The sequence below is a fragment of the Ahaetulla prasina genome, chromosome 7 (assembly GCF_028640845.1).
Source record: "Ahaetulla prasina isolate Xishuangbanna chromosome 7, ASM2864084v1, whole genome shotgun sequence".
Taxonomy (NCBI): Eukaryota; Metazoa; Chordata; class Lepidosauria; order Squamata; family Colubridae; genus Ahaetulla; species Ahaetulla prasina.
The window spans coordinates 78,742,433-79,319,148 of NC_080545.1; the positions used below are offsets into that span (position 1 = coordinate 78,742,433).

Consider the following 576,716-nt stretch of genomic DNA (forward strand, 5'->3'; position numbering starts at 1 on the left):
TCACCTTGCTGTCCAAGGGACTCGCAGGAGTCTTCTTCAGCACCATAGTTCAAAGGCCTCAATTCTTTGGTGCTCAGCCTTTCTTATGGTCCAACCTTCACAGCCATACATTGCAACTGGGAAAACCATAGCTTTGACTATATTTGTGGGCAGGGTGATGTCTCTGCTTTTTAGTACGCTGTCTAGGTTTGCCATAGTTTTCCTCCTCAGGAGCAAGCTGGAAGCTCATAAATGTAATAGCTTAATTTAATTTAGAAGCTGATTGCCAAGAACCTGAAATATGATTACATGACTCTGTTCCTGTGCATGGCAGTGGTAAACTTTGAAGTAAGTATCTTTTTTGAAGACTGTTGTAACATTGAATGGATGTTAAGCAAGCCTGCTTTTACCTCAAATTACCGTCCATAAATACAGCTAACATTATGGCTATCTGATCTGAGTTGCTGGAATCCAGATGACCACCAGATGGCAGAAAAGAGTAAGGGATTGACTGTATCTGCTGCCATCTGGTAGTCATCTGGATTTTTGCAATCCAGTATGGGTAATGTATTCAGAAATATGGAAATGACCTTGAACAAAGTGTATGACAGCCATTAGAAAAGCAGGTACCTAGCTCCGAAAAACAGGAAGGAGTTAGAACAGGGATCGACAACCTTAAACACTCAAAGACCTGTTTCCCAAAGAAAAGAAAACATCGGGAGCCACAAAACCCTTCCCATGCCTGACTATTTCCTGAGCAGCCACAAAACTAGCATATGTGGTTAAACATTCTGTTTTCTTCTGAAACTTTTCTTTTCTTGGATTTATCCATGGTTGGCCTACCGGGAGTTGAAAAGCTCAATAAATCGCGTGCCGGCAGGTGTCACACATTGGCGGTTTTGATGCATATTTTGAGCGACAGGGAGCCACAGCAGAGGGATGAAAGAGCCACATGTGGCTCCAGAGCCGTGGGTTGCTGACCCCTGAGTTAGAAAAGAACTTAGATAGGTCTACCTTGACTCTCTGTGGTATAAGAGGAAGGGAAGGAAACAGGCTTTTAAATCTGTTATTATAGACTCTGTCAATAAAGAGTTCTAGCCTTTCACATGGTGTTTGTTTCCTGATGTGATCTTTCTTGAAGGGCTGATATAAACCTAGGAAATATTGAATGTTGGAGCTTTGCTTTTCTGCATACTATACTCTCATGACTATAATCTAAAATACTTCTTAAATATAAAGAACAACAGATGGGACAGGGAGCTTGGTGTGTGCCAGAAGAACTGTTTATAGGCACATTGCTGAACCCAGTAATATGACTACATGCTGTCTTCCACGCTATCTGTATTTTTTTTTTTAAAAATAGTTTTTGCATGTGAAATACTAGGATGTGAGTTATATCAAGCAGCAGTAAAGAAACAATGATAATTTCCTGAGCACTGAGCAGGCAGCAATTATCTGTATGTCCAGAATAACAACAATTAGAAACTGGAGCTGTGTTTCTAATTGCATTTCTGCTTTCCATCTCTACAAGCAAGCCTTTGGATATGAACATTAGCAAAGACGAGAAGGTGTTTTATGCACGTTTTTGTGCATGTCTGCCTTATTTTGCCTTGACAGTAAACCTGGCCCTTGTGAATTTCTATTCTACTTCGTATACAACTATTAAAAATCCTCATTTATGAATTCAGGGCCGCACCGTAGAGTTGTGAGCCAAGTATGATTTCTCCCACCCCTTCTTTCTTATTTGTGTTGCACTTACTTGTTCCTTGCAAATGAACTATCTGAAATATCTACACAGGAACTCTCTTCATAAGGCTTATTGATCCTAGGGGACCTGTCTTCCAGTTCTATTAAACTGAACTGCCTGGAGATACAAACAATCCTGTTGTTTGAGCCATGGCAGGATGGCACACAATCAGGATAATGTGTTCCTCCCTGGGAATCTCTGCAGTAGAAGTATAACAAGAGACGGGAGGTAGCCTTGATGTGTAGTGTGAAAGACAGTCAAAGCAATTTGATTCAGAAAGTGCTCTGTTGCCACTTTCCATTGAAGCAAAAGGTGTGTTGTGCCTGGTAGTATCAAATCAATTAAAGGTATTGTGTTGCTGACGCTTCTTGTATTGTACCGAGCCTTTGCTAAGAGTTGTTGTTTGAAAAATTATGAGTCTTAGTATTTAATGATACATTTGTATTATCTTGTTCTTTTTCTAACATTAGCTTAGACAAGACCCCGGGTGTTATTCTTGCTCAGGTGAATGGACTGGACTCTATCCATGCCTGTTTTCCCATCTCACTTTTTCTACGAAAAGGAAGGTAGAAAGAAACTCAGTTTCAAGGCTCATGAATAAGCAGTGGTTTACTTTTTTTCATTATGGTTAATATAGTGTCAGGCAGTTTCTCTGGGGCCTATTACTGTTTTCTGTATCACTTGATTTTTTTTTAAAAGAAAATATTATTAAGTTACTAACCATATGTGGTACTCAGCAGGTTTTGACCAGTTCTGAAGAACCGGTAGCGGAAATTTTGAGTAGTTCGGAGAACTGGTAAATACCACCTCTGACTGGTCCCAGCCCCATCTATTCTCTGCCTCCCGAGTCCCAGCTGATAGGGAAGAAATGGAGATTTTGCAGTATCCTTCCCCTGGAGTGGGATGGGGACGGAGATTTTACAGTATCCTTCCCCTGCCATGCCCACCAAGCCATGCCATGTCCACCAAGCCACGTCCACAGAAGTGGTAGTAAATTTTTTTGAATCCCACCACTGTTACTAACACTTGTGTGACACCTCCTTGCACTATTACAGATTTTTTTTAAAAATAACATGCTAGTCTCGATCATGAACACATGCTGAGCATATTTTGGTTCTGCTTTTTATTACACATAAGTTGTTATTGCAATTATTCTTAAATTATTCGTAATTTCTTCTTTGTGGGAATCATCTTTTCAGTTCTATACTGGGATGTTACAAAAAACAGGGATTAAGAATGTTTTTCCCCCAAAGATTGATGTCACTATTAGAGTCTCAAAGGGAAATGCAGCAGCAGGGTGGTTTCATATCTGATCCTTGCCTACTTGAGAATTGTTGCTATAGAAATGATCTAATTTGATTTTCTGTAAATCTGGTTTTGGGCTAAAAGAACCCTTGCAGATGGAATTGAAAATGATCAGAAGTTTTAAAACCTTAAATACAATATGGCTCTTAAAAACAATCAACTAAGGTCAAACGAACCACACCGCCACCGTCATAGAACTATATTTAGAATCTTCCCCAAACCATCTGGGAACATTTTTCTCTACCAAATGGCTGATTATTATATAGCTAATTTAAAAAAAATAAATCTATAATTGCTGAGATTTTGGGTAATTTTGTACTCAAGAATCTTACTATTCGTGAATTAGGCATTTATGAATCTGCTAATGAGGCTGGACAGAACATAATTAGGCAACTGAAAAAGGAAAGAAGTTGACTAACTTATATAGATATCTGGAGGATGAAACATTTGTGTGTCAAGCATCAGGGATATTAGGAGATCCAGGCAGTTCAAAAGGTTTATTACAAGCTTAAACTCCCACAGGAATCTGAACTACTACTGGTAACTGCCAAAGGAAATTGGTGGTAGATAAGGGTAGAAGGAATTCAAGGTGGGCTGGGCTTAGATCTCCCTGTGGGTGGGAAGGGACTCATGACTGATGATGCATTTGACCCTTCCCTCAGTCTCAGCCTGGTCATCTCTTACAGTGTGGTTCTGCGAACCACTTGATTTATGCAAGAAAGCAAGTATAAAAAGCTACCATTTGCACTGTTGCATCACAGTGGGTTGTTGTTGTTTTGCATTATTATGGGTTGTGGGTTGTTTTTGCTTTATTATGGCTTATATTGGATACGAACATGGAATCAGTTATTCCGAAAAATAGTGTGGAGCCTATTATTAGATATGTGCAATTGAAAGTTTTCATCGGTCTAGAATATTTGCACTTGGATAAGCTTAAATTATTTTGTCTCTTCTATGAGTCGTTGGTGCATACTTTCCTTAGCATTTAGACTACATCCGCAGATGAATTCTGTTGTTATTTATCTGAGTCACTATGACTAATGGAGACGGGCAGTAAAATCTTCAGGATAAGACTAGGTCTAAGCTACTCTGGCCAAAAAATGTTGGACAAGCTGGTCCCAGTTGTGACTATGCTTCAGACTGTTGTGTGAAAGAATAGAATAAAAACTTTATTGTCACTTTAAAGGTATATCAGCATACATTAAAATGAAATTTCATTCCATTCAACTCTCAAAGGATAACTATTATACATATACCCACATACCTCCCCCCCTGAGATGACACAGAGAAACATCACAGTCTAGTTCAAATGTATACATACATATGGTGGGGAAAAAAGAATACTGCAAATTTACCAGATGGATGGCAAAAGGAACAAAGATATTCCGAAATCTACTAGCCCTGCTATAGATACTATAGATACCCAGAGGGGAGGAACAGAAACAGACCATGAAATGGGTGTGTGGCGTCTCTGACAATGCTTCAAGCTTTAAGCACATAGCGCTTATAAGCGGTATACTGAATAACGGGAAGTAAGCTTCCTATAATCTTCTTGGCTGTCCTTACCACTCTCTGTATGGACTTTCTATCTGAGGCATTGCTGCCACCAAACCAAACAGGGATACAGTTTGTTAAAATACTCTCAATTGTGCCTCTATAAAAAGTGGCCAGGAAAAGAAGGAGAAAGTACCTCAGTTAACTGCAGTTTAAGACATGTCTTAGCATTATGTATGAATTCAGCCACAGAATTCGTAAGCTGAATTTTTGAATTGCTTTTGTCCTAGGCACATCTTAATTTCTTTCATCTTTCTGAAAAAACTAGCGAGTTTAACTGTAAAGAATTTTATCCAGATTTGTATTCCACAGTTGTGAGATAACTATTTTTCTATGAGTTGTTTATGCACTAACTTTATGTAGTCATTAGATAGCACCCTTAACTAGCAAAAGGAGATGGTCTGGACATATTACCATGTCTAACACTGATTATATTTTAACCACACTTGCATTCAGTGGCGTTTGTCAAAAGAAAACATGCTACAAACATTTAGAGGAGCAGCCTCCAACCTCTTGGGTTCCATGGAGAGGAACCAGACGGGGTGTGGTTTCACATGTTGTCTGCATCCTGTAGATGGAGATTTGCTTGCCAATTTGCCAATTTCTGGCGTGACACGGATTAGTGTCGGTCCATGGACCGGGGGTTGGGGATTCCTGATTTAAAGTATGATTTCTAAGTCTGTGCTTATGGATATTACAAATCAGTTAGATCAGGGGTCTTCAACCTTGGCAACTTTAAGACTTGTGGACTTCAACTCCCAGAGTTCTTCAGCCAGCTGAGTTGGGAGTTGAAGTCCACAAGTCTTAAAGTTGCCAAGGTTGGAGACCTCCGAGTTAGATTGGGAGGTCTAACTCCCAATGGAGATTTCTCCCAAGGGAGAAATCAGAAACCAAATATCTATCTAAACTACAGTACTTTTTAGCAGTCCTTCTCCCCCATCACTTATTTCTTTTTTGTTAATTTCTTCTTTCTTTTATCATTCACGAATAACTATAGAGATTTTACCATCAAGCTCAAAGGTATACTGAGCAGCAATTGTATAACTTTAGTAATTTTCTTTGTCTGCTTATCAATATTTTATCCTTTGAAAAACATGTCTTCGTTTTAAATAACTAAATAAAATGAAAAAGAAGACAGATGCACTTTGTACTTTGTAAACTGTATTGTAATCACATTATTTGCTTGCTTATAGATACCTATAAGTCCTAGTGAAGTTATAATATAGAGTATATCAAAATGTACCTTACAGAGAATTGAATGCAGCATTCTACTCAATTGGTCAAAGAGGGTCTTGGCATTCTTACTTAATCAGAGGCTTGGCAAGATGCGTTTTCAAGAGTTTAAATCTCTATTATGTGATTAAGTAAATTTAAGCAAAATTCATCTCATTTAAACGAAAAATAGACTCGAGATTTTTCAGGAACTGGCTTTGGTTTAACAGATCAGGCTTGGAAAGATTTATTTCAATCAGCTTCCAGACATTGTTGTGGCTGGGTTCATATAAAACACAATGTTATTTTTTTAAAAAAACTGATTACTTATTGAATAAAGCATAAATGGCAGTCTTTACATATAAAGTCATAAAACATAGTTTACAACCAGAACACTAAAATTAACAAAACGATATAATGGCTCACCATGAGACATGACCCAGTCATTGTGTAGGCATTTGCTTAACAAATTAATGTCTTTCATTTATTGTTCATTTTACTATAGTTCATTTTACTATGAAATGTAAAATTTACTATATTCCATCTTTTCTCCAGAAACTAAAAATGCATAACCTTTCCTTCCTTCCTTCCTTCCTTCCTTCCTTCCTTCCTTCCTTCCTTCCTTCCTTCCTTCCTTCCTTCCTTCCTTCCTTCCTTCCTTCCTTCCTTCCTGATGTAGCCATGACCATACAATAAAAGCCCTGTACCCTTTCTGTGTACATCATACGTTCAACATACATAAAAATTGTTCAGTTGTGGCTGCCATCTTGACCATCCTCATTTGATATTCCAAGAGACTGAGTCATCCTGCTCCCTTGTCCCATTGACTGGCCTCTATGTGCCAGCAATATACAAGTTGTATGAATTGATCTGCCATCTGTTTTTAGGTTTCCAGGTGCAAAAAATATTGAAATACGATCAGACCCTTTCCTGTTTTAGCTTTCTCATGGAGCAGAAAAAAAAAATTCTTGACACGTGTCATCATAATCAGGTTGATCAAAGGACTGAGGTGTCAAAATGGAGCGTGCAGCTGGACAATTAAAGCTCCTCTAGTTTTAATGGGCATCACACCAGTGGTGAGTTTCAAAATTTTTTACTACCGGTTTTGTGGATGTGGCTTGGTGGGCGTGGCAGGCGAAGGATACTGTAAAATCTCCATTTCCTCCCAATCAGCTGGGACTCGGGAGGCAGAGAATAGATGGGGGCGGGGATAGACAGAATTTTTACTACAGGTGCTCCGAACTAATCAAAATTTCCACTACCGGTTCTCCAGAACTGGTCCAAACCTGCTGAAACCCACCTCTGCATCACATGCATTGTATGCTCATCAAAAGGGATGAGGGTTTGATTATTGTCAATAGCAATAGCACTTAGACTTATATACCGCTTCACAGTGCTTTACAGCCCTTTCTAAGTGGTTTACAGAATGAGCCTATTGCCCCCAACAATCTGGGTCCCAAATGCTGTTTCCTGCACATGCTGTCCTCTGCATGCTTCTGGGGCCAAAGGGGCCATGTTTACCCCTTGCCTATTTCTGATTCATTTTTATTCTTCCTGTTGGGTTTAGGGAACTAAAATGTATACAGAGATATAATACTGCTCTTCTCCATCCCAGAGGCAACAGAATCAATTACCCGTAACTCTCCAATCAGTAGCAAATCAGAGAAGTTGATTGATTAAGAGGGGTTATTTTAGCCACAAAGAAACTTGGGGCTAATAATTAAGACTCACTTTTCCTGTTCATATAATACATTATTCTGCCCAACCATCAGTTTTGTTGTATTATACTGAATAATGCCTTTTTATGATCCTGTTATCTCTTAATCCGGGATAGAGTTGGGGAGAGTGGATGGAGCTGAATATTTACGGGCCAGATGCCCTTCCTGGTGCCATGTGGAGTCCACAGCAGAAGTTTTTTCTTTGCAGCCTAAGAGAGAAACATCGGTTGCTACCTAGGATGGAACTCCTAATCTTCTGAATGGGAGGTTACATCTTTATCACTAGGCTACTATGCTACTCAATTGTATTATATCAAATAATATGAATATGAATGCTATAATACAATTGTTCCTGCTTTTTTACTATATCAAATGATATATAAAAAAGTACACATAAGTTCACAATTTTACGATAATTTCCATTCATATATACCTACACACGCTTTCCTTTTAAAATAATCAATATCACGCACAGCACAGAAATAGTAAGAAGTAGTAAACAACTGAAATCGGAAGCAAGAAAAGAAGTTTAATTAAATCTCATTTATATCATGTCACCTCACTAGACCTCTTCATACCTTTGACCCCGCAAACTATCTTTGCTTCCCCTGCAAATATAAGCTATACCATATACTGATTTTTGTTCTTTAAATATCTCACCTTTCTTTGACGATATTAGCAATTCCATCACAATGCAGCTTTTCCAGTCTTACCTTCATTTCAGCCCACATACTTTCTTCATACATCCATTTTGCAATTCAATCCATATTCGCTCTGCCAGTGTCTATGTCAGCATGCTGCCTGGGGAATTCTCGCATTTGAAGTCCACACAACTTAACGTTGACAAAGTAGAGAAACACTGGTCTGTGTGGACAAAACACATTCACATTCTGCTTTTGTATTCAATCCACATTCATGCAGCCATCATTCATTCTTGACCTTATCTTGTCTTGTTTTACCAAAAGCATTTAAGTATTCCACTTGCATTGCCTTTGACTTACTCCCGATACATTCTGATAAACTCTGACTTCCATTAAAACAAAGTGTGCGGAAGTGTTCTTATGTTCTTTATGCATAGCCAATTTTGTTCCTTCCAACAAACATTAATTAGTCACATCAGACACATACTACTTCCTTTGCATTCTGCCAGTATCTGCAAATTTAAGATTTAACTATTTTGTCATCTTTACTAAATAATCTACCAGGATACAAAAATATATTTATTTGTTGTTGTTTTTGCCATTTATTTATAACTGGAAGTCATTCATTCTGCTTTTTCTATTTAATTACAGTCTTCTTTAATACAATATTTATGCAGGTTCATATTCCTTTTTTGCATTGCACAACCTATCTAGTATTTGTTGCAAAACATACAAGTTCTTAGTTTCATTTGCTTACAAAAATAGATACCTAGCAATAGCACTTAGATTTATATATCACCTTCAGGGGTGGGTTCTATTTACCTTTACTACCGTTTCGCATCGTGCCCACGCGCACGCAGATCACTTTTGATGACATTCAGGTCAGTGGGCGGACCCTCCCGCTGGTTTTTCTACTGGTTCAGTGGCAACCCGCCACTGATCACCCTATTGTACTCTACAGCACACTCTGGACAGTTTACAATGTTAGCATATTGCCCCCAACAATCTAGGTCAGGGCTGTCAAACTCCTGGCCCACAGGCTGGATGCCTCATGCCCTAGCTATGCTCATGTCCGGTTTAGCGAAGGGGAAAAAAAAGTCCCGATACGTCACGTGATGCCAACGTGACGACATGAGTTTGACATCCCTGATCTAGGTCCTCATTTTACTGACCCTGGAAGGATGGAAGGCTGAGTCAACCTTAGCTGGCCAGGATCGAATCCCTGGCAGTGAGCAGTTAGTCTGCAATACTGCATTCTAACCACCACCATTGGTATAAATATATACACATCTCCAGCCAATCCTCATAATACATTGAAATATGTATTATTCATGCTATTCTGAAAATGAGTTGATGAAGTTATTATTAGAGCCCTCTTACTAGATAATTTATTGAGAGTTACAATATTGACAGCCCTAACTATAAAATAAAAGGAAAAATATATCCTGTGAACAAATTGATTGGCTGGCTCAAGGACACCCACTGAGTTTCCATGAACGAAAGTGGTTTTGAATATGGAGCTTTACTGTCCAAATCTCAAACACCATTGCTGCGATCAAATTTGATAAACTCTCTCAGGTGGCTTGATAAGAATGTTCAATTTTGACATAGAGGGCTTCTTTAACCCTTCTTTCAAACCAGCGATCCTCTCTGTCCAAAATATGGACTTTGGACTCCCCATGAAACACCCACTTCATAAACGCATGGCACAACATAGGAGAACCAACCCATCAGGACGAGATTCAGCAGTCCATCTGGATTTAACAGACACAGGCCACTCTTTTGATGACAACAAAGTTCATATTATGGACAGAGAGGATTGCTGGTTTGAAAGAGGGGTCAAAGAGGCCATCTATGTCAAAACTGAACAGCCCTCTCTCAACAGAGGGAGAGGGATATGACATCATCTATCTCCAGTTTACAACACAGTCCTTTCAACAGTTCTGAGAAGGCTCCACATCTATTTGCACCACTCAGGTGACCTTGATGACACAGATAAACCTCCAGGTGACCTTAACAACCTGATAAAAGAATGCAAGTGACCAGCTGTCTGCAAGGAGTATACATCCTTCCATTCCCCACCATCTAGTCAGAGCTGAGGAAGCTTCATGGATGAGAAATGAAACGTCTTCAAAGAAAAACCAGAAAGTTCAGTTGCCTCTTGAAAAAAAGCACCTTTGGGACAACCATGACCTGGATGACTGAGAATCTCCATAGACACTTGATAAGAATGGTTATTGCAAACTAGTATGGAGACCTACAAAACATTTGATTGTCCTCTATTAGTGTGAGGATACTAATTCAACCAACTCTGTGCTTGAAGTTTCATGACCTTGAAATTGAGCAGCTGTTGGTTGTTGACAAAATTGATAGCAGTTACCAGCGAACTCTTGGAGTCCTGGTTTAACTCTCATACTGGCTCCCCAATGAATAAGACATTGATGAAGAGCAAACTGCAGAGATCAGACTCTGAAAGGGGAGAGACCATCTTTAAAGTCTGGTGTCAAAGATTGATAGGTTTTACGTACTGTAGGTCTATTTGTATTTAGGATTATGGCTTTAGAGTAGATTGACAGATAGAGAAATAAATACAATACCTGACTTTGAAAGTGTCTATAATCAAGTAAGAAAATCTAGAGTCTTTGATAGGAAAGACTTCAGCCAAAATCTGGATTGTAATGAGCTTGGATTGATGTGAATTCTTTGAAAGATCCAGGAGTGAGGAACCATTGCGTATAGATCACTTGCTATGTTTTTTTCAATTCACTAACCAGGGGTGAATTGCTCTGAAGTCTGCTACTGGTTCACTTCACTACTGGTTTGCTTCTCAGGTGCGCATGCATAGTGCGCACCAAATGTGCACTTTGCGTGCATGTGCACCACATACGCTACTGCACAGCGCTGAAAAAGGAGGATTAAGAAGCCTTTTCTGAGTCTGTAAAACAGCGAGGTAGAGGGAGAGCAGCTGTGCTGCATGATTTATATTCGCTAGAAAGCAGCGAATATAAATTGTGCGGCACAGCTGTTCATCGGAAATATCAGTTCACCCGAACTGGTAGCATTTTTTTTTACTACAGGTTCGCCCGAATCAGTAGCATTTTTTACTACCGGTTCACTCGAATCGGTCCAAACTGGTATCATTTCACACTTGTCACTAATTGACCATTGTCTTTTACTTACTATAAATTCAGTGCATCCTTGAGTTGTAAGGCTGATCAAAGAAAAGCCGCCAGATATTAAAAGCGCAAACCAAGCTAAGAAAGAGCAAGCCTATAATTACCTTAGATGTTTTTGTGTTTTGCTGTGTCATCATTAAAGGAGGTTCCTCTGACAAATTATAATAAAATGTCCAAGAAAAAAAGCATACCGCGGGTGTTCATATTATATTGAGGTGCTGTTCATTTGGTTTTGTCTCCGCAGGAAGAATGCATTAGGCCAATTACACTAATCAGCTCAAGTGCTCCACAAAGTGTATCTTTGTGCCTAGATATCCTGAGGTACTCGAGGGCATTTGAAGACTTTCAAAATATAACACTTGTTAGGAAGATAGAAAGGAAAGATTGGATTTAGAGCCAGGAATTTGTGGGTCTCATGACAATAGGCAAGCTAATCCTGAACTTTAATAGCAAGAATATCAAGAATCTAGTGGAAGCACAAAATGCAAATGCTATGAAGCTAATTGATGCAGTGATGTCATCATTAATGAATCTGATTCAATTGAAGTAACTGGAAAATCGCAAGAGGGATACTAGACTTAATTGGTTTTGCAAAGCTCCTCAGAAACAAAGGAAAGCGGAAGCAATTTTTTTTTAAAAAAATGCATTTCCTTCCCCAAGAATAAAAAAGGGGAAAAATTGTTATTTTAATTCAGTGGTTCTTAAACTGTTTGATCCAATGACCCCTTTTTCCAGTCTCAAATAATGCCATTTTATCTCCCCCAACCTCCCAATTCTGATGTTTTACCCAGCTGTCTTGGCAGCAGCAGTCCCAGATTGGATCCTTGACTCACAAACAAGCAATTGCAAATTGCTCCATTACCCTCAGTTTAAGCACCGCTATTCTTGTTGAACTAGAATGTGTACTACAGGTCAGAAAACATATCTCCAAGAAATCCTCTGCATTTTTTGATTTTCTGGATTTTGATATCACAAGATGGATTGATAGCTGCCAAATTCGTACAACTTTAAGAGAGTATTAGATGAAACCATGGAGGATTAAATTGCCAATGATTTTTACTCATGATGATTGCCCTATCTCAAATATCAGAGACAGGGGCAGAGGTGGGTGCAGGGGTGAAATGCTACCGGTTTGCTCCGGTTATGGCGAACTGGTAGTATTGTTGTCATGTGGTTCGGCGAACTAGTAGTGGCGGCAGCATGAGGCTATGCCCACCCACCCTGATGTCATTACTTCCTGGTTTTAACCAGGAAGTGACCTGTTTTTGACCCTCTCCACATGTGCAGAAGGCTTTGCACATGCACAGAGGGTCTAAAATCAGACGTGATGATCGCATGTGCATGCACTTCCAAACCGGTAGAGAAGGTAAGTAGATTTCACCCCTGGAAAATACATAGTGCAACAACTGGTTCGCCCAGAACTGAAAATGTGAGCACGTGCGCCTTCTGCGCATGTGCGCAGCATCAAAAAAAATGGCAATTATATAGGACGGGATAATGCCAGGGTAGGTAGGCAAGCCCAGCTGCTGGTCGGAACTACCGGTCTGCCTAAACCGGTCTGAACCAGCGGCAGCCCATCTCTGGATAGGGTCCCTTGAAATGCTGTCTGATGGGAATTCAATTGGGTATATTGTATTTAGGCCCTTTTGGTTTGTTTCTTTAATTGGTACCTTCCTCTTCCATGCCATTATGAGAAAGTGGGTGCATGTTTTTCGATCTACTCCTTGAAGCTGTGGAGCAACTGCAGGCATCTGAAACCTTTCTTCCACTATAGTTCTTTGGGTCTCCAAGGTTAGCTGGTAAAGCTTCTGGCAGTTGTATAAGTTTTTGTGTGGTTGCATATCCTTCACGTTGCATCACTTAGCAATGAACGTTCCATTCCCAATTACAATCATAAGTCAAGGACTTCCTCTTATTCAAAAGAAGGAACTATTGATAAACTGCAAGAATTTTCTCCCCGGTGATAGGATGAATTTCATAGTATACTATGAAACAACTTTAAGGATTTCTCCACATGAGAAGTTTTGAATGCATCATCTTTACTGGACAGGCATGTAAAGGCAATGAAACAATAAAGCCCAGAACTTCATGTACGCACCTTGGAATATATAATAGAAGCAGAAAATATAAACTCCCTGATGTATCTTTCCCTTTGTTCTCAAAAGTGGTTTCATAGCCCACCTTTATTTTCCTTTATTTTCATAATCACTTGCTGTAAGTATCTTCTTCAGCTCTTTGTAAATTATAATAGCTATTTCTAACATATTTCTATTCTTTTTTCTGTTCCTGGTTTCTCTGCCAATTGCTTTCCTCCTTGGTTGGGTTCAACAGTTCAATGTTAAATGTAGTACTTAGGCTAATGGAATGGGGAATAATGAGTGAATAATGATTGTTTGCTAAATATTTTGCATTTAAATATGAGTTACAGTTCTTGCTATTTGGGCATGCTTCTCTATATGTCTGGGTTTTGAAAATGGGCACTTTTTAGGGATGAATAAGCTAAGACATCATAATCAGCTTTCTCTAGCCCTTTAAAAATGAATGCCAATTACTTCCATTATTCATAATTCATTTCAACAGAGGTCATACATATTGCAGTGCATATAACTCTTCTCATTTACTGTTGATAATGATGGATAGATCTAAGGTCTCCTTTCTGTAGTTTCATTTTGATAGAAGCTTATGGTAAGAAAACATTGTGGTTTTTATTAATAATTCTGGTTTCCAGCTGTTTTGCTTTCAAAGAAAGTGCTTGTTGTTAACTTTCTGCTTTTTGAAACTTTCAGTTATTTATCTCACTGTGGAAAACTGTGATTTATATTAAAGCAGAGTTTTTCAACCTTAGAAACTTTAAGTGGTGTGGACTTTGGTTGGCTGAAGAATTCCAACTCATAAAGCTCTGTCTACCCAAAGAGCTGCTGAAACAGTTCTACAGAGGAATTATTGAGTCTGTCATTTGCACCTCTATAACTGTCTGGTTTGGTTCTGCAACCCAACAAGACAGATGCAGATTTCAACTGATAATTATAACTGCAGAAAAACAATTGCTACCAGCCTGCCTTCTACTGAGGACCTGTATACTGCATGAGTCAGAAAGGGCTGTGAAAATATCTACAGACCCCACACATCCTGGACATAAACTATTTCAACTTCTTCCCTCAAGATGATGCTATAGAGCACTGCACGCCAGAACAACTAGAACACAAGAACAGTTTTTGCCATCCATGCCGTCAGTCTGCTAAAAAAACTAATTCCCACAACATCGTCAAACTACCTAGTAGGGCTGTATTACTATTATCCTTCTCACCTTTCCTATTACCTATTTCCTTATCTTCTTCCAACTATAACTTTGTTGCTTGCATCTTACGATTATATTAATTGTTTTATTTAGTATTGTAGTATGAGTTATGTTCATTGCTTATTTAGCATCCTATGACTATCGCTAAGTGTTGCATCTTATGATTCATGATGAATGTATCTTATGATGATTATAATCACGATGGATGGATCACTTTTTGTTTGTATGTACACTGAGAGCTTATGCACCGAGACAAATTCCTTGTGTGTCCAAACACACTTATTCCAATAAGGAATTCTAATTCTAAAAGAAAAAAAAAAGTTGTCAACATTGAGAAATTGTACTAGAGCAGGGGTGTCAAACTCGCGATGACACATTGTCACATGACGTATTGCAACTTTTCCCCCCTTCGCTAAACCGGGGGTGGGGTGGCCAGCGCATGATGCATCCAGCCCACAGGCTGTAAGTTTGACACCCCTGTACTAGAGGGTCAAAATGAAGCTCTGACAAAAATTAATATTGAGGGAGTGCTATTTAATCCAGGTAGATTTGTAAAGATGGGAATACACATGGAACACTCTTTTATTGGATTAGAATATTTGTTTGTTTATTTACTGGTTTATTATATCAAGTTACATAGATATCTATTTTACTATGGCAATTCTAGTGACTGACTCATGAAATACAATATTGAGCTCAATTAAGTAATAGCAGCTCATTGAATTCAGCTTGAGAAACTCAGCAAGATTAGACCTGATTAAAATTTGAATGGGAAACCACCAAAAATAACTAAGGTGATAGACTAGGCTGAGAGGAAAATATCCCAGAAGTAAAGCAATGGCAACCACTTCTGTGAGATAGTGTAGAAAACCTGGCAGACTCAGCTATGGTTTCAAGAGTCCAATTCAACTTGAAAGATTTGACTTCTTGTTCAATCCACTATTGCAGCTTAGCAGTGTCCCCCCCCCTTCTTAGTGCAAATATGCGATTGCTTTAATGAGTATATTCATTAGGATAAGCGTTTCATTCTTTTGTTGCAGAAGCCTGAAAAAAGATATTATTGCTTTAATGAATTGTATAGAAGTGCTATATTCCCACATCTTCCAGAACATTCCTCTATTTTTTTTTAGAAATGTGCACAGTCGTGTTATCAAATACAGTACTTCTTTGGATTGGCTTCATAGATTCATGGCAATATAATATTTCTGTTTATAACCTCAAGATAGATTCCAGAATTGAACTACTTGAATCGAACAATTAATAAGTGGAACGACTTGCCTTCAGAAGTTGTGAATGCTCCAACACTGGAAATTTTTAAGAAAATGTTGGATAACCATCTGACTGAGATGGTGTAGGGTTTCCTGCCTGGGCAGGGGGTTGGACTAGAAGGCCTCCAAGGTCCCTTCCAACTCTGATGTTATGTTATGTTATGAATCCAATTGAACTACTTGTGTCATTTCCATGTGTGAATGAAAAATCAATATTCGTGTGCCTTTGAAATCACAGTCCTCTGGTTTACATACTGTATTCTGCTTGAACCAATATTGCCATTAGGGGCTCAGGTACATAGAATATCTTTCATTAGCTTTCCCTTATTATAACTATATTTTAAAGTGTATATTTATTTTTAAATATATGTATACTTATAAGAATAAAGTTACAGCCATCCCTGATTATGGCAATCATGTCTATGAGGCAGTGGTGGGTTGCTACCGGTTCTATCTGGATCGGCAAACCAATAGCGACAGCAGTGGGAGGCTCCGCCCACTCACCCGGATGCTTCTGCGCATGGGAGAGTGTGTGCACGAACGAACCAATAGCGACGGGTTTTGCAACCCACTACTGATATGAGGCACTTTCAGAATATGGCTTGAAGTGGCAGAGGTTAGAATTTAACCAGACTAATTCAGATTAAAATGGCAAGTTGATCTTATATTTTAGGATGGGTCAAATCTTTCTATTTCAAACATTACGGGTGCTCAAAAGTCGTGACATGCCTTGGGGCATGTAAAGATATTTTGGTCACTTTAATACAATTTAGATGTGCTTGGTAGGTAACTACATAAATATCATATTTTTTAAAACATTTTGTTTGTTTCATTTATGCCAAATTAAATAATTCTATCAACTTCCTTTCCATTCCTAAGTCCAATTCACGGTGATGATGTCTATTTTTAAAAATCTTAAAGCTATGGGATCCCATCCCATCTTAATCCCATCCCATCTTAATGACATGGGATTCAATGTCAAAAAGGAACTCCTTCTCCTAAAGTTTGTACATTTAGTTATTGCAGGTATGTGTGCGTATCAGGGGTGGGTTCTACTTACCTTTACTACCGGTTCGCAATGGGGCTGCGTGCATGTGCAGAAGCTTCCTGATGATGTTGGGGTCGGTGGGCAGAGCCTCCTGCCAGTTTTACTACTGGTTCTATAGAATCGGTCCGAACTGGGGGCAACCCACCACTGGTGTATGTATAATATATCTATACTGTGTGTATATGTGTACACACACACACACACACACACACACACACACACACACACACACACAGAGGGTATGTGTATATATACAAATACACACACACACACATACACATATCTAATTTCAGAGATCTTTGAGGAAGATATGTTGGATATTTTCACTACCATGAATTATTTGTAAAAATAATAAAGGTGGGAACAAATAAATAAAATATTACAAGAAACATAGTAATTAAAATACAAAAAAAAACCAGTCCATCCACTGAATTACTAAGCAATCAACTTAAAAACATAGACATTTTAATAATCTAGATAAAAACATTCGGAATTTCCCTGCTAAAGGGAACATAGGCCACACTATATAAAATCTGAATTAATTGTTGAAGTTCCTTGTGGTTGATCCTTCAAAACAGTTTCAGATGATTTTTTTTGCAATCTTCAGAAGATGTTTTCTTCTTCCCATCCTTGGTGACATATTAAAAAAAATTTTTTTCATATAGAACCCCAATTTTTTAATACCTAAATGAAATTACAATATTTTCAGCATCAGTTCAATATTTTTTTTGTTTTGGGTAGGCATTTTGAGGTGATACTTCTGCCTGCAGTTTTTGGTTTTGGTATCCTCAGTTTTCTGTTTAATGATAACATGGTTTTATTGTGTTGGATTTGATATTGCCATCCCTGGAACCCCCTGGGAAAAAGAGGGAAAGAGAAATAAAATTTAACAGAACTATGTAAATTACATACAAGTTAGGTATGTAGGTTAAGAAAACATCCAAATTTAGAACAAAGAAAAGGAAAATTTCACTTTGTATATGGGTACTTACAGGTATATAGTTTACGATTATTATCAGGTGAGAAATTTTCACGTGTCTGTAGTTCTTTATCTTGTTGACATCAAACTCACAGAAATGGTTTTGAGAAAGATGCATTCAGTCTATGGCCTCCTTTGCTTAGAAAATGGGCTTTGTGCCAGACATGGTGCTGAGTCCATTAAGAGCTGGAAAAATCTCAGAAAAACAATATGATGGACTCCATCCAGCGGATAATTTTATTAAAGGGAAATGATGTTCTTTTCTTCTGTTGCTTCGGTGCTGTTAGGCTATAATTGTTTTTCACATCTTTATTATTTATTTATTTATTTTTTCATATAAATAATGTTGCACTGGAATTCACCAGGCAATTTCTCAAATGTTTTCTTCCTCTTCCAAAAAAAAAAAAAAAAAAAGAGAGGCTTTTGTTTTGCTACTTCATTGTCAGGGCTTCTGAATGTTTCTCTCTGGAATTTCTGTTGGGGATGGCTGTGATCGAAATGAATGCTTTTGCAGGTGATGTTGAATTGTTTTATGGCATGGTGCTGCTTCCCTGGTTGCCGAGCCATGGGTGGCCTTCAAAAATTGTAGCAAAGGGTTCTCTGCCTGGTTGCTCAGTGGGCCTGACCTAGTTGGCCTCCTGCACCACTGCAGCAGGGCGGGGGGGGCATTTTTGCCTTCCCAGGGCTCTGGAGGCTTTCCTCGAGCCTATGGGAGGGTAAAAATGGCCTCCCCAGATTCCGGAGGCCCTCTGGAGTCTCCTGAACTTCCGGTAGGCCCGTTTTTCACTTCCCCTGAGCCTCCGTGCATGTCCTACACTTACCTACATCCAAAACGGGCCGCCTGGGGACCCCTAGGAGGGGCCGGGCTGGATGGGTGGAGCGAGCCAGGAGTGGAATTTGGGGGTTCTCCGAACTGCACAAAATCTTAGCTAGAGGTTCTCTCGAACCCCTGCAAACCCCTCAGCAGCCCACCCCTGGTTGAATTGTTTCATGCCTTTCTGGCATGGGGCTACTTCCCTGGTTGCCCAGCCCTTTCAATCAGAAGAACCTGCCTAGGAGACGTCTGTGGAGATTCTCAGCCAGAACTTCAGAACTGATGAAGCTTCTTGGATGACAAGTGAAATGTTTTCTTCTTCTTCTTCTTCAAGGCAAAAAACAGCTCATTTGCCTTTTGAAAAACCACCTTTGAAACTCCATAGGACAGGGGTCTCCAACCTTGGCAACTTTAAGACTTGTGGACTTCAATTCCCAGAATTCCTCAGCCAGCTTGCTTGCTGGCTGAGGAATTCTGGGAGTTGAAGTCCACAAGTCTTAAAGTTGCCAAAGTTGGAGATCACTGCCATAGGAGACATTTCTTCATTATGGGGCCTTCCATGGGATTTGAAGTAGGATCATTGAGGGTGGCTGCAAACTACAAAGAAAGCATTACAGGTAGTCCTTGACTTACAACAGTTTGCTTAGTGACTGTTCAAAGTTTATGGCATTGAAAAAAAGGACTTATGGCCGTTTTTCATATTTATGATTTATGACTGTTGCAGCATATGGTCAAGCAATTTGCATTTGGATGTTTGACTAGTGACTCACATTAATGAGGGTTGCCGTGTTCTGGGGTTCTGTGATTCCCCTTTTGCGACCTTCTGACATGCAAAGTCAATGGGGAAGCCAGATTCACTTAACAACTCATGTTACTAATTTAACAACTGCAGTGAGTCACTTAACAAATGTGGGAAGAAAAACTGTAAAATGGGGCAAAACTCACTTAACAAATTTCTCACTTCGCAAACATAAATTTTGGGGGACAATTGTGGTTATAAGTTGAAGACTACCTGTATACAATTTTTTTTAAAAAAAATTGGCCATTTTATATAACTCAGCAAATCCACAAGCACCACAGTTCACCCATGAAGAATTGCTTTGACATTTTCTACCTTAGAAAATGAAAGCAAATTATCTTTCACCAGTTTAAGTAAGAACTGGTAGAGAAAAAAATCAGCATGATACTACCTATTTGAAATGTACATACTGTATTCCTCTGAAATGTCCATCATTTTGAAAGTGCAGACACACCAGTCCTTAGCTGACTCATTAAATGCTGAGCTCCTCCATCTGTATAACAGACTAGCTGGACTCCCGTGTTTCGCTATGAAACTGTGTGCTTGGACTTGATAAATTGACACTTCCAGCCTGAAACCTAATGTAGAATGTGTAACTCCATAGCATCAGAGTGTGTTAATATAATGCAACTGGCAGTTGGAACAGAGAGGGAGGGGGAGTAGAATGTCCCATCCCACAGCATCCATAAGTATTTATCCTGTCAGTGTGTGGGAGAGTTGAGGGGTGTTTGGAAACTCAAACAGTATTTGCTATGTGAGCAAGAAGGACACAGGAAGGAGGCTGGCGTGGCTTAGCTCAACTGTTCTGTAATAAAGCTGCTTGCTGCTTTGAAAGTAAAACTGAAAGTGAAAATACTTTGCTTGTGTTTTGCATTTGGAACAGATTTTTTTTGAGGTGGGGAAGGGGAGTAGAACTCCTTAGCATCAGAGCGTGTTAATAATAGTATAGGAAATACTAATGCTCTGGTGGTCATTTCGAATAGTCCTTTCTTAGTGAGCACCTAGAAGAAAGAGGAACATGTGGGAAATTTCAAGTTCGTAGGCTTTACGGTTCTGGAGATTTCGTGATTAATGCATGAATGGTTTTTGCTTTTATATATATAGCTCAGGGATGGCTAACCTTTTCTGGACTGAGTGCCCAAAGCGTGCGGGCACCTGAACCGTGTGCATGTGCATGCCCCCAACCACACGCGCCCCCTGCACATGCACACACTCGCCGCATGTGCACTGCCCCATGCATGCGTGCATGGCCCACCTGTGCACGGCCCACCCGCACACAGCCCACCCCCTGCATGTGTATGTGCCCCCCCTGCACGCGCCCTGCCCCCTGCGTATGTGCGGCAGAGACCCAGAGACCAGCTGGCCGGCAGGAGGCATGTGTGCATGTACGGCATGCCATAGGTTCGCCATCACGGATATAGATTGTGCCCTGTTGGCTTGAGGTGGTGAGGCCTAATGTTAGCTATCAAGAACCAATGTCTTTTTCATCCTTCAATATCATCCCTTTCTCTCCAAATTCCACCCTTTTACCCCATTAATCAAACAGAGGAAAGTTTTGACAGAAGTCCATCTGTAAAAGAGCCTCTCTATTTTGTGAGAACGTATAGACAGCTAATATTGATGTAATAATAGAAATGGGGGAAAAATCTGTTATTGAGCAGTGATAGCGGCAGTGGTAATTTTCTCCCAGGACTTTGGAGAGTTTCAGTGTTTAGTGCTTATTCTTAGTCTTAAATCTTCTACTGAATTAAAAAAAAAGGTACAATGTTTAAATTCATGAAATTTAAAGATCCCCAAATCCACCGGAGTATCTTGGTTGTATATTCTATTAATGCATGGAAAACAGAGTTAAATGGGAGATAATGATTGCTAGCACCTGTCCCCCTAACTGATTGGAATTAGCTGGAAGTTTACCAGTCACCATACATGATTCTATTTCTTGTCATTTCCTGGTCACTCTCTGTTTGACTTCCTGGCTATGCTGTGTGTCTTAAAGCAAGTTAAATTTGATCATTTTTGTGATGTTGTTCTGAGCAGCTTTACACATTATGGTTTGTGTAGTCCTGGTTTGTAGAATGTATACATTTGGCTGAATTAACGCAGCACACAAAACCAGTTATGGACAGCTTTTGGGTCACACATTGCCTTTATTCTTATTATTTGCAAATCCCTAGTGGGCACCCTCAGATTCTGCAGCTGAAATTCAGGATCAAAACACCCAGGAGCAATTCCCCCAGTTTATTGCTAAAATAAGTGATGACTTGAATGGCCATGGCAAACATTTTAGGTTCATTTGGGGCAGAAGTGGGTTTCAGCAGGTTCTGACCAGTTCTGGAGAACCGGTAGCGGAAATTTTGAGTAGTTCGGAGAACCGGTAGTAAAAATTCTGACTGGTCCCACCCCCATCTATTTTCTGGCTCCCAAGTCCCACCTGATTGGGAGGAAATGGGGATTTTGCAGTATCCTTCCCCTGGATTGGGGAGGAAATGGAGATTTTACAGTGTCCTTCCCCTGCCACGCCCACCAAGCCACGCCCACCAAGCCAGACCCACAGAACCGGTAGTAAAAGATTTTGAAACCCACCACTGATTTGGGGAAAGGAGTTTGGAGTTTTTCCCCAAATGAGCCCAAAATGTTTGCCACAGTCATTCCTCTAATCCCATGATTACAGCATCAATTCTTTGGAGCTGGGATGTGAATATTGCATTTTCTTTGACGGAAGCGTTGAACCAATTCTGAAAGAGCTTTAACAGCTTCTCTATCACAAAACCGTAAACAATGAGCAGAATTTACTACATGTAAGCACACAAACTGCCTTCACCGTGTACAGCAACATAAATAATAGGTGAACTCAATGACAGCTATTGAGATCATTTCACTGTATCTTTCCAGCACAGCATTTAAACATACCCAAGACACAATAGAGAATGTCAATGTTTAATTTCTCAGTGACAGTGATATCCTGATAAGTAAGAAACAAGCAGGTAATAGGCTTGTTTGAGTGGAGTCACAGTGAATAGAGTAAAATGTCTCTTCAATGCACTGAAGTGCTGGAATATTTAACCAGTTTTTTGGGAGAGAGAAATAGTAAAAATAAATTATTTTATGATGGGATAAGACTTTAGATCGAACACTAGGATTTATACCCCTTCTAGAGGGAGATCTGAACATTCTGGCAACCACGCCGAAATCTAAACGGTAGTCATGTATCAGAGGAATTAATGTAAATGTCTCACAAATGCAATATTTGAGGCTGTTTCTCAGCCCTTGCCTTCTCATGATAGACTAACTTTTCAGTTCAGTGCTTGGTGAGCTTCCAAGTTCTAGCGAGCGAGGATGAGTCTCCAAGAAGGACTGCAAAATCCACACTGCAATGTGACTGTGAATAAAATGTGTCAAGGCCAAAATATCTGGGCTCTTTCAAGCAGCTGAAAAGCCTTGAAGGAAGGCTCCTATGGAGAACTGGTGAAAAACAGTTCTGATGGATTATTTCTCACCGATTGTGAAGATATGTCTTGGGAATGGGAGAAGGAATGAGAAGACCATTAAAAGAAGGGGTGGGTGCAGGGGTGAAATCCAGCAGGTTCTGACAGGTTCTGGAAAACCGGTAGTGGAAATTTTGAGTAGTTTAGAGAACTGGCAAATACCACCTCTGGTTGGTCCCAGAGTGGGGTGGGAATGGGGATTTTGCAGTATCCTTCCCCTGTCACACCCACCAAGCCATGCCCACCAAGCCACACCACGCTTACCAAGCTATGCCCACAGAACCAGTAGTAAAAAAATTTGGATTTCACCACTGAAGTGGGTCGGAGAGGACTTTCAGGAAAGGTTACTCAGTCCTGAGGAAAAAAAGGAAGTATGAGAAGGAAACTCAAAATAACCCCACCTTAATTTTGCTTGATATAAACTGGAGGAAAGACGAACTGGAGGAAATGACACAACAGTGATCGAGACAATGACGAATCCGCATATAGACAAGAGCTCGAACGACTAGCCTTGTGGTGCAACCAAAACAATCTGGAACTGAACACACTCAAAACCATAGAAATGGTGGTAGACTTTAGGAGAAACCCTTCCATACTTCTACCTCTCACAATACTAGACAACACAGTATCAACAGTAGAAACCTTTAAATTTCTAGGTTCTATCATATCGCAAGATCTAAAATGGACAGCTAACATCAAAAACATCATCAAAAAAGGAAACAAAGAATCTTCTTTCTGTGCCAACTCAGTAAGCTCAAACTGCCCAAGGAGCTGCTGATTTAGTTCTACAGAGGAATTATTGAGTCTGTCATTTGCACCTCTATAACTGTCTGGTTCGGTTCTGCAACCCAACAAGAAAGACACAGACTTCAGAGGATAATTAGAACTGCAGAAAAAATAATTGCTACCAACCTGCCTTCCATTGAGGACCTGTATACTGCACGAATCAAGAAGAGGGCTGTGAAAATATTTACAGACCCCTCACATCCAGGACATAAACTGTTTCAACTCCTACCCTCAAAACGACGCTATAGAGCACTGCACACCAGAACAACTAGACACAAGAACAGTTTTTCCCCGAAGGCCATCACTCTGCTAAACAAATAATTCCCTCAACACTGTCAAACTATTTACTAAATCTGCACTACTATTAATCTTCTCATAGTTCCCATCACCAATCTCTTTCCACTTATGATTGTATGACTGTAACTTTGTTGCTGGCAATCCTTATGATTTATATTGATATATTGACCATCAATTGTGTTGTAAATGTTGTACCTTGATGAACGTATCTTTTCTTTTATATGCACTGAGAGTATATGCACCAAGACAAATTCCTTGTGTGTCCAATCACACTTGGCCAATAAAAATTCTATTCTATTCTAATTTTTGACTATGTGCAAATGAAGGGCAGACTTTAGGTTAAAAGAGAGAAAAAGAGTACTCAGACGCAGACACAGATAGACACACTTACACTGTGTTAGTTGCTTGGGAATCTATCAATTCCTTATTCTATTGTTTTGTGAAAGAAAAATGTCCAGGGGAGTATGAAAATGTAATTTTTACGTATAGTATGTCAGTATAATTTTAGAAAGCCAGCAATATCATCTTCAAATAATGTTATAAAACTGCACGTATCGAGATTCCATTAATAATCTAGAGAATTGGCTCTCATAGGATAGAACGGCTCTGGTGGGAAAAGACTTAAGTGAGCTGAAGGTGATTGCTACTTAGACTAATGGATTTATTTAAATAAATTGTAAGAGGGTGGTGAGGAGAACCCTAGGGATTTTTTAACCCCATGGGAGATAATACTTCAGTTCTCTTAGGAAAAAATTGCAAAATAGTGATGGCAGTTGTGGTGATGATGATGATAACGTGTACACATTATACTTTGTAATTCTGTACCAGCTGCATAAAGAGAAAGAGAAAGAGAAAAGTCTGTAGGGATTGTCAGTCCTCCAGGTTATCTTTGTCCCAAAGGTGCTTTTTCAAGAGGCAACTGCACTTCCTTTGTTTCTTGGACTGTCAGTCACAGCTGAAGAAGCTTCTTGGTTGAGAAGCAAAACATCCCGTTTTTAAATTACTAACATGGCTGTTAAGTGAATCTGGCTTCCCATTCATTCTGCTTGTCAGAAGATACAAAAGGTGCTCACATGACCCTGGGTCACTGCAACTGTCATCAATATGAGCTAATTGCTAAGTGTCCAAATTCTGATCACATGATCGTGGGGATGCCACAATGGTTGTAATGTGAAAAACGGTCATAAGTCACTTTTTTTTGGTGCATTCTAACTTTGAACAATCATTAAATGAATCAAGTCAAGATGCATTCAGATGAGGTTATAGCTATTTGGAGAAAAATATCACATGATTATTAAGTTTAAAAGATACCAAGGATGCAAGAAACATGAGTAAATCATAGCCAATCCCTACAGAATTATCCCTGATTAAACTTTACATTTTCACTTCCTGTATGTTTTGCAATTTATAATTGCAATATAATTATAATTGCAATTCATAAACAATACCAGCATTCTGTGAGTCATCAGTGCTAAGTGTTCCTTCTCCTAAAAATTTGCATGGATAATGTATGTAATCTATGTTTCTCTCCTCATCCTAGTATGTCATAGAGTTAATCAGGACACCAATGTCACTTTTTTATTTATTTATTTATTTTGTCACGCAGTATATATAAGCCTAAGCTTGAAATAACTATACGATATATAAACATATATATAAGCATAAGTATGTAATAACTATACGAATTGGATACAATTAAAGGGAACATTAGAACAGGAACGTTAGGCATGCTTGTGCTCTTATGCACACCCCTTACAGACCTCTTAGGAATGGGGTGAGGTCAATACTAGATAGTATTTGGTTAAAGCTTTGGGGATTTTGGGAAGAGACCACAGAGTCAGGTAGTGTATTCCAAGTATTAACAACTCTGTTACTGAAGTCATATTTTCTGCAATCAAGACATTAAGCTTAAATCTATTGTGTGCTCGTGTATTGTTGCAATTGAAGCTGAAGTAGTCTTTGACAGGAAGGACATTGTAATAGATGATTCTATGAGTTAAACTCAGGTCATATCGAAGGCGGCGTAGCTCTAAATTTTCTAAACTTTGCCCTCCCTGAGCCTCCATGCGCGCCCTCCACTTACCTGCATCCAAAACGGGCCACGTAGGGACTCCTAGGTGGAGCATGGCAGGGTGGGCGGGGCCAGCGAGGAGTGGGATTTGGGGGTTCTCTGAATTGTACAAAATATTAGCTCCCGAACCCCTGCGAACCCCCAGCAGCCCCCCCCTGGAAGTGAGGGCACAACGAAAAGAAGAGGGTCACTTCAAAATCAAATTAATGTTTGTTCAAGCTTCTCTAACCTGGAACCTCTCAGATTATTGGCTGGCCATTGCAAGCAACATATCCGGAGGGCATCATAATTAGGAAGATTATGTAAATTTTGTGCATGAATATGAGAAGGCGGATTTGTAAAAACTTATTTCGCTTTAGCTTTGAAGGGAAAAAAATAGGAAGAAACAAGTCACATGTCATTGTAAACAACAGTCACAGTATGGAATTTATTTTATGGCTTTCAACTTCTATTTCGCATGCTAAAGATAAATTATTTGGTACTCTTCTTAGTCTCCTCTAGGGCTTCCCCATGTTTTTATTGATCTTGAAATATTTAACTGAAGAGTTGCATGCTGTTCCTGAAATACGACATCCTCATATTTGTGTTTTGACTGACAAGTATCTCATGGAGACAAAGTCAGATTGACTGCTGTTATGTCACTGATGGTTTACTTTTAGTCTGGATTACTAGAGCAGTGAACTATGGGCAGTTTCTGTATGGGCATGTGTGTAACTGTGAACACAAGGATGTCCATCCTTCCTTAAAAAGGAAGTAAAAGGATGTTTAAAGTTAACATATACCTGCAAAAAGAAAAAAAGAAGACAGGCTACCTAAATTGCAGTCTTCAGTGTAGTGTATCTACACACAATCATTGATTCACTGATTAGCCAAGATAAAAATTTCCTAAAAGCAAAGAAATAAAACAGGTTCCTTCTGTTTAATTTATAGGTGAATATTGGGAGTTATGAAATAGCAATAACTCTGTTGTGAGATACACAAAATTCTGTTTCATGGTGGTAAGATTTTGTTTCCTGAAATGCAGTATTAATGAAATGCTACCAGATATTTTATTTATTTATTTGTTTGTTTGTCAAACATGTACAAGATAACAAGTATAGGTATGAACATAAACATGAGCAAAGGAAGTAAATGCAGATAATTGGGGACAGTAAGACAGCGATGGTAGGCATGCTGGTGCGCTTATGCACACCCCCTTTACGGACCTCTTAGGAATGGGATGAGGTCCATGGTAGACAGTTTGAGATTGAAGCTGTGAGGGTTTGAGGCTGTAACAACGGAGTTGGGTAGAGTATTCCAGGCTTTGACCACTCTGTTGCTGAAGTCGTATTTTCTGCAAAAATAAATATTTTACCCATATTTATTTCACAATTCAGATACCGAGTCTTGTCTCCAACTCCCATGACCCTTCAGAGGTAGCTTGCCAAAGGGTCAATTTTGTCAATCAGTAGGTTCAAAGCCGCTGTTGCTGTGCTGAAAGGAACAATGTTATGTTTCACAAATTCTTAGTTTATGAAAGAGGAGCTGTGATCTCTTGTTCTTTTCCTTTGTATTGAGTAACTCATCCTAAATTTGCGTTATGGTGACAAAATCTAAGAGTTTAAAAGAGAGCCCTGGTTATAAAATGTTATAATAGCTGTAACTACAGTATTGTATGTCATTTTAAATGCAACCAAGGAAATATCTGTTGGAAAAAGATTAAAAATTAATTGCACAACACTGTTGAATTAAAAATGCAGGCATTTAACATCCGTTTCCAAAATTTATGTCTGTCCTGGTCAAACATAAATGTATCAGAGTAAGAGTAAAAGGCCATTTTTAATCACAGAAGAGAATTTCTTGATTTTGCTATTTTTTCTTATATATTTGACAGATATATTTATATTTTTAATCCTGGTTTCCTCTGCATGGTATATTTTTTGCTTATATATTTCAGAATACATTTTAGAAAAGTTATGCCTGAAGATGATAATATATATATAATATGTATGCGCGTGTGTGTATGTTAGAGAAGAATAATTTAAAGGGGTTGAGTTGGAATTAGTTTATTCTCTGTAGAAAGTGGCTATTTAATTTATTTTTTTAATGGGACAGTCTTTTCCATATAGTTTCTTCCATATAGTTTTTTCCTCAGTAGTATGGCCAATGTTTAGATTGTGGAAACTGAACTCCCAACACTTCTGGAAAGTACTATGACGGATCAGGCTTTGCATGCATGATTAGCTTGATGCATGTGTTAAATAAATCACTGAATCTATTATGCCATGAATCCCACTTGAGAAATACTATGCCCAATGTGGACATTTTCAACATTAAGAAGATGGTAGGCATTAAGTGTCATTAAGATAAGAAATCATATCTGCAATTTGAATCCTCTTACAATATAGTCTTTTTGACCACTTATCTCCCATGTGATCTGCTGTCCAAATTGAACTGGCAGAGTTGGTGTGCTCCATGTTCCTTCAATTAAGCTCCCCCTGAGATCCAGATGGCCCCCATCCTGCTAATATTTCTAAGGGGCAAATCCGAATCAGGCGTGCCAAAGTCCTAGCAAAGTCCTCAGGGCAGGCAGGAGACCAGAAAGTGACTTCAGCAAGATATGTTTAGACTTTGCCTGACTCAGAGAATGCCAGAAAGCAGGTCCTTTATATAGGCCATGGGGTGTGGCTCTATGACTCAGCACTTATCCAGGCCTGCCCCTCCCTTCCTTCTGTTGCCTCCGTCTATCAAGTCTTCTGACGCGAGGGTCACTCCAGTCTGCAGCTGTTGGCAATTGACCTCCCTCAGGCTCACATGCTGTGGAGGAGGGGGAGGGGTCTAGTTACTCCGTTTGCCTGGGCATGGAGCCAGAGCTGGGGGCTGGAGATACTTCCTCCTCTTCAGCCTGTCTGGGCATGGAGCCAGGGCTGGGGCCGGAAGGCATACTAGGACATTCCTCCGTGTTCGGAAGCAGATAAGAAGGCCCCGGCTGTGGTGAGATTGGATGAGACACAACATATATGTAGCTTCTTTTCCAAAAACTCTACACTACTAACCAGAGCATACAAACATTTGCAAGACCCATTCTTGAATACAGCTCACCTGTCTAGAACCCATACCACATCTCTGACATTAATACAATTAAACGTGTCCAGAAATATTTTATAAGAAGAGTTCTCCACTCCTCTGTAAACAACAAAATACCTTATACCTCCAGACTTGAAATCCTGGGATTAGAAAACTTAGAACTCCCCCAACTCCGACATGACCTGTGTTTAACACACAGAATCATCTATTGCAATGTCCTTCCTGTTAAAGACTACTTCAGCTTCAATCGCAATAATACAAGAGCAAACAATAGATTCAAACTTAATGTTAACCACTTCAATCTTGATTGCAGAAAATATGACTTTTGTAACAGAGTTGTTAACGCTTGGAACACACTACCTGACTCTGTGGTCTCTTCTCAAACTCCCAAAAGCTTTAACCAAAAACTGTCTACCATTGATCTCACCCCATTCCTAAAAGGACTATAAGGGGCATGCATAAGTGCACAAAAGTGCCTACCGTTCCTGTCCTATTGTTTTCTTTCATTATATGTGCTTGTATATAATGTTGTGACAAAAAAACAACAACATTGTAATTATTCATTCTTAAAAATCAGAACGCACATCCTTAGCTAGTAAAGCTGAATCCCTCACCATTCTGTAATTTAGGAATTCACATCAGGCATCAACTGATCTGCGTTGGGGTATAAATCTTTGCTTGCAGAAATTAAGTCGTGATGATATAGCTTTACATTATCAACTTGGGTCACATGCTGGTTTTCTATATTTTTCATTACAAATTATTCATAGGCACATTGACCACTGGCTGAGACAGAGATTATTTTGATGGCCTAGTTGTTGATGATTTGTGACAGCTGCACTGTATTTAAAGAAAAAAAGAGAATAACCAGAAGCTAATTTTCTTTTGACTTCCACCTCTGATTTATAATCCTATTTATGTCATCACAGTTGGTTACTGTGGAAACAATATTAGTATCGTGAAGATACACTTATCAGAGAGTTCAAGCAAGGAAATAAGTGCTTGGAAAAAGATGCCCTTTCTTCCATTTGCACAAACAAATAAATAAATGAATCGAGCTAAAGTTGCTTCCAATACTAAAAAGTGGTTTAAAGGTGATGTAGAAGATATACACTGCTTCTAAAATAAAGTACTTAAGAGTTTTCTGCAAATCATTAGCAGAGCTGTTTCAACAAAATAAATCTATTTATAGGAGGGAAATTGCATGTGTAGTTGATGGAACCTTCCTTCCTTTTCATGAATGAATCTATGCTTTTCTAAAAAATCTTACTGTTCTTTCTTTGGCAGACCTACCCACCAAATGAAATGTGGGTCTCTTATGAAGGAGTGAAGCAATTCAGTTGAAATCCATCCCCAATTGTCACATTTAGAAGAAAATAATTTATGTTGAGAGCCAGTTTGGTGTAGTGCAGGGGTGTCAAACTCAAGGCCCATGGGCTGGATCCTGCCCGCAGGGTGCTGTGGGGCTGCCCTAGAAACAGCGAAGGGTACTGTGGGGCTACCCTAGAAACAACCCCCCATGGGGTTGCCCTGGAAACCGCAAAGGATCGGCTTGCGGTGCCTCTGCCAGTGAAAATGGAACTCCTGAGGGCCACATGCGGCCCTCAGGAGCTCCATTTTCAGCTGCGACAGCTTCCTGCAGCCTTCTGCCAGCAAAAAGAGAGCCCATGAGGGCTCTGTGCAGCCCTCCCAAGCTTTGTTTTCACTGGCAGAGGGCTGCAGGAGGCTGTCAAAGCCAAAAACAGAGGCTGGGAGGGCCGCGCACGGCCCTCACAAGCTCCGTTTTTGCTGGCAAAGTGCTAGAAAAACGAATTGCTAACAAAAATGGCATTTGATCACACATGTGACATTGAGCTGGCCACACCCACTCTGGTCAAACCCATCCTAACCCCCTGAAGCCAAACACAACTCTGATGCAGTCTTCAACAAAAATGAGTTTGACACCCCTGATGTAGTGGCATCAGGCTAGGAACCAGGACATCCTGCCTTAGCTATAAAGCCAGCCGGGTGATTTGGTTCATTCACTTTCTCTCAACCCTAGGAAGGAGGCAATGGCAAACCACTTCTAAAAACCTCCTCAAGAAAACTGTAGAGAGTTGCCCAGTCTGTTCCCAAGAATTGGACACAATTGAACAGAGGAAAAGAAAGCCCTTAGGTTAAACTTGTGAGTGAGCAAATGCATTTTTCTGATAGTTGCTGCTGTTCCTTCCTTTCTTCATCCCCCAGTTATAGAGTGCAGGAAATTTTCATTTGCAAAATTATTTAGAGGATTGGGGTTGTTGTTTGTTTGTTTGTTTGTTTTTAAAAAAAAACACATTTAAACCCTGACAAATGGGTGTCCATGCTCTGCTTGAAAACATCCCATTAAAGAAGCAATACCTTCTCCTGAGATGGTTGTTTCCATTCTTAAACTGCTCTTAAATTAGGAGTTGGACTTAATATTCAGCCAGAATTTGATTTTCAGAAAGTATGATCTGCGGTTTGGGCTGACCAAAAAACAAAAAACAAAACAACAACAACAACAACCACCCAGGTCGTAGCCAGAGTCCACATTGCTTTGATTTCCAGCCACGTCCTATTGCTGATCAACTATCCTTACAAACTTCCTTTCATTTTCATTGTTATCAACCCAGATAACTTTCTACCTATGGGAAGAAACAGGAGAAAACTGTTTTTCATCTACAGCCGAGTGGAATTGGTATGTTACACTGAACTGGTCAGGTTGGGCTGAAAAGAAATGTGATTATTGTAAAGTTCTTGTTTGCCATGATACCAGAAGAAAATTTTATTGAAATTGGTGCAGCTGTATATAATTTTGGCGATGGAGATTCTCAGTCATCCAGGTCATAGTTGTCCCAAAGGTGCTTTTTCAAGAGGCAACTGGACTTTCTGGTTTTTCTTTGAACATGATTCGCTTCTCATCCAAGAAGCGAAACGTCTTCAAAGAAAAACCCAACAGTCCAGTTATATGGTTTTGGCAAATCACAGGGAGGCAGTCCGAACAAAAAAGCCACAGGTCTTTGCATTCGGTACATGGCAAGAAAGATGTCCTTTTTTTTAACAAGCTCTTATACAAGTCTTGAAAATACATTACATAATACAATAAAAAATTATTCCATAAAGATCCTTCACGTAATCTTCAGAAGCCTGACCAGAATTATAAAAATGTACTTAGTATGATTTTGAGACAGTTTTGAATAGAAAGGAATTATATTACAATATTTCTCTCTCATATTAAAAGAAATATATCTGCATTCACTCTGCCTACAACTTGGCTCCAAGTTTAAAAAGAGCTTGTCACAAAATAGAAATATCCACTCTCGCTACTGGGATCTCTTAGCATTTAATTTTGGTATCAATTTTTTTTCTTGTTTTGTCAATGAAAATGCATCCTCACATAATTGCTAGACTATCTGTTCCCAGTGGCTGTCCTATAAGATAGATCAGATTAAGAAACAGATATTGTGTAGTATATATACTACTTGTATTATAACAATAGAATAGCAATAGCACTTAGACTTATGTACTGCTTCACAGCCCTCCCTAAGCCGTTTGCCACCAACAATCTAGATCCTCATTTTACCCAACTTGGAAGGATGGAAGGTTGAGTCAACCTTGAGCCTGGTGAGAATTGAACTGCCTGACAGCCGGCAGTCAGCAGAAGTAGCCTGCAGTACTGCATTGTAACCACTGTGCCACCATGGCTCAATAGCAATTGTATCTTCCAAGTCTGAACGTACTTCTCTTTCTCTGTCTATTATTTTCATAGGCGTAATGGAAGCCCTGTCTGAGGCCTTCTCATAAATGACTGGCTTGGCTTTGACTCAGGCTTGCTTTATTTGATCATTGCCATGGTAATGGGTCTTTCCTCTGTTCTTTGGGACCATCCCTTTGTGCAATGTTTTTCAAACTTGGCAATCTTAAAATGTGTGGACTTCAGCGCTTAGAATTTCCCAAGCCAGCTTAAATCCACACTTCCCCCCCCCAAGTTCTTTATTTTATATTATTTATATATATCAGTGCGTGAATAGTGTGATACTTGGGTATCATACATTTTAATACAAATAGACACAACATTATTACTCATAGTTATTACATTTCATTTTCATTGTTTCATATTGTTTAAACATACCTAATACTACTGCCCTTCAATTTCTAAACCTCCCTCTTATTATTATATATATCTTGTTATATTTATATTTATATATATACATAGTGAGATCCAAATTCTTTTACTACGGTTCTGTCGGTGTGGCTTAGTGGGCATGGTGTGGCTTGGTGGGCGTGGCAGGGGAAGGATATTAAAAAATCTCCATTCCCACCCCACTCCTGGGGCCAGCCAGAGGTGGTATTTGCTGGTTCTCCAAACTACTCAAAATTTCCGCTACCAGTTCTCTGAACTGCTCAAAATTTTCGCTACCGGTTCTCCAGAACCTGTCATAACCTGCTAGATTTCACCCCTGATATATACTATTATTCCTCTCTTATTTCTATCCCTATTTTAATATTTTTTATGTTACGTTTCTTTTTATCTTCCATCTTTCACTTGCTTTGTTATTCATATTTCCTTTATTTAGCTCTTTACATCTAACCCTAACCCTAACCCTAACATCTATTTCAGGGGTGAAATGTAAAATTTGTTACTACCGGTTCTGTGGGTATGGCTTGGTGCAGGGGGTGTAATGTGATTGGGTGGGTGTGGCCAACTTTTTTTTTAACTTTTAAAAGCATTTTTTAACAATCTCTTCGGTCGAAGAGGTTGTAAAAAAATGCTTTTAAAAACCTCTGATGATCAGGCAACTCAGCTGGGATCGCCAGAGGAGCCTTTTAAAAGTTTTTAAAGGGTTCTGGTGATCAGGCAACTCAGCTGGGATCATCAGAACCCTTTAAAAGCATTTTTTTCTAAACTCTTCAGCCGAGAGTTGCCTGATCATCAGAGGCTTTTAAAAGCATTTTTTGGGCTGAAGAAGTTGTAGAAAAATGCTTTTAAAAGTAAAAAAAAAAGTTGGCCATGCCCACCCAGTCACATTACTGCCCCCCAAGCCACGCCCACAGAACCGGTAGTAATAAATTTTACATTTCATCCCCAGGTTTAAGCCTTGTAAATAACCTCTTAACCCCCTGCCCCCCTCCAGGAGGACTCTTTGGTTTCTCATGGAATTTATCATGAAACTTTTGTTTGTCTGCATCCAAGAAACAGAAAGATAAACTCCAAATAAAACAGACTTGGCAATTTATCAATGGAGCTGGAAAGTGCTATATCGGAAGGAACTCCTGGAGAACATGAGTTAAATATGGTCTGGGTCTGCTGCATATTATGGCACATAAGCCAGGAAAAACCATTTGATATCTTCTAAACACAGATAGCTGGCAGTGTTCTTTGTTGGTGATTAGCAAAGGGCATTTGCTTCTACTGAAAAGAAAAACAATCTTGGAACCAGTTAGAGTTACTGGGTGAAGTGGTCACTGTAATCAGTTTCCTTCTATTAGACAAGCTGGCATAGTGGAGGATCATTCTTCAGTGAACCATGACTTCAGCTGCTGTGGCATGTATTGCCAGTTGAATTGATAACTATGATGGATGCATTCCATAACATTAATTTTACTTGAGAGCAAGTTTTTCCATTTTCTAAGTAAAAATGGGACATATCTGGTTTGATAATAGATAGATAACAAAAAGATTTTGGAACAATAGTTGATTAGTAAATTAGTCCCCAGAGGTTGCAAAAAGAGGTCAGTACAAATTTATACTTTTATATCTATAAAAATATAATATCTGGATCAGAGTAAGTAATAACTTGCCATATTCTTTGTTGGCTACACCAGATCTTAAGTATAGTGTCTATTTCTGACCAGCATACTTTAAGTAGAATTCAGACAAAAAACTAGAAACTGTTCTCTGAAGAAAAAAATGGAGGAACTGTCTATGTTTAGAATTGAAAAGAGAAATGGAGAGAGGGTATTTATTGACTAAATTTATATCAACCTTTAATAGGTGGCAACAGGTAATGTATATAGCCCTTCCTCTTACTTTTTTTTCTCCATACCAGCAATTTTATAAAGTAGGTTGGGCTGGCCCAAAGCCATCTAAGTAAACTTCTGGGGCTCCTCTCACTTTGGCTCTCCCTTGAGACACGTCACACTTGAATGGACATGATAGCTCTCTTAAAATAACCGAAAAGATGTTGCATGGAAGAAGGTCAAGACATGTCTTCTTTCATCCCAGAGTATGCAAAATCTGAAATAATGAATTTAAGTTATAGGAAGAGCAGTTTGTCAGTGGAACTAATTACCCAGAGAAATGAGGGCTCCTCTTTGCTAGAAGTATTCAAGAGAGAAGCAACTGAATTTGGATTCCTATGCCCACAGGACTGTTGGGCTTTATGTCCTCATGGTTCTTTCTAACTATGAGTCTCTGAAACTTTATTATAAACTTGTATTGTATATTAACTCCCCACGGCTCTTGGATTATTGTTCTTGTAATGACAATGAGGGTGAAATTATCTAGTTTCCTGCTCATATTTCAGTCTGTTTTAGGTTCATAAAACAGTTCAAGTTTCATAAAACCAGTTTTTCTTGCTTCAGCTGATACAAAGCTAAAGTAATAGACTTCATTTCCTTTTCCATGTCACTGTCAGTTTTTCAGTGAGGGTACCTGTAGTTTAGATGTTGAGGCTCTAGAACAAGGGTGTCAAATGTATGTCATCACGGCGGTGTCACGTGATGTAGCGGGACTTTCCCCCCCTTCACTAAACCAGGTATGGGCATCGCCAGCACATGACACAAGTGACCGATGGGCCGGGAATTGACAGCCCTACAGCAACAAAGACATTTGGGGACTGGAGGCTAAAACATAAAAAAAGGTTGCTGGAATTGAGTATGTTTAGTTTAATGAAAAGAAGGACTAGGGGAGACATGATAGCAGTGTTCCAATATCTCAGGTGCTGCCACAAAGAAGAGGGAGTCAAACCCTCTTCAAAGCACCTGAGGGTAGAACAAGAAGCAATGGGTGGAATCTAATCAAGGAGAGAAGCAGCTTATAACTAAGGAGAAATTTCCTGACAGTTAGAACAATTAATCAGTGGAACAACTTGAAGTTGTGAATGCTCCAACATTGGAAGTTCCCTTCCAACTATGTTGTTCTGTTCTGTTCTGTTCTGTTCTGTTCTGCTCTGCTCTGCTCTGCTCTATTTACATGGAGATGGGTGTTAGAATATGCCAATATCAGCTAATCCATCTCCTCAAAATTCATCATCACCAGTGTTAGCCAGCCACAAAGACAAGGAGAATCAAAACAGCATATTGCTGTCTCTGTAAACTGAGGAAAGACTTTATGTGTTGGATTTCTAAAATAGAAATGTAACTGTCAAGTAAGTAAAATCATGATTTCAGAAATATACTGATGGTATCTTTAATGAAACAAAATGTGCAATGTAATGAATATGCACTTTCTGTTTCAAACTTCTTCAGCATGTTTTTCTTTTCAAAATAAAATTTTACCTTCGAGTTATACTACTCGGCAATGCTAAGCCACATTTGAAAAACTTGCTTTTAAAATTACTTTATTTGTCCTGTGACTCCTTCTGTTTATATTGGAAATCAGAGTGAGTTATGGATAAAATGAACTCTTGAAGTCAAAGCGTTAAAAATGACTCACAAACTACTCAGTATTAGAGGCTGAGTCAGCTTTCAGTTCCTGATATGTGTCTGGGCACAAAAAAATGCTGAATGGAAAGATTTCTGATAAGTCTCTCTTTTCTGACAAGGTTTGGAATGATTTTTAAATGTATGGCAGAGACATAATTTATTTATTTGGTAATAAGGAGGATTAAGTCATGGTACAATAATGCAAGAAGCACCATTTGACCAGTGCTACGCAGCAGATGAAACACTCACTCAAGGTGAAAGAAATAGCTTAAGGTCAGCTTAGCCACTGAGGGTGATAATAACTCCATCCTAAAATGTGCTTGATGGTCTCACTCATGGTGTGAAATGAAATGTATCAGCCAGGTGCAACCAATTCAATCAAGCTTTGCTCCTTAGTTTGCAAAGGATCATGGAAGTTCAGGGAGGGACTGAACAACATTTAGTCTTGAATGTCTACTGTTTTTGTGGGAAGGTGACTTCTTCTTCTGGCTGCTGTGCTCTTTTAGGAATCTTTTAGAATGATTTTCAAATACAAGGTATTATAGCAATAGCAATAGCATAGCAATCATATTTATTTATTTTGTCAATCATATATAAGATAACAGGTAAAAGTATAAACATAATTTGGATACATGAAAAGAGTAAGTAAAAAGGAATATTAGGACAGGGATGGTAGGCTGAAGACTCTACTATTTCATCGTGCGGGACTAGCCCAAGAAATATTTTATTGTAATTTTAAACGGGTTTTAAATTGGTCTTTGACCGTTTTAGTTGATTTGGCCATTAAATATTTGGTTTTAATCTGTTTTTAATATTGCTATTTATATTTGTATTTTAATATGGCTGTAAACCGCCCTGAGTCCTTCGAGAGAAGGGCGGTATAGAAATTAAATTATAAATAAACAAACAACCAAATAAATAAATACATAAATAGGCACGCAGGTGCACTTATGCACGCCCCTTACAGACCTCTTAGAAATGGGATGAGGTCAACAGTAGACAGTTTAAGCTTAAAATTTTGGGGGTTTGGGGAAGAAACTAAAGTCAGGTAGTGCATTCCAGGTATTGACCACTCTGTTACTGAAGTCATATTTTCTGCGATCAAATTTGGAGCGGTTTACCTTGAGTTTGTATCTATTATTTGCTCGTGTATTGTTGTGGTTGAAGCTGAAGTAGTCATTGACAAGTAGGACATTGTGGTAGATAATTTTATGTACTATGCTTAGGTCAGACTGAAGTCAGCGTAGTTCTAAGTTGTCTAAGACCAAAATTTGGAGTCTGGTGGCATAAGGTATTTTATTGTGAGTGTATGGATATTTACACTACAGGTGGAATTATGTGCCTATGGACTGATAGCCATTGTCACCAACAGATGACTCCTTGTACAGGAGGACTTTAATTTCTGTCCTCTGCCTACAGCTACAACTCTTTCCTCCTCTTTCCCACCCCAATATTTCCTCTAGGCAGCCTTTCTGGCCTGAGAAATAAGCAAACAAGCAAAGTATATGGTGGGTGCACTTACAAAATGGTTTCTAAGCAAGACTTACCTTTACATAAAATGATGGCTATGCTGATATGGCCAGTCATAAAATAACTGCTAAGAATGTCAGCCAGCTTCTCTACCAGCCCTTGGGGATTAGAGAAACTGATGGAACTAAGGTTCTTTGCTTTGCAATATGAAGGGCTACCTGCAAACATTTGAATGACCAGTTTGAATGGCAGAAGCAATTAATGTTCTGTTATCGCTCTGCTGCCCTCTAAGAATTAGCTAGATATAGTAATATAAATGTAATAACCCTATAGTATATCAGTTGATGGGAATGAGAGTCTGGGAGGGGTACCTAGGAAGATATTTGGGATCACATGGTTGACCTGTTCTAGTGAGGACTTCCCATCTCTCTGTAGCAAACTATGGAATTGCAAGGAAAGACAAAAAAATGACTTCTTAAGTTCTAGTTATGAATGAATTTTCCTCACCAGAAATGTAGTATTGAATTTCACCCATATAGTATAATAAGGAATAATTATAAACAAGAAAAGTAAACCAGAAAGTGAATATTATCCCTTGAAGAAGTCCAAGACAAAAACCATCTAGTAATCATAACGTCTATATAAATAACCAAAATACTTCAATGGTTAAATCTTTATAGCTGTCTTTGCTTGCCTATTAAACAATAAAGACACTTGGGTTACCAGGGTTTCTAGGCTCAGGACAATTTTTAAAAACACGAGTAAAATAATATGAAAATAGAAGTTCAAATTCAACTCAACCGAAACATTTTGATAATTTACCAAAACTGTGCATAAAGTACCAGGTCAAAATTAGAATATAAAATATGAGAGTTGGTAGAATAAAAATCTTTCAGGGCTGGTGAGCATATTTTTGAAGTTGTGTCATGAATATTCACAAAAAAAGGCTTTCCTGGTTAATGCAGCCAGTCTGAAAAGAAATAAAGACTACTCCCTATTATCCATGTACTCCTCTCCTAATTGCAACTGATGCGTGCCTGTTTCTGAGCCAATGAGCATATGTCCTGAATTAGTGGCAGGAAAATATGAATTCTGATAAAACTATAGTGACATAGTTTAGGCCAGGGGTCTGCAAACTTGGCTCTTTTAAGACTTGTGGACTTCAACTCCCAGAGTTCCTCAGCCAGCTTTGCTTGAAGTCCACAAGTCTTAAAAGAGCCAAGTTTGCAGACCCCTGGTTTAGGCTAAACGTTTTATGTCTCGTGTCACATCTTTGGAACCCCCAACATATTTTATCTGTGAATTTCGGGAAACTGAGTTTTCTGTTCCTTCAGCTGTTTGGATTTTCATTAAGCTAGAGGACTTGAAAAGAGCTGCATTGGATTGGGATCATTTTGCCTTTAGCTGCGTTGCATGGCTACGTTAACTAATGTGATTATAGTAAGAGATATATATATTTTCCAAAGCACCAGAAGGCAAGACAAGAACCAATGATGGAAAATAATCAAGGAGAGAACCAACCAAGAACTAAGAGAAATTTCCTGACAGTGAGAACAATCAACCCATGGAATGACTCGCCTTCAGAAGTTGTGGGTGCCCCATCACTGGAGGCTTTCAAGAAGAGATTGGACAACCATTTGTTGAAATGGTACAGACTCTTTTGTTTGAGCAGTGGGTTGGACTAGATGACCCCCAAGATCCCTTCTGATGTGTTATTCTATTCTAAGTTTACCTGATTCTTGAAGAAAATAGATAAGGCCAGACAAGAATTTGCAAGATTAGGTCATGCTTCATGATCTTCATCTTGAGACGATCAGTATAACGTTGAGCAGACCTGAGGCAACTTCTGACTTATCTTCAAGATGTCTTGGTTTCTCAAAAATCTCAGAACTACTGGACCTTTAACTTTTGCTTGTTACTATTGCCTTTGTGAATCTAAGAATGAAGATATTAATAGAATAAGTTTTAGAAATACATGTGCATTTTCTTCTGCTTTGGCAGACTTTAAGAATGGTGGCAATGAAAAAAACAACCCAAGAACTCCTGACTATGTTTAGGAAGTTACTGTCCTCTTAAAGGGAGATTCCTACTCATATTTGATCTAAATTTAAATTCTAGGAAACTGAATTTTTTTTTGTTCTTCTTAAAATCCTTTCCACGTGAGTCTTCTTTCCGGGAACTCCCCACCCCCCACCTTCTTCTTCTAAATCTGAGCACCACTAGACTACACTGAAGTGCTCCTTTCTTAGCACATTGACAATTCATAAGTGCGGTGAGGGACAAAATGCCCCAGAAAGAAAGGGAAGGAAATGGACGGCCCATTTTGGGGGCTGCCAAAATTGCAGGCATGCTGGATCAATGGAAAGACAAACAAACCTGGAACAAAAGGAGGTAGGAAGTTTTTTTAAAAAATTTTTTAGATGGTTTTGGTGAACTCACAAGCAAGAGAACAGATGTGATAAGTATGGTGCAAAAATGACCTAAAATTTGGAGTTTGTTTCATTTTGAAATGTATTCTAATTAATAACTTCTTGCATCTGTAGATCTGCATCCTTCCCACCCACCCGCCCTTTTGCTAGATTTGTTCCATTTGGCATATAGCTATTGTTTTACTGGGATGCGGTGACTCAGTGGCTAAGATGCTGAGCTGGTCAATCAGAAGGTCGGCAGTTCAGTGGTTCGAATTCCTAGTGCCGCGTAATGGAGTGAGCTCCCGTTACTTGTCCCAGCTTCTGCCAACATAGCAGTTCGAAAGCACATAAAAAATGCAAGTAGAAAAATAGGGACCAGTTTTGATGGGAAGGTAACAGCATTCCATGCACCTCTGGCATTTAGTCATGCTGGCCACATGACCATGGAGACATCTTTGGACAGCACTGGCTCTTCGGCTTTGAAACGGAGATGTGGACCGCCCCCTAGAGTTGGGAAAGACTAGCACACATGTGCGGGGGAATCTTTACCTTTACTGTATTGTTTTCCTGTAACTGGAGTAGAATAATATTTTTTAGCATTTTAAATAATACTATTAGCACTCTCTATTTTTTTTTTTGCAAGACTGATGATGGTTAACATATAAGAACATTTGAATGGAAGGAATTACCAAGGACAAAACAGCAGGCTTGGCAAGACATAATTTATAAACTGAAAATTCACATCATCATGGTGCCAGTTAAAGTAATGAAACATCTGTGTTTATGGGTATCTCTGCTGCTTGATTGCCTCACGGTAAATTTCTACCCATGAGGAAAGAAGTAAAAGGGCAATACATATTACTGGAGTAAGTTAAACTTCATCCCCAAATGTGACAGTAGATTGATAATTGAATGTACCTTTCAAATCTGCAGCAAGATAAAGTCCAGCTTCAAATAAAAAAAGTTGCACATATTAATCAGGGAATTGCTGTAGACCAGAGGTCTTCAAACTTGGCAGCTTTAAGACTTGTGGATTTCAACTTCCAGAATTCTCCAGCCAGCATCGCTGGCTGGAGAATTCTGGGAGTTGATGTCCACAAGCCTTAAAGCTGTCAATTTAAAGACCTCTGCTATAGACCGTACATGAATGACCCCAAATTCAAATCTCTCTTACCTTTCCTAATAATAATTCCAAGGGGCATCAAATAAACCATATTGGATTAAGCCAGCAGATTCAGTGCTGTCTCTCCTGAGAAACTCTTGATGTGAGTGCTTCGTTATTTTCTTTATTTTATGCTTATTATCTTGCTCTCTTTGTCTGACTGCTTGTCTGTCTCCTTAAGTAGTTTTGCGGTCTGTTTTTAAATGATATATTTTAAATGATATATTACATCAATTGTATTGGTTTGTTGGTGACCGTTGGGTTGATTTTAGAATAGAATAGAATTTTTATTGGCCAAGTGTGATTGGACACACAAGGAATTTGTCTTGGTGCATATGCTCTCAGTGTACATAAAAGAAAAGATATGTTCATCAAGGTATAACATTTACAACACAATTTATGGTCAGTATATCAATATAAATCATAAGGATTGCCAGCAACAAGTTATAGTCATACAGTCATAAGTGGAAGGAGATGGGTGATGGGAACGATGAGAAGATTAATAGTAGTGCAGATTCAGTAAATAGTTTGACAGTGTTGAGGGAATTATTTGTTTAGCAGAGTGATGGCCTTCGGGAAAAAACTATTCTTGTATCTAGTTGTTCTAGTGTGCAGTGCTCTATAGCGTCGTTTTGAGGGTAGGAGTTGAAACAGTTTATGTCCAGGATGCGAGGGGTCTGTAAATATTTTCACGGCCCTCTTCTTGATTCGTGCAGTATACAGGTCCTCAATGGAAGGCAAGTTGGTAGCAATTATTTTTTCTGCAGTTCTAATTATCCTCTGAAGTCTGTGTTTTTCTTGTTGGGTTGCAGAACCGAACCAGACAGTTATGGAGGTGCAAATGACAGACTCAATAATTCCTCTGTAGAACTGAATCATGGGTTCTGTCATATGGAAGATAGATTATAAATGTTTAGATTAAAATATGCTTGAAACCTTTTACCACCTGATGGCAACTGGAAAGTGTGGGTTTAGGTGTCAATATTGATTATGAGCTGTGATGTTAGTAGGCACCTAAAATCAAAATACAGATGAGCTGTGTTTCCCCACTGGGCATCATTTGAGTGATTTTAGCTGTTTCTCTATGTGTGTGAGAGAGCCTTTTTTCAGATTTCTTAAAATGCCACAATCTTTCACTTTCAAATTTTTTACAGCAGCAGGCTTAAAACTTCACCCATTAATTTCACAAATTGCTGTTGGCATTTTAAAGATTCAAAGTACTTATTCACAGGTCCTTTGAGATGGGGAAAATATATGAAATTCTAAACAGGAATGGAGCATAAAGGAGCCCAAGTAAAATTGACAGTGGTGCATCTTTAAAAAGATTAGACATATTTTCAGGACGGTGGACTTAGCTACTAATGTGAAGCCCCGGTTAAGTAAGTTCAGATGTAATTTAAAGGTTTGCTGAACAATTGAACACATAGAATCTCAACGGCTGCAGTGCTTATAAAAATCAGTGAAGAGGAAAATACTGGCATTAAGCAGGATGGTAAATATCTTGCCTGGGGCTGGATGCCTCTACATCTAGCCTGGGAAGAGAGAGATTGCGTGAGAAGGGGACCTCTTAACATTCTATTCATTCACTCCTTAGAAACAAGACAGGAGTGCACATTCCTAACTCGGGTTTCAGGGAGAATCTCTTGTGCACAGAGAAGGATTCTTGCTCTGTATCTGTATAATTTTATACAGAAAAAGGCCTCTTTCCTTCCTGCTTGACCTCAGCTTTCTGCTGCATGGAGAAAGGACTGTTGAAAAGAAGAATAGAAATAGAAATAGAAATAGGAATAGGAATAGGAATAGAATAGAATAGAATAGAACAGCAATAGCACTTAGACTTATATACCCCTTCATAGTGCTTTTACAGCTCTCTCTAAGTGATTTACTGAGTCAGCCTATTGCCCCCAGCAATCTGGGTCCTCATTTTACCCACCTCGGAAGGATGGAAGGCTGAGTCAACCTTGAGCCTGGTGAGATTCAATCTGCTGAACTGCAGCTAGCAGTCAGCTGAAGTAGCCTGCAGTACTACACTCTAACCACTGCGCCATCTCAGCTCTTATAGAATAGGAATAGGAATAGGAATAGGAATAGGATTAGGAATAGATAGGCTAGGCTAGGCTAGGCTAGGATAGGATAGAACAGAACAACTTTATTGTCACATTGAATGTACACTAATTGGCGTACATTAAATTGAAATTTCATTGCATACAGCTGTCAAAGGGTCACCACCTCCAATATACTCTACATAACCATGACAGAATAAATAAATAAATAAATAAATAAATAAATAAATAAATACAAAATTATGCACATACATTATATGACATAGAGAAACAACTCAGAAGGTTTGGCCCAGAAGGCTAAACTTCAGTGTTGAGAATAATTGTAGCCAAAGCTCTATCTATTAATGTATTTTGAACTGCTGGGGTAAAAGGATCTTAAAACTCATTACCTATTAAACCTACACACAGATCAACAGGGCAGATAGAAGGATGAGTCAAAGACGGTGGTGAGAAAATATTTCAAAATACTGCCTCTGCCTGAGATTTACAGTTGTATTTCAGTAGAGGTACCTAACCATTATATTGCAGAGAGCCATAAAGTGCTTATAAAAATTTCTGGATAGAATGCAAAGCAGCAACAAAACAGAACACCACCCTCAAGAGACAGACACCCCCTTCAAATTCTAGCTGGTTGATGGTCCAAATCATTCCAGATGGAAGTAAATAATAATAATAATAAAAAAGAAATATAGAAAACATTTCCATCAAGAAAAGGTTGATTTGGAACCTCTTTGGGCTCCTCATTTTCATTGTCCACCAGCCTTTTATTATTTTCAATTTGGATGGAAACTTTATGAAGCATGCCAGTTTATGCATTTGCAAAATCAAGCATCTGTGGCTTTCTCCACAACCTGGCTCTCTACATGGGTCTACTTTTGGAATGGGAAGGGCATCTTTAGAGAGCTTTCTTTACCAGCAGCCTTGCACAGATGGCTCTGTATTAGAGACTAGGCTCATTTTGTCCTCCAGATCAGAAATGTTAAACTATCCTTTCTCATTTGGAAAACAAACAAACAAAAACAAAACTAAAGGAAGCAGTTAATGAGGGACAACAAGTTTTCTTCCAAGGGATTCACATGGCTTGGTAGAGAAATTGTTGGCTTGGGAAACTGCTGTTGTAAATGAGGGTCATACTACACGTAAGTACAAGCAGACTCCATTTTAGGAAGAGCACTGAAGAAAATGTTGCTTTGAGGCCAGTCCACTAAATCCCAGCCATTAAAATCTGGGAGCTGCATTGCAAAGAGTGATATGGGATTGACTGTAGATCGACAGCTTCCAGAACTAAATCAGTTTTGGGTTGCAAGTCAATTTCATGTTGTGCTCTAGAGTAGCGTTCCTCAAATTTTCTGGCTCAGCGGACAGTTGGAAGTGGCAGCAGGGAGGGGAGGTTGATTTTGCATGCATCCACACGTGCCCACCACTTCCATGGCCCAGTTCTGAAGGGGCTGCGGCCTGGCATTGAACTGTGGCCTGGGGGTTGGGGACCCCTGTTCTACAGTATGGGTTTGACAATCCACAAACCAGGGCCTGGTGGATTTTTTTACGAACATAATTTTGCATAGAGAATTCAGGACGATTAGATAAAAGTACATCCAATTATTATTTTTTCTAGTCTACACTGCATATTCTATTCTTTTAGATAAGGGTAAACAGATTCACAGATAAAATTCTGTGAAGGTGCCACAGCTAAAGGCAACCCAGGAGTGCCTTTGGTTCCTTTTTTCTGCTTACTATCTCCAGTGCAATTAGTAATCAGTTGCTGGGCTCACACATCATCTTAAACAATAATACATTTTGCTCAATTTTGGCTTGGTCTGCTTGCTACATAAATACAGATTGATGATTGTTTAATAAACCATTATTAAACCACGATTGTATGCCTGTGGAATCAGATCCATTGCTACTGCTATTGATCATAAAACTGTATTCCATCTATTTATTTTTTCCAACCTAATCCCTTAATTATCTTATGTGTGTCTCTATATCGTTTTCTCTACAAAAAAATTAACCTTTTTAGAAATAGATAGCAATGGGTTAGTCTAGTGTTTCTTAAACTTGGTGACTTTAAGATGTGTGGACTTCAACTCCCAGAATTCCCCAACCAGCCAGAATTCTCTATGCTGCCAGGGGAATCCAGGGGAAGTCAGGGGTGGGCTGTTGTGGGTTCACAGGTGTTCGGGAGAACCTTTAGCTAAGATCCCATTCCTGGCTGGAGTGCAGTTTTGGATGCAGGTAACTGCAGGGTGTGTGTGGAGGCTTGGGGAGGGCAAAAACCGGGCCTGCTGAAGTTTGGGAAGGCTGGAAACGGGCCTGTTTCTGGCCTCTAGAAAGCCTCCGGAGCTGTTTTGCCTTCCCAGAGGCTCGAGGAAAGTCTCTGGAGCCTGGGTAGGGCAAAAGTGCCCCCCTGCCATAGTACAGGAGGCTGACTAGGCCACGCGCACCATTGCCACACACCCCCAGCAACCAGGCAGAGAACCCCTTGCTAAAATTTTTGAAGCTCACCCCTGGTTGAAGACCATACATCTTAAAGTTGCCACCAATGAGAAAGCTTGAATGGTGGTTTACACCCACAGACACCACCAAGAGTGGACAGAGACAAGTGGATGTAGGTAAGTGATCCAGTAGAATGATTGAACAGAGGCAGCACACAGTGTTAAGAAAAAGCTGTTACCTATAACTTTTTTTTTTACACAAGACTGAAATCGATGAGAATAGCATACGAAAAAATAAATGAGATTTTACAAGGTTGGAATTTGGAAGTATCTTGTGACCATCTTAGCTACCAAATAAAATGGTGTCATTAATTAAAACCCCCAGCCATAATGCAACTGGCAAGTTGTGGTCGAAGCAAGTCATTCTTAATTTTACCGTGCTGATTGCATAAAAAATAAAACCTACAATCAAAAAATCACCTCCAAAACCCCCATCACCCATAACAATCAACCAGCCATCCCAATATTCAATCAAGTACCCATCACCCTACCACCCATTCAACCAACCATCTTACCAGCCATCCAACCAGCCATTCAACCAGCCATCCAACCAGCCATCCAACCAGCCATCCAACCAGCCATCCAACCAGCCACCCAACAATCCACCCAACCAGCCATCCAAACAACCAGCCATCCAAACAACCAAACTACTATCCAACCATCTATACAACCACCCGTTGTATACAACCCCCAACCTACTAACATCCAAAACTAGGTATGCACGCCCCTTACCTCTTCAACACCAATCACTTCAGATCTCAAATGCAAATTGATAAATGCAAGAAGCATTGTCAACAAATTACCTGAATTTATCTTCTTGTTAAACAGTGGCACATTGGATATCATTTTTGTTTGTGAAACATGGCTGAACTCATCCCTTCCTGACTCCATTATCTCAAACAAAGAATATCAAGTCTATCGATCAGATTGTGAAAACCGAAGAGGTGGTGGAGTGGCTATCTTTTACAAAAAGTCACTGAATCTAAAAAATATCCAAGTAGCACATAAATTTTCTCTTCCTGAAACTATTGTATGCGACCTATCCCTTGACACTACTCTTCAATTCTTACTATGCTACAGAGCCCCTGACTATGACATTACCCATGCAAATATGCTAACCTCAATGCTAACATGAGCTACCTCTTGCCCATATCCTCTCATCTTCCTGGGTGACCTAAATCTACCTCTCATTAACTGGATAACTAATGAATGTTCAACTGACCCAATCCATACTACACTATACAACGCTGTTACAAACCTAGGTCTTGAACAACTTGTAACTAACAATACAAGATTCAGCAACTGCCTTGATCTCATCTTCTGCAACAATTCAAACTCAATTTACGGACTACAAATTAAAGAACCTTTTTCCAACAGTGACCACTGCATGATTGATTTTCGTCTCAATATACGTCCATACTTAAATCATCATAACAGTATTCCCAACTACAACTTCAAAAAAGCCAATTACGACCTTATGAACAACGATCTTTCATTTCTGGACTGGCAAAATCTGTTTGCAACCTGCATAACCGCTGAAGACCACTATAGAGTCTTCCTACTTGAAATCAATAGAGTCATTAAACTATATGTACCACAAATGACTACCATGATCAGGAAAAACAAACTACCCATATCAATAAAAAAGCTTCAATCAAAAAAATCCTCTGGAAAAGAAACAAAAAAGGCTATGTTGCAAATTTCAAAAACCGCTACAGAAATATATGCAACCAAATAAAAACTGAATGCACAAATTACCACACCAAGCAAGAAGAGAACCTTCTGCGCACAAATTCCAATCGTGCCTTTTATAATTTTGTTAACAATAAACTTAAAGACTCAAGATCCATCCCACCACTAAAAGATTCTAACAACAAAGAATGCAATGATGAAACAGTTAAAGCAAACCTCTTCAACATTTTCTTTGGCTCAGTTTTTGTTAACTCCGATAACACATATTCGACATTCCACAAACATACCAGCAATGATTATGATGACTTAACTCATATAGATTTCACAGAAGATAACGTTGGAAAAGCTCTTCATAACTTAAAACCATCGCTATCTATTGGACCCGATGGACTATGTGCATACTTCTTAAAAAAACTTTCCATTAATATAGCTGAACCCCTAAGTATTATCTTTGATAAAGCTTTCACTACCAGTTCCCTTCCCAAACTTTAGTCACTAGCCACAGTCATCCCTATCTTCAAAAAAGGAGACCCCAGCTTAGTCGAAAATTACAGACCGATCTCTCTTTGCTGCGTCACCTGCAAAGTCATGGAATCAATCATCAACCAATCCATTACCTCACACTTAGAAACTAACAACCTACTCTCCAATAAACAATTTGGTTTCAGGACAAAAATTATCATGTAACTTACAACTTCTCCACTGCAAAAACATATGGACTACAAATCTTGATCAAGGCAAATCAATAGATGCAATCTACATAGACTTCTGCAAAGCTTTTGACTCAGTAGTACACGATAAACTTCTCCTAAAACTAATATCCTATGGCATCTCACAAATGGATATCTGCTTTTCTGTCTAACAGACAACAAGTGGTCAAATTTGGCAATGCTTTATCAAATCCTGTTCCTGTCAAGAGTGGTGTTCCTCAAGGCAGCGTCCTTGGACCAACACTCTTTATACTATACATTAATGATCTTTGTGACCACATCTCAAGTAATTGTGTTCTCTTTGCTGACGATGTCAAACTATTTAATACCATAGACAATACTTCTATCATTCAAAACGACCTTGATCATCTAACTGCTTGGTCTAAAAATTGGCAGCTCCAAATTTCATCCAGCAAATGCTCAGTCTTACATATAGGAAAAAAGAACCCAAACACTAAGTACATACTAGATGGACATTACCTTACTGACGACCCCCATCCCGTTAAAGACCTTGGAGTTTTCATGTCAAATGATCTAAGTGCCAAAGCCCACTGCAACTACATAGCAAAAAAAGCTCTAAGAGTTGTAAACCTAATCTTGCGTAGCTTCTTTTCCAAAAACACCACACTACTAACCAGAGCATATAAAACATTTGCTAGACCAATTCTAGAATACAGCTCGCCTGTTTGGAACCCTCACCACATCTCTGACATCAATACAATTGAACGTGTCCAGAAATATTTTACAAGAAGAGTTCTCCATTCCTCTGAAAACAATAAAATACCTTATCCCACCAGACTTGAAATCCTAGGCTTAGAAAGCTTGGAACTCCGTCGCCTTCAACAAGACCTAAGTTTAACTCACAGAATCATCTATTGTAATGTCCTTCCTGTTAAAGACTACTTCAGCTTTAATTGCAATAATACTAGAGCAACTAATAGATTTAAACTTAATGTCAACCGCTTTAATCTAGATTGCAGAAAATATGACTTCTGTAACAGAATCATCAGTGCTTGGAATACTTTACCTGACTCTGTGGTCTCTTCTCATAATCCTAAAAGCTTTAACCAAAAACTTTCTACTGTTGACCTCACCCCATTCCTAAGAGGACCATAAGGGGCGTGCATAAGCGCACAAACGTGCCTACCGTTCCTGTCCTATTGTTTTTCTTTTCTTCTTCCTATATGCTTATACCTCCTAATATTTACTCATATATGTGTTTATATGTTATATAAACTTTTTGTATGATACCTACATATATTGCTGTGACAAAATAAATAAATAAATAAATAAATAAATAAATAAATAAATAAATAAATTAATTAATTAATTAATTAATTAATTAATGTAGGGTAAACCAGTTTTGGCTGCTGCAATTTGCAATTTCTGAACTTTTGAAGGTGGGGTTGATTTTTCTGAAGCAGGGTTGTAGATATAAGGGAAATATTTAACAACGTATGCATGTCATAGTTTGGATGGTAAAACGGGGGAACATATAAATTTAATAAATAAAATAAATAATTGTCTTGGTGTATAGACCTCAGTAACTGAGCATCAGTTCCTAGAATAGAATAGAATAGAATAGAATAGAATAGAATAGAATAGAATAGAATAGAATAGAACTGAATTCTTTATTGGCCAAGTGTGATTGGACACACAAGGAATTTGTCTTGGTGCATATGCTCTCTGTGTACATAAAAGAAAAGATACTTCATCAAGAATCATAAGGTACAACACTTAATGATAGTCATAGGGTACAAATAAGCAATCAGGAAACATGGTTTCATTCATGGTTTGAACCCTAATTGTTTATACAGTACAAATGTGCTCAGTTAAGCAAATAGAATAGAATAGAATAGAATATTTTTATTTATAGACCGCCCTTCTCCCAAAGGACTCAGGGCGGTATACAGCCACGAATAAAATACAGAAAGAAAACAACAATACAAAACTAAAAACAACCCTTAAAAAACCTATTTGATATGGCTACTTATAGATAAAATATTACCCTCTAAAATTTACAAAAAATTTAAAACCCATAAATCAATTTGATAATATAAAATTTAAGCGAGTCCAGCAAGACGAAATAAGTAGGTTTTAAGTTCAATATGCTCAACTCCTTTCCATTCTCTTTTCTAAATAAGCCTAATTCTCCCCTTCCCTGTGCAACCTTGCTTGCTTCGTACAATTATTTATGTGCATGTACTGCCATAGCAAAGGTCAGCAACCATTCAGCTCCATCCAAAGCAGAATGATAGAGTGAATCAGTCAGGCAAAGACAAGATTTTAAAAGGGCTGCCTGGCTGCAGAAAGGTTAATGACCTGATCTTTCACCTTGAGAGATCAGACGCTGTATTGGATTCCAGACATTGATGTGAACTTCCTGGTTTCATCCTTTTGTTCCATACTCTATAACTCAAATAGATCCAGCAAATGCTAACGACAGGTCTGCAGATGGGTTAGCACAGGATGGGGGGGGATATGACCCAGGAATGTCTGATGCAAGTGTCAGAGACAGTAGATACTAACAACTCATCCTAGGAATATTGTAGAACAAAGGCATGTATTGATCCGTTTCTCAGCTACTGCCCACCACTGAGTTAAAGGTGAATTTATCCATGTAGGAGGGAGTGTGTCCTCTGATTCTGGACAACTTTTGTCCAATTTCCCAGCTCTACTTTTTATGGAAGGTGGCTGAGAAGGTGGTGACATTAGAATTCCAGAAGATCCTTGCTACAACGTCTTACCTGTCAATGACAACTTCAGCTTCAACTGCAACAATACACGAGCCCACAATCGATACAAACTCAAAGTAAACCGCTCCAAACTCGATTGCAGAAAATACGACTTCAGCAACAGAGTGGTCAATGCCTGGAATGCACTACCTGACTCTGTCGTCTCTTCCCCAAACCTCCATAACTTTAACCTTTAGACTGTCTACTGTTGACCTCACCCCATTCCTGAGAGGTCTGTAAGGGGGCGTGCATAAGCGCACCTGCGTGCCTACCGTCCCTGTCCTAATGTCCCCATTTATTCGTATCCATTTCCTGTATTCATAATCATGTTTATATTTATATCTGTTAACTTATACATGCTTGACAAATAATAAATAAATAAATAAATAAATAAATAAATAAATAAATAAATAAATAAATAAATAAATAAATAAATAAGGATCCTTCTCAGTCAGGTTTCAGGCCTGCTTATGGGGCCAAAATGGCATTGAGAGAAATGAGAGAAGAGCCATTCTTTTGGGCTGATTTAGGGATTGGGGATGGCAATCCTTAAGCAGTTTTGTGCTGGTTCACCACCTTCTTCTGAGGCTGCTCCCAATCTGGGTTGCTAAGAAGTAAGAGGTCCAGCTTGTGCTGACTGCTTTGGGGGATGGCACAGAACTCGGTGTTCTCTCTGTTTCTTGTTAACACCTACATATGAAACTGCTAGGCAAGATCATCCAATGGGACAAGGTATCGCCAGCATGCTGATGATACCCAGTTATCTATCTCCATCCTGTGAGTGATGCTGTGAGATAGGACCCCACTCCCCTGGCATTCCGAAAAGGAGTTAAAACATGGCTCAGTGGTTTTACATGGGGAGCCCAGAGCCGAGGGGCTGTTTGGCACCCTGAGAGCCCTTCCTTGGCCTTTTTAATTAATTTTTGGAATCTTTGTCATATCTAGAGTGTGTTTGAAAATATGAGAACCAATTCATTTTTATACCTTGAAGTTCTAATTCTTGCTTAGATTTGAGTTCACCTTTTTCATTCAACGATTCACTATATATAATAATGTGTTCCTTTCTAAATGTTATTGAATATGAAAATGCTTCAATAGTTGATAACCAGTCTGGAATTTTTAAATAGTATTGTCTCTTAATCTTCTCCCAATTTAATAACAAGGCCTCCCTTATAAAATGTCTTCTGAAGTACCCCTGTGTTTTGGCTTCCTTATACCATAAAAAGGCATGCCACTCCAATAACAAGTCATGTCCTTCTAAAGTCAATATTCTAGTATTCCTTAATGTTATCCATTCCTTGACCCACATCAAGTTTGTTGCCTGGTAGTATAATTCCTAATTAGGCAATCCAAACCCTCCTCTTATTCTGGCTTCTTGCAACAATTTTAATTTTATCCTTGCTTTTTTACCGTGCCAGATATATATCAACACAATTTTATTCAATCCTTTGAATTATCCTTTCCCCAACCTAATAGGGACAGTCTGGAACAGATATAAAATTCTTGGTAGTATATTCATCTTAATCGTTGATATTCTCCCTATCAATGATAACTGTAAATTCTCCCATTTTGCCAAGTCTGTCGCTATCTGTTGTTTGAGTTTACTATAATTATTCTCTTTAGGTGTACTGCACCTAGCTGTCAAATATATCCCCAAATATTTAACCTTGTTTGTGACCTGCATCTCCAATCATGCTTGCCTCCTTCTAAATCAGGGGTAGTCAACCTTTTTATACCTACCGCCCACTTTTGTATCTCTGTTAGTAGTAAAATTTTCTAACCATCCACCGGTTCCACAGTAATGCGCCATGTATCGTCTACACAAGCCTCTCGCGCATCGTGGATTGGGTTTGGGGGGTGCGCCGGCTACCAGCTCTGCTTGTCTGTTACAGCTGGGTGGTGTGGGGGGAGATGTGCGAGCTATTCTGGGACAAGGCTCTTTTGTTTGCGGTCGCACTATAGCGCCATTTAGTTTCACTTATGTAACGTGAATTAAACTTATGCATGGGCAATATAAATAGTATATTTTCAGAAATTTAAATTGTCACGGGGAAGTTTATAAAAACCTAATGAAAATGTTTTTAAATAATGCTATGAATTTTTTTTAAAAAAATCAATTAAATTAGAAAAAAAGGAAAGTGCTTCAGTATCGGACAAAACCCCTACCACCCACCTTGAAAGCTGGAATGCCCACTAGTGGGCGGTAGGGACCAGGTTGACTACCACTGGTCTAAATTCTAGTTTTTTACCTTTTTAATTCTTATATGCCAGTGAGGGCAAATCTTTTAGACATCAAGTGCCCAAACTGCATGCGCGTGCATGCCAAAAGTAAAAGGTACGCACATGCGTGGGCATGCACGTGCATGAATGTCTGCCTGCACGGACATGCGCAGCAGAGACCTGAAGACCAGCTGGCCGGCATGAGGGAGGGCATCCCAAAACCAGCAGCGCAGCAAGAGGTAAGATATTTTTCTTTCGTTCATGAGCTTCTGTTTCGTCGTTTGCAGGGAAACAGAAGCTCATGAAAGAAACTCCACGGAGATCGAACCAGGGGTGACAGCACATGTGCTAGCAGAGAGGGCTCTGCATGCCATCTCTGGCACACGTGCCATAGGTTCGCAACCACGATTATATGCTATATATGTTGTGTCTCGCCCACTTTCACCGCAGCCGGGGCCTTCTTATCTGCTTCCGAACGCTGAGGAATGTCCTAGTATGCCTCCCGGCCCCAGCCCTGGCTCCATGCCCAGACAGGCTGAGGAGGAAGAAGTACCTCCAGCCCCCAGCTCTGGCTCCATGCCCAGGCAAATGTAGCAACTAGACCCCTCCCCTCCCCCACAGCATGTGAGCCTGAGGAAGGTCAATTACCAACAGCTGCAGACTGGAGTGACCCTCGCTTCAGGAGAATTGATAGGCGGCGGCAGCAGAAGGAAGGGAGGGGCAGGCCTGGATAAGTGCTGAGTCATGGAGCCAAACCCCATGGCCTATATAAAGGATCTGCTTTCTGGCATTCTCTGAGTCAGGCAAAGTCTAATATATCTTGCTGAAGTCACTTTCTGGTCTCCTGCCTGCCTTGAGAACTTTGCTAGGACTTTGGCAGAGCTGCAGAGGCACGCCTGATTCGGATTTCCCTGACCCGGCCGTCAGCGGAGGAGTGGGACACAACAATATATATGCATGTCTCTCTGTGTGTAGTGTATATGTATATATGTATTTACGTACATACGTATGTATGTGTATATATTTGTATAAACACACACACACACACACACACACACAGAATAGCAGAATTGAAAAGGACCTAGAGGTCTTCTACTCCAACCCCCTGCTCAGGCAGGGAATCCTGTATCATTTCAGACAAATGATTGTCCAACTTCTTCTTAAAAAGAAATAAATAAATATTGAATGAGTGAGTGAATGAATGAATATGATCCTTCAGCAAGGAAGAACACCTGGAGGCAAACAGATCTCTTCAACCACTGACAGAATGTTGCTGTTTTTAAGGAAAATGTATACGCAATTTGTCACATTATATAGTGTATTCTCAGGAAGCAGTATGGCCAAGTGTTAGCCCTTCAAATTGGATCAGACTAGGATATCAATTCCATGCAGACTGGCACTATTGTACTATTTTATTGTAGAGCTATAGTAATAGAATCTTGCAAGTCTGAATGCACTTTGCCTTTCCCTCCCTTTATCCTTGTGTGAGCAAGAGAAGAAGCCTGCAGAGATGTTTACTTCAGCCAGTAGTTAAAAATGCTTTAAAAAGTAAAAAAAAAAAAAGTTCCAACGATCCTGAGTCACTCAGCTGATTTTCGGAACTTTTAAAAACTTTTTTTTACTACCGATTCGGCAAACCAGTAGCATTTTTTTACTACCGGTTCAGGCGAACTGGCCCAAACTGGTAGCATTTCACCCCTGGTTTACTTCTTTTGGCCCAGACTCAAGACGTCTTTTACCTGACCATTGATTTTTTTTTTTTATATTTTTTTTTCTTTTTTTATTTTTTTTTACTTGTAAAAATAAAATGTCTGGTAAATCCCTTTTAATCTTAAGCTCCAATCTTCTTCTTTTAATCTGATTCCCTGTACCCTTCACATTCCATGACATTATTTTTATAACTCCCATTTAAAATATAAATTTTTTAATCCTATCCCCGCATCTTCCTTTCTGTGCCCCCCACCACCCGACATTAAACTACCATATAAACAACAATAAGAAAACAGAAAAAAAACAAAAAACAAAACAAACAATAAAATACAAACAATCTTCTTCCCCCACATCCTCATCGGTTTCGCCTCTATAAAGAGAGTGGGGGAGAGGGGACGTGCCAATGCCCGGGGCACTTCTTTCGGGCTGTCTATTTAAATTCATCACTCAAAAAAAAAGATAGCGATGACCCGCATTCAGCTTCATATTTTCCAAGACTCTTATCTGCTTCTTCTCCTACTGTATCCTCACGACTCTTCTTCTGTTCAACCAACACAGGTGATATTTCTTTCCTCTTTAACCCTTTAGAGTCTTGCCCTCCAATAGCCCCTTTTTCTTCTTCTGAGATTGATGTTTCCACGTATGTTCCACCCATCTGAAGCATTTGATCTTTTATCTCCATTAAATCCTCCATCTCAATCAGTCCAAGCTCCCGTAAATATAATAATGCATCTATATCTGGGGTGATTGTACGCATCCTTCCTTTATAAAAAAATTTCAATTGTTGTGGTGGCCTCCAATTGTATTTAATTCCATTATCTCTCAAAACTTTTGTAATTGGTTTTAAAAAAAATCTCCATGCCCTTTCTTCTCTTGATATATCCGGGAAGACTTGAATAGTCTTCCCTTCAAACTTCAAAGCATCTCCCAACTCTCTTAACTTGGCCATAACTTCCAACTTATCACCAAGATTTGCGAACCTGACAAGCACATTCCTGTTAGAACCATTTTGCCTTCTATATCCAATTCTAAACACGCTTGCCAGGTCTGCTATTGTGAACGTAAGTTGCGTATCCAAATCATTAATCCATTTCAAAACCCGCTGTTTCAATTTATCTTCCCTTTCTTCCGAGATTCCTCTAATAACAAAATTATATTTCCTCATCTCTTCTTCCAAAAGACAAATTCTCTTATCTTGCTGCTCACTTTTATAAAATATCTTGCCAATTTGCCGATCTACTTTTGCCTCATGCACATGCAGCTGCTCCATTTCATCTTTAATCATTGTCATTTCCTCTTTTGTTTAGCAAAGTTATCATTCATATCTTGCTTTAAATTTTGCACTGGATGTCAGTTTAAATGTCAAATTATCTATACGCTCTGATAGTGCTGCTATTTTTTCCCCAATTTTATTTAAAGCTGCAGCAATTTGCTGCGTTTCTGAAAGTTGTTGAGTCATTTTGAAAAAAAAAAAACCAAAAAATTTCTCAAACTGGGATTCCAATTTTTCAAAGAGTCTTAGTGAAGATCAAAGGACAGCAGTCAAACCAATTTTACAGAGGGTCTTGATGAAGATCAAGGGACGACAATCTTTTAATTGAAGCGAAACGGCTTATTTGCACTCGTTAGTAGCTTATCAGTAACTTATGAGTCATATTCACTCCACAAAGAAACACAATTACCTCACAGCTTAATCAGCGCCATTTTTTCTCCACGTCGGCAGAGAAAAAAAAAACAAACAAACCAGCTTGAACTTCAAACAAAGTCCTTTTTTTGTTTTCTGTAATATAAACAAGCTATTAATTTCCTCTCAAAAGAAAAATAATTAAAAAAAAATTATCCACCTAATAAAAGCTTCTTCAGCCAGTCAGCCAGTCAGTCCAGCACAAAAGATCGATCTCTTCAATTAAAATTCTTCTCATTAGCAAATTCAGTCTTTGATATTCCTTAGCCTCAGCATTTAACACAGAACACGATAATTATAATAAGGAAAGCAAAAGACAGCAGTTTATTCCAAACTCATTGTATCTGCCAGTTCGGTCATCCCACGCAGTAAAAACTCCTTAATTCAAGCAGTTTCAGATGACCTACCAGTTTTAAATTCAGTCTGCTGGGCTATTAACACTTCCACTTCATGATTTATTAACTTTCATCCATAACGGTGCATTCCAAACAGCATTAATCCTCATAAATTTTCATTATTAAGCCCTGTGAAGTGAAGGAAAGGTCCTTACCCCACCACGGTCATGGCCACGCCCCTCTACCTGACCATTGATTTGGTACTGGCTCTTCCTCCTGTCTTTCAAGGCCATTCTCTCTCTCTCACCAGTGTGTGTGAGACAATGCAGTGGAAGGAAGAGGGAAAAGACATAATGGTACTTATACACAGGGATAAGCAAACACTGGAATGTGCTGAGATGTAATATAAATTGGTTTGGAAGTAATGAACCTGAAAAGCAAAGATGTAGAGAAATCTGAGTCACTGAAAAGGCTGATGGCATAATGAGGGGGTAGGACAAAAGAGCTACTCTCTTGGGTTGTGTCTGCAACATCAGTGGCAAATACCCTTTTAGTGGCTAATGACTACACCAGATGCTAAAAACAGCAAGGGACATTAATGGGAGCTGTAATCAAACGTACAGATGTGTTCAAAAGTACGTACTCACAACAGTTATGATCAAGCTTTTATTTTGACATTAAGAGCATTCCCAGTATTAGCAACATGCAAAGAGTGAACTTTGAAAGTAAAAGAAAAGCATTTTGATGAAACTCTTTGAAAGAAACCTTTGTTTGAAGTTTAAAGGGCAGTCTTTCTTGGAGAGGATTTGTTATAAATATAGACAGAAAAGAGATATTGAATTCTACCAGACATGGAGGAAACCTCATGTCTAGTGGTATCAAAAGACGACAGAAGGACACTATAGCTTTGCTCTTGGTTCAAACATCCAAAAATGTTAATGCTACAAGTGGTTTATATCCGAATAGATTACAGTACAGGGGATAAAGGTAGTTAATGGATAGTTGACATGGAATTAGTGACATTGGAGAACCTAGAAATGAAACTTATTTAATCTCTACTTCATCTCCTAAAGATACTAAAGGCTTTGACCCAGTGGTGAAATCCAATTTTTTTTTACTACCAGTTCTATGGGTGTGGCGTGGCTTGATGGATGTGGTGTGGCTTGGTGGGCATGGCAGGGGAAGGATACTGCAAAATCTCCATTCCCACCCCACTCTGGGGCCAGCCAGAGGTGGTATTTGCCAGTTCTCTGAACTGCTCAAAATTTCGGCTACCGGTTCTCCAGAACCTGTCAGAACCTGCTGGATTTCAACCCGGCTTTGACCCAACAATCGGGATGAAAAGTAGTTGCACTAGTGAAAATGTTTTGATTTAGTGAAGATGCCATCATTGTTCTCCTACGATTCTCTGCATGTCAGGTCTTTCTGTGATGCTGAAGTAAAGTCTGCAAAAATTCTTTTATATGTTCTTTTAAATTCTACAAAATTTCTGCAGGTAACAGTTCAAGACAAAGGTTTATTTACCGAAATTCATTTGCAATGTTCTACAATATGGAAGATATCTGATACCAAAAAACATCTTGTCTGCCTTGTGGAGAAATTATGTTTATAAATTCTAATAGACTCCATACAGATGACATGCCAAGACATATAAACCATGTAATGCAAATTACATAGTCTGATTTAGGGATTGCTTGACGTCAACCAATATGAAGGCTCAGTTTAATCTGATCAGTTTCTGGGGCTAGTCTAGGAAGTTTGAATACTTTTAGTCTGAAATATTTTGAAGCCAGATTCTTAATAAATGCAGTGACCTGGTTCACAAAATATGCTGAAATATAATGCAGCTTATTCTCGTTTGGCATGCTGTGTAAATTCTACCACTCCGGTTTTTAAGCCATGCTTTACGTCTTAATGAATTGTATAAACCAAGCAGGTGGCAAATATTTTGATAGACTCAATTCTGTATGCCAGATTTATGATGTGTTCTGGAAACCTGACTATAAAGTATAAATTATGCCATCTTTAATTGCATGTTTACACAGAGTAAGCTATTACAAAAATTCTACTTTAAGATGTGCTTGTTTTTATAATCATTAATGACTAATATCCCTGGAGATGTTTCTAGAGCAAAATTTTGAATTGATGTTTAAAATATAAAGTAACCGATAATGGAATAAAAAAGCAACTTTGTTTCCATACCATGAAGAAATAAAAGTGACATATAAATTTGTTAAATGAGTGACTAAAGTGATGAGTGTTAAATTGGATGATTTATCCTACGTATTCAATTGTTTATATTGCAAAAATCAACAAGGATTAATAGCTGAGTAATTATGCACTTAAAAGCACTGTTGATGCTATATAAATACATAAATATTTAACTGTGCTTATAGACATGACCCATATCTTGGAAGCAAGAGAGGTTGCTTGCTATTAATAGCTACAAACTGTACAATAACTGTACAAATAACAATTGTACAAAATTATTGTGTTCATTGCGCCAAACCATCATTTGTTGTAATCGTGGTTTGTTGAACAGACTGCAGCATCTAAGTTTACAAAACCCTTTACCAAACTAAAGTAACTATATTATTTTAGCACGGTTTGTGAACTCTGCTTATTTTTAATCAGAAGCAAATTATGCTTGGTTTTGAATAGTGCCTAAAGCTTTTATTTGTCTTAAATGCCTGATCTATCTCAAAGACAGAATAATCTAAACTCCGCTTGAAGAGGCACAGAGAATTCGTGTTGCTTGCACCTAATATTGGTCAAAAGAAGCAAACAACGATTGCCCAGATTGGGAGGTGTGTTTTGCACCTACTTATCTGGATGTTTTGTTTTGATAGCAGAGTCAAACTCATGTGTACAACTGACGGGACTCTGCTAAAAGAATCTCTATTTGTCAGTCTTCCTATAGTCTCTCTCTCTCATTAATGTCTTTCAAAGCAGCATAAAAGTTAAAAACATAATAAAATCTGTTAGTAACTTCAGCCTTACAAAGCAGTGTGTTTTAAAATAACACATGATAAGGTGTGCGCATCAGTGGTGGGTTTCAAATTTTTTTTTTTCTCATAAAAAGTTTTATTTTTACAATCATATCAAATAATTCATCCAATGTACAGTTGTATACAATTAGTCGGGCTTGCCCAGTCACCACCCCCCTTTTTAACACTCTTCCCTCTTCTACCTTCTTTTACTTTCCAAACCTTCCTCTCCTTCTCTTATCTACATCCGCTCCTCCCTCCACCCTATACCTTCCTTCTCCCTCTACTATCCCTCTTCCTTCCTCTTCTCCTCTTTCCTACCTCCTACTCTCTCTTTTCTCCCTCCTCACCGTTCTAAAATGGTAACTATGCAGACCCGATCCTACATTAATTATATTTCTTCAATAATCCCTGTACATTAACCATCACTCCATCTCTACCAAACCCCCCCCAGTTCCCCTCCCCCTTACCCCCCACCCCCCATCCCGACTTCCCAGAACAAAATGCAGGGTATCAAAACTAACAATCATAATCCAAAATAATTCCTAAATTATAATCTCTAGTCACACCACACTTAGTCACACTCTCAATTCCCCTCTCCTTCAAAAATATATCTAATACAAAATATTTCCTAAATTTACTCATATGCTATTCAATATTTTTTTTATCTGATACTTATTTTAAATATAATCAATCCACATTTTCCATTCTAGAATATATTTTTCTAGTGTATAGTCTTTCAAGTAAGCGGAGATTTTTGTCATCTCTGCCAGATTTGATACTTTGAGTGTCCATTCTTCGATTGTAGGTAATTCTTCTTTCTTCCAATACTGAGCAATCAAAAGTCTTGCGACTGTTATTAAGTTCAAAATCAATTTAGTCTCTATAGCTGTGTAGTCCATAATTATTCCTAGTAGAAAGAACTGCGGAGTAAACTTAATCTTCTTTTTCAAAATATTCTGCATGATCCACCATACTTTAATCCAAAATGCTTTAACTTTTTTACAAGTCCACCATATATGGTAATAAGTAGCATCTTCACAATCGCATCTCCAACATTTAGTAAGATCTAATATGTGTTTCTTGTAAACAGGTAATGTCATTTTTAAATTGTTTCAAATAATGAAATACTTTCCTTCTCTTCTACGGTGAGTTCAGGCCATTAACATTCCAAGATAGGAAACTTTTGGAACACCAGCCGCAGATCACATTTTACTTTAGGCCTTGCTCCTCCCACTGTTTCCGTTGTAGTAGTTGCCAGTTGTTGTTGTGCCTTCATCTCTTGTTCCTTGCGTTTAGCAGCAGCTCTTGTCAACCTTTGTTCTTTTGAATCTAAACCCGTCGTAGGTATTTCCAACACTTGTAATAAATCTTCTTCCATCACAATCTGTTCTTGTACCTGCTTCACTTCTCTTTCCTTCACTTCAGCCTCCCTTCCTCTAGCTTCCAATGGGGGAAGACTTCCAACTTTTAATACCTCAACATAAAATTCTCTTGCTTTTCCAACCGTATTGAAACGATATACTTTCCCTGCATAATATACTATTATACCAGTTGGAATATCCCATCTATATTCAATCTGAGGTTAAGAAGATTTAAAGTGAATATTAAGTTGGAAATAAATAAATATATAATTTTATAGAAGATGGCAGCCAAACAATTAAAGTCTACTGTAACAAAGAGCTCTGGAACTTTATCAGCTGGTGCCTCTCCAGCTCATACAGCAGAGACTAGAACATTGAATTTAGAGGCGTTACAAGAGAACTTAAAAGGCTTTATAGAAGAAAAATTTAAAGTAATAACTGATGAGATGTCTGAAATGAAAGAGCAGATATCAGAAATTCAAGTGGGAAATAAAGAAGTTAAAGAAGGATTTGTAATGGCAGTACGAAGTTTGGCAACGAATGTGATTCTATTGGAGGAGGAGGTTGAAGAAATTAAGCAACATAATTTAAAATTAGAAAATAAAATGGATGAATTTCAAAGTAAAATGGAAAAAACAGAGGATGAAATAGTTTTGATACAATATAGAAATATGGAATTTGCTCTTAGAATTCGAGGTTTGAAAGAAAATAAGGAAGAGAATTTAAGGGAAATTTTTTCTGAAGTATTTGCTGAGATATTAGCAGCTGGTCCAGCAGATGTGGCTTATCAAATTGATAAAATATATCGTGTGAATTCTTGGATAGCAAGGCAAAAAAAGTTGCCAAGGGATGTTGTTATTTATTTTACAAACAGAACAGTGAGAAATCAGATTTTGCAAGCTTCATATAAGGGGGAGAAGATTCAGATTGCTGGTCAAGATATTTTGATATTAAAGGAAATTCCACCAAAAATGCTAAGGGCTAGGAAGGAATTTGCCTTCCTGGTGAATGAACTTAAAAAACATCAGGTTTCAAATTTTTTTACTACTGGTTCTGTGGGTGTGGCTTGGTGGGTGTGACTTGGCTTGGTGGGCATGGCTTGGTGAGCATGGCAGGGGAAGGATACTGTAAAATCTCCATTCCCACCCTGTTATGTCCCTGGTAGGGATGAACAGATTGAGGCAAGACAGGTTTTTTAAGGGCTAACACGTTTATTGGATTAATATTACATGTTAACTTATTCGCTAGCTTTGCGGCTAGCAAAGGTTGCTCGGCTAACAGGAGCAATGGCTGTCAGCACTTTGACAGCTCCTTTTATACTGGCACCAGAAGGTAACAGCCAATCAGCGTGCAGTGGCTTCTGCAGACCAGAGTGAAGCCTGGACGTAGCACATCTCACTCCAGGGGTAGGATATTGTAAAATCTCCATTCTCACCCCACTCCAGGGGAAGGTTACTGCAAAAATCCCCATTTCCTCCCAATCAGCTGGGACTTGGGAGGCAGAGAATGGATGGGGGCAGGGCCAGTCAGAATTTTTACAACTGGTTCTCCGGACTACTCAAAATTTCTGCTACCGGTTCCCCAGAACTGGTTAGAATCTGCTGAAACCCACCTCTAGTGCGCATGGGGTTATTTCTTAATTTAGTTTAACTAAATTTAGTACTGTTGGAAGGAAAATCCATCTGGTTCAGTTCCAAGTTGGGAGAAAGACACTGGGAATAAAATGGAGGCTGGAGACTGTTTGGAAAGAATGGTTCCCTTTACTGATAAAGCAGAACCACCAGCCTCATGTGATTCTCGGACAGCTGACCAACTGGCTGAATAGGTGGATGGATCTTTATAGTTTCTGTAACTTTGAAGTTTGGGATCTGTGCAACATGGGGTTTGTGTTTCTAAAAGGGTGTTGGGCAATTCCTATTTTGGCTAATCCTGTGTTGGATCTTGGATGAGAGACTGCTTGTTCTAATCCTGCTATTCTGCTTTTGTTAGCTGTCAAATTTTGCTACAAGGAGTTTCGAAATAACCTGTCTTGAATGGATTTTTGCCTGCAGTATTTGCTTTGCTTATGAATTGAGCCATCTAGATCAGGGGTGAAATGCTCCCAGTTTGGACCAGATTGCCCAATCGGGTGGTTCGGAGAACCCGTAGCAAAAATCCCTGCCCCCTCCCCCCATGCCCAGCTGAGCCGCGCAATCATCGGTTTTTGTTTTTTGTTTTACTTTTAAAAGCATTTTTTCTACAACCTCTTTGGCTGAAAAGATTGTAGAAAAATGCTTTTAAAAGCATTTTTTCTACACCCTCTTTGGCTGAAAAGATTGTAGAAAAAATGCTTATAAAGGGCTCCTCTGGAGATCCCAGCTGAGTTGCCTGATCATCAGAGGCTTTTAAAAGCATTTTTTCTACAACCTCTTTGGCTGAAAAGATTGTAGAAAAAATGCTTATAAAGGGCTCCTCTGGAGATCCCAGCTGAGTTGCCTGATCATCAGAGGCTTTTAAAAGCATTTTTAAATAATCTCTTCGGCCGAAGAGGTTGTAGAAAAAATGCTTTTAAAAGTTAAAAAAAGATTGCCGCGCAATCATCGGTTTTTGTTTTTTGTTTTACTTTTAAAAGCATTTTTTCTTCGGCCGAAAAAATGCTTTTAAAAGTTAAAAAAAAAGCCTCTGATGATCGTGTGGCTCAGCTGGGATCGTCAGAACCCTTTAAAAGCATTTTTTCTACAACCTCTTTGGCTGAAAAGATTGTAGAAAAAATGCTTATAAAGGGCTCCTCTGGAGATCCCAGCTGAGTTGCCTGATCATCAGAGGCTTTTAAAAGCATTTTTAAATAATCTCTTCGGCCGAAGAGGTTGTAGAAAAAATGCTTTTAAAAGTTAAAAAAAGATTGCCGCACAATCATCAGTTTTTGTTTTTGTTTTTACTTTTAAAAGCATTTTTTCTTCACCGAAAAAATGTTTTTAAAAGTAAAAAAAAAAGCCTCTGATGATCAGGCAACTCAGCTGGGATCGTCAGAGGAGCCTTCTAAAAACATTTTTTTACAACCTCGTCGGCTACAACCTCTTTTACTTTTAAAAGAAAAAAAAAAGTTGGCTACGCCCATCCAGTCACATTACACCCCCCCCCACCAAGCCACGCCCACAGAATCAGTAGTAGCAAATTTTACATTTCACCACTGATCTAGATATTTGGCTTCCTCTTTCAATGAGCTCTTTATCTCCTTAAGTGCTGGCATCTGCTGTGGACTATTAAGAAAGATTGGGAATTGCTTTTTGCCTTTAAAAACATGTTTCTCCATTTCTCCTTTACGGACATATAGCGTTCTGCTTTTTAAAAAATATTTTCCAAAATATTTCATTCTTTGTGGCAGCGGGGTGGGGTAGGCTTCCCACAGTATCTCCTGAGTTATTGCCAGAATTAATGCTTGGTGGAGAAACCCAAATTAGAATCAAGCAGCATTATTGAGCAATTTCTTTCTTTCTTTTTCTTCTTCTTCTTTTGGTCAGTTTTCCTCAAATTAAACAAAGACATTTTTGAAGATTTTAAAAACTTATCTAATCTCTGCAGCACCTACATTGAGAGTCCCATCCCATGTGGGAAGAGTTCAGATGTTGTGTGAAAGAGGATAGCCAAAAAAAAAAAAGTTTTATTATTCTATTTAAAAAGATTAAGAAAGGATGGTCTTGACAGAAGATCCTTTAACAAGCAACATGGCTCAAGAATAAGGTTGCTATAGTAACAGAGCCTCAGTTAGAATTTGGGCACAGGCAAATGAGGAATGAATTAGTTTACTACAAAGTTTGATATTAGGGAAAAACGGAATGGTGCTCCTGGTTTTATTCTTCCTCCCTGTTCAAGGAGAGATGGCACTGCTTGTTTTCAAAGCCTTCTGCTTTCCAAATACTTATCTAAAGTAGCTTGGACTATAGCAGGGGTGTCAAACTCAAGGCCCAGGGGCTGGATCCGGTCCACGGGATACCCTGGAAACAGCGAAGGACCAGCCTGTAGTGCTTCTGCCAGCGAAAATAGGCTTCTGAGCTCCATTTTCGGCTGCCACAACCTCCTGCAAACCTCTACCACAGCCCTCCTGAGCTCTGTTTTCACTGGCAGAGGGTTGCAGGAGGCCGCGGCAGTTGAAAATGGAGCTCAGGAGCCCATTTTCGCTGGCAGAGCGCTCAGGCCACCTGTTGTGGACCACCAGCAACCTGCGGAGCTGGCAACGGAGTCGGACAGTAATGAGGATGGGGAAGGCCTGGATGAGGGCTCTGCGTCAGAGACTGAGGTGGGGCCAGGGCCATTGGGGAATGAGGTGCGGATTCCAGAGACTGATAGTAGTGAGGCAGAGGAACAGGAGGATTACTGTTACTAATGCACACATGAGAAGAGCTGCCAGAAGGCAAGAGCAGCTCAAGCAAAGAGGACGACTTGGGAATAGGGCCAAGAGATGATTGGCCCCTCCCCTAAGGCTTTAAACAGACCAGTAATGGTGTTTGGGCTTTGCTGGAAAACAACGTTGGTAGCTTTGTCTTGTTGCATTTATTTTTGTATCGGTGTCTTCTGAACGTTTGCCAAGGAAGGCCTTTGGCAGTTTGCCTAATTGGACCAAGCTTTGTGATAGGACTGAGGAATTTGTGTTGGGAGGAATTTGCTTTAATTTAGTTGAACTACACTGGGAATGAAGTAATTCTCAGCTGTTCGAATAAAGTTTGTTTGTTTTTTCACTGACTGAGTTTCCTACTACCTACTTGGGCCTGGGTCACAACACCACCATAGGCGTCCCTGACAGGAGTGACTTTGAGCTGGCCATGCTCATTCTGCCCATCTCCCCCTGCCCCCCCGCCCCAAGGTCAAACACAACCCTGATGTGGCCCTCAATGAAATCAACACTCCTGGACTATATCAATATAAATTAATAGCCACGTTTTATTTTATGGTTTTAGCTTACCTTGTAAAGTATTATAATAAATATATGAATAGTCATGTGCTGAGTTCAACTCCATAAAACAAAGATTAGTTCTTTTAAATAAGAATCAGCAAAATATAAAGGATTTTACTGGCACTTAAATAAAGCACAATATACCCCAACTACACAAATTTCTCACCTTATCCCTGTGTAATTGCTTTCATCACCTTCTCAGTATAGGAAGGGGAGACATTATTAATTTTATAGTCTTAGTGTTGATCTATAAAAAAAGTAGTAAAATGTGTGCCATCCATTATCCTATTTATTTTACAAATTTATGTCACATCAATTGCATTAATATGCAGTAAATTATGTTAATCTAGCCACTCTGGTTTGTAAACTATGAATACAATAAACTGTTTTTCCCCTATAAATCATGTTTATCAAAGTTGAACAATATTATGCTTTCTAATTTATATGTATCCTTGCAAAATTGCATGCATAATTTCACAATTTATCATAGAAGGGAAGACCAATTTAAGCCCACCCCGTGTTTGTTCATTTCACTGATTTGATCTTAACTGTTGGTTGGGTGAATTCTCTCTTTTGATAGAGCCTGATCTTTATATTAGATATGGACTAGAACAGGGGTGTCAAACTCATGTTGTCATGGTGGTGTCATGTGACATATCGGGACTTTTTCCTTCTTCACTAAACCGGGCGTGGGCGTGGCCAATGCATGACGCATCTGGCCCACGGGCCAGGAGTTTGACAGCTCTGGACTAGAAGAATACTATTTCAAAGAAGTATAAGAAATTGTATATGGTATGCAGACAATAGAAAGGTTATTTTCTAACTGTGTTACTTCATACCTAGCCCTGAATGGATCATTCATAAGAAAATTATTGATATCAGTGCTAGAGAAATCATAAAACATATGTGTGTCACTTTCAGAATATTCCACCAGCATTTCACTTCACTTCTATTTATTTATTTGTCTAGTATGCATTAGATAATATATATAAGTATGAATTGAATACATAAAATAAATACAATAAAGGGAACATTAGGACAGGGATGGTAAGTAGGGTAAGTAAGTAGGGACAGTAAGTAGGGACCAACTTCACCTCCTTCTAGCCACAGTCAATTCACTTCTGGCCATCGTTTGAGAATTTCAACCAGGACCCAAATTTTCCCCAAATAAGCTGTTTCATTTCTGAAATGGCATTTTAGAAACAAAATTATAAAAGCCTAATGACTTAACCACTTTTCTGTTTTTGTTCTGAGAGTGTGGGAAGGACAAAAGAGTATAATTTTTGTTCAGTTAAGGTGATATGGCAGATATTTGATATTTTAGGGTAGCCTCTCAACCTGTTATGAGATCCTAGCCAAATGTTCCTTTCTCCAACATCCACTTTGGACTCTTGACAAAGCAGTTTTCTTTATTTCTTCTTGATTTATTTGGCCAAATACACCAATGTAATTTCATGTTTTTGGGTGAACAAAAGAGAACCCCTTTAATGGCAACAGAATAGTTTTCTTTATGGAGTTAAGAAGAAAATCAAATCGGGACCCTTCTCCTTTCCTCCTGCTTTTTAAGTTTAATAGCAGAAGATCAGCATAGATTCTATTATCTCCACCTACTGAGACATATATCCTAGCATGCCTTTTAATTAACTGCTGAAGTTAATGATCAGGGACAATGGGAGTTGTAATCCAACACACCTGGAGAATATTAGGTTCGGGAAGGCTGCTTCAGCATGTAAAATATACTTAAGCGTGGAGATGTAATGATGTGGAAAAGTTTCACCAGCAAAATTTCCTCCCATCCTACTAGTGTGAAATGTAGAATCTATGACAGAACAAAACTGGTAACTTGTGCTTTCATTGTTGTCATTCCATTGCTGGTTCACATCTTAAAATTATTTTTAAAGGAAAAAAAAAACACGTTCCTTTTCTATGTGTCAGAAGATAACAGTGCAGGACTCTGTAGAGATAAACTACAACTCCACTCAGTTCAGTGAACCTGAGGCAATAGGGTGAAATGTTGGGAGTTATAGTTCATCGTGTCTCCTGGATCCTATAAGCAGCCATGCTTAATTGATTATATGCCCCTACCCCCATCTTACTTGTTATGTATTCATGTTTGTACCTTTAAATATTTGAGCGGGAAATCAGCACGTTGCTGATTGGTCAGAGCCTCCAGCAGAACTGTATAAAAGGAGAGGTTTTTCCCCCCAGCCGGTTGCTGGGTTCACCCTATATTAAAGAGCTGTTGTCACTACCCTGGTCTCCAGCCTCGTTACTTCCAGAACCTAACATTGGCGACGAAGGTGGGATCTCGAGGCTGAGGAGAACCAGAACCGAGCTGAAGCACGATAGACCCGAACCCAGCAAACCCAGGGCAGAAAAGCGGAGATGGCCAGTTACACTCCGCCCGCACCGTTTGACCCGGCTAAAGAGAAATGGGGAACGTATATGACCCGTTTCGAAAGCTTTCTAGAAGCCAACGAACTGCACGGAGTTCCAGATAACCGAAAGAGGGCTTATTTCCTAAGCCACTGTGGTCCGGAGGTCATCGATATCGCGGAAGCCCTGGCAGAGCCAACGCCGTTGCAGTCGGTGTCATGGCCAACTCTGCAGACTTTGCTAAAAACCACCGCTGCGCCGTCCAAATACGTGCGGCGGTTTGAATTCGGAGGCGAAGGCAGATGGAGGCGAATCCGCCGGTGACTACATGGCCGCCCTAAGAAGCGTCCAAGGACTGCGGATACCGCGACCTGGGCGAGGTGCTCCTCGAGCAACTCATCCGAGGTCAAAGACATCCGTTTGCGGCGGCTGCTAGCAAAGAGCAACCTCACACTGGCCAACGCTCTGGGCGAAGCCAGAGCACATGAAATGTCCACCCAAGCGGCAGAGACACTGCAGAAGCCGGTCCCACAAAAGGCGGCGCAAAGGCAACTCCGGTGCACCAGGAGGAGGTTCAGACCGAATCCGGCGGTGAAGATGAGGAAGGGTCTGCCGCACGAGAAACGCGACAAAGGGGACCGAGACGAATGCGGAAGCTGCGGGGTCAACACCAGCGCCAACGCTGCAAGTTTAAAGACGCGACATGTCGGTGTGGGAAGAAAGGGCACCTAGCTCAAGTTTGTCGGCGGCCCAACCTTCCGCCGAAAATTCAAATCGGCCAATCAGAGCGCGGAATCGGCAAGGCGACCGCGATTGGCTCAAACAAAAAGGCGGATTCAACCAAACAACTGTGGTCATAGGCCGCGCCTCGACCCAAGTGGAGAAGAAGATCTTCACCAAGCCAAAAATAGAGGGAGTACGGTGCCGGCTTGAAGTAGACACGGGATCAGCGATCACCATCATGTCCTGGGACACTTTGGCGAAGTCGCTGCCGTCCGTCGCGAAGCGCCACCTGCAAGCACAACGGCTACGAGTGCACGACTACCAGGGGAATCGCATCCCCGTTCGAGGACCACCTCCGTCCGAGTCGAGTCGGTCCACACAAAAGACCCTGCCCATCACGATCGTCGAAGGAACTCTGCCCAGTCTGTTGGGACTAGACTGGTTTCGTGCCCTGGGCATGGGAGTGACTGGCATCTACAGAAGTGACTGTAACCTGAAAGACATTCTCTTTAACGAGTTCGAAGATGTCTTCAAGGACTGCCTGGGCAAGTACAAGGGAACCCCTATTTCCTTCAACTTAGACCCCAGGTAGCCCCATTAGGCTTAAGGCGAGGAGAGTCCTTTGCCCTAAAACCAAAAATCGATAGGGAGCTGGATAAGCTCATTAATCAGGGGATTTTGGTGCCAGTCGACCACGCAAAGTGGGAGATGCCAATCGTCACCCCCATAAAACCGGACGGGTCAATTAGAATTTGCGCTGACTACAAGGCGGCTTAACAAAGCCTTACAGAAAAGCGCTTACCGGTTCCGTGGTGCAACACTTATTGCACTCTTTGGGGCAAGGGCAAGTCTTTGCAAAGTTAGACTTGGCCCAAGCCTACCAACAACTGCCAGTAGACGCCCGCACAGCGAAGCCCAAGCGATTGTGGCGCACAGGGGGCCTTCAAGTGCACCCGATTGCAATTTGGGGTCAGTGTGGCACCAGGGCTGTTCCAAAACCTGATGGAACGACTACTGCAGGGGCTCCCAGGGTAGTTCCTACTTGATGATGTCCTAATTTCAGGGAAAACATGGAGGAATTGGGGAGCGGTTAAGAAAGGTCTTGAGCATTTTCCGGACAGCGGATTAAAAGTCAAGACAAACAAATGCCAGATAGGGGTCGAATCCGTCGATTTCTTGGGCTACGGATAGACAAGAAAGGAATTCACCCTACTGAGAGCAAGGTTAAGGCAATTAGGAAGGCTCCAGCGCCCAAAAACAAAGCAGAGCTGCAGGCATTCCTGGGATTGGTTAATTTTTACGCGGTCTTTTAAAGAACAAAGCAACCGTTGGAACCGCTGCATAGGCTCTTAGGAAAAATACTGTTTGGTCTTGGGAAAGTCAGAAAATAGGGCTTTTGAAGCAGTAAAGAACCTGCTCTCAAGTGATAGCCTGCTCATCCAATATCACGACTCATTACCCTAGTGCTGGTTTGCGATGCCTCCCTTATGGGGTGGGGCTGTACTCAGCCATAGACTTCCAAACGGCACAGAAGCCCCTATAGCGTTCTACTCTAGAACGATGTCCTCCCCAGAGAGGAACTACAGCCAATTAGACAAAGAAGCACTAGCCATTGTGTCAGGGTCAAAAATTCCACGAGTATGTCTTTGGGCGGAATTTTGAAATCGTGACTGACCACAGACCGCTACTAGGGATACTGGCTGGCGACCGCCCAATGCCTGTGGCACTTTCGCCACGCTTGACCCGATGGACTATATTCTTGGCGCTTACCGTACAAGCTGCAGCATCGACCAGGAAAGAAGTGGGGCATGCAGGCGCGTTAAGCCGATGCCCACTACCAGGGGCGACCGAAGACCCCACTCCGGGACGCCCATCCTACTTATTGACTCTTTGGACTCTGGCCCAGTCACATCTAAGGAAGTGGCTCGGGCATCATACGGGACATTGTGTTAAGGATAAATAAATAAATAAATAAATAAATAAATAAATAAATAAATAAATAAATAAATAAATAAATAAATAAATAAATAAATAAATAAATAAATAAATAAATAAATAAATAAATAAATAAATAAATAAATAAATAAATAAATAAATAAATAAATAAATAAATAAATAAATAAATAAATAAATAAATAAATAAATAAATAAATAAATAAATAAATAAATAAATAAATAAATAAATAAATAAATAAATAAATAAATAAATAAATAAATAAATAAATAAATAAATAAATAAATAAATAAATAAATAAATAAATAAATAAATAAATAAATAAATAAATAAATAAATAAATAAATAAATAAATAAATAAATAAATAAATAAATAAATAAATAAATAAATAAATAAATAAATAAATAAATAAATAAATAAATAAATAAATAAATAAATAAATAAATAAATAAATAAATAAATAAATAAATAAATAAATAAATAAATAAATAAATAAATAAATAAATAAATAAATAAATAAATAAATAAATAAATAAATAAATAAATAAATAAATAAATAAATAAATAAATAAATAAATAAATAAATAAATAAATAAATAAATAAATAAATAAATAAATAAATAAATAAATAAATAAATAAATAAATAAATAAATAAATAAATAAATAAATAAATAAATAAATAAATAAATAAATAAATAAATAAATAAATAAATAAATAAATAAATAAATAAATAAATAAATAAATAAATAAATAAATAAATAAATAAATAAATAAATAAATAAATAAATAAATAAATAAATAAATAAATAAATAAATAAATAAATAAATAAATAAATAAATAAATAAATAAATAAATAAATAAATAAATAAATAAATAAATAAATAAATAAATAAATAAATAAATAAATAAATAAATAAATAAATAAATAAATAAATAAATAAATAAATAAATAAATAAATAAATAAATAAATAAATAAATAAATAAATAAATAAATAAATAAATAAATAAATAAATAAATAAATAAATAAATAAATAAATAAATAAATAAATAAATAAATAAATAAATAAATAAATAAATAAATAAATAAATAAATAAATAAATAAATAAATAAATAAATAAATAAATAAATAAATAAATAAATAAATAAATAAATAAATAAATAAATAAATAAATAAATAAATAAATAAATAAATAAATAAATAAATAAATAAATAAATAAATAAATAAATAAATAAATAAATAAATAAATAAATAAATAAATAAATAAATAAATAAATAAATAAATAAATAAATAAATAAATAAATAAATAAATAAATAAATAAATAAATAAATAAATAAATAAATAAATAAATAAATAAATAAATAAATAAATAAATAAATAAATAAATAAATAAATAAATAAATAAATAAATAAATAAATAAATAAATAAATAAATAAATAAATAAATAAATAAATAAATAAATAAATAAATAAATAAATAAATAAATAAATAAATAAATAAATAAATAAATAAATAAATAAATAAATAAATAAATAAATAAATAAATAAATAAATAAATAAATAAATAAATAAATAAATAAATAAATAAATAAATAAATAAATAAATAAATAAATAAATAAATAAATAAATAAATAAATAAATAAATAAATAAATAAATAAATAAATAAATAAATAAATAAATAAATAAATAAATAAATAAATAAATAAATAAATAAATAAATAAATAAATAAATAAATAAATAAATAAATAAATAAATAAATAAATAAATAAATAAATAAATAAATAAATAAATAAATAAATAAATAAATAAATAAATAAATAAATAAATAAATAAATAAATAAATAAATAAATAAATAAATAAATAAATAAATAAATAAATAAATAAATAAATAAATAAATAAATAAATAAATAAATAAATAAATAAATAAATAAATAAATAAATAAATAAATAAATAAATAAATAAATAAATAAATAAATAAATAAATAAATAAATAAATAAATAAATAAATAAATAAATAAATAAATAAATAAATAAATAAATAAATAAATAAATAAATAAATAAATAAATAAATAAATAAATAAATAAATAAATAAATAAATAAATAACCGCCCAAAATCGTGCGTGGTAGAGCTACCAGACAACCGAGGGTGGCCCGCTGCGCCCGGCGAGCAGTTCAAAGAATTTGTTAAAAAACGAGATGAGCTCTCGGCTCAAGGGGGGTGCCTGTTATGGGGTGATCGTGTAATAATTCCTGATAAGCTAAGGGGAAAGGTATTGGACCTCCTCCACGAGGGTCACCCAGGGATCGTAAGGATGAAGGGGTTAGCTAGAAGCTATGTATGGTGGCCACTCATGGACGCAGAGATTGCTGAGAGGGTAGGGAAATGCCAAGCTTGCCAAGAGTCCAGACCTCTACCCCCAACGGCCCCAGTCAGAGAATGGGAAAAGCCCCAAGGGCCCTGGTCAAGAATCCACATTGACTTTGCTGGCCCTTTCCACGGCCAAACATTCCTAGTGGTTGTGGATGCATTTTCTAAATGGTTGGAGATCATAATCATGAAATCCACTACGGCCGAAGCAGTAATCGCAACTCTCGCCACCTATTCGCAACTCACGGGTTGCGGACACTCTGGTGTCCGACAATGGGCCCCAATTCACGGCAGCCCAGTTTGAAGAATACCTGGCAGAGGAAGGCATCCGACATGCCCTCTCTGCGCCTTTCCACCCTGCGTCGAATGGCCTTGCAGGCGTTCCGTCCGGGCGCTAAGGAGGCATTGTCCAGGCTCAAGCCAGGTGACTGGCAAACAAAATAGACTTTCCTAGCCGTCCAGCACAGAACCCCAAGCACGGCCACGGGAAAAGCCCAGCCGAATTGCTAATGGGACGGAAACTCCGGTGCCCACTTGACCGCTTGAACCCCATTACACACCGAGGGTTACAAGGGGAACTAGAAAAGACAAGGAAATGAGCATAGGCGACGGGTGTGGGCCGAAACTATGGGGACGGCCCTAGTTGGTTCAGGACAAATAATAAAGATAACCGCCCAAAATCGTCGTGGTAGAGCTACCAGACAACCGAGTGTGGGCGCCACATAGATCAGTTAAGAAAACGAATAACTGACCAAACCAAACCAAATGAAACAGATCATGACCAATACCAATTTGAATCCACAGCTGACAATGACCGGGAGGCGCAAGACTTAGCTGAGGTCCCAGAGTTCCAGCGCCATCAGGTCCCGAGGAAGCAGCAGGAAAGTTCCAAAATTAATCCAAGGCCGGATGGCCAAGAAAAAGAATCGGCCAATAATCCAGAGCCCGTTGGCCCAGAGAAAGAGCTGGGAGGAGAAAACAGCCCCTCCGACCAGCTCAAAACACCACCCAGAACTGAACCGCGCAGGTCAGAAAGAACTAGGAGACGCCCAGGTTATTTGCGTGACTACGTCGAAAAATAACATGTAAATAAATATGTAAATAGAGGCAAAGTGTTTTCTGGGAGGGGAGGAGTGTTATGTATTCATGTTTGTACCTTTAAATATTTGAGCGGGAAATCAGCACGTTGCTGATTGGTCAGAGCCTCCAGCAGAACTGTATAAAAGGAGAGGTTTTTCCCCCCAGCCGGTTGCTGGGTTCACCCTATATTAAAGAGCTGTTGTCACTACCCTGGTCTCCAGCCTCGTTACTTCCAGAACCTAACATTACTGATGGGCAGAAACAATTGGAGAGAAATATTCATGTCTTGAACAATGAAGAGCTTTATGAATGACCAACAGCATCTTGAATTGCATCTGGAATTCCACTGGCAACCAGTGAAGCTCACAAAGTTAGCAACATTATACGGATACGTGCACTGCTACTTTCTGAGCCAGTCATAGTTTCCAAATGGTTTTTAAAGACAGCCATGTAAAGCAGCGGTCACCAACCATTCGGACCTCACGGACCACTAAATTCTTAATTTTAAATTCTGTGGACCACTAATTTGATCTGCCTAATGACCAGCTGGGTGAGCATAGCTAGGTGATCATGTGGCATGGCCAACTCCATGTCACTCACATCAAGGGGTGCTCACCAGCTTCTACTCGCCCATCCCCTCCCCCCCACTTCTCGCCTGCCCGCCTGGGCTCCTTAGGACCCCAACAGGAAGCAGTTGTTGGAGTTAAGCAGCCACCATGAGAAAGAGTTAGCAAAACAGCTGGCTCAGTTCAAATTGGATCTGACTGAGAAGGAAGCTCAGCAGAAGCACCTCACTGAGGACTAGGAGCATAGGCTTTCCAAGCAGAGGGAAGACCTGTGGGATTGCAAGGTCAGGTACTGGCGCCTGGAGGCTCAGTGGGCTGAGATAGTCAGCCAATTCCAGACCATGATACAGTCCCACTGGAACAAGGCCCTCCAGCTCTTTGCCACCAGCAGCACTTTCCTCTAGCCTTCCCTCAAAGCCCTGTACCAGCCCGGCTGAAGCAGACTCCAAGTTGGAATTTCTGCCCCCCTCTGACCCCCACAAAAAGACCCCAAAGGGGGAGATTCTCTGCAGTAACACAAATGTTCATTACAAGTATCAATCCTATGGGCCATAGTTTGAGGAACCCTGATTTAGTGCAATATAAAAAAAAATGCAAATAATTTTTCTGTGAACTACCAAAATTTTCTCGTGGACCACCAGTGGTCCACAGACCACCAGTTGGTGACCACTGATGTAAAGCGTTTTGCAACTATAAGATAACTAAGGTCAGCACTGTAGTTTAATGGGAGAATCCCTAAGTAAAAGTTTTCTGGAAAGAGCCAGTCTGAGATGAAAGCCGAATCTGGCCCTAGGTTCTGCCTCAGTTTACCTTCCCAATAAGCAACTGAGTCGAAAGATCACTTAAAAGCAGCTTATTAGTGTACCCTGATAAAGTGGGATCTCTCTATAAAAAAGGCAAGAGAGAATCACGAGTCCCATGTTTCAGTCCTTTTTTATACTTAACACAACAAAGAAAATGCAAGAGGATTGGACAGAATAAAAGTAACCTCCCCTTTGCCTAGGAAATCAGTTACATGTAGCCAAACATGTTATGTGTTTGCATCCCATAATATCACACATGTTCATTAACATGAGGCCTGACATCAGAAGGAGTGTAAATGGTAAGGAAAAAGGTTGTTTGGAGTTCACAAAAGAGATAAACCAATTTGTAATAACAAACTTTCTTTCTTATCTCCAGCTTGTTTATCAGTTTAGGAATGTTAAAAGCCAATTAACCTCAACATCTTTTTAAAAGAGAGAAAATAAATGAAATTAAAATACAAACTATGTTAGTTAGCAAGTTACACAACCCATGTGTTGTGGCCTGTTGGCCGTCGCCTCCTCCAGCAGCTGAATCAGATGAAGAGAAGTGTGGGAGTCAGGGTCAGCATCAATGCAACCTGAGAGCTTCGAGGGGGAAGAGGGAATGGAGCTGTCAGAGAGAGAGAGGCAGAGGTGGAGTCTGGGCCATCTGTCAGCCATCAGATAGAGAGTCAACAGCCCCCAGGTCTTCAGGTAGCTGATGAGGAAGAGGAGGAACAGCTGGGTCCAGTGCCTGCGCAGATGCACAGAAGGCAGAGGAGAGGAGAGCAGTGGAAATCTGGGGGCTGATCCTAGGGACGGAAGAATAAAATGACCAGATTTCAGCGATGGCAAAGAGGGACACCATTGACCGGGGGCGGGGGGCTGCGCATGCGCGCTGAGTCTTGCCACCTTGCTGAAGGAGGAGGAGTGGCTGCTGCTTCTCGGCTCTTCCAGGCAGGCTCGGCTCTCCTCTCGGCTCTTCCAGGCAGCCTCCAGTGGGCGAAGTCAAGCAGCGCCTCTCCTCTGCCTGCTCTCGTGAGAGCGGGCGATCTCGCGCCCCCTTCTCCACCACTCCCCCTTCTCTGCCTCCTCCTCCTCCTCTTGCGTTGCTGCCTCCCATTTTCAGGATGGGAGTGAATGGAGTCTGCGTCTGAAGGTGGGACTTTTTTTTAAAAATTTTTTTTAAAAAAATCGGGACTTTTTTGAAATGCTGCGAGACGCGGGACAAATTATTAAAAAGCGGGACTGTCCTGCCAAAAGCGGGACGTCTGGTCACTATACGGAAGAACCACTGCTGCTAGCGAAGCCTCACCCTAGCTCTGGGGATAAAAGGCAGGGAGTGGAGATGAATAGATGTGGCAGACAAATATTCATCTCCCTGCTGGACAAACTTCTTAGCCTGCAGCAGGGGTGGGTTTTACTTACTTTTATTACTGGTTTGCAACAGGAGCACACGCACTTCTGCGCATGTGCAGATCGTCAATTATAACATTTGGGCGGGTGGGCGGAGCCTCTCGCTGATTTTACTACCGGTTCCATAGAATCGGACAGAACTGGGAGCAATCCACCACTGGCCTGCGGTGAGAGAAACTTTTTGCAGGGCTGCTGGTGCTCCTAATAAAGGAATCATTGATTTAACTTCAGAGGGTTTGTCATGTTCAGGTCAGAATACCATGTCATTTGTCCCTCAGAGATCAGCCCTCGCCGATCTGCATTAATCGGTAAACAGCTTAGCGAAAAGCCATTGAAAAGTCAGGAAACTTGGTTATAAAGACAGGAGACCTGTCCATCCTTACTCCATTGCTTGTGGTCTACCCAGCAAGACTATTTTGTCTCTGAATAAGTTAGCGCTGGTTGCCAGCAAAATGCCAGAAATCTATTCTCTGGAATATGGTCACTAAACCCTAAAGCTCAGCACTATGCAACAGATACCAGCTGTGAAAGTCTTTGCCAGTATGTTGGTTTCTAGACAGTTGACCCTGTAGCCAACTACAGGTGCAAGTGGGGATCTCATTTGCTGTCCTCATGAAAATCCAAAGGACAAACAGAGTAATCTGATATTAGCTGTTGCTCATCTACTCCCGCACTTTTTAATCTTGCCTTAACTCACTTTCCATAAAAGGATTAGCAAAGACTGAAAAAGGTCACACATTTTCTATCTTCTCTCTCAACCCAGCGATCCTGTAAGAACAATTTGCATTGGTTTGAGCTCTGATATGAGCTTTACTTAATTGTTTATTAGTATGGCTGCTGGTAAATAAATAAGCCATTTGTTTGGCTTGGGAATTGCCCAACACTTGCTAGCATACAAAATAATTGATACTTACGTTTGAGGAAAATTATTGTGTTGTTTTTTTAATGTGTTAAATATTTAAAGTTTCCAGCATAGAATGCATTTGTTTCATTTGCAGAACACAAAAATGCACATTAAATTCTCTCTCTCTCTTTGTTCTTCTCTCTTTTCCTCTGGTGGTGCTTAGAGATGTGAATTCGTTTCTTGAACTCTGCATTTGGTCTCTTTGGCTATCCTGTATTTTTTCATGAGACCATTAGCAATTGAAAAACATCCATGGATTTTAACTTGGTTCCTTCTTCAAGGTTAAAGGTCTATGGAGATTCTCAGTCAACCAGGTCATGGTTGTCTCAAAGGTGCTTTTTCAAGAGGCAGTTGGACTTTCTGGTTTTTTTTCTTCTTGAAGACTTTCGCTTCTCATCCAAGAAGCTTCTTCAGCTCTGACTGGATGTTGGGGATCATGTCAAAATTGAACAGCCCTCTCTCAACAGAGGAGATTAAAGCCATGGCAGCCACTCAGTGGATCATTTCACCTAACGGAAAGCCCCCCCCATGGTCAAAAAATCTTCATGATATGGAAAAACGATACCCTGTTTTCCCCAAAATAAGACATCCCCAGCTAATAAGCCCAATCAGGCTTTTGACTGCATAGCAATAAGGCCAAGTGCTTATTTCAGGGTTCAAAAAAGGTCTTATTTTTGGGGAAACACAGTACTGTCTGAAATTCTTTATGGAAGAACAAATATAAGGGGAGACATATTACAGATGCGTAAAATCGTGTATGGTAGGAATCTATGATTAGAGAAAAATATTTTTTTCCTCTCTCAAAGTGATGGAACTGGTGATCACCCATTAAAAGTAAATGTGGGGAAATTCAGATCAGCAGAAGTAAAATGTCTTTATCCAATCCCTAGTTAAATCATGGTATTTGCTGCCATCAGATAAAGCGATGGCTACCAATTTAGGTTATTTTAAAGGGCAACCAGAAGAGGCTGTTGTAGCTACTATTTTTAATTTTTGGCTCTTTGGGGCCTCCTAAATTACAGGCAGCATACATTAACAACCAGCTGCTAGGAAGAGAATGGAAGAGAATTATCACCCTGCTACTCTTGCTTGCAAACTTCCTGCTTCGCCATGCTGTGACAAGAAGGCAGAACTAGATGGGTTTCCAGCCAGGAATAATTTATGTGCCTGCCAGATGAGCTAGACATGGAGCTGTAGTTAACTATTTTAGAAGGTGGGACCTGAATTATCCTAGAGCAGGGGTGTCAAACTCAAGGCCCATGGGCGGGATCCGGCCCACGGAGTGCTTAAATCTGGCCCACAGGGCTGGGCTGGCAATAGCAAAGGACCGGCCAGCTGTGTCTCTGGCAGCCAAAATGGGGCATGGGGGGGCCCACATGCAGCCCCCCTGTGCCCCATTTTTGGTCTGGACAGTCTCCTGCAGCACTCTGCCATCCAAAACGGAAAGCAGGGGGGCCACATGCAGCCACCCCGCACCCCATTTTCAGCTTGGACGGCTTGCAGTACCCTGCTGGCTAAAACAGGACATGGGGCACCACACACATGCCCCATTTTTGGCCTGGACGTCCTCCTACAGAACCCTGCCAGCCAAAACGGGGCACCCTATTTTAGCTGGCAGGGTGCAGCAGGAGGCCGCCTGTCTTGTTTTCCCCTGTCCCGGCTGGCCTGCGGAGGAGAACTACAATGATCCAGCCCTCGAAGAAATCCAGTTTGGCACCCCTGTCCTAGAGGAATCTGATGGTATAAATTTGTTACATGTGGATAGTATTCGAAAAGAGGTGGTACCAAGGTGTGATGGGAAGCCCTTGGTAGAGGCAAAGACAGTGCTGCGCAAATACTGTTGTAATTGAAAATGTACACAGATCTTCCTGGTGTAATTGTTGTATTAATAAATGAGAATATTTATAGCTCAGTGTTGATATGAAAGGATCCTGGGTATTCTCTGAGCTTGCTCATTTTCTTGCAGATGTTTCATTAGCACAACTAAGTAACATCATCCTCACTAGCATTGATGAGGTTATCTAGTTTGGGTAATGCAATATCTGCAAGAAAACGAGCAAGCTCAGAGGGCACCAAGGACCCTTCGCAATGCTATATTAATTAATTTCAATTATCCATGAAACTAATGACTTGTATTGAGAAGAAAAGGTAAGGTGGCCACCTCTTCTATTAAAATACTAGATTTGGAAAATGAATTTAGCAGCCCTCTTTTCTCTTTCTTCTTCTTAGCTTTATTAGGGTGATGGATTAAACTTGATATTATTTCCTTGCCACATTTGTCAATATGTAGTTATGACCAGGAGATTAACCCAGTTACTAATTATGATTTTCATGCATGACCGTCAAATCCCATCCACCTTCTCCCTGTCCTGTGGTTGTGACTTCTTCTCATCTGCACTATTTCCAGGCAGGATAAATCAAGGATCCTCCTAATATCTCTTCTAAAATAAAATGTACAAAGCTGAAAGGCATATTTTTCACCTAATCTATCAAGAACACCAATTCTTCACTGCTGACAGAATTATTTCTTTGTGCTGCATGCAGGGGAGCTTGGCAGAAAGCAGCTAGCATTAAGACCTGGGAAAGGCTTGGCCAAGCTGATCTTGTCTTGTGCCTATTTATAGTAGCTGCCTTTCTCCTTTCCTTGCCATTCTTTTCTTAGCGTTGGCGACAGGGGTACAGCTATCAATTATCCATGAAACTAATGACAATATGAGCAAACTTTAGTGAAGCAGGTACTCACTAAAGAGACCGGAGGGAGGGGAAAATAAAGACACAAAAAAGGTGTTCCTGGCCAGTGAGTGCTATAGTTATTGATTGTCTATCATCATTACCAAGTGAGGCAATGTCATTGTGACTTTGTCCAGTTTTAATTCTTTCCCTGGGCCTCAAAATTTCTCCCATTATTCTTGGTTAGGAAAATGAGATGGTTGGGAAGATCTCCTTCCAACTCTTGTTTCTCTTCCCTGTCTGGCATTACTTTTAAATTTAGAAAACTTTGCCAACAATTGGTAAAATATCTTATTCAATTTTAACATGCTGCTTTTCAATTTTGTTCTAGCAATCATTCTCTCCCTCCCTCTCTCTCTCTCTCTCTCTCTTTCTCTCTTCCTTTAATTTCTTGTCAGAAGCATAGCATCTAGTCTTTCATATCTGTGACTTCACAGTTTTCTGCATTGCTTCCCTGGTCTGCCGTGAAAATATTTACAGATCCCTCACATCCTGGACATAAATTGCTTCAACTCCTACCCTCAAAACAACGCTATAGAGCACTGCACACCAGAACAACTAGACACAAGAACAGTTTTCCCCCGAAGTCGATCACTCTGCTAAACAAATAATTCCCTCAACACTGTCAAACTATTTACTAAATCTGCATTACTATTAATCTTCTCATCGTTCCCATCACCAATCTCTTTTCACTTATGACTATGACTGTAACTTTGTTGCTGGTAATCCTTATGATTTATATTGATATATTGACCATCATTTGTGTTGTAAATGTTGTACCTTGATGAAGGTATCTTTTCTTTTATGTACACTGAGAGCATATGCACCAAGACAAATTCCTTGTGTGTCCAATCACACTTGGCCAATAAAAAATTCTATTCTATTCTATTCTATTCTATTCTATTCTATTCTATTCTATTCTATTCTATTCTATTCTATTCTATTCTATTCTATAATTCTTTGGGTTGTCTGTTGATACAATTTGTACTTCATACTCAACTAAGCATTTGTTTCTTTCAAATGTGGTTTGTTGAATAAGGCACAGTGGCTGATTTCATTCATAACCCTAAGGCATAAATTGTTATATATAAATAGCATGTGGAAGGTTTTAAAGAATACTAACACTAAATAATTTGCTTCCTAATATGGTGAACCTTTCCAACACAAAGAAGAATGTGAAATATGTTTCCAGAAGAAGGAACTGCAGTACAAATTAACAAAAGGCATCGTCTGGGGACACATATACACGTCTGTGTGTGTATGTGTCAAAGAAGTTAAGATGGTGCAGGATTAAAGCCCCACTCTCTTTTAGAATAGAATAGAATAGAATAGAATAGAATAGAATAGAATAGAATTTTTTATTGGCCAAGTGTGATTGGACACACAAGGAATTTGTCTTTGGTGCATATGTTCTCAGTGTACATAAAAGAAAAGATATGTTCATCAAGAATCATAAGGTACAACACTTAATGATAGTCATCGGATACAAATAAGCCATCAGGAAACAATCAATATCAATATAAATCATAAGGATACAAGTAACAAAGTTACAGTCATACAATCATAAGTGGAAGGAGATGAGTGATGGGACCGATCACTCGGCGAAGGTTGTAGAGAGTGTGGTGGCATTTCAATTACCCCAGTACCTGGATGAAACTGTCTATCTAGACCCGTTCCAGTCCGGCTTCCGGCCCGGATACAGCACTGAGACAGCTTTGGTCGCGTTGGTGGATGATCTCTGGAGGGCCAGGGATAGGGGTTATTCCTCTGCCTTGGTCCTATTAGACCTCTCAGCGGCTTTTGATACCATCGACCATGGTATCCTGCTGCACTGGTTGGAGGGATTGGGGGTGGGAGGCACCGTTTTTCGGTGGTTCTCCTCCTATCTCTCCGATCGGTCACAGACGGTGTTGACAGGGGGGCAGAGGTCGACCCCGAGGCGCCTCACTTGTGGGGTGCCGCAGGGGTCGATTCTCTCGCCCCTTCTGTTCAACATCTATATGAAGCTGCTGGGTGAGATCATCAGTGGTTTCGGTGTGAGGTACCAGTTGTATGCTGATGACACCCAGCTGTACTTTTCCACACCGGACCACCCCAACAAAGCTATCGAAGTGTTGTCCCGGTGTCTGGAGGCCGTACGGGTCTGGATGGGGAGAAACAGGCTCAAGCTCAATCCCTCCAAGACAGAGTGGCTGTGGATGCCGGCATCCTGGTACAGTCAGCTGCAGCCACAGCTGACTGTTGGGGGCGAGTCATTGGCCCCGATGGAGAGGGTGCGCAACTTGGGCATCCTCCTGGATGAACGGCTGTCCTTGGAAGATCATTTGGCGGCCGTCTCCTGGAGGGCTTTTTACCAGGTTCGCCTGGTTCGCCAGTTGCGCCCCTTTCTAGACCAGGATGCCCTATGCACAGTCACTCACGCTCTCGTGACGTCTCGTCTGGACTACTGCAATGCTCTCTACATGGGGCTCCCCTTGAGGAGCACCCGGAGGCTCCAGTTAGTTCAGAATGCGGCTGCGCGGGTGATAGAGGGAGCCCCTCGTGGCTCCCATGTGACACCTCTCCTGCGCAGACTGCACTGGCTACCTGTGGTCTTCCGGGTGCGCTTCAAGGTTTTGGTGACTATCTTCAAAGCGCTCCATGGCATAGGGCCGGGATATTTACGGGACCGCCTGCTGCTACCGGATACCTCTCACCGACCCGTGCGCTCTCACAGAGAGGGACTCCTCAGGGTGCCGTCGGCCAAACAGTGCCAGCTGGCGACACCCAGGTGAAGGGCCTTCTCTGTGGGGGCTCCCACCCTCTGGAACGAGCTTCCCCCAGGACTTCGCCAACTTCCTGACCTCCGAACCTTTTGCCGCGAGCTTAAGACACATCTATTTATTTGCGCAGGACTGGACTAGATTTTAAATTCGAATTGGTTTTAATGGGGATTTTATTATTTTTATTATCATTTTAATTATTCGGCCAATTATAATAAGTTTTTTAATGGATGTTTTTATTTGTATTTATATGTATATTTTTATCTGGTTGTTAACCGCCCTGAGTCCCTAGGGAGATAGGGTGGTATAAAAATACGAGTAAAAGAAAAAAAGAAAGAAAGAAAGAAAGACCGATGAGAAGATTAATAGTAATGCAGACTTAGTAAATAGTTTGACAGTGTTGAGGGAATTATTTGTTTAGCAGAGTGATGGCGTACGGGAAAAAACTGTTCTTGTGTCTAATTGTTCTGATGTGCAGTGCTCTGTAGTGTTGTTTTGAGGGTAGGAGTTGAAGCAATTTATGTCCAGGATGTGAGGGGTCTGTAACTATTTTCACAGCCCTTTTTTTGACTCATGCAGTATACAGGTTCTCAGTGGAAGGCAGGTTGGTAGCAATTTTAAAGCAACTGGGGCTTCAAACCTGCTGTCATGGCTGCCATTTTGATTCCCCTGACACCTCCCCCCCCCGATAGTTCCTTCCCTCACATCAAAAGGGAAAAAGTGGGAGAGAATCTCTGAATCATTTTTGACTCCTGGTAATTCATGGATATTTATGCAATCTTGGCAACAGTAGAGAAGTGATGTACTATTTAGCACAGAGCTGAAGAAGCTTCTTGGATAAGAAGCGAAGTATCTTCAAAGAAAACCAGAAAAGTCTCGTTGCCTCTTGAAAAAACACCTTTGGGACACCATGACCTGGCTGACCAAGAATCTCCATAGACATGTACAGTAGGTTGTACATATCCTGGGCAAGAAGTAAAAAATAATGTTAAAACACCAATAGTTGAAACATTGAAGTTTTATGTTATATTAAGGTTTACAGAAGAGAATTAATTACCATATCATTAGCCTTGACCACGAGATCATCTCTAACATTACAACAAAAAAAGATAAAAACAAGGAATTATATGTGAAGAAGATGGTTATAAAATGGTGAAGCAAATCTTAAAAAACTACAGCACTAAGCAGTTTTTCAAATAAGAGTCATACGAAAAAAGAATAGACTAAATGAGGAGAGAGAGACAGAGAAAGCCCATAAGAAGTTAGCAATGGCAGACCATTTTCTATTGTATTCTATAGGTAAAGGTAAAGGTTCCCCTCAGACATATGTGCTAGTCGTTCCCAACTCTAGGGGGCGCTCATCTCTGTTTCAAAGCTGTAGAGTCAGCGCTGTCCGAAGACGTCTCTTGTCTTCCATCAGCATAACTCCGTCAGCATGACTAAATGGCAAAGGCGCACGGAACGCTGTAATCTCCCCACCAAAGGTGGTCCCTATTTTTCTACTTGCATTTTTTACGTGCTTTCGAACTGCTAGGTTGGCAGAAGGCGGGACAAGTAACGTTACGTGGCACTAGGGATTCAAACCGCTGAACTGCCGACCTTTTGATCGACAAGCTCAGTTTCTTAGCCACTGAGCCACCATGTCCCTTTTATTGTTACCAAGAGAATTATCTGGTTTTGTCCATGTTTTCAATAGGATTTAATATTAATAGTCAATAGGATTTAATATTTAAAGAAGACAACATTCTCTCTTTCTTTCTCTCTCTCTCTATCTGAATTGATCTTTGAAACAAATGCATAGTTCAGTGGTCTCCCGGTTATGAATTAATCAACTCCATCTAAATAATCATTATTTTACCAAAAAAATACCCAATGACAGGGATGCTGGGAATTGTAGTTCAGCAATATCTAAAGGATAGGAGTTCATTCCTATGGACTAGGTGGTTTTCAACAGCAATAAATGTAACAAAATTACAACAGAGTTGTGTCTTCCATTTTCAGAAATTAGGTCTGCTGGCAAAAATTATATAAGCATTCACAAAAGGCAGATTAAACTACTGAACACTGGTTTAATATTGTCATCAAATATTGCCGGAAGGTAAATATGCAGATAATTTTGAAATTCTTTCTTAGAAGGAATTTCCAGGAAGTAGTGATGAAAATAGCTTAGCAGCCCAAAACAGTAACGGAATATCTCTATATATTTGTATGTTTAGCTTTTGAGTCTTTTGGTAGTACTGTCGCTTTTGTTAACAATATGTAATTATTTGCTAAGGCTTAAATCTATCAGCTTTTCTTGGCACGATGCAAATTTTAAAATAATCAGTCTCTTTGAAGGAATTTATGAGAGATAAGCCAATGGAAAGATCTTGGTCAGGCAGAAATACTGTGACAAGTTTTGATCACTTGGAAATAATATTTGGGGTGTGTGTGTGGGGGGGAGACTCACAAGAAATCAGAGCTGGAGGAGGTAAAGAAAGATATTTATTGGCTAGTTTTTCTTTCAGCGGCAGCTCAAGTTCCATTACCAACATCTGTTACTATAATCTACTTTTCAAATGAAGGATTGTGACATTTGTCTGTATTCAGGCAACCCGCTTTGGCCTGCATCATTGAGAAAGAAGATTCTTCTTATCCACTGATTCCCTTGCATGCGCTTTTATTTTCTTCCAAAGCAGGCTGCAGGTATTTTCTTGGAGAAATTCTGAGAGTTGCTGCTTATCCAAAGTAGGGAGATTAGAAAGGAATTCCCCAGGCCTTCCGCTTTTTCTACCACTGTCTACACTGAAGGGATAGGTTGTGTAGACGGCAGGGGCTTTTTTTCCTTCCTCTTCCTGAATCCTGTCTTCAAAATATGAATGTGTTACGCCTGAATTTTCTTCCCAAAAATGAAAAGAAGCAGAACAATAGTCAATTTGCCATACTGAGTTCTGTGCCCGGCTGGTAAGTATATCCATATCTCTATAGCTGCAGGGGTTGGATGTTCACATCCAAAGTAGGAAAAGATGGCATGATCCGGAGTGTTCATTCTTGCTGTCCCCTATAATGAAGATGTCCACAAAGGATTCAAAGCATTTTGACTACTTTGGATCCCAATAATGTTTTTCTTCTATTTCTGCTAAATGGGTTTGCATGATTGCTAACATCATTCAGAACTAAAGGATCGATTGCATGTCTCCTCAAAAAGGAAATAAATAATCTCAGTACCTAGATCTTTGTAATCTGGGTATAGGTATGTTTTGGGATAAAGACCAGCATCTTAAGGGAAAGAAAATTCTTTTTAGGGAAAAAAGGTTCAGTGAAAAAGTTTAGAGTTTAGACAAATGCTACCCCAAAATGATATCGAGATAAATAGCCAATATTTTAGAGATGTGATGTATTGCTTTAGGGATCATTATCCAAACTTTTAAAGTTTTAAAATAAACAAAAATAGTTTCAAAGCTATGTGCGTTTTGACATTTGATCCAGAACTTCTTGTTCCATCTGATGTACACTGGTAATACCAATATCTATCCCCTGTAGATAGATCATCATAATTGTAACTTTCTTCCCCTTCCCCTTCTGTACTTCTTTGCCCAGATATAACTTTGCATCCAAATGGTAGTTTTTTCCCCCAGTGACTGTAAACCATCCTTTCCCAGTGTGATTATCAATTATTATAATTTTGTATCTTGGTATTTGATAATCCCAATAATATTTAGTGTACATAAGGAGATTAATCTTGGTGAAAAAAGCTGGAAAATTTCATTGGAAAGGCTATTTTAAATCACAGAGGTTGTTTCTGGCTTGCATATTTGCACATGAAAATTGATTCTGGGAGAATCAAATGGATGAAATGTTTAATTTTGTAGTACATGTGTTCTACAGAATATTTAAAGCACTTTTTTAAACCTTTTTAAAAAATGGTATTTCATGGAGCTCTTGAAAGTGTTTGCTTCAATATAGATAAGTCAGGTAGACCAATTCTGATTTAAAACATCACAACTTTACATCTATGTGTAAAGTTGCTACTACATTCTGGTTTTCTGGATTCAGAAAGTGTGCTTCAGTTGTAATCCACAGCTGACAATTCACATGATAAACAAAAACTAGACAACATTTTATTTTACTGCGGTTGATAAAACGTGGTTGACCCAAAACTTAGTGGAGGCATCCAAATGAAATGTTTCTATAGATGAAACAAAGTCCAGAACTCAATGAGAAAGTGAAGTTAATACTGATTTCATGTTTGGACAAAAAAAAAAGAAGAAGAAAAAAGACGATTGCAGTATGAAAGATTCATTCAGTAGCACAGAGTGCCTATTTTTATTTATAAGACAAGGTGCCTGCACTTGGTTGCTCTTGGCTGATCCGGTAAGCTGAGTTGGGCCTAGTTAAAAACTTGGACCATTAAGAGGAACCTCTAGGAAAATTCTAGGCCTGAGGAAAATTGAAGTAACATTTCTTTTTTAAAAAGCAGCAACCAACATTTTCTATTTGCTAATAAAATAACATGTCCGCGTCTTTGAAGACACTAGGCCTGTGATGGTGATCCTATGGCACGCATGCCGGAAATGGCAGGCGGAGCCATGTCACCTGGTACGTGTGGTGTTGACCGTTCCTCTTTCAGGTTTCTGGCGCGCATGCGCACACGACAATCAGCTGGCCTTTTTGCATGCGGCAGTGCTGGAAACTGTAAAAGCTGGTATTCCATTTTTCTGAGTGAGTATGCACACCGGCCAGCTGATTGTCGCAAGCGCATGCGCGCCAGAAATCCAGAAGACTACCTGGCCAGGGCACATGTGCACGACGGAAACTGAAAGTTCATTTTCAGGCGTGTGCATGCGCCAATGGCAGCTCTTCTTCCGGGTTGCGGGCCAGACAAGCGTACACGCTCCAATTTCAGCACACATGCGGAAAAGATTTACCATCATTGCACTAGGTGTTGAGAGCGTGATTCAAAGGAGACTTTTAATCACTACACAATGTTCTGGCCCAATGTTGAATTTTTAACTAAAAACCTCCATTTTTAGTTTGGGATAAACAATTAAAAAAAACCAGTTTTGTTCTCCCTTTATATATCAATGGATGCTTGTTTTGAGTTTGGGAACTGTAGAGTTATCAGTGTTGTCTCTGCTACGGAACAATTTTGCCAGGGTTTGCAAAGAGGTTGAAGAACCTGTTGTTTGTTATCACACAGTTTGTTTTCTTTGCTTTTCCCCTAAGTAAAGTATGTTGTAAGATTTGGAAATCTCAGAATAGCCTGAGCTCTGCCAGGACAATAAATCAATGAGACTGGATGATCTTTATGCATCTCTTCCATAGAGAGACTAGTGTGAAATAGCTGAACTATGGATGAGGCAATGTGATACATCCTGACTATCAGCAGCTGCTCTTGATGACTGGAAATTATTAACATGGTGCCAAGTGTCAAACAATAACCAAGAAAAAAAACCTGGAATCCCAGCACAAGAGATTCTCTTTCTTCTTCTGTGACTGCTGGGCCAGGGTTTTCTGAAAATACAAATGAAAGTTTCTAGAAGTAATGTAATGTTATGTCCTGCGCCGGGGCGGCCCATAGCTAAGATTCTGTGCAGTTTGGAGAACCCCCAAATCCCACCCTGCTCCCCCTGCCCTCCCTCCCAGGAGCCGCCATGGGGCCCATTTTGGATGCAGGTAAGTGCAGGGCGCATGTGGAGGCTCGGGGAGGGTGAAAAACGGGCCTAACAGAAGTTCAGGAAGACTGGAAATGGGCTTGTTTCTAGCCTCCAGAGGGTCTCCAGAGTCTGGGGAGGCTGTTTTCACCCTCCTGGAGGCTCGAGGAAAGCCTCCAGAGCTCGGGGAGGGCAAAAACGCACCCCCCCGTGGTGTAGGAGGCTGACTAGGCCACACCCACCATGGCCATGCCCACCCAGCAACTGGGCAGAGAACCCCTTGCTAAAGTCTTTGAAGCCCACCTCTGACTTTCCTATATATATAATAGTGTGGTTCAACCAAGGGGTGAAAAACAAATTGTTTGCAGCGAACAATTTCCTTTTTCAGTCAAAACCAGAAGCCTAATAGGTATTTCTATTTGAGAAAGGAATGCTGTATGGAAAAAAAAATGGTGCTCCTTTAATAGCACCTTCAATGATGTTGAACACCATCTGTGCAAAAATACTAGCAGTTACAAGGATTAAAATATAAGGAGGCAAGGATGGCTTTTCAAACCAGGTTTGCCCAGACATCCTCCTCCCCATTTGCATCTCTGGTTGTCGTGTCTTGGTTAAACAAGGACAGATATAGCAAAAACACATATCCATAAGTTAATGTTGTCAGGGCAACAGACGTATGCTTGTCAGTGACTCATTGTCATGATTACCTCATCTCCCCCCCCCCATAGGATCAACTAGCATGCAGTTACTTCAGTGTAGAAAACTCTTATAATATGAAAAGGAAATCCCCACTTCTCTGGCATACTTGGCTTTGCTCATCTTTCCTCACAGCTGAAATTACTCTGAAGAAATGCAGAGAGGGTCATCCGACTCTGAATTTTCCGCCTCAATTGACTGCTCCTTTTTTTTTTTTTTGCTTGTCTTAGAGAGGAAATCTATTTGAAGCTAGACCCCTGTTGCCCTATTCGCAGAACAGACTCAGCCCAGCCACCCTTGTTCAGATAATGGTCTGTTGATTTCCACTGAGCTGAACTTGCTGTACCCCCTCAAGGAGACTGCTGGGCCTTACAGAAGCTGAGTAAAATTCTCAATAGACTGTTGTGACCCAGGCCCAAGTAGGTAGTAGGAAACTCAGTCAGTGTAAAAACAAACAAACTTTATTAGAACAGCTGAGTGTAGTCCAACTAAATTAAAGCAAATTCCTCTCAACACAATTCCTCAGTCCTATCACCAACCTTGGTCTTAATTAGGCAAACTGCCAAAGGCCTTTCATGGCAAAAGTTCAGAAGACACCGATATGAAATAAATGCAACAAGACAAAGCTATCAACATTGTTTTCCGGCAAAGAGTCCAAACGCCGTTGCTGGTCTTTTAAGCTTTATGGGAGGGGCCAATCATCTCTTGGCCCTACTCCTGAGTCGTCCTCTTTGCTTTAACTGCTCTTGCCTTCTGGCAGCTCTTCTCATGTGTGCATTAGGAACAGGCTCCTCCTGTTCCTCTGCCTCACTACTGTCAGCCTCGGCAGGCTCTGGACTCTTCGATGGCTCTGGCCCCATCTCAGCCTCTGACGCAGAGCCCTCATCCAGATCTTCTCCAGCCTCCAGGACTGGCCCATGCTCTTTCTCAGCCTCATAGCTGTCTGACTCCGTTGCCAGCTCCGCAGGCTGCTGGCAGACCACAACATAGATTGCCTGCTAGGCAATCTGGGACAGCCCAGTATTCTTCGTTATCTGAAGCATCCTGGAAGAGCCCAATATATTCATCTGAACATCTGGATCCAGAATCAGACTGAGGGGACAGTACCAATAGCATCTCTTTTGAGGAATGATTCATCAGCACCAGAACTATGGTTTCATGAGACCGAGGCACAGTCTGAACAAATCCAGCCATTGAATGCTGTCAAACATTCAATTATTGGTAGGGAGCTTCTTTCTTGCCTTCCAAATGTTAGTGGATCAAGAACCAGAATTTGTGCACAAATGGGACAGGATCAGGGGTGGGATTCTATCGGTTCAGACCGGTTTGGGCAAACTGTTGGGAGCAAACCAGTTCGCTCCGACAATCAGTTGGGCCCACCCACCTGCCCTTGCACTTTACTTACCTTTATTTCCTTTGTTTGAAGCCCAGCTGGGCGCGGCAGAGCAGATTGCCGTGCCTCAGTTTTTTTACTCACTGGAGCTGCAGTAGAAGGTAAATTTTAGAGCTGAATTCAAATGCACCCCATGCAGGAGTAGCGTGTGTGTGGTGTGCGCGTGAAGTGCCAACCGGCTGTTACACCGGTTGAATCCCACCACTGGACAGGATTCCTCATCCATCTAGAAAAATGTAAATTTTCTCTCTTTGCTATGCCGAGACCATAAAAACAAGTAACTTCTCTGAAGTTCCTCTTTAAAGAATAGAATTCCATATCGCTATATGAAAGTATATTTCTTCACTATTGCCTTTATAGCCGAAGAAACTTCTAAAATATTTATCATAGCCACTGTACTTCTGCTGGCTGCTTTTTGGCCAAATCTGACCCAAATCTTTCTCAGGCTGTGTTTTTCCTCCTTGTCTCCCAAGGTCAATCTAACATACCACTGCAGTGTGCCTGAAAAGATATTGTTTATGCATATGCCAATAAGAGGAACATATAAAGCAGTATTGGATTCTACAACTGATATGGTACACTCAAATAATATTCTATTCCCATTCAGGTAATCCTTGATTTAGGACCACAATTGAAACCAGAATTTCAGTTGCTAAGTGATGCGATCATTATGTGAGTTATGTGATTCAATCTGATTTTATCACCATTTTTACTATGATTGTTAGGTAAATAACATTGTTTCCAAAGACCTGAAGGCCAGACAAGGAATGGTGGATGGAAACTGATCAAGGAGAGATTCAACCTAGAAATAAGGAGAACATTTTTGACAGTGAGAATAATCAAGCAATGGAACAGCTTGCCTTCAGAAGTTGTGGGAGCTCCAACACTGGAGGCTTAGAGTGGACTGCCATCTGTCAGAAATGGTTTAGGCCCTCCTGCTTGGGCAGGGAGTTGGATTAGATGATCTACAATGTCCCTTCCAACTCTGTTAACCTCTCTCTGTTAAATTCATGTCCCCTCCGGTCCGCCAAAAAACCTCTCACCACAGAAAATCGGTCCCTGATGCTGAAAAGGTTGGGGGCTGCAGAACTAGAAGACGTCCAAGGTCCCTTCCATCTCTATACTGATTGATTCATTGAACTAATCAAGGAGAGAAACAACCTGGAATTAAGGAGGAACTTCTTAACAGTGAGGACAATTATCCAGTGGAACAGCTTGCCTTCAGAAGTTGTGGGCTCTTCATCACTGGAGGTTTTCAAGAAGAGGCTGGACAGTCACTTGTCTGAAATGGTATAGGGTCTCCTTCTTGAGCAGGGGGCTGGACTAGAAGACCTCCAAGGTACCTTCCAGTTTCATTCTGATTCTGATTGTTATCAAGTAATCATGCAGTGAATTTGGCTTCCCCAATTGTCTTTGCTTGTCAAAAGCCAGCTGAGAAGGTTGCAGTGTGACCTCAGCGCACTGCAATCATCGTAAGTGTGAGCCAGTTCCCAAGCACCCAAATTATGATCACATGACGGCAGGGATGGTTGTGACTTTGAGAATGGGTTGTCATTTTGTGCCAGGCTGTTGTAACTTCAAATGATTGTTAAAGAAATGGCCAAAAGTCAGGGACTATCTGTATTCTCAAGCCGAAGGACTCTGTGTAATGTGTAATCGATATCTAAATATTATCAGAAAGCACCTTATCAGTTTGGTTAAATGTAATTAAGGCAGCGGTTAAGAAACCAGGAGACTGTCTATTCTAGTCCTGCCCTAGGCATGAAAGCTGGCTGTGTGACTTTAGGCTGGTCACTGTCTATCAGCTCACAATGTCAAGCTTGGGTAACAAATTGAGAAAAATTCCTGTCTCAACTAATGGATCAGCATTCATTTGACCCCCCCCCCCCAAAGCAGACCCTTCATCTGCAGAAAAATGCTAGGAAGAAAAAAAAATCATATCAGGAAGCATCTTTTTTCCCCCCTTCCTAGCTGCACAGCTTGATTCTTGTTTATTTTGTTCACGAGCAAAAATGACAGTTCCCAACTTGCTTTGCTAAAGAGACACTGATGGGCGGCTACCCTTTCCCCATTTCTTTAAAATCAGATTGGCATTTACAGACACTGAAATCGTATCAGCTGTTTGAAAAAGGTGATTCTTAGTATGGGAAAGCTAGGGTGGGAAACCAAGTCAGCCCATAAATCTTTCTAATCCAGCCTCAATCTCTAATCTTGGCTGCAGCTGATTGGAATTGTGGTCTGACATATGCCTAATTGGGAAAGGAGATTTTCTGCCATTAGTTGTCTATGCCGAAGTGAAATGCAACAAGTAATAAACTGTATGTAAGGGAAGCTTTCCAGTAAGAACATCATGTTGATGAAAAGTGGATAATTTTCTAGCTGGCCCTGACTCATTTGTACGTTTGTTCTAAGCATGCTCTAAATGCCTTCCTGGCATATACCAATAGTCACCAAATCCAATTCTCAGTTGCAAACCCCTCAGCTTCATAAACATGTGAAATAAGGCTCAACAACTTGTTACAAAAGCATAAATAAACCCATGGCAATAAACTCGCATCCACTCATCGGTAGGTTCATGAAAGCTTTATTAAAACCATCTATTAATTGCTGATCAATATGAATGCGCTCTTAGAAATGAGATCTTTCAAACAAATGTGCTGCCTTAAATAATTCAACAAGCAATAAAGAGAATTAAGAGAACCAGAAAGCAAAAGGATTGGCAGAGAAGATGGAATATAGCTGAGCAACTCATAAGAGCCATAGCAAGGTCCCTTTCTCAGGGAATGTGCCCTTTTCCAATGTCCAGGGTATAATTCAGCTTTGCATGTTAAAGCTTCAAGATTAATTTAGGGAGTCTTCAAGTAAGGTTGGAAAAACTGCTCCATGCCAACTTTAAAAAGTTACTAGTAGTCAACTTCAGGGGCTGGATAGGCTAGTATCAATACTTTCCCCTAATATTAATTTTATTCTACAACAACAACACTGGAAGGTGGGTTGGGCTGAGAGAGAGTGACTGGATAATATTACTCAGTTTCTATGTTAAGTTTGTTCTTCCCAATATTAACCCAACACCTTAACCACGAATACCACACTGGCACCTTCCTTTGTCTCAGTCTTGTATTGTTCTGCTCCACTCATTTATTTTGGGAGACAAATCCACACAACACATAATTCCAAGAACAAATATGGCCCACAGCCCAGAAAAGATTGCCCAACCTATAGTGATTCTAATTTCCTTACAGTTGAACTCAGCTTTAGGGTGAGGACATATCTATGATTTTTGTCCCATTCCATAAATCAAGACTGGGGATCCCCTTTGTTCTGTAAAGTTGTCCTTAAACAAGCCTGTGGGTTGTTTTTTTTTAAATGGATAGTTTTGAATGGGAAGTATTTGTCAAATTTAGTCTGAGGCAGTGGTGGGTTGCCCCCGGTTCGGACCGGTTTGCAAGAACTGGTAGCAAAACTGGCGGGAGGCTCTGTCCACTGACCTTGATGTCATCAGGAATCTTTTGCGCATGTGCACGGCCTCGTTGCGAACCGGTAGTAAATGTAAGTAGAAACTACCCCTGGTATGAAGGGTATAATTCCTTAGACATGTAGTGTGAATTGTTATTGACTATAGAGTCCATGATAAAGACCCCAGTGGCATTACTCAGTGTGACATTACAGTGTAACATATGGGTTTTGTTTTGGATGATGAATGCTAACAGCGCTTCAGCATCTCCCAAGTTAAAATCAAACAAATGTTTCTTTTGAAAGCAAGATAAATTGGGACAACAGGGATTCGTACTCTTAAATCAGAAAAGGGATTTTTTACCTTGCAACTATGAAAGAGGTATGGGTGCAAAGATACCTGCAAGGGACAGGTACAATGGACAGTAGGAATAACCTTAGCAACAGGAGGAAGAGTCACAAATAAGGCAGCAGTTAGTGAAAGAAATCTGAGCCCAGGATGTAAATGTAACTTGAGAAAATCTCTCTGGCTTGACCCTTCCTAGTTCTAAGAAAGGAAACAAAAAAGGGAAAGGACAGGGGAAGAATATTTAGAGTTGCAAGATTCTGTCACTGTAACTATAAAGAACTGCAGAGAAAACAATTGCTACCAACCTGCCTTCCATTGAGGACCTGTATACTGCACAAGTCAAAAAGAGGGCTGTGAAAATATTTACAGACCCCTCACATCCTGGACATAAACTGTTTGAACTCCTATCTTTAAAATGATGCTATAGAGCACTGCACATCAGAACAACTAGACACAAGGACAGTTTTTCCCTGAATGCCATCACTCTGCTGAACAACTAATTCCCTATCACTTGTCAAACTAGTTATTAAGTATTCACTACCATTAATCTTCTCATCGTTCCCATCACCCATCTCCTTCCACTTATGACTGTATGGTTGTAACTTTGTTGCTGGTATCCTTACGATTTATACTGATATCGTTTCCTGATTGCTTATTTGTACCCTATGACTATCATTAAGTGTTGTACCTTATAATTCTTGATGAATGTATCTTTTCTTTTATGTACACTAAGGACCAAGACAAATTCCTTGTTTGTCCAATCAAACTTGGCCAATAAAAAACTCTTCTATTCTATTCTATTCTATTCTATTCTATTCTATTCTATTCTATTCTATTCTATTCTATTCTATTCTATTAAAAACAGAGTAGTATTAACATTCATAACTCTGATATTCTGGTCTGGTCTACCTTGAAGAGCTGATAACAAGGGGTTGGGTGCCAAAATAGTCAAGGTAATGTAATGATGCATCTTCTTCTCTACAATAAATGCTCCTGAATTTTTTAGAATAGAATAGAACAGATTTTTTTTTATTGGACAAGTGTGACTGGACACACAAGGAATTTGTCTTGGTGCATATGCTCTCAATGTACATAAAAAAACCCAGATACGTTCATCAAGAATTCTAAGGTACAGCACTTAATGATAGTCATAGGGTACAAATAAGCAATCAGGAAACAATCAATATCAATATAAATCGTAAGGATACAAGCAACAAAGTTACTGTCATACAGTCATAAGTGGAAGGAGATGGATGATGGAAACGATGAGAAGATTAATAGTAATGCAGACTTAGTAAATAGTTTGACAGTATTGAGGGAATTATTTGTTTAGCAGAGTGATGGTGTTCGGGAAAAAAACGTTCTTGTGTCTAGTTCTTCTGGTGTGCAGTGCTCTATAGCGTCGTTTTGAGGGCAGGAGTTGAAAAAGTTTATGGGATGCGAGGGGTCTATAAATATTTTCACAGCCCTCTTTTTGACTCGTGCAGTATACAGGTCCTCAATGAAAGGCAGGTTGGTAGCAATTGTTTTTTCTGCAGTTTTAATTATCCTCTGAAGTCTGTGTCTGTCTTGTTGGGTTGCAGAACCAATCCAAATAGTTATAGAGGTGCAGATAGGAAATATGCACTTTAAATGAAAAAGTCATTTTCATGTTAAGTTGTTCCGAACCAGTACTTTTTGGAGCCTTGGTGGCACAGTGGTTAGAATGCAGTACTGCAAGCTACTTCTGCTGGCTGCCAGCTTGCCTGCAATTTGACAGTTCAAACCTCACCATGCTCAAGGTTAACTCAGCCTTCTATCCTTCTGAGGTGGGTAAAATGAGGAGCCAGATTGTTGAGGGCAATAGGCTGCCTCTATAAACCGCTTAGAGAGGGCTCTAAAGCACCATGAAGTGGTATATAAATCTAAGTGCTATTGCCATGATAGATTTTTATTATCTCATAATCACATCATCTATCTACCCACCTTACCGATTTTTCAGAATCTATCATAAACTCTTATTGAGGGCTTCTTATTGCCTAATTAGGGAAAAAATTGATATGTATCTAAAGTAAGTGGCAGGATTGGAGGCAAAATTCAACCAGCTGTCATTTCAGAAAAAAGACCCCATGCTTAGCGCAATTGCTTTTGATAGCCCAGTGGGTACCCTGAATGCATATGTCTTTCTTAGGAAGCCATGGGTCTTTGAGCTACCGTTTTCTCCCATAGTTTCTCATCAACTGTAACTGTGTGCCATTAGGCAGCTGTTGTTAAACGAGCTGCTTCTTTAGAATTCAGTAGCTTCTGTTCTTGAAAGAGAGCGGTGGTGGGAAATGACTTGTGAACGTTTTCTAACTTTTTGATTTATCATGTCTGCGCACTGCGAGATGCTCTTTGAATTGCAGGGTAAATAATTCTCCCACAAGAGCTAGAGCTATAATTTAGAGCTAAATGGAGAGAGTGAAACTGAGGTAGGCAATCTCTCAAGTCAAAAAGTTGTAAAATGCCAGTTGGAAGGTAATTGCTAGGTGCTTAGTGGTTGGTTTTACACATTTAGGGGCACAAAAATACCTCCTGCTAAATCTAATTGGCCATGAGATGGCAGCAAGGAATCAAAGATTTCTGTATTAGTTTGTTGCCATCTAGTGATCACCTGTATTTTTGCAGCTCAGTTATATAGCCCAGGGAGTGGTTGTCAGAAATTACTGGTTGTTGAAATGAAATGGTGGTGTTTAATAGTGTGCTTTTCCATATTTATATGAAAATAAGAGCTTTTTTTCCATTTTATATATGGTATAATATAACACAAAACCAAAACTGTTTTTCCCCCAGTTAAACTTTGCAACTTATAATCAACTAATGACTTGACTTTCCAGTATTAATTATGTCTCCCCTCCTTCTCTACTGATGTTCCTCAGTGTTGTTGTGGCTGGTATTGCAAACTTTCCGTCACCCCAAACTCTAACTTTCAACCTTGGAACAACTCTAAGCGTACTTAAGATTACAATTTACTAATTTCAAGTACCTATAAGGTCCCCAACTGAAACAATATGATTCTGGGCAGTGGGCAGGGGTGAAATCCAACAGGTTCAGACAGGTTCTGGAGAACTGGTAGCAGAAATTTTGAGTAGTTTGGAGAACTGGCAAATACCACCTCTAGCTGGTGTTTGGTATATATAGCTTGTATACCAGAGTGGGGTGGGAATGGAGATTTTGCAATATCCTTCCCCCAGGAGTGGGGAGAGAATGGAGATTTTGCAGTATCCTTCCCCTGCCATGCCCACCAAGCCACATCATGCTCACCAAGCCACGCCCACAGACCCAGTAGTAAAAAAAATTGGATTTCACCACTGGCAGCAAGCAACAAAAATAAACAATCCAGGGGGAGAAAAACCCCAAACCATAGAGAGCATTAAAAATAACCCAATGTTAAAGATGGTGACTTATCCCACTGCTGATCTGGCAGAGACAGTGTCTGGGCAGGGTGCCCATACTGATCCTTCTCCTGGTTGCTGCCTCCTTGGAATCTGGGGCCGAATGGGGCCTCCCTTGCCCATGCCTGGAGAGTCTGCACTACCTTCAAAGTAGCACTGGCACCCACAAGTCAGTGGATGTTACCAGAATGCAATGCTGCTTTGTCTCCAGGCAGTAACTATATCACCCATTCAACCCAGCTCTGCTTTGTTGACAAGCTGCCATATCAGAAAGAGGAGAAATTTTAGGTTGTTGTAAGCAGGCCATTTATTTTTTTGGAGGGCTTCTTCAGATAGATAACCTCTCTAGGGTACTCAGCATTCTATCCTTGCTGGGCAACATCAGCAACCCACACAGTATTTGTGTGTGCCCATGTGCGCAGCTTTGAGTCAGTTTTTGACTCTTGGGACTACTAGCAGGGGTGGGCTGCTGGGGGTTTGCAGGGGTTTGCAGGGGTTCTAGCTAAGATTCTGTGCAGTTTGGAGAACCCTCCAAATCCTGGCTGGCCCCGTCCACCCCACCCTTCCCAGGAGTCCCCACGCGGTCCATTTTGGATGCAGGTAAGTGCACTGAGGCTCGGGGAGGGCAAAAAACAGGCCTACCAGAAGTTCAGGAACCTTGGAAACGGGCCTGTTTCCAGCCTCCAGAGGGCCTCCAGAGCCTGTGGAGGGAATTTTCGCCCTCCTAGAGGCTTGAAAAAAGCCTCCAGAGCCCGGTGAGGGCAAAAATGTTCCACCCGTACTGCAGGAGGCCGACTAGGCCACACCCACCATGGCCACGTTCAGCCAGCAACTGGGCAGAGAATCCCTTGCTAAAATTTTTGAAGCCCACCCTGACTATTGGTAGTTCCTGCAGTTTTTTGTGTTCAGTTTGTAGGTTTTTTGGAAGTAGTTTGCCCTTGCTTACTTCCTAAAACAGAGAGAAAGTGATTGGCCCAAGATCACCTAGCTGCCTTTGTACTTAGGAGGGCTATAATTCACAGTCTCCTGATTGCTAGCCTGATGCCTTCACTATTATGCCAAATTGGCTTTTTCTGCAAAGTATTGTGGGCATGGAAGCATACTAAGGGGCTGTCATGGGACCCATGCATCATGTTTTTGAGACCCCAGCTCTAAAACAGGATGAGCTCCACCCAGAGTTCAGAGTGAGTGGAGTCAGGGTAGAAAAGTTGTATTTGATTTGGTTTAAATTAAATAGAAAATCCACTGCATTCTGGTAGTAGGATTATTCCCCATGTATTTTGTATTTTACTTTCATATCAGAGTTTGACTGAAATATTTGAAGATGCTGTGGGGACCAAAACTGACAAAATTGGAAGTTCAATTTATGCATTTCAGATTTAGAAATCATGTATCAGTTGTTCCCTGGACATTTGCTAGGAGATAATGACTTTGCTAGCTGCTTGTATATAAAAACAGCAAAAATAACTCTCGGTGTTTTCTTATTTGAATGCAAATTAAGCCCTATTATCTTACATCTAGCAGGGTTTTTTTTTGTCTACTGTTGCTCAGGAAAATTGAGAGAATTTAGTACAGTAATAGAGAATTGCTAGAAAAGCTTGCAAGTATATTTGCTCCATACCACACTTTCCAACTCCTACCACCCTTGACTTTTTCTACTTTTTCAGGAATATTGTCAAAGTTAAGTTCATGATATTCAAGTTAAAAATAAATCTGCAATTTTCCTCTGTTTTGATACAACAGGATCTTTCTATTGGAATTCAAAGCTGCATTATGTGTATTTTATCCCTCTCTAAGAGTAAGGGGCATGTCTTAAATGATACATCATCAAAAAAGCTTGTAATTTATGTCCCTTCGTATCTCTTTTGTACAGCATCAAGTAACTAATCATTAAAGTCATTGCTGCTAAGGAGTTAAGTCCTTATTTCCATGGAAACACAATTAACACAGCCTTAGAAGTTAAGATGTGTTGTATTTATCTGGCAAGAATTTGGTGCCTTATTAGACAAATCTATAGAAGAGCAAACAAACAATAAGGGGAAATGAATACTTTCAACATTTTTGTTTTGATACGGAAAATGATGGTTAGGGATGTGACAATTTAGTCACTAATGCTAAATTCATCTATAAAATATTTTTCTAAAAATATATCCCTGTCCCTCCCATTAACCAACAATAAATTTTCTAAATCAACGATGAATTGATTTGTAAATAGACATGAATGTGTCAAATGGGAAAACAGATTCTGTTCTACCAAATCTTTCAGCAAGGGAGGTTATCTTATCAGATCATAGCTTCATCAACAGCTTACTCATTACAGTAACTTTTGCACTGTTTTATTCATATGCCAAACTGTGTAGGACGTACACATACACACAGTTTTAACCATGAGATTAACTAATAGCTGGTGCAGAGAATGAGAATGGGTTACATACATCCTCAACATCGAAGGATAAGAAAAATAGAAAATCTTTGGACTTTTTTTGTTTGTTTGTTCTCAGTTTAAGCTATTCTGATGAGTGGGATGGTTTAACCATTTTTAGAACCAGTATTCCAAAGCATGAAACAATATTTACAGTGTTTAATTATATAGCCACCATCTCACAAACTGTGAATCAGTGAGAACTAAAACCATTAATAAATACATTATGTAAAACATATTCATTATTAAAAAAATTTCTCTCTTGTTCTATAACTTACAAAATCAAAGAAAGTTTCAAACTTCAGTCTCAAAAGGCTTCCCAGGAATGAAATATACAGTATCTTAAAAATATTTGTTTACAAAAGTGTGTTCATGGAAGGCTATTCATTATGACAGAGAGAATTCCATATCAGCACTGATGCTAAAGATAACATGTTGCAATTGGATGAAGCTTGGAGACATTTCTCCATCATACCGCTAGATCAGGGGTGTCAAACTCGCGTTGTCACAGCACCATCATGTGGTATATTGGGACTGTTTTCCCTTTCGCTAAACCAGGAGGGGGTGGGGCCAGCACGTGACGCATTAGGCCCATGGCCCGCGAGTTTGACACCCCTGCTCTAGATAATAAAAGATAATACCTTAGAATAAAATCCTCAATACAAATATTTCTTCTAAGGGAATTCGATGGCATATGCTGCTGATACTTCATGACTGGCTAAAATCTGCTTTCTTCAACACCCTTATTTTTGGTTAAATTCCATTGAAATACATTATGGCAGAATTATAGTACAGGGGCACTTCTTTTAAGGATAATGTACTGAGATCGCCCTTGACATTTAAACATTCCCCACCCTCCCTGTTTTATTACTCATTTTTCTATCACTCCAAAGCTTCCGGGCTGCCCACACTTCTAAATCTGAAAAGGCCCAGTGGGTGCTCTTCAGTAACTTCAAGGAGGCATCACAGTTCATTGTGAGATGATTATAAAATGAGAGGCAGGACATTCACACCTACCATTTACCCATATTGTAACTGAAGAATTGCCAAGTAGACCACGCTGTATAACTATAACTTCAATGCAATCTCTTCTCTTTTGAAATGATTTCTAAACAGAACTTTCTTTCATCGGGTTGAATGAGGACTGGTAGAAAATAATGTCAGATAAGGTTTTCCCACCCTCTAAAAGGCTAGTTTTAATGATAGAAAATTTTGGGTTTAGTGTCAGATCTCTCTAGTTAAAAGAATTTCAGGTGGAGGCAATTGGATAGATCTTTAGATCTGGAGTACCACTATAATTCAGAAGAGAACATATTGGGTCAGATACATTTGAGCTGGTAGAAAATGCTTTCCTTATGTATTTATGACTTAAATAACTTTTAATAAAGTTTCTTTTTGCAGCACCTTACAGTTACTTCGCAGTAACATTGAATGAGCCATATGCACTCTGAAAATGAAGATAGCAAAAGCACTTAGACTTATATACCGCTTGACAGTGCTTTCCAGCTGGCTCTAAGCAGTTCACAGAATCAGCATATTGCCCTCAACAGTCTGGGTCCTCATTTTACTGACTTCAGAAGGATGGAAGGCTGAGTCAATCTTGAACTGGTGAGACTTGAACTGCCGAACTACAGGCAGCCAGCAGTCAGCAGAAGTAACCTGCAGTATTGCATTCTAACCACTGCGCCACCACATTTTGGAACTAAATGTAATCAGCATAGGAAAATCTTTGGAATGAATCCAAAAGTAAAAACTTTTGTGCAGCAGGTGTATTCCTATATGTGCAATGACGATTCCATTCAGGAGACCACTTATCTTTCCTTTTTTTCTTTCACAAAGGCACTTTCTTTTGGAACAATGGTTTAACTTACGTAAGTTGTATCAACAATTTGATCTGCAACGAAGTGTTTTGGGGTACAGAAAGCAGTTGAAACACAATGGTTGTCAGCCCTTCCTATGCTGGGCTGGCTTACAAGTGGTGATTGTATTTAGAGTTTCGTGATATAATGGAATTGCAATGCTATCAGCTTTTCAGAGTGCTGGTTCAAGAGCAACATTGGGGAGTCAGAAAGAGTGAAAATGCAATTCTCTGGTTGATGGTGACCCTCTTCCACGTTGGGTCATCAAATTCTGTCATAGGAAAGCTTATGTGGGAGATACATAAGTCTTACATTAACATATCTATTACAGTTGAACTATTCTTACCTCCAAAGCCTTTAGTATAGTAAATATATAAGTATCCTTTTACCAACATTTAATTTTCAAAGAAAGCCAACCTACGTTGTAAAATTGTAGCTAGAACCAGCATGCCACATTAACGTAATGAGTGAGTGATCTAGAGCAGTGGTCACCAGCTGGTGGTCCAAGGACCACTGGTGGTCCACGAGAAAATTTTGGTGGTTCCAAGAAAAACTATTTGCCTTTTTTATATTGCACTAAATCAGGGGTCCTCAAACTACAGCCCCTGGGCCGGATATGTGCAATGAATGTTTGTGTTGCTACAGAGTTTCCCCCTTCAGGTCGGAGGGGAGCAGAAATTGTGACTTGGGGTTTGCTTCAGCCTCCTGGTACGGGGCTTTGGGCAAAAGCTGGGGGGAAGCATTGCTGGTGGCAAGGAGCCAGAGGGCCTCGTTTCATTGGGACTGCATCATGGCCTAGAACTGGCTGATCATCTCAGCCCGCTGAGCTTCCAGATGCCGGTACAAGAGTGTACAGCCTTACACTCCCGCAGGTCTTCCCTCTGCTTGGAAAACCTATGCTAGTAGTCCTCAGTGAGGTGCTTTTGCTGAGCCTCCTTCTCAGTCAGATCCAATTTGAACTGAGCTGTTTTGCCAACTCTTTCTCATGGTGGCTGTTTAGCTCCAGCAACTGCTTACTGTTGGGGCCCTAAGGAACCCAGCCAGGCAGGCGAGGAGTAGCCAGTAGAGGCTGGCAAGATGCCCCTCAATATGAGTGACATGGAGTTGACCATGCCCACCCAGTCACATGATCGTATTAGTGGTCTGCAGGATCGTATTAGTGGTCCGCAGGATTTAAAATTATGAATTTAGTGGTCCCTAGGATCTGAAAGTTTGGTGACCCCTGATCTAAAGTACAGATAAGAAATCTGTAACAAGTCTTCCATATCTATCACCATTTGCTATACAGATTCAGGCTGCTGGCTTAGGCTATTACTGGTCTAAGGCTGTTTAATAAGATTTAATTGGAACAATTCCTTATCAGGGATAGTTCAGAGATGAAACAGTGTAGAAGAGATAAAATGTCTTGTCAGTGTGAGCCTCTGAATCACATGTACTACGTTGGCTTTCAACACTTGACCAGCTGACCACCTTTCCATGATTCCTGGAAATTTGGTCTGCTATGGTTACCCATGTCCCAAAGGTACCTTTTTTTCAAGGGGCAACAGGACTTTCTGGTTTTTTTCTTTGAAAACATTCCATTTCTCATCCAAGAAGCTTCTTCGGCTCTGACTGGATGGTGGGGAATAGAAGGATTTATACTCCTTGCAGGCAGCTGGAAATTTGCATTCTTTTAGCTGGTCGTTAAGGTCACCTGGAGGTTATCTGTGTCATCAGGGTCACCTGAGTGGTGCAAATGGTTGTAGAGCCTTCTTGGAACTGTTGAAAGGACTGTGTTGTAGATTGGAGATAGATGATGTGGTATCCCTCCCCCTCTGTTGAGAGAGGGCTGTTCAGTTTTGACATAGATGACCTCTTTGACCCCTCTTTCAAACCAGTGATACTCTCTGTCCAAAATATGGACTTTGCTGTCTTCAAAAGAGTAGCCTGTGTTTTTTAAATACAGGTGGACTGCTGAAAGAAAAAAACAGAAAGTTGCCTCTTGAAAAAAAAAGCACCTTTGGGACAACCATGACTTGGATGACTGAGAATCTCCATAGACCAGGGGTGCTATTCAGCAGGTTCTGACGAACTGAGTAGTTCGGAGAACCAGTAGCAGAAATTTTGAGTAGTTCGGAGAACTAGCATAAACCACCTGTGGCTGGCCCCAGAGTGGGGTGGGAATGGACATTTTGCAGTATCCTTCCCCTGCCATGCCCACCAAGCCACACCATGCCCACCAAGCCATGCCCACAGAACCGGTAGTAAAAATAAATAAATTCTAACACTGCCATAGACCCATGCTCTGTTTTAGCTTTGGACTCTCACAGGGGAAGTCTTCCATTTCTTCTTTAGTGTTGCTAGTGTGTATGCATGTTTCATGTGCAACATAGTAGTGCAACCTTATGAAATGTTCTTCAGATGATGGCCCCACTGCATTCACTAAGGGTAAGAACCCTCAGCGTTCCAGCTTAAACCCAGATAAAGAGGGTGCAGTAAAGAGGATGTCCCAAACTATCTGGGTTTGAGCCTGATCCTGCCTCTGATTCAGTGTGAGAGTGAGGATAAATAATTCTGCTTTGAGCTTCATAGATAGAAAACAGTATGCTGGCTTGATCAAAAGCCAGAGTCAGGAAGCAGATGCTAATATCCTAGGCTGTTTTGGAAGAAGCGGTAGCTGAGCACATTATGTCAATACCATTTTGCCTACACAAGGAACCTCATGCCAAGACTGACTCATTATGTTATTACCCACCCTTTAAAAATACACAGACGGCTTAGATATGCAGAAGGTGCTGTAGGAAGTGAGTTATTCTAAAAAATTGAAAAGTAAACTACCCTCCCCCAACAAAATCAGAATGGTCATATTGGAAATATTTTACAGTTTGAATGTCTATAAGATGACGATATTCAGCAAAATAAAAAGAGAGATGCAGGAAAAAAAATACTTAAGTTAGTCCAGATGCTTCATTATAATTAGTACCGGTAGTTTGCTTTATAATTTTGGCAATTAATTTGGTAACATGAGAAAAATAGATTTATCTCCTTCAAGCATACTTTGTACTTGTGGGTGACAATTTGGGTTTCCCTGGTGTATATCCAGATTTGGATTTAAGTACTATTACATAAAATGATGAATGTGCTCCCTGTGTATACATTCTAATTTATTTGAAGCAAAGTAACACCTCAAGGAATTCCACTGAATATTGTTCTGTAGTTGCATGCTGTCTTGTTTGTGTCTCATTCATTTAAAATCAAATCTTTGGTTTGCACAATCTTTAAGATTTTTCATAAGTATAACCTAAATTAGATAAGATAACCTTATTGTCATTTTTTTTTATTGTGAGCACACTGGCCCATATTAAAAATGAAATTCTGTTGCCTGCTTTCAAGAGAAAGTGTATACCCAAACACATACATAATACACATATACACATGCTGTATACATGCATATATACCTGCAAAGCAAGGATAGTGGAGCTGCCCCATGCATCTCGCACTGGTTTATTTCACTGCCTTGCCTTGTGGTGGCAGCTCCAGCAGCCCCATCCAGCAGGACCCCATGTGGCCCACTGGCCCACTTCTGCTTGCTCACGGTTGCAACAAAGCAGGAGGCTGAGCAATGTGCCACAGCAGCGGCCACAAGGTGAGGCGCACCACACACTGGCTTAGCTCAGGGTCCCTGCAGCCAGGCCATCCACTTCCTGACATCTGCCTCTCCTTGCCAAGACTTACTTTTGGGATAGGTCTTATTTTCAAGGAAACAGTTGTGTGTTTGTGTGTGTGTATAATATTAATCACTATCCATTTTGAATATGTAGCAGGAAGAGGAAACCTGAGAGTTCACAAAGGTTGATGCTATATGGAACAGAATTGGGACTGAATCTAGATGTTTTGCTTTGGATACCATGAAGTATCCTCCCTGAAGGTAACAAGGAAAACAGGTCATGAAGAGGATGTGTAGTGTCTCAGACAATCCTGCAGACTCTGTTCCAAGCATCGCTTACCGTATTTTTCGGAGTATAAGACGCACCTTAGTTTTTGGGGAAGAAAATAAGGAAAAAGCTGATTGGTGGGTGGATCAGCCTCCCGGAATATCTCAATCAGGTGTTGCCAGAGGTGAATTTTAGCAACAGGTTCCTTGGTTGTGAGTTCTGTGCCTTGCTTTTTTTGCTTTTTTTTCTGCCTCTGAAACAGCTTCAGAAAAAAAGCCTCTGAAACTCTTGTTTGGGGACTTCTTTTCTGAAGCGCTATTTGGGAGACTTTTTTTCTGAAGCTCTCTTTGGGGGCTTCTTTTCTCAAGCTTTGTTTCTGATGCTTTTTTCAGCCTCTGAAACCTCCGTTTGAGAAGCTGGGTGGAGCTACATTCAGAGTATAAGACACACCCAGCTTTTCACCCTCTTTTTTTGGGAAAAAAGGTACATCTTATACTCCGAAAAATACGGTATGTGCTATGTCCTGGATAGAAGGAAGTGAACTACCAATGATCTTTTCTGCCATCCTCACTTCAGCTTCCTGTCCAAAGCAGTAATGTTTCAAAACCACACAGTAATGCAATATGACAGGATGCTCTTGATAGTCCCTCTATAGAAAGTGATAAGGATGGAGGAAGGAAGATGTACTTTCTTATGCGATACAGAAAATGCAGGTGCTGCTTCACCAGTGTTTCGCTGTGAGATTTATAGCCCCTTTCTTGATGGAAAGTGCCTTTATCTTGACATTAAGGGCTAAGGTTTAGAATTCATCTGGAGCATCTTTTTGGTTTGTGTTCACCATTCCATGTGGGTGTAGATTAGTTATACCGTATTTTTTGAGCTATAAAACACTCCGGACTATAAAACGCACCTAGCTTTTGGGGAGGAAAACAAGAAAAAAAATCTGCCTCTGCCTCCCAGCAAGTTGCTTCCTTGCAGCAAACAGCAAAGAGCCTGGTCAACTTCAGCGCAGCCTGATTTAGCACCAGAAGCTGATTGGCGGTTGGATCTGCCTCCTGCAATACAGCCTATCAGCTGTTCCAGGCTGCGGGGATCGTCACCACTCATCACCACCGTCGCTGCTGCTGCCTATTGCTGCCTCCACGCGCCCCATTTTCGGTCTCCGCGTGTCCCATTTTTGGCCTCTGTGTGCCCCATTTTCAGCCTCCACACATCCCAGACAGTGGGGATAGGTGGCAGCAGCAATCGCTGCCTCCTGGAATGGGCCAAAAATGGGGCATGTGGAGGCCCAAAAAAGGACACTCAGAGGCCCAAAATGGGGTGCGCAGATGCAGTGATAGGCAGCAGTGGCGATGGGTGGCAATCGTGGCGGAGATCCCCACAGTCTGGAACAGCTGATAGGTGGTATTCCGGGAGGCAGATCCAACCACCAATCAGCTGCTTGTGCTAAATTAGGCTGTGCTGAAGCTGACCAGGCTGCGTGCTGTTTGCTGCAAGGAAGCAAATTGCTGGGAGGCAGAGGCTAAAGGGTGGGGGCTGGCGGGTGGGCGGGGTTTCAGCAACATTCGCTGTATAATACACACAGACATTTCCACCCACTTTTTTTTGGAGGGGGAAGTGCATCTTATACACCAAAAAATAATGTCTCTCCCTTGTGTCAACTGGCTAAACCATAGATTAGGTAGATTTACTTATCTAAGAAGATGTTGCATTGTGTTTTGGAGATTAGTCTCAGTTTTACGTATTCTGTCAAAATCTATTGCAGATTAGCAATTCTGAAAAAATGCACATGGCTTCTCTGATTTTTACTTCCGTATCGTTTGAGAGCTGAGCTTGGTTGCTGGAGAAGCAAAAGTGGCAATGGTATTGAATGGGCATTGCTAGTACCTGTGACATTAGTGGAACTATCAGCGGTTGGTTTCCCTTTTGATATGTAGTAGTATGTGGGATTTGACCTTCGGAGACAGGTGGAAGAGTCACAACCAGGATAACAGTGAGACAAGAGACAGCTTAGTTCTAAAAAAAAAAAAAGGGGGGGGGCAAATGTCCCAGAAAGGACCATCACTTATTCTTGGACTGTAAAGGTAACAGGGGAGAAACATACTTTCAGACTTATAAGATTTTGTTAATGAAACTTTGCAAGATTTTGTTACTGTAACCTTACAATAAATCCATCTATTAGTCATGCTGGACTACCTTGCTAGGTTGACAATTGGGAACAAGTGTTCCATGCTTCCATGTCTCTGAATCACATGTCCTACCTGAACCTTGGCTTTCTAACACCAAATCAGCTGACTATTTTCCATGACTCTTGAAAGCTTGGGCTATTCCTGGACTATGTCACCCATGCTCTGATTTGGCTTTTGGACGCTCGCAGGCAAGACTTCACTTTTCTGTTTAATGTTACTGGTGGGCATGTTTGTTCTGACACATTATTGCTCTACTTGCTGAAGGCTGTAAATGCTTGCATACTTTTTTTTTATTTATTTCTTTTTGTCACAACAGTATACACAAACAATTATCATAGATAAAACAACATATCTTGAAGATATATATATATATATATATATATATATATGTCTTTGGTTATTCGGGTTTTCTCCCATGTAAAATTGGAAGTGTCTTGGCGACGTTTTGGCTGAAGCCTGAAGATGACGAATGAGACTTCGTCGAAACGTCGCCAAGATACTTCCAATTTAAAAAATATGCATCAACTATATTAATTTGATATAATGAAGGGAACAATAGGACAGGAACGGTAGGCACATTTGTGCTCTTATGCATGCCCCTTATAGTCCTTTTAGGAATGGGATGAGGTCAATAGTAGACAGTTTTTTACCTGAAACAGGACACAATACTTTCACACCATTACAAAGAATTCCCGTACTTCAGATAGGAAGAATGGCTTAATCCTGTTGTCCTATAGTAGGGGTCAGCAACCTTAAACACTCAAAGAGCCGCAAAGGTCCTAACCAGAAGCCCCCATTCAATTCTGGAACCGACTGGAAGTCCAGTTCCCCCATCATAGTCTCCTCCTAGCGCGACATCCTTCTTCCTCTGTCGACTGGAAGTTGGTTGCCTCACCATAAAGTCTCCTCCTAGTGTGACATCCTTTTCCCTCTACCTGTCCTAACCAAAAGCCCTATCAATTGTGGAGCCGACCAGCAATAGGGAGCCGCAGCAGAGGGATGAAAGAGCCACATGCGGCTCCAGAGCCACGGGTTGCTGACCCCTGTCCTTTAGAGATTACTAAGGTTATGAAAGAAGATGCAGGGAAAATATTTCTGACTATCCTATTGCAGTTTTGGTGTTGGAAATGTAATCTTAACTACTATTGTATAAAAAAATTAACCTGCACATATAAAGAAGGGAATATAGGAAGGTTAGGGTTGAACTGGGAACTTGGTGTTCTCTGAGCTTGGCTGTTTGCTTGCAGACATTTTCTTATTTGACTAGGTAACATCATCAGTGCTATGATGGGTAATGAAATAACATTTTTTCAGTGCTGCCTTGTTATTTGGGTTAAGTGAAGAGGCAATGAAGATAAAGTAAAAGATCTGGCTGTTAGTTAAAAAAAAAAAATCAGGAGACCAGTTAGTTATAAAGTATCAGGAGACCAGAATTTGAATGATGTTGTTAGTTGCAAAGTCGTGTTCGACCTTTCGCGACCCCATGGACAACGTTCCTCCAGGCCTTCCTGTCCTCTACCATCCCCTGAAGTCCATTTAAGCTCAGTCACTCCATCCGGCCATCTTGTTCTTTGTTGTCCCCTTCTTCTTTTGCCCTCAGTCTTTCCCAGCATTAGGCTCTTCTCCAGTGAGTCTGTCCTTCTCACTAGGTGGCCAAAGTATTTGAGTTTCAGAATTTGGATAACTTATATTAACATATATTGTCCAATACCTGATGTCTCATGTGGGTGGCCTGAATCCATATTATCAACTCTACTTTCTCTGGAATTGTTGTCTGAAGTGCTAAAGAGTCTAACCAAGCAAAATATGGGACACAGCCATTAGTGATGTCAAGGTTCCAGAAAAACCTCTTCTGCATAAAAAAAAACTCAGAAGCCATTGTTTTTCAGAGTTCTTTACTAGCATGAGGAAACTGGCACACGATGAGTGAAATTCCAAAACTGAACTTCCGGATTCTTTTCCCAGTTATACAAACCCCAAGAGTCCCACCCCCCTGATCCCTTTGCTGGTCACATGGTCCCACGTTCTCCCAGTTCATTCGAATATCTTCTCGCCACTCCTCCTGCAGATGTGAACACCATCCGACCTTGACCGCTTGAAGAATGTTACCATACCCCTCAACCCCCCTTCTTCCCCTCAGGGGAAAAATGTGGCAGCGTCTGGAACCCTAAGGCCTAGTATGGTTTCCAGGCCTGACAAGTGGCTTTAAACCAAGGGTGTCCAACCTTGGCAACATGGTTGGCTTAGGAAATCTGTGAGTTGAAGTCCACAGGTCTTACAGTTGCAGAGGTTGAACACCGATGTTTTAAACTATGATTGACTGCCGTTTCCCCAATCTGGTGTCCTCCAATTGAGTTGGATTTCTATGCTCATGATCTTCCATGCAGTCTGGTCAAAACACAATATATTTTGTGGGAAGTAGGTTAGGAAAGGCTGGTTTGTGACTTAGTGTTGTGTGGGCTTTATTTGGTGAATCACATTTAAAGAAACTATGAAAAACTATAACTGTGAAGCTGTCAAAGATTTCCGTAAAGCTGACAAGGGAGAGGATGACAGCAAGATGGCCCGATTTTTCTCTATGGATTTGTCCTGCATACCATTAAGTTCAAAAAGAGTGAAAGTCATGCCTGCGAAAAGAAAATGTTTGTCAGGGGAGCCTTTGGAAATATCAGTTGAAGGTTTACACTTTGAAAATTGAGTCTGCTGAATAAGTGTCTCTCCACTCACTTAATGTTGACCTTAGACCTCTGTTATTTTAGATAGGCTATGGAACTACTTCTGTATAATACCTTCTGTATATATTTTCCTTATTTCTATTTGTAGGAAGTTTTATAAAATACATTTACAATACCTCTAGGGCTAATGAGATCTATTGCTGTAAAAAGTGGCTCCGGTTGTCATGGCAACTGGATTTGGCAGAGATCTTTCACATACGCATGGATCTAATGGCAAGGAAACTTCTAGCTTTCAAAAACTGGAGGCATGTATTGTGTCCTAATATAGACTTACACCAAAGTGGATACTGTATACTATTTTGAGTCATGCTTTTATAATGCTTCTTTAGGGCAACTTGCAGTTTAATTTGGAGTGTGAAGAAATAAGCAAAAGTAATGAATAATTAGAGAATGTGTCAGTGAATGAGAATTTGAACTTCTGTTCGTACCCACTGAATGACTATGGTACCATTATTAGTGTCAGAAGAAATGTAACTGTAAATGTTCAGACTTGCAAGATTCTGTTAATGTAACCTTACAATAAAATAGAATAGTCCATTTGGTCATGCTTCCTGTTTGGACTACCTCACTGGGTTCACATCAATCTTGCATATTGGTTTGGCCAAGGTGGTCACTGTCTTTTGAAGATATGAACGAACAGCCTGCTCCTACAACTTCAGAAATTGGAAATGATTGGGAAAATTATTGCCTGAACATGTTTGCATGGTTACCAAACTTTATACGTGGGATGATTATACTGTATATATTCTTAATATCAGAGATGAGAAATTGCTACTCTTAAGTATAGCCATAGAATTTATGAAATGAATTTGGGTATCAATAGCTTATGTATTTGGGGAACACCTACCTGTTCTGTGAGATAAGCCAGTATTTGGGTAGCGTCTTGGCAGGTGCAAAATTATATGAATCATTCAGAACACTCATTTCTTTTGTCTCATTGGGAGTTACTTGTATGTAACTTGTATTTAGAAAATGCCGAGTGATTCTGTGTCCAAAAAATTATCACAGAAGGGGATAGAGAGAAGGGCTGTGAATGTTATGAATACAGTGCTTTTATTATTATTATTTTTTGTCACAAGAGTATATATAAGCATAAGCACAAAATAACTATACGATATATAACCATATATATCGGGATATCTACGGGACCGCCTACTGCCACCATTAGCCTCTCACCGACCAGTGCGCTCTCACAGAGAGGGACTCCTCCGGATACCGTCAGCTAAACAATGTCGGCTGGCGACCTCTAGGGGGAGGGCCTTCTCTGTGGGGGCCCCTACCCTCTGGAACGAGCTCCCTCTGGGGCTTCGTCAACTCCCCGATCTCAAGTCCTTCCGCCGCGAGCTGAAGACGTTGCTGTTTCGAAGAGCAGGACTAGCCTGAATGTAGTTTTTTAAATTGGGATTTTTAAAAAAGGGGTTTAAATGAGGTTTTAAATTTGTATTCAAAAGTTAGAGCATCAATTGAATTCAACTATCTATTCTTTAGCTGTTTTTAATCTATTATATGTTTTCTGTTGTTTTTTGTCTGTGAACCGCCCTGAGTCCTTCGGGAGAAGGGCGGTATACAAATATAATAAATAAATAAATAAATAAATAAATATATAAGCATAAGTATGTAATAACTATACGAAATTGGATACAATCAAGGAAACATTAGGACAGGAATGGTACGCACATTGGTGCACTTATGCACACCCTTTACAGACCTCTTAGGAATGGGGTGAGGTCAATAGTAGATAGGTTTTGGTTAAAGCTTTGGGGATTTTGGGAAGAGACCACAGAGTCTGGTAGTGCATTCCAGGCATTAACAACTCTGTTCCTGAAGTCGTATTTTCTGCAATCAAGATTGGAGCGGTTCACATTAAGCTTAAATCTACTGTGTGCTTGTGTATTGTTGTGACTGAAGCTGAAGTAGTCTTCAACAGGATGATTCTATGAGTTAAACTCAAGTTATGTCGAAGGCGGAGGAGTTCTAAATTTTCTAAACATAGGATTTCAAGTCTGGTGGCGTATTTTGAGGTATTAAGGTATTTCGTTGTAATCAGAGGATTGGAGAACTCTTCTTGTAAAATATTTCTGGACACGCTGAATTGTATTAATGTCAGAAATGCTTCTTTTTCAAGTTTCTGCGTGACCCTCCAACAATGCAGTTGTTTAAAATGTTATAATAAATTTAAATTTAAATTTATTAATTAAATTAAATTTAAATTTAATTTAATTTAATGCACGCACCAGCAAAGAGTACAATACTGCACTCATATTCACATGAAGCACAAAGCATTTCTTCAGAATCTATTTTTAAAAGCATACCCAACTCTAGTAGGGAACATATTTTCCCACTTTCTCAAGCCTAAGGAACCGAGTCAGTCAAAATGATGCTATAGAGCACTGCACACCAGAACAACTAGACACAAGAACAGTTTTTTCCCATACGCCATCACTTTGCTAAACAAATAATTCCCTCAACACTGTCAAACTATTTACTAAATCTGCACTATTATTAATCTTCTCATCGTTCCCATCACCCATTTCCTCCCACTTATGACTGTATGACTGTAACTTTGTTGCTTGTATCCTTACGAGTTATATTGATATTGCTTCCTGATTGCTTATTTGTACCTTATGACTATCGTTAAGTGTTGTACCTTATGATTCTTGATGAAGGTATCTTTTCTTTTATGTACACTGAGAGCATATGCACCAAGACAAATTCCTTGTGTGTTCAACCACACTTGACTAATAAAGAATTCTATTCTATTCTATTCTATTCTATTCTATTCTATTCTATTCTATTCTATTCTATTCTATTCTATTGATTAAGGCACCAGGCTAGAAATCAGGAGATTGTGAGTTCTAATTCTACCTTAGGCCCAAAACGAGATGGATGACCTTAGGCTTGCCACTCTTTCTTGGTCCTAGGAAGAAGATGGGGGCAGACCACTTCCAAATACTGGCCAAAAAATCTGCAGGGACTCGTCCAGACCCACAAAAAGCTTAAAAATATAGTAAATACAGAATGCATCATGACAATAGGACAGGAACAGTAGGTACCTTTGTGCTCTTATGCACGCCCCTTATGGTCCTCTTAGGAATGGGGTGAGGTCAATATGAGAAAGTTTTTGGTTAAAGCTTTTGGGATTATGGGAAGAGACCACAGAGTCAGGTAAAGTATTCCAAGCACTGATGATTCTGTTACAGAAGTCATATTTTCTGCAATCTAGATTAAAATGGTTAACATTAAGTTTAAATCTATTGGTTGCTCTTGTATTATTGCAATTAAAGCTGAAGTAGTCTTTAACAGGAAGGACATTACAATAGATGATTCTATGAGTTAAACTTAGGTCTTGTTGAAGGCGACGGAGTTCCAAGTTTTCTAAGCCTAGGATTTCAAGTCTGGTGGGATAAGGTATTTTGTTGTTTTCAGAGGAATGAAGAACTCTTCTTGTAAAATATTTCTGGACACGCTCAATTGTATTGATTTCAGAAATGTGGTGAGGGTTTCAGACAGGCGAGCTGTATTCTAGAATTGGTCTAGCAAATGTTTTATATGCTCTGGTTAGTAGTGTAGTGTTTTTGGAGAAGAAGCTATGCAAGATTAGGTTTACAACTCTTGCAGCCTTTTTTGCTATGTAGTTGCAGTGGGCTTTGGCACTTAGATCATTTGATATGAAAACTCCAAGGTCTTTAACAGGGTGGGGGTCATCTGCAAGGTAATGTCCATCAAGTATGTACTTAGTGTTTGGGTTCTTTTTTCCAATATGTAAGACTGAGCATTTGCTGGTTGAGATTTGGAGTTGCCAAGTTTTAGACCAAGCGATTAGATGATCAAGGTCTTTTTGAATGGTAGATGTATTGTCTGTGGTGTTAAATAGTTTGACATCGTCAGCAAAGAGAACACAATTATTTAATTTAATTATTTAATTAAATACCGAAGCTACTATTTTGAAGTGAAGAAGTGTATGACAGGGTTTTGGAAACTTTGCAGACTAACAGCTTCCCAGCATGCAGGAATGCCTCTCAGAAATTTTTTTTTTTTTTAATTCAAAAAGTTTTACAAAATTTTTTCCCCCTTTCCCCCCCTCCTCTCCCCTCCCTTCACAAGCCCCCCCCCCTGACTTCCCGGAACGGGCACAAGGTATAGTTAAAAATAAAACAAACATATGCTAAAAAATTTTCATCCCAACTTAATTATACCCCTACAATCATCAATTCCTAACTTCCCCCAAAAACAATCAAGAATAATACATCATAATCATTCAAAAACAGTCTGATAACTCTTAATCTGATATCTACGTTGAATATAGTCAATCCATTTTTTCCATTCCTTTAAGTATCTTTCTTGCGTATTGTCTTTCAAAAAGGCTGATATCTTCGCCATCTCAGCCAAATTGGCAACCTTCAATATCCATTCTTCTATTGTAGGTACTTCTTTTTTCTTCCAGTATTGTCCTATTAGTAATCTTGCTGCTGTTATTAGGTTTAAAATCAATTTAGTCTCAATTACTGTACAATCCGTAATAATTCCCAACAAGAAAAATTGCGGCAGGAACTTTATCTTCTTTTTCAAAACATTTTGTAAAATCCACCAAAGATCTCCACCATTTGTTCCCAACACTTGTTCCCAATTGTCAACCTAGCAAGGTAGTCCAGCATGACTAATAGATGGACTAATTTATTGTAAGGTTACAGTAATGGTGGAGATGTAATTGTGATGATGCTACATATTTTCACATTTGGTGGACTTGTAAGGACATAAAGGCCTTTTGGATAAAAATCTCAGAAATTTTGATTGATGTCAGATGTAGTTGTTCTTTCAGGTGTTAAATTGCATTCTTCCATCTATGAGTCTGGTTAGTTTCAGAGAGTAGAAAAATTTCATACATACATATATACATTTAATTTCATTGTACAAGGTGCAATGACAATATTAAATAAAATCTAAAATCTAAAACAATTCTAAATACATGGATATATTTGTGAATCCATTTTGCATATTTTCATAGCTTACGTTGTAAGGAAATCAAACTTGGATAAGCACTAAGCTGCTAGAATTTGATGGTCCTCAGAGAAGCTAAGATATATATATATATATATACAGTATAAAAAGTCAATAGACTACAATAGACTACAATAGAATAACAGAGTTGGAAGGGACCTTGGAGGTCTTCTAGTTCAACCCCCTGTTTAGGCAGGAAACCCTATACCATTTCAGACAAATGGTTATCCAATCTCTTTTTAAAACATCTAGTGTTGGAGCATTTACAACTTCTGGAGGCAAGTTGTTCCACCGATTAATTGTTCTAACTGTCAGGAAATTTCTCCTTAGTTCTAAGTTGCTTCTCTCCTTGATTAGTTTCCACCCATTGCTTCTTGTCCTGCCTTCAGGTGCTTTGGAGAATAGTTTGACTCCCTCTTCTTTGTGGCAACCCCTGAGATATTGGAACATTGCTATCATGTCTCCCCTAGTCCTTCTTTTCATTAAACTAGACATACCCAATTCCTGCCATATGATTTGGCCTCCAGTCGCCTAATCATCTTTGCTGCTCTCCTCTGCACTCTTTCTAGAGTCTCCACATCTTTTTTTACATCGTGGTGACCAAAACTGGATGCAGTATTCCAAGTGTGGCCTTACCAAGGCATTATAAATTGAATAGGATATGGAAGAATGCTCATTCTAATGATATATTAATTTGTCCCTAGGTCAACTTTCCACCTCGTGGTATCCTCCATATGTGTTATTTTTATTCTGGAATAAAGCTAAAATTTGTTAATAACCGCAGGAGTTGACGTTCAAATGCTCCCCATTCAAGCAAGGCTGTTCTAGATAATTTCAGCACTACATTTGGAAAATGTCTGAAGTCGCAGATATAGCTCAAGGAATATTGGCAGATTAGTAGCGACTGATGCATGACAGATAGACCAATTTAACCTCCCATTCAGAATGTCTGGTTTCAGCTCATGCTATTAGTAGTTATCATCACTGAAGCCGTTGGACAGGAAGAATGAGCAAAACAAAAAGCAGATGAAAACCCTTCCGCATGCCTCCATTCAGTTCTTTTGGAACAGCATTTGGCAATTCTGACCGATTTGTCTGATGTTAACTATTTTGACAGTAATTTCTTGACTGGGAGATAGAAAAAAAATGTTGAACACATAAGTACATGAACTAAACCCCTTATAAACATATTGTCGTGTCCCACTCCTCTGCTGACGGCCGGGTCAGGGAAATCCGAATCAGGCTTGCCTCTGCAGCTCTGCCCAAAGTCCTAGCAAAGTCCTCAGAGCAGGCAGGAGACCAGTAAGTGACTTCAGCAAGATAAGTTCGACTTTTGCCTGACTCAGAGACTGCCAGAAAGCAGATCCTTTATATAGGCCATGGGGTGTGGCTCCATGACTCAGCACTCATTAAGGCCTGCCCCTCCCTTCCTTCTGTTGCCTCCGCCTATCCAGCCTTCTGATGCGAGGGTCACACCAATCAGCAGCTGTTGGGAATAAACCCTCCTCAGGCTCACATGCTGTGGAGGAGGGGGAGGGGTCTAGCTGCTCCGTTTGCCTGGGCATGGAGTCAGGGCTGGGGCCGGGAGATGCTCCTTCTTCTGCAGTTTGTGTGGGCATGGAGCCAGGACTGAGGCCGGGAGGCATACATTCCTCCGTGTTCGGGAGCAGATAAGAAGGCCCCGGCTGCTCTGAGGGCGGGCAAGACACAACACATATAGAATAGTCAGCAGTCACACAAAAATACCAACATTCACTAATTTTAGACATTCACGGTAACCTCTTTCTTTCTTTTTAATCCATTCAATAATAAGAATTCTTGGGGGATGAAGAATAATTTGTATAGCTAACAAAGATTATTAATGAAGCTATCAAACACAGCTTCATGCAAATGATTTCCAACTTATTTATAATCTAAAATTCTGGGTATGGGAGAAAGATTCTCTTTGCCTGATTCTGAAAATATAATAAAAGTTGATATCAGTTGAAGTCCTTCGATGAAGTCCTTTGATGGAGTATCCTTCAAAAAAGTTCTCTGTTTCATATTCTTTATATCCTTCTATCTATCACATAAAGGTAAAGGTAAAAGTTGCCCTCGCACATATGTGCTCTTTGTTCCCGACTCTAGGGGGCGGTGCTCATCTCAGTTTCTAAGCCAAAGAGCCAGCACTGTCCAAAGATGTCTCCATGGTCATGTGGCCGGCAGGACTAAATGCTAAAGGCGCATGGATCACTCTTACCTTCGCAGCAAAGATGGTCCCAATTTTTCTACTTGCATTTTTTGCATGCTTTTTGAACTGCTAGGTTAGCAGAAGCTGGGACAAGTAATGGGCTGGGACAAGTAATGAAGCTGGGACAAGAAGCTGGGACAAGTAATGTTATGCGGCTTTAAGGATTCGAACCGCTGAACTGCCGACTTTTCAATTGACAACCTCAGCATCTTAGTCACTGAGCCACCACATCCCTAGCTTAAATAGGAGGAATGCTGAGTAATCAAAGGCTACTAAGGCATTTTTAAAAAGATAAAATGCAAGTTATGTTTGGCCATTAAGACATTCTTCTGAATTACAGCTCCCAATACCACTTACTTTTCCTTGACTGAATACTGTTTATAAGAGTTGTTGAAAAACATCCGGAGGACTTTATGTCTACCCCTTTAGGAAGATCCAAGCTTTTAAGGCTTTAATTTAAAAGATCACCATTAAAACATTGGACTAGACTCAAAGATCAACTCTGCATTTGTCAAACTCAGTAGTAATTAAACTAGCATTTTTGTTAAGTAAAATTTGTGAGCTATTTCCAGAGGGATGGCCCATATGCAATGCAATAATTCAACCAGGATGTTTCCCAGAATATGGAAATATAGTCCAAATGATTGATGTCCAGATAGGGTTGCAGTATTGTGCTGGAGATTCCCCAAGGTATAGACACTACCTGCATATTTATTGACAATGTTGGATCCAGGAATATATGCAGTATATATGTCTACATATAAGTATATGTCAGTGGTGGGTTTCAAATTTTTTTACTACCGGTTCTGTGGGTGTGGCTTGGTTAGAGTGGCATTGCTTGGTGGGCATGGCAGCGGAAGGATACTGTAAAATCTCAATTCCCACCCCACTCCAGGGGAAGGTTACTGCAAAATCCCCATTTCCTCCAGATCAGCTGGGATTCGGGAGGCAGAGAATAGATGGGGGTGGGGCCAGTCAGAATTTTTACTACCGGTTCTCCAAACTACTCAAAATTTCTGCTACCAGTTTGCCAGAACTCATCAGAACCTGCTGAACCTCTGGTGTATGAGTACATGTACAGATAAAGATAGGATTATTTTCAGGATATCTGTAATCTAGTCTAAGCTGACTGGTACTCAACAATAATATGTCTGTCCTATCCCAACTATATTTCAGTTTATTATACCCCTCAAAAAATTCAGGATATCCATTACCTCATTGGATTTATATAAGCAACAAAGGCAGAACAAACAGTTATTTATATATATATATCCCAGCCCACACCAACCCCACTATTTTTTTTTACATAGTTAAGGTATTTTTTGGTATGTACGTTATACTAGTTCTTAATGCTGAGGCAATGGCATTATTAAACATATTTTACCTCAATTTCATTGACATTTAATTAACATGTAAGGTTACTGTGATTATGCACAGCTTTCAGGTTATGTATCTAATTATTTTCCACTTATATTATATGAAAAATGGAGATTTCATAACAATTTTTGAAGGGCTCTTGGCCCTTAATGAATTTGATGTGCAGCTTTGATACGGTTGGCCAATGATTATGTTCATTACAATGCTATAGAAATAATGATATAAAAAGTGACTACAAGAAGCTTCTTGTTCACATGCTAAAAATAGAAAAAACATATCAAGGAAGCTGGCTGGAGACAATGTGGGACGGTCTTTATAAAACCAAGAAAAGGTGGAGGAAATATTCAATCATAAAGACATTGAGAATGAAAGCTGAAGGAGTCTATTTTAACATGAAAGAAGTCAAATAGTGGAGATATCAGAAAAAAAAATATTGGGGCAGCTTTTAGTTAATTTTTGCAAAAGATGATCAGCTCCAATCCTAATTGGTTTGAGAAATGTGAAAAAAGAAATAATGCTGAGTTGGAATATAAATATCCAAAATATAGGTGGGGGGGAGCATCTATAAGAAAACAGTTTACCTTTTCATAACTCTTAATTTTTCATTGGTTCTGCTGTCTCTTTTCTAGCTTTGTGTTATCTTACCCAAGATAGCACTGAATTAAAAATTTCTAACCTTTGACTTCACTCTGAGAAATGTCTGGTTTTTCTCATAGGCCAACCAATTCACTGTGAGTAGGAAGATGTCTTGAAAAGTGCCCTGAACTTTAATTATATAGAGGTTGAGGATAGAGAAAAGTGGTTAACCTACTGTACATTTCACATGTACTGTTTTGAGTAGGCAGTCCACATTCCTAAGATAGTTAAACTCAGGAGCAACCCATTCTTCCTACATCAAACAGAAATCAACTGTGCAGAATGCCGATTAGCTTGCTCTTGTGACAATTACTGTAATCTACTTCCCACCTGCTCCAGCACTACCGCAGTATAGAAATGAAGAGGTGCTGAACTTGTATTGGTGAGATTCATATGCAAGTCCTCCCTTGACTTTGAAGTTCACTGAGTGACTTTGCACCAGGATTATTGCAGAGATAAAATTAAGAGTCTCGCACGTGACATGCTTTCAACAGCCAAAGGAAAAAAATATATATAAATAAAATGAGGAACTAAATAAAAATAAATTAGTAATACTCCCCCTGAAGTTTTTTTTTTCTTTAAAGAAACACAAAATGTTCCCCTTCCGTTTTCCTTTCTGTTTGCTATAAAATTAGTGAGCACCAGTGGTGGGATTCAGCCGGTTTAGACTGGTTCGGGTGAACTGATAGTAGCAACTCGAGGGTGGCGCACCTGCCCCAGCACTATGCTGTCTTATTTACTTACATTTTCTAAGCAAGCACTTGCAAACAAAGCGCATGTGCAGAAGGCATGCATGTGAGCGAAGCCCAGTTGAATTGAGTATGGACTTTACACTGAATTTCACATAAATATTAGTGCTAAACTTTGATAAACCTATTCGCTGTACTGTTTGAAGATTCTGTAATGAACAGCTGTTGTTTCTTTCTCTCTCCCTCCTGCCCCCTGTACAAAAGGTTAGGGGAATGAGATAAATTTACACTGTTCAAATAATCCCAAACTAGAAATTGTGAGCAAAAGCGACTCTAAATCACTGAACATGTGCCAAAACTCAGCAATAGACATTTTTTATTCAGATAATATCAATTCTCTAGGTGGTATTTTAATGAGATCAATGGTTTGTCTTGATCAATTGCTTTCTTAGTCTCTTGGAGTTATAGAATACTCAGAAATGTTCCTTAGCCTTTGTGTTGGCCAGAGGCAAAGAAAAAGATTGACAGAACAAGGCTTAAGGCCCTTTCCCCATCTCAATCACACGCTCTTTGATGCAGTGATAGGTATCTTGCATAACATGAAGGAAATGAAGGAAACAGGTGAAAATAATCTGAAGGTGAGCCCTGATTGCATAATATGGGAGACCAGCTAATTGCTTTTATTTCATTTGTTGCTCGATTGTATTCATCTTAGTGGTAATGTCAGATTTCCCAGATCTTATAAACACATGTAATTCTCACAGCTGATCATTTAGTCCGCGCACTGTTTTATGTGCCAAGACACTTATATAGAGACAGTCTTGCTATATTTTGGAACATTTTGGAACATAGCTAGTGGCAGGTGAGTAATACTTCAGCTTGAAAATTGCTAATAAATGAAACCAATATAAATATGGTTAATAGCAGTGGTGAAATTCATTTTTTTTATTACCGGTTCTGTGGGCCTGGCTTGGTGGGTGTGGTGTGGCTTAGTGGGTGTGGCAGGGGAAGGATACTGCAAAATCTCCATTCCCACCCCACTCTGGGGCCAGCCAGAGGTGGTATTTGCCGGTTCTCCAAACTACTCAAAATTTCCACTACCGGTTCTCCAGAACCTGCTGGATTTCACCCCTGGTTAATAGTATAAGTTGTTGACTGAATCTTTTTGTTTGGTTTCCCATCTCCAAAGAAAGTTCACATAATATTCTTAGGCTGCTCAGATGCAAACTTGCAAATCTACCATCATCTTTTATATGTTATATTTCTCCAGGAATAATGCCTTGCATCAATCCCACAAGGTAGACAAATCAGCACTACAGGAAGACTAGAACTAGTTTTATTAAGATTGATTATAATAATAGACTCTCATTTGACTGATTATACCATACCTTCCCCCTTCTTATATTCAGTGAATTAACTGACCTGCCTGAGGCCCTTCTGAATGTTACCTTGTAAATTCTGGACTTTAAAAAAAATGCTTCAAAATGCTTTTTGCCTAGATAATGGTTCCTACATATCTCCATCAAGGTTATTTTTCTAATGCTCTATACCAGGCGTGTCCAACCTTAGCAACTTGAAGACTTGTGGACTTCAACTCCCAGAATTCCTCAGCTAGCAAGGAATTCTGGGTATTGAAGTCCATAAGTCTTCAAGTTGTCAAGGTTGGATACTCCTATTCTACATATTGATACAGATTGTATATTTACATATACATATGTATATCTACATATTGATACATATTGATACATACAGATCAGGAGCTGCTGATCCAATTCTACAGAGGAATTATTGAGTCTGTCATTTGCACCTCTATAACTGTCTGGTTCGGTTCTGCAACCCAACAAGAAAAACACAGACTTCCGAGGATAATTAGAACTGCAGAAAAAATAATTGCTACCAACCTGCCTTCCATTGAGGACCTGTATACTGCACGAATCAAGAAGAGGGCCGTAAAAATATTTGCAGATCCCTTGCATCCTGGACATAAACTGTTTCAACTCCTACCCTCAAAACGACGCTATAGAGCACTGCACACCAGAACAACTAGACACAAGAACAGTTTTTTCCTGAAGGCCATCACTCTGCTAAACAAATAATTCTGCCTCAACACTGTCAGACTATTTACTGAATCTGCACTACTATTAATCGTTTCATAGTTCCCATCACCAATCTCTTTCCACTTATGACTGTATGACTATAACTTGTTGCTGGCAATCCTTATGATTTATATTGATATATTGACCATCAATTGTGTTGTAAATGTTGTACCTTGATGAACGTATCTTTTCTTTTATGTACACTGAGAGCATATGCACCAAGACAAATTCCTTGTGTGTCCAATCACACTTGGCCAATAAAATTCTATTCTATTCTATTCTATTCTATTCTATTCTATTCTATTCTATTCTATTCTATTCTATTCTATTCTATTCTATTCTATTCTATTCTATTCTATTCTATTCTATTCTATTCTATTCTATTCTATATTGGCAGCACTGCTAGAAGGACTAAATAGTTTAACTTCCGAAAAGAAGTAATATTAACAACTAACCCAACTATAATTTCATCTTCTGGCTGTTTCAATTCATTTTCCTAGATTGCTTTGGCAATGAGGGTGAGTTGAAGACTTTCAGAGTGTCAGGGGGTAGGGAGATCGAGGAGGCAGTAATTCTAAAGTGACTGCAGTCAGTCGTTTTGGAAAAAAGTCAAGTTTATGAGATTCTTCATGTAAAGAATTGCATAGGAAAAGGCCCAGATAATTTTAAGGTTGTGGGCATCACTATGCTATTTTACAATATATTACAGAAGCAGAGAGATATCTCAGTGTTTGGCTGTCATGTGATTCTGGCTGTCCTTAATTAAAAATACTTTTAGGGATCTTCTTAACTATAAAGTCTACTCTCAGTATTGGGTAATATCACTGCACCATTCTCTACACAAGGGACAACTATCCCGGACTTCCGGGTGGCTCCACCTCTTCGCTGAGCCCTAATTAAAGGGGCTCCGCACTGAATATCGTAAAAGCCAGGAAAAGCCGGCTTTAATCTTTTTCCCTGGATGAAAGGGGGAAGATAAGAGCGCAGGAATGTTGGTAGACCTCCCCAGAGGCTTTGTTTTAATTAAGCAGAGCCTCGAAGGGTCGATGGGTCCCATAAATATTCCTGCCATCTCCGACTTCAGTGCGTGTCTGCAAAAGCAGGAAAAGAAGAAGGTGTCCATCTCTGCTAATTGTCTTATCTTTATGGATCTCTTTAAGCAGACGGAATGAGTGCAAGCGGACGATTATTGGATTGCAAGTATTTTTGATTTCCGGACTTCTACCTTTTAAAAAAGAGAAATTTTTTTTTCTCCTTTGTTTTAATTGACTCTTAAAGATGGCGCCTGAACGGGAGTGAAAATGACGAATAAGAAGATAAGAAAAGTTATGTGTGGATTTTAATGAAGTGAACTGAGCTCTCCTATACTTAAAGGGGAAAAGAAGTTTCTAGACTTATATTTTGTGAATTTTAAAACTGAAATGGCTACTAAACCACCTAAGACTGGGGGCAGAAGGGTTCTGAACCAGCTTTAGAAGATCTGATTAAAGAGCAAGGGAAAGTGTCTGAAGAAAGGTTTAAGGAGATTATGGATAATAATGAGAAAATAAGAGAAGAAATAAAAGAGAATAATAAAAAAATAAGAGAAGATATTTTGATGGCTTTTCAAGGTTTGGCAAAAAGATTGGAGCTGGTGGAGGAGGAGGTGCAAGAAATTGTTCAGTCAAATCAACAAATAGAAAATAGAATGGGGGGAATGCAAATCAAATTGGATAAAAATGAAGATCAAGTGGTGGTGATGCAGTATAGAATGATGGAAGGAGCTCTGAGAATTAGGGGTTTGAATGAGGAAAAAGGGGAAGATTTAAAAAAATTTTTATCAGAAGCTCTGGCTGAATTTATTGAACTTGATCCACAAGAGGTTGCTTATCAAATTGACAAAATTTTATAGAGTTAATTCTTGGATTGCTAGGCAAAAGAAACTTCCTAGAGACATTGTGGTTTATTTTTTGAAAAGAACAGTGAGGAATCAAATTTTGCAAGTTGCTTTTCAGAAAAACTTGAAAATAGGAGAACAGGAGTTGAAGGTTTTGAAAGAGATTCCTCCCAAGATGTTAAGGGATAGAAAGGACTTTACATTTTTCACACAAGAACTTAAGAAATACCAGATTCAATTTAGATGGGAGGTTCCAGTTGGCTTGACAGTGTATTATCAAGGAAGGAGATATCGTATTGACACAGTGCTTAAGGCCAAAGATTTTCTTTCTACAGTGCTGAAATTTGAAATAGAAATAATAGAAAAAAGAATTCAAGAGACTCAAATGGGTGTGGAAGCTGAGGTGATTCCAGTGATGTTACCATCAGAGGAACAACCACAAGAACAAAGACTGACGAGGGAGCCCTTAAGCGTAAAGAAAAGGAGCAACAAACTCAAAGTAAAGTTCAGGACTCTGCTACAGAAGCGGTGGGAGGAGCACGGCCAAGATACGGGAGGGCGATCTTCAGTTGATTGCCCAAAGCTTCAGCAGCCCAGTAATGGCAAATAAAATCTTGACTTGGAATGTCAATGGTTTGAACTCAGCTCAGAAGAGAAGAAAATATTTCATTATTTGAAACAATTTAAAATGATGTTATTTGCTTACAAGAAAGCATATTAAATTATCAGATCAAAAGTACCTAATAAACTCAAAGTTAGGTAAACATTTTGTTGCTTCAGCTTTGGAGAAAAACATGGCATAGTGGTTTATTTGAGAAAAGATATACCAGCCAAGTTAATAGAGGCAGATATTCATGGAAGATATATTGCTATTGAACTTACAATAGAAACAAAAGGACTCTCTTGCTTGGTATATACGCACCCAATCAGCAACAAGAAAAATTTTATAGAATGTTATATGATAAGTTGACTCTATGGGATTATAAATCGTGTATTATATTGGGAGATTGGAATGGAGTAATAGATACACGAAAGGACAAGAGAACTTCTTCCAAGAAGATACCTGCACATGCAAAGCTGCCTAAATCCTTTTTTGATATGATAGAAGATTTTGAGTTAAGAGATGTATGGAGACTGCGGAATTTGGAGGAAAGAGACTATACTTTTTTCTCTGATAGGCATCAATCCTTCTCACGTATTGATTTTATTTTAATTTCTTTTTTTTTTATTATTATTACTTTTTTTGCAACAAACAAACAAAAAGAAAATACATTATTACACCCTTGTGCTATACATAAAAGGAAGATTTGGGTCTTCGGATATATCCTCATGATTGCCAAAATCCACGTTCTCGAGGTACAGGTACTGAAAATGTTAAGCAAAGTCCACAAATGGTTTCAAGTCTTCCAAAAATATCTTCTTTATACACACCACTTCTAATTTTAATATCACATGTCATTTTATCATTTAAAGCTAATTTCCACATTTCAGAATTCCACTCTTCTATTCTAAAAATCACATCTAGTTTCCAATATCTAGCTATTATAATTCTACCTATTATAATCATAATTCTAATCAATTCTTTTCATATTTTGTTAATTCTATTTCCTTAATTACCAACAATAATATAGTTTCCACTCTCAATGTTATTACTTTCCCCATCATTTCAAATATCATTTTCTCCAATTGTTGCCAAAACTTTTAACCTTATCACAATTATACCACATATGTTCATAAGTCCCCAATTCCATCTCACATCTCCAACATTTTTACTGATTTTTTATCCATTTGTGACAATCTTACTGGAGTCAAATACCATTTCAAACAACTTTATAATTGTGCTCTTTAATCCTTATAGATAAAGTTCTCATAATTCTACTCTTCCAATTCACATTCCAATCTGACTCTGTATTTCAATATTAAGATCTTTTCCCAATTTGTCCTCATCACTCTTTGTAATTTTTCATCAGAATTTATAATCTTATAAACCCTACTAACGAGTCCCTTTAGCCCAATTTCATCTTTCATAATCCGAGATACTAAATATTCAAATTCAGTTTCACATCTATTTATCGAATAATTTTCCTTAGTTTTTTGTCCATTTTTCTATCTGTATTTTTCAAACCAACTTAACCCTAATTTTTCAATAATTTCTTTATTCCTCCTTTCATTTCCATAACTTTTATCCAATCTCTAATAATTTCTATATTTTCCTCTTTAATCACTTCATTCGTTTATATTATTTTTAATTGGCCAAATTCAATTGTCTCCCCAAAAGATTATATCCGAATTAAAATTTTAACAAATTTATTCCACATTTTACTTAATCCCTTTAACCAATAACTTCTACTTACACATTTTAAATTTGCTTTATCTAAAACCACCTTGATCCAAATTTCTATATCCTTAACTCTAAGTCTCTCCAATAGTTATCTTCACCTTTAATATTTTTACCACTATCCGGATACCATACGCACAATAATAATTAAATAATTTGGGGATTCCTAATCCACCTTCCTTTTGATTTTGATACCACATTTTCTTCACTAATCTAGGTCTTTTGCCACCATTGCAAAATTTATCCAGTTTTTCTGATATCCTTCAATATCTTTCTCTGTCAAATTTAGTGGTAGCATCTCGAATAAAAGTTGAACTTGAGCAACATCATCTTACACATTGCAATTCTACCAAACCAAGACAATTTTAAATTTTATATTTATCTATCTTCTTCTCAATTTCGTTAATCACCACATCATAATTAAGTTTTTCAATTCTTTAACCTTAAGTGAAAGCACTATACCCAAATATTTCAATGTGTTTTAATCCTTATCCCAAATTGCTCTTGCATATTCTCAGACTCATTACCATTACTATCCATCAATAATTCTGACTTTGACCAATTTACTTTCAATCCTGTCATTTCTCAAATTCTATCAAATGCTTATATATCTTTTCAGATCTTTCTCTACATTTTCAAAATAATTAAAGTATCATCCATACAAATTTATCTTATACCCTTATATCCTTCTAATTCTTCATCTTTTCTATCATTTTGTCAATATTTCCATAGCCAATAAAAATAATGTTGGGGACAGGGACATCCTTGTCTCGTACCAGCTTCTAATTTTATCTCTTCAGTTAATATTCCATTCACCTTCACTCTTGCACTGCTCTTTTGGTACAATTTTGAAATAACATGTATAAACTTATTACCAAAGCCTAAAGCCTCCACAATTACTTTAATAGTTTCCCATTGTACAGAATCAAAAGCTTTAAAAATATCCAATGATACTATTCCAATTTTATCACCATTATATTCAGCTACATCTATAATATTTAATACTCTTCTAACAATATCACTCATGTATCTACCCTTCACAAAACCTACTTGATTATAACTTATATATCTATCTATAAATCTATTTAATCTATTGCTTATAATAGCAGTAAATATCTTTGCATCCTGATTAATTAAAGAAATGGGCCGATAGGACTCAATCCTTTCTAAATCTTTATCTGGTTTAGGAATTAGGGATATCACCGTTCTATTCCATGACGAAGGTACTTCCCCACCATGTAATATTCCATTGAATAATTTTTGCAGTCTTGGTATTATTAATTCTTTAAATTCTTTATAAAACTCAACAGGTAATCCATCCTCACCTGGAGCTTTCCCTAATTTTAATATCTTCTTCCATCAATTCCTTATATGTTTGATCAATTTTCACCACATACTTTTCTAAATAGCTTTGCAATTTTCCCCGATTAATTGATTTCTTTGAATATAGATTCTGAAAAGTTTCTAACCACTTCACATTTCTCTAATTTTTATAACATCTTATACCTCTATCATTTATCAAAACTCCAATTTCTCTTCTCTCTTTTATCTTTCGCCATCTTTGCCAATAATTTAGAATTTCTATTACTAAATTCAAAAATTCCTATTTAAAAATCTCAAATTTCTTTTACTAACTCTGTATCTTCTTCTATCATTTTATTCTTAACATATTAAGCTCCTGAAGAATTTTTTTCTTTAGTAAGCAAAATTGATTTTCCAATTCTTTAATCTGATTTTATCTCTTTCCATTTTAATTTTATAATTTTTATATTTCCTACTTGATAATTTGATACTCTCCCCTCTAAACACCGCTTTCATCGCATCCCAAACAATTTCAAATTTAACCTCCCCGTTATCATTTAATCTCCAACTTTCCTCCAATTTTTTAAGTATCCATTTTTTATCCTTTTCATTTTTATACAATTTCTCGTCATATCTCCAATAGCTTCTTTTTTTCTCAAAATTAAAATCTAAGTCCACCATAACTTCTGCATGATCAGAATCTTTAAAAATTCCCACATCTACCTTATCCACATTGTTCAACAAATCTTTAGAAAGAAAAATATAATCAATTCTAGAATATGTATTGTATATCTTAGAGAAAAAAGTGTATACTCTCTCAATTCCTTTAACCTCTCCACACATCAACCACGCCATTTCGAAGCATCCACATATTTAAAATCCCCATTTTATTTGCTCCTCCACATGGTGGGATTAGTACTGTCTATTTTATCTCTGATTAAATTAAAATAGCCACAATTACTTTCCTACACTTTCATTCTCCAAAATTTTGTTATTTTTCAAGAAATTCTCTTTGTTTTCATTCGGTAAATATAAATTAACAAGTGTCACTTTTTCCTCATTAAGATTTCCAACAATTATTACATATCTTCCATCTTCATCCAAAATTACCTTATGTTTTCAAAGTACACCCTATCTGATATCAGTGTTGCAACTCCTCTAGCTTTTGAAGTTCCAAATGCTTTTCATATATTTGCATACCTTTATATACATTCTATTTGAATCTTCAGATTTCTGATGGGTTTCTTGTAAAAATAAAATGTCTGTAAATCCTTTAATCTTAAACTCCAATCTTCTTCTTTAATCTGATTCCTGTATTCACATTCCATGACATTATTTTTATAACTCCCATTTAAAATATAAATTTTTAATCCTATCCCGCATCTTCCTTTCTGTGACCAGACATTAAACTACCATATAAACAACAATAAGAAAACAGAAAAAACAAAACAAACAAACAATAAAATACAAACAATCTTCTTATCCTCATCGGTTTCGCCTCTATAAAGAGAATGGGGAGAGGGCGAATAATCACTTCTTTCGGGCTGTCTATTTGAATTCATCACTCAAAAAAGATAGCGATGACCGCATTCAGCTTCATATTTTCCAAGACTCTTATCTGCTTCTTCTCCTACTGTATCCTCACGACTCTTCTTCTGTTCAACCAACACAGGTGATATTTCTTTCCTCTTTAACCCTTTAGAGTCTTGAATAGTTTTTCTTCTTCTGAAATTGATGTTTCCACGTATGTTCCACCCATCTGAAGCATTTGATCTTTTATCTCCATTAAATCCTCCATCTCAATCAGTCCAAGCTCCGTAAATATAATAATGCATCTATATCTGGGGTGATTATGATCCTTCCTTTATAAAAAATTTCAATTGTTGTGGTGGCCTCAATTGTATTTAATTCCATTATCTCTCAAAACTTTTGTAATTGGTTTTAAAAAAAATCTCCATGCCCTTTCTTCTCTTGATATATCCGGGAAGACTTGAATAGTCTTCCCTTCAAACTTCAAAGCATCTCCCAACTCTCTTAACTTGGCCATAACTTCCAACTTATCACCAAGATTTGCGAACCTGACAAGCACATTCCTGTTAGAACCATTTTGCCTTCTATATCCAATTCTAAAAACACTTGCCAGGTCTGCTAATGTGAACGTAAGTTGCGTATCCAAATCATTAATCCATTTCAAAAGCTGTTTCAATTTATCCTCCCTTTCTTCCGAGATTCCTCTAATAACAAAATTATATTTCCTCATCTCTTCTTCCAAAAGACAAATTCTCTTATCTTGCTGCTCATTTTTATAAAATATTTTGCCAATTTGCCGATCTACTTTTGCCTCATGCACATGCAGCTGCTCCATTTCATCTTTAATCATTATCATTTCCTCTTTTTGTTTAGCAAAGTTATCATTCATCTCTTGCTTTAAATTTTGCACTTCAGATGTCAGTTTAAATGTCAAATTATCTATACGCTCTGATAGTCCTGCTATTTTTTCCCCAATTTTATTTAAAGCTGCAGCAATTTGCTGCGTTTCTGAAAGTTGTTGAGTCATTTTGAAAAAAACAAAAAAACCAAAAAATTTCTCAAACTGGGATTCCAATTTTTCAAAGAGTCTTAGTGAAGATCAAAGGACAGCAGTCAAACCAATTTTACAGAGGGTCTTGATGAAGATCAAGGGATGACAATCTTTTAATTGAAGCGAAACGGCTTATTTGCACTCGTTAGTAGCTTATCAGTAACTTATGAGTCATATTCACTCCACAAAGAAACACAATTACCTCACAGCTTAATCAGCGCCATTTTTTCTCCACGTCGGCAGAGAAGAAAAAAAAAAAACCAGCTTGAACTTCAAAACAAAGTCCTTTTTTTGTTTTCTATAATATAAACAAGCTATTAATTTCCTCTCAAAAGAAAAATAATAATAAAATAAATTAGCCACCTAATAAAATCTTCTTCAGCCAGTCAGTAGCACAAAGATCATTCATAAAATTCTTCTCATTAGCAAATTCAGTCTTTGATATTCCTTAGCCTCAGCATTTAACACAGAACAGATAATTATAATAAGGAAAGCAAAAGACAGCAGTTTATTCCAAACTCATCTGTATGTTGTCATAGGGTAAAACTCCTTAATTCAAGCAGTTTCAAATGACCTACCAGTTTTAAATTCAGTCTGCTGGGCTATTAACACTTCCACTTCATGATTTATTAACTTTCATCCATACTGCATTCCAAACAGCATTAATCCTCATAAATCTTCATTTTTTCTCTGATAGGCACCTTCACGTATTGATTTTATTTTAATTTCTAATGATTTGCTTTTTAGGGTGAAGAAAACTAAGATATTTCCAAGATGTTTGTCTGATCATAGTCCTGTTTGGATGGAATTGCAATATGGAAAAGAGGGTAGAAGAACTTGGAGATTAAATGAAAATTTGTTTAGATATCAGGATAATGTAAATCAATGTAAAAAGCAGATGAAAGAATTTTTTGATTATAATTTGAATAATGAAACATCGATAGAAATGGTTTGGGACTGCAGTAAAGCTTTTATGAGAGGTGTATTAATATATCTTAATAATAGACAGAGAAATAAGCAACAAAGACAGCGTAGGTATTTAGAAGAGGAAATTTATAAGAAACAACAATTATTAATACATAACCCACATGATCAAAACTTAAAGATGCAATAAAGTTACTACAGAATCAATTTAATATGATAATGGCTGATCAGGTGGCAACAAATATACAATATGCCAAACATAATACTTTTGTAATGCAAATAGACCTGGTAGGTGGTTAGCATACACTTTAAGGAAAAGACAAAACAACGTACTATAGAAAAATAGAATACAAAGGTAAAGAGAGATATCAACAGGATAAAATTAAAAAGCTTTTTAGAATATTATACAAATTTATATCTTAAAGATAATATATTGAATAGGATATTGATAAATATTTGAAGGAATATAAGGTTAAAATTTAACTTTAGAACAAACGGATGAATTGAATCGCCTATAACCTCGGAAGAAATTATTTTGGTAATTAAACAATTAAAATGGGAAAACTCCTGGTACGGATGGGCTTACAGTTAGTTATTATAGGAATTTACAGGATGAGATGTTAGGTCCACTTAAGGAATTATTTAATCAGATACAACTAGGAGAATTCCCCTCATGGAGAACCTCTTTATTTCATTGATACCAAAAGAGGAACAGGATTGTTCTAAACCTGGGAATTATAGGCCAATCTCACTTTTAAATAATGATTATAAGATTTTTGTTAAAATAATAGCTAATAGATTAATGTTGATTCTGCAGCGAAGAATTCATAATGATCAATCTGGATTTATAAAAGGGAGACAGATGAGGAATAATGTTAGGCAGATTGTTAATTTACTGGAGTACTTAGAAAAGAAAAATTTTATTCCAGCAGCATTTATTTTCTCGATGCAGAGAAAGCTTTTGATCGATTGCATTGGGATTTTTTATTTAAATTAATAGAAAAGATGCAATTTGGAGATGGTTTTTTAAGAATAATTAGGGCAATTTATGGAGAGCAAACAGCACAGATTATAATCAATGGTAGCTTAACAGAACCTTTTAAGATTGCGAAAGGAACAAGACAGGGATGTCCTTTATCACCATTATTGTTTATTTTAACTCTAGAACCATTATTGGATAAAATACGAGAAGTAAAGGAGATAGAGGAATTAGAGTTAGACAGTATGAATATAAGTTAAGAGCTTTTGCAGATGATTTGGTGATTACTTTAACAAACCCTATAAATTCTAGTAAATCTTTGTTGGAAATAATTGATCAATATGGGAATGTCTCAGGGTTTAAGGTAAATCAGAAAAGACAAAAGTGATAATAAAAATATGGCCAGACAACAGAAAGAAAAACTAGAGGAAGTAACAGGATTTGAAATTGTAAAGAAGGTTAAGTACTTAGGGTTTATATTACGTCATCAAATGTGAAATTGTATAAGAATAACTATGAGGTTTTATGGCAAAAGTTCAGAAGGAGTTGATTGTTTGGAAAAATTGCAATTATCTTTGCTGGGAGAATTGCTGCTATTAAAATGAATGTTTTACCTAGATTTTTATTCCTCTTTCAGATGATACCAATAATTAAGAAAGATAAGAATCTTGAGGAATGGCAGAAGGAATTAACAAATTTATATGGGAAGGTAAAAAGCTAGGGTTAAAATGAAAATAATTCAAGATTCTCGGAAAGGGAGGTTTAAAATGCCTAATTTTAAATTATATTATGAAGCAGCTGCTCTCTCTGCAATAAGTGATTGGTTTAATTTAACAGAGGACAGAATTTTGAATATAGAAGGTTATGATTTGTTATATGGATGGCATGCATATTTAATTTATGACAAAAAGTGGATAAGGCCTTTAAAAATCATGTGCTAAGAAATGCCCTTCATGTGTTTGGAAAAATACTCTTATAAACTAAATTATAAGGTTCCTATATGGGCAAGTCCTAGACATACAGTAGAAAATATAAACATAGAACAGAATCAGGAAATGATTACATATAAAGATCTTTTGTATACTGAAAGAGGTAATTTGCAGTTAAAATCTCTGCAAGTATTAAGAGAGGAAGGGAAAAATTATACTTGGTTTCAATATGAGCAATTACGTGCTAGATGGAAGGGAGATCAGAAAATTGGTATAGAGCAGAACGAGGGAAATTTGGTAAAGCAAATTAGAAATCAGTCTCAGGAGCATATAAAGAGATTGTATAATGTGTTACTTGAAATAGATTCTGAAAGGGACTTGGTAAAGGACTGTATGATAAAGTGGGCACAAAATTTTCAGGAGCCAATATTATTGGAAACGTGGGAAAGAATTTGGGTTAGAAATGTTAAATTCACGCAGGCACAGAATCTGAGGGAAAACTTTTATAAAATGTTTTATAGATGGCATCTAGATCCTAAAAAATTATCGTGTATGTATCCAGAAATGCAAGCAAAATGTTGGAGATGTAATTGTGATGACGCTACATATTTTCACATTTGGTGGACTTGTAAGGACATAAAGGCCTTTTGGATAAAAATTTGGTGGATTTTACAAAATGTTCTGAAAAAGAAGATAAAGTTCCTGCCGCAATTTTTCTTGTTGGGAATTATTACGGATTGTACAGTAATTGAGACTAAATTGATTTTAAATCTAATAACTGCAGCAAGATTACTAATAGGACAATATTGGAAGAAAAAAGAAGTACCAACAATACAAGAATGGATATTGAAAGTTGCCAATTTGGCTGAGATGGCGAAGATATCAGCCTTTTTGAAAGACAATACGCAAGAAAGATACTTAAAGGAATGGAAAAAATGGATTGACTATATTCAACGTAGATATCAGACTAAGAGTTATCAGACTGTCTTTGAATGATTATGATGTATTATGTTTGATTGCTTTGGGGGGAAGTTAGGAATTGATGATTGTAGGGGTATAATTAAGTTGGGACGAAATTTTTTTAGCATATGTTTGTTTTACTTTTAACTATACCTTGTGCTTGTTCCGGGAAGTCGGGGAGGGGTTGCGAAGGAGGGGGAGGAGGGGGGGAAAGGGGGGGAAAAAATTTTGTAAAACTTTTTGAATAAAAATAAAAAAAAAAGGGACAACTATCCCTTCTTTGTGACATCATTGTGAATAGGAGAAATTTGAAGAGACCTCTTAATTAAAATAGTTTGTGAGATAGCTACTGATTGATAAAGGCTTCAGGTACACAGAGTGTAATTCTATAAAATTGTATAAACTGGTGAAAATTGCCAGAGTTTCCCCCCATTTTGGTGGCGGACTTTCCCTACTGTATGAACATAGGAAAGAGATCAAATGATCCAAATCAAGAACTCCATAGATGAGCTCCAGATTTGAAGAAAGCCTGTTCAGGATGTTATTTTTCCATCCTTGTCTTACTTCAGAAATATCAGGTTTACGGAGCACTAGATACTCATTTATTAGGCCTTAAACTAGATTAAGAAGCAATGAAGTAGCTGTTGTTTCTGCTCCAGGAACTTCAGAACAAACCAATAGAAAGCAAAGCTATTTCAAACCAGGTTTAAAGAAATTGAGAGCTACTGAAACCACAATGAAGCCTCCTTCGCAAGCCAGTTAGAAAGAACAGAAGTGCAGCCAAGTGTTTATAGGGAAGATGGGCACTTTCTCAATTTAGCATTAATTGTTAAGGCCTTTGATATTTGTATCCCTGTGGCTAGGAGTTTTTAGTTCTGTGAAGAGAAGTTCTGCTATATGAGTTGTGTTGGAAGATGTTCCCAATGAAGTCAGACATCCCTTGAAAGACTATACAGGTAATCCTCGATTTACGACCACAATTGAGCCTAAAATTTATGTTGCTAAGTGAGAAATTTGTTAAGTGAGTTTTGCTTTATTTTACAACTTTTCTTGTCACATTTGTTAATTGAATCACTGCAGTTGTTAAATTAGTAACATGGTTGATAAGTGAATCTGGCTTCCCCATTGACTTTGCTTGTCAGAAGATTGCAAATGGGGATCATATGACCCCAGAATGCTGCAATCATCATAAATGTGTGTTGTGTCTGCGCCCCCCTAGCGCAGCATCAGAGGTGGGTTTCAGCAGGTTCTGACCAATTCTGGAGAACTGGTAGTGGAAATTTTGAATAGTTCAGAGAACTGGTAGTAAAAATTCTGACTGGCCCCTCTCCCATCTATTCTCTGCCTCCCAAGTCCCAGCTGATCGGGAGGAAATGGGGATTTTGCAGTATCCTTTCCCCTTCCACGCCCACCAAGCCACACCCACAGAACTGATAGTAAAAAAATTTGAAACCCACCACTGGTCAGCATCCTAATATAAATCATGTGATCATGGGGATGTTGCAATGGTTATATGTGTGAAAAATGTTCATAAGTCATTTTTTCAGTACTGTTGTAATTTCAGTCACTGAATGAACTGTTGTAAGTCGAGGACTACCTGTAAGACAGAAAGATGAGGACAAGACAATCAAGATAATCATTGTGCTTTTCCTCAGACAGATACTCACATGTATAGGCATGGCTGTATTTCAATCCTGCTAGATCAGTGGTAGTCACCCTGGTCCCTACCGCCCACTAGTGGGCATTCCCGATTTCATGGTGGGCAGTAAGGGTTTTGTCCGATACTGAAGCACTTTCCCTTTTTTTAATTTAATTGACTTTTTAAAAAAAATTCATAGCATTATTTAAAAACATTTTTTTTCTTTTTTTTTTTGGAATCAACGGAATACATTTATTGAAAAGCAATTTTAAATATTAAAAAAGTAGAAATTAACACATACAGTACTCAAACGGTCACATTAAACACATAAAGAAAACAAGTGTACTGATGAAGGAAGAGCGTAACATTCAAGGGAGATTTCAATATCATCTAGAGTAGGAGTCTCCAACCCCGGCCACCCCAAGCCCGGCGGACCTCAACTCCCAGAACTCCCCAGCCAGCTGGCTGGAGAATTCTGGGAGTTGAAGTCCGCCAGGCTCATAAAATTCATAAAATTCCCCATGACAATTTAAATTTCTAAAAATATACTATTTGTATCACCCGTGCATAAGTTTAGTTTATGTTACGTAAGTGAAACTTAATAGCACTATAGTGCGACTGCAAACAAAAGAGCCTCGTCCCAGAATAACTCGTGCATCTCCCCCCACACCACCCAGCTGTAACAGACAAGCAGAGCTGATAGCTGGCGCCCCTCCCAAAACCCAATCCACGACGCGCGAGAGGCATTCGCAGACAACGATACATGGCACATTACTGTGGAACCGGTGGGTGGTTAGAAACTTTTACTACTAACAGAGATACAAAAGTGGGCGATAGGTATAAAAAGGTTGACTACCCCTGTGCTAGACATTTTAATGTAGGATGATGCTAAGGAAATTATCTCTGTTTTATGAATACAAATTTTGTTGGAGTGCTGCTTAAACTGGCTTTGAACGTCTGAGAATTTGTTGTTGATTTTGAGGCAGTCAATGTCGTGGGGTCCGACTTTTGTTCTGTGGATCTGTTCATTGCAACAGACATGCCAGCCCTCCATCTTAACTTTCAAATTGACTTGTTATAAAATGTCATGGGAGATTATCATTTTTACTTCCAGATTCAAAATAACAAGTCTTTGCTTGGCAGGTTTGGGAAGTGGCTGGTGGAAAAAGGTAGTCAAAATAACCTCCTGGAAAGAGCACCATTGTTAGATCGCTTTTCAGGAAGCCTGAGCCAATGACAGGTTTTGTTACGAGAAATTTACCCACTTCTCATTCTGTCCTGAAACTATATCTGGGATATGGCTTTGTACCATCTGTTGCCATTCACTTTATATGTTATTTACTTCATGAACAGATACGGTTCATTGATTATTGTCCAAGGTTAGCTTAATGCCAATTAGATCTATTTCAGGATTTGATTTTGTTTAAACTAATGGCAAATTGTGTAGCGGTGTAACAATTCTGTACGTGAAACTGGCTACAAAGTTTATCATGTTTGTAAATAATGTGTTAATGATTCATCGTTTTCCTCCCATTATTTAAACCCCTGCTAGAATCCCAGCTTTTGTAATTATGAATGAATGTCATTACTTCTAAAAATAATCCAAAGCATTGCCTGGCATATTCTCTGTAGCCAGCCAACATGTTTTATCAGCTTTGTGAACCCTGACTATTAGAGTATTTGCCCATGATCAGGAAAGGACAAGGGAATATATTAGTTTCTGCTGTGTTATTTCTGTCTTATGCGTCGCATAGAATTTGTTGAGGCAAGTTTGCTTGGGGTGAATTAAAAACAGGTTTATTGTTAAACAGCATATTGTCCCCAACAATTTGGTTCCCCATTTTACCCACCCCGGAAGGATGGAAGACTGAGTCAACCTTGAGCCTGGCGAGATTTGAAGTGTCAAATTGCAGGCAGCCGGCAGTCAGCAGAAGTAGCCTGCAGTACTGCACTCTAACCACTGCACCGCTGTGGCTCATGATAGATAATGCACTTGTTGTTTTTCTTTGTATCAGAATAGAATTACTAGAATTAATAGTATTATTCTCACTTGTCCTATTTATTTACTTTTAAAAAATGGTTGCACAAGCAGGGGGTGAAATCCAGCAGGTTCTGACAGGTTCTGGAGAACTGGTAGCAGAAATTTTGAGTAGTTTGGAGAACCAGTCGCGGAAATTTTGAGTAGTTCGGAGGAACTGGCAAATACCACCTCTGGCTGGCCCCAGAGTGGGGTGGGAATGGAGATTTTGCAATATCCTTCCCCCAGGAGTGGGGAGGGAATGGGGATTTTGCAGTATCCTTCCCCTGCCATGCCCACCAAGCCATTCCCACAGAATCTGTAGTAAAAAAATTGGATTTCACCACTGTGCACAAGCGATGGTTAACTTTTAGAAGTTTTGATGAACAATTTGGACATTGCTTTGTTCATCTGTGCTGACCTCTTTCTTAAAAGAAGTGCAGGTTAATATCTGAGTGAAAACTTTGAAGATATCTAGATTTAATTCAGCAGAGTTCATGTTCTCTAAAGGATGTACCATTCTTGCTGTGTTTATTTATTTGATTTCAGTTCTGCCTGGCTCCAGACTGACTCTTGAGCAGCTCACAAAGTTAAAAATTCAGTAAAAAACAAACGAACAAGACAGAGAATATGCAAAACATACGCAAATATATCCAGCCAGGAGCTCCGTCCATACTAACCCAATAGATTAAAGTGTTAAATTTATTCAGAAATTCTCCCATTGTAGCCTATGGTTGAACCTTTTATTGAATTGAATCTGCATTATTCTAATTGAGTCTTGTTGCTTTTGAAACTCAGATCAAATCTAATCTTGCTACCTGGCAAATCTTTAAATTGATTAACATTTAGACTGATTCACAGATTCCTTAGAAATGCTTAAAGCTCCTTTCAATAAAATTGAGTGGACCTGTCATAGTTAACTTAAAAAGTGTCTTAACTTGCAATGTAAAAAAGATGCTGACACTCTAGAAAGAGTGCAGAGAAGAGCAACAAAGATGATTAGGGGACTGGAGGCTAAAACATATGAAGAACGGTTGCAGGAACTCGGTATGTCTAGTTTAATAAAAAGAAGGACTAGGGGAGACATGATAGCAGTGTTCCAATATCTCAGGAGTTGCCACCAAGAAGAGGGAGTCAAGCTATTCTCCAAAGCACCTGAGGGTAGAACAAGAACCAATGGGTGGAAACTAATCAAGGAGAGAAGCAACCTAGAACTAAGGAGAAATTTCCTGACAGTTAGAACAATTAATAAGTGGAACGACTTGCCTGCAGAAGTTGTGAATGCTCCAACACTGGAAATTTTTAAGAAAATGTTGGATAGCCATTTGTCTGAGATGGTGTAGGGTTTTCTGCCTGGGCCGGGGGTTGGGTTAGAAGGCCTCCAAGGTCCCTTCCCACTCTGTTGTTATTATATTATATTATATTATATTATATTATATTATATTATATTATATTATTATATTATATTATATTATATTATATTATATTATATTATATTATATTATATTATATTATATTATATTATATTATATTATATTATATTATATTATATTATATTATATTATATTATATTATATTATATCTATTAAAAGAACCATTTTAGCCCTGACATAATTTAAAAATATTACCCCAAATTTTGATCCCACTTCTCAGATCACAAAGATAGCTTATCTTTGTATCTGAATTCAACCAATATATTGTACTGTAGTCAAATGTTATTGACACTTAGCAAAATATTGGTAGGGAGCCAGTTAGTGGATAATAATGTGGGTCAGAAAAAGTGGTGGGATTCAAATAATTTAGCAACCGATTCTCTGCCCTAATGACTGGGTGGGCGTGGTCATGGTAGTCATGGTCAGGGGGTGTGACAGATAGCATGCAGCCTCCTGCACCCTCCTGGGAGCAAAAATAGGTCATGGGGGGCATGTGCTGCCCCAACAGCGCCCCATTTTGGGCCTAGGAGACTTCCTGCAGCCTCCTTGGAGTGAAATTGGGCGACGGGGGGGGTGGGAGAGCGCTGCTCCCCTATGCCCCATTTTGGGCCTATGAGGCCTCCCTGCACTTACCTGGGAGCTAAAATGGGGCACATGGGGACTCCTGGAAGGGGTGGGGTAGGAAGGGGTGGGGCCAGCCAGCAATTTAACTACCGGTTTGCTTGAACCAGCCCCAAACTGTCTGACTCCCACCACTGGTCAGAAATATGTTTCAAAATTTATGGAAATAATTGGAAAAGGGAGTATTGGAAAACAGCCTGAGGTGCATCTTTTTCTGGCTACCCCTCTCATTCCTCAGCAACTCATTGGGATTGAATCTGAAGCATTGCACAATCTTATTGGTTATACTGATAAAGTATTACTCTCATCTTTGGATCTGCTGACTTTTAGGTGTTTATGTGATTTGTAAACAGCTATTGTATACAGGAGCATTGGTATGAAAAGTGCACTGAAAATAGATTTCCAGTTCCATAGTTTGAGACATGGTTGGACTATTTACAGTATATGTTGAACTTGAGAGTTGCAACAGAATCTTATATTAGTTCTCTTTCCGTTGAGTCCTGTTAAAGTAATAGCCATATCTCGACTTGGTGCAGCACTGGATCTTATAAGCCAATTTTTTCCCCATCTGATATTAGATTTTAACTCCCATAATTCTCAGCCAATATAGCCTTTGGCTGGTGGTGAATGATAAACAATTGGCATCCAATATATTTAGAGTTCACCAAACTGGAAAATGAGGTTCTAAATAATTATCAGGCAGAAACAGACATATGAAGTCATAAAGGTTGATTACATAGGTTCAGCAAAAAATGATGAGGGTAAAATGAACATTCCTTGGATGGCATCATTTCTGGCTGACTTCACAAACTGCACTAGTAGTATTTGTTTTAATCAAGATGTGTTTTAATTTGTTTTAATCAAGATGTGTTGATTAAATAAATCAATACGCTACATAACTAGGTTCATACAGATAGTCCTTGACTTATGACGTCAACTGAACTCAAAGTTTATGTTGCTAAGCAACAACATGAAGTGAGTGTTGGCCATTTTATGACCTTTCTTGCCACAGTTGTTAAGTGAATCATTGCAGTTGTTAAGTTAATAACATGGTTCTTAAGTGGATCTGGCTTCCCAATTGACTTTGCTTGTCAAAAGGTGATCACATGACCTCTGAACACTACAGCAATTATGAAAATGAGCCAAGTAGCCAAGCATCTGAATTTTGATCACATGACCATGGGGATGCTACTATGCTCCCAAGTGTGAACAACAGTCATAAGTCACTTTTTTCAATGCTCTTGTAAGGTTGAACTGTCTCAAAATGAACTATTGTAAGTCAAGGGCTAATGGTATTCATCTATGAAACAAAGACATAATTTATGCTTACAAATCAAAGTGGCTGGATTCAATGTGCCAGACCCAAATAAATCATATTATGGGTTCGGGCAGTGTGTAAATCCAGACAAAATCTTTCATCTAATATATGATAGAAGAAATAGAATAGAATAACAGAGTTGGAAGGGACCTTGGAGGTCTTCTAGTTGAACCCCCTGCCTAGGCAGGAAACCCTACACCATTTCAGACAAATGGTTATCCAACATCTTCTTAAAAACTTCCAGTGTTGGAGCATTCACAACTTCTGGAGGCAAGTTGATTAATTGTTCTAAGTTGCTTCTCTCCTTGATTAGTTTCCACCCATCGGTTCTTGTTCTACCCTCAGGTGCTTTAGAGAATAGCTTGACTCCCTCTTCTTTGTGGCAACCCCTGAGATATTGGAACACTGCTATCATGTCTCCCCTAGTCCTTCTTTTCATTAAACTAGACATACCCAGTTCCTGCAACCGTTCTTCATATGTTTTAGCCTCCAGTCCCCTAATCATCTTTGTTGCTCTTCTCTGAATCTTCCTAGAGTCTCAACATCATTTTTACATCGTGGTGACCAAAACTGGATGCAGTATTCCAAGGGTGGACTTACCAAGGCATTATAAAGTGGTATTAACACTTTACTTGATCTTGATTCTATCCCTCTGTTTATGCAGCCTAGAACTGTGTTGGCTTTTTTGGCAGCTGCTGTACACTGTTGGCTCATGATGGATTCATGGATATGTCATGCTGTTTTCTGGACAACATTTTATTTTATTTTATTTATTTTGTCGAGTACATATTAGATAATATATATAAGTATAAGCATGAATTGAATACATAAAGTGAATACAATTAAAGGGAACATTAGGACAGGGATGGTAGGCATGCTGGTGCTCTTAAGCAGGGGTCTCCAACCTTGGCAACTTTAAGACTTGTGGACTTCAAGTCCCAGAATTCTGGGAGCTGAAGTCCACAAGTCTTAAAGTTGCCAAGGTTGGAGACCCCTGCTCTTAAGCATGCCCCATAGAAGTGGTTCCCCTACTTCTTTCTTCTAAGATATCATTTCATCTTTCCAAGCTAACCTACAACCATGGTGTACTCTCCAAGTCTCTCATTCAATAACTAACCAAGACCAAGACCTGACTATGTTTTGTTTTAGTGCCTAGACATGACATCCCAGGCTGGAACTTGCTGAGATGTATGTCATATCAGCTTTCTCAAATTGCTATTTTTTAGTTGAATATAATCCCTAGCAATGTAGGCTCATAGTTACAGGATGCCATGTTGGGGGCACTTGAATCACAGGAAAGTAGACATTGGATATAAACTGGGCAGGAGGGATTCTGAAAGTAAGGGTGAGTGGGAGCACTCCTGGGGATGCACTACTCCTGGTGACAAATTATTTTTGGTCAGCATCAGGGAAGAACTTGTAAGCTCTTACGTTTGTCATTTGAACATAGTACAAAGCAGTTCTAATCAGTGGTGGGTTCCAATTTTTTTTAACTACCGGTTCTGTGGGTGTGGCTTGGTGGGCATGGCTTGGGGGCGTGGCAGAGGAAGGATACTGTAAAATCTCCATTCCCACCCCACTCCAGGGGAAGGTTACTGCACAATCCCCATTTCCTCCTAATCAGCTGGGACTTGGGAGGCAGAGAATAGATGGAGGCAGGGCCAGTCAGAATTTTTACTACCAGTTCTCCAAACTACTCAAAATTTCTACTACCAGTTCTCCAGAACTGGTCAGAATCTGCTGAAACCCACCTCTGTTTCTAATGAAGGAATGCCTTTTCATGTTTGCTGTCTTTGCAAATGTTGTTATATGAAGAATGGATGTATGATGGATGTGCATCTGAAGAAAGAGTGGGGGCAATCTTTGTAACAGCACCAAAGTTTCCCAGGGCAGAGGCTGTACATTCCAGAGGGAGTCCAAAAATAAGAGATTGCTCAGTCCTGAACTGGATGACAGTGGGAGGACACCCTGACTACTCTTTAGAAGGCCAGATCCTGAATATGAAACTGAAATACCTTGGACTTCACAACTAACAAGTCACACCCTAGAATCTCCCAGGTAATCTCTATTAGGTTGGAAGGTTATAGCTTTAGTCTGGCAAGATTCTGTCTATTAGGTGTAAGCAAATTAAGAATTGGAATTCACTGTGTTGTTTTTGGGTTTGGACTCAACAGCATGTGAGCTCCAGGAACACTTTTGATGTTTCTCTTGTGATGACAGCCACATATTGGCATGAAAGCAATCTCAGAGGCATTTTAAAATAGATCATCTGAAGCTATTTGTTTAGTTGTGTTCAGTCAAAATGATTTCTCAACAATATGTTACCGCAAGAAAAGCACATTGCTATTACGCAGCAAAATATTCTGCCAAGCGGAGTTAGACTTATTTCAGTAATGGGTATTTATGTCATGTATTTAGTACTTGATAATTAGGCTGGGGAAGCTGATTACAAGTCTCATAACTACATAAACTGGCAGATCTGGAGAAAAAAGGGAAGAAAGAGGTGGAAGTGCTGTACATCCATGCAATATATAAATAGAATGGGAAGAGTACAGGAATAGGTACTGTCTTGGCACTATAAAAAGCATACGTGGAGTTTCTGCAGGGGAGATTAGAGAGTGAGAGACTAAAATAACTGCCAAAAGAATTGTTTAACAGTCCATTCTAGCTAGGTTGGTACATGATGCTTTTTCTAATAATATGTGAGACCTTGGCAAGACTACATTCTTTTGAATCATAAGAATCTACAATCCTTTGAATCAAAAAAATTATGTATTTTGCAAGCTTATATGTGTGTTCAATGAAGGGGACACAGTGGCTCAGTGGATAAGATGCTGAGCTTGTCGATCAGCAAGGTTGGCAGTTCGGGGGTTTGAATCCCTAGCGCTGCATAATGGAGTGAGCTCCCATTACTTGTCCCAGCTTTTGCCAACCTAGCAGTTCAAAATCATGTAAAAATGCAAGTAGAAAAATAGGGGCCACCTCAGTGGGAAGGTAACAGCATTTTGTGCACCTTCGGTGTTTAGGCATGCCGGCCACATGATTAGGAGACGTCTTTGGACAGCGCTGGCTCTTTGGCTTTGAAACGGAGATGAGCACCGCCCCCTAGAGTCAGGAACGACTAGTACGTATGTGTGAGGGGAACCTTTACCTTTACCTTATGTCAAAATGAATTACTAGAACAAATAGGCAAAAACAAGAAGGATATGTATATTTGGAAATAGATATCAATGTGATGTATATTTATTTATTTTATTTTTTGTCCCAGACCAATACAACACAAATGCAGAATTTAAAATACAGAGACACCAATAAAATACAAATATATAAAAATTAAAATGCAGGACAACTCTCCTCCATGAAACAGTAGTGAAAAGAGAACGTTCGTCATCTGCTGAAACCCACCTCTGTTTCTAATGAAGGAATGCCTTTTCATGTTTGCTGTCTTTGCAAATGTTGTTATATGAAGAATGGATGTATGATGGATGTGCATCTGAAGAAAGAGTGGGGGCAATCTTTGTAACAGCACCAAAGTTTCCCAGGGCAGAGGCTGTACATTCCAGAGGGAGTCCAAAAATAAGAGATTGCTCAGTCCTGAACTGGATGACAGTGGGAGGACACCCTGACTACTCTTTAGAAGGCCAGATCCTGAATATGAAACTGAAATACCTTGGACTTCACAACTAACAAGTCACACCCTAGAATCTCCCAGGTAATCTCTATTAGGTTGGAAGGTTATAGCTTTAGTCTGGCAAGATTCTGTCTATTAGGTGTAAGCAAATTAAGAATTGGAATTCACTGTGTTGTTTGGGTTTGGAGTCAACAGCATGTGAGCTCCAGGAACACTTTTGATGTTTCTCTTGTGATGACAGCCACATATTGGCATGAAAGCAATCTCAGAGGCATTTTAAAATAGATCATCTGAAGCTATTTGTTTAGTTGTGTTCAGTCAAAATGATTTCTCAACAATATGTTACCGCAAGAAAAGCACATTGCTATTACGCAGCAAAATATTCTGCCAAGCGGAGTTAGACTTATTTCAGTAATGGGTATTTATGTCATGTATTTAGTACTTGATAATTAGGCTGGGGAAGCTGATTACAAGTCTCATAACTACATAAACTGGCAGATCTGGAGAAAAAAGGGAAGAAAGAGGTGGAAGTGCTGTACATCCATGCAATATATAAATAGAATGGGAAGAGTACAGGAATAGGTACTGTCTTGGCACTATAAAAAGCATACGTGGAGTTTCTGCAGGGGAGATTAGAGAGTGAGAGACTAAAATAACTGCCAAAAGGATTGTTTAACAGTCCATTCTAGCTAGGTTGGTACATGATGCTTTTTCTAATAATATGTGAGACCTTGGCAAGACTACATTCTTTTGAATCATAAGAATCTACAATCCTTTGAATCAAAAAAATTATGTATTTTGCAAGCTTATATGTGTGTTCAATGAAGGGGACGCAGTGGCTCAGTGGATAAGATGCTGAGCTTGTCGATCAGCAAGGTTGGCAGTTCGGGGGTTTGAATCCCTAGCGCTGCATAATGGAGTGAGCTCCCATTACTTGTCCCAGCTTTTGCCAACCTAGCAGTTCAAAATCATGTAAAAATGCAAGTAGAAAAATAGGGGCCACCTCGGTGGGAAGGTAACAGCATTTTGTGCACCTTCGGTGTTTAGTCATGCCGGCCACATGATTAGGACACGTCTTTGGACAGCGCTGGCTCTTTGGCTTTGAAACGGAGATGAGCACCGCCCCCTAGAGTCAGGAACGACTAGTACGTATGTGTGAGGGGAACCTTTACCTTTACCTTATGTCAAAATGAATTACTAGAACAAATAGGCAAAAACAAGAAGGATATGTATATTTGGAAATAGATATCAATGTGATGTATATTTATTTATTTTATTTTTTGTCCCAGACCAATACAACACAAATGCAGAATTTAAAATACAGAGACACCAATAAAATACAAATATATAAAAATTAAAATGCAGGACAACTCTCCTCCATGAAACAGTAGTGAAAAGAGAACGTTCGTCAGCTGCTGCAAGCCAGGGCTATTTCAAAAAATTTGGCAATCTTTGTAGGGATTGTCAAAGTTAGGTTTTATGACAGGATAATTGTAGTTTCTTGATCATAAAGACAATTAAACATTCTGCTAATCAGTTTTATGAATGTCAGATAATTGTGACAGTGAGCAGTACAATAATATTAGATTATTGACTGTAGCTCTATACCCGAATAGAAACAGGTATGATTGTTGTTTGGGAGACTAGTATATTTGTCTATATAATATACCAATATAAACCAAGGAGAAAAGCCTCCTGTATGAAATACTCAGGATATTATAGAAGTAGCTAGGAATTGTCCATGGAGAACTTGCAATTGCACCACAATAAAAATTGGTTTTTGGCACTGTCATTTTATAAATCTAAAACCTCTGTTTGAATTTGATTAAGGTGGCTCAGGGGCTAAGACAGCTGAGCTTGTTGATCGAAAGGTCAGCAGTTCGGCGGTTCGAATCCCTAGTGCTGCCGTGTAACGGGGTGAGTTCCCATTACTAGTCCCAGCTTCTGCCAACCTAGCAGTTTCGAAAGCACGTAAAAATGCAAGTAGAAAAAATAGGGACCACTGTTGGTGGGAAGGTAAGAGCGTTCCGTGCACCTTTGGCATTGAGTCATGCCGGCCACATGATCACGGAGACGTCTTCGGACAGCGCTGGCTCTTTGGCTTTGAAACGGAGATGAGCATCGCCCCCTAGAGTCAGGAACGACTAGCACGTTAGTGCGAGGGGAACCTTTACCTTACCTTTAAGGCTTTATCTGGGCTAGAAGACAATATTGCCTGGAGTGAGAGGCACCATAATATTCTAGATAGAATCAATTTGCTTCCTCAGTGGTGAGGAGAACCCATTCAGTAGGGTGAAGTGAACCAGAGATGCGCCCTAAACAATTTGCTTCAGCCAAAATCCAAGATGGCAAATTCTCAGGTAGGCCCCAAGAAAAACGCAGCCAAGTTGAAGTTGAACAAGGACATTGGGAGTTGAATAAAAGGACATGGAGCTGGGCTTTCAGACATTTAGACTGAACAGCTTCTGAAGTAAGGAGAACAACAACAAACCTAGAATCTTCCCTTTAAACAATTTTATTGCTGCAGAAATGTAATTACTACCATGGTGATTTAAAGTATAGTGAGGTGACCAACACAAATTACAAAATTCATATTGTTTTTTGCACTGATGTCATGATGCACATGATGACATTACGGATTGCACCGCATGCTGACCGATTGTACAAAATGATACTGTTTTTGTGTGAATTTAGATTGCTTAGATTCCAGTTAATACAGCGCAGTGAAAGTCCAATAAAAACACAAAATATGAAATTGTCATACATCAAATTTAAACAGCAACATTGAACAGTTAGAAAAAAAATCAACTGATAATGGAAAACCAGCCGAGACTAATAGGGATAAAAGATCTAGAGAACCCTAATGAAATGCATTTAGTTTAAATTGAAATTGGATGAAACTAATGCTTCGTTGTATTCACAGCTACTCTCAATTCCTGGCTAAAGGAGGATGTTACGTTATTGCTGGCTCAGAACAAATTTCTGATCAGCCCAGTAGATATTTCTTCCAACTGAATTTATATAGAGAGCGACTTTAATTAAGAATATTGCACATCCAAGTAATTTCATGAAAGGGGCTCATTCCCTGTTGCTGATGAAGTGATACATGATTAATAAATGGTTCCTTTTTTAAAATGCTTTTTACATGCAGATTAGGGGGGGAATCAATAGTGGGTTTCAAAACCTGTCGCTACTGGTTCAATTGTGGGTGCGCTCATGCGTGCGATGCTTCTGCACATGTGCAGAAGCATCTGGGTGGGTGGGTGGAACCTCCCGCCACCTCTGCTACCGGTTTGTCTGATCTGGGGCGAACCGGTATCAACCCACCACTGGGGGAGGGGGGGATGAAATAGGATGGCAAATACAATCATTTTAAATTTCTATTTGTTATTCCTCTCTTACAGGAAAGCAATCTCCAGGTCTGGCCTTCAGCATCTGACTCCTGTTCAAAACCTCAACCTGGGCATCAGTAATGGACCCGTGAAGGAGCCGAGAATGGCACTAGAATGGAGTGTAAGATTTTCCTTTTTATAAAACCCTGGATATAATGTTATATCACTGATGGAAATTCCACACAACTATTATGAACTATGTTTGGGTATTTATTGTGTACTGTAGAGACTGTACATTCTCTTGTGTTTATGGCAACTGATTCATATTGCATTTTGACTGAGATGGAGAACTTATGGCACTTCCGTTGATGTACCTGTAATCCTCTGAAGTTCCTAGTCATCATGGGAAACTGAGGGAAGATGGAAGATGTAGTTCTGCAAAATTTGAAGAGCCATAGGCAAAAGCACATAGATGTTGTTGTGGCCTGTCGGCTGCTGGCCCCTCCAGCACCCAAATCTGATGAGGAGGAGGTTTGGGAGTCAGGATTAGCATCAAGGCAACCTGATAGCTCTGAGGGGGAAGAGGGAATGGAGCTGTCGGAGAAAGAGACAACAGCCCCCAGCTCTGGAGGTGGCTCATGACGAAGAGGACGAACAGCTGGGTCCAGTGCCTGATGTGCGGTTGTGCACAAGGCAGAGGAGGGGAGAACAGTGGAAATATGTGGTCCGATCCTCAGGACGGAAGAGCCACTGCTGCTAGCGAAGCCCCACCCTAGCACTGGGGATAAAAGGCAGGAGGTGGAGATGAATAGATGTAGCAGACAACTATTCATCTCCCTACCGGATGGACTTGTTAGCCTGCTGCGAGAGAGAAACTTTTCGCCGGGGCTACTGGTGCTCCTAATAAAGGAATCGTTGATTAATTACAGAGGGTTTGTCGCGTTTGGGGAGCTGGGTCAGAACAGATATTTAAAAAATTTAAAATACTTGTAGAGTCAAGATTTTTCATTTTGCTAACAGTCTAGGACAGGATTGTCAAACTGGATTTCTTCGAGGGCCGAACCAGCATTGTAGTTCTCCTCTGCGGACCAGTGGGGAGAAGAGGGAGATGGGACAGACACCTCCTGTAGCACCCTGCTGGCCAAAACGGGGCACAGGGGGGCTGCTTATTTTTGGCTTGAACGGCCTTCCACAGCACTTTACTAGCCAAAACAGAGTGCAGGGGGGGCACATGGGGCCCCCTGCATCTCATTTTTGCCCTCCATGGCTTCCTGCAGCACTCTGCTTCCTGAAAACGGGCAGTTTTCAGCCAGCAGAGTGCTGCAGGAGGCCATGGAGGCTGAAAAGGGGCTGTGGGACAACTTCATGTGGCCTGTTTTAGCCAGCAGAGGCACTGCGGGTCACTCCTTTGATATTTCCAGGCCGGCCCCATGGGCCTTGAGTTTGAAATGAAAATTAAACTAGGGTTTGGGTTAACCCTAAACTCTGTGGCATGCTTCGTACAATCTAACATTCTTCTCTCCTTCCTCCTTCCTGCTTTCCCTGCAACCTCTCCATATTTCTATCTCTAGTGCAATGATTTTAATGATATTGATTTTCCTGTCATGCTTATATAATACATTTTGTTTTAGAGTTATAAGCCATCTTGGGTCCTTACTTCAGGAAAATGGCAAAGTGTAAATTTGATAATAAATTGAAAATCAAATGATGGAGCTAAATTTGACTAATAAATTTTATTAGTGGTTTTTAACTGCCAGGTTATTAGGAATCATGAAGTCAAATGACCAATGTGTAAAAAAACTCAACAGAATTGAGTTTGCAAATAAATATAAATAGAAGCAAATTTTCTATTTACTTTTATGTGAAATGTTGTAATATTCATGCAGGAAAGAAGTCTACTTCTTTTAGCATATGCAGCTAAGTAAATCTATATAAATCTATTTAAACTTACAGGTTTTATGAGTAGATTTATAAAATATGAATATGAATCCACAGGAAGGAGATCAGCACAGGTTGACTTTAGTATTTTCTGATTTAAACAGTCGAGTGGCAATGAGCCAACTATTTTGCTGATGTTACTTAAAAAAAAAACCTATATTATTTTTTCAATCAAGGTTACATAGTAGTTTCAGACTTTCTTATTTTTCAGAAATCTTCTGTTGCATATTTTTTTAATTGGATTAAAAATGACCAAATGACTTTGGTTATTACTGCTAAAGTATTTTTGCAGTCTTAATAAATTTGCCATTTGGCTGAGTTACCCTTTAGCAAGTACCATTAATAGAAGGAAAGCATTTAATAACTCAGCAGTTTAAACAATCAGGGATATTGAAAATAAGTTTTAAAAGGTTACGATACAAGTGATCTGCAAGCAATTTATTATCAAATACCATCTGGCTGGGAGGCACAAACATCTTTTGTGACTTTTTTTTCAAGTAGAAGCCAAAATGTCAGTTCTGTGCAATGTATCACAGTTTGACGTGCATTCATGTTTAGTTGTGTGTATTGTATGTATATACGTGTGTCTGCATATGTATGCATGTATAGATATGTTTCTGTGTTTTATGTGTATGCACACATACAACAAAGCAGGGTTTTCTCATTTCACTTATCTGTATCTAGATTTTTTGTATGCTTGTGAAAGCTTGTATCAGAACTGCTTTATTTTTCTTCTTAATTTGTTCCGAATTGTAAGCTTCAGGTTCCTAAAGCATGGGATTGATCTACCAGTAAAAATCTATTAGGCAAATGTCATTTCACATTTTTTGTACCAATTATAATTGCAGTCAATTATGAAGTGTCTTCTGAGCATCGTGGAAAAAAAAATGTGGTCGTTCAGAATCCTTAAGAGACTTGATGGCACATCATCAACCAATCAATCAAATTTGAGAATCTGAAGCAAACAAATGATTTGTCTAAGGTTTTTGAGATGTTAATTAGGACAAGCAGAAAGTATGTATTTAGATGAATTTGGGAACAATTGAGGTACCTGCATTTTGATAACGTCCTCATGAATGTTCTCCAAATGATAGATGCAATGAAATTCTTGCGACTATTGTATGTCTACTAGATAAAGCAAGATTTTATGTACACTTTTATTTTTCCTTCTGAGTCAAAAGCTTGGTTTACATATCTGCTATGTTATCATGGCAGATGGCAGATATGCAACTATGGTGTATTAAATCATCACCCTAGATGCTTAACCCTAAACCATAGTTTACAAATAACACTGGTTGGAGTTATACAGCTCACTGTGGCTGAGTTAAATGTGTGAACCAAGGCATTCTTATTTAGTTCACATTAGAGACCAGAGTAAGCAGCTTTGGAATAAATTTAATTGTGTGATGGCTGGATGAAGTTGCTACATAAACTTCAGAATGAGAAGTAAATATCTTTTAGTCCAGCAAGTTTATTTATTTATCTATTCATTCAATTTCTATAGCTGCCATCCAGGGGTGAGATTCTGCCGGTTCGCACCGGTTCAGGTGTGCTGATAACTCCGATATATCAGCTGAGAGAACTGGTTTTCTCCGATGATCAGATGGGCCCGCCTGCCCACCCCTGCACTATACTGACCTATATTTCTTGTGTTTGAAGCCCATCTGATCATCCTGGCAGAGCAGATTGCTGCACCTCAGCTGTTTTACTCACTGGGCCAAAATAGAAGGCATGTTTTAGAGCTTTTTTCAAACGCACTGTGCTTGTGCGAAGCCAGTGGTGGGATTCAGCCAGTTCGCACCACTTCGGGAGAACCGGTTGTTAACTTTCTGAACCGTTTGGCAAACTGGTTGTTAGAAGAAATCATTAGGGCAGAGAACTGGTTGTTAAATTACTTGAATCCTACCACTGTGTGAAGCGTGTGCCCAGCGAACCAGTTGTTACACCGGTTGAATCCCATCACTGCTGCCATCTCAATCACTGACTGTAGGTGGCTTACAATTCAAAAAATATGCAATCAAACAATAAAAAAGGTTCAGATTCACATATAAACCTCATGTATTGAACAGATTTTTTGATGCAACTTTTGGATGGTTGGAATAATTATCAGCTGTCTTGGGTCTTAATCCTTCCATTTTGAAACATAGAATTAAAAGAAAGTTAAAACAGCAGCAAAACATAGAGTAGAGGTTTCTAAAGTTGACTTCAGACGTTTAGCTAATTTCTGTAAAACATCAGAGTTTCCTAGTTATTTTTCATTTGTGCAAGCCTTTTAAACAGTATGGGTTTACGTACGTTTACTTAGAAATAAGAGCTATTGTGTTATATGGGACTTATTCCTGGGCAGCATGGAAATATTAACATATTTTATTTTATTTTTTAAAAAAAGTAATGACATATATTATTAGAATTAGCCTGATTATATTTTAATGTAAGTGCCATTTTTTTAAAAAAAATCTTGAATCACCTGGTTAATGCTGTAGTCACATAGTCAATTAAATAATTTATGTCAATGTAAACGTGTTAAGTAGTTAATTTATGAAAGCATAGCATTAACAAAATCCCCCCAAAAACCCCAATGCTACCAATTTGTTTGAGAAGCAATCTATGTATGTATCTCTCCTTCCAGGAAAATGCAATAAATGGCGAACATCTCTGGCTGGAGACCAATGTATCTGGGGATCTGTGTTACCTGGGAGAGGAAGGCTGCCAAGTTAAATTCTCAGTGAGTGTCTTATTTTCAGAATTTCTTCAGTAAATCCCTCCAGTGTACAAACACACTGTGAACTCTCTCCATTGGAACATGGTGGAATCATGCCTGTACATCTGGGTGCCTTAGAGGGAGATGGCAATGAGAGAACTTGGCTGATCCATCAGAAGTCATGGGATATGGTAACCAAAAGACATTCCATATAATTTTTGGCTGTATTGTTTTATTTCTAACTTAGAAACTACTGCTATAATGTTGGTGACATTTCTGCTATTGAATGGAACACTATAATCCAGGAGTGTCGATGAAACTTGATTTCACTGAGGGCTGTATCAGGATTGTGTTTGATCTTGGGGGTTTGAGTGGACTCAACATCACTTGTGTCGGGGGTGCCTATGGTGGCCCGAGTGCTCTGCCAGTGAAAACGGAGCTCGGGAGGAGCTATGCACGACCCTCCCGAGCTACATTTCCGCTGGCAGAGGGCTGCAGGAGGCATATAATATATGACCTCCATTTTTGCTGGCACTGCAGCTGGTCCTTCGCTGTTTCCAAGGTGGCCAAGTAGGCCAGATCTAAGCACCCCCTGGGCTGGATCTGGCCCATGGGCCTTCAGTTTGACACCTATGAACCACACCAGGACCATACCAGAGCCTTGGTGGGGCAGTGGTGCAGTACCACACAAGATCCTTGGTGGCGCAGTGGTTAGAATGCAGTACTGCAGGCTACTTCTGCTGACTGCCGGCTGCCTGCAATTTAGCAGTTCGAATCTCACCAGGCTCAAGGTTATAGTACATGCTCTTCCCTCTCAATATTCCCTCTCAATATTCTTTGAGGATTTTTATTCTAGCAATTCATAGTACCATTCTCTCCCTCTTCCGTGTTATTATGTTATATTTTTAAAAGAATATAGGAGATGATACAGGTAGAAGAATCAAGTACAATGAAAGATGGGTGAAGAAACAAATCTAAAATAGCAAAAACTATGTCAATTGGAAGTTTGTGTTATTGTAAGAAATTGTATAATGTTGAATTTTGAGCTAAAATGTTTGGCCAACATGGGTCAATTTATTAAGGGAAGATTGTACAGCATACATTAAATCAGTGCTATAAGTTGTATGTCAGACGTCTAATACCCAAATTTTGAATGTGGCATATATAAGATTGTAGTCCAAGGATGGTTTTATAGTATCATTCTGTCAACTTGATGTATCATTAATGCAGAGAGGCCTTATATTGCCAAGGTGATGGATAGATGAATTATAGATCAGAAGTATAGAACTCATCCAGATCTTTCCCACAGATTTGGAGTGGACAGCTCCAAATCAAATATCATCTTATTTGCAAAGGTACATGCTGCAACATCTACTGAGTATAGAGCTGCTAATAGCACCTTCATCACTACGGTAGTGGCCAAAATTGTGGAAACCATTTGGGAAAAATGTATTTTCTAAAACTAGCTAATAACATCACTTTTTTGGGGAGTAGTACCATAAAATTATATATCAATGGAAAGATAATTTAATCAAGAATGTAATGCAATAACTTTTATGAAGAATTTGCTATTAGAATAGCAGTTACAGTTTAAAGAAGAAAAGTGAAACACATAGAAAAAACGAGGTATACAAAAATTATCACCATAGAAAAAGCAAAATATACAAAATTATCACATCAGTTAATACTTAGTTGGGTAACCTTTAGCATGAATTACGGCCTTACAATGTCTTCCCATGGAGTGAACCAAGTCTTTTTGTTCTGCAGCTATTATAATGTGAAACCAAGATTGAATGATTGCTTCTATTAACTGGGTTTTATTGCTGGGTCACATCTGACTAACAAGTTTCTTTAGTCAGCTCCAAAGATTTTCGATTGGGTTAAAGTCTAGGCTATTCCCAGGCCATTCCAGCAGTGGAATATGATTATTTTGAAACGCCCCCCAAAAAGTGGTGTTATTAGCCATCAAATCTCAAAAATCCAATTTTCCCAAAAGGTTTCCACAATTTTGGCCACTACTGTATGTATCTTATGTACACTGGACCTTGAAAGAAGTCAAGTGAAAAATGAAGTGAAGGCAGATAGGACGAAGAGGCACCTGCCTCTTATTGGCACCTGCCCTGCAGTGTCCTTATACAATTACTGTGTGTATATGAAAAAGCATAGATTGCATTCATATCTACAGGCTTCCCCTGTGTGGTATTCACAAATTCACTATTATGCAATTTACCATTTTTGTCCAAAAATTTGGTTTTTTTTAAAAAAAATCCCTCTATTATTCCATTTATGCCAGCATAGCCAATTTGCACTAAAGGTCTGAAAACATGCCAATTTCTTTCCACCAACACCACTGATTTCCGCCTCTCCCATCAAAACCCCTTTCTGCCACTATTTATTGGGATATTTTTCTTATCTTTCATATTTTTCATTTCATTCAATAAATATAACCCCCTACCAGAAACAAATATAAAAAGAACCTAACACTAGTTGGGTATATTATGTCAAGCTGAAGTAGGTGGGAGAGCCTCAATTGTAGTACAAGTTTTTATCCTGGAGAAATCTACTGTATGTAATGTAGTGCAGATAGAATCTGTGATACTCTGATTTAAAGCTCTGATGCAGGCGTCTGCAAACTTGGCTCTTTTAAGACTTGTGGACTTCAACACCCATAGTTCCTCAGCCAGCAAAGCTGGCTGAGGAACTATGGGTGTTGAAGTCCACAAGTCTTAAAAGAGCCAAGTTTGCAGACCCCTGCTCTGATGCATTTCTTTGTTTGCCGCAATAAACATTTACATGAGAAATCCAGCTGTAGAAAGACAGAGAATTTGACAATGAAGAAAACATGTTGAATAGTCCAGTGTTTAAGAGTAAGACTGAACATTTATAAGAATATTGGTCAATGCAATTGGGTCACAAAATGTGACAAGCCTGTTCTTGGAAAGCATTGTGAGTACAAAATTCATAAAGGCACAGAGCTTTTTCTCCTTTGCTCAGTTCCTAATGACAGATGCAATGGCCAGAGACACACATGAATTTCTTCAACTTATTCTTAAGAAGGTGGAGAAACATTTTGAAAATTGCTAATGAGTCAATAGTGGTTCTGCCAGGGACAGAATATTTTAGTTTTTGTTTTCATTTGTCATGAAATGAATTTGGGCTAAAAATTTCCTTGAGAATAGAATAGAATAGAATAGAATAACAGAATTGGAAGGGACCTTAGAGGTCTTCTAGTCCAACCCCCTGCTTAGGCAAGATATCCTACACCACTTCAGACAAATGGTTATCTAATCTCTTCTTAAAAAATTCCAATGTCGGAGCATTCATAACCTCTGGAGGTAACTTGTTGCACTAATTGTTCTAAGTTGCTTCTCTTCTTGATTAGTTTCCACCCATTGCTTCTTGTCCTGCCCTCAGGTGCTTTGGATAATAGTTTGATTGCCTCTTCTTTGTGGCAGCCCCTGAGATATTGGAACACTGCTATCTTGTCACTCCTAGTCCTTCTTTTCATTAAACTAGACATACCCAGTACCTGCAACCGTTCTTCATATGTTTTAGCTTCCAGTCCCTTAATCATCTTGGTTGCTCTTCTCTGCACTCTTTCTAGAGTCTCAACATCCTTTTTACATCGTGGCGACCAAAAGTGAATGCAATATTCCAAGTGTGGCCTTACCAAGGCATTATAAAGTGGTATTAATACTTCACGTGATCTTGATTCTATCCCTCTGTTTATGCAGCCTAGAACTGTGTTGGCTTTTTTGGCAGCTGCTGCACACTGCTGGCTCATATTTAAGTGATTGTCCACTAGGACTCCAAGATCCCTCTCACAATCACCACAGAAGTTGCTCAGCTAATTCTAAGTTGTGAATAAATACATTTACATATTTGTAATTCACCTTCTGTCCTCAAGTTTCCAGTGGATGTTTCTTGATTTAAGTATTTTAGGAAAAATGCCCAAGCCAGTATGCAAAAGCTGGGCATTTAGAAAAGAGACTCTGACATATTTTTTCCTTAAAATACATCAACCTAAATAGTAGTGATTATACTTGCTTTGAGATGGGAGATAGGAAGTTTTCCTTCACCTAAAATGCCTTTATTGTTATGTGCTTTGATTTGGAGATTGGATGAAATCTTTTTTATAGTGTGTCTTCACTTCCAAGTTCAGATGAAGTATTACTACCAGATTTACTCTGTATTCACCAGACCTGAATAGGAATGATTTTCACAGTTTTATTAAATTTGGTTTAAGGCAGTGTGATGTAGTAGTCAGATTAGAACTCAGAAGTGTAGATTAAATTCATATCAGCCATACAAATTTAATGAGCTATTTTGGGTCAGGCACTATCATGTCATACAAGTAAGTTCACAGGGAGGTTTCTCTGGAGAAAAATTAGGGAAGGGAGGGAGGGAGAGAGAGGGAGGGAGAGAAAGAGGGAGGGAGAGAGGGAGAGAGAGAGAGAGAGAGAGAGGGAGAGGGAGGGAGAGGGAGAGAGATGGAGGGAGGGAGAGAGAGAGGGAGAGGGAGAGAAATCATAGCAAAATTTTGCTCTTTTTGTCTGGCAAGAAGATTAAAAACTGAGTAAGTCACCAACTTACTCCGTAACTAAGTTGGTAACTAATTGGTAACTAAGGGACGCAATGGCTCAATGGCTAAGACAATGAGCTTGTCGATCAAAAGATCAACAGTTCAGTGGTTTGAATCCCTAGTGCCGCATAACGGGGTGAGCTCCCGTTACTTGTTCCAGCTTCTGCCAACCTAGCTGTTCGAAGGCACATAAAAAATGCAAGTAGAAAAATAGTGACCACCTTTGGTGGGAAGGTATCAGTGTTCCGTGCGCCTTTGGTGTTTAGTCACACCAGCCACATGACCATGGAGACATCTTCGGACAGCGCTGGCTCTTTGACTTTGAAACAGAGATGAGCACTGCCCCCACATATGTGCGAGGGGAACCTTTATCTTTTAATTCACCAACATTTTGTTATTGACATATATTGTCATTTTTGCATGTGTATTTTGAGTATAAAGTAATTAAGAACAGAGAATATTTAGTATATATGCACCTTCTGGGACAAATGGACACTTCCCTTTGCTTTGTTGTTTTTTTTCTGTTAATGTTTCAGAAGTCAGCTGTTCGAAGAAAATGTGCTGCCTGCAAGATTGTGGTCCACAACGCGTGCATGGAGCAACTGGAAAAGGTATAAGGTGATGCCACCTGCTGGCCTAGATGTGGCAAAGAAAAAACTTCCAGAAAATCATTTGTTTTAGAAATTGAAACAACATCTAAAGTGAGATTTAGGTTAAACCATTCTATATGCCCAGTTTCCACCCCCCTCGTTTACAACAGTCACCATGGCTATAACCTTCATTCGGTTTTACACAAAGAATCTGGTAGCACCTTTTCTGACTCACACATTTTATTAAAAGCCATAAACTGCAGCTCACGTCTGTCAGTTGCAAAAATGGGGGGCAGGGAGGGGGAGAGAGAGAAATAGCGGAGAAGATGGTTGCTTATGTGGATGCAGGCGATATGTGAGACCAATTACCATTGTATCCATTAGTAATTATATTGTGTTAAAAATCTATCCATGCATCTGAGGAAGTGGGCAATAGCTCATAAAATCTTATGCTTTTTAAAAATAAAATATATCTGTTGAAAAATGTGCTACCAGACCCCTCATAATTTTTTGACAACAATAAACTAGAGTTTTCCAACCTTTCTGGCTTTGAGGACCAGTGGGGTGGAGGGATGGTAAGAGGGGATAATTCCACCTGAATGGCCAGCAAATGCACATATGTGCATGCAGCTCCATTTGCACAAGCAGTGGGTATGTGTGCACATGCTTGCCCACTGCTTGTGCAAGTAGGGATGCACGCACATGCTTGCACGCTCACCTGCTGCTTCTGCTGCCCGGTTCCGAATGGCTAATGGCCCAGTAGTGGGCTGCGGCCCAGCAGTTGGGGACTCCTTTAATAGGTTAATACAACTAATAGACTAATAGTTCCAAGTGTGGTGTTACCCAGGCATTATAAAGTGGTATTGACACACCAAGATCACGTGAAGTGGTAATACCACTTTATAATGCTTTGGTAAGGCCACATTTGGAATACTGCATTTAGTTTTGGTTGCCACGATGTAAAAAAGATGTGGAGACTCTAGAAAGAGCACAGAGAAGAGCAACAAAGAGGATTAGGGGACTGGAGGCTAAAACATATGAAGAACAGTTACAGGAACTGGGTATGTCTAGTCTAATGAAAAGAAGGACTAGGGGAGACATGATAGCAGTATTCCAATATCTCAGGGGTTGCCACAAAGAAGGAGGAGTCAAGCTATTCTCCAAAGCACCTGAGGGTAGAACAAGAAGCAATGGGTGGAAACTAATCAAGGAGAGAAGCAACTTAGAACTAAGGAGAAATTTCCTGACAGTTAGAACAATTAATAAGTGGAACAACTTGCCTCCAGAAGTTGTGAATGCTCCAACACTGGAAATTTTTAAGATGTTGGATAACCATTTGTCTGGAGTGGTGTAGGGTTTCCTGCCTAAGCAGGGAATTGGACTAGAAGGCCTCCAAGGTCCCTTCCAACTCTGTTATTCTATTCTATTCTGTTCTGCTCTGCTCTGTTCTGTTCTGTTCTGTTCTGTTCTACCCTATTTTACTCTACTCTACTCTACTCTACTCTACTCTACTCTATTCTAAGCTCTTACCCTATTCATTTTTTATTGAATTCTTCTGTTTTTTTGGTCATCCTTTCAAGGTAGTCTATCCATTAGTACCAACTCTAACTTTATTGTAAGATTAATTAACAGAATTTTGTAAGTCTGAGAGCACACCTCTCCTCCCTCGTCTTTGCAATCCAAGAAACTAAAGAGGGTACCTTCTGAGATCTTTGCCATTCTCCCATTCCTTCTGGGGGCTCAGCTGCCTCTTATCTGACTGTTGCCTAGTCTGTGGCTCTTCTTGTTTACCAAGGTCACTCTCACATACCATTACCATTTTTCTTTTGGCTGCTGTAAATGATGGTGTTCCCCTGCACCTCTTATTTGGTCAGGGTATAGAAAGTAATGGGCAAGGTGTCAATACCCCTCACATACAAAAGCTAACTGGACGTGAAGTTAATTAATCTTTAACTTAATATTGGTGAATTTAATTAACTTAAAATATAATATCTTCCACTGACCCAAGAACAGACAACTTTGTGTTGCAGAGCAGACCATATAGACCAGGGGTGTCTAACTTGCAACCTGCGGGCTGGATGCATCACATGCTGGCCCCGCCTGGTTTAGCGAAGGGGGGGGGGAAGTCTCAATATGTCATGTGACGCTGCTGTGACACCGCGAGTTTGACACCCCTGACATAGACCAAACAGTTTGATCATTCCTACTTTTTTAGTTTTGGTCCATTCTGCCTAATGGTAGACACAAGCCCAGTTTGAGATAAATAAGCAATATATAGAGGGGCTGATGAGTTAACACACATGATGTTTTGCTCTATAATGCAAATGCTAGATTTCTTTACTATGATTATTCTGTATTCATCAGCAAATATGAAAAGGATATTCTGATATATCTTCTCGTAGCAATCACCAATAAGAGACCCAAAGGTGCTTTTTAAGGAGGCAACTGGATTTTCTTGTTTTTAATTTTGAAAACATTTTGCTTCTCATCCAAGAAGCTTCTTCAGCTCTGACAGGATAGTGGGGAATGGAAGGATTTGTATTCCTTGCAGACAGCTGGTAATCTGCATCAGTGGTGGGTTTCAATTTTTTTTACTACTGGTTCTGTGGGTGTGGTTTGGTGGGCGTGGCTTGGTGGGCAGGGGAAGGATACTGTAACATCTCCATTCCCACCCCACTCCAGGAGAAAGATACTGCAAAATCCACATTTCCTCCCAGTCAGCTAAGACTTGAGAGGCAGAGAATAGATGGGGGCGGGGCCAGTCAGAGGTGATATTTACTGGTTCTCCGAACTATTCAAAATTTCTGCTACCGGTTCCCCAGAACTGGTCAGAACCTGCTGAAACCCATTTCTGATCTGCATCCTTTTAGAGGGTCATTAAAAGGATGCAAATTACAAGCTGTCTGCAAGAAGAATATAAATCCTTCCATTCCCCATTATCTTGTCAGAGCTGAAGAAGCTTCTTGGATGAGAAGCGAAACATCTTCAAAAGAAAAAACAAGAAAGTCCAGTTGTCTCCTGAAAAAGTACCTTTGGGATATCCATGACCTGGATGACTGAGAATCTCTACAGACATTCAACTGTAGGAGAGTAACCAGATTCTATTTAGGAGAGACAAGGAGAACAATGTCCTGTGATATTTTAAAGAATAATTTTGTTTTGGGTTCATTATCATTATTTTTTGCATAGCGATGAACAGGTTGAGTATAATATCACAAAATAGCCTTTTCCTGATGAAATCTCATGCCAGAAATCAGGGCCTTTTATCGTGCTGCAAACAGAATCTGATTTGTAATTGACTTGAAAGAAAATACAAGTTTCTATTACATATAAATGTTGTATAAACTTTGTGGAGTCGGCAAGAATAAAGGCAATGTTTTTTTATTTACAAAAAAGAAGCAATCATCCTGATAATTGTACACATCACTAAGGAGCCATGTTTGATTCTATTTTGTTTTGATTGCCAAGAACAAATAGATTTGTGGCATATGAAAGAGTAATGAATACATTGTGTCATAGGTTTTTATTTTCAACAGCTGATTTTGTCAGTTGCATGAAGAGATGCCTTAATTGGGAACGCTCGTCTATGTTGCAAATGTGTGTTTGTGTCATCAAAACACATATTTTTTAAAAAAAATTGCTAGGCAGAGAAGAAACTTCAAGTTCTAAAAATCCACATTGGTCCAATTTTCTTGATGACCTTTAGCAGAAATAACAAATATCTTTCCCTAAAAATTTGTTACTGATGGTGTCTCAAAGAATTCATCATGAATAAAGGACTCTAGATCAGCTATTGCCACTCAGTTAAGTGGGGTTTTAATAGTAAGCTAGCTGTGGGTTTTCTTTTCTTCATAAACTATGTAAATCTAGATTAGTTCATGATGAAAACTCATGGCCAGCTCATTATTTAAATCTCAGTTAAACCTATTTTGTAGTAATGAGTAATCTACTCTATCGGATGCCTGGAGTTTAAAATGCAATTTTAAACAATATCATTATATTTTAGACAGCATTTTTATTGTGATATGATCTAGCAAGCTATCAGAAATGAAAAGGCAACACTTAAGGCAGATTATTAAAATTAGTAGTTTGATCACTATACATTCCTGAAGTTCTTAGTATTTACAATATAATTTTAGATGAATTTGTCATTTTGGCCGGCAGAGCACTGCAGGAAGCCATTGAAGTTTTGTCCTCCTTGTACTCTTTTATCTTAACTATTACAGCAAAGAATATTTTCTGGAGGAAATTGCCATGTTGCATTTGAAAAGGGTTTGAAATTTGGGGGGGAGTTGGCTATGATCCTATTCAAATAAGCTGGTGTTTCTATCAGGGGTGAAATCCAGCAGGTTCTGACAGGTTCTAGAGAACCAGTAGCAGAAATTTCGCCCAGCAAGCCACGCCCACAGAACCGGTAATTAAAAAAATTGGATTTTGCCGCTGCCTCAATCTTTCCCAGCATTAGGCTCTTCTCCAGTGAGTCCTTCCTTCTCAGGTGGCCAAAGAGCTTAAGACCAAAGTTTAAAGAGTAGTTCAGAGAACCAGCAAATACCACCTCTGGCTGGCCCCAGAGTGGGGTGGGAATGGAGATTTTGCAGTATCCTTCCCCTGCCACACCCACCAAGCGAGGACTCATCAAGCCACACCATGCCCACCAAGCCACACCCATAGAACCGATAGGGAAAATTTTTTTTGATTTCTCTACTGGTTTCTATGTACACATACTATCCATGGGTACCATCAGCATATTTGGGTAATGAAATGTGTTCTCCTGTCAGTTTCTCGGAGTATCATGCTTTGAACATATTACAAAAGAAGACACTACCTTTATGCATGGAGGCATTCTTCATCCACCTGGGAAATTTGGCTTCACACAAATGAGTGACCCTTCACATGTACATGCTTACATCCAGTGGTGGGATTCAGCCAGTTCGCACCACTTGGGAGAACCGGTTGTTAACTTTCTGAGCAATTTGAGAAACTGGTTGTTGGAAGAAATCATTAGGGCAGAGAACCGATTGTTAAATTATTTGAATCCCACAACTGCTTACATCCCACCCCAGAAACTGGACTTGGCCACGGGTGGCAAAAGCAGTGGAACCAAGTGGCACTGAGTACTGGAAAAATGCCTTGTTAACCAAAGACGAAGAACATCTTCATAGCTCCCATTACATACAGGTCTAGTTTGAAGTGCACCTCTGTAAGCATTTGTGTGGAATATATATTGTACATGGATAGAATAGAATAGAATAGAATAGAATAGAATAGAATAGAATAGAATAGAATAGAATAGAATAGAATAGAATAGAATAGAATAGAATAGAATAGAATAGAATAGAATTTTTACTGGCCATGTGTGATTGTACACACAAGGAATTTGTCATGGTGCATATGCTCTCAGTGTACATAAAAGAAAAGATACCTTCATCAAGAATCATAAGGTACAACACTTAATGAGAGTCATAGGGTATAAATAAGCAATCAGGAAACAATCAATATCAGTATAAATCGTAAGGATACAAGCAACAAAGTTACAGTCATACAGTCATAGGTGGAAGGAGATGGGTGATGGGACCGATGAAAAGATTAATAGTAGTGTAGACTTAGTAACTAGTTTGACAGTGTTGATGGAATTATTTGTTTAGCAGAGTGATGGTGTTCAGGGAAGAAGTTGTTCTTGTGTCTAGTTGCTCTGGTGTGCAGTGCTCCTTAGCAGGGCTCCCCAACCTTTCGGATCTCAGGGACCACTAAATTCATAATTTTAAATCCCAAGGACCACTAATATGATCTGCCTAATGACTGGCTGGGTGGGTGTGGCATATGACTAGGTGGGCATGGCCAACTCAATGGCCAACTCGATGTCACTCACATCGAGGGGTGCCTTGCCAACCTCTACTCATTGTTCTGTTTCCCTCCCCCAATACTCCCAACAAAGAGTCAGTCAAAGGCCTTCTTTTCTAATTTATTTACATAGATAAATGTCTACCCACGGGCCTGCCAAGTCTCTGGAGATAACGAGGAAATTATAGATAAGGCCAGAATTACTCACGAATATATTCTTTCCTCCATTGATACAGTTTGCCCGCGCAAATTCATTGCTTTGTCCAAGACAAAAAACCAGGAAGTCCCGCTTCCTATTTATAGTCTCTGCAGATGTCACTGCATGACCATCATTCTTTGGCTTTGTCCCAACACTTCCTCTGCTGCGCGCGCCGGTCACGTCTGCGCAGTCTTGCATCACTCCAAAACTGTTCTTGGGGCGTTGCCAAATCAGAAGAAGGCTTGGGAGAATCAGGCCTTGCCGGCCCCTCCTCCTCCCTTTGGGTGGGTGCCAGGGAGGGAGAGGGCCCAAAAGAAGCAGGCCTTGCCAGGTCTTCTCCCTCACTTTCTGAATCATCCGAGTCCAGGAGTCCGGGTCCAGGAACCTGGGTCACAACACTCACCCCTCCCCTCCCAGCCACCCCTCTCCTCCCCGCCGAGGCTCCTTAGGGCCCCAATGGGAAGCAGTTGTTAGAGCTAAGCAGCCACCATGAGAAAGAGTTGGCAAAACAGCTGGCTCAGTTCAAATTGGATCTGACTGAGAAGGAGGTTCAGTACAAGCACCTTGCTGAGGACTATGAGCATAGGCTTTCCAAGCATAGGGAAGACCTGCAGGAGTGCAAGGCCACATACCGGCACCTGGAGACTCAGTGGGCTGAGATGGTCAGCCAGTTCCAGGCCTTGATACAATCCCACTGGAACGAGGCTCTCCAGCTCTTTGCCACCAGTGGCGCTTTCCTCTAGCCTTCGCACAAAGCCTAACACCAGGAGGCTTGAACAGACCCCAAGTCGGAATTTCTGCCCTGCTCTGACCCACACAAAAAGACCCCAAAGGGGGAAACTCTCTGCATTAACACAAGCATTCATTGCACGTATCCATCCCAGGGGCCATAGTTTGAGGACCCCTAATTTAGTGCAATATAAAAAATGCAAATAATTTTTCTGCGGACCACCAAAATTTTCTCGCGGAAAATTTTCCATGGACCACCAATTGGTGACCACTGCTCTATAGCGTCCTTTTGAGGGTAGGAGTTGAAACAATTTATGTCCAGGATGTGAGGGGTCTGTAAATATTTTCACAACCCTCTTTTTGACTCGTGCAGTATACAGGTCTTCAATGGAAGGCAGGTTGGTAGCCATTGTTTTTTTCTGCAGTTCTAAGAGAGTCTCTAAAAGAGAGACACCAGAAAGAAGTGTGCTTCTTCCCTTAGTGTTATTCCCCACAAAATGCAATTTGAAATTACATTGAGAATTTCTATAGAGGAAGGATATTCTCTCTCATGGTCTCTGCACATGGAGGTGATAGAGGGAAATAGAGTTAGTGCATTTATTCCTTTCTTCTTTTTGTGTTCATAATATCCTTGCTTTAAAAATGCTTGGAGAGCTGAAAAGTTCAATACATTCATACAAAACTGCATTCCATTTATCACATCAAATATGGTATAACTACTGCATGTCAATAATATTTCTTTATGCTTTTCATAAAGAAGTCATTTCACACCTCTGTATATCTGTCTTCTGGCACTATGAGCACTTGAGTTCTGGCAATATAAATGACATAATTTTGAATTGCCTAGAAATGACTTGCAAATTACTTTGAAAATCTGCCACTTAAAAGTAGCTATCAAACCAAATATGGTCCTTTGCTTTCTCATTTCCCTTCAATACTTTATTTTGGCTTTCTGGTTCATTGCTTCTATTATCCCTAATACCAAACTTGAGGAAATAATAATTTGTAACATGGAGCAAAGTTACTTTGGGGAATTATGGTAGTCTGGAGCAATTTGTGAGGTTTGTTGTGGATTTTCTGCTTGATTGTTCTAGAGACAGTTTAGTAATCATTACTGTTTGGTCTCTTGGTTTGCTTCCCTCCTGACAGATTAACTTCCGGTGCAAGCCAACTTTTCGAGAAGGCAGTTCCAGATCTCCAAGAGAGGTGAGTGACAGGAGACAGAGTGCCTCTGAATGATACATGTACCCTTACCTGAATGATACTCATCACTAAGGAGTCTGAGTGTGATGGAATGAAATAAGAAGATGGATCCCCAGGAGGGAGAGGTGCCTTCCAGAGGAGTAAGAGGCATCTCAATCTGAATATTATGTGTAACAGTGTCAGGCACAAAGGATCAGGACCCTTTGTTGAGTTTCAACCCGGAAGACTTATTCAAGCCTATACACAAGAACCCAGTTCAATATTAAATTGTTGAGTTGGATTTGGATTGTTTGTGGCAATGTAAGGACTCTAAACTGATGACATGTTTAACTCCACCCTCCAGCTCGGCCTGCTCTTCTCCTACAGATAGAAAAAGGGTAAAGACAGCATCACCCTAATAGTTTACACAGTATATTGTAGATGCAGATAGCAGAGTACTCAGTCTGCAAGATTTTGCCTATAGGTGTGAGAACAATACAGAATCATACATGTCATTTGTCATTTGGGGCCTGACACTGAGTATTTAATAGACTTATGCAAAATGGTTTTTACCTTGATAAAGTGCTCTTTACTATGGAAGTGAAATCCATAGTAAGGATTTCACTAAGGCAAAAAGGAGACAAGTTGAACTCAGCCCATATAGTTTCGTGCATTATGAAATGCAGAAGAGAGCTCAATAATCATATTAATGGTGTTGTGTGATTATAGACATGGAATCTATTTGGCCCTAATAAGGCCAAATTGGGAAAGGCTGGAAAGTAAACATTTCTCAGAAATAATTAGAATGGATCAATATGGGAGTTCTAATCTCACACATCTAAAAGGCATCAAATTCCAAATTCCTATGGCCTAGATCAGGGGTTGGCAACCTTAAACACTCAAAGAGCCACGAAAGTCCTAACCGGAAGCTTCCCGTTCAATTCTGGAACTGACCGGAAGTCCGGTTCCCCCACCATAGAGTCTCCTCCTAGTGTGGCATCCTTTTTCCTCTACCTGTCCTAACTGAAAGCCCTATCGATTGTGGAGGTGACCGGAAAACCCGCCCCTTGCCATAGAGTCTCTTCCTGGTGCGTCGTGCTTTTCCTCCCCATAACCGGAAGCTCCTCTCAAAATTGTGGCGGCAACAGGGAGCCGCAGCAGAGGGATGAAAGAGCCACATGCGACTCCAGAGCCATGGGATGCTGACCCCTGGCCTAGATCTAAGTCTAAAAATTACAATGGCTTTTAGAGATATTACAATTGGAAGATTCCAGGTTTTAACCACTTCTTTTCAGCATCCACTATAAAGATCTCCCTATGTGCTTCAGAACATCTTATTATGTATGATTACCTTTTGCCAATGTGAGGTAATGTCTTTGCCCTCTTATAGGTGAGTTGTATCAAGGTTGTATAGAATTGGGGTTGGGTTGGAGTGTATTTTAAATTAATTCTATTTCTTGCTTGTGTTTCCCTATTCTACAGAATTTTGTTCGACATCACTGGGTTCACAGAAGGCGACAGGAAGGGAAATGTAAACAATGTGGAAAGGTAGAAATAATGCCATCTGTTAAAAAAAAGTAATTATAAGTTCTAGTCTTCAGGTGTCTCTTCTTCTAGCAGCATAATTGGCCTCTTTAAAGATTTTTCTGTTCTGCTTTTTCTGTTTATTTTCCTGCTTAGATATTAAAATTGAAGACTGTACTGTAGATTTTAATAACTTCAGATCGTGTTTGCCATTCTTTTTCTGCCTAACAAATTTTGAAGGGTATCCCTCAGGCTGCCAAATACTTACCTACCTTTTCTATAACCATGACCTGGGCTGCAAAAAAATCAGATGACCAGCAGGTGACAGCAAAGTTAGTATCAATATTTTTTCAGTGCCTCTTTACTGCTATCTAGTGGCTGTTCAAATGTTTGCAACTGAGACATATTAGCCACACAGTGCATAGATACTATTTGGCACATTCAAGAATGTTATTGGTTCACAATGTGGAAATCTACGTAACGTCTTAATCTCCAACAGTATCTGAGCAGTCTGATATTCAAAAACATCAAGTTCTGGAACTTTTAAAAACTGCTTCTATGTAAACTCATATTTAATGCTCTTTGTTCCTCCAGTTTTCAATTTAACAAATTTGAAAAAAGAAGAAGCAATTTGTCAGAAAATTTCTGCAGAAAACTGCAGAAAAGAATAATGGCTCTATTATTTCTGAGCAGTATCTTTTATTTTTCACATCATTCATTCCTTTCAAGTCATTTTTTAAATTATTACTTTTGTAATAAACTACATAATTTCACCATCTTTTTCTTACTCTTAAAAAAGCCAAATTTCTGATCCTCAACATGTACCAACTATATAGTTTCTGAAATGTGTTCACTAAATTCCCAAAAACCAAACCGTATTAATGTGAATTAGCAGAAGATAATAAATTGTGTTATACAGAAGTGATAACTGCTAGGAGTATAACTGAAGGTTCAAAAGCATTAACTGTGTGCATGAATTCCAAGATTAAAAACAACAACACACCATTACTAATTCTGTAGCATGGCCAGTATCACAAGTATCTAATATGATCATTTATCAGAAATCCTAAATCAATGGAGGAGATGCTTCTAAAAAAAGAAAAAAAAGAAGAAAAAATAATTGCTACCAACCTGCCTTCCATTGAGGACCTGTATACTGCACAAATCAAGCAGAGGGCCGTGAAAATATTTGCAGATCACTCGCATCCTGGACATAAACTGTTTCAACTCCTACCCTCAAAACGACGCTATAGAGCACTGCACACCGAAACAACTAGACACAAGAACAGTTTTTTCCCGAAGGCCATCACTCTGCTAAACAAATAATTCCATCAACACTGTCAGACTATTTACTGAATCTGCACTACTATTAATCGTTTCATAGTTCCCATCACCAATCTCTTTCTACTTATGACTGTATGACTATAACTTGTTGCTGGCAATCCTTATGATTTATATTGATATATTGACCATCAATTGTGTTGTAAATGTTGTACCTTGATGAACGTATCTTTTCTTTTATGTACACTGAGAGCATATGCACCAAGATAAATTCCTTGTGTGTCCAATCACACTTGGCCAATAAAAAAATTCTATTCTATTCTATTCTATTCTAAAGGTGCAAACATATTATAAATAGCCCAACCATGATTGTTGTATGCTACCCAGAGTTGCTTTTGGTGTGATGGGCAACCATATAAATCTGATAAATACACTCAGTGTAATACACATTACACTGAGGTTTCAGGTTCTATCTCTGTATTCTAGTTTCCATACCCCACTTCTTCTGGTTTAATATTGCTAATTGGGATACTTTCCTTGATTTATAGAACCATGGCGGTGGCACTAAGTAAAACAAAAGTAGGCATTGCAGTTTGAGAGCTTCTTGTTTTTGATTTATTTATTTATTTATTATTTATTTATTTATTCGTATTTGTATACCGCCCTATCTCCCGAAGGACTCAGGGCGGTTCACAGGCAAGTAAAAACATATATGTACAAATTAAGATAACCATTAAAAAACTTATTCTAAAAGCCAAATTATTAAAAAATAGTATAAATATTAAAACCAATTAAAACCACTATAAATTTAAAATCTAGTCCAGTCCTGCGCAGATGAATAAATGTGTTTTAAGCTCACGACGGAAGGTTCGGAGGTCCGGAAGTTGACGGAGTCCTGGGGGGAGTTCGTTCCAGAGGGTGGGAGCCCCCACAGAGAAGGCCCTTCCCCTGGGCGTCGCCAGACGACACTGCCTAGCTGACGGCACCCTGAGGAGTCCCTCTCTGTGAGAGCGCACGGGTCGGTGAGAGGTATTCGGTAGCAGTAGGCGGTCCCGTAAGTAACCCGGCCCTATGCCATGGAGCGCTTTAAAGGTGGTTACCAAAACCTTGAAGCGCACCCGGAAGGCCACAGGTAGCCAGTGCAGTCTGCGCAGGATAGGTGTCACCCGGGAGCCACGAGGGGCTCCCTCTATAACCCGCGCAGCCGCATTCTGAACTAACTGCAGTCTCCGGATGCCCTTCAAGGGGAGCCCCATGTAGAGAGCATTGCAGTAATCCAGGCGAGACGTCACGAGGGCGTGAGTGACCGTGCATAGGGCATCCCGGTCTAGAAAGGGGCGCAACTGGCACACCAGGCGAACCTGGTAAAAGCTCTCCTGGTGACGGCCATCAAATGATCTTCAAAAGACAGCCGTTCATCCAGGAGGACGCCCAAGTTGCGCACCCTCTCCATCGGGGCCAATGACTCGCCCCCAACAGTCAGCCGTGGACTCAGCTGACTGTACCGGGATGCCGGCATCCACAGCCACTCTGTCTTGGAGGGATTGAGCTTGAGCCTGTTTCTCCCCATCCAGACCCGTACGGCTTCCAAACACCGGGACAGCACTTCGATAGCTTCGTTGGGGTGGCCCGTGTGAAAAGTAGAGCTGGGTGTCATCAGCGTACAGCTGGTACCTCACACCGAAGCCACTGATGATCCCACCCAGCGGCTTCATATAGATGTTGAACAGAAGGGGCGAGAGGATCGACCCCTGCGGCACCCCACAAGTGAGGCGCCTCGGAGCCGACCTCTGCCCCCCTGTCAACACTGCTCATGCATCGATCGGAGAGATAGGAGGAGAACCACCGATAAACGGTGCCTCCCACTCCCAACCGGCGCAGCAGGATACCATGGTCGATGGTATCGAAAGCCGCTGAGAGGTCTAATAGGACCAGGGCAGAGGAACAACCCCTATCCCTGGCCCTCCAGAGATCATCCACCAACGCGACCAAAGCCGTCTCAGTGCTGTAACCGGGCCGGAAACCGGACTGGAACGGGTCTAGATAGACAGTTTCATCCAGGTGTGGATGAAAGCGAAGCGAAGGTTGGAGACCGGACGATAATTACCTAAAACAGCCGGGTCCAGGGAAGGCTTCTTGAGGAGGGGTCTCACCACCGCCTCTTTCAAGGCGGCCGGGAAGACTCCCTCCACCAAAGAAGCGCTCGTAATTGCCTGGAGCCAGCCTCGTGTCACCTCCTGAGTGGCCAGCACCAACCAGGAGGGGCACGGGTCCAGTAAACACGTGGTGGCATTCAACCTACCCAACAACCTGTCCATGTCCTCGGGTATATTTCTTGGGTATATAAATTTTTGCATTGCATTCTGGGTAGAAACATGAATAAAATGGCCCATTGATTTATATATATATATATATATATATATGAATTTAATTACATGTCCATTGTGTAATCTCACAGCATTCTGTTTATATTCATTCCGAGCTGCCTTGAACTGCAAGATGGGCACCAAGTAAATTTGATTGATAAATGAACAAAAAAACAAACGAATGAATGAATGAATAAATAAATAAAAAATAAGAGATTTGTTAAAACTACTTCTTTCCCAATTTGTGACTCTGGGTGGCATACAACAATCAAGCTTAATAAATAAAAATTTAGAAAGGAAGACATTTTATATAAAACCAAATAAGCAAACCAACCGACCAACCAACCAACCAACCAACCCACAAACCTTTACACATGATTGTGACTGGTAATAATAACATACACTCCAGGGGTGACATGCTCCCGGATCGGAACACGCGATCCGGTAGCGATCATGGCTGGTAGTTCGCCGATCCAATAGTGATGGTGGAGCGAAGCTCTGCCCACCCGCCTGGGTGTAATTACTTCCTGGTTTTAACCAGGAATTAATGTGTTTTTTACCTTCTGCGCATGCACAGAAGGTTTTGTGCATGTGCAGAAGGTCTGCACGCGCATGTAACACGGCGCATGCACTTCCGAACCGGTAAGGAAGGTAAGTTGATTTCACCCCTGATACACCTCATCACATCATCTCCAGCAGCTTACAACCTAGATAAAAAGGGATTAACACAAGACAAACTATCAAATAGTAAACAGGAACCTAAGCAAGGAATTACTAAAAGCGACCACCCCACCAACACTGGCATGTATATATAAACAGGGAGCAAACATCATATTCACTAGCCCTGATTTTGTTACCTTGTCAGGTACTGAAATGTCTGCAAACAAACAACCAAGCTCAGAAAGTATTAAGGTCTCCACAGTTCAACTCTCAGCTATATACTGTATATTATTGATTGATATTTGTATCTGAATGGTCTAAAACTTGGCAACTCCAAATCTCAACCAGCAAATGCTCAGTCTTACATATTGGAAAAAAGAACCTAAACACTAAGTACAACTTGATGGACATTACTTTACAGATGACCCCCACCCTGTTAAAGACCTTGGAGTTTTCATATCAAACAATCTAAGTGCCAAAGCCCACTGCAACTACATCGCAAAAAAGGCCTTAAGAGTTGTAAACCTAATCTTGCGTAGCTTCTTCTCCAAAAACTCTACACTACTAACCACAGCATATAAAGCATTTGCTAGACCAATTCTTGAATACAGCTCGACTGTTTGGAACCCATACCACATCTCTAACATCAATACAATTGAACGTGTCCATAAATATTTTACAAGAAAAGTTCTCCACTCCTCTGAATACAACAAAATACCTTATGCCACCAGACTTGAAATCCTGGTCTTAGAAAATTTAGAACTAAGCCGCCTTCGAAATGATCTGAGTTTAACTCATAAAATCATCTATTGCAATGTCCTTCCTGTCGAAGACTACTTCAGCTTCAATTGCAACAATACACGAGCACACAATAGATTTAAACTTAATGTTAACCGCTCCAATCTTGATTGCAGAAAATATGACTTCAGTAACAGAGTTGTTAATGCTTGGAATACACTACCTGACTCTGTGGTCTCTTCCCAAAATCCCCAAAGCTTCAACCAAAAACTATCTACCATTGACCTCACCCCATTTCTAAGAGGTCTGTAAGGGGTGTGCATAAGAGCACAAACGTGCCTACCGTTCCTGTCCTATTGTTTCCTTTCATTATATCCAATTAATATAGTTATTGCATACTCATATATATGCTTATATATTGTATAGTAATTTCATGCTTATGCTTATATATACTGTGTGACAAAATAAATAAATAAAAATAAAATAAAATTATCTTCTATTGGAGTTACATTTCTATCTAGAAAGTTGATGGATTTGTCTATATCAGCTTGAGGCTCAGTTTGATAAAATATAGTCCATCCCCCCCCCCACTATATTGAATGTAGGATATTTATGTATTCTGTATTCAGTAACAGTAAGCTTTTTGAAAGACCTTTGTAAACGTTTTGACAGACCTTAAGCAGAGCTTTTTGAGATGAGTTTGGAAAGTAAAGATATCATTAAAGCGTCAACTTTAGCCACTGTCATATATCATGTGACTATTAGAGATGTGTGTTAGCCATTAACAGCCTCAATTATATTTGGAAAAAAATATATATGTGAAATGTTAATTGGTGATGCAACAAACTCTTGTTATTTCAGGGATTTCAACAAAAATTCTCCTTTCATAGTAAAGAGATTGTGGCTATCAGCTGTTCATGGTGCAAGCAAGCGGTGAGTCATTTTCTCAAAGTGATGCTGCAAATTTTAGCCGATGGCTAGAGTGCAAAAAGTATAGAATATACTTTTTATTCTGCATTTCCTTCCTCTTATAGAAATATAGAAAACTGATGGAAGAAAAAGACCTAGTCTGCCCATTGAGTCTACCCTTTGAGTCTTCTAACTTTGTATTAAAAAAATGCCAGATAATGGACATTTGTTTATCTCAAGCATGTATAAACTCAATTACTGATGATTGACCCATTACCCCTGCTGGAAGTTTGTTCCAAGCTTTCATTATTCTTTCTTTGAAGTAATACTTTTGAACAAGTACCTTTGTACTTTCCTCCTGTCCGTTTGAGGCTATGCCCCATGTTCTTGATTTTTGCTTAATATTGAAAATAGCTGCCTACTAGAAGATCCTTATTCACACCCTTAATATATTTAAAGGTTTCAGTCACATTCCACCCTTTCCCTTCGCTCCTTTAGCCCAGTGACGGCGAACCTTTTTGCCACCGAGTGCTGAAACTGGAACGTGCGTGCTGTAGCCCAGAAACCTGAAAACCAGCTGGCTGGCACGCATGAGTGTGCCAGCCAGCTGGTCTTCTGGTTTTTGGTGCATACATGTGCACCGGTCAGCTGGTCTTTGGATTTCTGGTGCTCCAGCATGCACGAAGACCAGCTGGCCAGTGCGCATGCATGTACCAGAAACCAGAAGAGCAGCTGGCGATGGCCCACGTGCCCACAGAGAGGGCTCTGTCTGCCACTTCTGGCATGCGTGCCATAGGTTCGCCATCATGGCTCTAGCCTATACAATGAATATTCAGTTCCTCAATCTCTCCTGATATTGTTTTGTCCTTGCATCATTTGTGTTGCCCATCTCTGGACTTGTTCAATCTTAACAAAACCTTGGTTTTTTTTTTTAAAAAAGTGAGATTTCAGAACTGGACACAGTATTCTAAACAGGGCCTGACTAAAATGACTAGGGGGGCAGAGGTCGACCCCGAGGCGCCTCACTTGTGGGGTGCCGCAGGGGTCGATCCTCTCGCCCCTTCTGTTTAACATCTACATGAAGCCGCTGGGTGAGATCATCAGTGGTTTCGGCGTGAGGTATCAGCTGTATGCGGATGACACCCAGCTGTACCTTTCCACCGGACCACCCCAACGGTTATCAAGTGCTGTCCCGTGTCTGGAGGCTGTACGGGTCTGGATGGGGAGAAACAGGCTCAAGCTCAATCCTCCAAGACAGAGTGGCTGTGATGCCGCATCCCGCACAGTCAGCTAAATCGCGGCTGACCATCGGTGGCGAGTCATTGGCCCCGATGGAGGGGTGCGCAACTTAGGTCCTCCTGGATGAACGGCTGTCTTTGGAAGATCATTTGACGGCCGCTCCAGGAGAGCGTTACCAGGTTCGCCTGGTGCGCCAGTTGCGCCTTTCTGGACCGGGATGCCCTGTGCACAGTCACCCACGCACTCGTGACGCCTCGCCTGGATTACTGCAATGCTCTCTACATGGGGCTCCTTGAAGGGCATCCGAGGCTGCAGTTAGTCCAGAATGCGGCTGCGCTGGTGATAGAGGGAGCCCTCGTGGCTCCCGTGATAACACCCATCCTGCGCAGACTGCACTGGCTGCCTGTGGCCTTCCGGTGCGCTCAAGGTTTTGGTGACCACCTTTAAAGCGCCCATGGCATAGGGCCGGGTTATCTACGGGACCGCCTGCTGCTACCGAATACCTCTCACCGACCTGTGCGCCTCACAGAGAGGGACTCCTCAGGGTGCCGCCAGCGAGGCAATGTTGCCTGGCGACGCCCAGGAAGGGTTTTCTGTGGGGGCTCCCACCTCTGGAATGAACTGCCCCAGGACTTCGCCAGCTTCCGGACCTCCGGACCTTCCGACACGAGCTTAGAACATATCTATTTAATTGCGCAGGACTGAGTTAGATTTTAGTTTATGGGTTTTACCTTGGGTTTTAATTTTATATTTTTAATTAAGGCTTTTGAATAAGTTTTTAATTGTTTTAGAATTGTATTTATTGTATTTCTTGCTTTTAATGCCTGTAAACCGCCCTGAGTCGTTTGGGAGATAGGGCGGTATATAAATATAAACAATAAATAAATAAATAAATAAATAAATAAATAAAATGCTTCAGAGTAGGATTAGGATCTCCTTTTTCCTGCGGGTGATCCCTCTAATAATGCACCCCAGAATTTTGTTTTCCTTCACAATTGTCTGTCCACACTGTTTACTCATTTTGCAGTCATCTGTTATGAGCACACCTAAAAAAATTTCTTCTCTTCTTATAACACTGGAGCTCCCAATACTGTAACCCGACAGAGGAATCTTTTCCCCCCCAAGCGCATGATCTTACATTTAGAAACATTGAATTGCAGTTCCCACATTTTCGATCAATTATCCAGCAATGTCAAATCATTTTCTGTGTTACGAATGACCCCAGGAGCATCAACTCTGTAACAAAACCTTGGTTTTTTTTTTTAAAAAAGTGAGATTTCAGAACTGGACACAGTATTCTAAACAGGGCCTGACTAAAATGACTAGGGGGGCAGAGGTCGACCCCGAGGCGCCTCACCTGTGGGGGGCCGGCGGGGGCGAGCCTCTCGCCCCCTCTCTTTTACATCTACATGAAACCGCTGGGTGAGATCATCAGTGGTTTCGCGTGAGGTATCAGCTGTATGCGGATGACACCCAGCTGTACCTTTCCACCGGACCACCCCAACGGTTATCAAGTGCTGTCCCGGTGTCTGGAGGCTGTACGGGTCTGGATGGGGAGAAACAGGCTCAAGCTCAATCCTCCAAGACAGAGTGGCTGTGATGCCGCATCCCGCACAGTCAGCTAACCGCTGCTGACCATCGGTGGCGAGTCATTGGCCCCGATGGAGGGGTGCGCAACTTAGGCGCCTCCTGGATGAACGGCTGTCTTTGGAAGATCATTTGACGGCCGCTCCAGGAGAGCGCTTACCAGGTTCGCCTGGTGCGCCAGTTGCGCCTTTCTGGACCGGGATGCCCTGTGCACAGTCACCCACGCACTCGTGACGCCTCGCCTGGATTACTGCAATGCTCTCTACATGGGGCTCCCTTGAAGGGCATCCGAGGCTGCAGTTAGTCCAGAATGCGGCTGCGCTGGTGATAGAGGGAGCCCTCGTGGCTCCCGTGATAACACCCATCCTGCGCAGACTGCACTGGCTGCCTGTGGCCTTCCGGGTGCGCTTCAAGGTTTTGGTGACCACCTTTAAAGCGCTCCATGGCATAGGGCCGGGTTATCTACGGGACCGCCTGCTGCTACCGAATACCTCTCACCGACCTGTGCGCTCTCACAGAGAGGGACTCCTCAGGGTGCCGTCAGCGAGGCAATGTCGTCTGGCGGCGCCCAGGGGAAGGGCCTTCTCTGGGGGGGCTCCCACCCTCTGGGATGAACTGCCCCCCGCGCTTCGTCAGCTTCCGGACCTTCGGACCTTCCGCCGCGAGCTTAAAACATATCTATTTAATTGCGCAGGACTGAGTTAGATTTTAGTTTATGGGTTTTATCTTGGGTTTTAATTTTTATATTTTTAATTAAGGCTTTTGAATAAGTTTTTAAATTGTTTTTAGAATTGTATTTATTGTATTTCTTGCTTTTAAATGCCTGTAAACCGCCCTGAGTCCTTTGGGAGATAGGGCGGTATATAAATATAAACAATAAATAAATAAATAAATAAATAAATAAATAAAATGCTTCAGAGTAGGATTAGGATCTCCTTTTTCCTGCGGGTGATCCCTCTAATAATGCACCCCAGAATTTTGTTTTCCTTCACAATTGTCTGTCCACACTGTTTACTCATTTTGCAGTCATCTGTTATGAGCACACCTAAAAAATTTTCTTCTCTTCTTATAACACTGGAGCTCCCAATACTGTAACCCGACAGAGGAATCTTTTCCCCCCCAAGCGCATGATCTTACATTTAGAAACATTGAATTGCAGTTCCCACATTTTCGATCAATTATCCAGCAATGTCAAATCATTTTCTGTGTTACGAATGACCCCAGGAGCATCAACTCTGTCACAACACCTTTGTGTCATCTGCATTATGTGCTTATTAGGTATATAAATAGGAATTGAGTTATTGAATTAGGAGCCCATCATTCACCCCAAAACATGGTTGGCTATGCACTTGTTTGGGGAATATAAAAAGAGAAAGTGGCTTGGAAGATATCTTATGGTTAGGATAATTGTGCCAATTGCAATCTGGGCTGAAAGGATGCAAAGGAACATAATTTATATATAGCATATTCATGTATATGAATTTCACATGCCCTTCTTTTCATATGGAACCTTCTGTGCTCTCAATACAAAACATGTCCTGTGTGAACAGAACAGTTTGGTAACAGATTAACAGAGATGGAAGGGACCTTATAAGTCATCTAGTCCAGGGGTCTCCAACCTTGGTCCCTTTAAGACTTGTGGACTTCAACTCCCAGTTGAAGTTGAAGTCCAAAAGTCTTAAAGGGACCAAGGTTGGAGACCCCAGATCTAGTCCAACCCCCAGCCCAAGCAGGAGATCCAACACCATTTCCAACAAATGGCAGTCTAATCTCCCCTTGAAAACCTCCAGTGATGAAGCTCCCACAACTTCCAAAGGCAACTTCTGTTCCATTGGTTGATTGTTCTCACTGTCAGAAAATTTCTCCTTATTTCTAGGTTGAATCTCTCCTTCATCAGTTTCTATCCATGATTCCTTGGCTGGCCTTCGGGTGCCTTGAAAAATAGCTTGACCCCCTTCCTCTCTGTGGCAGATACTGGAACACTGCTATCCTGTCTCCCCTGGTCCTTCTCTTCACTAGACTAGCCATGTCCAGTTCCTGTAACTGTTCTTCATATATTTTAGTCTCCAGTCCCCTAATGATCCTGTTGGCTCTTCTTTTTAAAGATATGCATTCTTTGGGCCTAGAATGTATAGAGGCAAGGGAAAAGGAAGATCAGAGTATGTCTTTTTCCTAATGCTGATGTCTTTGTTTTCTCCCCCACCTTCTCACCTTTGCCCTTCTCCATGCTCTTCATCTCACAGAGGCCTCTGCTTTTCTTCCCCTCTAGTTTCACAATAAAGTCACCTGCTTCCTGCTGCAGCACATTGAGGAGCCTTGTTCCCTAGGAGCTCATGCTGCTGTTATTGTTCCCCCCACCTGGATCATTAAGGTGAAGAAGCCTCAGGTAACAGCATGGTTCTGCCTGTTCTGACATTGTGGATTGGTTCACTTGGCTGAAGACTGCTGGTATTCCTGTGAGGAAAAACATGCTATCCTGCCTTTGGCTACCGTCAGCTACAATACCCCTAATTGCTTTAAGACAGTGGTGGAATCCAATTTTTTTTACTCCGGTTTTGTGGGCGTGGCTTGGTGGGCGTGGCGTGGCATGGCTTGGTGGGCGTGGCAGGGGAAGGATATTGCAAAATCTCCATTCCCACCCCACTCTGGGCCCAGCCAGAGGTGATATTTGCTGGTTCTCCAAACTACTCAAAATTTCTGCTACCGGTTCTCCAGAACCTGTCAGAGCCTGCTGGATTTCACCCCTGCTCTAAGACATGATCTTCTCTTTCCAGATAATTTTTTCTAAAACTTTATTATATGTAACTATCTTAAACCTGGGAGAGTAAAATGTTAGACCTTGGGGATGGTGCAACCAAAGCAACCATTTCTACCTTCTAGACAGTAGCTGAAATATACACGTGGTATTAACAGGATTGTTAAACGATCATCTTAAGAATCTGGAGAAATTCTTTCCAGTTGAGGATCCCAAATGAAAACTGATTTCCAGGTTCAGCTTTCAAGCAGTGGGTGTAGCCAGAAGCAGAAACAGGCATGATCAGGTCCCACAGGAAATGTGGTTGAAGTCAAACGAACAGGCTTTTCAAACTGTACAGTTTGGAAAGTGGCCATGGTTCATGTAAATCTAGTTCAGGGTTTCCAAGTTATCCTTGGTCTGCTTTAATGAGATAGTTGCTCAACTCCAGTTTGTTCCTCTATAACAGGGGTCTCCAACCTTGACAACTTTAAGACTTGTGGACTTCAACTCCCAAAATTCCTCAGCCAGCTTTGCTGGCTGAGGAACTCTGGGAGTTGAAGTCCACAAATCTTAAAGTTGCCAAGATTGGAGACCCCTGCTCTATAAGTCTCTTGATCAGGGATGGTATTCACTTACTTCACTACTGGTTTGCAAATTTGAGCGCGCACACTCTCTCGCTTTGCTTGCAGGTGCCCCTTCTGCGCATGCGCAGGGCCTTCCACGCATGTGCAGAGCGTAAAAAACATGGCTAAATGGGACGTGATGACGTCCGGGCGGGTGGGCGGAGCCTCCCTCAGCTGCTGCTACCAGTTCACTCGAACCTTATAGAACTGGCTGAATACCACCACTGCTCTTGATTCAGTCTGTGGCCTTCTGGATTGAATATTATTTTTCTCCAAGCTGGAGAATATGGTGAAGGGACTTCTCATAAAATGTCGTGTCAGAAGTCACATTCTCATCTGCTGCCTTGGAACTTGGGATATTTTTTACCAGGGTTTCCAATTAATGCTTGCAACCTGTAGAGCAGTTATTTTTTTTACTAGTAGCATTGCCATTTTTGAGTTGGAGCAGGTATTTTAAACTAAATTATTTTAGAAAAAAATATACAGTGCAGCAAAACAACAGCCGTTCATAATTTTTGACAGATTATATCATTCAATGGACCTTTGAGCTAACATATCTACTTCCGTTTTAAACGTCTATTGGTAGATAATGAAAACAACATTCCAAGTTGATTTTCGGGAAAGTTTTTGTTTTCTTTTTAAAAAGGGCATTGCTCCATAGAGGTATTTGGAAATTTCAACGTCTTCCATTGGAATTGCTGTATTGTGATAAATTCTTTCCCTTTTCACAGCAAATGATACTTTGGTGATTTGAAATACTTTGAGTTCTCTCTATTATGAAGAAATGGAATATATGGAGTGGAGAAAAGTGTTCATGTGTTCAGAGAAATTATGAAAGAGAGTGTTGTGTGGATTCCAGACTTTCTATTAAATGCATGGATGAATGTGGGAAATTGAGCCCTGAGGTATAGTTCGGTAACTCTTTCAGACAGCAGACGCAAATAAAGTCTTCACTGGAATATATAATTTTTGGATCTTGGATCTGCAAGAGAATTAAAAGTAAAAACAACAACAATAACAACAAACAAACATAGAGTAATCCAAGAAAGAATAATAGAGTAATTTCTTTGTGCTTGAACTGGAGTCATTGTGATGGATTATTTGAAATGTTCCTTAAGGTAAAGGTAAAGGTTCCCCTCGCACATACGTGCTAGTTGTTCCTGACTCTAGGGGGCGGTGCTCATCTCCGTTTCAAAGCCGAAGAGCCAGCGCTGTCCGAAGACGTCTCCATGGTCATGTGGCTGGCATAACTCAATACCAAAGGCACATGGAATGCTGTTACCTTCCCACCAAAGGTGGTCTCTATTTTTTTTACTTGCATTTTTTACGTGCTTTTGAACGGCTAGCTTGGCAGAAGCTGGGACAAGTAAAGGGAGCTCACCCCGTTACACGGCAGCACTAGGGATTCGAACCGCTGAACTGCCGATCTTTTAATCGACAAGCTCAGCGTCTTAGCCCCTGAGCCACCGCATCCCTTGAAATGTTCCTTAATGAGGAGTAATATGAACATTGAAAGTTTTATTAGAAGAGAAATTTGGCTTCACAGCCCTGTTACAAAGAGTCTTGTGCTGAAATGTGCTTCTGGTTGCTCAGAAATTCTCTTCCCTTGCAAAAGAAGTATTGATTTTTTAAAAAAACCTTAATTTTTTAAGGACACATGAACATACCTCATGTGGTTGAGCTTATTTTATACCTGGAGATGGCAGAAGGTGCTAAAGCTGTGGTTATTTTTGTAACACATCTCTCCATGATTTTGAAACCTGCCTGGCTGCCCACACAACTGAAAGCCTCACGGGAAGTATTCTTGCATGCTGCCTTCCTTTATGTTTTAATTGAAATATGGGAAGCCAAAGAGGCTGCGTCATCTGGGGGAGCAGATGCTAAAAAGGAAGATCAGCACTTGGTCACCTTCTAACTGATGAAGGCAATGTAGTCTACCCATGAGAGCATCATTGAAACAATCTTCTCATTCGAAAGATGGTTCCAATACCTTTTTATCAACTTAGATAAGGTGGGAAAAAAATTCAGGAATAGTTTTTTTCCCCCTGTATGGAACTGTTATAAACAATCTGAGTGATCTGCAGAGAAATGTGGGCCAATAGACCAAAGTGGTTGTGTATGGCAGAGGCATTCATTTTATGATTAAAAGGGGAAACACGACTCTTTATAGATAACACGGCTGTATTTATCATTAGATGGAAAAGAATAACTTTCACAATATTCCTCTGCCACATAGCTTTCATAGAATTATAATGTTGAAGGTGGACATTTAGGTATTGTCCAATCCCTATACAGAAATGCAGTGCAGAAATATAATTAAAGCATTCCCAAGAGATGGTTATTAAGCAACTGCTTGAAAAAAACAAACCAGTGAAGCGAATCCTGCACTTCTTCTCTGGATAATTGAATCCACTGTCAAATTACTTGTACGTTCTGGAAGTTTCTTTTAACATTCACTTGGAATCTGCCTTCCTATAAATTAAATCCATTATTCTATGTCATGCACTCTGAAGACAGCCCTTGACCTTCCTTTTAAAAATTTGATGTGGGATATCATATCCCCGCTCAGTCATTGTTTTTTTAAGGCTAAAGATCCTTCAATCCTTCCTCATAAATCTGAAATTTTCAATTTCTTTGAATCCTTAAAGTATTTCGAATATTTGAAAAAGCAAACTCTTGAGTTATCCATCTATTGGGATAGCTTGCATTGTTCCTTTGTGGTATACACAGAAGTGCTTTTCTTTAATTTTCATTATACTTTCAAGGAATTTCAACATAAAGAAAATAGTTTTGTGATTTTTCAACATTATCCAAGAGAAACACACAGCTTGCATTCTGGAATGTTCAGGGACTCAGCATTGAGTGATACAGAATGAAGTGACAATATTTTATGGGGACGGAGAGGATAAAGGATCTGCTCACATATACACCAAACAGATCCCAGATAATTAAAACAAAGACTAAAGTCTTCATTACCCTTATTTTTTTAGTTATTGCTGTAAAACTAGGGAGGAATAAAGTTAAATGCTAAATGTAATCCAGTCAGCTCAACATTGGGAGGATGTCTCTAGTAAGATTTAAGTGACCAACAATGAGGTTTTCTTTGGAGTTGTTATACTTATATAGAATATCTTATAAGTCATGACTTTGTTAGATAATTCTTGCATAGAAACACACCTCTGACAGCCATTGCTGACATTATGAATCAGCAAACTGGGATTATTTGACTGAGTTTTTGAACAGGAACTTGGTGTTTCTTAAGCCAACCCATTTGATGCATTTTTTTTTTTGTAAAATACAAGTAATTCATTGCTTATACTCTTTTACTGTATAGGTGATGCTTGTTTAACAACCACTTGGTCAGTGACCATTCGGATTTACAACAGCCGAATGAGTGATAGTTATGAACTGTTCTTAAAGTTCTGATCCATGCAGTCCTCCCATGGACACATCATTGCAAACAGGGTGCTCAGCAACTGGCTCAGATTTCTGAATGTTGCAGAGTCCTGTGATCACATGATCATGATTTGTGACCTTCCCTATTGGCTTCACACAAGTAGAGTCAATGGGGAAGCCAGCAGGAACTCACGATCATTTGAAGTTCTTGCCTAATGACTTATATGGTTCTTGACTAATAATGGTCATTGGCAGTGGTGGGATTCAAATAATTTAACAACCAGTTTGTCCAGGGTCAAGTTGGCTGTTGTTGGAGGCATGGCCCATCCCCATCCTCCAGCTCCACAGCACATGCGGGACAAGCCTGCTGCGATGACCAACCTGACCCTGGGCAAACCGGTTGTTAAATTCCCTCCCCCCCTATCAAAGTGGATCCTGGGTGCTGCGCTGCAATGGAGAAATGGCATGAGGGAAGGAGGAAGTGCAGGGAGAAGAAAAAGGGAAAGCAGCTTTCTCCTTCCCTCGTGCTGGTCTCTCCATTGCCTATTTCTCCATTGCAGCGCAGCGCCCAGGATCCACTTTAATAGGTGGGGCAGGGTAATTTAACAACTGGTTCTCATGAACTGGTGTGAACCGGCTGAATCCCACCACTGGTCCTTGTGGCTGTCATAATTGCTACTGCTAAATGACCCAGCAACATGATGTCATACTTTATGACTGCATTTCCTGGAAATAGAAAGTCTGATTCCAATAATTGTTGTAAATTGAGGACTACCTGTACATTTAAAACCAATAGCTCGTGAAACAATTCTAAAAATGTTTAGCATTATCTCTAGAAAGTCATCTGTGATATCACACATCAACTAATATGAGACAGTAAGGACGTACCTAACCTACTAATAGTTTAATTATCCTACTGGTTAATGCCATTGGTTTAAATAGAAGAAGTAGGAGAAAAGCCCCTCCCCTCCAGAGCATAGCTGGCTTTATCTTGTTCTCCTTAACCTTTTTATGTAGGTGGTCTCCACACCAGGAGACGAACCTGATTGGGCGGGAGACTGGAGCCCCGGAAGGAAAACGGGCGTCTCCTACCTGAAATGGGAGGGTTGGCAGGTACAGCATGTGCTCTTATGTGAGTCTATGGGAGCATCTAGTTTTCTTCTCCCTCACAGCGTTGGAAGTCTCCAGTTCTGAAAGTACCAGTCTGGTCTTAGTGTGTGGCTTTCTCCATAACAGTGATGTGAAAATGTAAAGCATGAGACGCATGTCCTTTCAACTCATGCATGCGTGCCCAGGTGGTGTATCATTCTCCACAGGTACTGTCACAAAGGTGTTTCTTATGGGGAGATCTTCTGTTTGGCCTTATTGTTTTTAAATTCTCCTCCTTCTCCTTCTCTTCTTAAACAAAACAAAACAAAACAAAACAAAACAGAATTCACTGAAAAATTCAACCAGGCGGAAGAAAAGAACCTCTTTTAAAAGGAAAGTCAGTAAAAGAGGAAATGAGGTAAGTCTTTCAAACAATTTATTATGATTATTAATTAGGGGACAAATAATCATAACAAAAACAGCTGATCCAACCTGATCCCTTTCAGTTCTATTAGACATATCCCATTGTATTCTAGAAGCATGTTATGCTAAATATAATGTGTTTGGTGATTAATGATGGATTAATGATTATTAATTAGGGGAAATATACTCATAACACAACAGCTGATCCAATCTGACCCCTTTCAGTTATATTAGCTGACATATCCCATTATATTCTAGAAGCATGTTATACATATGGTAAATATAGCATGTTATACATATGGTAAATATAGCATGTATTTAGAGAATAGTAATTCTTTCTCCTCTCTTCCCCAAGTCCCATCCCAAACTCAATTCATATTTCCTGCTTGGTTGAAAATTCATATCCACAGAAAGTCTGTGGAGACTTCTGTCTCTACAGTTCAGGACATTTGAATTGAATTTTACAAGGATGTAGGATGGAGTTAACTATCCCTCATCAAACTGTAGTGTGGAATCACATTCTGAATCTTTATATGACTTACTCTTTTCTTAATAAGAAGCAGTTTGGGTATTTTATGGCTGGTAGTTCTAATGTGCTCACTGCAACTTTCTGCCGATGCTTTGCTTTTCTTTGTCTAGGAGAACAAAGGGCGACCTTTTGTGATTAAGCCGATCTCTTCCCCTCTCATGAAACCCTTGCTTGTATTTGTGAATCCAAAAAGTGGAGGGAATCAGGTAAATATGGGGCATCAATAGTGGTGGGATTCACTTACCTTCGCTACCCGTTTGCAAATGCCTGCGCATGTGCATGGCCTTCTGCGGATGTGCAGTACTTGCGGATTACGTCTGGGTGGGTGGGCGGAGCCTCCTGCAGTCGCTGCTACTGGTTCATACAATCCAGAGAGAACCGGCTGAATCCCACCACTGGGCATCAAACACAGAATGCACTTGTACCAAGAAAGGAATGTAGAATGTATGTCAGAAAAAAGATGTCTCAAACTTGATGAAAGAGTTAAGGGCTGGAAGTAGGTTCTAAAATAAGATAGAAGAGAATATTACAGCTCAGGGTTGAACTGGGGGGTCCTTGATCTTCTCTGAACTTGGTGGTTTTCTTGCGGACGTTTCACTACCAAACTAGGTAACATCACCAGTGCATCTAAAGTAACAGTTCTCTTAATGTGAAGCTAGTGAAATACTCTTATCGTGGCTGAGATACAAGTTAATTGATTTCTTTTTTGCCCTTTACAGGGTACTAAAGTGCTCCAGATGTTTATGTGGTACTTGAATCCTCGTCAGGTTTTTGACTTGTCTCAGGAAGGACCAAGAGATGCGTAAGTTCTGGAATGTTTCATTTCACCTCCCCCTTCATTCTTTATTTTCATGTGAGGCAACTCAAGACACATTGGCGGCAAACATTACTATCTCTAATAATTAAAAACGTAAACTGGCGTCTGGCCATGATGGCTGGAAGTAATGGGAATTCCGGCTCCAACAAAGGCAGACAGAATTAACTTGAGAAAGATAATTTGAAAGCAACTAACCCCTTGAACTGCTCTGTTATGACAATTAATACCTCCTTGTGCTTATTATTATCCTCTTCAGTGGGCACCAGGCAATTTTGAACAGCTAAGAGACACACTTAAAAAGAAATGGGGAGGGGGTGTTCTTAGTGAAAGACTGCATTGGACATAAAAATTACATGAGTATGTCATGGAAATGATTGATACGGGCAATTCCAGTAGTGATATGAAAGTAGTTTGAATTTTTAAGGGGAAAATTTAAGGTGTCTCAGTGAATGCGTTAATTTTACAAATGGTACTGAGAATGACTATTGTGTATCCATAGAGGACAGCAAGCAATGAAACACGCATTGATGCATTATGAAAAACTGCAAACTTACCTACTTTCCTTCCCTTTTAAAAATAATTTAAGGCAGCCAACATACCCAACACACCTTCCTATATGAAGTGAATTGGACTGAGAAAGAGTGACTGGCCGAAAATCACCCAACTGCCCTTCATGGCTAAGACAGGACTTAAACTCACAATTTCTAGTCGGGTACCTTAACCACTAAACCAAACTGGCTCACATATTAATGTGCGACTGGATATGAAGCCACAATACCCTTAAGCAAATGGAGGGAGTAGAAGGGGATTTTAATTTCTTCGTCTTTATTTATTTTTTATTTTTATTTATTTTTCACATTTATATACCGCCCTATCTCCCTAGGGACTCAGGGCGGTTCACAGGCAAATAAAATACATATAAATACAAACTAAAATAACAAGTAAAAAACTTATTCCATAGCCAAATTGTTAAAACCATATAAATAATAAAACCCATTTAAAACCAATAAATTTAAAATCTAATCCAGTCCCGCGCAGATGAATAAGTGTGTTTTAAGCTCGCGACGGAAGGTTCGGAGGTCCGGAAGTTGACGAAGTCCTGGAGGGAGTTCGTTCCAGAGGGTGGGAGCCCCCACAGGGAAGGCCCTCCCCTGGGTGTCGCCAGACGGCACTACCTAGCTGACGGCACCCTGAGGAGTCCCTCTGTGAGAGCGCACGGTCGGTGAGAGGTATTCGGTAGCAGTAGGCGGTCCCGTAAATAACCCGGCCCTATGCCATGGAGCGCTTTAAAGATTGTCACCAAAACCACCAAAGTCTTGACTTACAAATTCAAAATAATGACTTATGCCCTTTTTTTCAAGCTTTAGTTTTCAGTTCAAAGAAAATCTCCAATAGCATTTGCAATAGAATTGGGAACGACTAGCACTTACCTATATACATGAATGTTCTATATAAGAGTGTGTATGTCTAATATATAGAATTATCTTTTGAGAGCGGGCACCACAATTTCATTTTTAATGTGTGCCAGTGTGTACACAGAAAAAGTGACAACAAAGCTTCTCTTCTCTTCTCTTCTCTTCTCTTCTCTTCTCTTCTCTTCTCTTCTCTTCTCTTCTCTTCTCTCCTCTCCTCTCCTCTCCTCTCCTCTCCTCTCCTCTCCTCTCCTCTCCTCTCCTCTCCTCACATTACATTTATCTTATCTTATCTTATCTTATCTTATCTTATCTTATCTTATCTTATCATTTGAATTGAATTTTACAAGGATGTAGGATGGAGTTAACTATCCCTCATCAAACTGTGTGGTGTGGAATCACATTCTGAATCTTTATATGACTTACTCTTTTCTTAATAAGAAGCAGTTTGGGTATTTTATGGCTGGTAGTTCTAATGTGCTCACTGCAACGTTCTGCCGATGTTTTACTTTTCTTTCTCTAGGAGAACAAAGGGCGACCTTTTGTGATTAAGCCGATCTCTTCCCCTCTCATGAAACCCTTGCTTGTATTTGTGAATCCAAAAAGTGGAGGGAATCAGGTAAATATGGGGCATCAATAGTGGTGGGATTCACTTACCTTCGCTACCCGTTTGCAAATGCCTGCGCATGTGCATGGCCTTCTGCGGATGTGCAGTACTTGCGGATTACGTCTGGGTGGGTGGGCGGAGCCTCCTGCAGTCGCTGCTACTGGTTCATACAATCCAGAGAGAACCGGCTGAATCCCACCACTGGGCATCAAACACAGAATGCACTTGTACCAAGAAAGGAATGTAGAATGTATGTCAGAAAAAAGATGTCTCAAACTTGATGAAAGAGTTAAGGGCTGGAAGTAATGGGAATTCCGGCCCAACAAAGGCAGACAGAATTAACTTGAGAAAGATAATTTGAAAGCAACTAACCCCTTGAACTGCTCTGTTATGACAATTAATACCTCCTTGTGCTTATTATTATCCTCTTCAGTGGGCACCAGGCAATTTTGAACAGCTAAGAGACACACTTAAAAAGAAATGGGGAGGGGGTGTTCTTAGTGAAAGACTGCATTGGACATAAAAATTACATGAGTATGTCATGGAAATGATTGATACGGGCAATTCCAGTAGTGATATGAAAGTAGTTTGAATTTTTAAGGGGAAAATTTAAGGTGTCTCAGTGAATGCGTTAATTTTACAAATGGTACTGAGAATGACTATTGTGTATCCATAGAGGACAGCAAGCAATGAAACACGCATTGATGCATTATGAAAAACTGCAAACTTACCTACTTTCCTTCCCTTTTAAAAATAATTTAAGGCAGCCAACATACCCAACACACCTTCCTATATGAAGTGAATTGGACTGAGAAAGAGTGACTGGCCGAAAATCACCCAACTGCCCTTCATGGCTAAGACAGGACTTAAACTCACAATTTCTAGTCGGGTACCTTAACCACTAAACCAAACTGGCTCACATATTAATGTGCGACTGGATATGAAGCCACAATACCCTTAAGCAAATGGAGGGAGTAGAAGGGGATTTTAATTTCTTCGTCTTTATTTATTTTATTTTATTTATTTTATTTTATTTATTTTATTTTATTTTATTTTATTTTATTTTTATTTTTATTTTTATTATTTTATTTTATTTTATTTATTTATTTTATTTTATTTATTTTATTTTATATTTATATTATTTTATTTATTTTATTTTATTTATTTTATTTTATTTATTTTATTTTATTTATTTTATTTTATTTATTTTATTTTATTTATTTTATTTTATTTATTTTATTTTATTTATTTATTTTATTTTATTTATTTTCATGTGAGGCAACTCAAGACACATTGGCGGCAAACATTACTATCTCTAATAATTAAAAACGTAAACTGGCGTCTGGCCATGATGGCTGGAAGTAATGGGAATTCCGGCTCCAACAAAGGCAGACAGAATTAACTTGAGAAAGATAATTTGAAAGCAACTAACCCCTTGAACTGCTCTGTTATGACAATTAATACCTCCTTGTGCTTATTATTATCCTCTTCAGTGGGCACCAGGCAATTTTGAACAGCTAAGAGACACACTTAAAAAGAAATGGGGAGGGGGTGTTCTTAGTGAAAGACTGCATTGGACATAAAAATTACATGAGTATGTCATGGAAATGATTGATACGGGCAATTCCAGTAGTGATATGAAAGTAGTTTGAATTTTTAAGGGGAAAATTTAAGGTGTCTCAGTGAATGCGTTAATTTTACAAATGGTACTGAGAATGACTATTGTGTATCCATAGAGGACAGCAAGCAATGAAACACGCATTGATGCATTATGAAAAACTGCAAACTTACCTACTTTCCTTCCCTTTTAAAAATAATTTAAGGCAGCCAACATACCCAACACACCTTCCTATATGAAGTGAATTGGACTGAGAAAGAGTGACTGGCCGAAAATCACCCAACTGCCCTTCATGGCTAAGACAGGACTTAAACTCACAATTTCTAGTCGGGTACCTTAACCACTAAACCAAACTGGCTCACATATTAATGTGCGACTGGATATGAAGCCACAATACCCTTAAGCAAATGGAGGGAGTAGAAGGGGATTTTAATTTCTTCGTCTTTATTTATTTTTTATTTTTATTTATTTTTCACATTTATATACCGCCCTATCTCCCTAGGGACTCAGGGCGGTTCACAGGCACTTAAAAATACATATAAATACAAACTAAAATAACAAGTAAAAAACTTATTCCATAGCCAAATTGTTAAAACCATATAAATAATAAAACCCATTTAAAACCAATAAATTTAAAATCTAATCCAGTCCCGCGCAGATGAATAAGTGTGTTTTAAGCTCGCGACGGAAGGTTCGGAGGTCCGGAAGTTGACGAAGTCCTGGAGGGAGTTCGTTCCAGAGGGTGGGAGCCCCCACAGAGAAGGCCCTCCCCCTGGGTGTCGCCAGACGGCACTACCTAGCTGACGGCACCCTGAGGAGTCCCTCTCTGTGAGAGCGCACGGGTCGGTGAGAGGTATTCGGTAGCAGTAGGCGGTCCCGTAAATAACCCGGCCCTATGCCATGGAGCGCTTTAAAGATTGTCATCAAAACCACCAAAGTCTTGACTTACAAATTCAAAATAATGACTTATGCTCTTTTTTTCAAGCTTTAGTTTTCAGTTCAAAGAAAATCTCCAATAGCATTTGCAATAGAATTGGGAACGACTAGCACTTACCTATATACATGAATGTTCTATATAAGAGTGTGTATGTCTAATATATAGAATTATCTTTTGAGAGCGGGCACCACAATTTCATTTTTAATGTGTGCCAGTGTGTACACAGAAAAAGTGACAACAAAGCTTCTCTTCTCTTCTCTTCTCTTCTCTTCTCTTCTCTTCTCTTCTCTTCTCTTCTCTTCTCTTCTCTTCTCTTCTCTTCTCTTCTCTTCTCTTCTCTTCTCTCCTCTCCTCTCCTCTCCTCTCCTCTCCTCTCCTCACATTACATTTATCTTATCTTATCTTATCTTATCTTATCTTATCTTATCTTATCATATATCATATCATATATTATATTTATCTTTATATCATATATCATATATCTTATCTTATCTTCTCATCTCGTTATGGTCATTTTAATTAGAGTTTTACTCCATTTTCCAAGAGTTGCAATCCCAGATCTGGTCAAGCTTCAATCCTGAGAGATGCTGAGAGTTGAAATCCACACATCTTAAAGTTGCTGAAATTGGGAAATGCTTAGGTGCTTAGATCCCAAAATGCTAAGGAAAGTCAGATCTTGTTAATATTTGGACAGGAGATAATTAGAAAATCTTAGACTGGAAAGTTACAAATAATCTAAAAGAGAGCCCTATTTTGCAATGTTTCTATTGTTACCAAGAAAATTACAGAGATATTTCAGTGCCACACAATACTATTTGAAGGTTTTTAAAATCTTGTTTTAAATATCTACTCTATAAATTCCCGTATAGCATGTTTTTAATGCCACAAGATGGCACTCTTGGATATAGTCTAACACTCATCTGATCTGTCTGTATTCCTGATATTTTCAAAGCAGAACAGTCTTATTTTGTTTCTGTTTTTATTTTTTAAAAATGTTTTTCACTAGTTCTATATGTAAAAAAAGACTTGACATAAGCAAGGGAATTGCTAGCAGATCCCGAGCCAAGTTTCAGAAAACAAGAGAACCAAGGAGAAGCTTGTTGGTCGTTTTTTGTTTTTGTTTTTTTGTTTGTTTAAGCATCCGAGTACAATTTGTTATTTCTGGGGTAACATTCTGCCAGTCAATTTGCATAATTGCTTTAAACCCAGCAACTGTTTTGTGACATAGTGCAAAATGTGTGATTTAGGTTGCTAACTGGTAAAAAGCCTCAAAGCTCATTAAATTCAATACAGGAAGAAAAAAAAAAACACCTGAATTGATTAGCAACTGCTTTCCAGGCTCATTTGCAATTGGTGGCTTTAACTTTTCAAATCTTGAAGATTTTAAAGTTTGGCTAATTACTGGTATATCTGTTTCTGAAAGGCCTTTTTAAAAATGATTTGAATCCAGAGTACTATTCTGAGAAATATTAATCCAAAGCAGGGGTGAAATGCTACCAGTTTGCTCTGGTTCGGATGAACCGGTAGCGGGAGTGGCGTGTGGTTCGGTGAACCGGCAGCAGTGGCAGTGCCCACCTAGCTCGACTCCCTCTTTTTTGTGGCAGCCCCTGAGATATTGGAACACTGCTATCATGTCACCCATAGTCCTTCTTAGACATACCCAATTCCAGCAACCGTTCTTTATATGTTTTAGCCTCCTGTCCGCTAATCATCTTTGTTGCTCTTCTCTGCACTCTTTCTAGAGTCTCCACATCTTTTTTACATCGTGGCGACCAAAACTGGATGCAATTCCAAGTGTGGCCTTACCAAGGCATTATAAAGTGGTATTAACACTTCACACGATCTTGATTCTCTCCCTCTGGTTATTCAGCTTAAACCTGGGTTGGCTTTTTTGGCAGCTGCTGCACTCTGCTGGCTCATATTTAAATGGTTGTCCACTAGGATTCCAAGATCCATCTCAAAGTTATTACTATTGAGCGAGGTACCACATATACTGTACATGACCCTCTAACTTCTGTACAATATGTATTTTTCTTCCTCACCATATCTGATTTTAGTAAAGGGATTGGCTTTAGAAAGGAGTCTGACTTTGCCAGAGTGAAGCAATTGGAATGGCAACTGCTGTAATTCTGTTTCTTGAGTGAGTCCACTTTTATTTATGCTCCTGATAATAAATGCTTGACTAGGGAGCCTTGATCACACAGAGGGACGTTTAAAATCTGTCTTCATGATTAAAAAAAAACAAACACGTTTACTCTCTGTTTTCTTCCACTAGGCTTGAATTGTACAGAAAAATGCCAAATCTGCGAATCCTGGCTTGTGGTGGCGATGGAACGGTAAGGCCAATTCCTTTTCATTAGCTTTCCTTTTTAACAGTAGGAGGTACTACCAATGATTGCTGGTGAAATGTTTAAATAGAATAGGCTTTAACTGTTTTAATTGACTTTAATAGTTGAATTTTCTGATTGTTAGCTTGGGTTTTAATTGTGTACATCACTTGGAATCACATGTAAGACAGTGTTAGGGTTCCAAGTAACACCCCCAATGAAATTAAACTCCAAGGCTTGAAGTTTCTCAAAGCTAACTTTTATTAGAGTTGTCATATTGGCACATCTGGGAAAACCCGAATCTGAGAGCTTCTGGGTTTTCCACCCCCAAAAGAAAGTTCAAGACCTTGCCCATCTCCCACATGTCCACCACACATCCAATCAGATACCATCCGGAACAGAAGATACCTCCTCATTCTTCTCAATACAGCTGCAGGGCACAATGGCCTTGACTTTCTAAAAGAATTTTATTGTGACTACATATCTTCTTCCCGCTATACAATCCCCTCTCCCAATTTCCCACAATAGGATTTGTGGCAGGCCTGAAGCCTGAAGGCACAAAGGTAGAAAGATGGCTTCCAGGTCTGACAGGCTGCCCCAACCTGCTCAGAAAAGACGTGTGTCCTGGAAAATAATAATACCGGGGGGGGGGGGGAATGGGGTGGAGGGTTTAATCATATCTCTAAACACCTCTCCCTCCAGGGGGACCCTTTAGCTGAGCTGAGATGAGCATCTATATAAATTCAATCAATCAATCAATCAAATCTTGCAGATTATAATTATCTCTTTCTCTTTATCCTTCTCTCTGTGTCTCCCTCCTTTGCTTCTTCCCTCCACCCCTCCCCCTGTATCTCTCCTTGAGAAATAACATAATGTTGAAGAATGTAATACTTCTAACTAGTCAAAATCACCTATTAAAAGCTTTAAACATATTTTAATGAGGGTTAGTCACTCACTCCATTCATACATGCTTGTCCAATATTTGTCTTGCAGAACAGGCTATTGATTGGGGTTGGGTTTTTTTTTGTGTGTGTGTGAATGGAACAATTTAAATTTTTGTTTTTTGGTTTTTATCTCTGCCTTGTTCTATTCACACAAGCAAATTAAGTTTCAATAGTCAACTGTTCCTCACAATAGCATGAGAACACTGAAGTCAAAATCAAAGAATGCTATCACTATTATGTGCTCGTACAATCCTATTGTCTGGTTTTATTCTTCCTTTTTTTCAAAGATGGCTTTCTAAAATGTATTTATGGAGGACTGGGCTCATCTGTTTAATGGGTTTGGAGCTCATCTATGCCATGGGACTGGCCTGGATGTATTACTTTCAATATCTTTTCCCCTGCATTTCACATTTTGAGCAAATGGGGGCAGTGCCGTCTCATCAGTATGACCAATGCCTGATTTATCTTTCTTGAGATTATATTTGAAGGAAATTAATGTTGTGTTGTTGCAAAAGCCATTACATTTAGAAATGAAAATCTTGTTCAAATGGATCTAGTGAATATTCAGTAAGACTACTTATTATTTTGCATTATTGAAAGGAAATAGAAAGGAGATTTTTCTCGTGTCCCTGTTCAGATATTAACCTTTTTTTTCTGATGATAAATGAGACATTGTCAGTTCAAATTTTTCCTAGCCTCAGATTTTTCCATCAAGCTTCAAAACTAATCAGATTATATCCTATCCCAAATCTAAAATTTCATCCTGAGGAATTAAGTCTCTGTGAATTATTTTATTATGACTTCGAGCATAAGTAACAATGTCATTTCCTAAAATGTTAAAAGCAACACTCAGCCATATTTAGAACTCCCAAAGTTTATTTATATATATATAAATAACAGGCTTTTGTTTTTGTTTTTATATATCCAAAAACCTGACTCTAAGGCTTGGAGCTGTTCCACATAATTTGCAATGGAGGGCATCTCACTGATTGTTCTTATAGCAATTCTCTTAAATATTCTTCCTTAACCAATATGAATTGGTGGTTGGGAGGGGAATGGGGCAGTGGTAAAATCGAAATATTTTTTACTACTGGGTCTGTGGGCATGGCTTGGTGGGCGTGGTATTCCTTGATGGGCATAGCTTGGTGGGTGTGGCAGGAGAAGGATACTGCAAAATCTCCATTTGCACCCCACTCCAGGGGAAGGATACTGCAAAATCTCCATCCCCATCCTACTCCTGAGGGAAGGATATTGCAAAATCTCCATTCCCACCCCTCTCTGGGGCCAGCCAGAGGTGGTACTTGCTGGTTCTCCGAACCTACTCAAAATTTCTGCTACCAGTTCTCCGAACTACTCAAAATTTCCACTACCGGTTCTCCATAACCTATCAGAATCTGCTGGATTTCACCCCTGGAATGGGGGAAAGATAAATATGCTGTTAGTGACATCTAGATCGACATTTAGAGCCCTGGTGGTATAGTAGTTAAACAGCATATTCTCCCCACAGCTTGGAGTTTGATTCTGATGGGGCTCAAGGTTGACTTAGCCTTCCATCCTTCCAAGGTCGGTAAAATGAGGACTCAGATTGTTGGGGACAATGTGCAAATAATGCTTACATTGTAAACTGCCCAGAGAGTGCTGCAAAGCACTACAGGGTGCTATATACTGTAAGCGCTAATGCTATTGCTATCTATATGCTTTTCTCTTGGATAGGATGAAAGCGGAATGCCTTACATTGTTCAGTTATACAGTATATCGTATCATTCACAGAGAAAACAGGCTATAGCTGGTGTAATATAGTTCATTCTTTGTCCGCTGATCATTCATATTTTTGCAGTGCAGATATGGTAGCCCCACACTGTATCTGTAATTTCCTCATTCATTTTCATGAGTGTTCATGTTCAGAGTCTTCCTCATCGATCTCTTCCATTGGCAGGAATGAACAGCACCGCCTAGAATTGTAACCATAAATTCTGGTTAGACCCGTCTCTTGGTATGGTCTAGAAATTTACTTCCAATTCTGTAACTGTTGATGCTTAGGTTGGCTGGATCCTCTCCATTCTGGATGAATTACAGTTGAATCCCCAACCTCCTGTGGCTGTACTTCCACTCGGCACTGGGAATGATCTTGCTCGCACTCTCAACTGGGGAGGGGTAAGTCTGAATGCAGGTCTGACTGGTTGTCATTTTACTTTTTGTTGAAAGTGAAGAAGGAGGCCCAACTCTGGAAGGAAATGTATAAAAAAATATTCTTCTAATTGGTGCATTATTTTTCATGCATAGAGTAGAAAGTTTCCACTTCCACTTTTCTTCCTTTCTTTTTTCCTGTAAATGAAATAAACACAACCATGGCCCTAGACTTATTATTATTATTCATCCCCAGTGTAATCTAATATTTATAAAGATGCATAATATTTTATGGATTTCTTGTGCCCTGTCTTGTCCATGTACCAATGATGGGAATTATGAAGATTTAATTAGCTGCTGTTGAGTAAATACTGATGAATATCCCATAGGCTAGCCAATGAGTCATTTATTAAGACAAAATATTGATTATTTCCATCTGCCTACTTGTTTGTCCTACTTCAGGGATATACTGATGAACCTGTTGCGAAAATTCTCTGTCATGTAGAAGATGGAGCCATCGTTCAATTAGATCGTTGGAATCTTCAAGTGGAGAGAAACCCTGATTTGCCCCCAAATGAACTTGAAGATGGAACACATAAGGTTAGTGTGAAATCTTCCTCTATAAAGTAGACTAGAATTGGAAGATCAGAGATCATGCGGAGTGGCTACAGAATATTTCTAGACATGGAATCCTACTATTTGTTCATTTTTGAAAAGCCTCTGTTTATTTGTTCCACTATGTTGGCTATTTATTGTTTTCAGACTTGTCAACAATTAGCCAGTAAGCATGAAATAAAACCCACCCCCTAGTTAAAGTGTTAGGAGTCCTATATATCATCGGTGGGTTTCAGCAGGTTCTAACCAGTTCTGGAGAGCCGGTGGCAGAAATTTTGAGTAGTTCGGAGAACCGGTAGTAAAAATTCTGACTGGTCCAGCCCCCATCTATTCTTTGCCTCCCAAGTCCCAGCTGATTGGGAGGAAATGGGGATTTTGCAGTAACCTTCCCCTGGAGTGGGGTGGGAATGGAGATTGTACAGTATCCTTCCCCTGCCATACACACCAAGCCATGTCCACCAAGCCATGCCACACCGACCAAGCCACACCCACAGAACTGGTAGTAAAAACTTTTAAAACCCACCACTGCTATATAGGCAAATCCCTTATACATCGACTAGCAATTCCAATTTATAGTCTACTTATATGAGTATGACTAGACAACATTATTCCAAAATTACACACATTTGTATCTGAAATAACAAAATCAGCTTTGCTTAGTGAATACTAATGTTTGCAATTCTATTTTATTTTTCTATATTGCCTTTTCTACAAAGTTTCTTTTTCTTTTACTTCTGATCTCATCACTGCAGCTCCCCCTCAATGTTTTCAATAATTACTTCAGCCTCGGATTTGATGCCCATGTCACGCTGGAATTCCATGAATCTCGAGGTGAGAGAACTAAAGCTATCTCTCTCAATATGTGCATCTAGAAAAAGGATTAGTTACATTTAACATGTGCCCTAAAGGTGACCGATATGTCTTTAATGCCTATGGAATAGATAGAATTTTGCCAGCTGTGAAGTTACGGTATAGAGTGTAGGAGGAGAAAAGGGGGATGAAAATTGTTTCTATTCTTAAGAAAATAATGGAAGAGTTAAGGAAAAGGTGAGAAATGTTAGTTTCTCTTCAGTAAGAATATGCATTGTATTTATGGTTAGTTTCTGTAAAAGTATCAGCAACAGCTAAAGGATTATCATGTGCCAATGCTTTGAATGAATTAAAGATACTGCAATTATTTAGCCAAATGATGAGGAAAATGTTGCCTGATATATTTTTACCTATTGTGAAGGTTTCAACAAACAACACATCCCAAATCATGGTCAGGTTAACAGCCACCACTGTAGAGGTGATTTATTTCCAGTTCAGAAAACGTATCAACATTTAGAATAATATTGTCTAGCTAATTTTGGTTGATTTAAAAAGCAAAACTGGACTAACAGAGACCAGCAGGGAATCTTAGATTAGTGTGAGATATTTCACACCAAATATGTTTTTAGGTAGGTCATCTGAATCAGACTTGGCATGGCATTTGCTGAAAAATTCACTGAAAAATTCTGTATCTTGCCATTAAAGGATGTACTGTATGCATTGATCGTATATGGTTGTTTCAGGAGCAATGTTGATTTCTCAAGTAAAAATGTATCATACAAAAGTAATAATGATAGCAAATTAGACATACTGTACATACCACTCCACAGCGCTTTAGAAAACTCTCTGAGCAATTTACAGAGTCAGCATGTTGCCCCCAACAGTCTGGGTCCTCATTTTACTGACTTGGGAAGGATGGAACGTCGAGTCAACCTCGATCCCGTCAGGACTGAACTCCAAACTGTGGGCAGAGTTTGCTTGCAATACTGCATTCTAACAATCTGCCTTTCTTCATGTAAACAAAATATTCTGTCTTAGAGTACAGTGGTAACCTTCTAGCAATAAAACTCTGAATATGATTACTGTAGATGATAGATGGAATAGCTTTGAGGGCTTGGAGATAGGGTTGCAGGAGGCCGTTGCAACTGAAATGGAGCTTGGGAGCCCATTTTCTCTGCCAGAGCACATGGGCCACAACTGGCGTCCCTGACACAAGTGATGTTAAGCTGGCCATGCCTACCCTGGCCACGCCCACCCCGGCCCCCCAAGGTCAAACACAACCCTGATACGGCCCTCAAAGAAATCAGGTTTGACACCCCTGCATTAGAGTGTGTGCCTGGATGACAGGAGAATACACTGACAATACCTAAAACTGTTTAGAATCTGGATGATTTATTCTTATCAATTTGGAACATCAAATCTTATTTGTCCTTGTTTTCATACTATCATCAAGCCCAATTCAAAAAGTTTCTTCCCCTCCCCACCTCATTTCTCTTGACATGCCAGATTAAATAAAGGTTTGACTGCTTGATGGAAAGAGCGAATTCATGGGTTGTTTTTTTCCCACGTTACAAAGGCAGCAAGCAGTCCGATTCATAATGAAGGCTCATGCAAAGGCAAAGAAATGTTAGGGTTGACAGTAGCACTTTTATTCGGTATGAACATGTGCTGGAATACTTGCCAAATATGCTTGCAGCTAAATATTTTGACTGATGATTTCTGCGTTAGAAGGTTTATTTAATAATGAAGCCATAACACTTAATAAAGAATAAATGAATGTTATTCCAGAGATGTCAGTGTAATACATCCATATGCATTTCAATAAACAGAAGAGAGAGAAAAACTATGGCAAGACAAGCTGTATATTTTAAACAAGAATTTGGTCAGATCACACTTATATTTTCTCTTAATGCTGTTCTCTTCTACACACATCTCTGCTTTAACATAATATGGAAAAATTAGATTATTTTTTAAAAATATTTTGCTATGTTCTTACTGCATATTACGTTTAGTTGATGGGGTGTCAGTCAGTGTCCCCCCCACAACTTCTGATCTCCTTCCTTCTGCCATTTCTTAGCTCTTACATGAACTTAACTGTTAGTTCTTCTTTGTTAAAATCCTACCTGTACCAAGCTGTTTTTCTACTGCTGCCATTAGCAGAAAACTGGGTATTCCAAAGGATTGGGAGAGCTCTCCTTGTGTCCCTTAGCTGTCAGTTAAGGCAAACTCATAGCTAATTTGGCCATAAGATAAAATATCTTCTATATAAATCAGGGGAAGGGGTGCTTTGGTTTACATGAACATCAGGGTTTCTCTCTCCAAATACTTTGCTCCAAAGGGTAGGTGAAAAATATGAAGCAAACCAGCAATTCTCAACTAGACAGAACTGTTATATAATATCAGCATATATTAGGTGCTTTCCATGGCGGTCAGAGGAACAGCCAAGTATCCAATGGCTCAGAAAGGCAGGCATAGAACATAGTTTAATACATACAGTAGTGGCCAAAATTGTGGAAACCTTATGGGAACAGTGTATTTTTGAGGTTTGATGGCTAATAAACACCACTTTTTTTTTTTTTGAGTTTCAAGGTAATCATATTCCACTGCTGGAATGGCCTGGGAATAGCCCAATTTAATCCAATTGAAAATCTATGAAGCCGACTAAAGAAACTTGTTAGTCAGAAGTGACCCAGCAATAAAACCCAGTTAATAGAAGCAATCATTCAATCTTGGTTTCACATTATAACAGCTGCAGAACTAGAAGACTTGGTTCACTCCATGGGAAGACTTTGTAAGGCCGTAATTCATGCTAAAGGTTACCCAACTAAGTATTAACTGACACGGTGAAAATTTTTGTATATTTTGTTTTTTCTATGTGTTTCATTTTTCTTCTTTATACTGTAACTGATAATCTAATAGCAAATCTTTCATAAAAGTTATTGCATTACATCCTTGATTAAATTATCTTTCCATTGATATATAATTTTATGGTACTACTGCAAAAAAAAAAAGTGATGTCATTAGCTAATTTTAGAAAATACACTTTTCCCAAAAGGTTTCCACAATTTTGGCCACAACTGTATACTTAACTTCTGTTAAGGTAGCCCTTGACTGATGGCCACAATTGAACCCGAAATATCTGTTGCTAAGTGAGTTGTTAAGTGAATTTTGCTCCATTTTATGACCTTTCTTGCCAGTTGACTCAGCCTTCTATCCTTCTGAGGTGTTGGACAGATATGTAAAGCATATATAAAGCAGCATATAAGTCTATGTGCTATTGCTATTGTTAACAAGGTTGTTAAATGAACCTGGCTTTCTCACTGACTTTGCTTGTTAGAACGTTGCAAAAAGTTAGGATTAGAGTTAGGGTTAGGGTCATGACCTTATGACACTGTAACCATCATAAATATGAACCAGTAGCCAAGCATCTGAATTTTGATAAAGTGACTATAGGGATGCTTGTCACAAATATGATAAACATTGATATGTCATTTTTTTCAGTGCCATTCGAATGGTCACTAAATGTACTGTTGTAAGTCAAGGATTGCCTGTAGGCGACATTTCTGTGTGTATGTAGCTTCACCCTTGTCTGCAATAAAGAGACTAATCTTGCCAAGCTGTGTCTGAAAGCTTTGTGTGGAGTTTGAATTTAAGTCCCAAAGGTGTTTTTTTTTTTAAAGAGACAACTGAATTTTCTTGTTTTTGTTTGAAGATGTTTCGCTTCTCATCCAAGAAGCTTCTTCATCTCTGACTGGATGGTGGAGAGCTGAAGAAGCTTTTTGGATGAAAAGCAAACGACTTCCAGAAAAGAAAAAAAAAACCAAGAAAGTTCAGTTGCCTCTTGACAAAGCACCTTTGGGACAACCATGACCTGGATGACTTGAGAATCTCCATAGACACTTGAATTTAAGTGTCTGAAGAAGTGAGATTTATGGCCATGCCTGATGTGTGAAGCCTGAAAGCAAGTAAAAACAGGATAGTTAATAAATAAAATCCATTTGATTTCTATTTAGCTAAAATTAAACAAAATTAATATGATTGCTTTTTAATAATTTATGTAATAATAAAAATTGTACCTTGGTATCAACTATTAGAAGTTTTTGGGTGCTGGAGCTATTTCTCCTATAAACTATGCAAGTCAAGAATTTTGCAGCCTTAGAAAATTGGTAATTCAGTAATATGCTAGTCTTTGAGATACTGTTTCTCTTTCTCTCATTTCTTAAGTAAATATTCAATCTTCCTTGCATTATGGAAGGCACTTCATTATTTAATTTAGATAAACATTTCTTTACTGCCAGTTCATATCACCATTTGATTCATTGTTATTTCTTGAAAAAGCTAAGCGTGCAAAGCCAATGCAGCGTTTAATGGACTTTGTAAAAGAGTTTTTAAATTCTGCTTTCTTTTTCTTCCTTCTTACAGAGGCAAATCCTGAAAAATTCAACAGCCGGTTTAGAAATAAAATGTTTTATGCCGGGGTGAGTTGAGATAGTCTCTTTTTTTATCTGATTTCTTTTTGATTCTTATTTTGAGCAATTAACAATAAATAGACCTTTAGCCAGTCCTAAGAGCATGGTCCTAGGCATATCTAATGAGAAAAATGTCTATTGAGTTCAGTAGGTCTTAAAGCTACTTATATATGTATATAGAATTATTGCATCAAAGGTTTTTTAAAAGGAACAAATGTTTTATATAGATTCTAAGAGAAAAGCAACATTGGCTTCTGTTCCTGTGGACTTCTACTTTAGATGAGGAATCAGAAAGACACTTTAGATAAAATTTCACCTATCAGTATGCTTTTGCCTAAATACTAAATACTATTTATTAGATTTTTTAAAAATTCCTTTTACTTGTTTATTTTATAAGTAATCCAAGGCAAACCAGTGGTGGGATTCAGCTGGTTCTGTCCGGTTTTGGCAAACCGGTAGCGGCGACTGTGGTAGGCCCGCCCACCCACCTGGATGTAATGCCACCCTATTTAGCCTCCTTTTAGAGGCCATGCACATGCGCAGAAGGTGCGTGCATAAGCAAAGAGCATGCGTACAATACTGAGCATGCATGGGAGGTGGGGAGGAAGGGAGGAGGCGCGCGCGTGCTCACATTTGTGAATCAGTATTATTTATTTTATTTATTTATTTAAATTTTTATACCGCCCTTCTCCCGAAGGACTCAGGGCAGTGTACAGCCAAAGATAAAAACAATAAAGTATACAAAGTTAAAATATCAATTTAAAATACATATTCAATAATGGCCGAATTAAAACCGTCAATTGACCTAACCTAAAATACCCCATATAAAATTACAAAAAATTAAAATTTAAAATTTAAAAAATTTAAAAATCAGGCCAGTCCCGCTTGCATAAATAAGTAAGTTTTTAATTCCCGGCGAAAGGTCCGAAGGTCAGATATTTGGCGCAAACCGGGGGGAAGTTCGTTCCAGAGGGTAGGTGCTCCAACAGAGAAGGCCCTTCCCAGAGTAGGGAAGGTACGTGAATCCCACCTCTGTGGCAAACATATACAGCACACCTTCCTCCTCCTGTTTTTCCCAAAGCAAGAGCTCTGTGAAGTTAGAGAGTGGCCCATGTCAACCAACCAATTTTCATGCCTAAAACAGGACTAAAACTCATAGACCCCTAGTTATAGCTTGATGCCTTAACCCAGGGGTGTCAAACTCAAGGCCTGTGGGCCAGATCCACCCGCAGGGTGCTTAGATCTGGCCCGTGGGGCAGCCCGAGAAATATTGAAGACCACCTCGCGGTGCCTCTGCCAATGAAAATGGAGCTTGGTAGTGGCCTCATTGAGCTCTGTTTTTGCTGAGTGAAAGGAACCCTGTTTTTGCTGGCAGAGGGTTGCAGGAAAATGGAGCCTAGGCAGGCCGCGTGCAACCTCTCCAAGCTCTGTTCTTGCTGGCAGAGGGCTGCAGGAGGTCATTGCGGCTGAAAATGGAGCCTCGATGAGTGATGTTGAGCTGGTCATGCCTACCCTTGCTCCTGAGGTCAAACACAACCCTCATGCAGCCCTCAATGAAAAAGAGTTTGACACCCCTGTTGTCAAACCATGCTAAGTGTATCCAGTTATGGGTACTACTTTGACTATTGCTGCATATAAATGGGACTCAGTCTCTATGCAGCCAGTAGCCTCCAGAAAAACTAAAGCAAATGCCCAGGCTAAAAATAAGCTAATGCATCCAGAAGCCTTTCATTCTTCTGTCCCTGTATTGAACTGATACAGGATCAAGAGGAGGAGGAGGAGAGTATGAATTATGAGAGAAGAACACTGATCAGCCTTCTGGTGCATTTTGGTCTTATTTTCTATTCTATTATCTTTTTCTTGTTGTTGTTAGTTGCGAAGTCATGTCCGACCCATCGCGACTCCAATGAAAACATTCCTCCAGGCCTTCCCTATCCTCTACCATCCTCTGGAGTCCATTTAATCTTAATCTATTATCTTAATGTTTTCCAATTTAAGGATTTTTTTTTTTTAAAAAAGAGACTACTAAGAAGCAGACACTGCTTCCAAATATTTCTATAATTGTTGACATGGAAAATAAGTCATAATCAAGAGAAGAAATCACATACTTTGTTTTGTACAGAGTGTTTTCCATGGGGCAAGTTTACATAAAGTTTGCACTTGATGTTCTGGAAATCCTGTCAAAAATTTCAGGAAAAATTGTATTTCACCTTTCTGTATTGCTTCTGTTCCTGTGTAATCTAGGCAGCTTTTTCAGATTTCCTTCAGAGGAGCTCTAGAGATTTATCCAAACACGTGAAAGTTGTGGTAAGTATAACAGAGTATTTTGTGTCTTTTAATGACTACAATCTGGGAAATGACGTGTCAGTTTGAACACTTTGTCTGAAGCCTAGAAAAAACATTGAAGACATTTTTATTCATATTAACATGAGTGAAGGTCATTTTCATTTATATTAACATGAGTAAAGGACAGTTTCATTTATATTAACATGAGTGAAGGTCCTGGGTTTGGTGCCTGAATTTACCATTTTTAATAGAAACAAGACTTTGATGCCTTTTAAATCAGAACAAATGATAAAGACAGAGAAATAATTTCAGGGGATACACTATCTTATTCTCTGGACATAATTGAAATTTCTTTGTTTGTCATTTGTTTATGCGCATGGAATTTATTAAGGTTGTGCAAATATTTGAATGGGGTTTTGCTAAGCAAGTGTTGAGGAAACTGCAATCTCAAATCTGCTTTGTAGGACGAAGCATGTCCTCCCTTGTGAGAACAAAGTTCATTACTTGATTTCACCTGCTTCATTTTTGTCCTTGGGCACTAGGAATAGCTGGAAGAGACTTTTCCACATGAGCTGCATCTGCAGAGAATTGTCTTCTGGCTTTGAGAAGTGCTTAAGAAAGCTATGACCGACTGATTATGTGCCATCAAGTCATTTTCAACCCTTAGTAACCACATAGATTTTCCTCATGATGATCTGTCCCTCACCTGATCCTTCAAATTTTGTAATGGTGCCCCCATTGCCATGGCAATGGAGTCCATTTACCTTGCTGCTGGTCATTGTCTTCTTCTCTGTCCTTCAACCTTTGCCAGCATTAGAAGCCTTCTCCAGAGAGCTGAGTCTTCGCATAATGTGTACAAAGTACAATAATTCGAGCCTGGACATTTGTTCCTTGAGTGCTTCTATGGAAGGCTGAAAGGTGACAAAAAAATATCTCAGTGGAAAAAAATGAAAGATTCCTCACACAGGTCTAATATTTCTTGTTTGCAGCCCCAGCTAGCAATAAATAAAATTAAATAAAATAAGGGAGGAGAAACAAGACGTTGGGGTGGTGGTGGTATTTTTATTAATTTATAGAATTTTGAAAAATGTATGTGCATTATTAAGGTACCTCAATGTGAATGGTCCCAATCCAATTATGATTTTGTCCACAATTGATTGATTGCCTTTTTTCCTAGCTGGCTGAGCTTTTTTACATGATAAAGGATATCCTTCTGAGTGACAGAACCTAAAATTACATTATTTAAAATCTGGGTTCATACTATACACTAGACCAGGGGTCCCCAACCCCCTGTCCAAGGACTGGCACTAAGCCGCAGCATGTCAATAACTGGGCTGCACAAACAAATGAAGTCCCATCCATGGGATGCAGGGAGCATGCAAGAGCATGTCCCCTCCAGTCCACAAAAAAAACCTTTCTCCATGAAACTGGTCCCTGGTGCCCAAAAGGTTCGGGGCCACTGCACTAAAGGTAAAGGTTCCCCTGCACATGCGTTCTAGTCCTTTCCGGCTCTAGGGGGCGGTGCTCATCTCCATTTCTAAGTCAAAGAGCCAGTCTGTCCAAAGATGTCTCCGTTGTCATGTGGCCGGCATGACTAAATGCCAGAGGTGCACGAACGCTGTTACCTTCCCACCAAAGGTGGTCCCTATTTTTCTACTTGCATTTTTTACGTGCTTTGGAACTGCTAGGTTGGCAGAAGCTGGGACAAATAACAGGAGCTCACCCCGTTACGCAGCGCTAGAATTTCGAATTGCTGAACTGCTGACCTTCTGATCGACAAACTCAGCATCTTAGCCACTGAGCCAACATGTCTCTTTCAAGCTAAAATGAGATTGGATTGTTTATGATTCAGAACTTTGTAGGAATCTGCAATTGTTTTGCTGCTATGGCCAATCACTGTGTTAAGCTATTATAGAGAAATGATTTGCTTTGGTATTTGTGCCCTGTGAACAGAAACCTCCTCACTCATATCAGCTGCCTCTGGCTGGGAAATGTTGGACAGCCCTGGCTCTGTCTCTATGTCTGACAAAGAGCATCCATCAGAGCCTTCCCCAGACTTCAGAACTGGCCCAAATTCCTCCCCAACCTCCTCATTGTCCAAGTCTGCCACCAGCTCCACTGGCAGCTGGCGGGCCTCAACAAGTATTGCAGTCTTCAACTTGGTATCTTCCAAAGTACCTTTTCACTTGCCAGATCCTCTTAGGTAGACATTCTGTTATGTATCTTTAAATATTTAGGCGGGAAACAAGCACGTTGCTGATTGGTTGAAGCCGCCGGTTAAACAGTATATAAAGGGTTGATTTTCCCCAGCCAGGTTGCTGGGTTCACCATATATTAAAGAGCTGTTGTCACTACCCTGGTCTCCAGCCTCGTTACTTCCCGAACTTAACACTGGCGACGAAGGTGGGATCTCGAGGCTAAGGAGCACCAGAACCGAGCTGAAGCACGGAAGAACCGAACCCAGCAAACACAGGGCAGAAAAACGGAGATGGCCAGTTACACTCCGCCCGCACCGTTTGACCCGGCTAAAGAGAAATGGGGAACGTATATGACCCGTTTCGAAAGCTTTCTAGAAGCCAACGAACTGCAAGGAGTTCCAGACAACCGCAAAAGGGCATACTTTTTGAGCCACTGCGGTCCCGAGGTCATCGACATCGCGGAAGCCCTGGCAGAGCCAACGCCGTTACAATCGGTATCGTGGCAAACTCTGCAAACCCTGCTAAAAAACCATTTCGCGCCAACGCCGTCCAAATACGTGCGGCATTTTGAATTTGGAGAGCGCCGGCAGCTAGAGGGCGAATCCATCGGCGACTACATGGCCGCCCTGCGGAAAGCCTCCAAAGACTGCGGGTACCGAGACCTGGACGAGGTGCTGCTGGAGCAACTCATCAGGGGTGTCCGAGACATGCGTTTGCGGAGGCGGCTGCTATCGAAAAGCAATCTGACGCTGGCAAACGCCCTGGACGAAGCCCGAGCGCATGAAATGTCCACCCAAGCGGCGGAGACACTGCAAAAGCCTCTTACACCAAAGGCGAGCACAAAGTCAACCCCGGTGCACCAAGAAGAGATCCAGACCGAATCCGACGGTGAGGATGAGGAAGGGGTCTGCCGAACCGAGAAACGCGGCAAAGAGGACCGGGACGAATGCGGAAGTTGCGGAGGTCAACACCAGCGCCAACGCTGCAAGTTTAAAGACGCAACATGTCGGCGGTGCGAGAAGAAAGGGCACCTAGCTCAAGTCTGTCGAGCTCCCCAACCTTCCCGCCGAAAATTCAAATCGGCCAATCAGAGCGCGGGATCGGCAAGGCGACCCGCGATTGGCTCAAACAAAAAAGGCGCGGATTCAAACCAAACGACGGTGGTCATAGGCCGCGCCTCAACCCAGGTGGAGAAGAAGATCTTCACCAAACCCAAAATAGAAGGAGTACGGTGCCGACTCGAAGTAGACACCGGGTCAGCGATCACCATCATGTCCTGGGACACTTTGGCGAAGTCACTGCCATCAGTTGCGAAACGCCACCTGCAAACACAACGGCTACGAGTCCACGACTACCAAGGGAATCGAATCCCTGTTCGAGGGACCACCTCTGTCCGAGTCGAGTACGGACCACACAAGAAGACCCTGCCCATCACGATCGTCGAAGGGACTCTGCCTAGTTTGTTGGGACTAGACTGGTTTCGTGCCCTGGGCATGGGAGTGACTGGCATCTACAGAAGTGACTGTAATCTGAAAGACATGCTCATGAACGAGTTCGAAGATGTCTTCAAGGACTGCCTGGGCAAGTACAAGGGGACCCCTATTTCCTTCAACTTAGACCCCCAGGTAGCTCCCATTAGGTTAAAGGCAAGGAGAGTCCCTTTTGCCCTTAAACCTAAAATTGACAAGGAGCTAGATAAGCTCATAAATCAGGGGATTTTGGTGCCAGCCGACCACGCAAAGTGGGAGACGCCAATCGTCACCCCAGTAAAACCAGATGGGTCCATTAGAATCTGCGCTGACTACAAGGCGACGCTAAACAAAGCCTTACAGAAAAGCGCTTACCCAGTTCCCGTGGTGCAACACTTGTTGCACTCTTTGGGGCAAGGGCAAGTCTTTGCAAAGTTAGACTTGGCTCAAGCCTACCAACAACTGCCCGTAGACGCCAACACAGCCGAAGCCCAAACGATTATAACTCACAGGGGGGCCTTCAAGTGTACCCGATTACAATTTGGGGTGAGTGTGGCACCAGGGCTGTTCCAAAATCTGATGGAACGACTTCTGCAAGGGCTCCCAGGGGTAGTTCCCTACTTCGATGATGTATTGATATCAGCAGAAAACGTAGAGGAACTGGGGGAGCGGTTGAGAAAAGTTCTGGGCATTTTCCGGTCAGCCGGACTAAAAGTTAAAGTGAATAAATGCCAGATAGGGGTGGAATCCGTCGAATTCTTGGGCTACCGAATAGACAAGAAAGGAATTCACCCCACTGAGAGCAAGGTCAAGGCAATCAGGAAGGCTCCAGCGCCCAAAAACAAAACAGAGCTACAGGCATTCCTGGGGCTAGTGAATTTTTACGCGGTCTTTTTAAAAAACAAAGCGACCGTTGCTGAACCGCTGCATAAGCTTCTAGGAAAAAATACTGCTTGGTCTTGGGGGAAGTCAGAAAGTAGGGCTTTCGAAGCAGTAAAAAACCTGCTCTCGAGCGACAGCCTGCTCATCCAGTACCATAGCTCATTGCCACTAGTGTTGGTTTGCGATGCCTCCCCTTACGGGTGGGGCTGTACTCAGCCACAGACTGCCAAACGGCACAGAAGCCCCTATAGCCTTCTACTCCAGAACGATGTCCTCCCAGAGAGGAACTATAGCCAGTTAGATAAGGAAGCGCTAGCAATTGTGTCAGGGTGAAAAATTTCACGAATATGTTTTGGGCGGATTTTGAAATTGTGACTGACCACAGACCGCTGTTAGGAATACTGGCTGGCGATCGCCCAACGCCTGTGGCACTTTCGCCACGATTGACTCGATGGACTATTTTCTTAGCCGCTTATTCTTACAAGCTGCAGCATCGACCAGGAAAAGAAGTGGGGCATGCGGACGCGTTAAGCAGATGCCCACTACCAGGGCGATCAAGATCCCACTCCGGGACGCCCATCCTACTGATTGACTCTTTGGACTCTGGCCCAGTCACATCTAAGGAAGTGGCTCGGGCATCATACCGGGACATTGTGTTAAGGACTGTACTCGGTTGGGTACAAAGAGGGTGGCCCGCTGCGCCGGGCGAACGGTTTAAGGAATTTGTCAAAAAACGTGATGAGCTCTCGGCTCAAGGGGGGTGCCTGTTATGGGGTGATCGTGTGGTAATCCCGGATAAATTAAGGGGAAAGGTATTGGACCTCCTCCATGAGGGTCACCCAGGGATCGTAAGGATGAAGGGGTTAGCAAGAAGCTATGTGTGGTGGCCACTCATGGACTCAGAGATTGCTGAGAGGGTAGGGAAATGCCAGGCTTGCCAAGAGTCCAGACCTCTACCCCCAACGGCCCCAGTCAGGGAATGGGAAAAACCCCAAGGGCCCTGGTCAAGAATCCACATTGATTTTGCTGGCCCTTTCCACGGCCAAACTTTCCTCGTGGTTGTCGATGCATTCTCTAAATGGTTGGAGATCATACTCATGAAATCCACCACGGCCGAGGCAGTAATCGCAGCCCTGCGCCACCTATTCGCAACACACGGGTTGCCTGACACTCTGGTGTCCGACAACGGCCCGCAATTCACGGCAGCCCAGTTCGAGGAATACTTGGCAGAGGAGGGCATCCGACATGCCCTCTCTGCGCCTTTCCACCCTGCGTCGAATGGCCTTGCAGAGCGTTCCGTCCGGAGCGCTAAGGAGGCATTGTCCAGGCTCAAGCCAGGGGACTGGCAAACAAAGATAGATTTCTTTCTGGCCGTTCAGCACAGAACCCCAAGCACTGCTACCGGCAGAAGTCCAGCCGAATTATTAATGGGACGGAAACTCCGGTGCCCACTTGACCGTTTGAATCCCCATTACACACCAGAGGGTTACAAGGGGGAACTAGAAAAAACGAGAGGAATGGGCATAGGCGACCGAGTGTGGGCCCGCAACTATGGGGACGGCCCAAGTTGGCTCGCAGGGCAAATCATAAAGGCAACCGGCCCAAAGTCATATTTAGTCGAGTTACAAGACAACCGAGTATGGAGGCGCCACATAGACCAGATAAGGAAACGAATAACTGAACAACCCGAGCTAGCTGAGACAGACAATGACCCCTCCTTATTTGACTCCACAGCTGACCATAACCCGGGGGAGGCGCAAGACTTAGCTGAGGTCCCGGAGGTCCAGCGACGCCATCAGGTTCCCGATGGAAACAGCAGGGAAAACTCAAAAAGTAATCCAAGGCCGGAGGGCCAAGAAAAAGAGACTGCCAGTAATCCAGGGCCCGATGGCCTAGAGAAAGAGCTGGGAGGAGAAAAAAGCCCCTCCGACCAGCTCAAAACACCACCCAGGACTGAACCGCGCAGGTCCGAAAGAATTAGGAGACGCCCAGGTTATTTGCGTGACTACGTCGAAAAATAACATGTAAATAATATGTAAATAGAGGTAAAGTGTTTTCTGGGAGGGGAGGAGTGTTATGTATCTTTAAATATTTAGGCGGGAAACAAGCACGTTGCTGATTGGTTGAAGCCGCCGGTTAAACAGTATATAAAGGGTTGATTTTCCCCAGCCAGGTTGCTGGGTTCACCATATATTAAAGAGCTGTTGTCACTACCCTGGTCTCCAGCCTCGTTACTTCCCGAACTTAACACATTCCAATCAAATAACCTGAATGTTGCACTGCAACCCACTGAGATTCTACACCTGTTTGTATCTTCAGGACACTCTGATTTGAATTGGATATCCACTGCTTCAAGACTGTACTCTTTTCTCAACTTTCAAGATCCTGTTTCTCATCAATGGATTACGCTGTTATGAAGTTCGTCTGTTCATATTTGCTTTCATTTTCTTTCTCTTACTCTCTGGCAGTGTGATGGGACTGACTTGACTTCCAAGATTCAAGAGCTGAAATTTCAATGTATAGTATTTTTAAACATACCCAGGTAAATATTACTTTTATTCTAGGACTCATATAATGGAATCTTTGTTAGATGTTTCAAAAGAGTAGAAAACCAACATGCAAAAACCTTGTGTATACATTTATTTGAATGTATTTATTTATTTGCTTTATCCTGTCTGTATTTTTTGTCAACTCAAGGCAGCATACTCCCTAGTGCTCCCATCTTCTATTTTCCCCACAACAACAACAACCCTGTGAGGTAGGTTGGGCTGAGAGAATATAGTTCACCCTTCTAGCTTTCATGCCTAAGAGACAACTAGAACTTACAGTCCCCTGGTTTCTAGGCCAGCACCTTAACCACTACTACACCATAATGGCTCTCAACTTTGTTTGTCAGCCTACCAAATATCTCAGATTAACTATGATTGGTCTTGTTTGTCTGAGGACCACTAATATCATTTTGACTTTTTCGTACATCGTCTAATTCTTCCTCTCTTCCTGTTCTTTAATTCAATAGCTTTCCTAGCCATTAATGAGTGCTATGGTCAAAGTTTATTTGTTGAAGGCCAGAAGATAAAATCAGTTATGAGTCCAAAGAAACTCTCAAGAAAATCAGCAGATTTTCTAACCCAAATCTTGTTTTGTTTAAGCTTCAGCTTTCCCCAAATAAATAAAGCAAAATGTGTTTATTAGGAATTTATTAATTAGTAGAAAACTAGGTAGCCTGCATAATGACAGGGTTGCATCCCAAATCTCCTGATGTGATTTTATGAAGTGCTTGAAAATGCCGCTTGTGAATTTTTACTGAAGGTTTTATGTCTGAATGAACTTGATCTTATTGAGCGCAGGAAGGGGAGAGACACAGAGAGCAGATTTATTCTGATGCTTTTTTTTTTAAAAAAAAATCTGATTTGCTTTTCTTGTATGATTTGCTCTTCTTTCTCCAAATCCATACACTTTTTTCCCTTATCCTTCCTTAACAGTCTTTTTTTTTACTTGTAATTTGGCCACTGTCAATCTCTGTCACCAATAAGTCTGAAGTTTTTCAACATGCAGAATTAAAATAAAACAAAATCCTGTTTTATTTCTGGTATGTGTTTGACTCCATAAAAAGAGTCAACGTCTTCATTTCATGAGTAGATGTGAAATACCGTACTTGTTGTTAAAATATTGTGGATATACCGTGTTTCTCCAAAAAGACAACCCACTTTGAAAATAAGCCTTATCATGTTTTTGAGCACATGCAGTCAAATTAAGCCCCACCCACAAAATTAGCCCTAATTAAAACCCCGCCCACCCTGGGATGCAGGGGGTGGGGCGAGGCACACAGGTAAAAAATAAGCTAGGGTGGGGATGGGTGTGTGTGGAGCTGCCCTACTTACCAGGCCTTGCACACTCTGACACCTGCCTCACCTTCTTCTACGGCCACTTCTTCAGCAGCCGCTTGCTGCCACTTGCACGCATCGCTCTGGCCTCTGTTTTACCTTCAGATGGTAAGGCAATCTGGAAGGCATCTGCAGCCGATAACAGTGCTCCGGATCAATGTGGAGCTCTGTTATCAGCTGCAGATGCCTTCCGGCAGACATCAGAAGGCAAAATGGAGGCTGGGACAATGCTTGTGAGTGACGGTAAGCGGTTGCAGAAGAAGGCCAGCAACGGGCTCCTGCTGGGTGGGGCTGTCAATATCACTTCCATGAGGTGAGTCAATAATTAGAACCCTTTAAAAAGAAGGCCTAGCTAATTTTTCGTGGGTCAAAAGAAAATAAGAGCCGGCCTTCTTTTTGGAGAAAAATGTTATCATAGTGTATTATAATAACAAAGCACTTCCCTGACCTATTTTTTAAAAAGTATTGTCGCACAAGCAGCCCATAAAACCCTAACTCTCTTCAATGAGTCAATACGTTCACCAGAAAAGTAAGATAATAAAAGATTTGGGCTTTTGGGAGAATATTTCTTTTTTTTTAAATGGTGTTTGAGAATTTGTATTTTTAAATTGAAAAAGGGTCGGCAGAAGTACTCAACATAACTTTTTTTCCTGGACCATCTGGAGATGGTTATGCTGACCTTTCTTCATCTGTGCTGCATCAGACCTTCTATGCAGGAAGAGCATTTCATAAATATATTGCAATTGAAAAAAAAGGTTATTTGATGTAAGCAGTGGTGGGATTCAAGTAATTTAACAATCAGTTCTCTGTCCTAATGATTTCTTCCAACAATCAGTTTACCAAACTGCTCAGAAAGTTAACAGCCGGTTCTCCTGAAGTGGTGCGAACTGCCTGAATCCCACCACTGAAAATAAGAGTTAAAGGCATCAGCTACAAATAGAAAGTCCATTTGGTTTTTGTTTTGCCTCAGGCAGTAGGTCAGCCGGGTGAGTTTCTCTCCCTCTCAACTCTAAGAAGAAGATAGTGGGAAACCATTTTTGAAAATGTTGTCAAGAAAATGGCATAGACTTGTCCAGACAGTTGCCAGGACTAAAGAGTGATTTAAAGATGTGTGTGAGTGTACATACCCAGATACACAAACATACAGATTTCTTGAAGCCTTCTGGCTATTTTTTGTGTGTGTGGAGTTAATGTTTTTCAAAAACAATGGGGAATTCATGGGGTGCAAGTGACACGTGTTTTCTAGTATACATTGGCAAAATTAGAAGGTAACAGGCAGGGGTGATATACCCTTACTTTCCCTACTGGTTCACAAATGTGAGCATGCGCACATGTGCCCAGCCTCAAAAATATGCCTAAATAAGATGAATACTACCTCTGGTAACAGGGCTAGATTTCAGTGGTATGATTTGGCCATTTGTTCAGGTTTTGGATGATTTTTTTAAAATTTGAATTTATATCCCGCCCTTCTCAGAAGACTCAGGGAGGCTTACATTGTGTTAAGCAAAAATCTTCATCCATTTGTATATTATATACAAAGTCAACTTTTATTTCCCCCAACAATCTGGCTCCTCATTTTACCTACCTTATAAAGGATGGAAGGCTGAGTCAACCTTGGGCCTGGTGGGACTTGAACCTGCAGTAATTGCAGGCAGCTGTGTTAATAACAGACTGCATTAGCCTGTTGAGCGACCAGAAGATTTTAAGGAATGTCTCAGGGAACTTTTCTGCTTGCTCAGAAATTCCAGGCCAAAAATGTTTGGGCTGTTTTTAGGGATGTCTCACCATCACCAGAAGACCTTCAGTGGACCTCCAGAAGGTCAGACGTTTGAACTGAAGCCCTTTGAGTCCTTCAAATACCCAGCCTTGATCCAAAGTAATCATTCTCGCTGCTTTCCTCTTATTCTAACAAAATAAACATATGCATTGATATGCTTACCTATTGTTCGATAGTAAATTCCTAACGGTACCTGAAAGACTTACAGACTTCTATTTTGCAATAAACTGAAGGTGACCTTATGCATAGTACAACCCAAAACTGTTGCCATGATCATGACCATTGCTGCCTCTCTGACCTTCTCTTCCACTGCCTCAATATCTCACTTGGAAGGTTCTTTCCCCAGTGTGAGACTCCATGAGTAAGCATCTATAGAGATCACTATGTCAACCAATATTTGAGCCTAACAAAACATATATGATGTGGTCCCAGAATACCAGCCTACACTGATAAAATTATTCCGAAGACTTCTTATTTTGAGCCATCAAAATGGATAGGCAATTTGAAAGTGCTGGTGGTAGCCTACAGAGGTCTCCAGAACATCAACTCTAATTTTAATCTGCTTTTGAAGTCACATATTTCTAGTCCCTATTTTGCATTATATTCAGAGAACTGCATCCAAATGCAAGATTATACCACCTGGAATGAGTGGTCTGCAGATGGTGGGTCAAGTTCAACCTGTTCCTTCCAACAAAACTTGAATATCTTGGTCTCATGAGGGAGCCTGCTCTGGAATTTATACGCTTGTCTACATCAAATAATCTAACCGTGGTGCCATGTATCCCTATCTCAGTTGAAAGAATGGATCTCCGCTCTGAGAATTCTTCCTATATCAATAGAATAGCATAGCATAGCATAGCATAGCATAGCATAGCATAGCATAGCATAGCATAGCATAGCATAGCATAGCATAGCATAGCATAGCATAGCATAGAACAGAACAGAACAGAACAGAACAGATGAAAATAATTAGTCCCTGACTCAAAGGCAAGTCTACTTTTTACGTGGAAAATTGACTCTTATTTTTTTCTGAACAATCACCGTAACAAAGGAAAGAAGGACCTCTCAGCTCTCAGAAGTCATTTGTGCAGAACAAAGCTACATCGGTGCTTGATTATATGAGTTTCTGATGAAGATAAAATTGGCTGAATGTTCATTGAAGTCTTTACAGTTTCAACTTCTTTCTATAGGTATTGTGCTGGCACAATGCCCTGGGGTAATCCAGGAGACCATAGAGAATTCGAACCTCAGAGACATGATGATGGTTACATTGAGGTCATTGGATTCACCATGGCATCCTTGGTGGGTACTTTTTAAAATACATTTCTTCTCCTCATACTAGTTACTGGGCTATTAGGCAATCAGAGCAAAAGAGCAAAACGGTAGAAAATGAATTAAATGGCAATTGGCAATGAACATTACACATTTGGATTTATCTCATGGTATCAGGATTGAACTGACGACAGACTGTTGTAGGCTATTAGCAAGATAACTCTGAAACAAAAAGTGGAATATTGGCCACCATATCTATCTATCTATCTATCTATCTATCTATCTATCTATCTATCTATCTATCTATCTATCTATCTATCTATCTATCTATCTATCATCTATCTATCTATAATCTATCTATCTATTTTGTCAAGTAAATATTAAATAATATATATATGTATAAGCATGAATTTAATACATAAAATGAATACAAATAAAGGGAACATTAGGTCAGGGATGGTAGGCATGCTGATGCTCTTATGCACACCCCTTACAGACCTCTTAGGAATGGGGTGAGGTCAACAGTAGAGAGTCTTAGGTTAAAGTTTTGGGGTTTTTGGGATGAGACCACAGAGTCTGGTAGTGCATTCTAGGCATTAACAACTCTGTTACTGAAATCATATTTTCTGCAATCAAGTTTGGAGTGGTTCACTTTAAGTTTGTATCTATTGTGTGCTCGTGTATTGTTGTGGTTGAAGCTGAAGTAGTCATTGACAGGAAGGACATTGTTTGGCCATCTTCTATTTAAGATAAGGCAAGAATTGTGCACACCATCTAAGAATCTTTTAAAACTTTCTTTTATTTTGAAAAGGGAAGAAAGGAAGAAAAAAAGATCTGCATATAATACTTCCTCTCTTTTCTCCTTCTTTATGTCATGGAAAGGCTGCTCTTCAAGTAGGAGGTCATGGAGAGAGGTTACATCAGTGTCGGGAAGTGACTCTACTAACGTATAAGCCCATCCCCATGCAAGTGGATGGTGAACCATGTCGGCTGGCTCCATCGCTTATCCGAATATCCCTTAGGAATCAGGCCAATATGGTGCAGAAAAGCAAGAGAAGAACATCCATGCCTTTGCTCAATGAGTAAGTTGGTTACATGTGCTTTTTGGTAGAGGCAAAACTTAAATGTGAGATGTCACAAACGTGAGGCGATGCTGCAATGGCAGTCAGGAATGAATTAAGGATGTAGCAACTATACTGAATCTGTATAACCTTGTATGGAGCAGGGCTTTGCTTTGCTGGCTGAGGAATTCTGGGAGTTGAAGTCCACAAGTCTTAAAGTTGCTAAGGTTGGAGACCCCTGGTATGGAGAATTTGAATGAGGCCCTTTCTTTTTCTCAAAGCTTGTCCCTCATTTGTCTCCATCTCCTGTAATGACTGCCATGCTCCATATTAAGTATCTTGCACCTTCTCTAAAGATAGAAGAGATCATGCAACAAAATTTTCAGAACTGACCTTGTAAAAATGAGTCTCTAATAACAATCATACTAGTCTCTTTCTTTTAATTTCCATTTCCATGATGTTCCTTCTTGGTCTGAATGAAAGCTTCCAGTTCTGCTTTAAGTCTCTTGAAATGGAATAGCATTTGTTCGTTGTGCACCCTGCTTTTGGGCTCAGCGTGCTAACTCATGTGTAAACCACAGATGTGAGGTCCTTGGCTATAAACTGTTGACATGGAGACATGATCACAACGTTCCAGTCTCTTGACTTAAAAGACAAAGGACTAATATGCACAACTGGATTGCTCCAATATGAGCATGAGCCACTAACTCTCTGAAAAACTGGAACATAAAATTTGACCCTTCATGCAGTACATCCCCAGCCTACTGGTAGGCAACTTATTACTATCTATGTATCCAAAATAGAATATTCTGACTTGGGCTATCACAAATGGTGCTCTCTGCTATGCCTGCTGCGCTTCATTGCACTCTACTGTAGTTGGCTATTGCAGCGGCTCCCAACCACTGGTGGGTTTTTCATTATGTTACTACCAGTTTGCCATGTACACTCACACTCTCTTCATGTGTGTGCGTGCCTAGTTCGTGCGTGTGCCTGCCTTCTGCACATGTGCCTAGCATTCTGTGCATGCGCTTTGTTCATGTGTGCACCTTCTGTGCCTTTACCCGGCCTCAAAAACATGCCTAAATAAGATGGCATAGAGCTGGGGTAGGCAGGCCTACCTACAATTTCCGCTACCAGTTTGGGTGAACCAGTCCGAAATGGCTGAATATCACTTTTGTCCCAACCTTTTGGGCACCAGGGACTGGTTCCTTGGAGAGAGGTTTTTCTGCGGACCAGAGGGGGCATGGTTTTGCATGCTACCCGCATCCCACAGATGGGACTTCGCTTGTTTGCGCAGCCTGGTTTCTGGCATGCTGTGGCCTGGTGCCAATTATGGACTGGGTGTTGGGGACACCTGGGCTACAGTGCACTGTTTTGGGACACCTTGTCCTTTCCTGGTCACTGCTTGTTGTCCTCATTGGCCTTTTTGTCCTTAGCTGGCACTGGTAGGCACTTAATCTTCTAAAGAGTTAGAAGATTTAAGAGAAGTTAGAAGTTAGAAGAGTTTCCTCTGATTAGAGGACCAATGAAATTGCATTTTCCCCCCAAATTTTTGTTATTATTTTTTTTTAACACAAAGAAAGCTTTAACGATTTTGAAATTTCGTATTATTTTGTCCCAGTAATGTATCCTCCAATTTACTCCAGTCCTGCTTGAAGTGACTTGAAAGTTTTTCAGATCTGTTTCTGTGTCTATTTATTTTGCCTCCAAACTACTGAAATATCAAAGCAAGGATAAAAAGCTTCAGATGGACAAGATTTAGCATCATTACACGACATTACTATTTTCATTTGCAGGTGCTTTTATGCGGCTTCAATCCAAAATGAATCTAACATCATGCCACAGTTTTCAGCTTTTAACCTTTTTTCTCCAGTATACAACCTTTTAAGGTGGTTCAGTAATAATAAGCTAGGAAGCTAGAAAATAAAACTGAATGATGAACACTCACTGTTACAAGAAAGTTTAGAAAAATAGTATTCTCTAATATGGCAAACATATAATATAGCAACTATGGCAAGGGTCATCACTAGTAAAGTAAATATATACTGTACTATAAGTCATGAGGTTCTTCAAACTGGAACGTTATAGATCAGGGGTGTCAAAATCAAGGACCGTCGGCCGGATCCGGCCCAAGGGTGCTTAGATCTGGAAACAGCAAAGGACTGACCCGTGTGCCTCGTGGGCTCCATTTTGTGGCAGAGGACTGCAGGATGTCGAGCTGGCCACTCCCACCCTGGCCATGCCCATTCAACCCCCTGAGTTCAAACACAACCCTGATGCGGCCCTCAATGAAATCGAGTTTGACACCCCTCTTCTAGAGATTGAGATTATAACTCTTTGGAATCTTAGAATTTGCATTCCAAGCACATTTGTCATGAGGAACGCTGCTTTATGGATTTTTAAAATTTTTATTAGGTCACATGGATGGAAGATCATATTTTCAAGAAACAACCTCTTCTGAAAATGCCTACACTCGGCCATGGGTTCCTCTGGTTAGGGTTAGGGAGAGACAGCTGGAAATCAAGTAAGAGGGCAAGAGGAGCCCCGTCTTGCTCCACATGCCCCAAAATAATAAGACCTCCCTGAAAATTAGGCCAAGCGCTTATTTCAGGGTTCAAAAAATATACGACAGGGTTTTATTTTTGGGGAAACACGGTAGGTCCGTGATGGCGAACCTATAACACGGGTGCCCAAAATGGCATGCGAACCATGTCGCCTGGCATGCGCAGCCTTGCCCATTTGTCTTTTGGGTTTCCGGCGCACATGCATGTGCGACAATCAGCTGTCCTTCGTGCTTGTCACAGCGCTGAAAACCAGCCTGTGCATCAGTGGTGGGTTTCAAAAATTTTTACTATCGGTTCTGTGGGCATGGCTTGGTGGGTGTAGCATGGCGTGGTGGGCATGACAGGGAAAGGATACTGTAAAATCTCCATTCCCACCCCACTCCAGGGGAAGGTTGCTGCAAAATCCCCATTTCCTCCCGATCAGCTGGGACTTGGGAGGCAGAGAAGAGATGGGGGCAGGGCCAGTCAGAATTTTTACTACCGGTTCTCCAAACTACTCAAAATTTCCACTACCGGTTCTCCAAACTACTCAAAATTTCCACTACCGGTTCTCCAGAACTGGTCAGAACCTGCTGAAACCCACCTCTGCTGTGCATGCGCGGCGGCCAGCTGATTGTCGGGTGCACATGCATGCTAGAACCCGGAAGTTTGGCTTTTCCAGAGCGCGACCATGATGAGCGTGCCTGTGTGCGACGTTTCCGCACAACGTGCTGAAAAGGTTTGCCGTCACTGATCTAGGTCATGGTTGTCCCAAAGGTGCTTTTTCAAAAGGCAACTGGGCTTTTTTTCCCTTGAAGACATTTAACTTCTCATCCAGTACTGAAGAAGCTTCTTGAATGAGAAGCAAAACATCTTCAAGGAAAAACAAAGCCCAGTTGCCTTTTGAAAAAGCACCTTTGGGATGATTATGTAGATGATAGAATTCATGTCATCTGAATAATTATATTACGACATATGTAATGACACTTTTCGTCCTAGTCCTTCCACAGATAGCCAAGCCAACAAGGAGAAAGGGTGAGAGAAAGTTAAGGTCTGGGGTAGAGGATCTAAGTAAAAACTATTTTCCTGGTTCAGGGAAAGAACTTGAACAACTTTTATTCTAAATCATTTCTACTACATTTTTCTGCTAGTTTTATGCATATATATCCTAATTCCAACTTCTTTGGCTGAGACGAAATGCTAATAAAGAAAACAAAAGAGAAGCATATTTGATTAAAAGAGACACAAGATTTTAAAATATTTATTTTATATGCATAAAAGAAAAAGAAAAGAGGAAAGAAAAGACTCCCAAATGCGTAAAACTTTCATATGCTAATGAAAGATAGTCTCACACATACATTTATGCCGTCTTATATAATTAGATTCACATTTAAGTCACTTTACTGAATGATAAAAATGGAAAATGATCCATATAAACTACTATTTGTAGTTCAAATGTCTAAAAGCTTCACAAAATATCTAGTCAAAAGAAGCATCTGTGCATAATTAAAAAGAATATGAGCATTTACAAGAACCAGTGGATCTGTCAGAACAAAAATAATATGTCAAATTCCTTTGTTCCAAAGGGAGCAATAATAGCATATTAACTAATAATGCATGTTGTATCTTCAACCATTAGCTTTCTCCAAAAAGGTGCAGAGACATTCATTGTCAATGAAATATGAGCTTGTGTAGTTACAATACCCTGTATTCTGTTCTGGGAAGTCTTGGGGGGGGGAGGAGGGGGGAAATGGGGGGGTGGGAAGGGGAAGACTATAAATTGATTGGTTGCCATTGTACAGGAATAAGGGTAGAATTAAACAAGTTGGAATGGGGTAAAGTCGGGACTGCTCAGTAACCACTCGGTAACCACAAAGGGAAAGGGTAAGGAAAGAGGAGTAAAGAAGGAAGAAAGTAGGTAGGTAGGTGGGTAGGTAGGAAAGAAGGGAGGGAGAAGAAAGGATAGGAGGAGAAGAAGGAGAAGATAGAGGGTTAGAAAGGATGGTAGTGAGAAGTGGGAAAGAGGTGGGGAAGTAGGAAAGTGAGGAGAAGGAAGGTGGGGAAAGTTGAAGAAGGATGAGAAGGGAAGAAAGGATTAAGGGAGGGAGTGGCGGTCGAGCAGCCCTGATTGAGTATAATTTGAGTATAGGATTGATTGTTGGATAAGTGATTGTATTGTACACTGGTCAAATTGTGGGAATTATTATGGAAAATAAAAAATTTTGCTCATAAAAAAAAAAGAAATATGAGCTTGTGTTGAAATAACTGTAACTTGAAAAGGGCTGTGAATTCTGGTAGTAAACAGTTATTATAATTATTGTGTGATATATTTGGTGAATGCCAAATATATATTTGGCATTCACTATGCAAAGTGAATGGCGAATGTAATTATTAATGGCAGATTATGTTTATGTTTATTTTATTACTAATTAACAGCATTGATATGCTGTTGGTTTTTGAAGACCCTTGGCTATTTACAGCATAATACAAAAATAAAACATAAGCTGAAATCAACCTCACGCCAATTAAATCTCAATCATTGAAAGCTCTGTGAAAGATTTTAATTTCAATTAATTGAATTGAATTAATTGAATTAATCAATCAATTAATTGATTGATTCATTTTATGCCATCAGGGATGCGTATAGATGTGTATATAAATACAGGGATGCGGTGGTTCAGGGGCTAGGATGTTGAGCTTGTCGATCAAAAGGTCGGCAGCTCAGCGGTTCGAATTCCTAGTGCTGCCGTGTAATGGGGTGAGCTCCTGTTACTTGTCCCAGCTTCTGCCTACCTAGCAGTTTCGAAAGCACGTAAAAATGCAAGTAGAAAAAATAGGGGCCACCTTTGGTGGGAAGGTAACAGCGTTCCGTGCGCCTTTGGCGTTTAGTCATGCCTGCCACATGACCATGGAGACGTCTTCGGACAGCACTGGCTCTTCGGCTTTAAAACGGAGATGAGCACCGCCCCCTAGAGTCGGCAAAGACTAGCATGTATGTGTGAGGGGAACCTTTACCTTTATGCCATCAAATGCCTGTCAAGTCCTAACAACCCAGCATGTTGGCTGGGGAACTGTTGGGAGTTGAAATCCACATATCTTAAATTAGGTTGAGAAATACTGGTCCAAAAGAATACTAAGATCAATGGTACTGAATACTGAAAATCATCTGAGGCAAAACAGTGCTTAAGGAGAGAACTTGAAACTTTTATAAGTAAATGAGACTTGATTCAATGAGTCTCCTAATAGGGGAGGCAGTGGTGGGTTTCAAAATTTTTTACTAGTGGTTCTGTGGGTGTGGCTTGGTGGGCGTGGCATGGCTTGGTGGGCATGGCTTGATGGGCGTGGCGTGGGCGTGGCAGATACTGTAAAATCTCCTCCCTCCCCCAGGGGAAGGTTACTGCAAAATCCCCATTTCCTCCTGATCAGCTGGGACTCAGGAAGCAGAGAAGAGATGGGGGCGGGGTCAGTCAGAGGTGATATTTACCGGTTCTCCGAACTACTCAAAATTTCCACTACCAGTTCTCCAGAACTGGTCAGAATCTGATGAAACCCACCTCTGAGGGGAGGCCATGTATTAATTGGCATATCAAAATAAGTCAGAGTATTGAACAAGGAATGGAGAATTATCAGCCAGTTTAACTTAAAGCCTAATATTTATGTGTAAATGATTAATGACTTGGGCTGAACATTTAGCTTCTTTCCCTAGGTCAGAATGCAAGTTTTAAAAAAGGGACTCCAAGAAGAGTATGAATTTTCAAATACGTAACCTAGAATATTTGGTTTAAATATTTTCTTTGTGCAAACTGTCTTCCAAATTCATCTGCAAAATCTTTGTTGGAAGATATGAAAAAAAGGCATGTGAAACTTGCTAAAACTAAAGCAAATTAGTTTGCCCTTTAAACGTAAATTTAAAGACATTTGCAAATCCTTGAAGTCCTTCAGCCTATGGTGTTTCACACCTAAGTATTTTCAGACAGGATTCCTGCTTGCACTGCTAATTAAGTTGCATTGTGCAGCCATCCTATCTACAGTGGTCTTCTACAAGGGATTCTTTTTTTTTTCTGGAAAGAAAAAGGTAGAGGAAGTATGGATGCTTATTAGATATAAATTAGATTTATTAGATCCTTCTGAATACAGAAGGATATTTAGAAGAAATATCCTTCTGGCTTCAGTTCCAAGTAAGGAACAAAGACACTGGAAGCATGGAGACTGCTTGGAAAGATGGTTTTAATGGTGGACAGGATCACATGCTGTGAAGATCTTGGGTGAAGGGGAAAAAAAGGGCAGAGATGCTGAGGGTGCCTGAGTTTTATACCCTTTCTGAGCTTTTGAATTTGAGCTTTATTTCTGATTGGTTGTCAGACTCTCATGGGGCCATGCAGGGGCAACTCTGTAGGCTGTCCTGAGTCCTAGGCTTGGTTGAGCCTTGCTGGGTGAAGATGTAATGAAAGGGCTTTGGGGAATTCCTATTATGGCTGTGTCTGAAGGAGATAGATCTTTGTTATGTAGAATAGACTGACCCAGGCCTTTATTGGCCCATTGACAAAGGTGGGGGGCCTCTGAGTTTCTGCCTCCCTTTTAGGGAAAATATATAATTTATGGCAAATCTAGACAGCGTACTAAAAAGCAGAGACATTACCCTGCCAACAAAAGTGCGCATAGTCAAGGCTATGGTTTTCCCAGTTGCAATGTATGGCTGTGAAGGTTGGACCATAAGAAAGGCTGAACACCAAAGAATTGAGGCCTTTGAATTATGGTGCTGGAGAAGGCTCCTTTGAGTCCCTTGGACTGCAAGGCAAACAAACAAGTCAGTTCTAGAGGAGATCAACCCTGACTGCTCTTTAGAAGGCCAGATCCTGAAGATGAAACTGAAATACTTTGGCCACCTAATGAGAAGGAAGGACTCACTGGAGAAGAGTCTAATGCTGGGAAAGATTGAGGGCAAAAGAAGAAGGGGACAACAGAGAACGAGGTGGCTGGATGGAGTCACTGAAGCAGTAGGCATGAGTCTAAATGGACTCCAGAGGATGGTAGAGGACAGGAAGGCCTGGAGGAACGTTGTCCATGGGATCGCTATGGGTTGGACGACTTTGCAACTAACAACAACAACAACAATTCTGCCCTTTTAATACTTCCTAAAACATCTCATTTTCCTAGGAGAGGAGTGGGTGCTAACTTCCTGCACTTATAAATAGAGGGCAACATTGTTTGGACCTCCATAAAATTCCATAAATTGGGAAAATTAATTGCATTTAAAAGCCTTGATTTTCTGAAGAAAAGAACTAAACGAATTATACAATTAGGGAAGCCAGGGTTTCTCTCTTTTAATAAACCACATGCAATTTGAGAACTGCAGTTAACAAAGATATCCGTACAAACTCTGAATTCATTCACAAGAATGTGTGCATATTAATAAGCAATTTTTGCAAAGATAATTTTGCCATTCCAGAAAAAAAGATTTAAGTGCCACCAATCTCTATGTTTGCACCCACACAGGGAAGAAAAAAAAATATTTGTTTATGGTTTTTATCTTTTGTGTCCCTTTATGTTCTGCATCGGATTGAATTAATCCAGCAAATGAATGAGGTGCCGTTCCCTTCCAGCTATTTCTATGAGGGGGGAAAAAATGTGGTGATAAATGAAATAAATGAAAATTGGCTTTGTAGTGACAATACTGCAATTTTGCCGGACTGGAGATACAAATCTGATACATAATCGGAATGTCACTTTGAAGAGAAAAGTGCTATATTATCAGCATCCAGCTTCACAAAAAGACATTTTGCTGATCAAAAGACAACCTCCTGTTTCATGCACCAGCTCTGAGGCGATCTGAGATTGGCAATAGCCTCCTGTGACCCCGTGAAGAGAACATACTGGAAGGACCGTTGCTCAGGCCAAGGCCCAATTATTTCCTCAAACGGTCTTTTGGAGGTTTGCAAGTGGGAGGCAGAAAGGTACAGGTAGTCCTCAACTTACAACAGTCCGTTTAGTGACCAAAGTTACAACACCACTGAAAAAAGTGACTTATGACCATTTTTCACAGTTAGGACCATTGCAGTTTCCCTGCTGGAATGTATTTGAATGAAATACTTAAAGGGGGAACAACACTCATTAACAGCACAAAATTGTTGTTGTTAGTTGCGAAGTTGTGTCCGACCCATCGTGACCCCATGGACAATGTTCCTCCAGGCCTTCCTGTCCTCTACCATCCTCTGGAGTCCATTTAAGATCACGCCGACTGCTTCAGTGACTCCATCCAGCCACCTCGTTCTCTGTCATCCCCTTCTTCTTTTACCCTCAATCCAGGGGTGAAATCCAGCAGGTTCTGGGGAACCTGAAATTTCGAGCAGTTTGGAGAACTGCTAGCGAAAACTTTGAGTAGTTTGGAGAACCGGCAAGTACCAGCTCTGGCTGGCCCCAGAGTGAGAATGGAGATTTTGCAGTATCCTTCCCCTGGAGTGGGGTGGGAATGGAGATTTTGCAATATCCTTCCCCCCAGGAGTGGAGACGGAATGGGAATTTTGCAGTATCCTTCCCCTGGAGTGGGGTGGGAATGGAGATTTTGCAATATCCTTCCCCCAGGAGTGGGGGGGATGGAGATTTTGCAGTATCTTTCCCCTATGATGCCCACCAAGCCATGCCCACCAAGCCATGCCCACCAAGCCATGCCCACCAAGCCACACCACGCTCACAAGCCATGCCCACAGAACCGATAGTAAAAAAATTTGAATTTCACCGCTGCCTCAATCTTTCTAGGCTCTTCTCCAGTGAATTTTGAAGGTCTAGTAACAGTTGCTCATTCCTGCTGTGGCCAAGTGATCACATTTTGGGCCCTTGGCAACAATTCACCTTTATGGCTTTTGTAGCATCCTATGGTCATCTGACTGTGATTTTTTTATTTTTTTGCTGGTTTCCAGCAATTACTTCTGGTAAAAACAATGCTTTACAACCCGTGCAAAAAAGGCCATGAAATCATGTGCAGCTACTTGGCGTTCTACTTAATGACTGCAAAGACTTAGAACTGTAATTCTGGACTCAACGAAAGGCATTAATTGAAGAATGTGTATTCCATACTAGACTTTATCTTTTCAATAAATCCTGTCATAAAAATACATACATTTTCAGAACCTTCAAATTGGTCTAAGAAAGTTCAATAGATATTTTAAGGACAATGCAGTTCTATAGACTTGCTTTAAAAAAAATGAAATGGACTTAAAAATAATATAAAAGAGATGAGTTCTTTTCTTTTGTGCAGTCTTGGCAGGGTTCCCCAAGACTCTTGCAGTTTGTTTTAAAGGCTGCTTTGTCACCCTATTTATGTGACATACCAGAGGAAGAGGAGCCTCAATATATTATATGAAGAGTGCCGATGTTGCATACCCCTGCAAGCCGGTGATGAGATAGCTGCATATTTGTAGCTTCGTTTGAAATTGTATCACCTGCTTTCTTTAAACGAATGACATCTTCCACCTGATTCCACTGGGACCTTGTTTGACCTTTGTGCAGGAAAACACATTTTGGATTTACCTCCCCTCAAAAAAACTGCTGCAAAATCCAAAACTGTGAGTCATAATGACAAGGCCACTGGACTGATAACAATAAAATGAAGTGAAAGGAATGCTTGAGAGCAGTGGTGAAATCCATTTTTTTTAAATTACCGGTTCTGTGGGCCCGGCTTGGTGGGCGTGGCAGGGGAAGGATAGTGCAAAACCCCCATTCCCTCCCCACTCCTGGGGGAAGGATACTGCAAAACCCCCATTCCCACCCCACTCTGGGACTAGCCAGAGGTGGTATTTGCTGGTTCTCCAAACTATTCAAAATTTCTGCTGCTGCTTCTCTGAGCTCCTCAAAATTTCCGCTACCAGTTCTCCAGAACCTGTCAAAATCTGCTGGATTTCACCCCTGCTTGAGACACAAATGAGGAAGTGGAGAATCCATTTATACCGAGATGGTAGAAGCTATTTGCTGTTACTAAAATAAACTATAAATGCAATGCCTTTTCAAAACTCTGCCTGGGTTCAAAATGTGTACAGCAGTCCCCCCATCATCTTGTACCTATATTTCCCCTCTCTCATCCTCTAAAGTCAATAAGCGGGGACTTTGCATTACACGTTGAAGGATTATTGTTGTAGTGGTGATTGAAAAAGACCAACATGTCCGAATACCAGTACATTTGAAATACTGAGTCATACCTTGGGTGATACCTGGAGCAATTGCTCTGATAGCATCTACCTTTCTCTGTCAGAGCCCTTCATCTCTTGCCATTTCCAAGATTATATCATGCTACAAGAATTGCTTATCTTTAGCCCTTGTGCTGCCACTGCCTCATGCTATGGTACCAGCACCATTTCCTTTCATTGTGCTTGCTGGTATCTATCACTCGCTTTGAGTTCGCTGCCCTAGAACTTAATACACATCTCCATTGAGCTTGTATGTAATGGCTTTGCTTTTGTTTTGTTAAATGTTGTCTGTCTTTCTCTCTTTCTCTCTGTCTGTCTGGGCTTTTTCTTGTTTGTCCATCCTGTTGTGCTGTTCCTGCTGTGGCTACTCATTTCCTGCTGCCTATAGCATCCAAAAAGTGCCACCTGTTGACCTGAGGAGAGTTTCGGCTCCCCCTGATTCTTTCACCATGTGAGTATTTGTCTTTCCCTTCCCTATTTTTAAGTATCACCACCCCTTTCTTTCAGGCTCCACCTTCTCCTTCTCTGCATGATTTCTGTAGCATGAATCCTGTAGGTCATCTGGAAATGCTTTTGCCAAAGCTGGCATTTCCAGCAATGCAATGTGCCCACCAGTTCCTGAAACTGATACTGAACAAAAGTTACTTTTACTAGTGTTGTTTGTTGAGAACTCTGAGCTCCTGAGTAATCGCAAGAAGGTTCATAGTCTAATTGTGTAAGGGTCACACCTGAAGTGAAATTCCTTGAATGTTAGTGGAGGGTGAAAATGTTCCAGTTTCTTTGGCCTTTTGTAGTTGTTTTTAGGGATGCGGTGTCTCAGTGGCTAAGATGCTGAGTTTGTTGATTGAAAGGTCGGCAGTTCAGTGGTTTGAATCCCTAGTGCTGCCTAATGGGGTGAGCTCCCATTACTTGTCCCAGCTTCTGCCAACCTAGCAGTTCGAAAGCACGTAAAAAATGCAAATAGAAAAATAGGGACCACCTTTAATGGGAAGTTAACAGCGTTCCGTGTGCCTTTGCCATTTAGTCATGCCGGCCACAGGACCACGGAGACACCTTCAGACAGCGCTGGTCTTCGGCTTTGAAATGGAGATGAGCACCGCCCCTAGAGTCGGCAAAGACTAGCATGTATGTGTGAGGGGAACCTTTACCTTTATGCCATCAAATGCCTGTCAAGTCCTAACAACCCAGCATGTTGGCTGGGGAACTGTTGGGAGTTGAAATCCACATATCTTAAATTAGGTTGAGAAATACTGGTCCAAAAGAATACTAAGATCAATGGTACTGAATACTGAAAATCATCTGAGGCAAAACAGTGCTTAAGGAGAGAACTTGAAACTTTTATAAGTAAATGAGACTTGATTCAATGAGTCTCCTAATAGGGGAGGCAGTGGTGGGTTTCAAAATTTTTTACTACTGGTTCTGTGGGTGTGGCTTGGTGGGCGTGGCATGGCTTGGTGGGCGTGGCTTGATGGGCATGGCTTGGTGGGCGTGGCAGGGGAAGGATACTGTAAAATCTCCTCCCTCCCCCAGGGGAAGGTTACTGCAAAATCCCCATTTCCTCCTGATCAGCTGGGACTCAGGAAGCAGAGAAGAGATGGGGGCGGGGTCAGTCAGAGGTGATATTTACCGGTTCTCCGAACTACTCAAAATTTCCACTACCAGTTCTCCAGAACTGGTCAGAATCTGATGAAACCCACCTCTGAGGGGAGGCCATGTATTAATTGGCATATCAAAATAAGTCAGAGTATTGAACAAGGAATGGAGAATTATCAGCCAGTTTAACTTAAAGCCTAATATTTATGTGTAAATGATTAATGACTTGGGCTGAACATTTAGCTTCTTTCCCTAGGTCAGAATGCAAGTTTTAAAAAAGGGACTCCAAGAAGAGTATGAATTTTCAAATACGTAACCTAGAATATTTGGTTTAAATATTTTCTTTGTGCAAACTGTCTTCCAAATTCATCTGTAAAATCTTTGTTGTAAGATATGAAAAAAAGGCATGTGAAACTTGCTAAAACTAAAGCAAATTAGTTTGCCCTTTAAACGTAAATTTAAAGACATTTGCAAATCCTTGAAGTCCTTCAGCCTATGGTGTTTCACACCTAAGTATTTTCAGACAGGATTCCTGCTTGCACTGCTAATTAAGTTGCATTGTGCAGCCATCCTATCTACAGTGGTCTTCTACAAGGGATTCTTTTTTTTTTTCTGGAAAGAAAAAGGTAGAGGAAGTATGGATGCTTATTAGATATAAATTAGATTTATTAGATCCTTCTGAATCCAGAAGGATATTTAGAAGAAATATCCTTCTGGATTCAGTTCCAAGTAAGGAAGAAAGACACTGGAAGCATGGAGACTGCTTGGAAAGATGGTTTTAATGGTGGACAGGATCACATGCTGTGAAGATCTTGGGTGAAGGGGAAAAAAAGGGCAGAGATGCTGAGGGTGCCTGAGTTTTATACCCTTTCTGAGCTTTTGAATTTGAGCTTTATTTCTGATTGGTTGTCAGACTCTCATGGGGCCATGCAGGGGCAACTCTGTAGGCTGTCCTGAGTCCTAGGCTTGGTTGAGCCTTGCTGGGTGAAGATGTAATGAAAGGGCTTTGGGGAATTCCTATTATGGCTGTGTCTGAAGGAGATAGATCTTTGTTATGTAGAATAGACTGACCCAGGCCTTTATTGGCCCATTGACAAAGGTGGGGGGCCTCTGAGTTTCTGCCTCCCTTTTAGGGAAAATATATAATTTATGGCAAATCTAGACAGCGTACTAAAAAGCAGAGACATTACCCTGCCAACAAAAGTGCGCATAGTCAAGGCTATGGTTTTCCCAGTTGCAATGTATGGCTGTGAAGGTTGGACCATAAGAAAGGCTGAACACCAAAGAATTGAGGCCTTTGAATTATGGTGCTGGAGAAGGCTCCTTCGAGTCCCTTGGACTGCAAGGCAAACAAACAAGTCAGTTCTAGAGGAGATCAACCCTGACTGCTCTTTAGAAGGCCAGATCCTGAAGATGAAACTGAAATACTTTGGCCACCTAATGAGAAGGAAGGACTCACTGGAGAAGAGTCTAATGCTGGGAAAGATTGAGGGCAAAAGAAGAAGGGGACAACAGAGAACGAGGTGGCTGGATGGAGTCACTGAAGCAGTAGGCATGAGTCTAAATGGACTCCAGAGGATGGTAGAGGACAGGAAGGCCTGGAGGAACGTTGTCCATGGGATCGCTATGGGTTGGACGACTTTGCAACTAACAACAACAATTCTGCCCTTTTAATACTTCCTAAAACATCTCATTTTCCTAGGAGAGGAGTGGGTGCTAACTTCCTGCACTTATAAATAGAGGGCAACATTGTTTGGACCTCCATAAAATTCCATAAATTGGGAAAATTAATTGCATTTAAAAGCCTTGATTTTCTGAAGAAAAGAACTAAACGAATTATACAATTAGGGAAGCCAGGGTTTCTCTCTTTTAATAAACCACATGCAATTTGAGAACTGCAGTTAACAAAGATATCCGTACAAACTCTGAATTCATTCACAAGAATGTGTGCATATTAATAAGCAATTTTTGCAAAGATAATTTTGCCATTCCAGAAAAAAAGATTTAAGTGCCACCAATCTCTATGTTTGCACCCACACAGGGAAGAAAAAAATATATTTGTTTATGGCTTTTATCTTTTGTGTCCCTTTATGTTCTGCATCGGATTGAATTAATCCAGCAAATGAATGAGGTGCCGTTCCCTTCCAGCTATTTCTATGAGGGGGAAAAAAATGTGGTGATAAATGAAATAAATGAAAATTGGCTTTGTAGTGACAATACTGCAATTTTGCCGGACTGGAGATACAAATCTGATACATAATCGGAATGTCACTTTGAAGAGAAAAGTGCTATATTATCAGCATCCAGCTTCACAAAAAGACATTTTGCTGATCAAAAGACAACCTCCTGTTTCATGCACCAGCTCTGAGGCGATCTGAGATTGGCAATAGCCTCCTGTGACCCCGTGAAGAGAACATACTGGAAGGACCGTTGCTCAGGCCAAGGCCCAATTATTTCCTCAAACGGTCTTTTGGAGGTTTGCAAGTGGGAGGCAGAAAGGTACAGGTAGTCCTCAACTTACAACAGTCCGTTTAGTGACCAAAGTTACAACACCACTGAAAAAAGTGACTTATGACCATTTTTCACAGTTAGGACCATTGCAGTTTCCCTGCTGGAATGTATTTGAATGAAATACTTAAAGGGGGAACAACACTCATTAACAGCACAAAATTGTTGTTGTTAGTTGCGAAGTTGTGTCCGACCCATCGTGACCCCATGGACAATGTTCCTCCAGGCCTTCCTGTCCTCTACCATCCTCTGGAGTCCATTTAAGATCACGCCGACTGCTTCAGTGACTCCATCCAGCCACCTCGTTCTCTGTCATCCCCTTCTTCTTTTACCCTCAATCCAGGGTGAAATCCAGCAGGTTCTGGGAACCTGAAATTTTGGCAGTTTGGAGAACTGCTAGCGAAAACTTTGAGTAGTTTGGAGAACCGGCAAGTACCAGCTCTGGCTGGCCCCAGAGTGAGAATGGAGATTTTGCAGTATCCTTCCCCTGGAGTGGGGGGAATGGAGATTTTGCAATATCCTTCCCCCCAGGAGTGGAGACGGAATGGGAATTTTGCAGTATCCTTCCCCTGGAGTGGGGTGGGAATGGAGATTTTGCAATATCCTTCCCCCAGGAGTGGGGGGGATGGAGATTTTGCAGTATCTTTCCCCTATGATGCCCACCAAGCCATGCCCACCAAGCCATGCCCACCAAGCCATGCCCACCAAGCCACACCACGCTCACAAGCCATGCCCACAGAACCGATAGTAAAAAAATTTGAATTTCACCGCTGCCTCAATCTTTCTAGGCTCTTCTCCAGTGAATTTTGAAGGTCTAGTAACAGTTGCTCATTCCTGCTGTGGCCAAGTGATCACATTTTGGGCCCTTGGCAACAATTCACCTTTATGGCTTTTGTAGCATCCTATGGTCATCTGACTGTGATTTTTTTATTTTTTTGCTGGTTTCCAGCAATTACTTCTGGTAAAAACAATGCTTTACAACCCGTGCAAAAAAGGCCATGAAATCATGTGCAGCTACTTGGCGTTCTACTTAATGACTGCAAAGACTTAGAACTGTAATTCTGGACTCAACGAAAGGCATTAATTGAAGACTGTGTATTCCATATTAGACTTTATCTTTTCAATAAATCCTGTCATAAAAATACATACATTTTCAGAACCTTCAAATTGGTCTAAGAAAGTTCAATAGATATTTTAAGTACAATGCAGTTCTATAGACTTGCTTTAAAAAAAATGAAATGGACTTAAAAATAATATAAAAGAGATGAGTTCTTTTCTTTTGTGCAGTCTTGGCAGGGTTCCCCAAGACTCTTGCAGTTTGTTTTAAAGGCTGCTTTGTCACCCTATTTATGTGACATACCAGAGGAAGAGGAGCCTCACTATATTATATGAAGAGTGCCGATGTTGCATACCCCTGCAAGCCGGTGATGAGATAGCTGCATATTTGTAGCTTCGTTTGAAATTGTATCACCTGCTTTCTTTAAACGAATGACATCTTCCACCTGATTCCACTGGGACCTTGTTTGACCTTTGTGCAGGAAAACACATTTTGGATTTACCTCCCCTCAAAAAAACTTGGTTCTCCCCTGCTGCAAAATCCAAAACTGTGAGTCATAATGACAAGGCCACTGGACTGATAACAATAAAATGAAGTGAAAGGAATGCTTGAGAGCAGTGGTGAAATCCATTTTTTTAAAATTACCGGTTCTGTGGGCCCGGCTTGGTGGGCATGGCAGGGGAAGGATAGTGCAAAACCCCCATTCCCTCCCCACTCCTGGGGGAAGGATACTGCAAAACCCCCATTCCCACCCCACTCTGGGACTAGCCAGAGGTGGTATTTGCTGGTTCTCCAAACTATTCAAAATTTCTGCTGCTGCTTCTCTGAGCTCCTCAAAATTTCCGCTACCAGTTCTCCAGAACCTGTCAAAATCTGCTGGATTTCACCCCTGCTTGAGACACAAATGAGGAAGTGGAGAATCCATTTATACCGAGATGGTAGAAGCTATTTGCTGTTAGTAAAATAAACTATAAATGCAATACCTTTTCAAAACTCTGCCTGGGTTCAAAATGTGTACAGCAGTCCCCCCATCATCTTGTACCTATATTTCCCCTCTCTCGTCCTCTAAAGTCAATAAGTGGGGACTTTGCATTACACGTTGAAGGATTATTGTTGTAGTGGTGATTGAAAAAGACCAACATGTCCGAATACCAATATATTTGAAATACTGAGTCATACCTTGGGTGATACCTGGAGCAATTGCTCTGATAGCATCTACCTTTCTCTGTCAGAGCCCTTCATCTCTTGCCATTTCCAAGATTATATCATGCTACAAGAATTGCTTATCTTTAGCCCTTGTGCTGCCACTGCTTCATGCTATGGTACCAGCACCATTTCCTTTCATTGTGCTTGCTGGTATCTATCACTCGCTTTGAGTTCGCTGCCCTAGAACTTAATACACATCTCCATTGAGCTTGTATGTAATGGCTTTGCTTTTGTTTTGTTAAATGTTGTCTGTCTTTCTCTCTTTCTCTCTGTCTGTCTGTCTGGGCTTTTTCTTGTTTGTCCATCCTGTTGTGCTGTTCCTGCTGTGGCTACTCATTTCCTGCTGCCTATAGCATCCAAAAAGTGCCACCCGTTGACCTGAGGAGAGTTTCGGCTCCCCCTGATTCTTTCACCATGTGAGTATTTGTCTTTCCCTTCCCTATTTTTAAGTATCACCACCCCTTTCTTTCAGGCTCCACCTTCTCCTTCTCTGCATGATTTCTGTAGCATGAATCCTGTAGGTCATCTGGAAATGCTTTTGCCAAAGCTGGCATTTCCAGCAATGCAATGTGCCCACCAGTTCCTGAAACTGATACTGAACAAAAGTTACTTTTACTAGTATTGTTTGTTGAAAACTCTGAGCTCCTGAGTAATCGCAAGAAGGTTCATAGTCTAATTGTGTAAGGGTCACACCTGAAGTGAAATTCCTTGAATGTTAGTGGAGGGTGAAAATGTTCCAGTTTCTTTGGCCTTTTGTAGTTGTTTTTAGGGATGCGGTGTCTCAGTGGCTAAGATGCTGAGTTTGTCGATTGAAAGGTCGGCAGTTCAGTGGTTTGAATCCCTAGTGCTGCCTAATGGGGTGAGCTCCCATTACTTGTCCCAGCTTCTGCCAACCTAGCAGTTCGAAAGCACGTAAAAAATGCAAATAGAAAAATAGGGACCACCTTTGATGGGAAGTTAACAGCGTTCCGTGTGCCTTTGCCATTTAGTCATGCCGGCCACAGGACCACGGAGACATCTTCAGACAGCGCTGATCTTCGGCTTTGAAATGGAGATGAGCACTTCCCCCTAGAGTAAGGAACGACTAGCACCTTTACCTCCTTTTTAGTAACCTGATATAATACAAGCTTGCAGACAGGGTAATTCAATTGAAAGTAGTTACAGCCTGCCTTTTTTCTTCTTCTTCTTCTTCTGTTACCTGAGAAGGAAGGCCCTTGATGAATAACCAGCCGCTGCTTCCAAAGACAATTCATACAGACTGAAGCATAACTAAACATTACTCTTTCTCAAGTTCCTGAGAGAGAACTGTTGTCAAAAAAGCAACAGTCGAGCACTTTTCTTTTCAAGGAGAAGATTTGTTGGTGTATTTACACATTCCACTTTTCCTTCACAGGGTTCAGAACCCTGTGCATGACACCTATTTTCCTTGAAATGCCTGTTTCCCACATAGCCTTTAATAAACAAAATTCCCATTCCCATTGGAATTGGCGCTATTTCCTCTTTGCTAAATGGAAATGCACTTCATCTATTCTTGGGATGGCAGAAAAGTAGCCTGGTGTGAAGTTTGCTGTACTCATTTCCAGTCCCTCCTCATCCTTCTGTTTCAAGGGACTGCAGTCATCTGACTTTCTTGCAACATAAAGTGTGACAAAGCATAGCAGATTTTAAACTCCTTGGGGCTGCCCTTGGATAGTGTTAGAATAAGAGGGAAAACACCAGGCTATGGTTGAAGTAAAATGCCCTCAACCGATGAATGAGAATGAAAAAAAAAAAGTTGCAGGGATAGTGCAGAAAAAAAGATGTTTTCAGGGCATGTTCTTTCCATCTCATAAGCTATTCAGAGCAGAAATTGCTCAGAGGAAAGAATTATGACATATTTTACAAGGCACGGTGTCTGCTGATTCTGTTACATCGGTATGTCAATCAATCAATGCAACCTAAAAATTATAGCTTTTTTTGAAAAAGTTTTTTTATTTTTTCTCATAGACATATCTTAACTGCACAGTTTCTTATCTAACATATATATTTTCCTTTAGCTTTCATACTAATACAACCTTCATCCTAAACAATTTAAGTATATTTGGGGTTGCTCTTCTACCATTTCATCTCCCTTGTTTTACAACAATCCTTCTTCTCCTTCCCCTCTCTTTCCTTTCCCTCCCTTCTTCCCTCCCTTCTTCTACTTTCTTTTTTCCTCCTCTTCTTCTCTTTCTCTACTTCCCCTTAGAAGGGAGGAAGAAGGGAGGCGTGGGGGAAAGGAAGGGGAAAAATTACAGCTCTTGAAGCACAGAGTTGGTGGTGGAGTCCATGAATACTGTGCTTATTCTTTCCTGAAAAGCCCTAAAAAGATGCTATGAACTGAGACCACAATTGTACCAACTGAGTTTCATCCCACATTGTGTAAATCATCCCAGAGTGTCCTTCTGGCTTCTTTATGGACAACACAAACAGCTACAACCCAACTACTGTAGTAGGTAGGTAGGTAGGTAGGTAGGTAGGTAGGTAGGTAGGTAGGTAGATAGATAGATAGATAGATAGATAGATAGATAGATAGCGAGAGATAGAGAGAGAGAAAGGGAGAGAGAGGGAGAGAGAGGGGGAGAGAGAAAGAGAGATGGAGGGATGGAGGGATGGATGGATGGATGGAGAGAGGGAGAGGGAGGGAAGGAAGGGGAGGGAGGGAAGGGGCAGAGAGAGAGGGGGAGGGAGGAAGAGAGACAGAGAGGGAGAAGGCAGAGAGAGAGAGGGATGGATGGAGGGAGTGAGGGGGCAGAGAGAGAGAGAGAGAGAGACAGAGAGAGAGAGGTGGCGCAGTGGTTAGAGTGCAGTACTGCAGGCTACTTCAGCTGACTGCTAGCTGTAGTTCAGCAGATCAAATCTCACTTGCTCAAGGTTGACTCAGCCTTCCATCCTTCTGAGGTAGGTAAAATGAGGGCCCAGATTGTTGGGGGCAATATGGTGACTCTGTAAACTGCTTAGAGGGTGCTGTAAAATCACTATGAAGCAGTATATAAGTCTAAGTGCTATTGCTGTTGCTATCTTGGTTTAAGCCAGAACCTTATTAGTGCATAACTTCAACTAGTGCAAAGTTCATGCTCTGAATACATGTGGATATTGGGAAGAAGCATCATGTGACATGTCTGATGTGGGCCAAGCTGTTTAGCTGAACCCTGTTTACATGCTTAGTTAAATACTTTTAAGAATGCCTACATAGAGCATGTATGGCAGATGCATGTTGCTTAATAAGAAATCAAATTCTAGAATGAATTTAAAGTAAACATTTCTAAAATCCCAATTCATTTTAGATATTGGATCAATGTATAAAGACAGTAGTAGGTTTTAGAAAATGGTTTAAATTATTCTATATCCCAAATCTGAGATCAATTAACCAAATTGCTTCACAACAACCAGCCGTTAGCATGCCTAATAGATTAAAGTACAAACTCCAAAAACATTATGATTTAGGGTGCTACTCACTGTGATATTCTGATGCTCAGAGTCACTTGATGGGCAGCGACAGTGAAAGTTGTTTAAGGATTCTTGACATCATTAATTGTTGTTTTCTCCCCGCCCCCTCCACCCAAAGACTATGCTAAAGATACTGCAATGCTTCAAAAACATGCTTTGTATAAAAACATTTGCTAACTGCATGCTTAGAAAAATGTAAATACTGCATTCATCAACATTTCTCTGCTATAAATCAGCTCACAATTACAGGCTTTTTCTTTGCTTAGGAAAAAATAATAATTTATACAACTATAAAATGTTGGACGAGTTGGAAATTTTTATCCATTTCTTTCACAAATGCCAATAACAAAATTGCCACTAGATTGCTGATGGTAACTATTTATTTCTCTTCTGTCTATTGATTTACTATTTATCCATCCATCATCCATTCATCCATTCTGATGGCTTTTTAGCATTGTTGAAACAATAACAGTCATAACTCCAAAATTACCCATCAGAAACCCAATTATTAATATCTGTGAAAATACAAAATTCTTGTATTTCCCTCAAAAAATGGAATGTTCATCCAATCCAACTAATACATTGTAAAATATTTCAGCAATGTTTGTTACAATAAAGGGAGGCGGCTTAGGGAATAAAAAATAACAGAAGACAAACCATTAGATACATTTGTATTTACCGTGTTCCCCCGAAAATAAGACCCTGTCTTATATTTTCTGAACCCCAAAATAAGAGCTTGGCCTTATTTTTGGGGAGGTCTTATTATTTTGGGGTGCATGGAGCAAGACGGGGCTCAATATAGAAGTGATTTGACATTGCCTTCTTCCTAGACAATTTGGGTTTTCCAACCTAGCTTACAACCCTGAGTTTTCTTAGTGATCTCCCATCCAAATATTAACCAGGTCTGGTCTTGCTTAGCTTTTCAAGGTCAACCCAATACTAAGTCAGAAACATAGTAGAACTATGGAACTATGTTATAGAATAGAATAGAATAGAATTTTATTGGCCAAGTGTGATTGGACACACAAGGAATTTGTCTTGGTGCATATGCTCTCAGTGTACATAAAAGAAAAGATACGTTCATCAAGGTTCATCAAGGTTATGAACATTTCCTGCTGCTCTGAATGCTATACAATAGAGATTGCACAAGATGGACAAGTTTTCATTTGTTATCCTATTGTGTCCATTTTGTCCTTAAACATATCTGCATGGATATCTGTGGATGGACGCACAATGCAACTGATGAAGTGGGCACTAGCTCCCAACCAGGACTCTTGTTTTCTTCTGGGTTGACATCTTATTTTGAATGAGTAAAGTGTTTTCTATTGAAGTATCATATTTAATGCATATCACTTCTAAGTTCTGACAATGAAATCACACTAGCGAAGTTAATTATTTTTCTTTTGTAAGCTGGTGTTTTCCTTCTCCCTATTATTCTAAAAAGCAAGGACATTTAATTAGTTTTGCATGTTTATTGAGGAGATAAATAGTTCATTAATCTGTCATAGTGAACATGCCCCAGGAGAGTTCTGAATTTCCTGAAATTTAATGTTGGGTTCTATTTTTTAAAGAGGCAGATTTCCAATTGAATCATATTAAATGTAGGCTCTTGCCTGACAGCTATTTGCGAATAGTTTCTTCCCCTGTTTTTCTATATACAGACATGTTATGGTTCACAGAATTTAAAAATAATTGTCAGAAAATGTGGATGCTTAAAATTAAATACTTCCTTTCAGTTGCATCAGCCTGAACCTGTGGCAGAGGCATTGTTTGGGTATCAGATCCCTGCCCTGAATTCCACTAGATTAGATTCCTTCCTTTTCTTTTTACTGGTGACTTGGGCAGAAATGCATAGTCAAAACACAACAGGCCCAGCATCTGAATAATTAAGCTGCCAGCACTAGAATTGCTTCCTTTGTTTCTTTAAATATGATTAGACGACTCTCCTCCTTAAAAAGCATTCAGAGTGGTTTACAAGATAGAGTAAATAAAAACAGTCATAACTCCAAAATTACCCATCAGAAACCCAATTATTAATATCTGTGAAAATACAAAATTCTTGTATTTCCTCAAAGCGGTCTTTTGGAGGTTTGCAAGTGGGAGGCAGAAAGCAACTCATCATTGACCACTTGGCAGGTGGGTAAACATACTGTTCCAAGTATCCATGTGTACATGTTCAATTTCACCCTTGCCCCACATTAAAGAGAGTTATGATCAAACCAGTCAGTCCTAGAGGAGATCAACTCTGACTGTTCTTTAGAAGGCCAGATCCTGAAGAGGAAACTCAAATCCTTTGGCCACCTAATGAGAAGGAAGGACTCACTGGAGAAGAGCCTAATGCTGGGAAAGATTTGGGCAAAAGAAGAAAGGGACGACAGAGAATGAGGTGGATGGATGGAGTCACTGAAGCAGTCGGAGTGAGCTTAAATGGACTCCAGAGGATGGTAGAGGTTGGGAAAGCCTGGAGGAACATTGTCCATGGGGTCATCATGGGTCAGACACAACTTCGCAATTAACAACAACAACTGATATCAGTGGTTGAAATGGTATATGGAAAGACTTTGGGAGATAGCTGGAATTGCTGCAGACTAAACAGTGGCCAGTCAACCCACAGAAGGAATGGGAACATGGCAAACATCTTAGAAGGGACCTCCCTAGTTTCTTGGATTGTAAAGATGAAGGAGGAGAGATGTATCATCAGACTTTATTGTAACCTTACAATAAAGTTAGAATTACAACTTCTGGTTGCGCTTCTTGTTTGCATGGACAGTACCTTACAAAGCTGAGAGCAGATGATGCTTGGTGAGATGATAAATGAAGGTGAAGGTACCCATTAATCATTTTCTTTAGGGCAGCAGCAGCCTGTGGCAAAGTAGGGCTTAGCGATTGGGGCAGCAATTTTATGTTGGCATATTTTTCTGTTGGCTCAATGACTTGAAGAGCGTTTGAAGTAGTCATCTGCATTAAACTTCCTTCTATGAGGAACAAGCCTTCTAAGAGTAAATGAAATCTTTGGATGAAATGGAGCTGACCAATTTTTTTTAATTACCAAATCCCAATAACATAATGACTCAAGAGACTAGTTTTCACAGTCTGAAATCTTCCAACAGCCATTCTTGCTGAGGATGGTGAGTTTGAATTCTAATACATCTGGAAGAGATAAAGATGGAGAACACAATATACAAGATTGAATATGGCAAGAATTATTCATATTTCACAATGATTTCATTCATTTTCCCCTTAAAAGCCCAATAACAAAGCTAAATTTAGATGATCTGTAGAATTATTCTAGTTTTTCTTAGGAAGAGCATTACTGTTTAGATTGGCTTGATAAGTGCTCAAACTTAAAGATAATTTGTTTCTGTTGATCTTACAACAGAAAACATTTTATAAAAATTTTCGTCCCAACTTAATTATACCCTACAATCATCAATTCCTAACTTCCCCAAAGCAATCAAAATAATACATCATAATCATTCAAAACAGTCTGATAACTCTTAGTCTGATATCTACGTTGAATATAGTCAATCCATTTTTCCATTCCTTTAAGTATCTTTCTTGCGTATTGTCTTTCAAAAAGGCTGATATCTTCGCCATCTCAGCCAAATTGGCAAATTTCAATATCCATTCTTGTATTGTTGGTACTTCTTTTTTCTTCCAATATTGTCCTATTAGTAATCTTGCTGCAGTTATTAGATTTAAAATCAATTTAGTCTCAATTACTGTACAATCCGTAATAATTCCCAACAAGAAAAATTGCAGGAACTTTATCTTCTTTTCAGAACATTTTGTAAAATCCACCAAATTTTTATCCAAAAGGCCTTTATGTCCTTACAAGTCCACCAAATGTGAAAATATGTAGCGTCATCACAATTACATCTCCAACATTTTGCTTGCATTTCTGGGTACATACACGATAATTTTTTAGGATCTAGATGCCATCTATAAAACATTTTATAAAAATTTTCGTCCCAACTTAATTATACCCTACAATCATCAATTCCTAACTTCCCCAAAGCAATCAAAATAATACATCATAATCATTCAAAACAGTCTGATAACTCTTAGTCTGATATCTACGTTGAATATAGTCAATCCATTTTTCCATTCCTTTAAGTATCTTTCTTGCGTATTGTCTTTCAAAAGGCTGATATCTTCGCCATCTCAGCCAAATTGGCAACTTTCAATATCCATTCTTGTATTGTTGTGATTGAAGCTGAAGTAGTTTTCGACAGGAAGGACATTGCAGTAGATGATTCTATGAGTTAAACACAGGTCCTGTCGGAGGCGGTGGAGTTCTAAATTTTCTAAACCCAGGATTTCAAGTCTGGTGGCATAAGATACTTTGTTGTATTCAGAGGAGTGGAGAACTCTTCTTGTAAAATATTTCTGGACACGTTCAATTGTATTGATGTCTGAAATGTGGTATGGGTTCCAGACAGGTGAGCTGTATTCAAGAATTGGTCTAGCAAATGTTTTATTTTATTTATTTATTTTGTCACAACAGTATATATAATCATAAGTATGTAATAACTATATTAATTGGATATAATGAAAGGAAACAATAGATATAATGAAAGGAACGGTAGGCACATTTGTGCTCTTATGCACGGCCCTTACAGACCTCTTAGGAATGGGGTGAGGTCAATAGTAGATAGTTTTTGGTTAAAGCTTTGGGGATTTTGAGAAGAGACCACAGAGTCAGGTAGTGTGTTCCAAGCATTAACAACTCTATTACTGAAGTCATATTTTCTGCAATCAAGATTGAAACGGTTAACATTAAGTTTAAATCTATTGTTTGCTCTTGTATTGTTGTGATTGAAGCTGAAGTAGTCTTTAACAGGAAGGACATTGCAATAGATGATTATATGAGTTAAACACAGGTCCTGTCAAAGGCGGCGGAGTTCTAAATTTTCTAAACCCAAGATTTCAAGTCTGGTGGCATGAGGTATTTTGTTGTATTCAGAGGAGTGGAGAACTCTTCTTGTAAAATATTTCTGGACACGTTCAATTGTATTGATGTCTGAAATGTGGTATGGGTTCCAGACAGGTGAGCTGTATTCAAGAATAGGTCTAGCAAATGTTTTATAAGCTCTGGTTAGCAGTGTAGTGTTTCTGGAGAAGAAGCTACGTAAGATTAGGTTTACAACTCTTGAAGCCTTTTTTGCGATGTAGTTGCAGTGGGCTTTGGCACTTAGATCATTGGATATGAAAACTCCAAGGTCTTTGACAGGGTGGGGGTCATCTATAAGGTAATGTCCATCGAGTTTGTATTTAGTGTTTAGATTTTTTTTTTCCCAATGGGTAAGATAGAGCATTTGCTGGTTGAGATTTGGAGTTGCCAAGTTTTTGACCATTCTGACACAAAGTCAAGGTCTTTTTTAAGGGTAGCTGTATTGTTGGTAGTGTTAAATAGTTTGACATCATGAGCGAAAAGAACACAATTACTTTTAATATGGTCACAGAGATCATTAATGTATAATATGAAGAGTGTTGGTCCAAGAACACTGCCTTGGGGAACGCTGCTATTGACAGGAACAGGATTTGATATGGCACTGCCTATTTTGACCATTTGTTGTCTGTTTGACAGGAACACTGATATCCAATTGTGGAGGGGTCCGGAGATGCCGTAGGATTTTAGTTTTAGGAGAAGTTTGTCATGTACCACTGAGTCAAAAGCTTTACAGAAGTCTATGTAAATTGCATTTATTGTTTTGCCTTGATCAAGATTTGTAGTCCATATGCTTTTGCAGTGAAGAAGTTGTAAGTTACATGATAATTTTTTTCTGAAACCAAATTGTTTATTAGAGAGTAGATTGTTTCTAGTTGGAGGATAATGGATTGATTGATGATAGATTCCATAACTTTACAGGTGACACAGCATAGAGAGATTGGTCTGTAATTTTCAACTAAGCTGGGGTCTCCTTTTTTGAAGACTGGGATGACCGTGGCTAGTGACCAAAATTTGGGAAGGGAACTGGTCGTGAAGGCTTTTCCAAAGATTATGCTTAGGGGTTCTGCTATATTAGTGGAAAGCTTTTTTAAGAAGTATGCACATAGTCCATCAGGTTCTATAGATAGGGATGGTTTCAGTTTGCGAAGAGCTTTTTCAACATTTTCTTCAGTGAAAACTATATGTGTTAGGTCGTTGTTGGTGCAGTTGGGGAATGTCAGGTATGAGCCATTACTGTTAACAAAGACTAGCCAAAGAATGTGTTGAAAAGGTTTGCTTTAACTGTTTCATCATTATTTTCTTTGCCGTTAGATTCTTTTAGTGGTGGGATAGATCTCAAGTCATTAAGTTTGTTGTTCACAAAATTATAAAAAGCATGATTGGAATTTGTGTGCAGAAGGTCTTCTTCTTGCTTGGTGTGGTAATTGGTGCATTCAATTTTTATTTGGTTGCATATATCTCTGTATCGGTTTTTGAAATTTGCTACATGTCTCTTTTTGTTTTTTCTCCAAGGGGATTTTTGTGCACAGTATTAGGTTGGGGAAATCTAAACTGTTATGGTTTTAATTACTTTCCTTCTACTTCTTGTCTAAATCATGTATTCCAATAGGTAATGCTATGTTTAGGATGTAATCTTACAGTATGTAGTTGATCACTTCTTGTAGTCCTTGAATCAATGATTCTGTTGATGAAAAAGAACTACATCTTGACTATATATTAGATGAAACTTTCTGATGGAATAACAGCAGAAGTGCTTTCCCTTTGAAGTCATGAAGTCTATTTGGTTAGAGCAGGGGTCCTCAAACTTTTAAAACGGGGCCAATTCACGGTTCCTTAGACTGTTGTGGGGAGGCAGACCGGCTGGGTGGGTGTGACTAGGTGGTCATGTGACTGGGTGGGTGTGGCCAATTTAGCAATTCATTAAACAATACACACAAATTAAACTTTAATTTTTTATGCTCCTGGGGGTGGAAAGCAGGTTAGTGAAGGGATGTGATTACCTTGGGGACGGGTGAAAGACTTCTCTCTCTGTGTGTATGTGTGTGTGTGTATGTGTCTGTCTCCCTCCCTCCCCCTTCTCCCCTCCTGTGTGTCTCTCTCCCTCCCTCCCTCCCTCTCTCTCTGGAGGCTGGGGAGGGTAACGCTACCACTCCAGTATCACTCTGTCACCCAAAAATGAGCCTGTTTTTGGCCTCCTGAGGCCTCCACATGTCCTGTCTTTGGCTTTGGCCTCCAGAAGGCAGGTGGGGGCCAGAGGGTAGGTGGGGCGATGTGGGCGGGGCAACCTCATGGTCCTGCGTGGGCCAGATTAATGGCTTTGGCAGGCCATATCCGGCCTGCTGGCCATAGTTTGAGGACCCCTGGATTAAGGATTTAGAGGTTGAATGGCCACCTATCATATTTCCTGAATGAGCAGGGGAGGTGAAATTGTACGAGTGAATGTATCTTTCCCTTCTAATTTTCCAGCTCAGTAACTTGACTTGAGCTGCAACAGAGATCCAGCTCCATTTTCACCCATGGATTACTTCTGTATGCCATTAGTCACAGAGACAGAAGTAACTTCACTACACGGTCACTTCGGCTCTAGTTGAAAATGGGGTAACTTGCTACTGATTGCTCCCCCCTGCTTTACTCCATGCCCCTCCATGTCAGCAGTGGCTATCTTTGGATAAGAGCTTGATGTGCTAGTAGTAGTAGTCCAACTGGAAGTCAGAGGCAGAAAGCAACTCATCATTGACCACTTGGCAGGTGGGTAAACATACTGTTCCAAGTATCCATGTGTACATGTTCAATTTCACCCTTGCCCCACATTAAAGAGAGTTACGATCAAACCAGTCAGTCCTAGAGGAGATCAACTCTGACTGTTCTTTAGAAGGCCAGATCCTGAAGAGGAAACTCAAATCCTTTGGCCACCTAATGAGAAGGAAGGACTCACTGGAGAAGAGCCTAATGCTGGGAAAGATTGTGGGCAAAAGAAGAACGGGATGACAGAGAATGAGGTGGATGGATGGAGTCACTGAAGCAGTCGGCGTGACCTTAAATGGACTCCAGAAGATGGTAGAGGTTGGGAAAGCCTGGAGGAACGTTGTCCATGGGGTCGTCATGGGTCAGACACAACTTCGCAATTAACAACAACAACTGATATCAGTAGTTGAAATGTATATGGAAAGACTTTGGGAGATAGCTGGAATTGCTGCAGACTAAACAGTGGCCAGTCAACCCACAGAAGGAATGGGGACATGGCAAACATCTTAGAAGGGACCTCCCTAGTTTCTTGGATTGTAAAGATGAAGGAGGAGAGATGTATCATCAGACTTTATTGTAACCTTACAATAAAGTTAGAATTACAACTTCTGATTGCGCTTCTTGTTTGCATGGACAGTACCTTACAAAGCTGAGAGCAGATGATGCTTGGTGAGATGATAAATGAAGGTGAAGGTACCCATTAATCATTTTCTTTAGGGCAGCAGCAGCCTGTGGCAAAGTAGGGCTTAGCGATTGGGGCAGCAATTTTATGTTGGCATATTTTTCTGTTGGCTCAATGACTTGAAGAGCGTTTGAAGTAGTCATCTGCATTAAACTTCCTTCTATGAGGAACAAGCCTTCCAACAGTAAAGGTTAGACTAATTTTTTTTTCATGGAGGGTTTTTGTCTTGAATGCTCTGGGCAACTTGCTTCCTTTCTAGGTAGTAGCACATAATTGCCTATTAAAAGTTAGCTTTGTGAAAGCCAGGAAACATGCCTGGCAGCTCTAGCTTTTCCAGTGGATGCCTTCTGCTGCATGGAGAAAATTTATTTCACTGTTTGACCAACTTGGATGTTCACATAGGTTAACTCTCTTTTATATATATATTCTAATGAAAGGGGTTGCAGGTAATCAAAATGGGTGCTATTGTCTTGATAGAATATATATTTTTTGCTTTTATTTAAATCAGGATTCTCAAAAGTGTTCAATATTGACACTTAAGGACCAATGTTCTATTCAAGAGGGGGTCATCATTATAATTTGTAGTGCTATTACCTAAAGTAGCATTTATTAGAATATTTTCATATTATAAATGTTTGGGGGTCTACAATTTCTGGAAGGGGTCAATGAGATGAAGAGTTTGGGGACCCATGCTTAATATTATTACTTCTGCAGTGAAAGGATTTGCTGGGTGACATCACCGTTGCTCAGGGAACAACCAGTTGGGGGCCCCTTTTGCATCCATATGAAATCACCCACCATAGTGGTTATCATTTGTCTACTTGTGGTCACCCAATTTCGAACTGCTGGGTTGGTGGTAACTGGAGCGTGTGATGGGAGCTCATCCCATCCTGCGACAGCAATAGGTCTCAAATGATTGACAAACCAGCATTCTAACTTCATGAGCCACCACATTCCTTTAAAGTAATCAATGGCTTTCTAAGAGTAAATGAAATCTTTGGATGAAATGGAGCTGACCAATTTTTTTTTAATTACCAAATCCCAATAACATAATGACTCAAGAGACTAGTTTTCACAGTCTGGAAATCTTCCAACAGCCATTCTTGCTGAGGATGGTGAGTTTTGAATTCTAATACATCTGGAAGAGATAAAGATGGAGAACACAATATACAAGATTGAATATGGCAAGAATTATTCATATTTCACAATGATTTCATTCATTTTCCCCCTTAAAAGCCCAATAACAAAGCTAAATTTAGATGATCTGTAGAATTATTCTAGTTTTTCTTAGGAAGAGCATTACTGTTTAGATTGGCTTGATAAGTGCTCAAACTTAAAAAGATAATTTGTTTCTGTTGATCTTACAACAGAAAACATTTTTAATGCTGAAACATTTTTCTCTTTTACTTAACTCTTCACATATAATTCTTTTATTTCAATCTGTTCCATGTTAATTATGGTATTGTATGTCACATTTCCCTGATATGTGATGTTTCCCTTGGATGTTTTTCTTCTGTTTAAAAAAATAGGGCATTATTTGTACAAAGTTTATCTTCTATGAAGTTATAAGAAGAAACAAATTCCAAAAGCAGCCAGTTTAAACTATTTCAAATAAAATACATTTAAAGGTATTTTTTCTCTTCATGCACTGTTACTGTTGATTGATTAAATTAAATTACATAATATCAAATTGTTGTCAGCTCTTAGTGGCTACATAGATAGTTTTTCTCCATTCCTAACCTGGTTCTCCAGCTCTTCAATGATTCTCCCAGTGCCACAGTAAATTAGTCTATATATCTTCCTACTGCTTGTCCTTCTCTTTTCTTCAATCTTTGCCAGCATTAAAGCATTTTCCAGAGAGCTGGGTCTTTGTATAATGTGTCCAAGGTAGGATAATTTGAACCTGATTATTTGTGCCTCATGTGAGAACTCTGGGTTGATTTGTTCAATGATCCTTTGGTTTGTTTTCTTGGCTGTCCATGGTGTTACTGTTTCAGGACAATTATTTTATTCCAAACGTTAGGGACAACAGTCCTATCCATCATATTCATCTTAATTTTTCAATCCACTGGTTTCTGAATTTGAAGTAAATCTTGTCTGTGTTGAGTAAGTGGCAAAATTAACTTGCAGAAAGGCTACCATTGTTCAGGATCTGCTTTCTCCCAGACAGCATGTCTTGAATTCCTTTCCCAAAACAGCAGGTAAAGATGTTTGGCTAGCTGAGGTGTCTGGGGTGCCAGTTAAAACGGACAGCTGTCCCTTGAAGAGGCATGGAAGTTTTGGGTGCTATCATTTCTCAGACAATTTATGACAGCTTGCATTGTTTGGAAAGAATTTTGACATTTGAGGGCACCTGGGGTGCACAGCTGCTGCTCTTTAGTGGTGGTGAATTTATTATCTGTTTGGAGGCTTGAAGAACTGTAAATATTTTGGATATACTGAAGAGTGTTCTTCCAAAGAAAGTGCTTGTGATGAGCTATTTTTTAAACACACACACACACTTTCTAGTTGATTTCATTCCTACCTGTCATTTTCAAACTGCCTAAAGGTGCTTGCTTTAATAAGAACTTGATGCTCAAGTTCTTCTTTGTGTGTGTTTGTGTTTAAATCTGTCCAGAAGTGACAGAAACCTGTTATTAGCAGGCATGTCCCAATTATCTGCTAATTGGCTTCTCAGCAGACTTCCATAGAAAAAGTTTGTGGATATATGTCATCTTGGTTCCAAAAGGATGACTTTTAAGCAAAGATGCAACGTTAATTCACATCGAACTTCATCATGGTTCCCTTGTCCCCTGAGGTAGCTATTCCACCATGACAGAGGGAGAGAAAGAAACCATGGAAAGGAAGCATATCAGCCTTCTGAGGATCCAGCTTCATTAGGAAATGTCCATTATTCTGTGGCACAGGGAAAGATTAAGACAGTTTTAATATCAGCAATACTACTTGATCTTTCATAGAACTCCGCCGCCTTCGACATGACCTGAGTTTATCTTAGAATAGAAGAATCATCTGTTACAATGTCCTTCCTGTCGAAGACTACTTCAGCTTCAATCTCAACAATACACGAGCACACAATAGATTTAAACTTAATGTGAACCGCTCCAATCTTGATTGCAGAAAATATGACTTCAATAACAGAGTTGTTAATGCCTGGAATGCGCTACCTAACTCTGTGGTCTCTTCCCAAAATCCCCAAAGTTTTAACCAAAGACTATCTACTATTGACCTCACCCCATTCCTAAGAGGTCTATAAGGGGCGTACATAAGAGCACCAGCGTGCCTACCGTTCCTGTCCTAATGTTCCCTTTGATTGTATACAATTCATATAGTTATTTCATGCTTATGCTTATATATATATATATATACTTATATATCGTATAGTTATTTCTTGTTTATGCTTATATATACTGTTGTGACAAATAAATAAATAAATAATAAATTTTCCTCCCTACCCTTTGCTCATATTTGCATTATACTTTTCTTAGATTCTAAATCCAAGGGTAGAAAATTGTCTCTTTATTGAGCTATAAGTACCATTTGGTAAATTTAGTTGAAAGTAGATATAACATTTGCTACAGATATATTATTTGCTGCCAAAAAATGATCTTTGCACTAAACAAATAATGAAATACAAAGACTAGGCAAATATACACAAATGGAGTCAAATGACAAATTGTCATGTAATCTGAAAGCAATGGTATGAAACTGATGCAAAGAGAGAACAAAATGAATTTAAAAACTGACAAAGACAGAAAATTCATTTATGGATACTTGGAAGTAATCTTCATTGTGTTTAGTCAGATTTAAGGCTTGGTAAATTTATGTGAAATTGATTTAGCACATTCTTCCTTACATGGTAATAAGAAGCCATTGAATGTAAAATACATTTCTGAGTAGGCAGATATTAGATTGCTTTAGAAAACGCATTCTACATTCTTGAAAGCAGGAGCTTTGGCTTCCTAATTATTGATATATAGAAGGTAAGATACATGGTGTTTATCATTCCTTGTTTGGATTCAGTTTGGTTCTTAAAAAAGAAAGAAATTCTGGATAGTAGGACATAGCTACTTCTCACACCCATCTGAAATCAATTTATTGATATTAAAGCATTTATAGGCCTACATATTCTCTGTCCCTCACCCCATTTGAAAATCAGGGAATCATAATGTTGACTATAATGAGTACATGAATATCTGAGGGAATATCTTGATCAATGATGTCAACATTTTGACATGCCCAAATGTTTGACTTCCTGCTGCTTTTTGTAAGCATCAAAAATGAGCAGAACTTTGATCACCTGGACATATCTACCATTTTTATGACATTAACCCTTCCCCCTTGTACTTCCTGGGATCGGAGTTCTTGTTCTCTCCTCGATTCTGATTATTCTCATCATTATTCTCATCCCTAAATACTGTGGTACTTTGACCTTTGTATGGCAATGGTAGATCTCTAAAGAATGTGTCCGTCAGGGCGAAACTAAATCTTTTTTTCAAAATCTAGTAGTCTTAACAGACTGCAGAAGCACCCTTACTTTGTTTTAAAGATTGACCTGGGCTACCTACTTTTCTAGATTTTGCTTTTTTCTGGTCTGCTGGTTTTATGGAAGGTCTTAAATGGGGCAGAACACCTGAAACAAATGCTCTTGCAGTAGTACCGTATAGGGACCTTGCGTGAATAGAAATGCTGCACAAATTCAGCAGATAATTCCACAAGAATTGGATAGTCCGTTCATAATTCATGATGAGAATGAATTGATTTTCTGAAAATATCCTCAAGCAGAATCTTTTTATCCCTCATGATACTAGGTGGCAGCCTGGACTGGATCCTCCTGGTTCTCCAGGCACAGGTAAAAGGATGCCCTTCCTCCCTTAACATGCTTGGGCCTGGGGCTACCCACAAAAGGCCCTCTGTGAATATCTTAACATATAGGCAGCATAGATCAATTTACAATGGAAGCAACAGAGCTTAACTTTTGAGTTCATTCTGAAAACTTATACCACTTCTCAAATCAAAAGGCAGTCATTGTTTCACAACCAGCCTGTATCTTGAGATTGGCAGAGAGGTGCCAGCGGGGTTTGATTTGGCTAAGGCTTGTTTTTTTCCCCCCTCCTGTTCCCATTCTTCTTCATTCATTCTGGGAAAATCAGATTCTTTCCTTTTCAGAACCTGTACTGGACTGGAGCTGGAATTAATTACTGATGGAACTGCTGTATTTCCTTGTAGCCCCCACGCCATCCCGAATCGCCTGCGAATCAGAGTGAATAGGATTAGCTTGCAAGATTACGAGGGACTGCATTATGACAAGGAAAAACTCCGGGAAGTTTGTAAGTTTTTTTTTAAAGTGTTTTTTTTTGTCTGTGAATTACCCCTGTGAATGGTACATTTCATTCTGCAATTTTTTGGTGTGACTAATTGCCAGAAGGGTTAGTTTTTCCTTCATGCTTCACAGAAGCCAAGTCATTGTAAAAATTGCCTTCAAACAAAGTTTTTCAGGAGATAAATGCTGGGGAGTATTTTTGTCTATTTGTATCTATTTGTCTATCACCTTTTAAAACAGGTCATTATTTTGAGAGATATAAAAAAGGATTTCACCATAAATTTCATTGGAAACTTTTTGGAACCTTTTACACTCACTATGTTTTAGCAGAGCCTGGGAGATTTTCATCACATTGAATGTGGCTCGCATTTATTCCTTTTTTTTTTAAATCAGAAACTCATCAGCCTCTGCATATGAAGAGGGGTCATACAAATGAATGTTGTATATAAATAGCAATCATTTATTTTGCAACAATAAAACCACACTGGGGAAATAATGTTTTTAGAAAGCCCATCCTGTAGAAATGTATTTGCAGAACAATTGAAAACAGTCATTTTTATTTTAAAACATTATTTTTCTAGCTGTCGAGAGTACGATTTTCATTTAAAGTTTCCAAATTTGTGATTTTATGAGACAATAGCTGTCTCCAGGTATTATGCCTGAACAGGAGATTCTAAACAGCATGACGGACAATCTGCAATATTTCTTTCTTTTCTAACAGCAAGGTTTGCCTTCTCTCTCTCTCCTCCCCCTCCCCCTTCCCCCCCCCCTCTCTACACACACACACACACACACACACACACACACACACACACACACACACACACATATATACCTGACCCTGTCTTATATTTTTCAGCATTGTTATTCTTTGGTCATGTAAGTGAACTGATTTATTTTAAATGAAGAATTAAATGAATTCTTTACATACAGAGTTTCAAGTTCTGGGAATAGCTACCTATGGCAGAATGAAAGGAGTGTTATTAAATTTTCTTCTATCCTTTGTATTTTCTGTTAATATAAGCCATTATGAATACTGGAATAGACCAAAAGCAGGGCATAAAATCAGTAATCAGTAGATACTTATATATACATAAAGGCAACATACAAGTACCACTTAAACGAATGTTGATAATCAGTTATTACAGTGTATGGTGTTTACTATCATGTAATTGTGTCTATCCCTTTACACAAATGATTGAGAAAATGAGGAAGAAACAGATATATGTCCGTTTCCTTCAAAGGGCAGAATGTCATCAGAAAGATTTCAAAATAGATTGCCTACCTGTAGTGGAGTTTATATCAATCTTTTCTGAAAGTGTGCACGATGAGTTGACAGATACATAAGGGAGAAAATCCATTTAGATGAGACCACAAATAGAATGAGAGTGTAAATTTATTTACACCGATTTGGGATAATCCAAGTTAATATTGGAGTACTTACTGTTCATCATGGAGATTTAGCTTCAGAAATAAATCTTAAATGGGTTCATTGCAATATTTTTTTTTAAAAAAAATTATTATAAACCCACAAGTTAAAATTTATTTCTTCACCTAAAAAACAAGCAGCCCAGAAGATATACAGAAAAATCCCCAGATTATTAAAAACTTTTTTTTAGATTTATACAGTCTTTACAGAAACATAGTCTATCAAAGTCTGCATAAATCAAACTCATAAAATGAGTAAAAATGCATAGTGATCAACTTAAGAGCAAGCATATGGGATCTACTTCTTAAAAAGCAGGTTACAGTATGAAAAGTCATTAGGAGTAACGGCTTATGTTATAAGATTTACATTTAAAAATACAGTTCCATTCTCACGTACAGTATCGTTTTAAATGGATTGCACACAATACATTTGTGGGTTCATTGCACTATTTTGAAGAGATTAATAAAAACGTTTATCTTTAACTATTCTCCATTTTCTGATCTCAGTAGTTTATTGTTTGGAAGGTTTGAAATATGGATATTAAAAACAAATTTCCTATATATGCCACAGACAATGCAACTACCCTTCAAAAAGACCTTGACTATGTATCAGATTGGTCTTACAAGTGGCAACTTCAAATCTCCACCAAGAAATGCTCTGTTTTGCACATTGGCAAAAAAAATCAAAACATATAATACAAATTAGATGGACATGACCTTATAGATGACCCCCACTCTGTCAAGGATCTTGGAGTACTCATGTCTAATGATCTAAGTGCCAGAGTCCACTGTAACAACATTGCCAAAAAAGGCACTAAGAGTTGTTAACCTAATTGCGTAGCTTCTTCTCTGGTAATATTGTACTACTAACTAGAGCATACAAAACATTTGCTAGACCAATCCTAGAATACAGCTCATCTGTCTGGAACCCATAAATACAATTTAAAGAGTCCAGAGATATTTCACAAGAAGAGTCCTCCACTCCTCTGCTCGCAATAAAATACCTTATGCCCGCAAACTCCAAATTTTGGGCTTAAACAATTTAGAACTACGCAGATTTCAATCTGACCTAAGCATAGTACATAAAATTATCTGCTACAATGTTCTACCTGTCAATGACTACTTCAGCTTCAGCCACAACAATACATGAGCAAATAATAGATACAAATTCAAAGTAAACTGCTCCAAACTTGATTGCAGAAAATATGACTTCAGTAGCAGAGTGGTCAATGCCTAGAATGCACTACCTGACTCTATAGTTGCTTCCCCAAACCCCCAAAACTTTAAGCTTAAACTGTCTACTGTTGACCTCACCCCCTTCCTATGAGGTCTGTACCTGTGTGCCTACTGTCCCTGTCCTAATATTCTTTTTTTTACTTACTCTTTTCATGTATCCAAATTATGTTTATACTTTTACCTGTTATCTTATATATGACTGACAAATAAATAAATACATAAAATAAAAATATGTGGAGCAAAAGTCAGGCATCCTCAGTAAACTTAGCTGAGTAGTTTTGATCTGAGGAGAACAAACCCTACTGAGTTTCAAATTTACATGTTTTCCGTTCCTGGGATTATTGATAAGAACTTTACACCCACACTCTAACCTGTGGTTATATTTATCTGTGATTGGATGAAAATAATCAGCTTATTTATAACTCCCATGTTAGACTTGGTTCGAACAAAACAAAGCTCAATAACCATAGCTGAGGATGAGAGATGACAAGTATCATTAAATAAAAACAGAAACAGAAAAACAGAAACTTGGTTGCACTGGAAGTGTGGGAGAGAGGGATGACAGATCATGGGAAAAGAAGGTTCAAAGTAGCTCACGCCTGTCACAATATACTGTGACAGGAATGATCTTCCAGCTGGCTCACAGTAATGGCGGCAGTATTCTTCAGGAAGGACACCAAGTTGAAGACATGTATAAACTCTTCTGTTGCTCTGCCAGAGCTTTTAGCATTTTGCCCACAGGCAAACGACTTTCCTACAGTGAAACATTCTGCCTGACATACTTAAAGTTATCATTTATTCCCCAACAGGCTGTAGAAGTGTGTTATTATAATTTAAACAAAATGTATACTTCCCAGAAATCCTAGCAATTACCTTTGTAAAGAATGTTCTGCACAGCTGTGATGAAACCTTTCACTTGCTGAGTGACAATCAGCATCAGGAGATGGAACAAGTGCTCTTAGTGGAATCTATATCCCCCCTGAAAAATATCATAAATCAGTTCTGGGGAAATAAGGAATAGATAAAGATATGGTTATGTTGGGGGACAGAATGCTGCCTACTCAGAATAACCATCTTTTTTGCTCAAATTGGAATAAGCAAAGATAAGCAAATCCTATTGGAAGGTTAATTCCTAGGGAACCCCATATTCTGCAGCATGGTTACATAAGAAATGGCCGCCTTTGTAATTGAATACGAATAATGAGCCAGATGGATGAATAAGACTCCATTAAACCCTTATCTCCAGGAGCCATATCCTGCATTGATTAATGACTTGGTGCATGACACTGGGAAAAAAGACTTCGTTTTGAAAAGTGTGTTGCAGGCTCAGGGTAACCTCTTCTTTCGATTTTACACTATTAATTCAATGTGACAATTAATTATTGTGGTGGTATCTCTAGAATTATGTTTTGTTTTTGATTCTTTGTTTCCTCAGTTGGGGGCGAGGGTTTCAGGCAGATCCATTATCCTGTGAAATTAATGGGAAAACTTCGCAGAAAGATTAGCATTAGGCTATTAATATTGTAAGAAATTACTGGCATGCCAGATGAGAGGAAAACATGTAGTTCAGTAGTCTGCCCAGTCATACAACCTAAGTAGGCATTACAAGTGAGGCATGATCCAAAAGGACAATTTCTAACCCTACCGGCTTCCTGATTTATTAAGATGATAACTTCCAGAATTCCAAATCAGTACATGTGCAATAGATATAGTTTGACTTAATAATTAATGCATCCTCTAAAAATATTGTCTGGCTTTTCACTTAGAATAGAATAGAATAGAATAGAATAGAATAGAATAGAATAGAATAGAATAGAATAGAATAGAATAGAATTTTTTATTGGCTAAGGGTGATTGGACACACAAGAAATTTGTCATGGTGCATATGCTCTCAGTGTACATAAAAGAAAAGATACGTTCATCAAGAATCATAAGGTACAACACTTAATGATAGTCATAGGGTACAAATAAGCAATCAGGAAATAGTATCAATATAAATCTTAAGGATATCAGCAACAAAGTTACAGTCATACAGTCATAAGTGGAAGGAGATGGGTGGTGGGAACAATGAGAAGATTAATAGTAATGCAGATTTAGTAAATAGTTTGACAGTGTTGAGGGAATTATTTGTTTAGCAGAGTGATGGCGTTTTGGAAAAAACTGTATCTAGTTGTTTTGGTATGTAGTGCTCTATAGCATCGTTTTGAGGGTAGGAGTTGAAACAGTTTATGTCCTATTTCGATGCTACACTTGCAGTAATATGGTGATGCAAAATAATTCTTCTCTCATGCACTGGGTCCCAAAGCTACAGTATTTGGATCATGGTGTCATGACATGTCACTAGATCCTGAGTTCCTTTCTACAGATGCTCATGACTATGTTGTTTAATCATTTTATTCTCTTCCAAAAGCCTCCATCCATTGTTCAAAGTGGAGGTTTTGTCTCACTATCTTATCTTTCCATTATTTAATAATTCCCAAGCACTTTAGAACCAACTCATATTTCTTTTTCTTGCCATCTACAGTTTTCCTCTGGCAGAAGGTTGAGAAGATTACTCAGAGTGTAGCTACTGAGGGCAATATGAACATTAAATTAATTGTTTCCAGAACCAGCCTCTCACTGGGAACATCAATGTACACTATATCTAAAGCATTAACCAGCTAAAATCTCTTGATGATAGGAAGGCCAAAAGGATGGAAACATAAAGCATTTGGTAAAGGCTTCTTTCAAGCATGGGTCTAACCTTAATTCCTAAAAACACACACAATGATGGCCTTTTGTTTGGTATTTCCCCACTCCTGCCAATGGTACTTTATTGAAACAGAGTGGCTGCTTTGCTTCAGTGGAATATTCCCCAAGATTTCCCAATGACAACATTCTCTAAAATGGACACATTTTGATAGAGAAAATATAAGTGAGCATCATTAGCATTTATGGATCAGAACACATTCTCTTTCTTTTTTGGAAATGTATATTTACATTCAGGCTTTCTGGCAGGGGAATAAATCAGGGGTGAAATGCTACCGGTTTGGACCGGTTTTTCTGAACTGGTAGTAAAAAATGTTACTGGTTCGGGCAAACTGATATTTCTGACGATCAGCTGGGTGATGATCAGCTGTGATACACAATTAATAATAATAATAATAATAATAATAATAATAATATTAACTCGCTTAAATTTTAAATTATCAAATTGATTTTATGGGTTTTAAATTTTTTGTAAATTTTAGAGGTTAATATTTTATTTATAAGTAGTCATATCAAATAGGTTTTTTTAAGGGTTGTTCTTAGTTTTGTATTGTTGTTTTTTCCTGTATTTTATTCTTGGCTGTACACCGCCCTGAGTCCTTCGGGAGAAGGGCGATCTATAAATAAAAATATTCTATTCTATTCTATTCTATTCTATTCTATTCTATTCTATTCTATTCTAATAATAATAATAATAATAATAATAATAATAATAATAATAATAATAATAATATCAGAGTTGGAAGGGACCTTGGAGGTCTTCTAGTCCAACCCCCTGCCCAGGCAGGAAACCCTACACCATTTCAGACAAATGGCTATCCAACATTTTCTTAAAAATTTCCAGTGTTGGAGCATTTACAACTTCTGCAGGCAAGTTGTTCCACTGATTAATTGTTCTAACTGTCAGGAAATTTCTCCTTAGTTCTAAGTTGCATCTCTCCTTGATTAGTTTCCACCCATTACTTCTTGTTTTACCCTCAGGTGCTTTGGAGAATAGTTTGACTCCCTCTTCTTTGTGGCAGCCCCTGAGATATTGGAACACTGCTATCATGTCTCTCCTAGTTATTTATTTTACCTAGAATCGTTGGATTTCCTGCTTTCTTGCTAATCTAAATCGTGTGGCACAGCAGATTTCCCCCCCTTGCTGTTCTACTTACCTTTGCAGATTCAGAAGACTTCAAAATGTTCCTTTTTTAGTGCTGTGTGGGCACGCACTCAGTAGCAGACTCACAGAACCTATAACAGACTTCAGAGGATTTCACTGCTGGAATAAATGTCTTCATCACTATGCCAGCAGAACTGGATCTCTCTTTTATTCTATTTATCCTCGTGATTAGTTTCTGTGTCATGTCAAGGGATACGCCCCCCACATCAGCACATTGCTTAAAACTTGGTCAGCAAACCATGCCAGAGGGCCACTTGGAGGAGAAAATTTGGAATAGTGAGCTAGTCACAAATTCCTTTTGTAAGTGATAGATGGCAAGATTTTTTTTTTGTGGGGGAGAAGAAGAGGGTCTCCTTCCATAGCTACCCTATTCATTTCTGAGAAAGCACTTAGGGGGTCTAGGAGATTTTTTTTCTGTCATGGGGAAGTTTGAGGATTTACTCTTCATTTTACTTCGGCATCTAACAGGAGAGGTGCATCTTTATTGATGCCTCTGCAATCCCACTCTGCTGAAATTAAATACCATTAAGTATAATTGACTAACTTTGACAGGCTACATATATTCTAATAACATTTTTAAGATGAGCAGTAATTACATAGTTTTTTTCATCTCAGCAGGTGATAGCACCTGGCTGATTTTGTCTGGGTTCAGAAATTAAATTGGGTTGGGACTCACTTGAGTATTCAGGGAATGCTGGGGCACTAGACTAAACTGGGAAGTTAAAAGATGACAACCTCCTTCTGTATTGCTACCTAGAAAACAAGATAGAATTGTCCATGAGTCACCAGGAATAAAATGCAGCTTGAAGGATACTTTTCTATATTGCCTTCAGATCTTATATACTGCCCAACATTTTGGTTGCACATTATTCATTCTTATTGTTATTATCATTATGCATCTATAGCTATTCCACTGGGAATTATAGTTGTCCGAGGAGATTGTGACTTGGAGACTTGTCGTATCTATGTGGATCGCTTGGAAGAGGTGAGTAGATGAAAAAGGACATGGTTTTCATCTGGAATATATTAGATTTGTACAAGGATATCTGTGAATTCCATTTGGACCAAAATGTGCCAAAGGACAGATCAAAAGCAAAGAAAGTTCATCAGACTAATATATCTGAAGGTCAAGCAACTCAAGAGAGTTCCCCTAAGAATCACTTGCTTATGATCTTCTGGAGACTGACGATCTGATTGTTAACTCCTAACCTACCTCTATTTCATGAGTTAAGATTATCTGCTGCAATTGCTAGCATACTAACCATTGCAGGCATGCTGATTACCAGGGGCCGGATAGCTCAGGCTGGTAAAGCCTGTTATTAAGAACACAAAGCCTGCAATTACTGCAGGTTCAAGCCCGGCCCAAGGTTGACTCAGCCTTCCATCCTTTATAAGGTAGGTAAAATGAGGACCCAGATTGTTGGGGGGGCAATAAGTTGACTTTGTAAAAATATACAAATAGAATGAGACTATTACCTTATACACTGTAAGCCGCCCTGAGTCTTCGGAGAAGGGCGGGGTATAAATGTAAACAACAACAAAAAAAACTTCTTCTTCTGCATTTGCCATAGTCCACTTTCAGCACAGTGCCAAAAGGTTGAAGGACATGTAGCAATATCAATAACACTTAGACTTATATACTGCTTCATAGTGCTTTATAGCACTCTCTGAGCGGTTTACTAATGTCACCATATTGCCCTCAACAATCTGAGTCCTCATTTTACTAACTTCAAAAAGATGGACGGCTGAGTCAACCCTGAGCCGGTCATAATCGAACTCCTGGCAGTAGGCAGAGTTTGCCTGCAATGTTGCATTCTAATCACTGGACCACCGTGGCTCTAACCACCATATATCAGATGGGGAACTGCAGCACATTTTACTATATTGCAATTTTCAAGCTCTACCTTGGCTTTCCAAGGCTGGTTTATCTTCCCTTTATCCCTTCCTAACCTCATCTGGACATTTCAAAAGTTCAGAATAGAAGTTGGAATGATAAAAAGTGGAAGTACTATGTTGTGCATATCCTGATGCTATTTTTGAGGTGTGAAAATGTGTACCCACTTTAAATCAAATATGAGAACTCTTTCTGGTTAAAAGCCTGGAGAGATGAGGATTTCCTGGTCATAAAAGGCACTGAGAAAACATTGTGCTAATGAACAGGACAAGCAACTGTTAGTGGGATGGTTGTGGCTGGAAAGAATCAAACATAGAACATAAAATAATTGAGTTGGAAGAGACCTTGGAGGTTTTCTAATCCAACACCTTGCTTGACTAGAAGACTCTATATCATTTCAGACAAATGGTTGTCCAGTCTCTTTTTGAAAGCCTCCAGTGATGGAGCACCCACAACTTCTGAAGGGAAGCTATTCTATTGGTTAATTGCCCTCACTGTTAGGAAATTTTTTCTTAGTTCTGGGTTGCTTCTTTGCTTGGTCAGTTTCCAACCATTGTTTCTTGTCTTGCTTTTTGGTGCTTTGGAAAATTGTTTGACCTCCTCATCTTCGTAGGAGCCCCTCAAATATTGAAAGAGTGCTGTTATGTCCCCCCAGGGTGGTCAGCCTTTTCTATTGTTAAACAGATCTTAAAAATCTGGACACAGTAGCACAGCATTAAAAATCCTTGAGCATATGGTTGCCAAAAAGGGCCTCTGGTGGCTCAGGCTGTAAGATAGCCTGTTATTAAAACAAAGCTGCTTGCAATTACTGCAGGTTCAAGTCCCACCAGGCCCAAGGTTGACTCAGCCTTCCATCCTTTATAAGGTAGGTAAAATGAGGACCCAGATTGTTGGGGGCAATAAGTTGACTTTGTATATAATATACAAATGGATGAAGACTATTGCTTAACATAGTGTAAGCTGCCCTGAGTCTTCGGAGAAGGGCGGGATATAAATGCAAAAAAACAACACCACCAGTCCTTAGTAACATCCAAATGGTCACCAAGATTATAGCAATCTTTGGTGGTTCAATTTTTAAGACTGAACTAACAAGAGTTTGGCCTCTAGGAAAAACAAAAAAAGTTTGCCATGCCTCTTCAAAATGAAATAAATAATGTCTGGTCTTCTTTCCTTTCAGTTATAAGTATTTGGAAGTAAATTTGAAGCCCCAGCATGACATTTTATGGTTTAGGACTCAAAAAAGGAAGTTTGAAATGATTTCTTTTTAGATAGACGTGTCTTGTCAAGACCTCACTTTCAGTGCCCCATTAATTTCATTTCTCACTTTGTGATTCTAGAAAGCTTGGCACTAAGTGTATAGATGGATGATTTCATTTTTTCCCCCACTGGCCAAGGCTTTTGCAAGAGAAGTTTTTTTTCTTTCACCCTCTTTCCCTGTTTCCTCAGTTCCCACATTTCACACAACACAGCTTGGATACACTGGCAACCTTCTTCTGAAACCCTTTCTAGTCAGGGTTTTTGAACTGTAACTTCATCCCCTGCAGTGACAGGATAAGGCAGGGGCATAGGGACATGAGATGCCAGGCTGTCAGATTCTCCCCATTCCTTCTGTAGCGCTGTCATTGGAAAAATAACTTTCTCATGGGTAAAGATGTGCTGATAGAGTGGACACCAAAACTGAAGGAATCAACACATTATGTTCTTAAATGCATAACGAGAACACCATCAGTGACCTGGAGCATATATAATAGAGACAGGATAAGGATCAACAATGAAGGCAGTAAATATCATGACGGCCCTATTCAAGGTTGGCTAGCTACTTAACTCAGCCCTGGGAAAAGACAATAACTGCCATGTACAAAGTGAGTATTTCCTTCATCCCTGAGTGACAATTATCTGCTTCTGTCTAGGGCCCTAGGGAAATATGAAAAGGCAGAAGATCTAATCATCAGATAGTTAAACACATTCTAATTCTCTTTATATAGAAAAAAGATACTGTTCTTGGTTCCTAGGTAATGTTCTTGGGGACAATTGGAAAATATCAGGCCATTTTTGACTAAATTATCAGTAAGTCATTATTTGGCAGCAAAATCCTTGAATAATATTAATTTCAGTTTTATTTTGGCTTTCTTAAAGCTTATTTGAGGGATTGCTTCCTATTCTTCTTCCTCCTCCTCTCTCATGTGTGATTATTTTGTATTGTTGCTGTTGTAATAGCCAGGAAAAAAAAGATGGACAATTTAGTTTTGCTAAACTAAAGGAGGATGAAATGAGTCCTAATTAATCATTGTTTCCATTGGAATTTTCTTGCCATAGGATTTGCAGTCTGTATCTTCAACAACACAGAAAGTCCACTACCAGGTAAAATTTATTTTGTTCCTTTTCGGGAAAAATGGAAAGGGAGGGGAGGGAAGACTTGTTCAGCCTGAATTTCTTACGGACTTATTCAGGTTCAGATATTTTGAATAATATTCTTTTCCCTTGAAGACATTTTGCAGGGTTTCATCATAAACAATCCAGAATAGAATAGAATAGAATAGAATAGAATGGAATAGAATAGAATGGAATAGAATAGAATGGAATAGAATAGAATGGAATAGAATAGAATAGAATATTTTATTGACCAAGTGTGATGGACAAGGAATTTGTCTTCAGTGTGCATACAAACAACAAGGTAATATAATTACTGTACATACAAACAAGAAGTGTACATACAAATAACAAGGTAATAAATAATAAAATACCAAAAGGAGAAGGTAGTAGAAAAGATGAGAAGGATAATAATAATATAGCCAAACCCATGGGTAAATATCCTTAGACATAAGACCATGGTAATTAGGTATTTGGGCATGCAGTGCCCTGTAGAGATGTGCTGAGGGGAGAAGTTGAAACAGTTTAGGTCCAGAATGTGAGGTATCTGTAGATACTTTCTCAGCACTCTTTCTGTCTCGTGGAAAATGCAAGTCCTTAATGGAAGGCAGGATAGTTGGAATTGGTATAGGGTTTCCTGCCTGAGCAGGGGGCTGGACAAGAAGACCTTCCACCTCTGTTATTTTGTTATTCTGGAACTGTTCTTTCTGCAGTCCTAACTACCAATTGAGGCCTGTACCTGTCCTGTTTGTTTGCTGTACCAAACCAGACAGCTATAGAAGTACAAATGACAGTCTCAATAATTCCTCTGTAGAACTGCATCAAGAGCTCCTGGGGCAGTCTGAACTTTCTGTTCAGCAATCCTGGTTATCCTTGCTGAATTGTATATAATTTTTCCCACATTGCAATAATCCAATTGGGAAGTTATCAATGTGTGAGTGAGTGACCATGAGCAGAGTCTCCTGGTCCAGGGATGGGCATATTTGGTGGAAAAGACACCATTGTGTAAAAGTTTGAGTTGGCATTTGAATCAGATTTTGTCCGATTTTCACAGGCTTCATTCTTGTTATATGCAACTTATTGCCTTCCAGTGGCTCCTTATCTCCATCTTTAATCAGACTCAATCTCTATGGTCAATGTATAGGCTTGATGGCAGCTATATAATCCAATGGAGACCTTCAGCTTTGCTTCTTTGCCCATTCTATCACTGCATAGGTATGCAAAAGGGAAAAATAAAGTCAAGCATCTTAGAAAGATATGTTGTAATGAGAACAAGATCGGTGCATTCTTTTCAGTTTTCAGAACAGGGAGCCTCATGTTACCTCAATATACACAGGCATTCTTGATGCCTCTCCTTCAAAATATATGACCCAGCCTTTGCCCTACCCTATTTAGCAATAACAATAGCATTTAGACTTATATACCACTTCATAGTGCTTTTACAGCCCTCTCTAAGCGGTTTACAGAGTCAGCATATTGCCCCCAACAATCTGGGTCCTCATTTTACCCACCTCAGAAGGATAGAAGGCTGAATCAACCTCAAGCCTAGTGAGATTCGATCTGCTGAACTGCAGCTAGCAGTCAGCTGAAGTAGCCTGCAGTACTGCACTCTAACCACTGCACCACCTCATCTCTATGACCCAGCCTTTGCCCTACCCTATTTACCAAAATTATTTCTTTTGATTTCTTAAAAACTGTAACATCACATTCTCAAGTGACCAAGATTCTTGGTCTTGGAGAATGATGCTATTGTGGATGGGGAATTATTTTGTCAGGTTTGTGACTAAGCACAGTGCAAAGAAATATCAAACGTTTGTTGTATAACATTTCCAGATCAGTGCATAAGATGCCCTACAGTAGTTTTAGTTTGCATTCACAATTTAAATGTTTATTTTTTTTTAACGTTGTCTGCACAGCAGGCATGTTAAATATTATTTCAGCTAATGCTTTGAGTTGCATTTTTATCTGATTTGGCCTAAAGGGCTATTTTCTTATTATCTCTTCATGAACTTTCTGTCTATATCATGCTCTGCTATGCATTTTCAAGTACATATATATTCACTTCTGCAAGAGAATCTGAGACAGTCTAACAAAGAACAGAGCCGCTGTGTTCTTTTTAAAAGTCTCTTTTTCCTTACTTTAGTAGAACATGTTCAATGAAATAAGAACTCCTGTTGTGAATGTCAGCTTTCTCCAGTCTTTTTATAGCAGCACACCCTCCAAAAATCAATAATATCTGAAATTGTTCGGCATCTCATGAGAGTATTTTTAGTCTACAAAATAAATGTGTCAAAATTTTATAACCACTTGCAGCAATATGATCCTTTCCAGATGTGCTTGGGCAGCAACTCTTAGGATACACGCTCCAGTTGTTCACACATCTGAATACAACAGATACTAAACTTGGGGAATATTGGTTTATAATGCGATTTTGATGAGGCAATCTTGGTTCATCCAACTTGCCTCATGGACAAAGAAACATGGCAACTCTCCATTGAGCATCCCTTTGTGAATTGCTAAGCTACCTCACATGTAACCTGCATCTGTATAATCAGTCTCTTCCCTGTTTCCTCATCCCACATGAAATCCTACATCAGTCATGTCACACTATACATCTGCAGCTTACGGAAGGTTATGCCTTTTAACCAAGTTCATTAGCTGGAAAAGATACTACCAGACGTCAACTGATTTTTTGTTGTTGTCATAGAATAGAATGGAATGGAATGGAGTGGAGTGGAGTGGAATTGAGTGGAGGGGAGAGGACGGGAGGGAAGGAATGGAGAATGGAGAGTGAAGTGGAATGGAATGGAGTGGAATGGAGTGTTAGGGATTGGAATCAAGGGGAGGGGAGGGGACAGAAGGAGTGGAGAATGGAGAGTGGAGTGGAGTGGAGTAGAGTAGAGTAGAGTAGAGTAGAGTAGAGTAGAACAGAGACTTCATTGTAACTTTAAAATGTACACTAATCAGCAAAGATTGAAGGCAAATGAGGTCCAGGCAGAAGAAGAACATCATAGCTTCAAAATCTAAGGGACTGGTTTGGACAAAACTGAGCAGCACTTTTTCATGTGGCTGTTGATAAAAATAGGATTGCCAGCATGATTGCCAACGTCCAATGACAGCAAGAAGAAGAATCAGCTTACATTAAAATGAAATTTCTGTACTTAGCTCTTAAAGGATAACCATTATGTATATACCTAGACACACACATACACATGACGTAGAGAAGCATCACAGTTCTGATGATGTTTGACTAACATGCCTTTCCTCCTATAATGAATGTCTTGGCTAGATCTGCAAGAAGGCCCTTCAGCCTTTTTCATACAGTTCATATTTTTTGACTTTTCATTTGGGATGAAAGTTATTTTTATGCTTCATTGTTTTGTTTGGAATTCAAAGATGAGGATGTTGTTGTGTCTCGTCCAATCTCACCTCAGCCGGGGTCTTCTTATCTGCTTCCGAACATGGAGGAATGTTCTAGTATGCCTCCTGGCCCCAGCCCTGGCTCCATGCCCAGACAGGCTGAAGAGGAAGAAATACCTCCAGCCCCCAGCTCTGGCTCCATGCCCAGGCAAACGGAGCAACTAGACTCCTCCCCCTCCTCCACAGCATGTGAGCCTGAGGGAGGTCAATTACCAACAGCTGCCGACTGGAGTGACCCTCGCGTCAGAAGACTTGATAGGCGGAGGCAACAGAAGGAAGGGAGGGGCAGGCCTGGATAAGTGCTGAGTCATGGAGCCACACCCCATGGCCTATATAAAGGATCTGCTTTCTGGCATTCTCTGAGTCAGGCAAAGTCTAAACATATCTTGCTGAAGTCACTTTCTGGTCTCTTTCTGCCTGCCCTGAGGACTTTGCTAGGATTTTGGCAGAGCTGCAGAGGCACACCTGATTCGGATTTCCCTGACCGGAAATCACCTGACCCGGCCGTCAGCGGAGGAGTGGGACACGACAGATGTTTCTCTGGAATTCCTTTCCCCTAGGTGTCTTGCTAAGGTTAATCTCAGGGAAGGAAAGGGTTAAGATGTCTGAAAACTCAGTATGAAAAGAGGAGGCTCTGAAAGAATTAGAGATACTCAGTTTTCAGAAAAGACAATTGAGAAGGGATGTGATGGCACTTTCACATTTCTAAGGAGGATTGTCTGTTTTTTCTCATTCTAGAATGGAAGACACACAGGATAATTCTACTAGAATATTTATTGTCATTGTTGCTAGTCGCGAAGTTGTGTCCGACCCCTCGTGACCTCATGGACAATGTTTCTCCAGGCCTTCCTGTCCTCTACCATCCTCTGGAGTCCATTTAAACTCATGCCTACTGCTTCAGTGACTCCATCCAGCCACCTCGTTGTCTGTTGTCCCCTTCTTATTTTGCCCTCAATCTTTCGCAGCATTAGGCTCTTCTCCAGTGAGTCCTTCCTTCTCATTAGGTGGCCAAAGTAAGAATATTATGAAAACTAGAATATTAAGAGAATAGAATAGAATAGAATAGAATAGAATAGAATAGAATAGAATAGAATAGAATTTTTTATTGGCCAAGTGTGATTGAACACACAAGGAATTTGTCTACGGCATCTCTGGACCCCTCCACAATTGGATAACAGCGTTCCTGTCTAACAGACAACAAGTAGTCAAAATAGGCAGTGCCATATCAAATCCTGTTCCTGTCAATAGCGGTGTTCCCCAAGGCAGTGTTCTTGGACCAACACTCTTTATATTATACATTAATGATCTCTGTGACCATATTAAAAGTAATTGTGTTCTCTTTGCTGACGATGACAAAATATTTAACACTACCAACAATACAGTTACCCTTCAAAAAGACTTTGACTTTGTGTCAGAATGGTCAAAAACTTGGCACCTCCAAATCTCAAGCAGCAAATGCTCTGTCTTACACATTGGAAAAAAGAATCTAAACACTAAATACAAACTCGATGGACATTACCTTACAGATGACCCCCACCCTGTTAAAGACCTTGGAGTTTTCATATCCAATGATCTAAGTGCCAAAGCCCACTGCAACTACATCGCAAAAAAGGCTTTAAGGGTTGTAAACTTAATCTTCTGAAGCTTCTTCTCGAGAAACACTACACCGCTAACCAGAGCTTATAAAACATTTGCTAGACCAATTCTTGAATACAGCTTGACTGTTTGGAACCCATACCACATTTCAGACATCAATACAATTGAAGGTGTCCAGAAATATTTTACAAGAAGAGTTCTCCGCTCCTCTGAATACAACAAAATACCTTATGCCACCACTAAGTTTTCTTGAATTTAGAAAACTTAGAACTCTGCCGCCTTGGACAGGACCTGTGTTTAACTCATAGAATCATCTATTGCAATGTCCTTCCTGTTGAAGACTACTTCAGCTTCAATCATAACAATACAAGAGCAAACAATAGATTTAAACTCAATGTTAACCGTTTCAATCTTGATTGCAGAAAATATGACTTCTGTAACAGAGTTATTAGTGCTTGGAACACACTACCTGACTCTGTGGTCTCTTCTCAAAATCCCCAAAGCTTTAACCAAAAACTCTCTACTATTGACCTCACCCCATTCCTAAGACGTCTATAAGGGGCATGCATAAGAGCACAAACGTGCCTACTGTTCCTGTCCTATTATTTCCTTTCATTATATCCAATTAATATAGTTATCACATACTTATGCTCATATATATGCTTATATATTATATAGTTACTTTCATGCTTATGCTTATATATACTGTGGTGACAAAATAAATAAATAAATAAATAAATAAATAAATAAATAAATAAATAAATAAATAAATAAATAAATAAATAAATAAAATATGCTCTCAGTGTACATAAAAGAAAAGATACCTTCATCAAGGTACAACACTTACAATACTTAATGATAATCATAGGGTACAAATTTGACACTTAATGATACAACACTTAATGATAGTCATAGGCTACAAATAAGCAATCAGGAAACAACCAGGAAACAATTAATATTAAGGCAGAGAGATTTGTTGGTTACACTAATTACCAAAATGGATATGACCTCTATTTCACTGTTACAGGTAGTCGTCAACTTACAATAGTTTGTTTAGTGACTGTTGAAAGTTACGATGGCACTGAAAAAAGTTACTTATGACCATTTTTCACGCTTACAACTTTTCCATCATCCACACGATCATGTGATCAAAATTCAGATGCTTGGCAACTGATTCATAATTATGACCGTTGCTGTGTCCCTAGTTCATGTGATCACCTTTTGCGACCTTCTGACAAGCAAAGTCAATGGGGAACTCAGATTCACTTAACAACCGGGGTACTAACTTATCAACTTTAATGATTCACTTAACAACCAAGGCCAGAAAGGTCATAAAATGGGGCAAAATTCACTTAACAAACATTTCTCTTTAAAAAATTTGGGTTTAATTGTGTTTGTAAGTTGAGGACTACCTATATATTTTCAAGCAATTGCTGGGCAGCTGTCTTTTAACGTTTTAATTTGGATTCTTGCATCCAGCAGGGGTTAAATCTGATCGTCGACCTGTACCCCTGCAATTCTATGATTTCACATCTTTGGTATATTCTGTATGAGAAGGGAATATAGAATTTTGCAATAGGAATAGTTCCTACCCAAGCAACATAAACACTTTTTGTTTTTGTTTATGAAACTATAGTATTTTTAATCTCTGTAATTGGTATCTGAAGCATAATTTACATTCTATCAGGTGTAATAAAGGGAATGTTATTGGATAATGTGAATCAAGCTCAGGGGTAGAAACTAAGAAAAGAAATCTTAGCGTTCCTCCAGGGACAAAAGAGAAGCTATTAAAGACCCAAATGCCAAGCTAAAGAGTATCAGTGTACTTATCTGAAATTTGAGATGAAGAATTTAAGGTGAGGAACATCGAACTCACGTCATAAATTGGCTCTGAAATTGACTGAAGGAAAAAAATATTGGTTTGCTGTATATCAAGAATGCCAGGCTGTGCCAGGGACATAGTCATTTATGGAGTCTTATCACAGTCCATATGGTATTTGCTATTCAGCTGCATATTTCTGGCCATGGTTCTTTCTGCCCATCCACCTTGCTGTTATTAACTGAGTTGGAATTTATGGTGAATTGCAAACTGTATGTCATATAGACTAATGCTCTTATCTTTTGTATAAGTTGCTCAGGGCAGTTTCTGGAAGACAGATATTAAAACGAAACATTTATACAGTGTTATCCTGAGAATGTGTGATAGAACGATTGAAAACAAGGACTTTTAAAAGGACTAATTGTCCATAAAGTGACATTTCATAGGTCTTCTGCTATTTTTCTCTTGTGAATTTATAATGAAATCAGTCAGTGTATTTTTTTCCCCTTTAAACAAACCTTTTTCAAAAAGGGAGGTAGGAGTTGCTAATACTTGCTTCGCAATATGGCAAACACAGTAGGCTGTCCAAGTAACCAAGCAGCCATCCATCATGGCATGTCATGTTTGATAGATTTCCACCCTTTGATAAAATTGAGTATAGTTGCATTACAGCCTCAAATCAAATGGGAAACCAAATCAATACTTGGATAAGTCAGTGATTGCACAGGGCAGCTGGTTATCAGAAGCCACCCTGAGTGAATTCAGGGATGCCTGTCTATCATTTTTGGTCACCCTTGACTGAATATATATCAACTGATGGAAAAGTTCTTTCCTGAGTAATGTTGAAAACTGCCTTATTATGGGCCATGCTATTATTCTCCCTTGGCTCGGTATTGTATGGATTTCCGAAATTTCAGACAGGACTCCTTATCAATCATTTTTGGAAAGGTTAATAACTAGATCTAGGAAGAATGTTGCCTTACCAAAGCTGCAATATGTGCTGCGGTATTGTTCTATTCAATGCTGCTTTTATCAAACTGCTGTTGAAAATGGCGTTTTCTTTCTCTCTCATCCAGGACCAGGAAAGCTCATTCCCAAGAGTATTGTCTGTTCAGAGACTATCCCCTAGATGGTGCTTCCTAGATGGTAAGAATGAATCACAGTTGGCTCCCATGGTCTTACAAGAAAATGGGCACACTGTACATTTCTTTATATGCTTATCCAGAAATAAATTCTATCTTATTCAGGAGTATTTGCTCTCACACCTTTGCTGAATATTATTTCAAAAAAAATTTATGTGAGTTTCAACCAGGTATAGGATCTTAAAGATTTTATATATGGTTATTTGCTTAAAATCGGGGGGCTATGCATGATTGATAATAAACATGGTGAAGGTATCTCCATTGGGTTCATCCTCATGTCATCGTTGCTGCAGCACAAAGATGTTTCATAAACATTTCTGAGGGGCCTGTTCTCATGACATAATCTCAATCTCATCTGCAATCAATTGATGAGGCAACTTAGAGCTGTCTTTAGTTGTTCCAATTTGGAAGTGGTCTTGTTCTTTTCCTCCCAGCACAAAATAGTCAATGTAGACATTTAGAGCACCTCAAAGGCCATGGACAGTGATCTTCTCAACTCCAATTGGCTCAGTAGGTTGATAGAAATGCTTCCTCCCTGCCCAGTTAGTGGACAATAATCCTCTATGGTCATTTGGGTCATTTGTGAGACAGAGTGGGCATCTCCTCTTTTTCTCTTTAACCTTGAATATTGAACTCCCAGGAGATCTGTCGGACACCTGTCTGTACATCTGTCAGGCAAGAACCCTACAGTTTGGTTTTTGTGTATAAGTATGTTCATCTGTTCGGTGGGAAGGTCATGAAGTAGAGAAAACACTTCTTATATGGACCAAAACAAAAGTGGAATGAAGGGTGATGGATAAAGGCTCTTTGTCTAGTCCAGAGGTCTTCAAACTTGGCAGCTTGTGGACTTCAACTCCCAGAATTCTCCAGCCAGCTATGTTTTGCTATGCTCCAGCCAGTTGAAGTCCGCAAGCTGCCAAGTTTGAAGACCTCTGGACTAGAAAAAGAGCCTTTATCCATCACCCTTCATATCACTTTTGTTTTGGTCCATATAAGAATATGCTACAATAGTGTTGCTACAGTAGAGCACAAGCATATATCATAAGTGTGATTTAGGATTTTCTGCTTTTTATTCCAAATTACTTAAGCAGACTTTTGGGAGATGCAGTCTTGATACTGGTACTTATTTTGCTGATAGGACTATAGCTCCATGGAACACTTTCATAAATGCTGCCATGTACAGGTGGCTTGAATAACTTCCAGTTAGAAGCAATCCCAAGAGATTAACTGCCCTGCAGAAGAAGCATTCACTGAATAATAAGAATAAAATAAAATGATTTTAAAAAAATAAAAATTAATGTTGTACTGCCAGCCCTATCAAATATGGGTTCAGGAGAACGATGGGTGCTAGTTTCATAATGGAATGCAAATTTCTAATTGTTTATAGCTTATAGTTCTTAATTCCATAAACATAAAATATGACTTTCTGGACTGTATTAAACTGTATGTGTTTTTCATGATATGTCACGTGAATAAAATGTTAGTCTATAGAACATTTTTATGGTGAACATTTTTATGGTGGTTCCCAAGAATAAATGAACATTTTTATGGTGGCTCCCAAGAATAAATTTAGAGTCATGGTTGTTTATTGTTAAGATCGTTGTTCAGCTTTGGAAATGTAACAAGTTTGAAATGTTTTATTCAGAAATACTCTTTCAAATAAATTCAGAACTCTCAGTTGATCATAGCTTCATCAAGATCCAATAACACAATATATCCTCCAAGCGCTCAGATAAACTTTTGATCTCCATCTCTTTCTCTCTGCCTCTCTCCCCCCTCTCTTTTGGTGCCAATCTACAGTATTTTGTAAGCTTTGATAATAGTAAGCAACAAACTGTGGGTTCATAGCTTATTTTAGAGATGTTGGGAGGAGCTCTCTTTTTTCTTTTCCTGAAATAAAACATGCTACCTTAAATTTCATGCATCTGACAGATCTGTGTTGCATTGTTGTCCTTATAGATGTAACATGCAACATTCCAAGGATATTGATTAGTGTTTCCACTGGCTAAAATTCCAGCCCTGCCCGATGACATCCAGCGAATGAAATGGGCATGCACAATGTTCTGATAACTGTATCCATAATTCTTTTTTTTCGCAATTACTATCAACCAATTGAACTTTTTTTTAAAAAATTCCTAAAACTAAGGGTCAGTGGGCTGACAATTTGATCTATCAAGCCCTAGATGGCAGCCAAGAGGTATGTTTTTTAAATGTCTTGGCTACCACCTAGTGATCATCAAAATGTGTTTAGCTGAGATGAAGGCAAGGCAAAGGTATTGCTGAGGAGCTGGAAAAAGGAACTGAGCTCTGGGAGGTACAAACTACCTAAGAACAGAAAGTTAAGAGAGACAGGGCTTCCCTGGAAGCAGCCTCCAACTGGGAAGGGAATTTCCTGCCAGGCAGGCTTACAAAAAGTCAAATCTTATTCAATTTGTCAGTCTTTCATGGGAGGCAGTATTGAAACTCTGCTATGTTGCTGCAGAGCATACTAAAAGAATATTGAAATTCAGAGATTCTTTCTATCGCTCTGTTTCTTATACCAAAGAGAATCAAGGTAGGGCAATCTTGAGTTTCTTTCTCACTGTCTCATTTTTAGAGCTAAGCTGGGGTTTACTTAATGGCTGTTGAATACCTTCTCCAAGGCCATCTCTGTATTCTTCGATACAGTTATTACTTCCAAAGACTTGCATGAAGCCAGCCATTTCATACTGACAGTACCAACCACTACCGAATTCACTTATGTTTAGACTTTGTATGAGCAGAAAACCTCATGGCTGTAACATCTGACTTAATTTTGGAATGCATTTCTAATTTCTTCCCATTCCCTTCCTTTTTGTGCCATCGTGCTTAATGAAGAGGTCTGAAGAAGTGAAAAGTTTCATGCTCTTTTGTCTCAGTTTCATTGATCCCCATTGAGGTATTGCCTAGCTGTGTAGTTTGGATATTTTTTCCCTTTCGGATGGATCAAACACAGTTTTTCACACAAGTCTTTCCTCATTTTTTATTTTTTTTTGCAGCAACTTCTGCTGATCGCTTTTACCGCATCGACAGATCTCAGGTACAGAGATGATGTTGCTTTCCTTTTGACTTCTTCTCCTTTTTTTTTAATGGCACAGAATTGGGTTCACCGTTATAATATGAAAATATGGGTCTTTTCAAATGTGACTCTCCTCCTATTATATACTTGTCTCTAGTTCTTCTCTCCAGAGATTCTCAAGGGCCCCTAAAACTGTCAAAAATAAATAAAATAAAATAGGCTTCTTCTTTTTTTTTCCAGTTAGGAAAAAAAAAAATAAGCACGTTGAGGTCTGCATTCCCCACAAAATTTCAGCTCTTCCCAGCTAGGTAGGATCGATTGGACAACCATTGGACTAGGTTGGTAAAAGGTCCCCTGCCTTGAGCAGGAGGTTGGACTAGAAGACCTTTGTGGTCCCTTCCAGCCTTATGATTCTATGTTGTTTCTGAGTTTCTTTCTCTCTCCATTATATGGCCATGATGCTCCACATTAATTAGTAGCATGTGTTCCTTCATCTCTCAAAGTCATTCCTATATAGTAATAGCACTTAGACTTATATACTGCTGTTGTGTCTGCGCCCCCCAAGCTGGGCCCCCTGCCAGAAAGTGACTCGGAAAGTGAGGGGGAAGGGCCATCAGGACTTACCTCTGGAACACCGGCTCCTCTGGCTCAGCTCCAGGAGCCAGAGGCAGGCCAGGTGGAGGAGATAACGAGGCCTCCGTCCCTTGACTCTCCCCCACCCCCAGGCCATGCCTGCAGACCCGGCTGAAGGCAACCAGGCCTGGCTAGATCCCAGGTTTCGGAGATACGAGAGGCAGCTACAACAAAGGAAGGGGTGGGGCAGGCCTACAGAGTGCTGAGTCACGGAGCCACACCCCACAGAGTATAAAAGCAGCCCTGGCTGCTCTTCTGCTCCATGACGAGCAAAAATTGAGCTGAACTATTTGACTCATGGAGAAGTGAGTTGAACTCTTTGACTCGTGGAGAATTGAGCTGAACATTCGGCCTGGATTGCTGACTTCCTGGTTGCCAGGCAATCCCAAGATAAGGGAGACTTTGACAGTCAGCTGCAGATTCCCTGCCAGGACTGATAGCAGCCATGAACTCAAGTACTGGCTCGTTTAGCCAGCTCGCGTGGCTGAGGCTGGGAGGGGATAGAACAACTGCTTTGCAGTGCTTTAGAGCCCTCTCTAAGCAGTTTACAGAGGCAGCCTATTGCCCCCAACAATCTGGGTCCTCATTTTACTGACCTTGGAAGGATGGAAGGCTGAGTCAACCTTTGAGCCTGGTGAGAATCGAACTGCCAAATTGCAGTCAGCCGCCAGTCAGCAGAAGTAGCCTGCAGTACTGCACTCTAACCACTGTGCCACTTTGGCTCATATATTTATTTATTTATTTATTTAATCAAATTTTTATACCGCCCTATCTCCCGAAGGACTCAGGGCAGTTTACAGCCAGATAAAAATACAGAAATCATACACAATAAAAACTAATTAAAAAACTTATTTAAATAGGCCAAAATTTAAAATTACAATTAAAATGATAAAACCCCATTACCTAAAAATTAACAACTAACCCCAGTTAAAATTAAGTAAAACTTTTAATCCAGTCCCGCTTGGATAAATAAATGCGTTTTCAGCTCACGGCGAAAAGTCCGAAGATCAGGCACTTGGCGTAAACCAGGGGGAAGTTCGTTCCAAAGCGTAGGAGCTCCCACAGAGAAGGCCCTACCCCTGGGGGCCGCCAGCCAACATTGTTTGGCGGACGGCACCCCGAGAAGACCCTCTCTGTGTGAGTGTACGGGTCGGTGGGAGGCATGAGGTAACAGCAGGCGGTCCCGTAAGTATATATACCATGACGCATACTTGTAGTATGTCAGACTGTTTCATATAACCTTGTAGAAATGCAACAGATTCTTCAAGAATACTTCCCATCATTATGGGTTATTTTGTGTTAATGATAAATTAAAACGATAGCATTGATTTACAATAAATGAATTCACAAGTACATAAGTCTAATATCTGAAAATTAAACCTAATATATTATCAGCACAATATGATTAATATTAGTCAATATTTAAACATTAAATATTTAAAATTATTGATCTATTAATTATTAATGTTGAGAGCACGAATATAAAATTTGAGAAACTCAGTAGCATTGTCCTTACTGTGATTTTAATTTATAGCCACGTAAACTAAACACATTATGAAAAATTGGCCCAGGGCATCCAAGGTCAAAGAAGATTTAAACCAAGAAGGATGAGTTTTGCTCTTTTTGCTTAAATCGGTTTGATGTTTAATAGCATAGATTCTTCTTTTTCTCTCCCCCCCCCTTTATCTTCATGAGCTTGGGATAGCTACATTAAAAAGAAAATCTTAGAGTTTATCTTGATGTCTACAGTTCCACAAAAATCCTAATCCTCTATTTGTGAGATAAGGTGACTCTGGAAATTATGATAATGTTGGGGCCCAAAGAAAATATTCACAAAGCTTAAAAACACATCAAATTAAAGTGACAGCATTTGTCAAAAACATAGTATTTTATGTGTTGCTTGGAACTGTCTGGAAGTTTTACAAATATGGAAGCCAGTCGGATTGGATTTGCTTTTATTGATTTTTCGTTTAATTCATTTAGTTTCTGTTCAGCTGTAAAGCAGAAGCCAAAATTGTGTTAGTACTTTGGGGCAGGGGTGAAATCTACTTCCTTAAAACCAGGAAGTAGTGACACCCCGAAAGGGTGGACGGAGCTTTGTTACCGGATCGCCGAACCACCATCCACGATCGCTACTGGATCACCAGATCCTGTCAGAACCAGGAGCATTTCACCCCTGCTTTGGGGGAATTTAAGACTGGTCTGCTACATCAGAACAGTGGCATGTACAGATCAGCTGTTTCTACCTGCTGCGATTGAAAAGAAATTATACTGTACAATTCTAGGCATGCTTATTGGGAACTAATTCCCATTGAATTCAGTGGAATTTGCTATATCTTTAGCAAATTAGTACTGCACTTTCTAGAACAGGAAATGAACCTGAGAAATCAAGTTTTATCCTAGCCACTGAGCAGATGGATTTCCTATGATGATCTCCGAATCGCTGGAACTAATCCATTGACCAAGGATCTTCCTGTATAACTACCCTGCTTGTGGTTGTCAGCTGAAAATGATTGGCAAACTCACAACCCTGCAGTGCTGGAAAAAAATACAGCCATTCTCCGAAATACATGACATTTTGGGGATGAATGGTTGGCTGGCTGTAAGCAAGGAGCTGCCATGAATAGGATTTTGAGCATTCTCCATGCATTGACCCATGGTTCCTTCCTCCAGAAGAGATTTCTGCAAATGCCCCCAAATGTGCTGGGATTTCAGAATAAGTAGCTAATATATCTGGTGCATTCTGGTTGCAGTTCTTATATTTGGAGTTTTAATTTTAATTGAGAGCCACCTATTGCCATGTAAACTAGACACCTTATGAAAAATCGGCCTAAGGCACCCAAGATTTAAACCAAGAAGGATGAGTGCTGCTCTTGTTGCTTAAATCCATCTTGAGGAAGGTGGATTTAGAAATGATATTATGATGTTATATGCAGTATTCCTGAATAGAATTGTGCTGTTGATTGCAATAAACAATAGATCTTTTATTTTAATATAACTGTTGCAGGAACATTTGCACTTTGTGACAGAAATATCACAGGATGAGATTTTTATCCTGGATCCAGAATTGGGGGCAGCTCAACCAGCAGGGACACCTCCAGGAATGCCTGATCTGGTGGTAGAGCAGGCATCTGGGTAAGACTTCCTCTTGGGTTTCTGGATTTTTTAGGTTCTTCTTTTATTTTCATACCCAATTTTCCATATCCTTAAAGATGGATCTCACATGGAGATTTCTGTTCAAACATATTCTTTTTCTAAGCAACTTGATCCTTCTGTTTTTCAGGTGCTTTGAGCTGTAACTTCAAATCATCATTGGCTACGCACAAAGCAACTGAAAGTCGCTACATCACCAACATCATATCTATATTTATATCTTCAATGTCTGTCATCACTGCAGTGTACAGTGGGAGGGTGACACCTTAATCTAGTCCAGTGGTAGTCAACCTGGTCTCTACCGCCCACTAGTGGGTGTTCCAGCTTTCATGGTGGGCGGTAGGGGTTTTGTCTGATACTGAAGCACTTTCCTTTTTTTTAATTTAATTGACTTCTTAAAAAATTTTCATAGCATTATTTAAAAATTATTATTTTCATAAGGTTTTCATAAAATTCCCCGTGACAATTTAAATTTCTGAAAATATACTATTTGTATCGCCCGTGCATAAGTTTAGTTCACGTTATGTAAGTGAAACTAAATGGCGCTATAGTGCGACCGCAAACAAAAGAATCTTGTCCCAGAATAGCTCACGCATCTCCCCCCACACCACCCAGCTGTAACAGACAAGCAGAGCTGGTAGTCGGCACCCCCCCCAAACCCAATCTATGATGTGCAAGAGGCATGCGCAGACGACGATACACGGTGCATTACTGTGAAACTGGTGGGCGGTTAGAAACTTTTACTACTAACAGAGATACAAAAGTGGGCGGTGGGTATAAAAAGGTTGACTACCCCTGATCTAGTCCCTTTCCTTTTTTATACAGTTTTTAGTGGTGCTTCTGATATTGCTGGATTTCAACTCCCAGCAGCCCAAATATGGCCAATGATGAAGGATATTAAGAGTTGGGATTTGTTGGCTTTTGAAGGGCTGCCATTCTATTTGATTGATTGATTGATTTGTCAATCATATATAAGACAACAGGTAAAAGTATAAACATAATTTGGATACATGAAAATAGTAAGTAAAAAGGAATATTAGGACAGGGACGGTAGGCACGTAGGTACACTTATGCATGCCCCTTACAGACCCACAAGAAGTCATAACAGCATGATAACAATTGGAACCAGAATTTCTATCGCTAAGTGATGCAGTCATTTCTTAATGATGGCAACCTTGATAGTCCCAGCTATACTTGTGGTCCTCCAGCAGCCTGTGGAGCTGGCAGCGGAGCTGGATAATGAGGAGGCTGGGGAGGACCCTGAGACAGTCCTGGAGTCTGGGAAGGCTTGGATGAGGGCTCTGTCTCGGAAGCAGAGATGGGACCAGGGCCATCTGAGAGTTATGTGCGGACTCCGAAGCCTCCAGAGTTGGACATCAGAGAGGCAGAGGAACAGGAGGAACCTGTGCCCAGTGCGCGCAAGGCAAGGACAATTAAGACAAAAGGGATGACCCAGGAGTAAGGCCTGGAGATGATTGGCCCCTCCCATAAGTCTTAAAAGAGGAGCAAAGACATGTAGGCCCTTTGCAGGAAAGCAGTGTTGTTAATTCTGTTCCCAGTCAGCATCTTTGTTTGATTCTGGACTCCGTGTGGCTTTGCCAAGTAGGTCTTTGGCAGCATGTCAAGGGAGATAAAGGTTGGTGATTATCTCGAAGGACTTCTCCTGAAGTCTAATTGGAACTCAGCTGTGAATGAATGTAATTCACAGCTGTTGCAATACGAGAGTACTGCTCGTGTGCTTTAATAACTCAGGAAGCGTAGGTCACAAGAACTTATTTAATTTATTTATTCAATCTATATGCTGCCTATCTTGCTATCTAAATAGACCCTGGGAGAGCAGTTGCTGTCATAATCCCAGGATCACATGGGTTGTTAAGTGGGAAGAGGTGGGAGTCCCAGGCAAGCAGATTCACTGATGAGAGCTTTGGGTGAGAGCTATTGGCAGGCAGGTGGGTGTCATGAGGGATGCATGCATAAGTGCCACAGGCAAGCACTGGAGTTGCTCATGCACCCATGCATGGTAATGCATGGGTGCTATGGACAGATGCTAGGGAGCAGATGAGTTGGTGCCACAGGAAGGTCTGCAGGTGTTGCAGGGAGGTGTTCCTGAGGACAGATGAATGTGCAGGTGCCACAAAAGGGTACAAGGATGCCACAAGCAGGCATTCCTGAGCATGGGAAGGTGCACAGTTGTTGTAAGAGTATGTGCAGTGATGCAGGCAGGGGTTACTGAGTAGGGGTTACTGTGCAGGTGTCGTGGGTAGAAAGTAGGAAGTGCAGGTGGATGCTGTAGGTGAAGGATTGGCAGGAACCCGAGTGACTTACGACTTCCTCCCTGCTTCTGCATTGACTTTTGGGAACCAGTAGGAAACGTCAGAAGTCATGTTCATAAGACTCCAAGGGCACTGCCATAGCTAGTACTCCAAGGAATCATCAGAAGTCCCCCTTGTTCAGCACCATTGTAACCTTGAACGGTTGTAGAATGAGCGGTTGTAGCTTGAGCACTACCGGTATGGAACTCTGTAACTACCGCATGAAAAACAAAGAAAATGGAGAGAAAATTGTAGCATAGAACGTTGATAGAAAATAGATTATCCCAGGCGCACGAATTTCAGAATAGCGTTCCTTTTGAAGACTGCCGTTCGAAAGTGAAAATAAAACTGCAAGGAAAACCATCTTTTTTCCTTTGTCGCCCTTTGTAAGAAGTGATGCCCAAGAGAGTATTAGCCATTTCTAGGTGCAATCGTTGTGAAATATTTATGCCACATAGAAAACAACGTATCAGGTCCAAGATGAAAACACAAAATAATAATAAAAAAATTATAAAGGAAAATAATCATAAAACACATAGATTCAGCAAAATGTGCATTAAGTAAACCATGGAAGAAACCTGTAGTAGAATAGAATAGAATAGAATAGAATTTTTATTGGCCAAGTGTGATTGGACCCACAAGGAATTTGTCTTGGTGCATATACTCTCAGTGCACATAAAAGAAAAGATACGTTCATCAAGGTACAACATTTACAACACAATTGATGGTCAATATATCAATATAAATCATAAGGATTGCCATAAGGATGGAAGAAACCTGTAGTAGAGCACACAATTATGTGATTCCTATCTTTAGAACTGACACTATAGATACATTTGTGTTTATATTTAAGTAATTACCTTGTGTTTCCTAAAAAGTAGTACTACTAGTCCTTGATTTACAACCACAATTAAGCCCACAATTTCTGTTGCTAAGGGAGATATTTCTTAAGTGAATTTTATGACCTTTCTTGCCACACTTGTTAAGTCAATCCCTGCAGTTCTGTTTAGCAACATAGTTAAGTCAATCTAGCTTCCTCATTGACTTTGCTGGATAAAGGTAAAGGTAAAGGTTCCCCTCGCACATATGTGCTAGTCGTTGCTGACTCTAGGGGGTGGTGCTCATCTCCGTTTCAAAGCCGAAGAGCCAGAGCTCTCCGAAGACATCTCCGTGGTCATGTGGCCGGCATGACTCAGCGCCAAAGGCTCACGGAATGCTGTTACCTTCCCACCAAAGGTGGTCCCTATTTTTTCTACTTGCATTTTTACGTGCTTTCGAAACTGCTAGGTTGGCAGAAGCTGGGACAAGTAACGGGAGCTCACCCCGTTACATGGCAGCACTAGGGATTCGAACCGCCGAACTGCCAACCTTTCGATCAACAAGCTCAACGTCCTAGCCCCTGAGCCACCATGCCCCTTGCTGGATAGAAGGTCACAAAAGATGGTCACATGACCCTGATACACTGCAACCTTCATAAATATGAGTCAGTTGCCAAGTGTCTGAATTTTGATCATGTGACCATGGGGATGCTGTCGTAGTCATAAGTGCAAAAAATGGTCCTTAAGTCACTTTTTGCAGGGCTGTTGTAACTTGGAACAGTCACTGAATGAACTCTTGTAAGTTAAGGATTGCCTGTAGTCCATTAGTCCCTTATAACAGGGGTCTGCAACCTTGGTCCCTTTAAGACTTGTGGACTTCAACTCCCAGAGTTCCTCAGCCAGCTTTGCTGGCTGAGGGACTCTGGGAATTGAAGTCCACAAGTCTTAAAGGGACCAGGGTTGGGGACCCCTGCCTTATAAGATATCTGTATGTGCCTTTCATCTTTCTGAACTCTCATTAAGTTAGTTGTTGAGTCTACCATTAGTGTTGCATTGCAATTTGTATACAATTTTATGAAATTACTGCAAGAGGCAGAAGAATAAACAAGAGGATAGTGTAGAAAAGGGCAAGAAATGTTGACAGTCATTGACTGAAGCAACCAACCAACCCAACAAACTAACAAAAAACAACAACCCCAAACTGAAAATGAAGCTGTTTTTGGAAGCAATCATGTTTCCTATTTGAAAATGTTTCTTTTCCCAGAATGTCCGATCGGTGGAATCCTGCTATTCGAAAGCGCATGTTGAGTGACAGTGGTTTGGGGAAGATGTCCCCTCATTATGAAGTACCTGAGAAACAAAAGGAGGCCAGCCAGGCTCACCTGCTACAGTAAGAGTTCTCTTGATTTTTCAAGGCTTAGTTCTAAATTGCTTCCTTAATCAGAGGCAATACAAACTGCTCTTTAAAATGCACTTGGTTAAATTTGCTGCCTTTTTAAAATCAGTGTCTTTTTCAACTGTCTTGCAATTTAAGGTGAGGCTATGTAGAAGAATGTAAGAAAGCTTCACCGATATGATTCTAGCACAACAATACCTGCACTTGCTGGATTCACTATTTTTTGTCTGTCTTGACTGTCTTAATTTATATTCTAAAGAGTAGTTTATATTAATTGTTATTTGATGAGCAGAACTCAATGGCTGGATTCATAGATAATGCTGAGCCACAAACCATGATGTGCGAATTACAGTATTTGAGCTCATAACTGTGCTAAGCTATAGTTTAGCAGTATTTGACTTCATGATTGGCTGGCAGCTGTTCTCCATGGATTCAATTTCCCAACCTCACCTGAAGTTGCTAATGATGGCACTCTAAACCTTTTATCAATACAGCACATCAATCCAACAACAGTAGTGAACAGTTAAATTTGGGGATGAATTCTAAGGCTAATACTGTTGTTTAGTTGTTGTCAAAATTATTTCACGATGGTAGTAACAGCTGAAATGACAGATTGCAGGTCTGAGGAACTTGTAACTCTACATATCTTATTGGATTATCATGACTATCATCTATCTTTCTTTCTTTCTTTCTTTCTTTCTCTTTCTTTCTTTCTTTCTTTCTTTCTTTCTTTCTTTCTTTCTTTCTTTCTTTCTTTCTTTCTTTCATCCAACAACATCTGATCTCTTAAACTGTTGTGGTCCGCTAGCAGCCTGCAGAGCTGGCAGCAGAGTCAGAGAGTGAGGAGGTTGGGGAGGAACATGGGCCAGTCCTGGAGTTTGGGGAAGGCTCAGACGAGGGCTCTGCATTGGAAGCAGAGAGGTAGCCAGGGCTATCTAGGAGTTATGTGCTGCCTCCAAAGCCTCCAGAGTTGGACATCAGTGAGGCAGAGGAACAGTGAGCCTGTTCCCAGTGCACACATGTGCAGAGCTGCCAGAAGGCAAGAACGGTTTGCTTCCTGCCACTAATTACAAACTATTTGAGACTCATTACGGGCTGTGAATGAACATAATTCACTGCCATTGAAATAAAAAGAGGGTTTTTGAGACTAATCGTGAGCTTTTTAATGTCTCAGGAAGCCTAGGTCAGAACATAAGCATACAGCTGACTTTCCCTGTAACCAACTCTGGTGGCTTGGTCCTTGCAGAATGATTCATCCAGTTCCTGTAGATTCATAAGTCCAGATACTGTTGTAGCATGCAGTAGTCTCAACTATTCATGAACTAGTTGTTTTAAGAGATAAAAATATATTCATAAAGCAAATGTAATTGCATAAACAGTTTACCTGTTTATAACATAACACTGAAGTATAGAACAAGCTGGGAGGTGCCAATTTGACCTTCCTTCTAAATTTGAAATAATAATAATAATAAAAAACCCCTCATAGTTTCTGTTTTCTAGAATACTTCTAGTCTCAGGAAAGATCCAAAAGATTTCTTAGAAAATGAAAGAAAGAAAAAGGAAAGAGGAAGGAAGGCTAGAGTCCAGAGTTTATGCTTTCTTGCAAGAGTAAATAGGTAAAGTTGAAAATATCTTGCAGGATTGGAATCAAGGGTGAGGTTATATGGCATTCCGATAAATTGATAACTGGCTGTGTTTTCTGTGAATAATTGTTCTTGCCTGCAAGTCATCTTGTGCCTGGAACTTTTTCCCAAAATTACAAATGCATCAAACAAAGAAAGAAAAAAAGAGAGAGAGAGAGAACCCTTGAAATAATAAAAAACTTCCATTTTCTCACTGCCTCCCTGATCTTTCTTTTGATCAGGAAATAATAGGTATTTCCCCTTTTCTCCTCTCTGTTCGCATTTGTATTACTTTCATTTCCTTTCATTCAGTGTATGCTTTTCAATTTCATTTGAAATGAAGAAAATGATGGGTAATAGAAGTCCTGTTGCAGGAAGTAGAAATGTGATCGTATGTGAGGTTTCTCATCATTTGGACAGTGAAGAGAGATACCTGGTGACGAGATCTCCATAGAATTTGGCTTCTTTATAAAACTTTGGATTAAAACTATATATTCAAAATGGGAGGGTGGAGGAAATGCTTTTGCTAACTACATTCATCTACTACTTTTTAAAAAAAATGTATTTGAATTGAAAATTGTCTCAAGCTGTGTATATATATATATATATATATATATATATATATATATATATATATATATATATATATATATATATATATATATATATATATATATATATATATATATATATGTTTTCTGAGGTTTTGGTGTTTGTATGTAGATCTTTGGTTATTCGGGTTTTCTCGCGTAAAATTGGAAGTGTCTTGGCGACGTTTCAACGAAGTCTCATTCGTCATCTTCAGGCTTCAGCTTCGTGCTTCTGGGGCAATGTGTGACTGCAGCTGTCACAAAAGGAAGAAACAACACTTCCAATTTTACGCGGAGAAAACCCGAATAACTAAAGATCTATATATATATATATATATATATATATATATATACATATATATATATATATATATATATATATATATATATATATATATATATATATATCTAAAGATTGGACAGTTTTGTATGTCAATAGAGGAAAATCAAAGAATGTAAGAAATAAATTCATGTAAAATTTGCACATGCCAATTTAAAGGTATACATAAATATTAAAAAATAGTGATAAATATGGTTTAAATATGGAGTTAAAGAAGAAGGAAACCATCACTTTATTCTGACTGAAGGCCTAGTTTATCTCCATGCTGGTAATCATAAAATGTTCCTTTTGGGTTTTTTAATTAAGTTGGATTGAACAGGGAGGACAGATTGAAGCTGCCTGAACTTTACTCAAATTGTATTAGATTGTAAATGTCATAATTGGTGAAAAATGGTTGTTTGGTTTTCCATTAATATGTAATGGAAAGTTAATCAAAACAGAAATCATATTATCCCAGATAGGGATAATATGATTGATAAAAGCAAAAGAAAAAAAATGAGAAGAAAACTACAATGAGGTAGTTTTCGTATCTACAAACTACCTCTACCCTCATTGTTAAAAATAGAATTAAGGGAAATTTCTATGATTTGATTCCAAAAGGTTGCTCATGGCAACTTCAATTAGGGTAAATATATTCTTTGCAACTCTCCTAATCTAGAAATAGCTTGTGTTTTAGTTATTTACTTATCTCAGTGAAAGCTATCTCGTTCCTCCTTGGTGACAGTGTCATATGCATTCCTCTAGATGGCACTCAAGTGTCAAGGATAACCATCAGTATATAACTTCAGTAACTGGCTTTCAACTTGCTTATGTAGAACAATTAATAGATTTAAAAGATCAGAAATACTAAAATAAGTGTAAATGTATCTTAAGATGTTGAATAGATTCCCCAAATCTGGGGCCAAGCAGGGTATGTTTTCCAGGATTCTTCTTTTAGTTGAAAGCTATGTAACTCGTTGAAAGATGTGGCAGAGGAAGAAATAACCAGAAGGGATTAGAATTTTACAGATCTCATTTGCATTTTCAGTTCCTCAAATTATCGTAGAAATTATAGGTCAGTATTATAATTTCCAACTTTCCTGGAACACACTAGGAAGAGAGAGAAAAAAATCAAGCTCCCTATTAAAGAGCCACCTAAGTTGTTCAATCCGACAATGTCAGAATAACATCTAGAAATGGAGCAATGAATAAAATTGCTTGGAATCTTTTGTCATAGCTAAATATTTTAATTTAGGCATGATCTAGGCATTTTGATAAGGTAAATAAACGACCCAGTTTCACACTAAGAAATTTGGAGACAACTACTTGATCTCAACAAGTCTAAAGTCTGTCCTCAGCCGCCTCCTTTTAAATATTTTCCACAGTTATATCTCTGAGAGCTATTGTTGTTGTTGTTGTGAGCTGTTACTTTTATTTGATCCCTCACAATGCCTTGAAGGCATTATATTCAGTGGTGGGTTTCCAATATTCTTATCATTGGTTTGCCGTGCATGCCCACTTCCACACATGCCCCTGGCCTCAAAAACTTGTCTAAATAGGATGTCATAAAGCAGGGGCTCTTCGCTACCACCTCTGATTATATTCCCATAATGCACTAGAAGACACTTTCAGATACCTAATATTCTTTGGCCAATTGTCCCTTTCAGTGTTAAGCCCACCAGGGTTCAGCCACCAAGCTCATTCACAGAACAAGAGAATTCACCCATTAACCCTTTACTCTGCAACGATATCTGGGCACAATCGTAGTTGGGAGCTACCCTGTTTTCCCCCAAAATAAGACATCCCCTGATAATAAACCCAATCAGACTTTTGAGCTCATGTAAATAAGGCCAAGCACTTGTTTCAGGGTGCAAAAATATATAGACAGGGTCTTATTTTTGGGGAAACACAGTAATAGTAAGGGGCGTGCATAAGAGCACAAGAGTGCCTACCATTCCAGTCCTATTGTTTTCTTTCTTTGTATTCAATTAATTCAGTTATCACATGCTCATACATACATACATATATATATATATATATATATACACTTATATATTGTATAGTTATTTCATGCTTACACTCATATATACTGTGTGACAAAATAAATAAATAAATAAATAGTATTGGATTTGAAGGCTATGTGAAATATCAATGAGGACTTTATAGAATAAATATTAAGAGAATTAAGGATAATGATCTACTATTCCCTGTCCCTTCGGCATGTCAGAAACCCAAAGCATGGCAGCAGATTGAAGGCTGCTTAACACTCTATTGCGACTTTGGAAGTATACCAAGGTATACTTGACTGGGGATTTTTGTCTCCATTTTATCCTTTGCTAAAGAGACAGGGAATCCAAACAACTGGAGATGACCTGGTAGGTAGTACATCTTATTAGGGACTGTATCATAACTTCAGACAATGGAATGTTTTTAGGGAAGATAAAGTCTCTAGCAGAACAGCACCTGATGACATATCTGACCAATGCCCTGGAAAGTGACCCTTTGTTTATGAGAACATTACTCTTATGCATCCATTGTTCTTCCTCCCCTTGGCAGATATTAGATTAGTGAGCTGGTGTTGGCTTCTTTATCTTAATGGTTACAAGGAGAATAGAGATAAGAAGCAAACGAGCAACTAACAAGAAAAATCATGCAATTGTGCAAAGCCCTGGTAAGAAACTCTTTAATCCTTTCTGCACAGGTATTACTTTTATGTGCAAAGGGAATAAGGGGTCACAACACTAACTTCTTGCCAATCTTCCACAGTGCAATTTATCCCCTTAAGCCTGAAGCCAAACCTAAACCGAACTTCTGTGGAAAAGATGGAATGGATGAAAAGGGAGACAATTTGCATTGTTACCATGCGTCAGCCCATTACACCATAAGTGTCATTCTTTGAAAGAAAAACAAGTCATAAACCCAATTATCTAACTATGCGCCAAAGCCATGCATGGATACAACAACATGTGGCATCCCAGATGTTTGTTTTTATTCAATTTATTGGATGACTCAATCGACTAGTGATTTAAGGCAATTTTATAAGGGGGTTGAAAGCACTGATGGTCAAGGCAATAAAACAGGAAAACATTAACCACGTTAGGAGAAATAAAAACTTAAAAAACAGATATTTCAATGGCTTCACAAATTGCTTCCAACAGTGCCTGTCAGAAAAACAAAACTTTTAAGAGTAGAAAGGCTGGAGACATCTAGACCTGTAGACTTCGATATTGTGCCTTGAAAGAATGGAAATTTATTATTTTTTTATTTTTATTTATTTATTTTTTCACAACAGTATATATAAGCATAATCATGAAAGTAACTATATAATATATAAACATATATATATAAGCATAAGTATGCAATAACTATATTGATTGGATATAATAAAATAAAACAATAGGACAGGAATGGTAGGCACGTTTGTGCTCTTATGCACTCCCCTTACGGACCTCTTAGGAATGGGGTGAGGTCAATAGTAGACAGTTTTTGGTTAAAGCTTTGGGGATTTTGAGAAGAGACCAGAGTCAGGTAGTGAGTTCCAAGCATTAACAACTCTGTTACAGAAGTCATATTTTCTGCAATCAAGATTGAAACGGTTAACATAAAGTTTAAATCTATTGTTTGCTCTTGTATTGTTGTGATTGAAGCTGAAGTAGTCTTTAACAGGAAGGACATTGCAATAGATGATTCTATGAGTTAAACATTCTATGAGTTAAAATTGTGAGCAGAAGAATGAAGATCTGTAGAAGATTTGCTGAATCAGAGAAAGAATGTAAACTAGGGTTGAGAAGAGTGAAATCATTGGTGGTGTTATAAGAGATATTGTGAAGCTTACTGATGTTACCAGTGGTGGAGTGGAAAAGGTGTCAGTATGGCTGGTGGGGAAAGTTACCATTTTTGTTAAAATTTGCCCTTCTAGATTTCAGGTCTTTCAGCGGCCAAAAGTCTTAAGAGGATGATTCTCTACCTTGGCAGTTTCCAAACACCTTGTCCATGAAGTGATTGGTTTCAAACAGTGTATTGGAAACTGGAATGTAAAGGCAACCTAGGGATAACATTAGAAATGGGCAGCATATAAATACGTACTGTATATGTATACTGTTGGTCAAAAGAATCCCTTTCTACAGCATCTTAATCACGTCGCAAGCCTGATAGTAGATTTTCTATAGCCATTGGTGCTGGGGGAATTTTGGGTCTGTAGTCTGGGTTCATGCTGGCCATGGTATCCATTGGTTTGCCCTAAGTGATCATAGTCCTGATTCATATATGGGATTATATGTTACACTGTTTTTAATCCTTAAGGCCAGAGGTGGGTTTCAGCAGGTTCTGACCAGTTCTGAAAAACTAGGAGTGGAAATTTTGAGTAGTTCGGAGAACCGGTAGGGAAAATTCTGACTGGCCCCATCCCCATCTATTCTCTGCCTCCCAAATCCCAGCTGATCGGGAGAGAATGGAGATTTTACACTATTCTTCCCCTGGAGTGGGGTGGGAATGGAGATTTTACAGTATCTTTCTCCTGCCATGCCCACCAAGCCACATCCACCAAGCCTGCCATGCCCACCAAGCCTCACCCACAGAACCGGTAGTAAAAATTTTTGAAACCCACCACTGCTTAGAGCACATGATATAATTTGAAGATGGAGGACACTATGATCAAACTCATGATCACGTTATATGTTTCCATATGTCTCATCAATTCCCAGGTTTTGGAAGTAATACAATGTGCTAGTCTTATTAAACCTCTTTAATACTACTGACTGATTGAGAAGTTTGGGAATTGGGGGCATAGTTTCATGGTGGTTACCATGCCCAACAGATTCCAGAGACTCGGCACAGCCTGTACTACAGACAACAGCACCCTCACTGAGGTCATTTATGGAAGTCAGAGGCAGTAATGACTACTTTAATACCTTCAAGTGATTGTAATTAAGTTGTAAAACAAATGGAAAGAACATAAATCTGGAACATGAAAGTCTAAAACTGGAGTATAGAAATAAATATACAATACATTGGTCAGGCACAAGAAACCAAAAACCCAGAATAAAGTTCAAAGTACTGAACGTTTATTCCACGCAACCTTCTACACACAAGAATCTGATCTACTAACAGTCAAGATAAATTGGCACCAGATAAGAGTCAACGGAGGGACGCGGTGGCTCAGGGGCTAGGACGTTGAGCTTGTCGATCGAAAGGTCGGCAGCTCAGCAATTCGAATCCCTGGTACTGCCGTGTAACGGGGTGAGCTCCCGTTACTTGTCTCAGCTTCTGCCAACCTAGCAGTTTTGAAAGCACGTAAAAAGGCAAGTAGAAAAAATAGGGACCACCTTTGGTGGGAAGGTAACAGCGTTCCGTGCACCTTTGGCATTGAGTCATGCTGGCCACATGACCACGGAGACGTCTTCGGACAGCGCTGGCTCTTTGGCTTTGAAACGGAGATGAGCACTGCCCCCTAGAGCTGGCAACGACTAGCACATATGTGCAAGGGGAACCTTTACCTTTACCTTTAAGAGTCAATGGACTTCAAGGAGGATGGACCTAGGTCTCTTTTGGTGGCGTAGGGATTCCAGACTGATGATGCCTTTGACCCTGCCCTCGGGCTCAGCCTGGTCATCTCCTACATCACCTTAAAAATAGATTTACAAAATAAGTGTAGAAATAGAAACAATATAGCAAATTAGAATAGAATAGAATAGAATAGAATAGAATAGAATAGAATAGAATAGAATAGAATAGAATAGAATAGAATAGAATTTTTATTGGCCAAGTGTGATTGGACACACAAGGAATTTTTCTTGGTGCATATGCTCTCAGTGTACATATATTTACCAACAAAATAAATAGAAGCATAATAGAACAAAAGGAAGATTTAAGAAAATAAGGAGAGAAATCATACTAAATAGGTTTAAATCTGTTGTACATAGGAACTATGGAAAATAAAAGCAGGTAAGGTTAATCACAAACTTGCTAGTGTTCATTTTCTAAGAAAATGCTAATTTACTATTTAAGTAATAGACTTCACCCGATCTGGAGGTTAATCATCCGTCCTATGTGTGGGTGTTTTGACATCTGCAAAAGAACCCACACCGAATGCCTGTCTGAAGCAGATATAAATGGGATACAATAATCGTGTGCATACATACAATTGCACATTAACACCCTTTCAAGCGTCTCTTTAAACATCATCTGCATTCTGCCTAAAAAAAGAAATCACTTAGATGAACAATTTTAGAATTTATGCGGAAAAAAATAAATTTCTAAAATTAAAGAGAAAGAATTAAAGAAGAAAGAAAGAATTTAAATATTTAGATGCAGGATTCCCTTATTTAGTTAAAACACATTTTCTCCAAACAAGGTAGCAGGTTTGCAGAAAACACACAATTTACTCAGTAAAGAAGAGGGCAGTCAAATACCAGACAGGGTCAATAAAGTTATCTTGTTGTTTAGCACTTCATATTCTTAAAAGCTATGCGTGAAAATGCTTTGGGTGGCAGAGGCTCTAGTTTCTGGTAAAAAGAGCAGCTTTTTTTGTTGTTGGAAAAAATAGCTCCTTTAGGAAGGCTTGATGGTTCTCTACAGGCATTTGTCTTTATGAATAATGCACTGGATTGCTGGAATTTTTTTAAAAAATGTGCCTGGAGGAATTGTCATGAATCTTGAAATTTCATTGACCCAGCTCTGCATTGCAAATCCCTTCTCTTGATTTCTTTCATTCAAATAGATTCCTTCTCCCTCAGCTAATTGGAGGGAGAAGAGCAGATTTCAAATTTTGAAACTGAAAACTACCAGTTCTTTAGAATTAGCTGCTTTGTGACATTCAGGTTGGGATTTCCGATGCTAAATTCAGGATCTGGCTCTGTGAGTTACTGTTGTGGTCCGCCAGCAGCCTGCAGAGCTGGCAGTGGAGTTGGACAGTGAGGAGGTTGGGGAGGCCAGTCCTGGAGTCAGGGGAAGGCCCAGAAAAAGGCTCTGTGTCAGAGGCAGAGATGGGGCCAGAGCCATCTGGGAGCAATGTGTGGACTCCAGAGCCTCCAGAGGCAGACAGCAGAGAGGCAGAGGAATGGGAGGAGCCTGTTCCTAGTGCACACACACATGAGAAGAGCTGCCAGAAGGGAAAAGCAGCTGAAGCAAAAAGCGCGACTGAGGAGTAAGGCCAGAAGATGATTGGCCCTTTCCATTAGGCTTAAAAGAACAGCAACAAGCCATTGGGTTCTTTGTGGGAAAGCAACATTGATTCCATTGCTTCTTGTCAGTGTCTCTTGAACTTTGTGGGGGTTTTGCCAAGAAAAGCCTTTGACAAGTTGCCAAAGACAACAAAGGTTGGTGATAAGGCTGAAGGACTGTTTATGAAGAATTTGTTTTGGACTAAGCTGAGAATGAATTAATTCTCAGCTGTTCTAATAAAATAAGTTTGTTCAGGACTGAATTGTGTTTGGTAATCACCACTTGGGCCTCTGTCACAACAGTTACCATAAATGTTAGGTAACAGAGTAGATGCATCTGGCTTTAAAAGGGTTGCTGTCTTTTCTGGTTAGTGTAAGTTTTGCATGACCAATTGAAGATGGTCTCATTTCATAGGCAGGAAGAGTGTGGGCCTGCAGTGGAAGATACATCATGCCACAGTTCTATCAGAAGAGACAGCCTTCAGTTGGTCCAGCAAGTAATCCTGCAATCTTGTATTGTAGGGTTGAAAGCAATGGTGAAATCCAAATTTTTTTACTACTGGTTCTTTGGGTGTGGCTTGGTGGGCGTGGCAGGAGAAAGATACTGCAAAATCTCCATTCCCACCCCACTCTGGGGCCAGCAAGAGGTGGTATTTGCTGGTTCTCCGAACTGCTCAAAATTTCCGCTACCGGTTCTCCAGAACCTGCTGAATTTCAGCCCTGGTTGAAAGTCCACAAGTGGGAAATAGTGCCTTGCTATGTTCATAAACAGATAGATGGGGACCAGCAGAAGTATACGCACAAATGCTAATTTTGATGAATATTAAACTGGATTAGAATGAATGACAGGTAGTCCTTGATTTACAAGGGTTCATTTAATGCCTGTTCAAAGTTATAACGGCACTGTAAAATGTGAGTTATGACCGTTTTTCACATTTACAACCTTTGTGGCATCCCCATGATCATGTGATCAAAATTCAGATGATTGGCAACTGGTTCATATTTATGATTGTTGCTGTGGTCCCAGGGTCATGTGATCCCCTTTTGTGACCTTCTGGCAAACAAAGTCAATGGGGAAGCCAGATTCTCTTAACAACTGGGTTATTAACTTATCAACTGCAATGTTTCATTTAACAACTGTAGCAAGAAAGGTCGTAAAATGGGGCAAAACCCACTTAACAAATGTCTCAACAACATAAACTTTGGGCTCAATTGTGGTTGTAAGTCGAGGACTATCTATATTGGTTAGTGGCTTATTGTCTAGGTTGTTAAGTTTGTGGTTCAGTGTGTTGTACAAACTGCGAGACTGGGTTCATTCCACTACATTGCCAAGCCTATTGTAGGAACAGTATAATATCAGCACTATGACCTTGACCATTTATTGTTTTCTACTGTGGTGGAATGTAGTCTGGATTCCCAGGAGGGGGGCCCTCCATTTTTCAGAGGGTAAAGAGGTGGTGGAGCTTTGAAATTTGGATAGCAGAAAGATAATTAAAATGGCTCCTCCTTAGCCTTTTCCAAACTGTATCTGTAGCTATACAGAAAGTTGCTTTAGTCTGGCAAGACTAAACCTTGTTATTAGCCTCCTGCTTATTTATTTGTATCCCCACCTATATTATTTTTACAAATAAGTCAAAGTGGCAAACGTATTTAACACATCTCCCTCCTCCTATTTTCTCCACAACAATCCTGTGAGGTGGGTTGAACTGAGAGAAAATGACTGGTCCAAAGCCACCCAGCTGGCTTTCATGGCTAATGCAGGACTTGAATTCACAGTCTCCCACTTTCTTGCCTGGTGACTTAACCACTAGACCATACTAGCCTCTGGTTTGCTTTCCTTCACAATTGGGTTTCTTCATATTCCAGTGGAAATGTTCAGTTATAGGGTGTATTTATTTTAATATATGGTTCCCATTGACGTGAGTGAGTCTAAGGTTCCCATTCTGGCAATCCTGCATGTTTAAAGTTGGCTTAGACCAGTGATTCCCAACATGGGGCCCACGCCCCACGGGGGTGGGGGGATTTGATTTTTAATGGGGACAATTGGAACCTTGTTTAAACCAAGTTAATGGCCTTTTAGGCTTCCTCCGCATGAGTGGGAGTTCACTTTTTGAATAAAGTAAGAATTACATGTTATGGAGAGAGGGGGTGGAATCTAGATTTTAGAGATGCTTAGGTGGGCCATGGCCAAAAAGAAAGGTTGGGAACCATTGGCTTAGACTGTCATCGCCTTTCTTCCTCACAAACAAACAGATCTGTGTCTACTCCATGGTCTGGACAGATAGAGTAGAACAGTTACAATTTTCTCAGCCAAAACGATCATAGCCATTTTTTCTTCTCCCAGTTTCTGCTTCAGGTAGTTTCAGATGCAAGGCTAATTGCCTCTAACCATCTTGCAGTGATAACAATTCTACTGAGGCACTCTTTAAAAGATGCAACCTGAAAGATGCTCACTTGTAATTATAAAGTGGATAATTGTGCGCTGCTGCTTTCTGAATTTAAGTAATTGCAAGTACCCAGGCTTAGCTACCTTTTATGCTACTGCATGGCTACAAGGGATAGCAGTGGGACTAAATTTTAGAAAAATCTTGGAGAGCTCATTCTCATAAGCTCTTCAGCAGAGTTAATAACTCAAAAGATGCTTTTCCCTTCGTTTGGTTCCCCCAGACAGTACAACAGTAAAAATGGTACAGACAACAAGCTGATAAATACTGTATAGTTTGTGAGGGACAGAAGCTACTTCAACATCAGTTCTTTCCCTTCCCACATCTGATAATATTTTTTTTTTAATTTCCATTTTTCAACATCATATTTATGTACAAACTATTATCCATCATTAATCATTAATTTTTATTTATTACTGATTCAGGCCTGCCCGACTGCCACTTCCTTACTACACAACCTCCCTCTCTACCCTCTACTACTTTCCCATCCTTCATCCCCTTCACTTTACTACTTCCTCTCCTCCTTCTCCACTCCTCCCTTCTTCCACCCTATCTAACCCTCTTATTCCCCTCCTCCTTCTCTACACTTTCCTATCTACTTTCTTCCCTCCTTCTACTCCTCTCTCCTTCTCTTCCTGAAATGGCAGTCGAGCATCCCCAATATCATTTTAAATTTTTTAATTTCATATCTTCAAAAATTACTGTACATTAATAATCAATCCATGTATCACTTATTGATTCATTTCCCCTTCCCCCTCCTCCCCTTCCCCCCAGACTTCCCAGAGCAAATACCGGATATTTTAACCAACAATCACAAGCTAAAGTATACAAAATATACATAACCTCCCACCTTAAAAATTTTTTAAAACTATAGATCCCCTCACAATAAAAATAAAAAGATAGGAAAGAATAATAAAAAAAAGAAAAGAAACAATACCAACTTCACATATTACTTCTTCTTACGGTCCATTTTTTTAAAATTAATCCATCTTCTCAAATTCAATTTTTTTTCCCCACTTGTATATTCCTTCAAATTTCATAAGTCCATTTCTCAAATTACAGTCCATCTTCTCGAACTCAAATTTTTATCACTTGTATATTTTTTCAATTGCCATAACATTTAATGTCCATTCTTCTTACAGTCCATTTTAAAAATTAGTCCATCTTCTAAAGTTCAAATTTCCCCCCCCCCACTTGTATATTCCTTCAAATTTCATAAGTCCATTTCTTAAATTACAATCCAGCTTCTCAAATTCAACTTTTCATCACTTATATATTTCTTCAATTGTCATAAGATTTAATATTCAGTCCTGATAATTTTTTTTTGAATGCATAGGAATTATTTAATTTAACAGGTTGGATTCAGTGGTGGCATTCAGCCAGTTCGGGATGGCTTGGGTGAACTGGAAGTTAAATTGCTGGCTGGCCCCGCCTGTCTCCTCCCCTTCCAGGAATCCCCATGTGCCGCATTTTGACTCCCGGGTAAGTGCAGGGAGGCCTACTAGAGCCAAAGCGGGGCACGGGGCGTGGCATGTCCCCTCCTTGCGGCCCGTTTTTGGTCCCAGGGAGGTGCAGGAGGCTGAGTGCTGCCTGTCACATCCTTGGCCACGCTCACCATGGCCACACCCACCCAGCTGGTCATTAGGGCAGAGAACTGGTTCCTAAATTATTTGAATTATTTGAATCCCACCACTGGTTGGATTAAACCCTCATCCATCAATGCCATACAGATAGTGTTCGACTTACAATGCATCTGTTTAGTGACTGTTTTGAAGTTATAACAGCACTGGGGGGAAAAAATGACTTAAGAGCATTTTTTTTCCACACTTACACTCATTGCAGTATCCACATGGTCAAACTTCGGGCACTTGGTAACAAACTTTGACATTTACGATGATTGCAGTGTCCTGGGATCATGGGATCACCTTTTGCAATCTTCTGACGAGTGAAGGCAACGGGGAAGCCAGATTCACTTAACAACCAGGTTACTAACTTAACCGCTGCTGTGACACTTAACAACTGTGACGAGAAAGATTGTAAAATGGGGCAAAACCCACTTAACCGCAGAAATGCTGGGCTCAACAGTGGTCATAAGTCAAGGACTACCTGTACACTAGAAATGCTTGATATACAAGATTGAATTATTTGACTATCACGACTGAATCTGTATGACAGGAGTAGATTTTCACATTGTCTGTTCTGCTGAATTGTTCTAGCTGAAGTTGTCAGGGAAGTACGGCTCATACTTCCTGCCATCAAGACATGAGCTTTACCCCTAAACTATAGATTTTCTTCTTCACTGTGTCCCTGATCTAATCTACCCCCTTGCTTACTGCTAAAATGCCAAATTGTATTAACCTTTGGCCCAAGCTACAAAATCAATTATTTTCTTATTTTCTCGCTTTATCTTGAGCTGGCTCAAGAGAGAGAGAGAGAGACTGACTTTTGTACTCCACGGTGGGATTGAAGGACCTTAGAATTGAAGACAGAACTGGTGACAACTAGGTTTTTAAAATTTTTATCTTCAAAACTGCTGAAAAGGGGGAGACAAAGATTGCCAGACAGCTTTGGAAGGGGACTCTAAAGTTATAACAATACCCCATCTCATTCCATCTATTTATTACTCACCTTCTGTTATTCTGTCTACATTTGCTATTGTTAATGTAAAGTACATGGGATTTTAACTTTGTAATAATGGTATTGCTCAAACTGCTTAACAATAAGATCTTTATATTTGCTATTTTAGGGGTATATCTAACAACAAACTCCCTCCTCCCCCCCTCTCTCTCCTTGAATACTTGAAAAGCAAAGTAGCCAGCAATATGTTATACTACTTCTGATCTTGAATTTCAAGTTTTAGTGTTAGTTCAGAATGCAGAATGGGCCAAGGTTTTGCTGATACTGGCTGCAAGATATGTTTGTTAGGATAAAATGAGCAATGTTGAAAAGTGTCTCTCTAGGATCTCAATGTTCTGATTTAAGAGCTTTAAGGTGGCAGCTTGTGTGATTTGTGTCCTACGTTTTTACAGTTTGCCGTCCCGTCCTATTTCACCTTGTAGATACCACTGCAGAAATTCCAACAAGGCCACTAAAATCTTTTTTAAAAACAACAACAAAAAAAACCCTAAAGAAACCAAAGACTAAAGCTCCTTGTTATTTCTTTACTTGTAGGTCTCCTGTTTCTTCAGAAGATCAAGGTAAGATTCCATTTCACAAATTCCTCTGCTGAACTTGAAATTGATTTTGTTGAGAAAGGGTCAGTAAAGTTGTAGCTGAAAATGAATTTGAAGTACAGAAATAAGTAAAAGTTGATATGGACATAGAGATAACTCCTCTGTCATTTCATTAAATATACGCAGGATAATCTATCCCAGGGGTCTCCAACCTTGGTCCCTTTAAGACTTGTGGACTTTGCTGGCTGAGGGATTCTGGGAGTTGAAGTCCACAAGTCTTAAAGGGACCAAGGCTGGAGACCCTGATCTATCCAGTTTTGCAGAAAAGCCGTGAGTGGACTTCTGTTCTATCATAAATCTAGTTCAATAAACTTGCTTTTTGCTTCAGTAACTTTGTTTGCAATATAACATCTGTTATTCATGACTACTAACCCATGGTCTATAGAGAAAAACGAGATGATGATAATAATTGTGAGCATTTACACAACATTTTACAAGGTTTATCCCCACTCTCAGCCATCTCTACGATGCTTCACAAGTTAGCGGTTGTACGAACAGGATGGTTAGAAGATCACAATTACTGGGATTTACCTAAAGCTATCTTAACGGTTCCTGGAATTGCAAGATGCAAGGCCTTTCAAATGTGATTTTACAATGTTAAGAGAGCACACGCTGTTCCCTTCTATCTTTCTACTACTGAATGATAAATTTATTTCATTAGATCCTTGCCAAAACCTTGCCTTCCATGCTTCAGAGGAAACATTACACTGAAGTCATTGAGTCTGTCTCAGGTATACATATCAAGCAGCTTGCCCATGGACATTGATTTATTGGTTGGTAGTACGGGATTTCCTTACCTTATGTTATTGCTCCCTCATTTGATCTATTAATTGAGTGTCAGATGACTGATAAAGTTCTTCCTTGGGCAGCTTCTTGATTTTAATCCTCAATGGCTGTCCCCACGATCTATTTTTCTTTTCTACTTTCCCTATTTTCTTCCTCTGCACAAACGGCTCTCATGTTCTGTTTAACCACCGGTGCCACTGTGCCAAGAGACATGTGCTACAGCTTGATCAATATCCTGAACCGCTCCAGAACTATAAAAGCAATTTATGAGCTTACTTTGAAAGGATGAAACAAAGCCATAGCCACGTATCATACCAAGGACATCGAAAGCTTCTGCTTAGTGACAGTGAAATGGCTGGTGGAGGAAACTCACTACAGTACCATAGAAAAGTGCACTTAAAAGGCAAGCGCAAGAGTTTGAGATTTCTCTTTCTGAAGGCAGAATATTTAGTACCAATGCTTTAAAAAATGCAGTTTGCAGGAGAGTAATTTATATCAACATAGCCTTCCTTGCCTTCAAGGTGTTCTGTGACTTACTTGTTGACTTTCACAAGAGGATATCTTACCTGGCCACTACACCAGACCAATATCCTCTCTTCTTATTATTTTAAGGGTCCCACTCCAGCAAAGCTTCAGAAATAGTCTGTTGAATCAATATTTCTCTGCTATCTGTCTGGCATATTGTCAGCTGTTTAAAATTAAGTGATTCCCCCCCTCCCCAAGCATGAGTCCGACAGATAATTTCTCTTTAGCAAGATTTGCAGAGAGAAAAGTGTAAGGGTTACAAAACCTATCAGCAATTGAATTTTTGCCATTTAGAACCGATATATACCCATGTATATATGTATATACCATGTACATACTTCCTTTCCTGACAGCCTTCCTGTGATCTAGCAAGGATCTAGGTCTTTTCATTGATAATGGAGAAGCATGTAGTTGGCTGCTTACATCTCTCTCCTGAATATTCACCAGTCTCTAGGCACTGACTGTTGTACTGTCCTCCCAACCCTAACTATGCATATGGCTGAGTTTTGGAGATGAGTCACCTTACTTCGTATTCATATTTTCATACTCATAACTTCCTGCATTTAGAAATTATACTGTGTACTATGAACAAATCAGATCGCAGATTATCACTCCATGCCTTAAAGTGTTCCACTTAAAACTGAATTATGCTCCATTACTGTATGTGTTTAAGCAGTTTGAAGGAGTTATTTAATCAGATTTGGTTTTATTGAATAATATTCTTTGTTTTATGTAATACATGAATTATTGAATATGCTGGATTGAAGTTGGCTTCTAATTACTGTCATTTTTTTAAAAAAATGTATTAGTTGTATCTTTTATAATCTGCTCTTTTAGATATGTACTTATTTTATTGTCACTTTTTGTTTTGGAAGACTTCTTGAGAGTGTTTAAATAAAAAAGATTGACAATCTTTTTAGAAGAATTAAACCCAAGGCACGGGATTTAACATTAAGCCATCACTGAGCTATTGTCTCTTTATAGTTTTTACCTGACCATGTTAATCCTCCTGTCCTCTTTTAAAGTAATTACCTCAAGAAGCACTATCTCTGCATGTTTTTTTTAATCATAACATTTTATGAACATTGGTAAAAAATTTATTGGAACTGGTTCCTGTGATTAGTAAGATAAATAGTGTCAACCATTATAATATTACAACTTATACCACATTCTTTAATGTTCCCCTTTTCTGAAGTCTATAGCTGGGAAATGTTACTTTCTTATATCAAGCCACGGCAGTAACTTGTTTAGCACTGTATAATCTGCAATGCAGGTCTTTCTTTCTGCAGTTAATTCAAAACACCACTTAGTCCTTCCTAAGATGGACTTTCCTTTGCAGTCAGAAGGTATAGCTGACTTGTACTCAGGTTGTAGCTTTCCCTTGTCAAAGCCAGTGACAAAAGGTGGAAGATAAAATTCCTGTGTTGATTGCAATTCCTATGGGGTCTTTCCTGACAAAAAACACTCTATGTGATTTGCAACTGCTTGTGATATTCTGAGCAGTGACCAAGAGGTTGCATAGCCTGAGCTAATAGGAACATCTCAACAGGAAAGACTACAATATATTGCTTCAGGGTCTGTAGTTTGGGGAGGAATGGGTCAGGGTCACAAATATCGTTACAAATACTTTAAAAAAATGGTTGCTCTCCCTGAAATGTGAGCCTCAGTTACTTTCTAGTTTTATGCCTCCATGCTTTGGTTGAAAATTCTAAGGGAATATATGGTATGCATAGAATCTACTTTGGGTGAATGTGTGTAAAGGATAAAGAGGAGTGGTCAGAGACATGAAAACCAACCAAATTTCTTTTTTAAAATAGTGATTTTATTAAAGATTATATTTTGAATCAATAAAATTAATGCAAACTAAAGAAAATAAAAAAGAAGGCAAAGCAAGAAAAATAGAGAATAGAATGTCCGGGAAATGATGATTTAATAGCGGATCAGCTGCTGTAATGTTGTAATGTTGTAATACTGAAATGATGATGCAATGAAACTGAGTCTGCAGGGTTAAACTATTATCACTTTAAAAGGCTGTATATATAAGAGAGGCCCTGTGAGGGCATCCCTCTCTCCATATGTGGTTCCTTGCTATAGTTGATGACTGATTGACTGACTTTGCGTAGTATGTGTATGTATATATTCCTTGTAGATAAACCACTGTTTGAAAGACAAACCCCTGTTTACTGTATTTTGCTCCTGGGTTGTCTCAAAATCGTCACACTGTGTGCACTCTGACAAATATAAAAGAAAGAAAAAATAAAAATACTGTAAAGAAAAAGAAATATATAAAAATTGACTTCACCCTTCACAAGTATAAACTTTTTAAAATAACTGTGATGGTTTCTTCCCATATTTCATTTCTTACCTATAAACAAATCCATAAAACCCTGTCATTTCAGTCCTGAGGCCAACAAAAGTCCATTAAGGGATACCAGAGATAGCAACATATCTAATTTAACTTTGATCAAATAAGACAATTTTATATCCCTTTTATGTCTAACAAACTTTAACTTTATTTCGTCCAAATAATGCCTTACAATTCGATATTTTTTTCCCCATTTTTTTGTTTGCCCCTTCTCATAAAATTCCTCAAAGCTTTAACAAGCCTCTTTTGTAAATCCATTATAGGAAAATTTTCCAGGTGGCTCTCTTGGTTTGCTATTTGTATATTCCTTTTAATTATTAAGTATATCCCTTTTAATTATTAAGACACTTTTGTTTCTTTTGTATGACCAATTATTCTATATCATTCTTATAGCTTGTCATTTTAAAATGCATTTCAGTTAAGACATTTCAAGTAATATTGTTCTTTTTCCATGGCATCTTTTAAACACACACTATCTATAGAGGCAGACCCTCTTAAAATCACTTCTTGGTCCATTGTTCAAAAATATCTTTCAATATGTCCAATGTGAAAGTATTTTACTTCACTCTGTATTTGTAAGTTTGACTGTTCTTCTCTTTTAACTTTGTAATCTTTAGTTCCTTCTAGTTCCCTTTGATTTTTGAACTCCATGCTTTTTTTTAAAGAATCCAAAACAAAAATATTTCCTCACAGGAAATATAATTGTCAGGTGAAGTCCAACAATGATGTAAGCATAGAATGTGCTGGAAGGAAATTTAATATTTCACTCTGGCAAGTCCATAGTGGAATGAATGCTGAACAGTACAGAATCTCCCATCCATCCATCCATCCATCCATCCATCCATCCATCCATCCATCCATCCATCCATCCATCTATCCACTTACCCACTCACCCACCTACCCATGGAACCACAGACAGTCATCATCATCTTTTGATGACCCCATAATCTCTTCTGGATCGAGTCTGGGCAACTGAATGGAGCTAGCAGAGTGTTTAATGGCCGGATGCCCTTCTTGTTGCCAATGTGGAGTTTTGTTCAGCAGATATATTCTCATTGTGCCCAGAGAGAGAAATATCTGCCTCTACTTAGGATCGAACTCACAGCTTCCTGAACCAGCAGACAGTGAATGTATTTAATTCATACATTTTAGAAAGTAGTTCAGAAACAACAGATATTGTTGGGATATATGAATTTGTAATCTAATTTATTACATTAGATTAGTTGATTTCATGCAGTTGACATTGAATTGCTGGCTGCTTATAAAATAAAACATTTTAAGGTTAATTTTTGGAGTTTAGATGAAAGGAGATTACTGATTAAACTGCATCTTTCTTTTAAATTCAGTGCTTTGAAGAATAGGTGGTTCCATACAACTTTGAATGAAAAGACAATAAACTTTGGGAACATGGAAACCATTCAAATAACAACAAAATTATAATATAATATAATATAATATAACAACAGAGTTGGAAGGGACCTTGGAGGTCTTCTAGTCCAACCCCCTGCCCAGGCAGGAAACCCTACACCATCTCAGTCAGATGGTTATCCAACATTTTCTTAAAAATTTCCAGTGTTGGAGCATTCACAACTTCTGAAGGCAAGTCGTTCCACTTATTAATTGTTCTAACTGTCAGGAAATTTCTCCTTAGTTCTAAGTTGCTTCTCTCTTTGATTAGTTTCCACCCATTGCTTCTTGTTCTACCCTCAGGTGCTTTGGAAAACAGCCCTACTCCCTCTTCTTTGTGGCAACCCCTGAGATATTAGAACACAGCTATCATGTCTCCCCTAGTCCTTCTTTTCATTAAACTAGGAATACCCAGTTCCTGCAACCGTTCTTCATATGTTTTAGCCTCCAGTCCCCTAATCATCTTTGTTGCTCTTCTCTGCACTCTTCCTAGAGTCTCAACATCTTTTTTACATCGTTGTATATGTTTCTAAATATTCTAAATGTTCTCTGGTGGAAGCTGAAAGAGCGCCTGGAGAAATTTCTACCCATAGGTTTCCATTTTGATTAATTAAACACTTTGGAAGGAAAAAGCTCATGTATTCTCTTTGGAAAGAACATTCAGAGCTCCCTTTGGGGGTTAAATTGCTTGACATGAGCCTTTAAATTTTCAGTTCCTTTTTTATTTCCTCTGAGTAGGAAAGGGCTAAAATGGCCCAGAAGATATTTTGCTTGTGGGAGGCCACAATAAATTCCAACTCTGGCTTTTTTTTACTCTTAGATCCAAATTACATACATGTTTAAAATATCTCATGAAATGGTATAAGTTCTCCTGCTTGAGCAGGGGGCTGGACTAGAAGACTTCCAAGGTCCTTTCCAATTCTACTCTACTCTACTCTACTCTACTCTACTCTACTCTGCTCTGCTCTGCTCTGCTCTGCTCTGCTCTGCTCTACTCTATTCTATTTTCTTCACCCTCTGTGCCAAATTCAAGCTGCATACTGATGCCTAAACTCCTTATAGATGACAAAGACATCATGATCTATCTCAGTTACCTATGGTAACTCTTCCTAATCTTTTCAAACTCATTTTGTAGTTTTCACATCAGTACCCTTTTTTTATTCCTCCATTTTTAAAGGGGAAAGTCTTTCTTTCTTTATTCCCCTGCTCTCTCTGTTTTTCACCGAGATCCATTCATGTGTCATGTGTCCATTCATATGTCGCAAAACAAAACAGTGCTGCTAATGCAACCATATCAGGTCACAATTCAACCCCAACCCATAACCTTTGAGTGTGAAACATACTGAGGAAGTCATTGGCTATTTTGTCATCACTAACATTTGTTTGTGCAGTTGCAGGAATTGTTGGATCTGCTGTAGGAGATGATCTCAAAATAAGACAAAAGGGCTTAGAGCAGGGGTGTCAAACTCAAGGGCCACAGGCAGGATAAGGCCCATGGGGTGATTAAATCTGGTCCACAGGGCTGCTCTGGAAACAGGGAAGGACCGGCCTGCCGTGCCTCTGCCAGCAAAAATGAAGCTTGGGAGGGCTGCATGTGTCCCCCTCCCAGTTCCTGTTTTCAGCCATGACAGCCTCCTGTAGCCCTCTACAGCAAATACAAGCTCTGTTTCCACTGGCAGAGGGCTGCAGGAGGCCATTATGGCCAAATATGAGGCCCAAGGGGGCCACACACGGTCCTCTGGCTCCATTTTTGCTGGCAAAGAGCTAGAAAAACAAACTAAAAAACAAATCAAAAGGAGAAACGTTTCCCTTTTGCATTTGAGCATCCAAGAAGGGACAGGGAAGGAGAAGGGGAAATAGAAAGGACAAAGAAAAAGATGGGAAGAGAGCAAGGAAAGAAAAAGAAGGAAAGAGGGGAAGAAAAGAGAAAGAGGAAGGAAGGAAGGAAGGAAGGGAGGGAGGAAGGGAGGAAGGAAGGAAATTATAATGAGAGGAAGAGAGGGTCTGAGGGAACTCCTGCCTTAGCACTAGGCTACCACAGGTACCCCTGGCATGAGTAATGTCAAGCTAGTCACGCATACACTGGCCATGCCCCCCCCCCCCAAGTTCAAACACAACCCTGATTCGGCCCTCAATGAAATCGAGTTTGACACCCTGGCTTAGAGATCGCATCCCTTGCAAAATCTCAGGAAAGTAGGAAACAAATAGTAAAAGCTACTTTTCTATCTCAGTTCTGAATGCTGCTTATAGATAGCTTCATTAACTGCCTCATCTACTGAACCTCTGGAAATTCAAAATGTACCTGCTGATTTCATAAAGCTAGAACTTGGTTTATTTTAAGTTGCTGAATAAACACAACATGTCAGGGTTGACAAATTATGCTAAGATACAGCCAAGAAAATACTTTAGGGCTTATATGTGTGAATCTAACTGGTTAAATGTAGAGTGCCTTCAAAATTAAACTACATTTAATTTGGGATCCATTTATGCTCGGTGCTCAGTTACTTTGTGCTAGAGTTTTGTTCTTAAAAAGCTCTCTATATGCATGGATTTTCATCCTCAGTAATAAATCTTAATTTCCACATAGATTGCATAGATATTTTATATAACATTCATTCACGATAAAATAAATGCCAATATTGGTGGAGTGAATGAGAAGAAATTTCACTGACTTATTGCCTTAAAACTGAAATATCCTCATAATAAAATATCTAAAAGTCTATTACCTTGTGAGTTGCTGAAAGAACCAGCTTGATTTTAAGCTGCTTTAAATTTCAAGGTGAACTCCTTTGATTTGCAATTTCTGGAACAATATACATTTTGGAATATTATTATAGTTTAGATTTCAGATTTTTCTAAATGCTCTCCCACAATTCTTGGTTAAAATGTATTTTATTTTTTTAGGATAAAATAAATTTAGAAAATATAGTGAAATACACTGGAAATACTATTCAAAGATGCATTTAAATACAACTTTGGGAAATTTTTATGACTTTTACAAAGAAGCAAATATAAACATAGAACAGAATGGATTTATGGATGAAGGTAACTGAAATCAGTCTTCTCCAGCCATCCCTGTCTGTCCTGAACAAATGGTGAGAGGAAGTCCCATATTTAAGCAATTTTCCTGTGTGTGCATTTTTATGTTTCCATTATAACTTTGTGATTGAAAGAATTTTCTGATCTTTGACTACAAATTAGATAAAGAGATTTATATTTTGTTTTTGTGTGATCCATCTTGAATACTTCATTAGTTGAAAGATGGGACAGAAATGCAGTGAGCAAACTATTAGAACCAAGAAGGTTAATAAGGCCTTTAAATTAAGAAAAGGCTGGAATCTGGTTATTAAGATACATGTATTCTGAATGAGCAAGAAAGTGTGCAGTGAAGCATGGATGTCTGAAATGGTATCAATTTTATCCTAAACATTTATTTTAAAATTTGTTTTTGCTTCTTTGTTTTTCTCTCACCAACATAACTTTTTTTTTTACAGAGAAATAGATAGAATTTATGAGGCTCTATATTCTTCTCTTTGCTTTCAAATTCACATCATTCTCTTCACCAGCTTGGCATCTTTGAGAAATGCTGGACAAAGACATTTGCACAGAGCTATATTTCCACTCCCTAATTCCTTCCATGTATTTTGAAGTTGGCTAGGATTGTCTTCTCTTCTTTCAACTTTGGGATGCTCGAAAGAACTGGGAAAACTATGAGCCAACCTGTACTGTATTTAGTGAACCAGTAACAAATTCATCATTCAGACAGTATTCTTCTTGATGACTGAATTATGTCAACTCCTGGAATAACTAAAATCACATTACTCATGGTCCATTTGGAAATGAGAAAAACACACTCTCCCCTTATATTTTCCATGCATCTATCCATTTTGTAGGCATCTTGACTGAAGAGCTAACTGATGGTTATTCTTCCTGTAAATATAATCCCATTAAAAATGGTGACGATGCTGTGAACCCATAGTTTGACCACCACAGTTTTTCTTAATAATTGCATCCATGGTTGTATGTTGTATCAGAGTTTTTTGCAGAAAAATCAAATCCAGAAAGCACACAGGCAGATTGATGCAGCAGGATTCATTAACTTCTTTATATACATAATAATACATGAAGATAAATGTACAATAGCAATACAGATTCTTCTTCAACACAGTATCAGTTACAAGCAAAACACAAGGCAGGAGAGAACAGTTAGTTTCATTTCAGCAGAGCAGACTAGTTTCTCTGCACAGACTCAGAAGATGCAGACTAAGACACGCCCTGGCTCCAGTCTGTCTCAGCTCCCAAACAGCCCTCACTGGCTGACTTAGTTGCTAAATATGAGCCCTTACATGTGTATGCAAATCACGGGAGGGAAGGGCTTGTTTGAGATCAAAGACTGAAAGAAAGTTGAGTCATGATTTTGGTGCATGCATCTTATGCAAGGAGTCAAAATCCAATTTAGTGGTTTTGGCTCTATAATTCAAATGTAGACATTGTAAAATGGATTAGATGGATCAAGATCAGGTTGCCTGTGAAATCTGATAGAGTTCTCCAATGTCAAGCCATCCACTCCAAGGAGCTCCCATATTGCAAAAAAGCATATATTTTCTGTTTTAAGCTACACCCCATCTGAGACAAGAACATTGATTTGACTTTTCAAGACAATCTCATGTGGACAACCTGATATGGACAGGGTGGCATGGCTCAAATGCCAGATCAACTCAAATGCCATGTGTGGAAGAAATCCTATATAGCTTCTGAAATTCTTAATTATCCTTAGCAGGCTAGGAATTCACAGCATTGTGATCCAAGTTATAGGAAAGCCCCAGATTGAGTTAAATTAGCATGTACACAAAGAAAAGAGGACAAGAAAGAGGCAAAAAAGATCTGCAAAGTTTTTTTATTATTTTAAAATATAAAGTCTATTTCAGTTTCTTTTGTATTCTGTTTTCATGTAAATTATCAGATATATTTTTAATAAGCTATATCATTGAATGAAATGGTTTCATATTTGAGATGACAGATAACTATACAAGGTAAACTTGGATTGGAACTCTGTATTTATTTTACTGGGAATAAATCCAATTTAACTTAATAGAGTTTATTTCTCAGAAGACATGTGTTGCATTCCATAGTTAAACCATTATTGGATTTTTAATTTTCCCATTCTAGATTTTTTCTGCCTTGGTAATGTTCATCTAATTGAAAATATAAACCAGTGTTTTGCTCTATCCCTTCTTTATTTCATCTGCTTTTATTGAAGAACCCTACAAGAAGAAAGAAAAATATTGAGGCGTGATCAGTGTCACAATGGAACAGTCACAAACCCCGAATGCTCTGGGGTAAGCACCAAAATCCCCCTTGACATGGGGGTCCGTTTCGGACCATAGCTGCCCTGCAGAGGCAGTGAAGAATGAGGGAGCCGCTGGAGCAAACAGGGAAGTGGCAAATTCCCTGTAGCTCCGGCTTTTTTTCCTCGACCCAGCGAGGGGGAACTGCAGCCACCATCAGCTGCTCCAAAGTCGGGACGGCCACAAGAATGGGCAGGAGGATAAAGCACAAATATTGAATAGGATACTGAAGCCGGATGAGTTGACAGTAGCTCACGAAGAGGCATTTTGTGGAATTATGGCACAAGCTTAAAAGAAATATTGAAACATCAGCTAAATTTAATTGAAAGTGAAAATGGAAGGAAATAAGTAAAAAGATACCCAAATTCTGACAAAGAGGGCTTGGAATTGAAGTCCAGAGCCCCAACTAAATAAAGGAAAATAAGTTTTTTCAATTAAATAATTGTTTGAGAATTTTGGAAGTTTTGATCGACTATTTAAAGCATATCTATTGTAAGATGAAAGGGAAAAGAAAAGAAAAAAAGAGAAAGGAGTCAAAAAAAACTCTAAATTGATTTTAATGGAACATTTCAAGTTCCTCTATTCTCTGTAAATTTGAATTTAAAGGAATATAAAGAAATTATTAAAATGGGACAAAATCTGGAAAAAAGGAAACAAAATGAAACAAAGAGAAGGTGTGGTTTGATGCTACAGAAAAATGGCTACTTTGTGGATTGTGACTGTGAACTAAAGAGTGACATCTAAAGGCAGAGGAGGAAATACAAGAAGGAATTGTCTGTGATTTCAAGACAGTTTCAAGAAAGATGGATATGTCAGTGCGATTGCAGGACATTTTAAAGAGAAGATTTTGTAACAAGAAAGCTGACCTTTAAGATTCAAAATATCCAAGAATAAGAAGAGACTGAATTGACATCTAAGTAAGACTGAAACAAAATGGACACTTTGTTATTTGTGAACTGCAACTATAGATTAAAGAGTGACATCTAGAGGCAGAGGAAGAAATACAAGATGAAATTGTCTCTGTGATTTCAGGACAGTTTCATGAAAGATGGATATGTCTGTGCGAGTGCAAGACATCTTTAAGAAAAGACCTTGTAACCAGATGGCTGACCTCTGATTTAGAAACATTAAAGAATAAGCAGAGAATTTTGATAACTATAGAACAACTATAGAGATAACTATAGAACAACTATTAATAATGTTTTCGGGAAACTAAGAGAAGCATGTAGTAATTAAACTGAAGAATATAAAATATATGAGATTAAGAATAAAGTTAAAACCTGTATTAAAGATTTTTAAAGGATTATAAAAGCAATGAGAAAAGAGGGAAAGGAGTGTTAAGGAATTTAAATCAAAGAAATATGGAATTTTTAAAGCATATGTAATGAAATTGAAATAATTTGTGATAAAACTTCCAATGAAGTATGTGAATATAAGTTTGGAATTTTTTGAGAAATAAGAAATGTTTGCTCCTTTGTATTTTGTTTTTTATTGAGAATTGACAATGTGGAAATTTTTTCTTTTTTGGTGATGTTAGATCTCTTTGAAATTGAAATGAAATGTAAGACATAATTCTTTTTTTTAGATCTTATTTTGATTTTATTAGTCTATTATTTTTGTCTCTTTTGGGTATTGTATTATGAAATAATAATTGTTTTGATGAAATTAAGGATAATTTTTGTTATATTTGGAATGAAGGAGGGAAGGACAAAAAGGGGGTAAAAATAGGAGGATTAAACTTGATTTAATATTGACCCCAGGATAGGGGGATGGAACAGATTTTTTGATAGATATGTGCAAATAATAAAAATTTTAAGAGGGAGAAGGAAATATATTGGATATAAAATGTGGGGTGAAGTTTGAATTATGTTTAATTATGCATCTGACTGATATCCTGTTCAAAAATGATTTGTATGTGGTTTATTTCTAAAAAATAAAAAACTTTTCTTTAAGAAGAAAGAAAAATGTTAATTTTTTCAGCACTAGAAGAACAGTATTTCTTCAAAAAATAGAAATGCAATTTGATTTACTGTCAAAAACAATGCCTTATATTCACAGGTTATAAATTGCCATCTCCCAAATTGTCACTTCTATTATCAATTTAATTATGATGAATATTAATAGTTAACAGCATTAAGAACAATTTTTAAATGTGTCAATTATAAAACAATATAATTTTAAATTTAATTTGGGTCTTACTATCATTTTATTTTCTTGTTATTTACCACATAGGTAATTTTTAGGTAGCCCCTAGTTCCGTGATGGTGAACCTATGGCACGCATGCCAGAAGTGGCACGCAGTGCCCTCTTTTTGGGCACATGAGCCATCACCGCAGCTCAGCTGCACCGTGCAAATGCATGCGCCTCCCACTGGCCAGCTGGTCTTCGGATGTCTGCTGCTCATGTGTGGCGGTGGAGCATATGCGGGGGGCACATGCACATGTGTGTGGAGTGCATATTGGGGGCATGAGCACATGTGCAGGGGGGTGCATGCAGGAGGGACACATGCATTGCATTTTGGGAGTTTGGGCATATGTACGTGCATTCGTGCACGCTTGCATGCTTTGGGCACTCGGTCTGGAAAAGGTTAGCCCTCACTGCTCTAGTTGGCTTTAAAGACAAATTTTGACAAAGCTTACAATGCATCTAGAATCTGAAATTTAATGTTGAAGAAGACTCCTGATAATATCATGGGTGGCCAAGAAAAGAAACAAATGGATTCTCAAACAATTCAACCTAGGTTTTCACTAGACCAGCCCAAATTATTATTATTATTATTATTATTATTATTATTATTATTATTATTATTATTATTATTATTATTATTATTATTATTATTATTATTATTATTATTTAGCATTTATATACCGCCCTATCTCCCTAGGGACTCAGGGCGGTTCACAGACAAATAAAAAGGTACATATAAATACAAAATAAAATATCAATTAAAAAACTTATTCCACATAGCCAAATAATTAAAAAGAACAGTATATATAATAAAACCCATTAAAACCAATTTAATTTAAAATCTAGTCCAGTCCTGCGCAGATGAATAGATGTGTTTTAAGCTCGCGGCGGAAGGTTCGGAGGTCCGGAAGTTGATGAAGTCCTGGGGGGAGTTCGTTCCAGAGGGTGGGAGCCCCCACAGAGAAGGCCCTTCCCCTGGGTGTCGCCAAACGGCACTGCCTGGCTGATGGCACCCTGAGAAGTCCCTCTCTGTGAGAGCGCACGGGTCGGTGAGAGGTATTCGATAGCAGCAGGCGGTCCCGTAAGTAGCCCGGCCCTATGCCATGGAGCACTTTAAAGATAGTTACCAAAACCTTGAAGCGCACCCGGAAGGCCACAGGTAGCCAGTGCAGTCTGCGCAGGAGAGGTGTCACATGGGAGCCACGAGGGGCTCCCTCTATCACCCGCGCAGCTGCATTCTGAACAAACTGAAGCCTCCAGGTGCCCTTCAAGGGGAGCCCCATGTAGAGAGCATTGCAGTAATCCAGACGAGACATCACGAGGGCGTGAGTGACCGTGCATAGGGCATCCCGGTCTAGAAAGGGGCGCAACCAGGCGAACCTGGTAAAAAGCTCTCCTGGAGACAGCCGTCAAATGATCTTCAAAAGACAGCCGTTCATCCAGGAGGACGTCCAAGTTGCGCACCCTCTCCATCGGGGCCAATGACTCGCCCCCAACAGTCAGCTGCAGACTCAGCTGACTGTACTGGGATGCCAGCATCCACAGCCACTCTGTCTTGGAGGGATTGAGCTTGAGCCTGTTTCTCCCCATCCAGACCCGTACGGCTTCCAGACACCGGGACAGCACTTCGATAGCTTCGTTGGGGTGGCCCGGTGTGGAAAAGTACAGCTGAGTGTCATCAGCGTACAGCTGGTACCTCACACCGAAGCCACTGATGATCTCACCCAACGGCTTCAGATAGATGTTGAACAGAAGAGGCGAGAGAATCAACCCCTGCAGCACCCCACAAGTGAGGCGCCTCGGGGCCGACCTCTGCCCCCCTGTCAACACCGTCTGCAACCGATTGGAGAGATAGGAGGAGAACCACCGATAAACAGTGCCTCCCACTCCCAATCCCTCCAACCGGTGCAGCAGGATACCATGGTCGATGGTATCAAAAGCCGCTGAGAGGTCTAATAGGACCAGGGCAGAGGAACAACCCCTATCCCTGGCCCTCCAGAGATCATCCACCAAAGCGACCAAAGCCGTCTCAGTGCTGTATCCGGGCCGGAAACCGGACTGGAATGGGTCTAGATAGACAGTTTCATCCAGGTGCCGGGGATACTGACATGCCACCACACTCTCTACAACCTTCGCCGCGAAGCGAAGGTTGGAGACTGGACGATAATTACCTAAAACAGCCGGGTCCAGGGAAGGCTTCTTGAGGAGGGGCCTCACCACTGCCTCTTTCAAGGCAGCTGGAAAGACTCCCTCCAACAAAGAAGCATTCGTAATCGCCTGGAGCCAGCCTCGTGTCACCTCCTGAGTGGCCAGTACCAACCAGGAGGGGCACGGGTCCAGTAAACACGTGGTGGCATTCAACCTACCCAGCAACCTGTCCATGTCCTCGGGAGCCACAGGGTCAAACTCATCCCAAACAATGTCAACAAGACCGCCCTCAGACGCCCCATCTGGGTCCCCGCAATTTTGGTCCAGACCATCCCGAAGCTGAACAATTTTATTGTATAGATACCTGTTAAACTCCTCAGCACGTCCCTGCAACGGGTCATCCCGCTCCCCCTGGTGAAGGAGGGAACGAGTCACCCGAAACAGGGCGGCCGGGCGGTTATCTGCCGATGCAATGAGGGATGAGACGTAGCAATGTCTCGCTTCCCTCAGGGCCACAAGGTAGGTCCTATTATAGGACCTAACTAGTGCCCGATCAGCCTCCGAATGACTGGACCTCCACGAACTCTCTAGGCGTCTTCTCCAGCGTTTCATCCCCCTCAGCTCCTCGGAGAACCAAGGAGCCGGTTGGGATCTACGCCAGGTCAGAGGCCGCAAAGGCACGACCCAGTCTAAAGCCCCAGCCGCGGCCCGTTCCCAGGCCGTGACTAGTTCCTCAGCCGTGCCGTGAGCCAGACCCTCAGGAAATGGCCCAAGCTCCGTCTGGAACCTCTCCGGGTCCATCAGGCGCCTGGGACGGAATCAACGTATTGGTTCCGTCTCCCTGCGGCAGTGAGTAGTGGTCAGAAAGTCTAGGCGAAGGAGAGAGTGATCTGATCATGACAAAGGTTCAGTGACTACATCCCTCAAGTCCAGATCCTTCAACCACAGACCAGAGATAAAAATCAAGTCCAGCGTGCCACCCCCAGTGTGAGTAGGGCCATCGACTACTTGGGTCAGGTCCAAGGCCATCATGGAAGCCATGAACTCCCGAGCTGCTGTCGATGATGTGCCGGAAGATGGCAAGTTGAAGTCCCCCATGACTATAAGTCTGGGTGTCTCCACTGCCACCCCAGCCAGCACCTCCAGGAGCTCGGGCAGGGCAGCTGTCACGTAGCAAGGAGCCAGGTACGCGACAAACAAGCCCATCTGACACCTATGACCCCACCTCACAAAGAGGAATTCACACCCGGCAATCTGAGATACAGTGGTCTCCCTCGGCTCTAGACTCTCTCTAATAACCACCGCCACCCCCCCACCCCTACCCTGAGCCCTTGGCTGATGGAGTGCACGGAAACCCGGTGGGCACATTTCCACAAGGGGCACACCCCCTTCAGTGCCCAACCAGATTTCCGTAACGCCTATAAGATCCGCGGCACCCCCCTAAATGAGATCATGTATTAGGGGGGCCTTATTGACCACGGACCGGGCATTGCACAACATAAGCCGAAGGCCCAGGCTCTGAGGGTCTTGACCATCCGGGAAACAGGAGAAGGAAGAGGGATCGGGGCGCGCGATCACCTGCAAACATTGAGCGTGCGCCCCCCCAAAACGATACGATCCCCCCCTTCCGCCATATCTGCCCCTCCCACTTACCGTACAAATGGAACCACCCTCACCAAAAGGAACACAATCCCCCCCCTAACCACCAAACCCATTAAATGACTGCCATGAGCACACGCAAGGACTGGCTCCCCACCCGACGGGCTACCCCCAACACCCACCCTAACCCTCCCACCCCTTAAAAACGCCCTATCTAAAAAACCCCAAAGGCTCTTTCTCTTCGCATGCCACCTCTGTGGGTCCCAAGACCCGTCATTGAGGCCGGCCCTAGGTAAAGAAGCGGGCCATTCCTGCGAGGCGGGGGCACCTTGCAGGCGCAAGAGTTCCAAGGCTGAATATCACATAAATAAATAAATAAGTACATAAAGTACATAAATAGGAGATAGAGGCCGACGAGAGGTAGTACCGTCCAGGGTGGCAGAATATTATATCAGGTTCATATGGATACCCATCATCCGACAACTCTTCAGATGGTGGCTGGCATAAAGATGGAAAAGATTGGAAAAATGGGCAGATAGAGTCTATGATGACGAAAGAACTACTGTTCTGCTCGAAGCTTAGTCCTAAAATCCATAACATGAAAACGGTAGTAATTCTCCCTCCGTCAGTGGTGTCCACAGATGTTTCCAGGCAGGTCCTCCAATAGGTCATAAATCGGTCCCCAAGTAGGAATTATCCTACTTTGAACATATTATGTGATGACCTAGCTCTCTGGAGGAGTCCATAATTTTGGGAAAGAAGAAGACAACTAGAAGCAAGATGGATGCACTGAATTACAGATGCACTGTTGGAAGACCTAAAGAACTAGGTAATGAAGAAAATCTATCTGTGTGATCATTAAGAGCTGACATCAACTTGTTCGCTCATAATCAATCTCAATTAATCCAACTAAAGAAATGGATACAGATATGTCTAATCTAATGAAAAGAAGGACAAGGAATGACATAATAACAATGTTTTTTTTAATTTACATTTATATCCCGCCCTTCTCCGAAGACTCAGGGCAGCTTACAGTGTGTAAGGCAATAGTCTCATTCTATTTGTATATTTACAAAGTCAACTTATTGGCTCCCCCAACAATCTGGGTCCTCATTTTACCTACCTTATAAAGGATGGAAGGCTGAGTCAACCTTGGGCCTGGTGGGACTCGAGCCTGCAGTAATTGCAGGCAGCTGTGTTTTAATAACAGGCTATCTTACAGCCTGAGCCACCACGGAACACCATAATGTTCCAATATTTGAGAGGCTCCTATCAAGATGAAGGGGTCAAACTATTTTCCAAAGCACCAAAAGGCAAGACAAGAAACAATGGCTGGAAACTAACCAAGGAGAGAAGCAACTTAGAACTAAGAAGAAATTTCCTAACAGTGAGACCAATTAACCAATGGAATAGCTTGCCTTCAGAATTTGTGGATACTCTTATCACGGAAGGCTTTCAAAAAGAGACTGGACAAACATTTATCTGAAATGACATATGGTCTCCTGCTGAAGCAGGGAATTGGATTAGAAGACCTCTGAAGTCCCATCCAAACTATATTATTTTGTGTTCTATGTTCTAATCGTGATTAAACATGCTGGGAATTTAGAACATGTAGTATGGTATAAATCTATACTGATCAAGTTTTCCTTTTTGCGGTTTCCCCACTTTTTCTATTCCACTGACTTCCTCAAGATCTAGGATCTGAAGTACAAGGACCAGCAGCAGGAGTTATGAGAACTAACAATATATCTATTTATCTATACATCTGTGCTTCTTTCCCCTCATTTTTAAATTGAAGGAATGATTTACCCATCTCTCTCTTTCTTTTAGAAAAGCTGACACTTAGAACACTGCAGAGGAAGCAAACAATGATTTAAGCTAGCATACAAACTAACGTGAGGACTCTTGGAATGTTAAAGCAATTGCCGTCTGGGAAAACCTGGAAAAAAAGATCAATAATGTAGTGTATGGTAATAAATGTTTGGGACAGCACCTGGTTATCATCCCTTGGACTGGTCAGGTCTGGTTAAGACTTCATTGCGAGACTTTGCATTCCATTTTGCTTGTAAAACTGAGAAGGTCAAAATGATATTTTTTTTTAATTAAAATGCAGATAGAGGAAATTTCTATTCCACCTTAGATGAAATATTTATAGGCCTTCCTGGAACAACAACTGCATCCAAAACAAGCAGTAGTTATTAAGATTTTAAAAAGTGGTGTTTTTTTCCATATTAAGAGAGCCTTCCTCATAAAGACACTTGGATAGAGTTCATTGCTTCCAATTAAATGCCGGGTAATAAATTGATGTAATAATATAATGGCAAATGTATAGAAAAGCGCTTCCATTCAGCAAATAAGCCATGTTAAAACCATCTTCGAAACCCTAGAATGCATTGGTTAATAATGCACATCTTTTGAATTCACTTCTTTATAATTCATAGTAAACAAAATGCATTATTTGTGCCCAACTTTCGTTACAGTTATACAAGAGAAAGTCTGTTTGTTCATAAGGACAGTTTTCTAATGTCTTGATAGGAGGCCATTCAAGGCAAAAAGGAAAAAAAAAAGATTTGAAGATGTATAAAACACACGTTGCTTCTTTTGTATTCTGGAACTTCCCAATAAGAAAATGGAAATCTATTGATATTCTTGCCATTTCAGAAAAAAAGCATTGCCAGTGGAGAGTTTTCACCAGCTAGCTGTGTAGAAAGAAGACTTAGATTTGCATTTCTGTCAATCTTGAGATGGGGATGCAGAGAAGGTTCATCAAGAGCAAATCCACTTTACCTTATCAAAGAGCAATAAAGCATTTCTATTTCTAACTGTGAATGCTGATCCAAGAAAAAAAATCTAGGAAACAATTACTTTACTTCAGTGTTTGTCAAATGGAATAATGCTTTGGGACATCTTCAAGGCCCGAGGATACTTTATGGCATGATAAAACATGTGCATAATTCATGTTTGGTATTGTGCAGCGGCAACATTTCTCATATCTCTGAATAAATGCATTTTTAAAATCTGTCTTTTTATCCATAATTGCACATTGGGAGCATCAGCCAATTTCTTTCCCTAGCCAGAGCTTAGCCAAAATAAAACTGCTTATGTCCTTTGCATCGAACAAGGCGTGTACAGGTAAAAGAGGGTTACTGTAAATAAAAGATGACCACCACAAACAGATGTCCATCAATTTATGGCAGAAACTTGGAAAATAATAGCTAAAGTTTTACTGGGTATAGTCAGCATGATATTTGGGGCAACCCAAGGTTCAGATTTCATACTTGGATAGCTGTTCTGCTGCAATTTGAAGAAGCAGAATAGAAAGAGTGCAGAGAAGAGCAACAAAGGTGATTAGGGAACTGGAGGCTAAAACAAGAACAGTTGCTGGAATTGGGTGTGTCTAGTTTAATGAAAAGAAAACTAGGGATGACATGATAGTGGTCTTCCAATATCTCAGGGATTGCCACAAAGAAGAGGGAGTCAAACTATTCTCCAAAGCACCTGAGGGCAGGACAAGAAGCAATGGATAGAAACTAATCAAAGAGAGAAGCAACCTAGAACTAAGAAGAGATTTCCTGATCAGTAGAACAACTTGCCTCCAGAAGCTGTGAATGCTCCCAACATTGGATGTTTTTAAGAAGAGATTGTACAACCTTTGTCTGAAATGATATAGGGTTTCCTGCCTGAGCGGGGAGTTAATCTAGAACAGGAATCAGCAACCTGCAGCTCTGGAGCCTCATGTGGCTCCCTCACCTCTCTGCTGTGGTTTCCTGTCACTCAAAATATGCACCACAACTGCCAATGTACGACACCTGCTGGCATGTGATTTATTGAGTTTTTCAGCCCCCGGTAGGCCAACCATGGATAAATCCAAGAAAAGAAAAGTTTCAGAAGAAAACAGAAGATTTAATTCAATTTAATTTAGTTTTGTGGCTGCTCAAAAAATAGTCAAGAAACAGGGAGGGTTTTGTGGCTCCCGGTGTTTTCTTTTCTGTGGGAAACGGGTCCAAATGGCTCTTTGAGTGTTTAAGGTTGCAGACCCCTGGTCTAGAAGATCTCCAACGTCTCTTCCAACTCTGTTTTTCTGTTAAAGGGTATTGACATTTTTGAACTGCAGAGTGTTGGAGAAATCTCTTGTGAGTACCATAGGTAACCAAGAAAACAAATGGATCATAGAACAAATAAATTCAGAATTTACTCCAGGCACAAATGACCAGACTCAAACAATATTTTGGATACACTATGAGAAGAGTTAAATGTCTTGAGAAATCTATAATGCTTGGAAGAATAGAAGATAAGATAACAACAACAATGACAAAAAAGAACTAATAGCAGTAAGGTGGATGGGTTCGGTTAGATCAGCAAGGGATAATCTTTTTTCCAGGCTACATCACCCTGGAGAAAATGCATTTATATATCTCTATGAGCTAACATTGACTTGATGGCTTATAACTAATTAGCCTTTCTGTTGACTGCATAACCACTTCCCAGTCAGCTACTATAAAAAAAATCAGACAGCAGATTATGGGCTACAGACAGGGGTAGTTTTCACTTACCTTTGCTACTGGTTCGCTCACTCGCGCATGCTCACTTCACTCGAAGCTTCTGCACATGCGCAGAGCATATTTGATGATGTCCAGGTGGGTGGGCGGAGCCTCCCGCTGCCACCGCTATTGGTTTGCCCAAACTGGGAGAACCAGTAGCAACCCACCACTGGCTACAGGTTCATCCAATGTTTGGAAGAACACCTTTGATCCCCCTTAAACCTGAGCTGCACCTTAAGGACCTCTCTACCAGCTTTGACACCTTGCAATGGCCTTTTCAAGAGAGGTGCACACCTCCCGCGTGTCCTCAAAAGTTCTATAAATGGCTTTGCTCCAACTATGAAGAAGTGACATTAACTATCTGCAGAAAAGTTGCATGCATGAACAGTACTTAAAACAAAAACAGGGGATAGATTGTGTGATGAAGTTCCATGACAGATTAGGAGTAAGCCACAATGTACATCCAGTTCAGTCCCTGCAATTGGATCATAGGAGACTTCCTACTGCCAGGAATTTTTGTTTCTACTTCATCCGTAGTGGCACAGTGATTAAGATGCAGTAATGCAGGCTAATTCTGTTGACTGCCGACTGACAGCAGTTTGGCTGTACGATTCCTGCCAGCTCAAGGTTGACTCAGCTTTCCATCCTTCCAAGGTCAGTAAAATGAGGATTCAGATTGTTGGGGGCAATATACTGGCTCTGTAAACTGCTTAGAGAGGGCTGTAAAGCACAATGAAGTGGTATATAAGTCTAAGTGCCATTACTTTTGCTATCATTATTTCATACTTTATCCTTAGCAATTTCTGTTATGTCAGCCAAAATTATCTATTGCTGATCAAATTTTTTGAAGTTCTTATATTTGGGGCATAAAGGTGAGGTTGAAAAGGAGGTTGGATTATAACTCCCACCACAAAGGGCTGAAATGTACTGGACCCAACACCTATAACTGAGTGATAGAGGTTGATGCCAATTATCTTTTTTTTTCTTAAGAAAATACTCCGGAATGGGGTTGCCCATGTTTTTTGGCTAATAGAGCAGGGCTATGTATCACTGGGATGACAAGGCGAATATTTTAAGCAGATGGAGGACCTATGCTAAGCTCAGAAGAAGCCAATAGACCTATTTTACCATGTTCTTTAAAAAAATAGAGAAAACTGCCAACATTTGGCAGTATGATTTTGGAGGGTGCCAAAAGGTGCAAAACCTGATCTGAGTTCTTTTCTGCCCTTTGCACTGATGAAAGACTTCTGGTGGACAAGGAGAGTTGTGTGATTTGCAAACATAAGCATATTTCAAATGCGATTAGACAAATCCAGTAGTTATCTACTACAACTGGTTTATCACTTTGAGAAGCACAAGAAATGTAACTTAATGCCAGCTTCTGAGATGAAAGTAGGTGATTAGCCTACTGACCAACTTTTCAATTTCGTGGTCACATTTGGCTTGGACTAGCAAGGCTGGCATTATGTTCCTAATACTGATTTTGTGTCTCTTTACACTTTAAAATACCTAGCGATGCAAAGTTTTTAAAATAACTGTCTGGTTTGGTTCTGCAACCAAAGAAGACAGACGCAGACTTCAATGGATAATTAGAACTACAGAAAAAAACAATTGCTACCAACCTGCCTTCCATTCAGGACCTGTATACTGCACGAGTCAAAAAGAGGGCTGTGAAAATATCTACAGACCCCTTACATCTTGGACATAAATAGTTTCAACTTCTATCTTCAAAATGACGCTATAAGGCACTGCACACCAGAACAACTAGACACAGGAACAGTTTTTCCCCGAATGCCATCACTCTGCTAAACAACTAATTCTCCACAACACACTCAAATTATTTACTAAGACTGTATTTCTGTTCTTCTTCTCATCCTTCCTATTACCTATCTCCTCCCACTTATGACTATAACCATGTTGTTTTTATCTTTATGATTTATATAGTTTATATTTGTTTCCTAGTATGATTTGATTGCTTATTAGTTACCAATGACTATCACTAAGTGTTGTATCTTACGATTCTTGATGAATGTATTTTTTTCTTTTATGTGCACTAAGAACATATACACCAAAGACAAATTCCTTGTGTGTTCAATCACACTTGGCCAATAAATAATTCTATTCTATTCTGTTCCTGTTCTGTTCTGTTCTGTTCTGTTCTGTTCTATTCTTAAAAATGTAGGTGAAATGTCCCTAAGGTTTGTTCTGGGCAACAGATGTTTTGGTTTTCATCTGTATGTGCATATAGACTTTTAAATAGCCATTTTACTTGATGGAGAGTTCTGAACTTGTTTCTATAATTAGAGGATGGGGTTGTAAGGGAGAAGATGGTGGAAGTATATATAGAATCTAATGTACAAGAAAACATGTTCTTATTTACTATAGACTAGTGTGCAGTTGCAGTGTTTTTAGCTGTTAAAAATCTAAACATATCTGTCTCTCAGTTAAAATGGCTGCTTTTCAAAATCCCTGCATATATTGGCACAAATCTACCTTATCAAATCTCTTTTTCTTCTCAGTTAGATGTTTTACAGGCTGCGCAAACAAAAGATCAGATAGAGAAATGTCAACGAACTCTTAATCAGAAGTCTGATACAAGAAAACCCTCATCTTGGTCTATATCCAGAATGTTTAAAGCCCCCTTAAATAAGCACATTTGCTGGTTTCTTTGGGCTTTTTTCCTCTTTTCCCTGTTACTTGATTTTGCAGTGATTTTAAAGTATTTGTAGTGCTATTTCTGGAGCAATAATTAGGTCCTTGTGGAATTCTTTCCATGGAGGTGCTAGCCTAGCACTGTAAAAATTCTCTGCCAATTTTTGTTAGCGATTATTCATTCTTCAGACTCCAGTTGAGTCAACTTTTTTTATTTAGGAACAAAGCAGAACTTCTTTTATATCCCTCTAATTATGCAAGTCTAACTATTTCGTTTGTTGATGACATGAGTTGAGATGGAATGAGATGAGATACCTACATCTATGAATCTGCTAAAAATTTTCTGGGTATGGAGATATTATCAGTAGAAGATTTGCAATTATTTTTATTTTTATTTTTTTAAAAAGTTTTCTTACCTGCTTACTATATTCTTCCACTAAATAGGAATGTCATCCGTTGAACGGGGAAGCCATACCATAATTGGTCATTGGAGAAAACCATCCTTTTCTTCCAATACTGTGAGATCTAAGGAACAATGGCAATTCATAATGCAACCTAATTCCCGTTGGAAAAGCTTGAAAGCTTATGGTACAATTAACTTGATGCATTTGGAAAGTTGGGAATGAAGACAGATTAGTTTCATTTGGAGCACCTCCCTAAATTAGTAGATTTTGTCCTCTATCCACAAAGTTTTAGAAAATTTGTGCAAGAGATATTCTGGAATTGTGGATGGTTGAGTTCTTATTCAGTTTCCTTATTCAGTTACTAATATGGATGGATGGATGATGTGCCATCAAGTTGGTGTTGATTCTTAATGATACACAAAAAGACCTTTTTTTCAGGATGATCTACCTCTAACTCCAACCCAACCCTTGAAAACTCTCAGTATTGAATTCCTCACTGCTGTAATTGAGTCCATCCAATTCAGCTCTTGCAGCTTACATATTAAAGAAGAGAACACCCCAAGCAGTTATAGGTGTTATTATTAAATTTTTCACTGCTCAAAGTCTCAGTGATTTTGCTCTAGTATGCCTGAAATCAGTTGGCCTGGCCATTCATAAAGCTGCTGATTCAAAAGAGTGATTGGCTATTGTTTCTGCTGAAATTTCTTTCTATTTTCCACCCCTACCCCGACACAGATATAATAAAATAGCTTGAAAATCTCAGGTATTAAGTACGATATATTACTTTTTGTGGTGGGGGGAACAGGAAAAGCTTTTCTTTACCTATGTTATTAAATGTCTATGGAATAGGCGGATGTGAAACTTTAGCCACATCTCAGCAGATTTTGAAAGATGATATTTTCTCCTAAAAGTACCATAAAATCATATCTTTCTGGCTACTAAGTAATAGATGGCCTCAATTCAGTCTTGTTTCATAGGCAAATGCATTATATTTTGCCTTGTCCTTAGCAATAAATTGTAGAGCCAAAGACAGCTACGTAATTTGTATGATCTTATCCATCGCCCATATCTATGGTCATTTCCTTTTTGTACTTCCTTTAATCCTGGCATGTATAGTCTTATATCACATGTCTACATAATGTGAGTTTTTAATCTTAAAACTCACATTCAGGATTTATTTGGTCCATGATTAATTGATTGCTTTTTCAGCATGAAAGCATTTTTCTTGTTCCCATTCTTCCCATGTCCAACTTTCACAATGGTCTATTACTGCTAGAAATACCATTGCTTTAACTGTTCTGATCTTTAGCCATAGAGATAATCTTACCTGGTCAAGATTTGTCACCCTGAGCAGGGACATGGCCAGAACAAAAAAAAAATGAAAATAATGATAAATAAAATTAAAATATTAAATACATAGTAAAAATGGAAATAATAGGCAAAGAAGCTGAATTTCTAGTAGTGTGGCTAGTGGCTAGTAACCAAGAGTATGTGTAGACTGCAATAATAACATAAATGACCTCAAAAATAACCAATCAGCTTAGCCAAAGTAGCTGAGACCAAGAATGAGCAGAGAATCCAGTAATAACACATAACATGCCAACCTTTAAAAATTTAAACAGGCAGCATTGCATACCTTAGTACAGTCAGGGAACAGTGGTAAGAGTAATAGCCATAGGCAGGGAGAGCCTTCGCTTTCCTTGATTCTCTCAAGCAATTATCAGCCTTTAAATCGCTTCTTCTACATGAATGTTACCAATAGAAGAGGATATTTGTTGTCAAGGTTGAATTGTAGTGTCCTTGATGAGTTTCAGAGGTGGGTTTCAGCAGGTTCTGACCAGTTCTGGAGAACCAGTAGCGAAAATTTTGAGTAGTTTGGAGAAACGGTAAATACCACCTTTGACTGGCCCCGCCCCCAACTATTCTCTGCCTCCTGAGTCCCAGCTGATCAGAAGGAAATGGGGATTTTGCAGTAACCTTCCCCTGGAGTGGGGCGGGAATGGAGATTTTGCAGTAACTTTCCCCTGCAGTGGGGAGGGAATGGAAATTTTACAGTATCCTTCCGCTGCCATGCTCACCAAGCCACACTCACCAAGTCATGCCATGCCTACCAAACTACACCCACAGAACCAGTAGTAAAAAAAAAAACTGAATCCCACCACTGATGAGTTTGGTTGGAACGGTGTTCTAGTATTGATGATGTTACCTAGTTGGGTAATGAAACATCTGCAAGAAAACAACTAAGCTTAGAGAGGGCCCAAGGGCCCCACAGTTCAGTGTTCCCCAACCTTGTCAACTTTAAGATGGATGGACTTTCAACTCCCAGTAAAGATGGGGAATCAGAGAGCACTTGGAACCCATTTGGTCTAAAATTGAAAAACAGCCAAGTCATTCCTGTTGGCTTTCATTTAAGCTTCGCTTATTGCTGACATTTCAAAATGGTTGGTCCAGTCTGTTTGAAATAATGCCATGTAAGGACACATTTTATGGTTTTGTAAAGTGAACTGTGTCCGTGGGAAAGGCCTGAGCGGTCAAGAGTTTTGAGAACGATTGTCAGGTGTGTGTGTGTTTGTGTGTGTGTGTTTGTGAGAGAGAGAGAGAATAGTCAAGATGGCAATTGCAATAGAATAATATAGCCCTCTTCCTTTTTCTTTCATCGTCTTCATGATACATAAATGGGCAAGACACTCCCTTGACTCCCATTGCAGACACTCCCATTGCTGTTATTCAAACCCTCTCCCCTTTTTTTCTTTTTTTAGTATTGACGTGTATTTTCTTTTAAAACTTTGATTTCTATTAGATGTTTTCCATGATTACTCCTGCAGATTCCTATCGTAGCTGTAAATTTTCCTGGGATATTTATTTCCCATTTTGCACTATTGCCCTCTACATATTCATATTCTTGGCTGAGATATAGTTCCTTGCCTAATTTTTTCTCCTTGTTGTAGGTTTTGCATTCAGTTGACATACATCTTTCTTGCTCACGGCTTTTTCTTTACATCTTTCTTTAGCTATCATGATAGTTTCCTCTGAAATCTTCTTGGATCATTTTCTTCTTGAACTTTAGGGATTCCCCCACCATACCTCACTTCAGTTTTTATTGTTGTCTTTTATCTGTATCTATAATTTCTTATATACTGAATTGGTTTTTTTAATGATCTTATATCCTGGCTGTACATCCTCCAAATCAAATCTTTGTGCCATAGTTTTTCTTATTAATTTTACAAGTTTAACCAAATCATTTGATGCCAATAATGAATGATCTGTTCTACAATCTGCACCTGGAACCATCCTGGCTGACTGGAATTTATTTCTCCATCATCTGTTTCCTATTAAGTTTTATTCTGGCGTCGTCCATCTAGTGATATCCACACATTTATGCTGCTTTAAACAACTATTAACAATAAAGAGTATCTTCTCATTGTAGTGTTTGCTCATACCAAAATTTCTTGGAATTCCAAGTTCCTCCATTTCTCTAACTTGTGCATTTCAGTCATCCACTGGTAGTATTTGGTCCTTTTGTTTTAATGTTGCAGAAAATTAGAAATTTGCCATAAAATTCCTGAAAGTCTCCTATTGTTACATATGTACTAAATACATATACTAGTATAGCATTGATAGACATTCATTATGTCTAATAAATATGAGTCTTTGTTTATTGGATTAGAACTGATCAGTTATTTAGATACACCATTTTTCAGAATCCTCATCACCTCATTCCCTTACATGGTGTCATGCCCTGAATAATTGCTTTACAATGTCCCATTTATTTAAATTCTCCTAAACGTTCAATTTAGTATGCTTCATTTCTTCTTCAACAATTTCAGGTTTCCTTTGGTTCATGCTTCTCAAATTGCACGCTCCAATTATATGTGTGCATGTAAAATCCGCTTTGCACCATTAGTAACCAGTTGTCCAAGTTAATGTGATCCGAGCACTCCAAGTCTGACTGAAAGAATTGCATTCTTGAGGTTCTAGCTTTTTGGTATTATCGGAGCAATTCTCTTCTGACCTAGGTTTCCCCAAAAAGCATGAGCAGATTCCTGGTCCCGACAAAACCCCTTTTATTAAACAAACAGTGAATTCCTCTCATTCGCCTTCAGCAAAGGCCTGGCAAACAGTCTTTCAAAGGTGAATTTATGACTACAGACCTTATTTAGCTTGGAAAGCTGCCATGTAAATAAGACTTGGCACAAACTCTCTGAGATTCACGGATAGATCTTCACACTCCTGAACCAACCGACCAACCGAACAAATTGTTTCCTGCAAAAGCCCCTCTTTTATTTCCTATGGGAGGGGCCATTCATTGTCCACCTGTGGCCTTACTCCCAAGTCGACCCTTGATCTTTCACTCTTCCCTTCATCTGGCAACTCTGCACATGCACTAGGAACAACTCCAGCTGTTCATCTGCCTCACTGATGTCTGACTCCAAAGGCAGCTGATAGCTGGCATATGGTCCTGGCCCTATCTCTGCCTCTGACGCAGAGCCCTCATCAGAGCCTTCCCCATACTTCAGGACTGGCCCATGTTCCTCCCCAACCTCCTCACTCTCTGAATCTGCTGGCAGGCCACAACAGGGTCAGACATATTCATACCATTTTCATGGCCTTCTGTTTGACTTTAGAACTGTTAGGTAATCAAATCAAATCAAATCAAATGGTGGGCTATGGAGTTCATATACTATTATTATTTGATGAAGTAGTTAATAGTGTTGGAAGAAATGTCCATCTGGGTTCAGTTCCAAGTGGGGAGAAAGACAAGTGAACAGGAACACATGGGGTTTTTGGGTCCTGGACAAAAAAGAGCACATGGAGTGGAGAGAGGGATATATTTATACATTCTCTTGGGCCCTGCCTCGTTCCTGTACAACAAATGTATCCTACTGGCTGTCAGACTCCCAGGGGGCAGGGGATTTAGCTAAATTTGTAGGCTGTCTGTGTCCCAGGCCTGGTTGAATCTTGCTGGGTGATGAAGTAATGAAGGGGCTTTGGGCAATTCCTATTATGGTTTAATGGCTTTGTCCTGGTTTGGATCTTGAGTGAGGGCTAATCCTATCATGTCCTGAGGGCCATGTCTTTTGTGTTGTAGATAAGCTGGCCCAGCCTTTTCTCTTGTAAATAACCAAAATATCTGCTGGGGGCAGGGAGCTGGGGCTGAGTTTCTGTTTTAAGATTTCTATTTCTCTTTTAGGGAAAATATTCTGCCTTTTTAATATTTCCTAGAATATTTCATTATTCTAGGAGTGGGTGGGCACTGCTAACTTCCTACAACAGTGTATAAGCGAATCACTTATTCCTCCAACATTTCAACCTTCATTTGATCATAAAGAAGGACATCATGAGGGATGTTCATTATTTTTTTTTTTTAGCAAGGCAGTTGGGAAGCCTGCAGAATAATAGGGAAAATGAAACAAAAGTACACAATAGCAGTTTTGGCAAAAAAGACACTAGAAAAATAAAACAGAAAAGAATAAAAAAGATTGGATAATTCTCTCTGACATTGAGGTTAGGAAACAAAACAAAATCTAGAAGAAAATTTTGTTAAATTGAAGGGTAGACTTTGGCACAATTTTAATCTATTTGACATTGTCTGCTAGGAAGAAGTAACAAAGAATTGCAGCCAAATTTTTCTTTGTGCATTTTGAGTGAATTTACTTTGTTTGAATTCCCAGACTACGAGGTTTATAATCTGCTTATTGAATTAATTGAGAAACTGGAATGTTTATGTTCAGAAGCATGCAGGTAATCCTCGACTCACAACAGCTCACTTAGTGACTGTTTACAGTTACAACGGCTCTGAAAAAATGTGACTTATGACCATTTTTCACACTTACGACCTTTGCAGCATCATCAGGATCATGTGATTAAAATTCAGATTCTTGGCAACTGGTTCATATTTATGATGGTTCCTGTGTTCCAAGGTCATCATCTTTTGCAATCTTCTGACAAGCAAAGTCAAGCAACCATGTTGCTAATTTATCAATTGCAGTGATTCACTTGTCAACTGTGACAAGAAAGGTCGTAAAATGGGGCAAAACTCACAACAAATATCTCACTTAACAACTGAAATTTTGGGCTCAGTTGTGGTCATAAGTTGAGGACTACCTGTATTGTCTTACAAAGAGTCCTTGATGAATTGACATCAAAGAAGATCAATTAATTTAAACACAAACTAATATAAGCCTCAAAATCCACTGTTAAAAATCCTTGGAAGATCATGTCTCTAGGATATCAGCCTCCAGAATATATTCAGTTAACATAATCAAGAGAAATAAATGCCTCTTTTTGTCAGCAATAAATATGATTGTTAATAATATCTCCTTATGTCTTTGCAGCACTTTTACAGTCAGTAATAGCTGGCGATTTTCTAAGAGTAAGTATATCTCTTTCATAGCATGTGGTGAGTTACTAACAATTTGTTTTTATGCACCGTAGGGTGACATTCAGGATACCTCCATGTCACTATTTTGCCCGACATTGGAATCAATTCCAGTTCTCTTTGAATGCACAATATTGTACATTTTGGGTCTCATAGTTGATTGATTTTGGACTTTGCTCCAGGTTATTAGAAACCATAGCAAGTGCGGTATTTTGCTTTTGTTGCAATTCTAAAATCCTTATGGGAACATTTGGTGGGAAGGCTCCCCTTGTGCTGTCTGCTGGCAGCCCTTCACTTCTCTCATCCACCCTGCCCTCACCCAATAGAAATTCAGCATCCTGTTCCTGGATCTCATCCAATTTTGGGATATAGCTTCAGAAACATTGATTCCTTGGGTCTTTTTAGACAGTGACCACTGGTGGGCTTTAGAATAGTGATAGTAAGCAAAGTATGCCCCTCTTTGTTCTCTTCCTTTGCTCTGCTTTGGTTTCCTCTGTCATGGAGGAAGAATAATTTTAGGATTTTTTGGCTTGAAGAAGAATGAAGCATTTTCTTCTACCTATTTTTTTCTCCCATTATGAGGGCAGCTCGGAATTACAGGCTGTATTTTTATAAAATTGACTTAACCTTGTGCCCAGGGGTGGGATTCAGCCGGTTTGAACTAGTTCGGACGAACCGATAGGTCCGATGATCAGTCGAGAGCGAACCAGTTTGCTCCGATGATCAGCTGGGCCCGCCCACCTGCCCCTGTGCTATACAGACCTATATTTTCTTTGCTTGAAGCCCAGCTGATAGGCGTGGCAGAGTTGATTGCCGCACCTCAGCTGTTTTACTCACTGGGGCTGCAGTAGAAGGTAAGTTTTAGAGCTGTTTTCAAACGCACTGTGCGTGTGCGGAATGCATGTTTGGTGCATGTGCGAACGAAGCGAGCATGAGTGCGCGAAGCGCACGCTCAGTGAACCGGCTGTTACACCGGTTGAATCCCACCACTGCTTATGCGTCTTAAACAATTACCTTTTCCAGATATTCTTGATTTCAGATACACATATGAACTGCTAGATACAAATTCAATAAACAACCTGGAAGATGCTAACTAGGGTTAGCTCAATTTTTTCTGTCTCTAGAGTTTTCTTGTCTGAGCCAGTTAGAAATTGTCTCCACCCTCTCCCAGTTCAGTCACCATAGCAACATACAACCACAACTATTAGGAAAAGCATTTGGCAGCCAACGGGAAGCCTCCCTTTAAAAACATCCAGAGGGCTTTGATAAAGATGTTTAACAAATGCAAATTAACTTCAGTTTTGCAAGGACACAGTGTGTGCTGTTAATGCACCTGATTGGAATGAAAGGTCCTATGATAAGTATGATCCTAAAGTTAGTAATATGTTTCCTATAAGGCTTATGCTTTGTTACTTTTGTAATTCTTCTTATTTGTTGTTGTTGTTGCCATGCTATACATGAGAAATGCACACCCCAAGGATCCAGGGCTGCATGATATCTAATAAACTCTTGGCTGAACCTTCAGAGCCTTTTCAGTGTTTTTTTTTACAATTTTGTTTTATGTGACCAAGTAGAACAATAGAATAGAATAGAACAGAACAGAATAACAGAGTTGGAAGGGACCTTGGAGGTCTTCTGGTCCAACCCCCTGCTTAGGCAGGAAACTCTATTCCACCAGTGTTGGAGCATTTACAACTTCTAGAGGCAAGTTGTTCCACTGATTAATTGTTCTGACTGTCAGGAAATGTCTCCTTAGTTTTAGGTTGCTTCTCTCTTTGATTAGTTTCCACCCATTGCTTCTTGTCCTGCCCTCAGGTGCTTTGGAGAATAATTTGACTTCCTTTTCTTTGTGGCAATCCCCAAAGGTTATATTTTTTGTTATTGTTGTTAACTTTTGAAACAATCTTATCTTCTGGCAACTTCTTGGACAAATTCCTGTGTTTGTCTTGGCACTATTTTGGGGAGTGGTTTGCCATTGTTCCTTCCTAGGATAGGTAAATATGCTAGTGGTTCCCGACTCTTGGGGGTGGTGCTCACCTCCGTTTCTAAGCTGAAGAACCAGCACTGTCTGATGACAATTCTGTGGTCATGTGGCCGGCATGACTAAATGCCGAAGGTGCATGGAATGCTGTTACCTTCCTACTAAGGCGGTCCCTATTTTTCTACTTGCATTTTTACCTGTTTTAGAACTGCTAGGTTGGCAGAAGCTGGGGCAAGTAACAGGAGCTTACTCTGTTACACGGTGCTAGGGATTCGAACCGCCGAACTGCCAACCTTTCTGATCGACAAGCTCAGAGCCTTGGCCACTGAGCTATTGCATTCCTAGGATAGAGAGTATGTAACTAGCTCAGACACCCAGTCGGCTTCATGCCTAAGGCAGGACTAGAACTCAGTTTCCTGATTTCCAGCTTGGTACAGTATCTTAACCCTAACACCCAAGTGGCTCTTACTCAATAGATACATGAGAATAATCATATCAATACCTTCAATTTGATTAAAAAGCAACATCCAATTTAGGGGGTGTTTTTTTTTGGTCTCTTAATATTGCTCCTTTATTTGGGCTGTCCCTACCCATATTTTGGAGTGTAATCCCATTGAAGTGCCAACTTCTCTTTGAAAGGATTTCATTTTTTTATTCTGAAATACCTTTCTAATCTTTAAAAAAAAGAGCTAATGCTTAATAAACGATCACAAATACCTTGTAAATTTAGTAACATTGCAACTTCAAAGATCATCATTAGCATAAGAATTTAGGTTAGATTCGAGTAGCTGCCAGAATAAACAAAGTGCACCATAGTCCATTCTCTGATGATTTGATATATGGCCAAACTAATGGTACATTATCTGCTTCCCTTTGCATTTCATTGTAATTTCAGTATTTGCTATGAATGCAGTCCAGTTATTAAACAGGTTCCAGGAATACTAAGTCTAAGTATCCTCTAATGCCAGAGTGAAAAATGGAAAGGATTCCATCTCTCCACCCCCTCCCCAATTATTATCCTTTGTTTTGTAGCAGTTAAAGCTCAATTCAAAGAATATATTTTTACGGTGGGCAGATTGCACTTATTTCAGGTGGTTTTTTTCCAGTGTAAATTTTTGCATTGTGTTTTTTGTTTGTTTGTTTGTTTGTTTCAGGCAAGTTGTCCAGTACATAGGTTAGGAATATTCTTATTTCTTCTCAGCTCTACAGTCTTGCTGATGCTTGACAGAGGCCTCCTCAACTCATTCATTGCCCTGATCTATAACTCTGAGTGAGTGGTCTTTTCAATCAACAAACCTTACAAAACCTATCCAAACCAAAATTCACAGATTTCTCCAATTTACAACTTTCGAGATAACGTTGAGATTGTTACATCCAACATTCCCACCTCTAGTGGCCACCTTCTCAAGACCAGTTTGGAACAGGCTGCCTTATGTACTGTAAAACCATAAGCATTTTGATCTTGGATTAAAAAGAAAGAAAGGAAGGAAGGAAGGAAGGAAGGAAGGAAGGAAGGAAGGAAGGAAGGTAGGTAGGTTAGGGGATTGTACCTTTGACCTTGATGACCTCAGCAAATGAAAAGAGAACAATGGCCAACCAAAGAAAAGTAAACTTAAAATGCTTTTTCATTCCATCCTGCACCAGCAACTTGTTTTTCCTCTATCTCTAGGAATCTGTAGACAGGCAGCTGAGTACAGTCATTTAGGCGAGCATTGATGATGTTACCTAGTTGGGTAATGAAAATCTGTAGGAAGTAGCAACTGAGCTCAGAGAGCACCAAGGACCCCACAGTCCAACCCTGAGCCACAAATATTCTTTTCCATTGGTACTCATTTATGACCGCTACCGAAATGAAGTAATGATTTTGAATAATTACATTTTCTCTCTCTCTCTCTCTCTATTCCAGTTTGTAGAATGCTGTAAAAAAGGAGCTAATTTATTAATCCAGGGACCTGACCACTGTTCTTTGCTTCATCATGCAGCAAAGACTGGGCATGTTGAGATTGTAAAATACATTCTAGAACACGGTGAGTGAATTGTTCATCCTGTTTCACCTACTATTATATGGGTAAATTTAAGGGAGTGGATAATCATCTTGTCCAATCTATTGCTTATTTGTTTCTCACCTGTTTTATGAATTAGTCCTCTGAAGGGTTATATATAAATAGAGAAAACTGCCTTAAAATTCTCGGGTATATCAGATTCCTGAGGCTGGAAATAAAAAAGAAATTCTGGTTTGTTTGTTTGTTTGTTTCTTTCTTTCTTTCTCTCTCTCTCTCTCTCTCTCTCTCTCTCTCTCTCTCTCTCTCTCTCTCTCTCTCTCTCTCTTTCTTTCTTTCTAATATGGCTAGTATAGAAATAGTTTTACAGAGACCTTTACAGTGTGATTGAAAAAAGCTGAGTTGGACTCTTTTTTAGCATACATATACTCCCTTTCATTTAAAAATCTGGAACAAAAAATGGAACAAGTCATGGTAAATGGTGGATGATAAAACTTACATTTGATATTTTCCCATTACAAGCAGAAGGATTTCCAAGTGCTTAATAATGGCTAGAACCATGTCTTGAATTTCAGTCTCAATCTAAATCTCTCTCTCTCTCTCTCTCTTCTCACCCCTATGGATGGCATGTCTCTTTCTCAATCTCAGTCTTAACTTCTATCATTATTTACCTGGTTTCCTCACTGATTGTAGTACTAAAACTTTCTTTAGCCATAGTGGTTTCTAAATGGGTTACGGAATATATGTGATAATTACTACCATGCTGTCCTAGTCAACTTCAGAGTTCTCTCTGGCCCACCCATCTGTTTGTGTATTAATCATACATGTATAAACCCATCTGTTACATGTACATCTGTTTGTGTATTAATCATACATGTGTGTGGTTTCATCCCCAAAACCCCCAAAATTTTATCCTTAGACTGTCTACTGTTGACCTCACCCCATTCCTAAGAGGTCTGTAAGGGGCGTGCATAAGAGCACCAGCGAGCCTACCGTTCCTGTCCTAATGTTCCCTTTAATTGTATTCACTTTACGTATTCAATTCATGCTTATACTTATATATATTATCAATACAAACTCAATAAATAAATAAATAAATATTTGTCAAGAAGGTGACAAAAGAAAATAGATTGGTTGCATGCAAAGGGATTTAGAAAAAAACCCAAAACTATAGTATAGCCTTTGTTGTCATTGTACATCATGTATACAACGAAATTGATCAGGGTAAACATCTCTTTGCTTGACATCTAATACAGAAGATTAGGGAATTGTTTGGGAAAGAGAGAATGGCAATCATTGGAGTCCTTTAATTGTAAAATTCCACAAAGACTTGACATTTTTGCTTTCTCTTTTCTCTTACTATGAGCTCAGAGATGGACGAGCTATCTGCCATCTTTCCCCATCCTCTGCTTTCTCGCATGTAGAAGCAAGGGTATAGAAACACAAGCTCATTTGCATCCTGGGAAACCACCGGTCCATGTGTTGGCTTGAGCAACTGAAGGCAGAGGGAGGAGAAAGGAGCTAATAATTGGAAAGAGATGGATGATTAGAGACATTAAGGGAAGACTGTGGTTCCCATGGGGCGCCCTCTCCCATACTATCCACATTTTAGTTCTTTTCAAGTGAGAGTGCCCCCATTATTTCCTCTTGATTTCCCAGAGCCCTTTATTTATTTCTTTGCCTCCTTGCATCTCCTTCCTTCCTTCCCACCCTCCCTCTTGTTTTATTTTACTTTCCCTCCCTGCTGTTTTGCTTGATGGAAATCTCACTGATGCGTTTCCCTATTGGACTTGCCTTGAGTTGGTTGGCGTTTTCTCTCGCTCTCTCCCTCTACCAGGCCCCTTTCTTTTTCTTTCCTTGCTTGTCCCTTGCTAAGACAGCCAGCTTCCTGCTGTGGCAGAAGGACAGTAGCATTTGCTTTCCCAGTGCCAACCTTTCCCACATCTGTGTAGCTATTGTTCTGCAATAGGGGGATCTGGAATCATTAGCTGGCAGCAAACAGTAGCTCTGAGAGACAGAAAGTTAGAAGCGGGGGGGGGGAGTTTACTTGGAGGCCCATAATGTTGAATAAGTCTCATAGTTCACGATTAACCTCTCCCTTCTTTACTTTCTTTTTGGCTCCCCTCTTATTTTCTCTTAATCTTTATTATGGTCACCGTCTTGGTTTCCGCCTGTTCAGTCTTTAGTATCTTCAGGAGTTTATAAGGAATATAGCAATGTTTATTTATTGTTATTCTTGTTATAAATTATTTGCTGCTTCCTTATTACCGAAGGGATGTGGTGGCTCAGTGGCTAAGATGCTGAGCTTGTCGATCAAAAGGTCAGCAGTTCAGCGGTTCAAATCCCTAGCGCCGCGTAATGGGGTGAGCTCCCATTACTTGTCCTAGCTTCTGCCAACCTAGCAGTTCGAAAGCTCGTGAAAAATGCAAGTAGAAAAATAGGGACCACCTTTGGTGGGAAGGTAACAGTGTTCCGTGTGCCTTTGGCATTTAGTCATGCCAGCCTCATGACCATGGAGACGTCTTTGGATAGCTCTGGCTCTTCATCTTTGAAACAAAGATGAGCACTGTCCCCTAGAATCGGGAATGACTAGCACATATGTACGAGGTGAACCCTTATCTTTACTTATTACCAAACTCAGAGATCTATAAAGAGATATATATATATATATTGCTATTGTTGATCAATTTTGACTGATTATCTGCTATTAAGTCAGGATTGACTCTTGACAAAGATATATATTTTCCATTTCTAGCTGGAATCAAATCTACCAGGTCTCAGGCAGTAGATTGTCCTTTAACCTGTTCCTTTAACTGGAGATGTTGGACCAAGAACTGAATCATGCAAAGCATTATCTCACCCATAAGTTATCTCCTCCCTACAATTACTTCTCATATCACCTTCTTTCTACAAGGATATGTTGGAAAGGGGCCTGTTCACCTTTGTTCTCTGTCAATAGTCTAAGGCAAAGATCCCCCACACCTGTATGAAGATTTATTATATGAAACTGATTTAATAAATACTACTTTAATAATAAAAGAAGGGACGTGGTAGCTCAGTGGCTAAGACACTGAGCTTGTCGATCGAAAGGTCGGCAGTTCAGTGGTTTGAATCCCTAGCGCCACGTAATGGGATGAGCTCCCGTTACTTATCCCAGTTTCTGCCAACTTAGCAGTTCGAAAGCATGTAAAAAATGCAAGTAGAAAAATAGGGACCACCTTTGGTGAGAAAGTAACAGCATTCTGTGTGCCTTTGGCGTTTAGTCATGCTGGCAACATGACCATAGAGACGTCTTCAGATAGCTCTGGCTCTTCAGCTTTGAAACAGAGATGAGCACCGCCCCTAGAGTCAGGAACGACTAGCACATATGTGCGAGGGGAACCTTTACCTTTAGTTTAATAATAATAGTGTTGCTGCTACTGCTACTAATAATAACAATAACAATGATGGGTACTCCCATTAACCCTTGGGGGTTGATGCTGACCATTTTTGGGAACCTTGGCCCAAAGCAAGATTGAGACACAACTTTTACTGGGTGAGAAAGGGCATGAAATTCTTCCTTTCGTCTCTGAAGTTGAATCTAGAATCTAGTTCAGAGTGATGGAGTAAAAATACCTTATGCACTTTCTAAATTCATTGAGCTTGGAGAAATTGTTTGTTCCCCCTCTCTTCCAGAAGGGGAAGAAAAATCACTTCATTGCTACGAGCAGTATAGCTGATTGTGAGTGAATATCCTGTTTCGTTATATCAGCATCTCGCCATAATTCTGCTGCCTCCCATAATTCAAATCAATCTCAAGAGGGCTCTTCAAGATAGGGAAGTATCAAACAATGATTACAGAGCTTGCAGAGAAAAACATTAACTATTGCATCTCCAGTAGTAAGATAGACTCAAAAAAATTCCTGAAAGAAGCATTAAAGTACTCTGAGGATAAGTTAAATACAAAAAGCAAAACAAAAGCATCTTTCACAGAGGAAGGAAATTTCTGGGAGAGCAGGGTGGGGAACAGATTTCAACATCCAGTAGAAAACAACATCATTGTTATGTATGGGTATTGACGAGGCAGGAGACCAGGTTGGTGACAACAGCTCTTTAATATAGTGTGACCCAGCAAAACTCTGGAGAAAAACCTCTCCTTATATACACTTCAGCCTGAGGCTGCATCCAATCAGAAACGAGATATTTCCCGCCTAAAACTCCCGCCAAAACTTACAGTAATACATTACACTCCTTCCCTCCCAGAAGGCACTTTGCCAATATTTGCATATTACTTCTCTACGTAGTCCTGCAGGTACGTGGGGCGTCTCCTGACTCTCCCGGACCTGCGCAGTTCACTTTCTGGAGTTGAGTCGAGCTTGCCGGAGGGACTTTTCGTTCCTCTGAGCTCCTCCTCCCGGCCATCCGGCCCTGGATTATTCGCCGGCTCGGACCTGCTGTCCTCTAGAGGGACCGGAGGGTGTCGCTGGACCTCGCCTGACTCAGATAAGTCTCTGTTTGGTTCTTTGCTTACGCTTTCTGTTTGTTCTTGGCGCCGGTCAGCTGTGGGGTTAATTAAATCATAGTCAGGGCTGTTCTCGCCTAATTCTGCCTTATCGCTCAATCTGTTTCTTAATTGATCTATGTGGCGCCTCCAGATTCTGCCATCGTCTAGTTCCACTAGATAAGATTTGGGGCCCGTTTTGTCTATGACTATCCCCCTCTTCCAGTTAGGGCCGTCGCTGTAATTATGTGCCCACACTGAGTCTCCTATGTTTAACTCTCGGATTCTAGCTGGTCTTGTGTTGAACCCGTCCTGTACGTAGTTCGGGTGTAGCCGGTCTAGCGGGCACCGTAGCTTCCGCCCCATTAATAGCTCGGCTGGGCTGCGGCGGTGGCCACACAGGGGTCCTGTGTTGACGGTTAGGAATGCGTCGATTTGTGCCTGCCAATCGCCGGGCCGCTTCGTGATAGCGCTTCTTCGCACTCCGGACAAAACGTTCAGCAAGGCCGTTCGACGCAGGGTGGAACGGCGCTGAGAGGCATGTCGGATGCCCTCTTCAGCCAGGTACCCTTCAAATAATGCTGCGGTGAACTGTGGGCGTTATCGGACACGAGGGTGTCCGGTAACCCGTGCGTGGCGAAAAGGTGTTTTAGTGCTGAGATGACAGCTCCGCGGTTGTGGATTTCATTAGATGATCTCCAGCCATTTGGAGAATGCATCCACCACAATTAGAAATGTTTGGCCGTGGAAGGGCCGGCAAAATCAATGTGTATGCGGGACCAAGGGCCTTGGGGTTTCTCCCACTCCAAAACTGGGGCCGTGGGTGGTAGTGGTCTGGATTCCTGACATACTTGGCATCGGCCAACCCTGTCACTGATTTCCCTGTCCATTAGGGGCCACCAGACATAGCTCCTAGCCAAACCCTTCATCCTCACAATTCCTGGGTGACCCTCATGCAGGAGTTCCAGGACTTTTTCTCAGCTTCTCTGGAACTACCACCCTATCCCCCAGAGCAGGCACCCCTTGCACAGACAATTCCCTTTTTCTTTACAAATTCCTTGAAACGTCGCCGGGCGCAGCGGCCATCCCTTTGAACCCAACTGATTACAGTTCTTAAAACAACGTCCCGGTAGGAGGCCGAGCCACTTCCTGCGATGTGACTGGCCCCGAGTCCAAAGAGTCAATTAGTAGGACGGGTGTGCCCGGGGTGGGGTCCTCGATTTCCCCTGGCAATGGGCATCTGCTCAATGCGTCCGCATGCCCCAGCTCTTTTCCAGGCCGATGCTGCAGCTTGTAGGAGTATGCGGTCAAAAAATAGTCCATCTGGTCAGTCTAGGTGAGAGTGCTACTGGCGTTGGACGGTCGCCAGCCAGTAACCCCAATAGCGGTCGGTGATCAGTGATAATTTCAAAGTCTCTCCCAAAAACGTATTCATGAAATTTTTTCACCCCTGACACTATTGCGAGAGCCTCCTATCTAGCTGGCTGTAATTCCTCTCAGCCGGGACATCGTTCGTGAATAGAACGCTATAGGGGCTTCAGTGCCGTTTGGGAGTCTGTGGCTAAGTACCGCTCCTACTCCATAGGGGACGATCACAAACCAATACTAACGGCAGTCTGTTGTTGTATTGTATTAACAGGCTATCGCTTGATAGCAAACTTTTACTGCCTCAAATGCCCTATTCTCTGACTTCCCCACGACCAAGCAGTGTTTTTCCAAGCAATTTATGCAGCGGTTCAGCAACGGTTGCCTTGTCTTTTAAAAACACGGCGTAAAGTTTACCAGACCCAGGAAAGCCTGGAGTTCTGTCTTGTTTTTGGGTGCTGGGGCTCTCTTTATCGCCTTGACTTTGCTCTCAGTGGGTGAATCCTTTTTGTCTATTCTATAGCCCAAAATTCAACAGATTCGACCCCTATCTGACACTTGCTTGCTTTGACTTTTAATCCTGCCGACCTAAAAATGGCCAAAACTTTCCTTAATCGCTTCCCCAGTTCTCTTAAATCTTCCCCTGATACCAACACATCATCGAAATAGGGTACGACTCCCGGTAACCCTTGTAGGAGCCGCTCCATCAAATTTTGGAATAGCCCCGGGGCCACACTCACCCCGAACTGTAACCGGGTGCACTTAAAGGCACCCCGGTGCGTTACAATGGTCTGGGCCTCAGCTGTGCTAGCATCTACGGGTAGCTGTTGGTACGCTTGTGCCAAGTCTAATTTGGCGAAAACTTGTCCGTGCCCTAGTGAGTGCAATAAGTGTTGCACTACTGGAACTGGGTAGGCGCTCTTTTGCAATGCTTTGTTCAAGGTAGCCTTGTAATCAGCACAAATTCTTATGGACCCGTCTGGTTTTATAGGGGTGACGATTGGCGTCTCCCATTTGGCATGGTCAACTGGCACTAGTATCCCCTGGCTGACTAATTTATCTAACTCTTTGTCGATTTTAGGTTTGAGTGCAAAAGGAACCCTCCTTGCCTTTAACCTAATGGGAGCTATTTGGGGGTCTAAATTGAAGGAGATAGGGGTCCCCTTGTACTTGCCTAAACGGTCCTCGAATACGTCTGCGAATTCCTCCAGTAGGGCGTTTTGCAGGTTGCATCCGCTCCGGTGGACGCCAGTCACCCCCATTCCCAACGCCCGGAACCAGTCTAGCCCCAGCAAGCTTGGCAAGGTTCCCTCGACTAACGTGATGGGCAGGGTCTTTTCGTATGTCCCGTACTTGACCTCGACGGTCGTTGTCCCTCGAACAGGGATGCGGTTGCCCTGGTAATCCTGCACCCGGGGCCGTTGTTTCTGTAGCTTGCGCTTTGCGATGTGCGGCAAGGCTTTCACAAAAGTGTCCCAGGACATGATTGTGATAGCTGATCCTGTGTCTACTTCCAGTCGGCACGGTACGCCTTCAATTGTCGGGTTTGTGAAGATCTTTTCTTCGATGCGGGTAGCTGCGTGGTCTATGGTAACAGTCATTCGGTTTGACTTCGCGCTCTTTCTTTCCTGGCCAATCGCGGGTCGCCTCGCCGATCTCGCGCTCTGATTGGCTGGTTTGAAATTTCGGCGGGAATGTGGGGTTTGCATCTCTGACTCAGAGCCGCTCTGATTGGCCGATTTGAATTTTCGGCGGGAAGGTTGGGGTGCTCGGCAGACTTGAGCCAGGTGCCCCTTCCTTTCACACCGCCGGCAAATGGCGTCCCTGAACTTACATCTTTGGCGCTGATGTCGCCCGCAACTTCCGCATTCCTCCGGGTCTTCCTTGTCGATTTTCCGGTGTAGTGGACTTCTTCCTCCTCTTCGCTGGTTGACTCACGATAGGTTTCTTCGTGGTGGACTGTGCTCGCTTTGCGCCCGCCATCGGCGTGAGTCGCTTTGTAAGGTGTCTGCTGCATGGTTGGACATCTCATGGGCCCTGGCTTCGACCAGAGCGTTTGCCAATGTCAGGTTGCTCTTGGCTAGCAACCGTCTCCTCAAACGGATGTCTCTGACCCCCCGTATAAGTTGTTCCAGCAGCTCTTCGTCCAGATCGCGGTACTCGCAATGCTTGGAGGCTTGTCTCAGGGCTGCCATGTAGTCGCTGATAGACTCGCCTTCTTGTTGCCTGCGCTCCCCAAACTCGCACCCTCGAACGTATTTGGACGGGGCTGGTGCGTAGTGATTCTTCAGGAGTGTCTGAAGGGTCTGCCACGAGACGGAGTGTAGCGGTGTTGGCTCCGCTAGGGCTTCTGCGACGGCGATGACTGCTGACCCACAGTGGCTTATGAAGTAAGCCCGTTTGCGGTTGTCGGAGACTCCCTGTAGCTCGTTTGCCTCCAGGAAACTTTCGAAACGGGTCATATATATTCCCCATGTCTCCTGGGCAGGGTCAAACGGCGTGGGTGGCGTGTAGCCGGTCATCGCTGCATTCGCCGTCACCTTGCTGGGTTTGATTCTCGTAGTGAGTTCAGCTCTGTTCTGGTGCTCTGCCTCAATATCCCATCCTCGTCGCCAATGTTATGTATGGGTATTGACGAGGCAGGAGACCAGGTTGGTGACAACAGCTCTTTAATATAGTGTGACCCAGCAAAACTCTGGAGAAAAACCTCTCCTTATATACCCTTCAGCCTGAGGCTGCATCCAATCAGAAACGAGATATTTCCCGCCTAAAACTCCCGCCAAAACTTACAGTAATACATTACAATCATCATCTGTTTTATTTTCTTTTGTAGGTCCTTCTGAGTTACTGGATATGACAGATAGCGAAACGTAAGTCTTGCTGACTCAGCTCCTCTTCTCATATTTTCATTCCAGCTTACTTTTCGTTGCATAGGAAAATCAAAGCAATGTCATCTAAGATTAAGCATAAAATAACAATTTAACATGTTGATTCACACAACCTTAGCCTGTCCGTTCCTATTTAAAGTCTATATTTTATTCCTTTTAAAACATGCGAAGTTCTGAAATCCATAGTTGCCTTCTCTGAATCCCCACCACAGCAAGTATTATAGTCCTGTCTACCAAATCCAAAATGATTACTTTGAGGACATTATTAGATACATGAAAGTTCACTACAGAGTTGGGCTTTTGTTTTGATTTTTCCCTCCAAATCTAAAAGAGAAAGGAAAAAAAACACTTTTCAATTCTAGCCAACATGACCAGTAGTGATGAAAGCTGAAGTTCAAATCAATACTGGGTCAAATCCATGTTCTACTATTCCCACATAGGGACTAAAAGCAATTTTGTAGAAATTCTTGGGGACATTATATTGAGAAAAAAAGATCTGCATTTAAATTTCAGTTTAATTTTTTCCCACCAAGTTTGTATACTTCTTTGTAAGAGTTTGTTTGGTCCCTTCCATTCAATGATTGCGCCTCAAAATGATCATTTGACTCTGCCCTATTGATCAGTTACCAATATAGTGCTATCAGGTGATTGTTGCCCAGAAAAAGCTGGAGAAAAAAGACTTATACATTACGGTGAAGCAATATATGAGCTAGGGGCATCCGTTAAGTAAAAAGCCAAAAAATCTATACAAAGCTTTATAGACACCTCTAAGATATCACCTTGAACTAATGTTTCCTAATTCCAAATTGGGCAAATTGTTGGAAAGTGAACAGATTGGCATAATGCTAGTCTAAAAGCATCTGAAAGGAATAACCAGATTAGTGAAAATGTCATGGTGCTGCAAGAAAAAGGAAAAAGAAATCCTTAAGAGCTCTAGAAAAAGAGATCTAGCTGTGTGGTTGGGATCTAGTTAATCTATACTTGCATCTCTTAGCTTCTGGATACAATTAATTGCTTTCTTTTGTTCCTTGTGTAGTTACTACAATAAGAACATAAAGATCCATCATTAGGCAGCCTGTGAGAATCACAGCTTGTATTTGCAATCTCTGCTAAATTCTTTGGTTTTAAGCCCAAGCAAAATAAAAAATGGAATAAAACTTCTTCATATTGGTTTAAATGTTAACACCCAGCTTTTACAGTGTATATATCTTCAGAGATGACATAATATTCAGTTCCAAAATCTAGCGAATTATACAACATAAATATTGATGTCTGCTTTAAAGTTCTTAAAGCACACACATGTAAGCATACTCCACTGTTTGAAGCCAAAGTATTTTATTGTTCAGATTCTGGGAATGAAAGAGAAGGAAATTTACTCTTCAAGGGAATTCATCCAAATGGGCAGAGGTGTAGGGGAAAAAACCCATCATGTAAGTGATTTAAAATTGGACCTCAGTGTGGGTAACAACTTAATATTCAGTACGTTGCTTTAAGCATGGCAATAAAACAAAGCAAAACTAAAATGAAAACTTTGAGCTCTCTTAAGACCATATTCTGCTGTACCAAAGATCTAGAGGACAAATTAAGAAAATGTGCCTGTGTCAGCAGCCGTCAAAATTATGTCTTGTTGAATGTAATTCATTATATTGATAGGCTTTTTTTCCTCCCATTAAACACCCAGGGGTGAGACAGCGTTGCACAAGGCAGCTTGCCAACGCCACCGTGGCATCTGCCAGCTGCTGGTAGAAGCAGGGGCATCATTGAGGAAAATGGACTCCAAGGTAACCAAACCAAACCAAACCAAACACATCCATTTTAATAGTTCTGTGTGCAAGTGAAATCAATGCGTAGCCAACCCAGGCAATGCCTTTGCAAATATGTTGAGAGCCTCCGCTTGCTTGTTTTTCAGCACGCTTTCACCGTGTTCACTTGGACAGAAGCCCTGCTGGTTTTATTTACCTGTCATTTGTCACTTGCTATCAGCTATTTCAGGGCGGCTTTTGACGGTAGTCAAAACCATGGAATCTACAAGAATACAAGTCATGTAAAACCACAGTTTATGAGCAATATAGCCAGCTGGTAAATCAGCACTTTAAAAGGGTTATATGATCTTGAAATGCCACTTAAGAATTGAAACGATGGGATTTCATGTAGGGCCTATACCGGTGAAGATGTTTTTAATTGTAATTTGGAAGCCACTGCATGCGTAGTTCTTGGTAACTAATCAGTTTAAGACTCCAAGAAAATGTTGTTAGGTTGTAACATTCAAAGATTCATTGGCTTAAAGGTTGATTTAAAACAGGACTTCACACTTAGAATCCACCAAAACAAAGCTCATTGGAGCTTTATATATGGTAGCCCATCAAAACAAGTAAACGGAATTGTCAGAGGAACAATTCCTCTGCTAAATATAACTGTGTTTTCAATGTTATCTTTAAAAAGTGAATTCCTATTGAGTCAAATAAAGGCCTAAGGCACGGGTGTCAAACTCCTCATGTCACGTTGCCATCACATGATGTTTTACAATGTTTCCCCATTCACGGAGCTGGGGTGGGTGTGGCCTGCACGTGACGCATCCGGCCCACAGACTGCCAGTTTGACACCCCTGGTTGAAGGGAAGGAATCCGTATGCTCAACATGTTGGTTCCCCCTTTCTATTGCTGAGGGTTTCTCTCTTTCTCTCTTTTTTTTCTGCCTTACCATTATAGGGTAAGACACCTCGAGACAGGGCCCAGCAGGCTGGGGATCCAGATTTAGCCTCTTACTTGGAGAGTCATCAGAATCATCCAGTAGTGCCCCACGAGGATTTAGAGACTGCCGTGTGATCTCTGTGGTGTGCAAGAGAAAACTCTAGGAAATGACAAAGCTGCACCTGAGGTACGCTTGAGGTGTCATGTGAGGAAGAAGCATATGGAACCACCAGTCTCTCGCTCTCCTGCAAACTCTGAGAAGAAGCCACATGTTTCTAAGGGCTATGGAGACTTGCCACGGAACTGTTCCCACGTGTCTGCTTGTAGGGATAAAGAAGGAGACTCAAAGGCCTGGAGAATCCATAGGCCAAGGAAATGTATTCTCACTGCTCTCCCTCAGTAGCATGAATGTCTCCCATGTTCCCCTTGTAGAATCTATTTGAATAAACAACAGCAACACAAAATGGGGGGGGGGAGAAACAGAAACAACACAAACATTCATAATCCAGGCAAACATTTATCTTCTTCTAACTCTTCCCATGAAAATCTTGTGTTTCCCGTCCTCCATTTCTCTTACTTTCATGCTTTATATTCTTGTTTCAGATGCTGTGTTCCACAGCAGTAAACCAGCATCTATGTCTTTGTGCTAAAATTTTCACCATTCTTGATTAAATCAACTCTGTCAAAGGGGATTTGGAATGCTCACTGCAAAACCATATAATGAATTCCTGCTTCATATTCTCTCCAAGATTGCATTATTACATCATTGCTTCTTCTGAACCCGTTTCCTCCCTGTTTTCTTTGGATATATATCAGGTCTGTGACAGAAAGAATCATGCAGAAGAAGAGTGATTTTACTATTTATTTATACATAGAAAGGTGAGACTACAGGGCACAAAGAAACAGGTCAGATTTATCAAAGTGATAAATATCTCTTAGAATATATGAGGGTTTTACTCAAATTCTAGAGTGACTACATACATAGATTCATTTCAGGCCTTAGGTTTGGTGGTAACTTACTAGTGTCCCAAATTCACAGAATAAATTGTGGACCTCATAGTCACTTTAGTGACCAATCTAGTCTAGTGAGATATCTCAGTTCCTTTTTGAGTGACTTCCTTATCACAATTGATTACAGTAGACTAGCTATTTTTGGTTTAGTATTGACAAACTTTGCTACAAAAATATTTCAAGATGCCAGATCATGATCATGGGAAATATATCGGTAACATTTTCTGCTTGTTTACATACCTTAATGTGTAGCTTTTCACATTGGCTAAAAGGTGGATTTGGCTAAATTTCCTTCAAGTTAAGTTTGACATAAAACTCAGTGAACAGATCCCTTTCAATTTTCTTGGCAACAGTAACCAAAATAGTTTGTCACTGCCATCCTTCTGGAATATTTTTTAAACTTCTCTGTCTAAACTACAGCCAGGTACTCTCTGCAACTGCCTGAACAAGGCTTGGCCCAATTTCATTTCCAAGCTCAGAAGAGATTAACCAGGTGCTGTCAAATATTGAGATTTACCTTGGGTAAAAGATATTAAACAGAATCTATGACTTGACTGAAAATCAACATACATCAAATGATAAGATATACACTCTAAGCTTCTGTAGCAAAGCCTTTCCAATGTATCTTAATCTTCTGTGAGGTACACATTTGAGGTTATTGGCTTGAGAAGATATTTGCTTAGAATTGTAGCTTGAATACTGCCTTTAGAAAGAGTTGCTGGACTGAAGAACTCTTTTGTTAGCCTTCTCCATTTTGATTTCCTCTAGGCCTTTGCTGAATGCAAATCCCAGAACTCATAGTATCTAATCATCTATCTAATCATAATTACGTATTACAAAAGGAGCCATCAAGAGACTGTAGCTGATGCTAATTTGGTAGACTTGGAAGTCAATGCAGAGAAGAATCTGCAGTAGGCTGAGAGCCCATTAAAGTAACTTATGTTATATTATGATATCTCGATGGAATCTCTGCCCCATGTCATTTGCTCCTGTTGTTGCCTATGCCAAACTGAACTAACTTTTGCATGGAAAGCGTAAGGGCAAACCTGAATTCTTTCCACACTGGGGACTGTTCCTAGAGCTAGATGGGCATTGCAGGACCTGTTACATATGGAAGAAGTAGGATGGAGAATGAGTCTTAAATTCGGTTGTCTATCGCCAGCTATAGAGTGCTGATATGATCCAAAGTTGCTAGTATTTAACTTGCAACAAGTTATAAGAGATAATGGAGTTTCAAAATTTATCAGTCTTATGAAAGCTTTTATGTTGATAATGAGGCTGAAGCGTGCAACTAAATATTAAGGTTGTGTGCAGACAATGCTTTTCCAATCCTGGAATTTTCATTATAGAGTTAAAGAGAAATGGCTTTTTTTCCCCTTTTCTGCAGACATCCAGTCTGTATCTGCCTGTTTCTCTACTTGTCCCCCATCTCCAAGCTGTGAATCACTACTAAAGCTTGAAAAGATTCAAATTCAGATTCAGTCTGCTTTGGAGAAGCTCTGCTATAATTTGAGCAGCTCCTGATTCTATGTGAAAGCCTAATTCAGCTTGGGATTCATAATTCATCTAAATCCAATGCATATTCATAGTACGTACAATGTAATATCAAGATGGAGGTTACGCATACAGTAGGAAGGATCTCAAACTGTCACTCATGGATCACTGGTGAGATTATGAGCAACATGGGCACAACAATTTTTACTTAAACTTAGTCTTCTTTGCCTCCATAATGTGAGGTTGCATAGGGAAGGCAAGGAGCAAAGCTTGTGCCAACTTAGAGCAAAGCCAGGAGCAAGTTTTGAGAATGCTCTCACTTATGGTGGGCAGGTCTTCTGCTGGCCTGACTAGGAAAAGCAGAGTATAAAGCCAGGAATTAGTTTTGAGAGGTGGTTAAACACAAGGGTCTAGCATTGGTCAAACCTTTCATCCATTGATGCAGTAATGATTGGCCGATGATTTTCCATTGGCCGTAATATCTACCACGAGGTATCAGCATATCTATTGCCTTTGGTGTGTTTTTGGAACTATGCATGCCAACTATTTCTATCATCTGTGTTCAATTCTTAACCTTTGTGGAAAAGTGGGAAAAAATGGTTAGGCATTGAGAGAAAAGCTATAGATAACCATTCTACCACCAGTGTTAATAGACATTTTTTAAGCCAAGGAAGTATGATGAAAGTTAGCTATCTTTTAGTATATTTATAATATTATAGTAGTATATTTATTTCCTGCTGATCTCTGTCCCCAGTAAAGTAATTAGCTTTATTTGTTGGGGAGGGTTTAGTCTTAGTCTAAGTTCATTATGCTGCCTTAGTAAATACTTTGACATGGAGACACACGTCCTTCTCCTTTTTGAGAGCTTTGTCACAAGCAGTCATTGGAAACATGGAGCCTGGGAGAGAAATTAACACTTAACTGCACCTGTTACTATTCAAAGTGTCCTGAAGTTTTTGTAAAAAAAACAAAACAAAAAACAGTATGCAAGCAATTAGCACCCAGGGGTAGACCTGTGAATATATTTATGAAAAAAGTTAAAGAAAATCTAGAGCATTAGAACTTGTTTCTTTGCCAAGAAGAGACATATGTCAAATGTTTTTTTTCTTTTCTAAACTACTAAAAGTACAAATTAGAGATGGAATTCTGAAATAGTTCTACTAAGCAATATGACATTCTGTCTTCAGTAGTCTTCCATTTTAACAAAACAGTCTGACGTTTAGCTGGTTTCCCTCACTTGATGCCATTTAAATGTGCTGGGACTATAATTCCCAAAATTCAAAGTGGCCATTCCAGTACAGCTAAAGCTGCCAGATTAGATAAAACTGGCTTCTATACGGCACTGACTGAAATACAGCACATGCAGAATTAGTAACTGGTCTCAGCCTCCAGGGTAAGATAATTTGTCTAGCCATATCCTACTTAAATAGAAATTCAAAAAGACAAGAATTTAGCAAAACAAACCATTATCTTGCCAAAAATCAGAGCCCACTGCATTTGATTCATAATGAATTTGACTCCATTTGCAAGTGTGTGTGCACGTATTGGTGGGATCAAATGGTAATGAGAAATGAGAGGTGCATTTAGATAATTCAGTTGAAGTTTTAAATATACGTAAACGAAGGACAATGATTATTTACAGCAACATAAATACAGGTAGTCCTCAACTTACGAGCACAATTGAACCCAAAATTTATATTGCTAAGTGAGAAATTTGTTAAGTGAGTTTTGCCCGCATTTTATCGCTTTTCTTGCCACATTTGTTAAGTGAACCATTGCAGTTGTTAAATTGGAAATACAGTTGTTGAGTGAATCTGGTTTCCCCATTGACTTTGCTTGTCAGAAGGTTGCAAAAGGTGACCACATGACCCCAGGACACTGCAACTGTCATAAATATGAGCCAGTTGCAATGCATTTGAATTTTGATCCTGTTGAGGATGCTGCTATGGTCATAACATTGAACAATGCTCGTAAGTCACTTTTTTCAGTGCTGTTGTAACTTCAAATGATCATGAAGTGAACTGTTGTAAGTCAAGGACTACCTGTAATCGTGATAACATTGGAAAAATAGGTTTGGTAAATTTCTCCTGTTTCTTAGAATAGCTATTACAGACACTGGGCATGCATTGATTGCACCTTGCCATTTCTGTTGATCTAGTTCCCCATCGCAGCCTTGCCTTTCTTCTAGTGAACACCTAGAAGCATACCTGAACTGATTTTTCCATAAGTGTGTGCAAAATACAAACACAATGGTTTGTCAAGGCAGTTCACCTGCTGCTGTTGTTTAATAGATAAGTCTTACATCTATTCCAGGGGTGTCAAATTCAAGGCCCAGGGGCCAGATCCAGCCTGGGGGGTGCTTAGATCTGGCCCGTGGGGCTGCCCTAGAAACACCAAAGGACCAGCCTGTGGTGCCTCAGCCAGCAAAAACGGAACTCGGGAAGGCCACATGTGATCCTCCTGAGCTCCATTTTCACTGGCAAAAGGTTGCAGGAGGCTGTTGCAGCTGAAAAAGAGCTCAGGAGCCCATTTTCTCTGGCAGAGCACTTGGGCCACCACAGGTGGCCCCAACACTAGTGATGTTGAGCTGGCCACACCCAGCCTGGCCACACACACACAGACACACACCGAGGTCAAACACAACCCTCATGTGGCCCTAATGAAATCAAATTTGACACCCCTGGTCTATTCCATTCATTACAAGATAGTGTGTTCCTTTGTTTCATGGAGGTGTTTTGAAGGGTAATTCTGAAATCATTATTAAAAATGGCTTATTTAAATTGTAAACCATCCAATAGCCAAATCTTTCTCAATCAAACACATTAGGAATACAATCTGAGAAAAAACGAGTAAACAAATAAAATAATTAAAAAAAAATAAAGTACAAAATGAAAACACCATATCATTTAGGTAGCAACATGGTGGTCATTCAAAAATGTAAACAATATAAACTAAACTAAAATTAAAGGCCAATTTAAAATGCCTGAGGAAAAATCATGTACGTGATCAAAAAATCTTCATAGGTCTTATTTATTTATTAAAAGTCATATGCTCACCCAACTCCAGCTGTGAAACTCTGGGTGAGTGATGTACAAAAAAATAAAATGATAATCAAATATAACAACAATAATAATCTGTAATAATAACTTGGTTTAGTAATTTTATTTATTTGTTTGATTAATGTAACTGCTCATCTCACATGTGAGCCTAGGCTTACAATAAAATAGATAAAAATAATTACAATATATACCATTAAATAAAATATATAATATGAATAATAATTATTATTATTTGCTCAGTGGCTAAGATGCTGAGCTTTTCGATCGAAAGGTTGGCAGTTCAGCGGTTCGAATCTACTGCTGCGTAACGGTGAGCTCCCGTTACTTGTCCCAGCTTCTGCCAACCTAGCAGTTTGAAAGCACGTAAAAAATGCAAGTAGAAAAATAGAAAAAACCTTTGGTGGGAAGGTAACAGCATTCCATGTGCCTTTGGCATTTAGTCACGCCGGCCACATAACCATGGAGATGTCTTCAGACAGCACTGGCTCTTTGGCTTTGAAACGGAGATGAGCTCTGCCCCCTAGAGTCGGGAACGACTAGCATGTATGTCTGAGGGGAACCTTTACCTTAATATGTCATTCTTAATATGTCATTCATCAGACAAGCCCAGGACATGGGTAGTTAAGCAATGAACAGTGGAGCTCCATATCTGGATGTGGTTAATTTTCTCATTTCAAGTTAGATACATGATGCTCAGGCTTCCTCAAATATTTGGCGGGAGGGGGTTTACTCAAATATTATTAATCAATAAATACAATGAATGTGTGGCTGCTTCAAACCCTTTCCTTTGTTGAGAGTGTTCATCAAAGAACAACCATTTTTGCAGGACTGCCAACTAAGCGAAGTGTGTGCTCTCACAGGTGGAGCCATTCTAGGAAAGCCTTTGAAGCAGAAATACAAAAGTTTTTGGAAGACGTAGCTGCCTCCATGAGCCACAGAGGCATTCAAGAGATATGCACATACCTACAATAGGAAAAAGAAAAACCTGCAGAATTAGTGATTCCTTACATACCTTACATAAAAGGGACACGGTGGCTCAGTGGCTAAGATGCTGAGCTTGTCAAACGAAAGGTCAGCAGTTCAGGGATTTGAATCCCTAGTGCTGCGTAATGAGGTGAGCTCCCGTTACTTGTCCCAGCTTCTGCCAACCTAGCAGTTCGAAAGCACATAAAAAATGCAAGTAGAAAAATAGGGACCACCTTTGGTGGGAAGGTAACAGTGTTCCGTGTGCCTTTGGCATTTAGTCATGCTGGCCACATGACCATGGAGATGTCTTCGGACAGCACTGGCTCTTTGGCTTTGAAACGGAGATGAGCACTGCCCCTTAGAGTCGGGAACAACTATCACATATGTGCGAGGGGAACCTTTACCTTTACCTTACATACCATTCTTTTTCTTTTTGGATGGGGAGATGTGACTTGAAGGTATGCACCATATTAATTCCTCGGTGGATAGTTTGTCTCCTGCAATGCTCATTCACTTCTTAATATTGTTTTTTAATGCCTCTTGTCCTTTTCTGGAACACTAGAAGCTTTTGCTGTGCTTTTTTTATTTGTACAACTTCACTAAGCAGATTGTGGGCCAATTCCATTGCGTGGAATTGCTAATAAATAGCCATTGGCATTGCGTGCGCTGTGGTCATTTGGATGGTAAATCTGCCTCCTAGAACAACCTTCTATTATTAAAGGCCAACTTCACAAACAACACAAATATCCAGAAAGTGACAATTGTATGTAGGAATTGACATGCAAGACTCGTGTAGCTCGAGTGGAAGGGAACATACCCAGGGAAGTTTAGTTGTTCAATTCATGGAGATAAGCCAGAAAACAAAGCCATGAATGATTATAGCTTTCCAGTGTTATTGCCAATATAATATTGTTCCAGTTATTGTTCCACACAGAAATAGATAACGTCTACAGACATAATCACTGATTTTTATAATTAAAGTCAATGATTATATAGATTCATGTGTCATGTTCATTTATACGATGATATCAATTTTGTTTTTCTTTTTATTAATAAGTGATGCTATTAAAGAACCATAGGAGTTAGGACTAAGTGTAATATGATCACGTGGAGGGTTTAAGTATCTGATAGATCGTTTTGGCATGTTTTATAGTTTACAGGAGTGGCTATAAGGAGACATTACAGAAGGTGTGTCTTCCTTCCTAGTAATACTTAATTCACTAAAATTTGTGATGTAACGTCAACTTGCACATCTTCTTGCTTGTTTTCCACAAAATTGGTGTCATTTGCAAAGTCATGGAAGTTCACAATAAGATTGTGTAATGCAAAGCACTTTAACATACTTAAAATGGGAAACACAGAATAAGAAACCTAGCTATTTGCTTAGTCATGTTATTCCCATAATACCTGTTTGTAGCTAACTAATGATGATGTCCACAAAATCCGTTGTCTATCTAACCCCCTTCAGAAAACTATGTCAATTCTTGAAGGTCTCTCTCTCTCCCTCTCTCTCTCTCCCTCCCTCCGTCCCCCCTCTCCTCTCTCCAGTTTACTGATGGCAAATGGATCATAGGACAGCCCTGATGACTGTTAATTAGCAGCCCTGTTAATTTTCCCAAATGAGACTAAACTGCATTAAATGAAAGGTCGCTAAAATCTTTGTAAGCTTGGGAAAGTCTTGTGATGTGATGCCATTTCTGGCATAGTGATCTTGTGTGGGGCAGGATACCCACTCAAAATAAATATGAGCAATTTCAATTCAATAATATATTTGCTTTTATTTGTTTTTATAAGAATGGTGCATCTGAGTAAGAATGCACATAGAAAAGGAACGTATTTCCCCAAAAATGTAAGATCTAGATTTAGCCAGGCCTCATTAGGACCTGACGATGTGAAACATGGCTAATCCTAGATCACGTTTGTTGCATTTTGGTTCCATTGTAACTCTTGAAATGACTGTCCCAGTCTGTATTATAATTGGGACAACAATATTTCATGTTATCAATAATCACAATAAATGTGATTCTTTTTTGGAAAAAAAAAGTGTCTGTGTTGTTGCATATTTCTATTCTAAAACACTTCTCAAATTAATGTGCAAAACTAGGATACCTAAAGATGCCAAAATACCAGAAAATGCTCATCATTTTTGGTTACATTGAAATTTCACATTTTATGCATTATTACTGGCCTTTGAAAGTCTTGTATAACCATATGGTCCTTCTCACCAGATTGTTGCCTTTCCATAGGAAGCCAAGAGACATGGATTCCAGACAGAAAGCAATCATGATCATATATGAAGGCTTGACTCTCACAGGGACATGACTAATGCCTTGCCAAAAATGAGAGGTGAAGAAATGAATGTGTATCTGGTAGTGGTGCTGTCTGCAGGGGTGGGAGAAGTGAAAATAAAAGACAAGATGGTGTTCCTCTCTAGGCAATCAAAGCCTTGCCCCTTTTAAATCTCCATCCTGATTGCCACATTCATGAGCTGAGCAACAGCTGTAGTCTGAAAGGTCTCTGGTTCAAATCCTAATCAGTCATGTTGTCAACCTCATACAAAATGAATACACTGAACCATCTCTCTAACTCAGGGATGTCAAACTCAATTTCATTGAGGGCTGCATCAGACCTTGGGGGGCTTGGGTGGGCATGGCCAGCTCGACATCACTTGTGTCGGGATGTTGCTGGTGGCCCGAGCACTCTGCCAGCAAAAACAGGCTCCCAAGCTCTGTTTTCGGCTGTGACAGCCTCCTGCAACTCTCTGCTAGTGAAAACGGAGCCTAGGACGGTCATGTGTGGCCCTCCCAAGCTCCATTTTCACTGGCAGAGGCACCACGGGCTGGTCCTTCACTGTTTCCAGGGTCAGATCTAAACAACCCCCCAGGCCAGATCCAGGCCCTGGCCCTTGAGTTTGACACCCCTGCTCTACCTGGCTTGGCTTTTGTTTCCTAGACTAAAAGGAAAAACCATTCAAAATCAAAGGTTTTTCTCTTTAATTTCCCACATTAATAATTCACGGGGGTGGGGGGGGGGTTGGAGTGGGGGGAAGAAATAAAGAAAAAAAGCAGAGCTGACAACTGCAGTGGAATGAAGAGCTAGCAAGTACACTTCAATGCTTCAATGGAATGACACATTGCACACACAATAGCTGCTTCACAACTTGTACAGGGTAATATTGACTGAGCACAAAGCACACTGAACACACTGAAGTTGTGAGCAGACAGTTTATGTATCTGTATGTCAGCTAAACTGAAATGTGTCTATCTAGTTTGTGAGGTGGTTAGGCAAACTCAGCCACTGGATTTAATTCCTTAAATAATGGTTATATTAACGATGGCTTTAAGCATAGGATGGGCCAAGTCAAAGACTCTGATTGTTATACCTCTGTCCTCTATTTATACTACCTAACTATCTCTAAAAATGTGTTATCACCATGCCTTTCAAGAATTTGGTCAATGCTGGCATTGAAACAATAGTGCAAAAACAAAATGGAATTTACTACATTTGGGAATGGATTGGAGATTGAGTCAAACGTCCCACTAAAATGTTGATCTTGAGTATTTTCTGAGGCATACATTTAGCTAGATGGGTACTGTTCTGAATAACCAGTCACTGCTTTGCTTAATTTTCTTGGCCTTTTGTTGTTCCGTGAGATATGCTTTCTTTGCCACACCATTGCTACTGCTGTGATTTCACTGCTTGAAATACTATAAAAAATAATTGTATTATGAACGTTTCTAATATGGGCATATATAACTTATCAATATCATCATCCTGGAGAACAATATTATATGTGTACCAGTAACATTTATGAGGCTGTCATTACAATTAATTCAGAGGGAATGTTCTACAATCAGTAACAAAAGCCAGATTTATGGATTTGAGTCACTTTTTTATTACTCACTACCCACTACTTTTATTATCCATAGAAAATAAGGTTCAGCAAGTCATTGTTCATCTATCTTGTTAATTATAAAGCTTTGCCTTCGAGCCGCTTTCAAATCTAGATTGTCATAATTTAATTGTTGGAAAAGTATTCAAATAACATCATGACGAATCCTAAGGGGTTCAGCAGAGTGTCCAAATGGTACAAACAAACAACATTGATTTTTACACAAAATAACTTCCAGATTCAATCCACTGCCCACAGGAAGGAAAGAATTGTTGTCCTTATATCAATAAATGGGAAAAATTATGCAGAAATGGGAATGGCATAAGTACACTGTAGTAGTTGCTTAGGTCCAGCCCATGGATTCCTATTTATATATATTATATCAAATCCACTGTAACATTTAATTGGAATTCCCACTCTGTTCTGTCCCCCCCACCTCACCTAAGAAAACACAAGTGCTGAAGGATGTCTGCCAGCAATTTATTTACAAGTTGGCCTGGTTTCCTTTGGCAGAGGAAAGTTCGGGCAGCTGCTCTCCAAGTGCCAGCCAAGTTTCTTATCAAGAGTCAGCATGTTTACAGTCCATTGCCGGAGCATGGTCAAGAGTTACTCACGAATATCCAAGCCTTAAATCCAAAAACTGTCTGAAGCTCACATGATGCAGTTCACAATTAGTAGATTTTGTCCATCACAAGGGCCCGATGGCAACCCCACCCACTTTTATCCCCTGTGGGGTGTGGCTCAGTGACTCAGCACTCTCTGGGTCTGCCACACTTCTTCCTCTGCTGCGCACACCTCTCTTTCCGATGCTGTCTAGGGTCAATCCAGGATTGATCCTCCTCGTCCTCTATCTGTGGGGGTTCTGACACGCCTTCTTCCTGGCTGTCCGCTGGCACTTGAGGCATTGCCAGGAAGGAGGAACCTGGAGAGGGAGGCCTTTTCGGCTCCTCTCCCTCACTCCCCGAGTCATCCTCCTCCATGAGGACAGGCTCGGGGGCCGGAGTCACAACACACTCTGGAATTAGGATGAAGATGCACTTATGATGTAGTGAGGAGACGTGATAAATTGGGAAAAAACCATGCGTGAATATGAAATGGAGTGATTCCTCCATCCATCCATCTGTATCAGATCTCTTCTTACAAGCCTTGAGGAACAGGAATAGTCTATGGGTATCACGTAGTTCTTAGAGGATGACCAAAAGCATTTGGTCTACCATTGTGAAAACAAAATGCTGGTTGAAAGAACTTTTAACGTTTAAAGAACTACCAACCTGCCTTCCATTGAGGACCTGTATACTGCATGAGTCAAAAAGAGTGCTGTGAAAATAATTACAGACCCCTCGCATCCTGGACATAAATTGTTTCAACTCCTACTCTCAAAATGACGCTATAGAGCACTGCACAGCAGAACAACTACACACAAGAACAGTTTTTTCCCCCAAATGCCATCACTCTGTTAAACAAATAATTCCCTCAACACTGTCAAACTATTTATTAAGTCTGCACTGCTATTTATCTTGTCATTGTTCCTATCACAAGTTATGACTGTATGACTGTAACTTCTTGCTTGTATCATTACAATTTATATTATTTGTTCCTTAGTATGATTCAGTTGCTTATTTGTACCCTATGGGTATCATTAAGTGTTGTACCTTATGATTCTTGATGAAGGTATCTTTTCTTTTACATACACAGAGAGCATATGCACCAAGACAAATTCCTTGTGTGTTGAATCACACTTGGCCAATAAAGAATTCTATTCTATTCTATTCTATTCTATTCTATTCTATTCTATTCGATCTGAGGAGCACATCTCTTTTTGTGCTTTTTTCCCCTTTCCATCTCAATAGAAGCTGGGAAAAAATATGTGAAAAGAGATCAGCCTTTGTCCATCCACCTGTCTGCCTACCAGCAGGATAACACTTCAAATACTGAACAGAAAAGGTCCAAATTTGTTGTGAGGGAACAACAACAATAAAAAAGGTTGAATGTGAAAATGGATCATATCAGCTGTCAACCCTGAAGCTGGCCTGACTGAGGCCATTTTGAGACTTGAGTGCCGACACAAGAGGGACAGGGAGCGGGGAATAGAGATATTTGAAGTGCTATAGTCAAAACAAAATACTTTCTCTTGGGAACCAAGGACATTCCTGCAGGTGCTTGGAAGAAGGGGGCTGGAGTCACATAGCAACTGGCAGTATTCTGATTGGACCAGGTGACTGTTTTGAGAAAGTGGAAAACTTTTACTTTTAATTAGGTGAAAACTGTAAGAATAGTCAGAGTCAGTTTTCACCATCCTGTGCCAATATGATATATTCAATAAAATTATTCTTTGAGGAATCTACCTATCTCAGAGTTTTGTTTGCGATGGGTATGTTACTTGGAACCCTGACATCAGGCTGTGGATTGCATAGAAAATTGCCCCAAATTCGCCCATTGCCTCTCTATGGGGGAAGGATTCAGACTGTTCTGAACCCTCATTCCTACCTGTTTACATGCCCCTAAAAGAGATTAGCAGCCAATCCTGTGCTTCCTACCCTGTACACACTTGTGCAATGATTGTGAGCTCTTGAGCAACTTAGAATGGAAGGAAAGGATGCCTGTAACCCATAATTGCAAATTACACATACTTTTCTTCTGAGTCTCATAATGATAAGGTCTGGCATAATCCCTAGTGGGATCAATTGCCAGCCTACCTTGTTAAAAACAGGGTTTTGAGCCTGGTTCACTGTTTGTTTGTTTTCTAGAGATTTTCATTCCCACGGTAAAATATGCATATTTTCAATGATTTCAACTCACATTTTATGAACACCAACCAGTGGCCCAGCATTTGTAGATATCATATTGTTCAACTCCACATCTGTTCCAAGAATTGCAGTCATCTCACAAAGAGCTCATTCATTGCTATATGACCACACTCTATACTGTCCCTGAGTTGTGTGTCAAGAAGCTGCCAGCTGGCAGAGAAAGACCATGGAGGGTGGGTGGGTGTGGGTTAGGGGAATAGCAAAACTGTTCTTAAATCCAGAACTGGGGAGAGAGAGTGAGAGAGAGAGCGAAGGTTTCAGAGTGAATGCAGAAGACGGAAGGGTTGTTCTGTAGGAAAGTAGCCAAGTGTTTTCCTTCCTTATTTTTTCCCCATTTTGGATGCTTAAGAATACTCCTTTACTGCTTAAACAAACAGTTTTTTTTTAAATTAAAAAAGTTAAAAGCACATTATTGCTACCGTGTTGAAAGACAAAAAAATGTGAATGTGAAGAAGCACAAACTTCTGAAGAGCTCAATTTCTTTCAAGAAAGAAAATGATTTTTTTTCTTTGAGACAGATAAGCAGCTATACAAAATGAAGATCTGAAACCAGATTACAAACCTTAAAAATTTAGTAAACCCATCAGTCAAGTCAACCAAAAATAGCCCGCGATTTTTGTATAAGGCATGTGCTATCCATGGAAGAAGCTGAGCATTAAATTGTTTATAGCGATAGCAATAGCACTTAGACTTAAATACTGCTTTACAGAGCTTTTATAGCCCTCTCTAAGCGGTTTACAAAATCAGCATATTTCCCCTCCCCCCCAACAATCTGGGTCTTCATTTTACCCACCTTGGAAGGATGGAAGGCTGAGTCAGCCTTGAGCCTGGTGAGATTTGAACTGCCAAATTGCAGGCAGCTGGTGATCAGCAGAAGTAGCTTGCAGTACTGCACTCTAATCACTGCGCTACCGTGGCTCCTTGTAAATTTATCTCTCTGTGCTCCTCATGCTCCCTTGGGAAATGGAATATCTTGGTCAATCAGTTATTTACATTGAGCAATGTTTTGTGTTTGTTTTAGAATATCAGTCATATTGGCTAGTAGAACCATGCTACAGGGAAACCTGCTGAACAGATGGCTTATTTTTACAAGCCCCATCAGATCTGTAATGTCTTGACAGAAGGTTACAGTTGCTTAGGCAATTTGTTTGACCAAAAATGCTATATAAAGACCAACTTTCCTAGCCTCGGAATATATCACTTCTGTTTCATTTTACTGACTCCCAAACTGGTTGAAGTAAACTTTCCTAGCATTCACTTGAAAGTCTAGTGGAGATATATGCTCACCACCATCAAAGCTGACACCAGCCAGAAAACAGAAAAAACTCAAAGAAGTAGTGCAAGGTCAGAAGATGTGGAGAGACCTGGCCCATAGAATTGTTAAGAGTCAGACATGAATAAATGGATAACATCATCACCATCATCATCATTTGCTTATACCAGATTCCTCAACCATCACCATCACTCTTTAGTCATAAGACCACAACCTATCTTTTTGGAAGAAATTGTGCCGAGATTTCGAGCAATGTAAGCCCTTACCTCTTCCATGTTATAGTTCCCAATTCTTCTGGTGCTTTGAACGGAACACAAGAGTTCAGTTAAATACACCTTTTATTTCTGATTTATTTATCCTTTTTTTTTTTTTTTGCTGTACCAGCTCATGCCAATTGTTCTTCAATGAGTTGTTTTTTGGGGAACATTTTAAGTGTGGGATGTTCCATGAGGTAACAAATTGAAGGCTGATAATGTCACACATGTTGACAGACTAATGCAGGGGTCTCCAACCTTGGTCCCTTTAAGATTTGTGGACTTCAACTCCCAGAGTTCCTCAGCCAGCTTTGCTGGCTGAGGGACTCTGGGAATTGAAGTCCACAAGTCTTAAAGGACCAAGGTTGGAGACCCCTGGACTAATGGCTATGAGGGCTAATAAGTGCAATAAGTTCCAGTTCTTACTGTGAGCCAAAACAATGAAAAAATGACGATAGATGTGCATAAATATCTTTATGTTGTGTGAATAAATGCTTAAGTAATATTAGAAATTAATGAGGACTACTTTTTTTATTCAACCCCTCTCCAAAAACTAAAATAAACCACGCAGACCTGACCCCTGATTGGCAGAATTAAGTTATGTTCGAAGCAGTAAATCAGAATGGATAGGAAAAATATAAGAAAAATAAAAAATTGATACTCATTTCCCAGAGTTTCAGACAATGATAATTCCCATAATATGTTTGATGATCTATTCATCTGAAGCTGCTAGTGCTTGGCCTTGAACCCCTTGAATTTCCAGCATCCTATAGGAACACAATATCAACTAAAACCCATTGGTACTGTAGTTGCATTCAAATCACTGTTCAATTTATATTCCATCTTTCCTTCAATAGCGCAAAGCAGTGTATCGTTATCCCCTCCTATAATTTGCCTTCATTACCATATGAAATAGGTTTGAATGTGTGAGACAATAACTAGCTCAAGGTCACCCAGGAAGCTTCTATGACTGAGAAGCACCAGAATTGGGTTTTTCCCAGTCCCACTATAGAATAGAATAGAATAGAATAGAATTTTATTGGCCAAGTGTGATTGGACACACAAGGAATTTGTCTTGGTACATATGCTCTCAGTGTACATAAAAGAAAAGATACGTTCATCAAGGTACAACATTTACAATTTATATTTATTTTAAATTATTTATATTTATTTTAAATTATTTATATGGCTTTAATTCCTACAGCACACTCCTCATATACATTCATACCATGTAACTACAAAAATGTATATACTATACTTTAATAAACAAGGCTCTTCCATTTAAAATTTTCTTCACAACACATTGATTTGTCAATATAAATAAAAAAAGAACATGTTTATGTCAGCTTGGGTACTATTTTAATTGGTGGTTTATCTTCTGAAGAAAAAAAACATAATGCTAGTCATTCTGGCGAACATTTGTATGTTTATAAAAGGAAAAATGTTATTTTGCAAACCTTAAACGTTCAAAATATATTACATGTATCGCATGACATTTCCATGAGGCATTAGAAATACCTTCTTCCAGAATCTATCTGCCAGGATTCTACTACTTGGTGCTCCTTTGTGATTAAAACATATTTCATTGTCTTGATGAATTTTATCCTGAATATGGATTTCATAACACTCTGAGAAAAAAATTCAGATGCCAAGGCAATGCAGGCAGCATTCACCAAAGGGGAATTTTGGCAACTACTTCTCTGCCCTACCAGCCAGAGGATAAGAATCTAATGCCATTTTGATTCAGTGGTCCCCATCAGCAGTTCTACCTGTTCCACAAGTTAGAAGCTCAATAATAAGTTTTTTAAAAATGTGCTTTGATCTTCAAGCATCACAGTTGGTGCCTTCAAGGATATGGAAATCAATGCAATGTAGGACTCACTTGCTTTATTAAGGCTTCCAAAATTATCAACCTTCCGCCAAAGAATGAGGAATAAACTGATGCCATTCTCTTTTGTAACCTATGCCCTGTTGTGAATCTTTCTTTTGGGGTTTTGTCCAAATTTGTTATTGTGAGATCTTGGAGGAGCAAAACATTTAATCTTTAATCTGAAACTAAACAACCTAAACAACCTTATTCTACCATATTTATCTTTATTATGGTTGCTTCCTAAATGTAATAGCTTCCCTAAATGGCCAGGAAACATGACTCCTGCGTGTATACATTCAATGAAAACAGAAATTTCAATTCATTTTTATCAAATTAAATTTAAATTTAGAGAAAGATATATTCATGGGACCTACCAGCTTTTTATGATTTCTCTTTTAACTTCAAGGATAATATTACGTAATCCTGTGCTTTCTCCATCCTTAGGATCCAACAGATCATGTCTGTTTTAAAATACATAAAGTGTATTTTTTTCCTCATCTTTGTGAGAGATTTTTTACTTTTAAATAATATTACCATGAATATAATTATTGTAAATTTCACGAGACACCTCCTTCTGGAAGCTGAGAAAATGTGAAATGACTTTATTTGAATATTATACAAAATGTTTTGTATTCAGGGTTATTGTGCAGTCAAACATTATGAACACGCTGTTAAATATGCAAAATTCATTTCACACCATGATCGCACAGTCATTAGACAACAGGGCCAACTGGTATGAACAGCTCCTACACCTTCAGAGACACATGAACAAACAGAAGGCCTCACATTCTTACAGTTAATCTTGCATAAATATCAATTTATAAAGAGCTGGTAATTAAGATTGAATTTAAAGCATGGCATTGCAGCAAGTAGTGACTAAATTTCTATTAATTCTCATAAGATGATCCTTGTTTGACGAATCCTGTCCTCACTCATCTGAACTCAATGGGGTTTTTACTGTAAATATTATGAGACTGAGTGGGAATAAGCGATCTAATAGAGTTTCATTTTACTCCACTTCAGGTAAACTGCAAATCAGATGAAATCCTGGTATGAAAGTCTTCAAGGAATAAAAATCAAAATTATGTGACGGTCAAAGTGGACTTCTTTCGGGTTCTAAAATGAACTGTAAAGTCAATTGCAGATTCACATAATATGAAATTTCTTCACCAAACTTTTTAATTCTGCTTGGACTGCTCATATAACTAGTTAATAGGATATGTTGACTTCCGGGTGGCTCCACCTCTTCGCTGAGCCCTAATTAAAGGGGCTCCGCACTGAACATCGTAAGCCAGGAAAAGCCGGCTTTAATCTTTTTCCCTGGATGAAAGGGGGAAGATAAGAGAAATAGGAAATGTTGGTAGACCTCCCCAGAGGCTTTGTTTTAATTAAGCAGAGCCTCGAAGGGTCGACGGGTCCCATAAATATTCCTGCCATTCTCCGACTTCAGTGCGTGTCTGCAAAAGCAGGAAAAGAAGAAAGTGTCCATCTCTGCTACTTGTCTTATCTTTATGGATCTCTTTAAGCAGACGGAATGAATGCAAGCGGACAATTATTGGATTGCAAGTATTTTTGATTTCCTGACTTCTACCTTCTAAAAAGAGAATTTTTTCCTTTGTTTTAATTGACTCTTAAAGATGGCGCCTGAACGGGAGTGAAGTGACGAATGGAATTTTAAACAGTCTGTGCAACTAAGAAGATAAGAAATGTTATGTGTGGATTTTAATGAAGTGAACTGAGCTCTCCTATACTTAAAGGGAAAAGAAGTTTCTAGACTTATATTTTGTGAATTTTAAAACTGAAATGGCTACTAAACCACCTAAGACTGGGGGCAGAAGGGTTCTGAACCAGCTTTAGAAGATCTGATTAAAGAGCAAGGAAAGTGTCTGAAGAAAGGTTTAAGGAGATTATGGAAAATAATGAGAAAATAAGAGAAGAAATAAAAGAGAATAATAAAAAAATAAGAGAAGATATCTTGATGGCTTTTCAAGGTTTGGCAAAAAGACTGGAGGTGGTGGAGGAGGAGGTGCAAGAAATTGTTCAGTCAAATCAACAAATAGAAAATAGAATGGGGAATGCAAATCAAATTGGATAAAATGAAGATCAAGTGGTGGTGATGCAGTATAGAATGATGGAAGGAGCTCTGAGAATTAGAGGTTTGAATGAGGAAAAGGGAAGATTTAAAAATTTTATCAGAAGCTCTGGCTGAATTTATTGAACTTGATCCACAAGAGGTTGCTTATCAAATTGACAAAATTTATAGAGTTAATTCTTGGATTGCTAGGCAAAAGAAACTTCCTAGAGACATTGTGGTTTATTTTTTGAAAAGAACAGTGAGGAATCAAATTTTGCAAGTTGCTTTTCAGAAAAACTTGAAAATAGGGAACAGGAGTTGAAGGTTTTGAAAGAGATCCCTCCCAAGATGCTAAGGGATAGGAAAGACTTTACATTATTCACACAAGAACTTAAGAAATACCAGATTCAATTTAGATGGGAGGTTCCAGTTGGCTTGACAGTGTATTATCAAGGAAGGAGATATCGTATTGACACAGTGCTTAAGGCCAAAGATTTTCTTTCTACAGTGCTGAAATTTGAAATAGAAATAATAGAAAAAAGAATTCAAGAGACTCAAATGGGTGTGGAAGCTGAGGTGATTCCAGTGATGTTACCATCAGAGGAACAACCACAAGAACAAAGACTGACGAGGGGAGCCCTTAAGCGTAAAGAAAAGGAGCAACAAACTCAAAGTAAAGTTCAGGACTCTGCTACAGAAGCGGTGGGAGGAGCACGGCCGAAGATACGGGAGGATGATCTTCAGTTGATTGCCCAAAGGCTTCAGCAGCCCAGTAATGGCAAATAAAATCTTGACTTGGAATGTCAATGGTTTGAACTCAGCTCAGAAGAGAAGAAAAATATTTCATTATTTGAAACAATTTAAACATGATGTTATTTGCTTACAAGAAACGCATATTAAATTATCAGATCAAAAGTACCTAATAAATTCAAAGTTAGGTAAACATTTTGTTGCTTCAGCTTTGGAGAAAAAACATGGCATAGTGGTTTATTTGAGAAAAGATATACCAGCCAAGTTAATAGAGGCAGATATTTATGGAAGATATATTGCTATTGAACTTACAATAGAAACAAAAGGACTCTCTTGCTTGGTATATATGCACCCAATCAGCAACAAGAAAAATTTTATAGAATGTTATATGATAAGTTGATTCTATGGGATTATAAATCGTGTATTATATTGGGAGATTGGAATGGAGTAATAGATACACGAAAGGACAAGAGAATTTCTTCCAAGAAGATACCTGCACATGCAAAGCTGCCTAAATCCTTTTTTGTTATGATAGAAGATTTTGAGTTAAGATATGTATGGAGACTGCGAATTTGGAGGAAAGAGACTATACTTTTTCTCTGATAGGCATCAATCCTTCTCACGTATTGATTTTATTTTAATTTCTAATGATTTGCTTTTTAGGGTGAAGAAAACTAAGATATTTCCAAGATGTTTGTCTGATCATAGTCCTGTTTGGATGGAATTGCAATATGGAAAAGAGGGTAGAAGAACTTGGAGATTAAATGAAAATTTGTTTAGATATCAGGATAATGTAAATCAATGTAAAAAGCAGATGAAAGAATTTTTTGATTATAATTTGAATAATGAAACATCGATAGAAATGGTTTGGGACTGCAGTAAAGCTTTTATGAGAGGTGTATTAATATATCTTAATAATAGACAGAGAAATAAGCAACAAAGACAGCGAGGTATTTAGAAGAGGAAATTTATAAGAAACAACAATTATTAATACATAACCACATGATCAAAAACTTAAAGATGCAATAAAGTTACTACAGAATCAATTTAATATGATAATGGCTGATCAGGTGGCAACAAATATACAATATGCCAAACATAATACTTTTTGTAACGCAAATAGACCTGGTAGGTGGTTAGCATACACTTTAAGGAAAAGACAAAACAACGTACTATAGAAAAAATAGAATACAAAGGCAAAGAGAGATATCAACAGGATAAAATTAAAAAAGCTTTTTTAGAATATTATACAAATTTATATCTTAAAGATAATATATTGAATAGGGATATTGATAATTATTTGAAGGAATATAAGGTTAAAATTTAACTTTAGAACAAACGGATGAATTGAATCGGCCTATAACCTCGGAAGAAATTATTTTGGTAATTAAACAATTAAAATGGGGAAAACTCCTGGTACGGATGGGCTTACAGTTAGTTATTATAGGAATTTACAGGATGAGATGTTAGGTCCACTTAAGGAATTATTTAATCAGATACAACTAGGAGAATTCCCCTCATGGAGAACCTCTTTTATTTCATTGATACCAAAAGAGGAACAGGATTGTTCTAAACCTGGGAATTATAGGCCAATCTCACTTTTAAATAATGATTATAAGATTTTGTTAAAATAATAGCTAATAGATTAATGTTGATTCTGCAGCGAAGAATTCATAATGATCAATCTGGATTTATAAAAGGGAGACAGATGAGGAATAATGTTAGGCAGATTGTTAATTTACTGGAGTACTTAGAAAAGAAAAATTTTATTCCAGCAGCATTTATTTTCTCGATGCAGAGAAAGCTTTTGATCGATTGCATTGGGATTTTTATTTAAATTAATAGAAAAGATGCAATTTGGAGATGATTTTTTAAGAAAAATTAGGGCAATTTATGGAGAGCAAACAGCACAGATTATAATCAATGGTAGCTTAACAGAACCTTTTAAGATTGCGAAAGGAACAAGACAGGGATGTCCTTTATCACCATTATTGTTTATTTTAACTCTAGAACCATTATTGGATAAAATACGAGAAGTAAAGGAGATAGAGGAATTAGAGTTAGACAGTATGAATATAAGTTAAGAGCTTTTGCAGATGATTTGGTGATTACTTTAACAAACCCTATAAATTCTAGTAAATCTTTGTTGGAAATAATTGATCAATATGGGAATGTCTCAGGGTTTAAGGTAAATCAGAAAAGACAAAAGTGATAATAAAAATATGGCCAGACAACAGAAAGAAAAACTAGAGGAAGTAACAGGATTTGAAATTGTAAAGAAGGTTAAGTACTTAGGGGTTTATATTACGTCATCAAATGTGAAATTGTATAAGAATAACTATGAGGTTTTATGGCAAAAAGTTCAGAAGGAGTTGATTGTTTGAGAAAAATTGCAATTATCTTTGCTGGGAGAATTGCTGCTATTAAAATGAATGTTTTACCTAGATTTTTATTCCTCTTTCAGATGATACCAATAATTAAGAAAGATAAGAATCTTGAGGAATGGCAGAAGGGAATTAACAAATTTATATGGGAAGGTAAAAAAGCTAGGGTTAAAATGAAAATAATTCAAGATTCTCGGGAAAGGGGAGGTTTAAAAATGCCTAATTTTAAATTATATTATGAAGCAGCTCTCTCTGCAATAAGTGATTGGTTTAATTTAACAGAGGACAGAATTTTGAATATAGAAGGTTATGATTTGTTATATGGATGGCATGCATATTTAATTTATGACAAAAAAGTGGATAAGGCCTTTAAAAATCATGTGCTAAGAAATGCCCTTCTGCGTGTTTGGAAAAAATACTCTTATAAACTAAATTATAAGGTTCCTATATGGGCATGTCCTAGACATACAGTAGAAAATATAAACATAGAACAGAATCAGGAAATGATTACATATAAAGATCTTTTGTATACTGAAAGAGGTAATTTGCAGTTAAAATCTCTGCAAGTATTAAGAGAGGAAGGGAAAAATTATACTTGGTTTCAATATGAGCAATTACGTGCTAGATGGAAGGGAGATCAGAAAATTGGTATAGAGCAGAACGAGGGAAATTTGGTAAAGCAAATTAGAAATCAGTCTCAGGAGCACATAAAAAGATTGTATAATGTGTTACTTGAAATAGATTCTGAAAGGGACTTGGTAAAGGACTGTATGATAAAGTGGGCACAAAATTTTCAGGAGCCAATATTATTGGAAACGTGGGAAAAATTTGGGTTAGAAATGTTAAATTCACGAGGCACAGAATTTGAGGGAAAATTTTTATAAAATGTTTTACAGATGGCATCTAGATCCTAAAAAATTATCGTGTATGTATCCAGAAATGCAAGCAAAATGTTGGAGATGTAATTGTGATGATGCTACATATGTTCACATTTGGTGGACTTGTAAGGACATAAAGGCCTTTTGGATAAAAATTTGGTGGATTTTACAAAATGTTCTGAAAAAGAAGATAAAGTTCCTGCCGCAATTTTTCTTGTTGGGAATTATTACGGATTGTACAGTAATTGAGACTAAATTGATTTTAAATCTAATAACTGCAGCAAGATTACTAATAGGACAATATTGGAAGAAAAAAGAAGTACCAACAATACAAGAATGGATATTGAAAGTTGCCAATTTGGCTGAGATGGCGAAGATATCAGCCTTTTTGAAAGACAATACGCAAGAAAGATACTTAAAGGAATGGAAAAAGTGGATTGACTATATTCAACGTAGATATCAGACTAAGATATCTTAGTCTTCGGAGAAGGGCGGGGTATAAATGTAAACAAAAAAAAAAAAAAAAAAAAAAAAAAAAAAAAGAGTTATCAGACTGTTTTTGAATGATTATGATGTATTATGTTTGATTGCTTTGGGGGGAAGTTAGGAATTGATGATTGTAGGGGTATAATTAAGTTGGGACGAAATTTTTTTAGCATATGCTTGTTTTATTTTTAACTATACCTTGTGCTCGTTCCGGGAAGTCGGGGAGGGGTTGCGAAGGGAGGGGGGAGGAGGGGGGGAAAGGGGGGGGGAAAATGTTGTAAAACTTTTTGAATAAAAAAAAAATAGGATATGTTAAATATTGTAAGTGCAGCTTTCCTCCAGTTTGGCGATTATAATTTCTTTTTAATCCAGCAATGGGGACTATCTGGAAGACAGTCTTCCAGGGGGTGGGGGTGGGGGGGTTGGTAATCCACACACACCAACGGTAAAGTTTGCAAGATTCTTGAGTATAAAACAACAAAAGTGTTTCTATTTCTTGTTATATTTATGACTGCCAAGTTAGTATAAAAGCAAGCCTGTATTTCAACCTGAAAAGAGGAAATGAATTATTTTTGAAGCAAAGCAGCCAATATCTTCCTCTCTTACATTTGAAAAACAAAACAAAACAAAACTGAAGAATCAGATGTAATTGATAGTTGCTGTTAATTGCGAGTCGTGTCTGACCCATCGCGACCCCATGGACAAAGTTCCTCCAGGCCTTCCTGTCCTCTATCATCCTCTGGAGTCCATTTAAGCTCACACCGACTGCTTCAGTGATTCCATCCAGCCACCGCGTTTTCTGTTGTCCCCTTCTTCTTTTGCCCTCAATCATTCCCAGCATTAGACTCTTCTCCAGTGAGTCCTTCCTTCTCATTAGGTGGCCAAAGTTTCATCTTCAGGATCTGGCCTTCTAAAGAGCATCAGGGTTGATCTCCTCTAGGACTGACCAGTTTGATTGCCTTGCAGTCCAAGGGACTAGCAGGAGCCTTCTCCAGCACCATAGTTCAAAGACCTCAATTCTTTGGCACTCAGCCTTTCTTATGGTCCAACTTTTACAGTTATACTTGCAATTGTATGTAAATAGGCATTCTGAGTTCTGTCAAAATGCAGCATATATGACAAGATAAGAGCAATAAACTTGGCTTGCAAATGGGTTTTGTGATTAGCTATAATTTTCCAAAACAACATCCTTGGGGAAAAAACTAGGTTTTGGTTGAACTTCAGGTATATAGGTCCTGATATGTTAAAACCAACCAGTGCTGTTCTTACTATTATCAGGGAATTTTTTGTGTGGCATGGGGATGACAGTAGATGGTAACTTAGTCTACTTCATTCCATCAGAATGCATTATGTGAAAATTGACTAAGCTGTGTAGGGAAATGGAAAATTTATGGGCCCATCTGCTGATCTCTGCAGAGGGTGGAAAATTATGTCTTTGAAATGGAGACGACTATTTATTTATTTAACTACAAATTAAAAACTTACACAACTACAGCTGTAATTATAGCTATATTAATAACAAACATAAACTACAAAATTTCATATAACCTTTGGCCATTCCTAAGGCCAAAAATGGTTTACAAGAGCACTACTTTCCTCTCTTCTTGCATACAGAACTAAATGGGAAAGAACATGGATTAATAAATGAAAAAAAAAAACCTAATAAATGGAAATGTGGTATGTTCCAGAGGTTAAGAGAAGGGGAAGGATGTAAAATATCTGAAAGAGGGCAGTCTGATCTTGTAGACTAGAATGATGAACACATATGGGAAAGGGAAAAAGTATCCTGAAGTATGAATAAAAAGGACTAAAGTATGAATTGTTGACATTCAAGTTGTTGTGAATATGTGTAAAATTACTAATCTATAGACTGTTGATAGTTCTGTTATGTTCTAGTAAATGACAAAATAAAAAAATCAAGTGTGAGTTTAAAAAAAAATATTGTCTATGTTGAACTACATAAATATATTATTAATCAAGCATTCTTTTTCCCCCCAGTTTCTCCTATGGATTGTTGTGTTAATTGACACTCTGAATATGAATCATCAATACTCAATGGGCTTTTTGTCTAAAGCCATCTGCTTTCTAAGTGTAACTGTATCCATTCTTGAATGTTAAATTCTCCTATCCATGCAGCATTGATTGATCACTACTAAATGATTAAATGACAAAGCTGGCCATTTGGAATATAAGCAGATATTCTTTGATCTTGAAGCTGTATTTGCAATAATACTCACATTCACTGCAAAACACCGAACTTCATGTTTAAACAGCCAGGGGTTTTTTTAAATTTAAAATGGGTGATGTAACCATTACCATTCTTCATCAAAACCCAGTTTTTTCTTGTTCCCTGAAGGTTTTGTTTGGAATGATACAGTATGGGCATCAGTTTGAATTTAGGAGGTGTTATGGAACTTAAGCTCGAAAGGTGAAATCAAGCTAAAATTCTCAGAGAACAAGAAAGATAGCATTAGTCTCATGTGACAATGGAGAGAATTCTTGGAAAACAATTATGAATGCTCAACAAGTATGCGGACAGAAGCTCAGCCAATTTTGAATTGAGTAAAGAGAATCCACTCAGCATTACCAATAATATATAACAATTATGTTCGAGATAATAGAGAGAGATAATAGAGAGTTCTGCTAGCATTGAATTTATATTCTACACATAGATTTTACTCCTGTTTAAGAATGGATTTTGAGTATTGCAGTAGCATTGTAGTGTCTGGGCTATTAACATTAATTTGCTTGCTTAGTTTCATTTTTGGTCCCATTTCCTCTATATGCTGATCAAACATTGGATAAAAGAAGACATAGATAGTCAAAGAGATGACCTTTGAAAATAGGAAGAAATGGTTACAAAAACAAAAACATATTTTATGCCTGGGAAACAGAGAAAGCATGAAAAGGATCCTAATGCTGGTTCCACCCTAATTCACTGGGTTATAAGAGGAAGAAAAGGAAAAACTCAAACTTTCAAGATTCCACTACTCTAGCCTGTATCAATAAAATATAGTTCCAGTGAAACTTGTACAATCTATTTCTTTACCTGGCTGACATAGAAGAGCTGATAGGGAAGAAAAAAAGTCTACATCAGGAGTGTCCAGCCTTGACAATTTTAAGACCTGTGGATTCTCCATTCCCATAATTCTCCAGCTAGCCAAACTACAAAAACAAACTATCCAATACATAGTGTCCAGGGTGCCAAAACAGAGCCTATAATGGAGACTTGGGCAATTTCCTGGTGTGACAAGTGAAGCAAAAAATTGCATCAGTAATCTAGACGTATATTTATAATAGTTTAGATTTTAGATTTCATATTTTGTACTTTTAGCTTTTTTATGGTTATCAAAATGTGGTATGAATAAATAATAATACAACAGCATGTTAAGACACTCAAAATTTAAAGACAGATCTACTAAATGTTGGAAGTGTAATCATTCATCTGGTTCATATTACCATATGTGGTGGACATGCCCAAAAGCAAAAAAAAACACTGGACAAAAATACATATGTGGCTGAAAAAAAAGGATAAAAAAACCATATAGATCTGAAACCAGAGATATTTTTGTTGGGCATTCTACCAGAAAAATATGATAAAAAGACTACATATTTGATCCTGCATATACTAACTGCAACTAGAATTGTATTTGTGCAACAATGGAAAAATGATGAGACCCTGTCTGAGGGGAATGTAATTAAGAAAATATTAGAATGTGCAGAACTGGACAGACTAACACTTATTATTAAGGATAAAGAAGAATCTGAATATTTTTTTTAATATGGAACATATTTTATCAATGGCTAGATAACAGAAACAGAAGTTAGACAGGAGGAGATATAAAAAGACGAAATGGTAAAGTGGAGAGTGTTAAAGAAGATGATGTTAAGTATTAATGTTATTATATTATTATGTTATTATATTATCAATATGATGGTGGTGAATATCACAAGATGTGTCATATGACTATTGAAACATAACTGTACCCAACACGTGCTGTTTGATGAAAACTGAATGTTATATAAATAAAACAAATAAAACATGAAAAAAAAGATTTAAGGGGGGCAGCTCGCTTATAGAATTATCTCCACGGATAAGTGTCACTATTAGCAAAGCTGTACGTACTTTGACAATTCTGCTCAAAAGGGAAACAAAATTAGGCACAGAATCTCGTTCAACTGAATGGGATTTTGCGAAATAAGCAGCTGAAGTTCACAAAGACATTAGAATTCAGAAGTCTTAAAGTTGCCAAGATTGGACATCCCTGATGGTCCCCCCGCTTTCATTATTTGAAGTAATGTACTATTTGCTTTGATTTTATGGTGCTTTCCAGGTTATGGACTTTCTGATGAGCTGAATTCCCTTCCTTTATAATAAATATTGGATATTCTTTGCTAACATGCAGCATAGACTACGACTGTATGCATCACTGAAGACTTCATAGATTGTCTCCATCCATACTCACGCCTCAAATTACAGGAGAATTAATTTCTAGGAAGCTATGCCTGTCATGACCAAGGCGTGATATAAAAGGTAGTCTGAGAAACAGTAGAAGCTCAGTGTTCAATACTTATGCTAAATAATTCAAGATCGCTAATGGGAATCTGATCATGCTGGTTGAAATTGCCAGCTGTGGGCACTCACAGCTGACATTTAGCAGCTCAATAGGCTTGAAAACAACAGTGGAGTAAGAGGTGAAAAAAGTCTTTAAAGGAGTCACATGTTTCCTTCCTTTTTCTTTCTTTTGTTTTCCTGGAATTGAGTTACTGTTCCCCCACTGCCTGGCTTCAGACTGGAGAGGGGGAAAGGGGCTAGCTAGTGGCTGGAGAGGAGAAAAGAAAGAAATTTATATTTCTAGACCATCTAAAAGGAAGAAATAAGATCAAGACAAGTTGATCTCTAGTTTAGCTAGGTGTGCAATTTGTTTGGCATGAGATCTTGTCTTCCTAGAACCAACAAAAGTATTTGGGAGGCTGGATCAGCTTTAAAATCCTTTTAGAACAGTCAATGCATAGTCTCAGTTTTGTGTGTGTGGTTCAGTTGTGCAAGGTGTCTTTTATCAGTACACACAGTGACCTAGACATTTCTCCTTCTTGGAATTTATTTTATTTTATATTATTTTTTTGTTAAACATGTACAAGATAGCAGGTATAAGTATAAACATAAACAAAGGAAGTAAGTACAGATAAATGGGGACAGAACAGGGACGATAAGCTCTTCCTTCCTTCCTTCTTTCCTTCCTTCCTTCCTTCCTTCTTTCCTTCCTACCTATCTACCTACCTACCTACCTTCCTGTTGGAATTCACAGCTTTAGACTCTGGAGGGATAAAGTACACGTAGCAACGCCCCTTTCTCTCTGCTGGTTCTTTTCACATGATATGAGTGGAATCTGACAGCCCAGCACGCACTCCTGCATGAGATGAAAGCAAGAGAAAAATTTGAACGGTTGGGAGAAAAGACAACATTTCCCCCACCCAGTTAAAAAAAATAGAGATAATTTGTCCAAGTTTTGTGTTAGCATTTTTTTTTTGTCTCAAGTGTAGATGTTAAATGTCTCACTATCAATATTTTCAGATGTGGAAGAGCAGTGTATTAGAATTCTTTAAAACATTTGGCAGTGGTGGAAGATTTAATAATCCATATTTTGGATTAAATTCAGAGTTTGGAAATTCTGCAATTTCTGTAAAGCTACTGTTAGTTGCAGAAGGCAAAAACATGCTTTTCCACTTCTGGCTATTTGTCCTACTAATTTGAATGTCTTATTTTAAAATATGCAGAAAGAAGAAACAAATGAAACGAATTTTTCTTCTTATGTATACACCCTCATGTTATTCTCTTCTTCTGAAGCAACAGTCTGCAGAGCAAAGAAAAGTAAAAGGATAAGAAATGAAAGGCATGAAAGAAGGAAAACAAAAGAAAACAGCTGAATCTAGCTTATATAAACACCATTCTCTGTACCTCCTCAAATCATGTTGCTCTTAAAAACTATCCTTGCTCCTCTTCAACTTTATATTGCTTCTTACCATATTGTTGTTGCTGTTTTAAATCTTCCCAGCACTGTTTGGCTGGCAAAGTAGTTTTTAATAGCATAAGATAACTTATGCAGGCTTGTAGTAAAACTAGGTGAGATTGCATTTAAGCATCCTACCCCAAATAATGGTCAAACTGACTGGTGCTAGCCAGAAAGGCTGTATGTGGTATGTGTTATGTGACAGGATTATGCTATACTTTTGTATTCGGAGACAATTTTGCAATATTTTCAGAGAAATTGATGACACTGACATGATGAAAACAGCACTCCTAGCAAAAGTGAATATGAGCACACAAGTGATTCCGTGTCACACACCGCAGGAAACACTACTCTGCTTTCTACTATAGAAAGTTAGCAACGCCCCTCCCACACAAGAATGAAATATTTTGGAAAAAATTAAAACGGCAGAATAGTATATTTCCCTAATAAACATGTTATTTTTTAAAGTCAGAAAGCAGACCCAGTCTTTCTTAATAGCCCCCAGCAGATATTTTGTGCCTATTAAGAAAGATAGGGCCAGCCTATTCAGAAACCAGCCCCAGTTTCCCTGCCCCAAGCAGAAACCGAGGAGGCCAGCTTTTAGAAATGCAGATTTGGTAATCCATTCAGAAAGACTGGGTCAAGACCGAAACTCAGATAAGCAACAAACAAAAGGTTGACAAAATTAGCTCAGACAAGCATCTAGGATTTGCATTTCTTATTTTGCCTATAGAGCCAGTTATGACCCCTACATAACCCCTACATGACCCCATAGGAATCTGACAACATCCAATATAATATATGTTCTTGCACAGGAACAGGAAGTTCAAGTTTAAAGCCCAAAAGATTGTAAAAACCTACCATTGTCAACTCCATTTTATCAGCTGCACCAGAACCATAAATGCTGGTGGTCCTGTTCATCAATAAACCATCTTTCCAATCAGCCTCCGTGTTTCTAGTGTCTTTCTCTCAACTTGGAACTGAACCAGATGGATATTTTTTCCCACACTACCATTGTACAGACTTTATTTGCCTATGTTCTATTTTCAGAAATTTACGCTAGTAAATTTCTGAAATTTCTCTTAAAAGTTACAAAAAATATAGCAGACCTGGAACCCATTTACATGGGAGCTGAAATCACAGATAAGCATTCACCTGGAAGTCCTGGGAATCAGGCAGTGGTAGGATTCAGCTGGTTTGGGTTGGTTCGGGCAAACCGGTAGTTAAATTGATGGCTGGCCCCACCCCTTCCTGCCCCTTCCAGGAGTCCCCACACACCCCATTTTGGCTCCCAGGTAAGTGCAAGGAGGCCTCCTAGGCCCAAAATGGGGCACAGGGGGGAGGGTGGCACACCCACCCACGGCCCGTTTTCACTCCCAGGAGGCTTCAGGGAGGCCTCCTAGGCCCAAAATGGGGCACGGGGGGGGCGTGTGATGCTCCTCCCCCATGGCCTGTTTTTGCTCCCAGGTGGATTCAGGAGGCCGAATGCTGCCTGTCACACCCCCTGGCCATGCCCACCATGGCCACATCCACCCGGCAGAGCATCAGGGCAGAGACCTGGTTGTTAAATTATCCCACCGCTGGAATCAGGGCTATTAATTCTGCTAATTCCATTTCACAAAGTTCTTCTAATGACAAACTTTGCCCGGCAATTAGAAATGGGATATGAGTGAACCACCTCTGGATCTCTCTTTGAAGCCTCCAGGAACAGTTCTATCAGGTGCAGCTGAAGATTTCTCCAGCTAAAAGGACTGCAAAGAATCGAAGTGCTGAGTTTGCCAACAAATCACAGAAAACATTTGATAAGCGACATGGGATTCCAGCTACGACATTTGTGGTTAAAAAGACCACTTAAAAATGTGGCAGTTTACTTAGGATCAGTATCGTGAGACAACTTTAATGGCAGTTGGTAATTATCTTAAATATAAATAGGGGAGATCTTGCCAGTTTTATGCAGTAAAATAGACTAGGAAACCAAATGTATGAACATTATTTTTATTATAGAGTTACAGTAACAGAATATTGCACATCTAAAAGCACCTCCTCTCCTGTCTTTATCTACATGAGCACTAGGGAAGTTCATTGTTTAATTGTTTGTTGACAATTATATTTATGTTTAAGGTTTTTTTAAAAAAATATTTTATTTATTTATTTTCTCACAACAGTATATATAAGCATAAGCATGAGAATAACTATATAATATATAAGCATATATATAAGCGTAAGTATGTGATAACTATATTAATTGGATATAATGAAAGGAAACAATAGGACAGGAACGGTAGGCACCTTTGTGCTATTATGCACAAATGTTTTTTTTTAACCTGACTCTTTTTTTTAATCTGACTCTTATCTTTTTTTTAACCTGACTCTTATCTTGATTTTTTTTAATTAAAGAGTTTTACAAAGAATTTTTTCAATACATCCCACTCCCCTCCCCCCACCCATCTTCACCCCCCCAGACTTCCCAGAGCAAAATACAGGGTATAAGATCTAACAATCATAAGCTAAAATACACTAATTATCCATAAATTCCCATCCCTCCCCTATAACCTCAACTCTCCTTCTCCATAATAAAGAAAGAAAAAAGGAAATGTTCATTCATAAGATATTTGATATTTCTTCATCCAATAATTGTTCTAATTGTAGTCAGTCCATCTTATTCATTCCAGTATATTTTCTTATGGATATTCATTCAGGTACACTGAAATTTCCACCGCTTCCAACAGTTCAGTACTTTTAGCATCCATATCCAATAACATCAATTACTAAATAAACATTATCTTCTTCTAGATTTTTTTTTATATAATCAACCAATCTTAACTTTTTAACTTATATACAATTAACATTTAACCCAATTTTTTCCTCCCCCATATTTCCATATCAATGAGTTACCAAATATTTTATAACCATTTTGTCATACAAGCCTTAACCAATTCCATTTCTTTTTTTTTAATTTTTTCCCAACACTTTATATGACCCAACATCAGTTTTTGTCCAAAATAACTAAATCCACCGTATATAATAAAATAACCTCTTGTCCTAATATTTGAGTTTTATTTTTATAAGAAGCTTGTAAAATCTCAGTCCTAATCTTCCTAGTTGTAAAATAAATCACTACATCTCTTGGTAACTGTCTTTCTCTTGCAACCCATGAATTAACACAATAGATTTTTTTAATTTGTGTTTTAAGATCTGCAGGTTTTTATCCAATCATCTGTGCAAAAACCTCTGTAAAGACATCTTTTAAATTCTCTCACTTATTTTCTTTCAAACCTCTCACTCTCAATGCAGATTCCATTACTCTATATTGCAACAAAACTCGTTCTTCATCTGCAGTTTCTACTTTAGTCTGAAGCTCCTCTATTTTATTTTTTAAGTCCAAATTAACTTGATTAACTGCTTCAACTCTTTCATCCAGCTGATTTGTGTATTCAAGAAAACTTTTAAATGCTGCCACCGTATCTTCTTTTATTTCTTCGTCCTGAGCTTCAAGAGTATTTTTAACTTTCATTATTTTCTCTTCAATTTCCTTGAACTTTTGGTCTATAGCAAAAATTTGAGCCTTTAGAAATTCCTTCAACTCTTCTTGTAATTCATATATTTGAGCTAACGAGGCACCAGTTTCCTTAAAAACAGCAGAAAACTTTTGTTTTCACACCCTATTAAGCAGAGGCGCCATTTCCTTTCTTCTCAAGTACCACTCAAAGATCAAGTTGAGGTCTGGTGTTTACCTCAGCCTGTCCTCCTGCCTTTGCTAAAGTAAATTTCCCTCTGCTTAAAGTAAATTAAGATTGATCTTCATCTTGATAGCAGAGATGGTCTCGGCATTTTGTTCTGCATTAATAAATTAATGCAGAGGATCCCAGATCCGGAGCTTTCGCCAGGCTTAAATAGGGAGCTCTCACCCTTTTTGCCCTAGAATTTTTTCTGGGGCACTCAGGGAGCTCTACCTCTACCTGGCAGCTCACCTTTCCCTCTTCTCCTGAGGAAAAGGTTTCCAAGCCATCAGACAGCTGATGAGCGCTGTCTGAATGACTCTAACGAGATCACAGGGCTGATGGTCCGAATGGACCGTCTCCAATGCCTGCGGCGCCACCGAACGTCTCCTGACTCTTATCTTGATTGTGGCTCTTCATCCAATTCATCAAAATTATTCTAATAAAGAATTTGAATTTTGCTAAAAATATATTTGTTTAAAAAAATGGGGGGCAATAAACCAGATAAATAGTTAGCTTATCAACTCTGAAAGAGATAAGAGGAAAGAAATATTACTTATATTTCAGATGATAGCAGATGTCTTGACAACAGAAGAGGTAACAAATTTTAGAAATATTCCAGATTGTATTGTAAAAAGACACAAAACTTAGACTAGATGGAAAATATTTAAATAGAATTAAGCATACAAAATTCACAGAATAACAATATAATATAATATAACAACAGAGTTGGAAGGGACCTTGGAGGCCTTCTAGTCCAACCCTCTGCCCAGGCAGGAAACCCTACATCTCAGTCAGATGGTTATCCAACATTTTCTTAAAAATTTCCAGTGTTGGAGCATTCACAACTTCTGCAGGCAATTCGTTCCACTTATTAATTGTTCTAACTGTCAGGAAATTTCTCCTTAGTTCTAAGTTGCTCCTTTCCTTGATCAGTTTCCACCCATTGCTTCTTGTTCTACCCTCAGGTGCTTTGGAGAACAGCCCGACTCCCTCTTCTTTGTGGCAACCCCTGAGATATTGGAACACTGCTATCATGTCTCCCCTAATCCTTCTTTTTATTAAACTAGACATACTGAGTTCCTGCAACCGTTCTTGATATGTTTTAGCCTCCAGTCCCCTAATCATCTTTGTTGCTCTTCTCTGCACTCTTCCTAGAGTCTCAACATCTTTTTTACATCATGGCGACCAAAATTAAATGCAATATTCCAAGTGTGGCCTTACCAAGGCATTATAAAATGGCACTAACACTTCACATGATCTTGATTCTATCCCTCTGTTTATGCAGCCCAGAACTGTGTTGGCTTTTTTAGCAGCTGCTGCACACTGCTGGCTCATATCTAAATGGTTATCCACTAGGACTCCAAGATCCCTCTCAAAGTACTATTATTTAGCAAGGTACCACATATACAGTACCTGTGCATTTTGTGTTTTTTTGCCTAAATGTAGAACCTTACTTTTCTTCACTGCTGAATTTCATTTTGTTAGATAGCGCCCAATGTTCAAGTCTGTCAAGATCTTTCTGTAACTTGAGCCTATCTTCTGGAGTGTTGGCTATTACTGCCAGCTTGGTGTCATCTGCAAATTTGATGAGTTCCCCATCTATCCCCTCGTCCAAGTCATTGATGAAGATGTTAAAGAGTACCGGGCCTAAAACAGAGCCTTGGGGTACTCCAATGCATACTTCCCTCCATGTGGATGTAGTTCCGTTGAGGACTACACGTTGAGTGCGGTTGGTCAGCCAGTTACGAATCCATCTGGTGGTAATGCTGTCTAACCCACATTTTTCTACTTTATCTAGTAGTAGGTTATGGTCTACTTTATCAAAAGGATAAATTTTCAATATATTCAATACTGAAGAGAAAGCAAACGAAGAAATACAAAACCTGAAAGTGAAAGGACCAGACAGATTCTTTGCAATATTGCCAGAGTTTTTAGGAAAAAGAGAAATAACTTGTTTATATAATCTGTAAAGGGACATGGTGGCTCATTGGCTAAGATGCTAAGCCTGTCGATCGAAAGGTCGGCAGTTCAGCGGCTCGAATCCTTAGTGCTGTGTAACAGGGTGAGCTCCCATTATTTGTCCCAGCTTCTGCCAGCCTAGCAGTTTTGAAAGCACGTAAAAAATGCAAGTAGAAAAATAGGGACCACCTTTGGTGGGAAGGTAACAGCGTTCCGTGTGCCTTTGGCATTTATCCATGCCGGCCACATGACCACGGAGATGTCTTCAGACAGCTCTGGCACTTTGGCTTTGAAACAGAGATGAGCACCACCCCCTAGAGTCGGGAACAACTAGCACATATGTGCGAGGGGAACCTTTACCTTTACCTTATAGTCTGTAAAAGGTACAGTTAAAATTTTTACAAGCCTCAAAACAATGAGGTGGATTGACAACATCATATTTTTACTTTCATTACCATGGTAGTTGTTTAAGTTGGATAACAGATAAGTTATAACATCTTAAGGCTACATTGCTTCTATAGAAGGAGTAGGACTTCCAGAGAGGTTATGCAAATATTTGTTACAATTGTTGTTGTTGTTTTTTTTAAAAAAAACATCTAAAATGTATAAGAGTTTATTCAATAAAATATCAGATAAACATAGAAAAAGTATCTAGTCCAGATCTCTTGCCTTGATATTAAATATTTATTTTCATGAAAGGGAAATTTGATCAGTGGAAGGATAATTTGTATAGAGTGCAAGAGTGAATTATTAATAAGGCAAGAAGGAAATCCTTCAAGGGTCTCTCTCTTCTCTAAGGCCATAATCATTTCACTTGATTCAGTATCTACAGATAATAATATAGTCTAAAAGAAATCAGAAAAGCAAGGTAGAATACTAACAGATCTGACTGAATTTGAAAACTTCTTACACCAAAGGTAGACCATTGCTTGGAGCTTATCTATAAACTGCTTTATAGTTGTTAATTGTGAAGTTGTGTCCGACCCATCGCAATGGACAATGTTCCTCCAGGCCTTCCTGTCCTCTACCATCCTCTGGAGTCCATTTAAGCTCACGCCAACTGCTTCAGTGATTCCATCCAGCCACCTCGTTCTCTGTCGTCCCCTTCTTCTTTTGCCCTCAATCTTTCCCAGCATTAGGCTCTTCTCCAGTGAGTCCTTTCTCATTAGGTGGCCAAAGTATTTCAGTTTCATCTTCAGGATCTGACCTTCTAAGGAGCAGTCAGGGTTGATCTCCTCTAGGACTGGCCGGTTTGTTCGCCATAAACTGCTTGGTGAAGAATAATTCAGAAAGTCAACAAGTCAAAGACAATATGATTGATTATATGCAAAATTTAAGTAGAACCATCTGTATGAAACAATGCGAATATCAATCAAAGAAAAATATCAAATTTCCACTTAATATTACTTGCTGAGAAAATTGATATATTTTACTGATCAGACGCTTCCATGTTGACTGCCAAAATAGGCAATAATTAATAATTAATTGGATTCTTTTTGTTTTATTGTTTTTATTTTTGCTGGCACTGTTGCAAAGGACACTAATTCTGGAAAATAATTTATAATAAAATGAAACTAATTTTAAAGGTGGATTTTTTCCCCCTTCCAGTCCATTTCTACTTATGCATTACAAAATCTTATATTCCCATAAAATATGGGAAGTCAGATTGGGTTTTTTTATAGCTAACTAGAATTCTCTGCATTTTCACTGGATGTTACAAACAACAAGAACGGCAAAGTAAGTTATAGGAGTATGCTTTCATGTCAAAATTAACTTTATATCAATCAATCTGACTAGGTGGCTCAGCGACACTGAGTTTTTCAATCAGAAAGGTCGGCAGGTTGGCAGTTCGAATCCCTAGTACAGGTGTCCTGCGTGAGCAGGTAGTTGGACTAGATGATATCCAAGGTCCCTTCCAACTATGTTGCTGTTAAATCAATTTATTACAGTCTGTTGTGACCCAGGCCCAAGTAGGTAGTAGGAAACTCAGTCAGTGAAAAAACAAACAAACTTTATTTGAACAGCTGAGAATTACTTCATTCTCAGTGTAGTTCAATTAAATTAAATTAAAGCAAATGCATCCCAACACAAATTCCTCAGTCCTATCACCAACCTTGGTCCAATTAGGCAAACTGCCAAAGGCCTTTCTTGGCAAACGTTCAGAAGACACTGATACAAAAATAAATGCAACAAGACAAAGCTATCAATGTTGTTTTTCAGCAAAGCCCAAACGCCATTGCTGGTCCTTTAAGCCTTATGGGAGGGGCCAATCATCTCTTGGACCTAGTCCTGAGTTGTCCTCTTTGCTTGAGCTGCTCTTGCCTTCTGGCGGTTCTTCTCATGTGTGCATTAGGAACAGGCTCCTCCTGTTCCTCTGCCTCACTACTATCAGCCTCTGGAGGCTCCGGAGTCCGCACCTCACTTCCCAATGGCCCTGGCCCCACCTCAGCCTCTGACGCAGAGCCCTCATCCGGGCCTTCCCCAGCCTCCAGGACTGGCCCATGATCTTCCTCAGCCTCATCGCTGTCCGACTCCATTGCCAGCTCTGTAGGCTGCTGGCGAACCACAATACAGTCTTAGACCAGAGACCAGAACAAATAAAAACACTCAGTATATATACAATTAAAAATTCTAGTATAAAATAATAAATAACAACTAAAATCTATAATAAAATCCAGTCTGTCAATTATACATGATCTGACTATACTACAGTTGTAATCCATAAACTGTGTGGCCTGTGCAGGTTCAATACTAAAAGGGAAAGGACTAAGCAGTTCTATAATAACATCATTATGGTGGGACTTTATATCAAAAAAGTAAACCTGATACAAAATGTAATGCAATGGGCAATCTTATTTTTGGATTCTAATCTTGGAAATGGGTTTGTACTACACACGAGGTTTGATTTCTCCTTAAGGTAAGGTTGTAATTTTATTATCATTTGCTAAATTTGCCAACCTTTTTAGACAGAAATAATTGCAATTTCTTTGCTTAAGTTTATAATTTGTAAATTCAACTATATGGCTGAAGTTGTTAATTACTGTATAACAGTATTACTGTTAATTACTGTATAACCTAATATCAATATTTAACTAATTTTAATAGTGACACAATTTTTCAAATTGATATATGAGGTTGGCCAGATCAGGAAACAGAATTTACAAAAATGAGTAGAACTTTATTGATGTAAACTATAGTAACACATTCTTGAAAGTTTGGCAGGGTTTTCCCTCTCTCCCTGTTATGCCCAAAAGTTTGAGTTTCTTTCTAACGTTTCCTTCTTTTCCAGGACTTAAATCATGTTTTTCTAACTACTATGATATAGTTTCTTCCAAGGTCACTTCTTTGGTTTTCTATACAATATCAACATGCTGCTTTTATAGTTATTTGAAAAAAAGCACCTTAATTTAATTTAAACTATTTACAAAAATCTCCCTTTAATATTTTTTTCTGGGTTTTCTTTATTCCGTTCTTGTTTTTTTTATTATTACTATTCCTATTATTTCGTATTATTCTTTTCTTATTCTTATAGTGCTACAGAGCACTGTACACCAGAACAACTAGACACAAGAACAGTTTCTTCCCGAATGCCATCACTCTGCTAAATAAATAATTCCCTCAACACTGTCAGACTATTTACTAAGTCTGCACTACTATTAATCTTCTCATCATTCCTATCCCCCATCTCCTTCCACTTATGACTATATGACTGTAACTTTGTTGCTTGTATCCTTACAATTTATATTGATATTGATTGAGTCCTGATTGCTTATTTGTACCCTATGACTATCCTTAAGTGATGTACCTTATGATTCTTGATGAACTTATCTTTTCTTTAATATACACTGAGAGCATATGCATCAAAACAAATTCCTTGTGTGTCCAAACACACTTGGCCAATAAAAAATTCTATTCTATTCTATTCTGTTATCTGGTTCCATATAACTGTACACAAGTACAAAATGTTGCTTTGTAAGGGATGAATTCTTGCAGGAGAAGAGCTTGTTAAAGAACAATGTAGGTCATGATAGGTATTGATTGAGAATAGATGTGGCCCATTATAGCAAGAAAGCTTGAATCATGATCAGAAACCTGAACAATAACGGAAGAAAGCTGGAGCAGCATTACAATATGGCAGTTAGCTAAGTGATGTAGCAATTGATCCTAAACGGCAGTCCTCCAAACAAATTACACCAAAAGAAAATGGAATTACAGGGATATCAAGAGAATGAGTGCTTTAAAGACCCTCTTATAATTATGGAGCTCGAAAATGCCACTGAACAAATAAAACCTGGCAAAGCTGTTTCAGCGAACACTTGAAGGAACAACTAAAATAGGGCATCAGGAAATGGCTTTTGAAACTATTCAACCAATGTATAAAGATGGTCAAACTTATAAGACATGGAGAAAAGAGATAGAACATTGCTGACTTTGAACAAAAATCTTAAGATCCAAAGAATGCTAGGCCAAACTCTCTCCAATGATTTTTAACCATATTTTATAAATGACTTATAATGCATAAGCTGAATTTTAACCCTCTAAAAATTGCATACAGAAGTAACCAAATCAAGGCATCAGTGTTCATTGAATTCTCAACACCGCATGATATTATTAACTACAGATATTGATTAGAAGGTATAATATCTCTAATAGATTTCAAAATAATATAAATAATTGAGCCACTCAAAAAGATGTCTAGCTTTAGCTTAGGGGCAAACACAACTGATGGCATATTTAACTGAATATTTACAAGGAAGTGTAGTGGCACCATTCATCTTCAACATTCATCAGTGGTGGGTTTCAAACATTTTTTTACTATTGGTTCTGTGGGCGTGGCTTGGTGGGCATGGGAAGGGAAAGATAATGTAAATCTCCATTCCCTCCCCAATCCAGGGAAAGGATACTGCAAAATCCCCATTTCCTATTGAACAGCTGGGACTTGAGAGACAGAGAATAGATGGGGATGGGTACAGTACTACCAGTTCTCCAAACTACTCAAAATTTCTGCTACCGGTTCTCTAGAATTGGTTAGAACGTGCTGAAACCCACCTCTGATATGTATGATTGGTCCACTCACACAAACAAAAGAAGCTTCATATGTTGATCATCTAGTACAAGGGTGTCAAACTCAAGGCCCGTGGGTTGAATCCGGCCCGTGGGATGCTTAGATCTGGCCTGCGGGGCCACCCTGGAAACAGTGAAGAATTGGATCGCAGTGCCTCTGCCAGTGAAAACAGAGCTTGCGAGGGCTATGAGCAGCCCTCCCGGGCTCCATTTTCGGCTGTGATGACCTCCCGCAGCCCTCTGCCAGCAAAAGCGGAGCCTGGGAGGGCCACACGCTGCACTCCTGGCTCCATTTTCACTAGCAGAGGGCTGCAGGATGTCGAGCTGGCCATTCCCACAGAAGCCACACCCAATCAGCCCCCTGAGGTCAAACACAACCCTGATGCAGCCCTCAGTGAAATCGAGTTTGACACCCCTGATCTAGTAGTAGAAAGATTACGAAGAAACCTAATTGCACAATTTTTTTAAAAAAGCACACAATCACGGATCAGGCTTTTACAAACTTTGATCAATACATGTAAGATTAAGGTCAGTCTCTTTCACTGAACAATCAAGACATAAATGAAATTGGCTAGGGACCTTGTTGAAACACAGTAAAATCCTAGGGGGAATGACCTTGGATCATACGCCATCATTTAAAAGAGGAAAATGAAGAAAAAGGATCAATGCTTCAAAAAGCATAATCCAAAAAGTAGGCACATCTAACAAGCAGTGAGAAACTATGGCTTGGTCTTCTATACATAGCAATATCACAGGCCAAGTGTCGAACACTCCAGGGGAGAAATATTGACCTATTGTTGAACAACAGCTGCCAAAGCATCATAGGGTTGTTTTTCAGTCCACTATAATAAATAAGTTACAAGTTATCTTCAATCGCAATTGGAATGGGAACCTCTGCCACTAAATGATACAGTTGTTAAGGGAGTCATCCTGTGATCACACCTGATTTACCTTCTTTTTTTTTTTTTTTTGCTGTGTAATTAAGCAAATACGGCTTTCCGGTGACTTTGGTTGTCAGATACTGGTTAGGAAATTTGTGAAAGGCAATCACATGACCCCATGGGGCTGCAACTCTCATACCAATGATGGGATGTGCAAGTAACAGTTGTAAATCATTTTTTTCAGTACTGTCATAACTTCTGAATAGTCACTAAATGAATGATAATAAGGCACAGTAGTTAAAGTGCAGTATTAGCAATACCAATAGCAATAGCACTTAGACTTATATACTGCTTCATAATGCTTTACAGCCCTCTCTAAGCGGTTTACAGAGTCAGCCTATTGTCCCTAATAATCAGGGTCCTCATTTTACCCACCTCGGAAGGATGGAAGGCTGAGTCAACCTTGAGCCTGGTAAGGTTTGAACTGTCAAATTGCAGGCAGACAGCAGTCAGCAGAAATAGCCTGCAGTACTGCATTCTAACCACTGTGCCACCGCGACTCATTGCAGATCCTGCAAAAGCTTTCTTATTGCAACAATTATATGGAACAAATATATTACATGGAAAGAAATATGATTAGATGAATGGGTGTAAGAAAACCTAGAAGTGTAATTTGTCACTGAAATATTTTTTTTTGCTTTTAATTTGCAAATGATTCTGATCCATTCTTCTCTATGGTGTCATCCAGATGTGACCAGGTTCTATAATTTTCAGCCAGTATAACCAGTAGGAAGAGATAATCTAAGTTACACCATGATATGGAAAGCCATATTAGATGGGACTTTTGGCATTAATAGTTTTATGAAAGAAAAAAGGCTGGTTTAATTTAGGGAGACAGAAGGGAGAAATCCTGCTGAAGTAATTAAAAGTATTACTGAAAACATGTAAAGGGACATTAGAAATCTGTACCCTAATTCTACTCTGTCTGTTATTTTTCCTACTTCCCCTCCTCCAAGAGGTTTTTATTTATTAAAATGCATCTTCAGTAGATGTAGAAAATAAAATAATCTCATAGGTCAAGAATGTTAACTATACAAGTGGATGATAAACTCTACACCAGGTGTCCCCAGTACCTGGTCTGCAGACCAGCACTGGTCCATGGCCCACCAGGACACAGACAAGTGAGTGAAGCCCCATTCATGCATGCGTGGGATCCAGGCAGCATGCAAAACCATGCCCCTCCTGGTCCACAGTAAAACCACCTTCCGTGGAACCGGTCTCTGGCCCCCAAAAGGATGATGAAACAGGTGTGGAAGTCAAGAGGAAGGGTGATATTGAAAGATAAACATGAAAGGCATTCATCTCTGCTTTGTTTTAGCAAACAATGCAGAACTGACTAAAAGTAAAGTAAAAGTTCCCATTGCACATATGTGCTAGTCGTTCCTGACTCTAGGGGGCAGTGCTCATCTCCGTTTCAAAGCCAAAAAGCCAGCACTGTCCGAAGGGGTCTCCATGGTCATGTGGCCGGCATGACTAAATGGCAAAGGCGCATGGAACGCTGTTACCTTCCCACCAAAGGTGGTCCCTATTTGTCTACTTGCATTTTTTACATGCTTTCGAACTGCTAGGTTGGCAGAAGCTGGGACAAATAAAGGGAGCTCATCCCATTACGCGGCACTAGGGATTCAAGCCGCTGATTTGCCGACCCTTCAATTGACAAGCTCAACATCTTAGCCACTGAGCCACCACATCCCTTTTAGAACTGACTAGGACTTTGCCAAAATCTGTCTTCATGGTAACCACCATTTTCTCTTCTTTTGTTTTTCTTTGTTCTCCTGTTCTATTTTTCTCAAAGTGCCCAATCATTTTTTCTGTTTTCAAGTTTCTTCATTTCTGGATATGCCAGAATTGGTATTAATTTTGATTATATGTACATATTCCCATCACTCTGAAACTGTCTGATTTCCTACATTCCGCAGTCTGGATAGGTGGAGAGTACCATGGGAATGATGTTTTTCCTTATGGGGAGCTGTGGGCGAGATGGTTGTAGAAAGACAGTGCTTTGTGTCTCTTGGAATTAAAAAGCAACAATCCACAAGAGACAATATTTCCAAATCTTTCTTGCCTTTGAAATGCTATTTCACCCAAGATATTTTTTTCTGAGCAATAGACTAAACAAGATCTTTTTTGTTAACAATGTGGGTTTTCATCTGACTTTGATGGAGCTCACCCCTTCCTTAGTTCGTTAATGTTGTACACCAGACAGCCTCTTGTGAAACTCAATCGTCCAATTGTAGACTCCACTACTGTAGTGTTTTTGTGAATGGACTCCTCCCGTCACTGTTACAATGATCACATGAGTTGACCATTTGCTTAGGCACAATAGGACAAAAATATATTAACGAAGCTGTTTAAAGAAGATGGAGTAAGCTCTCTCCCTCCCCTCCCTGCTTCATCTCCTGAGCTTGGGCTGAGATTCCCTGGTGGAGAAAAGCTTAGAAATTGATTGGATGCTGCTTACAGCCTCTGAAGTTTTTAAACCCTGAGGTGTTAACTCTTACATTTCCCTGCCTTAAACTCTAGGAAAACCAACTTAACAAAGAAAAGAAAAAAGATACTCCTGACTAGGAAAGTTTTTGTCATTTCTCTCTTCTCGGTTTTTTGTCAGATTGTGATGGGAGAGTCTAACCCTTGAGTGACCTGCTTTTAATGAGCTTCTCAATCAGTACCCGTGGGTGAATTGTGCTTCCCCCTCCCTTTCTTTCCTCCATCCCTCCCTTCCTCCCTCCCTCCCTCCCTCCCTCTTTCTCTCTCACACACACACTACACTTGCTCATTCACAGCCTGCTTTATCCATAGTCAAAGGAAAGATCAGTTTCTGTGCCTTGAGTAGCACAGTCGTGGCGAAGACATTCAAAGAGAAGAAAGTGAACTGCAAGGAAGTGGGACAGAGGAACGGGTCGGAAACAGAGGGAGTGCAGAGGAGTCTATAGTTTTTAGAGAGGGGAGAGGAAATCCAGAAGACCCCCCTTGCTTTTCCTGAGCAAAGGTGAACCCAGCTCTGACAACTCATCCCTTGAACTGAAGACCATTTAACAGAGGCAGGAGATTTTGCAACTCAAAGTAAGTTTTTTTTAAAAAAAACAACTTGTTTCTGACTGTAGTGTAGTACGGTAAACCAGCCACCTGCACATAATTTCACATAAAAATGCAACTTGGGGGCAGAAAGGCAATGAGTCAAAGGAAGCTAAGTACCCCTAAGGTTGTATCTCCGTTCATCTGTTTCCAAGGCAGAAGAAAGTTGAGGAAGCAGATAAGACCTGAGGGACTTCAGAACGTGTGTTTTTGTGAGGGGGAACAAGGATGGCGCATCTTCTTCTTTTGTGAGGATGGGTCCTCTATCCCCTGCATAATTTCAAAGTGCTGTGTGCTTTATTCCAAATCATATGAGCGGCATTCATCAACTCAGGAGGGAACTTCCTGGTGACCCCTTCTTTCTATTGTCCTTACTGAGGGAATCATAAGGAGTAAAATATATGGAGTTGTATCATTGTTTATGCTCTTTCTGAAAGGATTCAAGAGTGCAATTTAAAAAGTCGGAAAGAGGACCCAAATCCCCTCAGGATTGCCTCTTGAACCCCACTGGGAAGGGAAAGGGGAGTTGGGGATGATATGGAAGAGCCTGATTTTGACCATCCTTTCTTTCAAGAGTGAATGTCCTTGTGTCAGCACTAAACAGAGCTTTGCATGCTTCCCCCCCCACACCCAAGTACCAGCTAGTGTTAGTCACCTTTGCTTCAGCTTCACTGGATATGCTGACATTTATAAGATGACAGGGACATGGCTGCAGATCACTAGGACCAAAATGAGTTTTTCTAGCATGAAAAGTCTGCAGATGCTCATTGTTGTGCTTCTTTGACTCTACTTTTGTGAATTTAATTAAATCTAGATTTATTTATTTTTACATGAAGGTTTATTTGTGTCATCTGTTTACTTATGTGATAGTGACCAACAATTTAATGTAACAGAAAATTATACTTTCTAAAAATTTTTTTTAAAGAAAAGTGCCAAGTTTACTTGGAAGGACCTAAAGCAGGGGTGAAATCCAGCAGGTTCTGACAGGTTCTAGAGAACTGGTAGCAGAAATTTTGAGCAGTTTGGAGAACAAGTAGCGGAAATTTTGAGTATTTCGGAGAACCGGCAAATACCACCTCTGGCTGGTATTGGAGTGGGAATGGAGATTTCGCAATATCCTTCCCCCAGGAGTAGGGAAAGAATGGGGATTTTGTAGTATCCTTCCCCCAGGTGTGGGGTGAGAATGGAGATTTCGCAATATCCTTCCCCCAGGAGTGGGGAAGGAATGGGGATTTTGTAGTATCCTTCCCCCAGGCGTGGGGTGAGAATGGAGATTTTGCACTATCCTTCCCCTGCCATGCCTACCAAGCCACGGCCACAGAACTGGTAGTAAAAAAATTTGGATTTCACCACTGACTTAAAGTAGCCTGCATGATGCTTATATTGTGTTTAGATGGATGTTCCTCTTCCCACAATCTTGTTTTTGTTTTTGTCTCACTTTTTAATAGCTGTGATATTGTTGATTATACGCTGTCCATAGTCATGTTTAGTGAGGGGATGACCATATAAATTTGTTAAATAAATAATATATGTGTTAATATCTTTGCCATTTGTGATGGAACTGCAAATAGTATAGAGGAATAATGGCAGATTATACAGAGTTTCAATATGGTTGCTGCATCGTGTGCCTTCAGACAACATCCTGAGATTTTGTGATATGGAAAAGTCTTTAAAGTTCCATCTTTAATAGTTAACAAAGCCGTAGGAAACTATATGTCACTTTTTCTCTGGCCGTCCTTTTCCTTTTCCTGTTTTAGGAAATGTAACTTTTGTTTTGATTCCACAATTTCAATACAGAATAGGATGAAAAGAAAGGCTGGGAACAGAAGTACAACACAACCACTCAGTTTCCATTGCTTGCATCAAAGCAAAGTTGAGTTCCATGGATTCCAGTTGGTCAGTTCCAATTTGTGTGATGGAACTATCTCATGTCTGTCGAGAAAGTTGATGTCAGAAATGATGACTAATGAAGGCTGGACAATGAGTTGAATGCTTAAATATAAAACCCGTATTACAATTAAAAGTTAATTTCATGGAATTAATGATATCTAAAATGAATTATTGCTCACAATGATCAGTTACCTGTGGGTTGAATAACAAATGTGGATTCAACATCCTGGCTGGAGATCCAGGTGTCCTAGCTGCAGATGGTCTGCATCAAACTTCGGATCAGTTTGGAATGCATTTAAAGTTGTATTTGTGGGACAGGTTTTTTTTTTTTTACCATTCTTCATTCCTGGCCTGCAATCTCTTTAGAATTATACAGTTAGTTTCCTTCCTTCCTTCCTTGAACAGCAAATTCATGAAGAAAATATAAATTAAGAATCTGATCTGACTTTTAGTCACAATTAGAGTTGACCTATTTTATAAATGTATGGCATTGGTATCTCTTCATTATTTTACTTAAAGATGCACCTCCATGCATCTGCATTTAATATCCTTTTACAAGATATGGCCCCCTGGGAGTATGGATGAAGCAGTGGTGGAGTTCAATTTTTTTTACTACTACTATTCTGTGGGTGTGGCTTGGTGAGCATGGTGTAGCTTGGTGGGTGTGGCTTGGTGGGTGTGGCAGGGGAAGGATATTACAAAATATCCATTCCCACTCCACTCTGGGGCCAGCCAGAGGTGGTGTTTGCTGGTTCTCCGAACTACTCAAAATTTCCACTACCGGTATCAAATCTGGCAGAAATGGCAAAAATTTCTGCTTACTTGAAAGACTATACACAAGAAAAATATATTTTAGAATGGAAAATGTGGATTGATTATATTCAAAATAAGTATCAGATAAAAAAATATCGAATAGCATATGAGTAAATTTAGGAAATATTTTGTATTAGATATATTTTTGAAGGAGAGGGGAATTGAGAGTGTGATTATGTGTGGAGTGACTAGAGATTATAATTTAGGATTTATTTTGGATTATGATTGTTAGTTTTGATACCCTGCATTTTGTTCTGGGAAGTCGGGGTGGGGGGTGGGGGGTAAGGGGAGGGAATTGGGGAGTTTGAGGATAGAGGATGGAGTGATGGTTAATGTACAGGGATTATTGAAGATGTATAAATATAATTAAAGTAGGGTCGGGTCTGCCCAGCTACCATTTTAGAACGGTGGGGAGGGAGAAAAGAGGAGAGAGTAGGAGGTAGGAAAGAGAAGAAGAGGGGTAGAAGAGGGAGAAGAGGAAGGAAGAGGGGTAGAAGAGGGAGAAGGAAGGTGTAGGGTGGAGGGAGGAGAGGATGTAGATAAGAAAAGGGGAGGAAGGTCTGGAAAGTAGAAGAAGGTAGAAGAGGGAAGAGAGTTAAAAGGAGGGGGTGATGACTGGGCAAGCCTAACTAATTGTATATGACTGTACATTGGATGAGCTGTTGGATATGATTGTAAAAATAAAACTTTTTTATATAAAAAAAAATCCACTATCGGTTCGTCAGAACCTGCTGAATCGCGCCCCTTGGTTGAAGGCTCATCACTGCAAGGCCAGTGAAACATTCTGAACAGGGTCAGGGGGCATATCTTTACTTTCTTTTTCCCTGCTTTATCTAAATAACATGTGACAAAAATTGTACCTTCTCATTTGCACGCTTCTATGAGTCCCACGGGATATAGTACTAAAATCCAGAGATTTCATCTCTTTGCTTTTAATTAAATTTTAATCAAAGATCCAGGGAATAAACATGGTTTGTCAGCTGGCCAGAGATTTAAAGTTTATTGTTATAAAAAGATGTAAATCACTGTTTCACGTTGGAGAGAAAACACTCCTTTCTCCTGTGCTACGATAGCCTCAAATAGATATTTGCTTTTCTCCCCTTTCATCCAAAAGTGAAATATGTTTAATCATAAAGACAGAGCCATCATCTGGCCTGGTGTTTTACAATGCAGTGAAAGTGTTTAAAAGTTTATGTACCAAAAATTCATTGTTTTTATTTAGATTGACAGGGTGGGGTGGGGGATTCAGTCAGGCTGGGTATGGAACAGAAACAACATTGATCAACACTTTTAGATGATCTGAAGTAGGAGTGGGATGATCCATCTTTGCTTTTCTTGACCTCTCAGCAGCTTTTGATACCCTTTATCATGGAATCCTTTTAGCCTGATTTAGGGAGCTGAGACAGTTCATCTCCTTCCTCTGAAGCTGATTCCAAATGGTGTTGATAAGAGTGAGAAGTCCAGCCCACAACCTCTTTGGGTCCCACCAGCGGTGGGATTGAAAAGTTTTAGCAACCGGTTCTCTGCCTGGCGTGGCCATGGGGGTGTGGCCTAGTAGGCTTCCTGCACCATGGTGTGTGTGCGGGTCATTTTTGCCCTCCTCAGGCTCTGGAGGCTTTTCTCAAGCCTCCGGGAGGGTCAAAACAGCCTTCCCTGCGCTCCAGAGGCCCTCCAGAGGCTGGAAATGGGCACATTTCTGGAATTCTGGTACTTCCAGTAGGCCCATTTTTCACCTTTCCAGAGTCCTGCACTTACCTGGCATCCAAAATGGACTGCGTGGAGACTCCTGGGAGGGGTGGGGTGGGATAGGCAGGGTCAGCCAAGTCCTTGCAACTACCGCTTTGGCAAATCAGATTAAAATTAACATCCGGTTTGCCCAAATGGGTTCGAACCAGCTAAATCCCACCGTTGGGTCCCGCAAAACTCAATGCTTGCTCCATTTTTTTTTTAACATCCACAAAAAATTACTGGGTGAGATCATCCGTCATGATGGGTTGAGGTATCATCAGTATGTTGATGATACATAATTATACACTACATCCTCGGTGAACTAAATGATACTTTGAATGTTCTTTCATGCTTTCAGGAGGCTTTGGGAATTTGGAACAGCAGCTGGCTTCAGCTGATTCTGGGTAAGACAGAATGGCTGTGAATGGGGGTGGGGGGATTCATCTGTACCTGGATTTTTATCAACTTTGATGGGGTCGCACAGTCCCAGACAGAACTGATGAGTCATCTGGAGGTCCTTCTAGACTCACAACTCCTGTTTGAAGATCAGATGGCAATCATGCCTAGGAGGGTCTTTGGTCAACTGTGTTGTGCGTCAGTATAGCCCTTCCTGATTAGTTCTTTTCTTAGTCACTCACATGCAGTTCATCTACTGCTTGAACTATTGCAACCGGGGAGCAACAGGGGAGCTAGCCAACTGTACCCATAGCTGCTCTGAGACTGAGATGAGCAGTCTCTAAAATCTGGAAGCTTCAGCTGGTACAGAAGGTGGCCACATGAGCAATTTTGGGCACCCCAAAGTTTGTGCATGTAAAACGTATGCTGTTCAAGGTGCATTGGATAGGCAAGTCTACTTGTGGGTCAATTCAAGATCTTGATTATTACCTTTAAAGCCTTACACGGCATGAGTTCCAGGCAGAGGTGGGCTTCAAAATTTTTAGCAAGGGGGTCTACCTGGTTGCTTGGTGGGCATGGCCATGGTGGACATGGCCTAGTTGGTCTCCTGCACCATGGCGGGGAGGGTGTTTTTGCCCTTCCTGGGCTCCGGAGGCTTTCCTTGAGCTCCAGGAGGGTGAAAATGGCTTTCCCACACTTCGGAGGCCCTCTGGAGGCCTCCGAACGTCCAGTAAGCCCATTTTTCACCCTCCCCAAGCCTCCATGTGCACCCTGCACTTACCTGCATCCAGGTAATGGATTACCTCCTTACCTCCTAGGAGAGGCAGGGTGGGGTGAGCAGGGCCAGCCAGGAGTGGGATTTGGGGGTTCTCTGAACTGCACAGAGTCTTAGCTAAACATTCTCCTGAACCCCTGCGAACCCCCCAGCAGCCCACCTGGTTCCAGGTAAGCTGTGGAATTATCTTATCCCCATTACATTGGCACATCCCACCCAATCAGGCAGAAAGAGCATATCGTGGACCCTGTCATTTACATAATTTCAGCAGGTGGGGTACAGGAAGAGAGCATTCTCTGCCATTGCTCCTGCTATTTGGGAAATCCTTACTCCAAAGGAGAGCTGGTTCCTCACCCTGGCCTTTCAGAAGAATTTGAAGAACTCTCTCTGCTGACTTGCCCAGAGGAGCATGCAACCTTGGGGCTAGTAACTCTGAAGACCCTTTTGCTGCTTTTATCTTTTAACTTATTCCATCCCTATTTTATCGGCCTCCTTTTTCTGAGATATAGTAAATCTAGGTATAAGTTTTAACATGGTTTTGAAGTTTTAAAGTGTTCACTGCCCATAGCTGCTCTGCAACTGAGATTAAATTGGACAAATAAATAAAAAGATGTATTCTCACAGGTAAACAAGAAGACCATAGTAATGGGGATAAAGTCAAAAGCCCTGAGGCTTTGTTTCAGTTGAGAAGATCAGATAAAGATTAGGACAAGATCTATGGTCTAATAAGTAGTTTTGCAGTGTGGAATATAACAAAAATTCAAGTCATCACAATGGAAATGTTTCTAAAGATGTTTCTCCCCCATTCCCATCAAATCCATGTTCTGAATAGTGGAAAGATCAAAATCTAACTAGCATTTACCATTTACCCAAGACATATCTGACTTATAGGTAGTCCTCGATATACAACCGTTTGTTTAACAATAGTTCAAAGTTATGACAACTTTGGAAAAAGAGCTTTATGAGCTGTACTCACACTTATGACCATTGCACACTGCTGCTGTTATGTGATTGCAATTTGGGCATTTGGCAACTGTCTCAAATTTACCACTAGTTGCAGCATCCTATGGTCATATGATTGTGAACTGCAACTTTTTTTGCTAGTTTCTGACAACAACAAAAAATCACCGAGGAAGCTGGATTTGCTTAATGACCATGTGATTCACTTAAAAACCACACAATTCACTGAACCGCCAAGTGATTCACTTCATAATGACCAGAAAAAATGGTAATAAAATCAGGTCCAGTCAGGTGATGACCGCCATTTACAATTGCGCTGAACTTAAAACCAAAATTCTGATCTCAGTTGGGGTCGTAAGTCAAGATCCACCTGTACTTTTGAAAATGAATGAAATGGTTGGAATATTTGGGAGTTTTCTTTCTTTTTTCACACTTCCTCTATCCTCAAATCAGAATTTATGATTTAAATAAGATTTAAATGTGGTGGCTCAGTGGCTAAGATGCTGAGCTTGTCGATCAAAAGGTTGGTAGTTCAGCGGTTCGAATCCCTAGTGCTGCATAGTGGGGTGAGCTCCCGTTATTTGTCCCAGCTTCTGCCAACCTAGCAGTCTGAAAGCACGTAAAAATGCAAGTAGAAAAAATAGGGACCACCTTTGGTGGGAAGGTAACAGCGTTCCGTGCACCTTCGGCATTTAGTCATGCCGGCCACATGACCACGGAGACGTCTTTGGATAGCGCTGGCTCTTTGGCTTTGCAACGGAGATGAGCACCGCCCCCTAGAGTCGGGAACAACTATGTGTGAGGGAAACCTTTACCTTATTACCTTTAGACATGAGATCATGCATCTCACCCTTCAGCTCCCCAAATGTTCAACACACACACACAATTTAAAATGTGGACATTCATCTGCTAGAGTAGAATTCTTCCCTTCAAAGTGAGCAAGAAGAAGCAACTTAGAACTTAGGCAAAATTTTCCTGACAGTTAGGACAATTAATCAGTGGAACGACTTGCCTGCAGAAGTTATGAATGCTCCCACACTGGAAGCTTTAAAGAAGACAATGGACAACCATTCTTCTTTAATGGTATAGGACTTCCTGCCTGAGCAGGGGGCTGGACTAGAAGACCTCCAAGATCCCTTCCAACTCTGTTATTCAATAAAAATGTCTCCACCTAGATTTACACATATATTTTATAAAAGAAAAATGGCATCAGTATTCTCACGAATATGCATGTGTTATGCCTTTCCCTCCCCAACATAGGCATGTAGTGTATATTTTTATAGTTCAGATGTCTGTGAGAAAATGCCTTTTGTTCATTTCTAGCTGGGTCTACACAGTTTTCTTTCCTTTGCCAGTTGTAGAAGGAGTGAAAAGTAGGCAGCGGATCTCACCCAGGAGATTACTTCCGAAGGCTAATAGGATAATGGAGCATCAGGTTCCATGATCTCAGCTGAGTGTGGATTTGATGAAACAGCAGAGTTCTCCATTTAGTTATTGGCTAATAGCATTACTTGGAAATTATGACAAATCAATACGGATAAATATTACAAAAGTTTAAGGCAGCCGGGTGAAATGGAAAGGAAGTATTGAGTTTCTTTCTGCATCGTTGTGTGGACGGAGAAGAGAAGGAAGGGCAAAAGAAGGCCAATCACTTGCGTTTCAAAGGCGCAGAGTCCAGAAACAATGGCAGAGTTAAGAAATACCCCAATCACCAGGACAAGTGATTAGCATCAAAATCTCCCATCTGCTAAGAATGTTAACCTTGAAATATCCGTTGCTTGATCCGAGTAGAATTCTTTTTTTCCTTCCTTCTCTAAACTCAGTTATCAAGTAGTTAAGTAATTGTTTATAAATCATTTGATTCATAGCATATTTTTTTAAAAAAAAAATTAATTAAAGGGGATTTTTATGTATGGGATAAGAATACCGTAAGTAAGAAGTGTACTTTTGATATATTCATAGAAAACACCTATGTTTTTATTACGGGTTTTCTGAACCACATATTCCTCCACAAATATTATTTCTGAACCTTAGCAAATCAGCCATGGGTTATTAATGTTGAGTGTATGAATTAAATAAATTTTCCATGCAGTAACAACCATCGTCTTTGCCAACAGTGCTAACAGATGCCAAATTATGATAGGAGGCGCTGAATTCCTTATGGATCTGACCACAGATTTATTCTGTGTTATCCACACTATTTTACACTTTCTGTGTAGTGTTTTCTGAATCTTAGCTCAGAAAGTTATCAAATTTCATGTTTGTGTGGAGTGAACAAATGTAAAAATGAGGAATACCAGATATACAAATTCTGCTGGAAGCTTAAGGAACATGGAGTCTCAAAAGTAGTTTGATTTCATGAATTTATTTGAGTCATGAGAGATGTGTTTGACTAATGAAATTGCAATCTGTTTGGACTGGACTGTAAATCATAATTGCAAATATCATAGCTATTCACAAATATTTGGCCTGTTTAGATGGAGCACTGTGGGGGAAGGCAGGATTTGCACTGACAGCCCCCAAATGCACAATTTCAGAATATACAAGGCTATCACAAGGTCATGAGTGAATGCGCCACAGCATCAAAAATTTTTTACCAATGGCAATAGCAGGTACCCTATAAATTAGCATTATTCATGACATACTTTTCCGTTCTTGTTAAAGAAAACAGCTGAGATCTTTGTTCTATTTTAAGTGATTTGATACATAGGCTATATTATTTGTCACAATCATTGTTATCATTCTTAATAATTTTAGATGCATTCTTGTTTTGCTATACCTATGATTTGCAATTTAATTATTTTGATCTAGAGTTTAAACACTTTGTGAAAAAGAAAAAAAAGGAAAATTTCTTTCCAGTAATGTCAGATTTTTGCTTATGTTATCTATAAGGTCGAAATGAACGCAGCAACTGGTGTTTTCACTAAGAGAAAACAATGCCGTTTTTCTTGGCAACACATTAAGCGTTTACCTTTTACCCTGGAATGTTGTTTTGATTTCCCAGCCTAGCTTATAATCATTAATTAATTAATTAATTAATTAATTAATTAATTCATTCTTATTTATTAAATTTATATGCCGCTCATCTCCCTGATAAGGTGACTCTCAAACGTTATCCTTTCCTTGAATGTTATCCTATACAAGTCTTAACTCCATCCAGCTTAGCTTCTTTTGAGATCAGCCAAGGTTGTCTAGTTGTTGTTGTTTTATTTATAGGGCAGGTGATTATCCCAGGTGGACTCTAATGCAACTCGTGAGAGTACTGTGTAACATTGGTTAACGTTACAAAAGGCTGTAAACAATTGTCCTCTGCAAACTTGCATGGTGAAATTGTGGCAACAATGTCACCAAATTTCCGCTCTCAAAGAGAGAAGAACAGAAGCTCTCCAATTTCTTGTATAATGATCACAGTATTCAGCCTAGCATAGATTCTGTTTCATTGCAAGCGACTCTAGCAGGAACTGCTTGGCATCCCAGTTTTTGCTTTGATTTTGCTTTCTTCATAATGTCTGGAAATCAGTCCACTCTGAAGCCTGTCTCTGTGTGTGTGTGTGTGTGAGAGAGAGAGAGGTGGGGGGGCGGGGAGTTAAGTAACACAGTAAGAAAATTCTACAAAGTGGACCTTTTTTTTAGAGGGCAGTGGAGGAAAAAAAACTCCCTATTTTTTCCAGAAAAATGTATTCTAAGAAATGTATATTCAGCTGTCAAAATAAGTTTCTTGGATGAGATTCAGTTTAAGCCTCTTTCTTACCTTTCAAGAGAAGTACACAGCACTCAGTGTGTAGCCGAATATGAAAGCAGGTCACATACTTTCTCCTGGGACTTCCCAGCCTCGCTTTGCTTGACCCAGATCTTTTGTGTAATTGCCTTTGATCTTATCGTCCTTGCTGGCAGAGAACAGAGGATTTAAAAGCATCCTCACAGTCATTCACCTTTCCGGCTTTCTCCTAGTCACCCTCCTATTTAAGCAGGACATATTTCCTCTATTTTATCCCCTCTTCTGTAGGTGAATGTTTCCTGTATTTTTTAAAGAAATATTTTAGAAAGTGTTCCTTTTACATTTGGAGGATCATTAGTAGGCCATATATGTATTCAATGCTTTCACACGCTCCTTTATCGTTAGCATTTTGGCGACTCTTCAGTTCAGTACACAGAAAAGGACCGAGTTAAATTAATTGAATTAAAAGGGCATGAGATAAATGGATAACAGCTTAAAATAAAAATTTAAAGGCAGTTGAAGAGCGGTATTAAAACAACCAGTTTGAGAGCAAATGATCCTTGATTGTCCTTGTATGATATATAATGGAGTCATCAAAGCTTCTGTGGCAGTGTTTCTTTTCTTTTCTTTTTTTTAAGTGTAGCGAATTTTAGATGTGTGCACTCCGACTCTCAAATGGGTGACTGGGTAATTCTGGGAGTTGGGAGTCCACAGGTCTTAAAGTTACTGAGGGTTGATGGACCTCCCCAGAATTATTCCCTACCCATTTCTGAAGTTCCAATGCTTGAACTCCCCCCTGTGGTCACATGATCAATTCTGGCTAGGTGGCTCAGTGGCTAAGACGCTGAGCTTGTCGATCAGAAAGGTCGGCAATTCGGTGGTTTGAATCTCTAGTATAGGTCTCCTGGGTGAGCAGGTGGTTGGACTAGATGACCTCCAAGGTCCCTTCCAACTCTGTTACTGTTATCATTTAATTTTGGGCGCTTGTCAACCAGCTCCTATAGATGGCTATTTGCAGCATCCCACAGTCACGTGACTTGTCATTTTCACCATTTTCCCTGTATTTATTTCCAGTTTCCAGCAAACAACTCTGGGGAAAAGAGGTTTGTTTAACAATTGCAGCGTTAGCTTAATGATGGCTACAAAAAGGGTCATAACATTGGGCACAATCATGTGGTGACCTGCATAACAACCACCATGACTCATAACCATAATTCCTGGATTAATGGTGGCCGTAAATTAAGGACAACTTGTATATACTATATTAGGATTAATGCCGTATTGAACTGGGATCCCTTGGCTGTCCTCTGTTGCAGACAGGTGTTGTCAACAGGAATTCACCGATGGCTCTGAAGTACCAATTTGGGCTGCAGTGTGGCTCAGGCTGTAAGATAGCCTGTTATTAAACACAGCTGCCTGCAATTACTGCAGGTTCTAGTCCCACCAGGCCCAAGGTTGACTCAGCCTTCCATCCTTTATAAGGTAGGTAAAATGAGGACCCAGATTGTTGGGGGGGCAATAAGTTGACTTTGTATATAAATACACAAATAGAATGAGACTATTGCCTTACACAATGTAAGCCGCCCTGAGTCTTCGGAGAAGGGCAGGATATAAATGTAAAAAAAAAAAAAAAAGACCACGGGTGTCAAATTCAATTTCATTGAGGGTTGCATCAAGGTTGTGTTTGACCTTGGGGGTCCAGGGAGTGTGTGGCAAGGATAGGCGTGGCCATCACTCAACTTGCCCAGCTCCGTTTTTGACCGCAGCTGTCCTGCAGCCCTTTGTCAAAGAAAATGGAGCTGGGGGGGCACATGTGGTCCCCTTGAGCTCCACTTTCACTGGCAGAGGGATGCAGGAGGCCATTGTGACCAAAATCAGAGTCTCTGAGGGCTGTGCATGGCTCTCCCAAGCTCTGTTTTCGCTGGCAGAGGCATCACGGGCTGGTCCTTCACTGTTTCCAAGGCAGCCCCATGGGCCAGATCTAAACACCCCATGGGCTGGATCTGACCTGCGGGCCTTGAGTTTGACACTCTGGTTTAGACTATAGCCTGCTACACAGTCCTACAACATGTCTGTTGAGAGAGAAAGTCCATTAAGTTGAGTGGGGATTCTCCTCAGTAGGGACTGAATCCAATTGTAGGCAATTATATCTGAAATAAGACGAAGAGCCTTTTGACACGGCATCACCAGAGCCAGGGTGGCACAGTGGTGCGAATGCAGTATTGCAGGCTAACTCTGCCAACTGCCTACAGTTCAATCCTGAAGGTTGAACCCTAACTCTTCCATCCTTCCAAAGTCAGTAAAATGAGGACACAGATTTCTGGGGGTAATATGCTGACTTTGTAAACTGTTTAGAAGTTGGGTATCAAACTCGATCGTGTCACATGACATATCATGACCTATCATGACATTTTTTGCCTTTGAGGAGCTGGGTTGGGCGTGGTCTGCGCATGACACATCTGGCCTGTGGGCCACCAGTTTGAGAGACCTGGGCTTCAGTTTTATAGAAAGAGCTGTGAAACACTACAAAGGGGTATATAGGTCTAAATGCTATTGCTATTGCTAGCTCCCCTGCCTCATTTTAGTCTGGACCTGAAATTTCCATCCTGTTGACCTTGGAATGCTGAAAACATATGGAGAACCCAGTTGAGCTAATTGCTGCTTTCTCAAGTGACCAATGTACGCCTGCAAAATATGTTGTTCGGTCTGCTATTACTGGCCCAACAAAAATATCCTTCACTTTCATTACAGACAAAATGCAATACGGGCAACTTCTCATTTAGCAACCACAATTGGGAATGGCAACTTGGCTGTTAAGTAAAGTGGTTGCTAAGTGTTGCTACATTTTTTTATTTACATTTATATCCCGCCCTTCTCCGAAGACTCAGGGCGGCTTACAGTGTGTAAGGCAATAGTTTCATTCTATTTGTATATTTACAAAGTCAACTTATTGCCCCCCCAACAATCTGGGTCCTCATTTTACCTACCTTATAAAGGATGGAAGGCTGAGTCAACCTTGGGCCTGGTGGGATTCGAGCCTGCAGTAATTGCAGGCAGCTGTGTTTTAATAACAGGCTATCTTACAGCCTGAGCCACCACGGCCCAGAATTTTGCTTATGACCTTTACTTTATATAATAATAATAATAATAATATAATATAATATTTTAATTTATAGACCGCCCTTCTCCCGAAGGACTCAGGGCGGTTTACAGCCACTATAAAACAAAAAACAACACATACAATGCTAAAAACAACCCTTAAAAAACTTATTCAAATGGCCAATTTAAAATACAGTATCAACCTTATAAAATTAAGAATTTAAAACCCATATTTAAAAATTCAAGCCAGTCCAGCAAGACGGTTAGGTAGGTTTTAAGTTCGCGGCGAAAGGTCCTGAGGTCAGGTAGTTGTCGAAGTCCAGGGGGAAGTTCGTTCCACAGGGTAGGAGCCCCCACAGAGAAGGCCCTCCCCCTGGGGGCCGCCAGTCGAAATTGCTTGGTTGACGGCACCCTAAGGAGTCCCTCTCTGTGAGAGCACACCAGTCGCTGGGAGATAGACGATGGCAGTAGACGGTCCCGTAGGTAATAATAATAATGATGATGATAATAATAATAATAATAATAATAATAATAATAATAATAATAATAATAATAATAATAATAATAATAATAATAATAATTTAATTTGTATACCGCCCTTCTCCCGAAGGACTCAGGGCGGTGAACAACCAAATAAAATACAAAACAACACATACAATGCTAAAACAACCCTTAAAAACTTATTCAAATGGCCAATTTAAAATACAGTATCAACCTTATAAAATTAAGAATTTAAAACCCATATTTAAAAATTCAAGCCAGTCCAGCAAGACGGTTAGGTAGGTTTTAAGTTCGCGGCGAAAGGTCCTGAGGTCAGGTAGTTGTCGAAGTCCAGGGGGAAGTTCGTTCCACAGGGTAGGAGCCCCCACAGAGAAGGCCCTCCCCCTGGGGGCAGCCAGTCGAAATTGCTTGGTTGACGGCACCCTAAGGAGTCCCTCTCTGTGAGAGCACACCAGTCGCTGGGAGATAGACGATGGCAGTAGACGGTCCCGTAGGTAATAATAATAATGATGATGATAATAATAATAATAATAATAATAATAATAATAATAATAATAATAATAATAATAATAATAATAATAATAATAATTTAATTTGTATACCGCCCTTCTCCCGAAGGACTCAGGGCGGTGAACAACCAAATAAAATACAAAAACAAACACATACAATATTAAGAACAACCCTTAAAAAACTTATTCAATTCAAGGTATCCCGGTCCTAAGCCATGGAGCGCTTTAAAGGTAGTAACCAACACCTTGAAGCACACCCGGAAGACAACAGGCAGCCAGTGCAGTCTGCGCAGGATAGGTGTTACGTGGGAGCTCCGAACTGCTCCATCAATAACCCGCGCAGCCGCATTCTGGACTAACTGGAGTCTCCAGGTGCTCTTCAAGGGGAGCCCCATGTAGAGAGCATTGCAATATCCAAGCGAGAGGTAACGAGAGCATGAGTGACCGTGCATAGGGCATCCCGGTCCAGGAAGGGACGCAACTGGCGGATCAGGCAAACCTGATAAAAAGGTCTCCTGGAGACGGTCGTCAAGTGGTCTCCAAAAGACAGCCACCCATCCAGGAGCACGCCCAAGTTGCGCACCCTTTCCATCGGGGCCAATGACTCGCCCACAACAGACAGCTGCGGCTGCAGCTGACTGTACTGGGGTGCCGGCATCCACAGCCACTCTGTCTTGGAGGGATTAAGCTTGAGCCTGTTCCTCCCCATCCAGACCTGTACGGCTTCCAAACACCGGGACAGTACTTCGATAGCTTCATTGGGGTGGCCTGGGGTGGAAAAGTACAGCTGCATATCATCAGCGTACAGTTGGTATCTCACCCCAAAACCACTGATGATCTCACCCAGCGGCTTCATATAGATGTTGAACAGGAGAGGCGAGAGAATCGATCCCTCCAGCACCCCACACATGAGGCGCCTCGGAGTCGATCTCTGCCCCCCTGTCAACACCATCTGTGTCCGGTCAGAGAGGTAGGAGGAGAACCACCGATAAACGGTGCCTCCCACTCCCAAACTCTCCAACCGGCACAGCAGGATACCATGGTCGATGGTATCGAAAGCCGCTGAGAGGTCTAATAGGACCAGGGCCGAGGAATAACCCTTATCCCTGGCCCTCCAGAGATCATCCACCAACGCGACCAAAGCCGTCTCCGTACTGTATCTGGGCCGAAAGCCGGACTGGAATGGGTCTAGATAGACAGTTTCATCCAGGTACTGGGGTAGCTGACGTGCCACCGCACTCTCTACAACCTTCGCCGTAAAGCGAAGATTGGAGACTGGACGATAATTTCCTAAAACAGCTGGGTCCAGGGAAGGCTTCTTGAGGAGAGGTCTCACCACAGCCTCTTTCAAGGCTGCGGGAAAGACCCCCTCCCGCAAAGAAGCATTTGTAATCCCCCGGAGCCAGCCTCATGTCACCTCCTGCGTGGCCAGCACCAACCAGGAGGGGCACGGGTCCAGTAAACATGTGGTGGCATTCAGCCTTCCCAGCAACCTGTCCATGTCCTCTAGAGTCACAGGGTCAAAACTATCCCAAACGGTCTCAACAAGACGGGTCTCGAAACTCTCACCTGGATCTACCCAATTTTGATCCAATCCATCCCGAAGCTGAACGATTTTATCGTATAGATAACCGTTAAACTCCTCGGCACGCCCTTGTAATGGGTCCTCCCACCCTTCCTGTTGAAGGAGAGAGCGGGTCACCTGAAACAGGGCGGCCGGGCAGTTATCTGCCGATGCAATGAGGGAGGAAACGTAGGAACGTTTCGCATCCCTCAATGCCACTAGATAGGTCTTATTATAGGACCTAACTAGTGTCCGGTCAGACTCAGAACGGCTGGATCTCCAAGCACTCTCTAGGCGTCTTCTCCGGCGTTTCATCTCCCTCAGCTCCTCGAAAAACCAAGGGGCTGGTTGAGACCGACGCCGGGTCAGAGGCCGCAAAGGCACGACACGGTCCAAAGCTCCAGCCGCGGCCTGTTCCCAGGCCGCGACTAGCTCTTCAGTCGTGCCGCGGGCCAGATTCTCGGGAAACGGCCCAAGCTCCATCAGGAACCTTTCTGGGTCCATCAGGCGCCTGGGACGGAACCAACGTACTGGTTCCGTCTCCCTGCGGTGGTGGAAAACTTTAGTTTTCCTTTGATTTACTGACCTGCAAAGATCATCAATGCAAGGAAGGAATGGTCACAGAGTTGCTTTTTTTCCACTGTTTTCCACTGTTGTAACTGCAAATGGTCACTAGATGAGGACTGCTTGTAAATCCTGCCATCACTTTTCTCCATATCTTTAGCACATATAGTCTGGTTGTAGAAAAAGAAAAGGAAAAAGGAAAATCTGGATATTGGTAATGGGTTGAAGCCAGGGATGAAACCCAGCAGGTTCTAACAGGTTCTAGAGAACCGGTAGTAGAAATTTTGAGTAGTTTGGAGAACCGGCAAATACCACTTCTGGCTGGTCCCAGAGTGGGGTGGGAAAGGAGATTTTGCAATATCCTTCCCATGCCACTCCCACCAAGCCATGCCCACAGAACTGGTAGGGAAAATTTTTGAATTTCACCCCTGGTTGAAGCTGCTTTATTGTCAAGTCCTCATTCCTCCTGTATTAAGAATCTCATTGGGAGTTCTACAAGTAGAATGATATCACTTCATCCATTTCTAACCAACCACTTGCCCAATACTTTAAGCAATATATAGGCTGAATAGTTCTAAAAAAACTAAATAAGAATAGGTTTTAGGCAGTGGTGGTATTTAGCCAGTTCTGTCTAATTCGGGCGAACTGGTAGCAGCGACTGTGAGAGGCTCCGACCACCAGCCCAGACGTCACCATATCCCATTTTTGATGTTCTCTTCATGCAAACCAGTAGTGAAGGTAAATGAATACCCCTCCTGGTTTTAGGTTGTAGAAACTACAACTTACTGTAGTAGCTGTTCTACACAGACCCACTACTGAAATAACTAATTATTACTGGACCTTGCACAAATAGAGAAAAAACAGCAACAACCAGAGCCATTCAAATAACCTGGCATTTTGCATACCTCTTTCTCCCATGACCAAGAGAAGGAGAAATGGACATAATTCTGATTACTTTCACCCCTGGTCACAATTCAACTTTCCCTAACCTTAACCCTTAAAGGACCTGGTAAATTCCCAAAAGTGCTTTTCAAAAGGCAACTGGGCTGGTTTTTTTTTTCTTTTGAAAGTGTTTCATTTTTCATCCAAGAAGCTTCTTCAGTTCCTCAGGAATTGTGGGAGGTTTGGGACAAGTGCTCCGTTTGGTGCAGATGTAGATTGAGCACTCTGTCTGCAGAACTTCACTGATGCAGTGCAGTGCCTTCAGAAATTGTGGGCGCTCCGTCACTGGAGGTTTTTAAGAAGAGGCTAGACCAGGGCTGTCAAACTTGTGGCCCATGGGCCAGATGCATTAAGTGCTGACCACTCCCACACCCGGTTTAGCGAAAAAAATCACAATGTGTCATGATGCTGCCATGACGATGTGAGTTTGATACCCCTGGACTAGACAGTCACTGATCTTAAATGGTATAGGACAGGTTGTCCTACTTGAGCACCCGCAATTTGTACTACCGGTTTGGGCGAACCGGTCTTAACCAGTTGAATACCATCTCTGATCCAAAACCACTTTTGAATTGACACAAAATCACCAAGTGCCCAGAACAAACAAAATGAAACAAAACCTTTCCACTCAATAATACTTACTTCTCACTGATAAAACAGAGGTGGGTTTCAGCAGGTTCTGACCAGTTCTGGAGAACCGATAGCAGAAATTTTGAGTAGTTCAGAGAACCCATAGTAAAATTTCTGACTGGCCCCGCTCCCATCTATTCTCTGCTTCCCAAGTCCCAGCTGATCGGGAGGAAATGGGGATTTTGCAGCAACCTTCCCCTGGATTGGGGAGGGAATAGAAATTTTAAGTATCCTTCCCTTGCCATGCCCACCAAGCCATGCCATGCCACGCCCACCAGGCCACGCCCACAGAACTGGTAGTAAAAAAAAATTGAAACCCACCACTGTGATAAAACCACAGAATGGATCTGAGGAATTAGAATCTACTTTTAAATCTGGTTTTATTGGGGCACCACTTGATAGTTGTGGGTGAGGATAGTATCCTTTAGTTTTGTAGATCAATTTTAAAACTTCAATTTTAAAACTTTCCCTTCACTTTCCAAACAAGGAAAACCAGCTGCAACTTTTAATATTTGCCTGAATTATGGATAGAGAAGAAATTTACCATGGATTTCTACTGGATTTCTACTGGAGTGGATTTACAGATTTTATTAAAAAGGGGCCCTTCCTGGCACTGAATAGACTGCAAACATTCCTTTTGCCAAAATAGTGCACAAAATCCCATTTGTTTGATCAGATCCATTTGAATGGGAAGGAAGGGTGGATACATCTGGAAAGGAAAGGAAAGGAAAAGAAAGGAAAGGAAAGGAAGGAAGGAAGGAAGGAAGGAAGGAAGGAAGGAAGGAAGGAAGGAAGGAAGGAAGGAAGGAAGGAAGGAAGGAAGGAAGGAAGATTATATTGAGAAAAATATTCCTCTTCTATATGACATTATGTGTGTTCTGACTTCCTCCCACTCTACAATACATGGTCAATTTCTCCAGGTTCTTCCCCCATGTGTTAGTGTGAAATTGCAAAGAAAATAGATATAAGTATTTTAAAAACATAGTTTTAAAGAAGTTGTTAACTCTCCTGCAAATGATTATAATAAAATGGAATTTTTTTCTGATCTGCGAATCCCTAATCTGAACCAGAGCATTAAAAAATGCCAATATTGTTGCCACAGCTAAGAATAGAGATTTTCATCATTACATCCAACTGATGTTAAAAATGCACAGAAAACGCCATCACGTTAAAAACATTCATTTCTCAAACTTGGCTCTGCTGTACACATTTAACCTCAGGGGCAAACTTGTATGTGTCACAAAATGACTGTTGACATATCACAATATTCAGATAAATGGAAAATGAGGTTATTAAAGTTTCATGAAAATTTCAGGAAAAAAAAGAACAGATAAGCCACCCACGCGGTAGATTCACTTGCCTCCATTTTGGATTGTGTCTGGAGATTGGCTAGACGTGGGATGCATAGTTACCATTTGTAACTGTGCTGCAAACTGGGAAAAATCACAGCTGTGGTTATGGCATCTGCTACAGTGGCTTTGAGCTATTCTTTGTCAGACCAAACAAACAAGAATGAAAATTCTCCGGAACTGTGTATGCTGGTCATGTACACCATGTAATCATTGTCCCCTGTTATGGTATTTCTTTCTATCTGGTGCTGGCAGACATTTCAACTGTCTTTGCTGCTTGTTGTAATCAACGTTTATAATCTGCAAGGGTGCTTTTGCAAAATGAATAAATATGCACACGTCCTGGACGTTGAGGTTTTTTTTTGCAGCTTTATTTGTTCTTCCGTGGTATTTACTTCAACAGTTGTCAAACTTTGTAGTACTAGGACTCCCTAAAATGATGAATGAATTTATGGACACCTCCTCTCTCAAATAGGCTAATTATTTCATTGGGGTTAGGTCTGGATAAGAAATTAATGTATTCCTTTGGGTGATTAAATTTCAATCAATATTATTGCAGAGAGGGTGGGCTTCAAAAATTTTAGCAAGGGGTTCTCTGCCTGGTTGCTGGATGGGCGTGGCCATGTGGGTGTGGCCTAGTTGGCCTCCTGGACCATGGCGGGGGTTAGGGTTAGGGTTAGGGTTTTCCTCGAGTCTCCGGGAGGGTATAAATGGCCTCCCCAGGCTCCGGAGGCCCTCTGGAGGCTGGAAACGAGCCTGTTGTGGTAGGCCCATTTTTCGCCATCCCCGAGCCTCTGTGCACTTATCTGCATCCAAAATGGGCCACGTGGGGACTCCTGGGAGGGGGAATCAGGGGTGGGGTGGGGCCAGCCAATAGTGGGATTTGGGGCTTCTCCAAACTGTACAGAATCTTAGCTAGAGGTTCTCCCAAACCCCTGCAAACCCCCAGCAGCCCACCCCTGGTCCAAGCCCATGAAACTTCTTTGAAGTGAAATTTTGAGGTATGTTTCCATCCTGAGACAGATGCTGTTGTATGCCAAAAGAGTTCTTGAGATCCATCAGTGTACAATATATTAAAAGTTAGGGATTTAATTCTATGGCCACACATACCACATTGGCACTGATCACATTCTTGGAGGAAAAGAAAAAATATGAGTTAAGATTAGATAAAGTTATTATCATTTTTTGAATTATAAACTCCCTAGAGTATCCCAAAAACTTGGGGATAAAAAAATGCATTTCTCCCTTATTTCCTTTTATTTCTTTTTTATTGAAACCAACATTATAGTAGCTATTTTGTAACTTAGAGCCATAGAATGTAAGGGTTGAACAGGATCTCGTCAATTATCTGAACTTTCTCTCTGTCTAGTGCAGGTATCTACTTCTATAGTATTCCCAACAGATGGTCATCCAGCTTCCTTTAAGCACCTTCAGAGAACATCTCCTAACATAGTGATGCTCTATTGTTAAAAAAATTGTTCTTCAGATGCCATCTTTCCTTTGTTGGGGAACGATGGCATATTTTTAAATATGAAAGACAAACCCTTCTACAAAACATTTCTCATTATCCGGCAACATGATGGTAGAATAAGTAAGTATCCCATCTGCTCAGCTCATAATCAATATTATCTTTTCCAATCTCTCAGCTTTCAAACAAAATAATAATCATGTTTCCAATATTCTCCTAAAATACTCGGGAAACTTTTGGCTTTCCTGTGTTTCTTTCAGTATAGAAAGAGAGCTGATGAGAGATGAAAGATGATAGGAGAACTTTAGCTCTGTACATTAATGAAGTTAGGTAGGGCCTATTGAAAATAATTCCTATAGTTCTCAGCAGTAAAGGAACATCTTTTCTTATTTTTGAAAGAGTATGTTTGCTTGGGAAGAACAAAACTGGAAAAAAAAAGACTAGACATGAACATTTCAGATTATATATTTATTTTTGCATTTAATTTGCTTATCCTGTAATTAAACTGTAATTTTTAAAATAATCTGTACAGCACATTTATGAGCTAAAGAGCCATAGCTCAGTGAGTAAATGTTTTGCATACTAAAAGCCCCAAGTTCAGTCCCTTTCTCTCCATAAAGAGATGGAGAAATAATTGCCTGAATTCTAGAAAGAGCATTGGAGCAATGGTTAGTTGAGCCAATAAGTTGATTCAGAATTTCAATGTTTCCTGTTAACTTTGTCTATATCAATGCATACAAATCATGAGAAGGAAAGAATCTTCTGGAAAGTGTTTTGAAAAAATAAGTCACAATGATTATATTTCTCCCTTTCAATAATTACACACACACACACACACACAGACAGAGAGAGAGAGAGAGAGAGAGAGAGAATCAATGAGAATTGAATTGCAAAGCAAGTTTATGAGTCAACCTTGCACTGATCAGGATTGAACTGCAGGCAGTTGGCAGAGTTAGCCTGCAATACTGTATTCTCACCACTGTTCCACCACACTTCTGGTGATGCTGTGTCAAAAGGCTCTTAGTCTTATTTATTTATTTAATTTATTTATTAATTAGATTTCTAGACCGCCCTTCTCCCGAAGGACTCAGGGCGGTGTACAGCCTTATTAAAACACATAGGTACACAATAAATTTAAAATACATTTAAAATGAAATATTTAACCGGCCAATTTAAAACTAAAAACGGTCAAACGACCGATATAAAACCCTAAACTATAAAATCACCATTAAAAACCCATAACTTAAAAAACTAACCCAGTCCAGCGCAGATAAATAAGTAAGTTTTGAGCTCGCGAAAGGTTCGGAGGTCCGGAAGTTGGCGAAGTCCTGGGGAGCTCGTTCCAGAGGCGGGAGCCCCCACAGAAGGCCCTTCCTGGGTGTCGCCAGGCGACACTGTCGCTACCGACGGCACCCTGAGAGTCCCTCTCTGTGAGAGCGCACTGGTCGGTGAGAGGTATTCGGTAGCAGCAGGCGGTCCCGTAAGTAACCCGGCCCTATGCCATGGGCGCTTTAAAGGCGTTCACCAACACCTTGAAGCGCACCGGAAGGCCACAGGTAGCCAGTGCAGCCTGCGCAGGATAGGTGTCACTCGGGAGCCACGAGGGGCTCCCTCTATCACCCGCGCAGCTGCATTCTGGACCAACTGCAGCCTCCGGATGCCCTTCAAGGGGAGCCCCATGTAGAGAGCATTGCAGTAGTCCAGACGAGACGTCACAAGGGCGTGAGTGACTGTGCACAAGGCATCCCGGTCTAGAAAGGGGCGCAACTGGCGCACCAGGCGGACCTGGTGGAAAGCTCTCCTGGAGACGGCCGTCAAATGATCTTCAAAAGACAGCCGTGCATCCAGGAGAACGCCCAAATTACGCACCCCTTCCATCGGGGCCAATTATATTTCAGATATAATTGCCTAGAACTGGACTCATAAAAGAAAGTGTTTTGAAAAATAAATCACAATGATTGTATTATGAGAGAGAGAGAGAGAGAGAGAGAAATCAGCATTTTCCTTCTTTTCTTATTGAGTGTTTCATGCCTCTCACTGTACAATTGCTTTCCTCTCTCTGGATGACCACATTATTGATATACCAAAGAATCTTCCAATTGAGGCAAACAAACTAAAATTTAACAGTAATCTAATCAAGGAACCACCAAGAACAATTCCACCAACTGCTAAAAAAAGATCAAATTCCAGCACTGATAATATTACCTAGCTGGGTAATGAAATGTCTGCAAAACAACAACAACAACTAAGCTTCTCCTTGTTTCACTGGGGTATAAGAGGGAGGGAGGTAAATTACAATTAGGCTATTAAGATTCTGTTATTTAGAGAGGTCTCAATGTTCTAGTCTTTCTATGGAGTCTTTTTCCTGATTTGGTCTATTTTTAAGTGCTGAAGCACACTGCTATAGTTATTCTTATGAAATTTTAGGTTTCACTTTGTATCTAATCATTATTTTAGTAGTCTAGTCTAGTCTAGCATAGCATAAAACATGTGTGTGTGTGTCTCTGTCTGTCTATCATCTATCTATCTATCTATCTATCTATCTATCTATCTATCTATCTATCTATCTATCTATCTATCTATCTATCTATCTGACCACTCTGTTACTGAAGTCGTATTTTCTGCAGTCTAGTTTGGATCGGGCATTACGGAGACCTGGTTGGGCACAGAAGGGGGTGTACCCCTGGTTGAACTGTGCCCTCCAGGTTTCCGAGCATTCCATCAGCCGAGAGCCCAAGGTAGGGGTGGATGGGTTGCGGTTGTGATTAGAGAAAGTCTAAAGCCGAGGGAGTCCACTGTACCTCAGATAGCCGGTTGTGAATTCCTCCTTGTGAAGTGGGGCCATAGGAATCAGATGGGTTTGTTGATCACGTACCTGGCTCCTTGCTGCGTGACTACAGCCCTACCTGAGCTGCTGGAGGTGCTTGCCGGAGTGGCGGTTGAGATTCCCAGACTTTTGGTCATGGGAGATTTCAACTTGCCATCGGCCGGCTTGTCATCAACGGCAGTCCAGGAGTTCCAGGCTTCCATGATGGTCTTGGACCTGATTCAAGTAACTGATGGCCCTACACACATTGGGGGTGGCACACTGGACTTGATTTATATCTCTGGACAGTGGTTTAATGATCTGGAATTAGGAAATTTAGTGACGGAACTGGTGTCATGGTCAGATCATTTTCTCCTTTGCTTGGACTTTCGGACCGCCGCTCACCACCGCAGGGAGATGGAACCAATGCGTTGGTTCTGTCCCAGGCGCCTGATGGACCCTGAGAGGTTCCTGATGGAGCTTGGGCCATTTCCTGAGGATCTTGCCCACGGCACGGCTGAAGAACTAGTAGCAGGCTGGGGCTTTGGACCGTGTCGTGCCTTTGCGGCCTCTGACCCGGCGCAGATCTCAATTGGCTCCTTGGTTTTCTGAGGAGCTGAGGGAGATGAAATGCCGGAGAAGACGCCTAGAGAGTACCTAGAGGTCTAGCCGTTCCGAGGCTGATCGGACACTAGTTAGGTCTTTTTCTAAGACCTACCTAGTGGCACTGAGGGAGGCGAAACGTTCTTACATTTCCACCCTCATTGCATCTGCAGATAACCGCCCGGCCGCCCTGTTTCGGGTGACCCACTCTCTCCTTCATCAGGAGGGGCGGGATGACCCCTTGCAGGGACGTGCTGAGGAGTTTAACGGTTATCTATACGATAAAATCGTTCAGCTTCGGGATAGTTTAGACCAAAATTGCGATGATCCAAATGAGATGACGGAGACACGTCTTGTTGAGGTTATTTGGGATGAGTTTGATGCTGTGGCTCTCGAGGACGTGGACAGGTTACTGGGGAGGCTACATGCGACCACATGTTTACTGGACCCATGTCCCTCCTGGTTGGTGCTGGCCACACAGGAGGTGACACGAGGCTGACTCCAGGGAATTATAAATGCTTCATTGTTGGAAGGGGTTTTCCCCGCTGCCTTGAAAGAGGCGGTGGTGAGACCCCTCCTCAAGAAGCCTTCCCTGGACCCATCTATTTTAGGAAATTATCGTCCAGTCTCCAACCTTTGCTTTGTGGCGAAGGTTGTAGAGAGTGTGGTGGCATGGCAGCTCCCCCGGTACCTGGATGAAGCTGTCTATCTAGACACGTTCCAGTCCGGCTTCCAGTCCGGACATAGCACGGAGACAGCTTTGGTCGCGTTGGTGGATGATCTCTGGAGGGCCAGGGATAGGGGTTGTTCCTCTGCCCTGGTTCTGTTAGATCTCTCGGCGGCTTTTGATACCATCGACCATGATATCTTGCTGCACCGGTTGGAGAGTTTGGGAGTGGTAGGCACCGTTTATCGGTGGTTCTCCTCCTATCTCTCTGACCGGATGCAGACGGTGTTGACAGGGGGGCAGAGATCGACCGTGAGGCGCCTTACTTGTGGGGTGCCTCAGGGGTTGATTCTCTCGCCTCTCCTGTTCAACATCTATATGAAGCCAATGGGTGAGGTCATCAGTGGCTTTGGGGTGAGTTACCATCTGTACGCTGATGACACGCAGCTGTACTTTTCCACCCCGGGCCACCCCAACGAAGCTGTCGAAGTGCTGTCCCGGTGCCTGGAAGCCGTACGGGTCTGGATGGGGAGAAACAGGCTCAAGCTCAATCCCTCCAAGACGGAGTGGCTGTGGATGCCGGCACCCCGGTACAGTCAGCTGCAACTGCAGCTGACTGTTGGGGGCGAGTCATTGGCCCCAATGGAAAGGGTGCGCAACTTGGGTGTTCTCCTGGATGGACGGCTGTCGTTTGAAGACCATTTGGCGGCCGTCTCCAGGAGAGCTTTTTACCAGGTGCGCCTGGTCCGCCAGTTGCGCCCCTTCCTTGACCGGGATGCCTTATGCACGGTCACTCACGCTCTTGTCACTTCTCGTTTGGATTATTGCAATGCTCTCTACATGGGGCTTCCCCTGAAGTGCACCCGGAGGCTTCAGTTAGTTCAGAATGCAGCTGCGCGGGTGATTGAGGGAGCCCCACGCTGCTCCCACGTAACACCGCTCCTGCGCAGTCTGCACTGGCTTCCTGTGGTCTTTCGGGTGCGCTTTAAGGTTTTGGTTACCACCTTTAAAGCGCTCCATGGCTTAGGGCCCGGGTACTTACGGGACCGCCTGCTGTTACCTTATGCCTCCCACCGACCTGTACGCTCACACAGAGAGGGTCTTCTCAGGGTGCCGTCCGCCAAGCAATGTCGGCTGGCGGCCCCCAGGGGAAGGGCCTTCTCTGTAGGAGCTCCTACCCTTTGGAACGAACTTCCCCCTGGTTTGCGCCAATTACCCGACCTTCGGACCTTTCGCCGTGAGCTGAAAACGCATTTGTTTATTCAAGCGGGACTGGCTTAAATTTTTAATTCTAAACTTTTAATTCTAAACAATTTTAATCGGGGTTATTATTTATAAATTTTAAGGGTTTTTAAATTTGATTGTTTTAATTTCGGCCATTTATGGATTATGTTTGTTTTACGTTTTTGTTTTAATTGTACATTTTGTTGTTTTTATACTTTGGCTGTACACTGCCCTGAGTCCTTCAGGAGAAGGGCGGTATAAAAATCTAAATAAATAAATAAATAAATAAATATCTATCTCTGTCCGTCTCTTTCCGTCTGTCCGTCTGTCTGTCTGTCTCTGTCTATCTATCTATCCATCTGTCTGTCCGTCCGTCCATCCGCCTACTTACCTACCTACCTATCTATCTATCTATTGCTGTTTCTCTGTCTATCTCTCTCTGTCTGTGTGTGTCTATTTCTTTCTTTCTTTCTTTCTTTCTTTCTTTCTTTCTTTCTTTCTTTCTTTCTTTCTTTCTTTCTTTCTTTCTTTCTTTCTTTCTTTCTTTCTTTCTTTCTTTCTTTCTTTCTTCTATCTATCATCACCAGTAATTAGCAGGTGGATTTTTAAAACTGAAGAGATGTGTCAACTGTTGAAGAGAAAAATGCTATTACTGATCTTTTGAAAACAGGAACCAAAAATGACTGGTAATTTGTAAAGGAATACACAATGTGTTTAAAATTTGTGCTAGCTTGGAATTATCTTCTTCCTTAGTGTGCACCTTTTTACACCTTGGGTTCAAAGTACAACAACCACAACCACAATCTGCATTCCTTTCGGAATAATAATTTCAATTTCAGAGTAATAATCCTACCAAGCGCTGAAAGAGGCCCAGCGAGTATCAAACTTCACCCAATTAAATTCTCTATTCTTTAAACTCTTATTCATATTGTGCATGAAGAACCCTTGCGCTTACTACCGGAAACCTTCAGAGGTGTCCTGATTGGCTCCCGGTAGCGTTGGGTTACCTGACTGACTTGTTTGTTTTGGATAGCTGTTTTCCCAGAGGTCACAACCATATTCTTATTTGGTGTCTGAGCTCCCTCATTTTCATTAACAGCTTGGCTGGGTGCATCTGAATCTGCAGTGGGAATTACATGCAATGAAACAACAACAACAAAACCCATGGTTTAATCTCTCATCTCCAGAGCATTAAATGTACATTAATCATTGTTCATGTCTTTTTCTAAAAAAAATATTAGTTTCCCTTTGGTCCTTCCATGCTACTTTTCTTCCTCTGCCTCTAAGGGTAATTAGTGGGAAACTGGGAAAGCTTATGCTCCCTTCCTAGAGAAAGAAGAAGAAGTTGAATTTAGAAAATAGCTCTAATCTAATCTAATCTAATCTAATCTAATCTAATCTAATCTAATCGAGTACCTCTATTCACATATAGGTAGTCCTTGACTTACAACAGTTCATTTAGTGACAATTCAAAGTTACAATGGCATAGAAAAAAAGTGACTTACAACCAGGGGTGGTATTCACTTACTTTCCCTACCGCAGCGATGGCGAACCTTTTCAGCACCGAGTGCCCAAACCAGATTTGCACTTGCATGTACATGCATGTGCGTGTGCCAGAGCCCCAGAAGATCAGCTGGCCGGCACGTGCATGCATTTTTGGCCATTTTTCAGGCTGTTTTCAGGCCATTTTCAGGACGTTTTTCAGGCCCAAAAATGGCCTGAAAATGGCCCAATAAATGGCCAAAAATGCTCAAAAAACAGTCGTGCAGTCCAAACAGCTGGTCTTTGTGTTTCTAGGGCTCCAGCACGCGCACATGCATGCACATGCACACACAAATCCAGTTTGGGCACTCGGTGCCGAAAAGCATTTTCAGCCCATTTTCCGGTACCAGACCAGCTGGCTGGTGCGCATGTGCACACCAAAAGAAGCACACCAGAAGAGCAGCTGGTGATGGTGCGTGTGCCCACAGAGAGGACTCTGCGTGCCACGTCTCACATGTGTGCCATAGGTTCACCATCACAGCCCTACCGGTTCACAAATGTGAGCATGCACACTCACACACTTGCTTCACTCACACATGCCCCGTCCACGCATGCACCCGGTCTTCTGCGCATGCGCCCAGACTCAAAAATGTGCCTATATAGGACGGCATAGAGCTGGGGTGGGTGGGCGGTTGGGCAGACCCACCCACGATTTCTGCTACCAGTTCAGGCGAACTAGTCCAAACCGGCTGAATACCACCTCTGCTTATGACCATTTTTCCTACTCACAACCGTTGCAGCATCTTCATGGTCATGCGATCCAAATTCAGATGCTTGCCAATTGACTCGCGTTTATGACGACTGCAGTACCCTGGGGTCATGTGATCCCCTTTTGTGACCTTCTGACAAGCAAATTCCACAGGGAAACCAGATTCACTTAACAACCTTGTTACTAACGGAACAACTGCAGTGATTCACTTAACAACTGTGGCAAGGAAGGTCGTAAAATGAGGCAAAACTCACTTCAGTGTCTCACTTAGCAACGTAAATTTTGGGCTTGACTATGGTCATCAGTCGAGGACTTCTTGTAGCTTGTGGAATGTTCCTCTTTGGAGTTCTCCAGAGACTGAAGTGCAGACATCTTTCTTTACAGATCTGCTTTCTGAATGTAGGGGTGATCAGGTTTTCGAAAGTGCCATTAATATAGAGCAGAGAGCTAAGTACTTAGTTCTATAGCACTGAGCACTTTTCAATTGTCTATTACTGATCCCAAGGGAAGACTTCAGAATTCTTGGTATAATTCCTTTCAGAGTTGATAGGCCTGTTTATGAGAATCACAATTCAATGTGGGCTAGTCATTCCAGTTACTACTACATTCCCTCCCATCCCCTGAATTGGTCGAACTGGTTCCAGGATATATTTATATCCTGATCGGTGGTGGGATTCAGCCAGTTTGCACCACTTCGGGAGAACCGGTTGTTAACCTTCTGAGCAGTTTGGCAAATTGGTCATTGGAAGAAATCATGAGGGCAGAGAACCGGTTGTTGAATTACTTGAATCCCACCACTGATCCTGATGACCTGGGGCCTGGAGGCTAAAACATTTGAAGAACAGTTGCAGGAATTGGGTATGTCTAGTCTAGTAAAAAAGAAGAACTAGGGATGACATGATAGCAGTGTTCCAATAGCAGTATTCCAATATTTGAGGGGCTGCTTTATTTTCCAAAGCACCAGGATGCAAGAAAAAGAAAGAATGGATGGAAACTAACCAAGTAGAGAAGCAACCTAGAACTAAGGAGAAAATTCCTGACCCTGAGAACAATCAAACAGTGAAGCAGCTTGCCTTCAGAAGTTGTGGGTTCTCCAACCCTGGAGCTTTTAAGAGACTGGACAGTCATTTGTCTGAAATGGTATAAACAGGGGATTGGACTTAAAGGTCCCTTCCAACTCTGATGTACTATGTTTTATGTCCTCACACATGTGTGCTAGTTGTTTCCGGCTCTAGAGGAAGGGCAGTGCTCCTTTCTGTTTCTAAGCTGAGGAGCCAGCACTGTCTGAAGACATCTCCGTGGTCATGTGGCCAGCATGACTAAACACCAAAGGCACATGGAGCGCTGTTACTTTCCCACCAAAGGTGGCCCCTATTTTTTCTTCTTGCATTTTTTATGTGCTTTCGAACTGCTAGGTTGGCAGAAGCTGGGACAAATAACGGGAGCTCATTCCATTACGTGGCACTAGGGATTCGAACTGCTGAACTGCCAACCTTCTGATCAACAAGCTCAGCATCTTAGCCACTGAGCCACTGTGTCCCTTACTTATCATAGTACAATTGCTCATAATCATGGAGCTTTTCAAGAGTATTGCATTTTAAAAGTTTATTTAATCAACTGTTAGCCCTATATGGTAGATCAGTTCAGAAAACTGACTCCACTAGAAGTTTAGAGCTATACTTGATGAATATAGACTCTAGTAACAGAAACTTGTAAGAATGATTGTCTTGTGCTCTCCACATTCTTATAATCCAAGGAATTGGAGAGTCTCCTCCAAATTATCTTGTTTCCCAGAACTTAAGCCCTCTTTGCTTATGCAACAGTTCTTAACTACTTCCTTCAAAGTCATCTTCCTAATTCTCTGTAACTGATGGAGTCTAGGAGAGTAATGGTCACAGTTTCTCTTTAACATTCTAAACCAGGGGTGTCAAACGCATGGTGCCATGGCGTCGTCACATGATGTATTGTGACTTTTTCCCCCTTCACTAAACTGGGCATGGGCATGGCCAGCACGTGATGCATCCAGCTGCGAGTTTGACAGCCTTGTTCTAAAACAATAGTTTTTGGAGTTGGATGATAAATGGAATATTTGCTGGGCGGCCTGCTGCCACCAAACCTGGCTCAGCCCAATTACTGGTTGATCCTATTTTGCATGGTAGGAATGCGATTCATTCTTATGACATTTGGTATCGTTGGAAGTCTGAGGTCAAAATTGGAGGCCTCCATACCATGGCTACTTTTCATGTCAACACAGTGCATTTCCCAGATGGGTCACTAATAACATGGAAAAAAACCATATCACAGAGCTATGCAGGTTTAAACAATTGTTAGTTTTCATGAAGCTGAGCATTATAATTGGTTATTTGTAAGTGGAGATAAAGGTAAAGGTTCCCCTCGCACACATGTACTAGTCATTCCTGACTCTAGGGGGTGGTGCCAGTGGTGGGATTCAAATAATTTAACAACCAGTTCTCTGCCCTAATGATTTCTTCCAACAACCAGTTCACCAAACTGCTGAGAAAGTTAACAACCGGTTCTCCCGAAGTGGTGCGAACTGGCTGAATCCCACCACTGGGTGGTGCTCATCTCCATTTCAAAGCTGAAGAGCCAGCGCTGTCCGAAGACATCTCCATGGTCATGTGGCTGACATGATTAAATGCCAAAGGTGCATGGAACGCTGTTAACTTCCCACCTATTTTTCTACTTGCATTTTTTACGTGCTTTTGAACTGCTAGGTTGGCAAAAGCTGGGGCAAATAATGGGAATTCACTCTGTTATGTGGCACTAGGGATTCAAACCGCTGAACTGCTGACCTTTCGATTGACAGGCTCAGTGTTTTAGTCACTGAGCCACCGCGTCCCCCTCTGTGGAGATGCCAGGAGTCAAATCCTGATAGCAAGGTTTCTTCTCTACCACTGATCTTCTCTTATACAGAGTGGCCCAATTTCCTTCTTATGAACTAGCCATAGAACTCAAGCTTTTCTGTTGCTGAATTTATTCTGCCTACTAGCCTGACTATTGAGAGTATTTGTTAAATGAGTGATGCGCCTGGAAACCATTGGCTTTAGAGCAAGCCTGCCCTTTGGTTGTCCCTGTCTGGCCTGTGTGAGATCAATCAGAAATTAGAAATCAAGTATAAATAAGCATGCCATGGGGGCAGGAGAAGAAGCCGAGTCAGGTTCTGCTCTGGCAGTTGCCATGCACTCCATCAGTTGACTGGCAGCTGTGGGAGGATAAGGAGAGTACCTACAAAGTGCTCAGCCCTCACCTGGAGCAGCCTGGGGAGTCGATGTGATGGAGTTTGAGGACATTAGATCAATAAAGAAGAATATTTGTAGTTCAGGGTTGAAATGAGAAGTCCTTGGCTCTCTCTGAGCTTGGTTGTTTTCTTGCAGATGTTTCACTACCCAAACTAGGCAACATGAACATCATCATTGCTGGCAAGGGGTGAAGTCTGCTCTCTGTTTATTTTCTAGTGGCTTGTCCTGTCAGTGTGGGTTCACTTCATCATTATTGTTCTTGATGAAGTCAACAATACCCAATCAAGGAATTGCCAAATGAACTAACAGTAAATGGCCTAAACAAAGAGCCTCCAAGACTGCTCCCAATTTTTTCCAAGGTTTTCATAACTTTAAACAATTGTTAAATGAACAATCATAAATCAAGATATCTGTATATGTATATGTGTGTGTGTGTTTTTTTTTTACACCTAAGCAGTGTATAAGCAGTGTTTACAGGACAGTATCAAAATACTTTCTCATATGTCTCACCTTCAGATTAAGCTTTTTCTTCCTCTGCAAAAGCAACAGTTGTAGCAAACAGAGATTTTTTTTTTGTTTCTGGACGTGCTCTGATTGTACTGTTGCGGTCCGCCAGCAGCCTGCGGACCTGGCAGTGGAGTCGGATAGTAAGGAGGCTGGGGAGGACAATGGGCCAGTCGTGGAGTCAGGGGAAAGCCGGAGAAGGGCTCTGCATTGGAGGCAGAGATGGGGCCAGGGCCATCTGGGAGCGATGTGCGGACTCTGGAGCCTCCAGGGGCAGACAGCAGATAGGCAGAGGAACAGGGGGAGCCTGTTCCTAGTGCATGCATGCGAAGAGCTGCCAGAAGGCAAGAGCAGCTGTAGAAAAAAGGAGAACTCAGGAGTAAGGCCAGAAGATGATTGGCCCCTCCCATAAGGCTTAAAAGAGCAGCAGTGAGCCATTGGGTTCTTCGTAGGAAAGCAACATTGATTTCCGTGCTTCTTGTCAGTGTCTCTTGAACTTTGTGGGGTTTTTGCCAAGAAAAGCCTTTGGCAGGTTGCCAAAGACATCAAAGGTTGGTGATAAAGCCGACGGACTGGTTATTAAGAATTTTGTTTTGGATGAAACTGAGAATGAATTAATTCTCAGCTGTTTTAATAAAATAAGTTTGTTGAGGACTGAACTGTGTTTAGCAATCACTACTTGGGACTTGGTCACAACATGTACCCTACTAATATAGCAGGCCCACCAATTCTGTCCTGAAAGTGTTTTTTTTTTTGGATGCTTAAAGAATTCCTTATGGCTTGTCAGCCTTCATTTACCTCTTTAGTCTTCACATTTGCTCCTAGGCCTCTTTTAAATCTCCAATTTACATTCTTCTTGCCAAAGTTGCTCCTTTTCATTAACATCACTAGAGTTGGAGATCCAATTTCATTTCATAAGGGGGACTTTTTCTGCCTGCATAAGTTTTGATACTTATTTATACCAAAGATTTGATTTCAAGAGGCTATGTGGTTGCAAGGTATGTGCCGATTTCATGACTGAGTTGAGCAGCTGTTTGAAAATCTCCATGGAAAGTTTAATCAAGGGGTTCCGTCTTGCACTTTTAAACATAAAGCAAGGATATGCTTCTTGAGAGTCTTCAGAAGAGCTACAAGGAGTATTCCCAAACCACTCAAATCAAAGTAGATTTTAAAAACAGAAAATCCTAGAAAATCTTCATGACTGAAGATAAAAAATATATAATACTAACAACTGCTTGCGATGGCTATATACCAGTGGTGGGTTTCAATTTTTTTTACTACCGGTTATGTGGGCGTGGCTTGGTGGGCATGGCAGGGGAAGGATACTGCAAACTCTCCATTCCCACCCCACTCCAGGGGAAGGTTACTGCAAAATTCCCATTTCCTCCCAATCAGCTGGGACTCTAGAGACAGAGAATAGATGGGGGCGGGGCCAGTCAGAATTTTTACTACTGGTTCTCCAAACTACTCAAAATTTCCACTACCAGTTCTCCAGAACTGGTCAGAACCTGCTGAAACCCACCTCTGCTATGCACCAATGTCAAGTGGAAGAGTCAGTCCTGTTTCAAGATTTTTCTCTTTGCAAAGTGTCATTTGAATGAGCCACTGCAAATTACTTTCATGGAGGTGTTACTTTTAACGATCCATTGGTTTACAGCAGGGGTGTCAAACTAACGGTGTCACAGCGGTGTTATGTGATGTACCAGGACTTTTTCCCTCTTCACTAAACTGGATATTGGCATGGCCAGTGCGTGACTGCATCCAGCCTGAGGGCTGCAAGTTTGATAGCCCTGGTGTTGTGACCTAGGCTCAAGTAGTTATTACCAGACACAATCAGCCCTAAACAAACATATTTTACTAAAACAGCTGAGAATTACTTCATTCTCAGCTTAGTCCAAATGAATTCCAAAACAAATCCTTCAGAAAAAGTCATTTGACCTTATCACAAACGTTTGTCTTCTTTGGCATCCTGCCAAAGACTTTTCTTGGCAATACCCCATAAAGTTCAGAAACAAGAGACGCTGAGTAGAAACAAATGTAGCAATGTTGCTTTCCTACAAAGAGTCCAAGAGCTGTTGCTGCTTTTTTAAGCCTTTTGGGAGAGGCAAATCATCTCCTGGCCTTACTCCTGAGTCGTCCTTTTTGCTTTAGCTGCTCTTGCCTTCTGGCAGCTTTTTGCATGCATGCACTAGGAACAGGCTCCTCCTGTTCCTCTGCCTCTCTGCTGTCTGCCTCTGAAGGCTCCGGAGTCCACACATCGCTCTCAAATGGCCCTGGCCCCATCTCTGCCTCCGAAACAGAACCCTCATCCGGGCCTTCCCCTGACTCCTGGACTGGCTCATTGTCCTCCCCAGCCTCCTCACTGTCTTACTCTGCTTCCAGCTCCACAGGCTGGTGGTGGACCACAACACATGATTTACAGCCTTGAAGTAGAAATGTACCTTTTTTCAAATATTGTTCATGATCTTGGTTGGTATAAGTTACATATTTTTATGATAGTGGAAACTTCACCTGCACATCTTAACTTGGGTGAGTATGGTGTGAATGAAATATTCAAAATTTACAGACCAAATGAAAGAGAAAGGATGATGATAGGAAAAAGAAACTAAAATCACCTAAAGAGAAAATACCCTCCATCAGGCAGCTGGTAATTCTAGATCAACAAATATCAAATACAGGCACCAGAATATAAATGGTAGTGATCTAAATCCATTATGTGAATTTTAACAGGTTTTTAGGAAGTGACAGTTGGCTATACATGGATGAAACTGCATATGAGGGCCTCTGGTGGCTCAGACTGCTAAGACAGTCTGTTATTAACACAGCTGCTTGCAATTACTGCAGGTTCAAATCCCACCAGGCCCAAGGTTGACTCAGCCTTCCATCCTTTATAAGGTAGGTAAAATGATTGTTGGGGGCAATAAGTTGACTTTGTATATAATATACAAATGGATGAAGACTATTGCTTAACATAGTGTAAGCCGCCCTGAGTCTTCGGAGAAGGGCGGGATATAAATGCAAATAAAAAAAAATGTTCCAGAAGTTGAGAGTATCACATTACTGGTGTAACTCTGTCTCAGGAACTGATAATGATGTCTGGCATATGCAATAACATACAAGAGATTCTTGATTGAAGGCCACCAAGTTGTTGACTCTTAACCACATAGATAGATTTTCTCTGTAATGGCCTGCCCTTAACTTGGTCTTTCGGGTCTCCCAATGCTGCCCTGATTTGATCTGATTTTTTTTATTGGCTATAGCATTATCAAGGTCCAAGGTGAATAATCATTCTATGGTGTTTATGGTATTTTTTTCCCCATCTGACAATTAGGGCATATAAAAGAAGCAGGAGAAATTGGAGAGAGCTGTCAATCAGTGTGCTAACTATTTTAAGGGACAGAAAAGAACATTCTGTCTACTTTGTCATGACATGTATGATTTTATGTACTTCCTTAATCTCCTTCAGCCATTTTTTTCCATTCTAAAGAATCCTAAACATTTTAGCCTTTCTTTGTAAGGGAGGTGCATGATACACATATCCTTTGGCATTTTTCTCAGCTCTATTTTATTTCATATATAAAACCATACGTAGGATTCCAGATGTGCATGTAGGATAGATTGACATATACTGTTGTCAGAGTTTTTTGGGCCCTTTCTTACTGATTTCTAGCATAACTTTCCCTTTTCACAGCTGCTGTATACTGAATTGAAATCATAACTGGACTATCCAGTCTGGCTCAACCTCTTATCCTTCACAGTTGTAGCTCAGACCACATCAGTATATGTGGAGTTTGGGAATCTCAATACACATAATGTTACCTTCATTTTTATATAGAACATCAATGTTTATCTACATTATCTACATTAAAGTTTAAAAGAGCTACATTTTTCTTCAAGAACTCTTGAAGAAAACATATGGGAGATAGTAGCTGATCTATAGGTAAAGTTATTTCTGGTAGTATTGTTTGCATTTAAAAAAAAAATCCTTGTGTAAATTTATGTTATGTAGTATCTTATGTAATATCTTACCCATATTCAATACAATCGTCTATCTTGTGATGCATGGGTGATATCTACATATTGAAAGGAGTCAAATGGAGTTGCCTCCCGAAAACTTGCTTCTCTATTTTCATTTAATTTTATTCTAGCTTCATTGATGAAATGCCGGCCTGTCTTGATTTATGCACAGGAACCCCCTTCTTTGTTATCTTATATGTTATGTATACTACTAATACATTAACAGCTTTTCTGTACAAAGAAGTGTGCCATTAGTGAACTCATATTGCCCACTTCTTGAAGGAGTGCAAGAGTTACAAGTGTGAAATAGAATAGAACAGAACAGAACAGAGCAGAACAGAACAGAACAGAACAGAACAGAATAGAATAGAACAGAACAGAATAGAATAGAATAGAATAGAATAACAGAGTTGGAAGGGACCTTGGAGGTGTTTCAGCAAGTTCTGACAAGTTCTGGAGAACCAGTAGCAGAAATTTTGAGTAGTTCAGAGAACGAGTAAATACCACCTCTGACTGGCCCTGCCCCCATTTATGCTCTGCCTCCCAAGTTCCAACTGATTGGGAGGAAATGGGGATTTTGCAGTAACCTTCCCCTGGAGTGGGATGGGAATGGAGATTTTACAGTATCCTTCCCTTGCCACATCTACCAAGCCACGCCCACCAAGCCATGCCACACCCACCAAGCCACACCCACAGAACCGGTAGTAAAAATTTTTGAAACCCATCACTGCTGGCTATGCAAGCAGGGGATGGGTAAATTTGGGAGGTGACTCCACTATTATTGCTAGCTCTCTGTTTAATATTTTTATTTTCTTGTTTAGTTCTGCTTTTATAGCTCTTTATTTTTTAAAATAATTATTTAAATGATTTATTAAACAACAGTTGTTTTGTATTTATTGTTTCATTGGACTATTGTAGCTGCCCAGTCACTTTCTGTGAAATGGGCAGGCATATAAATTTGAACAATGAACAAATAAACAAACAATTTTTATGTGATCTAGTCCTCTGTTTTACTAAGTTCCTTATTTTATTGATATGTGATCTAGTCCTCTCTTTTACTAAGTTCCTTATTTTATTATTGTATTATATTGTATTATTGCTTTGTTCCATATTTCTTTCAAATAAAATAGGTGGTTCAGAAGGGGGTAAGAGATTTGAAGTAGAAGAGATTTGGAAAGAGGCCACATTCTGCTCAGTCTTTCCTGAAATGTTTTGAGGGCTCCAAATGCTCATTTGGGTTTATTATAAAATAACCCTCTTATGCAAACATTCTGAGATATTGGAAAGTAAACTAAAACATCAGGGAAATTAAAAGATTGCTGTTGGTGTTATTGAAAAAAAAAGCCCTCAGTTTTGACTGTGGACTATATTTTATCTTATTTCCTCATTACTGTGTTTTCTTCTCAGATCATATAACTTCCTGCATGAAGTAATCTTTTCATCCTTCCTTCTGTTTCTTTCTCCTTTCCTTTCTCTTATGGCTTGCTCTTCCAGCAGAATTTTTTTAACTGGGTCTCTTACTCTGTGATGAATGAGTTTCATTCATCTTTCTCTCTGGGGTTTTGTGAAAAGCTTTAGACTTCATTTGCTCCCATTTTTTTTAGCCTGCTATTCATTTCCATGGCAACAGGAAAAGAAGGGGGTGGCAGAGTGGGTGGCAATGTGGCCAGAGGTCAAGAGTGGCCACTTTATGAATTAAACTTTGGAATTCCATTAGAGATGGCACAATGTAACCTAGAGTAACTCCCTTAAAAAAGTGGCTGTCCAAAGAATCAAAACTAAGATGGAGTGAGGAAAGGAAGAGTGGAAACAGATCAATGAAAAGGAACGCAAGTCCTCACTGTCTCTGTCAGGATTACGTTTAGTGACTTAATAGAAGGGAGATTCATTGGTAGAATCATGTGCCTTGTTTCAGCAACCTCCTCCCAAGTCTGTTCATACCAGCAATGAACAGTTCTTTTGACAGTCCACAAACTAATCTTATTCCTGCGGTTGAGGAGCAGTGTGTGAGAATAAAAAAATATAGCCTACTGATCAGGGGTGGGTTCTACTTACCTCTGCTACCGGTTCGGAACGGGCTCATGCATGTCTGTGCATGTGTAGAAGCTTCTGCGCATGCACAGATCATTCATGAAGACATCCAGGTGAATGGGTGAAGCCTCCCGCCGCCGTTACCACTGGTTCGCAAAAACCGGAGCGAACCAGGAGCAACCCACCACTGCTATTGATCTATTTGATTCAATAAGTCCTATGGATGATAGCAGGCCCCAGAAGAAAGAGATAGGAACCAAAGTTTTCAGCTAGGATGGTTTCAAAATGCACCAGAACTATTTACAACCCTGCTGAGCCATTGTTAACTGTGAAACCTGTTTTTGCAAAATAGGCACTTATATGGATACATTTAAAACAGGAAGAGTGAAACTGTTGGAAATGAGGAATGGAAAGTAATGTACACAGGTGTTTACAGAAAGTGACAGTGAAGTTGTGAAGCGTGTATGTGGTTAGAAGAAGAGTATAAAGGGTAGGGTTAGAGATCAGCTTGGAGCATAATAATAATAATAATAATAATAATAATAATAATAATAATAATAATAATAATAACAACAACAACAACAACAACAACAACAACAACAACAACAACAATAACAATAACAACAGAGTTGGAGGTCTTCTAGTCCAACCCCCTGCCCAGGCAGGAAACCCTACATCACTTCAGAGAAATGGTTATTCAACATTTTCTTAAAAACTTCCAGTGTTGGAGCACTCACAACTTCTGGAAGCAAATTGTTCCACTGATTAATTGTTCTGTCAGGAAATTTTTCCTTAGTTCTAAGTTGCTTCTCTCCTTGATTAGTTTCCACCCATTGCTACTTCTTCTATCCTCAGGTGCTTTGGAGAATAGTTTGACTTCCTCTTCTTTGTGGCAGCCCCTGAGATATTGGAACACTGCTATCATGTCTCCCCTAGTCCTTCTTTTCATCAAACTAGACATACCCACTTCCTGCAACGTTCTTGCTTTGTTTTAGCCTCCAGTCCCCTAATCATCTTTGTTTTGTATTTGATTTATAGCAGTCCTTGTAGGACTTGCTATTTGTCATTGGACCCCATTGCAATGGCTTGTTAATGCAAGTATATTACTGCTATCATATCTTTTATATCTATTCATTTCTTATGTTCCAAATTATTAGGAACAATAAACCTCTGACCTTAAAGTAAGAATGATTGCTTGTGTTGTTGTCTTTGTTTTCTATTAGAATTTTCTTATGACAAATGCAAAGCTTGGGCTCCAACTTGCAGACGTAGAAGCCCTCGTCTATTTTTTCTTTTTCTTTCCTAAACTGAAGTTGAGGAACGATGAGTAACCTGACAAAACCAAACTGGATCAATTTGCCCCATCCTTGAATAGAAAAACTTGCTTTTCAGTTGTAGATTTAAAAAAAAATGGAAAAAAAACCCCACCGCCTGCCTCTTTCTCAAACACCAGCCCTTTTCACTGGCACAGTGACCTATTTTCCTCACTGCAGAAGAACTGTTCTCTCATTCACCAGCATCTCTCCCCTCTCAGGGATAAAGGGGAAATATCTCTGACTTAACTATTCTCTTTCTTAATTTAAGAAGTGTAATAGTTGTTCATGTGTCTCAGACTGCTTCTTGACTTTGTTTTATTTTTAAAAAATCCTCCCATTCTAATGGAGAAAAGATAGTCTCCTAATTTACATTCCACTCTCATTTCAGGATATGGTAGAAGAGTATTTATAGAAGAGAATACGTGTCATTCAGGGTTGAACCATTGTGCCCTTGGTGCTCTCTGACCTTGGTGGTTTTCTTGCAAATGTCTCCTTATCAACCTAGGTAACATCAACAGATGCTAGGAGCAATGGTGGGTTTCACATATTCTTGCCACCAGTTCGTCCCGCATGTGCACTCTTGCTTCACTCACTCGTGCACACCTTCCGCACACATGCATCCAGCCTCAAAAATGTGGCTAAATAGGACGGCATTACATCCAGGTGGATGGGTGGGTGGCCAGTCGCTGCTATCAGTTCGCTCGAACCGGTCCGAATCGGCTGAATACCACCTCTGGCTAGAAAGGAGTGGGAGTTTGCTTCTAATGAAATAGCTATTATGCCATTCTTTAGCTATGAGAACAGAAGGTTCTTTGGAACAATAGTCACCTTGATAAGCACTAGAAGCAGAATTAGAAGATGGACAGCTGTATCCCTTCTTTAGAAAGAAGATTTTTTGCATTATGGCAATATAAAACAAATCTCTTTTTTTAAAAAAAAGTATTTCTTGAATGTGGAATTATTCTCTCCAGCTTTTAGAAGATGATTACAAGTTCTTAATATTCCAAATTATGGTTTTATTCATGGGTGCTTTGATTAGCTGGCTCATCAATTAGAATTCATATAGGTAATCAACTCATACTTTGTTTTATGCGTGCTTAGAATGATTCATTATGTGAAGATTGAGAATGAGGGATGATGCACGTTTTACCTTCCTAACCTTTTGTGCAATGTTTTACCTTCCTAGCGTTTCATGAGCCTGGATAACATCAATATTTTGGTGTGGTCTTTATGAGTTCAGAACAGTACAAGCTAGAGGTGAGGTTTTTAAAAGGATCCAGAGTTCTTTAACTCTCCCAGTTTTAACCATGTGTTTTTGACAGCACCTATCTATTTTGTTTAGCATGAATGTTGACTATGTTCTTCCTTAATCCCAATAGAGTTGAAAGTCATGGCATCTTTTGGTTGGAGATGGTTCCTTATGATGAAATTCAAAGAGATCTGCAAAAAGCAGGACATTGGATTGGAAAAAGAAACAGGGGGAAATGACGTATTGTGATGTGGATGTAACAAAAAATATTGATGTATGATGCGCAGTTCAAGTTTAGAGAGCAAGCTGCAAAAAAAAAAAGGTTGTTTGTTGGATATATTTCATAGGTGTGAATTTCTCAGAAGCGCTTCTATATTAAACAACAATAGTGTAAAAGATTATTTTTTTCAGCTAATCTTTCAACTAATCTATAAATATTTTAAATGGTTTTAGAAAGAGTGTATAAAAGTGAATGGCTTGAGTTATGGAACCTATCCAATAAATATGAAGTTTGGCTATTTGAATATGATAAGAACATTGTATGATGGAAATAAGGCATTGGGAGGATAAATGCCATTTTTAACAAAAGGGAGTTAAGACAACTTATTTAAAGTATAGATGGATAAATGTATAAGGAACTTAAGGTCACAACTGAAATGTATCATTTGTACACACATATTGAAGATATATGTGTTTAACCTTATTGGTAAATATGTATATACTTTCTTATGCAGATGACAGCATATTGCTGGCCGAGAACTTGAATAATTTTCAGTGAACGTTATATTTAATGATGCCACAGGGAGCGTGCACCTGAGGATTAATGTATCAAAGTCCCAGGTAATTGTGTTTGACAAGGCAAATGGAGTGAATGATTGCAAGTTATAAATAAATGGAGAAAAAAATGGAGCCGGTAAATGAATTTGTATATCTTGGTAGAATGTTTACTGAAATGGGAGACTGGATGGAGAAACCTTAAGATCTGCAAATGCTGATTGTAAAATAGTTGGCAGCATGAGGTCTGTTGGAGAAATGAATGAACTTCAAAAGCTATGAAGATGGCTGTGCTATGAAGAGTCTGCTTCTGCCCACTATGCTCTGTGAAACTCAGGGCTGGGTTGAGAAAACATAAAAGTAAATGAAAATGCATTGAGATTGGGTATTTAAGAAATGCATGTGTTTAAGAAAAAGGCCAAGGCCAAGAAAGAATGGCTTTTAAGAAACAGGGATGAAATACAAATGTGAGTTACCAGGAGGAAAAAAATAAATTAAAGTTGTTTGGTCAGAGAGAGAAAGAAAGAAAAATCAATGAGAATTGAATTGCAAAGCAAGTTTATGCAGGATGAGCATGTGCAAGGGTTGAGAGGAAAGGCAAGGCTGGGAAAGTTAATAAAATGCACCAAAAGCGATGAGAATTTTATAAAATAATCTTTGAACCGACGTATGGAAGTGGTGAAAGCAAGGATGCTGTACAAGATGGAAAGTTATGGAGAAATATAGTGAATGGTGTTAGTATCAATTAGTCTTAAGTATAATTTCTTAGCATTCCTATTTGATATTTTTTTTAAAGAAATTGATTACTATTGATAGATTTGGTAACAATTTCTTACTTGGTTTCCATGCTTTGTGTACAGTAGTTATTTTGAACAGGGATAATGTGATGGTCAGGTGTACGTATATGTAGAAAAAGAATATAGAGCAGGGGTGTCAAACTCAATTTCATTGAGGGCTGCATCAGGGTGTGGTTGATCTTGGGGGGCCAGATGGGTGTGGCCGACTAGGTAGGTGTTGCTGACTGGGTGGCCATGGCCAGCTTGACACCATTCCCCAAACTGCTGGCATGTTTCCTCTTCGCGCTGGGTAGACAAGGCCGAAGCCATGCTGGCCTAATGTTTCCTCTTCACATTGGGTAGACCGGGCCGAAGCGATGTGGGTCGGCCTCTTACATTTTCCAGGTTGGTCCAATGGGCTGGATCTGACCACATTGCCGGATCCGGCCCGCAGGCCTTGAGTTTGTCACCTTTGATAAAATCACAGATACTTTTAGAGTATCCTGCCAGGAGTCAGAGGCTGGGATTTATCTCACAAGGTCATTATTCTACACCTCACTTCTGTCTGCAGCTGAAGATTTATATAGACAATCAATTCATGCTTCATTTTTGCATGTTTACAATGTGATGGTTTGCTATGTCAAGATTGAGAATGGGGGATGATGCACATTTTTAACTTCTTTGTCCTTCATGCAGTGACTAAATTCCCTTTTTATGACTCTATGGTCCCTATTTGGGATAGATTCAGGGAGACTGGATATTTACTGTCTGAGTATTTACTGTCTGGATTCCCTTCCTGACACCTACATGGAGTTCACAGCAAATATTTTTTCTTTGCACCCTAGGAAAGAGAAACATCTGCTGCTACCTAGGATTGAACTCTCAATCTTCTGAGTGGGAGGTGAGCATCTTTACCAGTAAGCCACCATACCGCTCTCATGCAGTGACTAAACTGAGCCTATATAGCTGCAGTTTTTCTACACAGTCTTGACAAGCACAGACCAGATCAAATTAGAGGTGAGGATTTTACATCCCAAACATGTATAACAAGATCCAGAGTTAGAACAGGATCTTGAGATAGCCCGCATGATTCTGCAGAGCAGCTCCTCATGAATAAATTGCAGGAATTGCTGTTTCACAATTTGTCTATGAGCTGAGAGACTGGGAGAATCTCTATTCTTTGACACAAATAGATAGTTAACTTCTTTGGTGGCCTTTCATGGATAGAAACAGATCTCTTTTAATGTCTTTTCTGCTTTAATGTTTTATGCTATAACCCACCCAGAGTTATTGGGTAGGAATTGGGTGGCAAATATTTTTATAAATGAATGAATGAACGAATAAATGAATGAATGAATGAATGAATGAATGAATGAATGAAATATCTACTGAACAATTACATCAAACATTAGTCCTTGTTTTGGTTTTTGATGATTATCCCTATATGTTAACAAATTAACCCTTTTTCTTCTCTTTCTAGTAAATAAATTGTTGGTTTTCAAAAGAGAGCCAAACACAATAGATTTCCATTCTTCAGCACAAAGCTGTATGAATATCCATGGTACCAATCCTTGACAATTTTGTTTGGATATTTCCAAGCAAATTGACTTGAGCGGCCCTTCTTGAATTAGTGCGTACATTGAATTGCAATTAGTTTTCCTCAATATGGTGTAATGCTGTAATTTCAACTTCAGCTATTCCCAGCTACAATTTAGGGGGTTGCAGCTCCAAAGTCAACATGCTCAAAAGATGCTATGTTGGAAAGGTTGTATCAGATTTTGCATGACTCTGAATGTTGTTCTTAGCTTAAACAAATAAACAGATATATGCATTAGAATGTTACCTACATTGAAATAATGATTGCAAATGAAGGCAGAAAGTGAAGAAAAGAAATACGTGAAACAGATACAAATCCATGAAATACATATTATAGCCTGTCTTGAGGCACATGTTTCACATTGCTTAAAATTTAGGACTCAACCTTGGAGAGTTCACTTGAAGTTGTTTTTTTTACAGGTTTCTGATATTCTTTTCTTCCATTATAAAAAAGCATTCAAGCCAGTGGATGGTGTGAAATGTTATAATAAAACAATGAAAACTAAATAAAATTAAAAAAGAGAGCAATAGGACAGATAATAAAAAATCAGAGCCAGCATTTTGAATTAGACTAATAAAAAAACCCCATTGATGATAAGTCCTTGGTGCTCTCTGAGCTTGGTTGTTTTCTTGCAGCTGTTTCATGATCCAAACTAATCATGGTCTAATCGTTTGATGCCACAACCCTTCTCACATCCGTAGACCCAGAATTAACCAAAGAATCCATGACAATACTGCTCCACAGCCAAATCGACCTAGCCAAATATACCAAAATTGAAACACCCAGAATCATGGATCTTAGTAACCTCTGCCTAACTACGTTTTTCAGTTCGATGGACAAACCTATCAACAAATGGAATCACTGCTTTTAGGACTCATAGTTGTATTGCAACACCAATAGCACTCTCATGCATGCCAACCCAACATCTTCACCATAATAAAAAAAAAGACCAACTAGAGCAGCGGTCTCCAACCTTAGCAACTTTAAGACTTGTGGACTTCAACTCCCAAAATCCCTCAGCCAGCTTTGCTGGCTGAGGGATTCTGGGAGTTGAAGTCCACAAGTCTTAAAGTTGCCAAGGTTGGAGACCCCTGAACTACAGAACACACACAACACCAGCAATATCAACTTTAAAAAAAAATAAACATTTTATAGATATATGGCAACTGGAAGATACGATGAACAACCAAAATATGTTGCTAATATAATGAAAAATACAAGAGTAATTGAGTGACATTCGAATAAACTAGAAATATACCCATAAAGTATCAATATAGAAGCAGTTCAATCCTTTAATGTGTTATTAAGTCTAGCCATATAGACTATTGTTCTTTCTTCTCATTTTTAATTCAGCATCTTTCAGTAAAATATTATTTATATAATAAACCTAAATTCTTAATATTCTCTTATTTTGATGCCATAGAATAATGACTATAGATAAGTGGATATTCTATCAATGTTAATTACAATTTCAGATATTAATGTTACAAGCATTATGAATATTTAACTTTTCTATAAAATTAAATATAAAATTAACAGGACCATTCTCCTTCCATGTTCCCACCTGCAATCATACAGCAAACGTTCCTTGGCTATATCTTTTGTGCCCATAATGTTGTTTTCAATTCATCCTGAAATGAGGTCATCCTTAGCTATTATTCATTTATACACCCACACAAAGACATATTATACACAATATACACAGTGGCATACATACAAATACTGTATCTATACACAGATATATCACAAATATAATCTAAAGTTTGGCATTACATAAAACAATTTAACAAATAAATGGATAAATAGTAAAACATTTAACACTCAAACTAATTGATGTGTATTTAAAAAAATGCAAGTAGAAAAAATAGGGACCACCTTTGGTGGGAAGGTAACAGCGTTCCGTGTGCCTTTGGCGTTGAGTCATACTGGCCACATGACCACGGAGACGTCTTCGGACAGTGCTGGCTCTTCGGCTTTGAAACGGAGATGAGCACTACGCCCTAGAGTCGGCAACGACTAGCACGTATGTGCGAGGGGAACCTTTACCTTTACCTAAAAAAAACTTTGCTTGTATAGCCATCATTGAATACTTGACTGTCATTGCTGTAATTTTATGATGTTTATCTTTACCAGTTGTCTTTTCCCTTATGTTGGTACCATCCAATGATGATCAGAAACTGAATATAATCTGCTCTACTTTGCCATGGATTTTTAATTGAGGCAAAATCAGGTGACCAGCAATACCTCTTGGCCTTTTCAGATTGCTGCAGACCAGTGGTGAAATCCAATTTTTTAAACTACCAGTTCTATGGGCGTGGCTTGGTGGGCATGATTTGGCTTGATGGGTGTGGCAGGGGAAGAATATTGCAAAATCTCCATTCCCATCCCATTTTGGAGCCAACCAGAGGTGCTATTTACCGGTTCTCCGAACTACTCAAAATTTCCATTACCAGTTCTCTGAACTGCTCGAAATTTCCACTACTGGTTCTCCAGAACCTGTCAGAACCTGCTGGATTTCACCGCTGGTGCAGACAGTCAATCCTTTCCCATTTCTGATCAATTTTTTAAAAATTCAATTTGGCTGTTGTCTTTTTAAAGAACTGTTTATGATGGCAGACTTGGGCTAGTGATCTTTCAAATTTGCACAAACATGATGCAGTTTGAATACATGTATCTTTGCTAACTCTGTTCCGGCCGCAAATAGCATTGTGCTATAAATATATCTATCCATATGATGAGCACATATTGTCATTTTGGCAGAAGTGGCATATGGCGGCATTTGATAAATTTAACCAGTGGCTTGGAAGAACTGCACAACAATGCTAGGCTGTTCAGCCGTCCGGGCCACATTAGGCCCTTGTTTGGTTAGTCCAAGATTGAAGTAGTATAGTAGTAAAACCACTTGATTCCTGTCACTGATTCCTTACGGGGGAATCAGGTCTGCAATTATTGCCTGTATAAAAAGATCACGTAGAAAAAAAATCTTGAATAGAGTTCCTGATTGAGACTCAGGTAATTGTTGTGCCTGTGAGGTTTTTATAAACTTATTCATTGCCAATTATAACTGAACAAAAGAAGAAGATCTCAGGAAGGTGACAACTCAGAGATTTCATAAAGACTTTGTAATGAAGAAAGAGGACAGCAAAGCTGGAAGGTCAACCTATCACTTGCCTGCATGTGACGGAACTATTAGGCTATGAGTCAGAACATGAATAGTAGAGGAAAGAATGGGATTGGCCAGGAGGACTGTTCATTTCATGTTCACTTAAAAGAGGTGGGGAGCACTTGTTGTTAGTTGCGAAGTCGTGTACGACCCATCGCGACCCCATGGACAATGTTCCTCCAGGCCTTCCTGTCCCCTACCATCCTCTGGAGTCCATTTAAGCACATGCCTACTGCTTCAGTGACTCCATCCAGCCACCTCGTTCTCTGTTGTCCCCTTCTTCTTTTGCCCTCAATCGTTCCCAGCATTAGGCTCTTCTCCAGTGAGTCCTTCCTTCTCATTAGGTGGCCAAAGTATTTGAGTTTCATCTTCAGGACCTGGCCTTCTAAAGCACTATAACTCAGCAATCAGGAAAAGCCATGCAAGCATTTTTGAAATTCCAGGTTTGAGATGTCTTCCTTGGGCTTTTTACATTCTGAGACCAATGGCAAATAGAAGGAACATGACAGCTTATCTCTTTCCCCCTTCCCGGTTTCTAGTTCAATCTGATCTCCCTTTGAATTCCCCTGAGAATATAATCTATCAATTGCTCTGATTCACAGGTCAGATACTCATAGAAACTTGCTCTGAGATTTGGAAGGAAAGCTTCAGTGCTTTTAATTTGCTCATCATCTTTGGCTTACATGATTAGCAGCTGGGACTAATTGCTTGGAGGAATGCTTTCCCTCTTGTTTGCCACAACTTTGGTTTCAGAGAAGTAGTTCTGAGCTTCTTGTGAAGGAGAGATAGAAGGAAAAAAGACATGATGGATTAAGAAGTGGTCCTTACACTGCCTTGGATTACTTCATTATCCAGTGAAGTAATGATGGCACAGAGATTAAGTAGCTAAATACAGTATTGGAGGCAAAGTCTGACCAAAGCCTGGAGTTTGATCCTGATGAGGTTCAAGGATGACTCAGCCTTCCATCTTTCCAAGGTTGGTAAAATGAGGACCCAGATTGCTGGGAGCAATATGCAAATAATGCTGACATTATAAACTGCCAGAGAGTTCTATAAAGCACTATGGGGTGGTATACATCTAAATGCTATTGCTATTGCCATTTCTTCTACCCCTGGGAATGGCTTTTATCTTTCCCATTTGATATAATAGCAGCATAGTGAACAAGCAGCAAGAGCTGTTAGTCTTAGTGAAAGAGCAACAGATAAGAAAATATGAAAATAATGGATTTTATCTCTTAGGTAAATTCTTAGATGATGGCAAAATTGTTTTCAGGGAGTGCTCACAAATATTTCCTCATTGAACTGGCTTAATATATCAAATAACTCCAACATTTTCATTAATACCTTGGTTTGTACAGATGGAGGGAATAGGAGTATCAAATTTGGAGTTGACACAAAACTAAGTGGGATAACAAACACTGCAGAAAACAAAATATTCAAGTTTATTGAATATTATTTAACAGATTAAAGTGGGCTGAAATGACAAAATGAAATGTAGCGGACAAACATAAATAAATTTACAACCATAATATACACAATTTAGTTATAAGAAAAATGTCTTAGAATTATAGTCACCGTCAAGTTGAATAGGAATTAATAGCGCACTATGCTTGCCAAAAGCATGGTGCTGTTTTAAGTGCCTCAACAAGAGTCTAGTTTTCAAATCAGGGGAAGGAAATATTTCCTCTCTTATCTTGAGCCCTGTATTCAGTTTTGGACATCACACTTTAAAAAGCATTGGAAGAGGTTCTGGAAGGGGTAGTGAGTATGCTCAATGGATAAATAAGTAAGTCAATCAATAAAAAATGAAGAGAGATTGAAGTTTTCTCCTTATTTTTCTGTTTTTCTTCTTATTCTTATATCCTATTCCATTGCTCTCGACAGCCATTTCTTTGTCCTTGTTGGTCTCTCTTTTTACCTCTCATCACTTCATTGTGTCTTCACCTCTCATTTTCTTCCTTGCAGCTTTCCTCTGATCCATCTTTTATTCATCTCTCATGGTCTTTTTGTTGTTCTTTTGTTGTATTTTCCTTGTTGTCACTTTCTTCTCTTCCCCTCCATTGTCTACCTCCCAACTCTCCCTCTCATCATGATTTCTGCTCCCCTCTAGTGTCTCCTTCCACTTGAATCTTGTTGCCAACTTGAAAGGAAACTGGTATCTCCTTTAATTCTTCTGTCTCTTCTCTCCCCGCTCACCTTTCCATTTCCCACACTTTCTCTTTCTTTCTCTTCCATTACTTTCACTCTCCATTTGATCTTCCCCCTTTTTAAATTTCTCTGCTCCTGATGTTTATTTATTTATTTATTTATTATTTATTTATTTTATTAAATTTTTATACCGCCCTTCTCCCGAAGGACTCAGGACGGTGTACAGCCAAGATAAAACACAGGAATATATACAAATTAAAACATTTAAAACCTAGCAAATTACAAAAAGGCTGATAATTAAAATTTAGTTTTAAAATTTTAGAAATATTAATAAAACCCCGAATTAAAATTTAACACTATTATGCCAGTCCCGCTTGAATAAATAGGTGTGTTTTTAGCTCACGATGGAAGGTCCGAAGATCCGGCACTTGATGTAGGCCAGGGGGAAGTTCGTTCCAGAGCGTCGGTGCCCCCACAGAGAAGGCCCTACTCCTGGGGGCCGCCAGCCGACACTGTTTGGCGGACGGCACCCTAAGGAGACCCTCTTTGTGAGAGCATACAGGTCGGTGGGAGGCATAAGGTAACAGCAGGCGGTCTCGTAAGTACCCGGGTCCTAAGCCATGGAGCGCTTTAAAGGTGGTAACCAAAATCTTGAAGCTTAGATGTTCATATCTATTCATCTCTGCATGCCCTTTTATCTTTCTTTTATCTTTCTTACGAGTGACGCCCTTCCTAAACTTCACTTCCTTCTAGTTTCATTTCTTCTGCCACAATCCCACCTCCATCTCCCAGTCTTTTAGCTTTTTGTAACTGTCCTTTCCTATAATCCCAACCTAAATTGTTTCTGGACAAACCCTCTGCCATTCTCTTATTAGACAGAGACATATTTTTGTAGGAAGTGGTGTGGAACACCACAGTTGAAAATGTCTGTAAACTATTTCCAATTCATGAAAAGGGAGGAAAGAAGCCAAAGAAAAGAAACAAAAAAGGCCTTTTTTTAACATTACACTGATGGTACTTTTATAGCATGCTGCATGTAATGATGGCAGAATTTAATTAAATGAACATATGAGTGAAAAGTAATCATAACACCATTTATTTTTAGACAGCACCAATCATCCACCGAGAGACATACAGACACCTTAATGTGTGAGGTACAGAAGAGAATATAGCATTCAATGCAAAAGTGAAATATGTCTAGAAATGGAGTAAATTTAATGCATGGGTTTAAGCAGCGTTGGCTAATGTAAGTAAAACAAAGAGGCAGAAATAGAATATATAAAAAAGAAATAAGCTACAACTCCAAACTAAAATGATTAAAGTTTCATTTTCTAAATAAATGTTAGGAACAAACAGAAGAAAAAGAATACAGAAGTTAGGAACAAATAGAAGAAAACATCTTATCTATAGTTCAGTATTATAGTGTATATTCTATTTAATGTAACTAACCCCAAATATACAATTTTAATCTGCATGTACGGTGACCAAATTGAGCAAAGGTTTGAGCTCCTATACACTTTACATCAGGGGTGTCCAAATTTGGCAACTTTAAGACTTGTGGACTTCAACTCCCAGAATTCCCCAGCCAGTATGGGGAATTCTGGATGTTGAGGTCCACAGCTCTTAAAGTTGCCAAGGTTAGACACCCTTGCCTTTCATAGAAAAGGTGATTTCAACAGGGTATTTTTACATAAAATACCATTTTACAGAAAACACAATCTATATGTATAAAAGCCAAATATCACTCACTCATCATGAAATCTCCAGAATGGTAAAGCCTACAAACTTGAAATTTGGCACGTATGTTCCTCTTGGCTTCTAGGTGCTTGCTAAGAAAGGATTTTTCAAAATGGCTATCAGATCATTAGTATTTTATATACAGTATTATATGCACACACTCCGATGCTAAATGTTCTACTCCTCCTCCCCACCTGAAAGGAACTTTGTCCCAACTGCCAGTTGCTGTATATTAATATGCTCTGATGCTAAGGAGCTAGACATTCTACTCCCTCTCCCCACCTGAAAAGAACTCTGTTCCAACTGCCAGTTGCCTTATATTAACACGCTCTGATGCTACTGAGTTACACATTCTACATTAAGTTTCAGGCTTTAAGTGTCAATTTATCACGCCCAATCACATAGTTTCATATGTGGCATCCAGCTAGTTTTCTATAATTTCTTTAAAGGTGCTGGAATCCTGCTCTTTGGTCTTCCCCTCTGGTCTACAGTGCCAGGCCTTTGCAATAGCCCTAGGATGAATGACTTGCACTAAGCTACCTCAGATGGTTTTGTGAGTATAATATGGATCAATCTTTGTCCATGGTTGGATCGCCTTTGTGGAAAGACTAGATGGTACTTCAGTTGGTTGTAGATGTCTGCTTTAGTACAAATAATGAGATCAGATTGATTTAGGCATTTGCAACCCTCAAAAAAGTGTGTTCTCTTATGTGACTTTGCCTAAATTCAAAATGACTTGTTCTTTAGCCAATATAATTATAAATAAAGACTTTCAGCCTCAACTCTTGCTTTTAACATTTTTTTTTCTTACATAAGCTATTGAAACTGCAGGGTGGGTATTTCACAAGCCAATAAGGCACAACATAAAGAGCTGAGGTTAAACTAACCAAGTTTAGTAATATTGCGTGACTGAAACCACTCAAACTTTAACTTGTTTGTTTAGTAATGTGGAGTAAATTTAGCTGGTTGCATAGATTATGTCATTATGTTAAGCCACAATCTGATTGATTTGGTTATGTAAAGACAGTTATTTAGGATTTGTTAACTATGGTTTAATATTTAAAAGAGTTTTGGACACAGCCATTAAGAATGGATGGCCTACTTCAAACACAACAATGAATCAAAGCATTGTTTGCTTTTTGGCACAGCATGAACATATCTTTATGTCTTAAGAGTTATTTAAAAACTGAGCTACTGTGGCTTGGTGAAAGATACGGAAAAGTTCTTACACAATCTTAAATCTATTGGGCAGTGGGTTAAAGTGAGCTGAAGGCATGCTCTCTTGATCTTATGTGTGCATGAAAAATAAAATAAGAGAAGTACAGATAATTAAACATGCCCAAAAATTAAAATGCAGAGCTTTAAAAATAACCAAGAGCATGGATTTTCTGAAGTTAGTTAAAGAATGTTAATAAGCATCCTTAGATACTGGACTTTCCATTGCAACTTAGCTGGTTTATGCTTTCTGATAGCCTTCAACGGAAAAATGAAATATATACTCATCTGTGAGCTTCCTGGAACAGGGGTCTCCAACCTTGGCAACTTTGAGCCTGGTGGGCTTTGCTGGCTAGGGAATTCTGGGAGTTGAAGTCCACCAGGCTCAAAGTTGCCAAGCTTGGAGACCCCTGTCCTGGAACACAGATGGAATAAAAATGAATTGAAACATATGGCTTCTTCTATGCCAGTGAAGGAACAATGACACTTCTGTTAATATCTTCCCTCATAAAATGTTTTACTACCTTACATTTTTACCTACATCCCATGATTTCTTTTTACATCTATATTATTGACTGCTAAATTTCACATTACTTTATGATAGTTATTTTAATTTGTTCAACACAATTCATGGAACGGTATTAAAAGCAATTTAAAGCAATAGACCCATAAAATGCTCCTTAAAATGTGTTTTCAGGCCTTTTATTATACCAAGGAGGGAACATATTCCCAATTGTGGAAGACATTTGACCCGAAATCACTGTTCGATTACCTTAGTGAGCAGGAAGTGTTCATTTAGAAGAAACTGGTGTTTTATTTTTTAAAAGCAATTTGGGCATTATAGGTACATAGCATAATGGAACAATGTTGGAGGAGGGGGAATTAAATGAGTCTCTTTCTTTCAGCAATGGTAATAATTGGTTAATGAAAAAATAAGGTTGTTCATTTAATTAATTAACATTCACTCCCAATCTTAAAAGATTTCTAAGAGTGGCTGAATTACCAGAGTCCTGTTTTCTTGGCTTTAAGCCATTATACAGCAGCAATAAAACTAACCACGATAAAAATGGTTGCAAATAAAGTTTACGAGGGATCCAACCATAATCTTGCTGTATATAGGCCCAGTATTCTTCAACATCTTCATCATGACTTGGACGAGGGGATAGATGGGGAAGTCATCAAATTTGCAGATGACACCAAGCTGGCAGGAATAGCCAACACTCCAGAAGATAGGCTTCAGATACAGACGGATCTTGACATCTAGTTTAATGAAAAGAAGGACTAGGGGAGACATGATAGCAGTGTTCCAATATCTCAGGGGTTGCCACAAAGAAGAGGGAGTCAAACTATTTTCCAAAGCACCTGAAGGCAGGACAAGAAGCAATGGGTGGAAACTAATCAAGGAGAGAAGCAACTTAGAACTAAGGAGAAATTTCTATTCTATTCTATTCTATTCTATTCTATTCTATTCTATTCTATTCTATTCTATTCTATTCTAATTAATTAATGGAACAGCTTGCCTCCTGGAGTTGTGGATGCTCCATTACTGGAGGTTTTCAAGAAAACTTTGGGCAACCGTTTGATCAATATGACATAAGGACTCCTGCCTTAGGCAGGGGGTTGGACTAGAAGACCTTCAAGGTCCCCTCCAGCCCTTTGATTTTATTACAGACATACATGAGCATATATTCACAGCTCAAATTTTCTGTATCCTCCTATACCCAGAACGGTTTTGTAAACATGATTTTCTCAGTCTTCACCATAAAGCTACTCATGTAACCTGTTTGTATCTGTTGGGAATAGGAAAAGAGAATGAGAGATAGGGACTGTTATCATACACCTGGCAGGAAGCCTTGCTACAGAATGTGTGAATAGCTACAAACATAAGTACTCATTAAAGAAAGAGTGGCTTTTGAGGCGGTAGGACAGCAAGATATGACAAGGAGAAATAGAATTCTTCCCTCCCCACTAGCATGACTTTATCTCTCCCCCCCCCACGTATAGGCTTACTAGCTATAAATGCTCAAAGGAAAGCTTTGAAACAAGGTTCTTTTATTCCTGTCAATCATCACTAGAACTTTGAGAGGAAGAGTACACGATGGTATGAAAAGTTGGAAACAAATTACAAACTTTTTCAGAATAACCCAACCTGTGTCTGCTCTCTGCAGCCTTTGATCAAAAGAATCAACACAGCAAAGGAGTCGGACACATCACCCTTACGAAAGTGAAGGGCCCAAGGTACGGTCCATTAGAACATGAATGGTATAGAACCGTGATGGTGAACCTATGGCACATGTGCCACAGGTGGTACGCAGACCCTCTCTGTGGGCACGCGAGCTATCGCCCCAGCTCAGCTCCTCCATGAAGGCGTGCATGCCTCCCACCAGCCTCCTGGTTTTCAGGTCTCTGCCGCGCATGTGTGGGGGGGCGTGCTGTGGGCCTGTGCATACATACAGGGGGGGTGGGGCATGTGCAAACCCCCCCTACAGGTGCATTCATGGGGGCATATGTGGGGAGTCACGTGCACATGCACAGGGGTGGGGCATGGGCAGTGGGATGCGTGCTCATATGTGGGGGCAGGATCCATGCTCAAGGCCATGCACGCATTGCATTTGGGGTTCAGGCACGCACACACGCATTCACACACACGCCCGCTTTGGGCACTTGGTCCAGAAAAGGTGTGGAAGAAATTGATGACCATCACTGGTGTAGAAGAAATTGATGACCATATACAACGCCCATAGATTCTACCTATAAACCAGTTACTTCTCTTATATCAATTCACATTTTTTAAAGTTATCTTTAAATACTGGTCAGAAATAAACTTCAAACGGCGGACTGGTTAATGAAATACAGTTGCATGTCTTCCACATGAAAAGAAACAACAGAGAAATCAAGCTAATTCTAAAACCATATGAAGATTAAGTACTACTTCTTAAGACTGGGCTTCATTCATTCATTCCTTCATATTATTTGCTCCCTTTCAAATTGCAAAGTGATATTATACTAAAAAGCTAACATTTGCCCATGACAATTAAAAGAAGCCCTGGAAATAAACTAATATTGGATTATATCTTCTGCTACATTAGATTATTATTATTAATCTTCTCATCGTTCCCATCACCAATCTCTTTCCACTTATGACTGTATGACTGTAACTTTGTTGCTGGCAATCCTTATGATTTATATTGATATATTGACCACCATTTGTGTTGTAAATGTTGTACCTTGATGAACGTATCTTTTCTTTTATGTACACTGAGAGCATATGCACCAAGACAAATTCCTTGTGTGTCCAATCACACTTGGCCAATAAAAAAATCTATTCTATTCTATTCTATTCTATTCTATTCTATTCTATTCTATTCTATTCTATATTACTGTTACGTACACCAATGTTTACATATGGATAATTACAGGTAGAAACATCCAGAGATCATTCATTTGAAAAATACTAATTATTCAAAGATCAATTTACTGGAAAATAGATATTGGAAAATACATAAGAGAAACCTTCCTTGGTGGAATCAAAAGCAAATTTAGTTCGGCATTTTGTTTTTCAGCCATATGGCCTCTGGGATGTTCACTCAAGCAGGAGGGGAGAGCTATCTCCTTCTTACTCTATGCCCTTGCAACTAGTATTTGGAGGGGAAAAAATATATATACTTCAAATACAGTATTTAAGTAGTAACCCAACAATATATATTTTTGAGAATTGTGGAATGACCTAAAATTTAGGCTTGGCAAAACTGAAAGAAACAGAAGGTAGGGAAGATAGCAGATGATATAAATGGACAAGGACAAAGAGATTATTAGAACTTCCTTGGACAAGCTAAAAATTATTATCAAGGACATGGATTTATTGTGGAGAAAAATTCTTGAAGCCTGAATGGATACAGGCACCAGGAGTCAAACTCAACACAACCACATCTTTATATTAAGTTTGGAAATAAAAAGGGCACACCAAAGAAATGACTGGTTTTATCTATGATTAAATTAATGGTGGTAATGTCTTCCCTTTATGGAGTTCTGCAGAAAGACACAAAGCATGTTTGAAAATTGCAACCTTTGCCATATAAATTTTCTGAAGGAAGAAATAGGGTGGAATACATATCAAGTCACTGACTCTTTTAACCACGGGGGGCTTTTATATCACAATATTTTAATGATATTTTCCCCACAATTAATGGGAATGGGCAAACTAATTACCAAATGCTGTTCCAATGCACTGATTCCTTTCAAGTTAACATAGAACTATATTAGGAGATTTTTAGGGATCACCTCCAAATCAAAATATTTGACGCTAGCTGGACACCTGTGCTTCGCTATGAAACTATGTGATCGGACGTGATAAATTGACACTTAAAGCCTGAAACTTAATGTAGAATGTGTAAGTCTGTAACATCACAGCGTATTAATATAAGTCAACTGGTGGTTGGAACAGAGGGGAAAGGGGAGTAGAATGTCCCAGCCCGCAGGCCGGATGAGTCACGTGCTGGCCACGCTCATGCTCAATTTAACAAAGGGGTAGCATCAGAGCGTGTTAATGCAAGGCAACTGGCAGTTGGAACAGAGTTCTTTTCAGGTGGGGAGGGGAAGTAGAACATTTAACTCCTTAGCATCAGAGCATGTGAATATAATACTGTATATGAAATACTAATGATCTGATTGATGGTCATTTCAAAAAATCCTTTCTTAGCAAGCACCTAGAAGCCAAGAAGAACATATGTGCCAAATTTCAAGTTTGTAGGCTTTAGCATTCTGGAGATTTCATGATGAGTTAGTGGTATTTGGCTTTTAGATATATAGATTCATGAGGATTAATTATTGTACAGTTTAGGAAACTTCCCAAGATTTTTTTTTAAATGTAGAAAATCCAAGCTCTGCTCAGGAAATATCACTTAAAACTTCCATAAGTTGTACTGCAAACTTGCATTTAGCAAAGTGTTTCCGCTACTACTCAGTCTTGAGCTTGTGGAAAAACTAAGTTGATATGTAATTTGGCTCTATCCTTCCCTGCCTCTATCTGCCTGCCTAAATTGATATATAATCTGCTTCTTCTATCTCCCTGCCTTTGTCTATGTGCCTCTATCCTCTAAGGTGCCCGGTGGTGCAAGAGTTAAAATGCAGTATTGCAGTCTGACTCTGCCCATGGCCTGGGGTTCGATCCTGATGGGGCTCAAGGTTGTCTCATCCTTCTATCCTTTCGAGATCAGTAAAATTAAGAGTCAGGTTATTGGGGGCAATATGCAAATAACACTTACATTGTAAACTGCCCAGAGAGTGCTGTAAAGCACTATGGAGAGGCATATAAGCCTAAATGTTACTGCTATGCTTTTGCCATTGTTCCTAGCCATTCCACTTATCCAGGTGGTCTCCCAGAGGACAGATTATGAAGCCCAACCAATTTTATCCTGAGGCTGCTTTTGAACAATACTGAAATTAGAGGGAAAATACTATTCTTTCACTTATGTGGCTAAGAATATTTTAAGACTGGGCTTGAGTTGAGTGAAATGTCATGGAGACATAGCAGAAAACAGATGCTGCTGGAAGAAATTTTGTGCTTCAATTATCTGCAAGTAGAGATGAGGTCAAAAAATATCCTCAAGTGTCAAGTTCTTCATCTACAGAAACAATAGGGAAGTTTAAGAAATCCTCAACTTATTGTGACTAGAGAGACATGAAAATGTCATCAAATTCAAAGCCCCAGAGTTACAGGACTTTTTTTCTTTCTCTTAATTTAAAGGACCTTAATTCCAAAATCTCAGTATCCATTCTCTTCAATGGATTCAATTTCTCCAATACATTTATCTTTTATTATTTTTGCAAATGTCCTCCCATACTGTTGAAACAGTTAAAATATAAAGCTGTTTGTAGTTCATCCATGTTAATCTTTGGGAGGGTCTCGCTTTGAATCAAAGTTCAAAGTTCAAAACCTTTATTGTCATTGTACATCATGTATACAACGGAATTGGTTTAGACTTTACTGGTGCAGTCCATTTATTGGCATTGTTCACACAAGACAACATGAATAATATAAAGAATAATCCTTATACAAGTAGTAAGGAAAAAAACCCTAGTCATACGTTTTCATACGTACGTCATATTCTGTGCAACATGTATATTACTCTGGTGTATGATCTTATATCATGGTATATACATATTACACACTACACTGGCGCCAGTGAAATTCATCCTATTAATCTGTTTGTGATGTTATATTGTGTTTAGGAGTCTGACAGCCCATGGGTAGAAGCTGTTTTTAAACTGTTTGTCCGGCTGGCTATGCTTCAATGTCTTGTGCCCGATGATAAAAGTGAAAAGGGACACTGGCCAGGGTGTGAATCATCCCTAAGTATCTTCCTTACTCTGCTGAAACAGCGAGACCTGGGGATGTCCTCCAGTGGTGTTAGAGGGCAACCAAGGGTTTCTTGTGCCAATTCACTCTCTGTAGTGCCTTCCTGTCCGCAGCTGTTAAACCAGCATACTATACTGTTAAACAGTATGTGAGGACACTTTCTATTGTGGACTGATAGAATCAAGTTGTTGTGACTCCAGCCCTCGAACCTGGCCCCATGTCCGAAAGTGACTCCGAGAGTGAGGGGGAAGGGCCAGTAAGGCTTACCTTGGGAGCACCGATGCCTTTGGCCTGGCTCCAGGAGCCAGAACTAGGCCAGCCGGAGGACGTAATGAGGCCGTCATCCCCTGATTCCTCCCTTCCTCAGGCTACGCCTTCAGACCCAGCTGATAATAATAATAATAATCAAGCTTGGATTAACCCGTGCTTCAGAAGATTAAAGAGGCGGCGTCATCAAAGGGAAGGGTGGGGCAGGAGCCCCACCCCAAAGGATATATAAGGAGCTTTGGGACTGCTCGCACTCCACGGGGAGCAAAAGATTAGCTGAACCGTTTCAAAGAGAGCTGAAGTCTTACTCTGTGAGTCATTTGTTTGAACTTTGGCAAGCAGCTGCGATTTCTTTGCCAGGACTGATAAGACCCATGAATCCACTGGCTGAAGGCCAGCTCGTTACTCCGAGGTGGGGAAGGAGACAGAACACAAGTCTAAAGTAGACAGATCTTCATTTGATTTGATGCATAGCATTTGCTTAATTGTTGAATCAAGTTATGAAATGGAATTTGTATATATTTTGAGCAACATTTAGAAGCAAGGTTCAATTACACATCCAATACGGCTTTCACTACTTTTGCAGCTCTTTCATAATAATATACGAATGCATAAACAATATTGAACTTGGAGCAGCTGATGTAGAGCTCATGAGACCTATGAATAAAAACCATGATTGCATCGATCATTAATCTATTACATTCCAGCAGAGGACTGTGATGCATTGGTGCTGTCATGGAGAAAGACCTGCATACAATTAATCCCAAATATTACTGATAAGAAGTGGCAACTGCTAAAGCACAACAGTACATTTTAATTACAATCAAACACATTCACTTTTGCAGATGGAATCCAGGAACTAGAATTTTGTCGCTGAACAAAGAACCACAAAGCCTCTGTGACTTTTAACCTCAGCTTGCTGAGAAGACAGGAAGGACATTTTCCATCTGCTATTTACAATGACACTATTTATACATAAATTTAATAAAACATTGTCATAATAAAAATGGTTTATTAAATTCATATGCTGCTCAGAGTCGCTGGGAGTTGAGTAGAATAAAATGTTTATTGTGAAGATTGGTCACACAGTCAATCAGATATTTAGATTGGATTTGTCAGTTTTATTGACCTAGCAAGTCCTTCCCAAGGACCCGAAATAGGTAGAAGTTGGTATTAAATGTTTCATTCAGGATGTGAGTTCTTCCAGGTAAAACATCTTAATTCATTCAATTTTCACTATTTTCCCTTGCTGATGGTAAAGGTGGCACATTTGTCTTGGCCAAACTTCATTGCAATATCTTGCCTGTATATAGGGACAGTCCTGAACTCAGATGGTGGTTTTCCAGGGGTAAAATCCAGCAGGTTCTGACAGGTTCTGGAGAACCAGTGGCGGAAATTTTGAGCAGTTCGGAGAACTGGCAAATACCATCTCTTGCTGGCCCCAGAGTGGGGTGGGAATGGGGATTTTGCAGTATCCTTCCCCTGCCACCCCCACCAAGCCACGCCCACCAAGCCACATCATGCCCACCAAGCCATGCCCACAGAACCGGTAGTAAAAAAAATTTGAATTTCATCATTGTGGTTTTCCATACAGCTTCAGAGATAGGAGATGACGGAGGAGATAGGATAATCTGGCAGATCTTTTTGATATTTAATAAGGATGGCCTAACTTTTTCAATATTGCTTACAGAAGAGTCAGTGACAATTAGTAGTGGAGGCTATGACTCCCCTTGAAAGATTCCTCTCTTGATAATAAGATCTTCCAGTCTATCACCATTAACCAGCAACTGTGTCTTTCACTGAGCCATTGAACTTTGCACAAAGCTTAGAATCCTGTGCCAGAAACCAACATTGACCCACAGGACTGGAAATGCTCAATGTTCATTCCGCTGTTGAAAAATGGTGACTCTAAAGATTGTTCCAATTATCACATAATTGCTCTCATCAGATCAGCAAGATTCTGCTTAAAATTACAACCATGTCTAGCAGCAATCATCAAAAGGGAATTACCAGACGTTTAAGCTGGTCTCCAAAGAGGATGTAGCACTTGTGTATAGGATCATGGCAAAATTAAAAAAAAACAAAATATTATTTACATGTGCTTCATCAATCACAAGAAAGTCTTTGATTGTGTTCATCGCCAGAAGCTATGGAGAACCCTACAATAGCTGGGGATACCAGCACATCTGGTCAAGTTGGTGCAATCACTGTACACAAATCAGGAAGCCACTATGTGAACATCATATGGAGACACCAATTGGTTTAACATAGAGAAAGGGGTAGCAAAAGATCCAGTTTGCATGAATTGACGAAATCACTATTTTTCCAACTTGCAACTTTAAGATGTGGACTTCACCTCCCAGAATTTCCTAGTCAGTCACTATTCCTCTAAGCACACACTTTGCACAAATATCTTTTCATACAAAAAAAGGAAGAAGAATATGGCTATTTAACTTTTAGTATTACTTTTATATGTATGTAAGTGCTAACATCTACTTACCAGATGTGCTTTTTTGTTTGTTTGCAATCTGGCATGCTTTTTTTGGATACTTTTTAATATATTGTTTCAAAGCTTTTATAAAATTGGAAAAAGATACAAGAGATTCATCAAACTGTGATCTTAACTACTGGTAGGTTATTGGAGAGTTTGCAAAAATGCAAACTCTTTTTAGATGGCACCAGGATGCTTTCAAAACTTGCTGGGAAGAAGGAACAAGGAAATAATACCGTAGTTGGTCCACCATTTTTGGAAATATGTAATTTAGCTGTTCAAGTCAAAGCCTTTTCTCTTCTTACTGATATACAAATCCCTGGGTGGGTGGAAAAATAGAATAGAGGATGACTAGGCAGTCTTTATATTAACACAGCTGGAAATAATTTAAAATGTTTTACGAGGTTTAAGAAAAGTCAATCACAGCCAAAACATTTCCACAAAATTTCTTTCCAATTCCCTGCCACTAAGCCTTTTAAAGGCAGAAAGGAACGCTAAATTAGGCAAGGAATTAATACTTTGCTACTTATCTATGGTTCCTCCCCATTTCTGTCATTTCTGATATCATTCACAATTAGAAGACCCCAAACTAGATCTTAGCTTCTGAATTATTTTAATTAGATACAGTAAATTAATCCTGAAAATACTATAATAGCTTCCAGAGAAGAAGACATGATGGATTGGAGTGCATCTTTAAAAAGTATCACATTTGTGTTTTGCAATTGTGTTGACTATGTTTACTTCATCAGTTTTATCTGAAAAAATGGATGCAATCCATGAAAGTGTGTGTAATAATATGTGGAAAATGATCTTGGAAGTTTGGACAGAGATGCTGCCTAGGAATGGTCAGCTAAGAAGACACATAGCCCACAGCTACATAGTGGTCAGAGCAAGAGACTCAGGTGGGACCCTCCCTAAATTACTCGGGTATAAGGGTGATCGGAGAGAATTATACTCCCAGATTTGCATGGTTCTGTTAATGTAGTTTTGTAAATAATGGAGAGTTAGTTTATCTGGCCATGTTTTCTGCCTATTCCACCTAGTAAGACTGACATTGTGTTAACCTTTACGACTTTATTTATTTTTTATTTATTTTTTATTTTATTTTATCACAACAATATATGTAGGTATCATACAAAAAGATTATATAGTATATAAACACATATATGAGTAAATATAAGGAGGTATAAGCATATATATAGGAAGAAGAAAAGAAAAAAAACAATAGGACAGGAACGGTAGGTGCGATTGTGCGCTTATGCACGCCCCTTATGGTCCTCTTAGGAATGGGGTGAGGTCAATAGTAGAAAGTTTTTGGATAAAACTTTTAGGATTATGGGAAGAGACCACAGAGTCAGGTAAAATATTCCAAGCACTGATGATTCTGTTACAGAAGTCATATTTTCTGCAATCTAGATTAAAGAGGTTGACATTAAGTTTAAATCTATTAGTTGCTCTAGTATTATTGCAATTAAAGCTGAAGAAGTCTTTAACAGGAAGGACATTACAATAGATGATTCTGTGAGTTAAGCTTAGGTCTTGTCGAAGGCGACAGAGTTCCAAGTTTTCTAAACCTAGGATTTCAAGTCTGGTGGGATAGGGTATTTTATTGTTTTCAGAGGAATGGAGAACTCTTCTTATAAACTATTTCTGGACACGTTCAATTGTATTGATGTCAGAGATGTGGTGAGGGTTCCAAACAGGTGAGCTGTATTCTAGAATTGGTCTAGCAAATGTTTTATATGCTCTGGTTAGTAGTGTGGTGTTTTTGGAAAAGAAGCTACGCAAAATTAGGTTTACAACTCTTAGAGCTTTTTTTGCTATGTAGTTGCAGTGGGCTTTGGCACTTAAATCATTTGACATGAAAACTCCAAGGTCTTTAATGCGATGGGGATCGTCTGTAAGGTAATGTCCATCTAGTATATATTTAGTTTTTGGGTTCTTTTTTCCTATATGTAAGACTGAGCATTTGCTGGTTGAAATTTGGAGCTGCCAATTTTTAGACCAAGCGGATAGATGATCAAGGTTGTTTTGAGTGATAGAAGTATTGTCTGTGGTGTTAAATAGTTTGACATCATCAGCAAAGAGAACACAATTACTTGAGATGTGGTCACAGAGATCATTAATGTATAGTATAAAGAGTGTTGGTCCAAGGACGCTGCCTTGAGGAACGCCACTCTTGACAGGAACAGGATTTGATAAAGCATTGCCAATTTTGACCACTTGTTGTCTGTTAGACAGAAAAGCAGATATCCATTTGTGGAGGGGTCCTGAGATGCCATAGGATGTTAGTTTTAGGAGAAGTTTATCGTGTACTACTGAGTCAAAAGCTTTGCAGAAGTCTATGTAGATTGCATCTATTGATTTGCCTTGATCGAGATTTGAAGTCCATATGTTTTTGCAGTGGAGAAGTTGTAAGTTACATGATAATTTTTTCCTGAAACCAAATTGTTTGTTGGAGAGTAGGTTGTTAGTTTCTAAGTGTGAGGTAATGGATTGGTTGATGATAGATTCCATGACTTTGCAGGTGATGCAGCAAAGGGAGATCGGTCTGTAGTTTTCGACTAAGCTGGGGTCTCCTTTTTTGAAGATAGGGATGACTGTGGCTAGTGCCCAAAGTTTGGGAAGAGAACTGGTAGTGAAAGCTTTATCAAAGATAATACTTAGGGGTTCTGCTATATTAATGGAAAGTTTTTTTAAGAAGTATGCACATAGACTTGATTAAAACACAGGAAGTGGAAGCCTTCACCAAACACACCAACTCTGTGGAGAGATATATTAAGTTCACACGGGAAAATGTTAAAGAAAATAATCTACCTAATGTGTACTGTGTTGTATACATTAGGGAAGACAGAAGCATTAACATTGAAGTTTACAGAAACCCCTCCCCCGCACAGATTAGTATTTACATTTTGATTCTCACCAGTCACTGGAGTACAAAATAGGAGTGATCTGAATCCTACACCACCAGATTGAAGGTTTCTTTACTAGCAAAGAGGGAAAAGAAAAAGAATTAAACCACATCAAGGAAGCCCTCAGAACTTGTACTATCTCAATTGGGCCTTCATCGAATTCAGAAAAAGGCCCACCAGGAGCTCCTCCATAACAGACAAAGGAGAGAACAAGAAATGAAACAACAGGGTTATTCCAAACATTCTCAGGAGGATTTTTAACCAACACAACATACATACAAACTTTAAGCGCAAGAATACTATGGCAGAAGCTTGTCCACCCCAAAGATAAAACACCTAGGCACAAACTGAGCAATGTGATGTATGCAGTATAATGCAATGAGACATGTACAGGTCTGTACATTGGAGAAACAAAACAACCACTTCACATATTCATGGCACAACATCGGAGAACAAACCCATCAAGACAAGATTCAGCAGTCCATCTGCATTTGAAAAACAAAAGTCATTCTTTTAAAGACACAAAGTCCATATTTTGGATAGTGAGCACCACTGGTTTGAAAAGGGGGTCAAAGAGGCCATCTCTGTTAAAATTGAACAGCTCTCTCTCAATGGGTGTGTGTGTGAAAGACCACTTATCTCCTGTTTACAACAAAGTCCTTTCAGCAGTTCCAAAAAAGTTCCATACCCATTTGCACTCTGGTTTAAGTGACCCTGAAGGCATAGATAAACCTTCTAGGGGCCTCAACAACTCACAGGGAGCTAATAACCCACATTCAAAGTGCTAACAGCCAGATGACTGCAAGGGAATATAAATCCTTCCATTCCCCAGTGTTCAATCAGAACTGAAGATGCTTCTTGGATGAGAAGCAGGAGTTCTTCAAGAAAAATAGAAAGAAAGTCCAGTTGCCTTTTGAAAAAGCACCTTTGGGAAAACCATGATTTGGATGACTGAGAATCTCCACAGACTTGATCTATAACTATTCTCTTGTGCAAAGATGCTTCAGATAGAAGATAACACATATGAGCTGATAGGCTGAAAAGCTGAAGCTTTCTGGTTTATATATCTTAGTTATATATCCTCTTACCTTGCTATTTGGCTGTATAGTTCTCACTGCGATCCCCTAAGGAGCCTCCTCATGCCCAGTGCATGAGAGACATAGGGCTACCCCACTCTGTTTTACTTTTTGGCAATTTAAAAGGGGTAAACAAGAGAAATTAATTCTCTGGTGCCATCTTCTGGACATATAGTATTGAGATATGGGGGCTAAGAGAATCAGCCCATATCTTCTTGGCAGATAGATCAATATCATAAGAGATTAATAGCATCAAACTTTATTAAAGGAAAATAAAAAATGAAAGGAGAGAATATGGCAATGCATTTTAGGTTTAAACAATAAGCAAAATATTCACTTACAAAAGAAATAAAATATACAGTTTTCTGCAATGGAAATCACAGCTTAAAGGGTTCTGCCAGAGAAAAATATAAAGGAAAAGAAAAAAAAAACCTCTGGCAGACCACAAGGCGATGCTAATCTGCTCTTACTTAGATATAGCTTAATAATAACAAATTATCTCTTAGTATGAAGAGAAGCTTGTACCTCATTTTCCTTCATTCAACAGAGAAGATGGCTTAAGATTTAAGCTTAAATTTTGTTCAAAGAAGATATCTGATTTCTTTGTGGCTGTAAGATCTTTTTCTAGTGTGTAAAGGGACATGTACAGGAAAGAACGTTTTTTATTCAAAACAATTATAAAATACTGTTTATTAAAATAGGATGTCTGTTTATCCTAAAAGCTAGTCATGATATTCGTAAAGCAAAACAATTATCAGGATTTTCATATCAGTGCTGAAAAATATTATATCGTTTGATAATAATAACCAAAGCAAATCTAGAACACATCCATGAAATATAAAGCAGGAAATAACATTATCTTAAAAATTCTAGTCACTTAGGTACGACAAAACTGGATCTACTCCTTGTGCAAGCAGTAGTGTTAGCCCTCTCACATTGCATTGCATCACATTTATGATATCAGTTTCTGGACAGTTTTCCAGATATAATGCGCAAATATTTATACTGTAGACCCCCAAATTTATATTTTTGCATTGGAAACATGTGAAAGCTACTCTGCATATCCGTATATGCACAAAATCCTCCTGTCTACCAGTGTATCTAAATAGTAGCAGTGTATCTAAATAGGTTTCTTTTTGGAATAACAATAGCAATAGCACTTAGACTTATATACCGCTTCACAGTGCTTTACAGCCCTCTCTAAACCATTTTATAGAGTCAGCATATTGCCCCCAGCAATCTGGCTCCTCATTTTACCAATCTCGGAAGGATGGAAGGCTGAGCCAACCTTGAGCCGGTCAGGATCGAACTCCTGGAGTGAGCTATGAGTTAGCCCTGCTCTACTACATTCTAACCACTGCGCCACCACAGCTTTTAAGATGCATTGTCATGGAAGGTACAGCTCAAGACTAATGCAATAATTTTAGTTCACTGGGCATATTTGGAATTGTGTGTGTGTATGTGTGTATCTTCACAGTATGACCATCATGAGGGTTAGGGACACAGTTTTGCTCTACAAGAAAGCAAATTGGTAAGGTTGTTTCTGCTAATTTTTTTTCTCTTATGAGATGTTCTCAACCACCTCAAGTTACCACTGGCCATTCTGCTAAGCAAGTAGTAAATATTCTTCCATATAAAATACTGGGCTGCAACCACTACCATTTTAATTTTTTTGTGAATGCCTCCAAAACTTCTGTTAGGTTGTTATAAATAAGGAAGATATTAAAAATTGGTTTTTTCTTTATAAGTTTCTGACTTCATAGTTAATTTATTGTAAACTTAAATAAAAGAAAGGTAAATAGGGTGTAGGACTGGATAGTTACCAAAGAGGGTGTTTACAGCAGGAAGATCTGATGGAAAACTCTAAAGAGATGGTTTGCTTTGAGGAAGATAAGATAAGCACCTGCATGATAATGTTTTACAAGGCAACATTTCTTCCCAACTTTAAAAAGCAAAACCAAATAATCATATTGCTTTGCTTCAAGACCTGGTCCAGCATAAGCCTCAAGACAATGCAAAGCACCTGACCGAAAAGAATTGCATTGTCTCCATGGCTCAGAAAGTGTCATTAAATAAAGCCAGTCATCATAAGACTAATGAATGGGACTGAATATGTTTTGAAAATAATTCAAAAAGTATGCTTTAAAACATTCAGGAGCAGAAGTGCAGCACCTGATTAAAGCGCCTGAAGGCACAGTCTGAAAAAGATTCTGCTGTTTTAATGAGGTTTTTTTAAATTTACATTTATATCCCGCCCTTCTCCGAAGACTCAGGGTGGCTTACAGTGTGTAAGGCAATAGTCTCATTTTATTTGTATATTTACAAAGTCAACTTATTGCCCCCCCAACAATCTGGGTCCTCATTTTACCTACCTTATAAAGGATGGAAGGCTGAGTCAACCTTGGACCTGGTGGGACTAGAACCTGCAGTGATTGCAGGCAGCTGTGTTTTAATAACAGGCTATCTTACAGCCTGAGCCACCACGGCCCATGGAGTTGATTTATTAAAGCAACTATGTCTTTCATATAATATGTAAAAGCAGCCGTGTGTGTTTTTAGGCTTACCCACAGAAGTAAAATTCAGCTGGTTCGGACTGGTTCGCCTGAACTGGTAGCGGAAATCGCTCTGGCTCTATACCATCCTGTTTAGACACGTTTTTGAGGCTGGGCACATATGAACTGGCAGGGAAAGTAAGTAAATACCACCCCTGCTTTACACAGATGCCTTCTCCTTCTCCCCCCAATTTATAACTGCTAAAATCTGTTGCTGTATTTCCCATTCACTTTGAAGCAACTCTTTTGAGTCAATTTTGAAGCATTCACAGGCCTACTAGTGAGCATAATCAGTTTTATAAAACCTTCAAGGAGCTTCTGTTTCTTGAATGAATGAAATGGAGATTGCTGTGGTATAATTTTAAAAAGGCAGACTTGCGATTTTGAATGAGCAATTGAACAATTTTTAAAAAATAATTCAGTAGGAGATAATGTTAAAAAGCAACATTTAGAAAACCTTTCTTAGGACTGTCATTCAGAGATCTGATTGACATTTAGCAGGGGTGAAGGACCATATGATCATAAGCCTTCATTATTCCATGCTTGTAGTTTCCAAATCCCTGTAGGGTTTTAGCAGTCAAAAAAATCTGGCACTTAGATTCTTCTTTTCACGGTATTTTTTTTTCTTCAGGGCTAGAATAGATAGGTGAAATCTTTGCTAGACTTAAAGAGTTTTGTATTTTTCTTTAAATCCCCTAATTCTCCAAGAAGTCTGAAAATTTCAGGTTTCCCCCCCTTATATTATTATATAATGTGACTAGGCCTCTAGTCAGGGGTAGGCTTCAAAAAATTTAGCAAGGGGTTCTCTGCCCAGTTGCTGGGTGGGTGTGGCCATGGTGGGTGTGGCCTAGTTGGCCTCCTGCACCATAGCGGGAGAGGCATTTTTGCCCTCCCCTGGCTCTAGAGGCTCTGGGTGGGCAAAAATGGCCTCCCCAGACTTTGAAGGCCCTCTGGAGGTCAGAAACGAGCCTGTTTCCAGCCTTTCTGAACTTCTGTTAGGCCTGTTTTTCTCCCTCCCCGAGCCTCCGTGTGCACCCTTCACTTACCTGCATCCAAAACAGGCTGCGTGGGGACTCCTGGGAGGGATGGGCAGGGTGGGGTGGGGCCAGCCAGGAGTGGGATTTGGAGGGTTCTCCAAACTGCACAGAATCTTAGCTAGAGGTTCTCCCGATCCCCTGCGAACCCCCAGCAGCCCACCCCTGCCTCTAGCCTTTAAGAGGCCCCTAAATTATCAATTCCTGGCTACAAAAAGATTGCTTCCCTCATCCGCACATATCATAAACCATACTTCTTGCCATCTTCCTTAATCTTGTACAAGGAACTTTATTTTGACAGATGCCTCCCCTCCCTGTTTTCTTTGAGAAGACCAAAAGTTTGGGGGGAGGGAGAAAACAATTACACCAGGAAGCTGCTTTAAGACAGGGGTCTCCAACCTTGGTAACTTTAAGCCTGGAGGACTTCAACTCCCAGAATTCCCCAGCCAGCAAAGCTGGCTGGGGAATTCTGGGAGTTGAAGTCCACCAGGCTTAAAGTTGCCAAGGTTGGAGACCCCTGCTTTAAAAGCCAAATCCAGACCTCTGTCATTACAAAAGCATGGTTGAGGAAAACAGAAGCATTGGCAGCACTGCATTTGTTTTAGATGAATTATTTTTTTTCTTTTTTCTTTTATTTATCACACCACCACCATCCCCGTGCCCCCTACCTCACCTACTCTGAAAAGTTTTCTGACACCTTATATGGGAAGAGAAGCAATTTCCAGGATGAATGGAACTGGTTTGCTTTGTTCGGAAAGATTAATAGAGAACAGAGGTGAGAGGTCATTAGCAATCAGATTGAATAGCGTTCCAAAAAGTTGGTGTATTTCAAGAGCTGAAAGTATATAAGAAGCATAATGAGCAAATCAAATCAAGAATAGGGTTTAGAGCCTCTGGGTATAAATCAGGAAATGTACAAGATGGAAATAATAGAAAATAAGCCTTTTTCAATATCGTGCAAATTAAGTTTAATATGGAATGCTAAGATTTAATCATATATCTGCTTGCCATTGTAACTCATTGCAACTGGAACTGCCCTTGACAATTATCAGGAGATTTCAACTGATACAGAAAGGATGATACTTTGATGTTTCAAGGTGCTGATCAAGCTGTTGGTTTTATCCTGGGTTACCTGTAGGGCCCATCTATAGATAAATAGCATCTGCCCAGTCAAGATATCATCATCTTCTTTTAACGTCCCCATAATCCCTTTTGGGCTGGAGTCTGGGCAACTAAACAGAGCTGAGTGTTTACTGGCTGGATGCCTTTCCTGTCACCGATGCGGAGTCATATTCAGCAGATATATTCTCAACGTGCCCAAAGAGAGAAAATTCTTGCCTCTACCTAGGATCAAACTCACAGCTTCGTGATTGTGAGGTGAGAGCTCCACCTCATCATTCATCTGCCCATTCAAAGATATGCAGGCAGGGAATGTGTGCTGGAAGTCCTCACCTATATGAAGTGTGGCTGAATGGAGCTTTGGAAGCAAACATTCTCTGCTGTGGGTTCTCTCCTGTTTCCTGCAATATAAGAATGGTAATGATCTTAAATTTTAGGAAGCCAAATTAAGACCTTGTTTAGAAAAGCATTTGAGAACGAAGGAGTTGATTCTTAAACGGGTGTTATCTGAGATGAGTGATTGGAAGTTAATTGCACTAATGACGTACTTTGTAATTTTAAGTCAATTTTTATTGTGTTTATAATTTTAATAATTTTATCGTGTTATTAGATTCATACAATGTCACTATGTGTTAATGGATTTGTAAGCCAAGTTTAAATGACTGAGGCAAGACAGAAGTCCTAATATAAATGCAAACAAATAAATAAATAAAATGCATCACTCTACTGATGGAGCTTGCTTCAGAAGGATTGCAGAGTGAGTACAAATATTCTCTGCTGCTACTTTCTTCAGTGGTGGGTTTCTACTGGTTCGCCCCGGTTCAGGCAAACCGGTAGTGGTGGCAGTGGGAGGCTCTTCCCACCTGCCTGGAAGTCATCACAGACGCTCTGCGCATGCATTGAAGCGCCGCGTTTGAGAGAAGCAAGTACGTGCACGCAAGCGCTCCCAATTCAGAACCGGTAGCGAAGGTAAGTGGAACTCACTAGTGACTTTCTTGGCATACACATCACTATCTGAAGAGGGACAAATGTCTTCAAATGAAAGTGGAAAGGGAAAGCAAATGGACCTCTATAGATGCTCTCTGTTGGCTTTCACCATACAGTGGTGCCTTGATATTCAACTGTTTTGAAACTCATTGAATTTGGTACTCAACTCATTTTGATGCAAAATTTTTGTCCCGCTAGTCATCATTTGTTTGGTACTCAACGGACAAGCTAGAACATGTCAATGTCAGCTGCCTTGTGACTCACTACATTATTCCTTATGGGGAAAAAATGTTTGGTACTCATTGTTTTTGATACTCATTGCATCTCCTGGAACCAATTAGGAACAGGCCTAACAGAAGTTCAGAAAGGCTGGATCTCTGGAGGGCCAGGGACAGGGGTTATTCCTCTGCCCTGGTCCTATTAGACCTCTCAGCGGCTTTTGATACCATCGACCATGGTATCTTGCTGCGCCGGTTGGGGGGATTGGGAGTGGGAGGCACCGTTTATCGGTGGTTCTCCTCCTATCTCTCCGACCGGTCGCAGACGGTGTTGACAGGGGGGCAGAGGTCGACCGCGAGGGCCCTCACTTGTGGGGTGCCGCAGGGGTCGATTCTCTCGCCCCTTCTGTTCAACATCTACATGAAGCCGTTGGGTGAGATCATCAGTGGCTTTGGGGTGAAGTACCATCAGTACGCTGATGACACTCAGCTGTACTTCTCCACCCCAGGTCACCCCAATGAAGTTGTCGAAGTGCTGTCCCGGTGTTTGGAAGCCGTACGGGTCTGGATGGGGAGAAACAGGCTCAAGCTCAATCCCTCCAAGACGGAGTGGCTGTGGATGCCGGCATCTCGATTCAGTCAGCTGCAGCTGCAGCTGACTGTTGGAGGCGAGTTATTGGCCCCAAAGGATAGGGTGCGCAACTTAGGTGTCCTCCTGGATGAGCGGCTGTCGTTTGAAGACCATTTGACGGCCGTCTCCAGGGGGGCCTTCCACCAGGTCCGCCTGGTTCGGCAGTTGCGCCCCTTCCTTGATCGGGATGCCTTGTGCACAGTCACTCAAGCACTCGTTACCTCTTGCTTGGATTATTGTAATGCTCTCTACATGGGGCTCCCCTTGAGGTGCACTCGAAGGCTTCAGCTAGTCCAGAATGCAGCTGCGCTGGTGATAGAGGAGTGTGCGTACCTTCCATGTAACACCCTCCTGCGCAGACTGCACTGGCTACCTGTGGCTTTTCGGTGCACTTTAAGGTTTTGGTTATGACCTTTAAAGCGCCCATGGCTTAGGGCCTGGGTACTTACGGGACCGCCTACTATTACCATATGCCTCCCACCGACCCGCACGCCTCACAGAGAGGGACTTCTCAGGGTGCCGTCCGCCAAGCAATGTCGGCTGGCGGCCCCCAGGGGAAGGTCCTTCTCTGTGGGGGCTCCCACACTCTGGAACGAACTTCCCCCGGGTTTACGCCAAATACCTGACCTTCGGACCTTTCGCCGCGAACTGAAGACGCATCTTTTTATTCGCGCGGGGCTGGCTTAAATTTTATGGATTTTAGTTTTTATTATTAATTTTAAACGGGGTTTTAATTTCTATATATTTTAAGTTTTTTAGGCAAATTATAATAAGTTTTTTAATCTCGCATTATATAAAATATTGTCTTATCTGTTTTTTATTTGCCTGTACACCGCCCTGAGTCCTTCGGGAGAAGGGCGGTATAAAAATCAAATAAATGAAATGAAAAATGAAATGAAATTAATGATGAGTACTGAGCTACCACTGTCATTTTTTTGGGGTGGTGGTGTTTAAGCATTTATGCAGTGTGTAAAAACAGAAAATTTCTCAGACTAGCCATTCCCTAATTCACATGAAGATAATGCTGCAAGGGAGTGAGAAATTCAGACTTGCAAGACTTTGTTACTTTGTGACAATAAAAGTTATCATGACTTATACAGCATTGGTTATTTAATCTGGTCTACCTTATAGGGCTGGCATCAGTGGCCTGGGCTCAAGTCCTCCTTATCTGACTGTTGCCTTGGTAGTGACTCTTTCTTCTGCCCTTCAGTGTCATTTTCTCTGCCCTCTCACATATAACTCTTTTCAAAAGTTACATGAGTATGTGGGATGAGTGAATATGGAAGTCTGAGCTGAAACAAAGAGCATCTACTCCGTCATAGGCTTAAGAAGGCATCAGCACTGACTTATAGAAAAAAAATTTTTCATGATCAAGAAGACAGCAGCAGCCGTTGAGTTTTAGATTAGAGTGAAATTATATATCCAAAATCTGAGATTTTTGAAAAATAGAATTTTATTTTTATTTTTTATTTGCCAAGTGTGATTGGACACACAAGGAATTTGTCTTGGTGCATATGCTCTCAGTGTACATAAAAGAAAAGATACGTTGATCAAGGTACGTCATCATCATCATCATCATCAAGATCATCATCTATCAAAACGTGTAATTTTCTTTATAAACATGGTGGCAAAACCTTGAGGTTTTAAAAATATGAAAGGGGAGAAAGTAAAACTGACAGATCTATTGAAGAGATAAATGGATTTGTGGGTGTAGCTTTTGAAAGCCTGGAATTTAATAGAATCATAGAAACATAGAATCAAAGGGTCAGGATCTGGAATGGACCTTGAAGGTCTTCTAGACCAGGGGTGTCAAACTCTATGTCATTGAGGGATGCATCAGGATTGTTTGACCTCAAAGGGCTGGGATTGGCATGGCCAGCTTGTTGTCACTTGTGTTGGGGGCGCCTGTGGCGGCCCAAGTGCTCTGCTGAGGAAAACGGGCTCCCGAGTTCCGTTTCCAGCTGCGACAGCCTCCTGCAACCCTCCTGCGGCCCTCCCAAGCTCCATTTTTGCTGGCAGAGGCACTGTGGGCTGGTCCCTTTCTGTTTCCAGGGTGGGCCCGCGGGCCAGATCTAAGCCCCCCACAGGACGGATCTGGCCCCTAGGCCTTGAGTTTGATATCCCTGTTCTAGACCAACCACCTATCCAGGGCAGGGAACCTTATTGTATGCTGGACAAATGGCTGTCCAATTTTTTCTTGGGCCTCCGGTAATGGGGCACCCACAAAACTGGGAGGCAAGCTGAATCATTGGTTAATTGCTTTCACTGTCAGGAAAATTCTCCTTAGATCCAGGTAGGATCTCTCTATCATGACCTTCCACTTGTTGGAATGTAATCCTTTGTTCAACTGTATTTAATGTACTGAATTATAAAACTCAATCTTTTTTGTAGACTACTCACTTTTAATAGCCAGCACTGCAGGGGTAAGTTTCAAAACCCATTGCTACTGATTTGCTCGTGGGTGCGCACGGGCTCGTGTGCATGCATGACGCTTCTGCACATGCGCAGAAGCTTCTGTGCATGAGCAGAAGCGTACGGCAGGTGGGTGGAGCCTCCCGCCGCCACCACTACCGGTTCACACAATTTGGGGCAAACCGGTAGCAATCCACCACTGCAACACTGTAATGGTTACAGCATCAATGTCTCTCTTTTCCATACCTTCCTTATCAATTGCAATGTCATTGTATGGTCTAAAATTTCCCATGATTTCCAGCCAACATATCCATTGGCCATGTAAGCTGGGAATTCTGGGAGTCATAGAACTAGAAGGCATCAATTAGCTTAAAGGTTGAATAGCTGTAAACTTACCGCTTCATATCTTCTGATCAGTGGCTATTGTCCTGACCCCCTTATATAGACAGTGTTTCACACAAGAAAGAGACTGGTCAGCCATTCTTTGAAGGCAAGGTTTTTGGTATAAAGAAGTGACATCCTAAACCTCCTGCGAGTCCCTTGGACTGCAAGGCGATCAAACCAGTCAGTCCTAGAGGAGATCAACCCCGACTGCTCCTTAGAAGGCCAGATCCTGAAGATGAAACTGAAATACTTTGGCCACCTAATGAGAAGGAAGGACTCACTGGAGAAGAGCCTAATACTGGGAAAGATTGAGGGCAAAAGAAGAATGGGATGGCAGAGAACGAGGTGACTAGATGGAGTCACTGAAGTAGTAGGCGTGAACTTAAATGGACTCCAGGGGATGGTAGAGGCCTGGAGGAACGTTGTCCATGGGGTCGTGATGGTTGGATATGACTTCGCAACTAATAACAACAAATCCTATACCTACTGATTTTTTTTTTAGTTGTGTAGGATTGTAGTGAGGATGTTGTGTCTCGTCCGATCTCACCACCAAAGCCGGGGTCTGCTTATCTGCTTCCGAACGCTGAAGAATGTCCTAGCATGCCTCCCGGCCCCAGCCCTGGCTCCATGCCCAGACAGGCTGAGGAGGGGGCATCTCCCGGCCCCAGCCCTGGCTCCATGCCCAGACAGGCTGAGGAGGGGGCATCTCCTGGCCCCAGCCCTGGCTCCATGCCCAGACAGGCTGAAGAAGAGCAAGTATCTCCAGCCCCCAGCTCTGGCTCCATGCCCAGGCAAACGGAGCAACTAGACCCCTCCCCCTCCTCCACAGCATGTGAGCCTGAGGAAGGTTTATTACCAACAGCTGCCGATTGGAGTGACCCTCGCTTCAGAAGAATTGATAGGCGGCGGCATCAGAAGGAAGGGAGGGGCAGGCCTGGATAAGTGCTGAGTCATGGAGCCACACCCCATGGCCTATATAAAGGATCTGCTTTCTGGCAGTCTCTGAGTCAGGCAAAGTCTAAACATATCTTGCTGAAGTCACTTTCTGGTCTCCTGCCTGCCCTGAGGACTTTGCTAGGACTTTGGCAGAGCTGCAGAGGCACACCTGATTCGGATTTCCCTGACCCGGCCGTCAGCGGAGGAGTGGGACACGACAGAGGAGGGTTCAGCCCTCACTTCCCACAAGCTTCCTGGGGCTGTCTAACAGGTTTCTTGCGAAGGCAAGATGAGGTTTATTTATTCCATTTCTTTAAAATATTTCTCACGTCTGCAGTATCAGCTGTATAGTTCTACAAATCCAAGGGAATCAGTATCTCCTGAGGTAAAATAAGACTCATTTTAGAAATGCTTTTGACTTTGCTTTCAAGCTAGCACATGAACTCAATTAAGTCAAAAGATTGCTGCTTTTTATAACATGCTAATTTTCTCTCTTTTTTTAAAAAAAAATCCCTATGAGGAATCAATGGTGAAATGAACCATTACTTCTCAGTAATGCTGCTCTCTCATGCTCCTCTGGAGAAGAAACTTGTTCCACTGCATTTGTCAGAAGCGGATGCTTTTCTTCTCATTACATCTCATGCTTTTATGGCTCCAGTTATCGAACTCCTATTAACTGTTGTTTCTTCCCATTTAGTTTATGAACTCCACTTGTACTTTTGAACAGTTTTGAATCCCTTCTCCTTTTTTTTCCTGGATCCCTGACTGAAGGAAATTGTGCTGCTTCCTCTTTGAGGGTGGACAAAGTTACCATAAGTTTCCCCAAAGATGGGATTCAGCCAGTTTGGGAGTACTGGTAACTCCGATGATCAGGTGGGACTGTCCGCCCATCCCATCCTTACTTTTATCTCAGGGGTACTCAACCATTTATACTTACCACCCACTTTTATATCTCTGTTAGTAGTAACATTTTCTAACCGCCCTCTGGTTTCACAGTAATGCGCCGTGTATCGTCACCTGCGCATGCCTCTCGCGCATCGTGGATTGGGGTTTTTTTTGGGGGGGGGTGTTGGCTACCAGCTCTGCTTGTCTGTTACAGCTGGGTGGTGTGGGGGGAGATGCGCGAGCTATTCTGGAATGAGGCTTTGTTTGAGGTCGCACTATAGCGCCATTTAGTTTCACTTATGTAACGTGAACTAAGCTTATGCGCGGGCGATACCAATAGTATATTTTCAAAAATTTAAATTGTCACGGGGAATTTTATGAAAACCTTATGAAAATGTTTTTAAATAATGCTATGAAAATTTTTTAAAAAGTCAATTAAATTACAAAAAAAGGAAAGTGCTTCAGTATTGGACAAAACTCCTACCGCCCACCGTGAAAACTGGAACGCCCACTAGTGGGCGGTATGGACCAGGTTGACTACCACTGTTTTATCTTCTCAGCTGATTCGCATGGCAGAGCAGATTGCCGTGTCTCAGCTGTGTTAGTCCAAAGAAGTAACAACGGAAGTTTAATTTTGTCAAAACTTTGCAGGCAGCGAAGCGCACATCACAGAACCAGTTGTTAAACCAGCAGGAACCCACCACTGACTTTCCCCACAATACCAAGCAGTTTTGAATTGAGTTAGGACATCTTGATCTTTCTAGCAGAAAGCTTCCTACCCACTGAAACCGAGATGAACCCAGTTGTAATTTCCAGAACTATGTGCCGACATGGAGTGAATATAAAAGGATGACCAAAGGGTGACAGATTGAAGATGGAACAGGATAATGATTTATAAGATAATGGACGGGAATGATAGGAGTAAGTGGAGTAAGGAGTAAGAAGACTATATTGGAGGAAAACCACAAGGAAAACAAGTGCTTGCGTACACGTGTAACACTTTATATATATTTTATAACTTCATCGTATACTTTATAGTTTCATTCAGTCTTGTACTGTTGCTGACCCCATTTCTTCCAGAATAGGACAACTCAACAATATTTAATCTGGAGTCATCCTGAGAGTGAAATGGAGGTACCTAAATTTGATAAATAAATAAAATGATTTATTTTAGAATGAAATGAATCATTATTTTACAGAATTAAAAACTAAATCAATTGACCGGAAGGAGGTGTGAAAATGGGAAGGAAACCAAAGGAGACCTTGTATTCAAGATTGCTTCCACTATACTGTACTTATCTTTTTATTTGCATTGAAAAACGCTTAATAGCTGGCAATATGAGATGATCTTCTAAATCTCTCAGCATTTCAATCCACCTTTCGCATAAAGTATCTTTGTGTAGTTGTTGTGGGATCCCTGCAACTCCAATCAGTACCCATAAGTCATAATTTAAATTTCCCACAATGCCCTGAAATTATTATACAGGTAATCCTCAATGTACGACCACAACTGAGCCCAAAATTTATGTTTATAAGTGAGAAATTTGTTGAGTGAATTTTGCCCCATTTTAGTTAAATTAGTTGCATGGTTGTTGGTTTCTTTTCTTTTTTTTTTTGAACAAAGAAAACATTTTATTTTAAAAATATTTAACTGTCTAATATATTACACTTCAACAATATTTATAATAAAGGATCTTACAAGAAACTGCTTTGATATATTAGTATAAGAAATATTCCTTATCCACATAGGGACTTTCTCTGTAGTGTAAAAACACCATATAGCTGAAATGACATTTGCATATAAAAGCTACCAGTGATGCTAGTGGTTAATTTGCACAGTGATATTTTTTTTTAAAGTCAACACAAGAACAATACCCAAAATATATAATTAATGCAAGCTATACAGAGCTAACAAAAATGATAGGAACACCATTGCAAATTCATCTCCACTTGGTCAAAAAATACACACGGGAGAAGTATGACTGTTCTCTGATATGGCTTATCAAATTAAAACACCAAAGCAATTCAGCAAGCTTCACAGATTGGAGAACTCTACCAGCTTTGATATATTCTGTTTTCAAAGCTCACGGGCAGCATCTATAAGAGCCATGGTAAGTCACTAAAATCAGCTGGGCCACCAAGCTCTGCGTCTGCTTCCAAAAAGTTCATGATAACTGCCATCGCTGCCTCATCATTGCTGGGGCTGCTGGATCCTTGGTCATTGTCTATCAATGCCTATATGTGAGTTTTCCCCAAGAATGGAGTTGTTGTCAGAATATGGATTGTCTTGTATCTGGCCAGGTAATATACTGGCAGGAAGAATGTCTTGTGTTCCACCATTCAAAAACTTTTTGCCTCCTGGTGATGAAGTATCAGGGGGAGGTGTGCTGGTCATGTTCAATGGGCAAGAGCCACAACTTGAAGGGCACAACTTGAAGGGGAATTGTTTGAAGGAAAACAAATTGAAGTTGCATGGTTGTTAAGCGAATCTGGCTTCACAATTGACTTTCCTTGTCGGACGTTCGCAAGAGGGCATCACGTGACCCCCGGGGCACTTCAACCGTCATAAATGTGAATCAGTTGTCAAGCATCCAAAGGTAAATCACGTGAACCCACAGGGATGCTGCAATGGTCATAAGTGTGAAAAATGGTCATAAGTCACTTTTTTCAGTGCCGTTGTAACTTCGAATGGTCACTAAGCAAAGTGTTGTAAGTCGAGGACTCCCTGCATTTGGGTAGCATTATGGGAACTTTTCGTAAGCAAAGAAGCCACTAAGAGAGGCTAGAACAGGGGTGTCAAACTCAAGGCCGAGGGGTCAGATCTGGCCCAAGGGGTGCTTAGATCTGGCCTGTGGGGCTCTCTTGGAAACAGCAAAGGACTGGCTTGCAATTCCTCTGCCAGCAAAAATGGAGCTTGGGAGGGCCATGCACAGCCCTCCCGAGATCTGTTTTTGGCTGCGAAGGCCTCCTGCAAGCCTCTGCCAGCGAAAACGGAGCTTGGCAGGGCTGCGAGCACTCAGGCCGGTACAAGGGCCTCTGACACAAGTGACATTGAGCTGGCCATGCCCTCCTGGCCATGCCCACTTGACCCCCTGAGGTCAAACATAACCCTGATGCGTCCCTCAATGAAATCGAGTTTGACACCCCTGGGTTAGAATATTATTGTCACTAACGTTGCTTCAACCAAGCAAAGACCTCATTGGGTTGATACCATCAAAGCTGATGCAAAGATGAAAATTTAACATCTGAAAGAAGCTATGCTTGACAGGGGAACATGGAGAGCACTTGTCTGTAAAGTCACAAAGAGTCGGACACAACTGAACGGTTAAAACTAATTGTTGCTTCTATCTGCAAGCACACCGAAGTGTACTTACATACCAGGGAACTCAAATGGCTGTAAGTTCCTAAATTGCTTCATTCTCGTAGCCTTTCCCCTCATCCTGTATGTTTGATCATTTGATGGATATACTCAGAGGGGGATTCTCATCTTACTTTGGGATATTTCATTCATCTCATCAAAGTTATTTAGTCTAGTGCTTTCCCCCCCATTTCTGCACATACTTTATTCTTTTTGTAAATTGCCTTAGGAGTAAGATTAAAGAGTAGCATTAAAATATGGATAAATGATTTTTGCCCCAGGGAATATGGAATAGTATATCCTTACCCACCTAAAGCTCCTACATTCAGTATTCTCCCATGCATTTTTAATGCACTCCTGAAGTGCCAGAAAAATATAGATCACCAGGGCTGTCAGTTGATTAAAGAAATCTTAACTGTTAGTTCCTATTATTCTTAAATAAATTAAGTCAAAAATGGCAGAAATGGATGGATGGATAAAATATTCCAAAGGGTCTGAGCAATTCTCTAACAACACACTTTAGATATTTCTGTTATTGTGAATGAGGAACTATGCTTTTCTTTTTAATATGAGGCCTGACATCTATGACTCACAGACATATTTATACTGAGAGTAATCAATAGAATAATTCATCCAAACTATGAATCTGCTAAGCACTGCAGAATATAGATGAGATATGGGAAGATATGTGATCTACTTATTTTTTCTATGGCCTGATTTTCACCAGGGTGAGAATTACTGACTTAAAACCTAGTAAAACTAAACTCAGATCAGCATACAATTCCCAAGTCTCCTCCTATTTTATTTGTTGAGTTCTCAAATGTAGAATCAAAAATTAATCTTCCTTCCTTCCTTCCTCCCTCCCTCCCTCCCTCCCTCGCCCCACACCTTTTATAATGGCAGCTGCTTTATTTTGGTAACCTTATCTCTGGAGATGATCAATTACATATACTTGACTTTCATAGAGTATGTGTGCTTTTATGGCAGAATTTGGGAAATTAAAGTTCTCAGATCAATGATTTTTTTCCCTTCCTTCCGTCCTTCCTTCCTTCCTTCCTTCCTTCCTTCCTTCCTTCCTCCCTCCCTCCCTCCCTCCCTTTCTTCCTCCCTCCCTCCCTTCCTTCTTTCATTGGATAAACTGAAAATTCTACTTTTATTGCTGTCCTGGTTGCCTGACTTATTTATTAATTCATTTATTTAATCAAACTTCTATCCAGTAAAACACTAGGTGGCAAACAAAAAAAAATAACAACAATAATAATAATTTTTAAAAAATATAGCACACATATACAAACAGGCCAGGAGCCACACTACAAAATGCAAAGGACAACCATGCTATACTTCCATGCCAGAGCTCCCAGACTAATAGGCTGGGGCCTGGGCCCAATGACCAGGGAAGAGCCTGATCTTCATAATCTTCTGAAAGGCCAGTAGGATTGAGGTTCTCCATACCTCTGTAGGGAGGCTGTTCCACAAGACAGGCAACATGATAGAGAAGGCACCTTTCTTGGGACTGCCCCCCCCCCACTCCAATGACAGTGAAAATTTTGGACTGAATTGTGGACCCAGAGCATGTTCCCTCTACCAGAACTGTAAAATGGCAGAAGCTATTGGGGAAAGGTCATCCCAAAAGTAATTCTCCCGCCCAACCCAATAATTTGAGTGGACATGTTTGAAAGGCCATTTATGCCAGTGTAGGTATATGTTGTGTATGTTTCTCTATAGAGATTCTTAGTCATCCAGGTCATGTTCAAAAGGTGCTTTTTTCAAGAGGCAACTGGAGCTTTTTTGCTTTTTCCTTGAAGATGTTTCGCTTCTCATTCAAGAAGCTTTTTTAGTTCTGAACTGAAGAAGCCTCTTGGATGAGAAGCAAAACGTCTTCAAGGATAAAACAAGAAAAGCCAGTTGTCTCTTGAAAATAGCACCTTTGGGACAAATTGTATGCTTGGATTTATTGTCATGTTATTTCTTTTTGGGTAGTCAGGGTGGATAGGGACGATGTCACCCTTGCTTTGCAGACATATTTTATTTGTCATGCCAACCTTCTTGGCTTTCCAAAGTTTGAGGAATGAAGACAAAAGGCATCATGAAGTTCACAGGAGCAACTTGAGGTCATCCATCAGAGTCAAACACAGCATGCATTAGAAACAATTTGCACTAAAAATCATATATTTGGAAAAGGAATGGTGAAAAAAACCTGAGAAGACTACATATCAAAAGCTTATATTACTTGAGTTAGTCACATTTTTAAAAGTATACTCTAATTTTATTTAGAAAATACATTTTGGGGGTATTAGGCAACTACGCGAATTTGTGCGTATTAAGCAGTTATGAATGTGAACCAACTGAAATATGATCAAAAATAGTAATGGTAGACAAGTACTATATTAAATATGAGTCTGGGGGAGTCTAAACAGTGGTGTGCATAACCATCAATTATAGATACAATACTAAAATATTAATATTTTCAAGATTTTTGAGTCCATTTTTAATCATTTAATAACTTTTATGTCAAGCAGCTATGTGTCATTTCCAAATATTAAAATACATTCTTCACTGTGGAAGTTGTGTATGCTTTGCTCTCTGCAGTAGAGGGCTTCCCTTCTCAGTAGTATTCATCAATAGCAATTATGTGGCTTTTTCACAAGATGGCTACCAGCAGGAGCCTCTTAAGAGTGCCAAATGACATTTTCAAACACATTTCATGGTGAGAATTGCATCTCCCCTTGTCAGATTAGAGGCGGAATCTTTTAACTTTCTTTTCAACGTGAATTTAAAACCTGCCTTTTTGGAAACTGTGAGGGTTGCCAGAAGATGGGAGGTGAAAGACTGTTTCCCTCAAGATCAGTCTCACTAAAATGTAAGATCTACGTTCACTTTTCCAGTAGCAGCAGGGCAAACACCCTAAAAGAGACAGTGAAGAGATATATTGGTAATCGAAGATTGTCTTCTTAGACGATCTTTGTCGTCTTAATCTAATCATTTTATTATACTGGTAGCCATGATTACATTTGCCATGTGACAACTTAATTGGGATATCCACCTTATTTATAAAAAATCAGTTTGGAATAGACTGTAATACAAAATTTCCATTGCTAACCAAAACAGTTGCTAAATGAGTTTTGCCCTATTTTATAACCTTTCTTGATGTTAAATGGATCACTGCAGTTCAGGGGTGAAATACTACTGATTCTGACTGGTTCGCATGAACCAGTAGTAATAAAAGCTACTGGTTCAGGTAAACTGGTAGTAACAAAATGCTACCGGTTTGGACAAACCGGTATTTCCGACGATCAGCTATGCTGCATGATTAATATTAGCTAGAAAGCAGGAAATCCTGCTTTTTAGCAAATCTAAATTGCGCTCTAAATTTAAATCTACTTACCTTCTTAAGCCTCCTTTTTTAGCACTGCATGGAGTGCCTGTGGTGCGCATGTGCGTGCAGCGTGCATTTGGCGCACACCACACATGCACGCATGCAGCGTGCATTTGGCGCACACCACGCATGCACGCGTGCAGTTAACCAGTAGCAGACTTTGGAGAATTTCCCCACTGCTGCAGTTGTTAAGTTAGAAACAAGGTTGTTAAATGAATCGGGTTTCCCCATTGACTTCACTTGTCAGAAAGTTGTAAAAAGATCACATAACCCCAGGTCATTGCAACCGTCATAAATATGAACCAGTTGCCGAGCATCCAAATTTTGATCACATCACCACGGGAATGATGCAATGGTTGTATGTGTGAAAAATGGGCATAAGTCATTTTTCTCAGCACTGTTGTAACTTTGAACAGTCACTAAACAAATGGTTCGAAGTCAAGGACTACCTGTATTGAATTAGTGTGTTTGAATGAGTGCATACCTTCATGTCAGTTTTTGACTCCTATGGGTGATTGTCTTTGCAGTTTCCTTGGCAATGTTTTTGGAAGTAGGTTATGATTGCCCACTTCCTAGGACTGAGAGGATGTGACTGGTTCAAGGTTACCCAGATGGTTTTGTGCCTAAGGCAGGACTAGAACTCCCAGGCTCCCAATTTTTAGCTTGGTGCCTTAACTAGTACACCAAATAGACTCATTCATGGGCAATCAGGATTTTATTGTGTCTGGTTTTGGAGCAGCACAAGCTTTGATTCATTTGTCTTGGTAATATGACTTTGCCTATCTGAGAAGTCCTCAGAAAGAGATCATTTTTAATAGTCAAATGATAAATGCAGAGCTTTTCAGCAAAAACTACTCTGATCAATTTATAGGTGAGACCTTTATAGCACTTTAAAAACAGTAATAGGTTCCTAAGACTTTCCATGTGGGACCCAAAGGTTAAGTACGGAACAATCTTGCCAACCTAGAAGTATGATGTTCTAAGTGTACGGTGAGTCTCAGCAAGGATCCCTTGAGCAGTTAAAGAGATATGGCAAATGATGGGATGGAACAATGTATGTCCATCAATTCATGGCCATGATACAGTCTCATCTCAGGAAGCTTGTACAGCATAGCTTCATGTTCAATGCTTCAGATAGTTTCTGAGTCCTACCACATAGGAATCATAATCTGTGCTCTTGCTAATCCTATCCCCAATGCTTGTGTGGCATTAGACCGGTTATGATTTGTTCCAAATACAGATAATTTGAGTTCTTGTCCACGCTCTGAAAATCACTTTATTATTTTTTTTTCTGTATACTTCAGGGGAGAGAAAGTCCTTTTGTTTTGTACTGCATTCAGTTTTGATCACCACGATGTAAAAAAGATGTGGAAACTCTAGAAAGAGTGCAGAGAACAGCAACAAAGATGATTAGGGGACTGGAGGCTAAAACATATGAAGAACGGTTGCAGGAACTGGGTGTGTCTAGTTTAATGAAAAGAAGGACCAGGGGTGACATGATAGCAGTATTCCAATATCTCAGGGGCTGCTACAAAGAAGAGGGAGTCAAGCTATTCTCCAAAGCGCCTGAGGGTAGAACAAGAAGCAATGGGTGGAAACTAATCAAGGAGAGAAGCAACTTAGAACTAAGGAGAAATTTCCTGACAGTTAGAACAATTAATCAGTGGAACAACTTGCCTCCAGAAGTTGTGAATGCTCCAACACTGGAAATTTTTAAGAAGGTGTTGGATAACCATTTGTCTGAAGTGGTGGAGGGTTTCCTACCTAAGCAGCGGGTTGGACTAGAAGACCTCCAAGATCCCTTCCAACTCTGTCATTCTATTCTATTCTATTCTATTCTATTCTATTCTATTCTATTCTATTCTATTCTATTCTATTCTATTCTATTCTATTCTATTCTTCTGTTATGCCTGTCCTACCACTGCATGCTATTTATTCACAGAGGAGAGAGTGGGGACACGTGGACCAACCAGCCCTAACCCAAAGATCCTGTCTGTACCAGGTCTCTGATTCCTACAGTTAAACACCAATCCTTCCAAAAATGAAGATATTGCTGGCTTAGGAAGAGATCCTACTACTGTGATAACTAGTTTGCAGTCACATTTGGTAGGACAACATAAGGAAAAAGGCAGATTGGTTTTAAAGCAACCTGGGTATATTTTGTAAATCTAGCAGGTGCTGAGTTGGAAGATCAAATAATTTGCCCTCGTTAACTCACCGATGTGAATCTTGATTCATTATTCTTGGAATGAGGGCAATACACACATTCAAATTAAATCAGATAAATGTAGAAACTGAATGTAAAAAAAATGCCTTTGAAATCATTCAAATACATTTCAATACATTTCCCCTATCAAACCAAGCCTTACTTTCCAATCACAAATATGCTGTTTGCTGTTACTTGACTCTTAGGTTATTCTTAGTTTGTAAACTACTCAATTTTATTGACATCTGCTTTTATTTTCTTGTTAATGTTTTTGCTCGTGTCTCCGAGGAGCCCACTTAGCTTGCCTGTTCGAATTTGTGACTGCAACAGACAATACAAAATTCCTCCCTTCCTCTAGTGATTTTTAAAACTTGCAAACCTCTTCATAATGTTTGGATGCCACAAATGAATATTTTATTTATATTATTTATTTGTGTCCCACCTGTATCATTTTACAAATAACTCAACATAGCCAACACCACTTTCTCCTCCTCTTTTCCTCACCACAACAACCCTGTGAGGTAGGTCATGCTGAGAAAGAGTGACTGGCCCAAAGTTACCCAGCCATTTTATGAATTACTTGCTAATTATTGTACTGGAAAAATCAGCATATGTGATGCAAATATAAAAGCATGCTTTCATACAAATTTTACTGAATATTCAGTCTTTCCTCATGCTTTGCTGCCCTTACTCCAGTGTTGGCTCAGTCTTCCATCCTTCCGAGGTGGGTAAAATTAGGATCCAAAATTGTTGAGGGCAATATGCTGACTCTGTAAATCACTTAGAAAAGGCTGTAAATGTTGTGGTTCATCATCAGCCTACGGAGCTGGCAATGAGTCGGACAGGGATGAGGCTGAGGTGAGGCCAGGGCTATTAGGAAGTGAGGTGTGGACTCCAGAGCCTCCAGAGACTGATAGTAGTGAGGCAGAGGAACAGGAGGAGCCTGTTCCTAATGCACGCATGAGAAAAACTGCCAAAAGGCAAGAGCAGCTCAAGCAGAGAGGAAAACTCGGGAGTAGGGCCAAGAGATGATTGGCACCTCCCATAAGGCTTAAAACAGACCACCACCCATGTTTCAGCTTGCTGGAAAACAAGGTTGTAGCAGCGTTCTCTGCTTCGTGCATGTCTTTGTTTTTGTGGCTTCTGGACATTTGCCAGGAAGGGCCTTTGGCAGTTTGCCTAATTGGACTAAGGTTTGTGATATAACTGAAGAATTTGTGTTTGGGAGGCATTTGTTTTATTTTGAGTTGAACGATGCTGGGAATGAAGTAATTCCCAGCTGTTCGAATAAAGTTTATTTTTTCATGGACTAAGTTTATTAATACTTACTTGGGCCTGGGTCACAACAGTAAAGCACTGTAAAGCGGTATATAAATCTAAGTGCTATTGCTATTGCTATTACTCTTCTCATCCTTATCAGATGATCATTATGCTACACATACTTGTACATTAAACTCCACTGAACCCTATGGGATTATATCCTTCCATACGTATATACAGTAACATTGCATTGTATGCCTGATGTTTGAGATAACAGTGATTCCTCTGAGGGGCTCAGTTGCCATATTTGGCAAGATGATGTCATAGACACTCCTAACAATAACTGTGTAGTTTCAGCAAAATCTATCAGATTGAAAGCAAGGGCAGTGAAGACTAAACCAGAATAAACAGTGCAGAGAATTAATAGAGAAAAGAAGAGAAGAATCTAGTATTAAATACTCTTTAAGTTCGGTGTTTCGGTTTGGGAGCAAGGGGAATTGGCTGATAAGCAAAGTGAGTGTGGTAATTTAGCACTTACACTGGCATAAAAATATATTCTGTGGAATTTTTATTATGTTACGCACCCAGCAGAAACTGAAGTGATAGCACAACATTATTAACAAATAATGTTACAGGTGCAGATGACTTCTGTGCCATAGATTATGGTCGAGTAGTAAGTTATCTGTTGAATATCATGATTGCTAATGAAGACAACCTTTGCCTTTCCATATGGCTGGGGGGTTCTTGTCTTAATGAGCTCGTTCTCTAATCTGTTACTAATGTGCATTAGACTCCTTTGATCCATTCTCAGTGCATTCTGGATGCCAAAGATTGTTCTTTTTATCACTTCAGAGCTGTCCTCACGTATTTACTGACATCTGATGTTAACTTTATTTTTTTTTCCTCATTAATTTCCAGAATGCAGAAACAGCAAGAACGGTGTCAGATATTTGCAGTTCTCATCTTCACATTTATTTTCCTGCTGGCAGCTGTGAGCACTACCGAGGCTGGCAAAAAAGAAAAAATAGGTAAGTGCAAATAATTATAGACACTTAGAGAGGTGGTGGTATGTTGTAATTTCTGCTCCCATCTCTGGTTTACTGATGGTTGGTATTAAAGTGGTCTGTTTCAGCTAAGTGAAAAAAATACTGCACAATGTTGTTCTTAAGTCTCTTTTTTTTAATGCACATCACTGATATCTTTAATAGAGATGACTGGGGCTTCAAAGCAGGGAGCCAGGTCCTTAGTTTTTATGGAAAGCATCCTCTTGAAGCAAACCCACAAAGTGGCTCCTTGTGACACTTTACATCTATCCATTAAATTGTGGAATCTACTTTCACAGAATGAGAATGAACTGGCTTCACTTCCATGTTTTCCCAGCCACGCCATGAGGCTACCATCCCATGAAGCAAAGCAAGGAAGCTGAATGCAGCTGCTGTGCCCCCTTTAGCTGAACCAATCTAATCAGAGATTGCAAAATCCAAAAGATTTAATTCAAGAATCGGGAACCAAACCTTGTGAGATATCAGACGGCTGCCTGAACTCTCACTAGATTTGTGGGGTTCTTACAGAATAGAATAACCAAGTTGGAAGGGATCTTGGAGATCTTCTAATCCAACCCTCTCCTCAGGCAGGAGATCCTATACGATTCCAAACAAATGGCTGCCAAATCTCTTCCTAAAAGCCTTCAGTAATGGATCATCCACAACTTCTGGAGGCAAGCAGTTCGACTGGTTAATTGTTCTCACTGTGAGGAAATTTCTCCTTAGTTCTAGGTTGGATCTCTCCTTGATAGATTTCCATCTGGAACTTCTTGTCCTGTCCCCAGGTGGTTTGGAGAACAGGTTTACTCCTTCCCTGTGACAGTCTCTCAAATATTGTAATCTTGCCCATAACAATGCTGAATCTCAATAGATTCAGTAGGCATGCTTTCACATTCCTTGAGCCTCTGTTTTAATTTAGGAGTTTTTGTGGGTGACAAAGTGCCCATAGAAGTCACACTGCCAACTCCAGTATAATTAACCAGTATAATTAAATTAATTAATAGTGTGTAACCTCATACTATTCCTGCATTTGTAGGAGGTGTGGACACATTCAGTTTTTTGACATTGTGACTCACACGGATAGTTACATGATAGCTATTTTAACTGCAACAATAGTAATACTTGATAATTTAGAGAAAAAGACAAAGTAAAAGAAATTTACATGCAGAGTTTATATATAACCAGAATAAGTAGGTGACTTTCAATGCTATTAGCCATTCAGTTTACTGTTGCTCATAAGATAAGCCTAATTAGGTCTAAAGAGGGAAAACAATACAATTAGAGTCCATATCATGAACTCAGAAACGTTAAAACAACTCATATGGAAGGTATGTGCCAAACGGATTACAGTTTTTATCCACTATCGATATATGTCTACTGTGGGTTGCCCACTATGGGGTTGTCTACTTAAAATCGGTCTTTTAATCAAAATGTCTCCCAAAAGATAGAATAACTTCTATCTTTCGATTTAGTGCAGATAGCAAAGATGCTTCTAAGAATAGTTACATGTTATATTTAGAAAACGCCTCAAGATGAGAAGATGTATAATTTTCTCATCTGTGATATTAGTTGCTGACACTCTGGAATCCCTTTTAAAATATTCCTTTAATAAACTAAGGCAGCTTCAGTGTAACAAAAGGATCTGCCTACACGAGATGAAACAGGCAAGGGGAAATGTGACTAGATCAGGAAACCAGGCTATGTAATGTTTAAATCACATTTTTTCTTAAACACCATCCGCATATTTATTTATTATTATTTTTTAAAAGTTGATTACCCCATTCTATCCTTACACTATCTTACCTTTAAATAATTCTGCAGAATTTAAACTTATTGAAAATTGACAGCAATGGAGTGGATCTACTGCATGGTTCTCTGAAGCAGGTGTCACCAACCTTTTGGACCTCAGGGACCACTAAATTCATAATTTTAAATCCCGTGGACTACTAATATGATCTGCCTAATGACTGGGTGGGTGGGCGTGATTAGGTGGTCATATGACTGGGTGGGCGTGGCCAAAACTCCTCACCTCCCCGCCCGGGTTCCTTAGGACCCCGAAAGGAAGCAGTTGTTGGAGCTAAGCAGTCACCACAAGAAAGAGTTGGCAAAACAGCTCTGTTCAAATTGGATCTGACAGAGAAGGAGGCGCAGTAGAAGCACCTCACTGAGGACTAAAAGCATAGATTTTCCAAGCAGAGGGAAGACCTGTGGGTGTGCAAGGCCAGGTACAGGCACCTGGAGGCTCAGCGGGCTGAGATGGTCAGCCAGTTCCAGGTCATGATGCAGTCCCACTGGAACAAGGTCCTCTGGCTCTTCACCACCAGTGGCACTTCCATCCAGCCTTCACCCAAAGCCCTGCACCAGGAGGCTGAAGCAGACCCCAAATCAGAATTTATGCCCCCCTCTGACCCACACAAAAAGACCTCGAAGGGGGAGACTCTCTGCAGCAACACAAACATTCATTGCACGTATCCATCCCAGGGGATGTAGTTTGAGGACCCCTGATTTAGTGCAATTTAGTGCAAAAATGCAAATAATTTTTTTGTGGACCACCAAAATATTCTTGTGGACCACCAGTGGTCCATGGACCACCAGCTGGTGACCGCTGCTCTGAAGGCACTGATTGTATTAATTCATTCAGGTATGATCAATCTGTAGTCACCAGATGCTGTTCAGGTTGCTGGATACTGAAAATCAGCAATAAACGAAGAATAATAGGTTTCTCGTTTGTAATCAAGCAGGATATTTTAATGACCATCTAACTGTAGATCATAGTATATGTGGGTTGGGAGAGACACTGAAGATCATCAGATCCAATCCCCTTCCGTGTGCAGGGATCCACTTTAACAAATGATAACTGGGAGCTATCATATCAATGTTTCCCAACCTTAGCAATTTTGAAATGTCTGGATTTCAATTCCCAGAAATTCCCAGCTTTCCCTACCAGCAAAACAATCCACCACATGAGAGAGGTTGTTGTGGGCAGCTTTTTTTATTTTGAAGATTTTTTTTCCTTATGACCAACCAACCTACTTCCTTGTAATTGAAACCCATTGTATCTCATTTCTGGAATAACTCCAAACAATTCTGCTCCATCTCTTACAAGACAGCCTTTCTTTCTTGTAAGATAGCTGTCTTAGAGACAGCTATCATTTTCTCCCTGCACTTTGTCTTCCCAGAATAAATATACCCAACACTTCCCACAGGTTAAATGGCATTGTGCCATAGAGAACAAACTGATATACTATTTAAAAAGAAAAAAAGATAAGAAAAAGAAAACTTTCAGGTATTTTTTATTGTTATTTACTACTACAAATTCTATGCTGCTCCATTTCCTGGGATCCTGACCAGCTTACAATATTAATACCAGGAAATAAATAAATAAATAAATAAATCATATACACACATACATACATACAGTTATAATTAATCAGTTCAATGCCCCTTCATTTGGGATGACATTTTACTCAGCCCGAAATAAAGAAGCATATTTTTACAGATTGCAGAAAGTAAACCATTTCGTCCACTCAGTCATGTCCAATTCTTTGGGGTGATGCTCCTCACCATTTCCAAGCTGAGGAAACCAACATTGTCTTAAGATGCTTTTGTGCTGATGTGGGCAGCATGATTATAAGTTCAGGCACACAGAACATTATTACTTTCCCACCAAAGTAGTACATATTTATCGACTTGCATTTCCTCGCTTTTGAACTTCAGGAGCTGGGACATGAGACAAATAATGAGAGCTCTCCCCACTGTGCGGAGCTTGGGTCTCGAACTGCTGACCTTTCGGTTGACAGCCTAGCATCTTAACTGAAGGGGGTGGCCTAAATACTGGGGAAAAACCATTCCAAAAAGATGGAGGCCATACTCCAGCAAAGGCTGGAGTTGAAGACCTCCAGTGGTGGGTTTCAAATTTTTTTACTACCGGTTCTGTGGGCGTGGCTTGGTGGGTGTGGCAGGGGAAGGATACTGTAAAATCTCCATTCCCACCCCAATCCAGAGGAAGGTTACTGTAAAATCTCCATTCCCTCCCCAATCCAGAGGAAGGTTACTACAAAATCCTCATTTCCTCATGATCAGCTGGGACGTGGGAGGCAGAGAATAGATGGGGGCAAGGCCAGTCAGAATTTTTACTACCGGTTCTCCGAACTACTCAAAATTTCTGCCACTGGTTCTTTCAGAACCTGCTGAAACCCACCTCTGAAGACCTCTGGGGATGATATTTCCCCCTGGGGAGAAGAGACCCTCAGCAAGTTATCTCTTCCATATTTTACTCAGCAAGCAGAGTCAACTTTCAATAGTTATGAAAATATCCAGATCTTGAGTAACACACAACCTTAAAATAACTTCTAGTAACTTCACTTGTAACTGGAAGCTAACTGACAGACCGTGCAATCCCTGTAGTATTAGTGTTTCGTGGATAAGCCCAGGGGTGTCAAACTCAAGGCCTGGGAGCTGGATCTGACCCGCGGGATGCTTAGATCTGACCCACCGAGTTGCCCTGGAAACAATGAAGGACCAGTCTGCATGCAACCCTCCTGAGCTCCATTTTCGCTGGCAGAGGGTTGCAGGAGGCCATCACAGCTGAAAACAGAGCTCAGGAGCCCGTTTTCGCTGGCAGGGTGCTTGGGCCACCAAAGGCGCCCCTGACACAAATGATGTCAAGCTAGCCATGCTTTCTGGGCCCCAAGGTCAAACATAACCCTGATGTGGCCCTCAATGAAATCAAGTTTGACACCCCTGAATCAGGGGTGGGTTTTAACATTTTTTACTACTGGTTCTGTGGGCGTGGCTTATTTTGTGGGCATGGCTTAGTGGTCATGTGACTAGGTGGGCAAGGCCAACTTGATGTCACTCAGGTCAAGGGTTAGGGTTAGGGTTAGGGTGTCTGGCCTCTCGTCACCTCAAAGACCTCAACAAGATACAATTTCCCTATCTATTGATTTACTACTACTGAATATCCAAAATATACTATTTAATCCTATGTATATATATGCCATATGTGTACATACATATTATGTAGTATAGAGTGTATATAGGCACACAAAAAGATACATTATCTACTTTAAAAGATACATTATCTACTATATATACTGTATGTGTATGTACACACACAAACACACACACACAGCTCTTCTAAAACTAGACACATGACTGTTAGAGCCACAAGTGGTCATGGATTGAGTAAAATGTGGTGAAACTCATTTAAAAATGCTCTTGCTTAGCAACCAAAATTTTGGGCTCAGTTGTGTCATATGTCAAGGACTATCTCTGTCTTCCTCTTTCTAGCACCCTTGTACTAACTCCTTCTCCTTTCTGGCAATTTTCCTCTCTGTTAGAGATACCAAAATAATCCAGACAAAATAAGGTTTCCTGCTGGAGCAGAGATTTGGCCTAGATGGTCTCCAAGGTCCTTTTCAGTCCTAGATTGCTGCCCTGTTTCAAAGTGTCTTCTGAAGCCACGTCTAGTGTCAGGGTTTGTGGTCCTTCCTTCCTCTTCTCTCTCTCTCTCTCTCTCTCTCCCTCCCTCCCTCTCTTATTTTCTTTCTTTCTTTCTTTCTTTCTTTCTTTCTTTCTTTCTTTCTTTCTTTCTTTCTTTCTTTCTTTCTATCTTTCTGTCTTTCTTTCTTTCTTTCTTTCTTTCTCTCTTTCTCTCTAGCTCCTTCCTCTTTCCTTCTTTTCTCTCTTTCTCTTTCTTTCTTTCTTTCTCTCTCTCTCTCTCTCTCTCTCTCTCTCCCTCCCTCCCTCCCTCCCTCCCTCTCTCTCTCTCTCTCTCTTTCTTTCTTTCTTTCTTTTTTCTTTCTTTCTTTCCTTTCTCCCTTCCTCTTTCCTTCTTTTTCTTTTTCTTTCTCTCTCTCTCTCCTTCTTTCTTTCTTTCTTTCTTTCCTTTCTTTCTTTCTTTCTTTCTTTCTTTCTTTCTTTCTTTCTTTCTTGTCTCTCCTTCCTCTCCTTCTTCTTTTCTTTCTTTTCTCTCTAGCTCCCTTCCTCTTTCCTTCTTTCTCTTTCTTTCATTTTCTTTCTTTCTTTCTTTCTTTCTTTCTTTCTTTTTCTCTTTTTTCATCTCTTTCTATCTCTCTTTATCTCTCCCTCCCTCCCTTCGCTCCCTCCTGAAATGCCAGCAAAACCCATCACTTTGCTTCTAAAATGGTCTAGGGCAGGGGTCTCCAACCTTGGCAACTTTTAGACTTGTGGACTTCAACTCCCAGAGTTCCTCAGCCAGCAAAGCTGCTGGATGAATCTCTCAAAGTTGTGTTTTAAGATGGACAATCATACAAATCTTTTAAATAAATACATTTTGTCATTCTCCTCTAGTGGCCATCTAGACCATTCTAGGACCAACACTCTTCATATTATACATTCTAGGACCAAAACTCTTCATATTATACATTTACGACCTCTGTGACCATATTATAAATAATGGCGTTCTCTTCGCCGATGATGTTAAACTATTTAACACTACCAACAATGTGGCTACCCTTCAAAAAGACCTTGACTTTTTGTCGAAATGGTCAAAAATTTGGCAACAACCAAATCTCAATCTTACACATTGGAAAAAAGAATCAGAACACTAAATACAAGTTTGATGGACATTACCTTGTAGATGACCCTCACCTCATCAAAGACCTTGGAGTTTTCATATCAAACGATCTAAGTGCCAAAGCCCACTGCAACTACATCGCCAAAAAGGCTTTAAGAGTTGTAAACTTAATCTTGCATAGCTTCTTCTCCAGAAAGATTACACTACTAACCAGAGCATACAAAACATTTGTTAGACCAATTCTCGAATACAGCTCGCCTGTCTGGAACCCACACTTCATTTCGGACATTAATGCAATAGAGCATGTCCAGAAATATTTTACAAGAAGAGTTCTCCACTCCTCTGATTACAACAAAATACCTTATGCCACCAGACTTGAAATCCTGGGTTTAGAAAATTTAGAACTCCGCCGCCTTCAGCATGACCTGAGTATAACTCCTAAAATCATCTGCTACAATGTCCTTCCTGTCGAAGACTACTTCAGCTTCGATCGCAACAATACACGAGCACACAATAGATTTAAACTTAATGTGAACCGCTCCAATCTTGATTGCAGAAAATATGACTTCAGTAACAGAGTTGTTAATGCCTGGAATGCACTACCTGACTCTGTGGTCTCTTCCCAAAATCCCCAAAGCTTCAACCAAAGACTATCTACTATTGACCTCACCCCATTCCTAAGAAGTCTGTAAGGGGCATGCATAAGAGCACCATCATGCCTACCGTTCTAATGTTTCCTTTGATTATATCCAATTCGTATGGTTATTTCATGCTTATACTTACATAAACTGTTGTGTTTGACAAAGAAAATAAATAAAATAAAATATGATCTTGGCTAGGCAATGAAATCTAACTGATTGGATTCTATCACTGTGTCTGATCTGACTGCATTGCTGCTTGCCTATCCATCAATCCATTTTTTCCCCCTTGTTAAGTGCTGGATGGCAGACTGATGAAAGTAACTGCATTTACTTGTTATAGGATGCATTGGAAGAATAAAAGGGTCTTACATAAGTGTCTGGTCAAAGACTATTTCTATTTTCTACTGGCTCCCCAGGCATGTAGCTCCCAAAATAACCAAATGCAACTCCTGGGTTGAGAAGGTCACCAATCTTTCTAGGAATAGCCAAGAACTAGGTGTCAGTATTTCCTAGGAAGAGCCAAAACCAGGTGCCAGTATAGCAGAGAGTCTGGATACAACAGCATTTATTTTGTGCTTGCTTTGCTCACAGCTCTATTACAGATATTACCAGTTTTGCTGAGCAAGCTCATCCATGCGATTCCCTTCCCCCCATGGGACAGATTCAACAGACATAACATTGTCAAGTGCTTAGTGCTTTGTTTTAGAACATAGAGAAACCATTAATTTTTCCTCTCTTTTTTTTGATAAAGAATCTAGGGACTTGCCAAAGTGACAAGATGCTGAAGGTGTGTTTCACTCTAAGTGGCAATGGAAGAATTAAGTGCAGTAGAATTTGACAGCCTGGACTCATTGGTTTATGACAAGGAAGGCATATACAGCACTGCACCTGGAATAAGTGTCTGACTCAGTAAAGTTCTTAGAAAGGTCAAAACTTGACATGATGGGAGGATTGGTTCAGTATAAAAGAGCTGCAGAGTTTTATAATAAGTTAATTGAAGCCATTTTAAGAGCTCCCCTGTGACATTAATAAATAATTTGACAGCAGTTACATTATGTCCCTATAGATCAAATGTGTCTCAGGCATATGAAAGATATACCGTAGTAATTATCATAACATTTAACATTATAGAAAGCAATTACATAAATTTGTTTGCAAACCTGGCCAATTAAAGTTATGGCTTGAGTGAAATAATTGTTTACCCATTTTATGTTTCTCTTGGAGGTGCTCACATTCTTTTTATAGAAGCGCACATTTTTGATATTTAGAAAAGGTATAAAAAGGACAATCCGAGACTGATGTGTAGTTTTCTAGTTTTATGGTTTCATAAAAGATAAAGGCACAACTCAGCGCTTCCCTGTTTTGCATTTTTGGAACAATGGGGGTTAAATAGTCACAATGAAGGGCTTACAGTAATAGCAATAGCAATGGCAATAGCACTTAGACTTATTTTATTTATGTATTTATTTATTTGTTTCTCGAGTATGTATTAGATAATATACATAAGTATAAGCATGAATTGAATACATAAAATGAATACAATTAAATGGAACATTAGGACAGGGACGGTAGGCACGCTGGTGCTCTTATACACGCCCCTTACAGACCTCTTAGGAAGGGGTGAGTCAACACTAGACAGTCTAAGGTTAAAGTTTTGAGGGTTAGGGGAAGAAACGACAGAGTCAGGTAGTGCATTCCAGGCACTGACCACTCTGTTGCTGAAGTCATATTTTCTGCAATCATGTTTGTTGCAGTTTACCTTAAGTTTGTATCTATTGTGTGCTTGTGTATTGTTGTGGTTGAAGCTGAAATAGTCATTGACAGGTAGGATACATACTGCTTCACAATAATTTACAGCTCTCTTTAAGTGGTTTAGAGAGTGAGCCTATTGCCCCCAACAATTTGGGTCTTCATTTTATCCAACTCGGAAGGATGGAAGGCTGAGTCAACCTTGAGCCTGGTGAGATTTGAACTGCCAAATTGCAGGCAAGCTGGCAGTCAGCAGACGTAGCGTGCAGTAGTGCACTCTAACCACTGCATCACCGCTGCTCTTAAGCTTTGCATATGTTTAAGAAAAGTGATTCACAATGTACTGCACAGACCCTCAAACTCCTGGAAATTGTCCATTTTCAGCTAGAACATCTGTAAAAATGTGCCAGCCTTTTGAAGTATTAATACGGGAAACCAAAATCATGAACAACAACACTACCTTTATTGTAAGGCTACAGGACCAGAATCTTGCAAGTCTGAATGCACTGGTCTTCTCCAAATGCCCTTACTTTCCAAAGAACTGGGAACAATCCTTTCTGAGATACTTTCTCCATCCCCATTCCTTCTGGAGGCTGAGATATCTCTTGTCAGATTATTGTCTAGCCCAGGGGTCTCCAACCTTGGCAACTTTAAGCCTGGAGGACTTCAACTCCCAGCAAAGCTGGCTGGGGAATTCTGGGAGTTGAAGTCCTCCAGGCTTAAAGTTGCCAAGGTTGGAGACCCCTGGGCTAGGCTGCAGCTCTTTCTTCAGTCTCCCGAGGAACTTTTGATTTTCATACCTGGGCACCAAAATTTATTTGTTTGTTTGTTTTGTTTCTTCATTCATTCATTCATTCATTCATTCATTCATTCATTCATTCATGCATTCATTTATGCATTCATGCATTCATATTTCATAGTACTTCTTAACCACTTGGAGAAGGGTTCTGGGCTGGTGTACGGTTTAATAAAATTAAACACTAAAATCAAAATAAGATTTAAAAATTTAAAATTATGCAACAACATTGTCTCCTGCTTTTTCCTTATGTCTCTTTTCAGAGAAGAAGGTGAAAAAATCTGATTGCGGAGAATGGCAGTGGAGTGTTTGTGTTCCTACAAGTGGAGATTGTGGCCTTGGGACTCGTGAGGGCACTCGGACTGGAATTGATTGTAAGCAGACAATGAAGACCCAAAGATGTAAGATTCCCTGCAATTGGAAGAAGCAATTTGGAGGTAATATCCAAGGGATTTTCATTAATCATTATTAGAGACTAATCTATTATTTTTTAAAAAAACTTGCAATTTGAAAACAAAGTTTTCCCCTTTAATAAGCAAAATTTTTAAAAATTAATATTTAATATAAGCATTAAAACCCAACCAACGTTAAGGCACCTATTTATTTAGATTACTTAAACCTGTCTTTTTCAATGTTGAAATATATTAGAACAGCATCTTCCAGAATTCCAGCCAACAGCCTGGAGAGGCAGAAAGGCAGGAAGACAGGAAGACAGGCGGAAAGAAAGAGAAAGAGAGAGAAAGAGAGAAAAGCAGGAAGACAGAGAACGAGAAAGAGAGGAAGACAGGAGGAGAGAAAGAGAAAAAGAGAGAAAGAGAGAAAGAGAAGAAGACAGAGAGGCAAGAAAGAAAGAAAAGCAAGCCAGGAAGAAAAGCCAGGAAGAAAGAAATCAACAACCAAGCAAAAACAAAAGAAAGACGGAAAAACAGAAAGAAAGAAAGAAAGGCAGTCAGAAAGAAAAAAGTTTCCAGCAGGCAGATAGGTAGATAATACAGTCTCACATTCGTATTAAAAACTTCTTATTCTGTTGAATGACTTTGTTAGTAGTCAATGACTTGATCCAAACATTTAGCATATGGTATATTGAATCAGGCAGGGAAATCTATTTGGCAAACTTTCATTCCCCTCTTCAACTTACCAAGAAAGATGAATGAAAAGAAAGGAAAGCTTATCTGGAGTATTTTATAGTGTGTGTGTGTTGTATAAAAGTAGTCTCCGATTTATGACCACAAATGAACTGAAAATTTCTTTTTGCTAAGCAAGACATTGGTAAGTGAATTTTGCCTTATTTTATGACCTTTCTTGCCACAGTTGTTAAGTGAACCACTGCAGTTGTTAAGTTATTAGCGTGATTATTAGATAAATCTGGCTTCCCGATTGACTTTGCCTATCAAAGGTGATCACATGACCCCGGGACATTGCAAGCATCATAAATACATGTCAGTTCTCAAGCATCCAAATTTTGATCACATGACCGCCAGGGATGTTGCAACAGTTATAAGTGTGAAAAATGGTCATAACTCACTTTTTTCCAGTGCCATAACTTTGGTCACTTAACAAATGTTGTAAGTCAAAAACTACCTATAAAGGCACACCGATAGACATAAACTCACTTCTGAACCTCTAGCACTTACGTATTGCCCCAAATGGCTAATAATATGTTTATTAAAGCTGATATTAGAAAAATATCAGTTTTTGCAGTTTTCAATACAAGAAACAAAAATTTGATCCAGAATTTATGGGACACCAGCTGAATAATATTGCTCAGCTCAATTCCATGTCTCTTCTCCTTGCGGTCCTCTGGGCTTGAAGAATTGCTGCTTTGCCCTCTTCTAGCCCCAGAATTTTTATTTTTGTTCTTCATACCTTTCCACGTGGAAACATTCCTCAGCATATCTGGCAAGATGGGGAAGTGTATTTTGTTCCTCTGGATTATTATTTAATTATGCCACACATCCATCTCTGTAAATTACAGGGGCAGTTTGTATGAACGTCCTTCATACCCTGTTTTCAGTGGCGGGATTCAAGTGATTTAACAACCGGTTCTCTGCCCTAATATTTTCTCCCAACAACCAGTTTGCCAAACCGCTCAGAAAGTTAACAACCAGTTCTCCCGAAGTGGTGCGAATTGGCTGAATCCCACCACTGCCTGTTTCCCCCAAAGTACAACCTAACTTGAAAGTAAATCATAGCTTGATTTTTACATGTGCGTCCCAAAATAAGCCCTAATTAAGATCCCACCCATTCCAGAGTGCATGGGTAAAAATTAAGCTAGAGTGGGGATGGGGGATGGAGCTACCCTATTACTTACCTTTGGACAGTTGTAGCCAAGCTTGGCACACCCCGACACCTGCCTCGCCAGACCATTTCATTTGCAACCGGCAAGGCTAGCTAAGGCTTTCCTGAAGGCCTCTGTAGCTGATTACAAAGCTCCAGATCAATTCAGAGCTCTTTTATTGGCTGCAGAGGCCTTCAGGAAAGCCTTACCTGCTGCAGAAGAAGTATTTTGTGCAGAATTTTAATTGGCACCCCATGAAAGTGGCTCAAAATGTGGGAATTGGAACTGTGATACTACCCCATGTGCTTTTTGCCACAGACCCTTAGCTTACAGTGAAATAAATTGACAAAGGTAAGTTGTAAAGGTTTCCCCTGTCCATTTGTGTCTGACTCTAAAGGGTGGTGCTCATCTCCTCTTCTTAGCCCAGGGAGCCAGCATTGTCCAAAGACACTTCCATGGTCATGTGGCCAGTATGACTATACATTGAGATGCATGGAACACTTCCTACCCAAGTGAGAATGTATTTTTCTGTCTATTTATTTACTCACATTTGTATGCTTTCAGATTGCTAGGTGGGTAGGAGCTGGGGCAGGTAATGGGTGTTACGTGGCATTTGGGTTTTGAACCCGGGCTGTCAGCTTTGTTATAGTTTGTTGCAGAAATCAAATCAGAAAGTACACACAGGTAACTTATTCAGCAGGATTCATTAACTTCTCTTTATATACATAATAACACATGAGACATATATACAATACCAAGAGTGGTTCTTCCAACATGGTAGAGAGGACAAACATACACAAGCAGAAAAGAGAAGAGTTTCCGGTTTCAGTTCAGCAGACAGACTAGTTTAGCCATGCCCAGACTCCAAACTGTTTCAGTTTCCAAACAGCGCTCATTGGCTGACCCAGTTGCCATGTTTATTCATTGGCTGACCTTGTTGCCTATCCCAGTCTATGGATATACTCTGACAAGCTTTCCAGCTGACAAGTTCGGCATCTTTAACCCCTGATCCATTGTGCCCCCTAAAATAAATTCATACAAAGTTTTATTCTAAATGAAGAGTAAAAACAAGCATGCTTGTAGTTAAAGTAAAATACCAGATATAGTAAAATATCTCCCTAAAGAAGGCCTCCAGAGAAGGTACCAAAGTAATCTCCCAAGTCAAGAAGTTCCACTGTTTAATGTGGCCTCTGCAATTTTCTCACTACGGAGCTGCAATCCCTGCCTTTTTTAAATGACAAAATAACTAAATAATAAGAGTTGATAGGGGTAAGAAAACATGATTAAAATCTTGGTCTGGGGAAATTCTGAATCATGAATAGAATAGAGCTGGAAGGGACCTTGGAGGTCTTCTAGTCCAGCCCCCTACTCAAGTAGGAAAACCTATACCATCTCAGACAAGGGACTGCCCAGTCTATTCTTAAAAATCTTAAGTGTTGGAAAACCCACAATTTATGGAGGCAAGCTGTTCCACTGGTTAACTGTCCTTTCAGTTAGGAACTTTCTCCTTAATTCCAGATTGCTTTCCTCTTTGATCAGTTTCCAACCATTATTTCTTGTCCTGCCCTCTGGACAATTATCTTAAATTATTGCAGACTAGGGAAAAGATTCCACTGTAAGAGTAGCTGAAGTTACAGCTACCTATCACAAGGGATCCTGAGGAAGATGGTCTCTTCTTCTGTAATGAACAGATAAATTATGTCATCAGTGCATTGCTAACTCTTAGGGACCACATAAATGGACCTTGTCAAGGATGATTCATTTTGAGACTGGCCTTTCACATCTTCCAGTGGTACATTCATTTCCTCTATAACTGGATTCATCCACCTTGCTACCTTGTTTTCCCATAAATAAGCCCTCCCCCGAAAATAAGCCCTCCCAAAAAATATTTAAACGCATGTGAGCTGGTCTCCGCCATTTCCTCTGGTTAGGGTTAGGGAGACAGAGCTGGAAATCAGGTAAGACGGCAGGAGGAACCCTGTCTTGCTCTATACACCCCAAAATAGTAAGACTTCCCCGAAAATAAGGCCAAGCACTTATTTCAGGATTCAAAAAATATAAGGCAGGGTCTTATTTTGGGGAAACACGGTACTGGTCAATCTCTTCTACTTTCTTCCACCATTTCCAGGTTTACATTTTTTTCCTTACAATCTGAATAACAGCTGATCATCCATACATGAAAGATAAATTTACCCAGCTCCTCAGCATTCTATGGACTGCACAGGGATCAGGCTGAATTCTAACCCAAGGGATTTTTCACACGTCTTATATTGCAATGAAAATGGAAGAACTTTTTGGCAACAGAGGGCTTGTAGAGTATCCCTAACATCAAAAGTTTCAATGAAATTTAAAGGTAGAAAGATCATGGTGTCAATGATAGATTCCATGTATTTTAAATACATGGAGGACAATTTGCACACTGATTTACAGCCAAAATCTTATTCTTACTATTCTGTCAACTGCAATGAGGAACCTTGGATGTGGTTCTGTTGTAGAATATGTCCTTTCCACCTTCTTGTTCACCATTCTTGGGGCTTTCCCTTTTGATCTTTCCTCTCATTCATCTATCCATAGCACAAACATGCCATAACAGCATTTTCTCCAGCCTCATTCTCAAGGCACACTGCTCATTTTCAGCCCATGAATGAGTCAGATTGAAGCTGTCTTCAGATATGTCAATGTTAAAGTAGTAATTTTCCCATTGTTTGAACACCATCCAAGGTCAGACTCAAGGCATGCAACATATGTTAGATTTTTTTTTATCCATGACCTTGGAGGAAAGACAAGTGAAAGAGTGGCAGGGTAAAGTTAGGGAATGGGAACAGCAAGTAAAGGTCTCTATTGATGCAGGAATGAGTGGATATCACTTCAGTTCAGATATGGGGAGCTGTTGAGCTCTCTTGCTTACCCTGCTAATTACAGAATTTCATGGTAGCCTGCTATATAGGAAAGATTTCAAATTCCTCGGATCTTTCATCACCAATCTCAAGGTAATAGTGATGGGACAGAGAACTTTGCCACCACAATAATACTAGAAAGATCAAATTACAACACAATAAAAAGTTCTACTCTATTATAGAAATCTTCAAGATGGGTAGTGGGTTTTTAGCTTCCCACCTTGTTTTCTTGATCCTACTCCCTTCAATTCTTTGTATTTAAAGTTCTATCATAGTGAACCCACTTCATCATCTAATGAAAGGATACGTTCCAAAAAGTTACCTAATCTTTAGAAGGTGCTACCAATGTCCAAAACTTTGTAGAGAAGAAGGATTGAGTAATACATGTGGGAGGGGCATTTGGGTGGGTGGTGTGAGGTTAATTCTATGAGGATGAATTAAGCTTTATAATTTCCCTTTTAATTCTATTTCCCAGAAGATTTCTTGACTGGTATCAGACTTTATCAATGTTCTGACCTAGGCTTCCTGAGCCAGTGAAAAGCACACGATTAGTTCCAAAAACCCTCTTTTTATTTCAACAGCTGTGAATTCTGTTCATTCATGGCCCATAATGAGTCACAAATAGTTTGTAAAGAGTCCGACAGAAGTCTGCTACAGTCCTTTGGGATAAGGCTGATAAGCACTCACCTTTATCTCCCTTGATATGCTGCCAAAGACCTAATTGGCAATTAGCTTTGCAAGGCCACATGGAGTACAGAGTCAAAACAGAGCTTCAGAATTTAAACCGACCAGAATGAACGAAGTTGCTTCCTGCAAAGGCTCGTGTGCCTTTGCTCCTCCTTTATGTCTTATGGGAGGGGCCAATCATCTCACAGCCCTACTCTCAAGTCATCCCTTTTGTCTTAACTGTTCTTGGCTTCTGGCAGTTCTGCGCATGCTCCCCCTGTTCCTCTGCCTCGCTGATGTCTGACTCTGGAGGCTCTGGAGTCAGCACATAACACTCAGATGGCCCTGGCCCCATCTCTGCCTCTGACACAGAGCCCTCATCCGAGCCTTCCTCAGACTCCAGGACTGGCCCATGTTCCTTCCCAGCCTCCTCACCTAGGCCATGGTAGCTAGGGCTGTAAGAAGCCTGTTATTAAAACACAGCAGCCTGCAATTACTGCAGGTTCAAGCCCGGCCCAAGGTTGACTCAGCCTTCCATCCTTTATAAGGTAGGTAAAATGAGGACCCAGATCGTTGGGGGGGGCAATAAGTTGACTTTGTAAATATACAAATAGAATGAGACTATTGCCTTATACACTGTAAGCCGCCCTGAGTCTTCGGAGAAGGGCGGGATATAAATGTAAATAAATAAATAAAAAAAACCCGTCAGACTCTGCTGCCAGCTCCACAGGCCGCCGGCGGATCACAACAATCAGTTGAAGTGAATAAATGTAAGATGAACTCTTTCCCAATTCTTTAGCAGAGTGATAAAAGTTAATAGATGTATACCTGGATTTGATCATTTCTACACTCTTCATCAAGAGTGTATCTGTGGTGGTGGGGATTGTCAAATATCTCAAGATGGTGGCCAGAACTATGTAGCTGAAAACTTTTCCATACATACACAAAGAACGGCAGGGTTTTAATCACATGGTTGTGGCTGCTATCTTTTTTTTTGACAACCCAGCCCTACCACTGATCTTTATTTTATTTAGTTGTGTGCTTAAATTGTTTGCCCCCTCCTTTTATTATTCACTTCTTTTGCCTGGATTCTTCTAGTTCTCACTATTTCTTTTCCCTTTAGCTTTGTTTTCCTCTATCCTGCCTTTTTGCTCTTTACAATTGAAAACAAAGATGAGCTTTTCAATTTTACTTTGTTACTGTATCATTTTTGTTTTTGTTTTTACTACTATTTGTTTTATACATATTGTACTATTTTATCTAGATTCTATAATGGGCCTAAGGTCCATTTCGACAGAATACAGAATAACAGAGTTGAAAGGGATCTTGGAGGTCTTCTAGTTCAACTCTTTGCTCAAGGAGAATGCTCTGTACCTTTTGGGATAAGTGGCTGTCCAAATTCTTCCAAAAAACCTCCAGTGATGGAGCACCCATAGCTTCTGGAGGCAAGCCATTCCACTGATTTATTGTTTTCACGGTCAGGAAATTTCTCCTTAGTTCTATATTGGCTTTCTCCTTGATAATCTTCCATCTGTAATTTCTTATCCTGCTCTCATGTGTTTGGGATAATTGGTTGACCCCCTTCTCTCTGTGGCAAACCCTCAAATATTGGAAGAATGCTATTATGTCAACCCTAGTCCATCTCTTTGTTACATAGAATTACTCAGTTCCCATAACCATTCATCATATGCTTTAGCCTCCAGTCCCCTTTATTGTCCTTCTTTGCACTCAGCAACTTTTCTGTATTGTGGTGACCAAAACTGGATGCAGACTTAGAAAACTTAGAATAACTTTGTTGTCATTTAAATTTACACTAATCGGCATACATTAAAATGAAATTTTGTTGCATACAACTGTCAAAGGGTCACCACCTCCAATATACACTACCTAAACATGACAAAAGAGAGGGACATGGTGACTCAGTGGCTTAGATGCTGAGCTTTTCAATTGAAAGGTTGGCAGTTCAGTGGTTCGAATTGAGTGAGCTCCCGTTCCTTGCCCCAGCTTCTGCCAACCTAGCAGTTTGAAAGCATGTAAAAAATGCAAGTAAAAAATAGGGACCACCTTTGGCGGGAAGGTAACAGCGTTCCATGCACCTTTGGCATTTAGTCATGCCGGCCACATGACCACGGAGACGTCTTCGGACAGCGCTGGCATTTTGTCTTTGAAACGGAGATGAGCACTGCCCCCTAGAGTTGGGTACGACTAGCACATATGTGCGAGGGGAACCTTTACCTTTACCTTTAAACACGACAAAAATAAATAAATAAATAAATAAATACATACATACATAATAAGCATATACCCACATATATTACATGACACAGAGAAACAACACAGCCTAGTTCGAATGTAAACATGTACATGGCAAGAAAAATGAATCTTGTGAGTTTACCAGAAGGATGGCATAGGGAACAAAGCTGTTACAGAATCTGCTAGTCCTGCTAGGAATACTTCAAAGTATTCTAAGTGTGGTCTTACTAGTGCCGTATAAAATGGTGCTACCATTTTGTAATAAAATGGTACATAGGAGAATTTTGAGGTAATTCTAGGATGATTAGCAGAATACAATAAGATTAACAAAACTTCACGGCTGTACAAAGGTATTTGTACATCATTCTCACATTATTTTCCCCTTCCATCCTTTCAAAAGGCATTTGCTCTATAGTAAATTTTCCTTGCGATTCTGTTACCAGGCATTCAGAGAGCTGTGATTGTGACATCAGTATGCAATTTGCATCCTGGGTTTGTGGGCACTCCATTTCCATCTTGTTTATACCTCTGTTTCTAATGAGCTGGAGCCAATACCTTTCGGGAGTGTGTTTGAAAACCTGCTTAATTCATTTGTACAAATTCAATTTCGAGCCCATGATACAGTGACAGTGGAAGTGGTTTTATGGTTCCGCCATGAAAATCTGCCTTATTGCCTGCATTATTCTAAATAAAGGCTGGATAAAATATCCTTGTTATTATACCGAGCCTTGCTTTTTTTCAGCTGCTGATATTTAAAAAAAGTAACATGGCCATTTATTTTTCACAGCGGAATGTAAATATCAGTTCCAGGCCTGGGGAGAGTGTGATCTAAACACTGCTCTGAAGACTCGAACTGGAAATCTAAAACGAGCTTTGCACAATGCGGACTGCCAGAAAACCGTCACCATTTCAAAGCCTTGTGGGAAGCTTATCAAACCCAAACCTCAAGGTAATATCTTTTTTTTTTAAAAAGAAATAATTGGATTAGGAGATTTTCCATCAATGCTCCTAAATGTAATCCTTTAAATTTCCTGTTGACAAGGAAATAGAGTTCCGGTATCCAAGATTTCTATTCAAAGGATGAAACTACAGAGGAAAACCCTCACAGAAACTGTTGACAAAGCAGACAGTTCTGGTCTAAATGGATCCGTGGTTTCATCCAGGATATCATGCTTTCATGGAGGAGTATTTGGATGGTCCAATGAATAAAGTAATTTAGAGTGTTTCTGTGTGTGTGTGTGTGTGTGAGAGAGAGAGAGAGAGAAAGAGAAAGATTTGTATCTATCTATCTATCATCCATCCATCCATCATCTCTCTCTCTCTCTCTCTCTCTCTGACGTAGTACCCACACTTTTTGCAGTTTTCAGTTTAGTAAATAAAAATAGCAATAGCAATAGCACTTAGACTTCATCATCTATCATCTATCATCTATCATCCATCATCTATCATCTATCTATTATCCATCCATCCATCCATCCATCCATCCATCCATCCATCCATCCATCCATCCATCCATCCATCATCATCTCCCTCCCTCCCTCCCGCTCTCTTTCTCTTTCTGACATAGCACCCATACTTTTTGCAGTTTTCAGTTTAGTAAATAAAAACTGATCATTATTCGAAAAGAGAGCTGTTATTCTGTAATTTCTTATAACATACAACCATAACAAAGCCCCAAACATTAACCAAATATACTTTTTATTCAACTGTCCTTGCTGAATTAACAATGCCCCAGAATAATTCCCCACCAAAATCCTTCATTTATTAACCTATCCATTCCTCTTGGTTAACATTTGAATCCAGATCTGTTTTACAAGGAAGAAATGTATTTAGATCGCTGTGCTATACCCAGTTTCTTTGGCACCTTGGTAATATACCTATTGGAATCGAGTTGGACTTTTAATAAGATGCTCCCTACACAGGAGAAATAAGGATGATAAATATGGAATGATTTGGCCTTGTGGAAGAGAAAAGGATCTGAAAATGATATTCTAAACCACGTCAACTGAGGAAAGTTAGGGGGTACATGTTGCTCATAAACTGGAGATTCCTCATAGTTGTTTTAGTGGGTTGGACTAGAAGACCTCCAAGGTCCCTTCCAACTCTGTTTGTTATTTTGTTATAATTTAGTCAAGTTGACTGTCTTCATGTTCTTATATTCCTTAGAAGGAATATAAGAAGGATTATAATGGTAAGGGTATTTCTCATATGATGGGCTGAAGTAGAAGAATGAATTATCAACCTGATCCAGGGTGAAATTCAGCAGGTTCTGATAGGTTCTGGAGAACCGGCAGCGGGAATTTTGAGTAGTTCGGAGAACTGGCAAATACCACCTCTGGCTGGCCCCAGAGTGGGGTGGGAATGGAGATTTTGCAGTATCCTTCCCCTGCCACATCCACCAAGCCACACCACGCCCACCAAGCCACGCCCACAGAATAAAAAAAATTGGATTTCACCACTGACCACTATTTGAGAGTTATATTGTTATAACAATATAATTTGAGAGTTATATTGTTACAATTAGAAGTTATAGTTATTTATAAGTTCATCTAATGAATGTTTAAAAAAAGAAAGAAAAATATTTGGTGCAACATTACCCTCAGTTTTACTGTAAGTGTTTATTCTCAATTCTTAATGAAAGAAATCTTGAAAACAGTAGTCTTAGACAGAAAAATATTGCCATTATAATCTGTTGGAAAACCCTACAAAATATGAACGCATCTGAAGGATACTAAGTTGGGGCAGGTTAAATAGCAAAATAGCACATTTTTTTAAAAAAAATAAGTACTTTATCATAATCTTGGGGGCAATAATGTGTTCAAAATAGAAGGAAAAAAATTAATAGCTGATCAAAGATACATCAGCTGCAAGCACCTGTAGCTGTGCCATTTCGCCTTGAGAAAACATTGCTCTATCTTGATCAATTAAACAAGTATTGGCTTCTATATATGCACTATGCATATAAAGACACTGGCGTTATCAAAATTTTGAAACTGTTTCGTTTCAAAGAAGCACTTTCCTAAAATTTCTGGAGAGGAGAAGTATTCCTTTGCAAAAGTGCACAGTTCTAAAGCTCATCAGATCATTTTCCATAGGGTTATATAGATCATGGATGGGGAAACTATGACTTTACTGGTGTTATTAAACCTTAGCTCTTGGCATCCCTCAGCACAAACCATGGTGGCTAGTCTGGGGTGGGCTTCAAAAATTTTAGCAAGGGGTTCTCTGCTTGATTGCTTGGTGGGCATGGCCATGGTGGGCGTGGCTTAGTCGGCCTCCTGGACCACGGCATTTCTGCTATCCCCAGGCTCTGGGGTGTTTCTGCCCTCCCTGGACTCCGGAGGCTTTCCTCGAGCCTCTGGGAGGGCAAAAATGCTCCAGGCTCCAGAGGTCCTCTGGAGGCCAGCCTTCCCAAACTTCCAGTAGGCCCGTTTTTCGCCCACCCTGAGCCTCCGCGCGCGCCTTGCACTTACCTGCATCCAAAATGAGCTGCGTGGGGACTCCTGGGAGGGGAGGGGTGGGGTGAGCGGGGCCAGTCAGGAGTGGGATTTGGGAGTTCTCCAAACTACACAGAATCTTAGCAAGAGGTTCTCCCGAACCCCTGCAAACCCCCAGCAGCCCACCCCTGTGGGCTGGGAGTTGTAATACAGCAACAGCTAGAGAACTTCAGGTTCCCTATCCCTATACACTTGGTGTTTGGCAGTAGAGAAAAATAGCAATAGCAATAGCACTTAGACTCCATCATCTATCATCATCTATCATCATCTATCATCATCTATCATCTATCATCTATCATCTATCATCTATCATCTATCATCTATCATCTATCATGTATCATCATCTATCATCTATCATCACCTATCATGTATCATCATCTATCATCTATCATCTATCATGTATCATCATCTATCATCTATCATCTATCATCTATCATCTATCATCTATCATCTATCATCTATCATCTATCATCTATCACCTATCATCCATCCATCCATCCATCCATCCATCCATCCATCCATCCATCCATCCATCTCTCTCTCTCTCCCCCACCTCTCTCTGTCTCTCTCTGATGTAGCACCCACATGTTTTGCACAGTTTTCAGTTTAGTAAATAAAAATAGCAATAGCAATGGCACTTAGACTTATATACTGCTTCATAGTCCTTTTACAGCCCTCCCTAAGTGGTTTACAGAGTCAGCTTATGGCCCCCCAGCAATCTGGGTCCTCATTTTACCCACCTCGGAAGGATGGAAGGCTGAGTCAACCTTGAGCCTGGAGGGATTTGAACTGCCAAATTGCAGGCAGATGAAAATGATGGTCCATCAAGAGTACCAAATTTTCCTTTGAAGGAATAAGCTGTCTTTTCATTCTTAGCACAGAAAGAGTTTTGTGCTTTAACATAGGCGTACCTCTGCCAGCCAAAGAAAAATAGGCCTTTCTGCCTAATCAATTGAGAAGTGTAATGAGCTCTGTTGCTGCAGCAGGTGGTGTGTACAGAGTAATAGTGGGAGTGGAGGTGGAGAGATGTGCTACTGTGTCTAAGACAAGGTATTGTGCGTCCTTCACAAAGGTGCATGGCTTGGTTGCTTATTTGCTGGCTCAGTAATGCTGCTGTTAGCTAACATGCTATACAGGCTTAGTCAAGTACCAGAGGCTTCATTTGGTTAAATAAAGCCTGAAATCTTGCTCTGCAGAACTCCCCTTGTGGCCATGGTCCATTATATATATATTCCTGCTAAGATTCCCTTAAGTTGCAAATGTCTCTAGAAGGAAGGAATTGCCATTGTCCCATCTAAACTGAGAATAAAGTACCTGCAGTGCTCTTCCATGTTCAGCCCTCCAGCTGCAAATATCAGCTTGCCTCTGAAAAGTTCTGGGAAACTTTTTTTTTTAATGTTTTGCACAGTTTTCAGTTTAGTAAATAAAATAGCAATAGCAATAGCAATAGCAATAGCAATAGCAATAGCACTTAGACTCCATCATCTATCATGTATCATCATCTATCATCACCTATCATGTATCATCATCATCTATCATCATCTATCATGTATCATCATCTATCATGTATCATCATCTATCATGTATCATCATCTATCATCTATCATGTATCATCATCTATCATCCATCCATCTCTCTCTCTGATGTAGCACCCACATGTTTTGCACAGTTTTCAGTTTAGTAAATAAAATAGCAATAGCAATGGCACTTAGACTCCATCATCTATCATCCATCCATCTCTCTCTCTGATGTAGCACCCACATGTTTTGCACAGTTTTCAGTTTAGTAAATAAAATAGCAATAGCAATAGCAATAGCAATGGCACTTAGACTCCATCATCTATCATGTATCATCATCTATCATGTATCATCATCTATCATGTATCATCATCTATCACCTATCATCCATCCATCTCTCTCTCTCCCCACCTCTCTGTCTCTCTCTGATGTAGCACCCACATGTTTTGCACAGTTTTCAGTTTAGTAAATAAAATAGCAATAGCAATGGCACTTAGACTCCATCATCTATCATCCATCCATCTCTCTCTCTGATGTAGCACCCACATGTTTTGCACAGTTTTCAGTTTAGTAAATAAAAATAGCAATAGCAATGGCACTTAGACTTATATACTGCTTCATAGTCCTTTTACAGCCCTCCCTAAGTGGTTTACAGAGTCAGCTTATGGCCCCCCAGCAATCTGGATCCTCATTTTACCCACCTTGGAAGGATGGAAGGCTGAGTCAACCTTGAGCCTGGAGGGATTTGAACTGCCAAATTGCAGGCAGATGAAAATGATGGTCCATCAAGAGTACCAAATTTTCCTTTGAAGGAATAAGCTGTCTTTTCATTCTTAGCACAGAAAGAGTTTTGTGCTTTAACATAGGCGTACCTCTGCCAGCCAAAGAAAAATAGGCCTTTCTGCCTAATCAATTGAGAAGTGTAATGAGCTCTGTTGCTGCAGCAGGTGGTGTGTACAGAGTAATAGTGGGAGTGGAGGTGGAGAGATGTGCTACTGTGTCTAAGACAAGGTATTGTGCATCCTTCACAAAGGTGCATGGCTTGGTTGCTTATTTGCTGGCTCAGTAATGCTGCTGTTAGCTAACATGCTATACAGGCTTAGTCAAGTACCAGAGGCGTCATTTGGTTAAATAAAGCCTGAAATCTTGCTCTGCAGAACTCCCCTTGTGGCCATGGTTCATTATATATATATATATATATATATATATATATATATATATATATATATATATATATATATATATATATATACATATATATAAATATGTATGTGTGTATATATATATATATATATGTAGGTCTTTGGTTATTCGGGTTTTCTCCCGCGTAAAATTGGAAGTGTCTTGGCGACGTTTCGACAAAGTCTCATTCGTCATCTTCAGGTCTCCAAGACACTTCCAATTTTACACGGGAGAAATATATATATTCCTGCTAAGATTCCCTTAAGTTGCAAATGTCTCTAGAAGGAAGGAATTGCCATTGTCCCATCTAAACTGAGAATAAAGTACCTGCAGTGCTCTTCCATGTTCAGCCCTCCAGCTGCAAATATCAGCTTGCCTCTGAAAAGTTCTGGGAAACTTTTTTTTTTTTTTTAATGTTTTGGAAGGGAAATAAACTGCTCGTGTCTGGGTGGGAAGGAAAAAGGAGAGGCCTCGTACTCAGTTCAGCCCTGAATGGGCATAAAGTTTTTTCTAGTCTGGATAGATATTTGTTGTTGTTGTTGTTGTTGTTTTGACTTTAATTGCTTCTTAATAGTGCTCCCACACTATTTACATTTCCCACAATTCCAAACTATTGGCCTGTGTCTTGGATCCTATCAAGATGCCTTAGTTAGCAAGCACCATCTAGAATATAAGTCTAGAAAGAGCCTTTGGATTTAAAGCCCTTTGCAGGACTGGCTGCCTGGTTTTAAAGTCCCCATAGTGTATTTGTATTAAGACATTTCAAATATGCCACTTGGTCAGTGGTGGGATGCTGCCGGTTTAACAACCGGTTCAGTGATCGCGCGTGCGTATACAGTTTTACAAATATTAACCTTCTGTGTTACCTCTTGGGACTAACAGCTGAGAGGCGGCAATCTGCTCTGCCATGCCAATCAGCTGAGAATATAAAGGTAAGTAAAGTGCAGGGGTGGTTGGGCAGGCAGACCTGATCGTCGGGGTGAACTGGTTCATTCCCAGCTGATCGTTGGAGCTACCGGTTCACCTGAATTGTCTGAACCGATATAATCCCATCCCTGCACTTGGTTGAGGTAATGCATGTTCGGAGGAGAAGGACACTAAGTTCTATTCCTGTTTCCTTTTTTGTGATCCTTGACACTCGTGGAAGGTGCTCACACCTTTATATATTGTTAAGGAACGTGTCCCTGAGAATGGATAATGATCACTAACAGGTGATCTCTTCTGAGGGCAACCATTTGAATTTTCAGGTACTTATTCAATACCTCCATTCTGGAACAGAGTGGAGAAAGGTGAACCTACTATACTGGTTCCTTCCCATGCACTGTATATCTTTAATTCATTCATGGGGATAACATCTGAGTTGATATAGAATCTCTCATAAGATATGCGTCCTCATTTATTTGTTCTTCTATGTTGTACTTTTATATCACTTCCTCCGACCAAGAAAAGGAGAGTGAATATAAGTCACATTTAATATTATATATAGCTCCCTCCCAGTGAACTCAATAGCTACTTTAATACCTGTGGTGTATTTTAAATTTTACACTGAAATTCTGCTAACGTGAACGAAAATAAAGAACAGTTAAGAGACTTCGTACATTCTATGGATGTCAAGACAAGATTGAATTTCTCAGGTGATATTCAAACCAGGCAGTGAGAAGGTTTTCTCTCAGTGTTGACATAATTGTTGTGTCATGTACCTCTAGATGAAGTTCTGATAGTGCATCTTTTGTGATTGATACTCCCAGTCTCTTTCCTTCTCTGCAGTTTCATACAAGTGACAAGTGATATGTTCCACCTGATTTTCTGGTCTTAAGAATTAATTTGCTTGCTTTTCTGTTTTTCCAGTAGGATTATTATTAGGCAATTGTATAAGGCAGGCATCTCTGCTAACTTCCTGGATCAAATTCCACCACTAGGTGTCCCTCTTGACAGTTATTTTCCCCCATACCCTTGGGTATTAAGGATGTCAATGTATTATTGAGGTCTGTCACCAGGGGTTGCTGTTTGCTATCAAGTCTTTCTGGAAGTCTAACGGCAAAACTCCAGATGTAAAAACAGTCCTCATTCACACATGGATGTACTTCAAGCATTTCTCTTGTAGACATTTGCTCCAAAATTTGACACGTAAACCATCACAGTGCAATGTATCGATCGTACGCAGAGTCAGCTAATAGGCATTTACTTCCATCCGTGACGACAGTGGCCACATTCTGAAATGATGAAGCTTTCTGTTCCTTATGTGACCGTCAGCTTATTTAATGGCCTTAAAGAAAGGAAGGTTTATGTAGATTCAGTGGTGGGTTTCAAAATTTTTACTACCGGTTCTGTGAATGTGGCTTGGTGGCCGTGGCAGGGGAAGGATCCTGTAAAATCTCCATTCCCATCCCACTCCAGGGGAAGGATACTGCAAAATCTCCATTCCCACCCCACTTCAGGGGAAGGATACTGCAAAATCTCCATTCCCACCCCACTCCAGGGGAAGGATACTGCAAAATCTCCAATCCCATCCCACTCCAGGGGAAGGTTATTGTAAAATCTCCGTTCCCTCCCCACTCCAGGGGGAGGATACTGCAAAATCTCCATTCCCATCCCACTCAGGGGAAGGTTACTGTAAAATCTCCATTCCTACCCTACTCCAGGGGAAGGATATTGCAAAATCTCCATTCCCACCCCACTCCAGGGGAAGGATACTGCAAAATCTCCAATCCCACCCCATTCCAGGGGAAGACTACTGCAAAAATCCCCATTTCCTCCCAAATTGCTGGGACTTGGGAGGCAGAGAATAGATGGGGGCAGGGCCAGTCAGAATTTTTACTATCGGTTCCACTACCGGTTCTCCAGAACTGGTCAGAACCTGCTGAAACCCACCTCTGATGTAGATGGGTGTGTTTGTGTATATGTCTGTGTAAGTGAGTCTGGGAAAGGAGAGAGAAAATTTTCCTGGAGTAGTTTAACAGGTGCAATAGCAATAGCACTTAGACTTATATACTGCTTCACAGTGCTTTATAGCCCTCTCTAAGCGGTTTGCAAAGTCAGCATATTGTCCCCAACAATCTGGGTCCTCATTTTACTCACCGCGGAAGGATGGAAGGCTGAGCCTGGTGAGAATTGAACTGCTTAACTGCAGCCAGCAGTCAGCGGAAGTAGCCTGTAGTACTGCATTCTAACCACTGCGCCACCACAGTTCATTAGTACTATTAGTTCTTCTGAAATATAAGCTCTTGCTGGATCAGGCTAAAGGCTCAAATAGTCCAGGATTCTGTTTACAACCAGATACCAATAGAAAGTCCACAAAAAGAGTGTAAATGGAGTAACTCCCTGCCCCATATATGAATCAATAAGCATTCTGTCTCTCTCTCTCGCCTTCCCAGGTATCCAATTTCATTAAAAGAAACAGTAGAAATGTACATGGTCTTGTTGATGCTATCTATTCCATCGTAGTCATTATCTCTGTTATATTGGGAAGAAGGGGGATTGTGTCCGGATAATTTGGGGTTACTCAATTCACCAAGAGACACTGCACAAGAAGAGGGCCAGGCCAAAGTTTACATCCTCACCATGTGAAAAATTGCAAAGTGGCCTGGCAAGGCTTTCTTGTTCCATCCTTCTTCTCTTTCCATGCTGAATAGCCAAAGCTGACTTTCCATGAGCCAATATTGATACTGACTCCAAAGATGGCTTTAGCTCGAGAAGCAAAGTGGTTTTTGAAAGGAAAAAAAAAAAACTTTCCATCTTACAGTCTTTGTCTCTTGTTGCATTTATAGTAGCAGCTCAGATTTTTCCTGGAATCCTTTAATGGGCAGCAAAGTCTTTCAGTTATAGGACACAGCACAGAATACGGGCAGGAAACATGGTGGACACCCATTCATTGCATGTGTTTAAGTGAATATTAAATAGTTAACAGAATTTAGTTTGAATTCCAGTTCTAAATGAGCATGGAACCCTTGACCAATCCTTATAAATCTGTTTTCTGAGCCTTGGCTACAGAAATTGATTTTTATTCATGTAAACAGTTCAAACATCAGTATTCCAGGCATTTAAATTGATCAAACTATGACGGCATTTCATACTGACGCTAAGTGAATGGAAGTAGCTTTTCTTTTTAAAAATCTGCATAAACATGTTTAAGATAGATAGATGATAGATACAGTAGCTAGCTAGCTAGTCTTTTCAGTATTCTTTTAAAAGCCCTGCAATATAAATTGAGTTTAAACAATGTAAAGTTATTGAACTAAAATGCTGAAATGCTTAAAAGCTATGCTTGTTTAAAGATCTTTTGTATGAATTCTATCATAAAATGCTGGATTTTCCTTCCTTTGCTTTTGTGCTCTCGGTTTCAGCTGCTTCTGTGATTATTGTACTGCTTAATCTGTTATGTGGCTCATTAGATGGATGCATGAAAAGGTTAATTTTTAGCATTATTGGAGGCAAAGGAATAAACTGCTGCTTCAAATAATTTGGTAGGGAAATGAAGGATTTTTCTGATATTGGCACGGGTTGCAAACAAATCAGACTTAACTGAAATGGGATTTCTGCATTTTGGGGAAACACAAACCAACCAATGACTTAAGTCATTGTTGAGTGAGCCATATGTTTATATTATGGCTCATATTATATTATGGTTATTGTTTATCTGCAATAGTTCTGACAGGTTCTGGAGAACCAGTAGCAGAAATTTTGAGCAGTTTGGAGAACCAATAGCGGAAATTTTGAGTAATTTGGAGAACTGGCAAATACCACCTCTGGCTGGCCCCAGATTGGGTGGGAATGGAGATTTTGCAATGTCCCTCCTCCAGGAGTGGGGTGGGAATGGGGATTTTGCAGTATCCTTCCCCTTCCACGCCCACCGAGCCACGCCCACAGAACTGTAAAAAAATAATTGGATTTCACGACTGCATCAGGGTTGTGTTTGACCTCAAAGGGAAGAGTGGGCGTGGCTGGAGTGGGCATGGCCAGGGTGGGCATGGCCAGTGAGGCCCTCCCAGGCTCTATTTTCGCTGGCAGAGGCACTGCGGCCTGATCCTTCACTGTTTCCAGGTTGGCCCCATGGTCCAGGTATAAGCACCCTGCAGGCTGGATCTGGCTCGCAGGCGTTGTATTTGACACCCTTGAGTTATATGAACACATTCATTATACTGTCTGGGAAACGTCTCCTTCACTCCCCTTTTTCTACCTTACTCCAGCCTTCCAGATATCCTAGAATGTACTTTTCTCCCCTCCCTATATAGGGCCAATGATATTTGCCTGGGTATGATAGGAATTTGGTTTTCTAAACAAATGTGATGGGAGTTGTAGTCCAACACACCTGAAAAACCCTAGTTTGAAGACAGGTGTTTTCATCTTCTTTTTTTTTTTATTGAAAAAGTTTTAAAAAACAAAAACATTTTCTCCCCTTTTTTCCCCTCTCCCTCCCAGAAACCCTCCTTCCCTCCTCCCTTCCCCCCCCCCCCCGGCTTCCCGGGTCAATCACAAGGTATTGTCATACATAAACCAAACATAGAGTAAAATTTTCTCTTCTAATCCAATTAACCTCATCCAAATCTTTTCATCTCCCAACCCCCTCCCCATTACATAAAATAATACTTCCTAATTATTCAAAGGCAATCTGATATTTCTTAATCTGATATCTGATATCTGACAATCCTGCGTATTGTCTTTTAAAAAAGCTGAGATTTTAGCCATCTCAGTCAAATTAATGACTTTCAATATCCATTCTTCTATTGTAGGTACCTCTTCTTTCTTCCAGTATTGTCCAATCAACAATCTTGCTGCTGTTATTAAATTCAGAATCAATTTAGTCTCAATCCCTGTACAATCCGTTATAATTCCCAAAAGGAAAAATTGCGGCAGGAACACTATCTTCTTCTTCAGTACATTTTGAATAATCCACCAAATTCTTATCCAAAAGGCCTTAATTTTCTTACAAGTCCACCAAATATGAAAATATGTAGCGTTATCACAATCACACCTCCAACATTTTGCTTGAATATCAGGATACATACAGAAGACAGGTGTTTTCATACATACCTACAGTTAATGCTTAACAATGGCTCCTTTCCTAAGGGTAGGATATGGGGGCTTAAGGAATGTGTTTCTTTGCCAATTCTTATCTGAGCTGAGCTGATCTGTAAAATACATCTATTGGGAATTAGTTATCATTATATTTATATTTTCCAAAGGGTGGTGCAGTGGCATAGAGGTGGAGCTCTTGCCTCACAATTAGGAGGCTGTGAGTTCGATCCTAAGCAGAGGCAGATATTTCTCTCTCTGGGCACAATGAGAAAATATCTGCTGAATAAAAAACTCTGCATTGGTGACAGGAAGGGCATCCAGCCAGTAAACGCTCAGCTCCGTTCAGTCGCCCAGGCTCCACCCCACAAGGGATTATTGTGGGGTCATTAACAGAAGATGTTATTTATATTTTCCAAACCTTCTGACTTTCTATTTGGGCCTAAAAATAGATTTTGGGGGCAGCCCAGTCACTGAATTGGACTTGATAGGCTCTGGAAAACAGTGCATGCAGGGGCAGAAAGTGGCATGAATAACGGCTTCCATGAAATAGTGGATAATATTGGCAGAATTTGTTTTTCATGGTGATGCTATTTTTCTTGGATGAAAGGGGGAGAAAGAAGGAAAATTAATCAGAACAATGGCTTTACTTGTACATTTGGCACTCTGTAGCGCTTCTCCACAGTAGGAGCACTTCTTAAAGCTATTATGCTTATTGAGATATGTTTTAAAAAAAAGAGATAAAAGGCAGAATAAGTTAATATTTATTCTAATTATTAATCCAAGTGAGTAAGAAAACCTTTGCATTCTGGATCCGATGCCCCTTTCTTTTTTGTTTAATTTGTTTCATCACTGTCATTCCATTTTTTCCCCTATACAGATAATCCTCGACTTACAACAGTTCATTTAGTGACTGTTCGAAGTTACAATAACACTGAAAAAGTGACTTTTTTTTTTTTAATTTGAATTTATATCCCGCCCTTCTCCAAAGACTCAGGGCAGCTTACATTGTGTTAAGCAATAGTCTTCATCCATTTGTATATTGTATACAAAGTCAACTTTTATTGCCCCCAACAATCTGGGTCCTCATTTTACCTACCTTATAAAGGATGGAAGGCTGAGTCAACCTTGGGCCTGGTGGGACTTGAACTTGAACTTGCAGTAATTGCAAGCAGCTGTGTTAATAACAGACTGACTTAGTCTGCTGAGCCACCAGAGGCCCCAGACTTATAACCATTTTTCACACTTACGAACTTTGGCGCATCCCTATGGTCACATGACTGCAATTCAGATGCTTGGCAACTGGTTCATATTTATGACGGTAGCAGTATCTTGGGGTCATGTGATCTCCTTTTGCAACCTTCTGACAAACAAAGTCAAAGGGAAAGCCAGATTCACTTAACAACCATGTTACTAGCCTAACAACGACAATGATTCACTTAACAACAGTGGCAAGTTGTAAAATATTTCACTTAGCAATAGAAATTTTGGGCTCAATTGTGGTTGTAAGCCGAGAACTACTTCTATAGGTATCTCACACCTCTTGGCGTGTCATTTCTAGTTCTGCTTTCAGGACTTTCTCTGTTTTGTCAGACAAAATTTGCTCCATATCCTCCATATTCTCTCCTTAAAAACTTGAACTTCTTTTATCCATAGAGATAGACATCATTGCTAACACTGTTGATATTGTAGCTGTTAAATTTTGGCTCAATTCTTGAAACACCTCCTTTAATATTTTTCTAATGTTATGTTTGTGTCATTTTGTAAGGTCCAGTACTAAATAACACTAAAAGCAGACTTGTATTTTTCCATTGTCATCTGCTACAATTCTACTTAGAATCTTTAGTCCTCTCTCTTGTCCAGTTTCTACAACCATAAAGTTCCTTTTCATTGTTATGACTTAACAATAGCCAAGGTAGTCAAACTAAATTTGGTTGCCATGAGAAGGCATTTTTTTTTTATAGCTAATTCTAAAATCTTATAGCAAAAGTGAATATTTCAAATTTATTTGGATCCTTAATCCATTTATAACTTTCTTAGACAAAAATCTTATTTAGCTTTTTGCTGTTTACTGCAAATTGTTTAAGTTCTTAACCTTATAATTATTTTTTTGTTCAGAGTTGAAGCTAAACTAACTCAGTGACTTTTCAAACTTGTCGTTCTGAAGGGCTCTAATTGCTTTAGGATAGTTAATAGGCAATTTCCAAAAATGATTAGAAAGTGAACTTAGTGCCCTTTCAAAGGCTCTGCTGTGGCTGCAAGCCAAACAGTTAATCCCTTAATCTCCAGATGCTCAAACCTGCAGATGGTCCCCTATGGTCTCCTTGGAAAAAGCAGCTGTCAAGAGCACATGATCTCACATCCTTTCCTTGTTTATTGACTGGTTCTTTGGCTGATGACTTGTGTTCATGGAGAAATCTTCAGTTTTCCATAAGCCCCCACATAACTCCACAGAACATTTCAAGATTTCAAAAATTTACTAACTTTTGTCTTCAAATAAGTCTTCCCTTTTAACTTTCCCAAATGAAATGTTTCTATCCAATCTGTTGTGCAATTTAAAAAAGGATTCTTTTGCTTCTCGAAACTGGTAGTTTTTTTTTTTAAAGTATTGTGAAGATGCTAGATGGTTATCAAATAAAGAATAAAGAAAAGGAAATATAACAATATAATAATAATAACAGAATTAGAAGGGATCTTGGAGGCCTTCTAGTTCAACCCCCTGCCCAGGCAGGAGACCCTACACCATTTCAGACAAATGGTTGTCCAACATTTTCTTAAAAATTTCCAGTGTTGGAGCATTCACAACTTCTGCAGGGAAGTTGTTCCACTTATTGATTGTTCTAACTGTCAGGAAATTTCTCCTTAGTTCTAAGTTGCTTTTCTCCTTGATTAGTTTCCACCCATTGCTTCTTGTTCTACCCTCAGGTGCTTTGGAGAATAGTTTGACTCCCTCTTCTTTGTGGCAACCCTTGAAATATTGGAACACTGCTATCATGTCTCCCCTAGTCCTTCTTTTTATTAAACTAGACATACCGAGTTCCTGCAACTGTTCTTCCTATGTTTTAGCCTCCAGTCCCCTAATCATCTTTGTTGCTCTTCTCTGCACTCTTTCTAGAGTCTCAACATCTTTTTTACATCGTGGCGACCAAAATTGAATGCAATATTCCAAGTGTGGCCTTACCAAGGCATTGGTAATATAAAAACAAATGTTTCTCAGAATCAACCATCAGAAGATTTATAAGCTATTGTTATTTGTAAAGAATAAAGGAAGCAAGAAAAAGACTTGTGGTATGAGTGACCTTTGATCACCAGTAATGATGTTTTGAATCCTTGCAGGTATTTTAGAGACAAAAAAACCCCCTTATTTTTGAATGGGTTCCACTATGAATTATATCTTAGCATAATCATGATAGAGGTCCTATCACAGATATTAGTCATCAGATGCAAGGCCAGTTATCAAATAAAGGAATATAGAAAAGAAAATATAACAACATAAAAACAAATTTCTCAGAAACAACTAGTGAAGGATTCACATTTCTCTATTATAAAGAATGAAGGAGGCAAGAAAAAGAATAAGAAATTATACTTGCTTCCTTCCTTCAAGCTATTTGTGTTTGAAGAATTATTTTAAAAATTGGTTCAAGCTTATTTGCTTAAAGAATTATTTAAGCAATAGGCACGATTCTTAATTCACAATATATATATATATTGATATATATTGATTTTTCAGCAATGACTCAGAAATTACATTGATTTTCCAGAAAAAAACAATGTCCTCCACCATGACGTATAGAAGTGATGGATAACCTTTTTCTCTTCAGGTGCCAAAAGTCGCACGCGTGTGCAATAGTACATGTGTGTGCCAGCACTCATAATGCAATGTGCCCCTCGCATGTGTGCGTGACCCCCCCATGTCCCGCCCACCCCCTGTGCATGCACACACGATCCCTCACCCCTCATTTTGAGCTTAGAAGACCTCCCTGCAGCCTCCTGGACCCAAATACAGGCCATGCCATAGGTTTGCCATCACGGATATATAGTAAAAAGGGGATCCATTGAAAGGCATTGTCAAGCCTGCCTCAGCCATCTTTCCATTTCTCTGATTGCCACATAGAGGGGGAGGGGGGATGTCTTGAATGTCAGACCAGACAACAACAGCAGATCATCCCGTGGGAACCAAGGTCATCTCAACAGGTGTTGGCCAGAGACTGAGGGGAGTTGCCAAGGAGTTGCCTAGGAGATGACACCTAATTGGACAATGTGACCTGTGACCATGAGGGAGGCAATTATCTATTCTTTAATGATACTGAAACCACGGAAAAAAATTAGAGCTGGTTTTGGTTTTCATTCGTGCCCAAATGATGTACTCAATAAAACAGTTCTTTGAGAAAGCTGAAAGTCTTGTAGTGCTGAATTGGTTGGGTTCATTATTCAGAACTTTGGCAGGCATTTTTCCAAGTTCCTGCAAACCTTGAGTGAACTCCCCTCTTTTGCTTGGCCTAGTAAGACATGGCTGTCCAAGGCATAGTGTGGGATATATCAGGTGCAAAGGATTAGGATCAGGAGTGCTATTCAGCAAGTTATAACAGGTTCTGGAGAACTGGTAGCGGAAATTTTGAGTAGTTTGGAGAACCGGCAAGTACCACCTCTGGCTGGTCCCTGAGTGGGGTGGGGATGGAGATTTTGCAATATCCTTCCCCCAGGAGTGGGGAGGGAATGAGAATTTTGCAGTATCTTTCCCTTGGAGTGGGGTGGGACTGGAGATTTTGCAGTATTTTCCCCTGCCATGCCCACCAAGCCACACCCACAGAACCGGAAGTAAAAAAAATTGAATTCCACCACTGATCAGGACCAGACATTAAATTACAGTTCAAAGAATGTATTGCTCAAGGCTGTACATAAACATCTAGTCAACTAAAGCTCAATACTAAATTGTCACCAGATAACGGTCAACAGAATTCAAGGGGGGGGGGTGGACTTGGATCATTTATGGGAATATAACAACTCTAAGCTGATGACATGCTAACTCTGCCTCCCAGCTTTCTACCTGCTCTTCTCCTACATGATAGGGATAAGCAATCCATGGTATGTGTACTACAGAAACCTTACCCAACTTTTATAGCCCTTGGATCTCAAAAATGTAATAGGCATTACATTAGCATGTCACAATTGTGATTAAATTGAACAAAGTACAACACTTATGAAAATTTTCATTGCTTGGCTGTTTGCATCTATTGGTGAAAATACATACGGTGCTGCCAAACTGTCTAAACTTTCTACTTTGGGAAACTGGAGAGAATGTGAACTCTAAAAGGGAAGCGCATCTTTTAAGAAACACCAACTGTTGTTGAAAATGAAAAATATGTCACAGTCTTTTTTTCCCCCTTTCTCTGATGTCAGGTCATTATATTGAGAACTTTTCTATTCATGCAGCAGGAAGACAGTAATATAACTTGCAGATGTAGTGACACCATAATATAATGATATTTTACTAGAGAGAAAAAAAAGTGGATGTATAGATCTAATCTGTATGTTTGGATAGGTTAGATGAATATGCAAGTGGATTTATAGTTATTGGATAAGTAACTTGTAAAAAAAAGATGGATAATTAAGAGTAGATGGTATGAAAAGCCCTTGGATTGCTCTCTGACCACTTAGAAGAGAATTGCAACAAGATCAGGGATGACCAATTGCAGTTTATTCAATAAACAATTCATAGTGTAACACACAATGGATCAGGTTCTTCTTGATTTATATCTTTAACACTTATCAATGAAACTTGGGGTTGTGATTAATTGTGCCTTGGGAAATTTAGACATGTCTGATAATGACACAAGCAATCTATATCCCACCAAAACTCTCCTTCCTGTAAGTTTTACCTGGCAGAAACAATGCATCACAAGGCAATAGTTTTTGAAGCGTAGTATCTCAAATGGGCTGATTTACAGAATCTGTCCAAAATCTGGAGCCCATAACCTCCCCATGGATTTGAAATTTGGCAAATTTGGTAATGCATGTTATGACATAAATCATGAAATGTTTTATGACATAATACGAAATATTATCAAACATCTCATATGGACAAGTAATATTTGATTGCATTATACACTTCAACATGGGCTAGTTTCAAGGCAGATGCAACTCTGAATGTCTCCTTGAATTTTTAAGAACTTTTCCATGGATGGCAGTTCATTAAAAATTCTTCCATTGTTGAAGGCATTGAGGTATCTTGTAAGAAAATATCTTTGAAACGATGACCCGGTGACAGATTGTCTAGTAGCGGTTAATGTTCTGGGCTTGGACCAGTGACAAGAAGATGCAAGTCCTTTTCCTCAATCATTTCTCTCTCACCCTAACCCAGGGGTCGGCAAACTTGGCTCTTTTAAGACTTGTGGACTTCAACTTCCAGAGTTCCGCAGCCAGGAACTCTGGGAGTTGAAGTCCACCAGTCTTAAAGTTGCCAAGGTTGAGACCCTGGTCTAGTCTATATACTGCTAAAACTCCCATTCCCATAAGTTTTAACTGGATGAAATGGTGCACCATAAGGGTAACAATTTTTTAACCAACCAATGGGCTAAGTTACACAATGTGTCCAAAATTTGGAATCTATGAGCCCCACAGAATTGAAATTCGGCAAATTTTCTATAATATTTTATTACATAAATTCGTCACAAAAGTTTTATGACATAATACAAAATATTATCAAACATCTCATATGGACAAGTAATATTTGATTGCATTATACACTTCAACATGGGCTAGTTTCAAAGCAGATGCAACTCTGAATGTCTCCTTGAATTTTTAAGAACTTTTCCATGGATGGCAGTTCATTAAAAATTCTTCCATTGTTGAAGGCATTGAGGTATCTTGTAAGAAAATATCTTTGAAACGATGACCCGGTGACAGATTGTCTAGTAGCGGTTAATGTTCTGGGCTTGGACCAGTGACAAGAAGATGCAAGTCCTTTTCCTCAATCATTTCTCTCTCACCCTAACCCAGGGGTCGGCAAACTTGGCTCTTTTAAGACTTGTGGACTTCAACTTCCAGAGTTCCGCAGCCAGGAATTCTGGGAGTTGAAGTCCACCAGTCTTAAAGTTGCCAAGGTTGGAGACCCCTGATCTAGTCTATATACTGCTAAAACTCCCATTCCCATAAGTTTTAACTGGATGAAATGGTGCACCATAAGGGTAACAATTTTTTAACCAACCAATGGGCTAAGTTACACAATGTGTCCAAAATTTGGAATCTATGAGCCCCACAGAATTGAAATTCGGCAAATTTTCTATAATATTTTATTACATAAATTCATCACAAAAGTTTTATGACATAATACAAAATATTATCAAACATCTCATATGGACAAGTAATATTTGATTGCATTATACACTTCAACATGGGCTAGTTTCAAGGCAGATGCAACTCTGAATGTCTCCTTGAATTTTTAAGAACTTTTCCATGGATGGCAGTTCATTAAAAATTCTTCCATTGTTGAAGGCATTGAGGTATCTTGTAAGAAAATATCTTTGAAACGATGACCCGGTTACAGATTGTCTAGTAGCGGTTAATGTTCTGGGCTTGGACCAGTGACAAGAAGATGCAAGTCCTTTTCCTCAATCATTTCTCTCTCACCCTAACCCAGGGGTCGGCAAACTTGGCTCTTTTAAGACTTGTGGACTTCAACTTCCAGAGTTCCGCAGCCAGGAACTCTGGGAGTTGAAATTCACAAGTCTTAAAAGAGCCAAGTTTGCAGACCCCTGCCCTAATCTTATAGGATTGTTACCGTGGAAATAAAACGAAGGGAAAGAAGACCTCCAAGAAAGGGGGAAAAGACATGCAACTAATGAGCCAAAACAACCTCCAGTTCTTCCAGTGCCTGCTTCTTCATCAGTCTAGTAGGGCTTCCATATCTGGGCTGCAAAAATAGAGAAGACCACTGTATTGGCAGCAAAGGGATATTAACAATTTAACTCTTCTCTGCCATTTTGTGATTGTTCAGATCTTTACATGCTATTGACCAACGTGGCTGCCATCTGCACAGCCTTAAATATATTGTTCAAGCTTTGCCGTTCCAGTAAGAATCAGCAATCTTACATATTGTCTGTGTCAGCATCATTCAGAATGCCGAGCCATTTATTGCTCCTAATGGAAAATAACAAAATCTGATTAATCCAATGAATCAAGTTGTGCAGCACATTGTTGGGAATTCTCCATTCCTTTTGCCAGGACACACAATACTACAATGGTCTAGTTGCATCAGCAGGTTGGATCCAAGAACTGACATATTTTGCAAGAAATGTGTGGTACTTTTATAGAATCGATACAATTCACAATTGTTTGTGTTCAAGCCAACCCCAGTCCCTTTGCCTACTGGAAAGGAATAAATTGTAACATATTTTTAATTTGATTTTCATAAAATGATAGTTGTTATGTTTCTCTTTCTAAGCTTTAAACTCTGTGTGGCTGTACATCGTGGGGGACAAACTTTCAACTGGCTTCTTCCTAAAATTTTCATATATCATATACAAGGGGTAACATTAAAAAAAAGTCTACCTGTATCAATTCAGAATTATCTAATATTGCGACCACACTATTAAGAAAAAAAATGCTGAATATTCAGATGTGGTACCCAACTACACTGAAAAAAGACCTCTGATTCAGGGGTGAAATCTACTTACCTTCCTTACCGCAGGCGCAGAGGGTAAAAAACAGGTTACTTCCTGGTTAAAACCAGGATGTAACGATGACTGGGCGGGTGGGCAGAGCCTCGCACTGCCATTCACTACCGGTTCAGCCAAACCACCTGCCACCATTGCTACCGGTTCTCTGAACCACCCGCTGCCATCGCTACCGGTTCAGCCAAACCGGCCTGAACCAGTAGTATTTCACCCCTGCTCTGATTTAACAATGGCACAACTTTATCATCATTTTGCACTTTTCAATACTTACCAATAAAATTGGGTTGGTCCTGAGTGTTCCGGTACTGCAAATGGGTAAAGATAATATTGGGACTTCTCCAAGACATCTGTGGTTAATTTTTTTTTAAAAAAAGAAAAAAAATACCTTCTAAACTAGTTTTTGCTTGTAATTTCTTTAGTTTTTCAAATGATTTCTTCGCCTACAAAAGAAGCTTCTGCTTTATTCTCAGGGTGCCTGACATACTCCTTTTAATCTCATTTGGTATTTTTTTTAAAAAAGTGTTACTAAGGGTTGCTGCTGCTGACATTCTCTTTAGTTACATAGCTTTCACTTACCATGAAGTCTGTCTGATGTCCATATTTCCCAATTTAAACAGAGACGTGGGATGACTTTTCATGGATTTAAAGGAACGGTGAGAAATCAGAACACCGGAGAACTCAATGAATTTCACACTGAAAGGGACATTCACATATCCTGACTACTTCATTACTTAAAACAAAATGCAAAAAAAAAAAAAGCACTCTCTCATAAGTATTTCAATGAATTTCTCATTTAGGGAAAAAATGAAAGCAAATTAGGCTGAGTTTGAAAAAAAAATACAGAATAAGTTGTATTGTTAATTAAGTTCTTCAGTTCCATCAAATAGTAAGAGTTGTTGACTTTTTCCTGACAGACTTAGTATGCCTTAACATGGCAAATGATAGCTCAATTTTGTTTAAGTCTCTTCTTGGCCCATTGTGTTAACTTCATGGAAGAGAACAATGAGTGAACATAATACCTAAACAAAAATAGGAACTTCTAAGGTGAAGACTTTGACAGGAGAGTACAAGAACTGATGTTAAGATTCTAGTTCATTAATCCTCGGTCAAAATCCCTAGTTCTGAGTTTTCCTGTTTTGACTTCATTTTTAATGCAAGATGAGTTTCAGCAATTTAAACTTTGGGGTCCTCAGAATTCCATATATGTAGCTGTTGTATATTTTAACATCAAATGAAATTTACAAATACAATCTACCTTGCAGAGACTGCATTAGTGATAAGGGTAGAAGTTGATGTTAGGCTCCATAAAATTTTGCTGTCTACTTAAAAAAAGAAAAGGAAAGGAAATGTCTGTCATTTCTTTATTTTTGACCAAATTAACTGGCATCTATTGATATATTTGGCTATTTGATTTGGATAACATCTGCAAAATGTCCAAGCAATTGTTCCTTCTGTGGTTATTTGGGAGGAATAGTTAAAGTTTGGAAGTAGTAAAGGAAAAAGATTGTTCCACCTTTCCAATATTACCTGGAGGAAAGGTGGTGCTACACATATCCTTTCTATTCTTGTACATTTCCCACACCATTTTTTAGATTAGGCAAGATGCTGGAAAGAACAAAGTAGCTAGTTTCATCTGTGAAATTTAATTACAGGTATGAATTTTGCAGTTTGTTCTTTGCATTGCTGAGAATGGCTCTGGCATCCACAGGAGTAGATATGTGGCTAAAGGTTGCATCTTGTCCTGAAGTGTGATAATATAAATCATATAAATAACTTGTGTTGGTGTGCTCAAATGGACGTGTGCTCCAGGGGTGAAATCCAGCAGGTTCTGACAGGTTCTGGAGAACCGGTAGCGGAAATTTTGAGTAATTCGGAGAACTGGCAAATACCACCTCTGGCTGGCCCCAGAGTGGGGAGGGAATGGGAATTTTGCAGTATCCTTCCCCTGGACTGGGGTGGGAATGGAGATTTTGCAGTATCCTTCCCTGCCAAGCTCACCAAGCCACACCAATCAAGCCACGCTACCACGCTCACCAAGCCACACCCACAGAACCCATTGTAAAAAATTTTGAATTTCACCACTGGTAGTATAGAATAGAATAGAATAGAATAGAATAGAATAGAATAGAATAGAATAGAATATCTCAGGGATTGCCACAAAGAAAAGGGAGTCGGGCTGTTCTCCAAAGCACCTGAGGGTAGAACAAGAAGCAATGGGTGGAAACTGATCAAGGAAAGAAGCAACTTAGAACTAAGGAGAAATTTCCTGACAGTTAGAACAATTAATCAGTGGAACGACTTGCCTGCAGAAGTTGTGAATGCTCCAACACTGGACATTTTTAAGAAAATGTTGGATAACCATCTGTCTAAGATGGTGTAGGGCTTCCTGCCTGGGCAGGGATTTGGACTAGAAGGCCTCCAAGGTCCCTTCCAACTCTATTGTTATATTATATTATATATTATATAATGAAAAGAGAAGAGAAGAGAAGAGGAGTCTGGAAGGAACCTTGGAGGTCTTCTAGTTCAGCCCCTGCTCAAGCAGGAGAACCTATACTATTTCAGATAAGTGTCCAGTTGTTTCTTAAAAACCTCCAGTGATGGAGTGCCCACCATTTCTGAAGGCAAGCTATTTCACTGGTTAATTGTCCTCACTGTTAGGATTTTTTCTTCTTAATTCCAGATTGCTTCTCTCTTTGATTAGTTTCCAACCATTGTTTCTTGTCCTGCCCTCTGGTGCTTTAGAGAATAAGTTGACCCCCTCCTCTTTGTGGCAGCCCCTCAAATACTGGAGTACTGCTATCATGTCACCCCAATTCTTCTTTTCTTTACACTAGAAATAGAGAATTTGTGGAAAAGGCGCAGAATGGGCTGCTCACCTGGCTAGTGAGCACATTCCAAAGATTCCCCAGTTAAAAAGAAAAGAAAAGAAATGGGATAAGAAAGAAAATAAAATAATAAATGAGATGTGGAGGGAAAGGTATAAAAGCGAAAGAAGACCACTAAGAAATGTTGTTTAAAAATAGGAGATATTTATATGTTATGAGTTTGTCAGATTGTGCATCACAATAAAACAATAAAAAAGTTTTTTTTTTAAAAAAAAGGAAAGAAACAGCGGCAGGTAACTCAAAGCATTTGTGGGTGCAAGTGTGTGTTTCAGAGCCATGCAGTATCTTCTCATTTGCCTTCCACCGTTGGACAATGACCGTTTTTCTCCAACAGCTAACTTGTATTTTTTGAGTCATCCACCAGCTAATCCTTGAGACAAACACTTGCGTGCCAAGTATAACTGGCTGTTGAGATAAGAAAAGCTGGCTCTGGATCATACTTGAGTTCTGTCTCTCCCCTCCCTCCATTTCTTCCCACACTATTAATATCCTTTTTAAAAAAAGAAACCCTGAGGAGGGAAGTATATCTGGAAAATAATATTAAATATCTGCCTAGGTGATGAAGGATATACATTGCCCATTTTTAAATCACACATTTATTTTTAACATTTCTTTTGGCAGAGGGAGGTGGCAGGTGTGGACAAAGCCCCCTTTCCTGCAGAAAGCAACACCCGCTTTCTGCTTGCTCTTTTCCTACGGCTGCAAGATGAAGGGTGGTTTTGGCTGCTCCTTCTCGTTCCTATCCCAACCAATTCATCAGTTTTGAGTAGACAAGTGAACAAACCAGAAGTGACAGCAAGGTCAGGGATTTTCTGAAGGTCAATAGCAAATCTCATAAAGCCTATGGGCTTTAGAAGGCAGGTGGCTATTCTTCTCCTGACTGAATACCTGGTTCTTTTACCTTGGCAATACTTCTACTGTAATCTTGGGGAACAAACGCTCCAATAAGAGGCTCTTCCAAAGTTTAAAAAAGTAGAAGAGGCTCTTCCAAACTTTAGGTTTAGAACCTAGAATCTAAAGCATTCAGACCTGGAAGAAGCTACTGACTTAATGTCTCTGTGACACACAGTTCTTGTAGCCCACTTTATATTCATGCTTCAGGAGCGCTGAAAGAATCCATTCATCATTTCCTACAGAAGGCTGCGGCAGAGAATGACAGAGTTAGAGGACTATTTATTTCATCAGGTCCTAGCCTGTAAGAAGTGCAGAAACCATATTAAAGTAAGCCTGAGAGAAGGTTTCTTCGGCCATTCTTGAACACAGTCAGTGAATGGGAAATCACTGCCACTTTAAACAAGTGTTATTGTTTAATTGGTCTAGCTCAGAGGTCTTCAAACTTGGCAGCTATGCTGGCTGGAGAATTCTGGGAGTCCACAAGTCTTAAAGCTGCCAAGTTTGGGGACCCCTGGTCTAACTATTGCAACACTCCTAACATTCAGTGACTAGGATGTGACTCCTTGTAATTGAAATCTATTATTCTACCCCGCCCCTGCACTCTAGAAATACTTTCACCTTTCAAGACTCTTACCTCTTTTTTCAGTGAGTTTTCTCAAACCTAACCATATATTGTTTTGTTGTGTTCTTGGTGCTCTCTAAATCTGGCTGGTTGCTTGCAAATTTATTTATTTATTTATTTATTTTGTCACAACAATATATGTAGGTATCATACAAAAAGATTATATAGTATATAAACACATATATGAGTAAATATAGGAGGTATAAGCATATATATATATATATATATATATATATATATATATATATATATATATATATATATAGGTCTTTAGTTGTTCGGGTTTTCTCCCGTGTAAAATTGGAAGTGTCTTGGCGGCGTTTTGAAGGAAGAAACAACTGCGATCACACATTGCTCCCAGAAGCACGAAGCTGAAGCCTGAAGATGACGAATGAGACTTCGTCGAAACGTCGCCAAGACACTTCCAATTTTACACGGGAGAAAACCCGAACAACCAAAGACCTATATACAAACACCCGTGAAAACCTCAGAAAACAAATATATATATATATATATATATAGGAAGAAGAAAAGAAAAACAAACAAACAAACAAAAAACAATAGGACAGGAACGGTAGGCACGTTTGTGCGCTTATGCACGCCCCTTATGGTCCTCTTAGGAATGGGGTGAGGTCAATAGTAGAAAGTTTTTGGTTAAAGCTTTTAGGATTATGAGAAGAGACCACAGAGTCAGGTAAAGTATTCCAAGCACTGATGATTCTGTTACAGAAGTCATATTTTCTGCAATCTAGATTAAAGCGGTTGACATTAAGTTTAAATCTATTAGTTGCTCTAGTACAGGGGTGTCCAAACTACGGCCCGCGGGCCAACTGCGGCCCGCGGGTCAGTTTTTATTGGCCCGCAGCAAATTCTCGGTGGACAGTGGGGTGCGGCCCCCGTCCTGGCCCCCAAGGAAGCCGCCGCTCGCCCGGTTGCAGATGCGGGGAGGCTCCGCTGAGACTACCCCTGCCCACCCGGGGCTGCGGGCCGGCCATTCAGCCACTGGGCTGTAGGGGGCGCCCAGGACGCCCACGGCTCCAGCCCGGCCCACCAGACAGAGGAGGAGGCGGGCGGGCGGCAGAGCTCGCGCTATGAATTTCACACTGAAAGGGACATTCACATATCCTGACTACTTAAAACAAAATGCAAAAAAAAAAAAAAAGCACTCTCTCATAAGTATTTCAATGAATTTCTCATTTAGGGAAAAAATGAAAGCAAATTAGGCTGAGTTTGAAAAAAAAATACAGAATAAGTTGTATTGTTAATTAAGTTCTTCAGTTCCATCAAATAGTAAGAGTTGTTGACTTTTTCCTGACAGACTTAGTATGCCTTAACATGGCAAATGATAGCTCAATTTTGTTTAAGTCTCTTCTTGGCCCATTGTGTTAACTTCATGGAAGAGAACAATGAGTGAACATAATACCTAAACAAAAATAGGAACTTCTAAGGTGAAGACTTTGACAGCAGAGTACAAGAACTGATGTTAAGATTCTAGTTCATTAATCCTCGGTCAAAATCCCTAGTTCTGAGTTTTCCTGTTTTGACTTCATTTTTAATGCAAGATGAGTTTCAGCAATTTAAACTTTGGGGTCCTCAGAATTCCATATATGTAGCTGTTGTATATTTTAACATCAAATGAAATTTACAAATACAATCTACCTTGCAGAGACTGCATTAGTGATAAGGGTAGAAGTTGATGTTAGGCTCCATAAAATTTTGCTGTCTACTTAAAAAAAGAAAAAGAAAGGAAATGTCTGTCATTTCTTTATTTTTGACCAAATTAACTGGCATCTATTGATATATTTGGCTATTTGATTTGGATAACATCTGCAAAATGTCCAAGCAATTGTTCCTTCTGCGGTTATTTGGGAGGAATAGTTAAAGTTTGGAAGTAGTAAAGGAAAAAGATTGTTCCACCTTTCCAATATTACCTGGAGGAAAGGTGGTGCTACACATATCCTTTCTATTCTTGTACATTTCCCACACCATTTTTTAGATTAGGCAAGATGCTGGAAAGAACAAAGTAGCTAGTTTCATCTGTGAAATTTAATTACAGGTATGAATTTTGCAGTTTGTTCTTTGCATTGCTGAGAATGGCTCTGGCATCCACAGGAGTAGATATGTGGCTAAAGGTTGCATCTTGTCCTGAAGTGTGATAATATAAATCATATAAATAACTTGTGTTGGTGTGCACAAATGGACGTGTGCTCCAGGGGTGAAATCCAGCAGGTTCTGACAGGTTCTGGAGAACCGGTAGCGGAAATTTTGAGTAATTCGGAGAACTGGCAAATACCACCTCTGGCTGGCCCCAGAGTGGGGAGGGAATGGGAATTTTGCAGTATCCTTCCCCTGGACTGGGGTGGGAATGGAGATTTTGCAGTATCCTTCCCTGCCAAGCTCACCAAGCCACACCAATCAAGCCACGCTACCACGCTCACCAAGCCACACCCACAGAACCCATTGTAAAAAATTTTGAATTTCACCACTGGTAGTATAGAATAGAATAGAATAGAATAGAATAGAATAGAATAGAATAGAATAGAATATCTCAGGGATTGCCACAAAGAAAAGGGAGTCGGGCTGTTCTCCAAAGCACCTGAGGGTAGAACAAGAAGCAATGGGTGGAAACTGATCAAGGAAAGAAGCAACTTAGAACTAAGGAGAAATTTCCTGACAGTTAGAACAATTAATCAGTGGAACGACTTGCCTGCAGAAGTTGTGAATGCTCCAACACTGGAAATTTTTAAGAAAATGTTGGATAACCATCTGTCTAAGATGGTGTAGGGCTTCCTGCCTGGGCAGGGATTTGGACTAGAAGGCCTCCAAGGTCCCTTCCAACTCTATTGTTATATTATATTATATATTATATAATGAAAAGAGAAGAGAAGAGAAGAGGAGTCTGGAAGGAACCTTGGAGGTCTTCTAGTTCAGTCCCTGCTCAAGCAGGAGAACCTATACTATTTCAGATAAGTGTCCAGTTGTTTCTTAAAAACCTCCAGTGATGGAGTGCCCACCATTTCTGAAGGCAAGCTATTTCACTGGTTAATTGTCCTCACTGTTAGGATTTTTTCTTCTTAATTCCAGATTGCTTCTCTCTTTGATTAGTTTCCAACCATTGTTTCTTGTCCTGCCCTCTGGTGCTTTAGAGAATAAGTTGACCCCCTCCTCTTTGTGGCAGCCCCTCAAATACTGGAGTACTGCTATCATGTCACCCCAATTCTTCTTTTCTTTACACTAGAAATAGAGAATTTGTGGAAAAGGCGCAGAATGGGCTGCTCACCTGGCTAGTGAGCACATTCCAAAGATTCCCCGGTTTAAAAAAAAAGAAAAGAAATGGGATAAGAAAGAAAATAAAATAATAAATGAGATGTGGAGGGAAAGGTATAAAAGCGAAAGAAGACCACTAAGAAATGTTGTTTAAAAATAGGAGATATTTATATGTTATGAGTTTGTCAGATTGTGCATCACAATAAAACAATAAAAAAGTTTTTTTTTAAAAAAAAGGAAAGAAACAGCGGCAGGTAACTCAAAGCATTTGTGGGTGCAAGTGTGTGTTTCAGAGCCATGCAGTATCTTCTCATTTGCCTTCCACCGTTGGACAATGACCGTTTTTCTCCAACAGCTAACTGGTATTTTTTGAGTCCTGCACCAGCTAATCCTTGAGACAAACACTTGCGTGCCAAGTATAACTGGCTGTTGAGATAAGAAAAGCTGGCTCTGGATCATACTTGAGTTCTGTCTCTCCCCTCCCTCCATTTCTTCCCACACTATTAATATCCTTTTTAAAAAAAGAAACCCTGAGGAGGGAAGTATATCTGGAAAATAATATTAAATATCTGCCTAGGTGATGAAGGATATACATTGCCCATTTTTAAATCACACATTTATTTTTAACATTTCTTTTGGCAGAGGGAGGTGGCAGGTGTGGACAAAGCCCCCTTTCCTGCAGAAAGCAACACCCGCTTTCTGCTTGCTCTTTTCCTACGGCTGCAAGATGAAGGGTGGTTTTGGCTGCTCCTTCTCGTTCCTATCCCAACCAATTCATCAGTTTTGAGTAGACAAGTGAACAAACCAGAAGTGACAGCAAGGTCAGGGATTTTCTGAAGGTCAATAGCAAATCTCATAAAGCCTATGGGCTTTAGAAGGCAGGTGGCTATTCTTCTCCTGACTGAATACCTGGTTCTTTTACCTTGGCAATACTTCTACTGTAATCTTGGGGAACAAACGCTCCAATAAGAGGCTCTTCCAAAGTTTAAAAAAGTAGAAGAGGCTCTTCCAAACTTTAGGTTTAGAACCTAAAATCTAAAGCATTCAGACCTGGAAGAAGCTACTGACTTAATGTCTCTGTGACACACAGTTCTTGTAGCCCACTTTATATTCATGCTTCAGGAGCGCTGAAAGAATCCATTCATCATTTCCTACAGAAGGCTGCGGCAGAGAATGACAGAGTTAGAGGACTATTTATTTCATCAGGTCCTAGCCTGTAAGAAGTGCAGAAACCATATTAAAGTAAGCCTGAGAGAAGGTTTCTTCAGCCATTCTTGAACACAGTCAGTGAATGGGAAATCACTGCCACTTTAAACAAGTGTTATTGTTTAATTGGTCTAGCTCAGAGGTCTTCAAACTTGGCAGCTATGCTGGCTGGAGAATTCTGGGAGTCCACAAGTCTTAAAGCTGCCAAGTTTGGGGACCCCTGGTCTAACTATTGCAACACTCCTAACATTCAGTGACTAGGATGTGACTCCTTGTAATTGAAATCTATTATTCTACCCCGCCCCTGCACTCTAGAAATACTTTCACCTTTCAAGACTCTTACCTCTTTTTCAGTGAGTTTTCTCAAACCTAACCATATATTGTTTTGTTGTGTTCTTGGTGCTCTCTAAATCTGGCTGGTTGCTTGCAAATTTATTTATTTATTTATTTATTTTGTCACAACAATATATGTAGGTATCATACAAAAAGATTATATAGTATATAAACACATATATGAGTAAATATAGGAGGTATAAGCATATATATATATATATATATATATATATATATATATATATATATATATATATATATATATATATATATATATATATATATATTTATATATATATAGGAAGAAGAAAAGAAAAACAAACAAACAAACAAAAAACAATAGGACAGGAACGGTAGGCACGTTTGTGCGCTTATGCACGCCCCTTATAGTCCTCTTAGGAATGGGGTGAGGTCAATAGTAGAAAGTTTTTGGTTAAAGCTTTTAGGATTATGAGAAGAGACCACAGAGTCAGGTAAAGTATTCCAAGCACTGATGATTCTGTTACAGAAGTCATATTTTCTGCAATCTAGATTAAAGCGGTTGACATTAAGTTTAAATCTATTAGTTGCTCTAGTATTATTGCAATTAAAGCTGAAGTAGTCTTTGACAGGAAGGACTCCAAATGCTCCATTACTTAAGTAGGTAACCCGATCACTGATGATATTACCTAGCTGGATAATTAAATCAACCAATCAATCAACCAATGGAACAGAAGTTGCCTTCAGAAGTTGTGGGAACTTCATCAATGAAGGCCTTCAAGAAGAGATTGGATTGCCATTTGTCAGAAATAGTTTGGGTCTCCTGCTTGGGCAGGGGGTTGGACTAGATGACCTACTAGGTCCCTTCCAACTCTGTTAATCTGTTAATAATTAAATGTCTGTAAGCAAACAACCATGCTCAGAGAGCACCAACACTGAGCTACAGATATTCTCGTCTGTTGGATATGCAATTCCTTTAATCTCTTCTTATAGGACTTCATTTCCAGCCCCTTTTATCAACCTTGTTGACATCTTTCTCAGTTTTTCCTGATTCCTTCTGAAAGATAGCTGGAATTGGGTATACTGAGCAAGGTAGAACCTGGCAGAATATAGCAGAATTATTATTTTCAATTATTTGGACATTCATAAAAATGCTATTGCTTTCTTGGCAGCTATGTCACATAGCTGAATCATATCTGATCAACTATGGCTCCAAGATCTTTCCCACACATACTATAACAAAGGTGCCTCCTTCTTTCAGAATTGTACGTTTTTCTTCCATAAGAAGGAAGTTATATTTATCACATTTCATTTTGTAATTTTCAGACCACTACTTTAATATGTCAAGATCAATTTGGAATTTGTTTTCATCCTCTAAGATTATTAGTTATCCCACCCAGTGTTATGCTGTTTACAAACAAACATGCCTTTCACCTCTTTGCTCAAGTCATGAATTTATTTGTTTTTTATTTGTTTCTTTGTTGGCTGTTTGATTTATATAGTCACCTCCTTGATATACAACTCAGGAAGGTATAAGTTGACGAATACTCATTGCAGAAGAAATGTCCTGATAGAATGTATCTGTGTGAGATGCTGATTGATCTTTTTCCAAAGGAGGCTTATAGCTGGAAGAAGATAATTTAAACAAATTGAAATTGTTATTCTTGGCAAAACTGCTATTTCAATAAATGAAGGAAGATGGTATGAATTCCAGGGCTACCTCATTTAGCTAGCTGCTAATATATATATATTTTTTATATTTATATCCCGCCCTTCTCCGAAGACTCAGGGTGGTTTACAGTGTATAAGGCAATAGTCTCATTCTATTTGTATATTTACAAAGTCAACTTATTGCCCCCCCCCAACAATCTGGGTCCTCATTTTACCTACCTTATAAAGGATGGAAGGCTGAGTCAACCTTGGACCTGGTGGGACTAGAACCTGTAGTAATTGCAGGCAGCTGTGTTTTAATAACAGGCTTAGAAATACCTGGTAGAAGTAGAAATTTTGAGTAGTTCAGAGAACCAGTAAATACCACCTCTGGCTGGCCCTGCCCCCATCTATTCTCTGCCTTCCAAGTCCCAGTTGATCAGGATGAAATGGGGATTTTGCAGTAACCTTTCCCCGGATTGGGGTGGGAATGGAGATTTTACAGTATTCTTCCCCTGCAACGCCTACCAAGTCATGCCCACAGAACCAGTAGTAAAAGAATTTGAAACCCACCACTGATCTACACGTGATAGACAGTCTTGAGTACATTATACAAAATAGTATTGTGCATATCTCTTGTTCCTGGGATCTAATAAATGCTCATTCATTTCTTGGCATCCTCTGGAGTCATCTTTCTTTATGATGATGTTTTGATCCTGTTCTTATTCCTCTTGTATCAACAGAACCCAAGAAAAAGAAAAAAGAAGGCAAGAAACAAGAGAAACCACTGGAATAGGGAAGCTACGCTGGCCATGAGAATGGGACTTCCTTGAATGTAATTGGTTAACAAGTTTCATTGACACCTAGTCCTTTTATCCAGAAGTTATTTATAGCTTAATTGTACAATAGGGAAAAATAAGCATACAAATGCACCCTCTTTTTTCTCTCTCTCTCTCTCTCTCTTTTTTTACTCCACTGTTACAAGTTCTCCAACTTGTTGATCCTCCAATGAGTCAGATTACAACTGTCACCCATCGTCTTTCTGGCTGGGCATGATGGGAATTGTAATGCAACACACCTGGAATGATCCAAGTTGGGGAAAGTTGATATTCTAGTATTTTAAATGTATAATCTTAGTGGCATGTGTAGAAAACCTCAGTAAAGGCAGCAATATCATTTAGTACATGAGTGCCGTTATATATGCGAAAGTATAGATTCATTTTAAATTCCTCTTTTATTCTGCCAAGTCCACTTTGGTTCTGCATGTTTGTGACTTACATGGGACCCCCAAGGTGTAGCCTATAAGGGTTCTATGATGTCATAACGGTCTGGGCAGACAGGCCTTTTTATGTATAAAATAGACAGAACTTCCTCCACCAAGTTTTTACGTTTCGTAATAGCAAGAGTAGATTTCTATATGCAGATTGTACCAGCACTGAAATAGCTAACTTGGTTGTAACTTACAGCTTTTAATAAAACATTTTAAAACTATAGTCCATCATGATTTTTTTAAAATCTCCTTCCTGAATACATTTCCCATCGCAGGACAGAATTAATTCATGGTAAGTATGAAAATTCATTTCCACTACTTCTGGTTACTGTTCTGCTATCAAACTATTACTGTAATGCTCTCTACATTGGGCTCCCCTTGAAGTGCACTCGGAGGCTTCAGTTAGTCCAGAATGCAGCTGCGCGGGTGATAGAGGGAGCTACACGTAGCTCCCATGTAACACCACTCCTGCGCAGACTGCACTGGCTGCCTGTGGCCTTCCGAGTGCACTTTAAGGTGTTGGTTACGACCTTTAAAGCGCTCCATGGCTTAGGACCTGGGTACTTACAGGACTGCCTGCTGTTACCACACGCCTCCCACCGACCTGTACGCTCCCATAGAGAGGGACTTCTCAGGGTGCCGTCTGCCAAACAATGTCGGCTGGCGGCCCCCAGGGGAAGGGCCTTCTCTGTGGGGGCTCCCACACTCTGGAACGAGCTTCCCCTGGGTTTACGCCAAATACCTGACCTTCGGACATTCCGTCGCGAACTGAAGACACATCTTTTTATCCGCGCGGGGCTGGTTTAAATTGGAATTTAATTTTTAAACGGGGTTTTTAGTATGGCAAATTTTAATATGGTTAAATTTACTAATTTTTAAATGGGGTTTTTTAGTATGTCAAATTTTAATCTTCAGGCTAATTTAAATAAGTTTTTTAAATTGTATTTTAACCTGTATATTGCATTGTTGGTCTTATCTTGCCTGTACACCGCCCTGAGTCCTTCGGGAGAAGGGCGGTATAAAAATCAAATAAATAAATAAACATTGAAGCAAAGGCTGCAAGATCCAAAATATGTTTTTTCATCCCATTAAGATGGACTGAAGCATTGTGACTCGATGGTGTAACTCCATGATATCATTCAGTAGAGGTGGTCCTCAATGTATAACTGTTCTTTTAGTGACTGTTCAAAGTTACACCACCACTGAAACCAGGGACTTATGGTGGTTTTCCACATGACTATTGCAAGATTCCTATGGTCACATGATCAACATTCTGTTTGCTTGTCACCTGGTTCATATTTATGATGGTTGCAGTGTTCTGGAGTCATGTGATCAATTACCTTTTGCAACCTTCTGACAAGCAAAGTGAATGGGGAAGCCAGATTCACTTAGCAACCATACCACTAATTTAACAATTGCAGTAGTTCGCTTAACAACTGTGCAAGAGAGGTTGTAAAATGGGGCCAAACTCACTTAAATAAATGTCTCAGTTAGCAACAGAAATTTTGGGCACAATTATGGTCGTAAATCAAGAACTACCTGTGGTAGATAGCTGTACTAGTGGGTTTCAATTTAGTTTGTTACCGGTTTGCTCGTGCGTGCAACACTTCTATGCAGAAGCATCCAGGCAGGTGGGCGGAGCTGCCTGCTGCCGCTATCAGTTTGCCTGATCCAGGGTGAACTGGTAACAACCCACAACTGAATAGCTGGTGATGATGATGATGAATTAAACAAAACCTTCGGCCAACTGAAAAGCAAACTATAATAATAATAATAATAATAATAATAATAATAATAATAATAATAATAATAATAATAATAATAATAATAATAACAACAACAACAACAACAACAACAACAACAACAACAACAACAACAACAACACAACAGCAACAACAACAGAGTTGGAAGGGATCTTGGAGGTCTTCTAGTCCAACCCTCTGCCCAGGCAGGAAACCCTATACCACTTCAGACAAATGGTTATCCAACATTTTCTTAAAAATTTCCAGTGTTGGAGATTTACAACTTCTGCAGGCAAATTGTTCCACTTATTGATTGTTCTAACTGTCAGGAAATTTCTCCTTAGTTCTAAGTTGCATCTCTCCTTGATTAGTTTCCCTCCATTGCTTCTTGTCCTACCCTCAGTTGCTTTGGAGAATAATTTGACTCCCACTTCTTTGTGGCAACCCCTGAGATATTGGAACACTGCTATCATGTCTCCCCTAGTCCTTCTTTTCATTAAACTAGACATACCGAGTTCTTGCAACCATTCTTCATATGTTTTAGCCTCCTGTCCCCTAATCATCTTTATTTTATTTCCTTTGTTTCCCACATGATCTTGCAAATAATTGCCAGTGTTTGAACTTTTACTGGAAAGTATGCATTTGATTATTTCCCTCATCCTATAACGTCCTGCCCAAAAATTTACTAATTTTGAAAGTCTCTTTATCACCTCATTTTATGAGGTAGTTGTTTCCTTTAAAAAAAGAAGAGAGATAATATTAATGAGACTGCTTTGAGGGGAAAAAAAGGCTAAGCCTAATCCTTTTTTGGAAATAAATTTCATGTGTTGACACAGAGTACTCCCTATTAAGAAAGACAAGGAAAAGCTGCAATGGTTAGTAGACACCAAGAGAAATAATCAGTCACAAAGAAAGGAAACCTGGATAGGAAATGAAATATACCCTTTACATATTTGACTGGAGGAAGAGATGCAAAGCAAACAGAGAGAGATCTTAAAAGTTATGAAGTTGTTTTCCAGAACCAAGAGGTCAAAGACTGTTCGATTGTCCCAGTAGATAAAATTAGATTTAATAGGTTTATGTTAATAGAAAAGCCAGTGATGATGGAATATTTTGATAAGTCTCTTAATGCTCAAACTGTGGACACAAAACCTAGAAAAGAGAACAAAAAGACATATTTGCAATTTAAAATCAGAGAGCACCCATGTCAGAAGTGCTGAGGCACTTGAGGGTTGAAAGAATTAGCTGGTGACAACCCCATTGCCTGCAGGGCATGCAGTTGGGGAATTCTTTTATGTCCCCAGCAAGAGCTGAAGTGAAGGAAGGGCGCTCAACCCCTCCCCATGGCAGCATTCAGGTCTCGAACGTGGCCTTACTAACCTCCACCCCAGCGTCCTAATCACATGAGTCAACATGCTCTTATAAATTGTCGATAAAAGACAAACATTCTCACCACACACTTTAAAGTGCAGAAAAGGAGTACAGGAGTAATAAGCAACAGAAATTAGAGGCAGAAGATAAGAACTATAAGTAACTTAAGGTTACGACAACAGTACATTATGCCTCCTCATGTCTTTCTATCCTGGCAAAAACATTCTTGTTTCAATCACATTCATACGGAGCTTTTCTTTTCTCTGTCTTTAACTAACCCCTCACCTTTAGTTCTATGCATTTATTCAGCCATTCCACTCCACAAGATCAGACCACCTTCGGTCAGATATGTTGTGTCTTCTGGTGTTCTCCTAGTTTACAGACATACAGCATAACAATTTTTCTTCCTGGTTTACCATTTAGTCCTCTATATTCTAGACGCCATAATCATCACCGGATCAGCGCAAGATACTGACTTCTGCAGTTTACAACTTTAATCAATTAAGGTTTTCACAAAATGCAGAAAGAGTAAACTGGTTGATTAAGCTTAGCTGTACCCAAGCCATTAATTCATCATTCCTTGCTAGTAGTAAAGAAATACCAATTAGCTTTAGCATATTTCAGTCAAGTACAGTCAAACTCCAGTTTTATTTTAAGCATGCTTTATATATTTAGCGTATCTACACATCCTAGACACAATGCAGTCCTGACAGCCTAGATTGCGAATTCATTCTGCTTGGCGTTTGCGCACCTATCCTTGGTGGCCTGCAGGGGGCAAACTTCCTTTGTGCCAATTAGTGGCACTTGGGTTGCTGGCTTTTCCAAGCTCATCTTCCAGTCTTGCCTTGCCTCATGTCACGATGCCTCATGTCTCAAAGCCATCTTAGAAAAAACTCTAAGATGTTTCATCTAGAGACTCTCTACAAGCCAGTGTAAGGTTACCCACATCTCATTAAATAGCAATTATATACACATAGATTATTGGTACACACTCAGGATGTAAAGTAGTGAATATAAATGAACAAACAGTTCATGTAGTAAGTCAGGCAACAACTTTGCCCAAAATGCCCCTTCCAACTGATCAATTGATCAATTGATCTATCTATTTAGTCAAGAACGTATTCGGTAATAAGTATAAGCATGGATTGGATACATAAAATAGATGCAAATAGAGGAAACAGGACAGGGACAGTAGGCACTCTGGTGCGCTTATGCATGCCCCTTACATGATGATGATGATGATGGTTACACATAATGGTTCTGTGGGACTTAACAACTTTAAAATCCACCACGCAAAAGCCCATAGCCAACCCTCCCTGTACAACATCAACAATGCAAGGAAATTAACCATTTGAACCATCTCCATCTCCATTTGTGGTCTCCAGGCCTGACAAAACTAAATCTTCAGGGCCTTGCAGAAAAGTATAAAGGTGAGAGCCAGTTATACTTCAGGGGTGAGGGAGAGATGATGTTCCACTTCTTAAACACACACACACACACACACACATACACAGCAAGTATATTGCCTATTTTATACAAAGTTGCTCTATTATTTTCTTCTATTAGAATATTATTGATATTTTAGCCAAAAAGTTGTACACTAATGATAGACCAGGATAAAGGTACATAGCAGGGGTGAAATTATCCCAGTTTGGACCAGATTGCACGATCCGGTAGCGATGGTGGTGGGTGGTTCGGAGAACCAGTAGCAAAAATCCCTGCCACCCCCCATGCCCAGCTGAGCCGCACGATCATCAGAGGTGTTTTTTTTAACTTTTAAAAGCATTTTTTCTTCAGGCAAAAAAATGCTTTTAAAAGTATATATAGATATATATATAAAGCCTCTAACGATCAGGCAGCTCAGCTGGGATCGTCAGAGCCTTTTAAAAGCATTTTTTTCTTTTTTTCTGTAGAAAAAGAAAGTTGCCTGATCATCAGAGGCTTTTAAAAGCATTTTTACACCCTCTTCTGCCAAAGAGGTTGTAGAAAAAATGCTTTTAAAAGGCTCTGGCAATCCCAGCTGAGTTGCATGATCGTCAGAGGCTTTTTTTCTTTTAAAGTCAAAAAAAATGCTTTTAAAAGAAAAGAAAAGCCTCTGACGATCAGGTAACTCCACTGGCATCGCCAAAGGCTTTTAAAAGCATTTTTTAACAACCTCTTCGGCTGAAGAGGTTGTAGAAAAAATGCTTTTAAAAGTAAAAAAAAAAAGTTGGTCACACCCACCCAATCAAATTACCCCCCCAAGCCACGCCCACAGAACTGGTAGTAACAAATATTACCTTTCACCACTGGTACATAGCAAATGGTGTTAGAGACAGAAAAAAATGATTTTTTCCACCTTAGATATGGAGAGTACTTGTACCAACTTGAATAATCATCCTTGGCAGCTTCAAGGGCCAATCTGAAACCAGACTGGATTATTATTCAAGTTGGTACAAGTAACTTCCATATCTAAGGTGGAAGAAGTCCTATTTGGAATCTGTAAACAAGTAGACATCTATATTAAGCCTATATTTGAATGTACAGAAAGATATTGCATTTAAGTTTTCGCTCTGTGGAGGCTGTGTTGGCCTCCGTTCACTTAGCAATTTACCAAAAGATATAATTTTGGACCAGAAGACCAAAATCTGTGCAAGCAATTGCTTATTTCCTTTTCCGTTTCTTCTCTCACGCCTTAATTATTTTGAATTATGGTACTCCTTTTTTGTGTTTTGCAAAATGTTGCCTCTCCTAAAAGTATAAAGTAGATAGATAGTTACATAGGTACATATATGTGTCTGGTAGATACATAGCATGCAGGGGTGGGCTTCAAAATTTTTAGCAAAGGGGTCTCTGCCCAGATGCTGAGTGGGTGTGGCCATGGTGGGTGTGGCCTACCCAGCCTCCTGCATCATGGCGGGGGGGTGCTTTTGTCCTCCCCAGGCTCTGGAGGCTTTTGTCGAGGCTCCGGGAGGACGAAAACGACCTCCCCAGGCTCCGGAGACCCTCTGGTTCCAGCCTTCCTAAACTCTCTAAGGCCCATTTTTCTCCCTTCCCAAGCCTCCGTGTACACCCTGCACTTACCTGCATCCAAAATGGGCTGTGTGGGGACTCCTGGGAGGGGCGGGACAGGGTGGGCGGGGCCAGCCAGGAGTGGGATTTGGGGGTTCTCTAAACTGCACAGAATCTTAGCTAGAGGTTCTCCCGAACCCCTGCGAACTCCCAGCAGCCCATCCCTGTTAGCATGTATGTTTATAGAAAACAAATATACAACTCTTATGTCATAAGAAAAATACCTACACAGCATAGATCTATCTGAAATGAAAGAACATCATAGTTATAATTCTGTACACATTTATTTATTTATTTATTTATTTATTTATTTATTTATTTATTTATTTATTTATTTATTTATTTATTTATTTCAATTTTTATACCGCCCTTCTCCCGAAGGACTCAGGACGGTGTACAGCCTAGTAAAAATACAATGTATAAACGTTAAAAAGAAATTAAAAAGAAATATTATAACATGGCCAAAATTTTAAAACCATTTAAAATCATAAGACATAAATACCCCAATAAAATATCAATCCAGTCCCGCTTGAATAAATAAGTGCGTTTTCAGCTCACGGCGGAAAGTCCGAAGATCAGGCACTTGACGTAAACCAGGGGGAAGTTCATTCCAGAGCGTAGGAGCTCCAACAGAGAAGGCCCTTCCCCTGGGGGCCGCCAGCCGGCATTGCTTGGTGGACGGCACCCTGAGAAGGCCCTCTCTGTGAGAGCATACGGGTCGGTGGGAGGCACGGGTAACAGCAAGCGGTCCCGTAAGTACCCAGGTCCTAAGCCATGGAGCGCTTTAAAGGTGGTAACCAAAATCTTGAAGCGCACCCGAAAGACCACAGGAAGCCAGTGCAAGCTGCGCAGGATTGGTGTTACATGGGAGCATGTAACCTGAAAGAAAGTCCCACTGAGCAAAATGACTTGAAACATCAGATGGTTGAATGTTTTCTAACAACACCCACAATCTTTCTCTCTCTTTATGCCCCCACATTCCTATTACTCTACCTTCTCTTACTTTTATTTTTTCCCAGGAAGTTTTTTTTAAAAAGCACACTGAAACTTTGAAATAGTTATAAGGTTGATTTAACAAAGGTATGACATCTGTGGATTGTTTATTTTTATATCTAAGCCAAGAACACGACGAAATAGCAAGCTCATCAGGAGGGAAAAACCTGTTTGTAGCCAGTGACTGCAGTTCTATTTAATATTTTCTTCCTTAGCTGTTTAGGAGAACAGTGGGCAGTATGGTAATATTATGAAAACTAAGAAGGAGGGATATGAAAATAGTGAGATTTTTAACTTATTTTTATTTTCCATTGTTTTTATAGAGAGTTTAACATTTCGCAAATGCATTCAACCTATTCAAGGTTTATATCCTAGATATACTACTGTATATTCCGTATTTTGATTTCCCACTGAAAAATCAGAAGGGAATTGTCTCATTATATGACCATTATAATAATTTTATAATAATAATAATAATTTAATTTGTATACCGCCCTTCTCCCGAGGGACTCAGGGCGGTTTACAGCCAGGTAAAAATAGCATACATAAATATAATACAATAAAATCAAAATTAAAAAATTTATTCAAATTGGCTGATAATTAATATAAAATACATAACAATCTAAAACCCCATTAAAATCCAAATAAAACCCATTTTAGGCCAGTCCCGCGTGGAAGAATAAATAAGTCTTCAGCTCGCGGCGGAAGGTCCAGAGGTCAGGAAGTTGACGAAGTCCTGGGGGAAGCTCATTCCAGAGGGCAGGTGCCCCCACAGAGAAGGCTCTCGCCCTGGGGGCTGCCAGCCGACATTGTTTGGCCGATGGCACCCTGGGGAGGCCCTCTCTATGGGAGTGCACCAGTCGGTGGGAGGCATGTGGTAGCAGAAGACGGTCCCGTAAGTAACCCGGTCCTAAGCCATGGAGCGCTTTAAAGGTGGTAACCAGCACCTTGAAGTGCACCCGGAAGACCACAGGCAGCCAGTGCAGCTTGTGCAGGAGAGGTGTTATGTGAGAGCCACGAGTGGTCCCTCAATCACCCATGCAGCTGCATTCTGGACTAACTGGAGCCTCTGGGTGCCCTTCAAGGGGAGCCCCATGTAGAGAGCATTGCAGTAGTCCAGGCGAGAAGTGACGAGGGCATGAGTGACTGTGCATAGGGAATCCCGGTCTAGAAAGAGGCGCAACTGGCGAACCAGGCGTACCTGGTAGAAAGCTCTCCTGGAGACGGTCGTCAGGTGTTCCTCAAAAGACAACTGCCCATCCAGGAGAACGCCTAAATTGCGCACCCTCTCCATTGGGGCCAGTGACTCACCCCCAACAGTCAGCCGCGGTTGCAACTGACTGTACCGGGATGCCGGCATCCACAGCCACTCCGTCTTGGGGTTGAGGGGTTGAGCTTGAGATCTGTTTCTCCCCATCCAGACCCACACAGCCTCCAGACACCGGGACAGCATCTCAACAGCTTCGTTGGGGTGGTCGGGGTGGAAATGTACAGCTGGGTGTCATCAGCATACAGCTGGTATCTCACCCCAAAACCACTGATGACCTCACCCAGCGGCTTCATATAGATGTTGAACAGTAGAGGCGAGAGAACCGACCCCTGCAGCACCCCACACATGAGGCGCCGCGCAGTCGATCTCTGACCCCCTGCCAACACCGTCTGTGAGTGGTCAGAGAGATAGGATGTGAACCACCGAAGAACGGTGCCCCCCACTCCTAAACTCTCCAACCGCCGCAGCAGGATACCATGGACGATGGTATCAAAAGCCACTGAGAGAACTAAGAGGACCAGGGCAGAGGAATAACCCCTGTCCCGAGCCCTCCAGAGGTCATTCACCAATGCAACCAAAGCCGTCTCCGTGCTGTACCTGGGCCGGAAGCTGGACTGGAATGGGTCCAGATAGACAGTTTCATCCAGGTACTGATGTAACTGATTTGCCACCACACTCTCAACAACCTTCGCTACAAAGCGAAGGTTGGAGACTGGACGATAGTTTCCCAAAACAGCTGGATCCAGGGAGGGCTTCTTGAGGAGGGGTCTCACCACCGCCTCTTTCAAGGCAGTGGGAACAACACCCTCCATCAAGGAAGCGTTAACAATCCCCTGGAGCCAGCCTCGTGTAACCTCCTGTATGGCCAGCACCAACCAGGAGGGAAACGGGTCCAATAAACATGTGGTGGCATTCAGCCGTCTCAGCAACCTGTCCATGTTCTCAGGAGCCACAGTATCAAACTCGCCCCAGATCGTCTCCACAAGACCAGCCTCCCTCCTCTCACCTGAATCTACCCAATTTTGGTCCAAAACGTCCTGAAGCTGAGCGATTTTATCGAACAGATACTTACTAAAGTCCTCAGCACATCCCTGTAAAGGATCATCCCGCACCTCCTGATGTAGAAGAGAGCGGGTCACCCTAAACAAAGAGGCTGGGCAGTTATCTGCCGACGCAATGAGGGTGGAAACGTAGGCCCGCTTCGCCTCCCTCAGAGCCACTAGGTAGGTCTGAATATAAGACCTAACAAGTGTTCGGTCAGCTTCGGAACGGCTGGACCTTCAGGCACTCTCTAGGAATCTTTTCTGGCGTTTCATCTCCCTCAGCTCCTCGGAGAACCAAGGAGCTGTTTGAGATCTATGCCGGATCAGAGGCCGCAAAGGCACGACACGGTCCAAAGCGCCAGCCGCGGCCCATTCCCAGGCCGTGACGAGTTCCTCGGCCGAGCCGTGGGCCAGTTCACCAGGGAACGGCCCAAGCTCCGTCAGGAACCTCTCCGGGTCCATCAGGTGCCTGGGACGGAACCAACGCATTGGTCCCATCTGCCTGCGATGGTGAGTGGTGGTCCGAAAGTCCAGGTGAAGGAGGGAATGATCTGACCATGACAAAGGTTCAATGGCTAATTTTCCTAATTCCAGATCATTCAACCACTGTCCAGAGACAAAAATCAGATCATTCAGATCAGACATTGTGGATAAAAATAGAGATGAGGATTCTTATAGACCCCCAAGATATGGGGGTGGGGGTTGAGGTGTCAAGCTCTAATCTACAAGAGGATATGAGTATATCCTGGAGTATTTTATCTCTGACAGGACCTTCTTGAAGGAATCACATGAAAAAGATGAACAGGTGCCCCAAGAAAGATGAGTTTGGTCAGCATTCCATGGCCATTTCTTCACCAATACTCTATCTGTCTTCCTAGATTTATTGATTTATTTTTCATGCTGCCCATCTCTCATATAAGGTGACTCTGAGTGGCTTGCCAATATTGTGATCTAGGCTTACTGAGTCATCCAAACACACAAGTAGTCCCAAAAACCTCTTTTATTGCAACAGCTGTGAATTACTTTCATTCTTAGATGAGTCCCAATTAGTTGTAAAAAGTCCTTCAGGAGAAGTCCTTTGGGATAATCAACAACCTTTATCTCCCTTGACATGCTGCCAAAGACCTACTTGGCAAAGCCACACAGAGTCCAGAATCAAATAGAGATGCTGACTGGGAACAGAATTAACAATGCTGCTTTCCTGCAAAGGGGCCATGTGCCTTTGCTCCTCTTTTAAGCCTTATAGAGGGGCCAATCATCTCCAGACCTTACTCCTGAGTTGTCCCTTTTGTTTTAACTGTTCTTGCCTTCTGGCAGCTCTGCGCATATATGCACTAGAAACAGGCTCCTCCTGTTCCTCTGCCTCTCTGATGTCTGACTCTGGAGGCTCTGGAGTCCACACGTACCTCCCAGATAGCCCTGGCCCCATCTCTGCCTCTGACACAGAGCCCTCATCCAAGCCTTCCCCAGACTCCAGGATTGGCCCATGTTTCTCCCCAGCCTCCTCACTGTCCGACTCCGCTGCCAGCTCTGCAGGTTGCTGGCAGACCACAACAGCCAATTATAAAATAAATAGAAAAATAATTAAAAACTAAACATTTAAACTACACAGATGAAGATTTTAAAACTATATTGAAACCAGAACTAAGAGAAAATGGGATGGAGATGAGGTCTTCAAGGATAAATCAGACAGAAACCATGACCATATGAGCTAATTCGACTTTATTGTAAGATTATATTACCAGAACATTGCAAGTCTGAAAGTACAAATGTCCCACTGTCCCCTTTACAGCCTGAATAGTTAGAGAGGGTCTTTTCTGAGCTGCTTTCTCTACCCATTATGGAACTTCATGCTATGCCCACTCTTATCTGTTCATTCCCTAGGAAGCATCTCTTCACCGGTTTCTCAAGAGTTTCTCACATATAATCACAGTTAATGACTCAGAGCATCTTTACAACATTACCCATCTTTTGCCTGATCTCATTACTGTTAGTGAGACAGAACAATGGATTTTGGCATAATAAGTTTTATTATTTATACTGTGCCTTCAAACTCCTGGTAGCAGCCTAGACAAGTCCCTGCAGCTTTCTTGGCAGTGTTTTTGGATGTGGTTTACTATTGCCTTCTTCCTAGGACTATATAAATCATCCAGTCCTAAGGCAAGACTAGAACTCATGGTCTCCTGGCTTCTGGCCTGGTACTTTAACACCACATAGATAATTAAAGGATCCTAGAAATCACTAATAAGAAAATGATTCATGACAAGAACTAGCACCATTGCCTCCTGTCTGTCTGTCTGTCTGTCTGTCTAGCTATCCATATCCATCTGAGTGTGTGTGTGAATGTATAGAATAGAATAGAATAGAATAGAACAGAATAGAATAGAATAGAATAGAATAGAATAGAATAGAATAGAATAGAATAGAATAGAATAGAATTTTTATTGGCCAAGTGTGATTGGACACACAAGGAATTTGTCTTGGTGCATACGCTCTCAGTGTACATAAAAGAAAAGATACGTTCATCAAGGTACAACATTTACCAACACAATTGATGATCAATATATCAATATAAATCATAAGGATTGCCAGCAACAAGTTATAGTCATACAGTCATAAGTGGAAAGAGATTGGCGATGGGAACTATGAAACGATTAATAGTAGTGCAGATTCAGTAAATAGTCTGACAGTGTTGATGGAATTATTTGTTTAGCAGAGTGATGGCCTTCGGGAAAAAAACTGTTCTTGTGTCTAGTTGTTCTGTTGTGCAGTGCTCTATAGCGTCGTTTTGAGGGTAGGAGTTGAAACAGTTTATGTCCAGGATGCGAGGGATCTGCAAATATTTTCACGGCCCTCTTCTTGATTCGTGCAGTATACAGGTCCTCAATGGAAGGCAGGTTGGTAGCAATTATTTTTTATGCAGCTCTAATTATCCTCTGAAGTCTGTGTTTTTCTTGTTGGGTTGCAGAACCGAACCAGACAGTTATAGAGGTGCAAATGACAGACTCAATAATTCCTCTGTAGAATTGGATCAGCAGCTCCTTGGGCATATATGTATATATGTTATGTGTATACACACACACACACACAAACATTTTCCCAATTGTCACATTTTCCCAACTGAAACATTTTCCCAATTGAAAATATGGTTAAACGGAAATTGTGACAATTGGGAAAAGGTGACCATCCTAGACCAGGCCAAGTCCAAAAATGTCAGGAAATTTCTAGAAGCCTGGCACTCTGACCAATCAGCCATCAATAGACACATAGACATTAACAACATCTATAGACTATGCAAAAGAGACAATCAGCCAGCCCGAAAGGGAACAAAAACACTCCAGCATCTCTCCACCAGCTATCAGCAAACAGATCCGCATAAATGAATTCCAAGGTTAACTTCAGACCAACAGTCAAATAAGCAATACCTGAATCAAGAAACTGCCAAAGAGCCATTCGTAAACAGCCCAACCAAAGAATCACTAAGACCTCCCCACTCCCCGCACCAGGGGTAAAATGCTCCCAGTTCGAACCAGATTGTCCGATCTGGTAGCAATGGCAGCAGGTGGTTCAGAGAACAGGTAGGAAAAATCCCTCCCCACTCAATGTCCAGCTGAGCTGCACGATCATCAGAGGTTGTTTTTTTTTAAAAAAACTTTTAAAAGCATTTTTCCCTTCGGCTGAAAAAATGCTTTTAAAAGTTTAAAAAAAAGCTTCTGATGATCGCGTGGCTCAGCTGGGATCGTCAGAACCTTTTAAAAGCATTTTTTTCTACAACCCTTTGGCCAAAGAGGTTGTAAAAAATGCTTTTAAAAGGTTCTGGCGATCAGGCAACTCAACTGGGATCGTCAGAACCCTTTAAAAGCATTTTTTCTACAACCTCTTCGGCCAAAGGATTTGTTCTTGTGTTTGTGTTGCACTGTTCTGCTTACAAGGATAAACATCCCATCCTAGTTACAATCCTTTTCTAAGGGCTAAGAAGTCTTTAGAGCAGGGGTAGTCAGCCTTTTTTTACCTACCGCCCACTTTTGTATCTCTCTTAGTAGTAAAATTTTCTAACTGCCCACTGGTTCCACAGTAATGGTGATTTATAAAGTGAATTGTCGTCTGCGCATGCCTCTCGTGCATTGTGGATTGGGTTTGGGGGGGGGCTGGCTACCAGCTCTGCTTGTCTGTTACAGCTGGGTGGTGTGGGGGAGATGCGCAAGCTATTCTGGGACGAGGCTCTTTTGTTTGCAGTTGCACTAAAGCGCTATTTAGTTTTACTTACGCAGTGTGAACTAAACTTATGTCCGGGTGATACAAATAGTATAGTTTCAGAAATTTAAATTGTCACGGGGAATTTTATGAAAACCTAATGAAAATGTTTTTAAATAATGCTATGAAATTTTTTTCCAAAAGTCAATTAAATTAAAAAAAAGGAAAGTGCTTCAGTATCGGACAAAACCCCTACCGCCCACCATGAAAGCTGGAACACTGGAAAGCTGGAACCGCCCACCATGAAAGCTGGAATGCCCACTAGTGGGCGGTAGGGACCAGGTTGACTACCACTGCTTTAGAGCATTGAGTGTTATGCATTGCCTTGGAGGATCGATGATTTAATGCTAAATGGGGGCAGCTTTAAAAATAGATTAGCTATATGAACAGAGGTGGGATTCACATACTTCAGCAACTGGTTCACCCAGCATTGGAAATGTGAGCGCGCACATCACAAATCATGTCAATTCACTCATGCACACCATCCACACATGCATGCAACGTCAAACAACATGGCAATTTGCTCGCATGCACCGTCTGCGCATGCATGTGGCCACAAAAACACAGTGATATAGGATGGGATTGTGCCTGGGTGGGTGGGCGGGTCCACCTGCAGGTTGTCACTACCAATTCGCCCAAACTGGTCCAAACCGGCTGAATACCACTTCTGTATATGAACAAATATAGCCTAGTTTTCTCCTGCTTTACACAAATACAGGCATTCCTTCTGAGCCCTCCAGTAAAAGGAAGCTCTCAGGAAGCGCTCAGCTTCACACAGTCTCTCTGCCAACCAGTTTCTCCCTAGAAGAGGAGAGAACAAGTCTATATTTGTCCATATACGCTCTGGCTCCTCCCTACCGTAAGATATTTTTATTACCCACGATGCTGCCATGGGCTTCCTCAGAAGCAGGCTCCAAGTGGAAAATGCATTCGATGGCAACATGTTGTGACCCAGGCCTAGGTAGGTAGTAATAAACTCAGTCAGTTCAAAAACAAACTTTATTAGAACAGCTGAGAATAAACTCATTCTCAGCAAAGTCCAAACTAAATCAAAGCAAATTCTTCTCAACACAATTCCTCAGTCTTATCACCAACCTTGGTCTTAATTAGGCAAATTGCCAAAGGCCTTTCTCGGCAAAAGTTCAAAAATGAAAGACTCTGATAAGAAACAAATGCAGCAAGACAAAGCTATCAACGTTGTTTTCCAGCAAAGAGCCCAAACACCATTGCTGGTCTTTTAAGCCTTATGGGAAGGGCAAATCATCTCTTGGCCCTACTCCTGAGTCGTCCTCTTTGCTTTGGCTGCTCTTGCCTTCTGGCAGCTCTTCTCATGCGTGCATTAGGAACAGGCTCCTCTTGTTCCTCTGCCTCACTACTGTCAGCCTCTAGAGGCTCCGGAGTCCTCACATCCCTCCCCGATGGCCCTGGCCCCACCTCTACCTCTGACGCACAGCCCTCATCCAGGCTTCCCCAGCCTCCAGGACTGGCCCATGTTCTCATTCAGTTTCATCGCTGTCTGACTCCATTGCCAGCTCCACAAGCTGCTGGCGGATCACAACACAACATTTGAAGAAGAAAAAATGGAAACCTCACTTGAAAAAAGATGGAACATCGTTGAAACTTTTGCAGGGAGTGAAGAAGAGATTTACACTTTCCTCTTTCTGCAATTCTGAAAAAAAAAAGCCCTCTCTTTTGAAGCTGTTACTTGTTTGAAAAGCACCTGCCCCCCCCACCCGACCGTCAATGTGAGGTTTCCTCCTTCTGTGCCTAGCTGTTTTGCAGAAGTGATTTTCATCAGGATAACAGCGGAGAAAACAAAGGAAAGTTTAAATTCATATCTCCAGTCTGCCGGGATGCTGGTATTATCACCACCCACACTTTATTTAATGCCATATTGAGTTTGTCCAGAATTCAGCAGAGCTTTGTTTTCATTCATTGCTTATAGGAGAATTGGTGGTCCTATGAACGTCGTTAATGTAGAGTTTCCTTTTGCTATAGAGCACTGCACACCAGAACAACTAGACACAAGAACAGTTTTTCCCCGAAGGCCATCACTCTGCTAAACAAATAATTCCCTCAACACTGTCAGACTATTTATTGAATCTGCACTACTATTAATAGTTTCATAGTTCCCATCACCAATCCCATCACCAATCTCTTTCCATGACTATAACTTGTTGCTGGCAATCCTTATGATTTATATTGATATATTGACCATCAATTGTGTTGTAAATGTTGTACCTTGATGAACGTATCTTTTCTTTTATGTACACTGAGAGCATATGCACCAAGACAAATTCCTTGTGTGTCCAATCACACTTGGCCAATAAAATTCTATTCTTCTATTCTATTCTATTCTTTGTCATGTCCATTTCTTCTATGGACTCAGTTTCCACTTCTCTAGCCATTGTCTAGTCTCTGGTTCTCCCTCCTGTCTTCCAAGGTCATTCTGAACAAAAAGTTGTTGATGATGGGAAACAATGCTGTAGAACAGGGGTCTCTATCCTTGGCAACTTTAAGACTTGTGGACTTCAACTCCCAGAATTCCTCAGCCAGCTTTACTTTGCTGGCTGAGGAACCCTGGGAGTTGAAGTCCACAAGTCTTAAAGTTGCCAAGGTTGGAGATCCCTGCTGTAGAATATCTACATTGTGCACCATTAATGCACGGTGTAGATATATGTTAGATATTCTACAGCACTGTTCTCAACATCAGCACATTCAAGAAGTGTGGACTTCAACTCCCAGTATTCTCCAGCTAGGACACTCCCAGAATTTTGGGAGTTGAAGACCACACATCTTAAAGTTGCAAAGGGTGAGAAAAGCTGTTCTAGAATACCACAACTTTCCCCTCTACTCCAGAATATATTATTGCCTTAGAAAGGTATTGATATCATTACTTTATCTCATGAGTGTCAAACTCGATTTCATTGAGGGCCACATCAGGGTTGTGTTTGACCTCAGGGGCCGAGGTCGGCATGGCCAGCTCATGTCACTTGTTTCAGGAGAGCACCTGTGATGGTCTGAGTGCTAAACCAGACCCTCCCTCCCTGATTATAATCTCCTTCCTTCCTTCCTTCCTTCCTTCCTTCCTTCCTTCCTTCCTTCCTTCCTTCCTTCCTTCCTTCCTTCTTCATGCTCTTTTTTCTTTCTTCCCCTCTTTCCTTCTTTATCCTTCCTTGCTTTCTTCCCATCTTCCTTTATTTTCCTTTGTCTTTCTTCTTTCCTGTCCCTTCTTGCGTGTCAAATGCAAAAGGGGAAATATTTTTCCTTTTGTTTGTTTTGTTTTGATTTTTGTTTGTTTTGTTCTGCCAGCGAAAAGGGAGCCCGGGGTGGGGGGGTACACACAGCCTCACTGAGCTTCATTTTTGCTGGCAGAGGCACTGTGGGTCAGTCCTTTACTGTTTCCAGGGCAGCCCTGTAGGCTAGATCTAAGCACCCTGTGGACCAGATCTGGCCCCTGGGCCTTGAGTTTGACACCTCTGCTTTATCTTCATCATAATTTTGTGAAGTGGGCCAGGTCCTGATGGCATTGGCCTGAGGAGGTGAACCACATTTTCCGTACTAACCAGTTCATGATTCTTTGCCATATCTTATCTATAGTAGCTCTATTAGTCTCAACCTGTTTTTGAACCCAAGCATTAAAAGATAGGCCTCCAGAAAGTTCTAAAAAAAAATTAAAATATCCTGAGAACAAATACAAAACTACAAATACACACGCCTCCAGGTAATACAGATTTTCTTTGCAAATTTCCTCAGCATGCACAATTTTTGCAAATCATTTCCCCGTCCGTAATAGATTTTTATACATCCTTTTTATGAGTATGCGCACTTTTATTAGCTTCCCTATAATATACTGTAAAACATTTATTATGGAATGCATTGTAAAATTTGAAAAGTCCAGACGGTGAATGATAACTCAGTTGGTTCGTGCAGTGGCTTGATAATGCAATATTCAGATGTGGACGAAATGAATTTCCTCCCCATTGAAAACATCACCAAATATTTTCAAATAAACAACAGTCATTGGTTGAGGGGCAGGGACAGAGCATTTACAGGTAGTCCTCGATTTCCAACAGTTCATTTAATGACCATTCGAAGTTACGGCATCTCTGAAAAAAGTGACTTATGACCATTTTTCACACTTACAACCATCGCAGGCTCCCCACGGTCATGTGATCAAAATTCAGATGCCTGGCAACTGACTCATATTTATGATGGTTGCGGTGTCCTGGAGTCATGTGTTCAACTTTTGCAACCTTCTGACAAGCAAAGTCAATGGGGAAGCCAGATTCATTTAACGACCAGGTTACTAATTTAACAACTACAGTGATTCATTTAGCAACTGTGGCAAGAAAGGTCATAAAATGGGGCAAAACTAAGTGGAGACATTTCTTCACTTAGCAACATAAATTTTGGGCTCAATTGTGGTCGTAAGTCGAGGATTGTATTTCCATCTTCACTTTAGATTTCTCTTTGAAAATGGTTGAAAAGGTTATCTGTATACTCCCTTTCAGTACTAATTGAAATATATCGACAGACTGTAACTTGCATCGTTGCCCTTGGGTCACTCCCAGAATTCTCTCAGGTATATCTGAGAATTCTGGGTACTGAAATCCATATACAGGGAATGTCCAAGTTGGGGACATTGGGCTGTTCTTGAATGGATGCAGAAATTTCCTTTCTCACAGTCTTAAGACTGTAATGTGAAAATTGTTTCCTCTTTGCTAGTTGTACTTTTTTGGGTGGGGAAATTTTTTTCTTAGCTTGATTGCTCTCTATCTCCCAGAGGCTAAAATAACCAGACTATTCCTGAAACTCAGTACTGGCAAACCCTAAGAAGATAGAATAACGGAGTTGGAAGGGACCTTGGAGGTCTTCTAGTCCAGCCCCCTGCTTAGGCAGGAAACCCTATATCACTTCAGACAAATAGTTATCCAACATCTTCTTAAAAACTTCCAGTGTTGGAGCATTCACAACTTCTGAAGGCAAGTTGTTCCACTGATTAACTGTTCTAACTGTCAGGAAATTTCTCCTTAGTTCTAGGTTGCTTCTCCCCTTGATTAGTTTCTACCCATTGCTTCTTGTCCTACCCTCAGGTGTTTTGGAGATAGCTTGACTCCCTCTTCTTTGTGGCAGCCCCTGAGATATCAGAACACTGCTATCATGTCTCTCCTAGTCATTCTTTTCATAAGACTAGATATATCCAGTTTCAGCAACCGTTCTTCATATGTTTTAGCCTCCAGTCCCCTAATCATCTTTGTTGCTCTTCTCTGCACTCTTTCTAGAGTCTCAACATCTTTTTTTACATTGTGGTGATCAAAACTGGATGCAGTATTCCAAGTGTGGCCTTACCAAGGCATTATATACAGTAGTGGTATATTAACACTTCATGTGATCTTGATTCTATCCCTCTGTTTACGCAGCCTAGAACTGTGTTGGCTCTTTTGGCAGCTGCAGGACACTGCTGGCTCATATTTAAACAATTGTCCACCAGGACTCTAAGATCCCTCTCCCAGTCACCACTATTGAGCAAGGTGCCACATATACTGTACCTGTGCATTTTGTTTTTCTTGCCCAAATGTAGAACCTTACATCCCATACATTTGATTTCCCCCCCCATCACTTTGATGTTTTCATCCTGTTGATGCCATGTATTCCTGCTGTCTGTTGAGATGCTTGGCAGGTTTGGGGGCTGGAATGAGGCACGCATATCAGAACTGTTTTGTCAGTGGATCGATTTGAACATGCCCAGCACACCATCACTGCTATTCATTCGCTTATCAGTCCACTTTTCCAACTAAGCAAGTCTTGTGGCTTATCGGTGGATTAAAAAAAAGGGGGCCTGTCTATTTTGGTCAGGAACAGAGCAGGGTGGTGACAGGAATCATTGGCACAGGAAGAAAAGATTTCAGAGAGGACAACGTTAAACTGTCTGTCTGCCTGCCTGTCTCTGTCTCAGCTGTCTGCCAAGAGATTGTTACTTGATCTAATCGTTAAAATGCGATGTGCTCAAAAACTCAAAAGCAAAGACGATAGGTTGGGTGCAGACTTAATTAGAGTACAGCAATTAAAACCTGAACTTTAATTCATTAATGCTGCTGTTGTCTTCCAATAGGACCTGCAAGGTTTTGGTAGCCAATGGTTGCCTATCTTTTCTAGCCCAAAAGGTTTTAAATGAGAGAAAGAGAGAAAGGGAGGAAGTGAGGGAGGGAGGGAGAAAGAGAGAGTAGGGAAAGGCAAGCTCTGAGATTCAAGATTTTGCAGGAGACCAAGGTCGGATTCCAGGTTCAAATATCCCCACCATTTTTTTTGGGGGGGGGGATTGTTTTTCATTTCAGAGGGAAAACAAACTGAGCATAGAATAGAACAGAATTTTTAATTGGCCAAGTGTGATTGGACACACAAGGAATTTGTCTTGGTGCGTATGCTCTCAGTGTACATAAAACAAAAGATACCTTCATCAAGAATCATAAGGTACAACACTTAATGATAGTCATGGGGTACAAATAAGCAATCAAATCATATTACGAAACAGTCATTATAAATCATAAGGATACCAGCAACAAGGTTACAGTCATACAGTCGTAAGTAGTGCAGACTTAGTAAATAGTTTGACAGTGTTGAGGGAATTATTTGTTTAGCAGAGTGATGGCGTTTGGGAAAAAACTGTCCTTGTGTCTAGTTGTTCAGGTGTGCAGTGCTCTATAGCGTCGTTTTGAGGGTAGGAGTTGAAACAGTTTATGTCCCAGATGTGAGGGATCTGTAAATATTTTCACAGCCTTCTTTTTGATTCGTGCAGTATACAGGTCCTCAGTGGAAGGCAGGTTGGTAGCAATTGTTTTTTCTGCAGTTCTAATTATCCCCTGAAGTCTGTGTCTTGTTGGGTTACAGAACCAAACCAGACAGTTATAGAGGTGCAGATATTGGAAAAAAGAATCTAAACACAAAGTACAAGCTTGATGGACATTACCTTACTGATGACCCCCACCCTGTTAAAGATCTTGGAGTTTTCATATCCAATGATCTAAGTGCCAAAGCCCACTGTAACTACATCACAAAAAAGGCCTTAAAAGTTGTAAACCTAATCTTGCACAGCTTCTTCTCCAAAAACACTACACTACTAACCAAGGCATATAAAACATTTGCTAGACCAATTCTTGAATACAGCTCGACTGTTTGGAACCCATACCGCATTTCTGACATCAATACATTTGAATGTGTCCAGAAATATTTTACAAGAAGAGTTCTCCACTCTTCTGAATACAACAAAATACCTTATGCTACCAGACTTGAAATCCTGGGTTTAGAAAATTTAGAACTACACCGCCTTCGACATGACCTGTGTTTAACTCATAGAATCATCTATTACAATGTCCTTCCTGTCGAAGACTACTTCAGCTTCAATCGCAACAATACACGAGCACACAATAGATTTAAGCTTAATGTTAACCGCTCCAATCTTGATTGCAGAAAATATGACTTCAGTAACAGAGTTGTTAATGCTTGGAATACACTACCTGACTCTGTGGTCTCTTCCCAAAATCCCCAAAGCTTCAACCAAAAATTATCTACCATTGACCTCACCCCATTCCTAAGAGGTCTGTAAGGGGCATGCATAAGAGCACAAGCGTGCCTACCGTTCCTGTCCTATTGTTTCCTTTCGTTATATCCAATTAATATAGTCATTACATACTCATACTCATATATATGCTTATGTGTTGTATAGTTGTTTCATGCTTATGCTTATATATACTGTGTGACAAAATAAATAAATAAATAAATAAATAAATAAATAAATAAATAAATAATAATAAATAAATAACAGACTTAATAATTCCTCTGTAGAATTGTATCAGCAGCTCCTTGGGCAGTTTGAACTTTCTGAGTGTCTGAGTGAAGCCAATTTTGTACTGCCATGACTATTGTCATGTTGGGTCGCTATGGACAGGAGACGATCTGGCTTCCTCCCACATGAAAGAATGTACCCAAAAGGACTTTAGAGAATGGAACAGTTTGTTCTTTGGATTATTGTGTGTGCTTCTTTGGCTTGATCTTTCCACCTCAACATTCTGAGTGGAAATTGTGTTTATGTTTATTGTTAGGTTTGGATATGTTTTTTTTTTTTTTTGCTGTGCCATTTGGCCTCCTGAACTAGTTTCTCATAAAATTCTAGACCGTCACCAAGAAAAGTTAATAAATGCAGAAAAGATTGATGAGGGGAAGATGGGAAATGCATAACCTGTATCATAAAATAAACTCTTCTTTTTCAACGATTCTCTTATATAAATATGCCACAGCAGGCTGTCTTATCAAAGAGAAGGCAGAATTTGACTTTGCATTCCTTGGTGAGATACCATCTCACGAAACTCCCAGCCTGTTTTAAGCAATCAGGGAAATAAACACACACCGAGCTGAAATAAATGCTTCCTCTCTGTTCTGAGAATGCTGCCTTCGGGAACTCCACCACCACCACCACCACCGTTACTTGAGGCTAATACAGTAGTAGCTTTTCCAAGGCCAGATTTCCTAAGAAATGTAATGATCAAGATAGTACCTAATAAGAATTTTCCAAGTGTAGTAAAAGTTCGAGGGCTTAAACTGATGAAGTTACAGTTAATATGGTCTCAGGAGCCAATCTGGGTCAGTCGCTGGAACCAGGGGTGTCATCAGTGGTGAGCTGCAACCGGTTTAACAACCAGTTCGGTGATCGCCCGGATGCCTAATGCCCTTGCATGCAGCATTCAAAATACAGCAATTTGAAGCTCAGCTGCTTACCTTCTAAGGCAGGGGTCTCCAACCATGGAAACTTTAAGCCTGGAGGACTTCAACTTTCAGAATTCCCCAGCTAGCAAAGCTGGGGAATTGCTGGGGAACCAGCAAAGCAAAGCTGGCTGGGGGTTTCTGGGAGTTGAAGTCCTTCAGGCTTAAAGTTGCCAAGGTTGGAGACCCCTGTTCTAAGGCAGCCCTGGTAAGTAGAACAGTGGAGGTGTGGAAATCAGCTGTGCCAGGCAAATCAGCCAGAAAGAAGGAAATATAGGACATGATAGGGCGGGGGCAGATGGGCGGGGCCAGCTGATCATCGGAATCACTGGTTAACCCGAACCGGTCTGAACCGGCAGCAGCCCACCACTGGGTGTAGTCTTCCAAGCTTTTGGACTCATGCTAGAGCCCATCTTCAGGGAACTTCTCTCTACACATTCAGGTAAAGAGACATTCCCTGAGCCTGAAAGCTTGGAAGACTAAACCTCTAACCCCGGTGACTGATCCAGATTGAATCCTGCAAATTATCCTGGGACACGTATATTTGCCTTCATTTCTAATATGGTTGATCACTTTGTGTCAACCCTAGATAATGACCTACAAGGCAAAAGGTTGGGATGAGCAGTTGCTATAGCAATGGGGACATGGGAGTAAGATTGCTTGTAGAATTAAGAAGGCACCATATGCATCCTTTCCTTATTTATTTATTTTTATTTACTTAGGGAATTTATATTGCCGCCTATTTGCATATGGTGACTCAAGGCGGCTTACAGAATATAAAACCTCAGATAAAAAGAATAAAACTAATAAAAGAAGAGTCATACAATAAATTAATATAATAAAATCACCCACCACTCCCTGCCCCGGCAACAGCACCTCACATGAGCCATTTAATGGGCTCCATCCTGCTCTGAGTTCTCCAGACCCGCTGGTGGGACCAGGTGTTCAGCGCCTTCTGGAAGAGTGCTAGAGTGGGGGGGCCATTCTAATCTCTGAAGTTCCAGAGAGATGGATGGAGAATGTTGTGGCTCCTGCCCCCGAACCTAGCCCCATGCCCAAAAGTGCCTTGGAGCAGGGCCTGCTGCCAGAAAGTGACGGGGACAGTGAGGGGGAAGGGCCATCAGGACTTACCTCGGAAGCACCGGCCTCCCTGGATCAGCTCAAGGAGCCAGAAGCAGGCCAAGCGAAAGAGATAACGAGGCCTCCTTCTCCTGACTCTTCCCCCCCCCAGGCCATGCCTGCAGACCCAACTGACAGCAATCAGGTTTGGCTCAATCCCAGGTTTCGTAGGCAGGAGAGAAGAGAACAACAGAAGCAGGGGAGGGGGAGGCCTAGGAAGTGCTGAGTCATGGAGCCACACCCCACAGGATATAAAAGGCAGCTGGTGTGTCTCTTTGTATCAGGCAAATCCACGGATTGACTAGAGCTGAAGGTTGTGACTCACCAGCATCTTGGCAGCTATCGAGGACCCTTGGCAGATGCTGATTCTTTTGCTGCCAGAGCTGATAAGAGCCGGCTAATTAAGCCATCGTTCGGACGGAGGTGAGGAGGACACAATATCTTGCCTGATACCTAACGAAACCATCTGCTTCACAAGATGGACATGCAACAGCTGCAGCAGCTGCTCCAGCAGTTGCAAACCAACAACCAAAGGCTGCAGCAGCAAGTCACTCAGCTGACAGCACAAGTTGCTGCCTGGAATGCTCCTGCAGCCCTCCCTCCTCCCTCTCCTCGTCACAGGTGCCTGGGGCCTGTGCCTGACAAGTTTTCTGGGTGGACAGAGATGTTCCCAGCCATCATGGCCCAGTGCCAGATCTACATGGTGATGCGACTGGAGGACTTTGCAGATGACCGGGCCAAGGTGGCTTTCGTTATGAACTTTCTGTCAGGCTCAGCTGCCCAATGGGTTACGCCCCTCGTGCTACACAACAGCCCCTTGCTGGCGGACTACCATGGGTTTTGGCGGCAGTTGTGCCTCATGTATGAGGACTCCATGCAGATCCATCCCGTCTTTCACCAGTCCCTTCTGGTCCCTGAGGCCCTGCCGTGTCCCTCGGTGCCCGGCACCGCCCATCACTGTCGCCAAGGGCGGGACCAAGGAATACGAGGTGCACAGCATTGAGACTCCCGCTAGCTAAAGGGGCATTTCCAGTACCTAATCGTGTGGAAGGGTGCAGGACTGACTTCTCCTGGGTGGATACCTCCGGCGTCCATGCCCCGGATCTGATGTGGGCCTTCCACGACCCGCCCAACCGCATCCCGACCATCAGCTCGGGGAAGGGCCCTGCGGTGAGGATAGTGTTGTGGCTCCTGTCCCTGAACCTGGCCCCATGCCCGAAAGTGCCTTGGAGCCAGGCCTGCTGCCAGAAAGTGATTTGGAGCCGGGCCTGCTGCCAGAAAGTGATGTGGACAGTGAGGGGAAGGGCCATCAGGACTTACCTAAAGCACCGGCCTCCCTGGATCAGCTCAAGGAGCCAGAAGCAGGCCAAGCGAAAGAGATAACGAGGCCTCCTTCTCCTGACTCTTCCCCCCCCCAGGCCATGCCTGCAGACCCAACTGACAGCAATCAGGTTTGGCTCAATCCCAGGTTTCGTAGGCAGGAGAGAAGAGAACAACAGAAGCAGGGGAGGGGGAGGCCTAGGAAGTGCTGAGTCATGGAGCCACACCCCACAGGATATAAAAGGCAGCTGGTGTGTCTCTTTGTATCAGGCAAATCCACGGATTGACTAGAGCTGAAGGTTGTGACTCACCAGCATCTTGGCAGCTATCGAGGACCCTTGGCAGATGCTGATTCTTTTGCTGCCAGAGCTGATAAGAGCCGGCTAATTAAGCCATCGTTCGGACGGAGGTGAGGAGGACACAATATCTTGCCTGATACCTAACGAAACCATCTGCTTCACAAGATGGACATGCAACAGCTGCAGCAGCTGCTCCAGCAGTTGCAAACCAACAACCAAAGGCTGCAGCAGCAAGTCACTCAGCTGACAGCACAAGTTGCTGCCTGGAATGCTCCTGCAGCCCTCCCTCCTCCCTCTCCTCGTCACAGGTGCCTGGGGCCTGTGCCTGACAAGTTTTCTGGGTGGACAGAGATGTTCCCAGCCATCATGGCCCAGTGCCAGATCTACATGGTGATGCGACTGGAGGACTTTGCAGATGACCGGGCCAAGGTGGCTTTCGTTATGAACTTTCTGTCAGGCTCAGCTGCCCAATGGGTTACGCCCCTCGTGCTACACAACAGCCCCTTGCTGGCGGACTACCATGGGTTTTGGCGGCAGTTGTGCCTCATGTATGAGGACTCCATGCAGATCCATCCCGTCTTTCACCAGTCCCTTCTGGTCCCTGAGGCCCTGCCGTGTCCCCTCCGGTGCCCGGCACCGCCCATCACTGTCGCCAAGGACGGGACCAAGGAATACGAGGTGCACAGCATTCGAGACTCCCGCTAGCTAAAGGGGCATTTCCAGTACCTAATCGTGTGGAAGGGGTACGGGACTGACTTCTCCTGGGTGGATACCTCCGACGTCCATGCCCCGGATCTGATGTGGGCCTTCCACGACCCCGGCCCAACCGCATCCCGACCATCAGCTCGGGGGAAGGGCCCTGCGGTGAGGGATAGTGTTGTGGCTCCTGTCCCTGAACCTGGCCCCATGCCCGAAAGTGCCTTGGAGCCAGGCCTGCTGCCAGAAAGTGATTTGGAGCCGGGCCTGCTGCCAGAAAGTGATGTGGACAGTGAGGGGGAAGGGCCATCAGGACTTACCTAAGAAGCACCGGCCTCCCTGGATCAGCTCAAGGAGCCAGAAGCAGGCCAAGCGAAAGAGATAACGAGGCCTCCTTCTCCTGACTCTTCCCCCGCCCCCAGGCCATGCCTGCAGACCCAGCTGACAGCAATCAAGCTTGGCTCAATCCCAGGTTTCGTAGGCAGGAGAGAAGAGAACAACAGAAGCAGGGGAGGGGCAGGCCTAGGAAGTGCTGAGTCATGGAGCCACACCCCACAGGATATAAAAGGCAGCAAAAGCTGGTGTGTCTCTTTGTATCAGGCAAATCCACGGATTGACTAGAGCTGAAGGTTGTGACTCACCAGTATCTTGGCAGCTATCGAGGGCTCTTGGTAGACACTGATTCTTTTGCTGCCAGAGCTGATAAGAGCCAGCTAATTAAGCCATCGTTCAGACGGAGGTGAGGAGGACACAACAGAGAAGGCCCTCCACCATGGAGAAGGCCCTTTTACTGGGTCCCACCAGGTGTATCTCCCTAGGAGCTGGGACCTGCAACATTTCTTGCCTCCCCACTCTGATAAACAAAAGCTTAAATAAAGCTAGTTGTCAACCAGGCGATTGAATGAATTATGAAGATACAGAGGCCAACTCTCACTTTGTTCCAAAGCTCACCAGGTGATATTGGGCTAGATTCTCATGACCATGCCATAGATTTTCCATCGATCCTCATTCAAATTTGATGTAAATTTATTTATTTTAGAAACGATGTCAAATACCATCAAGAGTAAACCAAACAGGAGACATGACTAAATAAGCTAATTCTGCATTATTATAAGGCTACATTGACAGAATCTTGCAAGTCTGAAAGTACACATTTCCCGCCACCATCTTTAACCATTTGACTAATCAGAGTGCATCCTTCATATGTTTCTTTCTCTGACCATTAAACCCTTGGGGAGGGGTTCCCCCTTCTCTTGCCTCATAGTTTCTTAGGAATCATTTTTTCCCTTCATTTCCCAACGTCATCCCTTCATTCCATTACAAAGCTGAAGAACGTTCTGACTTAAGCTTCCCAAGAGCATGAAGCAGATTCTTTGTCCGGACAAAAAAATCTTTTTATTAAGTTTCTGTGAATTCCTCTCATTCACATCCAGCAAAGTCTTTCAAGGGAGAATTTACAGTCACAGACCTTACCTGGCTTGGAGAGCTGCCAGGATGATATCTTCAAAACTTGGCAAGAAGTCTCTGAGAGTCACAAACCAATTAAGTGAACTAATTGTCTCCTGCAAACTCCCCTCTCCTTTCACTCCTCTTTATTCCCTATGGGAGGGGCCATTCACTGTCCACCTGTGGCTTTACTCCTGAGTTGACCCTTATTCCTTAGCTGTTCCCTTCTCCTGGCAGCTCTGCCCATGCTCACACTGGGAACAGGCTCCAGCTGTTCTTCTGCCCCACTGATGTCCGACTCCGAAGGCAGCTGACAACTGTCAGATGGCCCTGGCCCCATCTGTGCCTCTGACGTATAGCAATCGTCAGAGCCTTCCCCAGACTCCAGGACTGGCCCATGTTCCTCCCCAAACTCCTTACTGTCTGAATCTGCTGCCAGATCCGCTGGCGGGCCACAATAAAGAAAATGTTGCAGATATTTTCATGCTGGGCTTCAGTACTATAGAACATATTTAATAATGAGGCAGCCAATGTGAGTGTGTGAGTATCCTGTTTTTCACTACACCATCACGTCTTTGTGATCTGCTACTTTACTGTATTTTTTTTTTTTTACATTTCAGTTCAATCTCTAGGGAACAGACTGGAGGGAAGCTCTTGCATTTGCCTTCTTTTAAAGACATTTGGATAAATTGCTCACCCGGCTCTAAATAAAATAGGACAATTCCCATGTTTCCTTGAGGTTTTTTTTTTTTTTTTGAGAAATGATGCAAAACAAGAATAAATAAAGAAAAAAAAATAATCACAACATTTCTTGGTTACTCTAACAGGCAACCAGGGACTACCCTCCTGATCATTAGCTGAGCCAAAGAAAGATGCCAAACACTGAAACAGACACCACATAAAAAAACATAGATCTGTGCTCTATCTGGTTACAATGTTGTCTAGTAGGTTTTGCACATAGATTGTATTATGGAGACTTTTCTTTGCACTGCCTGTTAAAAATGCTTTTTTTAAAAAAAAAAAACTGGGTTACATTTAAAATAGTCACCTTTGGTGAGATGGACAGCATATGTTTTATAAATAAATAAACAAATGCAATTTAAAAACTGCTGAGAAAAATGAGCTGTATTTAAATATTGATTATCAGTAAGCCTAGAGGAATGTGTTGTGGCCTCTCGGCCGCCGGCCCCTCTAGCAGTCAAATCAGAGGAAGAGGAGGCGTGGGAGTCAGGATCAGCATCAAGCCAACCTGAGAGCTCTGAGGGGGAAGAGAGAATGGAGCTGGCAGAGAGAGAGACAGAGGTGGAGCCTCGGCCGTCTGTCAGCCCTCAGATGGAGAGTCAACAGCCCCCAGGTCTGGAGATGGCTGATGAGGAAGAGGAGGAACAGCTAGGTCCAGTGCCTGATGTGCGGATGCGCAGAAGGCAGAAGAGAGGAGAGCAGTGGAAATCTGTGGGCTGATCCTTGGGAAGGAAAAGCCACCGCTGCTAGCGAAACCCCACCCTAGCTCTGGGGATAAAAGACAGGGGGTAGAGATGAATAGATGTGGCAGACAACTATTCATCTTCCAGCTGGCCGGCTGGCCGGGGCTGCCGGCACTCCTAATAAAGGAATCTTTGAGTTCACTTCAGAGGTTTGGGGAGCTGGGTCAGAACAGAATATTTCTATTCGGCTGAAGGCAAAGCAGTTACAAGCCTAATTTTTTCATTGGTATCTTGGAACTATAGTAGTATATGCAGGATAATGTTTGTGCAATTGAATTTCCAGCAGCCTCCTTATATTTCTTTAGTTCCCAAATGCTGAGCCTGACAGTAAGAAAATGTGGCAGAAGAGGAGAAGGCAAAGCATGGAAGGAAAGAGAGTACGGCTGGCTGAACAGAATTAATGGAAGTTGAAATGGGAAGAAACGGCTTCTATGGATCCCACTTTAAATTTCTGTGAAGATGTTTACAGAGCTTCCAAAGAGAGGCTCCTGCTCATTTTTCTACTATAAGACAAATTTTGAAGCTCTTCCACATGACTCAATTCAAATTGTCATAAGCAGAAGTGAAGAAAAAGAAAAGGCTTCAAGCAATTTCCCACTGTAATTCAGCTCGTTTTCCCTGCATGGGTGATTCCTGTCAAAGCAATCCCTATGGATATAAATGGACTGATGGTACTGAAAGACACATGGGTGGCAGATGATCCTTGAAGGATGGAGGGCAATATAATCTGTAATGATAATTGGGGGTTTGCTGCTTCCCACTCCATAGTGGTTTTCTCTGGAGTGGCCTTTTAGACTAGTAGAAAAAGTTATGAAAACCGTGATCTTTTTTTCTCGTTCTTTTTCTCTTTCTTTCTTTCTCTCTCTCCCTCCCTCCCTTTTCCTTCCTTCCTTCCTTTCTCTCTTTCTCCTTCCTTCCATTTCTTTCTTTCTTTCTCTCTCCTTCCTTCCTTCCTTCCTTCCTTCCTTCCTTCCTTCCTTCCTTCCTTCCTTCCTCTCTTTCTCCCTCCCTCCCTCCTTCCTTCCTTCCTTCCTTCATCTCTTTCTCCTTCCTTCCTTCCATTTCTTTCTTTCTTTCTTTCTCTCTCCTTCCTTCCTTCCTCTCTTTCTCCCTCCCTCCCTCCCTCCCTTTTCTTTCTTTCTCTCTCTTCTCCCTTTCTCCTTCCTTCCTTCCTTCCTTCCCCTCTCCCTCCCTCCCTCCCTTTTCTTTCTTTCTTTCTTTCTTTCTTTCTTTCTTTCTTTCTTTCTTTCTTTCTTTCTTTCTCTCTCTCTCTCTCTCTCTCTCCTCCCTCTCTCCCTCCCTCCTTCCTTCCCTTCCTTCCTTCCTCCCTTCCTCCCTTCCTCCCTTCCTCCCTTCCTTCCTTCCTTCCTTCCTTCCTTTTTTTTTCCTGCTGGCATTCTTTGTGAGGTATTGTGTTGTGAGCATATGGAGGGGATGTTTGGATAAATTGTTCAATTGTTTCTATAGAAAAGTTCTATGGCTGTTTTCAGCTACATCTCTTGGGGCAGCAGATGGTAAAATAAAAATTAGAAGACCTTGCAGAAAGAAAGAAAATAAAACTGCAGGAACAGCAATTAAAACAAAGTTGTAACATGTAACAGAACAGAGGGAAATGCCATAATCAAAGCATATTCCCATGCGGAGTCGCTCAGTGGGTTACAAGGCCTTCACCTAATGCCAACTTGTTATTACCGATCCTTCAATAAGTTCACTTGGGAATAGAAAACATTGATCTCAGTAGGGTTTATATCTGTACATGAATATAACTGCCTTTCTAGTCTTTAGCTCCTCTACCCAATAAATATAACGTAAGAATCTTTTCAGTAAGTGGATCTATTAACACATAATCTACAGAAAGTTGTAGCACCAAGTCCATTTTGGCTGTTCCCAGAAAGAAAGCTAAGAAGGATTGAATATAACTACTATTGGAATGGGAAGCCACCTGAAAAAAAATGATGGCTTTAGAATTTGGAGAATTTGGAGAATCCAGACGAAGGCATATTGTCCATGTAAAAGCCAGAAATCAAGAATAGTTGTTCAAGAGTTAAACTTAACTCAGAGAAGCTTTACCTTTATAAAACACTGTCAAGACACTCTAGGAATTTTAAAAGTCATTTTTATTGATTTTCTGTAATAGGTCATTCAACTGTGATTTTAATGTGAGATGCTTTGAAAGGAATCACTTCCATTCAGTTCTGGTCCCCAGACTATAAAATATGTTGAGACTCTAGGAAGAGTGCAGAGAAGAGCAACCAAGATGATTAGGGGACTGGAAGCTAAAACATAAGATGAACGGTTGCAGGAACTGGGCCTGGCTAGTCTAGTGAAGAGAAGGACCAGAGAAGACATGATGATATCAGTGTTTCAATATTTGAAGGTCTGCCACAGAAAATAGATCAAGCTATTTCCAAGGCACCCGAAGGCCAAACAAGGAATAATGGATGGAAACTGAACAAGGAGAGATTCAACTTAAAAATAAGGATAAATTTTCTGACAGTGAGAACAACCAACCAATGGAACAGCTTGCCTCCAGAAGTTGTGGGAGCTTCATCACTGGAAGCTTTCAAGAAGAGACTGGATTGCCATTTGTCAGAAATGGTGTAGGGTCTCCTGCTTGGACTAGATGGCCTACAAGGTCCCTTCCAACTCTGTTAATTTGTATCAATTATTCCAAGAAGAGCCACGATCCTCCACAACTTCAGTGACCATATATGGAGGAAACATGGAGCCATTCCTTACGGTATGGGAAGTTTTGCATTTCCAAATCACAAAAGGGAACATAATGCTGCAGTATCAGTTTTGAACCTAATTGTTAATGGAAACAAATGAAACAGGAAAGGGGTTACTGTTCAGAGCAAATGTACCAATTTAGCTAATGGAGCCAATGTACGTACATCTCTGAGGAGGGAGTTTGTGCACAATATGTACTCTACAGAAAAGGTGGATGGAGAATGATTTAAAAAACAGTTTTTAAACATTAACGTAAACATTTACAACAATTTGTTCTGGAGGAGGAGGAGAAGGAGGACGAGGAGGGGAAGGAGGAGAAAGGAGTAAAGGAAGAGGAGGAAAGGAGGAGGGGAGGAGGAGAAGGGAGTGGAGAAAGAGGAAGGGGGAGGAGGAGGAGGAAGAGGGGAAGGAGGAGGAAGGGAGAAGGAGGAGAAGGGAGTGGAGGAAGAGGAGGGGAGAGGAGGAGAAGGAGGAGGGGAAGGAGGAGGAAGGGAGAAGGAGGAGAAGGGAGTGGAGGAGGAGAGGGAGGAGGAGGGGGAGGGGGAGGAGGAGAAGGGAGTGGAGGAAAAGGAGGAGGAGGAGGGAAAAAAAGAAGATTTCCACATAGATTATTGACTTTAATGGACAAACTACCCCAGAGAAGCAGTATAGGCTTCCATGACAAGAAATATGGGCATAAGAGCTGAGGTAGGCATATCTGACCCCTTAAATATCCAAGTCTTAAAACAACCAATGAACTATCCAGGAAAATTGTGTTCTAAATGGACCACATGAACTTCTGTACAATGAGGTGGATAATACTAATTAGAATACATCCAGATTTAATATTATCACTGGGAGCAGAGGTAGACATGATAGCTAAGAGCATATCTTATAACTTAGGTTGATATACCAGTTGGCACCCGATCTGGACAAGAGCAATCTGCAGCCATTTATCTGAATCCTAATTGGATTATTAAAATGCAGGGAACATGCCATTTCTCTTGTCTCACATATTTCATTTTTTAGTTCTTAGTTAAATTTTAGAATGTCTTTAATCCGAGAACGTGTATAAATTGATGGAATGGCTATTTCTTCTGTGTTACTGCATTTTATTTCTTTAGTCTTCTAGTCTCCAAATGTGATAGACCAAAGAAAGCAAACTGGGAGATGTCTGTATCTTTCTCAGATGTTCTGTCTAGAAAAATGCTTGTTTTGGATCAAGCTCAACAAATAATAATAAAGCAGTTGCATATTTCCTCTTCATATCAGCTCATCCCTGAGACAGAGCCTCTTCTCTGCTCTCCAGCCCTTTTGTAGACATAAGTAGAATCTACTGTAACCAACCAAGTTCCTCTCTAAATTATTTACATCCAGCCAAATCTGGGCAAAAAGGAAACCCAATGTGCCTGGAAAACTAAGGTTCCTACACTTCAAAATGTAGTCTCAAAAACCTCTAACCGTTGTGACCAGAAACTTCAGAATAATTGCGGAGGATGTGCATTGTATAATTTGCAGCAAAGTAGAACTAGTGTAAGGGACATGGTGGCTCAGTGGCTAAGACACTGAGCTTGCTGACTGAAAGGTCGGCAGTTCAGCGGTTCAAATCCCTAGTGCCACATAATGGGGTGAGCTCCCGTTACTTGTCCCAGCTTCTGCCAACCTAGCAGTTCGAAAGCACGTAAAAAATGCAAGTAGAAAAATAGGGACCACCTTTGGTGGGAAGGTAACAGTGTTCTGTGGTCATGCCGGCCACATGACCATGGAGAAGTCTTTGGACAGCACTGGCTCTTCGGCTTTGAAACAGAGATGAGCACCACCCCCTAGAGTCAAGAACAACTAGCACATATGTGTGAGGGGAACCTTTACCTTTACCTTCAGAACAAGTATAGGGGACTTACATTCTTAGCTTTCTTTGCATCCCTTTCCATCATGTGCCTCTATTTTAAACTAATTTTTGAAATCAGGCACACACTGATATAGAGAAATTTTGCATTTGCCAGCTGGCACATAAATTATTTGTGCATATAATGTTGTTGCTCAGTTGATGCATTCTGAGAACTGTGTATATCATTAAAATAACCTCAGATAAATGACTCTGAGTATTTAGCTGGGAACAGAATCTGAGAATATGCTGTCATTTGCTCCATATCCTTGATCATCTCAGCTGCACTCACCTGAAACTTTTGTGTCTCCACAATGTCCTTTTTGAGGTGCAGCAACCAGAACGGCATACAACAACCCAAATGTGGTTGCATATCAATACTTTCAGATTGTTTTCAGCACCTAGTGACCACACAGATAAATCTTCTCCATGACACAGTATCCCTAACCTGTCCTTCCAAGCCTCCCAATAGCGCCCTTATGGACACAATAACGGAGTCCATCCATCTTGCTGCTAGTTGTCCTTTTCTTCTCTTTCCTTACACCCTTGCTAGCATAAGAACCTTTTCCAAAGAGTGCAAATAAATGCAGCCAGTACATCTTACTTTCTGCTCAGACATTAATACATTGCCTCTCCAAGCTGAAGTGTCAATAAATATTTCACAAGTCTTACTGGATGGCTCCACTGACCCATAAGATTTAAGAAAATATGTCTAACTGCCAGTTTGGAGGAAAAACCTTGCTTAAGGAAGGTCTGAGAAGCTTTTAGAGGCCAGGGGCACAGCCTGGTGACCCTTTGGAGAAGGACTGTCAGATCCTCTGATTTCTCCCTTGTCTTTGTTTCTAGGACTTAGGTTAATAGCTTCACATCACTGCCTTATTTCATCTAATTTCTTAGCATCCCAGTGAATTCTGACTTAGGGCCAGAAAAGGAAATGGTCACAGAGAACTTTAAATATTCCATAATCTCTGCCAGAAAGCTAACAAACATTTTCTTTACCTCTTAGCTCCAAATTCCAAATACTGCATATTGTTTCCACTTGCAGAAATTCACTTTTGAATTTATTTTGGAAGAAAATTCTTTCTGCTATTGACACATATCAGTAGAGCTTCCTTTCCAATTTGCATCCACCAACTAGATTGATGATATTTAAATATGCTGAGAAAATATCTCCAAATGGCACATTTTATACATTTAATGTTTTAGTGTTTTATTGTCCGCTTATATTGCCCTTTCATTATTTAACAGCCAAGTAACACTGGTTATTGGGTGATTTAATAATATAAGTCATAATAGAATTATTATTATTGATTTGCACATGTATACCTATGCAAGCTTGAGGAGAAATACAAATATTTTAAACATCCATATTTAACATTTCTGTCCAAGTAATATTGATACAAATGAGGCTAATTTAATGGAAACATTAACACTATTAATAAAAGAAGACCATTATGTGACTGAACTTGCCCTTCACAATAAAATTTTCCAAGTTTTTTGGTGACATCTTTACATTTTCAATACTTTTTAGTAACTAACTGCAACTATAATAGAATCATCTATGGAGATTCTCAGTCATCCAAATCATGGTTGTCCCAAAGGTGCTTTTTCAAGAGGCAACTGGACTTTCTATTTTTTCTTTGAAGATGTTTCACTTCTAATCCAAGAAACGTCTTCAGTTGAAGTTGCTTCTGAAGATGCTTCTTGAGAAGCGATATGTCTTTAAAGAAAAAACAGAAAGTCCAGTTGCCTCTTATAATAGAATTAATATATTATAATGTATCAATATAAATGTTCAGATAATTAATATATTTATCTTTATATATACCTCTACATCTCTACATCTATCATCTATCTATCTATCTATCTATCTATCTATCTATCTATCTATCTATCTATCTATCTATCTATCTAATAAAAATAAGTAAATACAGTTTATAACGTGATAATAATAACATTCTCATCCAATATCTTCTTCTCTTTGCACAGTTAAATGAACAAACAAAGAAACAAAGAAACAAACAAACAAACAGTATTTTGATGTCCTTTCTGAAAATAGAGATTTAAGTTTTGTCAGCATCTAAATCATCTCAAATACTTTTACTGGAATATATCTGTGCTAGCCATTTACAAATCAGAATGGGACCTCATTCTAGTTTATTGTCAAGCTGTCCATGCTTAGCCTTCTTCTCTCTTAAGGCTCAATTCCCATAGGGCAACAGGAACGGTGGTTCTCAAACCTTTTTCTTCAACACGGATCTCTTTAAATATCTTTTGTGGCCACGGACCACAGCCATGGACCCCCAAGATTTAAGATTTAAATTATCAAATTTCTTCAAGCCTTTGTGGACCCTGTGTGATGACATCATGAACCCTCTATCCTATCATTCCATTATGCGAGGCTTAGTGAAGACAGTAGTTGTGGTAAATTAGGTCACCCATACTTTCAGGGCATTTGATGGTAGCCCTTAAAATCATTTGTGAGAATTCCATTTATTTTTCTGATCAGAGACAATTTGAAGGCTACTTGTCGCTAGCATCTCTCTCATTGCCTCTGGATGTATTTGTCAGGTAACTGCACTTGTGGTCTTCACCGGGGTGGGGGGGGGGATAACTTTTTGAAAGCCTACATTACTTAAATGTATTCTGCACACCTCTTGAACAAAGCAAACTTCAAAGTAACCTTTTGCACAAAAGGCAACATGAAAGAACCTATTGTACAGACCTCCAAGACTCCCAATGATTACTTCGTTATTCTCTATTAAATAAAAAAGGAACTTGAACTGGGAAAGGCAGACAATCTAGCATTGTAGATTACAAGGAGCTTTTGACACTGACTGCTCCCTTATCTCTGCCCTCAAGGCCCTACTTGAATGGACCTATTCAGAAGCTAGCAGCCATGTGCCATAGCTAAACACAACTACCTGAACAAGTTCTGTTTTTCATTGTTCAGCTGCCTCTCTCCATTAAGGTCAATATCAGTCTGTCAAACTTGTGGCTTCAGTTCACATTGTGAGCAAAAAACAAAACAAAACCCAAGCCCCATTCCCCCATTTATATTTCTTTTCTGTAGAATTTGGAGCACCTGAGAAAGAAAGTGGATAGGTAAGATCCAAAATTGCACTTTTACATTGCAAGAACTGCTCTCTAGTTGTCTTGGAGTACAATGCCCCAAATTCTGGCAGTTTGGTCCAATCCATATTTTATCGGAAGTTGATGTCCAATTTCAGAGGTACCGTATATACTCGAATATAAGCCGATCCGAGTATAAGCCGAGGTCCCCAATTTTACCCCAAAAACTGGGGTAAACTGGGGACTCGAGTATAAGCCGAGGGTGGGAAATGAGGCACCTACCGGTTGGGGAAACCCTCCCTCCCTCAGCTGAGAAGGCTGGCGGCTCCCCCGCCCCGCCCTCTCACTGCACCGGCAGGGCTTCCGTCCGGTAAAATGTGAAAAAAAGAAAAAAAAAACTCGAGTATAAGCCGTATATACTCGAGTATAAGCCGAGGGGCTTAAAAAAAAAAAAACTCGAGTATAAGCCGTATAGACCCGAGTATAAGCCGAGGGGACGTTTTTCAGCACAAAAAACGTGCTGAAAAACTCGGCTTATACTCGAGTATATACGGTACTTCAGAATTGATTTTGGATGACAGAACCCAACATTCTTGCTTATTCACTTGGAAATACAGATATATGAAAAGTTACAGATGTTCCTTGGGTAATGTAAGAACTGACTTACATAATCCTTAAATTTATGCACATTTTCCCCACAGGCCACATCTAAAACTGTCACGGTATGTAAAAATGTGCATTACATATGGAATGCAAAATGGTATATACCATGTGGATGATTTTTCATGGTTTTTTTTTTTATAAAGTAGCCATCGTGTTCCAGAAAACAGAGAGGTGTTTCTTTTATTAGTCACATGTTCCCATAATTACCTTGTGAATATATACTGATTCATCTCACAGTTTTTAATGTTATTTCAGGGATGAAATCCAGCAGGTTCTGACAAGTTCTGGAGAACCAGTAGTGAAAATTTTGAGTAGTTTGGAGAACCAGCAAATACAACCTCTGGCTGGCCCCAGAATGGGGTGGGAATGGAGATTTTGCAATATCCTTCCCCCAGGAGTGGGGAGGGAATGGGGATTTTGCAGTATCCTTCCCCTGGAGTGGGATGGGAATGGAGATTTTGCAGTATCCTTCCCCTGCCATGCCCATCAAGCCACACCAACCAAGTCACACCCACCAAGCCACACTCACAGAACTGGTAGTAAAAAAAATTGAATTTCACCACTGTGTTATTTCATTCTGCATTGCAATCATTAATGGAAAATGATCAAATGATAGTAAGCATGCAGAAACATAAGTGTGAAGTCAATGGTTTAGATCCAAGCACAACAGCATTCTTTTGAAAACTGGTTCATTGATTGTTTTGTGGGTCTTATAATATGGAACAATGGTGCAGAAGGAAGGACATTTAAGACTTCCTTGTCACTGATAATGTTCCTGGTCATGCTATACATCTAGATAGTTATTATCCATGTGTTAAAATTCATGCCACTCATTAATTAGGGGATCGTTGTATATTCTGAGACCTATTATCTATGTGTAACATTTGCAAATGCATCAGATGCAACACACATGCACACACACACACACACACACACACACACACACACACACACACGGGGTATCAATTTATGAAATTTCTAGAAATTGTAAATATTTACTAAGTGATCAGAAATATGGATAAGATCTAGCAGGTGTTTCTCACATTTGATAGATTATTTATTACAGATTCAACCGATAAGCATGCTATACAACTTAAAAGTGTGACTTTTAGCAGCTAAAATTAGATTAAAACAGCAACACACACATGCAAACCACCACAGAATTGCACTGTGTCCAAGGTCAGTCATCATCTTTTAATGACCCCATAATCCCTTGTGGGGTGAAGTCTGGGCAACTGAATGGAGCTGAGTGTTTACTGGCCGGATGACCTTCCTGTCGCCAATGCAGAGTGATATTCAGCAGACATAATCTCAACGTGCCCAGAGAGAGAAATATCTGCCTCTACCTAGGATCAAACTCACAGCCTCCTGATTGTGAGGCGAGAGCCACCTCAAGGCCACTGCACCACTCTGTCCAAGGTCACTCATGTATTTGTCTAATTTACCTCTTAAAGATGGGTTCATCTTGGACCAACATGCAAGGGAAGAAATGGATCTGCAGTGCTATATAAATGATCACCAAGGTCAGGACTATCCAGATCTCAGAGATATATGCTTTTCTATAGGGAAGATGCTACAACAAAGAAGATACGTCTCTGAGTCCCATTGGATGGCATGTTCTTGAAACATGCTTATACTTGCCCTGTGAAAACTTGTGGGACATGCTAAAAGAATAGGGGACAAGTGGTCACACAAATAACTGAGCTCTATGCCATGAAGGCTTTGTAAGCGATAACCAGCACCTTGAGTGGATTGCAGAGACTGATGGAAGACAGTACAGCTTGCAAAATAAAGATATTCCTCAGCATACTACATAGAGAGTGTTGCAATAATTCAATGATATAATTTATCTAGGCATAAATAACCATGGTCAGGATCTCATGATCCAGGAATCAATGAAATTGGTGCGCAAGATAGATCCGAAGAACATCCCAACAATAGCCACCACCTATTCTTCAAATAGGCACCGAGCAACCAGAAGGATGTCAAAACTGTGGACCAGTTTTGTCTAGGTGAATACTTTTTATCTAGAATAACAGAAAGTCACCATATCTGAGAGATTTTAAAATCCACAGCCAATCAGTTTTGCTGAGGTTAAATCTAAGCCTGTTGTTCCCCATCCTAGCCCGCATAGACTCTGGACACATAACAAAGGGTGTCGCTTGATCAGCTAGGGACTGAAATGGATAGCTACGTATATGACCTCATTCAGTGGTTTTATGTACATATTAAACAGAAGTCAGGAGGGACTTGAGCCTTGAGGAAACCCACAAGCCAGTGGCTTCTGTCTAGACCCATGACGATGAACCTATGGCACGCGTGCCACAGGTGGCATGCAGAATATATCTGTGGGCATGCAAGCGTTGCCCTAGCTCAGCTCCAGCGTGCATGCGTGCACCAGCCAGCTAATCTTTGGGCCTTCCAGTCCCACCAGAAGTTGGGAAATGGGCCGTTTCTGGCCTCCGGGGGGTGGGGAAAGCTGTTTTTGCCCTCCCCAGGCTCCAAGAAAGCCTCTAGAGCCTGGGGAGAGTAAAAAACGGACCTTCTCAGCCCACCAGAAGTCAGAAAATGGGCTGTTTCCGGCCTCTGGAGGGCCTCCGGGAGGGTGGGGAAGGCCATTTTTATCCTCCCCAGGCTCCAAGAAAGCTTCTGGAGCATGGGGAGAGCGAAAAACGGGCCTACCAGGCCCACTGGTAACTTTTTGCCATTGTGTGCCAAAAATGGGCATTGCATGGGGGGGCATGCGCAAATGGGTGGGGGGTTGCAGGGGTGGCCATTGAATTATGGGTGTGGGCAAGCACGTGCATATGACCTCCTGCTGCTTTTGGCACGCAACAGCAAAAAGGTTAACCATCACTGGTCTAGACTCTTGTCTTCTATCAACAGTGACTCTGTTGTGGGACAGAGACATACCTGATGTTGAGGCCAGTTTTGGTGGCTCGAATTTTCCTTGTCATAACCTCTGTTCATCTTTCCTGCCTATTTATCCTGATGTGTTATTTTCTCAACTCCGTCATCGCACAAAACTCTCAGTCTGACAAAAGAGATGAGGAAGGCTTTCAGGAACGATCTCTTTTGGTTCCACAAAGCCTGCTTTTTTCAAAATTCTCCAACCCATTTGACAGGTTATAACAACTGAAATTCGACAGATGTGCTAAGAAAAAGGTCTGAAAATGTATAAATATCCAGCCACCTCAACACTTCTTCACACATTGGCTTAGGACACCTCGAAACAATCCTGGAAGACTGTGAGGTATAGAATTAATTTCTTCTGAATTTTGCTTGAAAGTTTCAGGGGAAAAAAAGCACGGACATAGATTCTCCCTCTTCCTTCTTCACAATTCAGGGACCACTAATGAAATTAATTGGCTGGAGATCTAGGAGAGACAATATTTTTTCCCCTTTCCAAACAATGTTTTATTATCTTAAAGAGAATAGACAGTGCACAACTTGGAAATATAGTTTCCGGTTCAGCAGAACTAAATTCAGCCACATTCTCAAAACAGATTTTTGAATTAAGGAAGGGGCTCACTTCAAGCAGCAAATCAAATCAAATAGTTTTGCAGCACATCAAGCTCTTTCAAAATGCTTTAAAGTCTCAGTGGCTCTTCTATTGCTTCTGGAGTTGTCACAGATAATATACAACACAGCAACTTCACTTCCATACAAGAAAAATGCTGGAAGGGGGAAGATAGAATGTTCTTATGGGCTTTCTTAATGAGTTTAATACCTCATTACATTTTCTGCCTGTTACAGCTCTTTTTGAGTGATGAGGCTAATCTTGTTTTGGGCCTAATTCACCTTCTCAACTCGCAAGTCAAACTAGAATCCATGCTTGGATCAAACCTTTCCTTCCAATTCTCTGTCGTTGTAATGAATGAGTGAACAGTGTGCAAACTGAGAAGTTCTTTCTGGGAATTTGGCAGGATGTACACACATGGGGTAGACTTCGAGCAACTCCAACTAATGTGGATCTTATTTCTTTTCTGACAGAGTTTCTAGCTTAACAGATTGGAAAGATGCTTTGAACACAGTGTACTTTGACCTCAGGCAAGTATTTGATCAAGCTGTTCTTGATATCCTCATGAATAAAATAGTGAAGTATGGGCTAGATGTTACAAAATTGGCTGAGTAGCAGCATCCAGAGAGAACACAGAAATGGAGAGTAGCACTGAAAGGGGTGTCCAAGGCGATGTTCCCTGTTTATTAATGGCTGGGTGAAGGGATGAAGGGGACAATAATAAAATTCCCAAAGACACAAGACTAGGAGAAAAGTCCAAAAGAAAATATTAGAAAATCCAAACAATGAGTTGGAAAGAATTAAATTTAATAGGGAAAATTATGCAGTTCATCTGGGGAGAGAGAGAGAAAGTATAGAACTGCAGAGCTGGCTTGACAAATAATTAATAGATGCCAAGCTAACACCTATAGAGACTAGTCTAAGTATTTATTATTTTAAAGCACAAGGTGTGACACAATTATTATTGACCAGTTTTCCATGTCAAGTCCTGTCTCTGGTAGTCTGTGTACTCATTATAGTTCTCTGTGTCAGTCTACTTTCTGTGACCTCTGTTAATATAGGACATTATCAGTGAATCACAACCTGGATACAGCTGAGTCCTGCCAATGAGGGGAGGTCATCAACTTTGTCAGGAGATTCCATGTAGCTCAGGGCCAGATGTAACAAACTGCATCATCTGACAAGGACAGCTCAACACTCTTTGAACACTCTTTCGATTCCTATCCAAAACTTAATAATGGTAAGTGGGAATAAGCTTGGGAAGTGAGTGGGATAATGGTAGGTGGAATGACCTTGGAAGACAGGAGAAAGAAACACAGCCTAGACTACTATCATGCCAAAGGCAGGGGCGGGCTGCTGGGAGTTTGTAGGGGTTCAGGAGAATCTCTAGCTAAGATACGGTGCAGTTCAAAGAACTCCCAAATCCCACTCCTGGCTGGCCCCACCCAGCCTGCCCCGCTCTTCCAATAGTCCCCACGTGGCCTGTTTTGGATGCAGGTAAGTGCAGGGCACATGCAGAGGGTCAGGGCGGGTGAAAAATAGGCCTACCAGAAGTTCAGCAAGGCTGAAAACTGGCCTGTTTCTGGCCTCCAGAGGGCTTCCAGAGCCTGGGGAGGCCGTTTTTGCCCTCCCGGAGGCTCGAGAAAAGCCTCCGGAGCCTAGGGAGGGCAAAAATACTCCCTTGCCATGGTGCAGGAGGCCAGCTAGGCCATGTCCACTCAGCAACTGGGCAGAGAACCCCTTGCTAAAATTTTTGAAGCCCACCCCTGGCCAAAGGTATCTCAGCCCACAAAACGGCGGGACATTTCCTCCTTCTAGGGAGGGTCTCATAAAAAGTAAAAGAGGGGTTAATGTTTTCAGTCTTATAAAATTCTATTACTCTAACCTTACAATAAAGCTAGTATTGGTACTCATGATTTGTATTCCTTGACTGGACTGCCCTGTAGGGCTGACAGAGCCAATCCAGTCATACAATACAATACAATAATACAGTGCCTCTTTTCAGGAGGTGTCAAGGTTGGAACCAGACATGCCCAAGCATCCTGCCTTCGCCCCCCTCTGCATAACCCCCACACAAAAAAATGATCCAAAGAAGTAAAACAATCTTATTAATTTTTAAGCTGTGCAGAGGGAATTATTCAAAACATTACCATTGTGAAACCCTTGAAAGCATCCATCTGAATCCAGGTGGCATTAATGTCTTATAAAAGGCTCATTTCCCTGTTGTTTTTACACTATTCAGCTGATAATGGGAGCATTTGCAGGTGTTTTGATGTTTCCATATTACAGTGGATGAATTCATTCTGAATCAAATCTCAAAATGGTGTAAGTAGAATCTCACATTGCAATCTTAAATTGCATCAGGTCTTTGTACTTTAAGTCACCTGTTCAAATTGAATCAGAACAAGCTTAGAAAAGGCGGCCACTTGTTTAAACGACTCTTGAAAAGGAACTGAACAAATCGCGGGAGTATTTCCCCCTCACTGTTCAGTGGCTGTATGCTATTTAACAATAATGGTATTGGAAGAAATGATGCTTGCTTGTCAGCTTTCTGGACAGAGTTGGTTGGTCATTACTGGAGATGAGATGCTGGACTGAATGAACATTAATGCTTTAATTTAACAATGCTCTGCCACTTAGTCAATTCAGTCCTGATGGCACTATTGTTCATAGATTCCTCAGTCTGCCATAGTCTGACTCGAAAAACAAAATAATTAATCAAACCTTCTGGGAGGAAAGATTCTCGTATTTGTCAGATTCAATATTTGATTTGATTCAATGAGATTGGTACAATACAAAAATCATTGGCCATGCTACCACCCACCACGCACTCAAGTTTATCGAAGCCTGGCACTTCACAAGCCATTCCATCAACAAACACATTTACTTATAACCACTCTATGAACCCCTTGGAATTCAAATTAACCACACAGCCAACCAGCGACTGCACACTGACCCTCAACCAACCCACGCAACCTCCCCCAAACCAGCACTTCACCTCCCAATGACCCTCACTTCACATGACCACATGAAGCCCTTATAAGTGGAAAAACTTCGACACTGACATCCCCTAAATTCTGCTGAAGATGTTACCTAGCCTGGAAATAGAAGGCTACATTCAGGTAACATTCAGAAACCACCTACAAACTCAGAGAACAAACCTCCATCCCATATCCCTTCATATCCCTCATATCATGCAATATCATTGGTCAGGAAAGAGACAGTCAATAGTTTGCTTGTGCATAACTGCAGTCAGAGTAGGCTTTTTCTTAACCTATAACTTCCAGTATATTGCAGAAGACTGCTGCCAGGCTCTTACTAGATGTGCGTTCTTCTAAATATATCTAAATTCGGAAAAAGCGGGTTTTAATGGTAGTTACGACTTCATTAATTTCACTCTCCTCTCTCATGCAAACTATGGGCGTGAGAATAATAACTTGATGATGCTCTGTAATATATAAAGAAGCTGAAGCACATGGATTTATGGCCAAGAAAGGAAATTGGGGCTCTGTGTTAACAGTTCAGCTTGTTCTTTTGCTGACATCATTTGATTGCAATCTTTGTTAAAAGCAATTTTTGCCTAAATACACACCTGCAAGAAAATAAAACATGTTTAAAAGGATCTCATAATTCTTCCTGGAACTGCATAGAATGGTATGGGCTTCTTTATGGCTTATAAAAAATATCAAGTTTTTTTTTACAAATCTCTCGTCCCCAAAGCAGAAGATAAATAATTAGGGGGGAAAAACTTGCACTGATTAGGGCAGTATAATTCAATCCTAATTTCTCAAATCTTTGTTCAGTTTATGTAACCAAATTTTCTGCGCACTATTTAAACAAGTCTAGAAGACCTTTTGCACATAAAAGAAATCTAGAAGAAATTTGATATATTATGCATTTGTTTATTTTCAGAGTAGACAGGGGTGGATGAGAATAGATGGATGGATGGATGGATGGATGGATGGATGGATGGATGGATGAATGGATAGAAGGAAGGAAGGAAGGAAGGAAGGAAGGAAGGAAGGAAGGAAGGAAGGAAGGAAGGAAGGAAGGAAATATTTTCCCCAAATCTTTTTAAACAGACATGGAAGAAGATATTTTAAAAGTTAAGAAGAAAGTAAAATGAATAAATCCATCCATTCAAGCAGAAGGCTGGTTTCTTTGCTCTTAGAAATCACATTTCCAGTCTCAGTGTGTTTAAATTCAATTTCTTCAAACAAATTTGTGGTGTAAATTATGACTGCCCTTCTTCATCACACCAAAGATATACAGAATCCTTTATGGAGAGAATGATTGCACTTCTCGTATGTCCCTTACCATAAGAAATTTGCAAATGGAATTCTTCAAAAACTGCAGACTTGCACAATAGGTTTTAAACTTGCAATTTACCCAATAAAGAGCTTAACAGAAGTATAGAGTTGGAAGGGACCTTGGGGGTCTTCTAGTCCAACCCCCTGCTCAAGTAGGAGACCCTGTACCATTTCAGACAAATGGCTGTCCAATCTTTTCTTTAAAAATCTCCAGTGATGAAGCTCCCACAATGTGCATTAGACTTTTTGACTTATGAAAGAAAAACTTAAAGTTTTTATTTACTTGTGTACTAAAAAAAACATTTTCGGATTTCTTTTCTCACTGAAGCAGTTTACAAAACTGTAGAATCAGTCTAAAGAAAACAAGAGACAAAGATGAAATAGTAAATCCATTCAGGAGGAAATAACAAGGAGAACAGAGTTTGGAGAAAGTGAATGCTGTATTAAAACTTGAATTTCATCTTGAAACAGCAAAGTCAGGCATGATTAGTTTTGGGATAAGAGACCTCTAGAAAATCTCAGTGCTGTAGTCTTGATGGGAAATTGAAGAAACTTCTCAGAACAAGGTAATTGGAAATAACTTGTGTATTGTTGCCAAGGAAATCTTCCCAGGCCCCTTTTTCTTCTGTGGGCTAAAACATGAATGAGATCAGTGGTGGGTTTCTACCGGTTCACAATTTGGGTGAACCGGTAGTTGCAGCGGTGGGAGGCTCTGCCCACCTGCCCAGATGTCATCACGGACGCTCTGCGCCAGTGGTGGGTTGCTCCCGGTTTGCTCTGGTTCTGTAGAGCCGGTAGTAAAAATCTTCTGCTGTTTGGAAAACCGGTAATAATGGCTGGCTGGCCACACCCCCGAACTGGTTCCCCGATCATCAGAGGTTTGGTTTTTTTTACTTTTAAAAGCATCTTTTCTTCAGCCAAAAAAAGGCTTTTAAAAGTAAAAAAAAAGCCTTTGATGATCGCGGGATTGAGCAGGGATCATCAGAACCCTTTAAAAGTTTTTTTTTTAACAACCTCTTTGGCCGAAGAGGTTGTTAAAACAAAAGGTTTTAAAAGGCCTTTGGCAAGCCCAGCTGAGTTAATAGGTTCTGGGCTGCGATTAAGCAACTTCAGCTGGGATCGTCAAAGGAGCCTTTTAAAATCTTTTTTTCCTCTGGCCCACCCAATCCCCACTCCTCACTTACCTCATTACAGCTTATTTGGGGCTGGCAAAGCCATGCTTTACATCAGTTGCATCAGTTAGCAACTGAATCTGCCTGCCTGGAATCCATCTCCTCAGTGAGCAACTGCTTTGCTGGCTGAGGAACTCTGGGAGTTGAAGTCCACAAACCTTAAAGTTACTAAAGTTGGATACCCCTGATCTAAAAAAATAAATAAAATAATAAAATAAAATAAAATATTTGTGCAGCTCTCTGAGATTTGGTGTGTTTCTGTAGTGTTTCACTCTAACTACACAAACACACAAAATCTCACAAAGCTGTATGTGGCATCTTGTGTGTGTGTGAGAGAGAGTCAGTTGTGTTGTGTGTGTGTAAAGTGTGAAAGTTGGTTTTTGAGCTTTTTGTGGCTGTGTGAGGTTCCTGCTTGTGGCAGGGGCCATTTTGGGTGAAGTGCAGCTGCTTTTACATTGTGTGTGAGTCTGTTGTGTTGTGTGTGTGTGTGTGTGTGTGTGTGTGTATCCCTTCGCAAGGACTTGGAGGCAGCTCCTCTGAGGAAAAGAGGAGGCAGCGAAGGTCTGGCTGTCCCCCGGGAGAAATCGTCCTGTCTCTGCAGCATTGGTCATGTGACTGAGTGGGCGTGGCCAACTTGTTGTCACTCACAGCAAGGTACCGCCCCACCTTGCCCTGAGTGACTTCAAGTTGGCTACGCCCACTCAGTCACATAACCATCAAGCCACACCCACCAAATAAGCCACCTCCGCAGAACCGGTAGTAAAAAAATTTGGAACCCACCTCTGCTCTTCGTGTGTGCAGAAGTTCTGCGCATGGGCCGCGTGTGATCTCCCAGTTCTGAACCGGTAGCAAAGGTAAGTGGAACCCACTACTGGATGATATATATGTATCTGGATACACTCCACACACTGAAGGCATTACCCAGTGTTAAAAATGGAAGACTTTCAGGAGTAGAAAAATGTGAAAGGGATCTGGTAGTCCTGATGGGTCCACCATTTAAGTATGAGTCAGCAGTGTGCTGCAGTTGCCAAAAAAAAAAAAAAAAGCCAGTTCTAGGCTACATCAACAGAAGGATAGCATCAAGATCATGGGAAGTGATAATATCAATTTATACTGCACTGAGATTACACTTGGAATCCTACAACCAGTTCTGGTTACCACAATTCATGAAAGATGCTGAGGCCCTAGAAAGAGTGTAGAAGAGCAACAAAGATAATAAGTGGTCTGAAGACGAATTCATATAATGTCAGGCTAAAGAAACTGGGTTGTTATTACTAGTAGTATGGCATTGTTACATTAGCCAGGAGACTACAATACAATTGCAGAGCGGTAGTTTGGTTGCCTATTTGCCAGCTCTGTTAGATACATGTTTACATGCTTCCCATAGTGTGCCACAATTAGGAGAGCTGGCTTTGCACCAGAAAGAAAGACAAGTGGCTTTTCCTGCGTCATCATCCAAGGCTCCCTCCCTCTCTGGAGCCGCTTCACAAATGGGCACCATAACCAGGAAGGTTCAGAGGGAAGGAACCTGCCTGCCTGCACAGAACACAAGCTTGTCTCCCACTGAAGTGGTTCAGGGGTGGGTTCTACTTACCTTTACTATCGGTTCTCATCGTGCCTCTGAAAGCCTCCAAAACAGCTTCAGAAAAAAAGCCTCTGAAGCTCTGTTTGGGGGCTTCTTTTCTGAAGCACTGCTTGGGGGCTTCTTTTCTGAAGCTTCTTTCAGCCTCTGAAACCTCCATTTGAGAAGCTGGGCGGGGCTACATTCGGAGTATAAGATGCACTGAGATTTTCACACTCTTTTTTTGGGGGGGAAAGGTGCGTCTTATACTCCAAAAAATACGGTAGCTGTAATGTATTTGAAATTTTGGAGGGAAATTTGGGCAGGAAAATACATGTTGCTGATTGGCTGGCGCATCAGCCAAATACTATATAAAGAGAGGTGTTTGCCTGTTGTCTTTTGCTGGGTTTCACAATAAACTAAAGAGCTGTTGTCACTTGCATCGTCTCCTGTCTCTTCATTGCCCAAACCTAACATTGGCGACAAAGGTGGGAGATTGAAGGCAGTGAGACGAGGAAAAGAACTGAAGGAGCAACTTAGTTTCAAACCCAGCCAGTTATCAAGGACGGATACATAGTGATGTCTAGCTATACGCTGCCAGCACCATTCGACCCAGCCAAAGAAAAATGGGGGTCATACATGGCTTGCTTCGAGTGTTTCCTCGAAGCCAACGAACTGCAGGGAGTGTTGGATAATCGAAAGCGTGCCTACTTCCTGAGCCACTGCGGACCAGAAGTCTTCGATACCGTCGAATCGCTGTCGGAACCAACGCCGGTTCAGTCGGTACCGTGGCCAGTGCTCCAGACAACGCTATGAGCACACTATGCACCGGTGCCATTGAAGTTCGTGCAACATTTCAAACTAAGGCAAAGAGTCCAGCGAGAGGGCGAGACGATCAGTGTGTACATGGCCGCATTAAGGAAAGCCGCAACCCACTGTGAGTACAGAGACTTGGAGGACATCCTATTAGAACAACTCATTTGTGGGGTCAGGGACATCCGACTACAAAGGCGGCTGCTTTCGAAAAGCAACCTAACCCTATCAATAGCCCTAGATGAGGCCAGGGTGCACGAGATGTCCACCAAAGCGGCGGAAACCTTACAGAAGCCGAACACGCCTAATTCCTCAGCGAAAGCGACGCCGATTCACAGCGAGGAAATCCAGGCAGAGTGGGAAGAGGACAAAGAGGAAGAGGTTTTCCACACCGGGAGGCCGGAAAGAGGCGACTGTGACGAGTGTGTGAGTTGCGGAGGCCAACACCAACAACAGAATTGCAGGTTCAAAGACGCAATTTGTCGGCGGTGTGAAAAGAAAGGACACATAGCTCAGGCATGCCGAGCCTCCCAACCTTCCCACCAAAAATTCAAACTGGCCAATCAGCAGGGCACCGGTCCCGCGAGGCGGCCAGGGATTGGCCAATTCAAAAAAGGCGCGAAGTCAAATCACACCACTGTGTGAGTGGGTCACGCATCGACACGACTGGAACAGAAAATATTCACCAAGACCTACATCGAAGGAGTGCAGTGTAAAATGGAGGTGGATACCGGCTCATCAATCACGATTATGTCTTGGGACACAATTGCAAGGGACCTGCCAGAAGTCGTGAAACGCCAGCTGCAACCCCAAAAGCTGAGAGTGCAAGACTACCAGGGAAACCGAATCCCTGTTTGAGGAGTCATGTCGGTCAGAGTGAGATACGGACAAAACCCTGCCGATCACCATCGTCGATGGAAACCTGCCCAGCTTGCTGGGTCTCGACTGGTTCCGAGCCTTGGGAATGGGCATCACCGGGGTTCACAGCGTCGGTGACAACCTGAAGGACGAATTGTTGAGGGAATTTGAGGACGTTTTTCAAGACAGCCTGGGCAAGTACGTGGGACCCCCCATTTCATTCAATTTAGACCCCCAGATAGCTCCAATTAGGCTAAAAGCAAGAAGGGTTCCGTTCGCGCTCAAACCCAAAATAGATAGGGAGTTAGACAAACTAGTAAACCAGGGAATTCTAGTCCCAGTCGACCATGCAAAATGGGAGACGCCA

At 40.1% G+C, this 576,716-nt stretch overlaps 2 protein-coding genes across 4 annotated transcripts; both read left to right on the forward strand.

Annotated features, from left to right (window-relative positions):
• Positions 1 to 87,249: 87,249 nt before the first annotated feature.
• Positions 87,250 to 352,836, forward strand: DGKI (diacylglycerol kinase iota). The gene is made up of 34 exons (XM_058190874.1): positions 87,250 to 87,479; positions 150,571 to 150,679; positions 155,066 to 155,161; positions 160,256 to 160,330; positions 168,228 to 168,284; positions 169,743 to 169,808; positions 175,691 to 175,762; positions 180,834 to 180,950; positions 186,753 to 186,827; positions 187,472 to 187,567; positions 188,081 to 188,163; positions 195,028 to 195,088; positions 198,064 to 198,177; positions 198,613 to 198,750; positions 199,518 to 199,596; positions 203,998 to 204,053; positions 206,289 to 206,351; positions 213,348 to 213,421; positions 217,731 to 217,842; positions 218,695 to 218,894; positions 236,314 to 236,376; positions 253,036 to 253,136; positions 260,612 to 260,691; positions 263,917 to 263,961; positions 271,882 to 271,951; positions 274,965 to 275,005; positions 278,625 to 278,752; positions 283,165 to 283,290; positions 298,603 to 298,628; positions 328,962 to 328,999; positions 332,893 to 333,013; positions 341,665 to 341,701; positions 343,401 to 343,500; positions 344,428 to 352,836. The coding sequence occupies exons 1-34, from the start codon at positions 87,391 to 87,393 to the stop codon at positions 344,542 to 344,544; spliced, it is 2,925 nt and encodes a 974-aa protein (XP_058046857.1). The 5' UTR covers positions 87,250 to 87,390; the 3' UTR covers positions 344,545 to 352,836.
• Positions 352,837 to 388,018: 35,182 nt separating this feature from the next.
• PTN (pleiotrophin) lies at positions 388,019 to 527,173 on the forward strand. Of its 3 annotated transcripts, XM_058191530.1 has the most exons (6): positions 388,019 to 388,367; positions 393,169 to 393,214; positions 476,004 to 476,113; positions 486,119 to 486,292; positions 494,737 to 494,898; positions 526,412 to 527,173. In XM_058191530.1, exons 3-6 carry the CDS (start codon positions 476,005 to 476,007, stop codon positions 526,462 to 526,464), a joined length of 498 nt encoding a protein of 165 aa, XP_058047513.1. In that variant the 5' UTR covers positions 388,019 to 388,367; positions 393,169 to 393,214; position 476,004; the 3' UTR covers positions 526,465 to 527,173. The 3 variants fall into 3 exon arrangements, with proteins under 3 accessions (XP_058047513.1, XP_058047512.1, XP_058047514.1); XM_058191529.1 differs by lacking the exon at positions 393,169 to 393,214 and having other exon boundaries at positions 388,032 to 388,367; positions 526,412 to 527,172; XM_058191531.1 differs by lacking the exons at positions 388,019 to 388,367; positions 393,169 to 393,214 and adding an exon at positions 431,646 to 431,664.
• The last annotated feature ends 49,543 nt before the right edge of the window (positions 527,174 to 576,716 follow it).

Bases quoted from the DNA above. Each gene is read 5' to 3' on its own strand.
- DGKI (XM_058190874.1), top strand. From the start codon at position 87,391: ATGAATGTGTTACGCCTGAATTTTCTTCCCAAAAATGAAAAGAAGCAG. The intron at 260,692-263,916 runs GTGAGTAGATGA...TTCTTGCCATAG, and splicing joins ATGTGGATCGCTTGGAAGAG to GATTTGCAGTCTGTATCTTC. The intron at 263,962-271,881 runs GTAAAATTTATT...TCTCTCATCCAG, and splicing joins CACAGAAAGTCCACTACCAG to GACCAGGAAAGCTCATTCCC.
- PTN (XM_058191530.1), top strand. From the start codon at position 476,005: ATGCAGAAACAGCAAGAACGGTGTCAGATATTTGCAGTTCTCATCTTC. The intron at 476,114-486,118 runs GTAAGTGCAAAT...GTCTCTTTTCAG, and splicing joins TGGCAAAAAAGAAAAAATAG to AGAAGAAGGTGAAAAAATCT. The intron at 486,293-494,736 runs GTAATATCCAAG...TATTTTTCACAG, and splicing joins TTGGAAGAAGCAATTTGGAG to CGGAATGTAAATATCAGTTC.